General features: G+C 42.9%; 6 protein-coding genes and 2 pseudogenes across 27 annotated transcripts; 4 read left to right on the forward strand and 4 right to left on the reverse strand.

Moving 5' to 3' along the window:
- Nucleotides 1-13,642: 13,642 nt before the first annotated feature.
- On the reverse strand, nucleotides 13,643-19,978 carry LOC136311916 (5-hydroxytryptamine receptor 3C-like). Its single transcript, XM_066241241.1, has 9 exons — nucleotides 19,912-19,978; nucleotides 18,137-18,312; nucleotides 17,714-17,758; nucleotides 17,179-17,288; nucleotides 16,738-16,907; nucleotides 16,388-16,548; nucleotides 14,753-14,957; nucleotides 14,002-14,217; nucleotides 13,643-13,872 (listed from the first exon to the last, which is right to left on the reverse strand). The coding sequence occupies exons 1-9, from the start codon at nucleotides 19,976-19,978 to the stop codon at nucleotides 13,643-13,645; spliced, it is 1,380 nt and encodes a 459-aa protein (XP_066097338.1).
- Nucleotides 19,979-27,965: 7,987 nt separating this feature from the next.
- Nucleotides 27,966-28,917, reverse strand: LOC136312040 (spindlin-2-like; annotated as a pseudogene).
- Nucleotides 28,918-41,071: 12,154 nt separating this feature from the next.
- Nucleotides 41,072-140,616, forward strand: ABCC5 (ATP binding cassette subfamily C member 5). 7 transcript variants are annotated; one of them, XM_066241784.1, is made up of 30 exons: nucleotides 41,072-41,167; nucleotides 44,424-44,607; nucleotides 74,198-74,355; nucleotides 74,545-74,700; nucleotides 75,371-75,518; nucleotides 80,288-80,521; nucleotides 80,682-80,855; nucleotides 82,358-82,505; nucleotides 85,287-85,435; nucleotides 86,076-86,183; nucleotides 90,024-90,380; nucleotides 94,741-94,812; nucleotides 96,197-96,321; nucleotides 96,439-96,511; nucleotides 98,659-98,862; nucleotides 99,720-99,863; nucleotides 105,206-105,308; nucleotides 107,641-107,825; nucleotides 108,506-108,652; nucleotides 108,943-109,072; nucleotides 110,811-110,964; nucleotides 111,056-111,184; nucleotides 114,375-114,561; nucleotides 115,872-115,961; nucleotides 118,156-118,345; nucleotides 124,413-124,572; nucleotides 132,280-132,358; nucleotides 135,507-135,620; nucleotides 136,821-136,985; nucleotides 139,165-140,616. In XM_066241784.1, exons 2-30 carry the CDS (start codon nucleotides 44,479-44,481, stop codon nucleotides 139,264-139,266), a joined length of 4,314 nt encoding a protein of 1,437 aa, XP_066097881.1. In that variant the 5' UTR covers nucleotides 41,072-41,167; nucleotides 44,424-44,478; the 3' UTR covers nucleotides 139,267-140,616. The 7 variants fall into 7 exon arrangements, 6 of the variants coding, with proteins under 6 accessions (XP_066097881.1, XP_066097883.1, XP_066097884.1 ...); XM_066241785.1 differs by lacking the exon at nucleotides 41,072-41,167 and adding an exon at nucleotides 43,130-43,327; XM_066241786.1 differs by lacking the exons at nucleotides 90,024-90,380; nucleotides 94,741-94,812; nucleotides 96,197-96,321; ... (15 more) ...; nucleotides 136,821-136,985; nucleotides 139,165-140,616 and adding an exon at nucleotides 89,909-90,018.
- Nucleotides 140,617-174,724: 34,108 nt separating this feature from the next.
- LOC136311994 (medium-chain specific acyl-CoA dehydrogenase, mitochondrial-like) lies at nucleotides 174,725-175,769 on the forward strand (annotated as a pseudogene).
- Nucleotides 175,770-205,642: 29,873 nt separating this feature from the next.
- Nucleotides 205,643-251,341, forward strand: PARL (presenilin associated rhomboid like). Of its 6 annotated transcripts, none has more exons than XM_066241365.1 (10): nucleotides 205,643-205,812; nucleotides 214,718-214,913; nucleotides 215,408-215,548; nucleotides 218,502-218,550; nucleotides 225,770-225,865; nucleotides 227,023-227,172; nucleotides 229,880-229,950; nucleotides 245,489-245,605; nucleotides 245,744-245,841; nucleotides 251,000-251,341. In XM_066241365.1, the coding sequence occupies exons 1-10, from the start codon at nucleotides 205,688-205,690 to the stop codon at nucleotides 251,076-251,078; spliced, it is 1,122 nt and encodes a 373-aa protein (XP_066097462.1). In that variant the 5' UTR covers nucleotides 205,643-205,687; the 3' UTR covers nucleotides 251,079-251,341. The 6 variants fall into 6 exon arrangements, with proteins under 6 accessions (XP_066097462.1, XP_066097460.1, XP_066097461.1 ...); XM_066241363.1 differs by having other exon boundaries at nucleotides 251,026-251,341; XM_066241364.1 differs by having other exon boundaries at nucleotides 245,504-245,605; nucleotides 251,026-251,341.
- Nucleotides 251,342-254,477: 3,136 nt separating this feature from the next.
- On the forward strand, nucleotides 254,478-265,231 carry MAP6D1 (MAP6 domain containing 1). Of its 2 annotated transcripts, none has more exons than XM_066241370.1 (3): nucleotides 254,478-254,881; nucleotides 261,285-261,402; nucleotides 261,976-265,231. In XM_066241370.1, exons 1-3 carry the CDS (start codon nucleotides 254,502-254,504, stop codon nucleotides 262,054-262,056), a joined length of 579 nt encoding a protein of 192 aa, XP_066097467.1. In that variant the 5' UTR covers nucleotides 254,478-254,501; the 3' UTR covers nucleotides 262,057-265,231. The 2 variants fall into 2 exon arrangements, with proteins under 2 accessions (XP_066097467.1, XP_066097468.1); XM_066241371.1 differs by having other exon boundaries at nucleotides 262,027-265,231.
- A 1,152-nt stretch (nucleotides 265,232-266,383) lies between these two features.
- Nucleotides 266,384-393,495, reverse strand: YEATS2 (YEATS domain containing 2). Of its 6 annotated transcripts, XM_066240929.1 has the most exons (32): nucleotides 393,330-393,495; nucleotides 390,412-390,542; nucleotides 358,727-358,844; nucleotides 353,004-353,101; nucleotides 352,047-352,139; nucleotides 346,044-346,289; nucleotides 343,809-343,924; nucleotides 334,120-334,281; nucleotides 328,173-328,284; nucleotides 320,852-320,900; nucleotides 318,328-318,504; nucleotides 315,139-315,381; nucleotides 311,029-311,187; nucleotides 309,445-309,548; nucleotides 307,846-307,953; nucleotides 306,741-306,923; nucleotides 297,886-298,144; nucleotides 295,730-295,891; nucleotides 293,712-293,872; nucleotides 292,842-293,000; nucleotides 288,737-288,913; nucleotides 285,905-286,088; nucleotides 279,964-280,092; nucleotides 279,394-279,492; nucleotides 278,684-278,786; nucleotides 277,407-277,480; nucleotides 275,353-275,432; nucleotides 274,143-274,344; nucleotides 272,339-272,565; nucleotides 270,465-270,539; nucleotides 269,687-269,760; nucleotides 266,384-268,130 (listed from the first exon to the last, which is right to left on the reverse strand). In XM_066240929.1, the coding sequence occupies exons 3-32, from the start codon at nucleotides 358,824-358,826 to the stop codon at nucleotides 268,022-268,024; spliced, it is 4,224 nt and encodes a 1,407-aa protein (XP_066097026.1). In that variant the 5' UTR covers nucleotides 358,827-358,844; nucleotides 390,412-390,542; nucleotides 393,330-393,495; the 3' UTR covers nucleotides 266,384-268,021. The 6 variants fall into 6 exon arrangements, with proteins under 6 accessions (XP_066097026.1, XP_066097029.1, XP_066097025.1 ...); XM_066240932.1 differs by lacking the exon at nucleotides 390,412-390,542 and having other exon boundaries at nucleotides 315,139-315,378; XM_066240928.1 differs by lacking the exon at nucleotides 390,412-390,542.
- Nucleotides 393,496-417,939: 24,444 nt separating this feature from the next.
- On the reverse strand, nucleotides 417,940-465,195 carry KLHL24 (kelch like family member 24). 5 transcript variants are annotated; one of them, XM_066241929.1, is made up of 8 exons: nucleotides 465,064-465,195; nucleotides 457,548-457,606; nucleotides 451,285-452,265; nucleotides 436,120-436,304; nucleotides 435,362-435,480; nucleotides 430,822-431,010; nucleotides 427,881-428,069; nucleotides 417,940-421,336 (listed from the first exon to the last, which is right to left on the reverse strand). In XM_066241929.1, the coding sequence occupies exons 3-8, from the start codon at nucleotides 452,202-452,204 to the stop codon at nucleotides 421,136-421,138; spliced, it is 1,803 nt and encodes a 600-aa protein (XP_066098026.1). In that variant the 5' UTR covers nucleotides 452,205-452,265; nucleotides 457,548-457,606; nucleotides 465,064-465,195; the 3' UTR covers nucleotides 417,940-421,135. The 5 variants fall into 5 exon arrangements, with proteins under 5 accessions (XP_066098026.1, XP_066098025.1, XP_066098027.1 ...); XM_066241928.1 differs by having other exon boundaries at nucleotides 465,028-465,187; XM_066241930.1 differs by lacking the exon at nucleotides 465,064-465,195 and adding an exon at nucleotides 463,922-464,169.
- Between the last annotated feature and the right edge of the window lie 111,521 nt (nucleotides 465,196-576,716).

A 576,716-nucleotide genomic window follows, 5' to 3' on the forward strand; every position in this document is an offset into this window, starting at 1 on the left:
AAAGGTAAACAAGATCGATGAACCTTTAACCAGACTCATCCAAGAAAAAAAGAGAGAGTACTCAAATAAATAAAATTAGAAAAGAGAGTGGAGCCCTGGCCGGTTGGCTCAGCGGTAGAGCGTCGGCCTAGCGTGCGGAGGACCTGGGTTCGATTCCTGGCCAGGGCACACAGGAGAAGCTCCCATTTGCTTCTCCTCCCCTCCTCCGCACTTTCCTCTCTGTCTCTCTCTTCCCCTCCCGCAGCCAAGGCTCCATTGGAGCAGAGATGGCCCGGGCGCTGGGGATGGCTCTGTGGCCTCTGCCTCAGGCGCTAGAGTGGCTCTGGTAGCAACATGGCGACGCCCAGGATGGGCAGAGCATCAACCCCTGGTGGGCAGAGCATCGCCCCCTGGTGGGCAGAGTGTCGCCCCATGGTGGGCGTGCCGGGTGGATCCCGGTCGGGCGCATGCGGGAGTCTGTCTGACTGTCTCTCCCTGTTTCCAGCTTCAGAAAAATGCAAAAAAAAAAAAAAAGAAAAAAAAAAAAAGAAAAGAGAGTGGAGAAGTAACAACTGACACAGCTGACACAGCAGAAATACAAAATATTGTAAGAAAATACTATGAAGAACTGTATGCCAAAAAACTAGACAACCTAGATGAAATGGACAAATTCCTTGAAACATATAATCTTCCAAAAATTAATCTGGAAGAATCAGAAAACCTAAACAGACCAATTACAACAAATGAGATTGAAACAGTTATCAAAAAACTCCCAAAAAAGAAAAGTCCTGGGCCTGATGGCTTCACAAGTGAATTCTACCAAATATTCAAAGAAGAACTAACTCCTATATTTCTCAAGCTATTTTAAAAAATTCAAGAGGAAGGAAGACTTCCAAGCTCCTTTTATGAGGTGAGTATAATTCTGATTCCAAAACCAGGCAACGACACCGCAAAGAAAGAAAATTATAGGCCAACATTCCTGATGAATTTAGATGCTAAAATCCTTAACCAAATATCAGCAAACCGGATCCAGCAATACATGAAAAAAATCATACACCATGATTACGTGGGATTTATTCTTGGGAGGCAAGGCTGGTACAATATTTGCAAATCAATCAATGTGATTCATCAAAGGAAGGAGAAAACAAAAGGAAGGAGAAAAACCACATGATAATTTCAATAGATGCAGAAAAGGCATTTGATAAAATCCAGCACCCATTCATGATCAAAACTCTCAGCAAGGTTGAAATACAGGGAACATACCTCAACATGATAAAGGCCATCTATGACAAACCCACAGCTAACATCATACTCAATGGGCAAAAATTAAAAGCAATCTCCTTAAGATCAGGAACAAGGCAGGGCTGCCCCCTTTCACCACTCTTATTCAACATAATACTGGAAGTCCTAGCCACAGCAATCAGACAAGAAAAAGAAATAAAAGGCATCCAAATTGGAAAAAAAGAAGTAAAACTATCATTATTTGCAGATGATATGATATTTATATAGAAAACCCTAAAGTCTCAGTCAAAAAACTACTGGACCTGATAAGTGAATTCAGCAAGGTGGCAGGATATAAAATCAATACTCAGAAATCAGAGGCATTTTTATATACTAACAATGAACTGTCAGAAAGAGAAATTAAGGAAGCAATCCCCTTCACTATTGCAACCAAAAAAATAAAGTACCTAGGAATAAATTTAACCAGGGAGATTAAAAACTTGTACTCGGAAAATTATAAAACATTGATAAAAGAAATCAGAGAAGATACAAACAAATAGAAGCATATATCATGCTCATGGTTAGAAAGAATAAACATCATTAAAATGTCTATATTACCCAAAGCAATTTATAAATTCAATGCAATACCCATTAAAATACCAATGACTTACTTCACAGATATAGAACACATATTCTAAAAATTTATATGGAACCAAAAGAGAACACGAATAGCCTCAGCAATCTTGAAAAGGAAGAATAAAGTGGAAAGTATCACACTTCTGGATATCAAGTTATACTACAAGGCCATTTTACTCAAAACAGCCTGGCACTAGCATAAGAACAGGCATATAGATCAATGGAACAGAACTGAGAACCCAGAAATAAACCCACACTTTTATGGACAATTGATATTTGACAAAGGAGGTAAGAGCATACATTGGAGTAAAAAGAGCCTCTTCAACAAATGGTGTTGGGAAAATTGGAAAGCTACCTGCAAAAAAATGAAACTAGACCACCAACTTTCACCATTCACAAAAATAAACTCAAAATGGATAAAAGACTTAAATGTAAGCCGTAAAACCATAAGCATCTTAGAAGAAAACATAGGCAGTAAGCTCTCTGACATCTCTCGCAGCAATATATTTGCCGATTTATCTCCACAGGCAAGTGAAATAAAAGACAGGATAAACAAATGGGACTATATCAAACTAAAAAGCTTCTGCACAGCTAAAGACAATAAGAACAGAATGAAAAGACAAACTACACAATGGGAGAATATATTTGACAATACGGCCAATAAGGGGTTAATAACCAAAACTTATAAAGAATTTGTAAAACTCAATACCAGGAAGACAAACAATCCAATAAAAAAATAGGCGAAAGAAATGAATAGACACTTCTCCAAAGAGGACATACAGATGGCCAAGAGGCATATGAAAAAATGCTCAACATCGCTAATCATTAGAGAAATGCAAATTAAAACCACAATGTGATATCATTTCACACCAGTCAGAATGGCGCTCATCAACAAAACAACACAGAATAAGTGCTGGCAAGGATGTAGAGAAAAGGGAACCCTCCTGCACTACTGGTGGGAATGCAGACTGGTGCAGCCACTGTGGAAAACAGAATGGAGATTCCTCAAAAAATTAAAAATCAAACTGCCTTTTGAACCAACTATACCACTTTTATGAATATACCCCAAGAACACCATAACACTGTTTGTTTGTTTTTTAAGTCTTAAAAAAACATGTTTTAAAAAATGAAATGCACTCCCATGTTTATGGCAGCATTGTTCACAATAGCGAAGCTCTGGAAACAGCCCACGTGTCTGTCAGTGGACGAGTGGATTAAAAAGCTTTGGTACATATATACTATGGAATACTACTCAGCCATAAGAAATGATGACATCGGATCATTTACAACAACATGGGTGAACCTTGATAACATTATTCTGAGCGAAATAAGTAAATCAGAAAAAACTAAGAACTATATGATTCCATACATAGGTGGGACATAAAAATGGGACTCAGAGACATGGACAAGAGTGTGGGGGTTACGGGGTGGGGGGGAGGAGAGGGAAGGGGTTAGGGGAGGGGAGGAGCACAAAGAAAACCAGTTAGAAAGTGACGGAAGACAATTGGACTTTTGGTGATGGGAATGCAGCATAATCAAATGTCAAAATAAGCTAGAGATGTTTTCTCTGAACATATGTAACCTGATTTATCAATGTCACCCCATTAAAATTAATTTTAAAATAACGATACTGAAGCTTCTAGATGTCTTAGAGGCATAGACACTACATTTAGGAGCCTAAGTGAACTAGTGTCTGAGGCCCAGAGCCAAGGGTCCAGCATCAAGGCCAGCCAGCAGAGTCTGTGTAAGTGGGCTTGAGAGTGTGCTCCCCTCTTAGATGTGGGCAAGTGTCACTTTTATCAGTTTCTGAAGCCTGTGGAGGCACCAGATTGGTATTGTCCTTGCCTAGGGAACACATCTTGTTCTGGCTGAGGGCTACCTAGGATGTCCAAGCAGTCAGAATGAGAGAGTAGCTGAGGGGCCAGAGGCTGGGCATGGAACACTGAGCCTGTAGCAGGGATTAAAAGGGAGGTGGCGGTGGTTTGAGTCAGTGCTGAGGATGTGGGTGAGTTTCTGAGGCCTTCATATTGGAAGAGAAGTCTTATATCTGTTGGAGGGTACCATCAGCTTAAGGGTGGGTGTTTCTAGGAATCTTTGCTTTCCCCTGGTGTTTCCTAAGCTTTAGTTGCAGATTAGCAATAGTCATCCCCACCTAGAAAAACATAAAAAAGACATAAAAGATTGCCGGGCTGAAAATTTGTATTTCTAACACATTTTTGGGTGATGCTGAAGTTCCATGTCGTGAGACCACACTTAGAGAACCACAGGCTCACAGACTGAAATCCAGCTCCTTCGTATGATTAAAAGGTTCTCTGTGGGCCAGTTGGCTCGGTGGTAGAGCGTCGGCCTGGCGTGCGGAAGTCCCGGGTTTCATTCCTGGCCAGGGCACACAGGAGAAGCGCCCATCTGCTTCTCCACCCCTCCCCCTCTCCTTCCTCTCTGTCTCTCTCTTCTCCTCCTGCAGCCAAGGTTCCATTGGAGCAAAAGATGGCCCAGGTGTTGGGGATGGCTCCATGGCCTCTGCCCCAGGCGCTAGAGTGGCTCTGGTCGCCACACCCCAGATGGGCAGAGCATCGCCCCCTGGTGGGCGTGCTGGGTGGATCCCGGTCGGGCGCATGCGGGAGTCTGTCTGACTGCCTTCCCGTTTCCAGCTTCAGAAAAATACAAAAAAAGAAAGAAAGAAAGAAAGAAAGAAAGAAAGAAAGAAAGAAAGAAAGAAAGAAAAAAAGATAAAAGGTTCTCTGTGGCTTAACTCCCACCTAAGTGTCCATCATTTTTGCCTTGGATTTTATATTCTAAAAGAGTTGTTCTTAGCTTTAAAATGTATAAGACTGGCCCTGGCTGGTTGGCTCAGTGGTAAAGTGTTAGTGTGGTATATGGATGTCCTGGGTTCAATTCACAGTCAGGGCACATAGCAGAAGTGCCCATCTGCTTCTCCAGCCCTCACTCTCTCGCTTCTCTCTCTCTCTCTCTCTCTCTCTTCCCCTCCTGCAGTCATGGCTCAATTGGAGTGAGTTATCCCTGGGTGCTGAGGATTGCTCCATGGCCTCTGCCTCAGGTGCTAGGAAAAACTCAGTAGTTGAGCAACAGAGCAATGCCCCAGATGGGTAGAGTATCGCCCCCTAGTGGGCTTGCTGGGTGGGTTGCATGCCAGTCTGTCTCTCTGCCTCCCCTCCTCTCACTGAAAAAAAAAAATGTATAAGAATTACCCCATACATCTTACCCTCATCCCTCTTGTCCGAAATCAGAATTGTAGGCAGTAGTGCTCAAGAATTTACATTTTTTGGTGGGATCTTGACAACATTATACAGAGTGAAATAAGTAAATCAGAAAAAACCAGGAACTGCATTTTTCCATACGTAGGTGGGACATAAAAGTGAGACCAAGAGACATTGATAAGAGTGTGGTGGTTACGGGGGGAGGGGGGAGAGGGAGAGGGAAGGGGGAGGGGGAGGGGCACAAAGAGAACTAGATAGAGGGTGACAGGACAATCTGACTTTGGGTGATGGGTATGCAACATAATTGAACTTTAAGATAACCTGGACATATTATCTTTGAATATATGTATCTTGATTTACTGATGTCACCCCATTAAAAATAAATACAATAAAAAAAATACAAAAAAAAAAAAAAAGAATTTACATTTTTGACTATCCACAGCTGATTCTCATGCTCATGGGCCTTGGACTAACATGGAAAAACACTGCGTATTAAATAGCTCCCCAACACTCAATACATGATTTTACCATCTTTGATCATTGATTGTTTGTTTCACCAATACATTCTTGAAGATTCGGCTTAACTCATGTTTCCAGTCTTCTGTGAAGCACCTCCCATCACACCCACAACTCCCTCCCCACTGCTGAACTCTGTTGTGACCCTTCAGTTGGAAACATCCCTTTACACGTGCAGCTCCCCCCCCTTTTGCTCTGTAACTTCGCTGAGAACAGAAAGCTTATCTTGTTTTGTCCCCACCCCCTCCTTCCCTCGATTTGTGACATATAGCAGTGTGTAGTCAATAAATGTTAGATACCTGTCCTGTCAGTTCACTCCGCTCGGGGAAAAAGACGCAGGCACCTTGGGCAGATGTAAGAAAAGTGGCTGGGAACCTCATGGGAGTTCTGAGATCATATTAGAGAAGTGACCTGCTGTTCCCAGGGTGTGGCTGAGGTGTGGGCCTCTGTCTTGGGTGCAGTCAAGTGGAGGTGGGGACTGGCAGAAGCAGGTGGGATCCAGAAGGCTGGAGCCAGGGCACAGCCTTTTTTTTTCTGATTGCCCCCTCTAGGTTTCTAGCAAAGGGCGGATTCAGAATGGCCTAACCATTTATTAAGTGAGTTTGTGCCATGTGCTCTATACTATGTTAGGCACTTTACTTAGAGTATTCATATCCTCACAACTGTTTTGAGAGGTCAAAACTGTTACGCCCATTTTGCAGATTAGAAAACCGAGATGCAGAGATGTCAAAAAAATCTTTCTCAGTGTCCACCAGGTAGAAATCGGTAGAATTCAGATTCAAACCCAGGTCAATCTGATTCTGTCGTTCTTCCTTTGCTCTTTTCATTACACCAGAGCTGGGAGGTCTGGCGGACTGGATCAGTAGGACCCCAGGCTTCCACCAATGAAATCTCTGGACCTGCCTGAATCCAAAGTTAAATGGTGGGTATGGGAGCCGTACTTTTGCAAGCCACAGACTCCGACACCTTTCTCCTTAGCTTATTCAAAGGGAGATCCCACTGCATGGCCCTCTAGGTGCCCCATTTATCTGGGACCCTGGGGTATCAGGTTTGGGAAAACAGCTGTAATGTGGCAAGGGCAGAATTAGATGGTGGAAGGGGGAAGTGAGAGTCATTGTTTTGCACACCATCTGGATGGCAATCACAAACAGAGACCATTGGCCAGGGCTCAGGAGCCAGAAGTTCAGGAGGCTGCCAAAACATCCAACTACAGGAGGGGATAATAGCTAAAGTCAGACTGGCTATGGTGCCTGGAGCAGGAGAGATGAAGGATCCTGGGACTCCTGAAAAATATCTGGGAAAATAGTCCCATAGACCAACACTCTCCTGTGGCTCCTTGACAGGCCCAAGCTCTGATCCTAGGCTCTCCTGAAGTATGACAATAAGTATCCCCTGCAGAGGTGGATTCAATGGCGGGCACACAGGGCGCGTGCCCTGGGCCCCAACTTCTGAAGGGCCCTGCAAAACCCCAACTTTGCACCTTTTCTAATGACACTAAGTGTGGTTTCATATGTGCAATTTTAACACTAATAGTACATAATATTTTTTATTTATTTAAAAATATGGTTAACATATATTTTTATTTTCCCTCTCTCTCTCTTATTTTTTAAGAGCCCAATATTTTCTTCTGCGCCCAGGGCCTCAACTGACCTTAATCTGCCTCTGATGCCCTATTTATCATTTGAATTTTCTCCTGAAGTATTTTCTCCACTTTATCTTTCTCATCTGAAAAATGACAAGATTGAACTACAAAGTCTGTAATTCTTTATGTCTATGATCTCCCACCTAGAAGTTAATTTTGCTCTCTAGGTCTCGGTCTGCATGATCAATAGATGATCTCCAGTGTGTCACATTTGGCTTTCTAGTTTCTGTATACTTATCCACGATTTTTTTAAAAAACCTACATTTTAAAAAATAATGTACTATGTGTTACTAGCTCCATTTCACAAATAAAGACATTTAAACTTGTAAGGTTAAGCCATTTGTACAAGGTTAATCAACTAGCAAGTAAAGAAGTCAGATTAGAACCCAGGGTTGCTGGATTACATTCAAGCTACTTTTTTATTATTATTACTATTAAGTGAGAGGTGATAGGCAGAGAGACAGATTCCCACATGCGCCCCCACCAGGATCTCCCTGTCAAACCCCCTACTGGAGGATGCTCTGTCCATCTGGAGCCACTGCTCCGTTGTTCAGCAACTGAGCTATTTTTAGCGTCTGAGGTGAGGCTGTGGAGCCATGCTCAGCACCCCAGGCCAACTTTGCTCGAACCATTCAAGCCATAGCTGCTGGAGGAGAGGGAGAGAGAGACAGAGAGACAGAGAGACAGAGAAAAAGAGAGAGGAGGGGGAGGGATGGAGAAGCAGATGGTCACTTCTCCTGTGCCGTGTGCCCTGACTGGGAATCAAACCTGGGACTTTCACATGCTGGGTCAATGCTCTACCACTGAGCCAATCGTCCAATGCCATTTTTTTAAATTAAATTTTTTTTACTTAATTTGAGAAGGGGGAGAGAGAGGGAGACAGAGAGAGAGAAAGGAATGGGGGGAGGAGCAGGAAGCATCAACTCCTATATGTGCCTTGACTAGGCAACCAGGGGTTTTGAACCAGTGACCTCAGTGTTCCAGGTCAATGCTTTATCCAGTGTACCACCACAGGTCGGCCATGTTGCTGGATTCCAAAATCTCTGTACTATAATTTTTTCCTACTACATAAAAGAACCAGTGCCAGTGAAAAATCAAATAAGAAAGGTTATTAAACTTATCAAAAGTTGGAGAGGAGAAAAAAATAAGCTTGTAATGAAGTCTGTCACTTTATATCTTAAAGCAGGTCTGAAGGAAGAGGAGAGGAGGAAGCGATGGTAATGGCATAAGATGGTAATGGCATAATAACAAATTTTGATGTCAGGTTAATATGGAACCTGAAGATATGGAAAATACTGCTTATAATGGTTTAGAGAAAAATGTGTGCTAAAAAGTGACCAAAAATGTGTGCAAGAACCACAGGGTAGCGCTGCAGATGGATGGACAAGATGAGGAGCTTTTAAGCAGAAATAGGCCATCAAATGCGAGACAGTCCAGGCAGGACCAGCTGGCAGCACATTTTTCTAAAGAGGTCATAAATCACCTTGCAAAACCTTTCAGAGGTATGCCGCATAACAAGAGAAAAGTAATTAGAGCAATGTGTGCTTATCATCTGATTCCATTTTAGATAGTACAGAAAGGCAGTGACCGTACCTGTCAATTTTCTGGGAAAGCTCTGGTTTCAAAGGTTCCATGTGATTATCAGTTATGTGTTAAGATCACGTGTTCAATTTTGATTTTGGAGAAAAATGAAATCACTATAATTATATCATGTCTTCTCTTACTGTAGGGAGATATAGCATCTCAATTTATGTGTCAAAAAAGGATAAGTTGTATATTTTGTATTCAAATAAAACTTAAAGCTACTTGTTTGGGGAAAAAATGGAAGAAAATAAGCAGAGACATATGTACCATGAAGATGGATTGGAAAAAAACAAAGCGATGCAACTTGATCTTAAGTAATTTCAGATCTGCTCAAACACTGGGTAAATGAGCTACTCACCAATGTCAAGGGTGAATTTCCAGGTGGGAGGACTGTCTCAGGACAGGGCAGAGGAATGGAAGATCTAAAAGTATCAGCAGCAAAGAATTAAATCCACAGAGAACACAGAGGGAAGATGAATTGCCCTCATTAGACTTGAAGAAATACACACTTTAGAAAGGAATGGAGACCAGGCAGTGGCGCAGTGGATAGAGTGTCGTCCTGGGATGTGGAGGACTCAGGTTCGAGACCTCGAGGTCGCCAGCTTGAGCGCAGGCTCATCTGGTTTGAGCAAAAAGCTCACCAGCTTGGACCCAAGGTCACTGGCTTGAGCAAAGGTCACTCACTCTGCTGTAGTCCCCTGGTCAAGGCACATATGAGAAAGCAATCAATGAACAGCTAAAGTTCCACAACGAAAAACTGATGATTGATGCTTCTCATCTCTTTCCGTTCCTATCTGTCTCTCCCTCTCTCTGACTCTCTCTGTCTCTGTAAAAACAAAACAAAAAAACCCCTCTGTCTAGAAAGGAATGGAGAAAGTGCAGGCAGTGAACTTGGGAGTTGTGAGTTATGATGGGGGTGGGGAGGGAGGACATAAGGAGTGGGACAAGCCTGACCAGGCGGTGGAGCAGTAGATAGAGCGTCGGACTGCGATGCGGAAGGACCCAGGTTCGAGACCCCAAGGTCGCCAGCTTGAGCGCAGGCTCATCTGGTTTGAGCAAAAAGCTCACCGGCTTGGACCCAAGGTCGCTGGGCTCCAGCAAGGGGTTACTCGGTCTGCTGAAGGCCCACGGTCAAGGCACATGTGAGAAAGCAATCAGTGAACAACAAAGAAGTCGCAATGCGCAACGAGAAACTAATGATTGATGCTTCTCATCTCTCTCCGTTCCTGTCTGTCTGTCCCTGTCTATCTCTGCCTCTGTTAAAAAAAAAAAAAAAAAAAAAAAGGAGGAGTGGGACAAACTGAGAAGGATAGGAAATGGAGATAGAAAAAAAAAAAAAATTGTCTTTGACCCCAGATCAGGGCCTAGTTCTTTCTTTCTTTCCCCACCTTTAAAAAAAAATTTTTTTTTATTTATTCATTTTTTTTAGAGAGGAGAGGGAGAGACAGAGAGAGAGAGGAGAGACAGAGAGAGAAGGGGGGAGGAGCTGGAAGCATCAACTCCCATATATGCCTTGACCAAGCAAGCCCAGGGTTTCGAACTGGCGACCTCAGCATTTCCAGGTCGACGCTTTATCCACTGCGCCAGCACAGGTCAGGTTTCCCCACCTTTTTAAAAGATTTTATTTATTGGTTTTTAGAGAGAGGAGGGAGAGAAGGTGGGGGAGGAGCAAGAAGCATCAACTTGTAGATGCTTGTTGTATGTGCCTTGACCAGGCAAGCCCAGGGTTTCAAACTGGTGACCTCAGCATTCCAGGCCAATGCTTTATTCACTGTGTCACCACAGGTCAGGCTAGCTGTGTTTTAATTCCCCTAAAGTGCTAGCTGATAGATACTTGAAGTGGTATTGACCTCTCAACGTGGGACTCTCAAGAATGGTATGGTTTTCATCCTCAGCTTGGAGGGCAGAGAGGTTAAGAGCCCAGCAACTAGAGCCAGCCTAGGTTCAAACCACAGCTCTGGAGCCTTGGGAGACAACTCAGTGGCCATTATGTTGCTTCCCTGTGCTGCATTCTCTTGTTTATTTTATCTCATTAATCTAAATATATTAATTAGGGATAATACAAAACTACAGTGCTAAAACCTAAAGAGCTTTGAAAACCAAATGATTTTTCACAAATTATTTGGTGACAAAACCTGAGTCAAACTGACAAAACTATTCGTAGTTTCTCTTTTGCGACCATAGATTTCACTGCAGATGTACTAATGTTAGATTGTAAGGCACTGCATCATACCCCACTTGGGGTGTTTGGAATATATAGCATATGCACAATTGTTACCTTTTTAAGATCTAAAACTTTTCAAATTCCAAAGCACATTTAGCTCCAAGGGTTTGTGGATATGTAGTTTCTTTTGTTTTTTGTTTTGTTTTGTTTTGTTTTTTACAGAGACAGAGAGAGAGTCAGAGTGAGGGATAGACAGGGACAGACAGACAGGAATGGAGAGATGAGAAGCATCAATCATTAGCTTTTCGTTGCGCATTGCGACACCTTAGTTGTTCATTGATTGCTTTCTCATATGTGCCTTGACCATGGGCCTTCAGCGGACCGAGTAATCCCTTGCTTGAGCCAGCGACCTTGGGTCCAAGCTGGTGAATTTTTGCTCAAACCAGATGAGCCCACGCTCAAGCTGGCAACCTCGGGGTCTCGAACCTGGGTCTTCCGCATCCCAGTCTGACACTCTATCCTCTGCACCACGGCTTGGTCAGACTGGATGTGTAGTTTTTATTTCATAGGGCAACTGAGGATTACTGATAGAAAGTACTTGGGAAAGTGCCTGCCACATATTCATAACTTATTTTTATTAAGTGAGAGGTGGGGAGACAGGGAGGCAAAAAGATAGACTCCCACATACACCCTGAGGGGGATCTACCCGGCAAGCCCCCAACCGGGGGATGCTCTGCCCATCTGGGGCCACTGCTCCATTGGTCGGCAACCAAGCCATTTTAGCACCTGAGGTGAGACCATGGAGTCATCCTCAGGGCCAACTTTGCTCGAACCATTTGAGCCATAGCTGCAGGAGGGGAAGAGAGAGAGAAGGGGAAAGAGGAGGAGTGGAGAAGCAGATGGTTATATCTCCTGTGTGCCCTTACCGGGAATCGAACCCAGGACTTCCACACACCAAGCCAATGCTCTACTGCTGAGCCAACCAGCCAGGACCTATTGATAACTTAATAAATGTTAATTACTAGTATTACTACTATACTGTGTCACAGAAAGCTGTGAGTTGAGCAACTGCTAAAACAGTAAGAGGTGTACTTATTTATGTAAGTGAATATCAGGGCTCCTGATTTGAGCCTAGACTGTGTATGCACTGGATCTTGGACATGCCTGGAGGACTCGTGATGGTGGTGGAGGAAACTTGCCAGGGTTCTAGAAACGGAGGAACCAAAGAGCTTCCTGGATGGACAATCCAGAGGAAGGAAAAAAAGAAGAATTAAGGGACACAAGTTTAGGTGGAAGACCGGGACCCGAGTGAAAGCCGTTCGGAACATAGCAGTGCATTTCTGTCTCCGTACTCCAACTCTCACGGAATTCCGCCTGCAGGAGGGGACTGCAAGGCAAGAGCAAGTCCCGCTGGTCCTGGTGGGAACATCTGTGCCACAGGAAACAGCCTGTGGCTTGGGCTCTGGAAGGACAGAGGCTCCTGCGAGAGCACCAGGCTAGGACCGTGGGCAGCCTTGCCACATTTGGGCATCTACATGACTAGGAGGAACCAGAACCCAAGGCATTTGAGCAAGAACAGTGGAGAGGAGGAACCCGGAAGATACTGTTTACTGAACAATATTCTTTTTACTCCAAGCTGTTGTGACCTGAGAAATTTAGGCTTCAAATAGAGAGTAAACTAAATGAAAGAAAGGAAAATAAATGTGTTGTTTGAGTTGTAATTAAGTTGCTCTCAAATCTGCACTTTTCTGAACCTGGGGTGTCTAGCAAATCATGCCACAGACCTCATGTATAGTGACACAGTGGAGCCTTTGCTCCTCCCCACCCCCACCCCCCTCCGGCAGCTAGTGGGAGAGGTGGCCAATAGACAAAGACTTTCAAAATCATGAGGCAGGTGCTAGGAAGGGAAATTTTCCAGTTCATTTGTGTAACTTCCAAGAAAAGCTGATGCCATTTTCAAATGTGCCTTCCTTGGCCCCATGTTCTTTTTTAGCATGATTAAGGGCAGATCAACTCATTATAACACAGACAGTTAATGTTAATTTGGGATTATGTTAGCACTCTAAGTGCTTAATGATGAATGAGTCATATGTCAGGCTGTGACAAAAGGCTTCACTCTTTAAGCAAGAAACGCTTGGTTCTGGCACATTATAAATTTTTGAAGCTTAAATCCAAGATAATTGGATTTAGGAGGTTAATCCCTCTTCTATTATAATTCCTTGAAATAGGTTTGGTCCCTTCTCTCCTCTTTTCCTCTTCCACATGTTCTCAGATAGACCAAAAAAAAAAAAAAAAAAGAAAATTAGAAGTTTTTGGGGTAATGAGAAGTTTCTGCAAGAAGTTAATCCCAACTTTTTTATACTATAATATAATGCAGGAAAGAACAAGTATTTTCTACAGAGGGGTTTAATTAGGGATGATTCAGTCAAGGAAATATTCCTGAGGAGACAAGCAGGCAAGACTGTGGGAGGACTGAAGAGAGTTGGTGGCATGCGGGAGCAAGGACCTGACTCTGGGAGGGTGTAGGAAAGCACCCAGGTCTGGTCTGCCTGCGCAGGAGGACTGCATAAAAACAAGGCGGCTGCCAGGGCTGTGAGTCTGGGATCTGGATGGGCATGGGAGCCTGGCTGGTTTCCAGATGCAAGGGAAGCTCCAGGCTGCAGCTTGCAGGTGGGCATCTGCCTAGGTGTTCCAAAGGACAGTGACCGTGATGATGGTAGTGGCCAGGAAGAGCAGGTAGAGGCGAAACAGCAGGGTGTCCATCATGTGGCTGAACTGTACCCACAGGCTGACCAAGTGCTGCTTCTGAGCCTCGTCTTCCTGCTGGACCCTTGTTGACTCAGGAAACCCATTTAACTCTGATTCTGGGGGACCCGGCACCTTTCCCACCAATGCCATGGGCTCGTTCAGACCTGAGGAGAGGCAGAGACTGAGCCGTGGGCTGCAAATCTCACCTGGAGAGGGAGAGGAACAGAGAAGGAGGCAAGAGCGAGACGTGGAGGTGTTGGAGGAGGACATGTGGGCAGTGGTGACTTCCTTACCAGGTAGGTGGGCTGGGGTGAGGCCCAGGCCCTTGTTTCCCTTCTGGGGTGCAGTGGGACAGCATTTCATTGGGCTGGTGCAGTGCAGAAACAGGGAATGAAGCCACTGGGGCATGGGTGGGGGCCGGGTGGTGACCAGGTGCAGCAGGTAGGTGATGAAGATGGTCTCCAGCAGGCTGAGCACCATCAGGGACAGACACAGGGCAAAGTAGACACCTGAAGAGAAGGCAGGCCTGTGTGAGGGCCAGTGGCACCTCTCAGGCATTTTTGTTTCCTGTTTTCCCAAAGGACTCTTTTTTTTTTTTTTTTTACAGAGACAGAGAGGGAGTGAGAGAGAGGTATAGACAGGGACAGACAGACAGGAACGGAGAGATGAGAAGCATCAATCATTAGTTTTTCTTTGCGCATTGCTACACCTCAATTGTTCATTGATTGCCTTCTCATATGTGCCTTGACCGCGGGCCTTCAGCAGACCGAGTAACCCCTTGCTTGAGCCAGCGACCTTGGGCTCAAGCTGGTGAGCTTTTGCTCAAACCAGATGAGGACTTGCTCAAGCTGGAGACCTTGGGGTCTCAAACCTGGGTCTTCCGCATCCCAGTCCGACGCTCTATCCACTGCGCCACCGCCCGGTCAGGCCCCAAAGGACTCTTTTTAAAGATACTTTTTCAGTTTGAACTGGTTCCACTGGTCCCTCTCAGCATCCCATCCCCCACCCCCTTGCTTCTATTCTCCTGAAAAAGAGGGGCCATACTGATGAGGGGGGTGCCAGTGTCTGGAAGTATGTCATTCATCATGAGCAGGAAGACGTTGTAGCCCAGCAGAAGTGTCATCTTGAAAGGAGCACGGTTCTCGCTCTCTGTGGGCAGGTAGAAGCTGAGAGCATCGATGGCAACCAGAAAGCCACTGGGCACCATCAGGTTAATGACATAGAGGCTGGGCCTGCGCCTGATGGCCACCTGGTGGGGAGGAGAGAGGGGGCAAGTGAGGAGTAGGCTGGGAGGTTGCCAAGCAAGTTTAGAGCAAGCGTTGAGATTTGTACAACAGATTGTCTAGGAAGGAAAAATCACTTTCACTGTCCTCTCTCTCCAATAAAGCCATCTTAACCACAGTCTGCCTTCCCAGCATTTGATTCTACCATGCTGCTCACCACTGAAACATCTCATTCCTTCCTGGCCTAAAGTGTCAACTTTCTCTACTTACATTTTTATCCCTACCAATGTGCTCTTAGCAGGATTGAGGGACTGGATTTTGAGGTTATCATGTGCATTTTATCCTTGTATTTCTGCTTGCCCTTCTCATCAAAGTCTAAGATCTATAGTAGTGACGTTGCTGGGGGAAGTGAGACCAGTGGGAGGGGAAGCAAGGCAGTGGCAGGTATTTTGGGTTTACTAGAATTTGCAGTCATAAAATATCCAAGACAGAGTTTCATAACTTTTCCACCATTTCTCTCTTTAAAAAAATTTTTTTTTTCTTTTGCATTTTTCTGAAGCTGGAAACAGGGAAAGACAGTCAGACAGATTCCCGCATGCGCCCGACCGGGATCCACCCGGCACGCCCACCAGGGGCGACGCTCTGCCCACCAGGGGGGATGCTCTGCCCATCCTGCGTCGCCATGTTGCGACCATCCTGGGCGTCGCCATGTTGCGACCAGAGCCACTCTAACGCCTGGGGTAGAGGCCACAGAGCCATCCCCAGCACCCGGGCCATCTTTGCTCCAATGGAGCCTTGGCTGCGGGAGGGGAAGAGAGAGGCAGAGAGGAAGGCGCGGTGGAGGGGTGGAGAAGCAAATGGGCGCTTCTCCTGTGTGCCCTGGCCGGGAATCAACCAGGGCCCTCCGCACGCTAGGCTGACGCTCTACCGCTGAGCCAACCGGCCAGGGCTTTTTAAAATTTTATATCAAATTTATTGGGGTGACATGGGTTAATAAAATCACATGGGTTTCAGGTGTACACTTCCACAATACATTATCTGTGTATTGTATTGTGTGTTCACCATCCCAAGTCACATCTCCTTCTATCCCCATTTATCCTATTCTACTTCCCCCCACCCCACTTTCCCTCTGGTAATCTCCATACTTGTCTGTGTCTTCCACCATCTCCTTTTCAAAGTAAACATAAAAAGTCCTCTAAAAAGTCCTGATGGCCTGGGGGCTGGGGGCTCACTCTCACGTGAGTCACTGCCACAGGGGCTTTGTTTCTTCCTCGGGGATGACTTAGTCCATCAATAGTTACTGAGTGCTAAATACTAGAGATTTTATCAGTGAAAAAAATGATAAAAATCTCTGCCCTTGTGGAGCGTACTTTCTAGTGGGAGAGATTATGTTCTAGTGGGAACACAAGCTATGCATGTGGCTGTCTAAGATCACAATCAGGGGCCCTGAGCTCACATAGAAAATGATTTGGTCGTACTGACTGGTGTCCACAGTCATCTTCACCGTTCTCTGGTGGATACTCAGGAGTACCCACTCCCCCTTGCTCTGAATGAGGCTCTGTGATGTGTTTGAAATCTCCTGCACTTCCTTCAGCAGGCCCAGGACCATGTCCTCCACTGCAAAGAGAGCGAGACACCTCAGCCTCCCCAAGTGTCCCAACCCCCTTGCCCAGACTGTCGGATTTTTTGCCACTTAGCTTCCACACCCCTTCCAGATTTTCTCACTGTTCCCACCCTCCTGTCCTCTTCTCTCCCAAAATCCTTTCTCTCCCTCTCAACAGACTACTATTTATGAGCCTCACTCACCTGTGTAAGTGTAAGAGCTGAAGGTGAGCGTGCAGTTTTGTACATCAAAGGGGAAATAGAAGATGTCCAGGTTACAGATGCTGATCACCTTCATTGGCTTATCGTATCTCATATACCCTTCACTGTCGACATAGACCATGAGCCCTGTAGCTGTCTGATCCACATCCATGCTGTATGTGAGAAGGACGGGGAGGTGGGTGCTGTGGATTCCCCATCAGACTTGGCCTTCTTTCTCTTTTAGGTCCTCCCATTCCTGTGCTCCAGCCTCCTTCATCTGATTTGCCCCTCCCACCTATCTCCATGTTCTGGGGATTTATTAGGTTCCTTAGTTCAGATACTGCTCCTTTCCGAATTGAGTCTTTGTGTGGCCCCTGCTGGCTACATTATGCTCTTCTCTGGAAATATGGTTTCTGTCTTGCTCTTTTCATCCCTGGTACTCACAACTCCTGGATGAAGATATCTGGAAGCCACAGTTTCTCTGCTGCTATGCTGAGCTTCCTGATGTCTCCACACTCCTCTGGGTTCCATCTGATAAATGGATTGTACCAGATCTAGAGAAAACCACAACATGGGACAATTGTGATTGGAACTAGTCTCAGCCTTGCTCTACCTCCTGCACTCTACATTCCATTTTTCACTTTCTGGTGACAATGTCACTAACAGTCTTACTTCCACTTCTCCCTCAGTGCTCTTAAGGGAGACCTTGAGCTTGGCTTTGGATTCCTTGGGAAGGAGCCATTTAAATATTGGCTTCCGTGACCTTGGTTTATTCAACCTTCTCCCTGTGCCCCATCTCTGCCCTCCTATACTGACAGAATAGTCAGGAAGCTTTGTGTTTTCATTGTTGTTCTGGCTCTGTCTGAACTTGTCTAATTCATGGATCTTCTCAGCTTTACCGATTGTAGTCTGCAAAGTTGGACCCAGGAGTAGAAAAAGGAAGGCACTATATACTAAGGGGAAACTGAGCCTATCATACCATATTTAGCCACAGGAATGATGTCATCAGTTGAAGCTGTGCATCCTGGAAAAACAATTTTCATCCAGGATCATTAACTCTATGAAGTCAGGTTCAATGCCACCTTTACTCATTTCCAAGACTGTTCTGTGTGGCAATTATACTTTTTAATCATACACCACCGAAAAATGTAGGTCAAATAATCCAGGGCATATGGGACACATAAATGAAAAAAAAACCCCAAAATAAAATAGTATGAGGCCATTGGGATTATGTTTGTTGTGGAGTATTTGCAAAAAGGAACAGATTTTACCTGCAGTAATATCATTATAGCATTCCCCGTCATATTTTCCTGCTCCAGGAATGAGCTCTTAATATTACAAAATCCAGTCCAGAGACCCACTGCTTACCACTAGACCATTGCAGTGTTGGGTCAGGACTTACCACTTCCAGGATGGCAGATAGAGTGAAGGAGATGTTGACATGAGTGGGGCCACTGTTGTTGGTGACCGGAAGGAAGGCCTTTTTGTCAAACACTGCTTGGAAGGCAGCAGGATCCACCCCTTGCTGGTCGAAGCCTGAGCAATTGATGGCGACAGTGTCTCCTCTTCCCGGAGACCCTGTGAGAGGAGTGCCAGGGCTGGAGCCTAGGGGTGTTTCTGCACAGTGAGACGGTGGGGGCCTGGGAGGAGATGGGAGCTTCTCCTTCCTGAGCCAGGGAACATGGGCTGGGCTGGTAAGCAAATGGTGGAAGTTGATGAGGTGAGCTGAGTCAGGGCTCCATCCTTAACTCCTTTGTTTCTTTCTCCATGCAAAACATGTCCAAAGGTGTATGCAAACCTAACCCTGACCGCTGATTTTCTGTGTCCTGATATGTTCTTAACAATTTTGCCACAAACCTTTCCACCTTCACTCAATGTCCTTCCATTGTTCCTCTCTGTCCTTGAGCCTTCTCAGTGAGGTCAGTGACAAATTTTGCAATTATGGTCCTCCTCCTCACCAGATATTAATAAGGGACTAATGATCTTAAATCAGTGATAAAGGGAATAGTCAGGTAGGTAGTGTGAGATTAGGTGCATTCAGGGTGGTATGGCCTTACACACTGGTGGCATCAGGTAAGTAGTATGAGATATGTGTGACCTTAAGGAAGGGACCCAGTTTTTCAATTTAATGAGTATTTATTGTGTCTCTACTACGTTCTATGTGTCTCCACTATCTACTATTGTCCTTCTAAACTCAGTATTCATTACCCCTGAGACTGTCTTAAAGAGAGTTCCTTGATACCGATCTCATACTCAGCCCCTTCTAATTATATTTTGTGGAGTAGAGGCAAAGAATAATGTGGTAATATCTCTTTTTATCTATCTTTGATGTTATACTACCCCTCAATGCTCATTTTTAATAATGAACAGGAAAAATACTCTAGACAGGGAAAATTATACTGAAAAAGTTTTCCTCTTTAATGACAAGTTTCATTCATGTCCTGCCCCTTAGCATCTTCCCTGTTCCAGTTCACCTATTTCAAGAAGGATTTTCTTCTTCTTAACATCATCTGATATTCACCTGGTATTCAGAAGCCATGGGAAAGATTATATACTTGGAAAGAGAAAGACACGGGGAAAAAAGAGCCAATAGAAGCAGGAGAGAAGAGTGAGCTAACTGTTAGGATCCTAGGAAGAGGTCAAAGCTATCAGTGTTATAAGTTTCCATTTTTACCAAAATGAGCATCCAGTCATTGACTGCCTAGGAATCAATTGACTGCAGGAATCATTGGCTGCCTAAGAATCAACTGACTGCAGGAATCATTGACTGCCTAGGAATCAACTGACTGCAGGAATCATTGACTGCCTAGGAATCAACTGACTGCAGGAATCATTGACTGCCTAGGAATCAATTGACTGCAGGAATCATTGACTGCCTAAGAATCAACTGACTGCAGGAATCATTGACTGCCTAGGAATCAATTGACTGCAGGAATCATTGACTGCCTAGGAATCAAGAGCATCATCCTGAAGCACAGAGTTTGCCAGTTTGATCCCTGGTCAAGGCATATGTAGGAACAGATCAATGTTCGTGTCCCTCCTTCCATCTCTCTCTCTCTCCCCCTTCCTCTCTCTCTAAAAATCAATAAAATAAACATATAAAAAAGAATTAGCCTGGTTTCTCTGTTTCCCAAAAGTTATATGTCTGCTTCGCCCTTGCTCTCTGTCCCATGTTACCTTGAAGCAGCAGATGGAGAATGAAGCAGAGGAGTTGTCCCTCCCCATGGAGCCAACCTCTTTCCATCCTCCTCTCCTTGACTCTTCTCTGGGGACTTAGCGATGAGGTTGACCTTAAAAGACCAGAGGCCACACCTTGAGCCCCAACTTTGAATAATACAGGTGTCGGGTGGCATTAGCCACCCCTCTAACAAGCACCCCTAGTGCTAAGAGAATGTTATGGGAGACTACCCATCCTGTGACCTCACTGGATCGAAATCTAGTTTCCAAAAGTAATCTGGAAAATCAGTTTGGAGAGGAAGCAAAAATACTTGGTCACTGGAGCAGTGCTATTGGCGTCCTCATACTGCGGAGACACTCTGGCATGGAAGAGGCACATAATAACTACCACTGCTTTCAAGTGACACATGCACTTATTGGTAACCCTCTTGCCATTAAACACTGGGGGTCTCTTTTGTTATAATCAACTTTAGTCTCTAGAGTTGTAACATGACTCCAGTACTGACCGATCTTAATTTTGATTTTTTAGTGTGTCAGGAGCAATTGTGGACCCAGGATACAGTGAGTGTTTAGTGGGTAGAGGGGAGATGGCAGAGGTAATACTGTTTTTAGTAGAAGCTTACTTATGGGGTCATGAGCGATCAGCCTGCAAGTTTATGTTGTTTTTGGCCATGCTGATGTTTTAAGGAAATTAGTTGTCAACATTTTAAAACTGGGAGATTTCACATAAAAACTGTTTCTGGATTCATTTGAAAAATAAGGTCAAGCAATACTGGGCTCAAGTTTGTACTTGATGGCACTGTACCAAAGCTAAGAAACAGTTAAGCCCTTTGGGAGAGCAATCGCAGTCTCTTGTCACCAACTGTTATGTTATTTTATTCCTGACCAGCTCCCCTCACTGATGTTACCTGCTTGGTCTCTATAAGCTTTTGAGTTGGCTTTGACTATTAAGATTAATTTTCTTGTGTGATTTTTTTGGGGGGTGACAGAGACAGAGAGAGGGACAGATAAGGACAGACAGACAGGAAGGGGGAGAGATGAGAAGCATCAATTCATTGTGGCACCTTAGTTGTTCATTGTCTACCTTCTCATACGTGCCTTGACTGGATGGCTACAGCAGAGCAAGTGACCCCTTGCTCAAGCCAGCGACCATAGACTCAAGCTGGTGCACCTTGCTCAAACCGAATGAGCCTGCACTCAAACTGGCGACATTGGGGTTTCAAACCTGGGTCCTCCGCATCACAGTTTGATGCTCTAGCCACTGCGCCACCACCTGGTCAGGTGCAGTGATATTATGTGATTTTTAAAGAGCCTTGAGAAATAATTTCAAAATTACTGTTTCATGCCTGAGTGATCAGAAGTCTTGTCAGATTTAGAGTGTGCAAATATTTGGTTCATAAAGGAAACCAGACATGGTATGGTTAAATGGGTTAAAATAACCAATGATTTAACCTGTTTTACTCTGGAATTATTTCTATTAGAGAAGATTCCAGGGAGGATCATCAGTGCAATGTTTTTCAACCACAGGTCCACCAGAAGTTTCATGCCAATCTGTGAAGGAGTTAACCACCTGATGTTGTATGAAGATTATAGACCCAATGATCTTAGTCGAATTTATTTATGCTCAGGATGATTTCTGTCTTCACGATCCCTGAATTAGATTGCCTATTTTCACCGATCCCCAAGTGCAAAATGGTGAAAACCACTGGCTTAGAGAACAAAGGGAGAGCAGTTGCTGCAATGAAGAAGCTTTACAGACTCGGTCTGTATGATGGCAGTAGAAAGGGTCTAAGACTAAATTCTGTTTCTGCCGGAATCATGTCACTTTCTCTCAGCCTCAGTTTCTTCATCTCTAAAATTGGGAGGATAACACCTATCTTGAAGGGGTTTATGTGGTTAGAGATTATGTATGCATAGTGCTTTTCCCATCCTGAGCAATTAACAAATTAAAGCAGAAATAATGGCAGGAATTAGTAGTTCTTGTTATCCTGGCTCACCTGAGACTGCTCAGGTTGCTTCAGCCTGAAGGGAATCTTTTGGAACCAACTGTCCGGGTGGACTAAAGCCACCCCCGTTCCCATGAGCCCTTTCACTCAGCCCCCCTCAGCAGATACTGACAAGGTTGCTCCCTCAGCCATCAGCATGACTTCATCATTTGAAAATCCCTTCCCCTTTGGGAAGTTTTTTTCTTTTTTCTTTTTTTTTAAATGATTTTAGATCAGCATGTCTTAAAGCATTTTCTGCAGAGCACTAGTTCTACAGGATGTTAAATGCTGTTTCTGAAAAATTATTTTAGTATTTTCAAATGATTGTAGAATTTCTCAGCATAGTTAGCTAATATTTGTTCATGTGACTTGAATATTATAAATATCATTTCCCAAACTTGGTTGGCTTTGCAAATTTCTGCTTCTCAGAATATCTTGTAGGACTAGTACTCCATGGATTATTTGAGGGAAATACTGCTTTCAGTAAATAGAATAAATCCAGAAGAAGAAAATTTGAAGAAATTATCTTAAATTTACTACAGATAGAATATAGACTGCAAGTGGCATGTTTAAATAAATAAAAAAATTTAAAAAGGTAAGTATTTTAAAACCTGAAATATTATTTGAACTATAAGAACTTACACGCAAACAGAATGTAAAATATGAATTACAGGCTGTTTCTGAATCACTGAGCACTATAAACTTAGACTGACTCAAAGAAGAATATTTTTCTTTTCTTTTCCTTTAGATCAATGGCCTGCCTGCTGTGGCCACATACCATCCACCTAGCTCTAATTTTAAAATAAGAGTGTAAAAAAGATGCTTCGGTATTGTTACTTCTCAAACATACTCAGACAGTGACATTTTATTTTATATTTTTATTGGTTTTTAGATAGAAGAAAGAGAGAGAGAGAGAGAAAGAGAGGGGAGAAACAGGAGACATCAAATTGTAGTAGTTGCTTTCCATATAGTAGTGCCTTGACCCAGCAAGCTCAGGGTTTCACACTGGCAACCTCAGCATTCCAGGCAGATGCTTTGCCCACTGCACCACCACAGGTCAGGCAGGCAGTAACATTTTAGTAGCTGAAAAGTAATAGGAATCTTTCCCATTGGTGGTCTTCTAATCAATAAAGTATATCATTTGCATTTTAAGAATACATATAATTTGATCTTGGGACTCAATATATGAACTATTTCTAATGAAAAATTAATGTTACCTGCATAGATTTTTAATTTTTCTGAACTGGAATTCATGCCAAAAAGGTTATTACCGATATAGACCAAAGTTGCTTGTCTCTTCTTCTGATAAAAAGCCCATATTTATAGCCTAACCAGGCAGTGGTGCAGTTGATAGAGCATCGGACTGGGATGCAGAGGACCCAGGTTCGAGACCCCAAGGTCTCCAGCTTGAGTGCGGGCTCATCTGCTTTGAGCAAAAGCTCACCAGCTTGAGCCCAAGGTTGCTGGCTCGAGCAAGGGGTTACTCAGTCTGCTGAAGGCCCACGGTCAAGGCACATATGAGAAAGCAATCAATGAACAACTAAGGTGTTGCAATGCACAATGAAAAACTAATGATTGATGCTTCTCATCTCTCTCCGTTCCTGTCTGTCTGTCCCTATTTATCCCTCTCTCTGACTCTCTCTCTGTCTCTGTAAAAAAATAAAAATAAAAAAAATAAAAAAATTTAAAAAAAGCACCCATATTTATAAAGCAAAACACTTGAGAAGTCCCTACACCTGTTTTGGTGAGAAGGCTCCATCCTGGCTGGACTATTGGTCATAGCTTCTTTTAGTGGGACCCTACTGCCTCTCATGCTGTGGCCTTCTAGGTGTCCAATCCATACTTCTTAATAATGTGGGAGAGTGAGCCACACATACCTTGCCATTTGAGATGTTAGACATACTATATCATTTTTCATTATCATTCTGGGAGGATGAAAATCCTAAGGATGTCTATGGGGTGTGGTGCTTGTTGTTTTAGCTGAGTAGATTTAGATGGGTTGGGTTTGTTCTGGAGGGAATAGCTAAAGTAAAAACATGGAAGTGACACTGTTGTCAGGACCTCCGATCTGAGTAGGAGAGTGGCAGGAACTGACGCTGTGGTAATATTGTGGGGCCAGATCCTGGAAGACCTTAAAGACCAAACTAAAGTTTGGTATAATGCCCAGTGTCTCACAAACTTGCATAAGGTTCAGCTCTATTTGAAGGGAAATAAGTCTCCTCAATCCCTGATGCTTACTTAAATTATTTATATTATAATATTATTTAAATATGTACTTTCATGAAACCAAGCATAAAGTCCTTATCCTTACAGCTCTTATACCACTATAAAATTAAAATTAATGTACAGATTATGTACACATAAGACTATAGTATCAGCACAACATTCATTTAATATGGTGGATAATATTATTTTCCTAAAATTAGGTAATTGCTATTAATTATTTTCTTCTTTTTTTTTTTTGTTTGTATTTTTCTGAAGCTGGAAACGGGGAGAGACAGTCAGACAGACTCCCGCATGCGCCCGACCGGGATCCACCCGGCACGCCCACCAAGGGCGACGCTCTGCCCACCAGGGGGCGATGCTCTGCCCCTCCGGGGCGTCGCTCTGCCACGACCAGAGCCACTCTAGCGCCTGGGGCAGAGGCCAAGGAGTCATCCTCAGCGCCCGGGCCATCTTTGCTCCAATGGAGCCTTGGCTGCGGGAGGGGAAGAGAGAGACAAAAAGGAAGAAGGGGGGCGGTGGAGAAGCAAATGGGCACTTCTCCTATGTACCCTGGCCGGGAATCGAACCCGGGTCCCCCGCACGCCAGGCCGACGCTCTACCGCTGAGCCAACCGGCCAGGGCTATTTTCTTCTTTTTAACAGAGAACTAACTTTTGAACACCTATCTGTTATGTTTTGGACCCATTTGATAGTGCATAGCAATATAAGTACTTCCAAAAAATTTTTAAAGCAATCCTTTATTTCATTCTAACTACTACCCTTACTGCTAATGAGCTTGGAAAGGATAACTACAAAGATAGGGAGTGTGTGCTACTCTTCTTCATAAGATAAATGTGTGATGTGACTTACATTGTGACTCTACTATTATGTATCACATGAACACTCAGCTCACTGCAGTTCTCTATTGAAAATACTGCGAAACATTTGTGTGCATAACATGCTCTGATACCATTTGGCATTGTTTACATCTTAGATCCTCTTCTTTTCTATTTTGCTGAGCAATATAAACGTAGACTGACTCATTTACAGTGGAATAGCTTTCTTTTTCTTTACATCAATGGTCCACGTGCTGCAGGCAGCATATCATCCACCTAGTTCTAATTTTGGGATAAGAATTTAAAAATGTTCTTTGGTATTGTTACTTCTCAATATACTCACAGTCATATTTTATTTTATTAAAATTATTTTATTAAAGAGGTGCCATATCCTGTCACACTATAAAGTTTCCATGATGTCAAATAAAAGATTTGACTTATTAATTATTTTTTTAAAAGCCTGGTTTCATGAAAATGACTTTCATGGCAAAACTGATCTGCAAGAGAAGCTTTGTCTTCATAACCAGCAGAAGTCAGTGTGAGTAGCACAGCAGAAGTGGGGTGATTGTTACCATTTGACATTAATTAGTTCCTGACAAGCTAGGTAGAGGCGGGTGTCAGGAGGCTACTGTAGTGAAGCATTTATCATGTCTATGCATGTACCACTGTCCATCCAGTTGTGTGACTAGAAACCTCTGTGTATCCCTGGACATTTCTGTTTCTCATTCCACTGCATCTAATCCATCAACAAGGTCCATGACATTACCTCTTAAATTGCTGTCAAGTCCATCCACTTCTCTCCTTCTTTTCCACCACAATCCTAGACCAAGCCACCACCCTTTTTCCTGGACAGCAATCACTCCTAGAACAGAGCAATCGCTCTGTTCTTCCAGACTAGCTGGAGAATTCCTTTCTCCAGTCTGCCAGTTGCAGTACAGCTTTCAGAATGCAAATTTGATTTCTCAACCTTATCCCATTCATCTTTTAAAACCGTGCAATGGTTGCCTTTCACTCTTACTCTAAAGACCTTGCTGTAGTCTTGCAGCCTTGGAAAAATGTTCCTTTCCTCCTCCCTCCACCTGGCCTTTGTTGTTCTCTACTTGGAGTATCCTCTCCTCTGCCACCTCACCACCTTCACCTTGCTGACTCCCACTATCCTTGAGATGTAATATACACCTTTCTTTTCTAGTACTTACCACAGGTATACATTAAATTTGGATTAATGTTTAGCTGGGACTCTTAAGTTCTATGACAGCAGGAAACGCATCTGTTTTATCTCCACTATATCTCTATCATATGTTAAATGAATGAGTACATTCAGTATCACACAATATAAATATTATTTTAAAATATATACAAGTCTGCATTGCAATGGATTCTCTAGCCCCTTGCCTGTGTGTTAGACATATCCACCACACCCAACACTTCATGACACAAACACATTTCAAAGAGAGGATGCGTTGCGATCAATATCTTGTTGATAAGTTAAATATAAGTCTTTGCCTTGGTCATCCTAAGATAGACCACAATGGTGCCATAGTGCATTGAAGCCTGAATGACCACTCTTTTTTAAACCTATAATTAATATATTTGAAATATTTTTTTTTTTTTTTTTTTTTTCATTTTTCTGAAGCTGGAAACAGGGAGAGACAGTCAGACAGACTCCCGCATGCGCCCGACCGGGATCCACCCGGCACGCCCACCAGGGGCGGTGCTCTGCCCCCCAAGGGGCCGATGCTCTGCCCATCCTGGGCGTCGCCATATTGAGACCAGAGCCACTCTAGCGCCTGAGGCAGAGGCCACAGAGCCATGCCCAGCGCCCGGGCCATCTTTGCTCCAATGGAGCCTTGGCTGCGGGAGGGGAAGAGAGAGACAGAGAGGAAAGCGCGGCGGAGGGGTGGAGAAGCAAATGGGCGCTTCTCCTGTGTGCCCTGGCCGGGAATCGAACCCGGGTCCTCCGCACGCTAGGCCGACGCTCTACCGCTGAGCCAACCGGCCAGGGCTATTTGAAATATTTCAGGGAGATTTTGTAAGTTTTTATTTTGTTTTATATGAAGATATCTGCTATGCAGCTTTTGGGTCCTGCAGGGTTTGAGGCACAGGTGGAAGTGCGGCAGCTCGAGGAGTGCTGAGGAAAGTGCTCCGATCCTGCCGGGGGGCCAGAGAGCGGCAGGAAGTCCTACCAGGAGGAGAGCTGAGGAAAGTGCTGCGATCCTGCCGGGGGGCCAGAGAGCGGCAGGAAGTCCTACCAGGAGGAGAGCTGAGGAAAGTGCTGCGATCCTGCCGGGGGCCAGAGAGCGGCAGGAAGTCCTACCAGGAGAAGTGCTGAGGAAAGTGCTCCGATCCTGCCGGGGGGCCAGAGAGCGGCAGGAAGTCCTACCAGGAGGAGTGCTGAGGAAAGTGCTCCGATCCTGCCGGGGGCCAGAGAGCGGCAGGAAGTCCTACCAGGAGGAGAGCTGAGGAAAGTGCTGCGATCCTGCCGGGGGCCAGAGAGCGGCAGGAAGTCCTACCAGGAGGAGTGCTGAGGAAAGTGCTCCGATCCTGCCGGGGGCCAGAGAGCGGCAGGAAGTCCTACCAGGAGAAGTGCTGAGGAAAGTGCTCCGATCCTGCCGGGGGCCAGAGAGCGGCAGGAAGTCCTGCCAGTAGAAACTGTGTGCATGCACACCTGTAAGAGTCTGTTACATTGCACGTATCTCCATTGAGAGGAGAAATGTTTGTGCCTATGACATTAAAACTTTTTAAATGATGCTAGCTGAACTTTACTCACAGCCTGAATTTACAGCTGTTCCTTCCTTTCATGCTCCATTCACCAAACACACCCAATCTGTTCCACATGATAAAGTCCTTACACACAGCACGTTATGTCCACATATATTTGTATTTTTCAGAACAGAACAACAGTTATGCTGGCAAAGATGTTGAATTAATGGGGACACTTAAGCTCCCAATACACTGAAAAGCAACATTATTTTCCACGTCTACAAAGTATACATTTGTTTTCACAAATGTGGCAAATTGTACCCTTACAGTTAGGACTTTTTCACCAAGTCATAGACATAGATATGGAAATCACCTTCAAACTTGGTGAAGTACACAGAGGGTTTGGCTTCCACTTGAATGGCCACGCCCATCCATGTGGAGCCCTCTTCTTTGGTATATTCCACATGTTTACCTCTCTGTAGCTCCTCTGGCTCCCTATCTGCTGGAGGAGACACACTGGGCTCTGGCATGACATGGAGGAGGTCTTCTTCTGTGTAATCATCTAGAAGCTGGTACATGTACAGGAAAAGATCTTTCTCAATACTAATGTAAAACCAGGCTTTCATGGTTGGTGCTTGGGCTAAGACCACCCCTCTCCATCCATCCTTAGAACCATGCTTGCACTCAAACATGTTTCACAGCTTTACCAGTTCTGGTATTTGCAAGGTTTGCATCACTGATTTGAGACGATGCCATCCTGTCAGGAAAAAATTTTAAGTGATAAAACTTTTTCATCTCTGTGAAGTTCCAGGCCATAGACACAGTCAATTTTGTTATATTTTACAAGGTAAAGAGAGGGATTTATAGGCACCTGATCCAGAAATGTTCCTTTTCAGTGGGTGATAGATGGATGAGTTGATTGCCTTCCTTCCATCTGAGTGAAATTCTGGAGCCCATGTTTCTTCAGGGCTGGGATGAAGGTCTGCCCTTCCCTTTTTTCTTTTTTAAAAAGTGTTTATTTTGTTGATTTTAGAGCGAGGAAGGGAGAGAACAGGAGAAAGAAAGGAACATCTGTTCCTATATGTGCCCTGACCAGGGGTCAAAACCAGAAAATTCTGAGCTTCAGGAGGATGCTGTAACATCAGAGTCATCCAGCCAGGGCCTGCACCTCTGTTTCTTTTGGAAGGTTTTGTTCTTCATCGTATTTGTAGACCCTGTGGCTCATCCTGCTGGTGCCCTGGTTTGTTGCCCTTTGGCTTCCTGTGTGTTGGGAGTCTTCATGCCTGTGTGACCTGTTGGTGGTGCTTTCTTCTTTTTTGATATTAAAACTTTAAAATTATGAAATATTTAAAGGTTGCTAAAAATAGAGCAAATAATATTAGAAGCACCTGTGTACTTACTTCCAAGCTTTGTTAAATTTTAATATTTACAAATCATTAAAGCCCAGGGTTTTGAACCAGCGACCTCAGCATTCCAGGCTGACACTTTATCCACTGTGCCACCACAAGTCAAGCAGTTATCTGTTCTTTTAGTAGTGGGATTTAGATATTTTTCTTCTACTACAGACAATGCACAGCAAATATGCTGCTCACAAAAATTAAGGGATATTTCAAAATGAATATGAAGCATAAAAAATACACTTGATTTTTTTTTATTAAACAAGATCAGAAAAGCAAATGACAAGTCAAAGAAAGTTGTTCAATTATGCAAATGAGATGCAAAACCAACTTTTATTTCATTGATGAAAATGCACTACAAAAGGCTGAAAGTACTGGAGTATCTGTATGTTCCTTGATCCCCTAATTTTTGTGAGCAGTGTGTATGTCCTTGTGCAGATGTGTAGGAGACCCTTCTGGTCGCCTCTTCTCAGCTAATGGCATTAAATTCTAATGTCCTAAGATACTCATTGTTTGTAATGAATTAAATAAATTCATTTCCCCTGGGCATCTAGGTGATACTATTTGTGTGTTATCCTTGGGAGAATTAAGAAAATAGTCACTCAAATAATTTTGTGTAGGGCTTAATTCACTTGCAGAAGCTCCTGCTGAGAAAGACTAATCTAGAGAGCATATATGCAGAAGTGGAATTGCTGGATATAGGGATAGGCATAAAAAAACCATTAGCTTTGCCCTGGCTGGTGACACAGTGGACATAGCATCGTCCCAGAGTGCCAAGATTGCTGGTTTGATCCTGGGATCTCTGGCTCAATTCTAGGGTCACCAGCTCGATCCTGGTTGCTGGTTTGAGCTTCAGTCAGGGCAAGTATGAGAAGCAATCAATAAGTGCACAACTAAGTGGAATGATGAGTTGATGTTTTTCTTTCTTTCTCTCTCCCTTCCTCCACCCTTTCCTCTCTCTCTCAAAAAGCAAAACCAAACCAAACCATTAGCTTTTACTAAAATCTCTTCTTTTCTTCCACTGTAATGGAATTGTAAGTGGCTTCTGGTTGCCCCACTGAGCACTGCATTCCCAGAGAAGTTTTCTTCTCTGTTAGATGTGACTATATGACTAAATTGTCAACAGTAGAATATGATTAGAAATGATGCAGGCAGCTTCCTGGCTGGTGCCTGAAGAGCAGGTCACACCTCCTTTACACTCTTTTTTCCTTCCTCCCACCTGGGTGACTGTTGGTAGCAATAAGTAGAGAAACTTTGGAAGCCACATGTTGACCCTGGCAAAGCCACTGGCACCCTGGGTCTGCACTGCTGATCAGGTACACTCACCCAGAAACAAATTTCCTGACTTCAAGCCACTAGTTTTGGGAATACAATTTACTAAATTTGCCAATTGTTCCTTAATGTGGCTCTATCAGTTGATACTCTATCAGCAATGTGTGAAATATCCTCTCTCTTCAGATCTTTGACAACACTTGGTATTGTCAGATACTTACATTTTGCTCTCAGATGCACATAAAATGGTATCTTGTGGTTATTTTAATGTCCATTTCCCTGATTACTAGTGAGATTGGGTATCTTTTTAAACCTATTTGAGTGGCTGCTCTTGCTTCCTTTTCTGTGAATCATTTGTTCACCCATTGACCTATTTTCCTGTTTGGTTATTTGCCACTTCTTATTGGGTTGTAGAAATTATTAGTATATTTTATATTGAAAAACATCATTTATAACTTGTGCTTTATCTTCATGTATGGGATCTTGTACAAAAGGTTAAATTTTAATATAATAAAAGTTTATCAGTCTTTCTATTTTGTTTTTGTATCTTGTTTAAAAAGTTCTTGGGAGATGACGTCAGAGTAATGGCGCGGTAGGAAGCGATACCGATAAATCTCCCCCAAAACTCAACAAGATCTTCAACCAGAAACAGAAAAACCTATCCTTGGAGCCTCCAGATGTTTCACAATACACCCGAAGGTAGGGTTGAGCAAAAAATTGGCTAAATATATAATCAAACCCCGAAGGAAATAGGGAGTAAGAAATGCTCCACCTTCCTCACTAACCTAAACAGGGCGGCTTTCACTGGGAACTGAGAATATAGAAACTGAGGCAGGCAAAGGGGGTGAATAGATCCAGGCCACGGCACAAACGGCCAAACCAGGCTGTGGCACAGAGATCCAAGCCGAGGAAAAACTGTGCCTGTGGCAACCCAGTCAATACAAGCTAACACTCGCGCCAAACCCAGACAAAGAAAGACAAGTGGGGCAGCCATTTTCCTCGATCTCCGGGTCGGCGTGCGCAAATAGTGGGCAAGAGATTCCTCCGAGTGCCTCAGCAGTGGGTGCTCGTGTTATCCCACAGAGAGGCAGAGTCAGGGGCCTTTGTGTGGGCTGAAAGCAGAATCTCCGGACTGCCCCAGCTCCCTGAAAAAGCCGCGCATGGGGAGAGAGCGAGAGCCAATTCCAACGCTGGAACTTTTCGTGTGGGCGGGGGTTTCACTCAGAGGGTGAGGCAGCTGGCCTGATATCCTGGTCAGCGCGCACGGAGAGAGGGCAAGAGATTCCTCTGAGTGCCTTGGCAGTGTGTGCCCGTGTTATCCCACAGAGGGGCAGAGTCAGGGGCCTTTGTGTGAGCCCAAAGCGGAATCTCCAGACCGCCCCAGTGCCCTAAAAAAGCCACGCACGGGGAGGGAGCGAGAGCCAATTCCAATGCTGGAACTTTTCCATGCGGGTGGGGGTTTCACTCAGAGTGTGAGACTTCTGGCCTGATATCCTGATCTGTGCGCACAGATAGTGAGCAAGAGTTTCTTCTAAGCACCCGGGGAGTGGGCACCCGCCCATGTTACTGAACAGTGGGCGGAAGCCCCGCCTGATTATGCTAGCAGCTCTGACTGACTGAGCCTTACCCAGAGCCCTGTGCTGAGAGGGAATAGAGTGGGGAGTTGCTAGCTCTTTGAGCCTCTTACTATCCAGGCAGAGGCAGCAGCAACCCCATAGCTGGATTATCAGGCTACTAATTGAGGAAGGAAAGACTAGGAGAGAGGCTACAGGAACACAGACTCTCTCACTGTCGGAGCCTATAAATGCTAATGAGCCTTGACTACAACGAGACTGAAGCACAATACATGACATCGCCATAGAAACTTATCAACTGCAAACCTCTACCTGAGCGTGCCAAAGGGGCAGAACCTGGGGTACCGAGTCACCGACCAGGAAGAGGGAGAGAAAAGGAAAAGCAAGAAGATAACCTCTCAAAATCAAGAATAATCTGCAGACTTTATAACCTATCCCATTTTATTATATTTGTTCGTTTGTTTCTCTTATCTTCATTCTTGACTTTTTTTTTTCTTCCCCTCCGGTCTTACTCTCTCCTCTCCTTGAACTACACTACCCATAAGTGTTACATCTCCCATTATCTTTTCTTTCCTCTTCTTATCTCTCTATGAGGGTTACACTCCAAAACCCTTAACTCTCTCTCTCCTCTTTTTTCTTTTTTCTTCTTTTAGTGGTTCCCTCTTTTTTTTTCTCTCTCTCTCTCTCTCTTTTCTCCCTCTATATTAGTTTCTTCCTTTCTCCTTAACGTCTCCTCTCATTCAAACCTCAATAATGAACACATTATCTTATCTGGGACTCAAACTTACGTTTGTGGCATTTTGGGGTTTTTTTACTTGACCTTTTTCACTCACTACCAGTGTTCCCATCCCTGGCTCTCCATTTTATCTAGTTCTTGTTCCACTAAATACAATAGTAACTTTTTAATTTGTCCCTCCATTTTCCTGTTTCCTTCTTATTCCTCTCATCATAACTCTTAGTCAACCAACACCTAAAAGCAAATCATTTTATTCTTGACCCAAATTTTTTCCTTATTTTCTTTTTGTGGGTCCATACCCCCTTTTTTGTTTTTGTTTGTTTTTTGGTTTTTGCCCCTTTATTACTTCTCCCCAATTCAGGCCCTCCATTACAGGCATTGTTTGTTCTATTTAGTACAATATAATTCACAGTTCACCACAAGATTTTCTAAAGAAAGAGGGGAGAGGAGAGGAGAGGAAAAGAGGAGGGGGGGAATAATTTTCTTTTTTAAAATTTTTATTTTATTTTATTTTTCTTTATTTATTAATTTTTTAAAAAAACAATTCTTTTCGATTTTTTATTTTTATTTTTTTAAACTTTTTATTTTTTATTAAATCTCATTAATACTATCAACAAAACCACCCTCAGATGCCATTAAGGAAGAGAAAATCGAATATCATGGATACAAAAGAAAGAGAAGTAACACAGATAGATGAGGAAAGATCTATGGAGAAAAAATTTAATATATTGGAAACCTTGGAGTTAAATGACAGAGAATTTAAAATAGAAATCCTAAAAATACTCAGAGATATACAAGAAAACACAGAAAGGCAATTTAGGGAGCTCAGAAAACAACTCAATGAACACAAAGAATATATTTCCAAGGAAACTGAAACTATAAAAACAAATCAGGCCCTGGCTGGTTGGCTCAGCAGTAGAGCTTTGGCCCGGCGTGTGGGGGACCCGGGTTCGATTCCCGGCCAGGGCACATAGGAGAAGCGCCCATTTGCTTCTCCACCCCCCCTCCTTCCTCTCTGTCTCTCTCTTCCCCTCCCGCAGCCAAGGCTCCATTGGAGCTAAGATGGCCTGGGTGCTGGGGATGGCTCCTTGGCCTCTGCCCCAGGTGCTAGAGTGGCTCTGGTCGCAGCAGAGTGACGCCCCGGAGGGGCAGAGCATCGCCCTCTGGTGGGCAGAGCGTCACCCCTGGTGGGCGTGCCGGGTGGATCCCGGTCGGGCGCATGTGGGAGTCTGTCTGACTGTCTCTCCCCGTTTCCAGCTTCAGAAAAATACAAAAAAAACCACAAAAAAAAACACAAAAACAAATCAAACAGAGATGAAAAACTCAATTCACGAGCTGAAAAACGAGGTAACAAGCTTAGCTAATAGAACAGGACAGATAGAAGAGAGGATTAGTGAAATAGAAGACAAGCAACTTGAGGCACAACAGAGAGAAGAAGAAAGAGACTCAAAAATTTAAAAAAATGATATAGCCCTACAGGAATTATCTGACTCCATCAAAAAGAATAACATAAGAATAATAGGTATATCAGAGGGAGAAGAGAGAGAAAATGGAATGGAGAACATACTCATACAAATAATAGATGAGAACTTCCCAAGCCTGTGGAAAGAACTAAAGCCTCAAATTCAAGAAGCAAACAGAACTCCGAGTTTTCTTAACCCCAACAAACCTACTCCAAGGCACATCATAATGAAATTGGCACAAACCAACGGCAAAGAAAAAATTCTCAAGGCAGCCAGGGAAAAGAAGAATACAACATATAAAGGAAGGCCCATTAGATTATCATCAGATTTCTCAACAGAAACTCTATAAGCTAGAAGAGAGTGGACTGCAATATTTAAAGTCCTGAAAGAGAGGAACTTTCAGCCACGAATACTATACCCATCAAAGCTATCCTTCAAATATGAAGGAGAAATAAAAACATTCACAGATACAGAAAAGATGAGGGAATTTATCATCAGAAAACCTCCACTCCAGGAATTACTAAAGGGGGTTCTCCAATCAGATACAAAGAACAACAACAACAAAAAACAAAGCCACAAGTAGAAGCTCCAAGAACACAATAAAACCAAATTTAAAACTGTGACAACAACAAAAAGAAAGGGGGGGGGGAGAGGATGGAGATTAACAGTAGCAAAGGACGATGGAGTGCAAAAGTACTCACAAAATAGTGCACTACAATGAACAGGGTAGGAACCCTTTTCATTACTCAAAGGTAACCACCATTGAAAAAACCACCACAGAAGCACATGATTTAAAAAAGATAGCAACAGAGGAAAGATGTACGGAATACAACCAAATAAAAACAAAAGATAGAAAAATGAAAGAGAAGGATCAAACAAGACACAAAACTAACAGAAAGCAATCTATAAAATGGCAATAGGGAACTCACAAGTGTCAATAATTACACTAACTGTAAACGGATTAAACTCACCAATAAAAAGGCATAGAGTAGCAGAGCAGATTAAAAAAGAAAATCCAACTGTATGCTGCCTACAAGAAACTCATCTAAGTAACAAGGATAAAGACAAATTCAAAGTGAAAGGCTGAAAAACAATACTCCAAGCAAATAACATCCAAAAAAAAGCAGGTGTAGCAGTACTCATATCTGATAATGCTGACTACAAGACAGCAAAAGTACTCAGAGACAAAAATGGCCATTTCATAATGGCTAAGGGGACACTAAATCAAGAAGACATAACAATTCTTAATATATATGCACCAAACCAAGAAGCACCAAAATATATAAGACAGCTACTTATTGACCTTAAAACAAAAACTGACAAAAATACAATCATACTTGGAGACCTCAATACACCGCTGACGGCTCTAGATCGGTCATCCAAACAGAGAATCAACAAAGATATAGTGGCCTTAAACAAAACACTAGAGCACCTAGATATGATAGACATCTACAGGACATTTCATCCCAAAGTGACTGAGTATACATTTTTCTCCAGTGTACATGGATCATTCTCAAGAATTGACCATATGTTGGGCCACAAAAACAACATCAGGAAATTCAGAAAAATCGAAGTTGTACCAAGCATATTTTCTGATCATAAAGCCTTGAAACTAGAATTCAACTGCAAAAAAGAGGAAAAAAATCCCACAAAAATGTGGAAACTAAACAACATACTTTTAAAAAATGAATGGGTCAAAGAAGAAATAAGTGCAGAGATCAAAAGATATATACAGACAAATGAAAATGACAATACGACATATCAGAATCTATGGGATGCAGCAAAAGCAGTGATAAGAGGGAAGTTCATATCACTTCAGGCATATATGAACAAACAAGAGAGAGCCCAAGTAGCCTGACCAGGCGGTGGAGCAGTGGATAGAGCGTCGGACTGGGTGCAGAGTTCCCAGGTTCGAGACCCCGAGGTTGCCAGCTTGAGTGCGGGCTCATCTGGTTTGAGGAAAAGCCCACCAGCTTGAATCCAAGGTCGCTGGCTCCAGCAAGGGTTTACTCGGCCTGCTGAAGGCCTGCGGTCAAGGCACATATGAGAAAGCAATCAGTGAACAACTAAGGTGTTGCAACGCGCAATGAAAAACTAATGATTGATCCTTCTCATCTCTCACCGTTCCTGTCTGTCTGCCCCTGTCTATCCCTCTCTCTGACTCACTCTCTGTCTCTGTAAAAAAAAAAAAAAAAAGAGAGAGCCCAAGTGAACCACTTAACTTCACACCTTAAGGAACTAGAAAAAGAAGAACAAAGACAACCCAAAACCAGCCGAAGAAAGGAGATGATAAAAATCAGAGCAGAAATAAATAAAATAGAGAACAGAAAAACTATAGAAAAAATTAATAGAACAAGGAGCTGGTTCTTTGAAAAGATCAACAAAATTGACAAACCCTTGGCAAGACTTACCAAGGAAAAAAGAGAAAGAACTCATATAAACAAAATCCAAAATGAAAGAGGAGAAGTCACCATGGACACTGTAGATATACAAAGAATTATTGTAGAATACTATGAAAAACTTTATGCCACTAAATTCAACAACCTAGAAGAAATGGATAAATTCCTAGAACAATACAACCTTCCTAGACTGAGTCAAGAAGAAGCAGAAAGCCTAAACAGACCTATTAGTAGAGAAGAAATAGAAAAAACCATTAAAGACCTCCCCAGAAATAAAAGTCCACGTCCAGACAGCTATACCAGCAAATTTTATCAAACATTCAAAGAAGACTTGGTTCCTATTCTACTGAAAGTCTTCCAAAAAATTGAAGAAGAAGCAATACTTCCAAACACATTTTATGAGGCCAACATAACCCTCATACCAAAACCAGGCAAGGATGGCACAAAAAAAGAAAAATACAGACCAATATCTCTAATGAATACAGATGCTAAAATACTAGCAAATTGAATACAACAACATATTAAAAAAATAATACATCATGATCAAGTGGGATTCATCCCAGAATCTCAAGGATGGTTCAACATATGTAAAACGGTTAACGTAATACACCATATCAACAAAACAAAGAACAGAAACCACATGATCTTATCAATAGATGCAGAAAAGGCTTTCGATAAAATACAACACAATTTTATGTTTAAGACTCTCAACAAAATGGGTATAGAAGGAAAATATCTCAACATGATAAAGGCCATATATGATAAACCATCAGCTAACATCATATTAAATGGCACAAAACTGAAGGCTTTTCCCCTTAAATCAGGAACAAGACAGGGTTGTCCACTCTCTCCACTCTTTTTTAATGTGGTACTAGAGGTTCTAGCCAGAGCAATCAGACAAGACAAAGAAATAAAAGGCATCCATATCGGAAAAGAAGAAGTAAAGGTATCACTTTTTGCAGATGATATGATCCTATACATCGAAAACCCCAAAGAATCCACAAAAAGACTACTAGAAACAATAAGCCAATACAGTAAGGTCGCAGGATACAAAATCAACATACAAAAGTCCATAGCCTTTCTATATGCCAACAACGAAACATTTGAGAACGAACTCAAAAGAATAATCCCCTTCTTGATTGCAACAAAAAAAATAAAATACCTAGGAATAAACATAACAAAGAATGTAAAGGACTTATATAATGAAAACTATAAACCATTGTTAAGGGAAATCAAAAAAGATATAATGAGATGGAAGAATATTCCTTGTTCTTGGTTAGGAAGAATAAATATAATCAAGATGGCCATATTACCCAAAGCAATATACAAATTTAATGCAATTCCCATCAAAATTCCAATGACATTTTTTAAAGAAATGGAGCAAAAAATCATCAGATTTATATGGAACTATAAAAAACCCGGAATAGCCAAAGCAATCCTAAAGAAAAAGAATGAAGCTGGGGGCATTACAATACCTGACTTCAAACTATATATTATAGGGCCACGACAATCAAAACAACATGGTATTGGCAGAAAAACAGACAACCAGACCAATGGAACAGAATAGAAAACCCAGAAATAAAACCACATATATATAGTCAAATAATTTTTGATAAAGGGGCCAACAACACACAATGGAGAAAAGAAAGCCTCTTAAATAAATGGTGCTGGGAAAACTGGAAAGCCACATGCAAAAGAATGAAACTGGACTACAGTTTGTCCCCCTGTACTAAAATTAACTCAAAATGGATCAAAGATCTAAACATAAGACCTGAAATAATAAAGTACATAGAAGAAGACATAGGTACTAAACTTAGGGACCTGGGTTTTAAAGAGCATTTTATGAATTTGACTCCAAAGGCAAGAGAAGTGAAGGCAAAAATTAATGAATGGGACTACATCAGACTAAGAAGTTTTTGCTCAGCAAGAGAAACTGATAACAAAATAAACAGACAGCCAACTAAATGGGAAATGATATTTTCAAACAACAGCTCAGATAAGGGCCTAATATCCAAAATATACAAAGAACTCGTAAAACTCAACAACAAACAAACAAACAATCCAATAAAAAAATGGGAAGAGGACATGAACAGACACTTCTCCCAGGAAGAAATACAAATGGCCAACAGATATATGAAAAGATGCTCATCTTCTTTAGTTATTAGAGAAATGCAAATCAAAACTACAATGAGCTCTGGCCAGTTGGCTCAGTGGTAGAGCGTCGGCCTGGCGTGCAGGAGTCCCGGGTTTGATTTCCGGCCAGGGCACACAGGAGAAGCGCCCATCTGCTTCTCCACCCCTCCCCCTCTCCTTCCTCTCTGTCTCTCTCTTCCCCTCCCGCAGCCGAGGCTCCATTGGAGCAAAAGATGGCCCTGGCGCTGGGGATGGCTCCTTGGCCTCTGCCCCAGGCGCTAGAGTGGCTCTGGTCACGACAGAGCAATGCCCCGGATGGACAGAGCATTGCCCCCTGGTGGGCGTGCCGGGTGGATCCCGGTCGGGTGCATGCGGGAGTCTGATTGCCTCCTGGTTTCCAGCTTCAGAAAAATACAAAAAAAAAAAAAAAATTACAATGAGATACCACCTCACACCTGTTAGATTAGCTATTATTAACAAGACAGGTAATAGCAAATGTTGGAGAGGCTGTGGAGAAAAAGGAACCCTCATCCACTGTTGGTGGGAATGTAAAGTAGTACAATCATTATGGAAGAAAGTATGGTGGTTCCTCAAAAAACTGAAAATAGAACTACCTTATGACCCAGCAATCCCTCTACTGGGTATATACCCCCAAAACTCAGAAACATTGATACGTAAAGACACATGCAGCCCCATGTTCATTGCAGCATTGTTCACAGTGGCCAGGACATGGAAACAACCAAAAAGTCCATCAATAGATGACTGGATAAAGAAGATGTGGCACATATACACTATGGAATACTACTCAGCCATAAGAAATGATGACATCGGATCATTTACAGCAAAATGGTGGGATCTTGATAACATTATACGAAGTGAAATAAGTAAATCAGAAAAAAACAGGAACTGCATTATTCCATACATAGGTGGGACATAAAAGTGAGACTAAGAGACATTGATAAGAGTGTGGTGGTTACGGGGGGAGGGGGGGAGAGGGAGAGGGAAAGGGGGAGGGGGAGGGGCACAAAGAAAACTAGATAGAAAGTGACGGAGGACAATCTGACTTTGGGTGATGGGTATGCAACATAATTGAACAACAAGATAACCTGGACATGTTATCTTTGAATATATGGATCCTGATTTATTGATGTTGCCCCATTAAAAAATAAAAAAATTTAAAAAAAAACAAAACAAAAACAAACAAAAAAATAAAGTAAAAAAACAAAACGGGAACAAATAGAAGATTTAAAATAAAGAAGTAAACTTAAATCAAAAAAAAAAGAAGTTCTTCTCTAATCTCAAGTTCCCAAAGATAATTCGCCTTTTCTTCTAAATGTTGTTTTCTTTCACCATTAGGCTCTTGACCTCCCTGAAATAGATTTTTCTGTGTGATGTATATGAAGTAATCCCTGAGTTAAAAAAGATATATATATGAATAACCAATATTCAAATATTTTTGAAATCTTTTTCCTTTCTCTACTGATTTTTTTTCTGTTATAGATCAAGTTTATATATATATGCATGAGTCTGTTTCTAGGCTCTTTATTCTATTCTGCCGGTCTATCAAACTATATGTTGTGCAAGAACACTATTAATTACTTTAGCTTTATGACACATTAATGTCTTTACATTATCTAGTTGTATAAAGGTGAACAAGTCACTTTACCTTTATTTTTTTTTCTTAAAGAGATAATCATAATACGAACACATAGCACTGTAATGATGAAAGGAAACTAAAACTATATGTAAAGCACCATTCACAGAGTGGTAGGGAGGCACTCGAGTAGTTATGTTATGATCATGTTGAAGGTACAGATGAAACATAAAAAGAGATAAAGTGATAAGTCTCTTTGGGAACCTCAGTTTCATTTATAAAAAGAAAAAAGAAAGGAATAAATTGTCATACCATTTCTAAGGCTCTAAAAACTGTCATCACGGCATTTTGTTATCTAGAAACCAGGCAGCACACACTACGTGTTGGGCAGGGGGATAAAAGTAAGAAAGGTGATATCTGAGTGCAGGGTGGATTCCTGAAGAGGCAGTCGCAAAATGTTAAGTGCACAACAGATAAGGTTTGGGAGCGGCTGGTGACAAGGACATAGAAACTACCGTGACCTTCACGGCATTTCTGGTGCATAAGCGGCCGCACAGCGTCGGGATCTCCCTGCTTACAAACACTGGGCTGCTGGACCACACAAGGCTCCTGTCAATCCTCGCGGCCATCCACCGGGGGCCCAGGGCTTCAGAGATGACTGCAGACAGGGTCGCAGAAGACCTGGGAAGGACGGTGCAGAGCTAACAGCCGGGTGGAAAGGAGCTGCCTGCACCTCCCCCAGGGCTTCCCGGGTGCTTCTGGGAAATAGAGTCCTTCGCCGCGCGTCCAGCCTCGGGCTCCTGGAAGGGGGACTACAATTCCCTTCCGTCTTGGCGAGTCTTTGTGCAGCACGCCTGCGCAGTCTGGCGGCCGATGCCGCTATAAAAGCTTGTTTTGCTCCAGAGCTGATGCTCGGGAGCGTGGTTGAGTGGCCAGTGCGGCGGTGCTGGACTTGGGGCACAGGTAGGTAGCGGCTACGCCGCACCCTTGCCTTCTCCCTCGGTTGTCACTTGGACTACCCCCTTGTGTCTCCTCTGGGGGCGGCGGGCTGTGGTCAGAATACAAGGAGCTTTGGGGAAGCCAGAGATCTAATAAACTGGACCTGGCTTTCTTCTGGTTTCCCGCCTCCCCCTCCTTGCAACGCAACCTCTGAGGGTTTGTGGTGAGGTACTGGCGTGGGAAGGTAAGTCGGGTGGGATGAGCGGTCAAGGGTCCTGGCTACATTTCCGGCTTCGGCCACCAGGGGGTGCTGCTCCCGCGGCCCGTGGGTGTGGGTCGCTATCTGCTCGCCAGGCCCTAACTGGCCATGGGAACGCCCTAGGGTCCGGGGCATCCTGGGCGAGGCTGGCCTGAGAGAAGCCCCCATTCTCAAGGTTGTGGGAGGGCGCCTTGGGACACTCAGGCGCCTTGGGACACCAGACTCACCCGCACAGCGGAGAGTCTGAGCTGCCAGCGACCTGAGAAACTATCCTCTGGTTTTTGTGGGGTTTTTGCAAATGAGTAAATGGATGTTCGTGACTTAAGCACGGACAGCAAACCCTGGGCAGAGCCCAGAATGGAATCCAGATCTCTTGACTTTCATCAGTGCCCTTTCTGCTTCCACCACACAGAGGTGCACGATGCTTTGAATTTATTACACAAGGGTCATTTGATTTCTTCAGAGAGGTGCGGAAGCAGGAGGCACAGACAGGAATGGTCGGTAAAGTTTCAGGTTTGAAGGAGGAGATGGGTAGGTAATACTAGGGTCTCCAGCGTAAGTGCAAAGTGCAGGAGGTTGGAGACACAACAAGTGGATTGGAGGAGGGTGGTAAATAAGAACCTTCCCTTTAGCCTCAAGTCTGTCCTCTTGTGTAGCTTCAGGGCCTGAAACCAGATTCCTGAGGTGTTGGAAACCTAAATTATCAAGACAATTTGGAAACACCAATCTGGCTTAAAGTTCTTAATCCTCTACAACCCCCACCCGTCATGCAGGTTCATCTACTTCATTGTACATTTGTATCCCTGGAAGGAGAGTCTTGATGGGGAGAAAAAAAAAGGCAGCTGACCGAGGGGCCTCAACTCTTGTTAATTTTTAGTCTGGCGTGCCTTTGGGATTCTCCCACTTGGATTATTCTGCTATTGCCATCCCACAGCTCTGGCTCAACCACGAACAAAAACCCCTTTCCTTTACCCCCTCTCTTAATAGCTAAAACGAGTTAAAGCTAGCATTTTAAAAAGACTTTAAAATATCTTTAAGGAGAATAGGAGAAATGAGGTAAATACAAATAGTATTTAAAAAATAGTTTAGCCTCGTGAGTCCTCCTTAGTTGCTTTCTTCAGATGTGGGCCTTGTTTCTTTCCAAAACCTGTCAGGCTTCCTAGCTCTGGGTGGGCTTCCACGTTGAGTACCCTGTCTTAGATCCCTGATACACAGAAGATGGGATCCTCCCTGTGTTTAAGGTCAGGAGCTAGTAACTTTGTGCCCATTCAAGCCCTGCCTACTGTCATGGCTGTGCCTCTAATTTCTCTGGGAAATTAAAGAAGCAAGTGTTAGAGGCCATGGGAAACTGCTCCCCACATCCTTCATCCACCAAATAACTTGAAATAAAGTGATTGAAAGAAACTTTGGTTATCGTGAATTCTTAGACAACTGAGGTGGTCATGTGCCTCTTGGACTTAGCATTTGATATTGTAAATGAGTTCCTTTGGCCCCCTCCCTTTCAGACTCCCTCCTCTCCTGCTTTTTACGAAGTAGGACTAATCTTTTCAGTTTCCAGAAGTTAGCTAGGCTCAGGAAGGTTTGGAAGGAAAGGCTGGACTTCAGTGACCCCTGTAACAAGAAAGGTTACTCTTATCAGCAGCTGCATCCAGACACTGGGGACACAGGCAGGTGCCAGGTCTGTTTATAGTTTAAGCTTAATGAGGTCTCAGTGACGGGATTGCTGTGCTCTTAGTTGTAAGCTGGTGTTCTTTGTGGTGCACTTTGTCATTGGACAAGGTGACTTTTTTTTTAATGATAAGTAACTTAGCAGTATCAACCAAGGGGCCTCGAATCGGACCTCTGAAAGGCAAGAAATCAAGCTTTTTCTGTGCTGGAAACACATCTCTATGTTGGAGATTTAGTCCTTTCTATTTAGAGGATTAGTAAGTCGTCTTTTTATTTTTCTGATAACCTTAAAATGAATTGTAGCTGTCAAAATCTTTTCTACAGAGTAGTACTTTTAAATTATAGTGATTACTAGCTAGGAATTTATGGAATTCAAAAGGCAACATGGCTACACTTCTTTAATTTCTAGTGAGGCGGTTATGAGGGGTTTTCTCAGCTTGAATTGGGAAGGTTTGAATCATCTTAGAATGGGGGAATGTTTCAGAGGTGTGTGTGTGTGTGTGTGTGTGTGTGTGTGTTGTATTTTTTCAAAAGTAACCAAAGTTGATGTTGATACAGGATATTGATTGGAGTTAACCAGGCAAGCAGGGGTTGTAGGACAGGGCGGGAAGTTTGTTTTGGTTGTTGTTTTTTAATAACAGCTTTGTTAAGATGTAATTTATAAACCATGGAAATTCAGCCATTGAAAGTGTTTTGTTTTTTTTTTTAGTATAGTCACAGAATTGTGCAGCCACCACCACTATCTAATGTTAGAATACTTTTATATCCCAAGAGGAATTTGTTTTTAAAGTTAAGGTATAATATTGTTTTGTACGTTAGCTATGTAACTCCATGGTGCTTTAAAATAATATCAGCTAACTCATTACCTAAGTATAAAAATGCTGAGATGGGATAGATCAGTGGTAGAATAAGTGCTTTGTAAGTTTTCATTTAGTAAACTTTAGTAGGAGGAGAGATATCCATTTTAAAATTGTGGTGTTTGTAATTCTTAGAACAAACAAATTCTTTTTAGAAAGTCCTGTTTGTTTTTTTTAAAGACCTACCTAAATGTTCTATACATTGGGTTTGAACCTAATTGAAGAGGGTGGGTGTTTCTTTATTAGTGTGTTTATTTTTTTTCTAATCTTTTTTATTTTCTTAGCAGTGGGGGAAGATAATTCTTGATTCTATTACACTGAATTTTTTTTCTTTAAAAATATGAAATGGTACTTGAAAAAAATTTTAAGTATTTTTTTATAGATTGATGGGTAGAAAATCTTTGTGCTTTAGCCTTTTTTTCAATTTTAAAGCACTTTTGCATATTATTAAGCACGACTGAGGAAATAACTGTTCTTGATGAATTTTTACTTTCAGAAATTCTCAAGTGAAACCGGGAGCTGATGAGCCCTGGCACCTCCATTCAGAGAAGATGAAGGATATCGACATAGGAAAAGAATATATCATCCCCAGTCCTGGTTATAGAAATGTGAGAGGTAGAACCAGCACTTCCGGGCAGGACAAAGACCACGAAGACTCCAAATACAAGAGGACTCGGCCGGTCAGTACTTCCTTTCCCGAGTCCCCTTTCCTTGTCTGCTTGTTGTACTAAGCCACACCTTTGTTCATGTAATGCATAGTTGAAAAGTTTTTTTTCCTTACTGACTTTAAGTCACTATTAGGAATTCATGGTTACTTCAAGAGGAGAGGTTGGCTCTCAGCCTTCCACCTAGTTCTCCCTTTGCCTTCTCTCTGCCACTTATGCTCACCTTTCGTGCCTTCTGAAAAGGTTTTGCTTAAGAGAAGACAACTTACTAGAGGGGAAACAGGGAAGGAATGGAGCAGAGGGAATATGAACCATTGACTTCATTCATGTGCTTAACATTGTTTTTGGTTTTTTCCCCTCTGCTTCTGTTGTCTGTTTTTTCTTTTGGCGAGACTCATTCAGATTTCAGACAGTACTTGGAATAATTCTATATTGTTGTAAGATAATCAGTAAGCTTTTCAAGTAAATTCATATAATAATCTAGTTAATGAATATACATTTTAAACAGGAGGAAATACCTTTCTTCTAAGAAAAGAAATTATAGCCCTGGTTGGATAGCTAGGTTGGTTAGAGTGTCATCCTGAAACACAAAGGTTGTAGGTTTGATCCCTGGTCAGGGCACATATAGAAACAGCTCAATGTTTTTGTCTCTCTCTCTCTCTTCCTTCCTTTCTCTAAAATCAACAAAAAAATAAAAAAAAAAAAGAAAGAAAAGAAATGATACCTTTTCTTGACTTGCAAAAGTAACTAATGAGGGGAAGTGGGAGTGACTGGGTTTTGGAAGTCAGGTTTGTGTTTATGTATTTCTTATCTGAAAACCTGAGAAAGCTGTGGGCTTTGCAGCTGACCTTAGAGCCGCAGTTCTCAACCTGTGGGTTGTGACCCCCAGCGGGGGTCGCCTAAAGCCATCGGAAATTCATCGAACCGCTGCCTTAGAGTTTCACTAGCCTAATATTAGCTGTCCGTCTTTGGCTGTCTTATTAACACTGATGGGTGTTTTCTGTCCCCACTATATACAATACAGTACTTTCCTATGCAAGCTTAACTTTGGAAGAACAGATTGAGTGTAAAGTGTCAAATTTTTAAGGGTCCAGTTTTGTAACTTCTGTGTGTCCTTTTGTCTGGATCTTGTTAATTAAACATTTTTTGAATAGCTTCTGAGTGTTTGACAATGTTAGTATAGCATTTAAATATGGGGAAAGTCACAAAGGTAACATTGGAGCCAGGCTTTGAAGGATTGTTAGGTGGGTATGCTATCAAACGGTTCCATCTCTGTGCCTTAATGGTTTATGAATGAAATAGCATTGACGGTGGAACCTCACTCATGGGATCATTGGAGATTAAATGAGATAATACATATAACATGCGTTAGAATGGTGCCTGCCAGGTAGCCTGTACTCAATAGATGTTAGCTCTTAGAACTAGTTGTCTAGATTGCAGGATGTATAAGGGAAAGTCCATGTGAATTGCTAAGGAATCTTTTACTATGGGCATTGGAGGACTATTAGATATTAGTCAGAAGGGTTTCTTTTTCTTTTAACTTTTTATTTTGAGATAACTGTAGATCCACATGCAGTTGTAAAACAACAATATAGAGCCCTGGCCGGTTAGCTCAGTTGGTCAAGAGTGTCATCCTGAAATGATAAGGTTGTGGGTTCGATTCCTGGTCAGGGCACACATGGGAAGCAACCGAGTGCATGACTGAGTGGAGCAACAAATGAATGTTTCCCTTCCCCCTCCCCCTCTTTCGCTTCCTCTCTGTATCTCTCTAACAATCAGTCACTAAATAAAAAAATTGAGTCCTGGCTGGATAGCTTGGTTGGTTGGAGTGTCATCCTGAAGAACAGAGGTTGCAGGTTTGATCCCTAGACAGGGCACATACAGGAACAGCTCGATGTCTCTCAGTCTTTCTCTCCCTGCCTCTCTCTTAAAAAAAAAAGAAAGAAAGAAAACAATATAAAGAATCCATATTTCATATGCACTTTATCCAGCTTCCTCCAATGGTAATTTTTTGTATAACTATAGTACAATATCGGAACAGGATATTGATTGGCATTAATGTAGTCCATCCACCTGATTAAGACTCACCAGTTTATACCCTGACCAGGCGATGGCTCAGTGGATAGAATGTCAGCCTGGGATGCTGAGGACCCAGGTTCAAAACCCCGAGGTCGCCAGCTTGGGCGCAGGCTCACCAGCTTGGGTGAGGGGTCACTGTCTTGAGCGTGGGATCATAGACATGACCCCTGGTTGCTGGCTTGAGCTGAAAGGTCACTGGCTTAAAGCCCAAGGTTTCTGGCTTGAGTCCAAGGTTGCTGGCTTGAGCAAAGGGTCACTTTCTATGCTGGATCCCCTCCCTCCATCAAGGCACATATGAGAAAGCAATCAATGAACAACTAAGGTGCTGCAACAAAGAACTGATGCTTCTCATCTTTCTCCCTTCCTGTCTGTCTGTCCCTTTCTCTCTTGCTTAAAAAAAAAAAAAAGACTTCACTAGTTTTATGTGCACTCGTGTGTGTGTGTGTGTGTGTGTGTGTGTGTGTGTGTGTGTGTATTCTATGCAGTTTTCTCACATGTGTAGATTTGGATGAACCATCACCACAGTCAAGATACAAAATTCCTCTATCCCAAGGACTTCTCATGTTACCCTTTTATAACCACAGCCACCTCCTGTGGTTTCCCGCTCTTGCAACCATCATTCTATTTTCCATCTCTGTCATTGTATTATATATAAATGGAATCATATAGTATGCGATCTTTTGAGATTGGCTTTTTTTCACTCAGCATTATTCCCTTATCCATCTAGTTTGTTGTGGGTTTCAACATTTCTTTCCTTTTAATTGTGAATAGTATTCCATGTTATAGATAAACCATAGTTTGTTTAACCATTTACATGTTGAAGGACATGAGAATTATTTCTAGTTTGTGACTATTACAAATAAAGCTGCTTTGAGTATTTGTGTGTATGATTTTGTGTGACTAAGCTTCCTTTCTCTGGAATGTCCAGGAATGCAATTCCTGGGTCATATGATAAGTACATGTTTAGTTTCATAAGAAATATCAGTACTGTTTTCCACAGTAACTTTATAATTTTATATTCCCACCAATAATGTGTGATGCATCCAGTTTTCTTTGCATTTCCACCAATATTTGGTGTTATCATTATCTTTATATTTTTTATTGAGTTTTTTTTGGTTACATTGTTCAACAAAATTATATAGTTTCAAGTATACACTTCTACAAGACATCCTATACACATTGCTTTTTACACTCACCATCCAAAGTCTAGTCTTCCCTCACCATTTATTTCCTGTTTACCCTCTTCTACCTGCCCCCACCTCCCCATAATCTTTATTTTAGCCATTCTGGTAGGTATGTCTGATAGCTCATCACAGTCTTAATACATGTGACCCAATGGCTAATGAGGTTGAGCTGATATGGAATTTTTTTTTTTGACAGAGACAAAGAGAATCAGAGAGAGGGACAGATAGGGACAGACAGACAGGAAGGGAGAGAGATGAGACACATCAATTCTTGGTTGCAGCATCTTAGTTGTTCATTGATTGCTTTTTCATATATGCCTTGACTTGGGGGTTACAGCAGAGAGTGACTTCTTACTCAAGCCTTGCTCAGGCTGGTGAGCCTGTGCTCAAGCTGGATGAGCCCACGCTCAAGCTAGCAACCTCTGGGTTTCGAACCTGGGTCCTCCGCATCTCAGTCCGATGCTCCATCCACTGCGCCACTGCCTGGTCAGACTGATACAAGATTTTTAAGACTTGATTTTATCTTAGTAAGATTAGTTTTGAGGCAATTATGGGGAGGAAGTCCTGTATAAGAGAGAGAGAAAAAAATTCAGAGAACATTCTAGAGGCTCCTGAGCTTGCCCGTGGGAGAGAGGCCACAGGCCTGTATCCAAGCATAATAATGAAGTGGAGCGTCACCGGAAGGGGAGGGACATGTTGGGGTGCCTAGGATTGGTGATAACAATGAGTTTGCTTTTAAGCACATTGAATTTGAAGTGCATCCAGGTAAAATGATCAGTATCAGAGCACAGGCAAGAGGAGAACAGGAAAAAAATTTAGAGTCATCAGTACATCCATGTAGGTGAAGCCCTGGGAGGGAGCAGGCTTGCCCAGGATGGCTTGTCAAGCAGGAAGAGGTGGAGCCTGAGAAACTAGTATGTGATCTTGTGGAATTTGGAGGACAGTGCCACTCTAGCTGGTTAGAGTAGGACTGACATTAGGATATGCAGTGCAGCACTAAGCCTTTCCTTTGTAAGCGGAGAGCTGCCTCTTGTCCCCCAAGTTATAAAGTCAGGCATCTGACAGCAAGTTTCCTTCATGTGATGGAGCCCTATCCTGAAGAAAGGGGAAGGTTAATATCTTTTTTATAAAATTTCAGGAGTCTATATGAATTTTATCTTTTATTATATGTTCATGTTTTTTAAACTTTTAAATTTGAGTCCTGTTGTTTATTTTTATCCTTGTACCCTCTGAACTTTCTAATTAAAAATTTTATTTTGGCCTGACCAGGCAGTGGTGCAGTGGATAGAGCATCGGACTGGGATGCAGAGGACCCTGGTTCGAAACCCCAAGGTTACCTTCATGAGTGCGGGCTCATCCGGTTTGAGCAGTGGCTCACTGGCTTGAGCGTGGGGTTGATGGTTTGAGCCCAAAGGTCGCTTTGAGCCCAGGGTCGCTGGCTTGAGCAAGGGGTCACTGTCTGCTGTAGCCCCCTAGTCAAGGCACATATGAGAAAGCAATCAATGAACAACTAAGGAGCTGCAACAAAGTACTGTATTGATGCTTTTCATCTCTCTCTTCCTTCCTGTCTGTTCCTCTCTCTGTCTCGCTCTCTGTCTTTGTCACAAAAAATAATTATTTTATTTTGCATTAGTTCTTTTATTCTTGAGACTTGTTTGGAGGTTCTAGCAGGGGAGCGCAGCTACTCATACACCCTTGACCGAAGAACGGTCCTCTCCTCTATTGGGGAAGGTCGTCCTCTTCGACCGAGCGTGCAGCTTCGGGAGGGACGCACATGGAGCGGTGAGGGAGGAAGGGACACCGCCTAGCCAGCCAGATCAGCCGAATCAACCCTGGCGATCAATGGGGTGACAGATGTCGCAGCCAGATCGCCCTCACATCCAGTTATTTTATTCTTTTTGCTTAGCCTTGACCTAAGCAATAAAATCATAAGTTTATGCAGCCAATTTTTATACACATTCAAATGAATGCATAACTATCAAATGTTTTTTTTTTAAATTTTTTAAATTTTGACAGAGAGGAAGGGAGGGAGAGAGAGAAGGAGAGAGAGAGAAACACTGATTTGTTGTTCTACTTATTCATGCATTCATTGTTTGATTCTTCTATGTGCCCTGGTTGACCAGGGATCGAACCCACAACCTTGTCATATCAGGATGCTCTTAATCAACTGAGCTACCTGGCTAGGACTACTAGCAAATGTTTTCAAAAATTTACAGACCACTTAGAATGTGACCTACATATGCATCTACATGAGTGCATTTAACCTGTCAAAAACCAAAATTTCTTAATTTGCCTCATATTTAACAGTTTGAATTTGCCTCAAATGTTAACAGTTTGCTGATAGAACCAGCAAGATGACAAAATATATCTGGTTCAGAGATGGTATTAAAAATGGGTGATATAAGTAGTTGGGAAGCAGAATGGCTTTATAAGCATATATATATGTGTGTGTGTGTGTGTGTGTGTATATATATATATATATATATATTTTTTTTTTTTTTTACAGGGACAGAGAGAGAGTCAGAGAGAGGGATAGATAGGGACAGACAGACAGGAACGGAGAGAGATGAGAACCATCAATCATAAGTTTTTCATTGCGACACCTTAGTTGTTTGTTCACTGATTGCTTTCTCATATGTGCCTTGACTGCGGGCCTTCAGCAGACTGAGTAACCCCTTGCTCGAGCCAGCGACCTTGGGTCCAAGCTGGTGAGCTTTTTATTCAAGCAGATGAGCCTGCGCTCAAGCTGGCAACCTCGGAGTCTCGAACCTGGGTCCTTCCGCATACCAGTCCAACGCTGTATCCACTGCGCCACCGCCTGGTCAGGCAAACATATATTTTTTTAAAATGTAAACTGGTAATTAAGTAGAGATTACAATTTCATGTCATATAATCATAACCATCATTTCTATATTAGTTAGGAAATCTGGGACTGGATGTTCCAATTGCCAGGTACACGTACTATCCCTCGGAAATAAAAAACTACTCCGAGTAACAAAAGATAAAAATACATCTGTGGCTCTTAATTGGAAAACAAATTTTACTCACCACAATTGGCCTTTGATAGGTCCAGTTGACCTGAAACTCTGTCAAACAGAAGTCAGAAGCAGAGCGCCAAGGAACAAATTTTGATTTTAAATAGACCAGTGATTTTTCTTTTTCTTCAATCTGTAGGCCACGTGCAGAGTGCACAACTTGTCATTTCTTAGTCTTGTGGTCAAATCTTTCCTTTGAAATACTCTTTGGGAAAATTGCTGTAATCCTTCTCATCTTCAAATATTTGTATCACATCTGCTTAGAAATAAGGAAGATAAAAATAATGCATTTTCACACCTACCTTTGTTTAAGACTATTAAGTTAATGCTGTGGCCACACACAATTCCATGCTTAGCAGACAACCTTTAATCCTAAAGTGTACATAGGGGTGCCTTCTGTTGCTGTTCATTCTTTGAGCCTAAGTACTAACGTTGGTTGGCGTTAGGCTGGCGTTATTTCAACAAGCGTTAAGATTTATGTCTAGACCACTGCGTAACATTGCTCCTGTGTCTGGGACAGTTCTGCAGGCACAGCTCCTTGTCTTATACTTGCACTCGTATAGATGCATATGTAGGTCACATAAATCCATGAAGCCTGGGTTTCTTTATTTATTATTATTTCTTTATGTTTATTCATTTTTTTAAAAATCCAGTGAACATTTGAGCACTCCCTAAGATGCATGCACAGCGTTGAATGAAGTGGTCTGAGACAGATAATTGATGGGAGAGACTACCTGCCCTCCAATAGAAGCTTGAACTCTTAGGCATGTACATAGATTACTGTTATTTAGGTGCTATAGAAATTAAGAAGTAGAGAGTGCTTCAGTCTTTGAGATCAGGGAAGACTTCTGGAAAAGGTAACATTCGATTGGAGACTTTAGGAGTAGACAGAATTTGGAGAAAGGAAGAGTATGCCTGGCAGAAGAAGAAGGAGTTGTGAGTAGGGCCAGTGAGGACACTGTTGTTTTTAAGCATGAAGTGTGAAGTCATAGAAGAGATAGATTGGTGAGTATCAGATGATGTGTGTGTTCTTGAATAATAGGTCAAGGAGTTTGGATCTTAGTTGCCTTAAAGTAAAACTTAAACTAAAGCAAAACAAAGCTATTTAATGCTTTATAAACCTTTCTTACTGCTCCTACACCAGAGCATAGGGTGACTTATTTTTCATTAGCATGTCTAATCTAGAAAAGGAGGAAGAATGGAAAATAAGCGGAAGTCAACTAAAGTTCATGTGCTCTTATGACTGCTCTTTCTTTCTTTCTTTTTTTTTTTTGCTTTGCTCAAAAGTGTGCCATAGGTAAGATTTTCTCTATACCAAGTTAGAATATTCTGCCTCTAGGAAAGTTAACAAAGCAAATATTCACAAAGTCCAGTGACCTTCACTTAGTGTTTCCTTTTGTTTTGTATTGGGCTGACCCTTTAACCTTGGTTGGAATTTTCATAATTAGGTGAAATATTTTGAAGTTATACCTTAAAGATCAGGATATGGGTATTTCTTTAATTAAATCTTTTAATTACCAGGAAATATGATTCTCAGATATATTATTATGTAAGAATTATGATATCATGAAGGAAAATTGTAGAATATTATAGAAGAACCAGATCACCCTTTATCCTCTCTACCCAGAGACAACTATTTTTTTTTTTTTTAAAGATTTTTTATTTATTCATTATAGAGAGGGAAGAGAGAGAGAGAGAGAAGGGGGGAGGAGCAGGAAGCATCAACTCCCATATGTGCCTTGACCAGGCAAGCCCAGGGTTTCGAACCGGCAACCTCATTGTTTCCAGGTTGATGCTTTATCCACTGCGCCACCACAGGCCAGGCCAGAGACAACTATTGTCACTGTGAAGTAGTTTTGTTTAGTGTCTTATGCTTTTAGACAGTTTGACTCTGAAAGCTTTTCTTTAGGAACTGAGGGTATGCGAATTTGTCTGTGCCCTTGTGTTTTCAGAGTACCTGTGAGTCTGCTTGCTGTTAGGAAGGGGGAGGGCAGGGCGAAGGAGATTAATATTTGCAGTCTCTGCATTATTTTTCTCTTGATCCGTACTGAATGACTCAGCGTATTTTCTGGACAATCACTGACAGGATGAGTAAGAACACCTGCTTTTTTGTTTGCTTTTTTCCCCCCCTGTAAATATCCCTAAAGCTTTATAGAGCTCAGGACATGTCTGATATGGGTGTCTGGCCTGGTGCCAGATGTAGGTCTCCAATAGCAGTCCAGAGCTCTCTAGTGGAGATGACAACAGTGTTGCTATTGGTGCAGAGCCCAGGTGGCTTTGCTGCATGGTGACTGAGCCTACAGCCGTGGCTCTCCCGAGGTTGGCCTTGATCGGGAGCTCTTTTAGCCGTTTGCAGCAGGGCTGCCGCTGTTTTCCCAGGAAATGCTGCTTAATGGAAATAAATATAGCCTGGAGTCATGAGTAAAGGAAGCTTTCTGTTAAAAAGAGAAGTCTTGGAACTAACTTTCTGTTTTTTAAGCAGTTTTAAATACCTCAGTCTTTATTTTGTTAAGATAGATAATTTGGAAGTTACAAATAGTTAATGAAAACTTTTTCAATGAAGTCTTGGTTTTGCTTTTAGGTAGCCTGTGAATTCCTTCTTTAATGCCTCATCATTCATTCCCTCTCTCTTAATCAAAAATAAAAAGGTCAATACCAGAATAGGAAACCAGGCCTGCAGAAGGTTTTGCAGTGGGTTGAATCTGTTAATATCAAAATTACAGAGTAATGTGAATTTAATTTGCCACACTGAAGTTCACTGATTAGTGTAATTAAGCTTGTCTCTCCCTTTCCTCCCCACATTCTTTTTAGGGAGTTAGCTTATTTAGATAATTAGATGTTTTAAATGTTTAAATTCCTTAAAGTTATTTTTTGATAAAGCTGTTTAAAGAATCAACTGTTATATCAGATGAAAACTTCTATTTACCAAAGCAGCTATGGTGTTGAGCAGTTGCTTAGTTTTCTTAAGTGTTATATATTCTCACAGTCAAAAAACAGTCAAACTGCCCAAATCTTCACCTTTATGTTTGCTTCTCCCCATTGTTAGCAGTTTCAGCTTGCTCTGCAGTCCAGAGGTCATACAATGGACCTACTGCATCTTATACTAAGCATTTAATGTGGGCAAACACGTGGTACTAGGAACTGAAGGATGTTTTATTTATAAATTTCATTTTGGCTTTTTAAATTTTTTTGTATAATATTAAGGGGTTTTGACAGATGCAAAAGACATAACATTCTAATATCTAAATCAGTGGATCTCAGCCCAGGCTGCATATTAAAATCATTTGAAGAACCTTTAAAAAAATACTGATGCAGCCCTATCCCAGACCAATTAAACCAGTCTCTGGGGTAGGGCTCAGCCATCAGTGTTGTTTTAAAGCTCTGTGGTGATTCTGTTGTGTAGCCAGCACTGAGAATCTCTGCCCTGGATCTCATGGGATAAAGTTTCTCCGATCCCCTCAACCAATGGAGCTCCAAGTGTTTCCTATAAGATTCTTTTACCCACTTTGATTCATGTTCAGTGTAATCCTTTGAAACCTTATCACTCTAATAACCAGTTTCATCTCACACCCTAACGGAATAGGAATTTTGAATAAGTTCCTTGGAAGTTAGTTTATTTACCAAACAACAAATTCCTGCTGATTATAGAGTATTGCTAGATTATGAACTGTAGGAAAACACCTGTTTTTCCAATGTGCTGATGTGCAGTTAATCCACTGGTTTATTAATAGCCGGTCCTCTGCATGAGGTGACACAGCATATGACAGGTATGTGAACAGGTAGTTACAGATGCTGCGTTAATTCACGGCTGCTGAGCTGTAGGGCTGAGGTGACAAGTTCTCGTACTAATAGTAGGTTCTCTCTGTTCTATTCTGCTTCCTCCCCATCAAAGTTTTTTTTTTTTTAATATTAATATTTTTTTATTAAATTTAATGCAGTGACATTGATAAATCAGGGTACATATGTTGAGAGAAAATATCTCTAGATTATTTTGACATTTGATTGTGCTGTATACCCCTCCCGCAAAGTTAAATTGTCTTCTGTCACCTTCTATCTGGTTTTCTTTATGCCCCTCCCCTCCCCTAACCCCTCTCTCCTTCTTCACCCCCTCCCCCCTCCCCCAACCCCCCCCCCCCCGCCCCTGTTGCCATCACATTCTTGTTCATGTCTCTGAGTCTCATTTTTATGTCCCTTCTATGTATGGATTCATCTCAGTTTTTTTTCTGATTTACTTATTTCACTCCGTATAATGTTATCAAGGTCCATCCATGTTATTGTAAATGATCCGATGTCATCATTTCTTATGGCTGAGTAGTATTCCATAGTATATATGTACCAAAGTTTTTTAATCCACTCGTCCTCTGACGGACACTTGGGCTGTTTCCAGATCTTCGCTATTGTGAACAATGCTGCCACAAACATGCGGGTGCATTTCTCCTTTTCGAGCCGTTCTATGGTGTCCTTGGGGTATATTCCTAAAAGTGGGATAGCTGGGTCAAAAGGCGGTTTGATTTTCAGTTTTTTGAGGAATCTCCATACTGTTTTCCACAGTGGCTGCACCAGTCTGCATTCCCACCAGCAGTGCAGTAGGGTCCCCTTTTCTCCACATCCTCGCCAGCACTTATTCTGTGTTGTTTTGTTGATAAGCGCCATTCTGACTGGTGTAAGGTGATATCTCATTGTGGTTTTAATTTGCATTTCTCTAATGATTAGTGATGTTGAGCATTTTTTCATATGCCTATTGGCCATCTATATGTCCTCTTTGGAGAAGTGTCTATTCATCTCTTTTGCCCATTTTTGGATTGGGTTGTTTGTCTTCCTGGTGTTGAGTTTTACAAGTTCTTTATAAATTTTGGTTATTAACCCCTTATCAGACGTATTGTCAAATATGTTCTCCCATTGTGTAGTTTGTCTTTTTATTCTGTTCTTGTTGTCTTTAGCTGTGCAAAAGCTTTTTAGTTTGATATAGTCCCATTTGTTTATCCTGTCTTTTATTTCACTTCCCCGTGGAGATAAATCAGCAAATATATTGCTCCGAGAGATGTCGGAGAGCTTACTGCCTATGTTTTCTTCTAAGATGCTTATGGTTTCACGGCCTACATTCAAGTCTTTTATCCATTTTGAGTTTATTTTTGTGAGTGGTGTAAGCTGGTGATCTAGTTTCATTTTTTTGCAGGTAGCTGTCCAATTTTCCCAACACCATTTGTTAAAGAGGCTGTCTTTACTCCATTGTATTTCCTTACCTCCTTTGTCAAATATCAGTTGTCCATAGAACTGTGGGTTTGTTTCTGGGTTCTCTGTTCTATTCCATTGATCTATATGCCTGTTCTTATGCCAGTACCAGGCTGTTTTGAGTACAATGGCCTTGTAGTATAACTTGATATCAGGAAGTGTGATACCTCCCACTTTATTCTTCTTTTTTAAGATTGCTGAGGCTATTCGTGTCCTTTTTTGGTTCCATATAAATTTTTGGAATATGTGTTCTATATCTTTGAAGTATGTCATTGGTATTTTAATTGGTATTGCATTGAATTTATAAATTGCTTTGGGTAATATAGACATTTTAATGATGTTTATTCTTCCTAACCATGAGCACGGTATATGCTTCCACTTGTTAGTATCTTCCTTGATTTCTTTTATCAATGTTTTGTAATTTTCCGAGTACAAGTCTTTAGTCTCCTTGGTTAAGTTTACTCCTAGGTACTTTATTTTTTTGGTTGTAATTGTGAAGGGGATTGTTTCCTTAATTTCTCTTTCTGACTGTTCATTGTTGGTGTATAAAAATGCTTCTGATTTCTGAGTATTGATTTTATATCCTGCCACTTTGCTGAATTTATTTATCAGGTCCAGTAGTTTTTTGACTGAGACTTTAGGGTTTTCTATATACAATATCATATCATCTGCAAATAATGATAGTTTTACTTCTTCTTTTCCAACTTGAATGCCTTTTATTTCTTCTTCTTGTCTGATTGCTGTGGCTAGGACTTCCAGGACTATGTTAAATAAGAGTGGTGAAAGGGGGCACCCCTGCCTTGTTCCTGATCTTAAGGGTATTGCTTTTAATTTTTGCCCATTGAGTATGATGTTGGCTGTGGGTTTCTCATAGATGGCTTTTATCATGTCCCATCAAAGTTTTATTGTAGAATTTTGCTGTCCCTCTTGACTGAAGTGGCCACTATTCGGAATTTCTTAAGGGAGGAGCTTGAGATGGTTAGGATCATGTAAATAACCTATTGGAGTAAGGGTGTGTTGAGACTTTGAGAGAGGAAATGTCCTTGGTAGGTTTCTTTAACTTGGGGACAGGGAAGATGGGAAAGCTAGTCTTGGGAGGATATCATCTTTTTTCATTTAAAAGAAAATTTTAGCCTGACCAGATGATGGTACAGTGGATAGAGCACCAACCTGGGATGCTGAGGACCCAGGGTCAAAACCCTAAGGTCACCAGCCTGAGCGGAGGTCATCCAGCTTGAGTGTGGGGTTGCTGGCTTGAGCATGGGATCATAAACATGACCCCATGGTTGCTGGCTTGAGTCCAAAGGTGTCTGGCTTGAAGCCCAAGGTCGCTGGCTTGAGCCCAAGGTCAGTGGCTTGAGCAAGGGGTTACTGGTTTGGCTGGAGTCTCCAGATCAAGGCACATATGAGAAAGCAGTCAATGAACAACTAAGGTGTTGCAACTACGAGTTGATGCTTCTCATCTCTTTCCCTTCCTGTCTGGTTCTTTCTCTGTCTCTCTCTTGCTAAAAAAAGAAAAAAAATTATAAAGGAAAATTTTAATTTTCTTTTAATTTAGTTTTTAATATTTTGAGTCTCTTGAAACCTATACCTAAAATTGTACAGCAGTTCCCTTAAAAATGTGCCTCCCTAGATGTTTGTCATAAAGGCAGCTATAGGACAGGAACATGTACAGAAAACCTTTTACTTGGGCCAGAAAGGTTGAAAAGAATAGGCTGTCCATTCTGTGTTTGTGTTAAGATCTTGTGAATTAAGGAGAGGGGAGGGAGAATATACTGTAGGAACTGAGGCCTGTCCATTCTGATAGTGCCCCAGAGACTGCTTTGTGGGGCGTGCCAGATAGGAGGAGTATTGTAGCCTTTATCCCCTTGGAAGATGCTAGGCGCCTCTGTGCTGCCAGGCAACGCCTGCCATCTCTGCATTCACAGGAACTTGGATGAATCCTCAGTCCCGGGCTTAGGCAGGCTACCCTGCTGTTGTCCTGCTGTCACGAAGGGATTGTTCAGCCTGGAGAATGATTTCTGGACTCTGCTATCTTGTCCCAGGGGCCTCCATGCAGGGGGACAGCCCATGGTTGCCCTGTCAGCAGACATTCTGCTCTGGCAGTGTGAAAATGAGATGGGCCAAGCCAGATAAGCGGTGTCCCTGCAGTGTGGTGGGTGAACTGGTTATCACAGCTCCGGGTATCGTGTTTGTGTACTCAGAGTAGGGAAAGCCTCCTGTGCAAGCATCTGTGTTTGCTTCTGGATCGAATGTTCCGCATTTCACCAGAGGGGCATGTATGTGGCTGTGTTTTCCTGACCTTTGTTTGAACCATAGCAGAACCTGAATTTCATTGTCCTTTTTACCTCCCCAGTGTCCCCATCCTGTCCCATCTGCATCACCTTGGTAGGGAAAAAGATGCTCAGTGTCTTGTAGCCAGATAGTCTCCAGGAAGACAGAAAGCAGTAGTATTTCCTTATTTAATATTTTCTCAGCTCCTGAATCAAGCAGTGTTTGCCCCTTTGGAGAGAACCAACCATTGCAGACACCTCTCCCCGTGGCCGTGTCATATGGCTGTGAAGAGGTTTAATCTGTAGTAGGGCTCCTTAAGAGAAATAAAGAGAAATGGGGGTTCTCATCCTTTCTCAGGAGAGGCTTTAAAATAACTTCTAAAAAATATTTAAAACATCATTCATAAAAAACAGGCTTCACATCCACCTAGATAGTGTACATCAAGTACTGTCCTAGCTCTGTCGCTCTCTAGGGCTACCGTACTTAGCACAGCTAACACTGGGGGCCACAGATCCTTCTTCGTTTCGAGCGGCTGTCCTGTGTTTTCTGTGGTGTTCAGTAGCATAAAATAATTGGAGATTAGTTCATCTCCAATCTGGAATATATTGGTCCCCAAAATATATTTCCTGACTCAATCCGGGTCAGGGCACATACAAGAATTCCTGCCCTCTAGTGTTATTTATACTTTCCTATAGCTTGAATATATTGAGTTTTTTCTTTTGGTTCATTTCCATTTTTAATCCATTCAACCTTAGAATGCTGATAACTCACTTTACAAAATGTTACTGTGGTAGGACAAATTGATTTTTACCTTTAAACAGGCAGACTTTGTTTTCCTGGCATGTTTGGCCAGGTAAGCTTTCTTAGGACGCCTAGGGAGGACGAGGACTCAGGCATCCAACCCGAGAATTACGAGTGCGAGACATCTGTGCAGGTGCTGATAGGGTGGTATAAACTCGCTTTTATTTCATGTCTAAATACCAGTCTATAATGTACCTATTTTTTAGCATCTGCTCATCTTTGGTTTAAGAATAGTCAGGAAGTGTATTTTTGTGCAATTAAATAAAAATAGTTTGTTTGCATCCCAGTGTTCCAATCATATACTTGTAACTTTGACTTTGGAAACTACCATTTGCTTATAATGAGGTTAGTTAGGAGAGTCAGTCAGAGAGTCATAATTTATTTTAATCTGGTACTCACCCTGGGGAAGAGCGGAGAGCTATCCAAAAGGGTACATGTGAGGTCATTGGATATAGTCATGATTTATTTGCTTATATATATTTTTCTCTTAAAGACATATACCAGTGATTAGGAGCCTCATCTGTGGAGCCTGGATTCAAATCCCTGCCTCAGTTTTCTCAGCTGTAAGATGGGGGAAATAATAGTACTTGCCTCATAAGGTTGTTATGAGGATTAAGTGAGTTAGTATCTGTAAAACAGTCAAAACAATGCCTGGCACATAGTAAATGCCTTGTTAGTTTGCTATAAATTAATTTGTACAAATTTTCCTGTCACCTCTGAGTAAGCAGTTTGCCTTTGCAAGGAGATGATAATCATGTGATCTGACTATACACAAGGAAGACTGTGCTAGCTTCCTCTGTTTCTTGGTAGTGTCCCAGAGTAGGTGAGGTAAGAGCAACCTCAGGTATACAAAATAGAAATGAAAGTACTAAAGCTAATAGCAGTTCTCTTTAGCAATTATACTGGAATACCATCTATAATAAATTTAATTGAATGAACTAGACAGATGTCGAATTGCTAGGCATTACATTCTTTTTTTTTTTTTTTTAATAAATTTTTATTAATGTTAATGGGATGACATTAATATTTCAGGGTACATATATTCAAAGAAAACATGTCTAGGTTATCTTGTCATTAAATTATGTTGCATACCCCTCACCCAGAGTCAGATTGTCCTCCGTCACCCTCTGTCTAGTTTTCTCTGTGCCCCTCCCCCTCCCCCTAACTCTCTCCCTCCCTCCCTCCTGCGTCCTCCCTCCCCCCACCCCTGGTAACCACCACTCTCTTGTCCATGTCTCTTAGTCTCGTTTTTATATTCCACCAATGTATGGAATCATGTAGTTCTTGTTTTTTTCTGATTTACTTATTTCACTCCGTATGATGTTATCAAGATCCCACCATTTTGCTGTAAATGATCTGATGTCATCATTTCTTATGGCTGAGTAGTATTCCATAGTGTATATGTGCCACATCTTCTTTATCCAGTCTTCTATTGAAGGGCTTTTTGGTTGTTTCCATGTCTTGGCCACTGTGAACAGTGCTGCAATGAACATAGGGCTACATGTGTCTTTACGTATCAATGATTCTGAGGTTTTGGGGTATATACCCAGTAGAGGGATTGCTGGGTCATAAGGTAGTTCTATTTGCAGTTTTTTGAGGAACCACCATACTTTCCTCCATAATGGTTGTACTACTTTACATTCCCACCAACAGTGTATGAGGGTTCCTTTTTCTCCGCAGCCTCTCCAACACTTGCTATTACCCATCTTGTTGATAATAGCTAATCTAACAGGGGTGAGGTGGTATCTCATTGTAGTTTTGATTTGCATTTCTCTAATAACTAATGAAGCTGAGCATCTTTTCATATATCTGTTGGCCATTTGTATTTCTTCCTGGGAGAAGTGTCTGTTCATGTCCTCTTCCCATTTTTTATTGGATTGTTTGTTTGTTTGTTGTTGAGTTTTATGAGTTCTTTGTAAATTTTGGATATTAGGCCCTTATCTGAGCTATTGTTTGAAAATATCAGTTCCCATTTAGTTGGCTGTCTGTTTATTTTGGTATCGGTTTCTCTTGCTGAGCAAAAACTTTTTATTCTGATGTAGTCCCATTCATTTATCTTTGCCTTCACTTCTCTTGCCATTGGAGTCAAGTTCATAAAATGTTCTTTAAAACCCAGGTCCATGAGTTTAGTACCTATGTCTTCTTTTATGTACTTTATTGTTTCAGATCTTATATTTAGGTCTTTGATCCATTTTGAATTAATTTTAGTACACGGGGACAGGCTGTAGTCGAGTTTCATTCTTTTGCATGTGGCTTTCCAGTTTTCCCAACACCATTTGTTGAAGAGGCTTTCTTTTCTCCATTTTGCGTTGTTGGCCCCCTTATCAAAGATTATTTGACCATATATATGTGGTTTTATTTCTGGGCTTTCTATTCCATTGGTCTGAGTGTCTATTTTTCCGCCAGTACCATACAGTTTTGATTATTGTGGCCCTATAATATAGTTTAAAGTCAGGTATTGTAATGCCCCCAGCTTCATTCTTTTTCCTTAGGATTGCTTTAGCTATTCGGGGTTTTTTATAGTTCCATATAAATCTTATGATTTTTTGTTCCATTTCTTTAAAAAATGTCATAGGAATTTTGATGGGAATTGCATTAAATTTATATATTACTTTGGGTAATATGGCCATTTTAATTATATTTATTCTTCCTGTCCAAGAACAAGGAATATTTTTCCATCTCATTGTGTCTTTTTCTATTTCTCTTAGCAATGTCTTGTAGTTTTCGTTATATAGGTCCTTTACATTCTTTGTTATGTTTATTCCTAGGTATTTTATTTTTTTTGTTGCAATCGTGAAGGGGATTATTTTTTTGAGTTCGTTTTCTAATATTTCATTGTTGGCATATAGAAAGGCTATGGACTTTTGTATGTTGATTTTGTATCCTGCGACCTTACTGTATTGGTTTATTGTTTCTAGTAATTTTTTTGTGGAGTCCTTTGGGTTTTCGATGTATAGGATCATATCATCAGCAAAAAGTGATACCTTTACTTCTTCTTTTCCGATATGGATGCCTTTTATTTCTTTGTCTTGTCTGATTGCTCTGGCCAGAACTTCTAGCACCACGTTAAATAAGAGTGGAGAGAGAGGACAACCCTGTCTTGTTCCTGATTTAAGGTGGAAAGTCCTCAGTTTTACGCCATTTAATATGATGTTGGCTGATGGTTTATCATATATGGCCTTTATCATGTTGAGATATTTTCCTTCTATACCCATTTTGTTGAGAGTCTTAAACATAAAATTGTGTTGTATTTTATCGAAAGCCTTTTCTGCGTCTATTGATAAGATCATGTGGTTTTTGTTCTTTGTTTTGTTGATATGGTGTATTACGTTAACCGTTTTACGTATGTTGAACCATTCTTGAGATTCTGGGATGAATCCCACTTGATCATGATGTATTATTTTTTTAATATATTGTTGTATTCGATTTGCCAGTATTTTGTTTAGTATTTTAGCATCTGTATTCATTAGAGATATTGGTCTGTAGTTTTCTTTCTTTGTGCCATCCTTGCCTGGTTTTGGTATGAGGGTTATGTTGGCCTCATAAAATGTGTTTGGAAGTATTGCTTCTTCTTCAATTTTTTGGAAGACTTTGAGTAGAATAGGAACCAAGTCTTCTTTGAATGTTTGATAGAATTCACTAGTATAACCGTCTGGGCCTGGACTTTTATTTTTGGGGAGGTTTTTAATAGTTTTTTCTATTTCCTCCCTGCTGATTGGTCTGTTTAGGTTTTCTGCTTCTTCATGACTCAGTTTAGGAAGGTTGTATTGTTCTAGGAATTTATCCATTTCTTCTAGATTGTTGTATTTGGTGGCATATAGTTTTTCATAGTATTCTACAATAATTCTTTGTATATCTATGATGTCTGTGGTGATTTCTCCTCTTTCATTTTGGATTTTATTTATTTGAGTCCTGTGTCTTTTTTCCTTGGTGAGTCTTGCCAAGGGTTTGTCGATTTTGTTGATCTTTTCAAAGAACCAGCTCCTTGTTTTATTGATTTTTTCTATAGTCTTTCTGTTCTCTATTTCGTTTATTTCTGCTCTGATTTTTATTATCTCCTTTCTTCGACTGGTTTTGGGTTGTCTTTGTTCTTCTTTTTCTAGCTCCTTAAGGTGTGAAGTTAAGTGGTTTACTTCGGCTCTCTCTTGTTTGTTCATATAGGCCTGAAGTGATATGAAGTTTCCTCTTATTACTGCTTTTGCTGCATCCCAGAGATTCTGATATGTCGTATTTTCATTTTCATTTGTCTGTATATATCTTTTGATCTCTGCACTTATTTCTTCTTTGACCCATTCATTTTTTAGAAGTATGTTGTTTAGTTTCCATAATTTTGTGGGTTTTTCCTCCTCTTTTTTGCAGTTGAATTCTAGTTTCAAGGCTTTATGATCAGAAAATATGCTTGGTACAATTTCAATTTTTCTAAATTTGCTGATATTGTCTTTGTGGCCCAACATATGGTCAATTCTTGAGAATGTTCCATGTACACTAGAGAAAAATGTATACTCTGTTGCTTTGGGATGAAGTGTCCTGTAGATGTCTATCATATCCAGGTGTTGTAGTATTTCGTTTAAGGCCACTATATCTTTATTGATTCTCTGTTTGGATGACCGATCTGCATTACATTCTTTAGTTCTGCAATCCCACTGATGAAATTTATTTTAAGTAATCCAGAAAGACAAAAATAAACTATTAATAATAAGCAAAACAGTAGATAATCTAAACAGAAGTGGAATGGTTAAGGTCTCCTCAGTGTGTATTATGCAGCATTAAGTGATAATCATGCAGATAGTGAGGCAACATGAAGACATTTTAGTTGTGTTTAAATGAGGTGCCAAGCTCTGTGCTAGGGGCCAGGGATGAAACAAGAGTGAGACAGCCTGCCGCCAGGAGCTCCTACCAGAAGCATCCCACACTGCAGGGTACAGGCGCGGGGAAATTAATTCCCCATTGAAAGAGTCTGGGAAAGCTAAAGCAAACAGGAAATATTTGAGATATGCTGTAAGGTTTATCAGATGGATAGATTGGGGTAATATAGTTAATTCATATTAAATGTTTATTGCATACCCCATTTTTTGCTAAGCATCTTTCTTTTTTTAAGTTTATTTTTCAATTTTCATTTTTTAAAAAATTTTATTTATTTATTTATTTTTTACAGAGACAGTGAGTCAGAGAGAGGGATAGATAGGGACAGACAGACAGGAATGGAGAGAGATGAGAAGCATCAATCATTAGTTTTTCGTTGTGTGTTGCAACACCTTAGTTGTTCATTGATTGCTTTCTCATATGTGCCTTGACCGCTGGCCTTCCGCAGACCGAGTAACCCCTTGCTGGAGCCAGCAACCTTGGGTCCAAGCTGGTGGGCTTTTGCTCAAACCAGATGAGCCCATGCTCAAGCTGGCAACCTTGGGGTCTCGAACTTGGTCCTCCGCATCCCAGTCCAATGCTCTATCCACTGCGCCACCGCCTGGTCAGGAGGCCGTTTCATTTTTAATTTTTTGAAGAACCTATACTATACTGCTCACAAAAATCAGGGGATATTTTATAGCTTCATATTCATTTTGAAATATCCCCTAATTTTTGTGAGCAGTATATTTTCCACAGTGGCTGCACCAATCTGCATTCCCACCAATAGTGCATGAAACTTCTCTTTTCTCCACATCCTTGCCAACACTTGTTTGTGGATTTACTGAAGATAACCATTCTTATAGGTGTGAGTTGATAGCTCATTGTGGTTTTAATTTGCTTTTCTCTGATAATTAGTAATGTTGAGCATCTCCTCATATATCTGTTGTCCATCTGTATGTCCTCTTTGTAGAAGTGTCTATTCAGGTTCTCTGCCCATTTTTTAATTGGATTGTTTTTGGGTTATTTTTTATATTATTTTATGAGTTCTTTATAAATTTTGTATATTAACCCTATATCAGATGTATTGTTAGTGAATATGTTCTCCTATTCAGTGGGGAGTTCATAAGGTGGGGCTAGTGCATCTCCCATGTGGTGGCTTCACTGGGTCAGGCACTTGCAGAGGGAGGGATAGCCTCCACCTTGACCCACAGAACTCAGTCTCAGACATCCCTGAATTTGCCCTCGAGAGCCCTCCAAGAAGTCCACACCATTGACCCAGGCAGCTGACTCCTTGGCAGGGTATGAGCTCAGTAGGGCGGGGCCACAGGGAGTTGGGAGGGTGGGGCTAATGCAGTCCCCCAGGCTGGTGCTGTTTGGAGGGGAGTGCTCAGTGCAGGAACGATGGCATCTCTGGGCTGTGTGGGAGAGAAACTCAGCACAGGGACCTTGTCGGCTGCCCCTTCAGCTCTCTTTCTGGAGCCACACAAACCAGTTTGTCCTCGCACAACTCCAGTCCACTCCAATCTGCCCTCTCTCTGTTGGAGCCCAGAGTTAGTGACCATGAATTGTGCATTGGCCCTTTGCAAGGGCGCCTGGGTTTCTAGCAGATTCCTCTCTCCCTGGTGGACAGTCCGTGTCACAGCCAGATGTCACGTGGTCTCCTCTTTCTGTCTCTGGTGCTCTGGGCTGGGGAGCCCTGCATGGGATTGAGATCCCTCCTCACTGGGGACCTTTGCAGCTGAGCTAGCCCCTCTGGGTTCTCAGCTGCTGCATGTGGGAGTGGGGCCAACCCCTTTTGCCTCTCCAGTCTTCCTACCAGTCTCCATGTGGCTTCTTCTGTAAATCTGGTTATAAGACTTCTGTTTAGTCTTCAATTGGTTATCAAGGTTGATTGTTCTATAATTTAGTTTAGACCTGGGAGCAGATGAGTGTAACTTTCACTAATTTGACGCCATCTTAGATCTCTGGGCTAAGCACTTTTCATTATCCTGTTAATCCCTTTCAACACTGTGTGGTAGGTATATGTACCATTATAAAAATAAGTAAACCAAAGCATAAAGTGGCTAGGTAACATGCTGAAGATTGGTGGTAGAATTAGCATGCCAACCCACGTCTGTCTTCTGAAAGCCGTGTTCAAAATCACTATGCTGCACAATGGCCTCCAACTATGAAGGTATTAATACTTTAAGACTACAGTATAGAGAAAATAGTTCTTTTGGAGAAAGAGGATCTTCTCTTAATTTTCTTGATAATGTTATTTTAACAAATGAGTTCTTGCCAACAGCTAAACGCCTGCTGCTTATTGTGAAAGATCTATTTCTGAAATAGCTATGTGCAGTTACAGAGTAGAACTGTTTTCTTTCAAAACAGGATCCCCTCTTTTTTTTTTTTTTTTGTATTTTTCCGAAGCTGGAAACGGGGAGAGACAGTCAGACAGACTCCCGCATGCGCCCGACCGGGATCCACCCGGCACGCCCACCAGGGGGCGACGCTCTGCCCCTCTGGGGCGTCGCTCTGCCGCGACCAGAGCCACTCTAGTACCTGGGGCAGAGGCCAGGGAGCCATCCCCAGCGCCCGGGCCATCTTTGCTCCAATGGAGTCTTGGCTGTGGGAGGGGAAGAGAGAGACAGAGAGGAAGGAGGGGGGGTGGAGAAGCAAATGGGCGCTTCTCCTATGTGCCCTGGCCAGGAATCGAACCCGGGACCCCTTGCACGCCAGGCCGACGCTCTACCGAGCCAACCGGCCAGGCCAAGATCCCCTCTTATCTCCATTAGAGATTTCATTGTTCTCACCTAAGAAGTCAGCAAGATGTGACAACAAGATTGACATTTTGGGAAGTAGGTTAGGAACGAATAGCAAAAATGGGATATGACTTGGCAAGTGGCTTGCTTAGAGTGGTAACTTTTGATTTTCTTAGATCAACAATAGAGACTTCTTGCCTGACCAGGCGGTGGCGCAGTGGATAGAGTGTTGGACTGGGATGCGGAGGACCCAGGTTCAAAATGCTGAGGTCGCCAGCTTGAGTGCGGGCTCATCTGGTTTGACCAAGGCTCATCAGCTTGAGCCCAAGGTCGCTGGCTTGTTGAGCAAGGGGTCATTCGGTCTGCTGTAGCCCCCACCCCAAGGCGTATATGAGAAAGTAATCAATGGAACAATTAAGGTGCCGCAACAAAGAATTGATGCTTCTCATCTCCTTCCTGTCTGTCCCTATCTGTCCTTCTCTCTGTCTCTGTCACAAAAAAATGCCCCCAAATACAAACAAAAACAATAGAGACTTCTCTATACCCTTACTGTGGGAATTGCTACTCGGTGCTTTATTATATGAAAAGTTGAGGATTGGTGCTATTTCAACTACTTTTATGGGGATTTACTTTTGTCAGGATAAAATTATACTGAGTTGGCAGGTCCACCACACCATTCTGATATATAAGCCACACCTCTTCAAATAGCTAAAATAAAAAAGAATGACAATCACATATGATGATGAGCCCTCAGTCTCTATTATTACAAACATTTAATAATGCTGGTAGAGCACTCTTCTGACCTGTGGTGGCGCAGTGGATAAAGTGTCGACCTGGAAATGCTGAGGTTGCCGGTTCAAAACCCTGGGCTTGCCTGCTCAAGGCACATATGGGAGTTGATGCTTCCTGCTCCTGCCCCCTCCTTTCACTCTGTCTCTCTCTCTCCCTCTCTCTCTCTCCTCTCTAAAAATGAATAAATAAAGTAAAGTTAAAAAAAATAATAATGCTGGTAGAGCACTCTTAATGCTCCTAGGCCTAGGGGAATGAAACCTTGCCTGCCAATTCTCATTTGATGAGCTTTTGAATTTGGCATTCTCCAATACAGGAAGTAACTTTCTACCCAGAAGATGGTGGAACATGACATTGTTATATAGAGTCAAAGAAACAAAACTCAAGCAATAAGAGGATTCTGTTGTTGAGTCTGTTCACTTTTTTGTTTATAGATTTTTTTAATGGCTCTTAGTAGTCTTTATTTTACTTTTGTACTTTGTTTTTAGGAAGAAGGTACTAAGAATGCTTTCGTCTCCTCCTCATAATATGTTTGTGTTGTTATACGCACTTGCTTACTGCAAACCTCACATTGCTGGTGGGGAGCCCCACGTGTGGGAGCTGGTCCTTTGGTCGTCTTTGCTTCCCCAGCTGCCTTTTCATGCTCCAACTAGAACCTAAGACAGGCGGAAAAGTGGGTTTCTGCTCTGGGCACTAGAGTCTGTGCCCTCGGAGGGACACAGCTTCCTAGGCAGCCACTGAGGTTTCTTGCAAGAAACTGGATGCCTGTGAGCCTGGAGAACGCTGCTCCAGAGTTCATGTGCCTTTGTTGTGTGTGTGGGGACGGACTCAAGCCATGTGGTAGTTATCCAAGTCGGGGTGCTCAGTATCTCACACTCGGTGTCATGGTCTGGTGGGTTTGGTTTCCTTAGCAGTTGGGTCCCCAAGATCTTGCCTGCTTTTGCAAGTCAGGCTTGGGTGGGTGGGAGTGATTTTGGAAGGATGAGCTGGGCCATCAACTCATTGCTGATAGATAGGCCGAGTTTTCCAAACAGGAGATGCAGGCAGCACTGGGCACCAAGCAGTCCTTGGGAGGAGCAGGTGAGGGAGCAGAGGAGTGCAGGCCTGCCCTTCGGCCCCAGAGTGAAGGAAGGGTGGACACTGCACTAGATCTACCAGCAGGGCCTAGTGCAGGAAGGGAACAGAGGCCACCTGGGAGCCAGCAGGGAGGTAGCTGCAGAGACAGCTGGTGGTGAGGGCTCAGGTTCCTCAGGAAAGCAGGGGGCCAGTTGTTAAGCCCCAGGGAGGGGGGGGTCCTGTTTGTAGTGTCCAGGCTGACAGAGCCACTACAGGGCATTTGTTGCTAGGGACCCTGAGTCCTTCCAATTGGTGCTTCTGCCCCAGTGGTCATGGTTCCCATCTGTTTCCATCTCTAGCTGATTTTCTAATGCTGGCAGCTCTATGTTAAACACCCACACTCAGACCAGCAAGACAAGTAATGTGACACCTGTAGTGGATTTATATGTAGGTATTCTGTACCTGGGATGTCTCTAGGGAGGGAAATACCTGAGGGATGTCCCCTTACCTTGTGACATGAATGTTCATAGCAGCTGTGACCAGGGCAGGTGGCACTGGAGTTGGCAGGTCCACCACGCCATTCTGATAAATAAGCCACACCTGTCCAAATAGCTAAAATAAAAAAGGACGATCACATGTGATGAGGATGATGTGAAGAAACTGAGTCTCCCATACGCGGCTAGTGGTAATGTAAAATGGTACTGTGATCATTGTAATTTCCATGACAGCTAATGTTTGAAACTTAAGTACTGTCCAGCTGCCCTGCATATTTCTCATGCTGTTGAAAATTAAAACAAGAAGTGAGATTTCCATTCCCATACAAATTTGTAGTGGAGATCTATCTATCTATCTATCTATCTATCTATCTATCTATCTATCATCTATCATCTATCTATCATCTATCTATCTATCTATCTATCTATCTATCTATCTATCTATCTATCTATCTATCTGATATCTCTGGGCTTAAATTACAGTTCTAGCAGTGTTTTTCAGAACCTCCATGAAATATAAAGGAAATTTCCATATTTCAGGATTCATTTATTTTGGAAATAGATAGTAATGGTGATTGTACAGCATTGTGAATATAATTAATACCCATGGTTTTTACACTTAAAAATGGCAAATTTTACGTTATGTATATTTTGCTACAATTTTTAAAAATCCATTTAATTTAGCCATTCAGTAGCTTCTACCCAACTTTTAGTTGGAAGTGATTAGTCAGCATTGTGATATTATGATAAAGTCACATGTCAAGAGAAAGATCTGATAGAATTGTATAATACTTTCCAAGAGGTAAATATGCTCAACTAAAGTCATATGCTCATGGATTGCTTTTCAGTATTTGGCAGTACCTATCTGTGTGGAAAGACGTTTTGAAAAGTAAAATGATAAAATCTTGTCACAAATCAGCATTAACAGATAAAGATTTGCAATCGATTTTGATGAAAGGGACAATCATTTTATTTTTCTGTGACTTTTTAAATAAATTTTAGTTTTATTCCATTTAGAAACGGACTAATATCATCTCCATCCTTTAAAAGGTTAGTGCATGAGAAACTTGACACAAAGGGAGCCCATTCCCCATGGGAGAAATGTGTGCTGTGTTGCTTATGTGGTTCATATCACTTGCTAGCACGAGAGAGACGCAGGTAATTTGAAGGAGATGAGCAGTAATTTATCCAAGACTTTGAAAGTCATAAAAGAAACCATGGTCTGAAAAAAAAATGTTCTAGACATGATTCACAGATTTATTATAGTCATGTTGGAAATGTTGAAACAGACCAAACGTGTAGAGAAATTATTTCTGATTACATGTGGGAAAAAAAATTTTTTTTTTTCTTTTTTTTCATTTTTCTGAAGCTGGAAACAGGGAGAGACAGTCAGACAGACTCCCGCATGCGCCCGACCGGGATCCACCTGGCACGCCCACCATGGGGCGACGCTCTGCCCACCAGGGGGCGATGCTCTGCCCATCCTGGGTGTCGCCATGTTGCGACCAGAGCCACTCTAGCACCTGAGGCAGAGGCCACAGAGCCATCCCCAGCGCCTGGGCCATCTTTTTGCTCCAATGGAGCCTTGGCTGCGGGAGGGGAAGAGAGAGACAGAGAGGAAGGAGAGGGGGAGGGGTGGAGAAGCAAATGGGCGCTTCTCCTGTGTGCCCTGGCCGGGAATCAAACCCGGGTCCTCCGCACGCTAGGCCGACGCTGTACCGCTGAGCCAACCGGCCAGGGCGAAAATTTTTTTAATGATTTAAATTTACTGTGTTTACACAGATTCAAGTGTCCCACCGAATATATCTCCCCCCTTACCCCCGTGTTCCCCTTAACATCCCCTTTGACCCCTCCTCCCAATACCTTCCCCCTTCCCTCTAGGATTTGTATATATAATTTCACCAATCTCAAAAGGGACAACCATTTTAAACTCTAATTAGGTGAAATGTTATTCCCACTAAAAGAATGGTATTCTTCTATTGGTAAACAGGTATTGCAAAAAAAATTGCATTCAATTATTATTAATATATTTTGAATTTTGTCAGTAAACATTTTGTGGAAGTTTGTTTTCTTTTGTAATGTAAGTACCTACATAATATCTTCAATTTTACCTCTTAGCCCACAAAACCTAAAATATATACAATCTGGCCCATTGTAGAAAAGTTTGCCACACGCTAGCTTAGAGCACTGATTTTTCACTTTTTTTCTCCAACATATGCTCTGAAAGCATTCATAATTTCACTCTATGCTGCATTTTAGCAGCATCCCACAAATTTTGCTGTGTTATAATTTCTTACCATTTAGCTTAGACTATTTGTTAATTTCCATTTGATGTGTTCTTTAACTGGCATTCTTTGTAAGTGTGTTGCATAAATTCTGAATATTTAGAGATAGTTTTCCTTGTTATCTTTGTTACTGAATTATAATTAAGTTCCCAAGTGGTCAGAGACCATGTATTATATAATGTCAGTCTTTTGAAATTGGTTGCGGTTTGCTTTGCTTCCATACAAATAGTACGTTTTGGCAGGTATCCAATGTGCACTTGAAGTGGTATTACTTTCACTTTTTGTCTTCTTCTGAAGCTTTGGATCTCCAAATAAGGCTTGTCCTTGTATGATTCTGTGCCCACTCTGAACGTATTTTCAATTTCTACTTCTGTATAGTAGGTATGTTTGTATTTTTAGTGTAACTTTCTTTTTTATCAACCCAGTGGTTTTCTTTTCTTCCCCTTGTGGTTATAGGCAACCTAAAAGTTTTTAAAAAATAAACATCAACAAAGTTTTGTGTGTGCTTTAATCTCAGCATAGTTCATTATTAGGGACCATAGTCTCTTACCCGCTAAGTGCTCACCTATGCCTAAGGATTTTGTATGAATTCTCTTCTTGATGTTGACTTACTCATTTGTCATTGTATTGTTCTTCTCTTGAAGCTGGTCTGCCTTGCCTTTGACAAAAGGAAAAAAAATGTGCACAGAACTTTTTTGGCTGGTCTGTGTAGTTTCTGGGTACTAAGCAGCAGTGCCTAGCTGAACTAAAGCTATTGTGTTCGAGGAGTGATCCACCTAGGCACCCATGCCTGTGATCCCCATGCATGAATGCTGATCTTTCAGTTCAGCTAATATTTGGCATCTGTTCTGTGTGGAAAGTGGGGGAGGGGTGTAATAATAGAGACTCTGCTTTGTGTAAGGCAGAGTGCGTTAGGTGCTGCAACTCTTAACTCGTTCTCAATTTGGGAATGTATTCTTTCTTTCTACTTCACAGTAATTGCTGGAAATATTTGTGATAATGTGAGAAAAGGATGATGTACTTACAATCTTGAGGAAAAATACTTCTGCTTCTGGGACAGTAAGGCTTACACTTTGAGTTAGTTTTAGAGTAAATGAAAATAGGTGTGCCCTGATTCTTGGGCCACCCTCTTCTGCCACAGTCAGATATTGAATTACATGCATTTTGTTCATCTGATGAATTGATATTTCTAAGCTTTATAGCAAATATGTGTACCTCTGTATTTCAACTCATGAGACCCTCTGTTTCATGCTGCAGAAATCTGGGTATTAGAACTCTTTAGCTGTGCAGCCAAGGTGAGAGCCCTGTTCTGCTCTGCCTGTTGCTGATAAGAAGGAAAGACAGGAGGCATGTGTACACCCTGGCCCTTTCTACATGACAGGGCTATGTAATTGAGGGTGATCTTGAATTTTTTGTCATCGAAAACAGGCAAAAGAATTTGAAATTAGGGCCCCGGTTGGTAGGGTCAGTGGATCGAGCATCAACCCAGCATATGGATGTTCTGGGTTCGATTCCCAGTCAGGGCACACAAGAGAAGCAACCATCTGCTTATCTCCCTTTCCCTCTCCCCCTTCTCTCCCTCTTCACCTCCTGCAGCCAGTGGCTCAGTTGATTCAAGCGTTGGCCCTGGGTGTTGAGGGTGGCTAGGTTGGTCTGAACATGTCAGCCTCAGGTGCTAAAAATATTTTGTTTGATTCGAGCATTGGCCCCAGATGGGGGTTGCGGGGTCAGAGTGCATGCAGGAATCTGTCTCACTATTTCCCCTCCTCTCACTTAAAAAAAAAAAAGATTTTGAAGTTAGTAGTGAAGTAATTGACACTCAGTCTGTATTGGGAAATGAAAGATAAAACAGTTTGGTGACAAAATAATAAAGTTTAGAATGTACATCACAAAAAGTGAATTCTATTATAAACTATGGTCATAGTCATATCAGTATTGGCTTCTCAGTAGCACACATACCACACTAATGTGGATATTCATAATGGGAAATGAATGGGGATGATGGGGGGCAGATGAGAAGGTACATGGGAGCTCTGTGTACTTTCTGCTCAATGTTTCTGAACCTAAAAGTGCCCAGAGTAAAAATGAAGTCTAGCCTGACCAGTGGTGGCACAGTGCATAAAGCATCGACCTGGGATGCTGAGGTCCCAGGTTCGAAACCTTAAAGTCTCCTGCTTGAGCACAGGCTCATCCAGCTTGAGTGCGGGCTCACCAGCTTGAGCGCAGGGTCACTGGCTTGAAGCCCAAGGTTGCAGGCTAAAAAAAAAAAAAAGAAGTCTATTAGTTTAGAAGTTTAGGTATTTGGTTTAATGTTCTTTGGTGAGTTCATACTATACAAGTTTGAAATTTCTTCTTTTTCTTTTTTTTTTAGCGAGAGAGAGACAGAAAGGGAGAGAGATGAGAAGCATCAACTCGTTGGGGCACTTTAGATGTTCATTCATTGCTTTCTCATATATGCCTTGATGGTGGGGGGGGGGGGGCTCCAGCTGAGCCAGAGACCTTTGGGCTGAAGCCAGTAACCATGGGGTCATGTCTATGCTCTCTCTCTCAAGCTGATGAACCCATGCTCAAAGCCGAATGATCTTGTGCTCAAGCCGGTGACCTTGGGGTTTCGAACCTGGGTCCTCAGCATCCTAGGCCAATGATCTATCCATTGCACCACTGCCTGGTCAGGCTGAATTTCTCAGTTAAGATGAATCTGGCTTGCAGTTTGAACTGTTATGTCAGGTGAATATGCTCCTGTCTGTTTTCTGATGTTCTGATGCCTTCTCTCCCCACCTGCTCATACAGTTGGAATGCCAAGATGCCTTGGAAACTGCAGCCCGAGTGGAGGGCCTTTCCCTGGATGTGTGTACGCATTCTCAGCTCAGAATCCTGGATGAGGAGCATCCGAAGGGGAAGTACCATCACGGCTTAAGTGCTCTGAAGCCCATTCGGACCACTTCCAAGTATGAGGCTCTCCTGGTTAATGACTTCTCTTTGAAGTACCAAAAGCAGTTTTGAAAGTTTGGGCTAAGATTAGGCCATTCGGGGCCCCTGTATTTAGTCAGAAGCTCCGTTGACGAAGCAGTGTATTATAAATGCAGCTGGCCGCCGGTGCGTGGTGACATTTTGTGCTTTGGGTTTTCTCTCCTTAGACACCAGCACCCAGTGGACAATGCTGGGCTCTTCTCCTGTATGACTTTCTCTTGGCTTTCTCCCCTGGCCCGCCTGGCTCACAAGAAGGGGGAGCTCTCAATGGAGGATGTGTGGTCTTTGTCCAAGTACGAGTCTTCTGATGTGAACTGCAGAAGGTAGGCGTCTCTGGTCCACCCTGGTGTCCCACATACTGGGTGTGGAGGGCCTGAGCTAGGAGTATGGGTCCAGCAGTGTGAAGTCCTCAGCTGTGTGTTTTAGGATCTGAGCTAGCTGATGGTGGGAGGGTATCCTGGGATGACTTTCTCTTTGCTCTTCTGCTTTATCTCCTATTTCACCATTAATCCTGTTTTAACCACGGGCTTTCTCTCTCTCTCTCAGCCCCGCTCCTCTTCCTGAGTCTACAGGGAGATTATGTTGCGGCCTTGTGACAGAATACATTTTTTGTGGTAGCCAATTGTCATGATTAAAATTTAGTTTACATTTTGCCACAGGATCCTTCAGAAAGGGTTGGGGACCTTTGAGAAAAGAAGTTCTTATCCACAAACAAATTCTATACAGGGATAACCTTTCTGGGTGGGAGGAAAGACTTGTTCTCCTCATTTTCTGTATATCGAGAGGCTCCCTCTGCAGGGTAAATATGTAATCACCCAGGAAGGGTAATTTTCCCCCTGGAAGGTGAAGGCTGTGTACGTAATATTGATATTAAAGGGAAGACTTGTGTGAATGGTGTCCAAGCCTGGAGACAAAATGTGATGGCAGGAGGGAAGTTAGGGCATGTGTATCCCCCGGGGAGATGTGTAACGGAGGACATGTGCCCTTGTTAAGACTAGAGAGACTGTGGCAAGAAGAGCTGAATGAAGTTGGGCCAGAAGCTGCTTCCCTCCGAAGGGTTGTGTGGATCTTCTGCCGCACCAGGCTCATCCTCTCCATCGTGTGCCTGATGATCACGCAGCTGGCTAGCTTCAGTGGACCAGTAAGTTCTAACCATCCTTTCTGACAGTCTCCAGGGGCCCGGCCGCGGCCAGCTCTAACGCTCTTGTTCTGTTGCAGGGGTTGTGCTCACCTGGGGCTAGTTAGCGGCTTTACAGATGCCTCCAGGTCTATGGGAAGGGAAATACTGATTTTGGAGTGAGAGGTAGCTTGGCAGCAGCTGGAAGGATGTGGGGCCGCGTTGCCAGATAAGAAATGGAACTGGCTTGCTTTCGTGGGGTGGGGGTGAAACGGAATGGTTCCGGCTCTGCACAGGACTGTGCTCCTCTGCTGTGTGTTGACATGAAATGGCAGTCTTGGTTCGGGAAGGTGTGTCTCTGTCGTGAGTGGGCGAGAGCAGCATTGTGTGGGATGCCGTGAGCTAGTGCTGGTGCTGCACCGAATGCCTGGAGGCTGCCTTGTCACGTGTGAAGGTTCTGTGGCAGATGAGTCCCGAAGACCCTGGAGGACTGTTGAGGTTGAGAGTCTAACCTGGAGTGCATTTTCAGTTTGGTCTACAGTGTAAACTGTGGCAAGTGTCGGGGTGGCAGCCATGGTTTCTCTCTAGTGTGTACTGGAGCAGAGTAGGTAAGAGGGACGCTCACCTGTTTTCTGAAAAGCTGTTTCTTACACCTGCTGTGCTGCCTTACACTTGAGACTTTGATTAAATCTATTCTCTGCATATTTGCCTTGAGGCATCGGAGCAGTAGTGCTACTATACTGTGCGTTTTCCGTGTGTGGGTAAGCTGGAGGTTCATGGTTTTGGTAAGTATGTGCCTAAGATGCATGGTGATTAGGTAAAACTAATTACAATTGTTCTGCTGTTTCATTTTGTTTTTTTAAATTGTTTGATACCTTTTTTTTTTTTAAGTTTTTACCTCTTTTCTGAAGCAGAGTACACTACTTTTCTGGAATTTGGTTTCTATATTAATTGATTGACTAACACATTTGCTCGTGTAAGTTTTAAGTAAGAGGGATCCTGTAACTGAATGTTATGTTCTTGACTGAAATGGCAAACGTTTTTATAGGGCCGTCTTCCCCCAAGAAGAGCTTCTGTCATTGTTTCACTACAGGGCTGGTGGCTGCTCTGATTTTTTCACAGAATTCTTTCCACGGGGTAGCATGCTCTACAGGCTTTCTCGATTCCGTTTGGTCAGTGCAAAAACTTCATTGGCTCCCCTCACCCCCAAAATATTATTCTTTCGATTGTTGGGATTTTAATTTTTTTACCTGGGGAAAAAAATGACCTATGCACATTCACTGGGGGGGCCCATCAGCCACTCCCTTGAGCATCTGCATATTCCTTAATTTCTCGTTCAAGGCGCAGCTCCCTGAGATACTCATCTTTGGTTAATTCGATACTCATCTGCTAGATGCCAAGGAAAGTTGAGAGAGTCTTCCTTTGACAGGAAATCAGCAGAATGCTCTTCCTTCTCTACCCGTGGGGAAGAGCACCCAGGCCCGCATTAGTCCATGATTCGTCCTAGAACAGCTGAGAGAGCAATGGTCCTGTCCACAGTCTCTCTAACCGATAAAAAGATTTAAAGTTGTAAATAATGCAGACTTCTTTTTTTGGAGCTCCAATTCTAATACATTTCTTTTCGTTGGAAATTGAGGCATCAGGCTGATTTTGAGAGTAGTGCAAGATTTGCTCATCCCTCCCGTCTATGCACTTAAATCCTGTAGAGGGGCATCTCTTTTTGATTTTTGCACATTTGCTAATGTGGCACAACTTTCAAACTGGCTTAGTCTGTTCTTACAGAAATCTATGTAAGAACATACTCCCCAAATACGGCATATTTCTTATCTCCCATCAGGCCTCGCTGAACCTTGGTGGCCATGTGCAGAACAGATGAAACACAATCAACTTATTGTGTTTTGTTTTTAAACCGCTGGCCAGCCAGGGCTGGACAGTTATGATCAAGATTGATCCAAGGATTCAGTGGTGCCAGTGAACCAGCACTCCGTGCAGGGTGTCCAAGGGTCACTATAATGTTAATGGAATACCAGGACTTGTGAGGGTGTGATCCTGACATAAGATGAGGGACCAGATTGCTACATTTACAGAGATATGATTTGTGGCCTTCTTGGATTAAAACAGTTTTAAAAGACCAGGCCTGACCTATGATGTGTGTGTAAAGCATTAGCATTGCCCGGTAGATCTGCAAGAGAAGGCTCCCTCCTGCAGCGCTATCTCTTGGTGAATGCTAACTCAGCTCAAGGGCCTTTTGGGGAAAGGACAGTGAAAAGCCTCTAGAGAGGTAAGTTTTCCACCCTTCCAACCTCTCTCCAGCTGCAGCTTGCTTGGTGCTGTCAGAATCTGGATTTGGGGGGAGTCTCTCTGTAGTGGAACCAGTGACAGAAGCTGTTCTTTAGAATTTTCAGGAGTGGCTGTATTCTGCGGTCAGAATGAGAGAGTCAAGCTGGGCAGAATCTCTCGCCAAGAGTTCAGGTAAGGTAATGTTTATTCACTGGGAATGTTTTCCACAGCCAGGCAGCTATGCTGACAGTCTCAAGTTTTCTCCCAGTTTGTTTAAATTTACATGATAAATTTGTAACTTTAAAACTAAATTTTGGTTGGGTTTGCCATGAAAACCTTCTTTCCTTTATTCCATACAAAATGGTTTGAAATGTAATTGTTTTTTTTAAAACCCTATGTATTGGAAATTTTTTAATCTGCTGTTTCCTCTTTTTCCCCCCCTCCTTTGAAAGTTTTGCGTAGTGTAAGCATTCATTATGTCTTTTACCCTCCCCTGGCTCCTCCCCTGTGGGAGGTCCTAATGCTATTACCGGTGCTGAAAAATGGCACTCTAAAGGTGTGGGAAAGAAAGAACCCCAAACTACAACCTGCTGTCCTTTCACGCCTTCCTTTGGAGACGGTTCCATCAGTGCCGAGGTGTGTGAGAAAATGCCTTACTGCACCGCCATCTTACTGAGTTGCTTCACGTGAGGAAAATGGGGTTTTGACCCTGCCACTCAGTGACTCAGTTCCACATTTTGGATTGCATACTGGAAAAGAAGCCAATCTTCTTGCTAGTAAACCAACAAACCAGCTGTATACAGTGGTGACCCAAACAATGGATATAAACCTAAAAATCTGAGGGAAGGGAAAGGTGGAATACAATAGTTCTTGGAATCTGAAATCTATTTATTTGATCAGGTTATTTTTACTGAGACTTGACATAAATCTGATTGGTGGGGATCTCTTAGGATCTAGTGGACATCTGGAATTAATTTCCTTTCAGGAGAGATGGGAAATACCAATTAACCCAGAAAGAGTCTGGGTTCTGGAATTCAGCATTAGCTGCCTCAGGACAATAATGTCTGGCCTCCATTTTTTTGTCTATCATTCAGAGCCGGCTTCCAGCTGCAGTACCTTTTGCTAGAAGGTTCCGGGGTAGATGGGTAGATGGGTGTCTTAAGTTTTTTTTCTTCCTTCTGGGTGGGGATTGGTTTGGCTTTCCTTTGTTGTGGTTTGTTTTGTTTCATTTTTGGCGAGACCAATTTTAGCTGCAAGGACTTGAAAAGACTCTGAAGGATGCTACCCGTTTTTTCTTGAGGCCTGGATTTTTGTATTCTGTCCTGAGCGGAAGCCATTTCTCCCAGCCCTGTGAGCCAGTGTCAGTGATTTTAAGTAGAGTTACCACTTTGGGGAGTTTTTGGTTTTGTTTTGTTTTTTTAATTCTCTTTCCTTAGCAGCAAGGTCTTTATTCCTGGAGAATCTACTTCACTGCAGACTCACTGCAGCATCAGGAGCCCTAGCCGATTAAGTGCTGTCAGCTTGATGTACAACTCCGGACTCTGGAAACAGATACTGGTTCTGTTCTGTATCTCCACTGTGTGTAGCTAAAGCAGCGGTCGGAGGCCAGATGACCTGTTAGACGGCTAGCCTTGTATAACTCGACTCTGTATGTGCCATGTATGTTACTGCAATGCTTCTCCTGTTGTACAGTGTCTGTGAGATGCTCTTTGAAGATGGTACTTTTTTTTTTTCATTTTCAATAAAAGTACATTGCCTCCCATTTCCTGGTATTTAATCCTGTTGCTGAATGTGCCTTGTGTGAGTGTGTGCTCCGGCGTTGCAGGACCTCAGAGCTGGAGGTGGCCCTCGGTGGTTCTTGGGGGCTGGCTGCCTTCCTCACTGCAGGTGGTCTTAGACATATGCTACCTGAGGTAACATGTTTTTGTTTTTGGGAGGGAGTGGGGAGTGGGGTGGGCCCGTGGGAGGGTCTCTGGATCTGTGAAAGTCTGCTTTGTTTGCTTCCTTCTGTGCTATTAAACTGCTGATGTTTATTTTCAGGAATATTTTGCAAATGCACTTCTCACTCTCCCCAGTCCAACTGTAGGTACACACTGTTCCTTTTTATCAACTAAGCACGTTTGAAACGATCCCAAAAAGGTCTTAATTTCATTTAAAGAAATGTATCCATGTGTGGAGATGCTGGAATAAGGTCAAATACATACTTTTTAATGCTCCTGTGTTTAGAATGAATTTCAGCTCATGGACAGGTTTATGTTACATTAGAAAGAGTAACAGTTGTGATGGTGTCCTGGAGGACGGACGTTTCATATTAGAACTACCTCCTGCGAGATGAGCTGAGTCAATTGCTGCAGGCAGTTGGTCGGTACCATTTGGCCCTCCAGGGAGGTTTATCCCTGCCTGTACATTCCTCACTGACAGTGGAGCCGCCTCCTCTTTCTAACTTAACATAAACTGTGGCGGTGTGTGGGTGCTGTGGAGGTGCTGACAGCGGCCTGTGTTTCTCCCTGTAGGCCTTCATGGTGAAACAGCTCTTGGAGTACTCCCAGGGCACAGATTCTAACCTCAAGTACAGCTTGCTGTTAGTCCTGGGCCTCCTCCTGACAGAAATCGTGCGCTCTTGGTCACTTGCGCTGACTTGGGCATTGAATTACCGAACTGGCGTCCGCTTGCGGGGGGCCATCCTCACTATGGCGTTCAAGAAGATACTTAAGTTAAAGAGCATTAAGGAGAAGTCCGTGGGTGAGGTGAGTAAGGGGTTTTTGAGTTTTTGCTTCAGAGCAGAGAGAAATCTCTCAGCTTGAGCTCTTTCTCCTCTTCAAGCCCCTGCTTTGTCCTTTATCCTCCTCCTGAGACAAGTGGCCCGCGTCCTTGCAGGGTCCTGTCACTGCTCTCTGTGTCTCCTAGCTCGTCAACCTGTGCTCCAACGACGGGCAGAGGATGTTTGAGGCTGCCGCCGTTGGCAGCTTGTTGGCTGGAGGACCCATTGTTGCCATCTTGGGCATGATTTATAATGTAATTATTCTGGGACCAACAGGCTTCCTGGGATCAGCTGTTTTTATCCTCTTTTTTCCAGCAATGGTGAGTAAGCCTCTTTGCTGGACTTGGGTAGCTTCTCTTTAGATAAGTTACTTCCTTTGGGTTATATATAGTAGGCACCACCGAAGTATCACATCTCTTATTGATATCTCTTATGTGATATCACATCACTTATGTGATATCACATCTCTTATTGATCTCTTAATGGAAACTTCCTCAAAGCAAGTCCTAGGTTAGAAAAATCTAGAAGGAACTAGACGTATTCAGTCATTATAGGCAGAATTTGGACTTGAGAGGAAATAAAGTGTCACTTGAATAGAGGCAGTGGCTTCTAATGAGATTTTAAACAGAGAGAATTTGAGTGAAGAAGACAGGTGGGTGAACCCTGCCCCCAGAGGACACAGTTGTGTTTGAATCACTCCTTCTCAACTTGGTACTAACTACTAGGGCCTCCTGCTCCCCTTTGGTAGCACTCAGTATCTGTGATTACTATGAGAACAAATACTGTATTTCCCCATGTATACGATGATCCCATGTATAAGACACACCTTAATTTTGGGGCCTGAAATTTGAAAAAAAATGTATTACATAAAGTTATTGAACTCAAGTTTTATTCATCATAAAATTGATACAATTCCTCATCACTGTCAAAACTCCCATCCATTAGCTTGTCCTCATCTGTGTCTGATGCTGAATCACTGTCTTCATATATATATTGCCTCGTCCTCAGTTCCATTTATAGCATTTGAAACGCCACAACTACTGTATAAGATGCACCCAGTTTTTAGACCCCAAATTTTTCAGAAAAGTGTGCATCATACATGGGGAAATACAGTACTTGTCTTAGTATTTAAGAATTAAATAATATTTGGTTATAGTTTAATAGACTACTTTTATTAAAAATAGTACAGCTGCCTGACCTGTGGTGGCACAGTGGATAAAGTGTCAACCTGAAACACTGAGGTTGCCAGTTCAAAACCCTGCACTTGTCTGGTCAAGGCACATATGAGAGTTGATGCTTCCCGCTCCTCCTCTCTCTCTCTCTCTCTCTCTCTCTCTCTCTCTCTCTCTCTCTCACTTTCACTCTCACTCTCTCTCTCCTCTCTAAAATTGAATTAAAAAAATAGTACAGCTTAGACTCTCCCTCCTGGGAGCATGACTGTGCCTTTTACTCCCCCCCCCCCTTCTTCCCTCTCAGGCCCGCATCTCCTAAACTCTGAGGGTCCCCACAAGACTTGCAGCCAGGAGAGCCCTGGGCAGCGGCAGCCCTTGCTGGCTTGAACCTGTGTCCAAGGCCTTGAACCTGTGTCCAAGGCCCCCTTTTCTCTGGCTTCTCCAGGAGTCCAGGCATCCCCCCTAGAGTCTCTCCTGTTGTTCCTTTTATCCCAAACCCTTCCTTGTTTCACTGTCCCCAACTTTAATAAACTTGACCTCAAAATTAAAAAATAAAAGTACAGCTATATGACATTCATTTTATTTCCCAGGAAGACTAGACAGTTCTTAAGTTTGATAAGCTCTGATTTGGTATAACATCTTTCTTTCAGATGTTTGTATCACGGATCACTGCCTACTTCAGGAGAAAATGTGTAGCCACCACAGATGACCGTGTCCAGAAAATGAATGAAGTCCTCACCTACATTAAATTTATTAAAATGTATGCCTGGGTCAAAGCATTTTCTCAAAGTGTGCAAAGTGAGTTCCTAGACTTCATATATGCATGTGGTCGGAGGACTTAGGCTTCTCTGCTTCCTGAGCACATTAGCTACTAGGAATCCTATAGTCGTAGGATAATAATAACATGTTCTTATAATATCTTATGAACTTTACATTGACAGGGGTCTTAGTGATTTGTACCCATGACCTCATCTCACAGGTGAGGACATTGAGACCTGAGAAAACTTGTGATTCCCCCCCCCCCAAGATAATTCAACTAGTTATGAGTAATTCACTTAGTTTCAAATGTTCCTCTCTATATTCTCATCCCGCCCATAGTTTTCTGGTCTGGCCATGATGACATCACAAAAAGCAATATCAGGGAGCTGCTGAGAGCTCCACCTCTGCCCCCTGAGTTCTGTGGGTGTGTATGCCCCAGAAGTAGTTAGGTGTGAAGTCCTCGGGCAAGAGGTGCTGGGAGAGGCACTGGACAAGGGTTGAGTCAGCTGGACTCTAGACTTAGCTCTGTTACTCACTCATAGAGTTTTCTGGCCATTTGTTTTATTTTTTTCAAGCAATTAATTTATGTTGAGTCACAAGGTTCTCAGTGCCTGGCCCTGCCATGATCCCAAAATTCATTGCGGACATAAACATGTCATACGTTAATGCCACAAAAGCTTGGAGAAATAATTAGTATACACTGGGTATTAAAAAAAAACCTCAACAAAAGTTGGAATGATGGACCTTTAAAAAAGGTGACATTTAAGAGGGATATAAGTAAGGATACTTCAGAGTTTAAAAAAGATATAGTGACATATGAACTTAATTGAAATATAACAGATATTCTAATTGGCCAGTACCTCATAAGTGAGCTAACCTAAATGTAGTACAGCTAAAAAGTTAAGTACAATTTTAGATTGGATAGAACAGCAGTGTTCAGATCAAGGAGGCTGTTTCATTTTCATTACTTGGTTTGTCGATTAAATCTTCAAAAACATTGTGTCCTGTTCATAAACTTTATATGTGAGCAGTCATCCAGAGAAGGATCACTCAGAAGTGTCCATCAGTGGATTAGGCTTCTTCATTAAGTGGTGAGTTTGTTGCTGATGAAATGGAACAAATGGACATCTGCCAAACGTGTTGTTAGCAGGGTGACTGCCGATGGGCCCTTCTGGCACTCAGCTTCTTTAGTTTTATAATCTTCCTGAGATTCCACTGATCCGTCTGCCCCAGGTGTTGGTGTCTTTACCTGTGGGTGTTAGTTTGAAAGAGCATTCTTGCTCATTATAGATTTGGACAAGGTATATGATAAATGTTAAAGCAATGAGTTGGATCTTTTTTTAAATATGACTAATGAGCTAGCTGATGGCAGTTTTTGCTGTCTTGGGCAGCGGTAATACCTTTCAGATCAGTGCATAGCCTCTCAAGAATTTCTTTTAAATTTAAAAGTGCATGAAAATACCTCACCACTTTATTATCATACTTCCTATGTCATGGTCTCATTATTCTAGCATTGCTTTATGAATAAGGGGGTCAGTTTTACAAATACTTAGGAAAACCTTTCTGCCTACAAAAGTTGTAGTTCACGTATCTTCTGCTCACCCTCCTTCCTTTTTGTGTGGAAGTCTCTATCCCAGTGCTGACTTAAAGCAGGCATTCTAGTTCATCTTAGTTTTTTAAATTCTCTGTTACTGTTGCACAGTCTTTCCTGTAATACCTAGGCAAGAAATAACTGCCAGGCCAACAAACAAAACTGCCAATTGCTGATACAATTAATATGTTCGATTCTTCTAAACAGAAGAAAAGTGCAGGGAGCTTCAGACTAAGGCAGAAGATAATCATTGTACAGAGATATGTAGTGCTGTTAGCTGTTAGATTCATTCCTGTGATTTGATCCATTTCAAACCTTAGGCTTGTGTGCCAGCTTTCACGATAGAAATTGATAGTCCTCGAGACCTAGACTTTGCATCACAGGTGTCAGAGGGACTTTTTTTTTTTTTTTTTTTTAGTGAGAGAGACAGACGGACAGGAAGGAAGAAAGGGAGAAAGATGAGAAAAATCACCTTGTAGTTGTGTCACTTTTAGCTATTCATTGATTGCATCTCATACATACCTTGACGGGGGTGGGAGGAGCTCAAGCTGAGCCAGTGACCCCACACTCAAGCTGGTGAGCCTGTGCTCAAGCCAGATGAGCCCATGCTCAAGTTAGAGACCTCAGGGTTTCAAACCTGGGACCTCAACATCCCAGGTTGACACTCTATTCATTGTGCCACTGCCTAGTCAGGCTAGAGGGACGTTTTAAAACCTGTGTGTGGATGAATACCTATCGAGTCTTTTTTTTTTTTTTTTCTTCATTTTTCTGAAGCTGGAAACAGGGAGAGACAGTCAGACAGACTCCCGCATGCGCCCGACCGGGATCCACCCGGCACGCCCACCAGGGGCGATGCTCTGCCCACCAGGGGGCGATGCTCTGCCCATCCTGGGCGTCGCCATGTTGCGACCAGAGCCACTCTAGCACCTGGGGCAGAGGCCACAGAGCCATCCCCAGCACCCGGGCCATCTTTGCTCCAATGGAGCCTTGGCTGCGGGAGGGGAAGAGAGAGACAGAGAGGGAAAGCGCGGCGGAGGGGTGGAGAAGCAAATGGGCGCTTCTCCTGTGTGCCCTGGCCTGGAATCGAACCCGGGTCCTCCGCACGCTAGGCCGACGCTCTACCGCTGAGCCAACCGGCCAGGGCCTCGAGTCTTATTTGGTGCAGAGGAGCAATATTACAGGTTTCTTTTGGCTTGCGTTTTAGAAATTGGCTTCCATTTTGTTTTTAGAAATCCGAGAAGAGGAACGGCGGATATTGGAAAAAGCCGGGTACTTTCAGAGCATCACCGTAGGTGTGGCTCCCATCGTGATGGTGATCGCCAGTGTGGTGACATTCTCTGTTCACATGGTCCTTGGCTTTGATCTCACAGCAGCACAGGTTAGTGAGCCCTCAGGGCCTGGGATGAGCCCTCGGGGCCTGGGAAAATGTAGAAATAACCACATACAGAGGTGCTCTGGTCCTCTGTTTCTGGATTTGGAAGTTCCGCCAATCAGAAGGGAGAGAGATGAGAAGCATCAACTCGTAGTTGCGGCACTTGAGCTGTTCATTGATTGCATCTCATACGTGCCCTGACCAAGGGGCTCAAGCTGAGCCAGTGACCCCTTGCTCAAGCCAGAGACCTTGACATTTCGACCCTGGGACCTCAGCGTCCCAGGTTGATGGTCTATCCATTGCACCACCACCAGTCAGGCCAGATTACTTTTTAATATGTGTGAGTAAACCGAGGAGTGGAAGAGTGAAGATTCGGTCCTAATATATAAATAATGTACAGGTGGTTTTTAGTCAACTTAACATTTGGGTTTAATTCTGAAAATATAGATCATCCTGTGGTGCAGTTTTACTGAAAATTTTAATTGAAGGTCTCATAAAAACTCTACCTTAAAAAAAGGTGTCTGACTCCTACCAACATTTGACAGTCAACTGGTAGCCTTCTCTATAAACGTGAAATTGATGATGTCTTGTGATTTTCATAGCATAGCCTAGTTAGACTTCGTTTCTTCTCTTTTCCTCCCTTCAGGCTTTCACGGTGGTAACTGTCTTTAATTCCATGACTTTTGCTTTGAAAGTAACTCCGTTCTCAGTCAAATCCCTCTCAGAGGCATCGGTTGCAGTCGACAGGTTTAAGGTGAGTGACTCCCTCTCTTCCTCCACGTCAGGAGCCATCCCTGGCAAAACTGCTGCTGCGTTATTGCACTGGGCCACACGGGCTGGCTGCACTTGGCTTTTGTTCCCCTTTATCCTTCTGGCAATTTGGTAAGACAGGAGACATTGGAGGAGACAGACTTAAGGGGTCTGTCTACCAGCTACCTTTTCAAATAACTACATTTTTACATTTGTAAGTGGCTCCCAGATTTTAGTGTTTCTCTTCAGAGCTGGTCCCTACTGCCTGGATCTAACATAGATCTATGTTGTAACTTACTGGGCCTTTAAAGGATTCAAACTTAGAGAATCAGAACTGTCAGGTGACTGCCAGCTTTTTCTCACCTTCATCTACCGTCCGTCTACCTCTACCAAAATGCTATCCTCATTTTGACTGGTCAGTATGCTAAGCCCTTTTTGCTACTTGCCTTTGCCCGGCCTGTGGTTGCCACTCATGATACAGGGACTCCAGTGACATGGGATAGTCATAAAAATAGGTCATGTTGAGAAATGCAGTTAAGTATCAGGTTGTTTTCTTCGGTGGTTTGTTGATCATGCCTTGACTGTGTTCTCTGTGCCTCCAGAATAATACAGATACTTGGTAGGAGGGTGCAAAGAGATAGATATTTGGAAATGGTTAATACTTAAAAAAGAAAAAGAAAAGGAACACACCTGTGTGGGTGGGACTCCTTGCAAAGCCACTGTGAAGGTAGCTTCTGTGCTCCTGAAGCAGAACAAGCGATGCTGGTGGCCCAAAGGCTTGAGGCTCAGGTTTTTGAAAGGTTACTATCATCACCTTAGAGGTTCAGGAGAAAACAAATTGGGTTTACCTATTAAGAATGAAGAATAGCTTCCCAAGATTTATTTATATGCTACTCACTTCTGGTTAACTAGGTGAGCGTATTTGAGAATGCTCCCCTAGCCCCTGCCCTCCCACACCCAGCCTGGCTGCAGAAGGCTAAGAGCCAGAGCCATGGAAAAAGACATGGTCTAATTGTAACCAGAGCTTTATTTTGCTGAACTCACAATATCCAGTCATGGAAGAAAACAAATGATTTGACTGTACATTTGTCCTCCTCTCCTTGTTAGTGAATGGATTTGGTGCATTCTGGTTGAAGAAATAGGAATTTGTGGTATAGATTTGTTCTCTTGTTTCTCAAGAGCTCTCTTCTCTTTACTTACTAGCAAGGACTGTGTTAGCAGGTAGCTTTTTTAACCATAGCTCCTTCCTCTATCCAGGAAGCTTCAGAGTTAATAGTGGAAGCAAAATCAGCCTCAGCTCTATTATACGGCCCATGAGACCTTAGTCAATTTCTTATCTTATTCCTCTTGGCAGTCTCCTCCTCCCCATCCTCCTCCTCCTCTTCCTAGGAAGGTGATATCCTGTAGAAAGGCAGTGAGAAGCCACCTTATAACTTTCCTGACAAAATAGTCATCAGTATAGGGTTGCCAGCTTTAGCAAATAAAAACACAGGACACTCATTTAATAATTGCATGGGACAAACACTGAAAAATTATTCACTGTTTATCTGGAATCAAAATTTAGCTGGGCATCCTGTATGTTACCTGGCAGTCTTACAAGTTATCTCCTCTTCTGCTTAACAGATACCTCCTGATTGATTCTTCCAGGGAATGAGAGTTGTGTGATAGTCAGTGTCCTGTAGTAAAGTTGAGGTGTGTGGTTTCTGTACCTCTAAGATTCTGTTGTCCTGGCAGGTACAAACCCAGGTAGATGTAAATTCAAGTGTTGAGACTCAGCATGTCATGGCAGAGTGGCCTGAAGCTGGAACCCTCCCGAGAGCATTGTGGGGCTTCAGGGAGCCTGCAGGAGGAGATGTGGGGAAGAAATGGTGCAAACTGGAGGCATGGGCACATTTTAAAATAATCCACTGAGGTTTAAAAGGACTTCAGAAACGCTTTAGGGGAGAGAAATGATGGGAATTCTGTAGCATATGGTTTTACTATGTGAAAGTGGTCACAATATTTGGCATGTTATTCTTAGCTCAGTCTTTTAAGAAGGCTCTGAAGAAGGGAAACCAACAGCTGTTTTCAGAAACTAAACACTAGGTTGCCTAAGTGTCAAGATAGGAGATTTATTCTTTTGTTTTGCTTAGGAGATTTAGAACCATGACACTTCTGGGAAGATTGGGGATTAGGAGTAAATATGAGGGTGTGGTGATTTAAAAGAGGAAGAGAGCAAGCTTAGAAGTTCAGGATCCAGCCTGACCAGGCGGTAACACAGTGGATAGAGTGTTGGACTAGGATGCTGAGGACCCAGGTTCAAAACCCCAAGGTTGCCAGCTTGAGTGTGGGCTCATCTGGTTTGAGTAAGTCTCACCAGCTTGAGCTCAAGGGCTGTTACCCCCCCCCCCCCGCCCCCGTCAAGGCACCTATGAGAAAGCAATCAGTGAACAACTAAGGTACCACAACGAAGAACTGATGCTTCTCATCTCTCTCCCTTCCTGTCTATCCCTATCTCTGTCTCTCTCTCTCTCTCTCTCTCTCTGTTGCTGTCTCTCTCTCTCTCTCTCTCTCTCTCTCTCTCTCTCACACACACACACACACACACACACACACGAAGTTTAGGATCCAGCAGAAAGAACTTGCTTGTGGGAAAGGGATCATAATACATTTCATAGCACCTGCACACACTAAAATAGTTGGGGGATCTCAGTAACTAAGTAGAGAGTTCTGACTTTAAAAGTCATCTTTTCTCTAAAGAATTTCTAATGTTTTACATTTTTTATTTAAAAAAGATTTTTTAGGAGTGCATCAGCCTCAGATGCTAAAAATAGCTCGGTACTCAAGCACTGGCCCAAGATAGAGTTGCCAGGTGGATCCCAGTTGGGGCGCATACAGGAATCTGTCTATTTCCCCTGCTCTCACTCCCCCCAAAAAATTAATTATATTGGGACTCCAACTGCGAAACCATCCTGCAGATAAGACCACTGGTTTAAGACAGTTGTCAGAAGTGGTTTCAAAGTCATCCAAGTCGTGGGGTGAGATTTATTTTGGTCAGTGTTTCAGACCTGATTTCAGAAACACTTAGCTTTTCAAGCGTTCCAGTTCTCTTCCCCTTACAACTAAGTGGGACCCTGAGAAGGAGTGGGAGCAAAGCGTTTTGTTCTCTTCCCAAGGATGTTTCTGAGGGAGACACCCTTCACTTCCACGTGAGTCAGTTCCCTTGGTGGTTCAAGTTTCCACAAGTTGTAAGGCAGAATTTTGAGGACAGGAGAACTTTTTGGCAACAGGTGAACTCTACCGTCAGTACAGCTGACTCGGGCGCTCCTTTCTAGCCCAAGCAAGCTAGACCTGGTCACAGCCTCAGCTCCGCCACTCCCCCGACAGGCGCCGTGTTGGGGGTGAAGGAAGTACATAAGCTTTGAGGTTCTGCAGGAGTGGCCTTGAAGGGAAACAGTGACAAGGGTCTGTGTCAGAGAGCAGTGTGTCCTTTGGTTTTTCTGTGTGTATTTTCCCACTGCTTCTCAGCGATTCCTGGGTGAGGTCAAGGGCCTGCATACGCTTGTTAAATGTCCTTTGTTCACATGAGACTGGTAGAAAATGAAAAACTAGTTAGGCATGTAATTGGTAGTATCAAGTGTTGGGCCATATACAAGGGCCTTGTTCTTCCTGTGGGTGTCCCCACACCCCTGTGACCTCCCGCTGGGCCTGAGGCTGGGCTGCACTAATGAGCTACCTTTTGCCCTTCAGCTTCCTTCCACTGTATAGCCTGATGTGTTTTGCTGCGTGAGTGTTCGCCCTAGGCTTGTCTCCCTGGTCTTGATCCAGTGTCTCATCTTTGCACCTCTCTCACAACTCCTATCAGAGCTTGTTTCTGATGGAAGAGGTTCACATGATAAAGAACAAACCAGCCAGTCCTCACATCAAGATAGAGGTGAAAAATGCCACCTTGGCATGGGACTCCTCCCACCCCAGTATCCAGAACTCACCCAAGTTGACCCCCAAAGCGAAAAAAGACAAGCGGGCGGCCAGGGGCAAGAAGGAGAAGGGGAGGCAGCTGCAGCACACGGAGCACCAGGAGGTGCTGGCAGAGCAGAGGGGCCACCTCCTCCTGGACAGCGACGAGCGGCCCAGCCCTGAGGAAGAGGAGGGCAAGCACATCCACCTGGGCAACCTCCGCCTGCAGAGGACCCTGTACAACATCGACCTGGAAGTCGAAGAGGTAACTGCTCCACCTCCCCACGCCCTCTCTGTCTACCTGGTTTCTGTCCCAGCGAGAGCAGGCGGCTGCCATTGCCTTTAGCAAAGCACTTCTGTGCCTGGGGTGATTTTGAGTAATGAGCAATTCTGGCCAGCCCCACCTCTAAAAGAAATAGCTAGGCATTTAACAATAGAAATGAATAACAACTGGTCTCATGAGGTACTCATTGTTATAAGCGAGGAAACGAAGCATTCAAGTGGATTTTCCAAGATTTTGCCCCAAGTAGATTTCTGGTTATTATAGTTGTATGTGAGCTCTAAAAATTAATTGTGGTTATTATAATTCTGTGTAAGGATCTCACTACTAGTAGGCTATGCATGACACAGAACCTGGAACATGATAGGTATTCTCAGTGTTGCTATTATTGACAGTCCTGTTGTAATTGTTTATTTTTTAATGCAAATAAAGGAGCATTATGGTACATGGTATTATAGTCCAGGTGGCATAGGACTAGAGTCTCTTAGAGGCCCTCCTTTAGAGAGCGGCTGGAACAGAGACTCCTGGTTCAAGACTTTTAAGGTATAGAATATGGCTGGGAATCAGCACCATGTTGTGGGCTACATCGTCCAGAGGGGTCCATGTGTAGTAGTATATTAATTCATTTAATAGCCATTTGTTTGAGTACCCACTCTATGCCAGGCACTATTGTAGGGCTGGTATATAGCAGAGAAAAACCAGACAAAAACCCCTGCTGTTTTGGAGCTTGTGTTCTCATGGGCAAGGACAGAAAATAAGCAAGTGGGGGTATGTTCCAGGACCCCTGTGTGAATCCCCAACACTATGGAGAGTGCTGGCCCCTAGTGTTTTTCCCTGTACACACATACTTATGATCAAGTTTAATTCACAAATTAGACGCAGGAAGAGATTAATAATAACTAATTAAATAGAGCACTTATGAAACTATACTGTCATAAAAGTTATGTGAATGAGCCTGACCAGGTGGTGGCGCAGTGGATAGAACGTCGGACTGGGATGCAGAGGACCCAGGTTCGAGACTCCGAGGTCGCCAGCTTGAGCGCGGGCTCATCTGGTTTGAGCAAAGCTCACCAGCTTGGACCCAAGGTCGCTGGCTCAAGCAAGGGGTTACTCGGTCTGCTATAGCCCCCAGTCAAGGCACATATGAGAAAGCAATCAGTGAACAACTAAGATATCACAACAAAAAACTAATGATTGATGCTTCTCATCTCTCTGTTCCTGTCTGTCTGTCCCTGTCTATCCCTCTCTCTGACTCTCTCTCTGTCTCTGTAAAGAATAAAAAAAAAAAAAAAAGTTATGTGAATGAGGTGGGTCTCTCTTTCTCCAGTAATTTTTATATTTTTCAGTTCAAATCTATTCCTGAATCTCATAACCATTTCAAGGATGGAAGATTTGTTCTTACCACAGATATTAGTAACCTCAGTGTATGATTTTTTCCCCTTCTTAAGTCAGGAACTTGCACTTTTTCACTTACAGGAAGCACTTTTCAGCTGCTTTTTAACATATCTCAATTGCCAGCATCACTACTCTCTTGCCCTCTTTAGGTAAAATAGGGTTCCTTGACTTGACACAGGCACTTCAATATGTAAATAGTTGATCTGATAGCAGATGGCTATTAACTCAGTAATGGGCAGGGAGTATATAAAGAGTAGATACTCTCAGCGAAAGAATAATTCATGTCCAGGGCAGGATAGAGCAGGATTACATGAGATTTCATCACACTAGTCAGAGCGGCACACTATCTAAAACTTATGAATTGTTCATCTCCGGGATTTTTAGGTTAGTATTTTCAGACCATCGTTAATTGCGGGCAACTGAAAGTGTGGGCAGGTTGAGGGGACTGCTGTGTAATGTATGTCAGATGGTGGTATGGGCTATGAAGAAAAGGTGGTAGAGAGTGCTGTGGCAGGGAGCAGCTGTGGTTGCAATTTAAACAGGTCACCTGAGGGAAAGGCCTCATTTGAAACATAGTATTTGAGCCTAGACCTAAAGGAGGTGAGGGAATGAGTCATGTGGGTAACTGAGGGGAGGAGAACATTCCAAGCAGAAGGAACAGAAGGCCAGAGACCCCAAGGCCTATTACTGGAGCAGAGTGAGCACGGGAAAGAGGAAGTTAGGTGTCAGCATTCCCTGTAATGACATTGGCTTTACTCTGAGTGGGAAGAGAAGCCATTGAAGGTTTGGAGCAGGAGAATGAGGGGACCTGACTTAGGTGTGAGAGAAGCATCTGGCTTCTGGATTCAGAAGAGTGTGCAGGGAAACAAGAACAGTTAACCCAGGAGAAACATGAGTGCCTTGGACCAAGGATGGTGGTAAGACATGTTTCCCCACCTCACTGGGAGCAGGGAGTGCGAGGTTCTCGTGGTGTATATCAAGTCAGCATGTGACGAGAAGCGGGTCACCCAGATCCGGAGCTAGGCTGCAGGATGAAAACATCCCTGCCCTCGAGAACTACAGTCACTAGGGGAGGTGATCCTTGGTGAGACCACTGGAAACAGCGAATGGTTGTTTGGAGGGCATTCAGGTCACTTTCTTTTACTTCAATTAACTCTTAACAGGCTTTTTTTTTTTTTTTTAAACAGGCTTCTTATTGAATACAGTTATCTTGATTATTGAGGGAGCTCTACCACACTGCAAATTAGTTCTATTAGTCCTCAGTCAGCAGAAATGTACTCTCCTACTTTCTACTTCTTGGTCCTCATTCTGCCCTTTGGAGCTCCCATTCACTGAACCTTAGCTCTCTGAAGAAAGTGACCATAATTCTCCTGACCCCTCCCCCTTAAGGGAGCGTAAGGGAACTTGACTTACTTCATTGTTGATATCTCTTTTAGTCACCATTGAGTCATCAGAGCGGAGTTTTCCTTATGCAAACCTAACTGGGCTGAGCAAAGATTGAACCTGTGATTTGGACTCCTCCTTACTACTAGGCTTTCAGACTCTGGAACTATTTCAAAAACACTGTCCAGCATACTTTCATTAAGTACCAAACACTCCTAGGTTCTATAAGGATAACTCAAGTTGCCCAAAGCCCATTGAGAGAGCCAGCATTAGTTTAAGTAACAAGGCCAAGATCAAACAACTGGCAAATGCTAGCGGAGTTGAGATTCAGATCAAGACTTGTCTGCCTCCATGCTCTTTGAACACTGCCGCTCTTCACTTCTTCCTCTGCTGGGAGACTTTCTCCAATACAAGGTTGCTAAATAAATGGCCTGTTAAAATCATCTGTTCATGAGGACGTGTGACTCTGCCCATTTTTTGGCCTGAGTCTATTCAGTTAATCACAGGCTTGGTTTTCCTCTTTTTTGTGGGATTAAAGGTATAGATAGATATTCCTCAGATTCTTAGAAATGTTTTGTAGGGAAATGGAAGCAACAGTATCCATAGATTTTTTGGGTTTTTGTTTGTTTTTTTGTGACAGAGAGAGGGACAGATAGGGACAGACAGACAGAAAGGGAGAGAGATGAGCGTCAGTTATTCATTGCGGCACCTTAATTGTTCATTGATTGCTTTCTCATATGTGCCTTGACCGGGAGGCTACAGCAGAGTGAGTGACCCCTTGCTCAAGCCAGTGACCTTGGGTTCAAGCCAGCGACCTTGGGCTTCAAGCCAGAGACCTTTGGGTTCAAGCCAGTGACCATGGGGTCATGGCTATAATCCCACGCTCAAGCTGGTAACCTCAAATTTCAAACCTGGGTCCTCTACATCCTAGTCTAGCACTCTATTCACTGCGCCACTACCTGGTCAGGCTATTGAAATGATTTATATGTCCTGGAGAAAAAAATCATAATAAAATAGTTCTGGGCCCTGGCCAGTTAGCTCAGTTGGTTAAGAGTATTATCCTGAAATGACAAGGTTTGATCCCTGGCCAGGGCCCACATGGGAAGCAACCAATGAATGCACCACTGAGTAGAACAAATGAATACTTCCCTCCCCCCCTTCTCTCTCTGTCTCAAATAAATAAATAAATAAATAAATAAATAAATAAATAGTTCTATTCTCTCTTCCAAAAACAACAAAATAAACATGAAAAAACATGGATTGCCAACAGAGTAGGACAGGGGTTGGGTCTTTTAAAAAATGACGTGGGATACCTTACTGTGTATGGCATATTTGATTTTTCCCAAAGCTCACGCACCTGTTACCTTAGTGTAGCTCCACAGAAACCCTGGGAAGTACGTGTCCGACAAGGGAGAAAAGAGGTAGTGACTTGCTTGGTGATCAGGAAGGCAGTTTCCATATTGCTGGACAGTTCATGTGTTTTTCCTCAAAGAAATAGGAAGTCCTTGGAGATGAGTTGTCAGTAGTCCTTTGATGACCTTCCATCTCGCTCTGTGTTTTTTTCCAGGGTAAACTGGTTGGAATCTGTGGCAGTGTGGGAAGTGGAAAAACCTCTCTCATCTCAGCCATTTTAGGCCAGGTAATATTTTGTTACTGTGCTTGACATTTTCCGCTTCTTTCTCTGGACTCTTAGGAGGGGTCTCAGGAACAATGAGTGTGGTTCCTGGAGAGGGTCGGGAGAGACAGGAACAAGAGGAAGCCTCCCCACTGCCGCTCCTCCCCTCAGCAGCACTGTGTTGGAAGGGGCCTAGGACAGCCGCCAGTGCACCCTGTGTGTCTCACTGTCTGAGAGGACAAGCTTTATGTGCAAGTGTGACCCAGGCCTCAGGACAGCCGCCAGTGCACCCTGTGTGTCTCACTGTCTGAGAGGACAAGCTTGTATGTGCAAGTGTGACCCAGGCCTCAGGACAGCCGCCAGTGCACCCTGTGTGTCTCACTGTCTGAGAGGACAAGCTTGTATGTGCAAGTGTGACCCAGGCCTAGGACAGCCGCCAGTGCACCCTGTGTGTCTCACTGTCTGAGAGGACAAGCTTGTATGTGCAAGTGTGACCCAGGCCTAGGACAGCCGCCAGTGCACCCTGTGTGTCTCACTGTCTGAGAGGACAAGCTTTATGTGCAAGTGTGACCCAGGCCTAGGACAGCCGCCAGTGCACACTGTGTGTCTCACTGTCTGAGAGGACAAGCTTGTATGTGCAAGTGTGACCCAGGCCTAGGACAGCCGCCAGTGCACCCTGTGTGTCTCACTGTCTGAGAGGACAAGCTTTATGTGCAAGTGTGACCCAGGCTGGCAAATGAAACTTCTCTTCCAAATCATAGCATCCCTAGCCCCAGACACGTTGTCAACTGTCAGTCCCAAAAGGAACCCTGAAAGAAGATAAAATGGATAATTAAGTCATACCAATTCCTGTGACTGAAATCAAAGCAGATGCTCCTCGTGCAGTTCCTTCATGTTGGAGAGGGGGTTTCACTGTCATTATATGGATATTTATGATACTAGTTGTTATCTAACTGGAGTTTTTCCCCTTTGGTCTTCATTTTATAGAAGCAGCTGATCTAGAATAGCCTGGATTAATCTGTAGATGAGCTGGCCTGCCCTAAAACTGAGCCTGTAAATCCTTACAACCCCCTCCCAGGGGATTCTGAAAGGGCCTTACACTTGGGCTTCCCTTAATTAAAACAGTCTGCAATCAGGAAGGATGTAGAATACTGTATAGGTTGCTGAGTGAAGTGCTGGTTTATTCAGGTCATGGCTTGTGCTGGGCTCCCGTCACACATAAGCAAGGAGACTTGATTTCCTTTGCTGCTCTAGCTCTCTGTGGAACAAAGGTGAGGTTTGGCGTGGGGTCCAAAAAGCATCCAAAGAAATTGCCAAAACTTTCAACTTCATTGTGGAGTGGGGGCACTCTGTGGCTCAGGGCGATGGTTTTGCATTGTGATGCCATTGGTGGTGTCTGTTTCCCTAGATGACACTTCTAGAGGGCAGCATTGCAGCCAGTGGGACCTTCGCTTATGTGGCCCAGCAGGCCTGGATCCTCAATGCCACTCTGAGAGACAACATCCTTTTTGGGAAGGAATTTGATGAAGAAAGGCAAGGAGTGTTTGGTTTCCGTCATGCTTTCTGTCTTGGCCACGTAAGACGCCAGGCAGCCCAGTCAGCAGGCTCGCTCCAGCCGTCTCCCTGATGTGGTGTCTTTGTGTCCTTCAGATACAACTCTGTGCTGAACAGCTGCTGCCTGAGGCCTGACCTGGCCATTCTGCCCAACAGTGACCTGACTGAGGTACAAGCCTTCTCTGCTCCTAACTGAGGGGGCTTGTATTTAGCAGAGAGGATTCTGGAAGATGGGTGGCACCACTATGCCAGAGCCACCTGCTGGGGGTGCATCAAAGGCGCGGGAGAAAAACCTACACAGTGAGACTCACTCCCACTGAGACTTGATGTTAGGAAATACCTGTGCCTTAGGACAGGGATCTCAACACCACCTGTTTTAAGCATATAAATATTTCATGTCAGGTGGGCTTTAAACAAGATCCCGTGGTTGGTTCACAGTTAATGTTTGCTACTCTTTTTTTTTTTTTTTTTTTTTTAATTATTTTTTTTTTTCTGAAGCTGGAAATGGGGAGAGACAGTCAGACAGACTCCCGCATGCGCCCGACCGGGATCCACCCGGCACGCCCACCATGGGGCGACGCTCTGCCCACCAGGGGGTGATAATCTGCCCATCCTGGGCGTCGCCATGTTGCGACCAGAGCCACTCTAGCGCCTGAGGCAGAGGCCACAGAGCCATCCCCAGCGCCCGGGCCATCTTTTGCTCCAATGGAGCCTTGGCTGTGGGAGGGGAAGAGAGAGACAGAGAGGAAAGCGCGGCGGAGGGGTGGAGAAGCAAATGGGCGCTTCTCCTGTGTGCCCTGGCCAGGAATCGAACCTGGGTCCTCCACACGCTAGGCCGACGCTCTACCGCTGAGCCAACCGGCCAGGGCATTACTCTTTTGATTTTTTTTTTTTTTTTTTTTTATTCATTTTTAGAGAGGAAAGGGAGAGACAGAGGAGAGACAGAAGGGGGGGAGGAGCTGAAAGCATCAACTCCCATATGTGCCTTGACTAGGCAAGCCCAGGGTTTCAAACCGGTGACCTCAGCATTTCCAGGCCAACACTTTATCCACTGCGCCACCACAGGTCAGGCTCTTTTGATTTTTAAAACTCTTAAGTCAAGCATGTGAGCTTCTCCCCCTGAACCTCATTCTGCCAACGTCCTTACTCAGATGTGGTCTGTAGAGAGCCCTCCTCTGTTAGCAAGGAAGAGGCCGTAGCACAAATCCATCTTTCTTGGGTTCTCTGCCCTAGGGCAGTTTCCAGAGGTGTGTCTTTGGAAGTGGTTTTTTTGAGTCCCGAGCTCTCTCTTATGACCAGTCCTCGAGGTCTCTGGGGTTGGCACTTTTAATCAGCTGACTTCAGTTATATCCCTCAAACCAGATTCGGTGAATGGTTTAATTAGTTCACTGACTCCCACATGTCAGCCCCCAGATCAGCAACTTCACCAGACACTGGGAACTTGTTAGAAATGCAAATTGCTATGCCCCACTCCTGACTTACTGAGACAGAAACCCTAGAGGTGGGGCCCAACAAACTGTTTTTACAAGCCCTGCAAGAAACTGTTCAAGTTTGAAAACCTTTGAATTAATTGAATGTTTTTTTAAGGACAAGATTGTTTTAAAATTACAGGGCCAGTTACCATTTGACAACTGATTTATTCATCCATTTGGTAGCATTTGTCAGGTGCTTGTTGTGTGCCAGCTACATGTGCAGAGACTTCTGGGCCCTGGGAACATAAAGTAATAGGTCAATAATGTGCACCTTCAGAAAGCTTACAGCTGGGGGGATGAGACCCACACAGGAGACACAAAATAAGCTGATGAAAAGGAGTCCCTTTTCTTTGAGTGTTAGTGAAGAAGAGGGGTTGGGGTGTTACAGAAAGGAGGATGCCAGGACTGAGCAGATCTAGCACAGGAAGAGGCATGACAGTAGTCCTGTGCATTCTTAACATATGCACAATTTAAAACGGCTTAGATCCTGTCCTCTAGGGCTCTTGAAGAGTTTCAAGGAAGGGTGGGACATGGTCAGCTTTGTGTTTTGGGAAGCGCATTCTGCCCATAAAGAACGGACTGGAGTGGGGTTTCCAGGGAACGTGGGAAGGGCAAATGTGGGGCTGGTTAGTAACCAGGTGGTTGTGGGAGAGAAGGAGGCATCTGGGCTGGCTCCCCCAGTTCCAGTGTGGGCCCTAGAGGAGCACAGTGGCCGCTTCTCCAGAGGGGAATGCAGTAGAAGGTGCCGCTTTGGGTGGAGGAGGGAAGCGGTGACTGGGGTGATCGCTAAGCCCAGTGCTGGACTTGCGCTGGCGGCTTCATTATGCTTCCTGGGCTCCTGTAGATTGGCGAGCGAGGAGCCAACCTGAGTGGTGGGCAGCGCCAAAGGATCAGCCTGGCCCGGGCCTTGTATAGTGACCGGGACATCTACATCCTGGATGACCCCCTCAGTGCCTTAGATGCCCATGTGGGCAACCACATCTTCAACAGTGCAATCCAGAAGCACCTCAAGTCCAAGACGGTTCTGTTTGTTACCCACCAGTTACAGGTATGGTGCTTTCTTCCTTCCCCAGTGCCTACATGGCTTGAGAAATCAGAGGCAAGGGAGGGGGGCTTGGTCCTTCTAGGTGTCTTTGTGGTCTCCTAGAAGTGCCTGGAACCATCAGTATTTATTTCCTCAGGAAATAGTCACCTGGCCCATTATACCAAATAAGGCTTGTTGTACCAGTATAGCAGGTGGCTGTCTAAATCAGAGATCCCTGGAACAGGTTAGCTTCTGCATGTAAATCAGTAAGTAAAAGGGATAAGCTGAAAAGAGAGTCTGGGTATGAGATAGTTTGGAAAGCATTATGCTAAGTTAAGTGGGAACTGTTTCGGGAAAACAAGTCTTCCCCATCTGTCATGCCATGACAAGCAGCCGCTTTGGAGAGCAGCTCAAGGATGTCGCCATCAGCTTTGCATATGTTGTCAAGTTTGGGGTTAACCCTTCATTCTGCCACAGAAAGTCAGTAATTTGTGTACTTCTGAGTGTGGTGAAAGGTTGTGAAGTATAATGCAAGGCTCCTGTGGCTCCCCCAGTAGATTTATGTCAAAAACGGAAGGAACTGCGCTTGGAACCGTATAGATCTCAAGGCACAGTAAACCAAAGCAGACCACTGACACTAGCCAGATAGCTCTTCCATGTGGGGGGCTGTACTAGTCATTTCTGGCCTCTGTCTACCAGATGGCAGGAGCACTCCTCTCTCCCCTCTAATTGTAACAACCGAAGGTGTCTCCAGATATTGTCAGATGTCCCCTGCAAGGCTTAGTGGCTTCCAGGTAAGAACCACTAGATTAAAGTATGAATGATTGGATGCATTTGCACAAATATCAGCAACACTGTGTTATTCCTGCCTTTGCCTCTAGTACCTGGCTGATTGTGACAAAGTGATCTTCATGAAAGAGGGCTGTATTACAGAAAGGGGCAGCCATGAGGAACTGATGAATCTCAGTGGTGATTATGCTACCATTTTTAATAACCTGTTGCTGGGAGAGACACCTCCAGTTGAGGTAAGAGTCAAATGGCATTTGTATGCATTTCCCCTTTTTAGCAAGGGAGGCGTGAGCTCACTGAGTGATGGCCGGATATCAGCTGAATTTACTGCCTGTGTCTTACCAGCAAAGCCCTATTTTCTGATGACTGCACTGCTGTGCTTTAGTTCACAGACTAGTTCAGCTATAGGTGAGCAGGATTGTAGGGCTGGTGAGCCAAGGACTTCTGCCACTGAGAACTTATTAATAAGGCAGTGACAAAGAACATTGTAGCTTCTGTGTGTTGTCAAAGCAAGAAACTTCCAACCCTTACATAGAGAATTTTTATGAGTTTATTTTAGCCAAACTGATGACATTGCTGGGAAATAAGATCTTAAATGCTCTATAGAATGAGTTTGCAGCTTCTTTTCTACACTTGGGGTTAATTAGGCGAGGAGCGTATGGAGCATTACATGGAGGTGGGGGAATGCAAGGCCGAGATTAGATTACGTGACCTTAACCAGATGATGTGCTCTCTTGAAGGTGATTAAGTTTTAGGGGGTTCTGGGAAAAAGGATTGCTTCTGGTATTTCAAAGGTTTGTTACCCTAGATGCACAAGAACAGTGGACAGGGCTGACTTACTTTACTAAAGAAAGAAATTTTAGACCTGTGCCATTTTTGTAAACATGATAGTTTTGCACAGCCTCTCACAGGTGTCTATTAATTTCATGTTTTAAAAAGTAGATAATGTGCCAACTAGAAGCACAAAAGTTCCAACACAAAATTCTGTGAGTCATTAGAGCTTTTGCATATTAAGAGTAGTTCACGGCCCTGGCCGGTTGGCTCAGCGGTAGAGCGTCGGCCTGGAGTGCAGAAGTCCCGGGTTCAATACCCGGCCAAGGCACACAGGAGAGGTGCCCATCTGCTTCTCCACCCCTCCCCCTCTCCTTCCTCTCTGTCTTTCTCTTCCCCTCCCGCAGCGAGGCTCCATTGGAGCAAAGATGGCCCGGGCGCTGGGGATGGCTCTGTGGCCTCTGCCTCAGGCGCTAGAGTGGCTCTGGATGCAACAGAGGGGCAGAGCATCGCCCCCTGGTGGGCAAGCCGGGTGGATCCCGGTCGGGCGCATGTGGGAGTCTGTCTGACTGCCTCCCCGTTTCCAGCTTCGGAAAAATGAAAAAAAAAAAAAAGAGTAGTTCACAATCTTGAGCTCATAGAATACCAAACTTAAGTCTTTGCTCAGTCGGCCATAGACTTAAGGTTTTCCGTTTGTTACTCATGACATTCAGTGGCTTTGTGCAAATATGGTGTGTTGCTTAAGCATATCTTTTGTCCTATGTAGAACATTTCATTTTGACTTTTATAAAAATTGCAATTCATGTCATTTGTATAAACTTTTTAAATGTAGAAACTTTACTTCCACAGTCAATTTTGGGGATACTAGAATAAAAGGCTTTGATGTTCTGGAAAAAAAAGTTATAGGCCTGAAGCATGAGTCTCCACCGTGACCTGCCCAGTTAGGGATTGATGTTTAGATCACCCTGGGAGGTCACTTTAGGTTAGATTTCCTTCTTTTTTTTTTTTTACAGGATCCACAATGTGTTCGTTGTTCAGTCAAAGCTTAGTTTAAAAAATTCCATCAATCCTGATTGAAGCATATGAAATTCCTTTTTTTTTTTTTTTGTATTTTTCTGAAGCTGGAAACGGGGAGAGACAGTCAGACAGACTCCCGCATGCGCCCGACCGGGATCCACCTGGCACACCCACCAGGGGGCGATGCTCTGCCCCTCCGGGGCGTCCTCTGCCCGACCAGAGCCACTCTAGCGCCTGGGGCAGAGGCCAAGGAGCCATCCCCAGCGCCAGGGCCATCTTTGCTCCAATGGAGCCTTGGCTGCGGGAGGGGAAGAGAGAGACAGAGAGGAAGGAGGGGGAGGGGTGGAGAAGCAAATGGGCGCTTCTCCTATGTGCCCTGGCCGGGAATCGAACCCTGGTCCCCCGCACGCCAGGCCGACGCTCTACCACTGAGCCAACCGGCCAGGGCATGAAATTCCTTTTTTAATGAACAAGTGTATGAGGAGCCAGGGAAGAGAAATTTAACATTGCATACATTTAAAAATGATCCCTGGTGTCCTGGCTGCTGACTTGACACTCATTAACTAACAACTATTAGGTCCCAGTTACTAGATTAGGCACTTCATAAATGTCATCCTATGTAGCGATTTAAACAGAGTTCTGTAGCAAAATATGATTATCCCTCCCTTTTATGGCTGAGGAAGTGGGAGCTCAGAAAAGTTAAGCAGCTTGCTAATGTTAAGTAGCAAAATTCACTCCAGTACATTTGAAGATCTTTTGTTTTTGTTTTTTTAATTTATTTATTCATTTTAGAGAGGAGAGGGAGAGACAGAAAGGAGAGACAGAGAGAGAGAGAAGGGGGGGAGGAGCTGGAAGCATCAACCCCCATATGTGCCTTGACCAGGCAAGCCCAGGGTTTCGAACCAGCGACCTCAGCATTTCCAGGTCGATGCTTTATCCACTGCGCCACCACAGGTCAGGCCATTTGAAGATCTAATTGGGTTTATGAAGTCATTCATGAATCGGGCAGCAGCCCATCTAGCAACTAGAAAGGCACTCTGAGGAGTTGTACAAAATGGAAGGTTTCCATAGGTAGAAAGAGGGTAGGATGAGGCGATTTTAAAAGAGTGGAGTCTCTCAGGCAAAATCCTCTTCCTTTAGGTGAAGGCAGTGGGTCTTAGGCAGATTACCTCACCAGTATTGATCAGGAAGTTCCAGGCTGAATGGTTGAAAATTGCATTCCTGGGAGAGCCTGAACTGCAGTTAGGTACTGAGTCTTGCTGTGGGTTAGCAAAAGTAACTGCACTTTGGACCTGTTTCTTTTCAACACTAACAGGTGCACTTTGATTCCAAAGAGCTCTTTCTGCCGTGCTGTCCTGCCCAAAGATGGCAGCTGGGCTTCGAGTTAGGCAAACACAGAGCGTATTTACTTGCCAAAGAGCTTTTTCTTCCTTCATGCCAACCTGCTTTCGTATGAACACCTTATTCCGTGGTCACCTTGGGTCCTAGAGGTGCACTCAGGCTAGGCTGAAAATTACTTCTTAGCTACCAAGTCATTTTCATGTCTGAGAGGAATAAAAGCAGGAAGTTATTGGAATCTTTTCTGAGAATCTTTGAGTGTCATCTGTTTGATTTCAGGTACAATACAACTAAGGGTTTGTGACTAATTTGTTTTTGGCCTTTCGATTAACTCAAATATGCCAGGTGTCCTCAGTAACTTCCATAGAGACACCCTGAGGCAGATTTGGGTCTGTGATCTCGTCCTGTGAGTCTCAGGGTACTGTTCAGATTGTTTTCTCCTCACTGTGGGCATGGAGGGGAAAGTAAGAGGGAGAGAAGCTAATATCTGGAATGTCCGAGGAAAAATAGACTTTGAAAGTCAATGAGTTGTAGTGGAGGGGCATACTTTCAGTTTTTCATTTAACTATCCTGAGTTTCAGTTTCCTCATCTTAAAAATAGGGATGGCCCTGGCCGGTTGGCTCAGCGGTAGAGCGTCGGCCTAGCGTGCGGAGGACCCGGGTTCGATTCCCGGCCAGGGCACACAGGAGAAGCGCCCATTTGCTTCTCCACCCCTCCGCCGCGCTTTCCTCTCTGTCTCTCTCTTCCCCTCCCGCAGCCAAGGCTCCATTGGAGCAGAGATGGCCCGGGCGCTGGGCATGGCTCTGTGGCCTCTGCCTCAGGCGCTAGAGTGGCTCTGGTCGCAATATGGCGACGCCCAGGATGGGCAGAGCATCGCCCCCTGGGGGGCAGAGCACCGCCCCTGGTGGGCGGGCTGGGTGGATCCCGGTCGGGCGCATGCGGGAGTCTGTCTGACTGTCTCTCCCTGTTTCCAGCTTCAGAAAAATGAAAAAAAAAAAAAAAAAAAAATAGGGATGGTACCTACCTCTTATAGTTGCATCAGTTAAATGAAATGATATGTTATGTTCTTTCCCTAATAGGTGGTCAGCAAATGGTAATTTTCTCTTTAGTCAGTGCATTTATTCATGTACTGCCATACATAATAGAATTTAGGGTTATGTGTGGCTCTAAATTTTATATTATTTTGTGACTTTTTCACTATGAATTTTAGAAGTTTGGTTCGAGAGCAAACTGGAGTCATGAGGGTGTGGCATAGAATTTAATGTAGTAAAGCTATAGTTTAAAATTTTTCTATATAAAGATATAAGAGGAACTTAGTTGGAAAACATTAGTAGTTTCTAATCTCTCAGGTTCAATTTGATGAATGTTTACTAAGTTCCTCTGTGCCCTCTTGCGGGAAGTTCTGGGTATTAGGCCCTGTGTTGTTGGTTATAACCTTGAGTGAGACATCATCTCACTTCTTTTATTTATTTATTTATTTTCCTGAAATGAGAAGCGGGGAGGCAGAGAGAGACTCCCACATGTGCCCGAGCAGAATCCACCCAGCAAGCCCCCTATGGGGTGATGCTCTGCCCATCTGGGGCGTTGCTCCGTTGCAACCAAAGCCATTCTAGTGCCTGAAGCGGAGGCCATAGAGCCATCCTCAGTGCCCAGGCCAACTTTGCTCCAGTGGAGCCTTGGCTACAGGAAAGGAAGAGAGAAACAGAGAGAAAGGAGAGGGGGAAGGGTGGAGAAGCAGATGGGCACTTCGCCTGTGTGCTCTGACTGGGATTCGAACCCAGGACTTCCACACGCCGGGCTGATGCTCTACTGCTGAGCCAACTGGTCAGGGCTGACATCATCTCACTTTTTGAGGGACTCATCATCTCTTAGGGAAGACCAGTGCTCTGTGCTCTCACACCAGGTTACAGTTATAGCAACTATGCTGTAATAAAATACTACTCACAGTGTCTGGGTAGGGGGGACTTGATTCTAGACTTAATCTGAGTTGCCTCAGGGAGAGTGTAAGATTTGAATCTGTTTGAATGGAAATAACTGTGACTGCATTTGGACAAGGGGTAGGGCATTCCAAGCAAAGAAACAGTTTGGACAAAGGCACAGAAGTGGAGAGTCACAGTGGTATGAGGAATGGTCAGAAATCTAGTATGGCATGAGAGGAGGAGCCCCGGGAATGGAAAAGGAACTTGCAGTTGGGCTAGGGCCAGAATGTGTAGGTTTTACAAAAAATGTATTTCTTTTCAATTACAGCAGCAGCTTGATAAATGACTCTCTAGAACAGCGGTTCTGAACCTGTGGGTCGCGACCCTGGCGGGGGTCGAACGACCAAAACCACAGGGGTCGCCTAAAGCCATCGGGCGACCACAGGTTGAGAACCGCTGCTCTGGTAGATCTTGTGGACATTTGCCTGCATGGCCGTATCATGACTGGAGACACTTTTTATTTTAATATTAGATTAATTTAAAAAAGGAAACCAGTGGTTCACAGAAGAAGTCACAAGACAAAGGTCCTAAAACGGGATCAGTAAAGAAGGAGAAAGCAGTGAAGCCAGAGGAAGGTAATGACCTTTTTTTGAGATTTTAGATTTGTCATTAAAGTATATCAGAAATTATGCCATGCAGTAATTCATAATATTTGATAACATTGTTTGTTGTAGAGTATCTAGCCTTATATTCCTGGAATAACAAAATATTTATTATGTAATAACAGGAGACCATGAGGCACCTTCTGTTTGCCTAAACAGACCAAGGCAATAAGAATGCCTCTGATCCTCTCTCTTCCTGTGCGGTCAGGTACAGCTAATCATAGCTGAGTCATCCCGAGTGTGGAAAAGTTGAGTGGTGGGTAGAGGTGTTCCCTTCCTTTCTGTGATTCTCCTCTGCTCTCTGAAAGCCAGTGCCGACCCTGGTAGGGGGGGTCCAGCCCTAAGAATGCCTGTGCTCTCAGTAATGCCGTTAGAATGGTACACTCCTCAGAGATTGCCCTCGAACTGTGGCGAAGAGTTACATGTAGGGTTTGTCCTACCTGACTTTCCCTAGCCAGAGTCCTGTTCTTTCAACCCTTTATCGTATCAACTGAAACAAATCTTGAGAGTTAGAAAAGAACACAGTCCTCTTTTATAGCTCTCTTTCTGTTATGTCACCTCCTCACCTGAGGTTTTGAATTCAGGTTTGGCACTGTTTTCACTTCCTTGTTCTTAAAACTGCAGCAGATGCTTGGTGTTAGGAGTTGACCATCCTAATCCTAATTTACCACTCCCTGCCTCTTTTCTTTCTTTTAATAAGCCAGGTATCAATTTTGAATTCAAGTGTGATTTAATAGCTTACACACACACACACACACACACACACACACACACACGAGAAAAACACACACACAAAAAAAACAATCTTTCAGTTCCTGCCAGAGGCAGTATAGAAAACCAAAATATCCTCAGGGAACATTTGTTCTTATCTACAGAACCACTTCTGGCCTACTTGGCTTGTCCCAAAATAATTAAAGATGTGTGATAAAGAGGAAGAGGGTTCTGGTAGTGCTGTTTCTCTGTATTGGCACTCAGCATCAGTAACCTGATCACACCAGGAAGCCCCTCGGAGCTATCCTTGAATCTTCTCTCCTACAGCAATCACCACGTTCTACTGAATTTACCTCCTAAGCCTGCATCCCCATTGCCAGGGCTCTGCTTCTGGCCTTCATCATCTGTACCTGCAGCTGTCTGTCCTCCATGCAGACACCCGGGAGATAGAGTTGAAAACCCAAGACCAACCCACCTTCCTGCACAGAGTCCTTTAGTGGCCTCTTCCCATTTTCAAAGCAGTGTTTTCTAATCTTTTTCTTGATACGGCACACATAAAAAATGTCGTTATTTGTGTGGGACACTGGGATACATACAAGAGTTGACAGGACAGGCCATCCCAGGCCCGTCTAGCCAGTAGGGCTGGGCGTTAAATCTCCACACATCTCCACAGGGCACTCTTGTCTGAAGGGTAACTTCTGACCCCAGCCTGCCTGATGGACCTGGTCCTTTACCACTCCTTAGGCACATATACGGTTCCAGCTGTGCTGACTTGGTTATCGTTCTTAGGTCATGCTGTTTCCCTCCTCTGTGCCCATTGTCCCCCTCTGCCCCACTCCCCACCCTCACGCCTGCCAGCTCCGGCTTATGAGTTACATAAAGTCTTCCTGAAGCCTCCGTGCTAAGCACCCCACAGCTTCCCCCAGGAGGTTAGCAATACCTCCTGGGTGTTCCCGTGCTGCCCTGCATATAGCACTAACATTGCACTTAACATATTTTATTAGAATTATGTGTTTGCCAGTCTGTCTACTCTCAGGTGTCATTTCTTAGCCCTGCCAGTAAGTCTGCTTCGGGCTCTCGGCAGATGACCAGCCGCAAAGGAGTGTCTGACGTCACAGGCCGAGAAGCCCTGGGTGATTGAAAACCCCACCGCCCTTCTCACTCCCCCTCCCCTAACTTTTAAAAAAGCACGTCCTAGTCTGTGCCTGGCTAGTCTGTGCCTGGCGTGACTCTCCCTTGCTCGCTTGCGAGTCAGGCCGGCAGGGTTCCTTTCTTCCTTTTAATAAAGCCTGTTACTCTGGTCTTTTCGGACTCCGATGGATTCTAACACCTACTAGATTGTGGAAGGATACTCAGGCAGATCTCAAGGGCAGGGACCTGGTCTTACTCCTTTTTACTGCTCCAGGGCCTCATCCTGGGCCTGTTTGTAGAAGAGACTTTGTAAATGGATGAATGAATGCTGCTGAAGAGGAAATAATTCTGATCTAGAGCCCCGTGTGAAACTGTAGGATGTTTTTTATTTTGCTCTTCTACAGGTGACTTAATTTAGAAAAGTGGCCTTTTCTGAGTTTGTGTTTCTTTTTTTCTTCCCTAGGGCAGCTGGTGCAAGTGGAGGAGAAGGGGCAGGGCTCAGTGCCCTGGTCAGTGTACGGTGTCTACATCCAGGCTGCCGGGGGCCCCTTGGCCTTCCTGTTCATTACATCCCTTTTCATGTTGAATGTGGGCAGTACGGCCTTTAGCAACTGGTGGTTGAGTTACTGGATCAAGGAAGGAAGTGGGGTAAGGTTACATCTCTCCATATGGCCTGGCCATTCTTCTGCTTCTTTTTTTGAGAGAATGTGTTTATTAAAACTGGGACAGTGAAACAGAGGAAGGTCTTAGGGTAGAAGAAGCAACAGGAGAAGCCTCGGCAGTGCTCTGCTTTGGCTCTCTAGAATCGTCCTAGTGAAGAAGTGAGCCAAGGCAGGGCTGCTGTTAGCTCACTGAGAAGTCAGAGACAAGGGGACCTTGGCCACAGGTTTAGGGGGTTAGCCTGAGGCGAGCTGCTGCTGCCCACTAGTGCCCTGGTTGCAAGTCTTATGGGGTCCCTCAGAGTGTAGGAAAAAAGAGTAAAGGTGTGGGCATGCTCCCGAGAGAGCCTGCTTCTTGGCCATTCTTATGGAAAGTCATTTTCGATTAAAAGACACAGTGAACAAGGGTCACGTCACCCAGGATGAAAAAGATGAGCCCCTAACGTAACCTCACAGATATTTGCTCCCTGACCAACTCGAGACAGTAGCACTTATCAGTAGCACACCTGTGGGCTCTCTGCCTGCATCCATTAGAAAAAAGAGAAGAGGGCAGAGCCCCCCTTGTGTTTGCAGGTGAGGTCCCGGAGCCATTCTTCTGCACCCTCCCTTGAGCTGAGAATGGCCCTGAGCAGGGTTCTCGGTAGTCCTTAGGAGTCTTGCCTCCAACAGAACAGCACGGTGACTCATGGGAACGAGACCTCTGTGAGCAGCAGCATGAAGGACAATCCTCACATGCGGTACTACGCCAGCATCTATGCCCTCTCCATGGCTGTCATGCTGATCCTGAAGGCCGTCCGAGGAGTGGTGTTTGTCAAGGTACGCAGTGGTGGCTGCTGCTTCTCCTCACCCTAGTGACCGTGGTCAGGCTTCAGCATGGCCTCTCTTGAGTTTACACTGAGGAAGGTAACTCCTTCGGTGGCAGCCTTCACTGACGTGACCCGTATCCCATGAGCCTTAGCCTTTTCATATCATCTACCTCCTCCCTCTGTGGCCATTTGCCCTTCTCCAGTTTGGGGAGTGGGTGTCCTGTGAAGGCGTGGCCTGGGCAGTAGGAGCTGAGCTGCCCGAGTCCCTAGGTCCTGATCACTTTGAACTCCACTCCTTAGGGCACACTGCGAGCCTCCTCCCGGCTCCACGACGAGCTTTTCCGAAAGATCCTTCGAAGCCCTATGAAGTTTTTTGACACGACCCCCACGGGGAGGATTCTCAACAGGTTCTCCAGAGACATGGATGAAGGTAGGTTCCAGCACTTCCTCGCTGTGCCCTCCAGCCCTCGGGATGACATTCCTGGTAATGCAGGTCCATCCAGCCTTAGGTTCTCAGAGCACAGTGGCTGCTGGTGTTTGTACCAGGAACGTCGTAGTTCTGGTGTTTTCTCCAGGATGCAACTTATTTTTAGGCAAAGGATCCATCTGACTTTTCACCTTTCGTCTAAGTTTTAATTTGACCTTATTTAACCTGAAAACAAATTCAGAGGATTGAGTTAGTATAAAGGCGGAGAATTGAGTTAGAACGGGGCATCTGAGATTCCAGAGCACATATTTATTTGGAAGTAGTCCATTACTTTCTGAACACCTGCAGCCTCTAGCCGGTTTTCTGACTGCTGCATGGGCTGTGTCAGCACCAGAACTTAAATACTTCCCAGAGCCCAGATTATTAGTTACACCAACTGGCATTTATTGAGGGTCTACTGTGTGCTGAATGTTCTGCATGCCTTCTCCTAATCCTCACAGCAGCCCTGTGAGGTGAATATTGATTGTGTCACCCACTGAATATGTGAGAAAGCTGATGTCTAAAAAGGTTAAATAACTTGCCCAAAATTGCAGAGTTATCTATCAGATAACAAAGCTGGGAATTGAACCTAGATCTTTTTGACTCCAGGGCTGATGTTTTTACTGCACTGTGCTGCCGCTGTAGAAGGTGTTCATTTCAGATGTTGATAAGCGGTGTAAAGCCATGGCCACAGGTAGCAAGGTCTCAGCCATCACTGGTACCCAGATGATTCATGATGGGATCCCATTTCTGCTAAATATATAAACTGCGCGCGCACACACACAGAGAAAAAACTAAAAAAAAAATCAGTGGTATTAATATTTCTGGGATTTGCATGAAAATACTCCAATACCCCTCCCCTCCAAAAAAAAATGTAGGGAAGAGATAGCCAAAAAAGAGATGAAAATATTGATAACTTTTCAAGTATGTATACTCTTGATTGTGTGTATGTTTAAAACTTTCCATGATGGAAATTTTCTTACATGTCAGCAGAAATTCACTGGTTTTGGTCAGAATAAAGATTATGTGTAATCTTTTTTTATGTATTTATTTTCAAAATATTTTATGCCTGACCTGTTGTGGCTCAGTGGATAGAGTGTTGACCTGGGATGCTGAGGTCACAGGTTCAAAACCTCATGGTTGCCACTTGACCCTGGGATCATTGACATGACCGCGAGGTTGCTGGCTTGAGCCCAGAAATCACTGGCTTGAGACCGAAGATTACTGGCTTGCGCGAGGGGTCATTGGCTCGGATTGAGTCACCTCACACCCCAGCCCCGGTCAGGGCACATTGAGAAACAATCAGTGAACAACTAAAGTGATGCAACTATGAGTTGATGCTTCTCATCTCTCTGCCTTCCTGTCTGTCTGTCTCTGTCTCTCCCCCTTCATCTCAAAAAAAGTTGTACAACAAGCATATATTACTTTGTAAAGGGAGGAAACGTGTTAAGGGATCGGGCAGCATAGTGAGCCGAAAAGAAGGCATGGGGAGAAAGACTACTTAAATATTCTTGGAACAAGAAAAATTAGAGCCACCAGGTTTCTAGATTTTTCTTTGATCAGGCCGTTTGAAAAAACAACACACAAATTTCAGATAGGATTTTGGGAAATCTCTTCTTGTTTTCTTTGTAAATGTTTGGTTTTGTCTTTCCTGTTTGCGGACCCTCACAGCCTGACACTTGTTTCTTTTCGGTCTCCCCAGTTGACGTGCGCCTGCCCTTCCAGGCCGAGATGTTCATCCAAAACGTCATCCTCGTGTTCTTCTGCGTTGGCATGATCGCAGGGGTCTTCCCGTGGTTCCTGGTAGCAGTGGCGCCCCTCGTCATCCTTTTTGCAGTTCTGCACATTGTGTCCAGGTAAAGAGGATGGGTCGTGTCTTTTAGGGCAGAGGATAGAGCCAGAAGTGCTCTCTGTCTGCCCTCTGACTGGAACTTGTTCTCTCTCCAGGGTCCTGATTCGAGAACTGAAGCGTCTGGACAATATCACTCAATCACCTTTCCTCTCTCACATCACATCCAGCATCCAGGGCCTTGCCACCATCCATGCCTACAACAAAGGGCAGGAGTTTCTCCACAGGTTGGTGCTGAGGTGGCAGGGGGCTCGCAGGGGAGCCAGCATCCCTGAATTTAATCAGAACAGGGGATTTTAAAGCTCATTACTAAGAGGACTATTTTATTTTATTTATTTATTTATTTTTTCTGAAGCTGGAAACAGGGAGAGACAGTCAGACAGACTCCCACATGTGCCCGACCGGGATCCACCCGGCACGCCCTCCAGGGGCGAAGCTCTGCCCACCAGGGGGCAATGCTCTGCCCCTCCAGGGCGTCGCTCTGCCGCGACCAGAGCCACTCTAGCACCTGGGGCAGAGGCCAAGGAGCCATCCCCAGCGCCCGGGCCATCTCTGCTCCAGTGGAGCCTTGGCTGCAGGAGGGGAAGAGAGAGACAGAGAGGAAGGAGGAGAGGGGGGTGGAGAAGCAAATGGGCGCTTCTCCTGTGTGCCCTGGCCGGGAATCGAACCCGGGTCCCCCGCACGCCAGGCCGATGCTCTACTGCTGAGTCAACTGGCCAGGGCCACTAGTTATTTTACTGTCTTTGATTAAAATTCACTTGTTGGTGGAACTCCCTTCTGAGCAAATGAGATGACAAAAATACAGACTTGGTGTCTGTTGGCTTTTGGTCCTCAGTGATATTTGATGGAGTTTTGCTTATTTTTTTTGGAACAGCAAAAGATAGTCATGGATATTAGACTGACATTTTATTTAGTTGTTGAATATTGTTTATATAAGACATCTATGTACCTAGAGAGTCATTGTGGAAGTTGTATTAATAGGAGATGGGAACTAACTTAAAGTCCTTTAACAGAAGACTGGTTTAAAAGCTATGGTGTCCTCATAGGGTAGAATATTATGTGGCCCTTAGAAAACATGAGGCAACTATAAAGGTACTGATACAGGATGATTTCTAGATAGGTTAGCAAGGTGCAGATGTGTGTGTGCTGTTCGCTCTTTTCAGTGTGTGTTTGTCAGTACAGCAGTTAGAATATCTCTGAAAGAATACACAGAAACTAGTCGTTGCTCCCGGAGAGGGGAGCTGCGCTGAGTAGCTGGAGAATGGGCAGGAGAAAAACTGACTTTTCATGGTTAAACTTTTGTACTTTTTAAATAGTTTGTCCTGTGCATATATTGTCTATTCTAAAAATTAAGTAATTTATTTTTAAAAAGAAAATCTAGAGTAAAAAGATTAGGTGGCTCAGTGGATAGAGTGTCGGCCTGGCATATGGACGTCCCGGGTTCAGTCTGCTTCCTCCTCTTCTTCTCTCCCTCTCTCCTTCTTCCCTCCTACAGCCAGTGGCTCAGCTGGTCTGAGCATCAGCCTCAGGTGCTGAAGATAGCTTAGTTGATTCGAGCATCGGCCTTAGATAGGGGTTGCCAGATGGATCCTGGTCAGGGTGCATGCAGGATTCTATTTGTCTCCTCTTCTTTCACTTAAACATGATTAGATTAAACAACTCAGAAAAATATCTTAACTTTCATTGAAAAGATAAAAATATTCTGACTTGGTACGTGTGTGCGTGTGTGTATCCATACATATATATGTAGATGCATTGAAAAAAATGCTAGAAGGAAATACAGCCAAATATTAACTCAGGTTTTAACTGGTAACATTACAGGACTTTTGAATTTTCCCCTTTTTTATTGTATTTCCCCCTTTTTTATTGCATTTTCTAATTTTCTGTAAAGAGCACCTATCTTTCTTTTTAAGTGAGAGGAGGGGAGGTAGACTCCTGCATACACCCCAACTGGAATCCACCTGGCAACCCCTATCTGGGATCAATGCTTAAATCAGCCAAGCTATTTTTAGTGCCTGAGACTGACACTTGGACAAATCAAGTGCCCAGCCAACACTCGAATCAGTAGAGACACTGGCTGCAAGAAGGGAAAGGGAGGAGAAGAGAAACAGATGGTCGCTTCTCTTGTGTACACTGACCAGGAATCAAACCTCGGATATCTATATGCCAGGCCAGTGCTCTATCCACTGAGCAAACTAGCCAAGGCAAGAGCACATATCTTACTGTGAGGAAGAAACGTGCTTTTTTTAAATTTAATACACATTCGTCTGGAAAGACTTCCTGCTCTGTAGTCCTAAATTCTGTGTGGCGCCTGAGCCTTCAGATGGGTCTGATCTTTTCTCTAGGGCCCCTAGTAACAGCAGTGTCTCCCTTTCTTCATTGGCAAAGGGGTTTTTTTCTGTGGTGTAACGCCTGACTTTGTTCCATGGCCTTGGGAAGCAGGTATCATTCTGCTCAGTGATGGTGTAGGAGCAAAGTGTGTCCCCTTGAAGGTATTCAGTCTGAGAGTTTCCTTTTCCTGGCCTTGGGCTGTTTCTGCAGTGTGTCTTTGTAACCTTTCTTTCTTTGAGAAAAGGAACCCTGACATAGACATTTTTGTTTTAAAGATTTTTATTGATTTTAGAGACAGGAGAGCGAGAAAGAAGAAGGAGAGAGAGAGAGAAAGGCAGGGTGAGGAGTGGTAAGCATCAACTTCTTGTTGCTTCTTGTATGTGCTTTGACTGGGCAAGCTCGGGGTTTCAAACTGGCAACCTCAGCGTCCTAGGTTGATGCTTTATCTACTGCACCTCCACAGGTCTTTATTTGGTTTCCTTCCACCATGCTTTCTCTATGCTGTTAGAGTAGTTTCCTCTAACATTTTATTTTTTTTTAAGTGAGAGTAGGTGAGGCAGAGACAGATTCCTGCATGTGCCCTACCAGGATCCACCTGGCAGGCCCCTAAGGGGGGATGCCCTACCCATCTGGGGCATTGCTCGGTTGCTCCACAACCAAGCTATTCCTAGTACCTGAGGCCAACTCCCTCAAACCAATTGAGCCATGGCTGCATGGCTGCAGGAGGGGAGGAGAGAGAGAGAGAAAGAGTAATAGAAAGAGAAAGAGAGAAAGAAACAAGAGGGGGAGAGGTAGAGAAGCAGATGGTCTCTTCTCCTATGTGCCCTGACTGGAAATCAAACCCAGGACATCCACACACCAGGCTGACACTCTCCCAATGAGCCAACTGGCCAAGGCCCTCTAACATCCTTAATACGTTTCTTTAAAGGGTAAAACTAGAAAACCCCATGTCTTCCAATGTGTGGAGCCTAGGAAATACTTAAATATTAGCCCCCCCATTCATATTTCACCAGAGCTTTGACATCATTCATGACCAAGGTCAGGTGGTACTTTATTTGCCTATTAGTTATTCTGCCTTCTTCACAGGTACCAGGAGCTACTGGATAATAACCAAAGCCCTTTCTTCTTGTTCACGTGCGCAATGCGATGGCTGGCCGTGCGTCTTGACCTCATCAGCATTGCCCTGATCACCACCACTGGGCTGATGATCGTGCTCATGCACGGGCACATTCCTCCGCCATACGCAGGTCTTGCCATCTCTTACGCCGTCCAGGTGAGTCTCCTGGGATGGGGACACCACCTTCGCTCATTTGCATCCTTCCTATATTGGCCTGGGAGAGGCATGATGGGGCCTCTCCCCTAAGCCACCATTTCACCTTTGACTCCTAGAGCCCCTCACAGACTGCTTTGACAGTAACCGTGTGGACTTGGCTGGGGCCGGAGGATGGGAGAGATGTAGGACCAGTATGTAGGAATAAAGGGTTTCAAGGCTGTTGCATGTGTTTGAGAAACAGGTGCTATTTTCTTCATAAAGGTGTTTTTGAAAATAGTTTGATTGTAGGCCTCTCTTGTCATCTCTAGCCTCTTCATAGACTTCTAAGAAATACTGTACCCTGAGGATGTTTCTTTCATGTATATTTTATTTTCAGGCTCCTGCTTTTACAAATACTGTTACATATGTAGACCTTCTGGCCCCTAGGGATGATTTAAGGTCTTTAGCTCAAAGAACGATTGGGAACTTGAGCTCTGATTAGGTATTGGAGGTGTTAAGGAATTCTTAATGTGTTATGTCATCATGGTATTGTGTTTTTAAAGAGTCTTTGTATTTTAGAGAGATAAGCTGGAATATTTATGGATGAAATGATAGAATGTATGGGATTTGCTTCCAGATAATACAGAAAGGTAGGATAGTATAAATGAAACAATATTATCTGTGAGTTGACAATTTTCTAAGATGGATGATTGTTACGTAGGAATTATTATACTGTCCTCTCTCCTCTTGTATGTTTGACATTTTTCCATAGTGGAAAGATAAAGAAGTAGCCAACGGAAACCTGAGAAGAGATACACATCTTCACAGATTCCCAAAAGTGTCTGTGCACGTGGTGCACTTACCCGATTACTGGATGGGCAGTAACGGAAGTGCGCAGGTGTCCTGCGAGCACTTCCGCAGGGCCCGTTGCTCTGAGTGGCCTTTCCTGGAAGTACTCCCACTAGCTGCTTGCAGGTCGACATGTATCTCCATCTGTTGTGACTGCCACAGCAGGTGCAGGTACACGTATGACACTACAGATATGTGTTCCTGGGCATGTAAAGATGATGGAAAGCCTTTGGGTACAGGAAAGTTCGTGCCAGCAGTACCACGATGCCACCTGCATTCACGGTGAATTACAGATGATTAGGGCGTGATAGGCATTGTCTTAAATGTTTACAGAACAACTTAGTTCCTAAAACCAACTGTTGTATGTGCCCCGTTGGTTTTTATGATTGAGTTGTGGTCCCCTAGATGAAGGAATTTTCTAGTGTTGGTCTAGCATATATTGATAATGAACTCTCTCTTGGATTTTTGCTTTCCATGATCAGTTAACGGGGCTGTTCCAGTTTACTGTCAGACTGGCATCCGAGACAGAAGCTCGCTTCACCTCAGTGGAAAGGATCAACCACTACATCAAGGTCAGACTGCAGCAGGCCTTGTACTGCCATCTGACACTTCATAGAGTCATTTTACCCTTTTTCTGCCTCAGGCAGATACGCAAGGAGGAGGCGTGTCTTCTCCCACAGGAGAGGACCAGCAATCCCTCCAGTGTACCTGGAACAGAAAAGGGAATTAGCATAAGAGTTTCCAAATATATTTGTGAATTGTGTCATTGAGAACTTAACGTTCATCAGCTAATTTCCAAAATGCCGCAAACCTTGTGAGTTCAGTTCAGCTAACGAATGTAACATTTTCTCATACATCGTGTAAAACCATGTATTGATTTAAATCTCAGGCTGGCTCACTTGTTCTTAACCAGACATGGCCTTTAGGACCCCCTATGGTGCTTTAGGCAAAGACAAGCAAGGGCCTCTCTCTGGAGATGATCCTGAGGCAGGGAGCCTGGCTTCAGATGCTTTAAAACCTCCATAGCTAATTCTAAACTGCATTCATAGTTGAAAAAACAGTCAATTTAGTTGCTACTGAGATTACCTAGCTCTTCCCACCTTCCCTTAGTAACCCTGCCATCTTGCCATGGGGCAGCGTCTTGCTCATGTCCTTGTTGGAGCTCTGAAAGCAATTTTCTCTAGAGAGAAGCAGAGTGATGAGTAGTTAATGTTTTCAAATTGAACTTCGTTCTCAGGAGTTACCTATCTTGTGAACTGCCCACAGACTGCATCAGCGTTTATATCATTGTTTACGTGGGAGGAGTACATTCCAAGTTCTAAGTAGTTGACTTATGAGCCTAATTTTGAAAAACTACCCTTTTTCGTGGGAACTTGTATATTATGTAAACTGCGTTTTCTAGCAGAGACATGCTTCCCTGACTTGTTTTGACCATGAACCTCATTAGTCATAGGGTATTTCTCAAACTTAGAAAAGATTATTCTGAGAAAGGATGGCATAGAGCAATCTACTATGTCTGCTAATAGCTGTTCCTTATGTTTATATGTCAGCTTGCTTTGCCCATGTGCTGGTCTGTGGACGAGACATGCACGTGTATATGAGTGGGTAGAGTTTGCATTAATTTCATTGTTGGTCAGAGCCTCAGTGGAGAGGTCGGGAGGGGTAGTCGGCCATGGTACACAGTGACGCAAGCACAAACCAGTCATATTTCTGAGGACTGGCTCCCCTGCCTGTTCCCAACCTGATGCCTGTCCCGGCACAGAGCCCTTCCAGCCTGGAGTTTCACACTTCGTTCTCCACACCCCAGAGCACTGTAGCCTTTGGCCCTTACTTGCCTTTAATGCTTTAAGCCCCATAAAGTTCTTTTATTTTTTATTTTTTTGATAGACACCAAAACTTTTAAAACATTGTGAGATTTGACTGTTGAGAACAAAAATTACAAGCACTTATTATTAAACCCAGAATTTTGAAGCTTTAATGGATATCTAAGATGATCAAATCCAGTCCCCACAGTTTGTGGATGAGGAACTAAAACCTAGAGTGGAGACGTGATACACCCATTCACAGAGCTGTGAGTGCAGAATCGGGATTAGAGTCTGTCTCCTGGGTTCACCAAGATGTACCGAAATGCCAGGATCTGGTTAAGTGTTCAGTAAATGTTACCTTTCTTTGGGTTTAGGCCAGTGGTTTTCAAATGGTGGAATCCTGTTTTGAGTGGAATATTTTCAGAGAATTCCAGTAAAAACTACTGGGTTGAAGAGGAGTAGAAGGCCTCACCCCCCCCCCCCACCTTGGCCTCCAAGACCCTTATGGCAGGCGTCCCCAAACTACAGCCCGAGGGCCACATGCGGCCCCCTGAGGCCATTTATCTGGCCCCACCGCACTTCCGGAAGGGGTACCTCTTTCACTGGTGGTCAGTGAGAGGAGCACTGTATGTGGCAGCCCTCCAACGGTCTGAGGGACAGTGAACTGGCCACCAGTGTAAAAAGTTTGGGGACCCCTGTCCTTGTGGGAGAATCTCTTAAGACGGAAGGCAGTGTGCAAGTCGCTGCCTGCCCCAGCTGCTGCTCATTAGCGAGCCACCGTGGACTTAGCAGCCACTGGACTCTGTCTCTAGCTGAGCACTTACTGCCAAGGAACACTTTCAGCAAGGGGCCAGGGCTGTGGCTGCTTCTGTGTGGCGGCTGTGGTGGTTCTGGTTTCACTTTTCTATGGAAAACCCCAGAATCTGCGGTCAGTCTGAACCATCCACTTCTGTCTCCCTAGACGCTCTCTTTGGAAGCACCTGCCAGAATTAAAAACAAGGCTCCCTCCCCTGACTGGCCCCAGGAAGGAGAGGTAACCTTTGAGAATGCGGAGATGAGATACCAGGAAAATCTGCCTCTGGTCCTGAAGAAAGTGTCCTTCACCATCAAACCTAAGGAGAAGATCGGCATCGTGGGGCGGACGGGATCAGGTACGGACACTCCAAGGCTCCTCTGGAGAACCATTTGAACCTGTCGGAGTTAAGTTTGGGGCCTATGATTGACTGCTTGTTGACTATCACTCTAATCCCTTCAACCAGGTCCCCTGTAGATGAGTGATTCATGTCTCAGGTCTCACTAAACCACTTTTCTAGGAGTATTTTCAACCCAGCTTTTCTAACATTTAGTGCTTTTTCTAATCATGAAAGTGCACATTCTCACTGCAGGACACACGGAATGTGTTGCAAATTACAAAGGGGAAAAGCAGCCATCACTCCACTATGTGGAGACAATTACAGTTGAAATTTTAGTGGGTATCTCCCAGGCATTTTCTGTCAACAAATAAGTTTACAAAAATGAGGTCATTTTACACACACTGTTTTATGGCCTGCTTTTAAAACCTCCAAATATTCTTCATGTCAGTTAATATTCTCTGACATGATTTTTATGCAGCATAAGAAGTTCTATTTTCGCAGTGGATAAAGAGTCGACCTGGAAATGCTGAGGTCGCCGGTTCGAAACCCTGGGCTTGCCTGGTCAAGGCACATATGGGAGTTGATGCTTCCAGCTCCTCCCCCCTTCTCTCTCTCTGTCTCTCTCTCCTCTCTCTCCCTCTCTCTCTCCTCTCTAAAAATGAATAAATAAATAAAAAAAAATAAATAAAAAAAAAAAAAGAAGTTCTATTTTGTGAGTCACCATAATTTATACTTAACAAGCTCCAGTTGTAGGTGTTAGTGCGGCTGTTGGTGTTTCACTGTTCTGAGGAGCACTGCAGTGAACATCCTTCTTTCTATAGGAAATTCGAAGTCTTTCAGGTCTCTGTGACCTATTCCGGGGTCGCCTCATGTTCATCGGAGGCTAATGCAGCTTTGAATAAGGAAACTAGGTGCCTTTGGAGACAGAATTGGTTTCCTTGATTTGACATCAGTTGCAAAGAACTAGAGAATTGGCCTTTGTTTTAGGCATTTACTTCACCCTTATTCTTAGAAGTGTATTATATATTCCCATTAGGTTTCTAGGCTCAAGACTTCACCAATTTCTTTCTTTCCCTTTTTCCTTCCTTAATAACATTTCACAGACTCTTACCTCCTTTTGCCCTGTTTACCCTTGTATAAGAGGTCTCCCTGGGTCAGTTCTCATTGGCTTTCTGGACCTAATGCTTCCTTTTCATCAAAACTCTTCTAGCTTATTTTTTCTTGCCATAAAAAAGAAAAAAAAAAAAAAAAAGCTCACATCTTTTCTGGCCAATTTACTTGAAAGAACCTGCCAGGAAAAAAGGAAAGTCATTTCCTACTCCCTGTTTGAAGGAATTATTTCATGTCAAAACAAGGTGCTGCCTCTAGGTATTTTGCACTGGCAAGACGACGCTCAGCCAAGGAGGGGGCTGTCTCCCAGGCTCTGCTCCGTCCCTTGAGCTGCCGCTACTGCACTGGCTCCAGGGATACCTACTCTCCCGGAAGCTCTGACTGGGGTCCCTTCCCATCCCTTGGTTTTCCTTTCACACGAGTAAAACAGACCAAAATTTTCACCAAGATTTTATTAAACCAGAAGTAGTGACTGAAGAGAAATAAACAAGAAAAATAAAATAACTATGAATAGCCTGACTTATAAGGACTAACCCCTAATCCTAATAAGCTTCTTCCAGGGCTCAGAGAGCCTGGCCCTGCTATGGTTGTGAGGACTTTGTTGCATTTTTTACCAGCACTTTCTACCCCACCGAAGAAGAAGGAAGGGCATAGCCACGAAGTGTGGAATAATAAAAGCTTTATTCAGAGCACTTCCTGGACGATGTTCTCTGGTCCAGGGGCCAGGGGCCAGAGAAGTCGCACGGATGCTCCCGCGTGGGGGTAATTTATAGGGTCGTTGGGGGGGGGGCTCGAGTTTATACGATGTGGTGAAATTTCATTGGCTGACAGACAGTCACTCTTTTTCAAAGGGCTCCTGGGAAGTTTCTTTTGGCGTGCTTGGGTGTGGGCGGTTCCAGCCAAAGTTCCCGGGTCTGGTTCCTCATGTGACCTTCCCCCATTGCCAACCGACCTCACATTCCGACCTTTTATGTTAGATAGGGGCGCCGCTATTCGTCTGGCTCCTTCCTGCTGGTTAGGGGCATTGTACGGAAGGGAAGTCGGAAGGTGGTGGCTCTGAGGGGAGTTGCATATATGGGTGTAGGAATATCTGTTTGACCATGACTTGAGAAACTTCGCGGATACAGTCCTTTTAGTGAGCTGGAGATGGGTAGGGCCCAGTGTTTCCGACTGCCAGCAGTCCTGTATGGGGGCAAGCCACTTCTGTACCATTACCCAGGGCTCGGTGATGGTGATGGGGGTCTTCGAGTCTGGGCTGTGTCAGTCGTCCATGAGGCCTAGGGGTTCAAGTGGTGAGCCCTCCTGGCTGGCTTCGCCTCCCATTTGAGTGGCTTGTCCTCCACGTAGAGTTGCTGAGGATGATTCTGTTGCCAAAAAGGGGCAATTGCTCTGCCAGTGACTGCTTTCAGTGGGCAGGGCTTAGTGGGCAGCCTTGGGCAGGGGCACTGCTAGGCCCATTGACCGTCCTTGCTACATTTCAGCCCGGACTTGGGTCGGGCACCTCCTGTGCCTTGCCGCTGTTGCTCTGCCAGCCTCAGGGCTGCCACAAGAGCCTGGGTTTGGAGAGTTACCTTCTGCTGCATGCAGACCTGGCGAACAGCCTTGGCCTGTTTCTACTAAAAAAAAAACTTTAAATGCCATGTTCACCAGGTCTCAGATGGGGTTTGGGGGTTGAGAATAAGAGGAGGGGGGCTCCTGGGGAGCCTGGCACCCAGATCCAGCTGGAAACGCTGGAGCAAGAGGCAGGACAGGGCCAGAACTTCCTGGGGTTGGGCCGTGGCGTGAGGGCCAATGGCTGGTGGAGGGTCTGACAGAGGAGGAGCTTAAGAACACAGTGGAGAAGGGAGGGGCCCCTGGCCAGCAGGGGAGGAGAAAGAAGAACTGGTATTTGCAGGTGAATGAGAAACAGGATCTGGCGAAGGGAGGGGAGGAGCCTGATAGGACAGAGGGAGCCATGTAGGAGAGGAAGAGAGTTGGGGGTCGGCAAAGGAGGAAAGATCAGAAGTGGAGGGTTTAGGTGAGGTTTCTCTGGCCAAAAAGGGCTTGTGCTGTAGAACAGGCGGCACAGAGATTAGGACAGGAGCACAAATACTAGAAGCCGTGAATGTAAGGGATCTCCAACCATTTCCCAGTTCTTTGGCAATAGTTAAATTGGTGATGATGTTAAAATCAAAAGTCCCTTCAGGAGGCCACCTGGTTCAATTATCCAGTGGGTTCTGTGGCCTGGCCACAGTGGAGAAGAAGAACAGTTTCTTCTTTAGGGAGGGAGAGATTTCAGCTAAGTCACTCCAGTAGTGTTTTTGGATCAGGTGAGATTCCTGTGCCTCCCATGGCCACCCTCAGTTCTCAGAGTGATCAGAGATGAGAATTGGTGTCCCGCAACTCACACTCTGGCCACTGGACAGTTAGGTAGAGTGGATGTGTCCAGGACGTCTCCACGGGCACACACGAACTCGGAATGGATTAGAGATCCCTGATGCAGTTGCGATTACGGACAGGGAGTCTCGGTGGAAAGAAATGAGAGGAGGCTGGAGGCAGGGGACTTACCACACCATGTGCCGAAGTGGGTGGGTGGGAGGTCGGAGATCCTGGTTCTTCCTCAGAAGGGAAAGGAGAGGAGCGGTCCTTGTGGACTTCAAACTCCTCCTGGGTTTCAGCACCAAATGTAAGGTATTTTCCCCACCGAGGAAGAAGGAAGGGCATAGCCCACGAAGTGTGGAATAATAAAAGCTTTATTCAGAGCGCTTCCTGGACGATGTTCTCTGGTCCAGGGGACAGGGGCTCGAGTTTATACAATGTGGTGAAATTTCATTGGCTGACACAGTCGCTCTTTTTCAAAGGGCTCCTGGGAAGTTTCTTTTGGCGTGCATGGGTATGGGCGGTTCCAGCCAGAATTCCTGGTCTGGTTCCTCACGTGACCTTCCCCCATTGCCAACCGACCTCACACTTTCCATCAGAGATTCAGAGAACTGTAGTCTTCTAGACCAGGCGTTCCAAACTTAGGCATCTTTTGTTAAGGTGAAGCAACTTAACTTATTTGTTTATCTGAGCACCATTTCTTAGCTTTAGAATCAGGCGTCCCCAAACTACGGCCTGCGGACTGCATGCGGCCCCCGCCGCACTTCCGGAAGGGGCACCTCTTTCATTGGTGGTCAGTGAGAGGAGCACTGTATGTGGCGGCCCTCCAACGGTCTGAGGGACAGTGAACTGGCCCCCTGTGTAAAAAGTTTGGGACCCCTGGTTAGATCTTAAACCACTGCTTCAGCACTGAGGAGAGTCACCCTGCCCTTCCTTTCATCTAGGTCAGGGGCCACTAACCTGACCTCCCAATCCTGAATAAAGCCAGTCGCGATTAGGAGAAGGCCTTATTAAGAACTGTCCTGCTGCATGGCCTTGGGGTTCCCAACTCGTTTCTGGTAGGTAGATATAAGGAGTCCTGCCTCAGGAAGGTGGGCGTTTCTCCAGGTTCCCATTAGGTCATTTAACAGTGGCCTGCCCAGGGGACAAATATTGACAGTGGGGATGTGGCTACAGACCCTGGCAAGGCAGGATGTTTGTACCCTCAGTGACCACTGAGCAGATGAAGTCATGAGGCTTTCGTGAGAGATCTTTCAGAATGTGGAGACAGGAGAAGAGTAGGCAGCCAAGGAAATGTGGTCTAAAAGCTAAAATCCTGTAGTTTTTCATCTAAACTATGGGTCTGAGTTCCAGGAATGTAGATAGCACTGTCAAAACTTTTTTTGGGGGGAGTGGGAGCGGGACACTAATTAAGAGCTTTTTAAATGTTTATACATTTTGACATAGTAGTTTCCATTCTGATAATCTGACCCAAGGGAATCATTTTAGGAGCAAAGTTTGAGCACTGACATATGCCATAACCTTAATACAGGGAGTGTTAGACAAATTACATGTCCAGCATTAGAGACTGGATAAGTAAGAGTACATCTACATGATGGGCTCTACTGCCGCCACCAAAACCTTATCTTGAAAAGTTAATCATATAATTGAATGCTTGTTACGTAATGTTAAGTAGAAAAAAGTGATTATGATGTTATTGATAGTACGTATAATGTCAACTCTGAGAAAAAGGCTAAAAGGAAATGTGTCAAAATAACAGTAGTGATTATGAGAGACTGAATTACTTACATAACTTAAAATGAGGACCAGTTAAGAAAAGCTGTTCTGTGTCCTGGCCGGACAGCTCTGTTGATTAGAGCGTCGTCCAGAAGCACAGAGGCTGCTGGTTTGAACTCAGGTCAGGGAGCATACAGGAACAGATCGATGTCCCCCCCCTCAAAAATCAATAAAATAAGCATAAAAAAATGTGATAAGCATAAGAAAAGCTGTTCTGCTTATCACTGTGATACCGAACGGATTGTTTATCCCCCAAACCTGCTTTTCTGCCACAGTTCCCTGTCCTGGCAAAGTCACGTGTAGCCATTCATGTAGTGAGTCCAAAGCCTCCTTCCGTTGTGTGTTTGCCCCAGAACTTCTTCCATTCCCCAGCTGTTGCTGTGGCGATTCAAGGCCTGTCTTGTTTCTCTCTCGGCAATGTTAAGGGGACAGAAGAGAGAGAAGACATCTTGTCCTCTGGTTAGCCCCTGGCTCCTTGCCGTAAGACCTGTTCTTGTCATTCTGCCTAAGAAACATTAAACACTGTTTACCTGTTCCTAAGATGAAAAGAAGGCGTTTTCCCATTTTGCTCTCATGAGAATGTAACGGCCTTTCCCATTCCTTCTCAGGCTGAAGCTGTGTGATGTACATGTCTATGCTCTGTAGCTCAGGAAAATTCCTCTTTTGTTTGTTTTGTTTTGTGCTTTTATTTTTCTGTTTCTGGCTATCATACATTATCTGAGTTAATCTGTTGAAATAATGATTGTATAGAAATAGAAAATTAAATGATCTTGCCCTGATAATAAACAGGTTTTGTAAGTTGCTGACGAGCTACATTTTTGCCTGTCTTCTGACTCATCAGGGAAGTCCACGCTGGGGATGGCCCTCTTCCGCCTGGTGGAGTTATCTGGAGGCTGCATCAAGATCGATGGAGTGAGGATCAGTGACATCGGCCTTGCAGACCTCCGGAGCAAACTCTCCATCATTCCTCAGGAGCCAGTGCTGTTCAGTGGCACCGTCAGGTGAGGACCTGAACGTCTGTCTGCATTGTGCCTCATTTCCAGGCCAGGTGGGTGGGCATGGTGGAGCCTCCATCTAGGACTGAGCCCTAGTGACCTCCAGCCTAGAGCTTTTCCCATGTGACTGCATGCTTCCCATGGCAGAGGTATGGGACAGCTCCCTTGGACAGCACTCCTCGTGGATGAGACGAGACTCAGACCCTGCAACGTGGGTGATGTGGACATCAGAGAGATGTGGGCTCAGATCTCCACTCAGTGACTTTGGACAAGCTACTTGACCATTCCTAAACTTGTTTCCTCATAATAATATCCTCATCCATAAAATGGGGACATTATTAACACCTGTTATGAAGATGAGTACATTTGCACAGATTATACAAGCATAGAGCCTAGCAAATGATGAGCATTCAGTAAATGGTGGCAGCCATTCTCAGCCTCATCACCATCATCCTCCATCCTCCATGCTGTTCTCTCTCCTGGGACCCTCAAAGTTGCAATTCTTTTTTTTTTAAGTAAGTTTATTTATTTTTTCTTTACAGGGACAGGGAGAGAGAATCAGAGAGGGATAGATAGGGACAGACAGGAACGAAGAGAGATGAGAAGCATCAATCATCAGTTTTCGTTTCAACATCTTAGTTGTTCATTGATTGCTTTCTCATATGTGCCTTGACTGCGGACCTTCAGCAGACCGAGCAACCCCCTGCTTGAGCCAGCAACCTTGAGTCTAAGCTGGTGAGCATTTTTTATTTTGCTCAAGCCAGATGAGCCTGCGCTCAAGCTGGCAACCTCGGAGTCTCAAGCCTGGGTCCTAGGCATCCCAGTTCAACGCTCTATCCACTGCGCCACCGCTTGGTCAGGCTCAAAGTTGCAATTTAATGATGGTTTTCAGGGATCATTACTACTCATGTTCTTCATTTTCCCACCTTTACTACTCTGGAATGATGCCTCTCTCTCTGAAATTTTCCTACATGCCAGAGATAAAATTCTTAGCCTATTAAAATAGTAACTAAGAAGGAAATATATTGAATCCCATTTTCTTTTCTTATACTATCCTACCTTTAGTTTGAAGCTTTTGCCTCCTAAAAACAATGTTTTTCCATAATTCTTGTTTATTCTTACTCAAGTTGCTTCTCTTTCGAAATATAAAGTTTTAACTCTATAGTTGACCTAGATAGGAATTCTTCTCAAACCACTCTGAAAATAATATTACCATTTCCTCTTTAATTTATAGCAGTTTCAAAAAAAAACCACGTACTAATTATGTTTCAAATAACCACAGACAGTGTTTGCACTTGTCTTAAAAACCAATTTTGCCTGACCAGGTGGTGGCACAGTGGATAGAAAGTTGGCCTGGATGCTAAGGACCCAGGTTTGAAATCCCGGGGTCTCCAGCTTGAGTGTGGCATCATAGACATGACCCCATGGTCACTGGCTTGGGCCCAAAGATCACTGCCTTAAAGTCCGTGGTCACTGGCTTGAGTCCAAGGTCACTGACTTGAGCAAGAGGTCATTTGCTCTGCTGGAGCACCCCCTCCCTCATCAAGGCACATGTGAGAAAGCAATTAGTGAGTAACTAAGGTGTGCAAGGAAGAATTGATGCTTCTCATCTCTCTCCCTTCCTGTCTGTCTGTCCCTCTCTTTTTCTCTCTCTCTTACTCTAAAACCAAACCAAACCAGTTTTGGCCCTGGCTGATTTGTTCAGTGGATGGAGCATCAGCCCAGCATGTGGAAGTCCCAGGTTCAGTCCCGGTCAAGGTACACAGGAGAAGCTACGATTTACTTCTCTTCCCCTTCCTCTCCCCCTTCTCTCTCTTCCCTTCTCATAGCCAGTGGCTCAGTTGGTTCAAGTGTAGGCCCCAGGCACTGAGGATAGCTTAGTTGGTCTGAGCATTGGCCCTGGGCACTGAGGATAGCTCATTAGAGCATCAACCCCAGGCAGGGTTTGCTGGGTGGTCCCTGGTTGGGGCATATGCAGGAGTCTGTCCTCTATCTCCCCTCCTGTCACTTAAAAACAAAAACAAAAAACAGTTCTTCTGCCCCACCCATTTTCTTTGGAAATGGCATTTAAACTCACTCATTCAGGGAGATTTGGTAGATAAACTGAATTCTCACCTACTTTCATGTAGGGTCAGCATTCTTGGTTGTGTTTATTTTGGCTTGTCACTAAAGCACTAATGAATTTGGACAGCATAGACTGGATTTGTTGATGATAAATAAGTCATTCCCTTTGGGTATTGAGATATAAAGGTCAAATAAGCAATGTGAGAAGAGAACTAGAATTTATTAAACATTCAGATCTAAAATTAAGAAATTGATGGCCCTGGCTGATTGGCTTAGCAGTAGAGCGTTGGCTGGCGTGTGGATGTCCCGGGTTCAATTCCTGGACAGGGCACACAGGAGAAGCATCCATCTGCTTCTCCACCCTTCCCTCTCCTTTCTCTCTATCTCTTTCTTCTGTCTTCGCAGCCAAGGCTCCATTGGAGCAAAGTTGGCCTGGGCACTGAGGATGGCTGCATGGCCTCTGTCTCAGGTGCTAGAATGGCTCTAGTTCCAACGGAGCAACTCCCTAGTGGGCATGCGGGGTGGATCCTAGTTGGCATATGCAGGAGTCTATCTCTCTGCCTCCAGGCTTCTCACTTCAGAATAATACAAAAAAAAAAAAATTAAGAAATTGATCCCTGGCTGGGTAGCTCAGTTGGTTAGAGCATTGTCCTGATACACCAAGGTTGCAGGTTCGATCCCCCATCAGAGGACATACAAGAGTCAATCAATGAATGCATAAGTAAGTAGAACAACAAATAGATGTTTCTCTCTCTTTCTATTCTTTTCTCTCTCCTTCCTCTCTTTCTCAAATCAATTAATATATATATATATATTTTTAAAGGGATTTTAAAGAAATTGAGAGGTATTGCCAAGTCTGCTCTTCCTTCCCCTAGCTCTTTCTACTTTTAGATGCCACAGGAACACCTTTGAGAATGAAACTGGCCTTAAAATTTTTGGCTTAGGACAAAACCATATTTTTCTTAATTTTTTAATTATCATTTGGTCAAGAGTTATAATAAGACATGCTCCATTTTAGACTTCCCTTGACTTCCTCAGTGTTCATTGCACAATTTTACAGCACTTCCTGTGCGTCTGTGAGTCGGGCTCCTGGAGGTCGTGGCAATGCACGGCCCACCGACCTGTGCGCTGCTGTCTGCAGGACACCACGAAGCACAGCGTTGGTGGGAGTTGGGCCACTCGTTATCAGCCACAGAGACGTGTTGCCTCTTGATGAGCAAGCTGGGTTGTTGGTGTGCTCATGCCCTGAGTTTTTAGTTACTGAGCTCAGAATGCTTTTTGGGCATCAGCTGTGCAGTCTTAGGAAATCACAAGTTTCATTTCCGCCATCTGTAATTTTGGCCTTTGAAGTCAGCAGTAGACACTGAGGACAAATAAAATCCCAGACATTCTCTCCTCCTTCATTCTCTCAGGTTTCTTATAGATCCCAAAGATGAGTCAGCTTTTGGAGTTCTTTTGTTTTTCTTAGGAAATTACCATACTTTTCGCTCCATAAGACGCACCTAACCATAAGACACACCTAGGGTTTTAAGGAGGAAGATAAAAAAAATTTTTTTCTGAACCAAATGGTGTGTTAAAATATTTAATAAAATACCGCATTTTTCGCTCCATAAGACGCACGGGCATTTTCCCCTCCATTTTTTTGGGGGAAAGTGCGTCTTATGGAGTGAAAAATATGGTAGAAAACCTATATGAGTTTCCCAAAGCAAAGGGAGGACAGATCAGCTGTTTCCTCAGCTTCCTCTTAGAAACTCCAAATTTGGAGACTGTATCAAACACCATTAACCAGCATCCTGGGTGAGTACATCTTCTCCTTGAGATACCAGCATACAGTTAAGACATTTTTTTTTAAATACTCTTAGAAAACAAGGTAAAACCAAATCAAACAGACAAAACTCAGAAAAAGTCACAAGATAGAAGTGTCTGAATTGTTCTACATAAAAATACCATCGGAGTCGTAGACTAGTCCATTTGGGGGCATGCCCTGCCTAGATGAGCCAGAATCTCAAGCCACTTCAATAGCTGCATGCAGCCTTCCCTTATCCAGGTGTCTCTGTTGGAGCTCTAGGGCCTTTCTGTGGCCAGTCCCTTTTCTCTGCCTTTTGCCCTAAAGATTGGCTCACAAGAAGAGGGGTCCCTTCTTATCCTGCCCTAAACACTTGTGCTGACCTCCCTCTTTCGTGGTCCTGAAAAGACTTTCCTTTTCTTTCTCCAGAGGTCCCTGTGTTTCCTGGTCTCAGGAAGTCTGTCTCTTGCCTCTGCCCTAACCAGCCCCTGCTGGAGTGCTTTCCGTCCTGACTGTCTGCAGCCTCGCTTGCTGGTGGTGAATCTGCCCCTCCTTGAGACTCATTGACCACAGCTGTCACTCTAGTCTGTCTCTGAGTCTCAGCCTCCTCTCATCACCTGCATCTCTGCCTGGCATCCCTTCATTAGCAAAAAGCAGTGTTCTCATTTCTTCCTATTCAGATGCTCTCTCCCTTGTTGATCTGCCCATTCATTTCTTTTACTTTTGAGGACTAGCTCTCAGCTCACAATCACAACGGTGACTGAAGCCACAAGTGACTTACTCTGTTTTGGTTCATGCTGGGCCCAAATACCTTCAGACAAACGTCTGTCACTCTAGGTGGGTTGGAGGGTACTCCAGATTTGCAACAGGTTCTTAGAATCTCAAGATCTCTTGTCATCTCGAGTTACTCTGTTGCTTTAGGTGGTTCCCTTTTCCTTTTCTCTCTCTCTGTCTCTCTCTCTCTGTGTCTCTCTCTCTGTCTCTCTCTCTTTTTTTTTTCGGTCAGTCCTAGTCCCTGTGGAACTGGTAAGGATTTGTTTTTAAAACAGACAATTTCATAATTTTAAGTTATCAACAAATAGATCTTCTTCGTTAGTTACGAGGGCTCTTCCTAGATGACATGTCTATATACATAGATCAGTCTTCTCCATCCAGACCTTTCACTGATAGGACTTTATCAGAATTATTTCAGATGCTGGTATTCAAGATCCTGGGATTATTATGTCACTTGGTAAATGCATTGACTATGAGTCAGAAAACCATCAAACATTGGAACCAGCCTGACTGGGCGGTGGCGCAGTGGATGGAGCGTCGGACTGGGATGTGAAGGACCCAGGTTCAAGACCCTGAGCTCGCCAGCTTGAGCGCAGGCTCATCTGGTTTGAGCAAAGCTCACCAGCTTGGACCCAAGGTCGCTGGCTCAAGCAAGGGGTTACTCAGTCTGCTGAAGGCCCGTGGTCAAGGCACATAGGAGAAAGCAATCAATGAACAACTAAGGTGTTGCAACGAAAAAGTGATGATTGATGCTTCTCATCTCTCTCCATTCCTGTCTGTCCCTGTCTATCCCTCTGACTCTCTCTCTGTCTCTGTAAAAAAAAAAAAAAAAAAAAAAAAAAAAAAAAAAATATATATATATATATATATATATATATATATATATATATATATATATATATAAAAATTGTTTTTAGAAAAACAAAAACAAAAACATTGGAACCAAAGAATCTAATGTGTCCACATGGACGTTATCCGTTTAACAGCTGCCAATTACTGAGTTTCCACCATGTTCCAGGCATTGTCTATGTACTGTCTAATGTTTACAGCACCCTACCAAGTCATATCACTCTTTCCCCATTTTATAGAAGAAGACACTGAGGAGTAATCTGTCCAAAGTCACACGGATGGTAGGAGGCAGAGCAGGGATTTGAACCCAATCTGTTCAGCTCTTCTGTGTGTGCACACTCTCCCTCCATGCACTGCTCTTTGTCTCTGTTATTATTGAAAATACTTGGTAGTTATGACCTATTAATACCTCTTACTAGGAGTAAAATAACAATAGGAAGAAGTTATTTTATTTACACAAAAATCACTAGATGGTGTACATGGGATACAATGATGAATAAGGTCCAGACGGGGATCCTGTGGGTCAGGGAGACAAAAGAACAGAGGGGTGAGTGCCAACATGAGGGTGAGCATAGGGACACCTCATCCAGGAGACACTTCCCAGAGGCAGCATCTGAGCTGAGACCTGAAGCACAAGAGGTAAAACAGCAGTAATAGCTCTCACATACACAGCGCTAACCCTGCAGCAGCTACGCCCACAAGTGCTTTATACACGAGGTGGAGTCCTCACAACAGTCTTTTGAGGAGGTGCTCTTATCCCTGTCTTACACGTGAGGAACTGGAACAAGGAGTAGGCAACTTGGCCAAACTCACACAGTTGTACTTGATAGAAGTTGTATAGGAATCTGGCAGTCTGGCTCCAGAGCCCTTGCTTTCACCAGTGTGTCTCAAGTACGAGGCTGGGGAGAGGTGCACGTGTGCTAAGCGCAAGAGGCACAAGAGAACAGGGTCGGGTGGAGTGTCCCAGAGATGGCCCAGAGACACAGGCGAGAAGTGTGTCAGCCTGATCCTCTTCTGCTTGGCTAGAGCCTCTCTGATGACAACCTGCTTGTGTTTGCATGTCTATAATTAGTGATCCCAGATGTGGGGACAGACATGGCACAGAGTTAAGATTTTCCCAAAGAATTTTCCCATATCCCAAGTGTGATGATTCCTATGCAAAGCAAATTATATATAATCCCTTTCAGATTACTAGATTTATATCTCATGTTTAGATTGAGACAAGACACTCCAAATTAGCCTGATCAGGTGGTGGCGCAGTGGATAGAGTGTTGGACTGGGATGCGGAGGACCCAGGTTCAAAACCCCGAGGTCACCAGCTTGAGTGTGGGCTCACCAGCTTGGACCCAAGGTTGCTGGCTCGAGCAAGGGGTTACCCGGTCTGCTGTAGCCCCACGGTCAAGGCACATATGAGAAAGCAATCAATGAACAACTAAGGTGCCACAACGAAGAATTGATGCTTCTCATCTCTCTCCCTTCCTGTCTGTCTATCCCTGTCTGTCCCTCTCTCTGTCTCTGTCACACACACACAAAAAAGACACTCCAAATTAGTGCAACATCCTAATCTCCACCAAATACCTCTTCCACCTCAACCCTACCCTCATCCTCCATAACAAAGGGCTTTTTGTCCTGTCTAACATTTCCAAAAATGCCTCGTCCTATTCTTTTGGTATCCTTGATTTCCAAGCCGGTTTTCTGAACCTGAGGGAAGAGACTCCTTCCTCCTGAACTGCCCTTTGCTCTGCTTCCCTCTGCCTCTCTCTGGGGCTCCTTTCCCGCTGGTGAGCCATCATCGGGCCCCTGCTTCCGCCCGGCTGCTTCAGGAAGGGAGAGGGCATTCTCCTAAGTTTGTACGTATAAAGAGATGTGTATTAACAATGTGTATATATGCATAGAAAAAATCCAGAATATGTGCCAAAATAAAAATGTTTGTTTATAGATGATTAAAATGTATTGCTGGTGTTTTGTGATTTGCATATCTATATTTCTTAACTTTTCTATGTAACTGTGTTATAAGAGTTCAAGTTTTACAGAGAAGAAAGTCTGTTCTCAGGAAGCATCCTGCCAGAGGCAGGCGTCTCAGCTTTCCCCTCTGGCTGGTTAGGCAGTGAGCCATCTGTGATCGGAGGGAGTTTAAGGCCTCCTTTCCCTAGGTGTTTAAACTTTTACCACAGACAGCCTTTGCAGTAGGGTCACTTACAGGTTGGATCACTGAGAAATTCCTCTTATGTTCTCCCTAGATCAAACTTGGATCCCTTCAACCAGTACACTGAAGACCAGATTTGGGATGCCCTGGAAAGGACACACATGAAAGAATGTGTAAGTAAAGGACCGAGGGCGAGCTTGGCTGGGATTTCAAGGGTGGAGACGCAGACATGCTGTAGTCACTCCCCAGCCTGCTCTGGTCGGCCGAGACCAACCCGATCTGTCCCTCCCCCTCCAGAGTGTCTGTGGAGGAGCACTTTAGAGCAGGGCTTCCCAGGCATTTCAGAACGGGCATAAAAGTTGATATTTCCTGGCCCTGGCCGGTTGGCTCAGTGGTAGAGCGTTGGCCTGGCGTGCAGGAGTCCCGGGTTTGATTCCTGGCCAGGGCACACAGGAGAAGCGCCCATCTGCTTCTCCACCCCTCCCCCCCTCCTTCCTCTCTGTCTCTCTCTTCCCCTCCCGCAGCCAAGGCTCCATTGGAGCAAAGATGGCCCTGGCGCTGAGGATGGTTCTGTGGCCTCTGCCTCAGGCACTAGAATGGCTCTGATTGCAACAGAGCGACATCCCAGATGGGCAGAGCATCGCCCCCTGGTGGGCATGCCGGGTGGATCCCAGTTGGGCATATGCGGGAGTCTGTCTGACTGCCTCCCTGTTTCCAACTTCAGAAAAAAAATACAAAAAAAAAAATTGATATTTCCTGACCCCTGCCTCTTTCCCCACCCCCACTCCCCATGATCATATTGCCTTTTGTACTGTCCATTGATTGAAGAGACATAAATGACTGTCCACTCAGAATTCAGTAATACTTTTAAATTAATTTCTATTTTATTGATCATTACAGTATAACATGCTTTTGTAGTATCTATATATGTGAGAAGGATATGTCATTTATTGAGTCTGCAGAAAGCATGCAGTATGCAAATGGGTTTACAGATCTCTTAAGGTAGCTGAGCAGGCCCCCTCCAAAGCCCGCAGTCTGGAGACAGGCCCCCTCCCCTGGAGGAAGGCCTCCCGGGCCCCTGCTTACGGCAGACTCAGGATCCCCTGCCCTAACCCAGACTCAGGATCCCCTGCCCTAACTCAGACTCAGGATCCCCTGCCCTAACCCAGACTCAGGATCCCCTGCCCTAACCCAGACTCAGCATCCCCTGCCCTAACCCAGACTCAGGATCCCCTGCCCTAACCCAGACTCAGGATCCCCTGCCCTCACTCAGACTCAGCATCCCCTGCCCTAACCCAGACTCAGGATCCCCTGCCCTAACTCAGACTCAGGATCCCCTGCCCTAACCCAGACTCAGGATCCCCTGCACTCACTCAGACTCAGGATCCCCTGCCCTAACCCAGACTCAGGATCCCCTGCCCTAACCCAGACTCAGCATCCCCTGCCCTAACCCAGACTCAGGATCCCCTGCCCTAACCCAGACTCAGGATCCCCTGCCCTAACCCAGACTCAGGATCCCCTGCCCTCACTCAGACTCAGGATCCCCTGCCCTCACTCAGACTCAGGATCCCCTGCCCTAACCCAGACTCAGGATCCCCTGCCCTAACCCAGACTCAGGATCCCCTGCCCTCACTCAGACTCAGGATCCCCTGCCCTCACTCAGACTCAGGATCCCCTGCCCTAACCCAGACTCAGGATCCCCTGCCCTAACCCAGACTCAGGATCCCCTGCCCTAACCCAGACTCAGGATCCCCTGCCCTAACTCAGACTCAGGATCCCCTGCCCTAACCCAGACTCAGGATCCCCTGCCCTCACTCAGATTCAGGATCCCCTGCCCTAACCCAGACTCAGGATCCCCTGCCCTAACCCAGACTCAGGATCCCCTGCCCTCACTCAGACTCAGGATCCCCTGCCCTCACTCAGACTCAGGATCCCCTGCCCTCACTCAGACTCAGCATCCCCTGCCCTCACTCAGACTCAGCATCCCCTGCCCTCACTCAGACTCAGGATCCCCTGCCCTCACTCAGACTCAGCATCCCCTGCCCTCACTCAGACTCAGCATCCCCTGCCCTCACTCAGACTCAGCATCCCCTGCCCTCACTCAGACTCAGGATCCCCTGCCCTAACTCAGACTCAGGATCCCCTGCCCTCACTCAGACTCAGGATCCCCTGCCCTCACTCAGACTCAGGATCCCCTGCCCTCACCCAGACTCAGGATCCCCTGCCCTCACCCAGACTCAGGATCCCCTGCCCTAACTCAGACTCAGGATCCCCTGCCCTAACTCAGATTCAGGATCCCCTGCCCTAACCCAGACTCAGGATCCCCTGCCCTAACCCAGACTCAGGATCCCCTGCCCTAACCCAGACTCAGGATCCCCTGCCCTAACTCAGATTCAGGATCCCCTGCCCTAACCCAGACTCAGGATCCCCTGCCCTAACCCAGACTCAGGATCCCCTGCCCTCACTCAGACTCAGCATCCCCTGCCCTCACTCAGACTCAGGATCCCCTGCCCTCACTCAGACTCAGGATCCCCTGCCCTCACTCAGACTCAGCATCCCCTGCCCTCACTCAGACTCAGGATCCCCTGCCCTCACTCAGACTCAGGATCCCCTGCCCTCACTCAGACTCAGCATCCCCTGCCCTCACTCAGACTCAGGATCCCCTGCCCTCACTCAGACTCAGCATCCCCTGCCCTCACTCAGACTCAGGATCCCCTGCCCTAACCCAGACTCAGCATCCCCTGCCCTAACTCAGACTCAGGATCCCCTGCCCTCACTCAGACTCAGGATCCCCTGCCCTCACTCAGACTCAGGATCCCCTGCCCTAACCCAGACTCAGCATCCCCTGCCCTAACTCAACTAGATCAGCTCTGCTTTTTATCTCTTTCAGATTGAGCTTCCTCAAATAATTTCATCTGAAGAATAGGTTTCATAGCTTATGGAAAGAAAAGTTTAACATCCATGGGCCTACAACTTTAGACTTCAAAAAGACAGCAATTTTATTACCCCATCTCCTATTGCATGACCATATTTTCAGGGCCATCTGCCAGGATTTGGGGGCATGAAAATACTGGAATTTCTTGGACATGTTGAGAGAATGAGACTAACAGAATAGTATATTAGAAATAGGGACTGCCCTAGAAAATGTGGGTCCTGTACATGTGATCATCTTTCTTAGTGAGCCAGCTTCTCAGCTAGTAATTTCTTCTGTTTCAGAGTAATGTCCCTTGGCCACTGGAGTTTTGATGGAATTTAGGGTTTGTTTTATTTTTCCAAACTTTATGTTTTTACTCATCTAATGTCTACTTCCTTTCTCCCTAGATTGCTCAGCTACCTTTGAAACTTGAATCTGAAGTGCTGGAGAATGGGGAGAACTTCTCAGTGGGGGAGCGGCAGCTCTTGTGCATAGCGAGAGCCTTGCTCCGGCACTGCAGGGTAGGCCGTCTGGCGGGTGCTGGGGAGGGGCAGTGACAGAGAAGGACAGGGTGGTGGCAGAGCAGCCTCCTTGCGGCACGAGGTCCAAAGCCGTCCTGGCTCTGAGCCCAGATGTGTTTCTGAATTAACCTTGATATAGGTGATTTTTTTGGTTTGTTTGTTTGTAATTTATTTTTATTTTTAACTTCTTTGAGCCTTCAGTTTCCAAGGGTGACTCTTGTTTTTAGCCAGTGATTAGTTTTAGCACTGGAAACCATAGACTTAGAATCTGATATCAAAACTGCAGTAATCTGAAGGTCATCAGACCCAGTCCCCTCATTTTAGAAACTGGAAGAGGGAGGTCCGGAAAGATTACTGTGTGTGTTCAGTCAGAGCAAGTAGGGAGAGTATTTTACGAGTATCTTTTGCTTATGGAAATGAAGCAAACATACAGTTTTTGGTTTTTTGTTTGGTTTTGTTTTTGTGACAGATACAGAGAGGGACAGATAGGGACAGACAGGAAGGGAGAGAATGAGAAGCACCAATTTTTTTTTAATCTATTTTATTTTTTTTAACTTTATTTTATTTTATTTATTCATTTTAGAGAGGAGAGAGAAAGGGAGAGAGAGAGACAGAGAGGGGGAGAGAGAGACAGAGAGAGAAGGTGGGGAGGAGCTGGAAGCATCAACTCCCATATGTGCCTTGACCAGGCAAGCCCAGAGTTTCGAACCGGCGACCTCAGCATTTCTAGATCGATGCTTTATCCACTGCGCCACCACAGGTCAGGCTGAAGCACCAATTTTTTGTTGCAGTACCTTAGTTGTTCATTGATTGCTTTCTCATATATGCCTTGACCGGAGGGCTACAGCAGACCAAGTGACCCCTTGCTCAAGCCAGCGACCTTGGGCTCAAGCTGGTGAGCCTTGCTCAAACCAGATGAGCCTGTGCTCAAGCCGGCAACCTCAGGGTTTCGAACCTGAGTCCTCCACGTCCCAATCTGACGCTCTATCCACTGCTCCACGGCCTGGTCAGGTGCAAACATATATTTTAATGTTACATCAATTCTAAGCAAAACAGTGTTTTTACATATGTGTGTACCTACTTAGGAAAAACAATATATAATATAAAATTTAAATGCTAAAATACATTTTAGTAAAACGTAAATTAACCAGAATGCTTAAGGAATTGGTTGGATCCTCTTTCTCCTCTCTTCCCCGGCAGATTCTGATTCTAGATGAAGCCACAGCTGCCATGGACACGGAGACAGACTTACTGATCCAAGAGACTGTTCGAGAAGCGTTTGCTGACTGCACTATGCTGACAATTGCCCATCGCCTGCATACGGTCCTAGGCTCTGATAGGATTATGGTGCTGGCCCAGGGACAGGTACTGAATCCCTAAGGGACCTGGGCTTGGCATGTGGCCTTGTTTGGGAGGAGTGGGCAGATAGGCATCTGAGTGTGGTTCTGAGTATTCAGGAAAGCAGCCGTAGCAGCTCTCGTCCGGTTGCTGGCGGGGGTGGGGGTGGGAGAGCAGCCCCCTCTCAACAAGGAACTGGATTGGAGGCACTCTTGGGTTCTCGTTTTGCTTTACTTCCTGTCCTCTTGTTACTTGAAAACAGCAGCAATCTGACGTATGTCAGAGAGCATGCTTAGTTAGTGCATTAGTTCACATACACAAGAACCGCCCAGCCCTAGCTGAGAAACTCAGTTGTTTGGGACATTGTCCCAGTACATCAAGGTTGCAAGTTTGGTCCCTTGTTAGGGCACGTACAAGAACCAACCAACGAGCCTGACCGGGCGGTGGCACAGTGGATAGAGCATCGGACTGGGTTATGGAGGACCCAGGTTCGCGATCCCGAGGTCACCAGCTTGAGCACAGGCTCATCTGGTTTGAGCAAGGCTCACCAACTTGAACCCAAGGTTGCTGGCTCGAGCGAGGAGTCAGTTGGTCTGCTGTAGCCTCCTCCCCCCAAGGCACATATGAGAAAGCAATCAACGAACAACTAAGGAGCCGCAACAATGAATTGATGCTTCTCATCTCTCTCCCTTCTTGTCTGTCCCTCTCTCTTTCTCTGTCACAAAATAAATAAATAAATAAAAATTAAAAAACAATAAATACAATCTTTTAAAAAAAAACAGTGAGTGTATAAATAAGTGGAACAACAAATCAATGTTTCTTTCTCTTCCTCTCTCTCCCTGAAATCAGTAAATTAAAAAAAAAAAGAATTGCCCAGTGTCTATAAGACCAGCCACCATGTGTTGTTTGCTTTTTGCAGTTGCGTAGTGGTGCCAGACTTTGTGTCCTGCTGCTCCAAGCTTTCCCACAATCTGGCCCAGCCTTGCTTTCTTGCTTTCCCAATCTTTCCTCACAGGTGCTGTTAGCTATAGGCAATCTTGCATCCCCTAAGCCTTTTTACCTCTGTGTACTCATACACTTCCATCTATCTGAAATGCCCTTTTCTCTTTTTTAAAAGAATTTTTTTTAATTAAAAAAATTTTTAATTTTTATTTAAGTGAGAGGAGGGGAGATAGGCCTACTCCCACATGCACCCCGACCGGGATCCACCCCACAACTTCTATCTGGGGCTGATGCTCTGTCCATCTGGGGCCCATACTTGCAACTAAACTATTTTTAGCATCTGAGTCAGAGGCTCCATGGAGCAATTCTGAGTGCCCAGGGCCAACACACTGGAATCAATCAAGCCATGGCTGTGGGAGGGGAAGAGAGAGAAGGAGGGGGAGGGACGGAAAAAAGGGGGAAGGGTGGAGAAGCAGATGGTTGCTTCTCCCATATGCCCTGACCAGAATCGAACCTGGGACTTCCACACACCAGGTCAATGCTCTATTACTGAGCAAATCGGCCAGGGCCAAATACCCTTTTCTCTTGTTCCCTTTCTTATATCTACCAGTTTACAACCTGCCCATCCCTCATCCAGTGTACCTGTTCCGTCGTGATACAGTCTCTGCTCTAGCACCCAACGTTGTATTTATGCACCAGTCCTAAGGAAGGACACTTGGTCCTCGGGCCATTCTAGAAGGCACGACAGCCTTTCCCAGAAGCACCCCAGGCGACTCCGCTTACATCTCCTTGGCCAAGGTTGTGTCCCATGCCTTTGCCCTGCAGCAAGAGAGGCTAGGAAAGTGTGTGGCACTGTCAGCCACCATCATGGGAGGCACGTTCTGCCAGCGTGTCATTCCCTTTCCTGCTGCAGTGTGATTGCATGACTGCATACAAATCTGTCATGAGAATGGATAATTGACTGAATCTCTCCCTTTTTCACTTCTCTTTTATTCTTCCTCTGCCAAGTAGGTGTCCTGAGCTGTTCCTTTTCATACCTAAGGCTGAAAGAATTAGATGAAAGAGATCTAGAGGTCTTTCTCCCCAACCTTTTCCTTTTACCCTGGTTGGTTTAAATGAAGAGGGACATTTGGGCATGGCAGGGATAGTTTAATTGTCACCTCGGGGCTTTTGTCCCCCACCCCCACCCCTGCCGAGCAGTGGATCCTCCAGATCACCTCAAGTGCTCCCGAGTCACATTCTGATGCATCTCCTTGCTTTGCAGGTGGTGGAGTTCGACACCCCTTCGGTCCTTCTGTCTAATGACAGCTCCCGGTTCTATGCCATGTTTGCTGCTACAGAGAACAAGATCGCTGTCAAGGGCTAACTCCTCCTGCTGCCGCTGCCGGAGTCTCTCTCCTTCGGAGCATTGCCATTCCCTGCCTGGGGCGGGCGCTCTTCCTGTCCTGCCGAGACCTTGCCTTTCCCGATTTTATCTTTCGTGCAGCAGTTCAGGATTGGCTTGTGTGTTTTAGGGAGATTCATATTTTGATTATTGTATTTATTCCATATTCATGTAAACAAAATTTAGTTTTTGTTCTTAATTGCACTCTAAAAGGTTCAGGGAACCGTTATTATAAATGTATCAGAGGCCTATAATGAAGCTTTATACGTGTAGCTGTATCTCTACATGATTCTGTATATAGCCTATATTTACAGTGGAAACGTAAGCAGTTTATTTTATATTAAAATAAGCACTGTGCTAATAACAGTGCAAATTCCTTTCTATCGTTTTTGTACAGTTTGCTGTACTGGAGATCTGGTTTTGCTATTAGACAATAGGAAGGGTAGTATATTGTTCTTTGCTAGCTGGTAATGTTTCACGGTGCCAGGTTTTCTGGGTGTCACAAAAGGAAGATGTGTGGCAATAATGGGGCCTCCCGTGCCCCCTCTGCCTCCTCCCCACACCTTCTCTAGGACAGGGTGGCGTGGAGGGGGACTGCTGGAGGCCGTGCCGAGTGCCGTGAATTCTCAGGGCTCCTGTTTTCTGTCCTGGTGTCACTTCCCCGTTTCTGTCAGGAGAGTCGCGGGCAAAACCGCACACCCCCTCTCACTCACTCCATCAGGAACGAGAATCACAGAAACGTTTCTCGGTGAGAGGGAATTTCTCTCCTGCCTTCCTCTTTTTGCTGTTGTTTTTGAACAAGAATCAAGTCTATTCACGAGTGTCCCACTGCTCAGGTTCCTAATGCTGGCCACTGCACAGAGCTCTCCAGCTCCCAGACCTGTTGGTTCCGAACCCTGGAGCCAACTGCTGCTTTTTCGGTGGTACTTTCTCGTTTGCCTGGCCCTGCGCCTCCACAGTCGTGACAGGGTTCAGGATTTTGTGGGTCTGTTTTCTTTTCTCACTGCACTTGTCGCACAGTCTCTTTTCTCTCCAAAGCCTGCGACTTTAAGCAGCTCTTGCTAATCAGTGTCTCACACTGGTGTAGAAGTTTTTTGTACTGTAAAGAGACCTACCTCAGGTTGCTGATTGCTGTGTGGTTCGGTGTGTTTCTGCAAACCCCCTTTGTGCTGTGGGGCTGGTAGCTCAGGTGGGCGTGGTTGCTGCTGTCATCAATTGAATGGTCAGCGTTGCATGTCGTGGCCAACTAGACATTCTGTCGCCTTAGCATGTTTGCTGAACACCTTGTGGAAGCAAAAATCTGAAAAAGTGAATAAAATTATTTTGGATTTTGTAAAACTTTTGGTGTATAAAATAGTTTTCTGGGAAGGGGAGAAGATGTCTTTGAATGACTTTGGAATACCACCGCCTGGCTCTGGGTATCCAGTGATGGAGTCACATCTGAGAAGGGCCAGTAGCAGACAGCTGCTTGGTTGCCAGGGGCAAGGGACCCAATATACCTGACATCTGTGGTGGGTCCTTGTCCTTGAAGCCTGTGTTCCTGGGCATGATCACCAAATAAAGCTGCTGTGCTGCCAGTAAGAGGCTTGGGCGTGGAAAGGGTGAATGCTTGTAGTGAGGTGGGTGGTTGTGGTGAAAGGTATTTCAAATGAACGGTTTGTTGAGGGATCTCAGCAATTCAAACAACATAATTGCCCTGTTGGCCAATTCATTTAGTTTAACTCATTGAGAATTAAGTACCCATTCGAAAGGGTAACCATTCTAGAGTTTCTCAAAATTGTGTATTGAATCCAGCCAAGAAAGCTTTTAAACGCCTGATTCAGCCCACCATCAGCAGAAATCCTACCCTAAACCCAGGCTTTTAGGTAAGCTACTGTCTTGGAAACACTGGCTTGGCTCTAAAGTTAAAAATTTCCTTCCACATTTTAAGTGCAAGGGAACCACGTGTGCCCTGTGGCTACTGTTTGGACAGCGCAGATACGGAACATTCCCATCACAGCAGCGAGTTCTGTCGCACAGCACTGATAGGACAACCACTGTGACTGATGTCCCGATTTCCCTTCCCGGAAGGGAAACACAGTCAGCAGGAATAGCCTGGAGGCCATTGTCCTGTTCAAGCTCTCTGTTGCATTGCGACACTAACTTTCCCTCCTGTCATTTCTGTTCTCTCATCTCTCGGGTCTCCTCTAACCTCTCTTAATCTGCTTTGCCCCTTCAAAGGCGGTGTTTTCCTGCCTCTGCCTACTCCCATGTCTCTGTTTATGGGTTCTTTCACTGCCACTGTGGGCGTGGCCTCTCCTCGGCACCCGTCTCCAGTTGCCTGCTGAGTGCTTCCTCTGGGCTTCCACGTGCCTCAGACAGCCTCTCAGAATCAATGCTCCTTGTTTCAGTTAGTTGTACCACTGTCCTCCTCAGTCTTTCAGGCTAGAAGCCTTGAATCATTTTAACTCTCCTGCCCTTTCCCACTAAATTCAATCATTTCCAGGTCTCACTCATCAGCCTGACCACCCCCTTCTCCCTCTGTTCATATTGTAATTATAGCCTCATAACTAGTCCTCCTGCCTTGGTATCCCTCTCTGAACCATTGTATTTACGACTGACTATATGCAAACCCAAAATGCAGGTTGGTGAAATACTTTAGAGCCCAAGTGCCCATCAGTAGATGAGTAGATAAAAAAGCTGTGGTACCTTTACACAGTGGAATATTACTTGACTGTAAAAAAGAAGGAAATCTTACCTTTTGCAACAGCGTGGATGGACCTGGAGATTATGCTAAGTGAAAGACAAGTACGGTATGATCTCCCTTATATGTGGAATCTAATAAAGATAAACCGAAGGACAAAATAGAAACAGACATTGGTATGTGAAACATACTGACAGCTGTCAGAGGAGAGGGGGTTTGGAGGACTGGATGATAGAAGGTAAAGGGATTAAGCAAAAAATTATACACATATAGCACACAGAGACAGTAGTGTGGTGATAGCCAGAGGAAAAGGGGGTTGGAGGGTAGGTGGAGGTGGAGACGAAAAGATACTCTGGGCAGTGGGTGCATAATGCACTATGCAGATGTTTTGTCGAGTTGTACACAACACACGTGTGGTTTTGTGAACCAATATCACCCCAATAAATTCAATTAGATACATACATACATACGCAAGCAAGCAAAGGTACACTAGACGAATGGCTTAAAAAACATCCCCAGGGGATAGACAGCTGCTCACGGAAGCCCCTGTTCCTTAGCCCGGCAGTCGGCAGTCAGGTGTCCACTACTTGGCTCCAACCCTCCTTTTCTACTCGGCATATCTAAAAGCAGGCCAGTATTTTCACACTTTTAAATCTCTTCAATTTCCTCAGCTTCGAATCCTTTAGTCATCTTGTCAAACAAAGCCGTGTTTTTCTTTTTAAACTCAGTTCAAATCTATCTCCTCCACAAAGCTTTCTCTTTAAATTTCTCTGGGGTTCCTACAGATCTTGGCTTACACATCTGTATAAGATTTATTGGCTTTTACTTTGCATACTGTTGGTTATTTTCTTATATTTCCACCCATAAATTTAAACTTTTTAAAAAATTGATTTTAGAGGAATGGAGGGAAGAGAGGGAGACTGGAAAATTGATCTGTTCTTGTATGTGCCCTGACAGGGGTGCACCGGCAACCTCTGCACTTTGGGTTGATGCTATACCCAACCGAGCTATCCAGCCAGGGCAAGTGTAAACTTCTTTCTTTTTTTTTTTTTTTTTTTTTTTTTTTTACAGAGGCAGAGATAGACAGGGACAGACAGACAGGAACAGAGAGAGATGAGAAGCATCAATCATCAGTTTCTCGTTGTGCGTTGCGACTTCTTAGTTGTTCATTGATTGCTTTCTCACATGTGCCTTGACTGTGGGCCTTCAGCAGACCGAGTAACCCCTTGCTGGAGCCAGCGACCTTGGGTCCAAGCTGGCGAGCTCTTTGCTCAAGCCAGATGAGCCCGCGCGGGACCTCGGAGTCTCGAACCTGGGTACTTCCGCATCCCAGTCCTACGCTCTATCCACTGCACCACCGCCTGGTCAGGCAAGTGTAAACTTCTTGAAGGCAATAAATTGGGGTTTTTTAACTTAATTATTGATATTTTTAAAAAGGAAGGGAGAGAGAGCAAGACAGAAACATTAGTCTGTTCCTGGATGTGCCCTGAGCAGGGATGGAACCTGCGAGCTTTGTGTATCAGGACAATGCTCTCCCCAACCCAGCTATCCAGCCAGGGCGGTCATCTCACTTTTGTATACCTTATAATATCTGGCTTAAGTATTATGTTTTACATATAGTAGGAGCTTTGTAAATATCACACTAGCCTGACTCTTGTATAGTGCCTGCACATGAATGCTCAAAGAATATCTGTTCATAGAAATCAGTGTTGCAGACTTTCATTTTGGCCTTGGCAAAAAGGAATTTGATCACGTCAAAGAGACAAAAAAGTGGCGTCGAGGAAAGGAAACCTCTGTGAAATGACTTCAGGAAACCAGAAAACAGAATGCCCAGTATTTGGGAATGGCTTAGTGATGTAACAGCTCATTCCCTACCCTCCTTCTGATTGATACCGTCTAGAAATAGGGCCTCCCATTGAGAGTAAACGAGCCGAGGGGGCATACAAAGGCTCCGCTGACTGAACCCTTCTCTTGCACTGACAGTTGCCTGCACTGTTGTACACCATATTTCTCTTAATAACTTTTCCTTGATTATAAAAATAATGCATGTGGAAAGGTGCAGTGAAGAAACCAAAAACTGCCTGCACCCTGCTGTGGCAGAATATTTCCCAAATATGGCTGCAGTAGCATGTCCCCTCACACATGCTTTCCTACAGGGTGACCTCGACACCTTCCCATCAAGAAGGGAACAAGCTGGCCTCGGCCAGGTAGCTCAGTAGGTCAGAATGTCATTTTTTTGTGTGTGTGAGAATGAAAGAGAGAGAGGAAGGGAGAAAGACAAGAAGCATCAATTCATACTTGCAGCACCTTAGTTGTTCATTGATTGCTTCTCATATGTGTCTTGACCAGGGGGCTCCAGCCAAGCCAGTGACCCCTGGTTCAAGTCAAAGACCTTGGGCTCAAGCCAGCGACCTTGAGCTTCAAGCCAGTGACCTTTGGGCTCAAATCAGTGACCATGGGATCATGTCACTGATCCCACACTCAAGCCGGTGAGCTTGTGCTCAAGCTGGTGAGCCCACACTCAAGCTGGATGAGCCCACACTCAAGTAAGTGACCCGAGGTTTTGAACCTGGGACCTGAGCATCCCAGATCAATGAGAGTGTCATCTTTCTTATTTTTTTATTTTATTTTATTTATTTATTCATTTTAGAGAGGAGAGGGGGGAGGAGCAGGAAGCATCAACTTCCATATGTGCCTTGACCAGGCAAGTGCAAGGTTTTGAACCCGCAACCTCAGCATTCCAGGTTGACGCTTTTTCCACCACAGATCAGGTTGAGAGTGTCATCTTGATATACAAAGTTTTTTCAGTCCCTGGTTAGAGCACATACAAGAATCAACCAGTAAAAATAATCAAAGATAAGTGGAGCAACAAATTAATGTTTCTCTCTCTTTCCTTTCCTCTCTCTCTAAAATCAAAATTAAAGAAAAAAAAAGATGTGGAGTCTGTTTCTCCACCCCGTTGAATCTGAGTGAGCTCTGTGGCTGCATTGACCAATACAGTATGGTGACTCTCTGCCAGTTCTGCACAAAGCCCTTCTGTGGCCTAGCAGGTCACACATATGTCTCTCAGAAGCCAGCCACAGGTAAGCAGTGCAAATATACTGAGACCATCATACTGTGAGATGTACAAGCCACACGGAGAGTTCCTGGAGGATGAGATATGGAGATAAGATGAGGCCAACGGTGTCATCAGACACGCGAGCCAAGAACCATTTTGGCGGTGGAACCTGCAGCCTCAGCCATCCCAGCTAAAGCCCCATAGATCAGAGATGAACCACCAGCTGGGCCCTTCTCAAATTCCTGAGCAAAAGAAAATGTTTTGCTTTGTTTGTTTGTTTGTTTGTTTTTGTATTTTTCCGAAGCTGGAAACGGGGAGAGACAGTCAGACAGACTCCCGCATGCGCCCGACCGGGATCCACCCGGCAAAAAGAAAATGTTTTTTAAAGCTACTATGTTTGGGGGTAGTTATACAACACTACTGAGGCACCTATCACCCCCAAATAGCCAAAGTTATATTGCTGTATCCTCTCTAGCTTTTTCTAAAATTATAAAATTAATTATAAAATTTATACATGCTTTTTTTTGTGTTAGAATCCCAATAGCACTCAAATGAGAAAATGTAGAGAGTAGAAGTGCAGCTTAATCACACCCACAAAAGCGGTAACAACTGTGAACAATTTGATCTATATTTTTCCGACTTCCAAACATAACAGCATTATTCATTTAAAATATTCTTTAAAAACAAAATTGGTTTACCATATATACAATTTGTATGATCTCAACATATTATTAACATTTTCTCATGTCAATATTCGTCAAAAACGTGATTTTTAACATGTTTCAAAGTTGTAACATTTTCTTGTAGAGATTCACTTATTTGTTTCTTTGAACAAATATTTATTAAGCATCTAGTATATAATATGCACTGTCCTAGGAACTGATAGTACCATAGTGACCATCAAATCTCATGGAATTTACATTGTATTGAGACAACAGGCAGGAAGTAAGTGGTAAATCACATAGAACTCAAACCTAGACAGCCTAACTTCAGACTTCTAGTGGTTCTCTCTCATCTCATGACCTCAGCGTCAGTCGCTTTAGGAGTAAATGCATGTGCTAGACCAAATGGTCAAGAAGGTGTCTTCCAGATGCAATTCTATGACTAACGTGGATTGATAAATCTGCCCTGAGAACCCTGTATCTTGATAACCTCATTAAAAGCAGTTCCAGAGGCCCTGGCTGGTTGGCTCAGTGGTAGAGCGTCGGCCTGGCGTGCGGGGGATCCAGGTTCGATTCCCGGCCAGGGCACACAGGAGAAGTGCCCATTTGCTTCTCCACCCCCACCCCCTCCTTCCTCTCTGTCTCTCTCTTCCCCTCCCGCAGCGAGGCTCCATTGGAGCAAGGATGGCCCGGGCGCTGGGGATGGCTCCTTGGCCTCTGCCCCAGGCACTAGAGTGGCTCTGGTCTCGACAGAGCGACGCCCCAGAGGGGCAGAGCATCCCCTCCTGGTGGGTAGAGCATCGCCCCTGGTGGGCATGCCGGGTGGATCCCGGTCGGGCGCATGCGGGAGTCTGTCTGACTGTCTTTCCCCGTTTCCAGCTTCAGAAAAAAAAAAAAAAATGCCAAGAAAAACAATAATTTAAAAAAAAAAAAAGCAGTTTCAGAACTATGCCCATTCCTTCTAGTTCCCATTAGGGAGATGATATGTATTTGGGTGTTAGTGGTGGTGGTGGTGGGGGATACTTCTTTTCCTGGAATCTTCTCCCTCAGGCCTGGGCTCAGCATTCTTCCTGGACTCAGGCAAGCTCCTCCCTGCCTTCTTGGGTGTCCTCAGGAAGACTAAGCCAGGTGCTGCCCCAGTGAGAACTGTCAGAGTACCTGGTCTCCCTCAGCCACGGCACAGCCGTCTTCCGGAAGGGGAGCCCCATCACCCACCCAGAACGGGCTCAATGCCAACCAGATAGGACCGTGGACCCACAGTGATCGGGGCAAAGATTCTCACCTTGTTCAGAACAGTTGTTCTAGAGAGTGAGGAACACTGGTCTGACCTACCTTTTGTGTCCTTGATGAAGAACCTGGTGGGCTGCTGTCCTGGGGCCCGTCGTCCTGGGGCCAGTCGTCCTGGGGCCCGTCGTCCTGGGGCCAGTCGTCCTGGGGCCCGTTGTCCTGGGGCCCGTCGTCCTGGGGCAGTCTGACCACTGGTGAGAGAAAATGTGTCAACAGGTCATCCCCTGGATCTTTCCCTCCCTCACTCTCTCACCCCCATGGGCCTGGGAGAGGTCTCCCCTCCAAGCCTTCTAGGAACCTTGGCCACCCACTTCTCCTTTAGGTCTCATTGATCCGAGAAAGCGTCTCTCCCAGCTTCCTGATACCTGGAATTCAGTCCCCTTCGGTTTTTATCCTATTCTCCCAAAACATTTATTGAGCATCTGTTAAGTGCCAGGCACTATGCTGGACACTGAAGACCGAAAAACAGACACATGGAGCTTATAGCTGATCAAGAAGAGAGACTTAAATAATTTGCTCTCTGTGTCTGTCTCTTATCTGCTGCCTCTGCCTCTCTCCTTCTCTGTGACTCTGTCTCTGTTCCATGCGACCAGCCAGGACCTCTCATCACTGGGGAGGCGCTGGTCCGGGTCCGCCCTGGGTCGTACACAGACACCCTTTCCTCCTGTCTGTGGTGGTCTTACCATGGGTTATCCATTCTCATCTTGATTGTGGTAAAATCTAAAGGTTTAATTATAAGGATGTAGGCCCAGGGGCTGCTTCCGAAAAGGTCTCTGGGCCTTGGACCTCTCCCAGACCAACCATTGGAGTCCTTAGGCACCAGACTGCCCAGACTAACTCACCAAACTGTTTCACAGAGACATGGCCAAGACTTGAAGAAATCAGTGGAAAGGTTTTGCCTCCGTGCACATTTCCTTTGGGAGCCCAGGAGTTGGTCCAGATTGGCCACATACCTTCTGAGATCACCACTGGCATTCATGTTTAGATAAGCTGAACAATGGCTAAGAGAAGTGAAACCTTAGGGAGGTACATGCCATCCTCCCTTTTTTAGAAATGACAGTCCTCTGCCTATCACCACCCCCCTAGTCCTGCCATGCTGTCCTCAGAAAGATCACTGCTCCTTTGGTTTCAATACTTTGTCCTTGGCTAGTACTGGAGTCACCCTCAGAAACAGGCAGATGAGGCAAGCTACTGGTACATCTTCCAGAAGGTCAACGTTGACAACATTGTCTACCAGGCGTCCCCAAACTACGGCCCGCAAGCTGCAATTTGGCCCCCTAAGGCCATTTATCCAGCTCCCGCCGCACTTCCAGAAGGGGCAACTCTCTCATTGGTGGTCAGTGAGAGGAGCACTGTATGTGGGAGACCTCCAATGGTCTGAGGGACAGTGAACTGGCCCCCTGTGTAAAAAGTTTGGGGACCCCAATCCCTTTCAAATGTGCTATCATAAGAATTATCCACTTATCAATGAGGATTCTGGAGCACGTTGTTTCTCCCTTCCTATTTTGACTGACAGGAAGCTCGAACTCTGTAAATATTTATCTCAATTTATTTCCCTTATTCTTCCTAAGATGTTGGGTCTTTCCTTTTGACTGTCTTGAAGATGTTTAGCATTTTAAATAAAAGCTGCCATAAATCTTGTTCAGATAAGAGGAATAGGTTGAATATACTCAACCTATAACATAACTTAGACATAGTCCTGGTTTGATGAATAATCCTGCTGCCCCAAAGTTCTTCAAAGTCAGCGCACTGGGACACCGTGCGCCTGTGCGTGCAGTGGGGCGGGTGCCGTCTGCCGCACTTCAGACACCGTGCCTGCTACTGAGCCCAGGTGCATGCTTTTTGGGGCCCAGCAATGGCATCCCTAATAATTAAAAGCAAGGAGTGTCTTCCGCTGCCCCACTCCCCTTCCTCAAAGCTGAAGTTGAAAGAAAGCAGCTCCCTGTGGGAACTTGACTAGAATACACAGCAGAATTCTAGAGGTGAGTTCATTACAAAAAGTCAGATGTAACATCATCATTTCCCCACCTACAAAGCCCGAAGATGTACAGAGTCAGCAGTTGCAGAGTGTTCATGGGGAACAATCGAACTGGGGTACTTTGGAGAGTGAAAGAAGGCATGATGAGCAATACAAGGTGCAAAGCAGGGCCATGTCCTCTAACACTGGCCTCGCCATTGCTGCCTAGACGTGGTCTCTGAGTCTGAGACCCCCAACCCTCCCCAGAAACAGCCAGTCCTTTAGGGACTTCACCTTCCAGAAGCAGTCAAATCACCTGTATTTGTTTCCATTTACTCCCATGAGGCACTAGAGCACAATATGCAAATTAAACACAAACATAAGAAATAAAAATCTGTCTCTTTAATCAGATGTATAAAGATAAATTTGGGGACCTCTTCTGTCTTACCTCTCCTCATGTCTTCCATCACTAACAGTCTTTTCTTATTTTTTGAATTTTTGTAAGAATTTATTTAAGCTCAAACTGATAGCAGTTGCTGGGAAACAAGATCTCAAATGTTTCCTCTTATTTTTATCTCCTCGCCCCTTCATCCTGGAGGGAGATGTGAGGCGGGCCCATAGGTAACCCCAGAGCTGGCTGAGTGGCGTGTGGGGCGGGACACCACACAGGCACAGAGCGAGGATGAGGCACTGGGTTTGGGTAGATCTGAGGGTGGGAGAAGGCAGCCCTTTGACCTGCTCTCCATCCGTTACTGGAGCGTTGAGAAACTACAATGAGGGGCAGTCTGTTATGGGAAAGGCCTCCTACCTGGGGCACGGCCCCCTTGGCTGAGGCTGTGATATGCACTTTTTTTTCTTTTCCAAGTGAGAGGAGGGGAAATAGAGAGACAGACTCCTGTATGGCCCCACCCCACTGGGATCTACCTGGCAATCCTGGTCTGGGGCCGATGCTCTACCCATCCGGGGACACACTCCAACCATAGAGCCTGAGGGGGAAGCTCCACAGAGCTATCCTCAGTGCTGGGCCAATGCACTTGAACCAATCAAGCCATGACTGCAGGAGGGGAAGGGGGGTGGCGAGAAGCAGATGGTCATTTCTCCTGTGTGCCCTGACAGGGAATTGAACCCAGGATATCTACACACCAGGCCAACACTCTACCACTGAGCCACCAGCCAAAGCTGAGATATGCACTTTTCACCCACTGTTTTCCCAAGAGCCAGAGAAGCCCCCACTCTCCCAGCCCCTTACCTCTACCCCTGCAGGAATTCTGCAGGCAGAGGGAGGAGGAGAGGAAAGGACATCTCAGCCCTAAAGAAGAAGTTTCCGGCCTGACCAGGCAGTGGCACAGTGGATAGAGCAGTGTTTCCCAACCTTTTTTGTGCCATGCCCCACCTTAACCTTTCTAAAATTTTTATGTCCCCCCCATGTAACATACATAATTTTTAACATTAAAAAATTGATTTGTTCACTTAATAAACATAAATGATAGGTTCTAGGAAGAAATCACTATGAAATTGTTAACAAAACACAGTAAGTAAAATTTCAAAACATATAACGAAAAACAGAAATTTAAATTCCAAATAATTTTAATACAGATTTTTCTATATTAATTTATTATTTTAATTTAGTGTGATCCTTGCGCTTGATGCTTGCTGCACAGAGATTTTATATTAGGTTCCAATTTGGTTAGCTTTAGTCTCAAGTCTCCACGTTGTGTTATATCCAGCCGATTTCTTTTTTTTACCAGTAAATCATTTACAGTACTAAATCCACATTCAGCTAAAAATGAAGATGGAAACGGTAGCAATAGTTTTCTTGCACATTTGGTTGAATTTGCGTATTTGATTTCTGTTTCCTCACAAAGCCATGCCATCGCTCCTTTGATATTAAATAAAGCTTTAACTGACTTATCATTTTGCAATTCTGCGAGTTATTCTTGATACTGCATATTTGATATATCAGACAAATCCACTAACATTGGCTGCATCATCCATGTTGGGAAATCAATTTGTTTTAAATCAGAAAATCCTTCTTTTAAATCAGCCGATAGAATATTCAAATGATTGACAATAACAAGTAAAGCGGTATCAGTTACTTCACATTTTTGGAGCCAATGAAACTGTTTAAAGTTTTTGTTGTTAATATGTTTCTGACATAACTCAATATTGGTAATGAAACCAAATATCTTTGCTTTTGCATCAACAAGAGTTTTATTTGTTCCTTGAAGTTGCTTATTTAATATATTTAGTTTTTCAAAGATATCGGCTAAATAACTCACAAATGCTTTACCATCTATTGTTAACAGATACTTCATTTCAGGTTTGTCACTTAAAAAATCACTAAGCGTATCAAACAGTTCCATAAATCTTTTCAAACAGTTTCCTTTAGATAGACATCTTACTTCAGTATGAAGTAAAAGTCTCACATGGTCTTCATTTTGTTCTTCACAAAATAGCTTGAAAAGACGCTCACATTTGGTACTAGCTTTAATAGCATTAACACACTTTATTACTGTATGTAATACTTCATTCAGAACGGCGAGATGTTTTTAGCTACCAAGTTTTCCCTATGAATAACACAATGCACAAGAATCATTTCTGGATTCGCATCTTCCATCAATTTTAAGCAGCCATTTTTCTTGCCCATCATATTGGGAGCACCATCTGCAGCACAAGATGTTATATTTTTCATTGGTATATCATTGACATCTAAGTAGTTTTTTAGCTTATTATATATATCTTTGGAGGTAGTGGTGCTTTCTAATCTTTTACAGAACAACATTTCTTCAGCAAAATGTCTTTTATCAATATATCTTACATAAGTTATCAATACTGCCTCACTGTCTCTCAAAGTTGATTCTTCCATTTGCAAGGAGAATTTTCTTGTTTTCAGCTTTTCAATAAGTTGTTTTTCAATATCCTCACTCATTTCGTCTATTCTTCTGCTAACAGAATTGTTACTGAGTGGCATAGCTTTTACATCTTTGTCATCTTTTTCAAGAACTGTTTTAAGAAATGCTGATATTGATGGTTTTATTAAATTCTCTCCTATAGTGTGAATTTCTCCAGTTTTAGCGATGAATAAAGAAATTTGATAACTAGCCTCAAGAACATGATTATTAGTTGAAGTATGGGCAGTAAATAGAGACTTTAATGTTGTTCTTTTTTCAAAATTTTTCTTTAAAGTTTTAAAGTAACTCAAATCTGAATTAATATGAGCACTATGTTTCGCCTTCAAATGCACCTCAAGATGACCTCGTTTCATTGATTCATTGGTCAAGCATTGCTGGCATAAAAGACAAAAAGGAATCCACTCATTGTGAACAGCGGGTATGAACCCAAATTTTAAATATTCCTCTGAATATTGACGAGTTTTTTTCTTGCTTGCACCACTCATTTTACTATGGGCTATAATAAAAATAAGATCAGCCGAACCAGGCAGTGGCGCAGTGGATGGAGCGTCGGACTGGGATGCAGAGGACCCAGGTTCGAGACCCCGAGGTCGCCGGCTTGAGTGTGGGCTCATCTGGTTTGAGCAAAAAGCTCACCGGCTTGGACCCAAGATTGCTGGCTCGAGCAAGGGGTTACTCAGTCTGCTGAAGGCCCACAGTCAAGGCACATATGAGAAAGCAATCAATGAACAACTAAGATGTTGCAACGTAAAACTGATGATTGATGCTTCTCGTCTCTCTCCATTCCTGTCTATCTCTCTCTCTGTTCCTGTAAAAAAATATAAATAAATAAATAAATAAAGTTTAAAAAAATAAAAAAAATAAAAATAAGATCAATTAAAAACTAATATTAAAATATTAATTTAAAATATATTCAATGTGACATAGAGTAAACGTATACTAAAAATTCATATTTATTTAAATATATATAACACATTTACTACACTACCACTGCAAATCAAAAGGTATCTATATTTTTCCACTTGACAAAATTTTCTGGAAAGTTATGCTTCTAAAATTAAAATTGTCGTGCATGCACTATTATAGCCCCAATAATATTTATAAAATATTAGTGCTTTCTAACCCTGATGCAAGAAGTACTTAATAAAGAGTTTAATATTGATAAAAATAAAATCAAATACTTACCAATTATATCTGTACAATATATATTTCAATATATGTATATTTATTAAATCAACGAGCTTTTACAACAGTTTTGACTGACACTTCAAATTAACACCAACTGAATGATGTGAAACACTACAGAAGTTGCGATGGGCCAATTAGGTGAGAATAACTGCGTTGTTTAGCGAGTTTTTAAAATGTCTGGGGTTCCCCGCGGCAGACAGCACGCTCCGCGGTGAACCCAGGACGAAGTTTACTTGACGACGCCAATCACCCAGTTGATATTTTGGTCTCGTCAAATGAAATTATACTTAATAATTATTTACCGCAATTATTTAAGAATTGCATTTTTTGTTAAATTTAGCACCGATATCTAGCATTGCATTTAAATGGGGCGAAAGAGTTAAAGTTGTGTCGAGTCCATTTTCAAACTGCCCCCCTTAACTATCGAATTGCCCCCCTGTGGGGCGTGGGTCCCACGTTGGGAAACACTGGGATAGAGCATCAGACTGGGACATGGAGGACCCAGGTTCGAAGCTCCAGGGTCGCTGGCATGAGCGTGGGCTCATCTGGTTTGAGCAAGGCTCACCAGCTTGGACCCAAGGTTACTGGTTTGAGCAAGGGGTCACTCGGTCTGCTGAAGGCCCGCGGTCAAATCATATATGAGAAAGCAATCAATGAACAACTAAGGAGCCACAACAAGAATTGATGCTTCTCATCTCTCTCCCTGCCTATCTGTCCCTATCTGTCCATCTCTCTGTCTCTCTGTCTCTCTGTCACACACACACACTCACACACACACACGCGCACACACACACGCGCGCACACACGAGGAGAAGAAGAAGAAGAAGAAGGAGGAGGAGGAGGAGGAGGAGGAGGAGGAGGAGGAGGAGGAGGAGAGGAAGGGGAAGAAGAAGTTGTTTTCTGGGCGCAGACTCAGACAGGATACAGACGGCAGTCCCGGAGCCAGCATGGACCCTGGGAAGGAAGCCTCTGAAGCTGCATCAGAACCTCTGGAGTCACGTCTGGCTGTGGGGTTTTCACATCTGTTTTCTCTTAGCCTTCTGCAAACTTCCTTTTGGGTATGCTGGCTTGTCCCAGCTGGGATGCAACTGTGGAAGGAGAAGGCTGACTTGGATACAGTAGGCCTGGGTTAAAACTATAGCCCTACCACTTTCCTGAGCAAGTGAGTTCAGCCTCTGAGCCTTTCCTCGTCTGTAAAGCGAAAACAGTAGCATCCTTCGCAGCATTGTGGAGAGGCCTGGCTTAGAGATTTGGTGTGAAAATATTTCATTCAGGGAACATGCTCAGCCAAGACATTTGAGTTGATTTGAGTTGTTCCTAGAGGAACAGGAGAGAGAGGTCAGAGCAGACAGGGAGCTCACAGCCTGGGTTATGATGAAGGCTGGGATCAAAGGGAGACCATCTCTGAAGGTGCAGCTTGAGGATGGGCTGCCACAGGGTAGACATACTCTGCATGGGACTTCCCTTTAACTGGAAACCTTGCGGCCCCTTCCACCATCACACTGGAGAGCCTGCACCTCCCAGTCAGACCCTGAGGGTCTGGGGCAAGAAAGAGAAGGAGCTGCTGCCCTGAGGCCTCAGCCCAGACCCGTGTCCTGTCCCTGCCACCCCTGAGCTCTGACTGCAGTGTGACCCTGCACACAGGGCGTGTCTCTGCTCAGGATCCACATCCCACCCTCACTGGCCTGAACACTGTGACTCTTAGGAAAGGAAGAGAGGAGAGGAAATTTGTCAAAGTTCAACACACTTGGGAATGTTGAGAAAACAAGTCTCCCACTAGAATACTACATGTCTATGTCTTAAAGAAAAGGCCTTGGGTGCTATATATCTGAGAAGCATTCCTGCCTGGATACCCAGATGACAGCTGGAACCGAATGGAATACGGTCAGTGGGTCACAAGGCTGATGACAGACCTGTCTTTCTATCCCATTATCATCTCTAAAACCAGAGACACCACCGCAGTCACTGCCCAACAAACTTTACCTGTCTAAGCCTTTACTAAAATCCTCATGACCACCAGGACCACCCATTCCATACTCCCCCCCAACTACCATCTCACGTGTCAAAACCATCTGACTTAATAGAAGCCAGAACATCATACTAGCTTACATGCAAGATAGTTCCACTGAGAATGGGCCCTGGACTCAAGTAGCTCACACTGCAGTGGGAAGAGGAGGGGAAGGTATGAAAGAGAAAGTCTGGGTATGTGTGAAAGGGGTGCCATGAGGAGCACCCATAAAGGGGTCCCTGGTCTATGTGTATACAGAAATATTGAGCACCAGGGACTGCGCTTTGGGGAAGGCCACCAGGTCTTTCTGTCAGTGAGTGCACACCACTCAATGGCATCTTGGGAATCCAAGCAATTGGGTAACACTGTTGAAGAAATCCACAGAAGGGTAGACCTGGTGCTTGCCCTTTTCATATTGTGGAAGATATGGGACAGTCACCAAACATAGTTAACAGAGCCAAGGATTCAGCCCAGAGGAAGGCAAGGGTCCCTGTGGGAGAGGGCTGGGTGTTTGGAGGCGATGGTTAGAGGCTGGTGGGATCGGTTAGCTTCCAGAGAAGTGTAGCTCTTAAGCAAGGTTGTGAGGAAGATGCCACATGTCTTGTTGGAGAGGGAAGGGAGCACTTTTGTGGAAATCTAAGAAGTGGTACTTTATCCATAGCACTTCCATACGCCTCAGTCATCTCCCCAGCAGCTCTGTGAGGTGAGCATTGCTGTCACCACAGCCAGTTGAGACAGACCTTGAAGACAGATAGCATTTCTAGAGGTGGAGACGCAGCAGGAAGGCTCTCCAGGCAGAGGGCACTCCGTGAGCAAAGGCTTAGACATGGGAAAGCAGTAGCCATGTTGACAGAGAGGTGGACATTCGGTTTTCCACATTAGACTCATTAAACCATGTCCCTTGAGTCTTTAAGGTTTGAATATAAAGGGGACCCCATCATGGCTAGCTCTATGCCTGTCATTTTCATAACTCCTGTCCATGAACCTTTGTAAACAATCTCTTTATTAAACTATCTTCAAATTACCCAACTGGGTGTACCATGTATCTCCTGTTATAACAACTGTATGAAGCAGTTGGCTAAAATTATCTCCATTATACAAATGAGAAAACTGAGGCCAGGGAGGCTGGATAACTGGCCCAGGTTCACATGCCTGGTGTGAGGTTGAACTAGGCCTTAGACCCAGAAGTCTGGCTTCAGGACAGTTGAAACAAAAGCAAAGCTACAGAACTTGACTACTGACAAACACATGGGCCTGGGCAGGTAAAGAGACCAAACTAACCAGAGATTGGAGCTGGGACATGGGTGGGTTGTGGCGGGGTGACTGAGAGCCCGGTGAGCCTGTGGAGAGGGCACTTAGTGCCTGGGCAGAGGAGAGCGGGGACCCAGTTTTTTGTCGTGCTGAGATGCAATAGCATATCCCAAGGGGAGAAAATGCCACCTTCAGTGGTGTCCCTGTCTCTCCCTGAGCTGACCCGTGCGACCAGCCGAGACCCAGTCAGAGGCTGAAAGGAGCCTGACTGGGTTGGGCAACGTGGGCCAGAGGCGAGGCTGTTCTGGGAGTGGAGGTGTCCCAACCTGTCCCAGGCTGGAGCCCTGCAGCCCTGCCGAGGGCCTGGGTGTGACTGCTGTGACCAAATGGATTTTCTCCACTGGGAAGAGACTCCCGGGACCTGGCAGCCTCCGCACCGCTGACAGTGCTGGCACAGAAGTGGAGCCCAGGCAGGGGAGGAGGGTGGCCTGAGAGGGCTGAGGGAAGGAAGACTGGAGTGCCCCTGAAGCAACGGGGTAAGGGGAGGTGCAGGCCCAAGGTGGCGTCCCTGCTCAGCAGGCTGGCTTTAACTGGCTCTCTGCTTCCTGTTCTGGAAACTTGGCACTTTCTACTGGAAAAGGAGCCACCTTCTTCCTGGTCCCGTCCCTTTCCCTGTCTCTGGAAACCAGTGGCATTTCAGCTTTCAGCTGCTGCCGAGACCAGGTCGGCAATGGGTGTGCGGGAAAGGAAGGCACTGCAGGGCTTAAGAAAAACACACAAGACACAACATAGAGAAAGGATGGGTACAGGGGACTCCCAGCCTCCACAATTGAGAGCCCAGGTCTCTGCAGCCTTGTCGTATTTATTTGTTTCTTTAATCAGCAAGAGAGCTAACAGAGCACAGGCTCAAAAACAGAGAAGAATGATTAACTAACACCTTGCAGGTATGCAGGAAATGGCTAGAAGGTTCAGAGCTTCCATTAAACAATCTTATCAGTGCTTGCTGGGCAGCGTTCTGCCCCGCAGGGCTTGGCGTTCCAAAGTCCACACCAAAGACCTGTTTCAGGGCGGCATTCCACTTTCTGGCCATGTTCCTACAAGCTGCATTTGGAGACACTGCTCCAAGCAGGAACTCTGTCCTCCAGTTGGAGGCCCTGAAGGGGTGGGCAGACGAAACTTCCGTCTCTCTGGGTCCAGAGACCTCAAAGGAAGGCACTGGGGGAGACACACATGGGGTTGAACCCTGGTCCTGTTACTCACTAGCTCTGTGGCCTTGAGCTTTAGTTTCCTCACCTGTCAAATGCAGGGTTGTTTAAGGACTGCAAAACTTTAATGTGACGATTTTACCCAGAGCTTACCTAAGAGAGTTCGGAGGCACGAGACATCCAGTGGAGAAAATTCTTTCAAAGGACGCTGCTCTAGCAGAGCACTGTTTGTGGTGGGAGGAATTTTCCAAAAAGACGCTTTGGATGAAATTGGGGAGTGGGACCCCCAAGGCCACACTCCTGTAAACACTGCTGCCTGAAAGGCACCACCTTCCAGGGCTGCTGTTGGAGGGCTCCGTTGTGTCCCCAAGCTGATCGGCTGCTGAGAGCTCTGGAGGGCAGAGACAGCTCTCTTCCCCAAGACAAGGCTCAGTTCTCAATTGAAGTTGACTAAGTCTTTTTATTTATTTATTTATTTACAGGGACAGAGAGAGAGTCAGATATAGGGATAGATAGGGACAGACAGACAGGAATGGAGAGAGATGAGAAACATCAATCATCAGTTTTTCGTTCTGACACCTTAGTTGTTCATTGATTGCTTTCTCATATGTGCCTTGACCGCGGGCCTTCAGCAGACCGAGTAACTCCTTGCTGGAGCCAGTGACCTTGGGTCCAAGCTGGTGAGCTTTCTGCTCAAGCCAGATGAGCCCGCGCTCAAGCTGGCGACCTCGAGGTCTCGAACCTGGGTCCTCTGCATCCCAGTCCGACGCTCTATCCACTGCACCACCGCCTGGTCAGGCTGACTAAATCTTTTAAAAAGTTGATTGAAGATGATTGTGATCCCTAGGCTCCTTGGGCACTGTGCAGGGAGTCAGCAGGCCTGACTCGAGAGCCTTTCACTGTCTTTCTTTCTTTTCTTTTTAATTTTTATTTTATTTATTTTAGAGAGAGAAGAAGGGAGAGAGGAAGAGAGACAGGAACATCAATCTGTTCCTGTTTGTGCCCGGACTGGGGATTGAATCTGCAACCTCTGTGTTTCAGGGCGATCCGGACAAGACTTTCACTGTCTTTCATGGCATCCATTTTTTAATTCCTAAAACAAAGATAACAACACCTATCTTGCACACTTACACTGTAGGTGAACTCAAGTAACATTACGTAAAGACCACAAAGGACGCTGGGCCCTGAAAAAACTGTTGTTATAATTTGATATCATCTATAAAATGAATGGAACATACCAAGTCCCCGGGGCCACTGGGGTCCAGAGCAGACGCTGTGTGTGTAACGTGGGGCCTTGACCGTTCTAAGGGCACAAGGCGTCTGGGCCCCCAGCTGGCACCAGTGCTGGCATGAGGACCCGGGCTTTGGCTTATCTGGGAAACGGTGTGGTGGGTGCTCTGAGCAGATGCACCTGAGGTGAGTATTGGGTATGAGAAGGCAGGAGGATCATGCCAAGAGGAAGGTCCTGGAATGGGGCCAGCCGATCTCTCTCTCTAGCCTAGGGACCCTGTCTCTCCGCAGCTGGCCCAGACCCATGGCAGTGTGGTCACTGTATAGGTGGGCCTAACGGCTGTGGTTGTGCTGAGCGGTTTCTGGGTGGTGAAGGAGATCCTGGTCTCCAGCTCGGAGGAGTTCTCTAGTGAGCCCTTCACCCCCCTCTTCTGGGACCTGTTCGGAGAAAGAGGTAAAGCTGCTTACCTGCTGGGGAGAGAGGGGGGTGGGGCCTGGCTGGTGACTGCAGCAGGGAGTACAGCTGGGGCTGGCCCTGAACTGTGCACAAAGAGGAAATCCCAGGAGTACTCGTCTCCTTAAACACCTTTGTGTAGGGGAGGGGATGGCAAGGAAAGGAACCAGCTCTAGAGGTCAAAGAGACATGAGTTCAAATCTCAGCTCTGCCCCTCGCCAGCTCTGTGACCACGGGCAAGTAAGCCTCACTCTCCACCCCTCCGTGTGCTCATTTGTTAGATGGAAATGATGACTGCCCTCACCTCCCAGGCACATGGGGGAGCGTGAGTGAGCCGAATGCCTGACAGCGCCCAGGACGGCACCTAGCTGAGCACCCACCCCATCATCCCCTTCCTCCCGCCAGGATCCATCCTCCCTTCCCTTCTGTATCTCCTCCTCCATTTCTTGTGGGGACTCTTTAAGGCCAAGTCCGGTAGACATCTTGGGAGGAGGGCATAGTTGAGCTTACCTTGAGGGCACCAGGCTCATGCCCCCTCACTGCCCCTCGTGGGCTAATCAGAGCCCCAGCCCGAGCTGATTGGGAAGACCGTCCTGGGCTCTTTCCTCCTGGCTGGGGTGAGAGCTAGGTGGTCTGGGCTTGGGAGGCTGAGAGAGGCTGAGACTACCCCCCAACCCCCACACTGGGCCCAGGGGTCATCTGCAGCAATGGGCACACACAGTGGCGGCAGAGACACTCCCGCCTGGCAACCCTATGGGGGCTGGGCCTAGGCGCTGCAGAGACACTCCCGCCTGGCAATCCTATGGGGGCTGGGCCTAGGCGCTGCAGAGACACTCCCGCCTGGCAACCCTATGAGGGCTGGGCCTAGGCGCTGCAGAGACACTCCCGCCTGGCAACCCTATGGGGGCTGGGCCTAGGCGCTGGCGCTGCAGCTGCAGCTGCAAGAAGAGGCAGCAGAGCTCGATGAGGACTCCCACCGGGAGTGGGACGAGGGTACCACAGGAGCAGGGCGAGGGTCCCACGGGAGCGGGGCGAGGGTCCCACGGGAGTGGGGCGAGGGTTCCACCGGGGAGGGTCGAGGGTCCCACGGGAGCTGGATGAGGACTCCCAGTGGGAGCTGGGCGAGGGTCCAACCGGAGCGGGGTGAGGGTTCCGTTGGGAGCAAGGTAAGAAACAGGCTGGGGGCAGGCTAGCGCAGGCCCATCCTAATCCCCCACACCACACACATCCCTGCAAAGGCTGAGCTTCAGTGTGCCTTTGTGGGTGCGCGCGCGCGCGCGCGTGTGTGTGTGTGTGTGTGTGTGAACAGAAAGGGTTGAACCTTTTGTGGGTCCAGGAGGGAATCTGAGCTACATCACTGAAGTTTCTACAAGGCATGTAGACAAAGGTACAGGAATGTCGGGTCCACTGGGAAGCCAGAAGCCCTTCCTTTGACAGTTGGGTAAATATCCTCCCCGACATGTCAGATCTTCTACACCATCAGCCTTTGCCCACGCTGCTCCTCCTCTGGAACATCCAATTCCACACCCTCCCCCCAGTGAGAAACCACTGCTCCTTTCTAATAGCCACCTGCCCACGTCCCAGGAACAGCTAGTTCCTCCACCCTTTATTTTGAGCTCTGACATACCTGCCTCACCTTTTATTGTCATTTAAATAGTGTCTGTTCCCCCCACCCATCTCTCTCTAAACTCATGGAAGGCATTCAGTAGGCATTTGTTGAGCGAGTGAATGAAGAGTGAGAAGAATGAATGGGTCAACGAGTGACTGTATGCAAGCCTGATGTGCGCTCAGGCAGTGCTCTTTCTGCCTCTTCACCTGAGCCTGCCCCTGCTCTCAGGGAGAGCCTTTGACCCTCAGGTACCCATTGTCAGATCCACGTCCAGAGACATTAGGGCCCAGGTGTTCGGCTCCTGGATCCCTTCTTCCAGGAGCTGACTTGAGCCATCGACTTAGGCCTGGCCTTTGTCAGTGCCATTTGGTGCTGGGTAGGTTAGTCCTTGGGGAGGCTGGTGTGTGGGCCATTGGACAGCTGGGGGGCCCAGGGCCTAACAGGAAGAGTAAGAGGTAGGCAGGAGGAAGGCCACAGGCCTGGTTATGGGTTCCTTAGGTGGCTTCTGCTCAGCACATTGACAAGTCACAGCATCAAACCTCCTTTATGTGGTTCAGCATGGATGTGTCGACAGGGAGTAAGAGGCAGGTTATAGCCCCACATGCACTGCGATCTGAGCCCGTCACATTCTAGCTGAGCCCTGGGCACAATCTCTGCTACCACAGCTCTCATTTCTGTCTAGATTATCTGGGGAGTGAGAAGGGCCCCCAGATTGCAAGCAGCCCTGAGAGGCCTGCGTCAGAGGCCCCAGCCCGCTTTGGAGCCCCCAACCCAGTTCTCAGCTGCCCTGACTCAGGGGCCAGCAACCCCTGGGTGGGCTTCTCTCCCCACAGCTATCGACCTGCTCCCTTGGGCCTTTACTGCCTCCCAAGACCCCTGCAGAAGATATTTAGGTACCAGAAGGTTGTGTGGGGCTACATCTGTTAGGAGATCAGCAGGCACAAGTTCAGAGTCCCAAGGTCCACTAAGACTTTGGACTGTAACCTGCCTCCGGTACTCTCTTTAGTCTGGGGCCCACGTGGGTCCTGCTCTCACTGCGATGGTACAGGAAGCGTTCGTGGCTTTGCATCAGACAGGAGGGACTTCTAGTCCCACCCTGCTACTTACTGTGAGACCCTGGGAAACTCATTCAACCTTTCAAAACTAGTATAAAATGGGGTGACATTATTTCATTCATTCATCAATGATTCAACACCTACTAAGTGCCAGGCCCTGAGTTAATGTCCACCTCAAGATCACAATCATAGAAGAAAAAGTTGGCTAGAGTTCTCTTGGGGACAAACTGGCCATGACTTAAGTTTAAATCTTAGCTCCACCAGTTTTGTAACTTTGGACAAAAGTAACTGTCTTGGCAGAGCCTGTTGGGCAGATAAAATATATTATGCTCACTTTGTTAAAGATGGCACTGCCCACGTGGAAGCCCATCACCCAGGTGATAATATTAATTGCCCTTCTTGCTTGGGATGGGCGTGATTATGTTAATATATGTTGGGGAAGGGCTTTCATGCCAAAAGGTTTTAAAAGGGAAGAGAGATCACATTGTTCTGGGGGAAGAGTGATTACTTTCTAGGAAGAGCCCATGCTGAGAGGAGAGCAGAGAAAGGCCACGTGGAGGAGAGGAGAAGCAGCCAAGATGGCAGAGTGCTGAAGGAGAAGCCAGTTTGTGCAGAGTTTGTGCAGAGAGAAGGAGATGGGGAACAGAGGTGAATAAGGCTGGTGAGCTAGAAACCTTTGATTCTAGGAAACTCGAATAAGTCAGTGGCTTTGGGAGCCCTGAATAGACAGGGAAGTGTTTTCCCATTGTGTGTATTTCTTGCCCACCAGGTGCAAGCTAAGATTAAAGCAGATGGAGCCACCAGTGTTTTGGCTTCGTTGTTTCATTACCGTCTGTCCGAATTTAATGTGAACCTGCACTGGCCAGGCAGCTGTGATGGTGGCTGTGGCTACTGGCTTTACATTTGGCATAGTCTGTGGCAGGATTTGATGCAGATGAGTATGGAGCTACCACCACCTTTGAGCGGTGGAGTAGAGGACTGGCTGCTGTTATGCTTCCCCATGGCTGTCCTTTTGGGGGCCGTAGGCTGGCTGACTTTTACAGCTATGTGTGAGGAAACCAAGAGCTCTGTGGAAGAGGCTGCCCGGGACCTGCAAACCGAGCAGTGGAAGGAGCTGGAGCAAACGTGGGAGAAAGAGACGCCGACCCTGGAGCTGGAAGAAGTGCTGGAGAAGGAGGCCGACCAGGTTTGCGAGATTGGCCTGGAAATGGAGCAGCCGCTGGAGAAGGAATCACAGGTTCGTGAGTTGCCGATTGCCCTGGACATTGTGGAGAGCCAGCAGCAGCAGGAGGCCGAGGCTGAAGTGGGGGCTGAGGCTAGGCCCGGGGCTGCAAGGCCGGCAGCAGGAGTTGATGTTTCCAGTTCCTCTCTGGAGGATGAGGAGAATCGGTCTGGAGTTGCGATCCGCAGTTGAGAGCCCAGCAGCAAGGAGTACCTGCTATGCCCCTAATATGTCTGTGATTTCGAGACATAGGGGTGAATGCCATCATGCTTTCTGGAGCAGAGATGGAAATGCTGATTGCCACATACTCCTCCTTGGGACAGTGTAAGACCTGCCAGGACTGCAGGAATGAGGGGGGTGGGTGAGGCCCCATGTGCGTGGACTGATTTCCTGGACTATGACCGGAGTGGGCATTGGCTCATTTGTTGGATAGACTTACGGATTTTGGACAATGTGAAATACCCTGATGGGGGTGGGGGGTGGCTTTGCTGGAAGCATTCCCCTGCTCTGGGAAGTTTTTCCCATGGCTAGAAAGAAGGCCGAGGACATTTTGTGTTTTTGGCAGTGCTGAGAGACTGGTGAAATGTACCTTTGTAATTGTTGAAATTGTATGATTTGTCATGTTGTTGTAATTTGTGTAATGTACCTAATTTCCTTGCACAGGGATGCCAGTGATATAGATTGTGGGTAGTAAAGTGAGCACAGGAGTAGATTATTGGGCAATAAAATATATTATGCTCACTTTGTTAAAGATGGTGCTGCCAGGCCCTGGCCGGTTGGCTCAGTGGTAGAGCATCGGCCTGGCGTGCGGGGGACCCGGGTTCAATTCCCGGCCAGGGCACATAGGAGAAGTGCCCATTTGCTTCTCCACCCCTCCCTCCTTCCCCTCTGTCTCTCTCTTCCCCTCCTGCAGCCAAGGCTCCATTGGAGCAAAGATGGCCCGGGCGCTGGGGATGGCTCCTTGGCCTCTGCCCCAGGTGCTAGAGTGGCTCTGGTCACGGCAGAGCGACACCCCAGAGGGGCAGAGCATCGCCCCCTGGTGGGCAGAGCGTCGCCCCTGGTGGGCGTGCCGGGTGGATCCCGGTTGGGTGCATGCGGGAGTCTGTCTGACTGTCTCTCCCCGTTTCCAGCTTCAGAAAAATACAAAAAAAAAAAAAAAAAGATGGTGCTGCCCATGTGGAAGCCCATTGCCCAGGTGATAATATTAATTGCCATTCTTGCTTGGGATGGGCGTGATTATGTTAATATATGTTGGGGAAGGGCTTTCATGCCAAAAGGTTTTAAAAGGGAAGAGAGATCACATTGTTCTGGGGGAAGAGTGATTATATTCTAGGAGGAGCCCATGCTGAGAGGGGAGCAGAGAAAGGCCACGTGGAGGAGAGGAGAAGCAGCCAAGATGGCAGAGTGCTGAAGGAGAAGCCAGTTTGTGCAGAGTTTGTGCAGAGAGAAGGAGATGGGAAACAGAGGTGAATGATGCTAGTGAGCTAAAAACCTTTGATTCTAAGAAACTCAGATAAGTCACTGGCTTTGGGAGCCCTGAATGGAAAGGGAAGTGTTTTCCCATTGTGTGTATTTCTTGCCCACTGGGTGCAAGCTAAGATTAAAGGTGATGGAGCCACCAGTGTTTTGGCTCCGTTGTTTCATTACCGTCTGTTTGAATCAAATGCGAACCTGCACTGGCCAGGCAGCTGTGATGGTGGCTATGGCTACTGGCTTTACAGAGCCTCAGTTGTCCTATCTGTAAAATGGAGACAACAGTTTCTACCCCATAAGACTCTATAAATAGAGCACCTGGCAGACAGTGGATGCTCAAATCTGAGTCTTTACACTTCTCTTAAGTCCCCCTTGGAGGAGCAAACCCTGAAAAGTCTTGTTCACAAGCTCTACCTCAGAGAGGGCCTGCTACTATGGGACCAGGGGTGGCTGAGTGGGGTGGGCATGAGTCTAGGCAGCCCTCCCCAGGTGGAGACAGGACAGTGGGGCATGGTGGGGAGGTTGGGCTGCAGCGCCCTCCTGGGCTCACACCAAGCATTTCACAAAGAGGGTGCAGCAGGAGCTGGACTCAGTACTGGGCACTGTCCCTCCTGGGCTCACACCAAGCATCTCACAAAGAGGGTGCAGCAGGAGCTGGGCTCAGTACTGGGCACTGTCCCGGCTGTCTGCTACGAGGACCACGGGTGACTGCCCTGCACCCATGCAGTCCTCCACAAGGTACAGCGCTTCAGCAGAGCCATGGCGGTGGGTGCCATGTGCCAGTGTGTGACCTTCACCCATGTGCTCAGCCACCTTGTGCCCAAAGTAAGTGGCTCCAAGTGTGATCCCATGCCTGATCCAGTGCCTGCAGAAAACACCTTTCCCTGGCCTTCCTGCCCTACACAGTCACCTGTCCAGCTTCTGCCTGTCTGCGGACTCCCAATCAATCCTTGCCATCCACCCATTCATCTATCTCCTCTATGGCATTTGGGACAGAAAGTTATTATAAAAGAATATATTCCTTAAGGGATAATTTTAAAAGTTCTTATTGTGCAGAGGTAACCCCTGCAGATATTTTAACATACTTCTTTCCAATCTTTTTTGTCTACATAATTTTACATAACTGTGAATATGCTGAATATATAATTCTAAATCTTCTTTTCACTTAACAGATATTCAGATCCTTCTACATGAGTGGTTCTCAAACATCAGCACCACCTGCAGGGCTTGGTGAAATGGACATTGCTGGACACCATGCCCAGAGTATCTGGGGTGGGGCCTAAGAATTTGCCCAACAGGTTCCCAGGTGGTGCTGATGTTTGGAGTCCAGGCACCCAAATGTGCTCTACATCACTCTTTTTTACTTTTTATTTATTTATTTTTTTAACAAAGATGAGAGAGACGGAGAGAGAGAGGGCCAGATAGGGACAGACAGACAAGAAGGGAGAGAGATGAGAAGCATCAACTCATAGCTGTGTCACGTTAGTTGGTCATTGATTACTTTCTCATATGTGCCTTGACCAGGAGGCTCCAGCTGAGCCAGTGACCCCTTGCCCAAGTCAGCGACTTTGGGTTCAAGCCAGCAACCTTTGGACTCAAGCCAGCAACCATGGGGTCATGTCTAGGATCCCACACTCAAGCCAGCGACCCTGCGCTTAAGCTGGTGACCCCACACTCAAGTTGCTGAGCCCATGCTCAAGCTGGCAACCTCTGGGTTTTGAACCTGGGTCCTCTGTGTCCCAGGCTGATTCTCTATCCACTGTGCCACTGCCTGGTCAGGCTCTACATCACTCTTACTTTTTTTTCTTTTCCTTTCTGCATGACTCTTAATGGTTGCAAAATGTTCCACCAAATGGATGTTGCAATTCTTAAGCATTATTGATGAGCATTAAGCTATATGCAATGTATGTGCCTTAGGTTTGGTCTGTATTTTTAATTATTTTCTTAAAAGTAATTCTAGTAGAAATACCTATCTTGTTTCTTTCATTTTATAACAAAATTAGGAGACCAAGTATCAGATAAGGAGAGAAAGAGGTAGATGGTTAAATCAAAATATTTAGGTCAAGAATAGCTATTGTATAGGTACATAAAACTTGAGTCTGAGGCTCCTTGGAGTAAAAGCAAAAAAAGAAATTCTCAATTGCATATGACTTATTACATAATAAAAGGAAACATGACTATATCAGGAAATCTTTGGCTTACCACCTTCCAAGAAGTTATTAAGAAAAGCATCTTTCACAATATCCTTTTGAGGGGTCAGTAGATAATATATTGGGTTGTGTCTTTTCTTTTTCTTTTTAAAATTTTTTTAATTTATTTTTTTACAGAGACAGTGAGTCAGAGAGAGGGATAGGAATGGAGAGAGATGAGAAGCATCATTAGTTTTTCATTGCGCATTGCAACACTTTAGTTGTTCATTGATTGCTTTCTCACATGTGCCTTGACTGCGGTCCTTCAGCAGAACGAGTAACCCCTTGCTGGAGCCAGTGACCTTGGGTTCAAGCTGGTGGGCTTTTTTTTTTTTTTTTTTTTTTTTTTTTTTTTTTTTTAGAGAGAGAGGAGGGAGAGAGAGAGAGAGAAGGGGGAGGAGCAGGAAGCATCAACTCCCATATGTGCCTTGACCAAAGCTGGTGGGCTTTTGCTCAAACCAGATGAGCCCGCACTCAAGCTGGCGATCTCGGGGTCTCGAACTTGGGTCCTCTGCATCCCAGTCCGATGCTCCATCTACTGTGCCACCGCCTGGTCAGGCTCTTTTTCTTTTTAGATGAGAGGAGGGGAGATAGTGGGGCAGATTCCCACATGTGCCCCAACTAGGATCCACTCAGTAACTCTGTCTGGGGCCAATGCTCAAATACTGAGCTATTTTTAGTGCCCAAGGCTGACTCTTGGATCCACTGAGCTATCCTCAGGGCCTGGGGCCATGCTCAATCAATTGAGCCACTGGCTTCCAGGAGTGAATGGGGAAGAAGTAGGGGAAAGGGAAGGGAAGAGAAGCAGATGGTTGCTTCTCCTATGTACCCTAACCAAGAATCCAACCTGGGACGTGCATATGCTGGGCCGACCCTAGACACTGAGCCACCAGGGCTTGGGTTGTATCTTAAGTAGAAAAATTTAAAAGATGCAAAAATATTCTTCAAATTGGTAGCTTCTTATTCAAGCCCTAAGAGATAAAAGTTTTCTTATTTTTTTAAAAATATTTTATTTTCTGATTTTTAGAGAAAGGTAGAGGGAGAGGAGCAGGAAGCAATTCACAGTTGCTTTTGCACATGAGTTAACCCCAGAGCCTCGAACCAGCAACCTCAGCATTCCAGGTCAATACATTATCCATTGTGCCACCACAGGTCAGGCAAGAGATAAAGGTTTAATATGAAGTTGAATAGATTCTACAGGGGGTTAAAAAGTTGGTTGAGATTTGTAGTGCTCTGGTGACCCAGCTTAAGACAGGTTTCTGACATGAGCTGGAGGAAAACATATTAGTTCCTGCTCTTCGCCAAGGCTTACTGTGTGCTAAAGGCTTTGTATCCCCCACATCTCTCAGTTCCCATAATGACTGACTGAGCCATCCATAACCGAGATAAAGGATGTTGATTGAATTAGTTATCTGTCTCACTGTGTAACAAATTACCCAAAAACATAGCAACTTAAAACAACAGCATTTATTATATCATTTACTATATATACTTTTAATATAATAGGGAAATTAAAGGTAATTTTTAAAAATTGATTTTAGAGAGAGGAGAGAGAGAGAGCACGTAAGAAGGGGGGTGAGGAGCAGGAAGCATCAACTTGTAGTAGTTGCTTTTTATATTACTTTGACTCGGCAAGCCCAGGGTCTTAAACCAGCGACCTCAGCATTCCAGGTTGATGCTCTATCCATCGCACCGGCACAGGTCAGGCACAACGGCATTTATTATCTCCTTGTCTCAGAGCATCATGGATCTGGGTGCAGACTAGCCTCTGATTTAAGGTCTCTCATAAGGTTGGGACTGCAGTCGGACCTGAAGGCGCCACTGGGAGAGCTTCCACTTGAAGGTCACTCGCATGACTATCTTGGGGATGCGCTGTTGGCTGAAGGCCACCCTCAGTACCTTGACACCTGAGCCTCTACATACACTAGCTTAAAACAGCAGCTAACCTCCATTAGAGAGAGCACTCAAGCTACAGTCTTTTGGTAACCTAATCTCAGACATGAGAGCCCATCACTTTTACTATATTCTGTGTGTTAGAAGTGAGGCACTAGATCCAGGCCACCCTTGTGGGGAGAGGGTTTCAAAGGGAGTGAATGCAGGAGTTGAGAATTATTGAGATGGGTATCTTAAAGGTAATGTAGCCCTGATGTGTAGGTGGCCAAGTTGACATTTTAATGAAAATGAAACAGTCACTCCTGTTGGTGCACTGGTGCAGGGTGATACCCTGCGGCTGGAGGTAGTGGCCAAAGCCCCAGGACTCTCCTCAGAAAGGAGCTCTGGCTCAGCACTGGCGCCCCAGCCTGTCTGGAAGCCTTAGTGGTACAGTGTGGGACACTACGAAAATACAAGGGGAAAGGGGGAGGTGTCTTCATCATGGCTGTCTTTGCTTAACTCTTAGAACTGTGGTTCAGGGCAGACATGACTCTAAGTACTCTGCCAGCACACAATGATTAATTTACTATTAATTTAATCAGACTTGAAACTCTTGCCTCCACACTTTTCTCCTTTGCAACCCCTTTTTTTAGATGTTATTGTGGTTGTTATTCTTTTTTACAGACAGAAAAACCTCAGCTTAGAGAGCTCAAGTAACTGCCCCAAACACACAGTAAGTGACTTAACTGAATTTCAAATTCATGTCCCTCTGATTCCAAAACTTTTGCCCTTTCCACCACACTCTGCCATTTGTATTGCTCCAAAAATACCTCCTGCATAAGTAAATGAATCAAGGTGTAAGGTGGAGATACTTCGTGTTGTCCATTGGTCTGTCGGATTGGCTGATATGGAACTGCCCTTGGCAGTAACTGGCCAGCAGATTCATAGGTTTTGACAAATATCTCCCAGAATGTGAGGACAGGACCATGTCATCAGCTCATCTTGCCCTGAGGATGCGCTGGGCCCTGGTTGTCTAAATGCTATGCCAAATTAGGTCGAGTTTAAAAGGAGGATTCGACTCTGTTTAATGCCATTTGGGATTAGAAATTTCCTTATTAAGAGTCCATTTCTGCCAGTTTGACTCTAGGAGTTGCTCTGTGATAAGAGCTCCAGGAGCCTGGAATCAATATTGAGCTTTTCCAACTTGAGCGAGAGATGTCTCCCGAAAGTACCATCGAAGCTTGACAGTAGATCGCTAAATGTTACAGGTATCCCTAAACTGTTCTGAGCCATTCCATGGAATGATAATGACAACGCAATGGTTCTTAATTCAGTGGTGGCATTTCAAGCCTGTCTCTCTCCTCAGACATTCTATTCAATTATGAACTTCAAACTGCCCTTTACTGGGGAGAGCTGGCAGAGAGTCCCCAGGGGGTACCCAGCAGCAGACAGCTCTGTAATTTGGGGGAGAAAATAGGTTGCCTTTTCTGTGTACTGGATTGTTGATGCTCTGATTTGCTACAGAGGTCACTTGATCCCAGGTAAGAAGTTCCCAGGACTATAATTAGGAACTGAAGCACTCACAAGGCAGCAGCAAAAACATGTGTCCCCCAAACCCTCTGTATAAAACTATGGAGGGACCAGGTTTGAGCGCCTGTTGGTCTGTATGACTAGGACCAGACACCTCGCTTAAGCTGCAGTACTGCACTAAAAAATAGAAAAATGCCTTCTTAAAGTATTTACACTGTGTGAATTTCTGCATTCTTTATCAGCTTCTGTTTTGGATGCAGGCTTTAAACTCTGCTGAGGGTTTTTTGGTTGTTTTTGGTTTTATTTATTTATTTTTGGTTTTGTTTTTAATTTCAACATATCTTTGTCAAAACCAAGAATCCTGAGGCCAGTCCTCTGATCCCCATAAGGGTGATTTAACTCTCTGGTGTTCATTAAATGAGCTGAGTGTCCCAGATCCCGGGTCCATAACTAACCCCATCCTGGCTCAACTCCACATGGGCCCTGGGCTGACCAGAAGCCAAAGTTGAGCCCAGGGCCCACATAGTGAAAAGCAGAAATCACTGACAGAAGGAGCCTTTGGCTCCCATATGATCAATCCAATTCACCTTTGAAATAAAGTGAGGGCTAGGCTTAGGGTTCACCTCTCCTCTCCCCAATCCTAGAGTGAAGCTTTCTGTCTCCTCTCCACATTTCTCAGTCTTCCTTTCTCTTCATCTGTCTCCATTTTATTCCTTCTCTCTTTCTCTTTCTCTCTCTCTCCTACTCTCTCTCATTCTCTTGCTCGCTTGCTCATTCTCTCTGACACACACACACACACACACACACACACACACACACACTGCAGAACTCGGCCTCCTCCAGCCATGCCTACACTTCTGGCCTTTGCTATAGGATGCAGTAGCCATCTCTGTCCTGGGTTGGGAGCTTTTTAGGATGGAGGTGAGTGGCCCTTAGCAGGAGAGTGTAGGCTCAGCTACTTCACCAATGTGAGCCTGGAGGACCTGCCTTCTGAATCTCCATGAGGCCCCTGGCCCCTGGGCAACTCTGCCCAACACATGGGATGTTCTCTGAGCTTACTTCAGTCTAGTGTCAGGGTTGGGTGCTGGGCCAGCTGCAGCTCCCTGAGCCACACCGGCTGCTCTTTGCAGGGCACCGTCATCTTGCCTGACCTGGACGCTGTGCTTTATGACCCTTAGTGTTGGAAGACCCCTGACAGTTCAACCCCAGTTGCTTCCTGGACAAGGATGGAAACTTCGTGGTCAACAGGCCCTTTCTGCCATTCTCTGCAGGTAGTGGCACAACCCTGGGTCATGGGTGGTGAATAGGCAGTGTGGTGGGACAAGGACAGCTGCCACCCTGTGACTTTTTCCTCTGCTTCCAGGCCATTGGGTGTGCCCAGGGGACCAGCTGGCTCAGATGGAGCTTTTCCTGATGTTTGCCACCCTCCTCAGGACCTTTAGGTTCCAACTGCCAGAGGGGAAGCCGGGGCTCAGACTGGAGCACATCTTTTGGGGTACTCTGCAGCCCCATCCCCAGAAGATCTGTGCCGTATCCCATCCGCACTGCCCTACCCCAGGTCCTAACGAGAAGGGTCTTTAGCTAGTTGGGAGTCTGGAGACCTACCCTCCTCAGTCTTTCCTTGGTATCCCTTGGCTCCTGCCAAGTTGGAGAAGATGAAGAACAGGAGCCCACCTAGCTTGGCTGCTTTTGGTTTACCCTAACACAAGCTTTTCAGAGTGGTATTAGAGAGTAGACCTTTTAAGGATTCTACAAAGGTAGCTCAGTTTCCATAGTTCTGTAATTAAAGTAGGTTAGTTATGCTTTGACAGGGAAGGATTTTACAAGGTTAATTAAGGTTCACTGCACAAGATTAATTTGGGGAGTCAAGCCCCACAAGGTAGCAGCTAAGTAGGTTCAGTGGGAAAGGCATTTAAGCAAAACTGAATCTAAAACAATATGTCCAAATACAATTGATGCTTTCGTATGGTAAGCCAAAAACTGGGCATCTTATTTTCTGCCCTCTCCTGCCCTCTCCCGACTGAAGGGAAGAAGTGCAGGTCCTCGCAGACCTAGGACCAGAAAATACCTCCCCTACTCTATCAAGCAAAGACAGCAGCCAGTGCAATTGTTTCCATCCAGCAAGTTCTCTACCTTTATTTCCCACCAAGGGTTCCCAAGTTTCAAAATTCTGTGTCTCCAGACAAATAGTGTTTATTTAAAAAGAATAACTTGTATTAAGGAAAAACAAATTAAAATAAAAATAAGATGCCAATAGCCCTGGCTGGGTAGCTCAGTTGGTTAGAGCATTGTCCCCATACATCAAGGTTGCAAGTTTGATCCTTGGTCAACACACATACAAGAACCAACTAATGAATGCATAAATAAGTTGAACAACAAATTGATGTTTCTTTCTAGAAAATCAATAAAGTAAATGAGCAATGAGCCTGACTAGTGGTGGCACAATGGATAGAGCATCGACCTCTAATGCTGAGGGCCCAGGTTCAAAACCCCAAGGTCACTGGTTTGAGTGCAGCTTTGTCAGCTCAACTGCAGGATCATTAACATGATCCCAAAGTTGCTGGCTTGAGTCAAAGGTCATTGTTTTGAGCCGAAGGTCTCTGGCTTCAGCAAAGGGTCACCAGCTCAACTTGAACTCCCTGGTCAAGGCATGTCTGAGAAGAAATCAATGAACAACTAAAATGATGCAACTATGAGCTGTTGCTTCTCATCTCTCTCCTCCCTCACTCTCTCCCTTCCTGTCTCTTTTAAAGAAAGAAAGAAAGAAAGAAAGAAAGAAAGAAAGAAAGAAAGAAAGAAAGAAAGAAGAAAGAAATTTAAGAAAATAAAATGCTAATACGCATCTATTAAAATTGCTAAAAATCTAGCAATCCCAAGTCCTGAAACTCTCATACACTGCTGGTGGGAATGTACAATGGTACAACCACAGGTCTTCTTTGGTGACTCCTCCCCCTTTCCAACTCCACCCACATTTATCTCTTAGGGGACAAGCTAGCCCTATCTCAAGTCTCTTGTGCCCACAGAGCCTGATAAAGTCTTGGCTGTACCGTGTGGGTGAAGGACTGATTAGCTGAACCACAAGTCAACATGACAGGTCGTTTAGGGGAAACTGTGGGGTCCTGAGAAGTCTTTTTCATTTTGACTGGAGATCACAATATACAAAAGCTGCCCTACAACATGAATGAGGATTGGGATTTAGTTTTGAGTTCACTAAACAGCAGAAAGAATTATAAGTTATTGCTAGTAAATTTTCCAGGAAGGAAATAACCCCAAGTGCTGCAGAATATAAAACTGATAAGTATCCTGTCCCCTAATTAAAAGAGCCTGGGAATTCCCTGGCCCCATAGCTCTGCTGGTTAGAGCATTGTTCTAATATGCCAAGGGTGTGGGTTTGATCCCCGGTCAGGACACATACAAAAATCAACCAATGAATACATAATAAATAAGTGTAGCAAATCAGTGCCTCTCTAGATCTCCCTTTCCCCCCTCTTTAAAATTAGTAAATTCAATTAAGTAAATAAAAAATAAGTAAAAGAACCTGGGAACATGGTTTAATAAATATATACATTCTAGCCTGACCAGGCGGTAACCCAGTGGATAGAGCGTCGGACTGGGATATAGAGGACCCAGGTTCCAGACCCCAAGGTCACCAGCTTGAGTGCGGGCTCATCTGGTTTGAGCAAAAGCTCACCAGCTTGGACCCAAGGTCGCTGGCTCGAGCAAGGGGTTACTCGGCTTGCTGAAGGCCCGCAGTCAAGGCACATATGAGAAAGCAATCAATGAACAACTAAGGTGTTGCAATGAAAAACTGATGATTGATGCTTCCCTTCTCTCTCAGTTCCTGTCTGTCTGTCCCTATCTATCCCTCTCTCTGACTCTCTCTGTCCCTGTGTGTGTGTGTGTGGGAATATATATATATATATATATATATATATATATGTACACACACACATATATACATTCTAGAAAGTTGTAGAGCCTTTAACTTGGAACTTTTTTTTTTTTTTTCCAGAGAGAGAGAGAGTCAGAGAGAGAGATAGATAGGGACAGACAGACAGGAACAGAGAGAGATGAGAAGCATCAATCATCAGTTTTTCATTGCGACACCTTAGTTGTTCATTGATTGCTTTCTCATATGTGCCTTGACCGTGGGCCTTCAGCCGACCGAATGACCCCTTGCTAGAGCCAGCGACCTTGGGTCCAAGATGGTGAGCCTTGCTCAAACCAGATGAGCCCGCACTCAAGCTGGCAACCTCGGGGTCTCGAACCTGGGTCCTCTGCATCCCAGTCCGATGCTCTATCCCCTGCGCCAACGCCTGGTCAGGCTAAACTTGGAACTTTTGATGCCTGTTTAATTACTGAAGAATTGGCTTATGTAAAAGGGTTCAGACTACTACTGAAGCAAATTCTTTGGGGCAAATGCCTCTTATTATTGCTGGAAATGATCAACAACAAAAGAACTATTTGGGGAGGATGACTGAAGAACCAGTGATATGTGCTTACTATGTAACAGAACATGGAGCAGGTTCTGATGCAGCCAGCAGAAGGCCAAAGCAGAAAGGAAAAGAGATGAGTATATTATTAATGGTCAGAAAATGTAGATAACCAGTGGAGGAAAGGCTGCTTGGTACTTTTTCTCCATTGATTTGAGGGGGTGGGGGAGGGGAGGGAGGGAGAGAGAGAGAGAGAGAGAGAGAGAGAGAGAGAAGCATCAATTTGCTGCTCCACTCACTTGTTCCATTTAGTTATGCATTCAATTATTGCTTCTCCCAAGTGCTGTGACCAGGGATGAACCACCATCTTGGTGCAATGGGAGGACACTCTATCCACTGAGCAATACGGTCAGGGTGGTATGTTTTTACTGGCTCGTTCTTATCTGGCTCCTAAGCTTCCTTCTGGCAAAGCCTTTACTGGACTTATTGTGGAAGCAGACACCCCAGAAATACAGATTGGAAGAAAGGAATTAAAGATGGGCCAGTGATGTTCAGATATAAAAGGACTTGTCTTTGAAGATGTGAAAGAGCCTAAAAAAATGTTTTAACTGGTAAGAGAGCCAGTTTCAAAATTGCTTTTAATAAAATCAGACCTCTAGTAGCTGCTGGTGTAGTGGGACTAGTACAAAGAGTTTTGAATGAAGCTACTAAGAATGCCCTAGAGAGGAAAACTTTTGAAAAGCTGCTTGTAGAGCACCAAGGAATATCATTTTTGCCAACTGAAATAGCAATGAAAGTTGAACTAACTAGATTAAGTGGCGCAGTGGATAAAGCGTTGACCTGGAACACTGAGGTTGCCAGTTTGAAATCCTAGACTTGCCTGGTCAAGGCATGTACGGGATTTGATGCTTCCTGCTCCTACCCCCTTCTTTCTTTTACTCTCTCCCTCTTCTCTCTCTTTGAAAAATGAATAAATAAAATCTAAAAAATAATACCTATTATGTCTATTGCAAAGGCATTTGCTGGAGATATTGCAAATATGTTAGCTACTGATGCTGTGCAGATGTTTGGAGGCAATGGGTTTAACACAGAATGTCCTACAGAAAAACTAACGAGAGATGCCAAGATCTATCAGATTTATGAAGGTGCAGCACCATTTCAAAGGCTTATTATAGCCCATGAAGACATTAGCAGGTATAGAAATTAACAAGATTGCTGTAGAAACATGATTAATTGTTGAGTAAATAGAATACAATCTACTATTTAAGTGACAGAAAAGGGAAAGGGCTTTAAGATTTTTCCTGATGAAAATCTTAAGTACTCTTAACTAAATATATGCAACCAATTCTAATAGCAGTTTTTACTTTTATTTAACTTTATGACTTGCCTTTCCTCAAATAGATTTGGTTTCCTTAAAATTATGTGTTGTCCTCATTACCACTATACTTGAATTATATTAACCTTAAAAAATACATTTGTTTTGTTATTTTGACCTCTCAAAATTAAAGTAACAGAAATTTCTTGGAATTTCAATATTTTTCAAACGACAGAAGAGTGGGTTTATAAAAGTATTCAGGGTGTTCTAAATTTACATTGGGATAATATTGTAGGATTTGGATGCCATCAAATAACTCCGTGAGTGGCCCTGGCGGGTTGGCTCAGTGGTGGAGCGTCGGCCTGGCGTGCGGGGGACCCGGGTTCTATTCCCGGCTGGGGCACATAGGAGACTTCTCCACCCCACCCCCTTCCTCTCTGTCTCTCTCTTCCCCTCCCACAGCCGAGGCTCCATTGGAGCGGGGATGGCCCGGGCGCTGGGGATGGCTCCTTGGCCTCTGCCCCAGGCGCTGGAGTGGCTCTGGTCGTGGCAGAGCGATGCTGCAGAGGGGCGGAGCATCGCCCCCTGGTGGGCAGAGCGTCCGCCCCTGGTGGGCGTGCCGGGTGGATCCCGGTCTGGTGCATGCGGGAGTCTGTCTGACTGTCTCTCCCCGTTTCCAACATAAAGAAGAAAAAAATAAAAAAAGAAAAAAAAATAACTTGCCAGTGACTTTGTAGACTTAATGGCAATATTGCATTAGACGAGTTCATTTTGCTACCATTTGGAAAACATTTGTTTTCAGTTTTGTACAGTAATAGTAAAAAATTTGATGTTCAGCGTGACCTACAGTGGCACAGTGAATAAAGCATCGACCTGGAGTGCTGAGGTCACTGGTTGGAAATCTCTGGGCTTGCCAGGTCAAGGCACAAACAAGGCACATGTGAGGAGCAACTATTGCTACAAGTTGATGTTTCCTGCCCCTCGTCCCCCTTTCTCTCTCTTTTTCTTCTCTCTAAAATCAATAACTAAAAATCTTTTTAAAAAATTTAATGCTCAGGCCCTGGCCAGTTGGCTCATCGGTAGAGCACCAGCCTGGTGTGAGGAAGTCCTGGGTTCGATTCCTGGTCAGGGCACACAGAAGTGCCCATCTGCTTCTCCACCCTTCCCCCTCTCCTTCCTCTCTATCTCTCTCTTCCCCTCCTGCAGCCAAGGCTTTATTGGAGCAAAGTTGGCCCAGGTGCTGAGGATGGCTCCATGGCCTCAGGCACTAGAATGGCTCTGGCTGCAAAGGAGCAACGCCCCAGATGGGCAGAGCATCACCCCCTGATGGGCATGCCAGGTAGATCCTGGTTGGGTACATGCAAGAGTCTGACTGCCTGCCCACTTCCAACTTTGGAAAAATACAAAAAAAAAAATTATGCTAATATTCTCCCATTATACAATAACCAGAAGTTACTTGTAAATCTTGTCTAGTTCTGAGCTCATGTTTCACTTACCTTATTTAAAATAAATCAATATAATTTGCCTTCAGTTAAAAAAAATGGCACAACCTTTGGTGGGATTCAGCCGGTTCACACCGGTTCAACAGAACTGATACCTAACTTTTTGTTGAGTTTGGCAAACCGGTTGTTAAAGTGGCACTTGTGATCATGGTTCTCTCTTAAGGTGTGTGCCTGGGCAGCTGTCCAATGTGGAAATCACAAATTTACATTCATTACTCTTTTTAAATGCTCATCTGTGCAACAGCATATTTTAAGCACCCATAGTAATGTTTATTCCATCCACAGGTGAAAAAATTGCAAGTGAGGACGCCAATTAAGAAGCAATTTGGGGATCAATTTCAAAATGGTGAAGGAGTAGGTGGGTGTTCCAACTGCCACCTCCCAGGAGCAAATTGGATTACCTCTTAATTTAAGAACAATCATCTTGAAAAACCAACTTTGGACTAAACAAAGAAGAGTCTATAACCAAGGATAGAAGAAGCCACACTGAGACTGGTAGGAAGGGCGGGGACACAGAAAGGGCTTCCCTGCTCCCAGGAGCGAGCAGCAGCTGAGGGTCCAGAGAAACTCTCACTGCTGGGAGGGTCGCTCTGAGAGGTGTGGGTGCTCAGCCCCAGGCCTGGAGCCCCAGCCTAAAGCCCCAGAGCCTAGAGGAGGTGCCCACACAGTATATGAAGGTGAAAAGAGCTGAGTTTCTGTCTGCAAAAAAGAGACTGAGCTCTAAGAGATGCAGGCTCCATCTTAAAGGGCCCGTGCAGAATCTCATACACAGCCACGTACCCAGGGCTCTGGTGGAGGGAGAGCTGAGAGGACTAGAGTTGCAGGAGAAGAGTGTTAAGTCAGAGACCCAGAGAAAGACACTGTGGGGGATGGCCAATGGAACCCCTGTGCTGAGTCATTCTCCAATACTGCAGTTGCCATCTTTCTTGGGTGGAGCAGTCCTCTCTGAGAAGCTTCAGCCTGGGGAAAAGCAACTGCTCCACCCTCAGGAGTCTCTCCTACCCCAGTCATGGCCACAGGTCATTCTGAGAGGCCAGCAAGCAGGGGGCACATCAGTGACTCAGTTTTCTGATGTTGAGGATGAAGTTTTCCCCCACACACTCCCGACTCTAAGGCTGGTGCTTTCACCTCACTGGAGACTCAGTAGAAAGTGTTGGGAGTGTGGGAAGACCACGCCTCTAGGTTTCAGAGGCCACACCCACCAGATTCCTGGAGCTATACCCTACTGAGGTCTGTGAAAAAGTCTGGACAGACTGACACCTGGGGCCAAAGGACAGAGCCACACCCACTACCCTTCCTACTTCCTGAATTGCTGCAGGCACTAGACTCTACCAGGGTTTTTTCAGTGGCCGAGCCCAACAAGCAGCCAGCAGACAGAGGCTTCAGGAGGCAGGACTCAGGGAACCTTGGCCTTTTAAGCAGACCTTCCCCCAAGCCCAGAATGGGTAAAAACCAACCTAGGTGTGCAGCTGATATTTCCATGTGCACCTGGGCCCAGCAGAGGCAGCCACAAATTCTGGATTGCTTATAACTCCAAGAAGGTTGCTGAGGGCTGGTCACGGGCAGTGTCTCTCACTGGTTTGTGCTGGATTCCCTCCAGGGAGGCCCAAAGATAGCACATCCAGGGGCCAGCTGTGGAAAGCATCGGTTCAGTACCTAACAATCCTTGCTAGAGTGGTATCCTAAGGAAAGGCTCCTCACATCCAGGAAAGGCACTAGGCCCAGCTGAGATGAGTTCCACTTTCTGTGATCAGCACCAGCATAGCAGCTCATGTGTTTTGGATAGGGTGGAACTTCATAGTCAGCTAGCCTGGGTGCTGGATATCCTGCCCTGCTGGGCTACATTCTACAGGGGGAAGAGAGAGAGGCTTGGAGCATGGACATTTAATGTGTGGGACTGTGTGAGTCTATTGTTGGATCTGGTTGGGGGGGGGGCTGGGCTTAGCCACCTTTGGTGGGGGCACCATCAGCCCCAGGGTAAGACTCTCTTAGTCTTCCTCTCTAAGACCAGGGTCTCACCAGCTGAAAGAACTTCTGCAGAGGGGACTGTTGGCCACACTTGGTCTGAACCTACTGCTCACCTTGTTGAGGAGAAATAAAATTTGAGTATCCAGCAGTGGCTGAGGGATCAAGCTCTAAAGTAGGGGCCAAATTCCCCATACTGTGCTTCTGACCAAGAGACCCTGAAGTAGGGGGTCCCACTAGCATTGTATTCACAACCTCAGCTGCCCTAGCCCACCAAGCATGCAACCTGTAAAGGGGTTGGTTGGGTGAGAACAGTCTGAGCCCACACTACAGTCTTTCCACAGAAGACTCTGTGGGAAGACAGGCAGCTACAAGAGGAGGAGGAGCAGCTGAAAAGTGGAGACAAATCTTACAGAGTTTGTGACTTTTACAGAGCTGCTATCATCTCTAAGCAGGAGGAAGCTGATCCTTATACACAGTTTGACCACTCCCACACTACCCAGGCACAGAAAATGCAGACACAAACAGCAAAAAGTACAGTAGCTACAGACAGGTAGCCCATAGCAGGTTACAAACAATAGCTGATGCCAACCCAATATGATCTAGAACCAACACTACTGGTAGTGGGTGGCAGATAGCACCAACCCTAGACTCAACTATCTACACAAGCAGCATGCCCAAAGGAGGAGTCTATCAGGTACCAGACACAGTGGAGAATAAATACGCCCAACAGGACAGACATTGCACAGCGTGTAATACACATGATCAAGGTTGACCATTATAGCCAGCCAGCCTGAAGGTATAACCATACCCACAAAAGGAACAACTGCATTTAATACTGACATACAACAAGAGGGAAAATAGTACCCTCAAGAAACATTCTTAGAACAAAGAGAACAGGTGGCCTGGAGGTCAGTACCATCGAACCCATCTTCCTCATAAAGACACCACAAAAATTTCAAAGTCAGACAGTGCTACCTAATACACAGACAAAATGGGCAGACAGAGAAATGTGACCCAAATGAATCAACAAGAGAAATACACAGAACAATAACTGAATGAGATGGAAGTAACCAAACTACCAGATGCACAGTTTAAAATAATGATTTTTAGAATGCTCAAGGTTCTCAGAACAACAATGGATGGACATAATGAGCACCTAAATAAAGAAATAGCAAGCATCAAAACGGACATTGAAATAATAAAAAAGAACCAGTCAGAAATGACAAAAACAATATCAGAAATGAAGACTGCACTAGAAGGAATCAACAGCAGGCTGGATGAAGCAGAGGATTGAATCAGTGATTTAGAGGACAAGATAAATGAAAGCATGGAAGTAGAGCAGGGGGGAGGAGCAGGAAGCATCAACTCCCATATGTGCCTTGACCAGGGAAACCAGGGTTTTAAACCGGCAACCTCAGAATTCCAGGTCGACGCTTTATCCCCTGCGCCACCATAGGTCAGGCTCCTTTCTACTCTTGAAGCAGGGTCCTCATGGGGTCTTATGAGACCCTTAGGGGAGTTGAAACTTTTAAGGGTGTCTGTCAAGAGGTGGTATTTTGCCTGATCTCTTTGGGTTCTGTCTGCCTTCTCCTGTTCATCATGGTCATTATAGACCTTAAAAGCCATGCTCAGGGGATCTTGTGGAGGGGTTTGAGGGCCCTCCACTGTCTATTTAAGCGCTTTACAGAAACAGGTTTTACAAAGAGAGGGACGAGAGCAGAGTAAAATAAGCCTTATACAATGGCTCTTGTGGAGTAAGTCTCTTCTCCTGGCTCATGGTGTCTCACCAAACATTCAGGAACCCACCGAGGAGCCTCGGCAGACCTAGGAAAAACACACACATATCCTCAGCCCCATAGGAAAACAAGGTTCTCCTTGCCAGATTCCTGTAAGCAGGTCTTTCCATCACACTTTAGGGAAGGCTTTTCTTGTTGGATTCCAGAGTGTCTAAGCCACTGAATGGCCCTGTACATCAGCATTCAAAAAGTTTAAAGTAAAGAGAGCGTGATAAAGAAGATTGGCAGGAGTTTGAGGGTATAACTCCCCCTTTTTTATTTTTTCTAATTGACTTTTAAGTGTTTGATGGCCACACTCTATAATGTCTTGGTCTTGAGGATTGTAAGGAATACCTGTCCTCAGGTCAATTCCAGTAGTTTGACAAAATGTAGTAAATGCTTTTCGTACATACGCAGGAGCATTGTTAGTTTTAATCATCTTAGGAAGTCCTAAATTAGAAAATGCATATAAACAGCAAGCTATAACATGCTTTAGCAGCCTTACCTGTTCTGGTAGAGTCTACCATAAATCCAGAATAAGTATCCACTGTAATGTGGACAAAGGACTATTTGCCAAATGAAGGTATATGAGTAACATCCATTTGCCAAAGTTGTCCTGGGAGGAGTCCTCGAGGATTAACTCTAAACGAGGGGAAATTTGTTCAGCAGAACCTCTATGAATATTAAAAAATGGTTTTAGTTCCCTTGTAGTTAATTTTAAGGAAGGCCTAAGCCAATTAATGTCTCCTAAAAATTTCTGGAAATCATTTCAAGTTTGCAAATAATCTGTCCTGATTTCTAATTTTTGTGTATGAATTTGTTGTCCCTCAATAATTTGTCCCAAATAAGAGAAAGGCAGGACTGCTGTACCTTTTTAGGAGCTATATAAAGTCCTGATTCTTTCAAAGAATATTCTAATTGTTGCAAAATCATCAGCACAGTGTCTTTATCTGGGTGAGCAATAAGAATATTATCAGCCTGACCTGTGGTGGCACAGTGGATAAAAGCGTCGACCTGGAATGCTGAGGTTGCCAGTTCAAAGCCCTGGGCTTGCACGATCAAGGCACATATGAGAAGCAACTACTACGAGTTGATGTTTCTCTCTCCTTCCCACTACCCTCCCCCTCTTCTCTCCTCTCTCTAAAATCAATAAGTAAATTTTAAAAAAAATTTAAAAAAGAATATTATCTATATAATGGATTATGTATGCCTTAGGGTGCTGCCTTCATACTGGAAAAATAGCTTGAGCAACATATTTCTGGCACAAGGTAGGACTGTTAGCCATACCTTGAGGCAAAACTCTCCACTGGCATCACTCTATCGGCGCCTGAAAATTAAGTGAAGGGACACTGTATGCAAAAACGCTTGCTATCATGAGGGCTTAAAGGAAAAGTACAAAAGCAATCCTTCAATATCAATAATAATAAGGTGAAAATTCCTTGGAATGGCAGTAGGAGAGGGGAGACCTGTCTGGAGAGGACCCATAATTTCCATAATTTCATTTATTGCTCTCAAATCCTGTAATAGCCTCCAGTTTCCTGATTTTTTTAAATGACAAATATAGGCGTATTCCATAGGCTATTAGAAGGGTCAGTGTGCCCAAGCTGTAACTGCTCTTGTACCAATTGAGCAGCTGCCTTAAGTTTCTCCTGAGAGAGGGGTCATTGGTCTACCCATACAGGATTATCTGATTTCCAAGTAATTCGGTCTGCACAATGCATTATTGAGGTAGCAGGAGCTACCAAGGCCCATATGCTAAATTTTGATACCCTAATCCAAGCCTCCTGGTATTGGGTGTTATTTCTATGGGGGTGAGAATTCCCTGCTGTTCTTTTCCTAATCCCTTAGTGGGCAGAAGTCCCTGATCAAGTATTTGAGCACTGAATAAATTATTAGGACTAACAAGTAATGCTCCCATATTTTAAAAAAATATCTCTACCCTATAATATTAACAGGCAATTTAGGGAGCATATAAGGCTGAAAAAGTCACCTGACCAGGCGGTGGCGCAGTGAATAGAGCATCAAACTGGGATGTGGAAGACCCAGGTTCGAGACCCCAAGGTTGCCAGCTTGAGTGCGGGCTCATCTGGCTTGAGCAAAGCTCACCAGCTTGGACCCAAGGTCACTGGCTCGAGCAAAGGGTCACTTGGTCTGGTGAAGGCCCATGGTCAAGGCACATATGAGAAAGCAATCAATGAACAACTAAGGTGTCACAACAAAAAACTGATGATTGATGCTTCTCATCTCTCTCCGTTCCTGTCTGTCTATCCCTATCTATCCCTCTCTCTGACTCTCTCTCTGTCCCTGTTTAAAAAAAAAAGGCTGAAAAAGTCTAGTATAACCTTTATCTTTCTATTGCAAAAAACTAGAGCTTTGTTGGGGGGACTTACTTTGTTCTATGCCTCACAGCTCAGTGACTGCTTCATAAGTGGGCCAGGAAGAATGTTAATGTTGCTCAGCAATAACAGATACATTAGCTCTTGTATCTAAGAGTCTTGTGAACTTATACCCTTGTATTGTTAGCTCTATTTCATGGTGTTCCTGACCTATCTTTTGATTTCAATAGGCAAAATCAGAGGAGCCAAATTCCTGATTTCCTCAGGGCCCCTTTTGCAGCATGGCCTGACAAACAGAATTAGCATCTTTATACTATTCTTCTAACTGCCTGAAGCAGCTTGGAACAAATTACTGAAATGACTTATTAGGGCCCTGCTTAATTTTGCTCAATTCCTTTGTTTTACCTACCTGAGTACAGCTTTACACACAAACAAGGCAATTTACAGAACAAAAACACAAGTATAACACAAAACTTTGATTAATCCTAATACTTGAAGTGCTATTTGGCTCCTAACTCTGAACACATCTCACAATGTACTAACCAAATTAGCAAATCTTAAGGATCTACATTCTATTCTATTTAAATTTAAAGTGAGCACTCGTTACAAGCTCCAATTTTAAAGCAAAAAGATGTAAGAATAAAACTATTTTATTTTTATTTTATTATTATTTTTTTACATTAGAGCCAGCATTTCCAATTTTTTGCATGCAAAAACTTAATTCAAGCCTTAAAAAATCACATTTTAGACAACATAAAATAAAGACTAAACAGAAACAGCAATCAGACAAGCTAGACAAACCAGAGAGAAACCCAGGATTTTAGAGCACCATCAGACTAGAAAGATGCCTGCCTCATCTCAGTCAGGGTATTTTCTGACAGAGGCACAGGAGGATGGAACTAACAAAATCTCCCCAAGAAAATGTCCTCTCCACAGCTGCTTGGGAAATTTTGTAGTCAGATCCACCAGGGGTCCCCTGCCTAAATTTCCAGGCAAAGAATATGAAACAAACAAAATAGCAGTTCAGAGGATTATTGCTAAAACATTAAAGAAAATCAGACAATAACAGGAAAAGTTGTAACTGTCCTAATACATGAGTCTCCTATCCATTCTTAAATTCTATAATTGCTGTCATTTCAGTTCAGGTTGACAATGCTGAGACCTCTCCTCCACCCCAGTTCCAGCTGAGGGACAGACTAAGCAGCCAGAGAGAACTAGGACCAAGCACCCTGCTGTTGCCAATGGGATAACTGGGTGATGTTTGACCTGCTGGAATCAGAATTTGCTGAGGAAACACTGACATTGCCCCTACTGTTTGATGGGGCCAGAGAGGACCCCATTGTCCATTTCCCTGAACCACCTGCCCTTTGGCAGTATACTTAGATTTGCATTCATTTGCCCAATGTTTCCCTCTCCTGCAGCGTGGGCAGAGGTCAGGAGCTTTAGGAGCTGGCTGCCCCTCAGGGGGAGGCTGAGACTGATATCCAAGGGGAGTAGTGCAATTTCTAGCAAAATATCCTAGAGCCTCTCATTGGAAACAAGGTCCACAGGTAGAAGTACTTCACTGACCTTCCTTCTTTCGTTTGTTCTGCCATTTATCAAAATATTGTCCTGGAGTCCTCCCCTGAAATGCTGTGACAATAACCAGACCTTGCATGTATGAAGGTCCAATATCAATGCATATTCTGATGTAATCCCCTATATCTCGAGCCTGATCAAAGCTTGTTGGTGCAGGAATCTCCAAAGGTCTGAGACAAGGACCCTGGGAGCAACCTGATAAGCGTAAGAAAGAGCAGAGGGTGGCAGAGACACAAAGGTTAAGGCAGCCATAGCCACAACACCCTCAGAGTCATCCTCAGACTTCAAGGTCTTCTCAAAGTCACATCCCTTGTTTCTAGCTTGCTCTGATCAAACAACAGCTTCTCTTCAAATAAAAACATCTGTACAGCCTGACCAGGCGGTGGCGCAGTGGATAGAGCATTGGACTGGGATGCAGAGGACCCAGGTTCGAGACCTCGAGGTCACCAGCTTGAGTGCAGGCTCATCTGGTTTGAGCAAAAATTCACCAGCTGGGACCCAAGGTCGCTGGCTTGAGGAAGGGGTTACTCGGTCTGCTGAAGGCCCGTGGTCAAGGCACATATGAGAAAGCAATCAATGAAAAAATGTTCAAGGTCACTAACCATCAGAGAAATGCAAATTAAAACCACAATGAGAAACCACCTCACACCTGTCAGAATGGTGCTCATTAATAAATCAACACACAGTAAGAGCTGGCGAAGATGTGGAGAAAAGGGAACCCTCCTGCACTGCTGGTGGGAATGCAGACTTGTGCAGACACTGTGGAAAATAGTATGGAATTTCCTCAAAAAATTAAAAATGGAAATGCCTTTTGACCCAGCTATCCCATTTTTAGGAATATATTCTAAGACTACCAAATCACTGATTGAAAAGAAGAAATGCATCCCCATGTTTATTGCAGCATTGTTTACAGTAGCCAAGATCTGGAAACAGCCCAAATGTCCATTAGTGGACGAGTGGATTAAAAAGCTGTGATACATATACACAATGGAATACTACGCAGCTGTGAAAAAGAAGGAAATCTTACCTTTTGTGACAACATGGATGGACCTGGACATCATTATGCTTATTGAAATAAGCCAGGCAGAGAAAGACAAATATCATATGATCTCACTTATATGTGGAATCTAGTGAACATGGTGAACTGAGGGATGGAATAGAGGCAGAGGTGGGGTCACTGGGAGCAGAGGGACAGCTGTCAGAGGGAATGGGGATGAGGGGATGGGATCAGAAAAGGTGGAGGGATTAGTGAAATTATATATACATAACACAGATTCAGATAGCAGGACAGCAAATCCCAGAGGTAAGTGGGGGAGTTCAGGGGAGGGGGGATAAGGGGTGTAATGGGGGACAAGGGGGTGGGGATGAAGAAGTTATATTGAGTGGGACACTTGAATCTATGTTAATGCAATAAATTAAAATTAATTTAAAAAAGCAATATGGAAATATTTTAAGTTTTATTTTTTTGTCAGGTGTTATTTAATATTTTTTATTAATATTTTAAAACTACTTTTATAACAATCTAGTTTTGTATAACTCTTTTATTGTTCTTATTTAAGTATTAAATGCATGAAATAATAAACTACCTTTCGGTATATTGTTTTTTTATATCAATACTTAAAATGGTCGTTAGGGAAGAGAACGGGTTGTTAAATTATTTGAATCTCACCACTGGGTACAACCACATTTGAAAACAGTTTGGCATTTTCCTGTACAATTAAACTTTACACCATACAATCCAGCCATCTCATTCCTAGGTATTTAACCAAAAGAAATGAAAATATATATTCATACCAAAAGAATTATATGATTTTATTACTATGATAGTCTTGAAAAGGCAAAACTATGAGACATAAAATAGATGAATGGTTGCCAGGGTCTGAAAGTGGAGTTATGGGGTGACTATAAATGGACACAAGGAAACTTTTTGGAGTGATGAGAATTTTCTGTATCTTGTCAGTGCTTACACAGCTATATGTGTTTGTCAAAAGTCATTAAACTGTACACTTTAATATGTAAATATTAAATTCTATGTAAATTATATCTCAAGATATCTGACTTCTAAGAAAGGAATCTATCTTTCTCCTTTGAGTTATTTAAAAGGTATGAATATGAATAAACCAATGTTTCTAATCTGTAGGATATCAGTCATCACAGCTACTGTGAGCTGGGAGAATTCCAGCCAGAAATAGGAAACCTGATGTATTAATTAGCCTCTGGCCTATCTGCAAGCAAATGTCCAAGTTACTAAACTTTTTGAGATTTATTTTTATTTATTTTTTTTTATTTATTTATTTTTTTACAGAGACAGAAAGAGAGTCAGAGAGAGGGATAGACAGACAGGAACGGAGAGATGAGAAGCATCAATCATTAGTTTTTCACTGCGCATTGCAACACCTTAGTTGTTCACTGATTGCTTTCTCATATGTGCCTAGACCATGGGCCTTCAGCAGACCGAGTAGCCCCTTGCTGGAGCCAGAGACCTTGGGTCCAAGCTGGTGAGCTTTTGCTCAAACCAGATAAGCCTGTGCTCAAGCTGGTGACCTCGGGGTCTTGAACCTGCGTCCTCTGCATCCCAGTCAGACGCTCTATCCACTGCGCCACCACCTGGTCAGGTACTTTTTGAGATCCTGAAGCTTTCTCACAGATACCTTATCTTCTGTGTGGAACCACACCCAGGGCCTGGGGAGACCAGACTGGAACCCACTGAACAAGTGGGGTCCCAGAAAGCTGCAGAAAACCTGGGGTTCTCTTGCCTGGAGAGCCTCAGCCAATGCTGACAGCTGGTTGTGATCCAGGCAGGCTCTAAGGTGGAGAAAACAAAGCAGGCCCTTATTCAACTGCTTCTTGCCTTCCTTTCCTAATCCTCTGCCAGTTCTCTCCCTGTTAGAGACATGTGGTATGTTAAAAAATGTTTTTGGCCGGACCAGGCAATGGCACAGTGATAGAGTGTAGGACTGGATCACAGAGGACCCAAGTTCGAAACCCCAAGGTCACCAGCTTGAGCACGGGCTCATCAGCCTGAGCGCCGGGTCACTGACTTGAGAGTGGGGTCATGTCTATGATGGTCTTTAGGGTCACTATCATGGTCGCTGGCTTGAGCCCAAGGTCACTCACTTGAGCAAGGGGTCACTTGCTCTGCTATAGCCCCCCAGTCACAGCACATATGAGAAAGCAATCAATGAACAACTAAGGTGCGGCAATGAAGAATTGATGATTCTCATCTCTCTCCCTTCCTGTCTATTTGTCCCTATCTGTCCCTCTCTCTGTCTCTCTTACACAGACACACAATGTATTTGATCTTTGTCCCTGTTCCTGGCACAAAGCTCCTCAGAATCTTGGAATTTCCCCAGTGATAGGAGTGTCTTTTGTTAGTCATAAGGAGCCCCTTTTGATCTTATACTAATGAGGTGATTTTGGATGAAACCCCAGGTAGCATCAGAATTGGGCTGGTGACCCTAAAAGACCAGGGTTGGAACTTTCAGCTCCAGACAGCTGAAGGGTAGGGCACTGATGGGCAATCTTTTGAGCTTAGTGTGTCAAAATTTGCCAAAAAACCGAGCATAACTTGGGTGGTGTGTCACTTTGAGAAAAAACCCATAATTTTGTGATATTTATAGTTTAAATAACAAAAATGTATAATTGTAATATATAATTGTATTTTTTTAATAATTTTTATTTATTTATTTATTTATTCATTTTAGAGAGGGGAGAGAGAGAAAGAAAGAGAGAGAGAGAGAAGAGGGAGGAGCAGGAAGCATCAACTCCCATATGTGCCTTGACCAGGCAAGCCAGGGTTTTGAACCAGCAACCTCAGTGTTTCCAGGTTGACGCTTTATCCACTGCACCACCACAGGTCAGGTTATAATTCTATTTAATAAACCAAAAGCTAATTATTTAACTTACCTGCTTAGTGACTTTTTTGTTCATCTGTCAGTCAGTTTTTGTTGGTCTTGATATTATTTAACTTGCGTGGGGTGCCGTGAACTAAGAGAATTGAGGGGGAGGGGGAATTCTTTAACTATCCTGCCTATTAGTGACTTTTTTGTTGCTGAATTTCATTGGCTAAATCTTCAGTTGAACGTTGGTATTTTGTACACTTCAAGCCCAAGCAAGCGCTACTAACTTCATCTGTCAATCTGTTTCTTTTGTTGGTTTTGATATTATTTAACACTGAGAATAAGGTCTCACAAAAGTACATAAAGGGAAAAATTGTGAGTAAAGCCATTGCTATATTTTTCAGGGTGCTAAGAGTGTCTGGTAATCGGTTCCAGGCACTCCAAATTTCCTGTTCGTAGTGGCACTCCTCTTGATTCTCCAAGCAGCACCTTTCCAGATTCTCAAGCTTTGACCTCAAGTCGACAAACACCTGAGCCCAGACGCTGTCTTGAAATTCTGCAGGTTGCATCTTATGTAAATTAAAATGGCTGCCGCTATTTCTAATGGCGGGAAACAGCACCCATAGCACAGGCCCTTACCTCTCCCAGCCTCCCCCTCACTTATCTCAGTAATGATGGTCAATTAGAAATCCACGACACCCCAGAACAGTAGATTGGATGATGGTTGCTGTGGTTATGTGGTTGCTGATAATGGCGATCACAGGGCCCCCAGAGATGCGTCCCCCATGGCATTCCGCTGCTCCCTGCCCTGCCCGCCGGAAGTGAGGTCAAAGATCCCTTAACGACCTAACCGGAAGTCCCAGAACTAGACGCTCTGTGCCAGAATTCTGTTGTTCTGGCCTACAGACCTCCGGCACAGAGTGTCTACACTACAGCAAATGTTTTATCCTCGGCTACTGCACCTGGCCATGCAGGATCCAAGGATGAAATGTCCTTCTCGGCATGCGGCCTCATACTTCTCTGGTATGCGGCGGCGTGTCATAAAAAATGGCTACGCATGTCAGTGCTGACACACGTGTCATAGGTTTGCCATCACGGGGGTAGGGAGAGACTGCAGATTAAGTTCTGTAAAAACAAATGATTTGATGAGTTTCAGGTTTGTGAAAACAGTACATCTATAAACTGGGAGGGTGGTTCACTGCAGTTCTGTGGGGACAGAAGCTCCTGTGCTGGGGACCTCCTGGATCTTGCTCTATGTACTGCTTTATATGGCTATTCATCTGTATACTTTATTATATCTTTCATAATATATTGGTAAACATAAGTAAATATGTCTCTGAGATCTGTGAGCTGCTCTAGCAAATTAATTCAATTTAAAAAGGAGATCATGAGAACCTGTAATCCAGGGATCGGGAAACTTAGGCTGAGAGAGCCATGAACACCACATATTTTAAAATGTAATTCCATGAGAGCCATACAACGACCCGTGTACATTAGGCATTATCCAATAAAAATTTGGTGTTGTCCCGGAGGACAGCTGTGATTGGCTCCAGGCACCCGCAACCACGAACATGAGCGGTAGGAAATGAATGGATTGTAATACATGAGAATGTTTTACATACATATATATATCTATATTTTTTTTTTTTGACAGGGACAGAGAGAGTCAGAGAGAGGGACAGATAGACAGGAACGGAGAGAGATGAGAAGCATTAATCATTAATTTTTTGTTACAACACCTTAATTGTTCATTGATTGCTTTCTCATATGTGCCTTGACCATGGGGCCTTCAGCAGACCGAGTAAACCCTTGCTTGAGCCAGCGACCTTGGGTCCAAGCTGGTGAGCTTTTTCTTTTTTTGCTCAAGCCAGATGAGCCCGTGCTCAAGTTGGCGACCTTGGGGTCTCGAACCTGGGTCCTCCGCATCCCAGTCCAACACTCTATCCACTGCACCCCACCTGGTCAGGCGAGAATGTTTTATATTTTTAACATTATTATTTTTATTATTAAAGATTTGTCTGCGAGCCAGATGCAGCCATCTAAAGAGCCACATCTGGCTCACAAGCCATAGGTTCCCAACCCCTGTTCTAATCTATAGCCTGTTGGTTAGGAGCATGTGACAACCTGAACTTGTGATGGTATCTAAAGTGGGGAGTGGGAGTAGTTTTGTGGGACTTTATCCCTTAATTTGTAGAATCTGACACTATCTTCATATAGTGTCAGAGTTGAGTTCACTTCTTTTTTATTTTATTTTTTACAGAGACAGAGAGAGAGAGAGTCAGAGAGAGGGATAGATAGGGACAGAGAGGCAGGAATGGAGAGAGATGAGAAGCATCAATCATCAGTTTTTCATTGCAACACCTTAGTTGTTCATTGATTTGCTTTCTCATATGTGCCTTGACCGTGGGCTACAACAGACTGAGTAATCCCTTGCTCAAGCCAGCGACTTTGGGTCCAAGCTGGTGAGCCTTGCTCAAACCAGATGAGCCCGCGCTCAAGCTGGCAACCAAGGGGTCTTGAACCTGGGTCCTCCGCATCCCAGTCCGACGCTCTATCTACTGTGCCACCGCCTGGTCATGCTGAGTTCATTTTTTACTTATTTATTTGAGAAAGAGGAAATGAGAAGGGGAGAGAAACATTGATTTGATTTGTTTGTCCATTTATTTATGCATTCATTGGTTGATTAATTTTTTTTTTTTTTTGTATTTTTCTGAAGCTGGAAACGGGGAGAGACAGTCAGACAGACTCCTGCATGCGCCTGACCGGGATCCACCAGGGCCGATGCTCTGCCCCTCTGGGGCATCGCTCTGTTGCGACCAGAGCCACTCTAGCTCCTGGGGCATAGGCCAAGGAGCCATCCCCAGTGCCCAGGCCATCTTTGCTCCAATGGAGCCTCGCTGCAGGAGGGGAAGAGAGAGACAGAGGAAGGAGAGGGGGAGGGGTGGAGAAGTAGATGGGCACTTCTCCTGTGTGCCCTGGCTGGGAATCGAACCAGGGACTTCTGCACACCAGGCCGACGCTCTACCACTGAGCCAACTGGCCAGGGCCTGATTAATTTTTTGAAGATTTTATTTATTGATTTACAGAGAGAGGAAACAGGAAGGAGATGTATCAACTCATAGTTGCTTCACTTTAGTTATTCATCCATTGCTTGTTGTATGTGCTTTGACTGGTGTCGCAGAGACATTGACTACTAGGAGGTCACATGGAGTGCATGGATCCCTTATACAGGTTTCATGAGACGGCCCTGACCCTCAGTCCTTAAGGGTATTTATTGGTACACACCAATAGAAGCAGGGAGGAGAATAAGAAAGTAAGGAAGGGCAACTTCTTTAGAGCAGATAAAAGGTCAAGGGAGTAACTCAAATGTCTCCACCTATCAATTAATCAGAATTGCTAATTACATTCCTATTGTGCTGCATTTTAGTGTCATACTGCCTTCAATACTTTTGTCAGTAAAGCCACTGTGGTCTTTGCCTCAATGCATTGAACCCTGTTCCTATTCTATGTTCCTATTCAGGGCCTCTACAGATTAAGCAAGCCTGGGGTTTTGAACTGGCAACCTTAGTATATCAGGTTGATGCTTTATCTACTGCGCCACCATAGGCCAGGCTCATTGGTTGATTCTTGTATGTGCCCTGGAGATCAAACCCACAACCTTGGTGTATCAGGACAACACTTTAACCAACTGAGAGCTACCGGGTCAGGGTTTGAGTTAATTCCTTGATGGTATTGAAAAACATCCATTGAAGCCTCTGTCTGGGACTGGCAGCACCCTTTAACACTCACCACTACCACCATCCAGCCTCCCGTCTTTGATCCTGCCTGGCCCCAGCCATGTTACTCCATTCAAAGGCCAACTCCTTTAGAGAGCTTTCCATCATTTGGACTTCGACATTGGTTAAAATCCCAGTTTTGCTATCAATAACCTCCCTCTGTGTGCTGTGGTATTCTCATATGTCAAATGGGGTGATAATAGGAGTTGTCCCTTGGGATTGTTGTAAGTGACAATGCTCAGCAGTCTGGGACATGATAAGCACTCAATACTTGTTGTATGTGCTTTGACTGGTGTCGCAGAGATGTCTCATATGTCCCTTATACAAGGCACATATAAGAAAGCAAATCAACAATACTTGTTGGTGGACATCTCTTTTTCCCAAATTCCTATAGAAGCACTTTGCATCTTCGTTTATGAACCTAAAGTAAAAATGATGATGATAAGAGACTTTCTCCTTGTGGATTGGCTTCCACTTCAGTTTCTAATTATAATCTCCTGGGAACTCTGAGGTCGCCGGTTCAAAACCCTGGGCTTGCCTGGTCAAGGCACATATGAGAGTTGATACTTTCTGCTCCTCTCCCTTCTCTCTCTCTCTCTCTCTCTCTCTCTCTGTGTGTGTGTGTGTCTCTCTCTCTAAAAAAAAAAAAAGAAAAACTGAATAATTATAATCTCATAATGATATGATGATAGTTAATCATGTGCAACTGGGTACCTAACACATACAAAGTCATCAAAGTGACAAGACAGAAATTATTATTATTATTATTATTATTATTATTATTGGACAGAGACAGAGATAGAGTCAGAGAGAGCGATAGATAGGAACAGACAGACAGGAAGGGAGAGAGATGAGAAGCATCAATTTTTTGCTTCGGCACTTTAGTTGTTCATTGATCGCTTTCTCATATATGCTTTGATTGAAGGGCTACAGCAGACTGAGTAACCCCTTGCTCAAGCCAGCAACCTTGAGCCCAAGCTGGTGAGCTTTGCTCAAACCAGATGAACCCGTGCTCAAGCTGGCGACCTCAAGGTCTCGAACTTGGGTCCTCCACGTCCCAGTCCAATGCTCTATCCACTGTGCCACCGCCTGGTCAGGCAAGACAAATTATTATCTGAATTTCTAGACATGAGAGCGAAAAGGGTTCAGAAGAAACCTTCCCAACAAGTGCTGCTTTGACCTGTGCATTATTTTGAGCTGAAGGCAATCAAGACCCTGAAGGCTCACAGGAAACTTCCACTTTTCCCTAAAGAATCCAAATTGGAGTCTTGTCCATATTAAGAGATATTAACAAAGACAACTTTTTAGGACCTAGCTAGAGGGCAGGGAACATATCTCATCACTGAACATCTGCTCTTCTCACCATCCTGTGGATGACTTTCCTCCCCTCTGAAGCTCCGAGGTGCCTGACCTTGCCCTTATCTCAGAATGTCCCCTATACCTGGTTTTAACTTTCTGTCTCTGAACCTCTCCTATATGTGGGGGTCTCTGATCCTCATCTATGTGGGGTTCCCATACAACGTGTAATTAAATTTGGTTAGTTTCTTTTGTTCCTTTGTCTTATGTCAGTCTGATTATAAAACCACCCAGAAGAATCTAGAAGAGTAGAGTACAACCTTTTCCTTCCCCACAAGAGTCAAAGTGTCAGAATAGCAATAAAACTCAGTTTTAGCATTTGCAAAGTGGGGATAAGAATGCTAACTCATTTGGTTGACATTAAGATTAAATTAAACATGGTAACACATGTAAAATACCAAGTACTGTACCTGGCACATACTAAGTGCACAATAAATGGCAAAGGATAATAATAAATACTCATGCCTGCATCATAGTCATCACACTCCATAGATCCTTCCCACTCATCCTGATCCCTGACTGTCCCCTGAGGACTCTGCTGCTCCTGCAGCCTTTGAAGTAAGCTGCTTGTTCTTTCTTTGTCAGTTCAGGTTCTGGCCAGGAATAGCACCCTCACTCAAGCTGAACAATGAGAAGGGCTTAATGACAGAATGCAGAAGCCAGTCCATGTGGATCAAGGAGGAATGAAGTAGGTGGAATAAGTGCTTCTCTCCTCCCATGCTCCACTTTCTTGTTGGCTGAGTCCATCTGAAAGCCAGAGGGCAAGGGAGCCCATTGGTGTGGTTCATAAACGTCAATCTCCAGGGGCTGGAACAGCATTCAAGGACAACCTGGAGAGGCAAGCAGAGAACATTCAGCACATCCCAACATCAGACCCCTTGCGTTCAGAAGGTAGACCACATCCTCATCATACCCTAATGTGGATCACGTGTCCACAGATCTCCTTGATCATGTATTTCTCCTCTGGTGACATTCTACCGTATCTCTAGCACTTCTTTGGCATTATTAATCATCTGCTCACTGCCTTTCACTGACATCTCAGGATTCCACTCCAAGTCCTGCTGTCATTCTAGCGACCCCAAGTTAATATAACAACCCAGCCAACAACCAGGATTCTCAGTTTCTGAGCTTCCTCATCTTTAGTAACTTTCAGCTTCATTTCTTCTCAGCCATCAGCCTTATGGCCACACCCAAGTTCTTGTTAGCACCTACAGAAGTTCTCCCTCTGGAATGAAAAATTCACAGTGTGGACCAAAAAAAAAAAGTGTTCTACAGCCCTGGACAGATAATCAGTTGGTTGGGGCATCATCCGAAAGCACAGAGGTTGCTGGTTTGATCCCTGGTCAGAGCACACGCAGGAGTGGATTGATGTTCCTGTCTCTCTCTCTCTCTCTTTCTCTCTGAAATCAATAAAAGAAAGATTTTCTTTAAAGGAGCTTCTATAGGAAGTAAACTCATAGGATGATCTGATCATAAGTCCCTAACTGGGGAGGTCATGGTGAGTAGTAGTCACTAAGCAAACCCTGACTGTTGTTCTCATGCATCTAGGTTAATACACCTTTAAAATGTCACAGTGACCTTGTTTTTCAGAATTCTTAGAGGCATGACCATCTTCAAAGAGCACATACCATATTTCCCCATGAAGAAGACACACCCTTTTTCACAAAATTTGGGGTCTAAAAACTGGGTGCATCTTATACGGTGGTTGTAGTTTTTTTACTTGCATTTCCTGCCTTTTCATGCTTGTTTTGGCATTCATTGTTGAAGACAGTGATTCGTCATCAGACACAGATGAGGGCAAACTAATGGATGGGAGTTTTGACAGTGATGAGGGGTTGTATGAATTTTATGATGAATAAAACTTGAGTTCAATAACTTTATGTAATACTTTTTTTTTTTTCAAATTTCAGGCCCCAAAATTAAGGTGCATCTTATACATGGGGAATCTTTATTATATGCGGCTTAAGTGTCTGTTTGTCGCCGATAGCTTATTGGTTGCTTGTGTAACTGTACTAGCCAATGGGGTGAAGTTGCCACGGCTGAACGCAAATTGAGCGGGCCAGGGGGAAGGTGAACATTTGTTTGCATTGGCAATCATCTGTTTTTCATAAAAACTACGTCTTAACGTAATTTCTTTTAAGAATGCCTCCTGGAAAATACAGCACTGAAGAGGAGAGAAAAGGAGCTAAAGCTGCACATAAACGGCTTTCTTGACAAAAAGAAACCACTGAGCAGAGAAAGACAAGGCTTGCTTCAGTTGCAGAGCAAATGCGTCTTTCTCAGCAAAATGAGACAGATGAGCATAGAGAAACAAGGCTTGCCTCAGATGCAAGACAAAAAAGCCTGTCTTGACAAAATGAGTCCCTTGAACAAAGGCAGGAGAGAAATGCAAAAAAACAATAGAGTGATGGAAAGATCTACACAAGAAATGTTGTATACAAAGAGATCTTTGACATGTGAATTAACATTTTACTATTTAAATCACCTTTATTTATTGAGCTAGTGGTGGCTCTTAAGAAATGTACCACCAGTGGTTTCCTTCATTGCACTCTACTTTAAGCAATTAAGCAAGTAGAAGGGGGAAACCCCGTGGGGCACTAAGCAAAGGGGCGTCCTCGCCGCCTGCCCTGGGTAATTCAGTTTGAATTAGCAGACACCTTTGCACAAACCATTTTAATTACAATATATAATATCTAGAACAGCGGTCATTTCGTATGACCACCGGGCTTTCTAGTATAATATATTTGTTAACTATCCTGTAATCCAATTCCCACCTTGATGTAATCTTCCTTAACTACAAATCCATAAAAGGAACTGTAAAACTGTCATTCTCCAGAGCATTTCTTAGAGACAGAGAGAGAGAGAGAGAGAGAGAGAGAGAGAGAGAGAGCTGCACCAGAACTTGACCATGGCAGCACCTTGACCACAGACTTCTACTCTCCAGAACTGTGAGAAATAAATTTCTGTTGGTTAAGACATGTGGTCTATGATATTTTCTTTTTTCTTTTTTTTTAAATACTTTATTTATTGATTTTACAGAGACAGGAGAGAAAGGGGAGCATGGATTGGGAAGTATCAACTCCCAATAGGTGCTTCATGTTAGTTGTTCATTGCTCGCTTGTTGTATGTGCCTTGGCCAGGGCAGCCCAGGGTTTCGAACCGGCAACCTTGACATTCCAGGCCAAAGGTTTATCCACTGTGCCACCACAGGCCAGGCTATGATATTTTCTTATAGAAGCCCAAGAAGACTAAGACACAGGCTATAAGCAAACCTTCCCTTTTGCTCTGGAGGAAAACATATTTATCTTCTGTCAATGTAAGAAACATTCAGGCCCTGACTGGGTAGCTCAGTTGGTAAGAGCATTGTCTCCATATGCCAAAGTTGTGGGTTCAGTCCCAGTTAAGAATTGAATTGATTCACTTACAAGAATCAACCAATTAGCCCTGGCCAGTTTGCTCAGTGGTAGAGCATCAGCCAAGCATGTGGATGTCCCGGGTTCAATTCCTAGCCAAGGCACACAGGAGAAGCACCCATCTCCTTCTCTACCCTTACCCCTCTCCTTTTTTTCTATTTCTCTCTTTCCCTCCCACAGCTAAGGTTCGTTGGAGCAAAGCTGGCTTGGGCGCTGAAGATGGCTCCACAGCCTCCGATCAGGTGCTAGAATGGCTCCTGTTGCAATGGAGCAATGTCCCAAATGGGCCGAGCATCACCCCCTAGTGGGCATGCCAGATAGATCCTGGTTGGGCACATGAGGGAGTCTATCTCTCTGCCTCTCCACTTCTCACTTCAGAAAAAATAAATAAATAAACAAATAAGAATCAACCAATTAATGCATAAGTAAGTGAAACAACAAATCCATGTTTCTCTGTCTCTCTCTCTCTCCCTCTCACTCTAAAATCAAATAAAAAAGAAAAAACAGCCTTGGCCAAATAGCTCTGTTGGTTAGCAGAGATTGACAGTTCAATCTCTGATCAGGGCAGATACAGAAACAGATTGATATTTCTCTCTTTTCCTCTTTCTCATTTTTATTTTATTTTTTTATTTTAGAGAGGAGAAAGAAAGAGAGAGGAGGGGAGAGACAGAAAGAGAAAAGGGGGGAGAAGCAGAAAGCATCAACTCCTATATGCGAGTTGACTGGGCAAGCCCCTGGTTTCCAGCTGGCGACCTCAGCATTTCAGGTCGACACTTTATTGTGCCGCCACAGGCCAGGCTCCCTTCCTCTTTCTCTTAAAAAATTCAATAAATAAAAAACAAACAGCCTGACCAGGTGGTGGCTCAGCAGATAGAGCGTCGAACTGGGATGCAGAGGACCCAGGTTCGAGACCCCAAGGTCGCCAGCTTGAGCTCGGGCTCATCTGGTTTGAGCAAAAGCTCACCAGCTTGGACCCAAGGTTGCTGGCTCCAGCGGGGGGTTACTCGGTCTGCTGAAGGCCCGCGGTCAAGGCACATATGAGAAAGCAATCAATGAACAACTAAAGTGTTGCAATGCGCAATGAAAAACTAATGATTGATGCTTCTCATCTCTCCATTCCTGTCTATCTGTCCCTGTCTATCCTTCTCTCTGACTCTCTCTGTCTCTGTAAAGAAAACAAAAAAACAAAAAAGTTCAGATTGTCAATGTAAGAAATTTCCAAACCTGTAAGAATTTTTTTTGGAGAGAGACAGACAGACAGAGACAGACAGACAGGAAAGGAGAGAGATAAGAAGCATCAATTCACAGTTGCGGCACCTTAGTTATTCATTGCTTATTTTCTCATACTGTATATGCCTTGACCAGGGGGCTCTCACCGAGCCAGTGACCCCTTGCTCAAGCCAGTAACCTTAGACTCAAGCCAGTGACCTTTGGGCTCAAACCAGCAACCATGAGGCCGTGTCTATGACCCCACGCTCAAGCTGATAAGCCTGTGCTCAAGCCAGCAACTTCGGGATTTTGAACCTGGGTTCTCAGGGTCCCAGACTGACGCTCTACCCACTGCACCACTACCTAGTCAAGCTTTAAAGAGTGTATTTGAGCCAAACTGTTGACAATTGCCAGGAAGCAAAGTCTCAATGGATTGAGCAAGTGGTCTGGAAAATGGCAGTTTCACCACTTATTGTATACATCAAAATCAAAGAGAAAGACATGAAATTGGTTGATGATAGATTAGGAAGGCAGGTGAAAGCGAAGTGGGGAAATCTCTGAGACTGGATAAAAGCAAAAATGTATATGCTGGCCCTGGCCGGTTGGCTCAGCGGTAGAGCGTTGGCCTGGCGTGCGGGGGACCCGGGTTCGATTCCTGGCCAGGGCACATAGGAGAAGCGCCCATTTGCTTCTCCACTCCCCCCTCCTTCCTCTCTCTCTCTTCCCCTCCCGCAGCCGAGGCTCCATTGGAGCAAGGATGGCCCGGGAGCTGGGGATGGCTCCTTGGCCTCTACCCCAGGCGCTAGAGTGGCTCTGGTCAAGGCAGAGCAACGCCCCAGAGGGGCAGACCATCACCCCCGGTGGGCAGAGCTTCACCCCTGGTGGGCCTGCCGGGTGGATCCCGGTCGGGCGCATGCGGGAGTCTGTCTGACTGTCTCTCCCCGTTTCCAGCTTCGGAAAAATACAAAAAAAAAAAATGTATATGCTGAAACTTCTTTTATGTAGGCAGGAACAAGATCGTTAACAGTTAGCAATTAACATGGTAACAATAATAACAGAAGGGGTTTATTGGTTTCTGCTCTGGTGGGAGCAGGAAAAGAATATTACCCTTACATTTTAAAGACATGTTATCAGTTATTGTAGATGGAAAAAGACAACAGTCAGGCTTGACTAAGGTAAGCTTTGACCTTTGTTTAGAGAAAAATACCACCCTAGGACATTACTAATCACCACAAACTGCTTTCAGTTAGAAAGTTTTTAATTTTTGACCATCCTGTGTGGTTACTTTAGGTCTCTGAGTTTGCAAAGCCATTGTGCAGGGTTCATCTGAGCTTGTCAGGTTTAGTTTGTGGCCCCATCATTATTTTTTTTTTGACAGAGACAGAGAGAGTCAGAGAGAGGGACAGATAGGGACAAACAGGAAGGGAGAGAGATGAGAAGCATCAATTCTTCGTTGTGGCACCTTAATTGTTCATTGATTGCTTTCTCATATGTGCCTTGACCAGGGGGCTTCAACAGAGTGAGTGACCCTTTGCTCAAGCCAGCAACCTTGGGCTCAAGCTAGAGACCTAGGGCTTCAAGCCAGTGACCATTGGGTCATGTCTATGATCCCATGCTCAAGCCAGCAACCCCATGCTCAAGCTAGTGAGCCTGTGCTCAAGCTGGCGACCTCGGAGTTTTGAACCTGTGTCCTTCCCATTCCATTTCAACGCTGTCCACTGTGCCACCACCTGGTCAGGCCGTGGCCCTGTCTTGTTTTTTATCATCCACAAAACCAAATTGATGATAACTGCCAGGAACCGAATCTCAACAGATTGAGAAAATGCTCTAGAAAGTGGCAGTTTTACCACTTTAAAAAAGTTATTTTTTGCCCTGGCTGGTTGGCTCAGCGGTAGAGCGTCGGCCTAGCATGCGGAGGACCCGGGTTCGATTCCTGGCCAGGGCACACAGGAGAAGCGCCCATTTGCTTCTCCACCCCTCCGCCGCGCTTTCCTCTCTGTCTCTCTCTTCCCCTCCCGCAGCCAAGGCTCCATTGGAGCAAAGATGGCCCGGGCGCTGGGGATGGCTCCTTGGCCTCTGCCTCAGGCGCTAGAGTGGCTCTGGTCGCAACATGGCGACGCCCAGGATGGGCAGAGCATCGCCCCCTGGTGGGCAGAGCGTCGCCCCTGGTGGGCGTGCCGGGTGGATCCCGGTCGGGCGCATGCGGGAGTCTGTCTGACTGTTTCTCCCTGTTTCCAGCTTTAGAAAAATGAAAAAAAAAAAAAAAGTTATTTTTTATTGATTTTTGAGAGAGAGAACGGGGGACAGAAAGAGAGACACAGAAATATTGATCTGTTTCTATATGTGCCCTGATGGGGGATTGAACTGGCAGCCTCTGTGCATAAAGGTGATGTTCTAACCAACCCAGGTATCTGGCCAGGGCTACCACTTATTTTATACATCAGAATCAAAGGGAAAATGTAACGGGTGTAAGGTTGGTGGATAATGGGGAAAGGTCAGGCCCAGGAACTTTGGCTAGAACCGCCTACAACCAAGTGCACCAGAAGAAACTTCCCAAGAGCCCTTTGGAAAAGAGCGACACCTCCGTCAGCCAGTGAGATTTCACCACGTCATATTAGCTCGACCACCCTAGAGACCCTTTAAATATCTCCCACGTGGGTCACTCCAGGCAACTTCCCTAGCTCCTGTCCCTGGGACTGGGGAACCTTGTCGGATGGGATGCGCTCTGTACTCAATAAAGCCTTTTATTATTCCACACTTTGTGGTTCCGGCCCCTTCCTTCCTTCTCAGCAGGGAAAAATACTTTACATTTTGGTGCCAAAACCCCGGGAGGATTTGAAATCTGCAAGGACCACTCCTCTTCCCTTCCCCTCCAAGAAAGAACCAGGATCTCTGACCTTCCACCCACTTTGGTGCATGGTGCGGTAAGTTCCCTGCCTCCAGCCTTCCCCTCAGTTCTTTCCGCCGAGACTCCCTGTCCGAAACCATAGCTATGTCAGGGACCTCTTTCTGTCCGAGTGCGTGTGTGCCCGTGGAGACGTCCTGAGCATATCCACTTTCCCTATCCATCCGTGGCCAGAGCTTGAGTTTTGGGATGCCAGTTCTCAACTCTGACCATTCCGAGGCCTGAGGGCGGCCATGGGGGCACAGGAATCTAAACCTAATCCAAAAACACTCCTGGAGTTGCCTTATCCAAAATCTCTCCCTCCCTAAAGAAGAAGAAACTGTTGTTCTTCTCCGCTGTGGCCAGGCTACAGAACCCACTGAATTAGCCTCCTGAAGTGACTTTCAGATTTAACACCCTCACCAATTTAACTATCGCCAAAAAAGCTGGGAGCTGGTTGGAGATCCCTTACATACAGGGCTTCTAGTTATTCGCGTGCCCATCCTTAATCTCTGTGCCGCCTGTTCCACCACACAGGCCCTTTTCCTGGCCATAGAAACCTCACCTAAAACCTCCACTCCTGATATTTCCTTCTCTGCAGAAACTCCCAACTCTCTCTCTTTCCTGCCTGACCCCCGGGGTACCCCTCTCTCGGGACTCCTCTCTGGTCCCTCTGCGGGCCTCTTTTGCTTGGGTCTCTTCCCTCCGAGAGCCCCTTCCCCTCCCTTTGCAAAATCCTGTTTCTTATTCACCACTACCAGTCTCTCTTTCTCCTCCCCTGCTGGCCAGGGGCCCCTCCCTTCTCCACTGTGTTCTTAAGTTCCTCCTCCGTCAGGCCATTCTCAGCCTGGCATTGGCCCTTACACCAGTTTGCAGGACATCCAACCCTAATTTTCTTGCAGGAAATTCTGGCCCTGTCCTGCCTCTAACTCTAGCGTTTCCTGCCGGATCTGGGTGCTGGGCTCCCTAGGAGCCCTCCTCTTCTTATTCTCAACCCCCAAATCCCTATTTGGGACCTGTGAACACGGCATTTAAAGTTTTTAATGGTCCCAACTAGTAGAAACAGGCCAAGGCTGTTCGCCAGGCCCGCATGCAGCAGAAGGTAACGCTCCAAACCCAGGCTCTTGTGGCAGCCCCGAGGCCAGCACAGCAACAGAGGCAAGGCACAGGAAGTGCCCGACCCAAGTCCAAGCCACAAAGAGAAATCCCACCAGGAGCTTGCTTTAAGTGTGGACCACTGGTCCCAGCAGGGCCCCTACCCGCAGCTGCCCACTGAGCACTGCCCTGACTGCAAGCAGCCCAGTCACTGGTGGAGCAATTGCCCCTTTGGGAAACAGGCTATTCCTTAGCGCCTCTATGTGGAGGACAAGCCGCCCGAATGGAGAGGACAAACCAGCCAGGTGGGTGCATCACTCAAACTCCTAGGACACAGCCTGGACTCGGAGAACCCAGGGTATGCTGCAACTAGTGGGTAAGTTCATCTCATTTCTTGTGGACACGGGGGATACCTTCTCTTTTTGCCATCACACTCTGGACCTCTAGTTCCCTCATGGGTCTTGGTTATGGGAATGAATGGGACCCCTTCCTTTCCCCTTTTTATGCCACTCCTGACATGCAGTTCTGCCTCAAGCTTGCTTCCATACAGGACCACTGGCAGTTGGAACCACTGTACTCCATCCATCTCCAGCTCACCAAAAGGCTGGACCCTGCAGATCCCCCTATTACTCCTCTTTTTTTTTAAAAAAAAATTCTTACAGGACCGCATCTGCAAAGTTTCTCAACTCATGGCCAAACAGATGTTCCTCCTGACACCCCTCAAAGCCACCACCTTCCAATCTCCCTCTCCCCACGACACCCCTAATCAGTAAGAAGTAGCCAGATGAATAAACAGCACCCCTATTCTATTTAACACAAAAGGTCAGAATGTAAGGTCAGTGGATAATGGGGAAAGATAAGGGCCAGGAACTTTGGCTAGAACCACCCACAACCAAGTGCGCCAGAAGAAACTTCCCAAGAGCCCTTTGGAAAAGAGTGACACCTCCATTAGCCAGTGAGATTTCACCACGTCACATTAGCTCGACCACCCTAGAGACCCTTTAAATATCTCCCGTGGGTCACTCCAGGCGACTTCCCTAGCTTCTGTCCCCGGGGCTAGGGAACTTCGTTGGACAGGATGTGCTCTGTACTCAATGAAGCCTTTTATTATTTCACACTTTGTGGTTCTGGCCCCTTCCTTCTTCCTGGGTGGGGAAAAGTACCTTACAAGAGGATTACATGAATTCCGCTTGTGATAGATTAGGGAGGTGGGAGAAAGCAAAGTGGGGAAATCTCTGGCATTGGATAAAAGTAAAACGTATGGACACATACTTATGTTACCTAGGTGAGTATAGGATAGTTAACAATGAACATTTACAGCACATAAATATGGTGTGCTGGAGAACAATGCGGGATTCTGTAGTCTTGTGTTCTGGGAGACTGAGCCCTGAGAGGTCTGGAGAAGGGATTATTCTGGCATACCAAAGGCATATTATCAGGTATTTTATCTTAGATTCAAAAAGACTATAGACAGGCTCAGGTAAGGGTGAAGATCGACCTTTGTTAGGGAAAATTACCATGCTGGGACATGACTACCCACCATGAACTGCTTTTACCTAGAAAGTTTTCTTTTCAGACCATCCTACGTGGTTACTGTAGGTCTCTGAGTTAGAAAGTCTGCCATGCAGGCCTCCCCTGAGCTTGTCAGGTTTAGTATGTGGCCCCTTTTTCATCTACGCTTCTGAGGTTGTTTGCTTGCTTACCACTTAAATTAAAATGGCAGATACCTCAAGTTCAGTGTTCTTAAGTTGAGCTGTAAATCCATTTTGCCCATGTCATTGCTATGGTGGGACTTAGAGAATAAGGGGAACCCATGATAATATGATGCTCATGCTGCCCGTTGAGCTGTGGGTAATAATCTTTTGTCTCTGACTCAAGAATCTCCGGTTTTATAAGGGGACAGAGAACAGGCATATTCCCAATATACTGTATTAATCTTATGGTATAACATTATATTGTAGAATTCTCTGAGTGCTTTTTTTTCTGGCATAGGGTGCTTGTGCTCAGGGCGGATTGAGTATTGCAGATTGTGGATTGTCTGCCTGCCATTGTGAGGAGCATTTTGCTGTTTATTTGCCCGAGAAGCGGTTTTCCCTTGCCTATTTGCTCATCCCTGTTGTGAAACTTCATTAAACTGTAATGGCCCAACACTTTCCACCTCCACAGTTTTTCTACTGTCTGCCCGAATCCAATGTGGACCTGCCTGGTCTCTGCCACCAGTGTTACAATTCCCATGAGACTTACAACCAGAGGAAAAATGGGCAGTGGCAGCTCCTCCCAGGCTAACTCCTTGACCCTGTCTCCAAAGCCCCCTTTTCCGCTCATTTCTTTTCCATAAAGGTTTGAGAGAGCCAAGGCAGCCCCACCTAGGCTTTCCTGTTGCTTCTTCTATTCTAGGCTGTTTCTTGTTTCACTGACCCCAGCTTTAATAAACTTCCTCTCAAAATCACGCAGACTCACGTTGTGACATTTTTCCTACAGGAAGTCAAGAACCCTAGACCAACCACAATGGGCAGGTCCCCTTTCCAGTAAGGCAGGGACCTAAAGGTGAAGGAAAACTTTTTCCTCCTGCAGGCCTCCTAGAAGAGGTAATACTTGGGGTTCCTCTGAAGGACCAGTGAGTTAGGTGGGTTGAGAGAGGCAGGAAAAGGGGTCTCATGCAGTGAGAATGGTACGTGAATTGGAGAAGTAGGAACTCAGGAGAAGTAGGAGCCTTTTAGAAACTGCCAATGATTCAGTATGGCTCCACTCACTCGTGTTTGAGCCGCCGGGGCACTGCAAAACAGTAATATAGTATCAATCTCAAGAGTTTGGGGAGAATTAATACAATAATTTAGGTAAACTGCCTGATTCGTGGCATTAATCACTGCTAGTTCTCCGTCTTCTTCTCTCCCACGCCCCTCCCAGGTGCCGCTTAGAGGTCGGGAGAACCTGAGCCCGCTACGGTCCGGGCTCGGCTCAGCCGCGCGGGGGCGCTCTAGACTGTTCCCCAGCGCTCTATGGTTTTTTCTTCGCCCCGGAAGTGGTTCGGCGGCAGGGGTTGGTAAGGTCGGGCCATGGTGGGGCAGAGGTTGGGAAGATGGCGTTGCGAGGCTGGGCGCAGAGAGGTTGGGGCTGCGCCCAGGTGTGGGCAGCGCCGGGAGTGGGCCGCAGCTGCGAGGACCTCCCTGCGGCCCTAGCCCCGCCGCGGCTGCTTGGACGCAGGTAATGACCGCCGCTCGGGGCTTGTCGCTTCTCCGCCGCTTAGCTCTGGCCGTGCATCCTCAGGGGCGGAGGCCATTCTAGCGTCTCTTGCTGTTCCGGGCTCATCTCTCTTCAGCGGTGGCTTCTTCTCTCCCTCCCCTTTTCTTCTCTCTCCTCCGTCCAGCCCTAGCTCGTCCCGCGCCACCCTGCGCCCGTTCCACCTGTGAGCTCGCATGGCCTTTCCATCGGGAGGGACGTGACGGGAAGGGGAGCTAATCTCTGCGGGCTAATTGGGTCCCAGCCTGGTAATCCCGCGAGGAGGTATTGGACCCATTACTTTTTCTTTTTTGTTGAAATTTTGACCTTTTTATTCGTAAAGCATTTTTTTTGGCCCTTTTAAATATAGGGTAGGTGACATACAATACTCTTGGTTTCAGGTGTACAGAGTGATTCTTCGATATGATCACATGTCTAGACCTTGGCGGGGTAGTTCATTGGTTAGAGCATCACCCCAATATACCAAGGTTGTGGGTTTAATCCCCCTCAGGGCAGATACCAGAATCAACCAATGAATGCATAAATAAGTGGAACAACAAAATAACAAATCGGTATCTCTCTCTACTTCCTCTTTCTCTCTAAAATCAAATAAAAATTTAAAATGTCTTATAACTGTACAAAGTTATTAAGATATTATTATTTATTATTTTTTTCTTTTTTGCATTTTTCCGAAGCTGGAAACGGGGAGGCAGTCAGACAGACTCCCGCATGCGCCGGACCGGGATCCACCCGGCATGCCCACCAGGGGGCGATGCTCTGCCCATCTGGGGCGTCGCTCTATTGCATCCAGAGTCATTCTAGCACCTGAGGCAGAGGCCACAGAGCCATCCTCAGTGCCCAGGCCATCTTTTGCTCCAATGGAGCCTTGGCTGTGGGAGAGGAAGAGAGAGACAGCGAGGAAGGAGAGGGGGAGGGGTGGAGAAGCAGATGGGCACTTCTCCTGTGTGCCCTGGCCGGGAATTTAACCTGGGACTCCTGCACGCCAGGCTGACACTCTTACCACTGAGCCAACCGGCCAGGGCCCCAACTCTCCTTTTCTTCTTATCCCACCTTTGACTTAAGCACAACAGACTTAACTCGGCTTCATTGACTCTCCTGATCATACTCCCAGAGTGGAGGGTGGACACAGGACTGAGGCCAGAAGGAGACTCATCCACAGACCAGGGCCTTCAAAGTTATCTAGTGCCCTCCATCCACTTACACACAGAAAAACAGAAGTTCAGAGAAAGGAAGGGGTGCAAGGAACTTCACAGGATAAAAGACTACCCTGTCTTGACTGACGGTGGTGCAGTGGATAGAGCACTGATCTGGGATGCTGAGGTCCCAGGTTCAAAACCTCAAGGTTGCCAGCATAAGTGTGGGGCCACCTAAGCATAGGATCATCGACATGATCCCGTAGTCGCTGGCTTAAGCAAGGGATCACTGGCTTAGCTGGAGCCCTGTGGTCTAGGCATTTATGAGCAACAATCAGTGAATAACTAAAGTGCCACAACTACTAGTTGATGCTTCTCATCTCTCTCCCTCCTGACTCTCTCTCTCAGAAAAAGATCCTGTCCTCTATGTACCTCACAGTTAGCCTGAAGCCAACCTCACTTTTTGACAAGAGTATTAACCTATGGAGAAAACTTTGAGGATTCATGTGGCAGGCCTTCATTCTGTGTGTCTCCATCCTTTTCGAACCCGGGACTCCTGCACTCCAGGCCGACGCTCTACCACTGAGCCAACTGAATGCTCTATCCACTGTGCCACTGCCTGATCAGGCTCTTTATTTCTTTCTTTTTTAAAATTGGTTTTAGAGAGCAAGTTATCAACTTCTTGTTCATTTATTTATGCTGTCGTTGGTTGATTCTTGTATGTGCCCTGACTGGGGCTAGAACCTGCAATCTCGGCATATGGGACAACACTCTGACCAACTACGCTTTCCGGGGGGGGGGGGGGGGGGGGGGGGCTTGTTCCTGCTCTTTAATCCATAGTTTCAACCTTCCCAATTTCTGACTTGGTTAGATTGATGCCTTGGAATCCACCTGATAAATGGTAGCAAAGAACATGAAGTGTTTATCAATACTGGGGACTAGCTAGTGGTAAAATAATTGAGGCCCCAATATAGTGGAGTCATTGCCTAATCTTTAGGATTAGCTGGAATGTTTGTAGAATATATTATTTACTAGGCCCCACGCCAATCCTATCAATTCAAAAGAGTGGGAAAACCTGTACTTCAAATAAGTACTTCAAGTGAATCAGAGTAGGTGTTTATGAAAAATGTGCATATGTTGTACTTTCATGGTGCACTGTAACATGGAACAGGAGGCCCTAATCTTTTAACTCCTGAGGAGGTGGTGATAAATGTCAGTGGACCCGATTTCATTGTTTACTCCAAATCCCAGTTGAAATTGTAGGTTTGAAGGGGGAGAAAAATGAATATGGCTATTAGGAAGCAACAGGTGTATTTAATATTAAAGTTAGGGATTATAAAGGAAAAGCAAAAGGAGGCCCTGGCCGGTTGGCTCAGCGGTAGAGCGTCGGCCTGGCATGTGGGGGTCCCGGGTTCGATTCCCGGCCAGGGCACACAGGAGAAGCGCCCATTTGCTTCTCCACCCCCCCCCCCCCCCCTTCCTCTCTGTCTCTCTCTTCCCCTCTCGCAGCCAAGGCTCCATTGGAGCAAAGATGGCTCGGGTGCTAGGGATGGCTCCTTGGCCTCTGCCCCAGGTGCTGGAGTGGCTCTGGTCGCGGCAGAGCGACGCCCTGGAGGGGCAGAGCATCACCCCCTGGTGGGCAGAGCATCGCCCCCTGGTGGGCGTGCCGGGTGGATCCCGGTGGGGCGCATGTGGGAGTCTGTCTGACTGTCTCTCCCCATTTCCAGCTTCAGAAATATACAAAAAAACCAAAAAAAAAAAAAACAAAACAAAAAGAAAAGAAAAGCAAAAGGAAAAAGTGATTAATGAGCCTTCAGTAAAAATTGGAGACCATTTGAAATAAGCAAATGAAGAAGTCTGATGTTGAAGATTACCATCTAATATTTTAGAGTTTGTCATTTCTATTCAAAGCTTGAAAATTACATTTGTTTAGTTGCATAGAAAAATGCATTACAAGAGAATATAGATAAAGCAGAAACAGATTATATGCCTACTTGCCTCTGGAAATAAGCATTTAAATAGGCAGTATGAGTTACCACATATAATTTATTAGGTCTGCTTTTACTTCTTGTACTTCTGAAATTACTATACAGAAGAATGAAGTCAGGGATATGGTTAAAAAGTCGAATTCTGGACCCATTTACTTAGTTTGTTTACCTAAATGCACAGAAACAATAGGCTTGCTTAACCCTTTGAGTAGTGAGGGTTTGTTTTTTTTTTTGTGGTCACTGACCCCCTGGAGTGAGATTCTTTTTTCCAAAAAATGAAATTAGTTCCAGTTATAGTTTTATTAACTTAAAATCATGTTTGTTTGTTTGTTTTTTGTTTTTTTTTTTTTAAAGATTTTATTTATTCATTATAGAGAGAGGGGAGAGAGAGAGAGAGAAGGGGGGAGGAGCAGAAAGCATCAACTCCCACATATGCCCTGACCAGGCAAGCCCAGAGCCCTGAACCGGCAACCTCAGCGTTTCCAGGTTGACGCCCCATCCACTGCGCCACCACAGGTCAGGCAAATCATGTTTGTTTGATAACCAATTTATGGAAACAAGAAGAACATACATTTGCCTTTTTTTAATGTTGCCTTACACATTTTTGAAATAAAATTTTTTGTTATGATCATACTCAGAATGGTCAGGAGGTATGAGGATGTACACAAACGTTTGCACTATTCAAAGGTTAGACAAAGATAAGCCTTTTAGTAAAGAAGTTCTGTGCTTTGGGAACAACTACCCACCATGACCTGCCCAGTTAAGAATTTATGATCAGATCACCCTGTGAGATTACTGTTTATAGGACCCCCTTTTTTTCATCTGCCAAGTTTATGAACATGTGCATTGTGCATACACATGGGAATACCCAGTGATGAGTAACTCAAAGGAGTGGTTAGATCTTGGGTTTATATAGCATTTTAACAAAAGAACAACAAAATTTTAGGAGAATCACAATACTGTACAAAGGAAAAGGACTTTGAGTTTCTAGGGCAGCAAATTGTGGGAAGGTAATATGAGAGAATAAGGACTAGTTAGTAAAATTTGCTGTGTAGTTTCCTCTGGTGCCTTCTCTGGGCTCCTAAGGATTTAGAATTGTCTCATGATTAACTTTTGTCTTTCCTGGCAGAGAGGAGGGAGTGGGTACACCATCACAAATTTATATCCTTTTCGGCAAATAGGGACAGGGCAGGGCAGAGAGCTTTTCTTTCTTATAAATTTTTATTGATTGATTTTAGTGAGAGAAATAGAGCGAGAGAGAGGAACATCTATCTGTTCCCTGTGTGCCTTGACCAGGGAGGAATGCACAAGCTTGATTTGGGGCGATGCTCTAACCAATTAAGACATCTGTCCAGGGCCAGGGAGCTTTTCTTATAGCTGCTTCTTCTCATTGCCTTCAGTTAAAAATAGTCCTACTGTGGCCCTGGCTGGTTGGCTCAGTGGTAGAGCATCGGCCTGGTGTGCAGGAGTCCCGGGTTCAATTCCCGGCCAGGGCACACAGGAGAAGCGCCCATCTGCTTCTCCACCCCTCCCCCTCTCCTTCCTCTCTGTCTCTCTCTTCCTCTCCTGCAGCCATGGCTCCATTGGAGCAAAGTTGGCCCGGGCACTGAGGATGGCTCTATGGCCTCTGCCTCAGGCGCTAGAATGGCTCTGGTTGCAATAGAGCAAAGCCCCAGGTGGGCGGAGCATCACCCCCTGGTGGGCATGCCGGGTGGATCCTGGTTGGGCGCATGCAGGAGTCTGTCTGACTGCCTCCCCGTTTCCAACTTCAGAAAAATACAAAAGAAAAAAAAAAAATAATCCTAATGCCAAAGTGGCATATTTTGGAGTGGCGTTTTTTAAAAAAAGGTTTATCTTTTTTTTTTTTTTTTTTTTTTGACAGAGAGAGAGAGGGATAGATAGGGACAGACAGACAGGAATGGAGAGAGATAAGCATCAATTTTTTTTTGTTGTGGCACTTTTTAGTTGTCATTGATTGCTTTCTCATATGTGCCTTGACCATGGGGCTACAGCAGACCGAGTAACCCCTTGCTCAAGCCAGCGACCTTGAGTCCAAGCCAGTGAGCTTTTGCTCAAACCAGATGAGCCTGCGCTCGAGGTCTCGAACCTGGGTCCTCCGCATCCCAATCTGATGCTCTATCCACTGTGCCACCACCTGGTCAGGCAAAAAAAAGTTTATCTTATTGATTTTAGAGAGAGGAAGGGAGAAAGCGAGAGACAGGAACATCGACCTGTTCCTGTATGTACCCTGACTGGAGATTGAACTGGCAATCTCTGTGCTTTGGGACGGTGCTCTAATCAACTGAGCTGTCCAGACAGGGCTTGGAGCGCATAGTCCGTTACTCTTCAGGAACCAACACTGAACATTAGTGTTTTCGACTAAGCTTTCAGAATCACCACTGTCTCTGTCACTACTGACACAGTAAGTTAAATAGCCTGGCTACAATAATGTACACCTTTTCTTATCCAGAATTTTTCACTATTCCTTGAAGCTGGGTTGGCCTTGTGACTTCCTTTGACCAGTAGCATGTGGCAGAAATATTGTGTAGGTCTAGAGTCTGGGCCTCAGGAGGCCTTGCAGTGTTAGCCTTTTGCTTCTTGGACCACTCCCGCTGCCATGGTAGAAGCCCCTGCTGGACTATTGATTACTAAGAGACCATTTGGAGAAAGATGGCCAGCTGACAACCAGTACTAAGGCTCCACATATGGGAGTGAGGGCATTTTAGACTGTATAGCTCCAGCTGAGTAGTCAAATAACTGGCTGCATGAGTGACCTCAGGTGAGACCAGTAAAATCGGCCAGCTGAGGTCAGCTAACTGACACTCATGAGAAATAATAAATTATGGTTTTAGAACAATTAAGTTTTAGAGTGGTTTGTTATGCAATAATAATGAGACTACTGCCTGACCTGGCAGTGGTGCAGTGGATAGAGCATTGGACTGGGATGTGGAGGACCCAGGTTCAAAACCCTGAGGTCACCAGCTTGAGTGCAGGCTTATCTGGTTTGAGCAAGGCTCACCAGCTTGAGCCCAAGGTCGCTGGCTTGAGCAAGAGGTTACTCGGTCTGCTGTAGTCCCCCGGTCAAGGCACATATGAGAAAGCAATCAATGAACAACTAAGGTACTGCAACAAAAAATTGATGCTTCTCATCTCTCTCCCTTCCTGTCTGTCCCTATCTATCTCTCTCTGTCTCTGTCACAAAAAATAATGATGATGATGAGACTGCTGGGAAAGCTATTCCCAAATGTATCTGATTAGCAGACCCTGATCACATTTGGAACCCTAACCAAACGGATACCCGGGAAATCGTTTTTAGCGTTCCAGCCCCTGCAGCATACGAATGTACCCAAGGTAATATGAATAGATGTTAGATGAACCAAGACAGTAGTTAATTCTTTTCCAAAAGTTCTGTATATCCAACTATTGTAATACCCAATATATATGCTCAGGATATGTATTCTGCGTCTGAACTTGACCGTGGGACCACCTTGCATAATATTGTTTACGTGTTAAAGTTTTACAAAAGGAACAAGAATGTTTCACAAGTTTATGTGGGTTGAATTTGAATGGAGAGTGTATCAAAGGAACTATAGGAGGAGCCTTTAAGCTTATCTGTCATTTAAGGGACAGGAGAGAGGGGAAGCCATCTGGAAAGGGAACTTGAAGAACAGGTACAGTCTTAGAGGAGCAGGGGCTGGCAGTTGTGATTATTAGTGTCAGATGTTTTGAGGAGGTCAAGCTATAGGGACTCAAACAACAGAACACTTTATAGATCGTTTGGTGGATGTCCCCAAAACTGGTAGTGAAATAAATAGGGGGGAAGGAGGTGGGGGACATGCATCTGTTTATAATGGTCAGTATTTTTTTTAATTTTATTTGTTGACTTGAGAAAAGGGGAGAGAGAGAGAGAGAGAGAGAGAGAAACATAGGTCTGTTTCTATATGTACCCTAACCGGGGATCAAACCAGCAACTTTTGTATTTTGGAGTGATGCTCTAACCAATCGAGCTATCTGGCTAGGCTCTATAATGGTCAGTATTTATAAATAATTGTTTGAATTTGGAGTGGCTGCAAGGATAATACATTGAGATGTCTGTTCTGGAAATTGATCAGACTTCAAACAAAATAGCAAAGCCATTCTGTGATAATTCAAACTGACTCTTGGAGTTCTCCAGCTTTTTAAAATTTCTTTTTCTATCCATTTTCCTTTTTTTTTTTTTTTTTTTTTTTGCGAAAGAGAGACAGACAAACAGGAAGGGAGAGAGAGAGATGAGAAGCATCAGCTCATTATTGGGGCACTTTAGTTCATTCATTTCTTTCTCATATGTGCCTTGATGGGTGGGGGCACTCCAGCTGAGCCAGTGACCCCTTGCTCAAGCCAGCGACCTTTGGGCTCAAGCCAGCAACCATGGGGTCATGTCTGTGATCCCACACGCAAGCCAGCGACCTTTGGGCTCAAGCCAGCAACCATGGGGTCATGTCTGTGATCCCACACGCAAGCCAGCGACCTTGCACTCAAGTTGATGAGCCCGCGCTCAAACCAGCAACCTCGAGGATTTGAACCTGGGTTCTCTGCATCCCAGGCCAACGCTCTATCCATTGTGCCATTGCCTGGTCAGGTTTGCTTTCTCTTTTTTAAAGTTTCTTTTAAATTATACTTGACATGAGCCCTGGCTGGTGGTGCAGTGGATAGAGTGTCATCCTGGAACACTGAGGTCGCTGGATTGATCCTGGGTGTCGCTGGCTCTATCCCAGAGTTGCCAGTTTGAGACCTGGTCAGGGCATATGTGAGGAGAATCAGTGGATGTACAATAACAGTGAAACTTCTCTTATCAATGAGAGTGATGCTTCTCTCTCCTCTCAAAAAAAATTCTAGTTGATATTAAATATATTAGTTTCAGGTATAGAACATATTGATTAAACATTTATATATACCTTCCAAAGTGATCACCACCGTAAGTCAACCATCTGTCACCATGCATAGTTATTACAGTATTATTGACTATGTTCCCTATGCTGAGCATTACTTCCCTGTGACTAGTTTTATGATTGGCAATTTGTATTTCTTAATCTTCTAGACGTTTTTTGCTCATTTCCCTGCTCTCCCAGAGTTCTTCAGCTTTTATAGGACTGCAAACTCTGTGTGGAAGATGGATATAGATTATTTTGTTGATTGATATACAGCAGGAGTCGGGAACCTATGGCTCGCGAGCCAGATGTGGCTCTTTTGATGGCTGCATCTGATTCGCAGACAGATCTTTAATAAAAATAATAACGTTAAAAATATAAAGCATTCTCATGTATTACAATCCATTCATTTCCTACCACTCATATTCATGGTTGTGGGTGGCTGGAGCCAATCACAGCTGTCCTCCGGGACAACACCAAATTTTTATTGGATAATGCGAAACGTACACAGGTCGTTGTATGGCTCTCACGGAATTACATTTTAAAATATGTGGTGTTCATGGTTCTCTCAGCCAAAAAGGTTCCTGACCCCTGATATACAGGAACAGCCCAAACAAGTTCTCTCTAAAGTTACTGCAATTTGTGTCTCCCCTTTCCAGAAGAGCACAGTTCAGTGATATGACTTTAAATCCTACCTGGAAGTAGGAGTTCTGGCTCCTCTGGGGTTATTGAGTGCAAATAAACTGAGGTGGTGATGATGCAGGCCAAGTGGGGGAGCTCATAGAGGTTCTGATGTTTGCGAGATGCGGTTCTGTTTCTGATCTCCTGTTTTCCCCTGTAGGTTTAACTTTTTTATTCAGCAAAAATGTGGATTCAGAAAAGCACCCAGGAAGGTTGAACCTCGAAAATCAGACACAGGAACAAGTGGTGAAGCATACAAGAGAAGTGCTTTGATCCCTCCTGTAGAAGAAACAGTTTTTTACCCTTCTCCTTACCCCATAAGGACCCTTGTAAAGCCTTTTATTTTCACTGTTGGGGTAAGAGCTCACATCACTAAGGGTTACGCATGTTGCTGCAGGTGCAGTGTGGAAGTCCTGTTGTTCTGATGGGCTCCCTTAAGGAAAATGGGGTGGGGTTCAAAGGGACCTGGGTATCTTGGGGTCATGGATGATTACAGGAGAACAGGAATTTAATAAATGCCGTCAGACTCTGGTTTACATATATAATCCCTAGAGAAGAAACTTAAGGGACTTTCATTTGATATAACATTTCAAATAATATTAAGTTAATATTTTGAGGTTTTTTTGAAAATATCTAGCTGCAAATAGGCCCCAGAGTATTGTGAAGTTAAAAAAAAAAGGGAAACAAAACCCCCCCAAAAAAGGGAAACAAATGTTATTTTCACCGAACAGGTTTGACTGTGCCAGATGTTGCATCTGTTAGTAAAAAGCAATGAAAATGAGTATTGTTCTTAGAATTATGTATAGACTTATTTCTCTTTTAAATTTATTTTATAATATATTTTATATAGTTTACAGGCTGTGCATTTGGATCAGCTGCCATTTGGCAATATGAATCACTGAAATCCAGGGTCCAGAGTTATTTTGATGGTATAAAGGCTGATTGGTTGGATAGCATAAGACCACAGAAGGAAGGAGACTTCAGAAAGGAGGTAAAGATAAACACAGATCAAGAACTAACAGATCACAATTCTGGAAATCTGGTTATTTATGAAGTATTTTTAGTTAATAGTAACATTAAATCAGTAGATGTGAAATTAGTGTACTTGATATTCTTCTTTAGAGTCAAGTATTTATTAATATTTTGTTTATCTGGCAGTGTTGTACTTGACAGTATTCCAAGCAGTTTGTCCCTTTACTCATGTGTATCAAGAATCACCAGGGGCCCTGGCTGGGTAGTTCAGTTGGTTAGAGCGCTGTCCCACTACGCCAGTGTCGTGGGTTCAATCCCAGGTCAAGATATATAAGAATCAACCAATGAATGCATAAATAAGTGGAACAACAAATCAGTGTTCTCTCTCAAATCAGTTAAAGAATCACCAGAGATAGTTAATGTTTTGGGTCCCTCCCAGAGCTAAGGGCTAGTTTTACTTGCAGCACCTTGCTAGCTTATTTTGAGTGTATATTCCATATTAGAATTAGAGTTTTTCAAAACATTTATGTCTTAAGGGCAGAGATATTATGTGGATTTTAAAAAGCTCAGCGACATGTTTGTATCCGTTTGGTAAATGGCCACTATTGTGTGTTTCTAGTTGAGCTCGGGACAAGGATGCAAGAACAGGGTGCAGATAGGGACTTTAGAGCTTTCATTACTTCATATGCAAGTTGATGGCCCTCTTTCCTCTTAATTGACTTTTAAAAAATATTGCTTTTTATATTTATTTCACTTGACCGTACTTCCTGAGCACCGAGGCCAGAAGCTATTCTGTGGCCCCAGGTCCATGTGGTTTCTCCCCACCTTCCTGTCTTCAGTGACACACTGCCCGGCCAGTGGGAGAGAGGGTCGGCGTCCTCTTCAGTTTTCTCCTTCTGAGGAACTATTCCTGACCAGCAGGGATCTGAGAGGGAGCCTCTGGGCTTCTTTTCTAATGAGTTTTCCTCTAAGTAGGGAGACTCACTTTGCTTCCCCATAGAAGCAGCACCATCCGTGTCAGAGAGGCTGTACATCAGCGGGACAGTGGGTATTCGCAGGTAAAAACTGCAATAAGCAGCAGTGATTTTTATTTAGTACAGTATGTTTGAGAAACAGTAAACTGACCCAGTACATAATCCCAGATCCCTTAGAAAGTTACAGGCTTCCAGCACGTCTGCACTATAAAGTTTTTTGTTTGTTTGTTTTTACATGGTAAAGTTTTGATACCCAAATGGTGCTTTGTAGAGTGGTGAAAAGAAGCAATGAAAGAAGCAATATGCATAGTCTTTATCCTTAGATAGATTTATTATGGTTAAATGATAGGCTATAAAATATAAAACCCATTGGAGAACTTTGAAACAATACATAAAGGTAACAGGGAAGTGAAGTCCGGGAAAGTCCTGCCACACAACTAAATAGGTAGTGAGTAAGGTCTAAAAAAGCAGGCACAATTTTATTATAATTACAAAAATGTAATCATTATTATATATGGGCCAATGTCATACATATTGATCTGTAACGTTTTATTTTTATTTTTATTTATTTATTTTTTGCATTTTTCTGAAGCTGGAAACGGGGAGGCAGTCAGACTCCCGCATGCACCCGACCGGGATCCACCCGGCACGCCCACCAGGGGCGACGCTCTGCCCATCCGCGGCATCGCTCTGTCGCGACCAGAGCCACTCTAGCACCTGGGGCAGAGGCCAAGGAGCCATCCCCAGTGCCCGGGCCATCTTTTGCTCCAATGAAGCCTCGGCTGCGGGAGGGGAAGAGAGAGACAGAGAGGAAGGAGAGGGGGAGGGGTGGAGAAGCAGATGGGCGCTTCTCCTGTGCGCCCTGGCTGGGAATCAAACCTGGGACTCCTGCAAACCAGGCCGACACTCTACCACTGAGCCAACCGGCCAGGGCACGTTTTATTTTTAACCTTGAATTTCTGTATTCATAATCAAAGCCTGGCTCAGTTTCATAGTTAGAATTTTTTTTTTTTAAAGTTTAATCATGGAAAACTTCAAACAGATAAAAATTAAAGCGAATAGCATAATAAATGCCTATTATTTAGCTTCAGTGATGATTGATACATGACCAGCTTTTTCATCCAGTCCCCTCTCCCTTTTCTCCCCACCGCAGATTACTAGAAAGCAAATCCTAGGTATATTTCATCTTTGAACATTCCAGTCTGTGTTCCTGAAAGATTAGAATTCTCTGTCTCTCTTTTTCTAAACCTCCTTTGAAACCTAAATAAGGCAATTTTAGTAGAAAATATTCTCAGAATTTTAAAACTAATTTGGACCTTGGGGACTAATCACTTGATACTTATCTATATCTGATAGTGTGGTGAGTGCTTTGTTGATATTTCTCACAATAGTACTGCTAGGTATCTGTTACTATCTCCATTTTATGATCAGGAAACTGAGGTTTATTTTTTATTTTTTAACAGAGACAGAGTCAGAGAGAGAGATAGATAGGGACAGACAGACAGGAATGGAGAGAGATGAGAAGCATCAATCATTAGTTTTTCATTGTGACACCTTAGTTGTTCATTGATTGCTTTCTCATATGTGCCTTGACTGTGGGCCTTCAGCAGACTGAGTGACTCCTTGCTCAAGCCAGCGACCTTGGGTCCAAGCTGGTGAGCTTTGCTCAAACCAGATGAGCCGGCGCTCAAGCTGGCGACCTCGGAGTCTCGAACCTGGGTCCTCCGCATCCCAGTCCAATGCTCTATCCACTGCGCCACCGCCTGGTCAGGAAACTGAGGTTTAGAAGTACTCGGCGATCTCAGAGCTCATCAGTGGTTCTGTGCAGAAAATGTGGACTATTATAAAGCACCTGTGCTTGACACTATACACGAATTTATTATATCTCTTGTTCACCAGTGATTTTCATAAGCACAAAGCATATTCTTTCTGGCTTTTCATATTCCTACCCTGAAACTATTTGCTATATGGTGATCTGTAATTTTCCTTCTGTTTTAGATTAACAAGTGGTGGAATAACCTAAGTGATGGCCAGCGGACTGTGACAGGTTTGTGTTAGCTTACACGTTTTAGCCATTCAAGGAAAGAGAAATCAAACCAAAAGGTACAGTATGTCACAGTCAATGGCTTTTGTACCTCACTCACCAGTGGTTTAGAAGACATAGGGAGTCTCTGTACTTTTAGGCTAATGTAACTGTACAAAGTACTGTGGCATAAAGCTCTGGGTCAGTTATTTTCTCATTTTGATCTCTCTTTGTTGTAAAATCCTAGCTTGTGAAATAGGTTATGAATAATTATTCTGCTATTAAAGAAATTAAAGGGGACATTGATTAAGTACCTTCTTTGGGCAGAATGCTTTATATACTTTCCCTGTCTCACAGGGTCTCTTACAGGTTAGTTATTTCCCTTTTTACAGATAAGGAAACTGGTTTTCAGAGAAGGAACTTTTCGAAGGTCACACTGCTAGTAAGTAGTAGAACCGAGTTTCAAAACCTGGGTCTGTCTGATTCTAAAGCTGATTTTCTCTTTACTATACCATACTGTTTATAAAATCCTCTTTAAATGTAAGCATGCCATGCATACTTTGTATATTTTTATAAAAAACAAATCTGCCTCTTTAGGGTAATACTTGTTACTTGAGATTTGTTATGTGGACTTTGTTATTGGAGAAATGTGGGGAATGGATTTGAAAGTTCTTGAACAATTGTGCAGATAGGAAAAATATATCTTTGAGAAAAAGCAGTATTTTGTTATTTCCTTAGGAAGATACTTTACAATGGTACTCTTAATTTTCTGTACTTATCTAAATAGAGAAAAAGTGCTTAACTTTCTTCATTCAGGCTGTTTTCTGTCTGGAAGATTCAGTTTTTCTTTCTTTGTTGGAACCTGATCTGGTCCTCAAGCTTATGGTTCAGACATTGCTTCCTGTAGGAAGTACAGCTTTTTTCTGAACTCATTGCACCTTTTAGTCATTTATAACAGAACCAGCCTTACGTAATTTACAAGTAGCATCCTTGAGGACAATAAGGTCTTTCATTTGGTTATAGCACCTAGCACATAACTTGCACACAGTAAGGGCATTCAATTAAAATCTCTTTGCATGAATGAATGTTGAGTGAGATCTTGAATCAAAGGGTTGAGATTTTTCAAAGGCATATTGCCATACTATAGAACTGATTAGTCAAGTGAGGTCTTAATAAATGTAACTTCAAGATAAATCTATAGTAGCACATCTGTTTCCACTAGAATTAACAGGGGTTAAGGGTTTTTTTGCGTGTGCTTGTTTTCTGAAAATTATCAAAATGAACTGCCTTAGGATAGCAAAGTTTGGATTTTTTTCGATATTATCAGAATATCTCAGAATTTGTTGATATCTAGTGTTCTTTGAAAATGGTAAAGATTTTATGCCATTCAACATTTGAGGAAACCTGGGATCAGAATTTAAACCTTTCTAATGCCAGTGAATAGTTTATGCAATGGTTGGGCTATAATTAAAAATCAGAATTGTTTCTCCTAATTACCTTTCTGGTAAACCACACTGTCTTTCCTCCATCCCAGGCATCAGAGTGTTGATTCACAGCCCATATTGAAGTAAATTGTCCCAAGGCAGAAGGCTGGAACTCAGGGAAGAAAGGTGTCCCTTTTTGACTACTTAGGGTAGTCTTTTTCATTGTAAAATGAAAAAATGTGCATGATAGCATATTAGATAGTGTTAAAGAATATGTAAAGTGAAAAATAAATTTCTCACTGTACACTTGCAGCTCTGCAGTTTCTCTCTGCGTAATAACCATTGCCTTTTTAGTTGCTTATGTCTTCTTCCAAAGCATCTATTTATATATAGGCATTTATATCTATTTATTTATGGTTTAAACACAAATGGTAGCATGCAGAACATATTCCTCTGCACCTTGATTTGTTTTTTACTTACTATTTTAAAGGGCATTTCATATATACTGCTCACAAAAATTAGAAGATATTTTGTCGGTTCATATGAAGTAATAAAATATCCCCTAATTTTGGGGTGCAATGGTGTGTGTGTGTGTGTATTATTATTTTTTTTAGTGAGAGAGAAAGACAGGAAGGGAGAGAGATGAGAAGCATCAACTCATAGTTGCATCTCCTTAATTGTTCATTGATTACTTTCTCATATGTGCTTTGACCAGGGGTTTACAGGTTAGCCAGTTACCCCTTGTTTAAGCCAGCAACCTTGGGCTCAAGCCAGTGACCTTGGGGTCAAGTCAGTGACCATGGGGTCATGTCTATGATTTGTGCTCAAGCTGGTGACCCTGTGCTCAAGCTGAATGAGCCGGTGTTCAAGCTGGTGATATTGGAGTTTCAAACATGGGTTTTCAGCATTCCAGGTGACACTATCCACTGCACCACTGCCTGGTCAGGCAAGGGCATTTCATATGAATACAAGTAGGTCTGTTACATTATATTTATATTATATTGTAGTATAGTATAGGCAGAAGAATATGCCCATGACAGATGTAGGACTGATTTTCACAAACTGAGCATATCCATGTAATAGCACCCAGATCAAGAAGTGGAAATTACAAGCAGCCCAGGCCCATTCTTTTAATGGCATTGTAGTAGTTCATGTGAATGAATTCTATGTAAAAAGTCTTTTATTAATAGATACTTAGGTTGTTAATCTTGATTCTATGAATAATACTTCAGTGCATATCTTTATATATACATCTTTGCATCCAATGCAAGTATATATATTTTTTTGTTTATTTGTTTTTTGTTTTTGTATTTTTTCGATGTTAGAAGTGGGGAGGCAGACATGTGCCCAACCAGGATCCACTTGGCATGCCCACCAGGGGGCGATGCTCTGTCTATCTGGGGTGTTGCTCTGTTGTGGCCAGAGACATTCTAGCTCCTGAGGCGGAGGCCATGGAGCCATCCTCAGTGCCCAGGCCAACCCTGCTCCAAAGGGTCTCGGCTACAGGAGGGGAAGAGAGATAGAGAGGAAGAGGAGAGGGGGAAGGGTGGAGAAGCAGATGGGCGCTTCTGTGTGCCCTGGCTGGGAATTGAACTCAAGACTTCCACACACCGGGCCGAAGATCTACTGCTAAGCCAACAGGCCAGGGCTCTATGCAAGTGTGTGTGTGTGTGTGTGTGTGTGTGTGTATACATATATATATATATATATATATTTTTTTTTTTTTTTTTTTTTTTGTATTTTTCCGAAGTTGGAAACGGGGAGGCAGTCAGACAGACTCCTGCATGCACCCGACCGGGATCCACCCAGCATGCCCACCAGGGGGCGATGCTCTGCCCATCTGGGGCGTCGCTCTGCTGCAACCAGAGCCACTCTAGCGCCTGGGGCAGAGGCCACAGAGCCATCCTCAGCGCCAGGGCAAACTTTGCTCCAATGGAGCCTTGGCTGCGGGAGGGGAAGAGAGACAGAGAGGAAGGAGAGGGGGAGGGGTGGAGAAGCAGATGGGCACTTCTCCTGTGTGCCCTAGCTGGGAATTGAACCCAGGACTGCTGCACGCCAGGCCAACGCTCTACCAGGGCTTATGCAAGTATATTTTTAAGATAAATTACTGGAAATAGAATAGCTTTAGCTTCCAGAACTGTAAGAGAACACATTTCTGTTTTTTTCTTTCTTTTCTTTTTTTTTTTACTTTGAGTAAAGCCATATGATCCCAGGCTTTTCTTTGTGGGTAGTGTTTTGATTATTAATTCAGTCTCTTATAGGCCTATTCAGATTTTCGATTTCTTCTTGAATCAGTTTCAGTAATTTTTGTCTTTTTAGGATTTTGTCAATTTCATCTGTTATTCTGATTTATTTGTTTATAATTATTCATAGTTGATTCGAAACCCCAGACCTGCCCAATCAAGGCACATATGAGAAGTAACTGCTATGAGTTGTTTCTTCCTGCTATTCCCCCCCTACCCCTATCTTCCTCTCTAGTGGATCAAGTGTCAACTGGAACACTTGAGTACCGAGGTTAGAAACCCTCTGGTCGCCAGCTTAAGCTTGGCATCATACACATGATCCCATGGTTGCTGGCCTGAGCCCAAAGGTCACTGGCTTGAGCAAAGGGTCACTGGCTCAGCTAGAGGAACCCCTTCACCCCTGTTCCAGGCACAAATGAGGAGCAATCAATGAACAACTAAAGTGGTACAACTATAAGTTGCTGCTTCTCATCTCTCTCCCTTCTTGTCTGCCACTGCCTCTCTCTTTTTCACTAAAAAATAAAATTATTCATATTCTCTTATAATCCTTTTTATTTCTGTAAGGTCAGTAGTAGCATTCTGCTTCCATTCCTGATTTTAGTAATTTGAATTTGTTTTCTTTGTCAGTCTAGCCAAAGGTTTGTTGATTTTGTTAGTCATTTCAGAGAACCAACTTTTGGTTTCATTTATTTTTCTATATTAGTTTTTCTATTCTCTACTTCATTTATGCAAACTTGTTTTTATTTTTTCCTTCCTTCTGCTTGCTTTTGATTTAATTTGCTCTTCTTATTATTCCAGTATGTTAAAGTGGAAGGTTAGGTTATTGCTTTGAGATCTATATTCTTTTTTAACATAGACATTCACAGCACTGCCTTTTCTGTATTTTATATTTTAGTATTGTCTTAGCTTGGGATCCCATAACAAATACCATGGAATGGGTGGCTAAACAACACAAATTTATTGTACCTCTTAGAGTCAGTTTTCTTATCTGTAATTGGCATTCAAAATAGGATATGCAAGGAAGAAAATACCTGCTACATCTCTCATTTTTTCATTCGTTAGTGTGTTTTATAATGAATAATAGTGGCTCATATACATAATTTTAGGTGTATTTGTTTGGTAGCTTACTGCTGGGATGCCTAGTCATAGACCACTGGTCTGAGAAGTGAAGGGTTTGGACTACAGTGTGTTCCTGTACCATATTGTCATAATTTACCAGAAAGGATTCTTGTACTTGGGTAGAAAACTTGGCAGTGTTAACTCTGGCTATTGTTGACCTTAATAGATTTGCTTATTTTTCTTGTTTTCAAGTCATTTCCCTGGCTGTAGTCTCTTCACTCAGAGAGGCTCTCTACTTCTCTGCAGTGTTGTGGTGCTTGTGATTTCCAGATCTGTGTGCTGTGGGTCGTTGGTTTAGGAGTAGCCTGAAGTAACCTGTGGGACTGGCAGCACAGGCAGAAACGTTGTTGCCATTTTTCACCCTGGCAGGCAGATTCAGAGACCCTGGCTTGCTCTCTTTGAATTGAATCACAATTAGAGCAAACTGACGATTATCTTTCTGATCATAATAACCTAGGCAAAATATTCTCAGATCTTCTTTACCTAACTTCTTTATCTCAGTCACTATGTACAGCAACCTAGACCTGAGAGAGTTCTCTGGGTAGTAAAGATGTTTAACTCTCCCCAAAGAAACTAAAGCACCCCAGGCAACACACTAACCGTTTCTCACTTCCTTTGGGTATGCCCCTGAGGTCTCTTCCTCTATCCGAGAAGGCCCTGCCCTTCCTTTTTTCACCTGCCCTGCTGAGTTCCAGTCTCCTTATTAGGAGGCATACACAGTGCTCATACATGCCTTGCTTATTACTCCTTTTCCGCATCCTTTCATAGATACTGTCCCTCTCACCGTCTTTGAAAGAGTTTTAGTTGCTTATGAGAGATGGCATAATAGCTGTCACAGTCCCCACTAGTAAGAATCTGATGAAATTGATGGAATCAATTCAATTAAATACAATAAAACACTATTTAATTTACTTTGGAGAAAGGAAAAATGCTTCCAGTTAATTGATGACACCACCAATTGTAAGATCTCAGATAATAAATGGAAAAAATGTCTTAGAGTCTATAAAAGTGGCAACTTCCTCTCCTTCCTAATTCTCAAGTAGGACAGCAAAGCTTGGAAAGACTAGGAATGCCAGGAGATAGCTGAGAGCCTAACAGAGGGAGCAAATATAGAAGCTAGAGGTAACTTCAGGATATAGCAGCTGGCAAGAACTAGAATCAATCCTCTCACTGGAATGCTGGAAATCAGTCCTTATTATCATTGCGGATGGTGAAAGGGCTAGTTGCTGCCTAAGAAACTGAAGGGATGAATAAGTGTTTACACTCCTCTCATTCAAGTAGAGAAGGGCTACCATGTGCAAGGAGTTCTGGTACATAAAATTAATGTATTTTTATTTATTTTTTATTGATTGCTTTTAGAGAGACGGGTGGGGGAAGAGAAGCACTCATTTGCTGTTCCACTTAGTTGTGAATTCATTTGTTGCTCCCTGTAAGTGCCCTCACCAGGGATCAAACCCACAATGTTGGTATTTCAGGACAACACTCTGAGCTAACTGGCCAGGACCCATAAAATTAATGTATTTTAAAAAGTTTATAGTTTTCAAGAATAATAAGTTTGTGACTAAATAGTTAATTCTATCATTAAGTAAACCTACTCAGTTGAGTTCCAATAACATCAGTTCTTGCAGAAAAATGAAGGTCACCCAGCTCCCACGTGTAATCATGTTTTCAAAAGCACTTGCAAAATTCTTCCAGATTATTCCTGAATATTTAGCTGATGGGTATTTTTCTCAAACGTGGTTCTTCTTCATCTGCTCAGACCATCCAGAGATGTGTCATAAGCTGTCCATAGTTAAAGAAGCACACCATTTGCTGTAGAAAAAAAGTGACATCATATAGTGTCTCTCCTCTTGGCCTGAGGACCTGCATCTGTACGTTACTTCTGTCTTTGGCGTGGCCATTTTCAAACAATAATTATAGATCTGATGATTGATTTAAAAGAGTAGACTGTTGTGAAGAAGTAAACTGGATCTAAATGAAGACAGCGCCTAGAGCATTTGTAGTTTTTCAAGAATTTTCTGACTTCACCAACTCATGCCAGTTTTGATATTTCAAAACAATTATTTTGCTTCCTTTTCTTAGCTCACTTTTTCTCCCCAAGTATATAATACAGTGGTACCTTGAGATACAAACAGACCAACATACAAATTTTTTAAGATACAGGCTGCGACTTGGTCCATATTTATGTTCGAGATCCAAGCGAAATTCCGAAATACGAGTCGTGATTCGGGAAGCTGAAGCTAGTTGGCGCATTGGCGCACGGGTCCAGTATCAGCAGTTTGATATACGAGTTGACTGACTTCCGAGCTCGGTTACAGAACGCATTAAATTCGTATCTCAAGGTACCATGTACTCTTATATAATTGTGGTCAAAAATCTTATTCATGTGGACTTTCAATCAGACTTTCTTTGCTCTTAAGTTTTAACCTTCCTAATTTATCAATATTTATTTTGTAGGTATCATTGCTGCAAATATTTTTGTATTCTGTTTATGGAGAGTACCTTCTCTTCAGCGGACAATGATCAGATATTTCACATCCAATCCAGCCTCCAGTAAGTCTAACTTTTATGATTTTATTTTGAGATAGAGGTAATATAAATGAAATATGCTTTATGTTAACTCAAATGCTCTAAAAAGAATGTGAGTTCTCACCCTGGCTGGGTGGTTCAGTGGATAGAGCATCATCCTGGCATGCCAAGGTCATGTGTTCAATCCCTGGTCAGGAGGGCATATATGAGAAGCAGTCAATGAGTGTGCAACTAAGTGGAACAATGAGTTGATGCTTCTCTCTCTCTCTCTCTCTCTCTCTCTCTCTCATCAATAGAAAAGAAATTTTTTGAATACTTAAAAATAAAAGAATGAGTCCTTACTAAGAATTATAAGTAAAATCAGAAGATAGACTATAAGCTCTTTGAGAACAGGGACCACAACTCCCTTACTGCTTGCTATGTTTCCCTGCACATAATAGATATCTAAATATTATTTAATAACTCACAATTCGTGATCATGCCCTGTCCAGGTAGTTCAGTTGGAACACCCTCCCAGTGTGTCAAGGTTGCGGGTTCAATCTTTGGTCAGGGCATATACAGGAGGCAACTGCTGAACGCACAACTAAGTGGAGTGACAGCTTGACTTTTCTTTCTCTCTCAAATCAATAAAAGATTCGTGATCATTACAGGTTTACTCTTTGAAAAAACTGTTATACACAGCTTCATATCTATCATTGAAATTATTTACTAATTCTTCTAACCAACTTTTGCTATAAGAACAGGTTGCTTTTACTGAACTGAGAATTTTAATTAGTTGCTTAATAAGTAGAAAAGAGATTTAAGATAGATTTATAACACTTTGAAGAATGCTTTTTTTAAACCAACTTATTTAACTTTTTTTAAAGTTTTTATTTATTCATTTTAGAGAGGAGGGGAGACAGAAAGCAGGAGAGAGCGAGAAGGGGGGAGGAGCAGGAAGCATCAACTCCCATATGTGCCTTGACCAGGCAAGCCCAGGGTTTCGAACCAGCGACCTCAATGTTCCAGGTTGACACTTTATCCACTGTGCCACCACAGGTCAGGCCCAACTTACTTAACTTTTTAACTGGCTCTGTTTTTGTTCCGTGTGTTTGATTTTACAGTAATGATGAAAAAACAATCTAAAATGAGCCATTTTTACTGGCTGTGTTCCACGATCACCTGTTTCCTTTCTCTTGCAGAGGTCCTTTGTTCTCCCATGTTGCTGTCGACTTTCAGTCATTTCTCCTTGTTCCACATGGCAGCAAATATGTATGTTCTGTGGAGCTTCTCCTCCAGCATAGTGAACATTCTGGGTCAGGAACAGTTCATGGCAGTGTACTTATCTGCAGGTAAGGAGCTTTATTCTTGGGACTTTGAGAGCATAGGCACTCTCAGCTCTCTGTAGGAGGGACAGAGGAAATGATTAGAGCCGTGTTCTACATACAGTGAGTGCTCAGTACCTACTCGTTTCTCAGATTGTGCGAAGGGAAGATTACCACAGACGGTGGGGCTGTTGTCTTCCCTGCTTTGGATTTTGTGGGTGTCCTCTTACGTGAATTATTTAACTGCTGTTTAGTTTTAAATGAGGTAGACAGGAGTTAAGGTTTAGTGTTGAACTTAAATATGTCATTTATGTCACTAGGCATTGGTTTCTTTAGCCTCAGGCTCACTATTTTACAGATAAGTAGTTCCCAGACTTCCCAGCTCTCTCAGTCATCTGACTCTTTCTTAAGTAACCTTAAGCTTATTTCCCACTGTTTGTTCAGTTTCCAGAAAGCTTTAGATCATTGCTATCCAGTAGAATGTCAAGAATGAGTTTATTCTTGCAGCATATAGGTTAGCATGGACTCGCGTTAGCTGTGGTCCTGGGGAGAGCGTCCTTTCCTTCGTTTACCAGGAAGTGGCAGTGCAGGATTCTGAGTTCCTAGATGCTGCTAAATTGGCAATTGGTCAGTTAAATTTTATTGCCTGACCTATGGTGGCGCAGTGGATAAAGCGTCGACCTGGAAATGCTGAGGTCGCCGGTTCGAAACCCTGGGCTTGCCTGGTCAAGGCACATATGGGAGTTGATGCTTCCAGCTCCTCCCCTCTACTCTCTCTGTCTCTCCCTCTCCTCTCTAAAATGAATAAATAAATAAATAATTAAAACAGTGTATTTGGCAATTATTCTGTAGTGTAAAGAGCACTGAGCTTGTAATAAAAGACCTAGGGTCAGATACTTTTTCTGCTATCAGCTCTGTGATGTTGTAGAAAAGAATATATACCTCTGAGGATAATAATTTATACTCTAATGACAAGGGGTTGTAGAAAGGATTAAATGAAAGCATCTACCATGAGGCCCAGAGTAGGGACTTCATTGGTGTTAAATTCTCATGTTTGGCCCTGGCCAGTGGTTCAGTGGATAGAGCGTTGCCCTGGCATATGAACATCCCAGGTTCAATTCTTGTCAGGGCACAGAGGAGAAGTGACCACCTGCTTTTCTCCCTTCACCCCGACAGCCAGTGGCTCAATTAGTTTGAGCATGACCCCAGGCACTGAGGATAGCTCTGTTGGTCTGAGTGTCGGCCTCAGGCACTAAAAATAGCTCAGTTGATTTAAGCATTGGCCCAAGGTGGGGTTGCTGGGTGGATCCCAGTCAGGTCGCATGCGGGAATCTGCCTCATTATTTCCCCTCCTCTTACCTTGGAAAAAAAAAAAAAAAAAGCCTGACCAGGCAGTGGCACAGTGGATAGAGCATTGGACTGGGATGCCGAGGACCCAGGTTCGAGACCCCCAAGGTCGCCAGCTTGAGTGCAGGCTCATCTGGCTTGAGCAAAAAAAAAAAAAACAAAAAACCAGCTCACCAGCTTGGACCCAAGGTCGCTGGCTCGAGCAAGGGGTTACTCGGTCTGCTGAAGGCCTGCGGTCAAGGCACATATGAGAAAGCATTCAATGAACAACTAAGATGTCTTAATGGAAAACTGATGATTGATGCTTCTCATCTCTCTCCATTCCTGTCTGTTCCTATCTATCCCTCTGTCTGACTCTCTGTCCTTGTAAAAAAAAATTTTTTTAATTAATTAATTAATTAATTTAAAAAAATTTAAAAAATACTCATGTTCATCTAATCCAGGGTTAGTCAACCTTTTTATACCTACCGCCCATGTTTGTATCTCTGTTAGTAGTAAAATTTTCTAACTGCCCACCAGTTTCACAGTAATGGTGATTTATAAAGTAGGGAAGTAACTTTACTTTATAAAATTTATAAAGCAGAGTTACAGCAAGTTAAAGCATATAATAATACTTAACCAAGTACTTTATGTTGGATTTTCGCTAAGTTTGGCAGAATAAATCTTTATAAAACAACTTACTATAGTGAAATCTATCTTTTTATTTATACTTTGGTTGCTCCACTCCTGCCCACCATGAAAGCTGGAACGCCCACTAGTGGGCGGTAGGGACCAGGTTGACTACCAATGATCTAGTCCCTCAAAACTGGAAGCTGAGCAATTTCTCTTGACTGTAAGATAAGTGTGTAATTCTTTGGCCATGCACTAGTTGTGTTGTAGGTGCAAATAGTCTGCTTTAGGTGCCATTAATTCCTGCTCTGTAGGAAGTTGTTTGTATAAATAAACCACATCAGCTCAGATGGTATTGGATCTAGAGGGACCTATAAAGGATCGTCTAATTTAAACCTGCAGCAGAACCATTGGGCGAGCTAGGTGAAATGTAGACTCCCTGGCCCTGCTCCAGGGGTTATGAGTTAGTATTTGGGTTGCAACCCAAATGATTCCCAGACACTTGGTGAGTTAGGAAACTAGTTCGTTCTTCCAGTTATATCTGAGGAAACTGATAACTGAGAGGTAAACTAAGTGATCCTGCATCACTCAGCAAGTCGTGCAGCAGTCAGGCTATTCTTTCCTTTAAGATATCTGAATGATAGACAGAATAAGTATCGATGCCTGCACCTTATAGTCACCCAGGTAGAAACCCGACACTTACTCTGTAGGGTGGAGATCAGAAGTGGAAACCATGTAATACCTCACTAAAATTACTGAAATGTGACTTATTTCTCAGGTGTTATTTCCAATTTTGTCAGTTATGTGTGTAAAGTTGCCACAGGAAGATACGGACCATCACTTGGAGCAGTAAGTATTTATAATTTAAGGAAATTTTAATTTAGCTTTTTAACTTTATTTTAAAATAATTTTAGAATTATAAAAAAGTGGCAAAATTTTATATTTAAAGTAAGTCTAAAAAGGTTCAATTTTGGAAAAGAGTCTTAGGTAAAATAATCATCCCATAATTTGTATGTTCCTCAAAATGATATATACTTAATTTTTCTAATGAGGTCTGTAATCTTGTTCTATGACCTACATGCTTTCTTTTTTTTTAGGTTGATTTTTAGAGAGAGGGAGAGAGAAAGGGGGAGGAAGCAAGAAGCATCAACTTGTAGTAGTTGCTTCCTGTATAGGAGGTCCTTGGGTTACAACAGTCTTGACATACAGTGTTTTGAGTTTACGACACTCACTTCCATAAAAACTTAAAAAATTGAGACATGAGTGTTTCAGCTTAGCTGTTAGCGTTGTACTTACGGACTCCATGGGAGAACTAGTTTGGTTGCACGCAGCAGAAGAATACACAGTACAGTGGACAGTACAGTATATTTATGTTCTTCTCCTTTTTCTGTGGCTTAGTTGTGTTTTATGTTCTAGATTATGATTTTACAACTGTGTTAGGATAGGTAAGTGACTTAGGCTAGGGGGTGTTTGAACTTACACCAAAATCTGGGTTACGTCACTATCGCAGGAACAGAATTGTGTCGTGACCCGAGGACCCCCTGTATGTGCCTTGACAAGGCAAGCCCAGGGTTTTGTACTGGTGGCCTCAGCAATCTAGGTCAGTGCTTTATCTACTGCGCCACCACAGGTCAGCCTACATGCTTTCTTAAGTTTTTCCTTAATGGAATTTTTGTTTTCCATAGAGAATTTGGTGCTGGTATAATTGATGTATTTCAAATTCTATCCTGTACCTCATTTACCAACTAAGCAGCTATGTGTGAAGGCAGTAAAGACCATTGAGATGAATCAGAAGTAGACTGACTTCTAGCTCAGTTTAGTTGGGGAGAAAACATACACATCTAATATACACTGAAAGGGCTGAGGATATCCTAGCTAACCTTGGAGGTTTGAGGGTGAAGAGACTTTCCCATTAGCTGAGAGGATCTGGGAAGGCATCTTGATACGTCCTCAGACAACTGTTACTTCCTCTTCACCTATAAAAAATGGAGTTCAGACGCTGGCTGGGTAGCTCAGTTGATTAAATTGTCATCCTCATACGCCAGTGTTGAGGGTTCAGTCCCCATTAGGGCACATATAAGAGTTAACCAGTGGGCATATAAATAGGTGGAACAACAAATCAAATTTCTCTCTCCCTTACTCTCTAAATTCTCTCTTCTATCTCATCTCTCTCTAAAATAAATAAAATTATTTTTGAAAAAAAGGAAAGTAAGAAATAAGCCCAAGATGGCTAGAGTGGCAGCCTGGTATTGGGATTAGACTGGATTTGAATCCTGCTCTGCGACGTCTCTGTGATTTCTAGGACATATTAGTTAACCTCTCTGAACCTCAGCTTATCCATATAAATGGGGTAGCACACATTCTGATCTGTAATTCAGGGTGTTGGCATGCTTAGCATGGTAAGGAACATGTAGTAAGAGATGTGAAGTGGGACTAGTCATCGTCAGAGTCCTACAAGGGCGCACATGAGATCTTGCTCCCTGGCATATGTCATCATTGGACTCAAACTAATAAAAAAAAATAAATCCCAGCCTCATAGAGCCATGGTGATATAATTAGTATTCCCAAATATTTCCATTCATTCTTGGCTAAAATTAAACTAAATCATCAGGTATATATTTTTCATAAGAAATCTGGAGGGGAAGCACTACTGATAAAATTGTGTTAGAAAATATGAAGTATTAATCTTACTGCCTTTGTAAAAAAACTTAATTAATTTATTTTTATTATTTTGTTTAGAGAGTCAGAGAGAGGGATAGACAGGGACAGACAGACAGGAACGGAGAGATGAGAAGCATCAATTATTAGTTTTTTGTTGCATGTTGCGACACCTTAGTTGTTCATTGATTGCTTTCTCATATGTGCCTTGACCATGGGCCATCAGCAGACCGAGTAACCCCTTGCTGGAGCCAGTGACCTTGGGTCCAAGCTGGTGAGCTTTTGCTCAAACCAGATGAGCCCACGCTCAAGCTGGCGACCTTGGGGTCTCGAACCTGGGTCCTCTGCATCCCAGTCCAATGCTCTATCCACTGCGCCACCGCCTGGTCAGGCAAAAAAAATTTTTTTTTTAAATAAACAATTTATTAACTTTAGAGAGAGAGGAAAGAGGAGAGAGACAGGAACATTGATCTATACCTACATGTGCCCTGATTGGGGATTGAACCAGCAACCTCTGCACTTCAGGACAATGCTCTAACCAACTGAGCTATCAGGCCAGGGCTTACTACCCTTCTTAAAAGACAACAGAGACTATTGGCTGGCTGGGTAGCTCATTTAGTTAAAGCATTATTCCCATATGCCAAGGTTGTAGGTTCATTCCCCGGTCAGGGCACATGTAAGAAACAAACAACAAATGCATAAATAAGTAGAAAAACAAATTAATGTTTTTCTCTCTCCCTCTTTCTCTAAAATTTTTTTTTTCCTTTTTTTTTTCTCCCATTTTTCCAAAGCTGGAAACGGGGAGGCAGTCAGACAGACTCCCACATGCGCCCAACCGGGATCCACCCGGCATGCCCACCAGGGGGCGATGCTCTGCCCCTCTGGGGCTTTGCTCTGTTGCGTCCAGAGCCATTCTAGCGCCTGAGGCAGAGGCCACAGAGCCATCCCCAGCGCCCGGGCCATCTTTGCTCCAATGGAGCCTCGCTGCAGGAGGGGAAGAGAGAGACAGAGAGGAAGGAGAGGAGGAGGGATGGAGAAGCAAATGGGCGTCTCTCCTGTGTGTCCTGGCCGGGAATCGAACCCGGGACTCCCGCACGCCAGGCCGACGCTCTACTGCTGAGCCAACTGGCCAGGGCCTAATTTTTTTTTTTTAAAGATGGGGACAAATAATGTTTCAATTATCATATTGGCACTAGAGAGCAAGAATTTGTTAAGAGTACTAGATTTTGGTAAGGGCTTTGTTTAGTTAGAGCTATGCATATTCTGAATCTCATTTAAAAACTGAATTTCTTACTAGTTGATGGCAGGAAGCTCTTCCCTAATACTCTGCTTTTCAAAAAGTTTACTTTCTGCCAGACATAACTCTTTATCGTGAGATGGCGAAGATCAATCAAATGTTTGTTGTAGGAAATAGTACTTGTTAAAATGTTAAAGAAATTTTTTTCACTTGAACTTGTAGATAGGTTTATCATAGGCTGAATTTGTTTACCAGTATTATGATAATCTGTTTCTTGTAATGTCATTGATTTAACTATCACTGATCTAACCTGTATATAAAGTGAATTTTCTTGCTCAGTCAGGAGAATATTTTTAGTCTCTTCTTTACAAGGTTTCCAGTAAAATAAAATGGTCACCAGAACAGATTCATTTGGAATTCCATTTTGATTTGTTTGTAGTCTTTTGGAATGTATCTCCTTGTATAACATTTTTGTTGGCTGCTCTAGATATTGCGATATATACATCACTTATCAGAGTCTACGGGTAGTCTCATTCTACCAGTTTAAAGTGAACCTTAACCTCTCTTTTCATCACCATACCCTCTCCAAATTATAATTGTCTTAAATATTTCCTGTACATACATTTATAGTATTAGTCACTGTTAAAATACTTGCTTTGCCTGACCTGTAGTGGTGCAGTAGATAAGTGACAACCTAGAATGCTGAGGTCACAGGTTCAAAGTCCCAGGCACATACAAGAAGCAACTACAAGTTGATGCTTCTTGCTTCTCCTCCTGCCCTAAAAATAATAAATAAAAATATTTTTAAAAAATTTTGCTAGCCCTGGCCAGTTTGCTCAGTAGCAGAGCATCAGCCTGGCATGTGAATGTCCCAGATTTGATTCCTAGTCAGGGCACATAGGAGAAGTGCCCATCTATGTCTCCACCCCTCCCCCCTCTTGCTTCTCTCTCTGTCTCCCCCCCCCCCCTTTTCCTCCTGCAGCCATGGCTCAATTGGAGCGAGTTGGCCCCAAACCCTGAGGATGGCTCCATGGCCTTCGCTTCAGGTGCTAAGAGGGCTTGGTTGCTGAGCAACAGAATCACACTTCAGATGGGCAGAGCATCGCCCCCTGTGGGCTTGCCAAGTGGATTGGTTGGGGCGCATGCAGAGTCTGTTTCTGCCTCCCCTCCTCTTACTGAATTAAAAAAATTTTTTTTAAAACATATTTTGAAACTTTGTATTTATTTAATTAGTTACAGAGACAGAGAGAGGGACAGACAGACAGGAAGGGAGAGAGATGAGAAGTATCAATTCTTCGTTGGGGCACCTTAGTTGTCCATTGATTGCTCTCTTATACATGCCCTGACGGGGGGGAGGGGTGCACAGCAGACCAAGTGACCCCTTGTTCAAGTCAGTGACCTTGGACTCAAGCTGGTGAGACTTGCTCAAACCAGATGAACCCATGCTCAAGCTGGCGACCTTGGGGTCTCGAACCTGGGTCTCCATGTCCCAGTCCAACATTCTATCCACTGTGCCACCACATGGTCAGGCTTTTTTTTTTTTTTTTTTGCTTTAACCGTTAAACATAATTTAGAGAATTCCAAGGAAGAAGGAAAATCTACTGTATTTGCATATAATTTTTACTTTTTTCATTGTCCTTACTTTCTGATATTCCAAGATTCCTCCTTTTATCATTTCCCTTTTTGTTTAGAGGGCTTTCTTTAGCCATTTCTTTTAGGGAGGTCTGCTGATGACAGATTCTCTAAGCTTTGCTTTGTCTAAAATGCCTTGATTCCTTCTTCCTTTCTCAAAGATATTTTTACTGGATATAAAATTCTAGGCTGACAGTTCTTTCAGCACTTGAAAGTGTTGGGCCATTCCTTTTTGTCCTCCATAGTCTGAAGAGAAGTCCCTTGTTATTTAAATAGCTTTTTCTTTTCTTTTTTTGGTATTTTCCTGAAGTGAGAAGTGGGAAGGCAGAGAGACAGACTCCCACATGTGCTCGACCACAATCCACCCAGCAAGCCCCCTATGGGGTGATGCTCTGCCCATCTGGGGCATTGCTCCATTGCAACTGGAGCCATTCTAGCACCTGAGGCGGAGGCCATGGAGCCATCCTCAGTGCCCGGGCCAACTTTGCTCCAATGGAGCCCTGCCTACGGGAGGAAAAGAGAGAGACAGAGAGGAAGGAGAGGGGAAGGGATGGAGAAGCAAATGGGCGCTTCTCCTGTGTGCCCTGGCTGGGAATCAAACCCAGGACTTCCACATGTCAGGGCGATGCTCTACCACTGAGCCAACCGGCCAGGGTCTAAATAGCTTTTCTTTTCTTTTTTTTTTTTTGACAGAGAGAGAGATAGTCAGAGGGATAGATAGGGACAGACAGGAACGGGGAGAGATGAGAAGCATCAATCATTAGTTTTCGTTGCGACACCATAGTTGTTCATTGATTGCTTTCTCATATGTGCCTTGACCACGGGCCTTCAGCAGACCGAGTAACCCCTTGCTCGAGCCAGCGACCTTGGGTCCAAGCTGGTGAGCTTTGCTCAAACCAGATGAGCCTGCACTCAAGCTGGCGACCTTGGGGTCTCGAACCTGGGTTCTCCGCATCCCAGTCCGACGCTCTATCTACTGTGCCATTGCCTGGTCAGGCTAAATAGCTTTTTGATGTAGGTAAGGTTTCATTTCTCTTACTGCTTTAATGATTTTTTTCCTTTGTAATATCCAGAAGTCTTGTCATGGGTATTGTTTTGTTTACCTTGTTTGAATTTTGCTTAGCTTCTTGGAACTATAGGTTTATTCTTTTGGGGAAATTTTCAGCCTTTCTTTCTTTCTTTTTTTTAATACAGAGACAGACTCAGAGAGAGGGATAGACAGGGATAGACAGACAGGAACAGAGAGATGAGAAGCATCAATCATTAGTTTTTCGTTGCGCGTTGCAACACCTTAGTTGTTCATTGATTGCTTTCTCATATGTGCCTTGACCACGGGCCTTCAGCAGACCGAGTAACCCCTTGCTTGAGCCAGCGACCTTGGGTCCAAGCTGGTGAGCTTTTTTTGCTCAAACCAGATGAGCCTGAGCTCAAGCTGGCGACCTCGGGGTTACGAACATCCCAGTCCAATGCTCTGTCCGCTGCGCCACCGCCTGGTCAGGCAGCCTTTATTTCTTGAACTCCTTTTTCAGCCTCACCCTCATACTTCTCTCCTAGGACTGTGCTGCCACAGTATTAGACCATTTGTTATCATCTCATGGGTCCCTGGAACTCTGTTAATTCTTTTAAGTTGACTTCCTCTCTTGTCCAGATTGGTTAATTGCTGTTCTGTCTCCAGTTCACTGATTATTTTCTCTGTTCTTTTCATTCTGCTTGAGCCCATCCATTGTGGGTTTTTTTAGGTTATTGTATTTTTCAGTTCTAAAGTTTATATCTTCTATTTCTTTGCTGAGCCTATTTCTGTGCCTTTTTTTTTTTGTTTCAAGCATGTTTGTGATGGCTCATTAAAGTATTTTATGATGGCTGCTTTAAAATGCTTTTCAGGACCCTGGCCAGTAGTTCAGTTGGTTAGAGCATTTTCCAGTACACCAAAGGTTGTGGGTTCAATACCCAGTCAGAACATATACAGGAACAGATCAATGTTCCTGTTTCTGTCTCTCTCTTTCCCCTCCTCTCAAATTAATAAATAAATTTTTTTTTTTCCTGAAGCTGGAAAGAGGGAGAGACAGTCAGACAGACTCCCGCATGCGTCCGACCAGGATCCACCTGGCACGCCCACCGGCTAGGGCCAATAAAAATTTTTTTTAAATGTCAACCAATGAGTACATATATAAGTAGAACAACAAATCGATGTGTCTTTTTTTTTTTTTTTTTCAGTGAGAGAGATAGACAGGAAAAGAGAGAGATTAAGAGTATCAACTCAGGCCCTGGCCAGTTGGCTCAGCGGTAGAGCGTCGGCCTGGCGTGCGGGGGACCCGGGTTCGATTCCCGGCCAGGGCACACAGGAGAAGCTCCCATTTGCTTCTCCACTCCCCCCCCCCTTCCTCTCTGTCTCTCTCTTCCCCTCCCGCAGCCGAGGCTCCATTGGAGCAAAGATGGCCCGGGCACTGGGGATGGCTCCTTGGCCTCTGCCTCAGGTGCTAGAGTGGCTCTGGTCCCGGCAGAGCAACGCCCCCTGGTGGGCAGAGCTTCGCCCCTGGTGGGCGTGCCGGGTGGATCCCGGTTGGGCGCATGTGGGAGTCTGTCTGACTGTCTCTCCCCGTTTCCAGCTTCAGAAAAATACAAAAAAAAAAAAAAAAAAAGAGTATCAACTCATAGCTGCGGCACCTTAGTTGTTCATTGATTGCTTCTCATATGTGCCTTGACTGGGGGACTCTGGATGAGCCAGTGACCCCTTGCTCGTCAACCACCTTGGGCTCAAGCCAGTGACCATGGGGTCATGTGTATGATCCCATGATCAAGCCAGCGACCCTTCGCTCAAGCTGGATGAGCCCGTGCTCAAGCTAGCAACATCGGGATTTTGAACCTAGGTTCTCAGTGTCCCAGACTGACACTCTAGCCACTATGCCACTGCCTGGTCAGGCTGCTGTGAAACTTTGAATCTTGTTTGTTTGTTGTTTTTACATTTTTTAATTTATTGATTTGAGAGAAACATTGACTTATTTTACTTATTTATGCGTTTATTGATTGATTCTTGTATGTGCCCTGACCAGAGATCAGACCTGTGACGCTGGCGTATCGGGATAATGTCCTAATCAACTGAGCTGCCCAGCCAGGGCCTGAGTCTTGTTTAAATCCACTCTTTAGCAGGCTGCCTCTGACACTGCTCTAACAGGGAAGGGAGTGCACTGACCATTACTGCCAGGTGAGGATGGAGGTCCAGGTTCCTCACTCCACTCCTTTGACACCTAGGACCAAAGGGTTCTTGTTCCTGCAGTACAGGGCTGGGAGTTCTGGAAGTGCAGCCTCCCTAGTAGATCTCTGCGAGAACTATTCTGGCGAGGAGGAAAGGTGCCATGACATTGCTGCCCATTTGACCTCCACTGGCACCTCCCTGCCCAGGGTGTGGGGACGCTTCAGCACGGTCTACAGAGGTGGACGTCTGGGTTTTCCACTCGGCCTTGTAGATGGGGATTGGGCTACTGTCTTCCTATGGTTTTTGGTTGGAAAAGAGTGATTGTTGTCTAAAAGGTTTTTGTCTTACTAGGCTACCCTCTTTTGGTCCTTTGGCTAGAGAGAGTGCTTTTTGTGGGGGTAAGACCTTATTGTGTGAGTTTATTGGAGTTTCTGGGTTGTGAGCTTCTCCTGAGCCCAGTTTGAGCTCGGAGGCCAGAAGAAAACCCAGGAAGTCAGCACTCAGGTCCTGAGGTTCCTGGTCTACTCTCCCCTCTCAGCTTTTCAGAGTTGTTTTATATATAATGCCCAGGGTTTGTAGCTGTACTTTACTTGTAGAAACAGAAAGCCCTTTAAAGGAAACTCATTTAAAATGAATAATGCAAAAAAATCACATAAATCATTAACATTATATGAAAATATAGAAAATTATTTATGAACATTGTTTACTTATGAAATAAGTAAAAAATTATATGTGTATATTGATTACAAGTACATAACCAGTATACATAGACAAATTATTGGTGGAGAATAAACAATCTTCACCTCTAACCAAGATGGCAGACCTTGGCCCTGGCCTGTTGGCTCAGTAGATAAGAGTGTTAGCCCGGCGTGCAGACGTCATGGGTTCAATCCCTGTTCAGGGCACACATGAGAAGCCACCATCTACTTCTCTTTCTCTCCCCTTCCCTCTCCTTCTCTCTCTCTCCCCCTCTTGCCGCCAGTGGCTTAGTTGGTTTGAGCATTGGCCCAGGCACTGAGGATAGCTCTGTTCTGAGCATTGGCCTTAGGAGCTGAGGATAGCTTGGATGATTCGAGCATCAGCCCCAGATAGGGGTTGCTGAGTGGATCCTGGTCTGGGCACATGTAGGAGAATGTCTATCTTCCTTCCTCTCACTTAAAAATAAAAAAGAAAGCAGACTTCCAGGATCTACATGGATTTGACATCATTACTCCCTGAAATTTTATCTAAAATATATGAATGTGAAATTTTTCTGAGGAGAAACGGTCCATTTTCGTTATATCCTTTAAAAGCCTCTGACTAAAAAAAAGGTGAAAATAAAGAATATCTGCACAAGAGTGAACTCAAGCATTTGTCAAAAAAGCAAGTTGCGATTTATTCAAACACATAAATGTTTAAATTCGTGTAGGTAAAGATCACTTTGAGAAAATTTCAGAAGGATAGTGGAACTACTTCCTATCTTTAAACTAATGTATAATGAGTTCAATGTGTTATAGTGAGAAGAAACTGGCTTTATGTGGAAATGTGCAGTTAATGAGAATTTTCTTTATTAAAATGTCTGTAATGAGCACTTTAGATGTAGAATATAATCATCTATGGAGAAACAATTTAGAGAACAGAATTTTAGTGCTCTTTTACATCAACTAATCAAATTGTATTTGCTTCATTTTGGGGAAATTGTAATTTTATTGTTTTTTTTTTTTTTGAAAAATAAGGCTTCAATGTGATTTCTTCTGGATTGGGTAGAGCTGACTTTTTTAGGTTTTGTTAAAAATAAACCTAGGATACTAAAGTTGCCCATATGCTGTGCAGCCTGGAAGGTGATGGGCTGCTGTTCAATTGGATTTTCAAATTCTTAGTGACACTGACATCTATTCCCATGCATATGTGCTGCAGATAGGTTTTGGGAGGCAGATGTTGAGGCTCCAGTCAGAACAAATCTTTCAGAATGACCATAAATATGGCCAGTCTAACATGTTGTATGCTGGAGGAACCATGACCCAGTAGCTTCTGTGGGGAAATCAGCCAGCCATCTTCTAATGTGGTTCTGATGTCCTTGAAAGTTGTTGTGACCTATTTAGAGGTGGACGAGGGGAACAGGGAAAGGTAGAATAAATTATGGAGGTGTGTGTATACGTTTCCACACAACCAGTGATTGCCCTGTTAAGGGAAGTCAGGATTTCAGAAGAACCCTGTGTGTTTTGATTACAGACTTGCATAGAAGCTTAGTTTAGTCAGTATACAGTAGCAGGCAGTTGATCTTAAATATAGAATATAGAATTCTGATTCCTAACCCCCACTGCAGAATTGGCAGATACCACCAATACCCAACCTGTCCCCTGTAATGTGTAGGAAGTTGTTTCCATATTCTTTGCAGTTTTCAGTATAAGCACTGGGTTATCAAATTCAAGAAATTTAATGTTGTTATAATACTTTCATTTACTCTATAGAACATGATTCCATTTTTGTCATTTGTCTCAATAATGTTCTTGGTAGCTACTTCCCCCTCTTAGATCATGTATTGTGTTCAGTTGTTGTATGTCTTTGATCTCTTAAAACTGGGACATTTCCTCTCTTTCTTTTTTCCCCCCTTGTGACAGACAGAGTCAGAGAGAAGGACAGGTGGGGACAGACAGATAGAGAGAGATGAAGAAGCATTAGTTCTTCATTGCAGTTCTTTAGTTGTTCATTGATTGTTTTCTCATATGTGCCTTGACTGGGGAGCTACAGCAGAGTGAGTGACCCCTTGCTCAAACCAGTGACCTTGGGCTCAAGCCATCGACCTTGGGCTTCAAGCCAGCAACCATGGCCTTTGGACTCAAGTCAGAACCATGGGGTCACGTCTATGATCCTATGCTCAAGCCAGTGACCTGTGTTCAAACTGGATGAGCCCGCGCTCAAGCCAGCGACCTCAGGGTTTTGAACCTAGGTCCTCTGCATCCCAGTCTGATGCTTCATCCATTGCGGTCAGTCAGGACTTCCTTCCTTCCTTTATTCTTCCCCTCCCCTCTCCTCCCCTCCCCTTCTTTCCTTTCCTTCCTCCTTTCCTCCCTCCCGCCTGAAGAGATAGAAAGGGTAAGAAGCATCAGCTTTGGTGCTTTGATTTTTGTTGTGCATTGGTTGCTTCTTGTATGTGCATTGATCGAGGCTAAGCTGGTGTTCCCTTGTTCAAGCCAGCGACCTTGGGCTTTTTATTCCAGTGACCTTTGGGCTCAGCTGGCAAGCTTTGGGATCGTGTGGATGATTCCCCTGCTTAAGCCAGTGATCCCATTCTGACTAGCCTGCACACAGAGCTGGTGACCTCAGGAATTTGAACTGGCAACCCCAGCATTCTGGGTTGACGCTTGATCCACTGCACCACCACCAGTCAGGCCACATACTTATTTTTTCAATTGCGGTACAGTTGACATACAGTATATTAGTTTCAGGTGTACAACAGTGGTTTGATATTTATATTATGACATGATTTCCACAGTAAGTCTAGTTTAAAAATCTGTCACCATACATAGTTATAGATTTTTTCCTGTCATGAGAACTTTTAAGATCCTTCTTAACAACTTTCAAATACACAATACAGTATTGTTACCTGGTTACCATGCTATACATTATATCTCATGACTTATGTATTTTATAATGGGAAATTTGTACCTTTTAACCCTTCCTTCATGCATTTTGTTCACCCTCTCCACCCCTAACTCTGGCAACCACCAATTTGTTCTCTGTATATATGAGCTCGATTTATTTTATTTTTTTAGATTCCACACATAAGTGAGATCATACAGTGTTAGTCTTTATCCATCTGACTTATTTTGCTTAGCATAAAGCCCCCAAGGTTCATCTGTATTGTCCAAAATGGCAAGGTTTCCTTTTTGGGTTGGGGGAGTTTCCTTTTTTTATGGCTGAGCAATACTCCAGGGATGTATATCATTTTCTTATCAGTTCATCCATTGATGGACACTTAGGTTTTTTTTCCATATCTTAGCTGTTATAAATAATGCTGCGGTGAATGTGGGATTCATATATATTTTTTTAGTTATTTTTTATTTATTCTTTAAAGATTTTATTGAGGGGGTATCAAGAAGTATCAACTTATAGTTGCTTCACTTTAGTAGTTCATTGTTGTTTGTTGTGTCTGCCTCCAAGGTTTCAAACCAGGGACCTCAACATTTCGGGTAGATGCTTTATCCACAGTACCGCCACAGGCCAGACAGTGTTTTGTTCTTGTTTTTGTTTTGTTTTGTTTTGTTTTTTTAAGTGAAAGGAAAGGGAGATAGGCTTCTGCATGCGCCCCAACCAGGATCACCCAGCAACCCCCATCTAGAGCTGATGCTTGAATCAACTGAGCTATCCTCAGCGCCCGGGCCGACCCTTGAATCAGTCAAGCTACTGGCTGCGAGACGGGGAGAGGGAGAGAGGGAGGGAAAGAAAAGCATATGGTTGCCTCTCATGTGTGCCCTGACTGGGGATTGAACCCATGACTGAGCAAACCGGCCAGGGCCCAGGCAGTGTTTTTGTTTTATTTGGATAAATATCCAGAAATAGAATTGCTGGATCATAATCTATTTTTAATTTTTTTGATGAACTTCCATCCTGTTTTCCATAGTGGCTACACCAATTTACATTTCCATCAACAGTGCACAAGAGTTTCCTTTTCTCCACATCCTTGCCAAAAACTTATTTCTTGTCTTTTGATAATAGACGTTCTAACAGGTGTGAGGAGATAGCTCAATGTGATTCTGATTTGCGTTTCCCTGATTATTAGTGATGTGAACACCTTTTCATGTACGTACCTGTTTACTCTCTGAACATCTTTGGAAAAATGTCTAATCAGATTCTTTGCCCATTTTTTAATCAGTGTTTTTTGGACGTTGAGTTGTATGAGTTCTTGATATATTTTGTATGTTAACCCTTATTAGATTATGTGATTTGCAAATACTTTTCCCATTGGTAGGCTGCCATTTTGTTGATGGTTTTCTTTGTTATGCCGAGCTTTTTAGTTTGATGTAGTCCCATTTGTTTATTTTTGTTTTTGTTGCCTTCTGGTTAACCTGTTTTGTTTTTTCATGGCATTAACAGTTTTGAACAATGCTGGCTACTTATTTTAAAGAAAGTCCGTCAGTTGGGTTTATCTGTTTCTTTATGATTAGGTTCTGATTGTGTATGTCTGGTTGGAATAGGACATGAGTGATGCGCCCTCAGGTATCACAGCTGGAGGCGCATGATGTCCATGCGCCCTTGATTGTCCTCTGATGTCTGCTTACCGTGTTTTCTAGCTTCTCTACTGTAAAATTATTTTTCCTTCTTTTATGTAAAGTTAACAAGTAATTTGTGAAAAGTTATTGGGGATTATGTAAAGATCTTGATATCTTGTTTATCAGAACACACCCCTTGCCCTACTACGCAGAAATAAGCATACATTGATTATTCTGGCTTGAATCAATTTTTGCTGTGATGGTGGTTGTAAGGGTGAAGGTAGATATACATCTTATTGGCTTTCCCTAATGTTAACATCTTCCATAACCATTGCTCGCTTATCAAAACTAGGAAATTAACATTGGTACAGTCCCATTACCTGCAGACTATATTGGGAGTTTTCCACTTATTCCATGGTGGGGTTTTGTTGTTTTGTTTTGTTTTGTTTTTACAGAGACAGAGAGAGAGTCAGAGAGAGGGATAGACAGGGACAGACAGGAAGAGAGAGATGAGAAGCATCAATCATTAGTTTTTCGTTGCACATTGCAACACTTTAGTTGTTCACTGATTGCTTCCTCATACGTGCCTTGACCGTGGGGCTACAGCAGACCGAGTAACCCCTTGCTCGAGCCAGCGACCTTGGGCCCTAGCTGGTGAGCTTTTGCTCAAGCCAGATGAGCCCACGCTCAAGCTGGCGACTTCGAGGTCTTGAACCTGGGTCCTCCACATCCCAATCTGACGGTCTATCCACTGCGCCACCGCCTGGTTAGGCGGTGTTTTTTTTTTTTTTTTTTTTTTTTTGCCAGGATTCTACTTTCATTTCATTGTCATGCCTTTTTAGTATTGTCTTAGTCTGTGATGGTTTCTCAGTCTTTCCTTGTCTTTCATGACATTGATACTTTTGAGGAGTAGAAGATACTTTGTGCAGTGTCTCTCATGGGAGTTTTATTCTATTTAATAAGTAACCAAGTTTGTCTACTAAGAACGTTGGTAGTGATTGCCTCCCCTTGCTCTTGCTTCACACCGGGCCACACAGCTTTTTTGCATTCATCCATCTTTGTACCTTCTGACTTTCAGGCTTAGTTCAAGCTGTTTTTCTGCCCAGAACACTCTTACCACCTCCTCTTGTTTTACCTGGCCAACATCTGGTCACCCTTCCCTACAAAGTTTGATGTCACTTACTAACTCTGAGCTTACATCAGGCTCTCTCCCTTCCATCACATGCTGTACCTCCCCATTACTCAGAATGTCTTTCCTGCCGCTGCGTAAGCTCCATCAAAGTAGGGACTGGAAGTTTTGTTCCTCTATAGCCCCAACATCTGGCACCATGCCTGGTATGTAGTAGGATTCAAATATTTGAATGAATCTTTATCATGAGATTTAAGGCAAACTAAGATTTATGATCCAATTTCTCAAATATTTTACCATTTAGAGGAATTTGGAACATGTCTAATGTCAAGAAAGTTTATTTAAACTGGCATAACTTACCCATTTTTTTCATAGTCATTATAAATTTAAATTATGAAAATTTCGTAACAACCTGGAAAAACATGTATGATAAAAGAAAAACTATACAGCAATTATAATTTCAACTATAACAAGATGACTGATTTATTGATGTTAAGGTGAGATTAGAGGTTTATTGTCTAATGCGAGGCTTTTGGGGGAAATGTGTATCAATCAGGCGGATGAATGGGTGTCCCTGGGAGGAGCCGCGAGGGCAGGCCCTGCCGAGCTGTAGGATAAACATGGCACACTTTCCTGGGAGGAGTTGTGAGGGGCGGGCCCTGCAGAGCTGTAGGATAAACATGGCACACTTTCCTGGGAGGAGCCGTGAGGGCAGGCCCTGCAGAGCTGTAGGATAAACATGGCACACTTTCCTGGGAGGAGCTGTGAGGGGCGGGCCCTGCAGAGCTGTAGGATTAACATGGCACACTTTCCTGGGAGGAGCCACGAGGGGCGGGCCCTGCAGAGCTGTAGGACAAACATGGCACACTTGCCTGGAACAGAACAGTTGCTCAGAGGTTTTAAGGGAAATGTTAAATTTTACTATGAAGTAGGATGCAAATTTTACATGGTTGTTTAAAAGATAAAACATTATAATTAAATTCCACATGTGGGTTTCTTTGGGAAATTCATGCTCTCTGGTTGGGGGGAGTTTTGGTGAAGTCTGAGAAGTTCCTTTTTAGTTATTAAATGAAATGATGCCTCTGACATATTTAACACTGTCCCGCACTTCACTGAGCGTGCACGTGCTGGCTGTCACACACCTTGTTGCCTGTAGTCAGTCCTTCCCGGTGGTGACTCTGTGATGGACTGGAGTCCCTGTGCCCAATATTTTGTACATTCGTAACTGAAAGCTTTTAAGCTTTGTGCTCACCTAATTTGTGTTATTGACTTTCTGGAAAAGTATTGCTACTTTCGATGTTGTGGTTGGTGAGTGTTGCACATTGAGAGCTTCACCTTTTCACCAGAGTGTTACTTTGCAGTCGGGCGCGATCATGACGGTGCTTGCCGCTGTCTGCACCAAGATCCCGGAGGGGAGGCTTGCCATCATCTTCCTTCCAATGTTCACCTTCACGGCCGGGAATGTAAGTATTTTTATGAAGTCAAGTGTGGGGACAGTGGTGGTATTTTTATATTGACTGAATTCCTGCCCTTAAATGAGAAATGCCAGTGCTGGAGGAACCGAAGTTATACTGGTTATGTTCTCTCTTGCTGGCTTGCAGGCCCTAAAAGCCATTATTGCCATGGACACAGCAGGAATGGTCCTGGGATGGAGATTCTTTGACCATGCAGCACACCTTGGGGGAGCACTCTTTGGAATGTAAGTTTGAGTCTAACTGATTGCTACACTGCTGTTTCAGATCCTTTTCCTCTCCCGCCTGGAAGGCAGGCAGAGTAAGGCAGGGGCAGGTGGGGTTGGGAGGGCGAGGATCCTCCACACAGTTTGCCTCTCAGCCTTGCCCAGTTTCACCATGTGAGGGGGGCATGAGAATATCAGACCCAGCCCTGCTTCAGTCATTTGTAGAGAGAGACTGGCTGTGCCTTCTCCCTGCCTTTAACCTCAGGTCACCCCCAGCTCCTGACCTGGCACGACTCCCAGCCCCCAGTCTGGGCTGTCATACCCCTTCCCCGCCCGCAGGCCTCCTGTCCCGTCCACAGATGCCACCCTGACCTCCATATCACAGGCTGGGCAAACACACGGAGTGCGCGGAGCTGTGCTCTGCCTGTAGGGAGTGTTTTGCGTCACGCTGCGTGACAGGCCAAGGAGCAGAACCACTGTTACCACTTAGCATCTGTTACGTGGCAGGCACTGCTAGTTACCTTACGTTATACTATTGTTACCTCCATTGATGGGTGGGCTCGGAAGTGCTCTTCCCCAGGTCAAACACCTCTTAAGTAGCAGCAGGCCTGGCTGGTGGGCTCAGTGGCAGAGCGTTGCCCAGCATGTGAACATCCTGGGTTTGATTCCCAGTCAGGGCACACAGGAGAAGTGACCATCTGCTTCCCTTCCCCCTCCTTCTCCCTACTCTCCCTTGCTCCCCTCCCCCTCTCCTGCCACCATGGCTTGATTGGCTCAAGTGCATTGCCCCCACCCCATCCCAGGCACTAAAGAGCTCAGTTGTGAATATGGCCCTAATGGGCAGAGCGTCGGCCCCAGATGGAGGTTGCTGGGTAGATCCCAGTTGGGGCACATATGGGAGTCTGTCTATCTATCTCCCCTCCTCTCACTTGGAAAAACAAGTAAAAAAAGAAAAATAGAGCAGAATTTCAACCCAGATCCAAAGCGCTTCCTCCCCATCATACCATATTGAGTACAATTGCATTGTGGTCCCAAGGTCTTCCACTTGTGCTTTAGACAGTGAGATTTGGTAGTGCTATGTATAGCGTCTCTGCCCCAGAACTTCCTCAGGATTCCTGGAGCCCAGGTGACCACGAGAGTCCCGTTAGCAGTTACCATTTCTTTGATGTGCTGGGTCCCCTGATGGCCTGTCTTTTCTTGTATAAATGTTGCTTTTTGCCCTTGTTTTAACTTTGCTTCATGACAATGGGAAAACTTAATTTTTTTTATTTTTAAAAAAAAGTGGAACAGTTTTGCCCAGTAGGTGGTAGAATTAAATGCCATTATGCCATTTTTAGTTATGATTACAGACTAGCATATGTGAGTTCTAGCTTTAACAGCAGCACATTATAAATAGTAGGAACTGACCTGATATTACTGTATGAGAAACATAAAGACTTATGAAAAAGGGTTGTTTTATGAACTCTAAATTTATCTGGATCCTGCCATGTATACTTAAAGGAGCTTATCCCCAGCAGGTTTTTATTCTTCTGAACTATATAATTAAATGACTTTTCTGCATTCTGAAAATAATTGGATCAAATGCATTTTAAAGTCCAGGATCTGAAAGGCAGAGGAATCCTTTTTCTTTGCTGTTTCTAATTTTAGCATCTTTCATTTACTCTGTTCAGTCATGTCCAGAATGCATCTTTTTCTTTTTTTTTTCTTTGTTTTTTTGCAAGAGAGACAGAGGCAGAAAGGTAGAGAGATGAGAAGCATCAACTTATAGTTGCAGCACTTTAGTTGTTCATTGATTGCTTCTCATGTCCCTTGATGGGGGGGGGGGGGGCTCCAGCCCAGCCAGTGACCTCTTGCTCAAGCCAGCAACTTTGGCCTCAAGCCAGCGACCTTGAGGTTTTGAACCTGGGATCTCAGTGTCCCAGGTGGACGCTCTATCTACTGCACTACCACCTGGTCAGACTCTTCATTTTTTTTTCATTTTTTAAAATATTTTTTTATTGACTTTTTTTAGAGAGAGGAGAGAGAGATAGAGAAAGGGGGGGTAGGAGTGAGAAGCATCTGTATGTGGTAGTTGCTTCTTGGGCAAGCCCAGGGTTTCAAACCAGCACCCTCAGCATTCCAGGTTGATGTTTTATCCACTGCGCTGCCGCAGGTCAGGGTGTTGATTGTTTCTCATACATATCTTGACCAGGGGGCTCAAGCTGAGCCAGTGACCGTGGGCTCGAGCCAGCGACCATGGATCATGTCGATGATCCCACACTCCAGCTGGCTACCCTGTGCTGAAGCTGGCAACCTCAGGGTTTCGAACCTGGGACTTCAGCCCCTCGGGTGCATGCTCTGCCACCACTGGTCAGGCAATTTGCATCTCTTTTAAAATCATTCTTTCTTTCTGTAAGTTTACTGATTTTCTTAATTTTATAAAATTTTAATGATGACTATATTTTTTAGACTAGGATTTTAACTCTTCTTAGTGAATATTAAGATTTAGGTGTAATTCAAACACTTTATAATAAAAAATACATATTCAGAACATTGAAAAATGTTAAATCCTTAAACTGCTATTCTAGCACTAATCTAAGGTAAATAAAGCATTTTTCAGACAGGCGTTTGGGAGATGCAGAGGTCAACAAAATCTGGTCTCTGGCTTGGGACAAGAAATCTGGGACACTATGGCAAAAATAAAGGTTTTAATAATAAAAGTTTTCTCCCTGGCCAGTTAGGTGATTGGTTAAAAGTGTCCTCTACATGCTGAGGTTGTAGGTTCAATCTCCACTCAAGGCACATACCAGAATCAACCAATGAGCCTGGCCTGTGGTGGTGCAGTAGATAGGTTGTCGACCTGGAATGCTGAGGTCAGTAGTTCAACCCTGGGCTTGCCTGGTCAAGGCACATACGAGAAGCAAGAAATGAACAACTAAAGTGCAGCAACTATGAATTCATACTTCTTGCTCCTCCCTTCTCCTCTATGTAAAATTAATTACTAAATTCTTTAAAAAAAAAAAAGTTAAACAAAAAAACGAATGATGGCGTGGCAAATGGAATAAATTGATGTTTCTCTTTCTCCGTCTCTTCCTCCTTCTCTCTCTCAAAATCAATTTTTTAAAAACTTAAGGACCTGGCTGGTTTGCTTAGCAGTAGAGAATCGGCCCAGCATGTGGAAGTCCTGGGTTCGATTCCCAGTTGGCATATAGGAGAAGCGACCATCTGCTTCTCCACCCTTCCCCCCCTCACCTTCCCATAGCCATGGCTTGAAGGTTTGAGCAAGTTGACCCTAGGCACTGAAGATGGCCTCAGGTGTTAAAATAGCTTGGTTGTTGAGCAGCAGAGCAGTGGCCCCAGATGGGCAGAGGATCATCCTGTAGGGAGCTTGCCGAGTGGATCCCTGTTGGGGGGCACATGAAGGAGTCTTGTCTGTCTGTCTGCCTCCCTGCCTCTCACTTAATTAAGTAAATTTTAAAAAATAATAAAAAACTTTCATTAACAGCCATTTCAAATCAATCCCACATCCTTCAGGAAGCCCTCCTAGCCTCCCCAAGCCCAGGAGGGGAGGCCAATGCCCCTGAGTTATTCTTGCAGCCTGTGTTGCCCTTGAGTAGAGCACCTGGTCTTGTAGTACTTGGACCCAGTGTCTTCTCAAAAGCAGGACCTCTCATCTGTCACTCATTCTGTTCCTTAGCCGATAGTACATACCCCCCTAGGCGCTGCATTATGCACAGTGGTTAGAGCGCAGGTGTCAGAGTCAGCTTTGGGTTCTAGTCTCAGTTCTGCTGATTCCTAGTTGTGCAGCCTGAGCAAGTTTGGTTAGTAACCCTCTTGGTGCTTCAGTTTCCTCAGCTATTGCTTCAGGCTGCTTCTCGGAGTTTCTAGCAGGAGAATAGGGATTGGAGCTATGCTTTAAAAGGAGGCAGAATCTGCATCAGCAGATACCCCTTTGTGTAGCCAGGTGGAAAGTGCCAAGGAGCATTTAAACTAGCCATCATCAGCCTGACCTGTGGTGGCGTAGTGGATAGAGCATCGACCTGGAACGCTGAGGTCACCAGTTCGAAACCCTGGGCTTGCCTGGTCAAGGCACTTATGGGAGTTGATGCTTCTTGCTCCTCCCCCTTCTCTCTCTCTCTCTCTCTCTCTCTCTCTCTTTCTTTCTTTTCCCTCTCTAAAATGAGTAAATAAAATAAAAAAAGCAAAAAACTAGCCATCATTAGTAAATTCTACTTGTGAATTTTTTTACCAGGCTCAGAATTGGTCTAATCTGCTGGTGAGTCCTTTAAGCTATTAGTACCTTGGGCAGATTACCTTCTCTCAGGCTTGGTTTCCTCATCTGTAACAGGAAGAGTGATGCTTAATTTGCAGGGCCGTGGGGAATCAAAGTAGTGTGTGTGAAGTGCAGGGGTCACTAGCTCAGCTGGGGCCCCGGGGCAAGGCACGTAGGAGAAGCAGTCAGTGAACAACCTAAGTGCTGCAGCTACGAGTTGGAGCTTCTCATCTCTCTCCCTTCTGTGTGTGTGTGTGTGTGTGTGTGTGTGTGTGTGTGTGTATCTCTCCAAAAATAAAGATGCAAATTAACAGGCATGTAACAGAATTCTTTTGGGCTCAGAGTCAAATTCTGTGGTAAACTTAGAAGAGAAAAAGTATCAGTCGCACATGGTTCTACCCTACTTTGACCTTTTACCTACTCCATATATTAAAGGTGAATCATAAATTTATATCAAATAATCAGCAATTTTAATAGGCTAGATCAGTGGTAGTCAACCTGGTCCCTACCGCCCACTAGTGGGCGTTCCAGCTTTCATGGTGGGCGGTAGCAGAGCAACCAAAGTATAAATAAAAAGATTGATTTAACTATCGTAAGTGGTTTTATAAAGATTTATTCTGCCAAACTTAGCGAAAATCTGACATAAAATACTTGGTAAGTAATTATTATTATATGCTTTAACTTGCTGTAACTGCTTTATAAATTTTATAAAGTAAAGTGACTTCCCTACTTTATAAATCACCATTACTGTAGAACCAGTAGGCGGTTAGAAAATTTTATTAATAGAGATACAAAAGTGGGCGGTAGGTATAAAAAGGTTGACTACCCCAGGCTAGATAGTAAATGACAGTGGCATAATTTTTTTTAAATGTCACTTGTTATCATCATGGTACTTACCATTTGTATGTCATACTAGCTGAATGTCAGGCTTGCTTTGTTTTTCTTTTCCCCAGATGGTATATTACTTATGGTCATGAACTCATTTGGAAGAACAGGGAGCCTCTAGTGAAAATCTGGCATGAAATGAGGACTAATGGCCCCAAAAAAGGAGGTGGCTCTAAGTAACACTGGGGTTGGATGATACTGGTGCATCTGGCCCATGCCACCTGAACACATCGGCCCTGGAGTGACCACAGCTTTGCTCCTGCCTGGAAGACCCCCAGCAGCTAGCTTTCCCGGGATTTTAAACTATGTCCTCAGTACATGTCTTATTAGAAAGTGAACTATGATAACGTTGTGAAATAAAGGTTTATATCTCTAGTTTGTAAACAGAGGGTGTGTGTCTTTTTTGAACAGCACTATTGCTGCCCAGAAATCCTGTTACATTTGATGTAGCTTGAGCCATGAACCTGGCAGGGTACACAGGGAGACCTGATGGAGACTTGCAGGGAAATCTAGGATGTCCCCGGTTTTTGCACATTGGCCTTTTCGCATTTCTGCTAAGCATTTACTCTTCCCTGCCTGCCCTTTTCCTGGGTTGATTAACAGGTAAAAGTTGACTATTTTCTCTCTGACATGGTCTGAAACAACAGCTGCAGTATTTTCTAAATTTTCCCAAGAAAGGTAAATATTTCCTGGCAGTGAGTGACAACACAAAAAGCGATTTTTAGGCTTTTGCATTCTAGGTTAAAATTGTAGCTTAACTGAGACTTGAAGTATCTTGGATAAATTCAGACGAGTCTGAGCCTAACTGCAGCTTACATTTGAAAATGTATGTTCTTTGAATTGAAGCATTTTACCGAAATGGCAGGCTTTGGTCATCGTAATAGCTTCACTTTTGTGGGACTGGCATGCTCTCATGATTGAGAATTATTTCTAGGAAATGCAATATGAGAATGTAAGGTTTTCTTGAGCAGATTTACAGGAGAGTTTATAGTGCTTTAGTGCCTCAAAAGGTTACACCATATCTTGTATCGCACTGGAGAGGAGCGAAGGCCCCAGTGTCCAGGTGCCGGGCACGGAGCACTGGGCGTTATGAAGGCGTGGGAGTCACACCCGCTTCACTGTGTTGACAGCTGAATGGTAGCATGTCCCCAGAACATACGAATTGTCCAGGATTTGGCATTTCTTCAAATCCTTTCACTAGACTCTTCTCTAGTGGGAAGTGCCAGTTATTCTGACCAGGCAGAGGATTCTGTTCTAAACCTGTGTCCCTTCCAGGGAGAGGACTTTTTTAACCCAGCTCTCATTTTGCCAGTAGGTAGCCAGGGCAGTCATTTGTGGGACCTGCCTGTCATACTGCTGTGCTTCGACATTTTTAAATACCTGATGCTAACAACTTTGCGACACACAGATGAGGCAAGAAATGCTTTTCAGAGATGGGATAGGGGCTGTCACATGGATATTTCATATGGAGTTCAAAATGTCCTGCCAGGGGCAGACCAGGACAACAGTTTAGCAGACATGTTTGTTTTCCCTGCTTTGTGGTTAGATTGAGGAGCACTTAGAAGATCAAGTCCCTAAAGCACTTCTTTGCCTGTTACCTCCTTCCTTGGAGCAGCCAAGGTCCCACTTTTCCCTGAGGCCTTGGAGGTCAGTGCCCAGCTCTGAAAGCACAAGCTTTACTTACTGTCCACAGCTGTGGTAACTAGTGGGTTCTAACATGGATCTCCCTGGTCTGGCCCCTCCTGCCTCTGGCTGGAGCCTATTCATTCCCACCCACTGGACGCTGTATTCCCACCGGGGATTGCCTCCCGCCCTCCAGTGTGAGTCCAGTCTCCCAGACCCCTTTCACTGCTCCTGGCTTTATCATGTCAAAGGCACGAGACATTGTTCCAAGCATACAGTAAGTCCCCTTTGTTTGATGAAGAAGTAAACACATTAAGAGCTGCGCTTTTTTTTTCCCCTATAGGAGTGATTTAGTCACCAAATCTATACTGCTTACAAAAATTTGGGGATATTTCAAAATCATACAAAACGATTAAAAAAAAGCATTTGACTTTGTTTTATTAAACAAGAACATCAGAAAAGCAAATGACAAGTCAAAGAAAGTTGTTTGATTATGCAAATGAGATGCAAAACCAACTTCATTGGTGAAAATGCACTATAGAAAAGACAAAATACTGGAGTATCTGCACGTTACCTGATCCCCTAATTTTTGTGTGCAGTTTTAGGTGGCTAACATCAGGGCCCTGGTAGTGAGGTCACACAAAGGCAACTTGCTCCATCTGGAGAGCATCTGAATATCCCAGTGTCTTCACAGTGCACTCCTCTCCAGGAGCCTCTGGCCAGGGCAGGCACTGTGTCCTTTGCTGTGACTTCACGGCTAAGACAGTGGTTGGGAAGAGGGTCCTGTTTGTGCAAATACAGCCCGCGCTGTATTTGCAGCCCTTTCTGAGGTTCAACACCTTGGATACCATCCAAGTATATGCTTTAAATGGAACTGTGGATGATACCATCCAAGTATATGCTTTAAATGGAACTGTGGATGAGTGCTGTTTCATTAGTGGTTTTAGTGTAATTGGTCTGCAGTGAGCACCCAGGCTATGTGTCAAACATTCAGGAAACATTTGATTGTAGCCAGGAAGCTGTTTCTGGTACTGGACTTGCATGCTAGACTGACTTGGAGGGCTACCAAATTTAGCTTTAAAATAAAACAAGAATGTAGGCCCAAGAGGGAAGGGAACATTTGTACTATAGTGGCCAAAGATTTGTGACAGTTTTATAAACAAAAGCCTTTGACTATGCTTTAAAATTAGGGATTTTAGAGCCCCCAGAAAGGTCAGTGAGGGCTAATACCAGTTCTCAATGAAAACTGGAGTGATTGTCACAAATTTAGCACTTCAGGCAAATAGTTGGGTGACTCACAGGCAGATTCAAACATGTGTTCTCTGGAAAGAATCGCCCCCAGTTTTCTCTGGGACCCCCACCCCCATCGCTGCACCTCTGAGCGCCTGCCCCCGCGGTGCAGCTTGTAAGTGCGGCAGCCACCCGCGGTCCCTGAGACAAACGCCCCCGCGGAGCCGTGCTGTCACTAGTGCTAGCTCAGGGCGATCCACAAGGAACTGTCAGCATCCGACCCTCGCCCTTTGCGGAGCCAGCCCTAATTTATAAGATAATATTTAGGAAATTTTGTATTAAATCATGCAACATTCTAAAAGTTGGACAATTGTCAATGCCTCCAGGCGGTTTCGTCTCCTCCGGCCCCCCCCCCCCCCCCCCCCCCCCCCCCCCGTCCCCATCCCCATCCCCGCTTCTGCGCCCTTCCAGTCGCGCGCTCCTGCCCGGCTCGCGCCTCGCTCCAGCTGTGCACACGCGGGTCCCAGTCCCACCTCCCCGGGCTGTCACTGAGTCTTCCCACCTCTCATATAGCCACCCCCAGCCAAGGGGCAGTGCTGCGGCGGTGCGGGGAGGACCGCGGGGGCGGGGCCGCTGGGCGGGGGCGGGGCGGTCCGAGCGCGGGGAGCGGAGCGGCGGGCGCGGGGTCGCTATGGCGTGGCCCTGCATCAGCCGCCTCTGCTGCCTGGCGCGGCGCTGGAACCAGCTGGACCGCTCCGATGTGGCGGTGCCGTTGACCCTGCACAACTACTCGGACCTCGAGAGCGAGGAGCCGGGCCCTGGCGGTGCCACCTCGCGCGCGGGCGCGTGCCCCGCAGGAGTCCGGGACCCCGGTCGGGACGTGCTGCTCACTCAGTACCAGCGGGACTTTGGCGCGTGGCCCGCGCCTGTGGGGCCCAGAGATGCGACGCAGGGCCGCCGGCTGGGGGCAGGAGGCCGCAGGGGCAAGTCTTCCGCACCCATAGGCCGGGGGATCTACGTGCTCCCCATCGGCGATGCGGACACGGCTGCAGCGGCGACCACGTCGTACAGGTATGGGGCCGCGGCGTGGGAGCGCGCCGTGTCCAGACCCCGTGGGCGGAGGCAATTGGGGCCGGGAGCTGTGAGGACCAGGGTGGGTAGGGGAGTGGGGGCGCCGGGATCCCCCATTTCACACGACTTCAAGAGCGGCAGGCAGCCTGGGAGGTCATCCCCTTTGGTCCCTGGGCGCGGCAGGCGTTTCCTTCGCTGCTCCCTGACCAGCCTCAAGAGTGAATGAGCAAGCGCCTCCGCTGACGGGGAGCTCACTACCTCACTCCCAGCCCGCACCCATTTGGGCTGCACTGCCAGAAAGTCCTGCCTTCGATTAAGTTAAAATCTATTTCCCTTTAACTACTACCAGGTGGGTCCAGCCGTAAGAGAGGTGCGCGCAGGCAGATGGACTGAGCTCCCTCTGGCCAGTGCCCTCTGTGGAGTGGTTGGTGGTGAGGCCCAAGCAGGGGCCGAGTGGGTGATCCCCCTTGGGATCCCACTGAGGGCGGCTGACTTGGCTTTCATTGAGGACAGGTCTGTGGGTCCTCCCCACGCACACCCACTCCCAGCTCGGCCCCTGGACACCAAAGGGCTTTCTCCCTCCTTTCTTTCATTACAAAAGTCATACATACTTACTGTAGAAAAATGGGAAATTACAGAAATAACCCCACCACAACCTGGTAGTTATTTCTAATCCCTAACATTCATTTGAATGCATGTTCATTTATAATTACATATTACAGGGTTAGCTTCTTACTGGACGTGTTGTGGAGGTCTGTCTGTCCATGTTACTAGATATCCTTCTACAACATGGCTTTTTAATAGATGTGCAATATTGTTTCCTATGGATATGCATTTATCTATCTACCTACCCAAATACCATTAATCTACTTTCATGCCATTGAATATTTAGTGTTTCTAATCCGTTCCTTTGATCCAATTACTTCACTTCCAGGAATTTTCCCTATGTAGGAGGGAGCTAAGAAATACAAGGGCTTTTGCAACATTGCACAGAAGATGGAAACAACACCCCCCCAAGCGCCCCCCAGTCCTGCTGAAGGAGGGGGCTCGTTAATTATAGCTCCACCATAGGATGGGCTACTGGGAAGCCCAGAATGTACTGGTAACAGAAGCTCTTCAGTAGGTCCATGTTAGACCGGCAAGATGCAAAACAGCATGCCTGCTACTATTTGCATTTTCTTTTCTTTTTCTTTTCTTTTTTGAGAGAAGGGGTAGGAAGAGAGAGAGACAAGAACATCAACTGCTTCTGTATGTGCCCTGACGGGAATTGAACCGGCAACCTCCATGCTCTGGGATACTCCAACCAACCCAACTATCTGGCCAGGGTTTAATTTATCTGATTTAAAAAAAAAAAGAGGAAAGGAGAGGGAAGGGAGAAGGGAAGCATTTGTTGTACCACTCGGTTGTGTATTTTATTTATTTATTTATTTGTTTGTTTTTGCATTTTTCCAAAGTTAGAAGCCGGGAGGCAGTCAGACAGACTCCCGCATGCGTCCCACCGGGATCCACTGGGCATGCCCACCAGGGGGCGATGCTCTGCCCATCTGGGGCGTCGCTCTGTTACAACCAGAGCCATTCTAGCGCCTGAGGCAGAGGTCATGGAGTCACCCCCAGCGCCCAGGCAAACTTTGCTCCAATGGAGCCTTGGCTGCGGGAGGGGAAGAGAGAGACAAAGGAGAGGGGGAGGGGTGGAGAAGCAGATGGGTGCTTCTCCTGTGTGCCCTGGCCGGGAATCGAACCCGGGACTTCTGCACGCCAGGCCAACGCTCTACCACTGAGCCAACCGGCCAGGGCCTTCAGTTGTGCATTTTTTGTTTGCTTCCCATGTGTGTCCTGACTGGGGATTGAACCTGCAACCTTGTTTCAGGAGGACAATCTTAACCAACTGAGCTAACCATCAGGGCTATTTGCATTTTCAAAAGAGGTATTGATATACACACATCTGCTCGAATAAGCATAGGATATCTGGATGGATGGGAAACTTTGTGAGGAGGATGGATGCTGCCAGAGAAGGATGGAGACGAGTGACTTTTCACTTTACTCTGTCTCTTGAACTATCGGTTTTTTGTTTTGTTTTGTTGTTTTTTTAAACAGCCAGACCAGTGCTGGCACGCTGGATAGAGTGTCGACCTGGGATGCTGAAGTCCCAGGTTTGAAACCCCAGGGTCGCTGAGCATGAGCTCATCTAGCTTGAGCACAGGCTTGCTGGCTTGAGCATGGCAACATGATCCCAGGGTCGCTGGCTGGAGTGTAAAGATTGCTGGCTTGAGCCCAAGGTTGCTGGCTTGAGCACGGGGTCACTCAACTCGAGCTCCCACCCACCCAAGGCAGGTATGAGAAGCAATCGATGAACATCTAAAGTGACGCAACTACAAGTTGATTTTTCTCACCTCTCCCTTCCTGTCTCAAAAACAACAACAAACAGGTACAGGTGTCAGGGCACATACAAGAGTCAGCCAGTGAGTGGAGAGGTAGGTGCGTAGTGGGTTGATGTTTCTCTCTCCATTCCTCTCACCATAAAAGTCAATAAAAAAAGATCCAGAATGTCTAAAAAAATAAAGTCTTTTTAAGAGAAAAAGATAACTTCTGTGATAAGCATCCTTATCTAAATCTTTGCTCCTACCATAATTTAGTATAAATTCCCACCTGTGGAATTAAAGGGGTAAACAGGTGAACTTTCCACTTCAGTTTTATTTTTGAATCAACTGTATTAAGGGTTTTTTTGTTTGTTTGTTTGTTTGTTTTTTACAGAGACAGAGTCAGAGAGAGGGATAGATAGGGACAGACAGATAGGAATGAAGAGAGATGAGACGCATCAATCATCAGTTTTTCGTTGCGACACCTTAGTTGTTCATTGATTGCTTTCTTATATGTGCCTTGACCGTGGGGCTACAGAAGACCGAGTAACCCCTTGCTCAAGCCAGCTCAAGCCTTGGGTCCAAGCTGGTGAGCTCTTGCTCAAACCAGATGAGCCCACGTTCAAGCTGGCGACCTCAGTCTCGAACCTGGGTCCTCCACATCCCTGTTCGACGCTCTATCCTCTGCGCCGCTGTCTGATCAGGCAGGTATAATTTTTATATAGTAAAATTCATCCATTTATTATCAAGACATGTAAAACAGCCCTGGCCAGGTGGCTTAGTTGGTTAGAGCATCTTCCTGATATGCTAACATTGTGGGTTCAATTCCCTGGTCAGGGCACATAGAAGAGTCAACCAATGAAAGTATGAGTAAAGTGGAGCAGTGGGTCAATGTTTTATTTTTTTCTCTCCCTATATCTCTAAAATCAGTAAATAAAACAAAACAAAACGACACGTAGAACATTCCGTCTCCCCAGAAGCTTCTTCACGGGCCTGCAGTTTTTCAGAACTTGATGCTGAGGGAGGGTGGTTGTTGCAGGGCAGTTGTGGCCACATGATCTCAGCTTGAGAATGTCGGGGGCGGGGCCAAAGGTGGTGGGTTCTGACTGCTGCGCATGGGCCCCGAGCCAGCTGGAGGGCCTGACCGGTGAGGTCTGGGAGGCCAGAGGTCCGGGCTGTGCAATGTCCCCACAGGGCTGATGCTCCAGGTGCCACGAGCAGGACAAGGGGAGATGCTTGCAGGGAGCAGCTTCAGCTCAAGGAAGGAAGTCCTTTCTAATAATCAGAACTGACTGCGGATGGAGCAGCTGCCTTGCGTGTTATGAACTGCTAGCTGACATGTTCACACAGAGGCTGGGCTTTTAGAAACAGTCCCTCACCTGTGCTGAGCAGATGGCAGCTGAACGTCCTGCTGGGTCCTCCCTGCTCCAGTGATACCATGGGCACTAGTTATCACTCTGCTTAGCATCTACTGGGCACCAGCTCAGGACTTCCCACCAGGATCTCCCGGGCCTCACAGCAATCCTCTAGAATCGGTTCAGTTCTCGCTGTCCCCATTCTGCCAGGGAGGAACCTGACCGGTTGGTACAAGGTTCCACAGAGTAGCTGGGGGGTCCCAAGTGTGTCTCGCCTCAGAGACCAAATCTGTGCCCAGTGGCTCCTAAATGCTGCCTCCTCTGAGTCACTTGGTTTCTTAAACAGCGTCCTGCAGTGGTGGCCTCACTTCCTCGTGGATAAACCTGGTAGGTCACTGGCCTCTCTGCCCCTCTCATCTGTGAAGCAGAAATAACACGAACTTGGCTGCCTGTCCCCCCCCCCCCCCAGACACAGGATCACTGCTGAACCTGGCTCCCAGCACCAGGCCAGCGGCCTCTGGGACCCGCCACCTCCTAGCTCGAGAGCCAGGCACGAGCAAGCCTTCCTTCCTGCAAGATGCGCCTAAGTGAACTGTTCCTCAAAGATGTCAGAGTAGTCATAGCCATTTCACCCAGCAGGTCCGGCCCGGCCCCCATTGGGAACTGCCCTGCCTCACATGCTTGGCCAGGTGGGCACAGTGGGTTGGCCCACAGGCAGCCCGGTGCCCTCCTGAGGAGCTCCTCTCGGAGCCTCCTCTCCAGAACTCTGCGCCTGCTGGTCCGCACCTTGGCCCAGGTTCTAGCCCTCCCAGCTTCTAGAAGAGCTCCTTGCGCAGTCATCTCCCTCTTTCTTCCCTTCCTGGCGAGTCAGCGGAGGGGCCAACTGCTAGAAGTACCACAGGACTTGACTCCTACTTTTCCAAGGGCCCAACATGAAGGCTCACAGCTTTGTGCATGTGATGTAGTAGCCTCACTTTTCAGCAGAGGAAATGAAGACTCAGAAATTAAGGGATTTGTCTGAAGCCACGCTGGACTGAGAACCAGGCCTCCGGATCCTGGGTCCTGGGCTCTCTGAGTTGCCCTGGGCGGCCCCCTGCCTCTCAGTCGGAGGGATTAAGCCCTCAGGGCCCAGCTGAGGCCCCCGTGAGGTGGACAATGGTAGAACCTGTGTGGTTAGGGGAGGCACAGTGGCTTTGGCTAGTCCTCCATCTTACTATCTTTTTGGTCAGTTTTGAGTGTGCCTTCCTCTCCTGCAGTCACTAGGTCCTGCTGATTGCTGTTGGGTCCTCTCTGTGTCCCTGCTCCGGCCCCCTTACCTGGGCCCTGGCCCCAGCCCTGTCCCAGGAGCAGCCGGCCACAGGCACCCCTCCAGCCCAGCTCTGGTTGCTTCTTGCTCTGGGGTCCCCACAGCCACCCTGGGGCAGCAGCTTGGGATGCCAAGCCCAAGGCCCAACTCAGTTTGGGAACAGGTCACACTCAGGGGAGGACACGCTTCCCCAGGAGAGTCCGAGCAGCAGATGGCTCAGGCAGCCGGTCCTCGGAGCCGTGCAGCTTCAGAGCACAAAGGTTCTGAGGGCCCGGCCAGCTCTCCTCCTGGCACCCGAGTGCTGACCACAGACACAGCTGCTCCCTGCACATGCAGCCCGCCGGGCGGGCCCAGCTGCGCCGCGCTAAGGAGAAAAGGCGGCTTTGTTGAGCTCGGGGCCTGAATGCTGGCCAGGGCTGTGGGTGGGAAGAGACAGGAGTGGACCCAGTCCCCATGTGCGTGTGCTCTGGCCAGCTAGACACTTTTCCATAGAACATGGCTTCGGCCAGGGGCTCCTGTGGACAGTTTTGTTATTGTTCAGAGGATTTGAGGAATTGTCTTCATCAAAAGACTGCTCTTCCGGAGACACGGAGCAAGCGGTGCGAGCCCTGTCACTTCCTTGCAGGGAGCGGGCTCTGCCGGTTGCGCCACCTCCCTGCACCTGCTCAGGGCAGAGCCTCGCAGGAAAGCCAGAGCACCGTGCAGGCTGTGTGATGGTCACTTTGATTTATTCTCTTTTGCAGGAGTTAATAAGATAAATTACTAAAAACTAAACATAACATTGAACCTGTTTTCCTGGGTACGAAGGATTTGGCTGTGCTGGGTGCTCTCCTGGGCACCTCCTCTGGACATAGGGCCAGCGGTGACCCAAGCCGGAGTGAGCAGCCTTCACTGGTGCTAGGCTCCTGAAGCCCCTTGAACGTGGCCTGGAGATGATACAGAGAAGCACTGGGTGGGAGCGCTGGGAGTAGCTTTGTGCCATAGGACCAACACACAGCAGCTTTGGGCCGTGTAAGGTCCACATGCTGACTGAGCTCTTTTCTAACTCGCTGTGCAGCCCGAGCCAGTTGCTCCTCTGTAACACGGGAGGGAAGTTTGCGCTGCTACTTCCTTCAGGCATCAGGCACAGCTGGGCTGGCTGTGGCAGGTGGGCTAGACGCGCCTCTCCCCTGGCCGCACTTGGGGAGTTCGCTTCCTCTGCTGGTTCGTGTTTGTGAGGAGAAAGGAGCTCCTGGAGCCGAAGCCAGGTCTCAGCAGTGGGAACGGCCAGGAATGCTCCGAGAAGGCCAGGAATGCTCTGAGAAGTGCGGGGCAAGGGCAGTGTTCCCTGCAGGGGCAGGGCAGGGGTGGCTGACCTTGAGCAAGGTTGTGACCTTCTGTCCCAGACAGGAATTCCAGGCCTGGACTGGAGTGAAGCCATCAAGATCCACAAAGGCAAAACCCACCCCAGTTATCACGACCCACAGCTCCAGATGGGACGGCAGCCCTGGGGCCGGCTTCCAGGTCAGCCCGAAGTGGGTGCTGCAGGGCAGAGGGCGGGCACCTGGCTCACGGGGGCATGGGAACAGGCCTCTTTTATTTTTTCCAGAAGAGGGACTAGGAGTCAGATTTAAAGGTGTCAAATGGCATTATGGCTGGGGCACCCAACTGCCTCTCAATAAACAAAACCAAGTTCCTTCTTTGTCGTGGGGCATGTCCCCTAGTGCTGGCTTCTCTGGTGAGCAGGGTGCCTCTTTCCCTCCTAAGTCTCCATCTTAGCCTTGGCCACTGGCAGCAGTGACAGGCATTTGTGTAAGAGAAGACAGAAGGGAGGTGGGAGCTATTCAGCTTCAGGAAGCTGATCCCACAAAAAGGAGGCTTCGGGGAGCAGAATGGAAGGTCCATGTGCCATGTGTGTCCTACTAATGCAGTGACCTGCCCACCGCTGACACGTTCCCCACGGACCCTTAGGTTAGCAGTCTTCACTCTTGGAGGACAAAGCGAAGGTTGGGAGGAGGGAATTATTTTCCTGGAGCTGGGGGAGGGGCAAAGTGAAGGAAGATGCCCACTGATAATGTGGCCCATTCCTCTTGTCAGGTCCCTGAGGTGAGGAAGAAGTTCACTCCTAACCCCTCAGCCATCTTTCAGGCTTCAGCTCCCCGGATCCTCAACGTGTGACTGCCCACGGAGCGGAGTGCAGACTGGGTGAGATCTCGGAGCCGCCAGCCCCCGCTGTCCGAGGGGAGGGTCCTGCTTCCTCACCCTGGGGCACCAGGCCTGGCACAGAGCAGAGGCACAGATGGACACGGCACCGCCAGCTCAGCCCTGGACCTCAGCCACCCTCTGCTTCCTCAGGAAGAGTGTGGAGGCTTCTGATCTTTTATAAAATTGCCTCTTTGAGCCACCCTTCAGCTTTAAATCTGAAGAACTTGAGGATCAATTCTGCTATGAACTGAATTGGTCCAGAGTCTGAGGCATATGGACACAACAGACCCCTGAAAGGAGCAGTCATGGTCACCTTGTTTTCCCAGGCCGCATGATAATTTTATAACCTGTCGTAACCCAAGGTGATGTCCTTGGGTTTTCCTACAAATGGCTTCAAATGTTTAAGTTGTAGAAGATACCTTAGGTTATCACCTGCATGTGATTCGAAACAACCAGGAAGTTTCCAAAAAAACCCATTATCAGTCACAGGGTGTCAATTTCAAAGACATATCTTCTTTATGGCCCGGATGACCCTTATGTTTTAACAAAGCATTTCTTGGGATGAGTGCTTGAAGAATTGAATGAATAAATGCCAATTACCTTGTGGAATGTTTTTGAGCCCACATTTTATTACTAATTCCAAGTTTTTTTCTTTAACATACTGATAACTAGAAGGGAACTATACCATCTACACCAGGGGTCCCCAAACTTTTTACACAGGGGGCCAGTTCACTATCCCTCAGACCGTTGGAGGGCCGGACTATAAAAAAACTATGAACAAATCCCTATGCACACTGCACATATCTTATTTTAAAGTAGAAAAACAAAATGGGAACAAATACAATATTTAAAATAAAGAACAAGTAAATTTAAATCAACAAACTGACCAGTATTTCAATGGGAACTATGCTCCTCGGATAAATGGCCTCAGGGGGCCACATGCGGCTCACGTGCTGGGCCGTAGTGTGGGGACCTCTGATCTACACTAAGAATTGGGAGCTTTTCTTTTTTAAAGAAGACTGCAGCATCAGCCTCACTCCCTCAAAGACCTCAGATCATCATCCTCACCAGTGGTTTTCAACCTTTTTACACTGGGAACTGGTGAAAACAGATTTATTTCAGGGACCATTAAGGCAGAAATCACCTTGATCATAAGTGAATTTGACGAAGATCGCTGGCTCTATAACCTTCATGCATCAGGGCGGCTAACTCCTTCTCAGAGAGCGGGTGAAAACCCTCTCTACAGCAACCCTCACTCCCAAGCCCGCCCTGCTCCAGCGACGGCGCGCGCTGCCTGTGGAGGAAGTTCATTTCGTCTTTGGAAAGCTCTTTCTCTGTAAATTCCATCCAGTGTGGCCACGGCCGGGGGGGGGGGGTCTGGTCCCCTCTGCACAGCAACCCTTCAGACACAGGCAGGAGGACGCCCGTCATGAAGATCAGAGGCACGGTCGGCCAGTCGTGGTAAGGAAACTCAAGGGGCTCCCTTGGGAGCTTCATCCCTCTCCAGCCCATGAGTGGCTCTAGTCAGGAGCTCTTGCTGAGGCCACAAGAGGTGGCACTTGGGTCTGAGACCCACCCGAGTGGAGGCAGGGCTGTTTCCAGCTCAGGCTCCGAGGGCGACAGACACTCGGAGGGGCCAGCTCTGGCAGGCTCGGCCCTTCCCCTCACCCCAGCAAAAAAAAAAAGGGTTGGAGAATCATTTTAAAGGGAAAACCAAAAGCATATGCCGACACAGAGGGTTCTGTTGTTTCACACTTCACTGGTTTGCATGTTAGATGTTTCTAAAAGAGAGACTGCCGGCAGAGCACTGTGGGAAGTGACGAGCTCAGATTTTACTAAAACGCGCCATTTCAATTTGTTGTTTATTTCTTTAATTATAAACGAGCACCTTCTGCGACTTCCTTCAGCCTCCCCACGATAATAAGGACTTTAATGTCTGCCGAGTGCTGCTGGTTTCCCTGTAGGTTTGTCAAGCCTGAGAGCCCTCGCTTTGGGCTGCGGTCCACACCAGTGTTATATGCAGTCTTTCACAAAAACTACCAAACTCGCCTGTCACAGTTACCCCCCATTGTCAGGACTCTAGGGTAAAACGGCTGTCTTTGAAGGTAGTCTTGGGCGCAGATCAGCTAGTGACTTCTCCACTCACTAGCTGTGAGCAGTAAGCCTTCGTCTTCTTGTCTGCAAAACGAGGCTAATCCCCCTGCCTTGCTCGAGTCCGTGCGCATGTGCAGTGCTGAGCACAGTGAGCACCGGCAGGGCAGAGCGCAGCTGCTGTGATGACGCTTCCCCGCCCAGCACCCTGTCCCCGCCCCAGGGGGCGGCTGTTCTGAGGCACAGCTCTGACAGCCCCTCTCACTAGACCCTGTCTGTCACACCGTCCAGGGGACAGTGCCCCCCAACCCCCAGAGCCTTCTTTTGCCACTGGGTCTGCTGTACCTGGTGGGGATAAGGTGGGCCTGCCCCTTCCTGGCATACTTGCATGTCCAAGAACCTTTCTGGATTTCACTAGAACAGAAGGCTTTTCAAACACCCCAACCTGATAACCACCCTTACTAGACAGACTTCATTATTAGGAGATCTGGATTCTGAAGAAGTCTTCCCCTTACTCACTCTAGGTCCTAGTTAAGGCACATTGTGTTACTAGGGTGGCTTTAAGAAGCAACTGCGACAACAGTCTCTACTATGAGGTCCCAACCTGTGTCCCACACATGTACTGTACGCTGACAAAGATGGAAGGAAATGCACTATGGCGGTTACCCTAAGATGGGAATTTATGGGCCCCGGCCGGTTGGCTCAGCAGTAGAGTATCGACCCGGCGTGTGGAAGTCCCAGGTTCGATTCCCAGTCAGGGCACACAGGAGAAGCGCCCATCTGCTTCTCCACCCTTCCGCTCTTCCTCTCTCTCTCTTCCCTTCCCACAGCTATGGCTCAAAAAGTTTGAGCACATTGGCACTGGGCACTGAGGATGGCTCCATGGCCTCACCTCAGGTGCTTGGTTACCAAGCAACAAAGCAATGGTCCCAGATGGGCGGAGCATCACCCCCTAGTGGGCTTGCTGACTGGATCCTGGTCAGGGTGCATGTGGGAGTCTATCTCTGTTGCCCCTCCTCTCACTTAATAAAAATAAATAAATAAAAGGGGATTTACAGGTAATTTTAAATTTTTTACACTTTATTATGTTTACTAAAGTTTCTATAAGAATTTTTGTATTAACTCTGTAAAGAGAAGATTTTAAAAATAAAAAAAAAACCTGTTCAATCTGTTAGCTAATTTCAGCCAAAAGATGGAGTTCAATATTATTATTCCTTAACGGAAGTGCACAGTGCTGCAGCCTCCTGCGGCTGCGCGGCCACCAGGGGGAGCCTGCGAAGTCCTCTGTGTCCCTCCGAGCAAGGGCCCACCTCTGTGCCCTGGAGTGCTTCAAACTCAGAAAACCCATCACAAATACTAACACTTCCATACCTGTAATAACTCCAGGATTTTAGGCCAAATTCCAAAACGCCACTTTTGAGGAAGCCTTGGCCCTGCGGCCCACCCTGGGCATATGGGGGAACTTCCCTTTCAGCAGGGTCAACACTGCCAGCCCATTCTCAGTTCCTTCAGCCAGGAGTCCCCAGCCACCGTACTGCCTGTACAGGGATCGTACTGTCTGCTCCGTGGCTCCTGTCAAAACCGTGGCTGAGACTACCCTCAGGACGGAAGTCTCGGGACTTCCCTATTTTCCTTCCTCCAGATCATTCAATCCCTAAAGGTCGACACTGGGTGAAGTCTGGTCCCAGCTAAGCTACATTCTGGGCTGAGCATCACAACGCCTTTTCCCTGCAGACTACGGCTTCAAGAGCCTTTAGTTCTTGAAAAGGGTGGATATAAAAAGTGATCATGCTGAAATGTTTCTGCAGTTCTGGTAGTTTTCAGCCTTTACGATAGCAATGGTCACAGCAGTGACTTCTTGAAGACCTCAGTACAGACCTTAGTACAGTTGTGTGCTGTCGGACAAACCAGCGAGTGCGTCACACAGGAACTGTCCCTGCGCCCTGGCTCCGAGGCGGCAGTTTCCTTCCCCCCAAGCCGTCAGAAATCATACGTCCAGGGTCAGCATGGATCTTCCAAAACGTTTTCAGACTTTTACATAACTGTTACCCTTTATCTTGAATAGCCTCAAACTCTTTCATGGAAATAAGAGAAAGGATTTGACATAAATATCTGTATCTCTGCCCCATCCTGGCTCTTTCTGACCTAATGTAAGAGGAATAGTACCAAAGTGTAGTGATGCAAACTCAGAAAAACCCATCACAAATACTAAAAGATTTATTGTAGGTATTTTTGTTACACAATTATGTTATACATTATGATACAAATACATCTGAAACAACACATATGGGGGCTGTTAAGTCATTTAATATTTCTTTTGCAAAAACGTAATTTCTTTGTGCTTTCATCCCTGCAGTACATCTGTTCTCATTTGGATGAAATCTTCCCTCCCGTAGAGCTCAGTGACAGTCCGCTGCTAAATGAATCTAGACACTTGCCCACTAGCCTTTCTTAAAGTCAGTCGTGACAGATTAGTGGAGCGTTTACTACTAATTCTTTCATCACTGAGCCAGGGCGCACCCTTGCCTTACAGAGGTTTCCTTCTGCGTCAGCAATCCTCAGATGCTGAATAAAAGAGGGTAGATACCTCGTGTCACCTCCCTGCTTTTCCCGACAAACAACTCATGAAAACATGAATGTTTCTTGGATAAATTATTTGACTGACTCATGGGTTTCAAGTTATCTTCAAACAGCTTCCTACATGAGAATGAATTCATTCCCTTACTTCCACACAGACTGGTGGAAGCCTGGGAGAGAGTACCTTTAATGGGACTGGACATCATCCGGGTAGGTAGCTAACCTTCCTCCACTTCTCCCTCCCATCTCCTTATAGACACAATCTTTTCTCACTGCTTCTGAGCAGGTGGCCCTGTCTTTTGGCTTCGGCAGTCATTTACCTTTAAGGCACTCACAAGTGTTTCTCTGAAACACTTTCCTTCTTGGGAAACACTTCACAGAAGAGCGGGAGGTGAAATCTGCGGACAGGACAGGCCATCCCAGCAGCGCCTGTTGCAGGAGCTGCTCCCCACTGTCACTCCGCATGGATCCTGCAGAAGCTCCGACGGCCATGCAAACAGTATGGCCTAGCTCTCTGCCTGGCACACACACCAGACTGGCACACATCTGCCAAGGGCCCAGGATCTGTAGGTATTGTCTATTCCGAACATATTAAGAGCTTCTTGGTTCTAGTCAAACATTTTAGATCAATGCTGGGATCTGTCTATCCCTTATCTCTGAGACTTGTAGTAATACTCCTATGCTCCATAAAAAAAAAAGATTCTGCTCAGCCTGCAACCTTCCAGGCCTTGACGTTTTCTGCGTGGCATTGCCGTGTCCTGTAGCCAATGCGCGTGGGCTGCGTGCAGGCCCCTCCACCACTGAGTGCTGAAGCCTAGTCCTCCTCCAGATGTTACCAGGGTAACTGTTGAGGCCGCTGTAACCCCAGCTACAGAACAGGTGACATCTGCAGCCTGCCAGACTCACTGCCTGCCTCCTGGAGGGGGACTCGGGCCCCAGGAACCCCCTTGAGGCCACTCAGGAGGGAAGGAGCTGATCCTCACGGCATGGCCCAGCTCCGGGACCCTCCCGTGGAGCCGCACTGAGTGAACACATGCAGGCGGACAGAGCACGCGTCCACAGCTCTCTAGAATCGGGGACTTCTGTCCGAAGGGATCTGATCTGGGAGCGAACACTGGTGTTACACTGAATTGGGTAGAGGCAATGGTTTGGTAGCCACGATACTCTGAGGCACAGAAAACAGCCTCCCCTGCAAACAGAAGAGGCATCACAGCTCAAAGCCTCGGATCCAGCTCCAGCTCCTGCTCGGCCAGAGGCGCCTTCATCCTCCTCACTGGTCGTCGTTCAGCACCCCCATGTGTTTGTTTGTGAGGAAGTCCAGGAAAGGAGTGTTGCAAATGGCCTGGTGAATATTACTCACTGTAATTTCTTTGGGAATCCTGGTCCAAAAACAAAGGCTGTTAGGTGCACTTCTCTCAAGCATCTAATAGTTTAATCAATTTATCTAAAGGACCATCTCCTGCAAGGCCCTGACAGAAGGGGATTATGGTGAGTGACAAGTCACAGTTTGGGGACCCTTGGGGAGTAGCCAGGTGCATTCTCTCTCCTATTAATTCCTTTTAACTTTGGTAAAGATTTGGCCTACCCTCTTCAGTCAGCCCTACTTAGGGCTCAAATCTGACTCCTCTGTCTCAAGTACGAGATGGATTTCAAGAAGCTGCTTGAATGATGAGGAGAAAGATGCTCAAGGTTGAAGAAGAATGAAGTCAGGTGCAGAGCAGAACACTGGTGTTTCTGTAACTCGGTCTTAGCAGACTGAAAGCGGAGTCCAAGACCTCAGTAGTGGGGCCACATGTCCCCTCTTGGGAAGATGGGGGATGGAGTCAGGGCAGGCCAAATGGGACATCAAATGTCCTCATCAAAAGCACCCAAGTCCCTTCATACTGCCCCAGCAGGACCCGGGGGCAAGGGGCCCGCAGGCGCTCGCCCCGATCCTGGAACTCCTTTGTTTCCCTCCCTTTTCTTTTTAACATTTCAAAAAATTTATTGATTTTAGGGAGGAGGGGGAAAGAGAGAGACAGAAAGAGAAGAATCATCTGTTGTTACACTTAGTTGTGCATTCACTGGTTGATTCTTGTATGTGCTCTAACCAGGGATCGAACCTGCAACCTTGGTGTACCCGAATGATACTCTAACCAACTGAGCTACCTGGCCAGGGCCTCCCCTCCTTTTCTTAAAGACCTCTTTGTTTTTTGCCTGATGCTTTATATTCCTGTGAGGTCGACCTGACAGTCCTCTGACTTAGGCCTCTGTGCCAGCAGGCATGCCGTTAACAATGTTTTAACTTTTTGGCAGCCTTTAAGCACAATGGGATAAAAGGCTTCCTTTGGAAGGAAAGCCAGGATGTGGAACAAGGCCTGTCTACCATTCTTTCAGGGCCCAGGAAGAGAGCACAACTCAGCGAGCCAGTCAGTGACAGTCGGAGAGACAGCAGACAGTGGTGAACCTGCAGCGCGCAGCCAGTGAGATCGGAGCCTGACTCTGGTTCTCTCCTGGTTCGCACCAGCTGGGAAAGCCAGCTGAGCCCCCACAGTGCGGGCTTCCCAATGCTACACGAGGACAGTGAGTTCTGCAGTGAAAAGCAGATCAGGCAGTATATAGGATGGCTGGCCCCAACGTCTGACACACAATGAAGACTGCTATTCCCTTCCACTGCGCAGAGCTGTATCTGTCCAACCCTGTAACATAGCAGTCCTACTGCGCGGCGTCTATGAAGTAGTGAGTGAAGACACAGACCTCCCCTGGGCAGAGTTGGGCTCTCACAACCAAGAGGTTCTCTCAAAATAACCAAGTAGACTTGAGTCTGTCTGGCTCTGACAATGTTTCAAGCTTGGACACCTCCATCACCCAGTGTACTGACTTCTATATAAACATTCTGGTGAGCAACTCAGCCATCAGGAAATACCGGCAAGCCTGACTAAAGCGATAACAGTACCTGTTGTGGGACGCTGTCTGGTATCCAACCGCCAGAGCCTGTCTCAGGATGTCACTCACCAGCTGCTCCGTGGCCTACAACAGAGCACGTGGTTACACTCAAACACGGCCATCTGCTTGCAGACAAGAAGGGACAGGTCTGATCTATCCCATACCCTACACCTTGGGAACAACCATATCTCAGGATCAAATCTTTAAGGAAAAATTAAGTGTTCAAATAATAGACCACGAATGATAGCCACACGGATAGAAGCTGAGACTCTGAGTAACTGAACAGGAGTTATTCTCATTAATCAGAAGCTGTTTTAAGGAAAACAAGGCAGGGTTATCTGCGAGGCACCGGCCGCGGGAGCGGACACACCAGGGAAGGAAGCACTGAGCTTGGGGCAGGCTGGGCAGGAAAGCTGGTCTGTCGTCACCTGGCCCAGGGTGGGACAGTGTGGCTATTTCTCTGTTGCTATAGTGACAGGTGCAGAAACCCCAAGGCTCTGCCTTTGTCACATGAGAGCACCAACCCTCCCCTCGGACTACTTAAAAAGCCCCTGAAACAACACTAAAAATACCGTTAGAATGACGTCAGCAAAGAAACTCTTACTGGGGGCGCTTTAACACTTAGAAGAATCATCCTTTAGTTCATTTAAAAATCAGAAGGGAAAAAAAAATACCTGTAAGCCTAAATAAGATGTGAAATCTTAAAACGTGTCATGTGTTCTGTTTCTGTCCTTGTCCCTGACTCCAGCCTGTCCTGCCTCTGCCCCTTGCCGCCTGCAGGCACCCACCTTCAGAATCATGTCCTCCACCACGGACGCGTACACGTTCTTGTGAAGCGCCACGGGCTGCAGGGTGATCCCAATCTGGAAAAGCAGAGCAGCGTCAGCTCCTGTTTCTACTCTCACATACCTCTCTCCAAACAAGCAGAACTTCTCTGATAGCCAAAGAGATGTCCAATTGGAGTAAGATATCCCAGTTCTCCGTGTTTCCGACTGATGTTTAAAAATGCTGTTATAGCCTGACCAGGAGGTGGCACAGTGGATAGAGCATTGGACTGGGATGCCCAGGACCCAGGTTCGAGACCCCGAGGTCGCCAACTTGAGCACGGGCTCATCTGGTTTGAGCAAAGCTCACCAGCTTGGACCCAAGGTCGCTGGTTCCAGCAAGGGGTTACTCGGTCTGCTGAAGGCCTGCGGTCAAGGCACATATGAGAAAGCAATCAATGAACAACTAAGGTGTCACAATGTGCAATGAAAAACTAGTGATTGATGCTTCTCATCTCTCCGTTCCTGTCTGTCCCTGTCTATCCCTCTCTCTGACTCTGTCTCTGTAAAAAAAATTAAAAATAAAAATAAATAAGTAAAAACGCGGTTATAATCCTGCATCTACCCCAAGATCCTCTGCGTGGAAGAACAGGGCAGGACTCGCCCAGGGTTCTGACTGGGGGACGACGCAGCGGAAGGCCTGGCCTCAGACTAAGGCCTGTCGCAGAAGAAGATGAAGACATACTTGGAAACTGCGTCTTGCCCATTTTCCATTCCTTCCTGCAACTGAAAGCAGATACTTACTGCCTCTCAGGTGACTGTGCAGGTGGCAGATGCTGAAGAGCTCTGGGTCCCACCACCGGCGTAGTGACTGCTGCTCCCCCGCACCGTGAGGAACGGCGACCCCACAACGGCCACCGGGAGGCAGAGCAATGTGAGGGGGCCTACCCTCCAAAGTGTAACCTGGAACTACTATGACATTTCTCATAAGAGAAAGGTGTTTGTACTGAGGCCAACGAACAAAAGGGGATGGCAGATAAAAAACTACCTAGCTGGCCAGTTGGCTCAGCGGTAGAGCGTCGGCCTGGCGTGCGGGGGACCAGGGTTCGATTCCAGGCCAGGGCACACAGGAGAAGCGCCCATTTGCTTCTCCACCCACCCCCTCCTTCCTCTCTGTCTCTCTCTTCCCCTCCCGCAGCCAAGGCTCCACTGGAGCAAAGATGGCCCGGGCGCTGGGGATGGCTCCTTGGCCTCTGCCCCAGGCGCTAGAGTGGCTCTGGTCGCGGCAGAGCGACACCCCGGAGGGGCAGAGCGTCGCCCCTGGTGGGCGTGCCGGGTGGATCCCGGTCGGGCGCATGCGGGAGTCTGTCTTACTGTCTCTCCTCGTTTCCAGCTTCAGAAAAATACAAAAACAAAAAACAAAAAACAAAAAAACAAAATAAAAAAAACTACCTAGCTGCCTTGCTACAATTCCATGTTCAATAAGCAACCTTCCCATATGTAATTAAGTCCTTGCCCCAGGGCCCTGGTGTGGGAAGCAGCCATCAGGAAGAGGCAACTCATCAACTCCTTCAGCAGAAAGCTCTCTGCGGCTGGAGAGCCCAGCGTCAGGCCCCAGCTGTGACCCCCCAGGCCACAGCCCCTACCTTCTGTGTGACGTCCCCCCAGGCCACAGCCCCTACCTTCTGTGTGACGTCCCCCCAGGCCACAGCCCCTACCTTCTGTGTGACGTCCCCCCAGGCCACAGCCCCTACCTTCTGTGTGACGTCCCCCCAGGCCACAGCCCCTACCTTCTGTGTGATGTCCCCCCAGGCCACTGCCCCTACCTTCTGTGTGACGTCCCCCCAGGCCACAGCCCCTACCTTCTGTGTGACGTCCCCCCAGGCCACAGCCCCTACCTTCTGTGTGACGTCACCAACGAACTCAGAGCCCGGGGTGGGTGGCAGGTAGAACTTCATTTCCTCCGGTTTCTCCTCCTGCTCTTTTTTGACGTTTATCTGCAAGGGTCCCGAGAGGCTGAGGACGTCCACCTCCTCCTCGCTCTCCGGCTCTCTCTTCTGAAACTGCTGGAGGTCCTCCAGCTTCCGGCACAGGCTGTCCGCAGAGGACAGGGAGGACGGGCACTCTGAAAGAGCAGGAATCGGTCTCAGGACAGTTATGGTGGCCAAAGACAAGACCTTTCCATCTTTGTAAGAGCAACAATCTGAGACCCAGAGAAAAGGGGGGTTCAAGGGAACTGACCTTTCTGGTTCTAAAGTTCTACGGGTCTATAATTACGAGAAACAGTAATTCATGAAGCAGAGAAGCCGGGACAGGCATCCGTTACAATGTATGTGATGGAACTGCCATCTGAGATGAAACAGGGCAGACCACAATTCTGACTTACGCCACCTCAAATTAGGCTGTCTCCCCAACCCTCAAATAATAATGACTGACCTGATTTTTTTTTCATATTTTAGATCTAGAAAGTTTAGAAATGCAGAGTGAAAAAAGTGAAACTCACTCTTATTCTTATTGCCCATGGATAAGTACTGTTACCACTTTAGAGTACACCTTGTATCGGGTCTTTACTAAGTTGATTTATATAAAATCCAACAGAGTAATAGAACTTCGAAACCAGCAGGGGCTGTAGGCATCCTGAAGTGCATCCCCCTCCCGTTATGGGTGAGCACACGAGGTCCGGACCTGCTGCCGGACGGGCTTCCAGGCACCGGCAGGATGGCGGCAGCACACCCGGCTCCCGGCTGCTTGTCTGACTGACCGGGCACTCACCATCCGTCGTATGAACAGAGAGCCCCGTGGACATAAAGCACAACGCTTTACATTTACTACCAGCGAAGCACAAAAGTCATCGGCACGGTCTCTGCTCTCCAAGGAGCTTAGATATATTAACACGACATGCCCTCCAGACTCTGAGATTAAGTGCTGCTGGAGACCAGAGAGAGCAGAGGTCCCTGCAGCAGGGTCTCAGGAAAGCTTCATGGAGAAGTGGGACTGGTGCTAAGTCTTCAAGGACCCTCACACCCTGTGCTCCAGGTCCCCTCAGACTGGGAGGTGGAGCTTCTGTTTCTCTACAGAAATAAAGTTTGGTGGAGAAAATAACCCTTCTTATTCTTTGAGGTGAAACTCATAATATTCTCCCCATGTACCTTTATTACGCCACTCAGATGCTTGTGTCTTTATCATAGGTCAATCCATTTATCTGCAACATTACACCCGTGCCTCCAACACTGGGGAGTGTACTTCCTATATCGGTTCAGAGACGCAGTCGTGGGTAAGACAGTGTCCCCACGTTCAGGGAGGATGGACTGGTTTGTCTATGGGGGGTTTACAAGGTCAGTTCTATCTGGAGGAGAGGAGGTGGATTAGTAGCCTTCCGAGGAGAAGTGGGGCTGAGGGGACTCCTGAACAAACAGTGCCTGCTACTGCATGAGCGGGGCCGGTCACTGCTGACTGGGGTGTGGCCCTTGGGAGACTTGGGCACAACAGTTCTGCAGGGACCCTATTAGTGGGGGCGGGGATGGAGGGGACACATGGTCAGAGGTGAGCAGAGGCTCCTGTTCTCTGTGATAACTCGTAGCGTCCTCAGTAACCTGCTGGGACTAAAGTGGACCCAGACCCATCAAGGCTGAAGGGACGCGAGTGTGAGCCACAGAAACACCCCCAGATGCCGCCGACGCTCAGTGCGCTCGCCGGGCTCACCTGGCTCGCTGTCGATCTGGGTCAGCACGTCCTCGATCGAGTCCCCGTCGCTCCGCAGGCTCTCGGGGTCGGGCGGGGTGTAGCCGTGGCAGCGACACCAGTGAGCAATGTGCTTGGTTTTAAGGGGAGTCAGGTGGTGAAATCTTGGATTCTTCTCCACTATTTCTTGTAAGACTTTTCGCATTGTCATTGCTCTTTGCCACTTAGAAAGAAAAAATTTTTTGAACCATAATCAAATTCTTCAACTTAGCAGCATGCTCAAGAAGATCCTAACCATAAATCACTCTCACTTGTTAGAATAATTCTCTTCCTAAGGAAAACAAATCTGATTGTGCTGCACTTCAATTTTAAAGAAAAAGAACTTTTACCTAATGATTATAAAACAGAACGAATCTCCTAAATTTGGCCTACAGGGTTTTCACCTGGCCTCGCCCTATGATCTCCCACTTCTTCCCGAACCCCTCACACTGGCTCCCCGTGCTCCCGAGTACGCCTCTGTACACGCCACGCCCTCGTCACTCCACCGTCCGCACGGCAGCTTCCACACTGTCGGTACTCAGTAAATGTTTGATTTCATATACTAGGATCCACTAAAAAACTTGTAGAAATGTTTACCAAAGCAAGAAAAGTAGACTTTTCAAAGGCTAGCTACAAGTCCTTTGATGAATGACTTTTTTTTTTTTTTTGTATTTTTCTGAAGTTGGAAACAGGGAGGCAGTCAGACAGACTCCCGCATGCGCCTGACCGGGATCCACCCGACATGCCCACCAGGGGACGATGCTCTGCCCATCCGGGGAGTCGCTCTGTCGCGACCAGAGCCACTCTAGCGCCTGGGGCAGAGGCCATAGAGCCATCCCCAGCGCCCGGGCCATCTTTGCTCCAATGGAGCCTCGGCTGTGGGAGGGGAAGAGAGAGACAGAGAGGAAGGAGAGAGGGAGGGGTGGAGAAGCTTCTCCTATGTGCCCTGGCCGGGAATCAAACCCGGGACTCCTGCACGCCAGGCCGATGCTCTACCGCTGAGCCAACCGGCCAGGGCCAAGAATGACATTTTTAACTGAGGAAAAATCCTATCCTCAAACACTAAACAGAATACGCTTCACGTTTATCACTGTCCTGAACGACGAGGTTCGTGGGGCAGCCCAGACGCACACATTTCGGTCCTTCTCCCCTGGGCTCTGAGTGGCAGCCCGCACCTCAAACTGGCAATTACCTCAGCAGCTCTCCTCTTCCCAATGTTCCAGCCGTAATACTGATCCACGGACTTCGCAGAGAAGCAGCTGGCATCCTCACCTAGAAGGCACACATCCGCAAACTCTGAATGAAGTGAGGATTTCATTCAAATCTTATTTGCTGGAGACATGTCCAAAAAGTTTCTTTAGCCTTCTTTATTGAAGTATGTTCCTTACTGGGCAAGTTCAGATGCTGCCCCTTGAAAGAGAAGGCATCTCATCTGTGGGTATCGGAACAGCCTTCCTGGGGAGATGAGCTGCTTTGGCAGAGAAAGGTAACCTACTGGCACGAAGCTACTGAGGTAAGAGGAAATGGCATTCCTCTGGAAGCCAGGCGCTCTGGCCGGGCCATTATCTAAGTGGCCTTGGGAAGCTCAACATCACCTCCCTGGGCTTCAGTTTTCTGATCTGTAAGATTAGACTGTTGGGAAAGATGGTTTCCGAACTGCCTTCCAGCTCAATATTGTGTTTGTACCTAATTTTTTTTTTTTAAGTGAGGTGGGAAGAGAAGGAGAGAGAGACAGGAGGGAGAGAGATAAGAAACATCAACTCATAGTTGCGGCACCTTAGTTGTTCACTGAATGCTTCTCATATGTGCCTTGACTGGGGGGCTCAAGCCGAGCCAGTCCTTGCTCAAGCCAGCATCTATGGGGTCATGTCTGTGACCCCATACTCAAGCTGGTGACCTCAGGGTTTTGAACCTGGGACCTTGGTGTCCCAGGTCAACTCTTATCCACTATTACCACCACCAGTCAGGCCTTACACTTTTTTTTTTTTTTTTACAGAGACAGAGAAAGAGTCAGAAAGAGGGAATGATAGGGACAGACAGGAACACAGAGAGATGAGATGCATCAATCATCAGTTTTTCGTTGAGACATCTTAGTTGTTAATTGATTGCTTTCTCATATGTGCCTTGACCAGGGGCTACAGCATAGCGAGTAAACCCTTGCTCGAGCCAGCACCTTGGGTCCAAGCTGGTGAGCGTTGCTCAAACCAGATAAGCCCGCGCCCAAGCTGTCTCGAACCTGGGTCCTCGGCATCCCAGTCTGACACTCTATCCTCTGCACCACCACCTGGTCAGTGAGGCCTTACATTTTATTAAAAAACGATTTTTGAATGGATTTTCCTGCTGGGCTAAGAAAATGTCACTGAAAGTTTACTTTGAATTACCTCAAAATGACACTTTGAACTTCAACCAAAGAAAAAAGATAATTTCTTTGATATTACAGTTGGAATAGAATAAGCAGGTGGCCTGTATTTGGCCTAGCATTTTCATATTCACATGAATGCAATACGGAACGTGATAGCGTGCTTCCTCCCTTCCTTCTAAATGTTCGCGGTGACCGTGCCCAAGAGCACACACCTAAGGGCTGCTGACGGTGTCGGGACAGCTGTGCTGGGAGCAGTCAGTCAGCCCAGCTAATGAAGGCACAGCAGAGCAGCCCTCACTGCTGGAGGCTGCAGCCATCATGCATCTCCGCCAAGTGAGTGACAGTGAGGGGTACAGGGAAGATGAATGGCTTCAGAATCAAACAGAACTGGGTTTGAATCCTGCCTCACCACCCATAGCTAGTGATCTTGAGCAAGTATTTAACTTTACTTATCCTTGATTTTCTCATTTGTAAAACAGAGATGACACTGCCTGTCCTACAAGAGACTGATTAAGACAGTAAATGTAACGAGCCTGCAGGGTCTGGCACAACTTAGGCAAATGTTAATTTCTTTATTAATAAACATTAAAAACCAATGCAGTTTTAATTACATATATACACAGCAGATTGATTTACATACAGGAAATATAACAAATTATTCCTGCAGATCAAACACAGAAGACAGAAAAAGACTAACGTGTTGACCATGATGATACTGTGAATTCTAAAACCCTGCAAATGAGCTCTAGCTGTACCTAAAACCTCCTTAGATAACTACCACCTCAGTACTAATGTACAATACAAGTGATTTAAGTTGACTCAATATCCCAAGTAATCCACAGCTTAAGAAAAACGCATCCATACATTTAGTACAATTGTCTTACTTTTTGCAGTGATTAACGGGATCTTCTTCACTATTGCTGTTAAGAGTTGCGGCATAGTCTCTAAATGGTCTATCCTGAGAGAGATAAAAGAAAATTATGGTTGTAAGTATATGTAACAGTTTCTTGGCCTTGGCCAGTGGCTCAGTGGATAGAGCTTCAGCCCAGCGTATGGACATCCCGGGTTTGATCCCTGGTCAGGGCACAAAGGAGAAGCAACCACACCTGCTTTCCCACCCCCTTCTCCCGTTTCTCTCCCTCTTACTCTTCCATAGCCAGAGAATCGACTGGTTCAAGCATGGCTCAGGCACTAAGGATGAATCCATTGGAGTGTATTAGCCTGAGGTGCTAAAAATAGCTTGGTACTCAAGCATCAGCCCCAGATGGGGTTGCCAGATGGATCTTGGTCAGGGTGCATGCAGAAGTCTGCCTCACTATCTCCCCTCCTCTTATCCCCTTTGTCAAAAAAAGAAAATGAAAAAAACAGTTTCTAGCTACATCTGTTTATGAATCTATGTATGTATCCCCCCTTTCTGAGGGAATTAAAACTTAAAACTAATTACACTGGTAGGTCTTTCCTTCCATAGATAGCCTTCTTTATAAAAGAAGATCATTCTATGCTTATAAAGAAGACATCAGACTAAATAAATAAATGAGACCCCAGGAATGGCAAATTATATAAGTATCAGAAATTTTACTTTACTTATGCTTGTAAATAGCTAACCTTTTGCATTGTGATTGCCACCAGAACAGAAAACACCTATCCCAGCGTTATTACAGTTCATGTTGTCACCTATCATGGGAAGGTGGTTAGTTTTCTGTTGTCCCCAGCAATCTGAGATCCATCAAATATGTTGTTAGAGGTAGGTTCCCAATTTGGAAATTGGAAAATCTTATGAAGAATTTTTAGAAGCACAATGAGTGCATATGGCTCATGAAAAGGCAGCAGTCTAGGCAGACATGTGGGTACTTGGACACAAAATGTGTACACATCATGAGCAAAGTAAGTCCACGCTGGCAAGCCTGCTGGGCAGGAGTCTGTAATTCCCCAAGACTCCCGAGGTGACAATGAACTGCTGCCTCCAGGTCCCACCAATGTGTACAGCGAAGGCCTGGGCATCGCGGGGTGACACTGCTTCACTGCACACAGGCAGCTTCCCCCCACCTAGGGGCTTAACACTCTATCACACACCTCCACACACTCGACTGGCATCATGGTTTTTTAAGCTTCAGAGAAGCATGCAAAGCACAACTCCCTTAGAAAAGACTGAAATAATTACTTAATAACATAGTTTCCCAGCTCAGAACTTTCTTCTGTTTTCACTGCTGTCTGACCCTCCTGAGAGAGGCAGCTTGGCCCAGGAGTTTCTGGTTCAGTCTTCACTACAAAGGAAGAGCAACAAAGAGCGAGCTGTTAGGGTTCAATGGTGGAAGGACACGTGCAGGCAGAAACAGATGTGCTTCCATGGAGACCCAGGGAGGAGACTGCCACACCAGCCGCTGCCGGGATGCAGCCCAGGGACTGAGATGGTGCCGGTCATCACAGGGTCAGCAGACAAGGGAAGAACTGTTCGCTTGGGTCTCATGGGTCTTTGTCTCTGCTGTCCCCTTAATCTGGCATGCCCTCGATATCTCCACAGCTAAGGATGCTTCCCTGTTTTAGAGTCCAGGTTATAATCCATGTCCCACACAAAGTCCTATCCTCCCCGCCCTACCAACTCTGATCCGACACCCTAGACTGAAATGTTCCACACCCAGAGCACCATCCTGCATCTATCCACCATTGCTTACTGTCTACTTCAACTCTCTTCAACATTCTTGGAGGGCAGAAATAAGACCATATCTCTGTTTCCCTCAATGTCAAGTCCACTAAATAAACAGTATGCATTTTTAAGGTGGCTGACTCACAGATGCTGAAAATTCACGGGACTCATTACAGTACTGTCTTGCATAAAACCTGCGGGAAAATATAGTGTGGGAAACAACGTACCTTTTGTAACAGCTGCGGGGGCAGAGCTGGGGACAGCTGGAGCTGGGGCGGCTACAGGCAGAATGGTGGGTGATTTGTTGGCAGAAAATGACTGAACCACTAACAGGCCAAAAAAAATAAATAAATAAAAGGAAGGGAAGGATATAAGAAATATTAACATTATTTGAATGAGGGTGATTTAACTCTCAGGTGGTAGCCCAATTTTAGGCTAATAGCACAAAAAACAATCACAGTTCAGCAGAAATGGTAAGGTTCTTCATAATAGTGATTTTGACAAGGTGGGTTGTTTACTAGGGTAAACTAAGTCATTATCCATCAACTGTGGAAATGTGGGCTTGTTATTAAACTAGAAAAATAAAAATCCAATTAACATGAACTCTCATAAACGCTTAAAATGTTCCCCCTCTACTCAACTTTGGAAATGGGCAGCCGTGAGAAGCCAGTGGGGAGTCTGTGTTTTCCTGTCAGTCCAGGACGAGGAGCCGGGGCGCACTGTGAGAGCCAGCGGCCGGTGCACAGGCGGGAGCTGGCCCCATCGGACAGACCTGGAGGCCGCCCCGCAGGACTCACCTTTATTCACGGGCATCAGGATGGTCTGCACTCCTCCGGAGGTGTTGACGCTGAGTGGTTTGAGCTGGCTGGGGATGGTCAGGACGGCCTGCTGGGGACTGGACTGGCTGGAGTGAATCTTTAACAACCCTGGAACAAGTTGTAAGACAGGGCCAAGCCAAAGATCAGGTGCTTCCTTAACATTCCTGCCCTCTTCGGCATTTATATTTTCTCTCAGAGGAAGTTCTTAAGACCCTTTCAATAAACAAAGAGCTGGGAGCGTTAGGCAATGGACATGGCTGACTACACAGTGAAACAATGGTGTGATCACGATGACTTTTTTGTTACCTCGCAATCACAAACAGAAATTTTTGGAAAAGCAGAACGAATAGAAAAGAGAAAAAGTCAACCCAAAGTTCTACTTCAGAGACAACCAGTACTGAACGTTGAGAGTTCTTTCCCATGACTGTTTTCTACAACTTGTTTGTGTTGCTGTACAGCTGTAATATGCACAAACCTGGATATACACTTTCCTACTTAAAAACCTTCCCTGACTCCTGACCGCCTCGATTAACTTTCCAAAATTAGTTTAAAAGCTGTCAGAGTCCATTTTCCTTTGGTCCTGACTACCTGCATCTCCTTTACACCCTCCCTGTGCACCTAACACTCCAGTCTGTCCGCTCGCGACACCTTGTCATTTCCATTTCCGTGCAACCTCTATTTCTCAAACATCAGATACTCTCAACTAATTCTGGAGAGGGGCATCCTCTTCCACTTCCCTGGAAAGGTCATTTCCACATTCCCGTTCCAGGACTACTGCAGGTGCTCAGAGCCCAGGAAGCAATGACAAAGGGCTCTGTGTGAGAGAGCACTTAAGAAACAACACAAACACCTGTTAGAACAAAACTACTTAAAAACGGCGTGAACCAATCATCTTGTTAAATTTCTAAATAAAAAAACCAAAAATGGCATGAGTGGCTAAAGATACTTTAAGGTACTGGGAAGCAGCTGCGTTAGGAAAAGAATAATCCTAAATACTTTCTAGGACAAAGCCTTAAATAAACAAGAAAATTTTTCTTTGCAATCAATGAACGTTAAATCAGTGCTGTAAGAACCCCTGAAATAGCTGTACTTACTGAGAGACGCTCCTGGAGAGCAAAACAAGGACCTGATGGCTTCTTTTTTTTTTCATCTTACAAAGAACATTTATTTGGTAAACCATTTTACAGAATTCATATTTTAAAAATTCTTATTTTTATTAAAATATTCTATGCTTATCAGTAGAAAAGTAAAGAGGCTAAAAAGCTTATAACTAAAACCATCCTTTGCACCACCTCCCTAGTCTGGTCTAGTTCCTCAGCGGCATCCACTGTTAACCCTCTTGGTCCTTTAATATTTATCTCAGTATTTTTTAAATGAACGTGTGTATTGTAGGCTTTTTTTGGCAGAGACAGAGAGAGGGACAGATAGGGACAGACAGACAGGAAGGGAGAGAGATGAGAAACATCAATTGTTCATTGCAGTTCCTTAGTTGTTCATTGATTGCTTTCTTATATGTGCCTTGACCAGGGGGCTACAGCAGACCGAGTGACCCCTTGCCCAAGCCAGTAACCTTGGGTTCAAGCTGGTGAGCTTTGCTCAAACCAGAAGAGCCCGTGCTCAAGCTGGTGACCTCATGGTATCGAAACTGGGTCCTCCACATCCCAGTCCGACACTCTATCCACTGCGCCACTGCCTGGTCAGGCAGGACAGATAAGCATTTTAAGGAACTTATATACCCTTTCTCTGCTAATACTCCAGCATTGTACTCTATTGATCCAAAGCATAACACAATACGATTCCATTTTATTTTCTAGGCTTGCTGTAAATCACTCATTAATAAAATTCTCCACACAGTCAAATCTCCTAAATTATTTACAGTTCCCATTTTTTTTTTTTTGGTTTGCTTTATTTTTATTTTATTTATTGATTTGAGAGAGAGAGAGAGAGAGAAGGAGGGAGGAGCAGGAAGCATCAACTCCCATATGTGCCTTGACCAGGCAAGCCCAGGGTTTCGAACTGGCGACCTCAGCGTTCCAGGTCGATGCTCTATCCACTGAGCCACCACAGGCCAGGCTACAGTTCCCATTCTTATAAGAGATATCCTTCCTGCAGAGTCTGATCTGCACCAGATTGCTCTGTAACTTTCTAGGCCTGCGGCAAAGCTCTCAATGCCGGGATATCCTCCACTGTGAACTGCGAGTCCCCTTTCTCTTCCCTCTATGTTGGATTCTGTTTTCTTCTTCTGTCTTTGTCCACAACTCTTCATGCTAATAAAACGTATATATATTACATATATATATTTTGTGTGTGTGTGTGAAAGAGACAGAGAGAGGGACAGACAGACAGGAAGGGAGAGAGATGAGAAGCATTTATTCTTGGTTGCGGCACCTTGTTTATTGCTTTCTCATATGTGCCTTGACTCGGGGGCTACAGCAGACCGAGTGACCTCTTGCTTGAGCCAGTGACCTTGGGCTCAAGTGGTGAGCCTTGCTCAAACCAGATGAGCCCGCGCTCAAGCCGGCGACCTCAGGGTTTCGAACCTGGGTCCTTCCCGTCCCAGTCACTTGATCCACTGCGCCACTGCCTAGTCAGGCAAAAACATCTCTTTTAGTAATGTCTTGAGACAGAGTGCATAGGAAATATATTTGCAACCTTGCCTGTCAGAAAATACGTCTACCCTCATACTCTATACTGACCTGGCTGATTAGAGAATTCTAAACCAAAAGCCATTTTCCTTTAGAATGTTGAAAGGCTGAACTGTAGCTTCCATTATTGATACTGAAAAGCCCACTGATAATGTAATTCCCAAACTTTTATCTCTCTGCCATCTTTTAAGATCTTGGCTCTGTCCCTGGTGCTGTGATTTCATGAACAAATTGCCTTCTGGTGAACCATCTTTCATTTGCTGTGCTGGACTGGGCACTGTGACTTGAACCTGGAAGTTTGTACCCTTCAATTCTGGGATAAATCGTTTCATTTCTTGGATCATTTCCTTCTCTCTGGTTGGTTTCCTTTCTGGAACTCCTTTCAGTCTGGTGTTGCTGGGACTCCAGGACACATCCTCGAATTTTCTTTCTTAGTGTCTAGTTCTTGGCCCGTTCCCTGCTTCTACTTTGTGCCTCATAGTTTAGTCTAAAGGGTCTAAAAACTACCCGTGATCCTGTTAAAAGGTAAGGCAGGTCGCGTTACTTTAGCTTAAAACCCTGCAGTGGCTTCCCTGGAGTCAGAGTCCAAGTTCCTCGCTGGGCAAAGAGGCCCGAGGTGACTGGCCCACCACGCCGGCCTGGCCTCTTGGTGTGCCTTCCCACTCACTCTGCGCCAGGCCCAGTAGCGACTGACCACGTTCACCCCGGCTCGTAATGCACACAAAAATCTAATTACAGTATTACTGGCCGGTAGGAAATACTTGGATTCTTTTATAAAAATATTCAGAAAGTTTTACCGCAGCATCTCAGGAAACTTGAACTTAAGCAGGCAGACTCCATTTACTTACTGCATGTTAAAACTTTCATCAGAAAAGGGGAGGGCATTTGTTTCTTATAATAATTCCTTCTATTTCCTCTCCAGTCCTGGCAGCGTGCCTCCCCAAACGTTCACTTAGCAGAGAACAGCACTCGCTATACTAGACAGAACTTGACTAACCTTAGCTGGGAGGTGGAAGTCATGGTAAAAGAGACTGGTCTTACTCCACCCCACAGTGAACACCACAGGGGCTTGAACAAGAGTCATGTATGGAAGGTAGTGATGATGATAACAATATCCTCAGTCTTTCATCCAAAAGTGCTAAGGGTGTGTGTGTGTGTGGCACACATATCTCAGTGGTACTCAGTTTTCTCTGTTTACCAGTGCCACGTGGCACACTGTTCTCAATCTACAATAGGACATTAATTTGCGACATTATAGAAATTCAGTGTTCAGAAACTTTTGTAACACTTTGACATTGCCATGGTACTTTCATTGTGTTTTATAAAACTGTCAGTACTGGATTGTAGACAACACTGATTTCTCAGGTTTGAGAAGCAATGCTGTACATTAATTATATCAGCCCCTGGCATCTAGGACAGCACAATGTAATCAAACACATGAACATTTCTTAGGCAAAATATGAATACTCATATTGTAGTATAAATAGCATATCAATGGAGATCAGATTTCACCCTAAAATTAGCTATAGGGAAAAAAAACCCTTTGGTTTTCACAGCAGTTTGGAGTTTAGCATAGCAGATAAGGGACTGTGGAATAAGAATGACACTGGAAAGTGATAATAATAGCAATTATTTATACACTGGCTACTACATGTCAGACATGCATTAATACATTAACTCACTTAATCCTCTCAACTTTATGAGGTAGGCATTATCATCCGGAAACTAAAGCAAGTGATGTCAATCAAGGTGATGTGGCTCCAGGGTTTGTGCTCTAGTCAGTGGTTTTCAACCTTTTCACACTCAGGGACTAGTGAAAATTGGGCTATTTCAGGGACCACTAATGCAGAAATCACGCTGAGCATAATTATGCAAATCTGACTGAGATCCACTGGGTCTAGAATCTTCTAACAACATCAGGCTGGTTAACTATTTTGCAGACCTGAACAAACTTTCTGGCAGGCTGGTCCGTGGACCAGCAACTGAAAAACATGGCTCTAGATATTATCCAACAAAGTAAAAGGCACACTGTTCTGGGGCCCTTTAGTGTCATAAACATATCATTCACCTTGTCAGACTTCAAGCCTGTCACCCTAATACTGCCCAATATAATAACTAATGTTAAAAATCATGACTTGGAGCCTGACCTGTGGTGGCGCAGTGGATAAAGCGTCGACCTGGAAATGCTGAGGTCGCCGGTTCAAAACCCTGGGCTTGCCTGGTCAAGGCACATATGGGAGTTGATGCTTCCAGTTCCTCCCCCTCTTCTCTCTCTCTCTGTCTCTCCTCTCTCTCTCTCTCTATCCTCCCTCTCCTCTGTAAAATGAATAAATAAATAAAAATTTAAAAAAAAATTAAAAAAAAAATCATGACTTGGAGTCACTGAGGCTAATTTGTATTTTATATGCTTTGTGAAAGCAGAGACATACAGTATTTATGAGTTCCACTTAAAACTGATTAAAAAAAAAGAAATTGGTACTTTAATGAGTAAACCCTCAGCTCGCCACAAAATTACATTATGAAAGCAGCTAAAATACCCAACAGAGTTCCAGATGGCTAAGGTTTTGTTATGTCATTTAAAATTATTCAAAAATGGCCCTGGCCGGTTGGCTCAGCGGTAGAGCATCGGCCTGGCGTGCGGGGGACCCGGGTTCGATTCCCAGCCAGGGCACACAGGAGAAGCGCCCATTTGCTTCTCCACCCACCCCCTTCCTCTCTGTCTCTCTCTTCCCCTCCTGCAGCCAAGGCTCCATTGGAGCAAAGATGGCTCGGGCACTGGGGATGGCTCCTTGGCCTCTGCCCCAGACGCTAGAGTGGCTCTGGTCGCGGCAGAGCGACGCACCGGAGGGGCAGAGCATCACCCCCTGGTGGGCAGAGCTTCGTCCCTGGTGAGCGTGCCCCTGGTGGGCGTGCCGGGTGGATCCTGGTCGGGCGCATGTGGGAGTCTGACTGTCTCTCCCCGTTTCCAGCTTCAGAAAAATACAAAAAATAAAAATAAAAAAAATAAATAAAAATAAAATAAAAATAAAATTATTCAAAAAGAACGAAATGAAATCCAAAAGAAAAAATTAAAATTATTATTTAAGCTATAAAACCACCTCTGACTTAAAACTTACACATAGATTTTTAAACAAAAATTTATCTAAAAAGCAGCTACCTGGAAAATGTTCCTGAATTATTTAATAACTTATTCGAACAATATTGTTTAAGATCTTCTAAAAATATTCTAGCCCAAAGAAGGGAGACAGAAATAACGTCTTTCTGGTACAACTGACCTGATACCGTAGCTTTTCCGGAAATGGAGCCTGGTGTGGACACCAGGGACGTGGCACTGATGACAGAGGGGGCCGCAGCCTTGCAGCTTCCCACGGTGGCCTGGCTCACACACACCTGCTGCTGCCCAGAGGTTTTCATTATAGAACCTATAGTAGATGATGAACTGGGAGCTGTTCCGTCTGACTGCTCACCCAGGGTCAGAAATAGCAGAAAGCAAAAAAGAAAGCCATGTAGCTTACATAGAACAGTGACTGTCATGTAGCATACTCAGTAGATCGTACTTATTAGCTATTATCACCTTTCTATTAAATGTCGTGCCACTTAAAAAGACTGCCTCTCTAGTTCGGTGGGTCTAAAACTTTTAGATTTCATGGGCCTAACATTTTTTAAATGAGGAGGTATCAAAGGGTTAACACATTAAAAAAAATTCACTTTATAAACGGATACTTAAACACCAAAAAATGTAGCAGCATATAATCTCAGAATGTAAACTGAAATACAATGAACCTCATTAAAAACTCACTATGATGTTTTAAAGTTTGTTATATTCATTCAACAAATATCTACTACATGCCCAGAGATAAAACTTCTCAAGAAAGAGAAGGTTGCCAGACCGTGATGAATGCTATAGTAGGCACATGGCACCATTACAAATGACGGAAAGTGACTACTTCTACCTGGGGATGGGAAAGGGAGTCCTGGGAAAAGCTCCAGGTAAAAATATGCTGTAGCATCTATCAGTATTTCACTCCTTTTCACAGCTGAATAATGTTCAGTTTCATAGATATGCCACATTGTTATTCAAATCAATAAGGAAAAGACGATAAACAACCCAACTAAATAATGGGCAAAGGATCTAAATAGATATTTCTCCAAAGATATACAAATCTCAAAAAAAACCCAAAAAACACCACTTTAAAAGATACTCAATATCATTAGTATAGGAAAATACAAATTAAAACCACAATGAGTTACCAGTTCATGGCTATAATTGTATTATATCTATCTATCTATCTATCTATCTATCTATCATCTATCTATATATCTATACTGCTCACAAAAGTTAGGGGATATTTTATCTCTTCATATTCATTTTGAAATATCCCCTAAGTTTTGTGAACAGCATAGTTATTTTATGAGTTTATTTGAGCCATACTGACAATTGCCAGGAAGCAAAATCACGATCAATTGAGAAAATGCTCCCTTGAATGGCTATTATTTGTGTGTGTGTGTGTGTGTGTGTGTGTGTGTGTGTGTGTGTGAGTGTGTGACAGAGAGACAGACAGACAGACAGACAGGAAGGGAGAGAGATGAGAAGCATTAACTCATAGTTGTAGACCCTTAGTTGTTCACTCATTGTTTTCTCATACGTGCCTTGACTGAGGAGCTCCAGGAGAGCCAGTGACCCCTTTGCTCAAGCCAGCAACCTTGAGCTCAAGCCAGTGACCACGTGGTCATGTCTGCAATCTCACGCTCAAGCTGGCAACCCTGTGCTCAAGCTGGATGAGCCCATGTACCAGCCAGTGATCTCGGGGTTTCGAACCTGGGTCCTCAGCATCCCAGGCCGATGCTCTATTCACTGCGCCATCACCTAGTTAGGCCTAGAATGGCTATAATTTTTAAAAATGGACAAGAATGAGTGTTGGCAACAATGTGGAAAAGGTGGAATCTACATTGCTAGTAGAAATCTAAAATGGTGCAGCCTCTTGGAAAAGTTCAGCAGTTCTTCAAAATGTTAAACATAGTTACTAGATAATCTAGCAATTCCTTTCCTAGTTATACAGACAAGAGAAATGAAAATATGAGTATAACCATGAACAAAATGTTCGTGGCAGCATTAGTCACTGTAGTCAAAAGGTGGAAACAACCTGAATGTCCATGACTGCTACTGGGCACAGAGATTTTTTGGGTTTTCAGAATGAGAACAAGATATTCTAGGGGATGAAGGTATTGAGAAAAAAAAGAGAGCAAGAGAGAGACAGAGAGAGAACCTCATGGACACAGACAATAGTGTGGTGTGCCAGGGAAAGGGGGGAGGGGCCTGGAGGTGAAGGAGGGGACAGAGGGGATCAAGGGCGAGGGACAGAGACTTGACTTGGGGTGGTGAACACACAATACCATGTACAGAGATGTGTTGCAGACTTGGGCACCTGAAACCTGTATGACTTTGTTAACCAGTATCACCCCAATAAAGTCAATAAAAAGGAAGTATGTTCTAGAATTAGATGGTAATGGTTGTACAACCTTGAGAATATAATATAAACCACTAAATTGTACACTTTAAAATGGTGAATTTTAGGCCCTGGCTCGTTGGCTCAGAGGTAGAATATTGGCCTGGCATGTAGATGTCCCAGGTTTGATTCCTGGTCTGGGCACACAGGAGAAACAATCATCTGCTTCTCCACCCCCCTCATTCTCTCTCCCCCTTTTGCAGCCATGGCTCAACTAGATCAAGCGAGCTGGCCTCAGGTGCTGAGGATGGCTCCATGGCCTCATCTCAGGCACTAAAAAATGGCTTTGGTTGCAAAAGAGAGCACAGCCCCAGATGGGCAGAGCATCACCCCCTAGTGGGATTGCTGGGTGGATCCCTGTCGGGGGCACGTGGGAGTCTGTCTCTCTGCCTCCCCTCCTGTCACTAAAAATAAAATAAAATTTAAAAATCAATTAATTTAAAAATGAATAAATAGAATGGTGAATTTTAGGGTATATAATTTACATTTCCACCTTTAAAGTGAGCAATATGGCCCACTGATGTGCCTACTAAGTATCTTCCTTATGTTTTTACTACTTTTATTTTCATTATGATTTTCTACTCTCACACTAATTCTCACCTGTTGTGCAGGACCATTTGCTGAGAGGGTCACAGCTGGTGAAGTGGCAGTGGTGATGACCCCTCCTGCTACTCTCAGCATTGTGGTCCCAGGCTTGGAGAGCTGTGAGGTGGCTGGCACCGATTTCAACGTAACATCAGATATCTTCATTAGCGATGCCTGTCCCCCAGGGGCTGCCTGCAGACGCAAAATGGGTTGATGTAATAACATTGCCCTGGTCAATAGGAGATATAATTTCTTCCTTACTTACATATGTCCCTAGAATTAGAGCATATCCAAGAAACTCCTGCTAATCAAAACTACATGAAGTGTTTGTGCAACTTTCCAACAAACTCTTCAAGTTTATGACCTTTTACCTACAAATGTTCCTTTATCCCTAATGTAGAACAAGTAAACGAATACAACTGTAAGCCACTATTTGGCAGCAGTGTCTTCAAAAATACCAGGACAGCCTGACCAGGCGGTGGCGCAGTGAATAGAGAGTTGGACTGGGACGTGGAGGACCCAGGTTCAAGACCCCGAGGTTGCCAGCTTGAGCGCGAGCTCATCTGGTTTGAGCAAGGCTCACTAGCTTGAGCCCAAGGTCGCTGGCTTAAGCAAGGGGTCACTCAGTCTGCTGTAGCCCCATGGTCAAGGCACATAGGAGAAATCAATCAATGAACAATTAAGGAACTGCAACAAAGAATTGATGTTTCTCATCTCTCTCCGTTCCTGTGTCTGTCCCTTTCTGTCCCTCTCTGACTCTGTCTCTCCTACAAGAAAAAAAAAATACTAGAACATTTGTTAAAATAATGAGTCCAAAGAGCCTATAAATATAATATTTAAACATGAAAATCAAACCAAGAGGGCCAGATTTAAATGGGTAAATTAATGGTGTTCCAGCCTAATACATTTAGCACTGGAGAATCATTCAACAAATTATAGTTTTCAGTTTAAAACTGGGTGACTAAGCACCACAGGCCATACTATCTCTGCTGTGACGCCTCAACTCCACTGTGAAAGCATTAAATGGGCATGGCTATATGGCAATAAAATGTTATTTATATAAATAGGAAGCTTTGGGCTTATAGTTTGCTGGCCCCTGATCTAAATATTAGCTTTGTGCCCAAAAGTAATGCACTCCACAAGTCAAGCCGTTTCTCAGTCTGTGAAGGCATACTCTGTGTCATAAATGGCAGCACTTTTACGTACCTTATGTCATTTAAACTTTTCATAAACTTTACAGGGTAGCCTTTACTCTCATTTTAAAGATGAAGAGATTAAGTTCAAGTCACTTTACCAGGATCAATTAGCTAGTAACCGTAGGAACCATGATTAGAATCCAGGACGCACAGCCATGGCATCACTTGCATTGGAGTCTTAAGTAGATTAAAACCACAATGAAATATTACTTCATAGTCACAAAAATAATTAAAGTGAAAAAGAACGATGACCCTTCGTGTTGGTGAGGATGTGGAACAACTGGAATGCTCCCATATTACTTACGGAACAGTCAAAGGGTGTAACTACTTTGCAAAACCATTTGTCAGTTTCTTGTAAAATTTTTTATTCTTACCCTATGATGTAGCTAGACTACTATACAAAATGATCTATACAAGAGTGTTCATAACAGTGTCATTCATAGGTCAACACTGGAAATAATATAGATATCCATCAACAGGAAAAGAGTCACGCAACAAACTACTACTCAAGAATGAAAAGTAAACACTGATACACATACGGATAAATCTCAAGACAGTATGCTGACCAATAGAAGCTAGATATATACTATATAATCTTACTGATATAAAATTCAAGAACAGACAAGCTAATCTATGGTGATGGAAAGGAGAAGTTCTCTATTTTGATTGGGATAGTAGCTGCATGAGTATAGACACTGGTTAAACTTCACTGAGCGCAGGTGTGATGTGCATATGATATGTGCATCACTCAATGTAAACCACATCTCAACAAAAGGCAATGGTAACTGTCTCAGCAGTGCCAGAACAGAGAGAAAGGCACTGTACCAGCTGCAGTTTTAAAGAACTGCCTAAAAATTTGGGGGGCCTCCTCTCTGTTTGAAATAGTTAAGAGCATCTGACCAAAGAGAAGTAAGTATTCAAGGAAACCAAATGCTAGTAATTTGAAAAGATTAATAAAATTGATAAAACTCTAATTAGACTGATCAAGAAAAAATGATACATAATTATCAAAATCAAGAATAAAAAAGGGGGGCATCACTAAAGATTCTACAGATATTAAAAGGATGATAAGGAAAAAGTATGAACATCTTTATGCCAATAAATTTGATTACTTAGATAAAATAGACAAATTCCTTTAAAGATATGAACTACCAAACTTCCCTCAAGAAAAAATAAACTAATAGTCCTATATCTATTAAATACATTGAAATTATATTTAAAACCTCCCCAGCCTGACCAGGCAGTGGCGCAGTGGATAGAGCGTTGGACTGGGATGTGGAAGACCCAGGTTCAAGACCTGAGGTCGCCAGCTTGAGCGCAGGCTCATCTGATTTGAGCAAAGCTCACCAGCTTGGATCCAAGGTCGCTGGCTCGAGCAAGGGGTTACTCGGTCTGCTGAAGGCCCGCGGTCAAGGCACATATGAGAAAGCAATCAATGAACAAATAAGGTGTTGCAACAAAAAACTGATGATTGATGCTTCTCATCTCTCTCCGTTCCTGTCTGTCCCTGTCTATCCCTCTCTCTGACTCTCTCTGTCTCTGAAAAAAAAAACAAACAAAAAACAAAAACCTCCCCAATTAGGAAAACTCCAGGCCATTATGGCTTCACTACTGTAGTCTAAACAATTAAGGAAGAAATAATATAAATTCTACATAAACTCTTCCCAAAAAAGTGAAGAGGGAAGTTTCCAACTCATTACCTGATACCAAAACTACAAAGAAAAAAAAAAACTACTGGCCATTATCTCTTGCAAAAATTTTAATTAAAAATTTTACAAAGTAAACTCAATATATTAAAAAAAGGAAATATAGAACAACCAAATGGGGTTTATCCCAGGAATGAAGGACTGGTTTAACATTTGGAAAATTAACATAATTCACCATATTAACCAAAAAAAAAAAAAAGATATGACCATCCAGAAGAAAGAACATCTGATAAAAATGCAATATCTGTCCCATGCTTTGAGAACTGCTGACTTCTCCAATCACAGAAAATGCAGTTTATCGATAAATGGTATCATACTCTCTACATCCTTGTTTGTTTCATTGGATAAGTTTTTGAGATCTAGCTATAGATTTAGATAATTATGATACTCCTCACCCAGTTAAGATTCCTTGTCATTATTCTTTGGCTTATACTAAAAAAATGCTGTGGACCCATGCACCAAACTCCCTATGACACTATTTTCAATCTCCTGTATGAAGTCCCTCCAAAGAAATTTTAGAATGATGTGTCAGGAAAATTTTTGTTTCTTCTAGGAAATAATATATGGTTACTTTTTTCCCTCTCACAAATAATGTGAACTTTGTAACTGATCATACTTCTCATTTTGCTTTGGCAAGTTTTATTAACTATATGAAACAATACTGTTTGCGTATCTAAAAACTCTGGCTTTTTCTCTTATCCTACTTACATTTTCCCAAATTTCAAGATTTTATTCTTATTTTTCTAAACTATTCATTTTCTTTTTCTTTCTTTTCTGTTTTTTAGCAAGACAGAGTTGAGAGGGAGAAAGAGAAAGACAGGAAGGGAAAGAAGCATCAACTCATAGTGGTAGCATCCTAGTTGTTCATAGATTGCTTTCTCTTATGTGCCTTGACCAGGGACTCTAGCTGAGCCAGTGACCTCTTGCTCAAACCACCAACCTTGGGCTCAAGTCAATGACCATGGGGTCAGATCTATGATCATATGCTCAATCTGGCGACCCTGAGCTTAAGCTAGATGAGCCCACGCTCAAGCCAGCATTCTCTGAGTTTCGAACCTGGGTCCTCGGTGTCCCAGACCAGTGCTCTATCCACTGCACCACTGCCTGCTCAGGCTATTCATTTTCTTTTGTAACCCTAATTTTTTTTGTGGAAGGAGTAAGTTGTAAATATGTAAATAAAATGCCACAATCACCATTTACTTGCGTGTGTGTATTTACCTGGGTAAACAAAGTAGTTTTTTGTCCAGAGATGACTTTTAATGTTTGTTGTCCTTGTGCAGAAGACGTGCTCACTCCAAGTGTTCCCTGGACCACTGACCCAGTAGTGAGCTGTTTGCCCGATGTCTGGGGTGATGGCTGACCAACTAAAAATGTACCCTAAATTAGAAAAAAATAAAGACCTAATCAGTAATTTAGTAAAATCAAGGTTTCAAGGTACAGTGGCCCCCCTTATCTGCAACTCAAAGTAACTGGAAAGAACGGTGCTCAGTGTCGCTGCCAACAACCCCCTCTTCTCACTCTGCACGGTGGTTACGGCGCAGGTGTGGGCACTAGAGTTCTGCAGTCCTCAAAGCTGGATTTAATCCTTCAGACTGATCACTATGCATCCTTCTCAAAACTCTATTACTTTCCTTAGAAGAGAACCAAGACTTAAGTGACAAGGGGGAAAGAAGGCAGACACCTGTCCCCAATCCTGAATCCCCCCGAACTCCAAATACACAACCTGACAGCTTATTTCCTTAGTTATTCCCTAAGAGGAAATTTTTATTTGCACATGAACACTGCCCATTAACTACCTCCTGGGTTTGGGGGGCATGAGCATAGTGAAAACCTTTGTTCTATCTGAAAGGTCTGTGTTTAATCCAGAGCAGCGCAGGCTTAGCAGAGAGCCTGGGGTACATGACTGAGTCTTTCTGGATCTCCACTTCCAAACAAAACAAAAAAAGCCCCAAATAACATAGATTTATAACATGGCTAAAATGTCAGTATTTGACTCCTGATCTCAGAGCTATAATGGTAAATCCACTATAATTAAAGGCAGTTATTAAATAACTAAATGATTTAAAAGACCAGTCACAATGACCAGACCTGAGGTGTCTGCTTGAGGATGTAAGATGTGTAAGTCAGGTGCTGGGATATCCCTCCAGGCCCAGCGGGGCTTTGGGCTCCTCCTGTCCCTCCTCCTCCACCACTACCGCCTCCTCCTCCGGTAGCCCCACCACTAGCGGCAGTGGAGCCAGACTGTAGGTCTGTGGATACAATGAATGACAACAACATCACGAAAAGTATATGGTGACAGAAGATGGTCTGACTTGGGGTAGTGGGCACACAATATAATCATACAGATCATGTACAACAGAAATGTACACTTGACACCTAGATCCCATTAACCAATGTCACCCAGTAAGTTTAATTTAAAAAAGTATCAAGCCCTGGCTGGTTGGCTCAGTGGTAGAGCACTGGCCCAGTGTGGGGAAGTCCTAGGTTCAATTCCTGGTCAGGGCACACAGGAGAAGCAACCATCTGCTTCTCCACCCCTCTCCTTCTCACTTCTCTCTCTCTCCCTTCCCTCTCTCTCATCTCCTCCCCTCCTGCAGCCTTGGCTCAATTGGAGTGAGTTGGCCCTGGACAATGAGGATGGCTCCATGGCCTCTGCCTCAGGCACTAAAAAAAAAAAAATTGGCTCCGGTTGCAACAGAGCAATACCCCAGATGGGCAGAGCACCAGCCCCTAGGGGGCTTGCTGGGTGGATCCTGGTTGGGGCACATGTAGGAGTCTGTCTCTGCCTCTCCTCCTCTCACTAAAAATAGAAAAAAATAAAATTAAAAAAGTATCGAGAAGCTTAACAGTAAACCAGGTGAGTCCACAGAGACATTTCCTTTACAGCACCATTCCTTCCCTCCCCTGTTTTCTTCCTCCTTTCTCTAACAAGCATAAGAAGTTCCTTGACTTGAAGACTGACATCTATTGACTTCCAAATGAATGACAGTTGACTAGTTCAGCACTGAGTGCAATGAAGAACTTACCTTTGACAACTGTTTCGAGTTAGTTGTGGAAGATCAAGAGAAAGTCTAATACTGTACTGACATTTTTTAACCAAGTCTTGAATTTAATCAACACTTCACTGTGCTCAGAGACATGCTTCCAAACTTTTTGGCATCTGATTCAATTTCAGGGAAACTAGAATGTAGTGCAAATTTTACAGTACTCTCTCTCTTTTGTCTCCCCTTCCCCCCACCCCCGAATTAAGACTTTCCTCATATTTATGATGACGCGGGTCCCATTCATTTTGCTCTTCAGATTCCACATTGGACCCTTTTCACTTCCCTTTTGGTGACACGGTACATTAACTCAAATCTAAGTAGTTCTCTCTGACAAATTCTGAATTTATACTGTCTTTTCTTACATATCTAACTTTATGATATACCACTGATAAGGTATGAGGAAAAAAATACCAGGGTAAGAGTGGAAATCACTTATAAGAGTCAATAAACAAAATGTTGATTAGCTTACATACTGCATTTTGGCAAGAGTAGCTAGTAAGTATGTCTAGATAAACCACTTAATTTCCTTGGGGCTTTAAGACATACATTTAGGCTGAGCCTGTATTTTTCTTCCCATCTCTAAACCCAGCAAACTTAAAAAGCGTATCTAAATAATAGCACAGACCGTTGATTTCTGCTTATTCCTACTGCCTTCAAAACAGAAACAGGTCCAGCTACTGGCAGTAGACAGACGGCTCCCAGGTGCCACCAGTTTTCAGTCACTGCTGAGGGAAGATCTCTTCCTCATTTACAGTTCACACAGACAGCTTTCTTCCAACACAGCCTCAACAGCCACACCTCTCCGGTGTAATTCGTCCCAGATCACAAACTCTAAGTAGCGAAACTCAAAATAACAGTGCCACCTCCTAAGATTATGATTATTTAAAGCCAATTCTAGTTAATGCATGCATATGTTTTAAGCGCATATAGGCAAATACTACCATTATGTCACCAAGCAGAGCTATGGAAGTGATTCCTCCAACAGGTAGTAACTGCTCCTCAGGTGGATGAGATGAACAGACCCAGAGACCCAAGAACCAAATGACTTAACAGTCTACTCACTAGCACTGTTGGTGGCCCGCAAGATGGCTCCTTGCGGAATGAGCAGCAGCTTTCCTTTTCCCGAAGGGTTCTTGCTGTTCGTCGTAAGGTAGAGTTTGGTGCCAGGTGGCAAATTTGCCAAGTTGGCCAAGTTCGTGGCTGGTAGCTGCAATGTTGCCATTACTAAAATGGCAATAAAAAGAAGAAAAGGAAAGAGAAAAAACAGTAAGATAAATGGGACCCAGAGTAATGTTGGTTCTAAAATTAAAACACAGATTAACAAAATCCTTATTAAAAAACACAAATGTTAAACAAGTTTATTTCCCAGATGCACACTGCTCAAGACAGATAATCTTAAGTATCTTGCTGGCTCAAAAATAATTTACACACTAGAGCCTGCTATAAACTATAAAGTCATTTATATTTATATTTCAATAGGGCAACTAAATGTTCTGTTTTGCCCAAAACAGTGTGAGTTTACATCTATGTCCCACTGTGATTATTAATTATGGCTTGTTTTACTCTCAGAAGTACTGTGATTTAGACAATCAATTAAATAAGCACCCTATCTATGGATAAATACACATTCTCTCCCCATTTGTTTAAAGCCCCTTAAGTCAATTTCTGGTCATGGATAAATCTACTGATTTGAAACAAGACTTCTGGCCTCCCTCACTATATAACTACAAAATGCTACGGTCAACAATGGCACATGGCTATGAAACTGTAGTTCACCTTCTTAACGTCTCACCCATGTCAAAGAGCTCTCACTTACCCTTGAGAATATACTTCTTGATGCACATGGCTATCTACTTTAAACATGAGTCTTAAAGGAAACTTACATATCAAATTCTCTTTAGTTTCTCTGAGTTCAAATCTCTATGAAATAAAGCCTAGAGACCAATATTGAGTCACCACAGGGAAAGGACTCTTACAGACTCCTCCAGCCTGCTGGAGTGGTCCTCTTCATCACCACCAAACCTTTGGGAACCAGGAATCCTGGAAGCTGCCCCAAAATATCAGAGACTGAGTAAAACTGAGCACCATCCTCTTCATTACCAAACTAACTCCATCTTCCACCACTGTGTGTCTGCCACTGGCCCAAACCTCTGTGGTTGGCCCCCTCACCCGAAGTCCCTCCTCTACACTGTTCACGGTCCTTGATCTGAACCAGTCTCTGCTCGTCCTCTAGGACCCCAGGACTTCCTGCTGTGACCACTACACCCTCTAGAACTTCCTTGAACACGATCTCTTTCTGCAATCATTAAGCCTGTCAGTCCTCTGAAGCTAGTATTTCCCAGCAGTCCCCTTACCTAGGGGTGGTTTTGTTTGTTCACTTATTTGTTATCTTACCCTCAATCTCCATTTTGCTTTCCATTTTGGCTTTCAGACCATTATCCACCCTCTCCAGAAAACAACCAATAAACCAAACCTAGCTTCCACAGGTTCATGCATGGCTATACCACATTATCCCTTTCTCTTTCACTCTATTTACTGAAGTCCCATCATTCCCCCTCATCTGCTAAAGACTGCTTCCTGCCTCCAAGCCTTTCTCTCTACGCCAGACTGTCATTCTCTGTGACAGCATTATAGATGACATTTTATTCTCTGGCTTATCAGCTGCCTGATCTTCTAAACTCCACAAATCATTTCTTCCAATGCATCTCAAGCACTCATTTCAATGCCACAAACAAACTGCCATCACTAGCAATCCATCACCACTGAAATCTTTATTTTAGACATTAATTATCCTTCCAACAATTCTTTAGCCTCATCAAGACTTTTAAAAATTAATAAATATTTCATGTCTTAGGCATATATCATATTTTTATCATGCCTTCACAGAAACAATACATCAAAGCCTAAAACACATTCAAGTGTTTAAACTTTGTTTGGCAGAGAATGCGTTAGTCAAGTATCTCAAAATACTGCGCTGACCATACCAAATTTTAAGTCTGAAATACAGCCCAAAGTAGAGATGAGGGCAAATAAGAATTATTCTTCAAACCTGAAAGCAGTATCATAAGAAATACCTTCTACTTTTGTTATTGCTAGTGCACACACACACTCACACATCCTTACTAGGTTCTCCTAGACACAACCAAATACCAAATAAAATCACTACCAAGAACATTTGGGAGTGCTGCTGCTGAAAGGGCCCCATCAGCATGAGTTACCTGAGCCCTGGGGTCCGCTCTTCTGCGGGCCGGCAGCGGTGGCCTGGGCCTTGGCTAAGGCTTGCACTGGCTGAGCGACAATGGTTCCACCACCTCCACTCACAATTGCTTTGGCAACTCCTTGGGTCACAACTTGCTTTGGGCCAACTGCTTTGGTGACAGAAGAGCTGGCCTTGGCTACAAGGATTTGACCACCACTGATTGCCACAGCCTGTTTTACTGTTGAAGGTAAAGTAGACCCAACTGGCACCCCGACAACCTGTTCAAAACAGAAGAAAGTCAGTAATGCTTCTTTTCATAGTTCTATCAAGAGTTCTTAGAACAGAACAGGCGCTGTGCTCTACTAAGAACAAGCGAGCCCTAGACATAGCACGTGGGGTCTAATCCAACATAGGAATGTGACCTACGATCGATGTAAACATAGCAATCTTTCTTATAATTTGGGTAGTACAGTTTTTCTCTTAACCCCAGCTATAATCTATTACTTATTTTAATTATAAAAAGTGATATGTGTTTTTATAGAAAATACAGAAATGTAAAGGAGAATAGTACTCGTTCAGAAAAAATCTCAATATTTTAGTGAGTTTACTTCCAATTTATTTCCATATTCATTTTTAAACAGATGAGGATCACACGTGCAGTTCTGTCATTTTTAATGCTATCTCATATCACAAGCATTTCCCAGTTGTTATTTTTCAAAAACATTTTTAGATGACCAAATAATATATTAAAATACATATACTATAATGTATGTGGATATTTAGGTAATTTTAAACTTCACATCATGAAAAACTGTGCAATAAACATTCTCATATAGGAACTATAAATGCCACTATAAAATTTTAAATATCACCTCTTCTGTAACCCCTTCTATATTATCTCCATCTGAAATGATTTCTTCATCTCTAGAACTCCTAACAAGTCATGTCACCTCTTCCAACTGACTTCTAAGAAAAATTATCTTTTTCTATATACTTCTAATCTTTCCTTTCCTAAATGTAGGCACTTGGTTAAAAATGAAAAAGTGTAAACAAAAAGAATATTTAATGAAATTAAGAAAAAAAAAAGAGCCCAGTGTGAAAATTATAAAAGTTAGAAAGATCTGGTTCTGAAGCGAACTCTTTCAACGTACGGGAATATACTATGAAGCTCTTCTAAAACAAAAGTAGGAAGCTCAATCACAAGAAACAATTTAATTAATGGCAAACAGGGCAGCACTTCCCACTCCTCAGTTTTTTATTTAATAAAAGAACTCTCACCAGAAACTAGATGAAAAGATTTTTTATAAGAATGGCAAAAGGCAAGAAAGGAAGGCAAAAGATCTGCCTTCAAAAGGCAAAAAATAAATAAAGTAGGAAGTACTTTTTACTCACCAGATTGGACAGGAAAAATGTAAAAGTCTGATTACACCAAAAACTGCCTGAGCAGTGGTCGGCAAACTGCGGCTCTCTGGCCCCTTGAGTGCGGCTCTTCCACAAAATACCACGTGTGGGCGCTACCTTGATAAAGAATGTACCTACCTATATAGTTTAAGTTTAAAAAATTTGGCTCTCAAAAGAAATTTCAATCGTTGTACTGTTGATATTTGGCTCTGCTGACTGAGTTTGCGGACCACTGGCCTAGAGGACATGAGGAAATGAACTTTTGTTCACTGCTTATACAAAAGTAAATTTGTACAGCCAGCCCAGGGAGGTACTGGCAGATCTACTAAAATTGAAAAGTCATTAAAAAAAACAATAAAATAAAATTTTAAAAATTTAAATAAATAAAAATAAAATTGAAAACTCACATAACCCATGTTGTAGTAATTACAGTTCTCCCCTGAACATGGGGGTTGGGGTGCTGACCCCCAAAGTTAAAAAATCCAAGTGTAACTTCTGACTCCCCCAAAACTTAACTACATCAGCTGTTCCTTAGTATGTACAAGGATTGGTTCCAGGAGCCCCTGCAGACACCAAAATCCACGGATGCTCAAGTCTCCTACATAAAATGGCACAGCGTAATGCACACAGTCAGCCCCTTATCTATGGACTCCCAACCACAGACTGAAACAGTACAGGTATTTACTGGAAAAAATGTGCACATAAGTGGACCTGTACAGTTCAAATCCATGTTATTCAAGGGTCAACTGTATCTTTTGTGTAAATCTTCAAACACACAAACATTACGTGTTATTTATGGCTACATGTTTAAAAAAGTGAGTATAGACTGAAAAGCTACACATCCAAATTCATGCTAGTGTTACTTTTGGAAAAAACAAAGTGGATTTCAACTTTATCAGTCATGTTTTTATTTGGAGAAAAAATGATTTAAATTAAATATGAACACACTAATTCAGGGTGGAAGATATGTGAGTACTGAATATATTATTCCCTGAATTTTATTGAAATTTTAGAATTTCTAAATTAAAAACAATAGGATTACTTAAGAGGTAGAATAAAATGATAAACCATATACAACTGAATGGGAATTTCAAGTTAAATAATTATTAAATCATACACGGTTCCCCTTCAAAGAATGTGAATATAGAAAAATACACTTGCCATGGCTTAGATAATGACTGATGTAAAGAAAACAGTCCCCTAATCAACTGTTATAAACCACAGTATACCACAGAAGAAAGAGTACAGGTTTTTCTAAGCAGTCAGACGTGATTTCCCAGTTTTGTTCCATCAGTTAGTAGCTGGATAAGTTATTTAACCTCTGAGCTTTATCTTTAGACACCTCATCTATAATATTTATATCATAAGATGACAAGGCACAAATGAGCGCAAGCCTGTAAACTGCGAAGCCAACATGATGCACTCAGGAAGTGGTAGCTGCTTCTCAGCACGACTGCTCATTACTACTAACTGAAGAACGGTAATCTAGGAGACAACACGGACACTTACTGGATAGAGAGAGCCAAAAGATAAACATTTGTCACTGTCTTGAGCATCTGTCCAGGGCAGAGGACGTTTTCTTATTTTAAACTGATTTGAGAGAAAGAAAAGAGAGCAACAGGGAAAGAGAGCGAGAGGAGACAGATGAGAAGCATCAACTCATAATTGCTTCACTTAATTGTTCATTGGTTGCTCCTCATACATGCCTTGATGGGGGGAGGGGAGGGTCCAGCCGAGCCAGTGACTTCTTGCTCAAGCCAGCAACCTTGGACCTTAGCCAGTGACCTCGGGGTTTTGAACTGGGGACCTCAGTGTCCTAGGTTGACGCTTTATCCTCTGTGCCACCACTGGTCAGGCCAGGGCAGAGGACCTTGATCTTAAAACCTGGATAGTTAGTCAAATAGAGATTAAAGTATATAACATCTAGTCTCTGCTTTAAAGTACTCCAGAAAGAGAAATAAGATTAGCAAAATGCTGATAATTATTAAAACTGTATAATGGGCACATGGGATTCATTATATTAGTTTCTCTATTTTTATTTAAGTTTAAGAAAGGGCCTGACCAGGTGGTGGCGCAATGGATTAAGCGTCGGACTGGGAGGTGGAGAACCCAGGTTCGAGACCCTGAAGTTGCCAGCTTGAGCCCAAGGTCGCTGGCTCGAGCAAGGAGTCACTCGGTCTGCTGTAGCCCCCTCCCCAGTCAAGGCACATATGAGAAATCAATCAATGAACAACTAAGGAGCCGCAACGAAGAACTGATGTTTCTCATCTCTCTCCCTTCCTGTCTGTCTGTTCCTATCTGTCCCTCTCTCTGACTCTCTCCGTCTCTGCCACAAAAAAAAAAAAGTTTAAGAAAGGAAGGAAGGGACCCTACCCAGTTGGCTCAGTGGTAGAACATCAGCTCAGCATGTGGATGTCTTGGGTTCGATTCCTAGTCAGGACACACAGGAAAAGAGACCATCTGCTTTCCACCCCTTCCTCCCCTCTCCTTCTCCCTCAGCCACGGCTTGATTGGTTCAAGCACATCAGTCCCAGGTGCTGAGGGTGGCTCCTCGAACCCTCAGCCTCAGGCACTAAAAATAGCTCAGTGTGAGAATGGTTTTAGATGGGCAGAGCATTGGCCCCAGAGGGGGGTTTGCCAGGTAGATCCTGGTCAGGGTGCATGCAGGAGTCTGTCTCTATCTCCCCTCTTCTCACTTGGTAAAAGAAGAAAAACAGGAAAAAAGGAAGGAAGGAAGAAAAGAATGAAGAAATAAAAGAAAGAACCAATTTATTAAATAAGCAAGTTGCGCTAGAAAAGAGAAGAGAAATTCTCCCAGTTATCCTGGTTTGGCTAAACAATCCTTTAGGATTATCCAAATCTCTTTATTCTGACTTGTGTGAGCCTTGTTCTGCAGGCTGCAGGCAACATAGAGTGCTGCTGTGGCTGCCGAGCTGGGAAGGTAACTCTCCCTAGAGATGTGGTAATATAAAAACTCTTGTTACTAATCAAGAAGTTTTCTGTGCATTTATAAAAAAAAGGTTTCTTAGTAATATAAAAGTGTCGTGAGCCAGTGCGACTCAAAATTTTGCAGGTCTCCAGTGGGAACGGCGAAGGATCAGAAAGAAAAAGGATGGGACTGGGAGGACTCACTGCCAAGGCTAATGGTCTGTAAGAGCGCCTGCACTCCCAAAAGCTTTATTTTTATAGTGTAAAGCAAAGTTATTTTGCAAAACAAAGAAAGCTCAGATACAAAGTCACATTTCTGAGGCAAACCAAGAATTCTCCCAAGTGCAGAAAACCCCCCACCATGCATAACATCTTAACTTCACAAAACAAAGGGTAAAAAGAAAACTGCTTTCAGTCTCTTTGAGGGACATGGGGGATGGGACATGGAGGTGTGGGGAAGGGCACGTAACCAATTTAGTCAAACAATCAGAGGCTGTGGGGAAGAGCTTACTTAGCCGTTTGGCTTAAGCCTTAAACTACGAGGACTTTTGTCAGCTTGCAGTCTCCCACAGAAAAACATTTTTGGTGCACAGCAGAAACTGCTAGCTGAACTCCAATATTCATTCTTTGTTTCTTTCTCATAGTAATAGAGCCTCCGGCCCTGGCCGGTTGGCTCAGTGGTAGAGCATCGGCCTGGCGTGCAGAAGTCCTGGGTTCGATTCCTGACCAGGGCACACAGGAGAAGCGCCCATCTGCTTTTCCACCCCTCCCTCTCTCCTTCCTCTCTGTCTCTCTCTTCCCCTCCCGCAGCGAGGCTCCACTGGAGCAAAGATGGTCCAGGCACTGGGGATGGCTCTGTGGCCTCTGCCCCAGGCGCTAGAGTGGCTCTGGACGCAACAGAGCAACGCCCCAGAGGGGCAGAATATCGCCCCCTGGTGGGCATGCCGGGTGGATCCCTGTCGGGTGCATGCGGGAGTCTGTCTGACTGCCTCCCTGTTTCCAGCTTCGGAAAAATGAAAAAAAAAAAAAAATAGAGCCTCCAATTTTCAGCTAGGGACACGGCCACACAGAATATCGACTACAGCCTGACCAGGCGGTGGTGCAGTGGATAGAGCATCGAACCGGGATGCGGAGGACCCAGGTTTGAGACCCTGAGCTCACCAGCTTGAGTGCAGGCCCATCTGATTTGAGCAAAGCTCACCAGCTTGAGCCCAAGGTCGCTGGCTCGAGCAAGGGGTCACTCGGTCCAGGCACATATGAGAAATCAATCAATGAACAACTAAGGAACCGCAACGAAGAATTGATGTTTCTCATCTCTCTCCCTTCCTGTCTGTCTGTCCCTATCTGTCCCTCTCTCTCTCTGTCTCTACCACAAAAAAATAAAATAAAATAAAAAAGAATATTGACTATATTTCCTAGCCCCGCACAAGTTGGTATGGTCATCTAATTTCAACTTTAGGGTTATACCGCCCCCTCTTCCCTTCTCTCTTCCTGCTGGCCAGAAAGAAGTGTGATCGTGGTAGGAGAGATGAAGTCGCTATCATAGCCCACAAGCTGAAAAAACAAATTTCGATAGTGACAGAGCAACTAAATAGGGGTCTAGATTCTTGTGATTGTGGGATTAACACACCAGAACTCCCTACTGGGCTAGTATGTATGAAACAGACTGCTTTAAGTCTCTGATTTTTGGATTTCTTGGTTATAGCAGTTAAACTTGTTTCCTAAGAACAAGTCTTCACATTTCTTAAATATATCAAATGTAATAACCAACTGCATAAGCTAAATTACAGTCTATTTTTGTGTTCCTAAAGAAAACAAAGTTCCTAAAGGAAAATAATACACACATATTGAACCTATTTTAATTTCTTTCCCCAAATTCCATGCATCTGACTTGCTTTCCCCTCCTCATGCCAAACTCTATCTTCACACTCAATTGCTTCAAAATTTCTAGGATATGATAGTCCCTCCAAGAGCCAAATAAAATGTGGTATCCTAAGTTGGCCACAGGAGGGCAGTTTTTATTAGCAAAGCTTATCCACTAGGAGCACAGCCCTCACAAGACGAACAGCTCCTCCTTCGTTCTAAAAAAACCCTGAGAATGAGGCAGTCTGGCATTCTCCTGGGGGGACTCTGCACACAACTGCATACGGACACCACAGGGAAGGCTCTTACTCAGGACACATAACCCCAAACCAGTTTTGCTTTTTTTTTTTAAACAATACAAGATTTTGGCCTAGAACCTTCTCTGTATTCCTTTGTTATGTATTGTTATAAATACACCATCTTGATTCACTGTTTCTATTTCTGTCCTTCCTGTGCCCTTTATAGACCTTTGCAAGTCAGACTTTTCTTGAGTGACCTGAAGGTAAAGATTCTGTGTATGTGATTTTCCCTCCAGACACTGAAGAATACGGCCAATTACAATTTAGTACACAATGATAATACCATGACCATGGTACCCATACATGCATACAGAGGGCTCATCTTCAGTCACAGATGTTAGCTATTCTCATTTATTGAGCACCTGCTGTGTGCTGGATCCTTTATATAAATGGACTAAAATTCTCCTACACCTTTGAAAGACAGAGGCAATTCTTCCAGAGATAAACCTGTCCAAGTTACACCAGTAATCATTCTGAGGTCTGAGATGTGTAACAAGCTCTAGTCTGAAATTCATGCTCTTTTTACAATATACTCTGCAGGCTTTCCATACGAACCAACTAATTCCTGTCCCTTTTCATGTCAAAAGCATACCCTTCTCTACTTTCATGAAAGAGACAAACTGTGTTTCTATTAGGCCAACGTGTATGGAAGGTAAAGAGAGTATCATTTGGTTACGGCTTCTGGTTCTTAGCAGTTTCTAGGAATGCACTTCAACAATAACCAGGGACTGTCCGTACTTGCAGATAGCTCCTTATCTGGAGTCCAAAGCATGAACTCAATCTCCTGGATAAACAGTGATGTCTTTTCTCACGCTCTAATGTTTCTCTGTAGTTCTTTCACATTCTTCTGTGGCTTTTCTTTTTAGGTGCCTTTAACTTTTATTCAGGGCATTCTAGCACAAACCCATCCACTTCCTCTTAATCTTCACTGCTATTAGGTAGGTGGCAGTGGGACAAGAAAGTCTCACTTGTTTAGTCCCAGTTGTTTAGCATTACTAGATGAATGGATTTGCAAAATGCAAAGCGGCACAAAGTGGAAATTAACTTATCTTGAGCTTCTGGGCATAAACAGCAGTGCTATATTCAAAAACTTAAATCAGTAATACCACATCTCCAGGTGAAGTAAAATATAGACTTTGAATAACATATAGGAAGTGTCTGAGTAGGAAGTCCATGTGGCAATAACTCAATCACTAAATGACACTGATAATATACTTGTTTCTGACCGAAACAACAGCGGGAGCATTAGGAAGCAGTTGAGGCCCAGGTCTTACTGATTCTAGCTACAGAAGCCACAAAATCAAGTTTGATACTGTAGCTCAGTGGTTCCTAAATTTGCCTAACCATGAGTCCATAGGAGAGCTTTTTTAATCCAGATTCCTAGGGTCCCCGAGAAGATTGTGATTCCATAAGCATGGGATAGGGGCCTATGTTATCCAGATGACTGTTATAACTAGATAAGTTTGGGAGAGTAGTTAATGAACTCCCACAGATTTTAGAACCACCTATATAACACCGTAAATTTTTATCTTGATCTATCTGAGGCGTTCTTGACCAGTGTTTTTCAACCGCCAGTCCGCTGAACACTAGACTAACCAAAATATTTAAAATCTTTTTCTGTTTTAAAGTATTCCTCTCAAAACAATTCACTCTTCCTAGATAAGCTGGCTCTCAATTTGAAAAGCAAACACTTCATATAATGTTCTTAATAGCTTTAGAATATATCTGCCCAAAAAATGAGGTACTTTAAGTCTGGATGTTTTAAAGTCCTGTTTAGGTTACACAGAATACCTTACAGATTTTGATTAGCTCTGGAAAGAGTCCTGGAGTCAGCACACTTGGGTTCAAACCCTCTGTCACTTATTAGCTATAGGAAAACACGAACCTATGTGCAATGTCACAGTTCTCCTAATGTATAAATTCCCCACACTTCCAAATTATAAAGAAATGAGTCTCCTAAAAGCCAAGGATTAACCAGATCCCACAGCTGGTACATCAGCGGTATAAACTATAGCACTCTCCTATCAGAAATAGAGAAGACAGTAGACCTTATTCCTGTCAGTTACCCACTTTAGGCTGAATCATGTGGAAGGTTGTGTCCATGAAGTCAATACCCTTCACTGCAAGCGAGGTCACACAGTGTCCCTTTGCCTCTTCGACTGCTTCTGGACCTTCCATGATACACAGGCCCTGCTCTCATCAATGATTACTGTAAGAGCAGATGGGTTTAACATCGGCTGGCTTGCTTTTCCAATGGGGCGTTCCTATACAGGTGTTTCTGGGATCAGCAACCTTGTCACCTTATCTTTTCAGCACCTATCGATTATTTAGGCAAATAATGATCATATACTTGTTGACCTCCCCATCCCTGCCCAACACAAACCTTGGAGGGCTGCATCTTTGGTGACTGGGCAGTCCCTTCTCCAGCAGTTACGACCTGCTTTTGAGGGGACACGGCTATCATGTGACCCCCTTTCACAGTCACATACTGCGGGAGTGGTGACTGGCTGGCCGCTCCTGTGGTGGGCACGTGAGAGGCTTCACCAGGTTCCTGTTTGATGATCACCTTGCAACAAACATGATAATGATACTGAATAAACATCCCAAGAAAAAAGCTACTAATATCTGAATCTATTCTGTTTGTAGAAATAAATGAACGACGCGTGGTCTGTAAAGAATGACTCCACCAGAAGGGCAACACCACTTCTTAAAGATAGCCCGTGGCCCTGGCCGGTTGGCTCAGAGGTAGAGCGTCGGCCTGGCGTGCGGGGGACCTGGGTTCAATTCTCGGCCAGGGCACATGGGAGAGGCGCCCATTTGCCTCTCCCCCCTCCTCCTTCCTCTTTGTCTCTCTCTTCCCCTCCCGCAGCGGAGGCTCCATTGGAGCAAAGATGGCCCGGGCGCTGGGGATGGCTCCTTGGCCTCTGCCTCAGGCGCTAGAGTGGCTCTGGTCGTGGCAGAGCGACGCCCCGGAGGGGCAGAGCATCGCCCCCTGGTGGGCAGAGCGTCGCCCCTGGTGGGCGTGCCGGGTGGATCCCGGTCGGGCGCATGCGGGAGTCTGTCTGACTGTCTCTCCCCGTTTCCAGCTTCAGAAAAATACAAAAAAAAAAAAAAAGAAAAAAAGATAGCCCGTAACAGCTATTAAAGGGACCAGAAGTAGGACCTGGACTTGATCCTGTTTATCTGCAAACTCAACCTAGTCACTGATTTTAATACTGGCAAAATGGCCCCAGAGGGAGAGGCGCCACTGTGCTCAGAAGCTGCCAGCTGGCGGGACTCCGGGGCTGCCCTGTGGACAGCGCTGAACAAAGGCAAGCAGGCCTCCAAAGTAGAGTCTGGTCTGCGAATTGAGACCGACTTCAAAGTTATATGTTGTATATATCACACGCTACATAGGTAGTATCAATCAACTCCAACATGCCACAAACAAAACCTATGTAACGAGACCATAATCAATTTCCAGGATAATCTCCTAAAAAAATACTCACTTTTGTGAAAGCTCCAAGTCCTCCAGTTATAGGTTTGGGGCTCTGAACCTTAGGGTGACTCCCAATTGGGCAAAGAGGTGGCATGGATGCAAACAAAGAATCCTCTTGCTGTGAACGTACAAATATATGTTGTACAGTTAGGATCAAATGCATGATTTCAGATACTCTGTACTCACTTAACATTTAATACAAATCTGTGACAGTCTCTAGCAGCATAAAAACCCAAACCAAAACAAAAAGCCCAAAACTCTTTAGGGTCTTCCAAGCCTCAACATTTGCACTTTAATATTATTTCAGAAATCCAATACAAAGAAAGGCATTAACTTGGCAGGCACCTACTCGTCTGCACCCCCCTGTGTACTGGAAGACTCCTATCATACTTCCTGTAATACCTGGTGGACTCACTGGTCTCCATGTCCAGTCTCCTGCCAAGTGGTAAGCAAGCTACTACAAGACAGACACCATGCTTTGTTTCTCTTCTATCCCTAGAACTTAGGCACCAAATAAATGAAACAGGCAGTTACACTGTTCCAGCATATTCACTCTTCTGATAGTACTCACAGCTTGATTTACCTGTACTCAGAATAAATACCCAGGACACAGGGGGAAATTTTTCAGTAAGCATTTAAAAACAAAACAACAAAAAGAACTCGAACAATTAGCAAATGCAAATACAGCAAAAGCCAACATTCAAAATAATGTCATTTGTCTCATTCTCAAATACAAAATGCAAATCTCAGAGGCAATTTGTTATAAATAAATGTTATGGGCAAGAAAAAAAGTACACCACCTGTGTAATAAAAAGATCAACAACAAATATTAAAACACAGACTGGCAAAGAATTAAGACTTTAAAGGGAATTATTACAGTTCCCTCATCTTGGACCAGGAACCTATTCAGTATCATCACCATTAAGTGCTTAAGAATAAGAAATGCTATGTTAGCACTAGTCATGTAAGAGATGATCTCTGACTTCTCAGGTGTTCTCACACAGGAGTTTATACCTCAAACGCTCTAACCTTAAGGCAGCCAGGACAATGACAAATAAATTCAATAACCAAATAGCAGGAATTGTCTTTGCTAAACAATGAGCAGATAGCTAACACTTTCATCTGAACAAGTCAGATAATTAAATTTAGAATTTCAAATTTCAAAGGATTTACTACCCTGAAAAATGAAGAAAAAAAATTGTGGAAAGGATTATTTTTAAGTAACCAAATGGAAAAGGAAATAAGGAAATACAGTTACTCCTGTTGGTGCAAAAAAGAATAGGAAAAAAGAAATGAAGTATCAAAAGCATATTTTTATAAGGAAAATTTTATAACAAAGCTGTTATGCCCTCCCACCCCAAAATAGGCCACCTTATCACAGTAAGATTGCAAGCAGATACTGGGCAGCCAACTGACAGGGTGCGGAGGAACATTTTCTGCACTAAGAAAAGATCAAGGTAAGGTGGAGAGTCTGGAGTAAGATGATCTTTAAGACGCTTACTAGACTGAAGTTGTACTTTATGAAATTTGCAGTATCAACCGACAACTTACTGTTCAACTCAAACACAGTCTTTGAAACTAGCAAAGTGCAATAATGCAATAGTGTTACCTTGACAGTAGATGTTACAAAACTACTTCCATGAATTTTAGGAATAGGGGAGCCTGTCCCTTGGGAGGCCTGAGAGGCACTAGAGAGCTTGTTTGTAGGACTTCCTGTAAGCAAGAGAGATTAAAAAGTACAGTATAAACAAAATAAAATTTGCAAAATGGAATTTTAAAGCATTTTCTACCACCCTCCCCTTTTCCCATTATTTATCATTTTTATGGACTGAAAACTTACAAGCCTGAAATTGCTATAGAAAAAACACTTGAGGATTTATCCTACCACATTGACCACTTCACTAACCTGAAAAGGGACAAGCAGCTAGTAAGGAGGTGTAAAAGTGTAAGTAAAGCAAGTAGACATATAAACTCTGCTAGTTACATAAAAGGACACTTTAACATAACGGTATTGGTTATTTAACAATGTGCCAAAACCTATGTGTTCAAGTGAATGCTAGCTCCTTCAAAGTAGTTTTACTAGAAGGTTACATCTATTTGAAAATACTGCCAACATCAAACATTTTATATTCCATCTGTATAACTGCCTTTAGAGTCTGATAAAATAAGTTACATTAGCTACAGTTAAAACAAGTCAAGACCAAAAATGGTATCTGATTACCTACCCATTTACCAAAATTGCAAAGACATTTGCCTGATTGCTGAAACTAAACATCCTCAAAGGACACGTATTAGGCATCCCTAAGTATATTTAAAAGATTATCAGGTAATTTCTGAAAGCAGCATTTTTTTTTAATTAGTTCCACAATTACAATCACTGTTAAAGGAACCAACTTTTTCAAAATCCTACTTGGAAAGGCCCAACACACATTCATGGGGTTAAAAAAGTATTTGTAAAAAAAGTTATTCATTACCTTATAGTCATCTCTCTTATTTCTTTTCTCTTTTCACTATTTCTCTTATTCAAAAGTGAAAACTATGGGGGAGTTTACACTTAGTAACGTGTGTTCAAAGAGTTTAATTGAAGGGAATAAATAAAACAATTTAGTGAAAAAACTTAAAAAAAAAAAGCCCCAAAAGCAGTCTTCAGTTACATGAGATTATGATGACAACTACGGTGAATCCCAAGCCTTCTTATTCTGCCTAGCAGCGGCTTCTTTTTATAATGGTCAGGCACGCTATTCCTTCCACACGCAACGTTTATCTTGTTCACAGAAAAGTAAAGATGACTTTTATTTGACTGGGGTGAAATACACATGGCTCACAGTTATTCTTGTACTAAAGCTTAATCTGATAAAGTTAACAGCCACATTGCTCACAGCCCCCCTCCCCCCAAAAGAGTTTTCCAAATGAAATAAAATCAACTTTGTCTTTTTATTTTTTGGAAAAATTTGTAATGACTCACTTTTAATCTTTAGAAACTAAAAAGAAAACTTAAGTAAATTTCTAAAACTAGAGCTTTCTAAAATCTTCCCTCAGAGTCACAGCACTGGAGTTACTCTGCTATGTCCCTCCTCCTGTTTATGGATGGAGAATTCCCTCTCCCTGTATATGGCTACGAAGTCACGCTAGGATCTCATCCTTGAGAAAGACCAGATGTTCTGGATCGCATCAACACTGATCAGACACACACCTGTGGTGGGGGTGGCGGCTCCAAGAACCTGCCCTGGCTTGTCCATGAGAACATAAGGGTTACTAAGAACAGAGCCGGCAGGGCCTTGCTTCGCATGGACTGGAGTGGAAGTTGGGGTTCGAGGCAATGGTGATGGACTTGGCGTTGATATAGGGGAACCTTTATTAATTAAAAAGAGAAAAAAATAAACTAAACAAAATAGATATATTCAACCCATTTAAGAAGGTGCTGGAAGATAGTGACAGAGGGCAGAGCTGCCAGGCAAAGGTGAGAGACAGGGAGACGCGAAGGAGGCTGCTTGTCGCAGGAGCTGAGCGGCAGCGGCAGGCAGCTGAGGCCAGAGACCAGCGCGTTCCACTCCCTACAGCCTTATCTGCAGACCAGCACGGACAGCAGCACCACTGGGGAACTTGTTAGAAACAGACTCTGAGGTCCTACTAAGACCCACTGAATATAAATCTGTATTTTCACAAGTTCCCCTGCAGGCAGGTTAAGTTCAAAAAGCAATGTTTTACGTAACAGTGTGAAATACTGAATCCCTAGTTATGACATCTCTTAACAACTTAGGCAGGTTGTTAGAATACAGGTTATATACTCAAAGATGTTAAAATTAGTGAGGATGTTAGTAAGTGAACAGCCAGACTTAGGAACCAGGAGTCTTCATTAGCAATTAATTTCCAATAGGAAAATAAGAAATTCATCCACCCAAGACAAAAGTCTCTGTCCATACTGTGTCACAGCCACAATCCAGAGATTCTTCTTCCCAAAGAATATGCTCAAAGGTCACCAAATGTACCACTAACATATTCTCTAATGCAGGGGTCCCCAAACTTTTTACACAGGAGGCCAGTTCACTGTCCCTCAGACCGTTGGAGGGCCGGACTATAAAAAAAACTGAACAAATTCCTATGCACACTGCACATATCTTATTTTAAAGTAAAAAAACAAAATGGGAACAAATAAAATATTTAAAATAAAGAACAAGTAAATTTAAATCAACAAACTGACCAGTATTTCAATGGGAACTACGCTCCTCTCACTGACCACCAATGAAAGAGGTGCCCCTTCCGGAAGTGCGGCGGGGGCCGGATAAATGGCCTCAGGGGGCCGTAGTTTGGGGACCCCTGCTAATGTCTCCTATTGATCAAATTTGCCATCATGAGTTTCTCTAAACTTCAAATGAATTTATACACTGCCCTTTCCACCTCTGAAGCAGCAAGTTTCTAAGTGCTTCTAACCGGTAGGCACTCACTCTTTACTTCTCATCGTTTTTGAAGACTTGGATCATATTTCTGCTTAGTTTTCATTACACCACAGACACCCTTTTATCCCCCTTCCTTTAAGTATTATATAGACACCTCTGAGTACCTAATCAGTTTTACTGACTCACTTTTCTAAGGTGGTATGGCAAAACCATAAAGCATATTCTTTTTGTTTGTTTGGGTTTTTTTTTTTTTTTTGTATTTTTCTGAAGCTGGAAACGGGGAGACAGTCAGACAGACTCCCGCATGCGCCCGACCGGGATCCACCTGGCACGCCCACCAGGGGGCAACGCTCTGCCCATCCGGGGTGTCGCTCTGTTGCGACCAGAGCCACTCCAGCGCCTGAGGCAGAGGCCATAGAGCCATCCCCAGCGACCGGGCCATCTTTGCTCCAATGGAGCCTCAGCTGCGGGAGGGGAAGAGAGAGACAGCGAGGAAAGAGAGGGGGAGGGGTGGAGAAGCAGATGGGTGCTTCTCCTGTGTGCCCTGGCCGGGAATTGAACCCGGGACTTTTGCATGCCAGGCTGACGCTCTACCACTGAGCCAACCGGCCAGGGCCTGTTTGTTTGTTTTTTCTGAAGTTGGAAACGGGGAGACAGTCAGACAGACTCCTGCATGAGCCCGACCAGGATCCACCTGGCATGACCACCAGGGCGTGATGCTCTGCCCATCTGGGGCTTCTCTCTGTTGCATCCAGAGCCATTCTAGTGCCTGAGGCAGAGATCATAGAGCCATCCTCAGCGCCCGGGCCAACTTTGCTCCAATGGAGCCCCGGCTGTGGGAGGGGAAGAGAGAGACAGAGAGGAAGGAGAGGGGAGGGGTGGAGAAGCAGATGGACGCTTCTCCTGTGTGCCCTGGCTGGGAATTGAACCCGGGACTCCTGCACGTCAGGCCGATGCTCTACCACTGAACCAACCGGCCAGGGCCATAAAGCATATTCTTACTAAAAGTTTACCTAATGCAAATGTGAAACTCAGGAGGCAATGGACAGTTGACCTTGCTGAAAGTGAACTATCTACTGATAATAGGAATGAATAACTTTTCTCTCATGGTTAGAGAGCATAAAAGATATTTCAACTCCAAACCTAAAGGTCCCAATTTTTTTTCTATTACTAGTTGCTCTGGTTTCCATATATAACTCACTTTAAATTTAACCAAAAGCCTAACAAACATTTTACCTGTGCTGATTCTAGGAAATGAAAATTTGACCTCTTTGAATTTCGTTTGCCTCACACAAAAATTGTTTCCATATAGATGGCTTTTTGTTTTTGCTTTTGATACCTTTGCTTTAGGTCTTTTTTTTCATTTTTTTAACATTGACAGAGAGAGTCAGAGAGAGGGATAGACAGGGACAGACAGACAGGAATGGAGAGATGAGAAGCATCAATTATTAGTTTTTCATTGCATATTGCGACATCTTAGTTGTTCATTGACTGCTTTCTCATATGTGCCTTGACTGCGGGTCTTCAGTAGACTGAGTAACCCTTTGCTCAAGCCAGCGACCCTGGGCTGAAGCTTGTGAGCTTTTGCTCAAACCAGACGAGCCCGCGCTCAAGCTGGCGACCTCGGGGTCTCGAACCTGGGTCCTCTACATCCAGTCCAACGCTCTATCCACTGCACCACCACCTGGTCAGGCCACTTTTTTTTTGACAGAGAGAGAGAGAGTCAGAGAGGAACAGATTAAGACAGAGACAGGAAGGGAAGGAGAGAGATGAGAAGCATGTATTCTTCCTAGCAGCACCTTAGTTGTTCATTGATTGCTTTCTCATATGTGCCTTGACCAGGGGGCTACAGCAGAGCAAGTGACCCCTTGCTCAAGCCAGCAACCTTGAGCTTCAAGCCAGTGACCTTTGGGCTCAAGTCAGCGACCATGGGGTCATGCCTATGACCCCATCATGCTCAAGCCAGCGACCCCACGCTCAAGCTGGTGAGCCTGTGCTCAAACCAGATGAGCCCATGCTCAAGACAGTGACCCTGGGTTTTGAACCTGGGTCCTCTGCATCCCAGTCTAATGCTCTATCCACTGTGCCATCAACTGGGTGGGCAACTTTTTTCTTTTTTTAAATCAAAAGAATGAGAAAGAGAGAGAGACACAGATAGGAAGGAAGAGAGATAGGAAGTATCAGTTCATAGTTGTGGCACCTTAATTGTTCATTGATTGCTTTCTTTTTTTTTAATTATTTATTTTATTGAGGGGGGGAGAAAGAGAGAGAGAGAGAGAGAGAGAGAGAGAGAGAGAGAATGAGGTGAGGAGCAGGAAGCATCAACTCCTTTATGTGCCTTGACCAGGCAAACCTAGGGTTTCAAACCAGCAACCTCAGCATTCCAGGTTGACAATCCATCCATGTGCCACCACAGGTCAGGCTATTGATTGCTTTCTCATTGGTGCCTTGACCGGGAGGGCTCCAGACCATTCAGTGATCCTCTTGGGCTTAAGCCAGTGACTTGGGCTTCAAGTCAGCAACCGTTGGGCTCAAGCCAGCAATCATGGGGTCATGTCTACGTTCCCACGCTCATGCTAGCAACCCCGCGCTCAAGCTGGATGTACCTGTGCTCAAGCCGGTGACCTCGGGGTTTTGAACCTGGGTCCTCAGCATCCCAGGCCAATGTTCTATCCACTGTGCCACTGCCTGGTCAGTCTTGACAACTTTTTAAAAAATATTGATTGATTGATTTTTAGAGAAAGAGAGAGAGACAGACAGAAATACTAATCTGTTTCTGCATGTACCCTGACAGGGATCCAGCATGCAACCTTTGTGTATTGGGATGACACTCCAAGCAACCAAGCTACCTTGCCAGGTTCCAACAGCTTTTATGCCTATCAATTTCACACACATCATCTGTATACCTGAAACAATCTTGCAGCTCATGGTGATAGGCTGAAAGGATTTCCCAGGGGACTCAGGATTGGGAGCCTGATTCTGTGGCACAATCTTGCAGCTTGATGCTATTGGCTGAAAAGCTGAATTGCCATGAGAACAAAACATAACTTTCTGGGATGCTGTCATTTTGGTGGGCGTTCGTTCCAATGAAGATGGCAAAGAATAAAATGTCGTGGGTCTCTCAGTCTCAGCGTTGGCTGGGAATCCTGCTTGAAATGAAACAGGCAAATAAAAAGTCATCGATCACTTTGAAATAATAAAATCTTACCACTGTGGAGGAAAAATAAAACAATAAAATCCCTTGTCATTTCAACAACCCTTTAATCCATTTACTAGCAGTAAAATAAACACAACCCACAGTACTGGATAGTGCTTTAAAAAACAAATTTCAACTGAGTAAACTTTAAAGATTTTATTGACTTTATTCAATGATTCATGAATCAAGCAGGATTTAATCTAGCAGAAAAGAAAGGAACTCCCAACAGATGAAAAAAATGAAGGACTTTCAGAGGCAGTAAGGAGCAGGAACAGCAAGTTATAGGACAAAAAGCAAGTTGGTTGTGGTAAGGTCACTTTCCTTTAGGGGAGGGGAGGGGCCTACTAGGCAGATTGCCTGAGGACTCTTGATCGACTGGTTTAAGATTGCATTTCTGGGGAGAGGCCAAAACTGTAATCACATTAAGTTTCAGTGTGGAAACATAAGGCTTGGCATAAGGGACCCCATTTGGAGCCGGCTGTCATGTTTTTTAGCAAATCTATGCATAGAATCGTATTTTGTTAAAATGCTTCTTCTTAAAAGTTAGAAAACATATTATATACTATAGATCAGTGGTTCGCAACCTTTTTTGGGCCACAGACCAGTTTAATGTCAGAAAATATTTTCACAGACTGGCCTTTAGGGTGGGACGGATAAATGTATCACGTGACCGAGATAAGCATCAAGAGTGAGTCTTAGACGGATGTAACAGGAAATCTGGTCATTTTTTAAAAACAAAACATCGGCCTGACCAGGCGGTGGCGCAGTGGATAGAGCATCAGATTGGGATGCGGAAGACCCAGGTTCGAGACTCCAGAGGTCTCCAGCTTGAGCACGGGTTCATCTGGCTTGAGCAAAAAAGCTCACCAGCTTGGACCCAAGGTCGCTGGCTCAAGCAAGGGGTTACTCGGTCTGCTGAAGGCCCACGGTCAAGGCAAATATGAGAAAGCAATCAATGAACAACTAAGGTGTCGCAACAAAAAACTAATGATTGATGCTTCTCATATCTCTCCGTTCCTGTCTGTCTGTCCCTATCTATCCCTCTCTCTGACTCTCTCTCTCTGTCACTATAAAAAAATAAATAAAATAAAATAAAAAAAAAACAAAAAAAAACATCGTTCAGACTTAAATATAAATAAAATGGAAATAATGTAAGTTATTTATTCTTTCTCTGCAGACCAGTACCAAATGGCCTGGCCCAGGGGTTGGGGACCACTGCTCTAGATAATATAAAAAGTAAATAAGCTCACTATGGTCTCCCATTTTTTTATATAGGAATTGAAAAACTGTTCAAATTAGAGAAGAGAAAAAACACAAAAGAAAGTATTCACTTAATCTGTGTCATGTCTTATTAAATGCCCATAAAGAGCATTTTATAAAAGTTAAAATATTAATACCATATTATAATGTAGGCTAAGAGATTAAACTAATACCATTTAGAACCTATTTTATTTCTTATTGTAAGTTACATAAGTGAACACTTAAATACCTAAAACATTTATTTATGAATCATCTTCTATTTTAAATAAGAATGGTTATTTAAGTTTCTTGTTCACACAATTGGGAACGAGACCAGTAATTTCTTAGATAAAACCACCATAATCATAAAAGAAGAAAAATGTAATGCTTTCTAACTCCAGGAAAAAGCATAATTTTCTTCCACCTCAAAACCTGGCAAAATTCAATATATTTCTGTATTTACTACATATAATCATAGCATAGCTTAAAATACATGGTATCTTTAATTAATGTCTACTAAATGAAAAGAATTGTAACTCACTGAATTAGTTATAATTCACTATATATAATATTTAGTAAAAGGCTATAATGCAACAATAGGTTGAAAAGAGACATTAAGATCTATGCTCTATGACAGTGATAACGCTGGACACAATCACATCACAGTGCTGTTATCAGATGGTTGTTTACAGTTTCCCCATGTTGAGACCAATGAGAAGCAGTTTTTCCATTAGTGACAAAGACTGACACAACTTAAAAATGCAACTGTTTTTGTCTGCTTGATTTTAACTGTGATGATGGAAGTCCCCTAAGCTGGACCGAGAAGCCTTGCTTATCTCTGAGTTACCTGTTGGAAAAAGAAACCTCAAGAGGCAAAAGATATTTAACAGAAAAAATGGTTTTTAAAAGTTTGTATTACAAAATCCCACATTTATATGCAAAGTCAGAAATAATGTTTTTGTTAAGGAATCACCCCCTCACAGGAAACAGTATCTGGCTCACTCGTTCAGGTGAAAGGAGGAGGTAGGGTCGCCCTCCGGCCGGCTACTGCACCTCACTGTGGAAGAGGCTGTTTCTCCCGGCTCAGCTAAAACTGAGAGGTGCTCAAGTCACCTTCCCTAAGGCACATACAAGCTTGTGACGTCGTGTTCCAATTCAGTACTATTAATTGGAAGTTTTGCTCTATTCTGTAACATGGGAAGAACAGGGCCTATTCCTTAATAAGCAATTTGTCACACTTAAGTGAGATCTGTGGTATAGTCCAGTTTGTAACACTGATTTATTCAGGTATGTCCTAGAAAGAAAGAGTACAGCTTTTTGTTGAATCTACAAAATAAGCAATATAGCCATAAAAAATAAAGGTAATTTCTATTTTTTTTTTAAATTGATGCTTTATAATGAGTTTTGAGTTCTATAAAATGCTAGTAGAACTTAAAAAAATATTTTCTGAGAAGAGTATGCATTTGGGTTGTTGGATAACAGGGCTATGTATATGTAGTAGAGGCAGCATGCCTGCTTATGGAAAATTTCCATATACTCTGTCTCTGAAGGGAGCAGCAGTTCAATGTCAATATTATACAAATATGAGAGAAAGGAATGCCCCAGAATGACTCCTCCATATAAGGAAAAATACATTTCCATACAAGAAAAAATATATTACCTTTCTCCACAGAGGTATCAGGTACTGGCTCATGTGACTGCTTTATTGGTGAGGAAGCTTTCACTGGGGCTGGAATGGTCAAAGGCAAAGATGGTGGGGCATCAGAGATGTCTGACTCGGAGGACTGAGGATAAATGGAGTCTTCCCCAAGAGAATGCCGGTGGAGCTCAACATCCACTACCTACAAAACCGGGCAATAACTGGGCTCATGAGTTCATCATCAATGTCCCAGAAAGCCCCAAACCTTCTAAGAACATGGTCCTCTAAGAGAGCTGACAAATCATTTCCACCATACTTCAAAGACAATTTCAATCTGAGAACCTAAAGGATTATCCAAAAATATATTCTGGCTTAATAGATAATTTAGTAAAACCAATCATAAAACTGGGGTCTTTTCATTTGTTGCTTAAATGCTTTACAACACTCTTCCCCCAAATCGTACCATGTCTGTCTCTTTCTCACCAGTAGGTCTCAATCAAACGTCATCTTCTCAGAAAGGTCTTTCCTAACCAACCTAGATAAAGCAACTCTCCTGTCCCCCACCTACTCTCTTCTTTATAGCATTTATTTGTAAATGAATCCTTATTTGCTTTTATGCTTACAGTATACCTTCTTTCCATTCTCAACAGACCAAGAATATAACTCTTGAGAATAGTAGCTATCTTGTACAGAACTGTCTCCTCACTACCCAGACCAGTGCCTCACTATGGTAATTAAAAGTGTGATCCTGGCATTAGGGAAAGATATACAGATTGTTGGACTAGAATATAGAATACACTCTCCCATATATGGTCAAATTATCTTGACAAGGATGCCAAGATCATTCATTGTGAAAAGGAGTCTTTCAACAAAACGTTGCTGAGAAAACTGGAAATCCACATCCATTAGAATAAAAGTGGCTCTTCACCTCACACCATATACAAAAATTAACTCAAAATGGGCCTAACATAAAAATTAACTCAAAGGCCTAACATAAGACCTAAAAACAATAAAACTCTTAAAAGAAAATATAGGGGCACAGCTTCACGACATTGTACTTGGTAATGATTTTGCAAATATGACACAAAAAACAGGCACAAAAGAAAAACTAAACTATGTCAAAACTAAAAATTTTTGTGACTCAAAGAACAGAATTAAGAGAGTAAAAAAGTAACCCATATAATAGAAAATATTTGTGAATCACATATCTGATTAGAGACTCAAACTCAACAACAAAAATAACAAGCTGATGCAAAAATGAGTAAAAGATCTGAAGACATTTCTCCAAAGAAGACATACAAATGGCCAATAAACATATGCAAAGATGCTCAACATCATTAACCATTAGGAAAATGCAAACGAAACCCCAATGAAACACCACCGCACACCCATCAGGATGGCTACAATCAAAAAGACAAACAAGTGCGGGAGAATTAGAACCCTTAGCACTGCCCTGTTGGTGGGAATGTAAAACGGTGCTGCTAAGGAAAACAGAGTGGCAGTTCCTCAAAAAATTAAAAACAGAATTACAGTATTATCCAGCAATCTCATTTCTGGATATTTATCCAAAAGAATTAAAAGCAGGGACTTGAACAAATATACTCAAATATAATTCTTTGCAGCATTATTCACAATAGCCAAACAATGTAAGCAACTGAGTGCTCACTGACAGATAAATGGATAAACAAAATGTGTATAAATGGAACATTATTCAGACTTTTTTGGAAAGAAAGTCTGATACATGCTACAACATGGTTGAACCTTGAGAATGTGCTAAGTGAAATATACCAGTTACGAAAAAACAAACACTGTATGACTCCACTTATACTATATCTAGAGTAGTCCAACTCATACAGATAGAGAGTAGAAGGGTAGCTGCCAGGAGCTGGGGGCAGAGGAGAATGGAGATTTATTGTAAATGGTTAGTTTTAGTTTTCTGAGAGGACGATAGCAATGACTACACAAAATGTGAATATATTTAATAATATTTTAGCCATACACTTAAAAACAGTACATTTTACATGTATTTTATTGCATCTAAAAAAAATAAACAAAAAGGGGATATGAATGGTTTTTAAAATTTAGCACTCATTTTTTTCTAACTAAAAACAAAAATCAGGCCCTGGCCAGTTGGCTCAGTGGTAGAGCATTGGCCTGGCGTGCAGGAGTCCTGGGTTCGATTGCCAGCCAGGGTACACAGGAGAAGCCCATCTGCTTCTCCACCCCTCCCCCTCTCCTTCCTCTCTGTCTCTCTCTTCCCCTCCCGCAGCCAAGGCTCCACTGGAGCAAAGTTGGCCCGGGCGCTGAGGATGGCTCCTTGGCCTCTGCCTCAGGTGCTAGAATGGCTCTGGTTGCAACAGAGTGACACCCCAGATGGGCAGAGCATCGCCCCCTGGTGGGCATGCCGGGTTGATCCCGATTGGGCGCATGTGGGAGTCTGTCTGACTGCCTCCGTTTCCAACTTCAGAAAAATACAAAAAATAAAATAAAAACAAAAATCAATTTTCAGTCTGTTTGTTCCCAAATAAAATTGTAGGAAAAAAACCTACCGTCTCTGCTCCAAGAGTCTGCAAGCCAGTATAAGTTCTATCCAGCTATCAAAAGACAAAAAAGAAAGAGTTCAGTTTCATCATGCTTACTTATAAATCTTAGGGTACAGTATTAGCAAAAACCTCTTCTACCACAAGTCTTATATTATAGGACCTAATTTTTCATAATATAAAGTATCAATTCATCACTTCAAGAAAAACTCTCTTAATATTCAGAAAAATTGAGTAAAATTAATACAAACAACCTCAGATATATAGGTAGTCATTATACTTTTAATAAAACTATATACTTTTTAAAAAAAGATTTCTATTTTTTAATTATTTTTTTTAAGAACTTTAGTTATTCATCTTAGAGAAGAGAGAGGAAGAGAGAGAGAGAGAGAGAGAGAGAGAAGGGGGGAGGAGCAGGAAGCATCAACTCCCATATGGGCCTTGACCGGGCCCTCCCAGGGTTTCAAATCAGCAACCTCAGCATTCCAGGTCGATGCTTTATCCACTGAACCACAGGTCAGGTCAAAACTATAAACTTCAATAATCCATTCTAAGGACAATCTAAGAGTGGTAGAAGTTTTACACAAAAAGATGTTTACTACAGCATTATTAATAACCACAAAAAATAAAAGCAATATAAACATCCAGCAATAGAGACATGCTTAAGAAGTAAACCATCAACTATCAATTTATGAAGTGCCATATTCCCCCATGTACAAGACATACCCATGTATAAGACACACCTCAATTTTGGGGTCTGAAATTTGAAAAAATATATATATTACATAAAGTTATTGAACTCGTTTTATTCATCATAAAATTCATATAACTCCTCATCACTGTCAAAACTCCCATTCATTAGCTTGTCCTCACCTGTGTCTGATGTTGAATCACTGTCTTCATATATCACATTGTCCTCAGTTCCATCTATGGCATTTGAAATGCCACACTTTTTATATGACTTGACAACGATCTCAATCTTGATATTATCCCAGGATGATCCTTTCACCCAGGTACAAACTTCTCCAATAGTTGGTTCCTTGACTCTTCCTGCTGGTGTCAAATTGTCCTCAGAAGACTTCATCCACTGGTCCCATTCGTCTCTCACAGCAGCTTGGAAGGGTTTGTTAATGCTGACATGAAGTGGTTGGAGCTGGGGTGTGAAGCCTCCAGGTATGAAGGCAAGTTTTATTTTTTGCTCTGCAGCAATCTCCTTTGTGTTTTTTGTTATATGTGCCCTGAACTGATCAAGCACCAATGGGGCAGGTTTGTGTAAGAGCCCACCTGGTCCCCTTCTCCAAACTTTCTCAGACCAGATCTTCATCCCATCCTGATCCATCCAACCCTTGTCATGAACATGGACAATCACTCCTCGAGGAATGTCTGCTTTAGGCATTGTTTTGTGTTTGAAAATCAGTATAGGAGGCAGCTTGGTCCAACTGGCACAACAAGCTAGAACAGCTGTATAATGGCTCTTTTCATGTCCACTTGTCTTCACAGTTACAGTTTTCACCCCCTTCTTAGCAACAGTTCTGTTAGTTGAGACATCAAATTGAAGGGGGACTTCATCCACATTTGCAATCTGTCCCAACTCAAACTGATGTGTCTTCTGACATTGAATGACAAAATGATGAAATTCAAGGACCTTCTGCTCACAGCTTTCAGGCATCTTTTGGGCAAGTCTGGTGCGTGTACGCATGCTTAGTCCATTCCCTTTCATGAACCTGAAGCACCAATTGTGTCCTCCTTTGAAATCAGTAACTTCTCTTTCATCAGCAATTCTTCTTGCCTCATGCTGAACCATCTTTGTGGACACAGGAATTCCAATTGCCCTTTGCTCTTCAATCCATAACTTCAATTCCCTCTCTAAATCAGGCCATTGTGCTGACTTGCCTCTCATGGCCTTCTTCTGCCGTGGTGTTTTCAGTAGGGTTTCTCCTTCCCGTAGCCAGTCTTGATTGATTTCTCAGTCGGAGGAGAGCCAAACTTATGGTCAGCAGCACAATTTCCATTCGCTTTTGCAACCTGGATCACTTTTAACTTGAATTCAGCACTGTACGAAAAATTTTTCTGAACCATTTCAAGGCAGAATGTGGCAAAATGTAATCTGCTGTAATATATCGCTAATGAATGTGAAACAATGAGAGCAAAGACAACAAGCCCAAAAAATCAGGAAATGTAAGTAAAAAAATCAAGAAGGGTAAAAAAGCAGAAAATGCAAGTAAAAAGAGCTACAACCACTATATAAGACACACCCAGTTTTTAGACCCCAAATTTTTTGAAAAAGGGCACGTCTTATACATGGGGAAATGCAGTATCATGCAGCCATTTAATGATGTTTACAAAGACTATGTAAAATATTTTCAGCTACATCATTTTCATATTCTCCAGTGCATAGAAATAATGTAGCTTCTATCCTGCATTGGCCTGTTTCATTCTTGGGACAACAATTTCCAGGAGACATTCATAAAACAGAACTGTTATTAAATGACAAGAGGAACTGGAAAACACAGGCTACACAAAATGCTACAAGAGGCCTGGTCAGTTAGCTCAGCTGGTTAAGAGTATCGTCCCAAAATAACAAGGTTATATTTGATCCCCTGTCTGGGCACAGACCGGAAGCAACCAATGAATGCATGAATGAGTGGAACAACAGATGAATGCTTCCCTCCTCCCTTACCCCACTCTTTCTGTCTCAAAATATATATAAATTAAGCCCTGGCCAGAGAGCTTAGTTGTTTGGAGTGTCAAGCTGGAGCACAGAGGTTGCCGGTTCGACTCCCCAGTCAGGGCCCCCACAGGAGCAGCTCAATGTTTCTGTCTGGTTCGCTCTCCCTGCCTCTCTCTCAAAAAAAAAAAAAAGAAAGAAAGACAGAAAGAAATGCTACAAGAGCAGGTTTTGCCTGGAAAAGAAATGACTGAGAGTCATAAATGCTATCATTAAACATTTTTAGGGTTCTTATAAAACAAAAAAAGTCCTGTTCTGTGCTATTCCAGAAATCAAACTAGCACAAATAAGATCAAGGTTTTTTAAAAAGGCAGTTTTAGGTAAATTTATAAAAAAAGTTTCAAACAGCTCTTTACTAAGTGAATAAATAGGCTCTTTCAGGAGTTGCTGGGCTCCACAGTGATGGTGAGAAGAGCTTCAATGACTACCTGCCGGGGATGCAGGATACAGATATTTCATACATTCAGGGAACTTTAAATTTTATCTAACACTTAGACTATTTAGTATTTAATATAACTATTATAGTGTCAAATAAGATTGTTATGTACTACAAAATTCAGAATATACCGGATTAACTAGCCAAGAAAAGTTACTGGAACTTGAAGAATGAATAAATTCCAAACAGGCGATCCAGGAGGGAGAGAGCATGAGAGAAATCACAGGGAGGCCACGGCACTTCCACGATGGACAGACCGACGTGGCTGGAGCAGGTGCTCGTACAGGGACTCCTGTGTGGTAATTCAGGGGCAGTGTGTTGAGTCAAACTGTGAAGGGCTCTGACTAGTAGGCAGGGGTGTCTGAACTTGAATGACAGGAATTCAATCAAGGTTTCTCAGAGAGAAATAGCATAACTGTTCTCCTAGTTTAGGAAGACTAATGGTGGTGTGCAGAATGAACAGAGGGGAAAAGGATAGATTAGAATTAAAGAAGCTAATTAGGCCTGGCCGGTGGTGGCGCAGTGGTTCGAGTGTCCACCACTGGTCCATTGCACAACATGTGCAATGCTGAGGTCCCGTGTTTGAAACCCTGAGGTTGCTAGCTTGAGCATGGGCTCATTCAGCTTGAGTGCAGGCTTGCCAGCTTGAGCAATGTGTCATTGGCTCAGCCTGAGCTCCCCCTGCACCCCCCCGGGTCAAGACATGTATGAGAAGCAATCAATGAACAACTAAAATGAAGCACCTACGAGTTGATACGTTTCATCTCTCTCTATCCACCTTCCTTGCTAATAAAATAAAATAAAATAAAATAAGCCAATCAGGAGACAGTAAAAAGGTAGAATAGAAGATTATGAAGAAAGAATGGTATGCAACTGAATGAATATTTAGAACAAAGAAGGGAAAACCAAAGATGGCTCTGAGGGTTAACAAGGAAATAACAGGGAAAATGATACTCCAGTACAAATAAAAATCATTCATATGGGCACAATACAGATGTTTTAAGATCTCAAGGCCAATTGATACATAATAAATAGTAAAATTAAGTTTTCCAAAAACCTGACAAGAAATGCTTTAAATTCATCATTTTAAAATACTATCTGTGTCTCAATCTTCTACCAGGAACTCTAAGTGATTTGAACATTACAATATGTACAAAAACTATGCAAACAACTTCCTTTATCCTAGGAATAAGGGCTGGGTCCAGTGCAATATGAGAAGGTACATGCGTGCTTAACATAAGATCAAAGGAAAGCAAAACTAATTTAGACATTCCTCTAAGTAAGTGGGAGCATATTCTGCCCCACTGAACAAAGTAGAAGTGACTGTATGTTCTTTATTTGGTTTGAGTTATTCTCTCAGCTCATAAAAAAATCTAGTCTGACAGTAATTTCTAGAAGATAATTTGCACATGAAGCGGTGCTATTTTACAATGGTTGCAGAACAAATAATGGAGGGCAGATTTCAGCATGCCTTGAAGTTGAAAAGGTGCATTTGTAGAACAAAGGGAACAAAGAATTCTGCAGATGAACCCAGACTTGTTTAGTTCAATTTTAGGAGTCATTAATGGGAACTATGTAGTAAGCCATTTTAAGGGTGCTTTGGGATAAGTTCGATATTAGGAAATGTATACATGACTACTGCAGAGATGGCCAAGAGGAACATTAAAAAAATGCTATGTTGCCTGACCAGGCGGTGGCGCAATGGATAGCGCGTCGGACTGGGATGCAGAGGACCCAGGTTCAAGACCCCGAGGTTGCCAGCTTGAGCGCTGACTCATCTGGTTTGAGCGAAGCTCACCAGCTTGGACCCAAGGTCATTGGCTCGAGCAAGGGGTTACTCAGTCTGCTGAAGGCCCACGGTCAAGGCACATATGAGAAAGCAATCAATGAACAACTAAGGTGTCGCAAGGAAAAACTAATGATTGATGCTTCTCATCTCTCTCCATTCCTGTCTGTCTGTCCCTATCTATCCCTCTCTCTGACTCTCTCTCTGTCCCTGTAAAAAATTAAAAATAAAAATGCTATGTCTTCCAACTATGAAAGTCAAATGTTTATTATGTAAAACTGGAAAAAAACTTAAAACAGCAGGGGAAATAGCCCACAATATCATTACTTCAGTTATGTATGCCAACATGTTGGTATACTTTCTTTGTATTTTTTTTCAAATCATGGTTTAACCTCATACTATACAGTTTTATACTCTGTGCTTTCTACTTACTATATATAATGGTAATTTTTCCCCAGGCGTAGAAACACTTTGTAAAATATAATTTATAATAGCTTCATAACAAACCATGTAAATATATCGGCAAAGGATTCTGACAACACCAATAAAAAATATTACAACCTTGTACAGTACTTTATACAGTGTGTCTGTAAAGTCATGGTGCACTTTTGACCAGTCACAGAAAAGCAACAAAAGATGATAGAAATGTGAAATCTGCACCAAATAAAAGGAAAACCCTCCCAGTTTCTGCAGGATGATGTGGCAGCATGTACGCATGCGCAGATGATGACGTTAACACCGTGTATACACGGTGTACAGCAGCCCACGGCCATGCCAGTCGAGATGTGGACAGTACAGAGGAAAGTTCAGTGTGTTCTGTGGCTCGCTAAATTCAAATCCGTGACCAAAGTGCAACGTGAACATCGGCGCGTTTATAATGAAGTGCCACCACATAGGAATAACATTACTCGGTGGGATAAGCAGTTGAAGGAAACCGGCAGTTTGGTGGAGAAACCCCATTCTGGTAGGCCATCAGCCAGTGACGAGTCTGTAGAGGCTATATGGGATAGCTACCTAAGGAGCCCTAAAAAATCTGTGTGTGAGCCCACATCGAACTGCACTGAATAGGTATGAAACTGGGAGAGTTTTCCTTTTATTTGGTGCAGATTTCACATTTCTATGGTCTTTTGTTGCTTTCCTGTGACCGGTCAAAAGTGCACCATGACTTTACGGACACACTGTATTTTCTAAAATATGTTCATTTCAGTCTTTACTCTTAGAGAACAAATATATTGTTTATCTTTATGAGATAACAGACACTGCTTTTTATAGTAACTCCTTACTTAGGGTCATTGATAGGTTCTGTGACTTTAAGCGAAACATAGTATAACGAAATTGACTATAAGCTAATATAAACAGAAGTTCCTATGACATCTCATCATTATAATGACTTTGAACAAAATATGATTTGAGGACTTCCTGTATTTGCCTCATTTTACAGAAAAATAAGTAAATATTTTTTAAAAAGATTAGCCGGCCATGGCTGGGTGTCTCAGTGGATAAAGCATTATCCCCACACGCCAGAGGCCACAGGTTCAACCTCCAGTTGGTCAGGGCACATGTGAGAGACAATCGATAAATATACAATTAAATGGAGCAACTCAAAGAGACGAGTTGATGCTCTATCTGCCTCTCTCTCTCCCTCCCTCCCCCTTTCTCTTTCAAATCAATAGAAAAATTAACAACAAAAAACATTAGCCCCAGGTAACAATAACAGTGAGCTCGGGATAGAGGTTCAAGTGTTCAGATGATCTGACTAGCTCATCTTTTTAAAGAACATTCATTCAACTGTAAAGCAATCCTTCCCCCAACCCTCAGAGGATAAAGGAGTGTTATAGCAGAGAGCATAACACACTCAAAAAGATGTTCCAGCCCTGGCCGGTTGGCTCAGTGGTAGAGCATCGGCCTGGCGTGCAGAAGTCCCGGGTTTGATTCCCAGCCAGGGCACACAGGAGAAGCGCCCATCTGCTTCTCCACCCCTCTCCCTCTCCTTCCTCTCTGTCTCTCTCTTCCCCTCCCGCAGCGAGGCTCCATTGGAGCAAAGATGGCCCAGGAGCTGGGAATGGCTCCTTGGCTTCTGCCCCAGGGGCGCTAGAGTGGCTCTGGTCACAACAGAGCCCCCGGAGGGGCAGAGCATCGCCCCTGGTGGGCAGAGCGTCCCCCTGGTGGGCGTGCCGGGTGGATCCCAGTCGGGCGCATGCGGAAGTCTGTCTGACTGTCTATCCCGTTTCCAGCTTCAGGGAAAAAAAAAAAAAGATGTTCCTTGCTTCTACTATCCTTCACCTGGCCGCTTCTTTCAGAAGCCCTAACCTATTATTTGAAGTAACAGGTGAATGATATACTTCATTTCCCAGGAGCAATATTTCATTCCAATACCTTCAGATTATGAATGATATCTATCCGCTTGTTCTGGCTGTCCTTAAAGTGAACTTGAACTCTGACAGGAAACTCACCCCAGCCTCTTCTGGTCAGGTGGAAAGGGGGCTCTCTAGAGGAAAGCAGATATCAACACATTCATGCATGTGTAATCATTCTAGAGAAAAAGTTTTCTCATAACGAATAAGTTAGAAATTCACATCCTCTATCATTTACGTTTCCTCATTTGAAGTTAAATCAATATGCTACATTATGTTAAAATGATCAATTATAAAAGTTCAACCCAAAATCTACATTAAATTTTCAATTACTATTTACTTAGAGCTAAGACACTTATACCATATAATCCAATGTCATTATTTTCACAAAGAACTAAAGTGATTTGATGGCTGTCACAATATTAGAGTCAAAATCCTTATTTCTACTTGACAGACACAGGCTATGAAGTATAGCTTCCCTACCCCAGACACTCCTGTTTACTGCTCCACTCTGGCAAAAATGAGATAAATCAGGAATATTCAATTTGCAAGTGACAATTTATTTGGACATATCTGCTGAGAGGACTTAACGTGATCCCATGTTTTCAGTATGGTCTTCCCCTCATAGTGACTATGATTTTAGAGGATAGAGAGGGATATGTGTGAATGCTCTCTGGACCAAAGAGTTTTCAGTCAAAACATAATTGGCAAAGGAAAGAAAAAAGAAAAATTGATGAAAAAATGACTTGCAAAGTGTTAATAATTGGTGCTGGGTACATGAGAGTTCAATATACTCAGCTTTTGTATATGTTTGGAATTTTCTGTAACATAAAATTTAAAAATTTAATTGTGAGCCCTTCGTGTACTCAAAAATAATATGGTGTAAGTTAGTGGGGGAAAGAGAGAATGCTTTAAAATGAAAATGTCCATTGTGAATCACTGGCTTGGAGTTATTGTAATGAGAGAGGATGCCAAATGCAATGAGAAAGCATTTTGGTGGAGTGTGCTTTTGGAAAACTATGGCAGGACATGAACTCAGAAAGGCAGCGTCCAAGAACAGGGCCTGAGAGGAGTCTTCCAGCAGATACCTGAATGACGCACAGAGCCAGAGGCTAGGAGAGCCCAAGACAGGAAAACTCCCTGAGCGTGAAAGTACCCTGGTAAGGACAAAGAGCAACAGCTGCACTATAAACCAGAGGGAAAACAGAGCAAAGCAAACTAGAATGCCTTGGGTAAAAGAAACCAAACTGAACACCAGCTGAGCTGATAAGAGAAGCAGCCATGATGTTGGTAAAGATTCAGACAGAAATGAAAAGATAGGCCTGCTGTTCAGATCCCTGCATGGTTGTCAAAATTAATTAATTCATTAACTAACTAATGAATTAATAATAACAACCACCAAAAACGACAGGCCTTGGGTCCAATAAGAAGGTGGACTTATAATAGGAGTTCGAAAACAGATCCAAAGCCAGAACAGTGGGGCCTAGAGGCATGGTGGACTCAGAAAGAGACTAAGTAAATGAAATGCTATTGATAAGCCTGGTCACTTAAAGTCCAGTAAAGCTAAATGGACAGCATAATTCATTTTGTAATATTCAGCAATTATACTGGATATACACTGAACTTCACTAACTACAGACATAGTAAATAAGCTGTGTTCCCCAATTTATGTACATAAGTTCAACTCTAGTGAATAGATAGACAAAAGCAGAAAGGTGGCTAGTTCACTGATGTCAAATTGCATACATTTCGCAAAATGAAGTTCATTTACTATATACAGAAAATACTCCAGATGAGTAAAATGAAAGAGAAATTTAAAAGGCGCTACACAATATGATCTTTTCCTTGCATTTCCTCAGACTGTTAAAATACATCCTGTTAAGTGTGATTAAGCATACCTTTACCTGCAGATTAGTAAAGATTTCTTAGTAAATACCATTTCATATATTATTACATGATACTTTTTTACAACTTACAGAAAATCAGTGTTTTAAAAATTCCAATTCTTGGGGGGGAAATGAGAAATAATTAAAAAATAATAACAAGAAGAAACATAACAAGCATTGGTTTGCATCATTAAGTATTAAGGGTTTAATATGATGAGTTTTTGTTGTTTTTTTTTAGTGAGAGACACAGAGAGATAGAGATAGAGAGACAGACAGACAGACAGGGACAGATGAATAGGAAGGGAGAGAGCGATGAGAAGCATCAATTCTTCGTTGTGGCACCTTAGCTGTTCAATGATTGCTTTCTCATATGTGCCTTGACTGGGGGCTCCAACAGAGCAAGTGACCCCTTGCTCAAGCCAGCGACCTTGGGCTTCAAGTCAGCAACCTTTGGGCTCAAGCCTGCGACAATGGAGTCATGTCCCACACTCAAGCCAGTGATTCCATGCTCAAGCCGGTGAGCCCACACTCAAGTTGGATGAGCCCGTGTTCAGGTTGGCAACCTCAGGGTTTCGAACCTGGATCCTCAGCATCCCAGGCCGATGTGCTATTCACTGTGCCACCACCTGTCAGGCTAATGTAATGAGTTTTTAATCCTTTTTGTAAATCAGATATTTAACTTCAATAATAATATGATTAAAATATTTTAACCAATTCACATGATTTATATTAAATGAAGTATTTTACTAAGACAGTGTGCTTATTTTTTTTTTTTTTTACCACATAAAGGAATTTCTTGCTGATCTGGACAATGAGACATGTTCTTTTTATTATTTACATTTTTATAGACACAGCACTTTTTAAACTCATCTATTTCTTACCAAATTCATTAAAATATCTGTATTAGAACACTGGGCTAATTTGGAGTCAGGCTACCTAAACTCAGAAAATATTATTACTCTATCAGATTTTTTTTTTAAATTTTAGTGAGAGTAAGGGAGGCAGAGGCTGACTCCCCACATGCGTCCTGAGCAGGATCCACCCAGCAAGCCCGCTAGGGGGCGATGCTCTGCCCATACGGGGCCCTTGCTCCATTGCAACCAGAGCCATTTTTTATTGCCTGAGGTGGAAGTCATGGAGCCATACTCAGCATCCAGGGCCAACTTGCTCTAATTGAGCCATGGCTACAGGAGGAGAAGGGTGGAGAAGCATATGGTCACTTCTCCTGTGTGCCCTGACCAGGAATCGATCCTGGGACTTTCACATGCCAGGCCAATGCTCTACCACTGAGCCAACTGGTCTATCAACTCTCTTAAACTAAAACACATTGTTAATATCCCAATAAATCAAGTAAATATTCATTTACTATAATTTAATCTCTAGGAAAAAGTAGGGCAAAAAAGTATTCACTAAGGAAGTAAACTCTGTGTTATGTACTGAAGGACAAAGGGCAGACCCTTAGAAAGACAGGCATACTGTGTGTGCATGTATACACAGACATATGTGCGTGCATGCATGTGTATATACAGACAGACAATAGGAAGATGGTATTCCTGGCAGAGAAAACAAGTGTAAGACAGGCAAGCTGAGTTGTATTGGGTATTTCTGAAAGGTTTTATGAATCACATATATATTTAAACCAAATCACAAACAAAGTCTTTCCAACACTAACACTTGAGAGGCTAAGAATAAAATTGCTCCTTTATCAATTAAACTCTAAATCAGGATATCAATACTTTTCTGAGGGCCTATCCAGTGAAATACGTCAAGAAAATAAAAAAAAAGTCTTATAAACAGTAAAAGGAAAAAAGTCTTATTTGCAATGGAAAACTACAACATTGACTGATTCTCCTGGGTAGACAGGCGATAGACCATCAACTCCTATTCTTTAACCTCACTGGGACTTTCATTTCTTGCCCATACCAGTTTTCACTACCCATTACTGCTCTTGTATAATTTCTTTCTCCTCTTATTCAGCTTAGATTCTAAGATATAATCATAAGCATACTCTTATAATTAAAGAGAAAATCAATGAACTGAGAGACCAGGGTTTTGAATGAATTGTCTATACGCACGCACGTCAAAACCCTTAAGAATGATGAGGGGCCTTGGCCGGGTAGCTCAGCTGGTCAGAGTGTAACCCGATACACCAGGGTTGTGGGATCAATCCCAGTCAGAGCACAAACAAAAACCAACTAATGAACGCATGAGTAAGTGGAACAAGTGAAAAACAAGTCAATTGTTTCTTTCTCTCTCAAAAAGACCAAAAAATTTAAAACATATTTAAAAAAAAAAAGAATAGCAAGAGTACTGACAGAAAATCTGTATGCTCAGTGCTAAAACTGAGAGTGGGGAGTGAATGGAAAATCAGTAGATGCCTGCAACAGAGAGGAGCAGCAGGTCGTAGGGTGCTTCAAAAAAGCTGAGGTTTTGGCCCTGGCCGGTTGGCTCAGCGGTAGAGCGTCGGCCTAGCGTGCGGAGGACCCGGGTTCGATTCCCGGCCAGGGCACATAGGAGAAGCGCCCATTTGCTTCTCCACCCCTCCGCCGCGCCTTCCTCTCTGTCCCTCTCTTCCCCTCCCGCAGCCAAGGCTCCATTGGAGCAAAAGATGGCCCGGGCGCTGGGGATGGCTCTGTGGCCTCTGCCCCAGGCGCTAGAGTGGCTCTGGTCGCAACATGGCGATGCCCAGGATGGGCAGAGCATCGCCTCCTGGTGGGCAGAGCGTCGCCCCATGGTGGGCGTGCCGGGTGGATCCCGGTTGGGCGCATGCGGGAGTCTGTCTGACTGTCTCTCCCTGTTTCCAGCTTCAGAAAAATGCAAAAAAAAAAAAAAAAAAAAGCTGAGGTTTTTTTAAAAAAATTTTTAGGCAGTCGAGAAAAGGTAATATGGAAACCACAAATATGAGCAAGAAAGACATGTACCCCACCCCAAATCCAATGGTACATGGAATGTGAGAAAAAACAGCTGCTACTTGAAAGTGGTTCTCAGGAGAAGTGGTGTTCTCAGGAGATAGCCATGTTTTATTTAATACTCAAGAGTAGGCCCTGGCCGGTTGGCTCAGCGGTAGAGCGTCGGCCCAGCGTGTGAAAGTCCCGGGTTTGATTCCTGGCCAGGGGGCCAGGACACATAGTAAAAGCACCCATCTGCTTCTCCACCCTTTCCCCTCTCCTTCCTCTCTGTCTCTCTCTTCCCCTCCCACAGCCAAAACTCCATTGGAGCAAAGTTAGCCTGGGCGCTGAGGATGGCTCCATGGCCTCCGACTCTGGTGCCAGAATGGCTCTGATTGCAGCGAAGGAACGCCCCAAAGGGGCTGAGAATTACCCCCTGGTTGGCATGCGGGGTGGATCCCGGCAGGGCTCATGCACGAGTCTGTCTGACACCCCCCCACCCCCACTTCTCACTTCGGAAAAATACAAAAAAAAAAGAGTCAGGAGTAGATGGCATGTTCTGAAGAGAGCTGAGGATGTAAGATATTTCCCAGATAACCAACCATTCATACAACTACTGCATATGTGATATGTAACTTCATATAAAGACATAAAGACTACAATTAATACAACAAATTCCAGAATAGTATATTTATATATATAAAACCATTCTATCTTTGTGAGGTTAATAATAATAGTAACAACAACAAAGAGTAACTATACTAGGTTAATGTATATATAGAAAATACACCATTGGGGGCTACTTCTGAAAGGGTAAGATCATGAGGAATTTTCAACATTAAATATTTCTATAATACTAAAATCCTATGTTGAATTATGTTATATTCTTATATTCATAAAAATATAACCTTTTATTATTTATCTTTCTCCATATAAACTAGTTTAGCTATTTCCAGAGCAGAACAGAATTAGCTAATATAATTCATACGGTTCACAGCCTGACAGAGCACACAGTGCCTATTAAGTGAGAGTAATTGGAAAGGGAACCACAGCTACAAGACATTGTGACTAAAGCAAAAGCTGAGCAAATTATTAATAACACAAGAGTTTCAAGGGAGTGTCTTCAAGTTAAATCACTTTTCTTCCACTTCAGTAAATCTGTCCTTCTTAGGTTAAATAACTCAAGCATGCTTACCTAACTTCCACAAGGTCATTTGGTTTATAGCTAGGATGAAGGAAGAACCAAACTTTCTTGACAAAATGATTAATGCTGGGTTCTCTACGAGATCCTCGGACATACACCATCCACTTATGGGTTGACTGGTCATTTTCTTCTCTCTTATCAGGTGGTATATACCTGGAGGAGAAGGAAAAAAAAACTGAATTCTTTTTTTCCTTCAAAAACCTACCAAAACAATTAATACCTACTTAAAACAAGATTAAAATATATTACAAAAATAAAACTGAAAAATTCACAAATATGTGGAGGATATTAAACAGCATGCTACTGTTCAATCACTCCTAGGTCAAGAAGAAATCTAAAGAGAAATAAAAAAGTATCTTGAGACAACTGAAAATGAAAACACAGCACACCAAAATTTAAGAGATGCAGCAAAAGCAGTGCTAAGAAGGAAGTTTATACCAATAAAAGCTTACTTTAAGAGAAAGATTTCAAATAAACAATCTAACTTTACACATCAAGGAACTAGAAAAAGTAAAACAAACTAAGCCCTGTTAGTAAAAGGAAGAAAATAACAAAGATCATAGGAGACTAAAAGAATAAAAGATAAAAGAAACTAGGAGCTGTTTTTTGAAAAGATAAACTATATAGAAAAACCTTTCACTCCACTTACCAAGAAAAAGAGAGGACTTTAATAAATAAAAAAATAAGTGAAAGAGCAGATGTTGCAACTGATACCACACAAACACAGTGAATCATAAGAGACTAAGAACAATTATATGCCAAAATATCAGACAACCTAGAAAAAATGAATAAATTCCTAGAAACATATACCCTAGCAAGACTGACTCAAGAAGTAATAGAAAATTGAAACAGAATAATTACTAATAAGGAGAGTAAATCAGTAATCAAAAACCACCCAATAAAGATAATTCTAGGACCAGATGGCTTAAAGCAGCAGTTCTCAACCTGTGGATCGCGATACATATTTTCCAATGGCTTTAGGCGACCCCTGTGTTTTGGTCGTTGGACCTCCACCAGGGTCGCAACCCACAGGTTGAGAACCGCTGGCTTAAAGGTAAATTCTACCAAACACTTAAGGAAGAATTGATACCAATGCTTCTCACATGCTTCCAAAAAGATGAGGAGGGAGCACCTAGAAACTCATCTTACAAAGCCAGCGTCAGCCTGATACCAAAGCCAAACAAGGATACGACAAGAAAAGAAAATTACAGGCCAACATCCCTGACAAACATAGATATAAAAATCCTCAACAAAATATTAGCAAACAAAATTCAACACTACATTAAAAGTACATACGCTATGATCAAATGGGATTCATTCCAAGCATGCAAGGATGGTTTAACAGCCATGAATCCATCAGTGTGATATACTACATTAATGAAATGAAAGATGAAAATCATGATTATCTTAATAGATGCTGAAAAGGCATATTACAAAATTCAATATCCATTCATGATAAAAAAACTCTCAGAAAAATAGGTGTAGAGAAAACACACCTCAACATAATAGTGGCCATATACAACAAGCCCACAGCTTTCCTCTAACATCAAGAACAAGACAGGATGCCCACTCTCATCACTTTTATTCAACACAGTACTGGAAGTACTAGAAGAGCAATCTGACAAGAAAAAAAGGCATCCAAATCAGAGACCAAGAAGTATAACTGTCTCCATTTGCATATAATGTGATATTATATATAGAAAACCCTAAACTGTTAGAATAAACAAATTCAGTAAAGTTATAGGATTTAAAATCAACATAAAAAATCAGTTGTGTTTCTATACAACAGTAATGTATCAGAATGAGAAACTCAATTACATTTATAATAGCATCAAAAACATTAAAATACTTAGCAACAAATTTTAACCAAGGAGGTGAAAGACCTGTACACTGAAAACTGTAACACATTGATGAAAAAATACTGAAGACACAAATAAATTTAAAGATATTCTATGTTCATGGATTGGAAAAATGAATATTGTTAAAATGTCCACACTACCCAAAGAGATCTACAGATTCAATGAAATCTCTATCAAAATTCCAAGGGTATTTTTCACAAAAATAGGAAAAAAATTCCTAAAATTTGTATGGAAAAAAGAACAAAGCTGGAGGCATCCCTCTGAATGATTTCAAACTATATTACAAAACTATACTAATCAAAACAGGATAGTGCTGACATAAAAACAGATACACAGCCTGACCAGGCAGTGGCGCAGTGGATGGAGCGTCAGACTGGGATGCGGAGGACCCAGGTTCGAGACCCCAAGGTTGCCAGCTTGAGCACAGGCTCATCTGGTTTGGGCAAGGCTCACCAGCTTGGAGCCAAGGTCGCTGGCTCAAGCAAGGGGGTTACTTGGTCTGCTGAAGGCCCGCGGTCGAGGCTCATATGAGAGAGCAATCAATGAACAACTAAGGTGTAACAACGAAAAACTGATGATTGATGCTTCTCATCTCTCTCCATTCCTGTCTCTCTGTCCCTATCTATCCCTCTCTCTGACTCTCTGTCTCTGTAAAACAAAACAAAACAAAACAACAGATACACAAGCGAAAGAGAATAAAGTCCAGAAAAATAACCATGCATACATGGTCACCTGATTTATGACAAAGGAGCTAAGATATACACGGGGGGAAAGAAAGTCTCAAAACATGGTGTCAAGAAAACTGGACAGCCATATGCAAAAGAATGAAATCCAATCTACACCACATACAAAAATCAACCCATGATTGATTCATGACTTAAATTTAAGACCTAAAATAAACAAAAAAACTTCTAAAAGAAAATATAGGGAGTAAGTTCCTTGACAATGGTCTGGGAAATTACTTTTCTAATTTGACAACAAAAGCAAAACTAAACAGGTCAGGCTTCACTGAAGTAAAAAGCTTCTATACAGGAAAGGAAATCAGCAACAAAATGAAAAAGCAACTTACAAAATGGGAAAAATGTTTTCAAATAATATCTAATAAGGGGTTAATATTCAAAATAAGGACTCACACAGTTCAATAGCAAAAAAAAAAAATCCTACTTAAATATGGGGGAACTGAACAGACATACAAACGGTCAGCAGTACATGAAAAGGTGGTCAACATCACCAATCAGGAAAATGCTTATCAAAACCATAGTTCAGCCTGACCTGTGGTGGCACAGTGGATAAAGCGTCAACCTGGAAACTCTGAGGTTGCTGGTTCGAAACCCTGGGCTTGCCTGGTCAAGGCACATATGGGAGTTGATGCTTCCTGCTCCCCCCCTTTTCTCTCTCTCTCTCCCCCCTCTCTATAATGAATAAATAAAATCTAAAAAAAAATTTTTTTTAAAAAACAACAAAAAACCACGGTGCGTCATTACCTCACACCTGGTAGAATGACTATCATTAGAAATACAAGAAATCACCTGCCACTAACACAAAAATAAAGGTTGCCAGGGCAGAGGGCGGGGAAAATACAGAGTGACTGATAAGAGGGTACTAACTTTCAGCTGTAACTTAGGATCTAATGCATAACATGGTGAATATAGTTGATAACATTATATTATATAACTGACACTTGCTAACAGAACTTAAATGTTCTCACACACAAAGAAAGGATCACTATGTGAGATGATGATAGGTGTGTGAATTAACTTGATCAGAGGAACCCTTTCAAAATGTATACATATAGCAAATGATCACAATGTACACTTTAAATATCTTACATTTTTGTCAATTATACCCCAAAGCTGAAAAAATTTTAATCAAAAAAATTAAAACTGTAGCAAAATTCAACAGCTATATCTAACCAAAGTGAGTATTTGCAGTTAATCTTTTTGTTTTAAATAATATATATTACATATGTAAATATATATAATGTATATTTATAATATAATTTTTTTTCTAAAAAATATATGTATGTATTTTCTTTTTGGTCTAAGGGCATTCCCCAAAGTTTGTTTCATTTTCTGATTATCACTATGGAGTTATATAAAAAAAGAAAACAACCTTGCTTTTCCTGCCAAGTGGGTACATGGTGTAGAAACAAACTGGCAAACTTTATTGGTGGATTAGGAATCTTCTAGACTTTCTGATTTCATGCAGGTTTTGGGTGCTGGAACTTTGGACTCTTCTGGCTCTCATTCTTTGCCAACCAAGAATTTTGCAACTGGTTTGGTCTTTTAAAAATCAAAACAAGCCATTCCCTTAAGTTCTGCTCATGGTAAAACCAGTATCTTTAGTGCTCCATTTTGCAGTTCTATTTTTATTTCATGAGGCCCCTTTATCTGTTGGAAAAATATGGTCATGGCTTTCTTTTTTTTTTTTTTTTTTTACAGAGAGAGAGTCAGAGAGAGGGATAGACAGGGACAGATGGACAGGAACGGAGAGATGAGAAGCATCAATCAGTTTTTGTTGTATGTTACAACACTTTAATTGTTCATTGATTGCTTTCTCATACATGCCTTAACCATGGGCCTTCAGCAGACTGAGTAACCCCTTGCTCGAGCCAGCAAGCTTGGGCTCAAGCTGGTGAGCTTTTTGCTCAAACCAAATGAGCCCTCGCTCAAGCTGGCGACCTCGGAGTTTCGAACCTGGGTTTTCCGCATCCCAGTCTGATGCTCTATCCACTGCACCACCACCCGGTCAGGCGGTCATGGCTCTCTATACAATCATCTATGCCTATGGTTATCCTTAGTACTGCAGTGGGCCAAACTGCCTAACCTTGGTCTTCTTCAGCAGTATTCTCATCCAGTCTTTACTATTCCATATACAGTATAAAGACCAGCCTGTGAGTTTCATGAACTCGCTGGGATTTTAATCAGAATTATCAATATGAAGAGAAGTGATATCTTTATATCTATCCATGAAAATGGTAAACTACACTCTTTAGTTCTTTCATGTCTTTTAATAAAGTTTTTATAATACTTCATGTAAGGCTAGCATGTCTTTATTTATTTTTATTTATTTATTTATTCCCCCACCCCCGAAGTTAGAAGCGGGGAGGCAGTCAGAGAGACTCCCACATGCACCTGACCGGGATCCACCCGGCATGCCCACCAGGAGGCGATGCTCAGACCCTCGGCGTTCCTCTGTTTCAGCCAGAGCCATTCTAGCGCCTGAGGTGGAGGCCATGGAGCCATCCTCAGTGCTTGGGCCAACCCTGCTCCAAAGGAGCCTTGGCTACAGGAGGGGAAGAGAGAGATAGAGAGGAAGGAGAGGGGGAGGGGTGGAGAAGCAGATGGGCGCTTCTCCTGTGTACCCTGACCGGGAATTGAACTCAGGACTTCCACATGCCAGGCCGACGCTCTACCGCTGAGACAACCGGCCAGGGCCTTTAATTTATTATATATCTACTGCTATAGTAAATATATATATATATTTTTTTTAATCATGTTTTCTAATTTTGTGGCTGTTACACAGAAACAACTGACTTCTGCATATTGATATTATAATCAACCTTACTAAGTTCTCTCATTAACTCTAAAACTATCAAAAATTGTTTTAGATTTTTCTATGTAGACATTAATATCTGTTAACAACATTTTGTTTCTTCTTTTTTTTTTATTTATTCATTTTAGAAAGGAGAGAGGGAGAGAGAGAGAGAGGGAGAGAGAGAGAGAGGAGAGAGAAACAGAGAGAGAGAAGGGGGGAGGAGCAGGAAGCATCAACTCCCACATGTGCCTTGACCAGGCAAGCCCAGGGTTTCGAACTGGCAACCTCAGCATTTCCAGGTCGACGCTTTATCCACTGCGCCACCACAGGTCAGGCTTGTTTCTTATTTTCTAATCCATATACTTTTTAAGTTTTTAAGTCTGACTACATTAATTAGTATCTCCAAGACCAATGTTGAAGTAATGAAACCAAACATCTCTTGTCTTGTTTCTAATTCTGAAGGGAAGACTTCTAAGTTTACCAATGAGTATATCTGCTGTAATTTTTCTGAAGATATTCTTTATCTGAATTAGCTAATTCCAAGTCTGACATGAAGAGTTATCACAAATAAATGTTGAGTTATGTCAAATGTTGTCAAATGAGAGGGAAAGGGAGAAAGAGAAGGAAAGGAAGAGAGGGAGGGAGGGACAAGGAGGGAGGGGAGGAAGAGGAGGGGGGGATTCAACTCATTGCTCCACTTAGTTGTGCACTGATTGCTTTTCATATGTGCCTTGACTGGGGATCAAACCAGTGACCTTGGGCTCAAGCAGGCAACCTCAGGATTGTGTCCACAACTCGAGAGTTAAGCTAGTGACCCCATGCTCAAACTGACAACCCTGATCTCAAGGCAGTAACCCTGGGCTCGAATCAGAGACTGAGTTTCACACTGCCGACCTCAGCCTTCTGGGTCAACACTCAATTCACTGCACCATCACTGGTCAGGCAGGAAACAACATTTTACATTAGTGGAATACACTGGGGAACAATTTTTTTTTTTTTAATTTTCTGTTGCATGAGGTTTTAGAACTGTTTTTATATATTTCTGCATCGCTGATTCCAAATCTGAAATCCGTTTTTGGTGCATGCTCTAGTTTTTATGCAATTTTAATTTCTTTTTGTTATAGTTAATGGCATGCATTGGTTTTTAAATTGGAGTTAAAGGGCAATGACTCTTGGATTGAACATAACCACAAGGCAATTAATGTTTTACAAACATCACTTTTACATAATTGTAGTTGTTTTTAAATGTAAAAAATTATCATCTGATAAAAACACCTTCTTATTTTAAGATTGAATCATAGCTTCTTCGAGTAGGCATAAATGTAAGAATAATACTGACACTTTCTGTTATATATGTGGCTGTTACTTCAACGTCAAAGGTGCAATATTTCAGCATTTGTGACACGTGCATATATTGCCTATTTTCACGTTCCCCTTAGCGATCAAGACAAGAATTGGGCTCCTCATATTGTGTGTCATGATTGTGAGGAAATGCTTCGTGACTGGACAAAAGGAAAACGCAAAGGAACGCCTTTCGGTATTTCCATGGTTTGGCGTGAACCTAAGGACCACAGCAGTGACTATTATTTCTGTCTGATCCATACAAAGGGCATCAGCAAGAAAAAACGGCGTATGATCGCATATCCTAATATTCCTTCAGCAATACGACCTATCCCACAGCCTGAGACACTCCCGATTCCAGTTTTCAATGGTTTTATTTCTTATATAAGGACGAAGAAAGTGAACATGGTGATCAAGTGTATTTTGATAAGATGCATGAGGAAATGGTTGTAGAATCTGAAGGGTCTTCTTCTGATGCCAAGCAGTCATTAACCCCTCATCAGTTTAGCCAACCCAAATTGAATGACTTGGTAAGAGATTTGGGCCTATCAAAGAAAGCAGCTGAGTTATTAGCCTCCAGGCTTCAAGAAAAGAATGTACTTCACTGGTCAGCTAAAGTATCCCATTTCAGGAAGTGTGATCAAATTTTTGTGGACTTTATTCCGAAGACACTTTGTTTACTGTCATATCAGTAGTCTTCTCAGCCAACTAGGTGTTACCACTTACAGTCCAACAGAATGGCGGCTATTTCTTGACAGCTCTAAACGGAGTCTGAAATGTTTTCTCTTACACAACGGTAATGTTTATGCAGCGGTTCCAACTGGTTATTCAACTCATCTGCGAGAAGATTATAATGACATAAAAATTGTCCTCGACTTTCTGAAGTATGAGGAGCATAACTGGATCATTTATGTGGATCTTAAAATGGTAAATTTCCTGCTAGGACAACAGAGAGGTTTCACAAAGTATCCTTGCTTTCTATGTTTACGGGACAGCCAAGCTCAGGAGAAACACTGGACACAGAAGGAGTGGCTGAAACGTGAAGCTCTGGAAGTAGGAATGCAAACTATTGTGAATGAACCTGTAGTTAATCGAGACAGAATCATTTTCCCCCCACTTCACATCAAACTTGGCTTAATGAAGCAGTTTGTTCAGGCTCTGAATAGAGAAAGTGAATGCTTTCAACATATTATTTCTGCTTTTCCTGCCTTGTCTTTTGAGAAGATAAAAGCAGGTGTATTCGATGGACCTCAAATTTGAACCCTCATACGTGACGAAGAATTTGCCAGAAAGATGAATAAGAAGGAGAAAGCAGCATGGCAGTCTTTTGTGGCAGTTACAAAGAACTTCCTTGGCAACAAAAAAGCAGAAAACTATGAACTTCTGGTTCAAAGGATGCTGTTGGCTTTCCGTGACATTGGATGTAACATGAGCATTAAGATTCACTTCCTGGCCTGACCAGGCGGTGGCGCAATAGATAGAGCATCGGACTGGGACACGGAGGATCCAGGTTCGAAACCTAGAAGTCACCAGCTTGAGCGTAGGCTCATCTGGTTTGAGCAAAGCTCACCAGCTTGTACCCAAGGCTGCTGGCTTCAGCAAGAGGTCATTCGCTCTATTGTAGCCCTCCTGGTCAAGGCACATATGAGAAAGCAATCAATGAACAACTAAGGTGCCGCAACGAAGAATTAATGCTTCTCATCTCTCTCCCTTTCTGTCTGTCTGTCCCTATCTGTTCCCCTCTCTGACTCTGTCTCTGTCAAAAGAAAAAAAAGATTCACTTCCTGAACAGTCACCTTGATAAGTTTCCCGAAAATCTTGGATCTGTTAGTGATGAGCAGACTACTGCTGGAGCATCAAACGAGATTGTTGTCAACAAGGTACACAAACGCAAGAGCTACAAACACAAATTTTTGCCTGAATAGAATTTAAATAAGTTTTGTGCAAATTTTATGAATAAAATAGTGTTTTAATATGTTCTATTTCAAAATTGTAGACAAATTATGATGTAATCATATCTTTTAGTGTATTAGTGTATTTACTGCATTATATAAATTATTATATTTTCACAAAGATGATGCCCAAGAAGACATTCTACTTCATTATGTTAAACTAAATGTTGAAAATTTTACAATAAGATGAAAACCTAAAATCTTGAATTGCGGAAAAACTGTAGCTTACAGAGAAAAACTAATGTCAGATTTGAGATCAGCACACTCGAATTAGGTTAAGAACAAGTGTTTTTGTGGATGAAACAAAAATTTTGTTCTCCAGTGATATTTATATCTTTAACCATTCCTAGATTCTTGCCAAAAATGTTAAACAGTCCCACATGTAGCATAAGATCATACTGTTAAAGAGACAGCTCTTTAACTTGGAGGACTTCTGTCCTCAAGACCTGCTCTGCAACCATTTGCTACATATTAAAAACATTTCAGTTTGATGAACTAAACACTTTTCAAAAGAATCAAAGGTTCCTCCAAACTTATCCACACTTACATGCTTGCTGAAACACACTATTTGTATAAAAGCTCATGTCTTAGAAATTTTCACCAAGCACAATTTTACTCTGTCAAAGATCAGCTGACACACTAAGGCAGAATCTCAATTTTCTAGACCTAGTTTACTTTTAAAACAACTGAGAAGCCTGACCTGTGGTGGCGCAGTGGATAAAGTGTCAACCTGGAATTGCTGAGGTTTCCGGTTCAAAACCCCAGCCTTGCCTGCTCAAGCATGTATGGGAGTTGATGTTTTCTGCTCCTCTCCCCCTCCCCCCCCCTTTTTCTCTCCTCTCTAAAATGAATAAAATCTTTAAAAACAAAACAAAACAACTAACTTTGTGAAATAGAATCCCTGAGCCCTCTATCTACTGTAATACTGTGATAAGAGTTACATTAACATAAATGGATAACTGAAAACAAGACAATTCAACTTGCTACTTACTTGGACACATTGCCCACTACTATTGTTTTCTTTATGAAAAGTCGTGAAGTCTCATCTCCTGTAAGATCAGCATTCCGTTGCTCTGTTTTATGGGAGCCAGTAATACTAGAAGCATCCTGAAAGAAATCATAATTTTCATTTTCAATTTGGACAATTTCCAGAAACTGCAAAATCATTCAAGGTATGAATGGAATTAACAGATTTCTTTTAATTACAGAATTCTCTGGCTTTGTGGCACCTCAGAGCACAAAAGAACAATTTTATTATAATTTTTGCACTGGTTGAGACAAAAGGTATATACACTATAATTCCACATGTCTGTGTGTATGTTCTTAATAGGTATCCACATCTGCTTTGTATATGCAAACAGAATGTGGAGAATACATAAGAAACTATTGCAATGGTAAACCTCTGGGAAATTGGAATGGGGAAAATGCTCAATGGAATTTACTTTCTTTTCAACTTTCTATACTATCAAAATATTTTCAATGAGAATATAAATACAATGGGAAATTTAAAGTTTGATTATGGAGAAAGATGCCAGGTTTATTTAAATCCCAGTTCTTCCATTTACTCAATGTGTAATTTTGGGTAATTATTTAACTTCTGTCTCAATTTCCTTACCTATAAAGATGATCAAAGTTTCTACCTCACACAATTGTTTTGTACAGTTTTTAGAAAAGTATGTGCAACACAGTAAGTACTAAATATCTGTTACATAAACATGGGCATGTATATTACATAAAAGATGATAAATTTGCAAATCCTATGACCAACACAACCTAATGTTTTTTAAATTATAAAAAGAAAAACATACAGCTTGACCAGGCAGTGGCACAGCGGATAGAGCGCCGGACTGGGATGCGGAGGACGCAGGTTCGAGACCCCGAGGTCACCAGCTTGAGCACAGGCTCATCTGGTTTGAGCAAGGCTCATCAGCTTGAGCCCAAGGTCGCTGGCTTGAGCAAGGGGTTACTCGGTCTGCTGAAGGCCCACGGTCAAGGCTCATATGAGAAAGCAATCAATGAACAACTAAAGTGTCACAACGAAAAACTAATGATTGATGCTTCTCATCTCTCTCTGTTCCTATCTGTCTATCCCTATCTATCCCTCTCTCTGACTCTCTCTGTCTCTGTTTAAAAAAAAGAAAAACATACATAATATTTTCCCAGAAATAATAATGAAAAAGACAAGTAAATCCAAACATTAACAGTTCTGATTTTTGAGTGGAGGCGTTATAATTTTTCTATTCATTCTTCCTTTTCTGTAGTTTAAAATTGTTAGCAATGAACACATGAATTTGTAATCAGAAAAGAATTTTAATTTCATTTTTATTAAAAATAAATCAAATCTGCCTAACCAGGTGGCGGTGCAATGGATAGAGCATCAGCCTGAGATTCTGAGGTCCCAGGTTCAAAACCCCAAGGTTGCTGGCTTGAGTGTAGGCTCACCAGCTTAAGCACGGGATCATAGACATGAGCCCATGGTCGCTGGCTTGAGTCCAAGGTTGTTGGCTTGAGCAAAGGGTCACTGGCTCAGCTGAAGTCCCCCATTCAAGGCACATATGAGAAGCAATCAATGAACAACTGAAGTGCTGCAACTATGAGCTGATGCTTCTCATTTCTCTCCCTTCTTGTCTGTCCCTGTCTCTCTCTCTTGCTAAAAATAAATGAATAAATAAATAAATAAAATCCTTAATGTTTGAGAATATCCTTTATTACAGAATACCTGGCTGAGAAAAACAATTGGTCTCATATCTACAGCCACATATTATACCAAGAAGTTCAGAGAGCAATAAATGGTTTTAATTCTATTTATTATTCATCAAATTTCCTCTAGTTATCAAAGCATCTCAGAATATAAAGTTTCACAGAGGAAAATATTGAAGAATTACTGCTCTTGAGAACAAGCATGCCAAGTGGAAAGACCTCGGGCAAGGGCACAGCCCTGCCAACTCCTCCAGGTTTCTTCCACATCTATGTGAATAGCACTGGAGCTATGCCATGCACAGGAACCCTGAACTTTAAAATCAGAAAGACATAAGTTTAGCTCTCAGTTCTGATACTTAAGATTAAAATAACTTGATCTCATTGAGACTCATTTTCCCCATCTCTAACAGGGATATAATTGACTTATTTCCCAGGGTTCCTATGAAGGTTAACGGAAATAACATGTGCATATTCTGAGAAATCCTAGTTCCCTTCTCCATTGTCTCTCCCATCCATCCAACCATACCCTTCCAGTATTTCGACTTGGTCTCTGTTCCATGTTATTTGAGAATCTTTCCTCTATATCCATATTGCTGTTATTGTCTTTGTCAGATAAGAAGTCATTGTGTTGAGATAAAGAATCACTTTCAGAATGATTGGCTGATGGTGTTTCTGATCTCTGATTAGCAGGAGATGATGATCTTGATGGTGATTCCAAAAATTTCTTGATAGCAGGATGATTAAAAACCATTGTATCACATGTCTTTGATCCCTAAAAAAAATGACAGCAATAAAAAAAACTTAAATCAAATTCAACAAAAATAGGTAAAATTTTTATCTTTCCAAAACCCTTATTTATTTCAGAATAATGCTTAAAATTTTTCAAAATCTCTCCACACCCATAAAATGAAGTCTAAACTCCTGAACAAACAAAATGAGAGTGCTAAATAACTATGCAAAGGTCCTAACACCAAAAGCTAAGTATACAAGTCCTCTGAAGGTAAATGAAAAATAAAGGTAAATATATAGTAACATATAGAAAGCAAAATTTGTCTTAAAAAAGAAGTTTCAGGCCCTGGCCGGTTGGCTCAGCGGTAGAGCGTCGGCCTAGCGTGCGGGGGACCTGGGTTCGATTCCCGGCCAGGGCACATAGGAGAGGCGCCCATTTGCTTCTCCACCCCCCCCTCCTTCCTCTTTGTCTCTCTCTTCCCCTCCCGCGGCCGGGGCTCCATTGGAGCAAGGATGACCCGGGTGCTGGGGATAGCTCCTTGGCCTCTGCCCCAGGCGCTAGAGTGGCTCTGGTCTCGGCAGGACGATGCCCCGGAGGGGTGGAGCGTCGCCCCCTGGTGGGCAGAGCGTTGCCCCCTGGTGGGCGTGCTGGGTGGATCCCGGTCGGGCGCATGCGGGAGTCTGTCTGTCTCTCCCCATTTAAAAAAATAATAAAATAATAAAAAAAAAGAAAAGAAAAGAAAGAAAAAAAAAAGTTTCAGGCCCTGGCTGGTTGGTTCAGTGGTAGAGCATCACCCTGACGTGTGGATGCCCCAGGTTTGATTCCTGGTCAGGGCACACAGGAGAAGCAACCACTTGCTTCTGCACCCCCCAATCTCCTCCCACAGCCATGGCTTCATTGGTTCAAGTGAGTTGGCCTTGGGTGCTGAGGATGGCTCCAAGGCCTCTGCCTCAGGCGCTAAAAACTGGCTCTGTTGCTGAGCAATGGAGCAAAGGCCCCAGATGTGCAGAGTATCGCCCCCTAGTGGGCTTAGCAGGTGGATCCCAGTCAGTGCACATGCAGGAGCCTGTCTCTCTGCCTTCCTTCCTCTCATTAAAAATAAAAAACATTTTTAAAAAAGTTTCCATTGCTTTACATAAACACAACAGCTCTGAAAAAAACATTCCTGTAATTAATATATATATTTTTTAATTTTTATTAAGTGAGAAGTAGAGGAGGCAGAGTGACAGGCTCCCACATGAGCCCTGACCGGGATCCACTTGGCAAGCTCCCTACCAGGATATACTCTGCCCATTTGGGGCCACTGCTCCGTTGCTCAGCAACTGAGCTATTTTAGCACCTGAGGCAAGTCCATGGAGCCATCCTCAGCACCCAGGGCCAACCTGTTCAACCATTAAAGCCGTGCTGCAGGAGGGAAATAGAAAGAGAGAAAGAGAGAGAGAGAGAGAAGGGGGAGGGGGAAGAGGGAGAAGCAGATGGTCATTTATCCTGTGTGCCCCGACCGGGAATCAAACCTGGGACTTCCACACACTGGGCCGACGCTCTACTGCTGATCCAACCAGCCAGGGCCTATAATTAATATAAAGATAAAAAATATATGCATTTGTTAAATGGTTCTCACATAAGAGGAAAATGTGGAACTGTATATAATGCTTTTAAATGATTAATATTGACATAAAGTTTGCCCTCAATTCAGAATTGAATCCTAGAGTATTTTTCTCTATTTTGTTACCTGCAAAGGAAATACAGTGTGTTCTGTTATATAAGGTGTAACACTGTAAAGCTACCTTCCTAGGGAACCCAGCTTTTCAAAACTGTGCTATTGCCTGACCTGCAGTGGCACAGTGGATAGAGCACTAACCTGAAATGCTGAGGTCTCCAGTTCAAAACCCTGAGCTTGCCAGGTCAAGGCACATATGACAAAACAACCAATGAACAACTAGAGGGAAGCAGCTACTTCTCAAATCCCCTCCCTCTTGTCTCTGTAAAATCAATAAATAAAATCTTTAACCAAAAAAGAAAAAAAAAAACCAAAAATGTGCTATTTAAATAACTTTTAGAAAGAAAAAAAGAGCCAGAGACTAGTGTTTCAGAGTCAAACAAATAAAGTTGTTGAATTTCAATAATTAAAGTATCTTTTAGAGCTATAAATGTATTTTGTTACAACAAACTTAAAAATAATTAAATTGCAGATCATAATAAACAAAAGTATACCTAATATCCTTGAATATATCCTAATCAGAATATAACAAGATAAAAATCAGTGTATTTCTAGACCATAAAATAGCACAATTCGAAACTGCTAATAGTAAAAAAAGAAAGAAAAAGGAATAAACATTAAATGAATGACCAACTATTCGGAGTAGCTACAGTCCTACATCACACAACCACTAGAAAACGATGACCATCTTGTTGAATCCATTTTTAAGCCACATAACAGATGACATCAAAATCTGCCCTGAGTTAAATAGTGTCTCTCAAAAATTCATGTCAACTCTAAACCTGTGAATGTGACTTTATTTGGAAATGGAATCTTTGCAGATGTACTCAAGTTAAGATGACCAAATACAATGCCTAGTGTGCTTTCAAGAGGAAAACCTGAACAGAGAATGCGAGGATACGCAGAGGGAAAACATCCCTGAGCAGACAGAGGCAGAAATCAGAGTGATGCAGCTATAAAACAAGGGACACCACGCACTGCCAGCAACCACCACAAGCTAGGAGACAGCTAGGAGGGCTCTTAGGGAGAATCCTTCCTGGTCTTCTATGACAATAAATTCCTGTTGTTTAAAGTCAACGAAACTTGTAGTAATTCATTATGGTAGCTCCAGAAAAGTAGTTCAGATTCATGTTTTATGGAAACTCCTATAACAGGAGAAATACCTACCTACCATCTAAAATTAAACTCAGCCTGACCTGTGGTGGTTCAGTGGATAAAACGTTGACCTAGAACGCTGAGGTCACTGGTTCGAAACCCTGGGATTGCCTGGTCAAGGCACATATGGGAGTTGATACTGTCTGCTCTTCCCCCCTTCGCTCTCTCTCTCTATTTCTCTCTCTGTTTCTTTCCCTCCCTCCCTTCTCTAAAAATAAATAAAAATTTAAAAAATAGTAATAAAATAAAATTAAATAATACTCCAGATTTCTCTAAGACAACCAATACCAGGTACCCTACAGCTCCACAAGATGACACGAAAGCCTAAACATGAAAGGCACCTTTTATCTGTGAAAACCACAGGGAATGATGCAAAGCAGCATGCCATCCTACCAATCCCCATGCTCACAAGCCAGCACTGTCCAAAAGAAGAGCTACCGAATTCTAACTGGAAAAAAAATAGGAAAACAAAGTTATGCTGAAATTATCAAAATGTTAAACCATCCTTTCCATTTCCATTCAATCTTATTTCCACCCTCTATAACTGCAGCAATCTAGCTAAATGAACAGTAACCAAATGATTACAGTACTTATAACAGCAGGACAACATGACTATTATGTCTCCTGATGCGAAACAACAGAAGGTATCTAGCTTCGCCTATAAAGTATTACTGCTGGAAAGATTTAACCTTGCTCAGTGGTAGAGCATCAGCCTGGCGTGCAGGAGTCCTGGATTCGCTTCCCGGCCAGGGCACACAGGAGAAGCGCCCATCTGCTTCTCCACCCTTTCCCCTCTCCTTCTTCTCTCTCTCTTCCCTTACAGCAGCCAAGGCTCCATTGAAGCAAAGTTGGCCCGGGTGCTGAGGATGGCTCTGTGGTCTCTGCCTCAGGCACTAGAATGGCTCTGATTGCAGTGGAGTAACGCCCCAGATGGGCAGAGCATTGCCCCCTTAGTGGGCTGGCTGGGTGGATCCTGGTCAGGCGCATGCGGGAGTCTGTCCGCCTCCCCTTTGTTTCTCACTTCAGAAAAATAAAAAAATTAAAAAAAAAGATTTTACCTTAATCTTTTTTTTTTTGTTATTCAGTGGAAGGAAGGGAGACAGAGACAGACTTCCACATGCGCCCGAATCGAGATCCACCCAGCAAGCCCACTAAGGAGCGATGCTCTGCCCATCTGGGGCATTGCTCCGTTGCTCAGCAACCGAGCTCTTCTTAGCACGAGGCAGAGGTCATGAAGCCATACTCAATGCCCAGGGCCAACTCGCTCCAATCAAGCCACGACTGCAGGAGAAGAAGGGGAATAGAGAGTGAAAGAGAGAGAGAAGCGAGAGGGGGCAGGATGGAGAAGCAGACATGCCCTTCTCCTGTGTGCCCCGATCGGGAATCAAACCCAGGACATCACACGCCGGGCTGATGCTCTACCACTTAGCCAACCGGCCAGGGCCACCTTAATCTAACTTTAGACTTGACTTCCAGTTTACAGAAGAATAGAAAGAATGAAGGAATAATCCGAGGGAAAAAAATAAATTCAAAGTGTGGGATATTCTACAAGATAAATGGTTTGGTCTCTTCAAATAAGTCAATACTGGGGTGGGGTGATGGGGGCAGCATCTCGAGCTACAGAAGGAACACATGACCTAATTAATCAGTGCTTCTCTTGATTTAAGTCAGCAAACAAAGAAGAACCCAGGAAACAGTACCTCTGAAATGGAGAAACCTACTGGCCACACCTGCACCAACGATGAAAAGTTACCACCACTAATACTGGGGCAAACTGACCTCATGGATTTTCTGATATGCATTGAGAAGACTACCTCACTATGTGGTATTTCTGCCAAAAAGTTGTATCTAATCACAGTGACATCAGACAACCCTAAACTGAAGGACATTCTACAAAGTAACTGGCCTGTATAATTCAAATATTAAAGTCAAAGAAAGTTTTAGGAGATTTAAAGCGACTACAGAGATAGGACAACTATATAAATGCACTGTGTGATCCTGGACAGGATCCTGGAGATGGAGACATAGTTATAAAATACAATACTGGGATAACTGGTGAAACTTGGATATGGACCACAAATTAGTGTGTGTGCGCGTGTGTATTTGTGTGTGTGTGGGGGGGGGCAGAGAACAAGTCCAGATAAAATGAAACTAGAGAAACAAAATAGCGAAATGTAGCCATTAACCTTGATTAGATACTTGTTCCAAAAAAAGAGCTTTTGGGGACAACTGGAAAACTTGAATATGGACTGACTAACAGATAACATTAATGAATCATCCTTCTCTTAGGTATTATGACTACAGAGAAGAATGGCCTTTAGGAGATACATTAGAGGTGAAGTGTCATGATGCCTGGAATTTATTTTCAAATGTTTTAGAAAAAAACAAAGTAGATAAAGCAAATATGGCAACAAAATGTTAAAATTGCTGAATCTAGGTGATACATTAACAAGTGCTTATTGTAACTTTTTTTTGTGTATTTGAAATTTTTCACAAAAAGTAAGGGGGAATATCAGGGCTTCTTGAAGAGGGCAGATCTACTGAAACAAAAAATGGCTATTTATTAGCAGTAAAAGGTCAGAAGAAAGTGAGTCAATCCAAAGCCAACCATAATCAAATAAAGAGAAATAAGGCAAGTTATTTTCCTATCTGCAAAGCCTAACAACACTGATAAATATTTGTAGGAGAAGGATTAAGGGAAAAAAAGTTACTTAGGCTTGTTAACAATGTAGAGAGGTATGATTAAAGAGAGGCTTATGGTTGAACACAGTAAGTTGTGCACATTCCCAGAAAAGGAGGCTAACTTGCTGAATTCTAAAGGTCAATATAAGAAATGTTTCCAAAGCCAGAATTCACATCAACACTAACTCCCCTGTCCACAACAAAGGTGGGTGGCTGGAAAGGACTGCATGAGGAAAACTTACCTCGGAGACTTTGAGAAGACCCGCAGAAGCATAGTAGTTTGCAACAATGCAGGCACGCAGTTTATCCATCATCCTCCTTGCCTCAATTAGTCGCTAAAAACAAATATAACTCATTACTTTTAAAAATGGCAATGACAGGATATAAAAATAATTCATAAAATAAGAAATGCAAATGACCAAAAAAAGCTCAACCTCTCTAATAATCAAAGACAAATCAAAATGACCATTTTCCACCTATCTGAACTGGCAAAGGATCTGAAAGCGTGACAAAAGCCAGTGTTTCTTCAAGAGTATATACATGTTAATAGTATGTATGCCCATGCATAATCACTGAAATGTGCACAAAGACGGGAGCACAAGGCCCTGGCTGGTTAGCTTAGCTGTTTAATGCATCATGGTGCTGTGCCTAGGTTGCAGGTTCCACACCCCTCCACCCACCCCCGGTCTGGGCACATATACAAGAGTCAACCAACAACTGCATCAAGAGTAGAACAACAAATCAATGCTTTTTTCTAAGATCAATTTTAAAAATAGTTAAAAAAAAAATAAAGGCCCTGGTAGGGTTGCTCAGTGGATAAAGCTTTGTCCTAATGCACTGAGGTCACAGGTTCAATCCCTACTCGGGGCACATACAAGAAGCAATCAATAAGTGTACAATTAAATGGAACAACAAGTTGATAATTCTCTCTCTCAAATCAATGGGAAAATTTTTTTTTAATTAATATAAAGTTTGAGCATGAAAGCAAAGGGGAATTATTTTTGGGGGTAAAATTTTAGATAATTTTTTTACCTTTTCCTGCAAAAAAATTTTTTTTTCTAAACATGAAAAAGCTCTTTTTAAAAATAACAACAAACGACAAAAATAAATCATGATTCTATCTCAATAGGTTTTTTTCAAGTCGTTATATATATATTTTTTTCAATAGCTTTGTTTTTTTTAACTTATCATTATTATACCTGGTCAATGACTTCAATTTCATGTTCCTTATTCTTCATTTCAAGTGCAAATTGTTCCTTGATAATAGTCTCAATCTTCTGCACAGCAGCATCTCGAGCTGCAGAAGGAACACATGACCTAATTAATCAGTGCTTCTCTTGATTTAAGTCAACAAACAAAGAAGAGCCCAGGAAACAGTACCTCTGAAATGGAGAAACCTACTGGCCACACCTGCACCAACGATGAAAAGTTACCACCACTAATACTGGGGCAAACTGACCTCATGGATTTTCTGATATGCATTGAGAAGACTACCTCACTATGTGGTATTTCTGCCAAAAAGTTGTGCCCTGGCCGGTTGGCTCAGCGGTAGAGCGTCGGCCTAGCGTGCGGAGGACCCGGGTTCGATTCCCGGCCAGGGCACACAGGAGAAGCGCCCATTTGCTTCTCCACCCCTCCGCCGCGCTTTCCCTCTCTGTCTCTCTCTTCCCCTCCCGCAGCCGAGGCTCCATTGGAGCAAAGATGGCCCGGGCGCTGGGGATGGCTCTGTGGCCTCTGCCCCAGGCACTAGAGTGGCTCTGGTCGCAACATGGCGACGCCCAGGATAGGCAGAGCATCGCCCCCTGGTGGGCAGAGCATCGCCCCTGGTGGGCGTGCCGGGAGGATCCCGGTCGGGCGCATGCGGGAGTCTGTCTGACTGTCTCTCCCTGTTTCCAGCTTCAGAAAAATGAAAAAAAAAAAAAAAAAGTTGTATCTAATCACAGTGACATCAGACAACCCTAAACTGAAGGACATTCTACAAAGTAACTGGCCTGTATAATTCAAATATTAAAGTCAAAGAAAGTTTTAGGAGATTTAAAGCGACTACAGAGATAGGACAACTATATAAATGCACTGTGTGATCCTGGACAGGATCCTGGAGATGGAGACATAGTTATAAAATACAATACTGGGGTAACTGGTGAAACTTGGATATGGACCACAAATTAGATCTTGTAATAGATAAAAGATAAAATTTCCTGCTTTTGATAATTGTACTGTGCTTAATAGAGAATGTCCTTAGGAAATACACAGAAGTGTTTACATGTGTCCAATTTATTTTCCAATGATTTAGAAAGAATGATCTGCATATATATCTGTATGCATGTACACACATGCATGTGTGCATTTGTATGTGTGCACACTCAAACTTGGAGGTGAGAGAGAATGATAAACCAAATGAGGTGAAATGTAAACAATTGATAATTAATTTTAATAAAACACATAGGGGCACTTCTTGCAACTTTCCTCTTTGAAATTATATCAAAATAAAATTACAAAAAACAAAATTTAAAAAGAAACCCATGAAGATTCTGAAAGAAACATTTGGTGACTTAGGAGAAAGTAAAAAGTTAACTAGAGCAGTAATATGAGAGCCGTTCATAAGAATGCAGGAAGTTTCCTTCTGTAGAGTAGAATCTACCAAGCAGTTGAGCTGTTTCTGATCACAACCACACAAAGGAATGAGTAAAGAAAGAATTCAAAAGAAAAAAATTCCTCTTACAGTGACAGAATTCAGATGATGACTACTCAAAGTTATATGCAACACAATCTGCCCCTGGCTGTCTGGCTCAGTGGATGAGAGTGCCAGCCAGCATATGGATGTCCCAGGTTCAGTTCCCAGTTAGGGCACACATGAAAGTGACCATTTGCTTCTCTCCTCCTCCCTCTTCCCCTTTCTCCCTCTTCCCCTCTCGCAACCAGTGACTTGATTGGTTCAAGCTTGGGCTGCAGGTGCTGAGGATAACCCCACTGGTCCAAGCACATCAGACTCAGGCACCAAAAATAGCTCCGCTGATGCCAGCATCATCCCCAGATGGGGGTTGCTTAGTGGATCCCAGTCTAGGCACATGTGGGAATCAGTGTCATTATCTCCTCCTCTCATTTAAAAAAAAAAATTACGATATAAAATGTAGCTTAATACAAGGGGGAAAAAAAAGAACCAAATTACTACTTGAACAACCTAAGATTTTACAAACTGATACTATATTTGTAAGTTGAAAAAAATCACCATTCATGCCTTGGAGTATTATGTAAATCTGCAGAGAAAATTGTCACTCTTTGATTACTCAGGTCACTTTCTTCCCATAAAATATGCCATTGGACTCGCAATTTAAAACAAGTAATGGTATAAAACGTTCTTGTAGATATCTCTGCATAGAGGCAAATGACCAATTTTTCTCATACTTGAGGTAAAAAATATTTTCTAGTATTGTTGTATTTATCCTTCTTTACATAAACCAGGGGTAGTCAACCTTTTTATACCTACCACCCACTTTTGTATCTCTGTTAGTAGTAAAATTTTCTAACCTCCCACCAGTTCCACAGTACTGGTGATTTGTAAAGTAGGAAAGTAACTTTACTTTATAAAATTTATAAAGCTGAGTGACAGCAAGTTAAAGCACATAATAATTACTTACCAAGTACTTTATGTTGGATTTTTGCTAAGTTTGGCAGAATTAATCTTTGTAAAACAACCTACATTAGTTAAATCTTTTTATTTATACTTTGGTTGCTCCGCTACTGCCCACCATGAAAGCTGGAACGCCCACTAGTGGGCAGTAGGGACCAGGCTGACCAGCACTGACATGAACCTTGTATACTGAAACCAGCAGGTACACTTAGGAGAGACTAAACGTTTCCTTAGAGACGATAATCATTGCTGGATTTTTTTTAATCTTAAGCTTCTCAAAAAGAAACTCTTCTAAATTATCTTTCATGAAATGAGTAAAAACAAAACAGACAACAAACAAAACAAAACAATATAAGCAGCCCTGGCCGGTTGGCTCAGTGGTAGAGTGTTGGCCTGGTGTGCAGGAGTCCCGGGTTTGATTTCCGGCCAGGGCACACAGGAGAAGCGCCCATCTGCTTCTCTACCCCTCCCCCTCTCCTTTCTCCCTGTCTTTCTCTTCCCCTCCCACAGCCAAGACTCCATTGGAGCAAAGTTGGCCCGGGCACTGAGGATGGCTCTATGGCCTCTGCCTCAGGCGCTAGAATGGCTCTAGTTGCAACAGATCAATGCCCCAGATGGGCAGAGCATCGCCCCCTGGTGGGCGTGCCAGGTGGATCCCGGTCGGGCACATGCGGGAGTCTATCTGACTGCCTCCCCATTTCCAACTTCAGAAAAATACAAAAAAAATTATATATACCGATATATAAGCAAAGGAAAGCATCCTACCAAATATACTTAGCGAGAAAAATTTTGAAAAATAAAAATATGATTGGGAATTGGGTAGAATATGGACACCAATAGAAAGGATAGCAAATTGTGACTCAATAACAAAAAAACTGTGCCTGCTGAGTATCTGGGAAATTAAATTAGAATTAAACTAAAATTATGATGTTTATTAATACATTCAGTTTTTCCTATTCTTGTTTTTGTTTTTGTTTTTTTCTTTTTTTCTTTATTCATTTTTAAAGAGGAGAGAGAGAGGGAGAGAGAGAGAGAGAAGGCGGGAGGAGCTGGAAGCATCAACTCCCATATGTGCCTTCACCAGGCAAGCTCAGGGTTTTGAACCGGCGACCTCAGCATTTCCAGGTCGATGCATTATCCACTGCGCCACCACAGGTCAGGCTTGTTTTTGTTTTTAAAAAGTCATGCCATGTGATACATTTGAGTTTTATAATTCTTTCATGTTTATTTGGCTTGTTTCTGAAAGGATACATTTCCTTGTAAATAAAATTACAACTGAATGGGGGGAAAGTTGCACTGAAATGTTTTCACTATTTGGAATTACCACTTGATAATATTCAGTCCACAGAGACTTCGGGGCAGGGGTCAGTATGATTTGATTGCACTTAGAAAAACAGGACTTTTCTTTAAGTTAAACTCTAGGAGTCCTCATCTTTGCATAGCAGCGGCACCTTTTTTTTTTTTTTTTGTAACAGAGAGAGAGACAAAGAGAGGGACAGATAGGGACAGACAGGAAGGGATAAAGATGAGAAGCATCAATTCTTTGTTGCAGCAACTTAGTTATTCATTGACTGCTTTCTCGTATGTGCCTTGATCGGGGGGAGGGGGCTATAGCACAGCAAGTGACCCCTTGCTCAAGCCAGCAACCTTGGGCTCAAGCCAGCGACCTTTGGGCTCAAGCCAGCAACCCTGAGCTCAAGCTGGTGAGCCCGCACTCAAGCTGGTGACCTCAGGGTTTCAAACTTGGGTCCTCTGCATCCTCACTGACACTCTATCCACTGCATCACTGCAGGCACAACACCTTTTCTATGACTGATGCCTTCCTTACTCAGCTATAAGTATTAATTTCTATAGATTTATTATTTAAATGAAAAATAAATTTCAGTAATAATTTGTTTTAAAAACTCAAATTTAGCACCATTTTTTTTAGATAGCTTGAAACATTCTGGGAAATTACAGACACATAATAGATAATCTGCTCTTCAGCTAATTATATGACCTTGAGCAAGTAATTTAATGCTCCTGAGTCACTACTAGCCCTATGTGCAGGGGTAAACTAGATCAATGTTTCCCAAATTCCCATCCTTCACACATCACCTTCAAGATACCTATCACACCAGAGAACCATGTGAAACATCTAATTAAAACAATTAAATAAGCCTGACCAAGCGGTGGTACAGTAGACAGAGCATCAGACTGGGATGCAGAGGACCCAGGTTCAAAACCCCAAGGTCGTGGCTTGAGCACAGGCTCATCTGGTTTGAGCAAGGCTCGCCAGCTTGAGCTCAAGGTCGCTGGCTTGAGCAAGGGGTCACTCGATCTGCTGTAGCCCCCAGTCAAGGCACATATGAGAAAGCAATCAATGAACAACTAAGGATTAATGCTTCTCATCCCGCTCCCTTCCTGTCTTTCTGTCCCTGTCTGTCCATCTCTGTCTCTCTGTCACAAAAAAACCCCAAAACTATTAAGTAATATTTTAAAATAATTTAAACTTTATCCTTAAAAACAGAAGTTATGAAACTACAAGTCTCATGAAACCATCATCCTAAGACATTAAAATAATATATAACTATTAATATAAAAAACCTGAGGTCCTGGCCGGTTGGCTCAGCGGTAGAGCGTCGACCTGGCGTGCGGGGGACCCGGGTTCGATTCCCGGCCAGGGCACATAGGAGAAGCGCCCATTTGCTTCTCCACCCCCACCCCCTCCTTCCTCTCTGTCTCTCTCTTCCCCTCCCGCAGCCAAGGCTCCATTGGAGCAAGGATGGCCTGGGCACTGGGGATGGCTCCTTGGCCTCTGCCCCAGGCGCTAGAGTGGCTCTGGTCGCGGCACAGTGACGCCCCGGAGGGGCAGAGCATCGCCCCCTGGTGGGCAGAGTGTCGCCCCTGGTGGGCGTGCCGGGTGGATCCCGGTCAGGCGCATGCGGGAATCTGTCTGTCTCTCCCCGTTTCCAGCTTCAGGAAAAAAAAAAAAATTATTGAAATATAAAAAACCTGAATCCAAGTACCACCTATAGTCATCTCACAAGATATCACACTGTAGACCACATATCATAAGACTATTACACGTAACATACAACAATAGCTAAAACTTACAGCCTGTCTCATTACTGATGTTTCACTACCTGTTTCTTTCTTCTTATGCCACATAGCTTACTGAGTTAATCCCTCTCACAAAGCTCTGAATTATACACAACAGTGAAAATGCATTTCATTTTAGCTCCTGTAACTCTCACAGGCAGTCATACGTGCTAACAAATAAGCAATTTCCTAAGGCAGGTGAATTCCTACCTGAGTTCTCAATTGCTTTATGCCGCTTATTTGGAAGGGCCACGGATACATCCTCATAATCAGGGTCAGTTTCTTTGATTGTTCGCTTGATTCCAGACATGATGACATCTGTTCTTCACTGTGAAGCAATAATAAACAATTAACAACACAGCTTGATACTACACTTACATATATGTGTACACACATACAAAGAAAACACTGAAAAAGAATACTAACACATAGTGTGAAAAAAAATACCTCTCTTTAAAAAAATAATATTGGCTCACAGAAATTTACTGATAATTTACTCTTGGCAAAAACTGGTAGGATACTACTACTATAAACTTCAAGATAATTTTGTCATAAACTAGAGGTGATTGCAAATGGGGTTGTGGGGCAGGGTAGCCACATCCAAGAATGTTTTGTGAAGCTGCTGTGCTTTCTTCTTCCAATATTTATTTCTCTAGAATTTTCAACCTCACTGTATGTGCTAATTCCTACCTGACTGTATTATACTAAACCATGTTCTTTTTTTGCCTTCAGCTGTGGTAATGGGAAATTAACAAGGCTGATACGTATCAAAAGAAGGAAAAAAGAAAATACTGACACTTAAAAATCTGTGTAAATATGTACACATCCCTTCCAAAGCCAAAAGCACAATTATATCATTGCAAAAGTTCTACTAGACACTGTTCCTCTTCCAAAAGCGGTTTCATTAAGCACTTATTAATATTTCATGAATCAGTGTAGGGTATGCTGTCTAGACCAGCACTGTCCAAAAGAAATATAATGTGAACACAAATTTAATATTTTCAAGTGGCCACATTTAAAAGAGGAAAAAATAATGGGTAAAATTAATTCTAATAATAGTTTATTTAATCAATAAAGCCAAATATTATTGTTCCAACAATGTAATCAATATAAACAAATAAGCAAAAAAAAAATTTACATTCATATCTTTGTATTAAGTCTTTATAATCCAGTGTGCATTTTAAATTTAGAGCACATCTCAGTCTGGACTAGCCACATTTCAAAGGCTCAATAACCATCCGTGGCTAGTGGTTCCCTTATTGGGCAGCGAGTATGAACTGGCCCAGGATGGTTACATGAGTTGCCCCATACATACAGCATTCAGCTATGACACAGAAAAGACAAGAGGAGTTTTCTGATTTCCAAACCTCTGCTTTATCACTAACAGAGACTATGTACCTAACCAAAGGCAAAAATGTAATGCTTATTTATTAGGGAATTACAAAGTTTTAGAATAAAATTAATAAAAATGAAATGTTAACTCAAAAATATTTATTTTTTATTCCCTCAAAGTTAAAACAGAACCAACCATTTAAGAGCCTCTCAGCTCAGTCCAGTTCTCTCTCCCGCCCAGAGACTCACTGACCCAGCTGGAAGAAGGATGCCTGTAATGACATACCCATATGTAATCCTGGATTTACGAGAACATTCTTTCTATAACTGTTATCTTGTGTAATACCCTAAGCTTTAAAATGCTCTAAAAACCTTCAGCATTAATAAACATACTTAATCAAGCCATTTAATGTTTATTCATCATCATTACCTACCTGCTCTAATTCAGAATATAAGTGAGTATTTTTGTAGAGACCCTGAATTCAATTATTATTTCTTGTTTTTAAAGCTTATAAAAAGTGAGAGTCAAGTCCTACCTTCAGCATTTGGTTGGCAACTAGTCTTAGTTAGCCCCCCAAAAATTTTGGGGAACTTACATGAATACATTTTTTATTTGGGTTTTTTTTTGTTGGATTTTTTGGTGAGAGGATGGGAGACAGTGAGACAGACTCCTTCCTGCATGCACCCTGACCGGGATCCACCGGGCAACCCCCATCTGGGGCTGATGCTCAAATCAATGGAGCTATCCTCATTATCTGAGGTCATGCTTGAACCAATCAAGCCACTGGCTGCAGGAAGGAAAGAGGGGTAGAGGGGGCACGGGGGAGAAGCAAATGGTAGCTTCTCTTGTTTGCCCTGACTGGGAATTGAACCTGGGATGTCCATACAGCAGGCCAACACTCTATCCACTGAGCCACTGGCCAGGTTTGGTTGTTTTGTTAAACAAAAATCAATAAACCTCATTTCTTTTTCCTTAATGTAGATAAGAAAAAACAACAATACCCTTACTCTCAGATAAACCTAAAATCAGAGGCAGACATCTGGGCAGATCTCCAAATCTGTCTCTGCGCCTTAATTCCTCAGTAACCACCTGTCTCTGCAGTTGGCCAAGAGTTGTATGGGATTTCATACATGAAATCTGAGTAAGTTCAGCATCATCTTCACTCATCCATTCCATGGACCTCATAACCCACATAATCTCTTCCCACCACCCCCTCAAGTAATCTCAAGAATGACAGTGGCTCTTCCCCAGAAAGACTGGGAATCCCTGAAGAAAACAGTATTTTATTTCACCCTTACTTAAAGTGATAAAGTGAAAACTCTCTTTTAACTTTTGCTTTAAAACTAGGAGAACAGGCCCTGGCCAGTTGGCTCAGTGGTAGAGCATCGGCCTGGCATGCAGAAGTCCCGGGTTCAATTCCCGGCCAGGGCACACAGGAGAGGTGCCCATCTGCTTCTCCACCCCCCCCTCCTTCCTCTCTGTCTCTCTCTTCCCCTCCCGCAGTCAAGGCTCCATTGGAACAAAAGTTGGCCCGGGCACTGAGGATGGCTCCTTGGCCTCTGCCTCAGGCGCTAGAATGGCTCTGGTTTCAACAGAGCAACGCCCCAGATGGGCAGAGCATCACCCCCTGGTGGGCGTGCCAGGTGGATCCTGGTCGGGCGCATGCGGGAGTCTGTCTGCCTCCCCGTTTCCAACTTCAGAAAAATACAAAACAAACAAACAAAAACAACTAGGAGAACAGAAGATAAAAAAAGGGAAGAACTTGGTGGTGGAGGGGGTTGGGCAGGTAAACCACCAATGAGTTACCGTTTCTGCCAAGGTAATTCCCATTTTATGCAGCCTCTATAGGCAAGCTTCTGCTGTCATCTTTGGGCACAAACTTGAGCTTCTGATAAATATGTTTGGGAAGATTGAGGCTTGTACTTATAACGCTTAAATAATTCAGGTTTGCTTCAGTCCAGGAAGAATACTAAAGTATACACACGTGCGACATTCAAGCGTATGCTAGCTAAGGCTGGGCACATCTGCCTAAGCACGCTATCATCATGATGTAGTAAATAAGCGAACTGAATGTGTAACAAATGACCCATGGTAATATTAAGTTTTGGATTCTTTTTGTCTGGCTTCAAGATTTATGAAAAGGAAATGTGAGCAGTTATCGGATACTGCCAGATTCAAACCTGAAACAGGTTTGAACCAGATAAAATTAAAAAGAATACTGAGATGGTATTGTGAACCATTAAAAAAATCTGTTGCTGTTAGTATTTGTCTGTGAGAAAGGATTTTCTACTCCCCAGGAAACCAACCCAAATACAGAAATATATGTAATGCTGATTCCTGTAATAACATTTTTATCACACTGAAACAGCTTCATCATATATAGTAAATGTTCACTTAACCTCAAAAAATATTCATTTTTCAATTAAAAAACTTAAGCAAAAAAAATTATAAATTTCCTGTCATGTACAACATAAGAAAGAAAACTAGCCTGCATTTACACCCATTCAAGTAACATAAAATGAGTCTTGAGTTTTTGAAAAAGGTTAAAGACCAAAAGCAAAAAACCTTTTAATATTCTACACTTTGAAATAAACCTTAAAAGAAAAACAATCTCTAAAACATTACATATAAAAATACAGCTCTGGCAAGGTAGTTTAAGTTAAGCAGAGTGCCATCCTGATACACCAAGGCTGCAGGTCAGGGCACATACAAGAGTCAAGCAATGAATGCATAAGTAAGTGGAACAACAAATCGATGTTTCTCTCTCTCCCTCCTTCTCTCTCTCTAAAATCAATAGATGAAAAAAATTTAAAGACACAAAACTTATGTAATATATAGTCACTAGAAATCCTTAGTAAAAGGTTTTAGTTCCCATGTCAGAGAAAACCTAGAGCCCTGGCTGGGCGGCTCCACTGATGAGAGCACAGTGCCAACAGGGCCAGCTTGCAGGCTCCATCCCCAGGCAGGACACACGCAAGGGTCAACCAATGAATGCATAAATAAGTGAAGCAATAAACCACTGTTTCTCTCTCTCTCCTTCCCTCTCTCTCAAATCAATATATAAAAATAAAAAATAAAACCTAGAACCCTCTCTTGCAGACACATCTTACAAGATGTGGCCAGTTCTGGAAGGAAGGAGTAAAACTGGGTTAAGTGCCTGAAAAATCTGCTATGTATACTATGTGAGGTGTCTTCTCAATATAAAATCCTATGATCCTCATAACATCTGAATCTCATTAGAACCTGAATTCTGTGCTCTCATTCAAGACACCTTTTCCCATCAGATGGAAAGGGGGAATGAGGAGGAGCAGCACAATCACTTTCAATTCAGACAAATGTTCCTAAAATGCTCATAATGATTTTTTTGGCACTGTTCCTAGTCTTCATTTCAAACAAAATTATTTTCACTTTTTTTGTGAAGACAACCAGTGTTCCTTTATCAAATATCTGAGAGAATCTATAATCCATTCTCCTCTATTAGCCAGAGACATTTCAAAAATATCTACAAAAGCCAAAACACAATGGGTAAACAAACGGTGGTATACCTAATGAACTCCTCATCCGAGCAACAACAGGACTGAATCTCAAAATCATTAAGGTAAGTAAAAGAAGACAGATACAAGAGTAGAGAAAATGATTCCACTCATACAAAGTTCTAAAACAGACAAATTTATCTATGGTGAATGAAAAGAGAATAGCAGTGGGGTGCTGGTGGTGAAGACTGACAGGGAAGACGAATAAGGATGCTTCTGGGGATGTCTTCATCAGGGTGTGGGTTACATGGGTAATATGCAATCGTGAAAACTCACCCAACCATACATACACTTAAAATCTGTGTATTTCACTGTACCTCAATTCAGAAAAAAACTATAAAAATACTTACTGATCATACCAATTCCCTGCTTGAGATCTTCAATGGCTTCCCATAACACTTAAAATAAAACCACTCTCCTAACATGACCTACAAGATCTTACATGAACCCTGGCCAGCAGCTCAGCTGGTTAGAACGTCATCTCGATATGCCAAGGTTTCGGGTTCAGTCCCTGGCTCAGGGCACAGATCAATGTTTCTGTCCTTCTCTCTTCCCCTTCTTTTTGCTCTAAAATCAATCAATAAATTAAATTTAAAAAGATCTTACATAAATTGGGTCCTGCCTCCCTCTCCATTCTTAATGACAAACATCCAGACACACTGATTTTCTTTCTGTTCTTCAAATACATCTCAATCTTTCTTTAGGGTTTTTGGATTTAAGGCCTGTTCTCTCTGGAATGCTCTTCCCTAGGTTAGCTTTACCAGATCCCAAATCAAATGCTTACCTCCTCATTAGAGAAAGCCTTCCCTGATCACACCATCCAATACAGCTTTCCCATTTCCCTCCTACAAACTTTCTGTAAGCACTCAATAAACTGTGCTGAATAAATTAATGGACAACTAAAAGACATGCCAAAATACCACCCACAGGGAATATGACTACTAGCTTACACTAGCTTTCATCATGCTTTCCACAATGCTATCTTTATAAATCTACTTGTTCATACTGTACACCTTCAAAAGCACTATGGCTAAATGTATGCAAAGTTATACACAGACACATGCAAACACAAAAGACAGCAGGCATGACAAGATTAATAACAATAATTTAAGGCAAAAAAACAATATAATTGAGACTGCTACCATTAAAAGACACAATCACAAAGATAGGTCATAAACTATACCCCAAGCAACACAGTGTCAAAATATACAAACCAGCCCTGGCCGGTTGGCTCAGTGGTAGAATGTCGGCCTGGCGTGCAGGAGTCCTGGGTTCGATTCCCTGCCAAGGCACACAGGAGAAGCGCCCATCTGCTTCTCCACCCCTCCCCCTCTCCTTCCTCTCTGTCTCTCTCTTCCCCTCCCGCAGCTGAGGCTCCAGTGGAGCAAAGTTGGCCCAGGCACTGAGGATGGCTCTGTGGCCTCTGCCTCAGGCGCTAGAATGGCTCTGGTCGCAATAGAGTGACGCCCCACATGGGCAGGGCATCGCCCCCTGGTGGGCGTGCCAGGTGGATCCCGGTTGGGCGCATGCGGGAGTCTGTCTGACTGCCTCCCCATTTCTGGCCTCGGAAAAATACCAAAAAAAAAAATAAAAAAAAAAAAAATATATATATATATACACACACACACACACACACACACACACACACAAACCAAAAAGACAAGGAAAATTTAAGAAAATCAATCACAATATAATTTGAACACATTTCTCTCAGAAATTTAAAAGAGCAAGACAACAGATAAAAATTGAAATGATACAAATATAATTAACAAGCCAGCTTTAACAGATGCATGTAACTCTGAATCCAGCATAGAATAATCCATTTGAAATATTTATAAACCTTCATTTAAATTAATGCATATAGTAAGATATAAAGAAAGTGTCAATAGTTACAAAATGTAAAAATGTTACAGCCATAGTCTCTAATCCTAAAAAAATTAAACACAAAAACTCACTATGATAGGGCTAATATGATATTCTAAATTAATTCCTGCCTCAGAAAGGAAATTAAAATAACAGACTTGAAAAATTAATAATGAGGACATAATACATCTAAATCGATGGAGATGTGGTCAAAGGCATCCTGAGAGAAAATGACAGACTAGTCTTTTATTTGTGAATAAGATACAAATCTTACCTAGCACGGTATTAAAAAGAATAGCACATCATAACTAGAAGGTGTTACTGCCAGCAGTAATCAATTATTGGCGAAGCAAGGTAATTTGCACAGCACATGTTGGACCTTTAGAAATACAGTAATGCAACTGACTCTCAGTAATCCAAATATATAGGATCCATTTCCTGAATTAGACAATAATTTGTACAGTTGTATGTAAAAATTTGTTCTTATATTGATGATTAATTACTGTATTATTTTCCATATGAATTGTAAACCTACTTCTGCCAACCCCTGCATTTTGTTTTTGACCCCTGTATTTTGTGAATTAAAAATAGCAGCAGATGCCTGACCTGTGGTGGCGCAGTGGATCAAGCATCAACCTGGAACACTGAGGTCGCCGGTTCAAAACCCTGGGCTTGCCTGGTCAAGGCACATATGGGAGTTAATGCTTCCTGCTTCTCCCCCCTTCTCTCTCTTTTTCTCTCTCTCTCTCTCTCTCCCCATCTCCTCTAAATTGAATAAATAAAAAAATTTTTTTAAATAGCAGCAGGTTTTACCTCAACACTATCTAGGCTTCCCAAGGGCTGCTCAATGTGTACTCTAAGAATTTATATCCATTTCAATATTATACTGAGGAAAATCATTATGCGTAAAGAAGTCCAATCAAAATAAAAATATATTTCAATGTCAAATTTAATTTTTTCCTCTATTTGAAGATTACTCATAAAACTATCATTTCCCACTGATACAGATAACATGTATACAGTTAATCTCCCCAAAATGATGCTTATTTTTCACACTACAAGCTATGTGAACTGACCTATCATAGGAAATATTTAAATTAAGGGAAATCTAAAGATTCTGCACTGATTTTCATTAAAGTTGGTACTGACAAAACCTCTATCCTAATTATCCTAAGTCGTGTCTTTTTTTTTTTTTTTTTTTAAGCGAAAAAGAGAGGGAGAGAGACAGGGACAGACAGGAATGGAAAGAGATGGGAAGCATCAATTCTTCGTTGCAGCACTTTAGTTGTTCATTGATTGCGTCTCATATGTGCCTTGACCGTGGGGCTCCAGCCAAGCCAGTGACCCCTTGCTCAAGCCAGCAACCTTAAGCTTCAAGCCAGAGACTTTTGGGCTCAAGACAACAACCATGGGGTCATGTCTATGAGCCCGCACTCAAGCTGGTGAGCCCAGGCTCAAGCTAGATGGGCCTGCACTCAAGCCAGTGACCTCTGAGTTTCGAGCCTGGGTCCTTAGCATCCCAGGCTGATGCTCTATCCACTGAGCCACCGCCGGGTCAAGCCTGAGCCATGTCTTATACACAAAATTGTTTGAATATGCTTTCACTTGTTGGTCAACATAATCAATGTTTCTTCAACTCATCTGGATTAAAAAAAAATAGTGCTTTAAAGTAAAAAAAAAAATCACAATTTTACACAGGACCAGAATAATGAGAAGCTGACAGAGAGGTTGGTCATCAGCATCAGACTGAAGTAGGCCATTCCCAACATGACATGTAAAGAGCTGAGCAAAATGAAAAAGCTAGACAGCTGGGCTCAAAAAGTTTTGTTTCATTATTTAAGTATTATCTACTACCAGGTCAAAACACCTACTTCCCTGTTATAAATAAAACTGCTTAAGATCAAATACAAGTTGCTCTATAAGGTCAGCCTCAGGATCCAGTCAGGCCAGTACTCGGTCTCTAATCTCACAGAGTAACAGTATGAAAAAGAGTTTAGAATAAAAAAGCTATTCTATTATAGATTCTCTATGCCCTTGCTCCTACTCGCCAGTGTAGCAGCTAGAGAGCTGGCCGTGGTGAGTATCACCCTTCCTTTACCCCATCACTTCACCATATTTAGTCTAGACAGAGTGAACCAGGGATGTTTAAGGGTTTTGTCATACATATTTCGAGTAAATTCTAAGGTTTAAAAAAGGGAGGCCATCTAATCTTCCAGTGACTTCCTTCAAGCCCCGTTCAGACAAAGATCACTGGAATCATCTAAAATGATAGTTCTGACCAGTGGTGGGATTCAAATAATTTAACAACTGGGTTGATTCTCTGCTCTAATGACTGTTTCAAGTATATAAAAAAAAAGATAAACCGAAAGGCAATTTATTTATTTTTTTGTATTTTTCTGAAGTTGGAAACAGGGAGGCAGTCAGAAAGACTCCCGCATGCGCCCAACTGGGATCCACCCGGCATGCCCACCAGGGGGCGATGCTCTGCTCATCTGGGGCGATGCTCTGTTGCAACCAGAGCCATCCTAGCACCTGAGGCAGAGGCCACAGAGCCATCCTCAGCACCTGGGCCAACTTTGCTCCAATGGAGCCCTGGCTGCGGGAGGGGAAGAGAGAGACAGAGAGGAAGGAGAGGGGGAGGGGTGGAGAAGCAGATGGGCGCTTCTCCTGTGTGCCCTGGCGGGGAATCGAACCCAGGAATCCTGCACGCCAGGCCGACGCTCTACCACTGAGCCAACCAGCCAGGGCCCCGAAAGGCAATTTATTATTTCATACACTTAATAGTTAAATAAGAACAATATAAGAGGCATGCAAAACTAATTATAAGAGTTTTAAAATATTAACAAAAAATATTAAATAATACCTGACAAAAAATAATTAAACTATTATTTAAGATATTTCCATATTGCTTCCTTTTTTTTTTTTTTTTTTTTTGGTATTTCTCTGAAGCTGGAAACGGGGAGAGACAGTCAGACAGACTCCCGCATGCGCCCGACCGGGATCCACCCGGCATGCCCACCAGGGGGCAACGCTCTGCCCACCAGGGGGCGATGCTCTGCCCCTCTGGGGCATCGCTCTGTCGCAACCAGAGCCACTCTAGCGCCTGGGGCAGAGGCCAAGGAGCCATCCCCAGCGCCTGGGCCGTCTTTGCTACAATGGAGCCTCAGCTGCGGGAGGGGCAGAGAGAGACAGGGAGGAAGGAGAGGGGGAGGGGTGGAAAAGCAAATGGGCGCTTCTCCTATGTGCCCTGGCTGGGAATCGAACCCGGGTCCCCCACATGCCAGGCCGACGCTCTACCGCTGAGCCAACCGGCCAGGGCCCCATATTGCTTCTTAATTGGCATCCTCACTTGCAATTTTTTTTACCCATAGATGGAATGAACATGACTACAGGCACTTAGAATATGCCATTGCGCAGATGAACATTAAAAAAGAGCGAGAAATGTAAATTTGTGATTTCCACATTGGGTGGCTGCCCAGGTGCCCACCAAAGAGAGAACCCTGATTACAAGTGCGATTTTAACAACCAGTTCGCTGAACTCAACAAAAAATTAGGTAGGTTCTGCCAAACCAGTGCGAACTGGCTGAATCCCACCACTAGTTCTGACTCCTATGACAATCCTGTTATTCATTTGTGAAGCCATATGTTTTCTTTCCAAGAAAAGCAAAAATGAAACAAAACTTGTTTACATATCCACTTTGGAAAGGAAAGAAAGAACCAGACCAGATCAAGACGGTGTCAAACTCTTGGACAAAGTCACTGAAAATATATAAATTGAGACAAATTTTGCACACTTAACTAAATAGGGATTTTTCACTAGAGTTTCAAACTGACAATAAATCTCATGAGGTTAATTCCTATACCTTTCTATCTGGAGCTAAGGGTATAAAAAGGAAACAAACACCTTAAAGTCTAAGACATTTTTAAATTTCTTAGGAAATTGTTTTTTCTTTAACACTACTACCTAATCAAGACAATGTGCCCATCAACAACAAAAGCCTACCCATAGATGAAAATTTTCTGGAATTTACATATAATGATGGTTATATAATTTTGTGAATACAGTATTAAAAAGACTGAATCTTATGTCTTACAAGAGTGAATTTTAGCCTGACCAGGCAGTGGCGCAGTGGATAGAGCATGGGACTGGAATGTGGAAGGACCCAGGTTCGAGACCTCAAGGTCGCCAGCTTGAGCGCGGACTCATCTGGTTTGAGCAAAAAGCTCACCAGCTTGGACCCAAGGTCACTGGCTAGAGCAAGGGGTTACTCGGTCTGCGGTAGCCCCAGGGTCAAGGAACATATGAGAAAGCAATCAATGAACAGCTAAGGTGTCGCAACAAAAAACTGATGATTGATACTTCTCATCTCTCTGTTCCTGTCTGTCCCTATCTATCCCTCTCTATAAATAAATAAACTTAAAAAAAGAGTGAATTTTACAGTATATGAATTAGATCTCAACAATGTTGTAAAAAATAACAATGAAAAACCCAATACACATGAATCTTAAACATAAATGTACAGTGATACCTTGAGATACGAGCAGACTGACATATGAATTTTATAAGATACGAGCTGTGACTCGGTCTATATTTTTGTTCGAGATCCAAGCGAAATTCCAAAATAGGAGTTGTGATTCCGGAAGTTGCCGCTAGTTGGCACGTTGGCGCACAGGTGCAGTATCAGCAGCACAACACCAGCATCTTGTTCCTTCCCATGTGTTACCTGCAGAATCAGGTTGAATCTCATGCGCTGCACTCATTCTTGCATCATTTTGCATTTTTTACTAACTTTTTTTGTGTGCTATCGTGGGGCCTAAGAAAGTGAGTGTAAAGGACAGTGGTGAGAAGAGGAGAATGATGTCGATAGAAGTAAAGCAAGAAATAATAGAAAAACATAAGCATGGTGTACGAGTGATTGAACTGGCAAGGCTGTATGACCACAATACATGTACAATTTGTACCATCCTTAAACAAAAGGATCAAAAGCACATCAAAAGCACATCAAAAGCACAAATCCAGTGAAAGGAACTACAATTCTGTCCCAATTAGGACAAATATCTATGAAGAAATGGAGAAGTTTCTGCTGTTATGGGTGAAAGAGAAAGAGCTGTGCTGCCGATACTGGACCTGTGCACCAACGTGCCAACTATCTCCTGATACAATGACAGAGAATGTAATATGCGAAAAGGCACGTATTATTTACAGCAACTTGAAGAAGAAAGAACCATCAACCTCAAAAGAGGCAGCAGAAGATATGTTTAAGGCAAGTCACAGCTGGTTTGAAAATTTCAAGAAGAGATCTAGCATCCACTCGGTGGTGAGGCATGGTGAAGCTGCGAGTGCTGACCTTAAGGCAGCTGAGGAGTACATCACGTTTTGCTGCACTTATCGCAAAGGAAGGCTACATCCCCTAACAAGTGTTCAACTATGATGAAACAGGATTGTTTTGGAAAACAATGCCCCAGAGGACTTTCATCACCGCAGAAGAGAAGAAGCTGCCAGGCCATAAACCCATGAAGGGCCCTCTGACCCTTGCATTATGTGCAAATACTAGCGATGACTGTAAAGTAAAGCCACTGCTAGTGTATCATTCCGAAAATCCTCGAGCCTTTAAGACTCACAAGATTCTTAAAGAAAAACTGCAGGTTATGTGGCGCGCCAATGCTAGGGCATGGGTTACGCAGCAGTTTTTTATTGAATGGATAAATCTCGTCTTTGGTCCTGCAGTGAAGAAATATCTTCAAGAAAATAAACTCTCGATGAAAGCATTACTAATCCTTGATAATGCTCCAGCCCACCCACCTGGTCTTGAAGATGACATTCTCGATGAGTTCAAATTCATGAAAGTCCTCTACCTCCCACCCAACATGACTTCAATCTTGCAACCTATGGATCAGCAGGTCATTTCCAACTTTAAAAAGCTTTACACAAAGCACTTGTTCCGCCGCTGCTTTGAGGTGACTGAGAATACAATTCTAACCCTTCGAGAGTTTTGGAAAGATCACTACAACATCGTGATATGTTTACACATTATTGACTTGGCATGGCAAGAGATTATAAGATGAACCTTGAACTCAGCATGCAAAAAAGCCATAGCCTGATGTTGCTGCAGACAGGGACTTTGAAGGATTCGAACCAGAGACTGAGACCGAGATAGAAGCGTTGGAGAAGATTGTGTCCCTCGGAAAGAAAATGGGTCTGGAGGTAGATGAGGGTGACCTAAACGAGCTCGTCGAGGAACATGAGGAGGAACTCTCAACTGAGGAGTTGAAGGAGCTACAGATGATGCAACATACGGAGCTTCTGCAAGAGATTAGTAGTGAGGGGGAGATAGAGTCGGAGGAAGTGATTTCTACAAGTGAAATTAAAGACATGCTGGCGATGTGGGAGAAGCTTCAAGTTTCATTGAAAAGAAACACCCAGAAAACGTTTCAACTGGTTATGCTTCAGCACTTTCTAATAACACTTGTTTGTCACATTTCCGTAACATTTTAAAAGGCAGGCAAAAGCCTCTTTGGATAGATTTTTATTCAAAAGTCCTGCAAGTGAAAATGCAGAAAGTGCAGCCAAAACGGCAAAAACAGGTGATGATTAAATGAAAAATATGTAATGTTAAGTTTAAAGTTAAAAAAGTGCATTTTTTTTACAATTAAGTTTTTAAGGTTTCATTTTAAGTAAAGAAAATGCAGTTTTAGTTTTGTTTAAAGTAAAGGAAATGCAGTTTTAGTTTACATTTAGTGTTAAGAAAGTGCAGTTTTAGTTTATGTTCTACAGTGCCTGCATCCCTTCCTCCCACCATTCACCTCGGTTAGCCACACTCGTCTCTCTCTAAGGTAAGAATACAGTACTAAATAACACTTTTTTCTTTTATTTCATATATTTTGTTATGCATTGGTAAAGTATACATGTGTTTCTTAATTAAAAACATGTCTTTTTCATAAGGTAGGGTGGTTTGGGGATGTTTCACAGGGCTGGAGCAGATTAAATCTATTTCAGTTATTTTAAATGGGAGAAATTTGTTTGATATACGAGTTGACTGATTTATGTGCTCGGTTACAGAACAAATTAAACTCATATCTCAAGGTACCACTGTATTTACAAATTATACCTTCCCACGTGTGTGTGTGTGTGTGTGTGCAGTGTGTGCACCGGAAGGGCCGTCAGCCAGGGAATCGACATTCTTTCAGAAGACTATTTGGGGGAAGGGAGTACAGATTTTTAATACTTTTAAATTTAATTTTTCTTGGAATATTTCAGATATTCAAGACAGTATAAAATGATCAGTGAGGGGAGTAGAAGTAAATTCAAAAGTATTAGTAATTTCCTATCTTGTAGGTGGGGTGGCATTTATTGTTTTCCTACTATTCTTTTTTTGGTTTTTGTGTTTTTATGAAGCTGGAAACGGGGAGGTAGTCAGACAGACTCCTGCATACGCCTGACCGGGATCCACCCGGCACGCCCACCAGGGGGTGATGCTCTGCCCATCCGGGGCATCGCTCTGCTGCAGCCAGACCATTCTAGCACCTGAGGGAGAGGCCACAGAGCCATCCTCAGCGCCTGGGCCAACTTTGCTCCAATGGAGCCTTGGCTGCAGGAGGGGAAGAGAGAGACAGAGAGGAAGGAGAGGGGGAGGGGTGGAGAAGCAGATGGGTGCTTCTCTGGTGTGCCCTGGCCGGGAATCAAACCCGGGACTCCCGCATGCCAGGCCGATGCTATACCACTGAGCCAATGGGCCAGGGCCTCCTATTATTCTTTAAAACATATTTCCTGATTTAGGTGCTCTTTAGCAGTGGTCCCCAACCTTTTTAGGGCCACGGACCAGTTTAATGTCAGAAAATATTTTCATGAACCAGCCTTTAGGGTGAGACGGATAAATGCACAAAATAAAATTATGCGACCGGCGTAAAAACTGCGATATTTTTTAATATAATTGTCGAACTTACGAGACAAGCATCAAGAGTGAATCTTAGCCTGACCAGGCGGTGGCGCAGTGGATGGAGCATTGGACTGGGATGCCGAGGACCCAGGTTCGAGACCCCGAGGTTGCCAGCTTGAACGTGGGCTCACCTGGTTTGAGCAAAAGCTCACCAACTTGGACCCAAGGTTGCTGGCTCAAGCAAGGGGTTACTCGGTCTGCTGAAGGCCCACGGTCAAGGCACATATGAGAAAGCAATCAATGAACAACTAGGGTGTCACAATGCGCAACGAAAAACTAATGATTGATGCTTCTCATCTCTCCATTCCTGTCTGTCTGTCCCTGTCTATCCCTCTCTCTGATTCTCTCTGTCTCTGTTAAAAATAAATAAATAAATAAATAAATAAAAAAAAAGAGTGAATCTTAGACGATGTAACAGAGGGAATCTGGTCATTTTTAAAAAATAAAACATAGGCCCTGGCCGGTTGGCTCAGTGGTAGAGCGTTGGCCTGGCGTGCAGAGGTCCTGGGTTCGATTCCTGGCCAGGGCACACAGTAGAAGTACCCATCTGCTTCTCCACTCCTCCCCCTCTCCTTCCACTCTCTCTCTTTCCCTCCCGCAGCAGAGGCTCCATTGGAGCAAAGATGGCCCGGGCACTGGGAATGGCTCCTTGGCCTCTGCCCCAGGCACTAGAATGGCTCTGGTCGCAACAGAGCGACGCCCCAGAGGGGCAGAGCATCGCCCCCTGGTGGGCAGAGCGTAGCCCCCGGTGGACGTGCCGGGTGCATCCCGGTCGGGCACATGCGGGAGTCTGTCTGTCTCTCCCCGTTTCCAGCTTCAGAAAAATACAATAAATAAATAAATAAATAAATAAACATCATTCAGACTTAAATATAAATAAAACGAAAATAATGTAAGTTATTTATTCTTTCTCTGTGGACCAGTACCAAATGGCCCACAGACTGGTACTGGTCCATGGCCCAGGGGTTGGGGACCACTGCTCTTTAGTATATATGATGTACACCACTATTTTTAAAAACAAAACTTTAAAAATTAAAAAACAATTATGTATGTTGGTATAATGTGACATATGCATTTCTAAAAATATCATACTGTGTAAAATTGTATCATGAAAATCACCAGGTTTATGAGGGAAAAGAAGTTTAGAAGTACAACACTCAAAAATTTTACCAATGACATAAAAAAGGGGATCTAATTATAATGGTAGTAGTTTTATGCATTAGAAATGGTTAAATACATAAATGCCCCAATAAACATGGCACTTGACCTTGACAAAAGATCTCAAGTGCTGTGGTGGTAGGCGCTGCAAGTCTGCCGCTTGTGCGTCACCATCCAGTGGCAGAAAGAGGGTAACCTGAAGGCGACAAAAGCTCTGACACCAGGCTCGATGCAGGGTGCAGGTGGCGTTTTACTACTGAGTTGTGCACTTGAGACCTGTATGGTTTTGAAACCAATGTCATCCCAATAAATTCAATTAATAAAGAAATAAAGCTGTAACACCAGATGTGGATGGGTATGGCTCATAACATATCAGTAAATGGAGATCACTGGAAGGTGTTGGAGGTGTTTGCCTGTGTGTAGTCTGTGAGTTCTTTCCGAGGCTCAGTTCGGCAGGGCAGTTTTCTGCATCTACCTCGCAGTTCTTGCATACAAAATCACGCATAAGAAATGTGAACTTCCTACAGTGTTATTTACAAAAGTCAAGATATGGAAGCAACCCAAGTGCCCATCAATAGACTAGTGCAGTGGTTTTCAAAAGAGTGCGCCAGGGTGCACTGGTGCGCCCTAGAAGATTTCCAGGTGCTCCCTATCGTATTCCAGACAAATATGTGCCTGTTGGGGACCAAAAAACCAACAGGGTTTTTGGAGTTTAGATTTTTGGGGGACAGAGGTGTGGGGAATTGGCTGTAAGCTGACAGTCTGCCCAAGCCCCCACCTCACTTGCGTGATTAAGTTGCAAAAGGCTATTAAGCTGTGGTGCTGGATTGTTTACACTACCCCCCATGTTCCCTGGAAAGACTGGAGGCAAGTTTCTTCTATCCTTTGTTTGGTGTAAAGCAGGGGTCGGGAAACTTTTTGGCTGAGAGAGCCATGAACGAACGCCACATATTTTAAAATGTAATTCCATGAGCGTCATACAACAACCCGTGTACGTTACACATTATCCAATAAAAATTTGATGTTGTCCCGGAGGATAGCTGTGATTGGCTCCAGCCACCCGCAACCATGAACGTGAGCAGTAGGAAGTGAATGAATTGTAATACATGAGAATGTTTTACATTTTTAAGGTTATTTTTTTTATATTAAAGATTTGTCTGTGAGCCAGATGCAGCCATCAAAAGAGCCACATCTGGCTCACAAGCCACAGGTTCCCGACCCCTGGTGTAAAGTATGGTGGGGGTTTTCTGCACTCAACACAATTAAGAGTAAAAAGAGAGGAATTCTTCAATGTATTGACAAGGAAATGAGTTTGCCTTTCAAATATATGCCCAAACATTGAAGAAATTACTAGGACACATCAGGCTCATGTTTCTCATAAACACAAGAATGAAAACACTTAACACATTCATGCCGGGACCTGCCAAATTTACTAAATCTTACTAAGAATGTATCTATATATAAAAAGATGCCTTTATTGTCATTCTTTTATTTTTTAACCCCTTTTTATAAATTCTTAAAAGCATAACTCAAAAAATGTAACATAAAAGTGTTTTTAATGTCAAAATAAATTTAATTTAAATGACGTCAGAGTAATGGCAGGGTAGGAAGCGATACCAATAAATCTCCCCCAAAACTCAACAAGATCTTCAACCAGAAACAGAAAAACCTATCCTTGGAGCCTCCAGATGTTTCGCAATACACCCAAAGGTATGATCGAGCGAAAAATTGGCTAAATATATAACCAAACCCCGAAGGAATTAGGGAGTAAGAAATGCTCCACCTTCCTCACTAACCTAAACAGGGCAGCTTTCTCTGGGATCCGTGAATATAGAAATTGAGGCCGGCAAAGGGGGTGAATAGATCCAGGCCACGGCACAAACGGCTGAACCAGGCTGTGGCACGGAGATCCAAGCCGAGGAAAAACTGATGCTGTGGCAACCCGGGCAATACAAGCTAACACTCGCGCCAAACCCAAACAAAGAAAGACAGGTGGGGCAGCCATTTTACCTGATCTCCTGGTCAGCGCGCAGATAGTGGGCGAGAGATTTCTTCCTAAGCCCCGGGAGTGGGTGCCCATGTTACCCCACAGAGAGGCAGAGTCAGAGGCCTTTCTGTGGGCCGAAAGCGGAATCTCTGGGCAGCCCCAGCGCCCTGGGAAAGCCGTGCACGGGAAGGAGCGAGAACTAATTCCAACAGTGGAACTTTTCCGTGCTGGTAGGGGATTCACTCAGAGGGAAAAGCGGCCGGCCTCATATCCAGGTCTGCGCGTGCAGATAAGTGAGCGAGAGATTCCTCCAAGTGCCTCGGCAGTGCGCGCCCGTGTTATCACACAGAGGGGCAGAGTCAGGGGCCTTTGTGTGGGCCAAAGCGGAATCTCGGGCCGCCCCAGCGCCTTGCAAAAGCCGTGCATGGGGACGGAGCGAGAGCCAATTCCAACGCTGCAACTTTTCCATGCGGTTGGGGGTTTCACTCAGAGCGTGAGACTGCTGGCCGGATATCCTGGTCTGCGCACGCATATAGTGAGTGAGTTTCCTCCAAGCGCCCCGGAAGTGGGCGCCCGCCTGTGTTACCGGACAGAGTGGCAGAGCCAGAGGTCTTTGAGTGGGTGGAAACCCCGCCTGATTATGCTAGCAGCACTGACTGACTGAGCCTTTCCCAGAGCCCTGTGCTGACTGGAAATAGAGTGGGAAGTTGCCAGCTCTTTGAGCCTCTTACTATCCAGGAAGAGGCAGCAGCAACACCATAGCTGGATTATCAGGCTACTAATTGAGGAAGGAAAGACTAGGAGAAAGGCTCCAGGAACACGGACTCTCTCACTGTCAGAGCCTATAAATGCTAATGAGCCTTGACTGCCAACGAGACTAAAGCACAATACATGACATCGCCATAGAGACTTATCAACTGCAAACATCTACCTGAGCATGCCAAAGGGGCAGAACCCGGGGTACAGAGTCACCGACCAGGAAGAGGGAGAGAAAAGAAAAAGCAAGAAGATAACCTCTCAAAATCAAGAATAATCTGCAGACTTTATAACCTATCCCATTTTATTATATTTGTTCGTTTGTTTCTCTTATCTTCATTCTTGATTTTTTTTCCTCCTCCAATTTGGCTGATTAACTCTCTGCCGGTCTTACTCTCTCCTCTCCTTGAACTACACTACCCATAAGTGTTACATCTCCCATTATCTTTTCTCTCCTCTTCCTTTCTCTCTATGAGGGTTGCACTCCAAAACCCTTAACTCTCTCTCTCTCTCTCTCTCCTCTTTTTTCTTTTTTCTTCTTTTAGTGATTCCCTCTTTCTTTCTCTCTCTCTCTTTCTTTTCTCCCTCTATATTAGTTTCTTCCTTTCTCCTTTACATCTCCTCTCATTCAAACCTCAATTACAAACAAATTATCTTATCTGGGACTCAAACTTATGTTTGTGGCATTTTGGGGGGTTTTTACTTCACCTTTTTAACTCACTAGCAGTGCTCCCATCCCTGGCTCTCCATTTTATCTAGTTCTTGTTCCACTAAATACAATAGTAATTTTTTAATTTGTCCCCCCATTTTTCTGTTTTCCTCTTATTCCTCTCATCATAACTCTTAGTCAACCAACACCTAAAAGCAAATCATTTTATTCTTGACCCAAATTTTTTCCTTATTTGCTTTTTGTGGTCCATACACCCTTCTTTATTCTTTTCCTTTTTTTTTTTTTTTTTGCCCCTTTATTACTTTTCCCCAATTCAGGCCCTCCATTACAGTCATTGTTTGTTATAATTCACAGTTCACCACAAGATTTTCTCAAGAAAGAGGGGAGAAGAGAGGAGAGGAAAAAAGGAGGGGGGGGAATAATTTCCTTTTTTTAAAATTTTTATTTTATTTTATTTTTCTTTATTTCATTATTAATTTTTTTTAAAAACCAACTCTTTTCAATTTTTAATTTTTTTAACTTTTTATTCTTTATTAAATCTCATTAATACTATCAACAAAACCACTCTCAGATGCCATTAAGGAAGAGAAAATCGAATATCATGGATACAAAAGAAAGAGAGGTAACACAGCTAGATGAGGAAAAATCTATGAAGAAAAAATTTAATATTTGGAAACCTTGGAGCTAAATGACAGAGAATTCAAGATAGAAATCCTAAAAATCCTCCGAGATATACAAGAAAACACAGAAAGGCAATTTAGGGAGCTCAGAAAACAACTCAATGAACACAAAGAATATATGTCCAAGGAAATTGAAACTATAAAAACAAATCAAACAGAGATGAAAAACTCAATACACGAGCTGAAAAATGAAGTAACAAGCTTAGCTAATAGAACAGGTCAGATAGAAGAGAGGATTAGTGAAATAGAAGACAAGCAACTTGAGGCACAACAGAGAGAAGAAGAAAGAGACTCAAAAATTTAAAAAAATGAGATAGCCCTACAAGAATTATCTGACTCCATCAAAAAGAATACCATAAGAATAATAGGTATATCAGAGGGAGAAGAGAGAGAAAATGGAATGGAGAACATACTCAAACAAATAATAGATGAGAACTTCCCAAGCCTGTGGAAAGAACTAAAGCCTCAAGTTCAAGAAGCAAACAGAACTCCGAGTTTTCTTAACCCCAACAAACCTACTCCAAGGCATATCATAATGAAATTGACACAAACCAACAGCAAAGAAAAAATTCTCAAGGCAGCCAGGGAAAAGAAAAATACAACATATAAAGGAAGGCCCATTAGATTATCATCAGATTTCTCAGCAGAAACTCTACAAGCTAGAAGAGAGTGGACCCCAATATTTAAAGTCCTGAAAGAGAGGAACTTTCAGCCATGAATACTATACCCATCAAAGCTATCCTTCAAATATGAAGGAGAAATAAAAACATTCACAGATACAGAAAAGATGAGGGAATTTATCATCAGAAAACCCCCACTCCAGGAATTACTAAAGGGGGTTCTCCAATCAGATACAAAGAACAAAAAAAAAACAGAGCCACAAATAAAAGCTCCAAGAACACAATAAAACCAAATTTAAACTGTGACAACAACAAAGAGAAAGCGGGGGAGAAGATGGAGATTAACAGTAGCAAAGGACGATGGAGTGCAAAAGTGCTCACAAAATAGTTCGCTACAATGAACAGGGTAGGGACCCTTTTCATTACTCAAAGGTAACCACCATTGTAAAAACCACCACAGAAGCACATGAGATACAAAGGATAGCAACAGAGGAAAGATGTATGGAATACAACCAAATAAAAACAAAAGATAGAAAAACGAAAGAGAAGGATCAAACAAGACACAAAACTAACAGAAAGCAATCTATAAAATGGCAATAGGGAACTCACAAGTGTCAATAATTACACTAAATGTAAACGGATTAAACTCACCAATAAAAAGGCACAGAGTAGCAGAATGGATTAAAAAAGAAAATCCAACTGTATGCTGCCTACAGGAAACTCATCTAAGTAACAAGGATAAAAACAAATTCAAAGTGAAAGGCTGGAAAACAATATTCCAAGCAAATAACATCCAAAAAAAATCAGGTGTAGCAATACTCATATCGGATAATGCTGACTACAAGACAGGAAAAGTACTCAGAGACAAAAATGGCCATTTCATAATGGCTAAGGGGACACTGAATCAAGAAGACATAACAATTCTTAATATATATGCACCAAACCAAGGAGCACCAAAATATATAAGACAGCTACTTATTGATCTTAAAACAAAAACTGACAAAAATACAATCATACTTGGAGACCTCAATACACCGTTGACGGCTCTAGATCGGTCATCCAAACAGAGACTCAATAAAGACATAGTGGCCTTAAACAAAACACTAGAGCACCTGGATATGATAGACATATACAGGACATTTCATCCCAAAGTGACTGAGTATACATTTTTCTCCAGTGTACATGGATCATTCTCAAGAAATGACCATATGTTGGGCCACAAAAACAACATCAGCAAATTCAGAAAAATCGAAGTTGTACCAAGCATATTTTCTGATCATAAAGCCTTGAAACTAGAATTCAACTGCAAAAAAGAGGAAAAAAAATCCCACAAAAATGTGGAAACTAAACAACATACTTTTAAAAAATGAATGGATCAAAGAAAGAATAAGTGCAGAGATCAAAAGATATATACAGACTAATGAAAATGACAATATGACATATCAGAATCTATGGGATGCAGCAAAAGCAGTGATAAGAGGGAAGTTCATATCACTTCAGGCATATATGAACAAACGAGAGCCCAAGTGAACCACTTAACTTCACACCTTAAGGAACTAGAAAAAGAAGAACAAAGAAAACCCAAAACCAGCCGAAGAAAGGAGATAATAAAAATCAGAGCAGAAATAAATGAAACAGAGAACAGAAAAACTATAGAAAAAATTAATAGAACAAGGAGCTGGTTCTTTGAAAAGATCAACAAAATTGACAAACCCTTGGCAAGACTTACCACGGAAAAAAGAGAAAGAACTCATATAAACAAAATCCAAAATGAAAGAGGAGAAATCACCATGGACACCGTAGATATACAAAGAATTATTGTAGAATACTATGAAAAACTTTATGCCACTAAATTCAACAACCTAGAAGAAATGGATAAATTCCTAGAACAATACAACCTTCCTAGACTGAGTCAAGAAGAAGCAGAAAGCCTAAACAGACCTATTAGTAGAGAAGAAATAGAAAAAACCATTAAAAACCTCCCCAAAAATAAAAGTCCAGGTCCTGACGGCTATACCAGCGAATTTCATCAAACATTCAAAGAAGACTTGGTTCCTGTTCTACTGAAAGTCTTCCAAAAAATTGAAGAAGAAGCAATACTTCCAAACACATTTTATGAGGCCAACATAACCCTCATACTAAAACCAGGCAAGGATGGCACAAAAAAAGAAAACTACAGACCAATATCTCTAATGAATACAGATGCTAAAATACTAAACAAAATACTAGCAAATCGAATACAACAACATATTAAAAAAATAATACATCATGATCAAGTGGGATTCATCCCAGAATCTCAAGGATGGTTCAACATACGTAAAACGGTTAACATAATACACCATATCAACAAAACAAAGAACAAAAACCACATGATCTTATCAATAGACGCAGAAAAGGCTTTTGATAAAATACAACACAATTTTATGTTTAAGACTCTCAACAAAATGGGTATAGAAGGAAAATATCTCAACATGATAAAGGCCATATATGATAAACCATCAGCTAACATCATATTAAATGGCACTAAACTGAAGGCTTTCCCCCTTAAATCAGGAACAAGACAGGGTTGTCCACTCTCTCCACTCTTATTTAATGTGGTACTAGAGGTTCTAGCCAGAGCAATCAGACAAGACAAAGAAATAAAAGGCATCCATATTGGAAAAGAAGAATTAAAGGTATCACATTTTGCAGATGATATGATCCTATACATCGAAAACCCCAAAGAATCCACAAAAAGACTACTAGAAACAATAAGCCAATACAGTAAGGTCGCAGGATACAAAATTAACATACAGAAGTCAATAGCCTTTCTATATGCCAACAATGAAACAATTGAGAACGAACTCAAAAGAATAATCCCCTTCACGATTGCAACAAAAAAAAATAAAATACTTAGGAATAAACATAACAAAGAATGTAAAGGACTTATATAATGAAAACTATAAACCACTGTTAAGGGAAATCGAAAAAGATATAATGAGATGGGAGAATATACATTGTTCTTGGCTAGGAAGAATAAATATAATCAAGATGGCTATATTACCCAAAGCAATATACAAATTTAATGCAATTCCCATCAAACTTCCAATGACATTTTTTAAAGAAATAGAGCAAAAAATCATCAGATTTATATGGAACTATAAAAAACCCCGAATAGCCAAAGCAATCCTAAAGAAAAAGAATGAAGCTGGGGGCATTACAATACCTGACTTCAAACTCTATTATAGGGCCACGACAATCAAAACAGCATGGTATTGGCAGAAAAATAGACACTCAGACCAATGCAACAGAATAGAAAGTCCAGAAATAAAACCACATATATATAGTCAAATAATTTTTGATAAAGGGGCCAACAACACACAAAGGAGAAAAGAAAGCCTCTTCAATAAATGGTGCTGGGAAAACTGGAAAGCCACATGCAAAAGAATGAAACTGGACTACAGTCTCTCCCCCTGTACAAAAATTAACTCAAAATGGATCAAAGATCTAAACATAAGACCTGAAACAATTAAGTACATAGAAGAAGACATAGGTACTCAACTCATGGACCTGGGTTTTAAAGAGCATTTTATGAATTTGACTCCACAGGCAAGAGAAGTGAAGGCAAAAATTAATGAATGGGACTACATCAGACTAAGAAGTTTTTGCTCAGCAAGAGAAATTGTTAACAAAATAAACAGAAAGCCAACTAAATGGGAAATGATATTTTCAAACAACAGCTCAGATAAGGGCCTAATATCCAAAATATACAAAGAACTTATAAAACTCAACAACAAACAAACAATCCAATAAAAAAAATGGGAAGAGGACATGAACAGACACTTCTCCCAGGAAGAGATACAAATGGCCAACAGGTATATGAAGAGATGCTCATCTTCTTTAGCTATTAGAGAAATGCAAATCAAAACGGCAATGAGATACCACCTCACACCTGTTCGATTAGCTATTATTAGCAAGACAGGTAATAGCAAATGTTGGAGAGGCTGTGGAGAAAAAGGAACCCTCATCCACTGTTGGTGGGAATGTAAAGTAGTACAACCGTTATGGAAGAAAGTATGGTGGTTCTTCAAAAAACTGAAAATAGAACTACCTTATGACCCAGCAATCCCTCTACTGGGTATATATCCCCAAAACTCAGAAACATTGATACGTAAAGACACATGCAGCCCCATGTTTATTGCAGCATTGTTCACAGTGGCCAGGACATGGAAACAACCAAAAAGCCCATCAATAGATGACTGGATAAAGAAGATGTGGCACATATACACTATGGAATACTACTCAGCCATAAGAAATGATGACATCGGAACATTTACAGCAAAATGGTGGGATCTTGATAACATGATACGAAGCGAAATAAGTAAATCAGAAAAAACAGGAACTGTATTATTCCATACGTAGGTGGGACATAAAAGTGAAACTAAGAGACAATGATAAGAGTGTGGTGGTTAGGGGGGGGAGGGGGGAATGGGAGAGGGAAAGGGGGAGGGGCACAAAGAAAACTAGATAGAAGGTGACAGAGGACAATCTGACTTTGGGTGATGGGTATGCAACATAATTCAACGACAAGATAACCTGGACTTGTTATCTTTGAATATATGTATCCTGATTTATTGATGTCACCCCATTAAAAAAATAAAATTATTATAAAAAAAATAAATAAATAAATTTAATTTTGTCATATTTATTCCATTTAATTACCATGAAAGCATGCTTGGACTTCGTATTTTTTCTTTAATATTTGACTTAATTATTATAACATATTTCTCAGAAATTTGTATATAGTGCGCCTACAATTATTTGTAGGATTTTAAATGTGCCCCAACTTCAAAAAGTTTGAGAACCACTGGACTAGTGGATAAAAAAGACTGATATACACAATCACACACACACACACACACACACACACTGGAATATTACTTGACCATAAAAAAGAATAAAATCTTAACATTTCTGACAGTATACATGGACCTAAAGGGTGTTATGCTAAGTGACATGGCACCCAGAGAAAGACAAATAGCATATGATTTCACTTACATGTGAAATCTAAAGAACAGAACAAATAAAACGGAAACAGATTCATTAAAAAAAATGTGAACTTCACATTATACTCAATTCCCTATTACATTAAGCTGCATTGAACAATTTTTTATTTTCTTATAGCAAAACAGACTGTACTACTGTAAGACTGTAATACAACCATTTAAAAATGTGCTGATATCCCTGGCCAGATAACTCAGTAGGTTGTGCACAGTCCCAATACACAAAGGTTGTAGGTTCGGACCCCACTTGGGACATGTACAGTAACAGACTGGTTTCTTTCTTTCTCTCTCTCCTTTCCTCTCTCTCTCAAGTCAGTAACTAAATATTTTTAAATGTGCTAATATAAAAATACCTATGAAATAAATTGTAAAATAAGCCCTGGCCAGACAGCTCAGTTGGTTAGTGTCACCCCAGTGTGCCAAGGTTGTGGGTTTGATCCCCAGTCAGGGCATACATAAGAATCAACCAATGAATGAACAGATTAAGTGGAACAAATCAGTTTCTCTCTCTAAAAATCAATTAAAAGTGTAAAAAAATTGTAAAGTGAAGAGAGCAAGGTACAGAACAGTATATATACTTTGATTCCTTTTGTTGCAAACTGGGGAAGAAAAGAGACAAAGGAGATGCTGGCAGTTTAAATTTTTCTATAAGACCAAAAACAATTAACAATAATTGCCCCTGGGAAGTGATTTTGCTTTAACATTTTATTCCTGACTATAATGTTTAAATTTTCTTTTTTCTTTTTAATTAAATTTTTTTTTTTTTTTTTGGTATTTTTCCGAAGCTGGAAACGGGAAGGCAGTCAGACAGACTCCCACATGCGCCGACCGGGATCCACCTGACATGCCCACCAGGGGGCGATGCTCTGCCCATCTGGGGCGTCGCTCTGCTGCAACCAGAGCCATTCTAGCGCCTGAGGCAGAGGCCACAGAGCCATCCTCAGCGCCCTGGCCAACTTTGCTCCAATGGAGCCTTGGAGGGGAAGAGAGAGACAGAGAGGAAGGAGAGGGGGAGGGGTGGAGAAGCAGATGGGCGCTTCTTCTGTGTGCCCTGGCCAGGAATTGAACCCGGGACTCCTGCATGCCAGGCCAACGCTCTACCACTGAGCCAACCGGCCAGGGCCTGAATTTTCTAATCATGCCAAAAAGAACAACATGATAGATTGTAGGTGTCTTTATGCTATTTTGTTTTCTTCTTACTTCTCTATATGTTAAAAAGAACGGAGTATAGAACAACTGGAATTCTCATGCACTGCAGGTGGGAGTGTGAAACAGGACAACCATTTGGGAAAACAGTCTGGCGGTTTCTTAAGCAGTTAAACATACCTTACCATATGACTAAGTCAGTCTACTCCGAAGTATTTACCCAAGAGAAAATAAAAGCATATATCCATAAAAACTTGTACACAAATGTTCACAGCCACTTTATTTGTGATAGTCAGAAATTGGAAACAACCTAAAATGTTCGTTAACAGGTGAATGGATAAACAAATTGTGATATACCCATACAACAGACTATTACTCATTAATGAAAAGAAACTGATATATGCAACATGAATTAATCTCAAAATGGTGATGAGTAAAAGCCAGCTTAGAAAAAAAGTATATATTACAATGATTCCATTTATATAAAATGCAAACTAGTCTACAGTGACAGGAAGCTGATCAGTGGCTGCCACGGGAAGGAGAAAAGACAGGGGAGGGGAGAGAAGGATTACCAAGGGGCATAAGAAAAATTGGGGGGAAAAATATATTTCGGGGATGATATATATATTTACTATCTTCATTGTAGTGATGGTTTCACAGGTGTGTATGCTAAAACTTATCAAACTGTAAGCTTTAATATATGTAGTTTGTGATATGCCTATTATCCTTAATAAAGATGTTTAAACACACTATTAAATATAACAGAGTCTGCCAAAAATGTATACAGAATACACAGCGGTAACCCTCATACACTGTTGGTGGAAATGTAAAATGCTGCAGCCATGGTGGATAACATTTTGGCAGCTCTTCAAAAACTTAAACACAGAATTACTGTATAAAACCAGCAATTCCACTCCCAGGTATATATCTAAGAGAAATGAAAAAATATATATATCCATGCAAAAATTAGCATATGAATATTCATAATAGCATTATTCATAATAGTGAAAAAGTAGAAACAATCCAAATGTCTACCAACTGATGACTGTATAAATAATATGTGGTAAATTCATACCATGGAATATTATTAAGCAGTAAAAAAGAATGAACTACTGATACACAGGTGAACTCTGAATAAATCATGCTAAGTTAAAGAAGCCAGATACAAAAGGTCACATGTTAATTCTATCTATATGAAATGTCCACAGGCCCTGGCCGGTTGGCTCAGTGGTAGAGCGTTGGCCTGACGTGCAGGAGTCCTGGGTTCAATTCCCGGCCAGGGCACACAGGAGAGGCGCCCGTCTGCTTCTCCACCCCTCCCCCTCTCTTTTCTCTCTGTCTCTCTCTTCCTCTCCCGCAGCCAAGGCTCCACTGGAGCAAAGTTGTCCTGGGCACTGGGGATGGCTCCATGGCCTCTGCCTCAGGTGCTGGAATGGCTCTGGTTGCAACAGAGCTATGCCCTGGATGGGCGGAGCATCGCCCCCTGGTGGGTGTGCCGGGTGGATCCCAGTCAGGCGCATGCGGGAGACTGTCTGACTACCTCCCCGTTTCCAGCTTCAGAAAAATACAAAAAACAAAAAAAAAAAAGAAAGAAAGAAATGTCCACAAACAAAATCTATAGACAAAAAAAGTGGTCCCCAGGGGATAAGGAGAGAGGAGAACTGGGATTGACTGCTAAAAGATACAAGGTTTCCTTCTAGGGTGATGGAAAAGTTACATAATTAGATAGTAATGGTTGTATAACCTTGTGACTATACTTTGTACACTTTAAAACAGTGAATTTTACATTATGTGAATTATATCTCAATAGAAGTATACAACCTCAAATAAACTTTTTAAAAACAAAATAGATAAAAATCACCAAAATATCTAAAACCCTCGGTCACTTTTCAGATAAGCAGAATAAACAATTCTTGCTTAGGAGAACTAGTTCTACCTCTCCTTGTCTGCAGTCACCAAAGTTCACATGACTGAACATCTAACAATTACCTTCTAACGGATTAATATTTCACTTCTGCCTTCTCTCCATTACTAAAATGCTATTCCATCCTTTAAGAATCAAATTAAATTCCAACTCATCCATGAAGAGCACTCCAGCTGTCAAAAACTTTTTTTTCCCTTATACCCACAGAACAGATGATATAGAAACAATATGCTTCACAAGTCTTGTTTTCTAGGAGGTAAAAGTGAATGGACCCCCCCACTCTTCATTTGGCAGCAGTGTAGAAAAAAGAATGAAAGGGCAATGGCTGGGAAGCTCTGTTTGTTAGAGAATCATCCCCATATGCCAAGGTTGTGAGTTTGATCCCCAGTCAGGGCACATACAAGAATCAACCAATGGCCCTGGCCAGTTGGCTCAGCAGAAGATCATCGGCCCAGCGTGTGGAAGTCCCAGGTTCAATTCCCGGCCAGGGCGCACAGGAGAAGTGCCCATCTGCTTCTCCACCCTTCCCACTCTCCTTTCTCTCTGTCTATCTCTTCCCCTCCTTCAGCCAAGGCTCCACTGGAGCAAAAAGATAGCCCGGGCACTGAGGATGGCTCCATGGCCTCCACCTCAGGCACTAGAATGGCTCCAGTTGAAGCAGAGCAATGCCCCAGATGGGCAGAGCATCGCCTCCTGGTGGGCATGCCGGGTGGATCCCGGCTGGGCGCATGCAGGAGTCTGTCTGCCGCTCCCCACTTTTCACTTCGGAAAAATACAAAATAAAAAATAATTAACCAATGAATGCATAAATAAGTGGAACAATAAATCAATGTTTCTTTCTCTCACTCTCCCCTTCCTCCTTCTCTAAAATCAACTTTAAAAATTAAAAAATTATAATAACTAAGGTGCCGACCTGTGGTGGTGCAGTGGATAAAGCGTTGACCTGGAAATGCTGAGGTCACCAGTTTGAAACTCAGGGCTTGCTGGATAAAGGCATGTAAAAGAAGCAACTACTGTGAGTTGATGCTACCTGCCCCCCCCCACTCACCCTTCTCTGGAAGGGAGGGAGGGAGGGAGGGAGGGAGGGAGGGAGGGAGGAATACTGAGGGATTAATTTAACTAAGGAATTGAAGACTTATACAATTAAAACTATGAAATAGTTCTGAAAGAAATTAAAGGAAAAAGAAATTAGAGCCTGGCCCGGCAGTGGCACAGAGGATGGAGCATTGGACTGGGACCCAGAGGATCCAGACTGGAAATCCTGAGGTCACTGGCTTCAACGTGGGATCACAGACATGACCCCACGGTCTCTGGCTTGAGCCCAAAGGTCAGTGACTTGAGCAAGGGGTCACTCGCTCCACTTTGGCCCACAGCCCCATCCCCATTAAAGCACAAATGAGAAAGCAATCAATGAACAACTTAAGGAGTCACAACGAAGAATTGATACTTCTCATCTCTCTCCCTTTCTGCCTGTCTGTCCCTATCTGCCCTTCTCTTTGTTTCTGTTGCACAAAAAAAAAAAAAAAAAAAAAAGAGACATAAACACAACAGTTCAAATGCTATAGAAATGTTTGCCTGAAACCTATATACTTTTACTGATCAGTCACCCCATTAAATTCAATTTCTAAATAAAAAAAGATATAAATAAATGGAAATACATCTCATGTTCATAGATTAGAAGATTTTTGTTAAAATGTCAATACTACCCAAAGTCATCTACATATTCAATGCAATCCCTATCAAAATTTCAATAACATTTTTGCATAAATAGAAATGCCTATCCTAAATTCACATGGAATTTCAAGGGGCTCTAAATAACAAAAACAATCACGAAAAAGAATAAAAATGGAATACTTACACTTCCTGATTTTAAAACTTCCTACAAAGCTACAGTAATCAAGAGTTTGGTATCGGAATAAAGACAAATCTAGAGGCCAATGGAACAGAGCAGAGAGACCAGAAATAAGCCTTTGAATATATGATCAAATAATTTTTGACAAGGTTGCCAAGGCCATTCAATGGGGGAAAGAATGGTCTTTTCAACAAATGATGCTGGAAAAATTGGATATCCACAGGCAAAAGAATGAAATCAGACCTTTATCTAACACCATATACAAAAATTAATTTAAAATGGATCTAGGACCTGCCTGGCCTGTGGTGGTGCAGTGGATAAAGCACAGACCTGGAACACTGAGGTCGCCGGTTTAAAACCCTGGGCTTTCCCAGTCAAGGCACACATGGGAGTTGATGCTTCCTGCTCCTCCCCCTTCTCTCTCTCTCTCTCTCTCTCTTTCTCTCTCTCTACCTCTATCTCTCTGTCTCCTCTAAAATGAATAAATTTTTAAAAAAACAGCATTATAAAAAATGTATCTAGGATGCTCTGGTTTCTCTTCAGATCATATAAATCTTTCACCTTTTAAAAAATGGATCTAAAAAAAAATAAAATAAAAAATGGATCTAGGACCTTAATGTAAGACAAAACAACAAAATGCATAGAAGAAAATATAAGACAAAAGTGTCATGACATTGGATTTGGCAATGCTTTCTTGAATATGGCCATTAAGGCACAGGTAACAAAAGAAAAATAGACAAATTAGACTTCATGAAAACTTAAAAATTTTGTGCATCGAAAGGTACTATCAACAGAGTAAAAAGATAATACTGAAAATGAGAGAAAATATTTGCAAATCATGTACCTAAAAATGGATTAATTTCCAGAATATAGAGAGAACTCTTAAAGTGCAACAAGAAACAACCCAATTTAAAAACAGGCAAAGGACTTGAATAGATTTTTCCAAAGAACATATTCAAATGGCCAATAAACACATGAAAAGTTGTTTAACATCACTAACATTAGTAAAGTGCAAATCAAAACTATAATGGCCCTGGCCCGTTGGCTCAGTGCTAGAGCACTGGCCCAGTGTGTGATGTCCCGGGGTCGATTCCTGGTCAGAACACACATGAGAAGCAACCATTTGCTTCTCTACCCCTCACCCTCACCTCTTCTCTTCCCCTCCTGCAGCCATGGCCCAACTGGTTCAAGTGCATTGGCCCCTGGCACTGAGGAGGGCTCAGTGGAGCTTCTGCCACAGATGCTAAAAATAGCCTGGTTGTGAGCATGGCCCCAGACAGGGGTTGCCAGGTTGATCCCCGTTGGTGGGTCAGGGTGTATGCAGGAGTCTGTCTATCTCCCCTCCTTTCACTTGGAAAAGAAGAAAAAACAAACAAACTGCAACAATATATCACCTGATACCCATTAGGATGGTTACTATTAAACAGAAAACAAATGTTGGTGAAGATGTGGAGAAATTAACTCTTGTGCTTGCTGGTCAGAATGAAAAATGGTCCAGCTGCTATAGAAAATAGTGTGGCAATTCCTAAAAAAAAAAAAAAAAAGGAATTACTGTGTTATCCAGCAATTCCACTTCTGGGTATATATGCAAAAGAACTGAAAGCAGGGCTTTGAACAGATATCTACAGATAGTATGGTATATGCGCACCACATTCTTAGAAGGATTATTCACAACAACCAATGAATGCTGAATAAAATATAGACATACAGTGGAATACTGTTCAGCCTTAAAAAGGAAATTATGACACATGCTACAATCTGGGTGAACCCAGAGGTTGCTATACTAAGTGAAACAAGCCAGTCACAAAGAGACAAATATTGTATTATATGATTCTACTATGTCAGCTACTATCTAAAGAACTCAACAAATTAGAAAATTGTTTGTTTTTTATAAATAAAGAAGCGCAGAGGATAGAAACAATTTCACAAATGGTCAACAAATGTGAAAAAAAATCTTTTTTAAAAAAGGTTTTACTTATTCACTTTAGAGAGAAGAGAGAGAAAGAAGGTGGAGGGAGCAGGATGTATCAACCACCATATATGTGCCTTGGCCAGGCAAGCCCAGGGTTTCAAACCTACGGCTTCAGTGTTCCAGATCAATGCTTTATCCACTGCACCACACAGGTCAGGCAAAAAAATCTTCAACTATATTAGTAATCAAGGAATGGAAAAATAAACAAGCCATCAATTTTTCACCTATAAATTTAGTTTTGGGGTAGAGGGAAAAAAGGTATCTTGAAGAAGCGGAACTGTTTTCTAATTCACACTCACTGTCTTTACTTCCTCACATCCCATTCAGTTATTCCACTCTGCTTTTTCACCTTCCACTTCTAGAACTCGGGATAGTACTACCAATGTCCAAAACCAATAAGCTCCACAATGCCAAATCCAACTGAGCATCTTACCAAACATCTTAGAAATGCCGATAAAAGGACCAATTCTCCATCTTCCAGAAATGTATCTCTTTTGGATTCAGTAATATCAATCTCCTGCTTTTTCTCTTACCTCATTGGCTGTTTCTGTTCTGTGCTCAATCTTCTTCCTCCACCTGGTGGAGTCCACCAGACCTCAAACTATGGAAGTGCCTGAGCCTCAATTTTCACTATCTATTCTCTTTCTCCCTAAGTAATCCCATAGAGTCCCAAAACTTTGGTATCACCTGTTTAACAGACCCCTCCCAAATTTTTATCTCCAGCTCTAGGCTCTCTCTGTTGTGAGTTCCAAGCCTGTACATCCAACTGCCTCCTCAACATACAGACTTCATACCTAACATGTATCTCAAATTTAAAATTCTTCTCAGTAAAAAGCACCATCTATTTGTAGTTGTTCAAAACAAATATTGATAAGCAATGACTTCTCTCTTTCCCTAATCAATACATTCCCAAGTCTTATTCATTCTTCCTCCAAAATATTTTTTAAATCTTTCTACCTTTCTCTACCTCCATTGTCATGGACCTAGTTCAAGACATTGCAAACAGCATTGTAACTGGTCTTCCCGTAGCAGTCATATTATGATCCTTACCTACTTAAAACCTTCAAAGAATTCCCATAATAACTAAATTCCTAATCAGGGCATCATCTGCTCCTATCTTTGAAAGAATATACAAAGCCAAAAAGGTACAATCAATGTTAATATCTGTAGGCAGGGAAAGTATGCCTACTTTTCCTCATTCTGCTTGTCTGAATTTTTAAATTTTCCTATGAGGAATACCTGCTACTTGCTTATTAAGAAAGAGGAAATGAGCCTGACCTATGGTGGCGCACTGGATAAAGCATCGACCTGGAACACTGAGGTTGCCAGTTCAAAACCCTGCCCTTCTCTGGTCAAGGCACATGGGAGTTGATGCTTCCTGCTCTTCCACCTTTCTTTCTCTCTCTCTCTCTCTCTTTCTTCTCCTCTCCAAAATGAATAAAAACAAATAAATTTTTTTAAAGTTAAAAAAAAGAGGAAATGATATTGCTAAATATTACTTATTACATCGCATTTTACATGCTAATCAGAAAAGGAAACAGAAAATTGTAGGTAATCTCTAATTGTTATAAACTTAGATGAAAATACTAGCAAACATATATCAAACTCTAAGGATTACTGGTGATATTTCCCTCCTTTACTTTATATTTTGTAACAATTACAGTTGTAACAGTATAAAAAATGTTATGATATAAAGCTCATTGTCTTCTGCAATCTGGCCACAATCCACCAAACCAGCCTTTCTTCCAACTACTCACTTTCCCAAGCTTTCCACTCCAACGCTGCACTCTCACATCTCTTTTGCTTTAACTCGAATACCAACCCTGGAATATCCTTTCTAAACTCTACTCATCCTTCACGCAGGAAGCGGACGGTAGGAATGGCGACAGGTTGGAGGGAGATTCCAAGATTCTTTTTGGTAAACCCACAACTTGCTAGTGCTGGGGCCAATCCTCATCTCCAACCCCATTACAGACCACCAACTAACCGCTAACAACCTGAAAGCTCCGGCCACTGGGGCTCACGGGACCCCCACCCCCACCCCTCAGCGAGCGCTGCGCCCCTTAGAAAAGGACGCCCCCCGACCACGCATATACACAAATTCCGGGTTCCCGCTTTGGAGACTCCTCCGAGGTACACACTCGCCCTGGATCCAGCCTCCTCCCTCCGATCCTCTCCTCCCTGCACTCACCCGCCGCCTCCCCCTTCTCCGCACCTGGGGCAGCAGCCAGCTGAGTAAGGCAGGGGCGCGCACGTGCCCGCGCCACCCCCGCCCAGACAAGGCCCCGGAGAGCAGAGCGCGCTCCCGGCCGGTCCCATCCCGCTCCCGCCAACACTCACCCTCACCCTGGTCCCGTCTGAAACGCAGGCCGCGTGGGACGCCGCCCGACAGCACCGGGGAGGTGAGGGAGCGAGCAAAACCCCGCGAAGCTCCCGCTGGCCACGAAGCCCCAGCGACCCCAGAGCCCGCGGAAGCACAAGGCTCACTGCACCCCGCCCGGCCCCTTCTGCCCCGCACGTCACCAGCAGGGGCGGGGCGGGGCGCGCGCGGCGGCGGCGGGGTCGCGCGCGGCCAGGAGGCGGAGCTCAGTGGAATGTGGGCGGGGCCGAGCGGGGCTGGCCCTGGCCCAGACCCTAGTCCAGACCCGAGTGGCCCCTTTTCCTGGGGAGTATGGGCATCGCTTATGGTAGTCACCATCATTTATTGTTTCCCTTCCTAGAAGGAAACGGAGTGTTCCAGCCCCAAGTTTGACAGAATATTCATTCTGCAAATATTTATGAAGCTTACACAATACAGCATTAACAACAGTGGTTATGATTCTTTGCCTATCATCTTGTACCAGCTTTGTGCTATGTGCTAGGAGTACAGATAACTATGCAGTTACTCCCAGCCTGCCTCACAGATGCAGAAACAGAAGCTCGGAAAAGGCGAGTCACACAACTAGTGAGTGACAATCCATCAAGTCCAGTTTTCTTCCTAAATATCTCTTGAGCCCACCCTGCCCTTTCCCTTGCCCTATACCACCCTGCCCCAGACTCCTTTATCTCTCTGCTCAAGACTGCTCTCACCTTCCAACTGGTCTCTAAGGATCTGTTTCTGTCCCCTTTTGATCTGTTCTCCTCACATATAAAGATTTACTACAGGAGACATGTGGTAGGTTTACAGAGGATTTACTTTGTAATTGTTTTAAGCATTACATATTTTGCCCTGGCTGAATAGCTCCGTTGGTTACAGCGTTCTCCCCAACACACAAAGGTTGTGAGTTCAAGTCCCCATCAAGGCGCATACAAGAACAGACTGATGTTCCTATCTCTCCCTTCCTCTTTCTAAAATCAATAAGTAAACTACAAAGAAATAAACTTTACATATTTTATCAACTTTTTGGATGTATTTAATATTTAATAAAAATGTTTTAAAAGATTTACATTTTATCTCCAATAGCAAGCCAATGCATTGCACTTAGTATGAACTCAAACGTATTTGTTGAATAAATGAATAAAAGGGCCAGGAACTGACTCCAAAGTCCTGCATGGTAAGAGAATCCAGGGATTTATGTCTGTTAGATATAACCCCGATTAACAATACTTGTTCAGCAAATTTTTATTGCATTTCTATTCTGTGTTTTGGCACTGTGTGCCAAGCCCTATATTAGGTACTAAAAATCAGAAATGAACCAAACAGTGACTTTGGCCAGTTGGCTCAGTGGTAGAGCATCGGCCCGGTGTGTGGAAGTCCCGGCTTCAGTTCCTGGCCAGGACACACAGGAGAAGCACCCATCTGCTTCTCCACCCTTCCCCTTCTCTATCTCTCTCTTCCCCTCCCACAGCCAAGGCTCCATTGGAGCAAAGTTGGCTCGGGCACTGAGGATGGCTCCATGGCCTTTGCCTCAGGCGCTAGAATGGCTCTAGTTGCAACAGAGCAACAGCCCAGATGGGCAAAGCATTGCCCTGTAGTGGGCTTGCCGGGTGGATCCCGGTCGGGTGCATGCAGGAGTCTGTCTCTGTGCCTCCCCACTTCTCACTTCAGAAAAATTAAAAATAAAAAAAAAGGAAATGAACCAAACAGTTCCTGTCCTTGTGAAATTTACCCTCAGTCTTATGTGAAATGCCAGGAAAGGCTTCCCGGAGCTTTAAACTATGACTGATAGAGGAATTGGAGAGATAAAAATGAATTTCATGGAGCCCTAGTCAGATAGCTCTGTTGGCCAGAACGTCATCCCAATATGCAAAGGTTACTGTTTCAATCCCCTGTCAGAAACAAATCAATGCTTCTATCTCTTTCTCTCTCTAAGATCAATAAATTAAAAAAAATTTTTTCACTGAGATAGAAGTAGGTTAAGAGGTTGGTATGAGTGTGTCAGTGTTCCCCTACTTTTGGGGTCTAACCTGAGACAGAGGCCCAGAGGCATCCCATTAAGCAGGGGGTAGGGGATGGGGTTGGAAGTCCCCTTTCCCCGGCCCGGTGCAGAAGGCTGCTGGATTCTGGCAGAAGTCTTAAAGTGAGAAGGGCTTAGGAGCAGAAAGGAGCATTGGGCATTGGGGAGGGGGAGGAGTCCGAGAAAATTGTGCTGGGTGTCCACAACTTGCACATGGCATACTGGAAACCTAGCCTTCTCTATATGCTCCCTGCCAGGTGGGCAGAAAGTAGCATGCGTGAGAGCCATGGACAGACCAATGAGCACTGTGCCAGGGCCCAGCTGATCCTAAACCAAAGGCAAGGGCAGACTGATTGGTGAGGAATGGCTGGAGAATGTGGCTAAGACCCCAATGGTGGACAAAGCTGAAGACTCCAGCAGGGGTAGAAATGCTCCCAAGCCAGCTGTGGAGTGAAGCAGGAATAGAGGAGTGAGGGTAGGAAGATAAGATGCCAGACTCCTAAGGTGCTGAAACAATAGATCGTGAGCTGGCCAGTCAGCGAGCTCAGCAGCTGATGTCAGCAGGGCCATGGTGACCAGGAGTGACTAGGGAGCAGAAGCCAGTGAGGACCCAGGTTATAGCCCCCAGCTCTGCCACTTCCTTGAAGTTTCCCTTTGATCCCACAGGCCATCTTATGGGGGGTTAGTTCTGACAGGGCTGCAACTTCAAATTGACTGAATATGTACTCCAAATGAGACTGCTTAAGATCAGATAAACTTTGGCCATGTAGTTTAGTTGGTTAAAGCATCATCCCAATACACCAAGGTTATGCGTTTGATTCCCAGTCAAGGCTTATACAAGAATCAAGCAATGAATGCATAAGGAAGTGGAACAACAAATTGATGTTTCTCTCTCTCCTTTCCTTTCTCTCTCTAAAACCAGTTAAAAATTTTAAAAAAGCCCTGATAACTTTATTTATTTATTTATTTATCTTTTTTTTTTCTTCTTTTTTCATTTTTCTGAAGCTAGAAACAGGGAGAGACAGTCAGACAGACTCCCACATGCACCCGACCGGGATCCACCCGGCACGCCCACCAGGGGTGACGCTCTGCCCACCAGGAGGGCGATGCTCTGCCCAACCTGGGCGTCGCCATGTTGCGACCAGAGCCACTCTAGCGCCTGAGGCAGAGGCCAAGGAGCCATCCCCAGCGCCTGGGCCATCTTTGCTCCAATGGAGCCTTGGCTGCAGGAGGGGAAGAGAGAGACAGAGAGGAAGGAGGGGGTGGGGGTGGAGAAGCAAATGGGCGCTTCTCCTATGCGCCCTGGCGGGAATCGAACCCCGGTCCTCCACACGCTAGGCCGACTCTCTACCGCTGTATTTATCTTTATTTTAGTGAGAGGAGGGGAGGCAGAAAGACAGATTCCCACATGCGTTCCAACCAGCATCCACCAGGCAAGCCCACTAGGGGATAATGCTCTGCCCATCTGGGGCCGTTGCTCCATTGTAACCAGAGCCCATTTTTAGCACCTGAGGCAGAGGCCATGGAGCCATCCTCAGTGTCCCAGGCTAACTTGCTTGAGTCAATCGAGCCATGGCAGTGGGAGGGAAAGAGAGAGAGAAAGAGACAGGGGAAGAGAAAGAAAAAGAGAAAGAGAAAGAGAAAGAGAAAGAAGAGTGAAGAGGCAGATGGTCATCTCTCTTGTGTGCCCTGACCGGGGAATCGAACCTGAGACTTCCACACGTGGTACCGACATTCTACCACTGAACCAACCGGCCAGGGCAAGCCCAGATAACTCTAATCAGCAAGTTTAAAGTTAGCTTAGTCCAGCCTGACCTGTGGTGGTGCAGTGGATAACGTGTCGACCTGGAAATGCTGAGGTCGCCGGTTCGAAACCCTGGGCTTTCCTGGTCAAGGCACATATGGGAGTTGATGCTTCCAGCTCCTCCCCCCTTCTCTCTCTCTGTCTCTCTCTCTCCCTCTCTCTCTCCTCTCTAAAAATGAATAAAGAAAAAAAATTAAAAAAATAAAGTTAGCTTAGTCCCTGATAGGAATTAGAACCTATGAGAAAGTTTGCATTATTTAAAGAAAAATAACATAGCTACAGATTTTTACACATATGCATGCAATGTGTCCCTTTTAATAACAGAGATAAGCTCTGGAAGGAAGTGAGAAGGGTGCTGAGAAAGCATAGCATAAGGGGGACCAAATTTAATGGGGAAGTAGAAAAGTCCTCCCTGAAAAAATATTAAATGAAACCTGAAGCAGTTGGAGCTGTTGGGTTAAGGTAAAGCCTAAGAGAAGGTTAGAGAAGTCCAGGGTAACTTAAGCAAGAGCAGAGTGGCTAGGGATGGGGCTGAGAGTTAGGAGCAAGATCACACAGGAGGTAGTGTAAAGATTTTGATCTTCATTGCAAGAACAACAGGAAGTCATCAGGGGTTTTAAGTAGGGAGTGAATGTATTCAATTTCCTCTCAAAAAAAAAAAAAAAAATCACTGGCCCTGGCCAATTCACTCAGTGGTAGAGCATCAACCTGGTGTGTGGATGTCCCAGGTTCGATTCCCAGTCAGGGCACACAGGAGAAGCACCATCTGCTTCTCCACCCTCTCCCTCCCTCTCCCCTTTTTACTTTTTCTTTCTCCCCTCCCTTCCCACAGCAGTGGCTCCATTGATTGATTAGAGCACATAGCCCAGGTGCTGAAGAGGGCTCTGTGGAGCCTCCACCTCAGGTGCTAAAAATAGCTTGGTTATGAGCATGGCCCCAGATGGGCAGAGCATCAGCTCCAGATGGAGGTATCCTGGTGGATCCCAGTCGGGACACATGCGAGAGTCTGTCTCTCTATTTCTCCTCCTCTCACTTGAAAAATAAAACAAAAACAAAAACAAAAATCATCACTTATCCTGGCAAATGGCTGAGGAACGACTGGAAGGGTATATGCACAAAGAAGCAGCCAGACACCTGGAAAGCAATTTGAGTTGCCCAGGTGAAAAATGAGGGTGGCTTACACGGGAAGGTGGGGATGGAGGGACGTGGATGGATTTAACAATTGGGGAGAAAATATGAAGAAACTTGGTAATGAATTGGGAGGAGACTGGGAAGGGAAAGGAAGGAGGCTGGCCCCTACTAAGTCAAATGAGAAAAAAATCACCCCATCCTTTAGGGCGGACAAATTCCTGTGTGGGGCACACAGCGAGTAAGTGGCTTGAGGTTGGATTTCAGACCCCTCCTTGGCCAGGCCTCCTCAAGCATCACTCACCAGTACAATCACAAGAGGTGGAAGGGGGTGGGGTGGAGAGGAGTGGAGTATGGTGGGGGGTTGCTGTTATAAGTACAATATTGATGAAAGGAAAGCAACTAGTATTGAAGTTAATTAAGAAGTTTCCAGGAGTGTTGACAATGACCCAGGAAAAGGAGCCAGTAGTTTAGAGGGGCCTCACACTGGCAGACAGCCTGCAGCTGAGAAACAGGAAGCCTGAGAAGGGGGTGACCCCAAAGCTCGGCCTCAGTGGACAGGGAAAGCAGCTCAGACAGAAAACTGTTGCTAAACCGACCAGAGATTCCTAGGCCCCAGGTGTCCCGGCCTCCTCGCTGGGAAAGCCAACCCCCTTCCTGGGATTAAGAGGAGCTGGACTCCTAGGGCCCTTAAGGTAATGGGATTCCCTTACCAGCATGCAGATACTAATTAGACTTGTAAAATGTTTTATTTACAGCCCCAAGCACACTGTTAAAGCAGTTAGTGCCTGGCGATTACATTCAGGAAGTTAAAAATAAATGATTGTCCCTAATAAGGTCCAGACAAAAAGCCAAACATTTGGTAGGCTTATTTGGATTTTGGTAAAAACCAGATTCCACTCTGGCAGTGTGGCAAGGAGTTAGGCAGGTATTAGCAGAGCAAGGCGATGGGCCAGGCCCAGAAGGTCAGCGGGGAGAGTGCCTAGTCAAGGGCAAAACTGGGCAAACAAGGACCTCACCCCCAGGCTAACCTTTCCTCGCCCAGGGCATGGGTTTATTTGAGCCAAACTGAGGACATGCTGGGGAGCAAGACCTCGAATGCTTCGCAGAATAAGTTCTACAGTTTCTTTTATCCATTGGAAACTTTAAAAGGGGTATAAAGAAGGTGGGAGAAACAAAGTGGGGGTGGGATTACAGGATAATGAACAAGATTATGTGCTCTCTCGAGGGTTGGTACCTAAATGCACAATGGCTGTTTCAAACCTTTCACTAAAGAAATTCTATGCCTGGGGCATGACTACCCACCATGACCTACCCAGTTAGGAATTTATGAAAAATCATCCCATGAGGTTACTTCCCATAGAACCCCTGTTTTTTTCCCTATCCAGTTTCATAAAAAAAACAAAGCTGCTAGATGTGGAGAAATGGACCTCTCATACACTGCTGATTAACTGCTGATGGGAATGTAAGGGATGTAACACTTTGTGACCCAGCAGTTAGCTCCTAGGCAAATATCTGAAGAAAATGAAAGCATATGTCCACACAAAATTTGTACAGAAATGTGCATAGTAAAAACGTGTATTAATACAGTTATTAAAATAAAAGGCCTAAAAAAATAAAATAAAATAAAAGGCCTCTTGTCATAAACTAAAAATGTCTGAACATTACTTGTAAAGGAAGGTAAAATAAATATAAAATTTCCACTGTAATATGAATAGTTTCCGGTGGAACTTAGACAATGTAAAAAGGGGAATGTACAAAGTTAGTTTTACTTAAACTCGTGGGCCTGACCTGTGGGGGCGCAGTGGATAAAACATTGACCTAACACACTTAAGGTCACTGGTTTGAAACCCCCAGCTTGCCTGGCCAAGGCACATATGGGAGTTGATGCTTCCTGTTCCTCCCTCCCTTCTCTCTCCCCTCTCTAAAATAAATAAATGAAATCGTCAAAAAAAAAAACCCAAAACTTCTAAGTCAAATTTTTTGTTTCATTTTTCTTTTTTATTGATTTTAGAGACGGAGAGAGAGAAAGGGAAACATCAACCATGTTGTTCCACTTATTTATACACTCATTGGCTGATTTTTTTAAAGTCTTTTTAAAATAATTTTTAAATTGATTTCTTTAGAGAGAGGAGAGAGAGAGAGAAAAAGAAAGAGAGAGAGAAAGGGGGTGAGGAATGAGAAGGATTAACAACTTGTAGTAGTTGCCTCCCATAAGTGCTTTGACTGCCAAGTCCAGGGTTTAGAACAGGTGACCTCAGCATTCCAGGTTGACACTTTATCCACTGTGCCACCACAGGCCAGGCCATTGATTGATTCTTGTATGCGCCCTGACTGGGGATCGAACCCACAACCTTGGTGTATCAGGAAGATGCACTAACCAACTGGACAACCCGGCCAGGGCCCTGGGTCAAATTTTTAAAAACCAAAGATTTTTTCCAGTTAGTTAGTGCATCTTCCTGATACACCAAGTTGTGGGTTCGATCCCCAGTCAGGGCACATACAAGAATCAACTGATGGATGCATGAATAAGTAGAAAAACAAATCAATGTCTCTCTCTCTTTCTCTTTCTCTTTCTCTCTAAAATTAGTTAAAGTACTTTAAAAAAACTAAAGACTTTCGATTTTAATTTGGTTACATTTTGTTATATATGTAATCAGCTTTTAGGTGTCCAGTTAATACAATACTGAGATATTTTCATTAAATTGTTTTTAAATTGGACTTCCACACTACAGTTCTCTGTTATGAAAGATAAATAATAACCCTAGTACTCAGCTTATTTATTTATTGATAGAATTTTTTATATTCTTTAATTTCTTTGATGGTATTTGCTTGCATTATCCTCTGCTAGCTTTTATCATGATCTTTTCCTGGCTTCCTAGTTAATGGCCCATATATTCTAGAACTGCCCCCAAATGTCCTTAGTCAAGAGGTTCAATCCTGACTGTAAATAGCCTTCATTCCCAAATAAAATAAGAGACCTCTGGTGGCCTAAACTGAGCCAAAACAAATAATGCTGCATATATCAGCTTTAAAAATCAATTACTGCCCAGAGTGCTAGCCTGTAGACTCTGATGTTAGGAATTGTATTCTGCCTTCACAATGGGGCAGCCAAAGGCAGATTGTTGTCCTGTAATCAATTCTCAGATTCCTCCAATGTAAGTGAACAGGTGCTTTTAACTGGGATGAACATTCTTCTATAAATTGACTTTGCCAGTAAGACATATCATGTGTGTACTATTTTAGTCTAAACATCTTCAAACTGATCCTTTGACCATTATGTTTCTCCTATGCTTGTAAAATGCCTTATTCATATGTTAGAGTAAACTCATCCAGATTTGGGGTTCCCCAGCTGAGTAGCAATAATGTCAGAACAGTCTTAAATGTGCCTGGAGAACTGTTCACTGTTCACATTATAAAAGAAACCAAAGAAGGGGAAGCTATCAGGGAATTTTCCCTGTTGCTTTATTTTCTATTCATTATAGATAAGACCAAAAAAAATAAATAAAAAAAATAGATAAGACCAAGTGGAGAATTTGAGTAGACAGAGTTTCTGTGTAGCAAGATGTTGGGTCTTCATGACCCTGAGTGCAAGTAGTCTGTTTAAAGTAAAAACAAAACAAAATACAAATAATAATATGGGGTATAATAGCTGGGAAAACTTTTTTTGATCCCTTAATTGTAATTGTTTGTACAGTGTTGACATTTATACTTTGTATAAAATATTTATTTATGTAACAACATAGGGATAAGTAGCTGTGCCCTTCTCTCCTATTTTCATCACCCCCATCTCTCTTTTTCTTTTTTTCATTGATTTGAGAGAGAAAGGGAGAAAGATAGAGAGAAGCATCAACTTGTTCTATTTAGTTTTTCCATTTAGTTGTGCACTCATTGATTGCTTGTTGTACATGCCCTAAGCAGGGATTAAACACACAACCAAAGTGCACCAGGATGCTTTATACACTGAGCCACCCAGCCAGGGCTCATCTGTCTTCTTCTTCTTTTTATTTAAATGGTTATTTTATTGATTTTTTTAGAGTGAGAGGAAGAAAGAGAGAGAGAGAGAGAAACAGAAACATCAATCTGTTCCTGTATGTGCCCTGACCAGGATTGAACCGGCAACCTCTGTGCTTTGGGATGACGCTCTAACCAATCCAGCTATCCAGCCAGTCCTCTCTTCTTCTTCTTATAACTCTCCTTTTTTACTTGACATACACAGAAGTGTAGCAGACTTCATATCCATTTCCAACCCTCCCATCCCTAACCTCTTCTATAGAAGCTGGAAAGTTAAACACTCATTTTCCTGTCCTTCCTTGCAGCCAGGAGTGACCATGTGGCTCAATTCTAGCCAAGAAGATAAAACCATGAGTTCAGTGAATAAAAAGAGAGCCTCCCAAAGAAAGTGGAGGATTGTAACTAGTCCTGCCTTTGCCCCTCTGTGCCCTTGAATTTGGTTGTGATGCCTGAGGGTACAGCATCCATCCTTCAACCATTAGATTACAAACCAACATGTTAAAAATGGTGGGGCAGAGAGAAAGCAGGAGCCTGGGACTTTAATGACAGTATTGAGTTTTGTCCCAGGCTTGGACTGCCAACTTGCTGTGTAAGAAAACTATTATTTATTTATTTATTTATTTATTTATTCATTCATTTATTCATTTATTTATCTCCAGGCTTTCTGTTATTGCAGACAAGCACCTTCCTGTATGACACGCGAGTTCTTCAATGTGTTTCTTTCCTTAGTCTCCTCAACTTCTGTGATTGTTCTTTCTCGGTTTCTATCCCAGCCTCCTTCTTCTCAGCTAATGCCTAAATTCTGAAGTTTCTAGGTCCTCTGTTCTTGGTCTGTTCTTATTTCTTGAATAATTTTTTTCCTGTACACAGCTTCAACTGCCCCTTACGTACCTGTGAGTTCCAAATCTATACCATTGAATTTGGGCCTCTTTCCTGAACCTGGACTGTTATTTTCAAGTGCCTTTAAGACATTTTCCCTTGCATGGCCCTGAAGCAGCTTCAGCCTATCCACAATTAAACTCATTTTTCCCATTCAAAACTTATTTTTCCTCCTTTCTTACCTATTTTGGTCAGCAGCTTCACCACCCATTCTGGTATCTGAGATAGTCTTTGGAATCTTCCACTGCGAATCTACTCTCACAGATCACATCCAGTTAGTCTCCAGATGTTACTGAGTCCATTTTCTAAATTCTTTTCAGGTCAGGCGCCCACCCTCTCTTACCTGGTTTCCTGGCCTCTCCTCCTAATTGGCTGTGCTGCCTGCCTACTCTCTCCTTCTAATGCGTCTCAACGGCAACAGTCAACTTTCTACAACACAAGTCTGGTCACCTTGTTCTACTATTTAAAACACCTCACATTGCTCCATGCCCAGTGCCTCTTCGAAGACCTGTGGTTCTCAGACTTTACAGTTCATCAGCATTACCTGAAGGTCTTGTTCAAACACAGATTGCTCGGCCCTGGCCGGTTGGCTCAGTGGTAGAGCATTGGCCTGGCTGCAGGAGTCCCGGGTTCGATTCCCTGCCAGGGCACACAGGAGAAGCGCCCATCTGCTTCTCCACCCCTCCCCCTCTCCTTCCTCTCTGTCTCTCTCTTCCCCTCCCGCAGCCAAGGCTCCACTGGAGCAAAGTTGGCCCGGGTGCTGAGGATGGCTCCGTGGCCTCTGCCTCAGGCGCTAGAATGGCTCTGGTTGCAGCAGAGCAACGCCCCAGATGGGCAGAGCATCGCCCCCTGGTGGGCATGCCGGGTGGATCCCGGTCGGGCGCATGCGGGAGTCTGTCTGACTGCCTCCCCATTTCCAACCTCAGAAAAATAAAAAAAAAAAACCACACACACAAAAAACCCCCACAGATTGCTGGATCCCTCCTCCAGAGTTTCTGAGTCAGTAGGTTTGGGTGGGTCCTAAAATATGCATTTCTAACAAGTTTGGGGATGATACTGATCAGGGACCACATTTTAAGAACCACTGGCTTAGGCTATAATTAAAACTCATTAACATCAAATTTAAGATAATTTACTATTCACCTTCCTAGTTTCTGGCTGCTGTTCACTACATTTCTTTGATATTTCCAAAGTCAGCTTCCACTTTTATGTGAAGTCAAGGTCTTAATTCATTCTCTTCCCCCTCCCTAGAATGCAGGTCTCCCTTCTTCTTCCTTGCAAACTCCCTTCCAATTCTTCAAGGAAGCACCTGCCTTCCTTTCTCCTGAAGAATTAATTTACTGCTTTCTCTTCTACACTCCTTTGGCACTTCATAGTTTTGCTATTTAAACTGTGGTCCTCAACCAACAGTAGAGACATCACCTGGGAGCTTGTTAGAAATGCAGAATCAGGCCCTGGCCGGTTGGCTCAGCGATAGAGCGTTGGCCTGGCGTGCGGGGGGACCCGGGTTCGATTCCCGGCCAGGGCACACAGGAGAAGCGCCCATTTGCTTCTCCACCCCCTCCCCCCTTCCTCTCTGTCTCTCTCTTCCCCTCCCGCAGCCAAGGCTCCGTTGGAGCAAAGATGGCCCGGGCGCTGGGGATGGCTCCTTGGCCTCTGCCCCAGGCGCTAGAGTGGCTCTGGTTGAGGCAGAGAGACGCCCCGGGAGGGAGAGAGCATCGCCCCCTGGTGGGCAGAGCGTCGCCCCTGGTGGGCGTGCCGGGTGGATCCCGGTCGGGCGCATGCGGGAGTCTGTCTGACTGTCTCTCCCCGTTTCCAGCTTCAGAAAAATACAAAAAAAAAAAAAAAAAAAAAAAAAAGAAAAGAAATGCAGAATCGTGGCCCAACCTCAGAGCTCCTGAACCAGAATCTGCAACTAACTAAACAGGACTCGCAGATGGTTCTAGTGCTTACTGAAGTGTGAGAAGCACTGCTGGGCCATGGCCGGGTGGCTCAGTTGGTAGAGCATCATCCGGACACACTGGGGTCGAGTTTTTGATCTCTGATCGGGGCACAAGACTCAATGCCTAAATGAGTGGAGCAATAGGTCAGTGTTTCTCTCAATCTCTCTCCCTCTCTCTCTTTCCCTCATCCTCTCTCTCTAAAAAAAAATCAAAATAAAAAGAAGCATTGCTGTGCAGGGCCTTGTCCAAGGCACTTTGATGACAGTATTTTCTTTGATTTCTCCAACAGTCTCATGGATCATCATTATGGCCTACAATTTATGAGAGGAAGTGGAGGCAAGTAATAGCAGAGCTGGGATTCAAACCTAAGGCCATCTGGCTTCATAATCTGTGCTTGCTCTACTATATGACTGTCTCCCTATTACAGATCTTCACACACAGTATTGCAGTCATCTATCCCTAGGTCTGTCTCCCTGTCCATGTAAGGAAATCCTGAGCAGGGCAAAGTCCTATTGTCTCTATAGGCTTCAAGGATGAAAATTACACACTGGAAACAGGAAAGAACCTGTGTTCTTTTTCACTGACAACTCTGGTTCTGATAGTAACTTTGGGTAGGATGGGTTTCTTGAAGAAAAGGCTTTATACATAGCTTTTAAAATATCACAGCTTTATTGACATATAATTCATATATAATCTAATTAACCCACTTACATACATTTTGATAAAAATGGGATTATTGCAGATGTGGGGTAGGGGTACCAACAGGGGTCAGGGAGAGCAGTGGCAGAGTAAGACAGGAATAAAGCTTGGGCAGCAATCTATGAGGACTTCCACTTAGCATAACAGGAGAGGGAGTAGCTGTGCGCCAAACCAGGAATCTTAGAGGGCTTGGGAGGCTTTATAATTTCCCTGTTCCTTTTTTGTTTCAACACACTCCTTCTGTTTCTTAGAGTTGTTCTTAGGCAAATAAATACTCATTGCCTACTCTGTGCCAAGCATTTTGCCAGATCCGGGAGATAGAGTTAGGATAAAAAGGATATAGACTTTTAACCAATGTTTGGGGTTTTTTTATAAATAAATTTTTATTTTAATGGGGTGACATCAATAAATCAGGGTACATATATTCAAAGAAAACATGTCCAGGTTATCTTGTCATTCAATACCCATCACCCAAAGAGAGATTGTCCTCCGTCACCTTCTATCTAGTTTTCTTTGTGCCTCTCCCCCTCCCCCTCTCTCTCCTTCCCTCCCCCTGCCCCCCGTAACCACCACACTCTTGTCCATGTCTCTTAGTCTCGTTTTTATGTCCCACCAATGTATAGAATCCTGCAGTTCTTGTTTTTTTCTGATTTACTTATTTCACTCCGTATAATGTTATCAAGATCCCACCATTTTGTTGTAAGTGATCCGATGTCATCATTCCTTATGGTTGAATAGTATACCATGGTGTATATGTGCCACATATTCTTTATCTAGTCTTCTATTTTTTTTTACAGTGATTAAAGCCTTTAAGCAAACTCTTGGCCAGTACAGCAAGAATCCATAAAAGAGTAGTGTCCTTAACATGTTCACCAAGTCCAAGTTGGCCCCAACACCATGCCAAATCCCTGAAAAATGCAACCCAACCCCAGTTCAGTCTGTTAGGAGCTGTCACAAGGAGCAGGAGTCCAGGAAAAGTCCACGTCCAGGAAAAGTTTGCATGGCACTGGAATTGTTGTCACAATTCTATACTTTGCAGCTCACGTCCAAGTCCCAATGACCGCTGCTTCTAGCTGGTAATGATTCAGGTAGACTGGAAAAGCCATCTGCAGCATGTGTGGATATGGAGCTTCTGTTCTCCTCTGCCTGGAGAGATGAGACCAGGTTGCTTTTCCCTGGAGCTCTGCGACTGTGGCTTGGTAAAGAGAACATTGGGATACACTAAGCAGTCTCAGTGTGGCTTCTTCAGTGTTCCTTGGTTGAAGAGTCCTTTTAGTTTAGTCCAAAGTTGGTTTTTCCAGATGATAGTTCTTAAAATTAGTTTGTAATCCACTTTGGTTCTGGGAGGTAGATGTTGGTACGTCCGCCTACTCCAGCGCCATCTTGTCTTCTCCCTAACCAATGTTAAAAGAAGTAAGCCAACCTGACCGGTGGTGGCACAGTTGATAGAGCATTGACCTGGGACGCTGAGATTTCAGGTTTGAAACCCCAAGCTTGCTAGCTTGAGCACAAGCTCATCTGGCTTGAGTGCAGGCTTGCCAGATTGAGCATGGGGTCGCGGGCATGAGCATGGGACCATCATTATTGCTGGCTTGAACTCCCATTTCCACTTCCCATCTAAGCATGCATGAGAAGTAATCAATAAACAACTAAAGTGCTGCAACTATGTGCTGATGCTTCTCATCTCTGTCCCTTCTTCTCTCTCTCTCTGTCCTTCAAATAAGTAAGTAAGTAAGTAAATAAATAAATAAAAGTGAGGCAAAGAAAAGACTTTTAAAAATGTGGGTGGAATTAGAAGAGAACTAAAAGCTGCAGGAAGTATTTTAAAAATGGGGGAGGTGCCCTGGTGGGGGAGTGCAGTTGGTTAGAGCATTGTTCAGATACCCAAGGTTGGGGGCTTGATTTTGGTCAGGGCACAGGCAGGAATCAACCAATGAATGCATGAATGAGTGGAACAACAAATCAATGTTTCCCTCTCTCCCTCTCTGCCTTCTTCTTTCTGTAAAATCAATAAATTAAAAAATTGGCCCTGGCCATTTGGCTCATGGTAGAGCATCAGCCTGGCGTATAGATGTCCAGGGCTTGATTTTCAGCCAGGGCACAGGAGAAGTGCCCATCTGCTTCTCCACCCATCCCCATCTCGCTTCTTTCTCTCTATTGATCTCTCTCTTCTCCTCCCCTCTTGTAGCCATGGTTTGATTAGAGCAAGTTGGCTCCAGGTGCTGAGGATGGCTCCATGGCCTCTGCCTCAGGTGCTAAAAAAATGGCTTCAGTTGCAACAGAGCAAGGGCCCCAGATGGGCAGAGCATTGCCCCCTAATGGTCTTGCTAGGTGGATCCGGGTTGGGTGCATGTGGAAGTCTGTCTCTGCCTTCCCTGCTCTCACTAAATAAAAAAATTAATTAAATTAAAAAAAAACAAAGATGGGAGAGGCTACAGGGAAACATTCATAGAGAGAGGTTGAAAATCAGAGAAGGAGGTATAAGGAAGTCCCTACATGCCAGGTGAGGATGATTCAGAGTTTAGATCGGGGTAGTCAACCTTTTTATACCTACCACCCACTTTTGTATCTCTGTCAGTAGTAAAATTTTCTAACTGCGCACCGCTTCCACAGTAATGGTGATTTATAGAGTAGGGAAGTAACTTTACTTTATAAAATTTATAAAGCAGAGTTACAGCAAGTTAAAGCATATAATAATTACTTACCAAGTACTTTATGTCAGATTTTCGCTAAGTTTGGCAGAATAAATCTTTATAGAACAACTTACTATAGTTAAATCTTTTTATTTATACTTTGGTTGCTCCGCTACCGCCCACCATGAAAGCTGGAACACCCACTAGTGGGCGGTAGGGACCAGGGTGACTACCACTGGTTTAGATGGAGAAGGGACACTTAAATCAGGGGGAAGGGAGAGGTTAGGAAATAAATATTGAGAGAAATTCTACATCATGTCCTTTAAGTCTCTGAAGGAGAAGGCAAGATCAACTGCTGAGAACAAAAGAGAAGACAGTGGAGTACTCCAGGGGCAAGGTGAGTGAGTTGTTGTGGAAGAAAGGGAAAAGGAGAGATATACATTGAAGGCTTGGCAGGAATATCTTGCCTTGTTGTGGTTGTAGATCACAAAATTTTTGAGGTATCAGTTTGCAGCTAATTGATTTTTTCTACCAGTCTCAATAGCTTGGGAGAAGGATCATAGAAAGCCAACAATTGTATTGATACACATGTCAACAGTAGAAGAGTAAGTAGAATGGGAGGTCAAAGGGGTGAGGAAATTTTGCATGCTGGTTACGGGTTGGAATGCTATTATAATCATGGAATGTAGGTAAACTAGGGGCCTGTGAAGGGATATTGGGTAATCTAGGGGCCTGCATGAAGAGATGTTAGAAGATTGGAGCTCTGAATAAGGTCACAAGGAAAATCATGGAGCCCTGGCCAGTTAGCTCAGTTGGTTAGAGCATCGTCCCAAAATACCAAGGTTGTGGGTTCAACCTTATGTCAGGGTACACACAGAAAACAACCAATGAATGTACAACTAAGTGAAACAAGTGAATGCCTCTCTTTTTCTCTCCCTTTTTCTTTCTCTATCTCTCTAAAATTAATTTCAATAAAAGGGAGGATTGTTTTTTAAAAAGTCATGGAATGAGAGATAGAAGGAAAGGACTGTGGCAAAAGACAACAAGGCATTAGAGTCTAAGGTGTCATAAGAAGAGTAATCTAATCCTGAGTGATGAACTGATCTAAGGCTTTGCACTTGTGTGTTACTGGAATGAATTGGGGTGGAAGTCTGTTGGCTAGAAGTCAAAATAGTACAAGCCTAGACCAAAGGGATGGGTCCTATATGCTAAAATGACCCAGGATAATGGCAGAAATTATAACCATACAACCAGCTCTAACTGGTCCTCTCCTGTTTAATGAGATACTGAGTTGTATTCAAAGACAGTAGACCAACAGTGCAAGTCATGCAGCCAGGGCATGAACGGATGAGAGAACTTTGACCTCCAGCTGCACCAGAAACCAAAGTTCCTCACTACCCCCTGCCCCCCTGGAACTAAAAGACATACATAACCGGAACTTGAACATGGGGACACTTTCACAAGCCAAGGGTCCATTGTCCAGGAAAATCTGGTGTTAATGTCCCTTTACCATAAATGGCCAAGTTCCAAGGTCTTTGAATTAAAACTTGCTCCACTAGCACTTCTGCATTCCTGTGTCCCCTAACCCCCTTAAAAACCCTTTGCCTCGTTCAGTGGTCAAGATAGACTTGAGGCACCACTAAATCTTTCTCCCATCTTCTCAGTTGGTGACTTCTCCATCAATAAACCTTTCCTTATTCCAAACCCTGACGTTTTGAGTTTTGGCCTTTTGAAGTGCTGGGCATGCAGACTTTGGTCTGGTAACAAAATCAAAAAGCAAGACTATTAGATCTTAAATTTGCTAATAAACAACATTGTGAATGGTAGGAATAAGGAAGCCACAAGTTCAGAAGTGAAAAATGCAACAAACTGAGACATTAGTGGAATGTGATTTTCAAGTCTTAGCAAGCAGCCCTTTCCTGATTGTTAAATATTTCCTCTCTTGACAGAAAGCTTCTGGAGGAGGGCCTGTCTCATCTGATGTGTTAATCCCACAGACCTTGCCCAGTGCTTGGTAACAATCAGAAAGAGGAGACCATAAAAATCTCTTTAGTCTAAAAGGGGGGATTCTTTATTCCCATTTACACAGTTCTTGGCACCTGGAATGCCTTGAACTTACTCTATCACACTAGAATTTGTCTGTTCACGTGTCTGCTTCTGCCATCAGTCACATTCATTATTGCACTTCCAGCAGGAAACATTCTGCCTGGACCACATTAAGAATTGTAATGTTTGCCCTGGCCTGGTGGCTCAATTGGTTAGAACATTCTCCCAATAAGCCAAGGTTTTGGGTTTAATCACTAGTCAGGATCCATACAGGAATCAACCCATGGGTGCATGAATGGAACAACAAATCGATGTTTCTCTCTCTCTTTTCCTAATCAATCAATCAAATAAAATAAGAATTCCAATGTTTGCCAAATAAATGAATGAAATCTTTAAGCTGTTAATGACTATAATCCTAATTAAGCACCAGTGCCAAGTGCTTTTACATTCTAATTGAATCACCACAACAAGCCTAAGTGGTGAGAGGGGAAACTGAAGCTCAAAAAGGTTAAATATCGCCCTGGCCGGTTGGTTCAGTGGTAGAGCATCGGCCTGGCGTGTAGAGGTCCCGGGTTCGATTCCTGGCCAGGGCACACAGGAGAAGCGCCATCTGCTTCTCCACCCCTCCCCCTCTCCTTCCTTTCTGTCTCTCTCTTCCCCTCCCGCAGCAAGGCTCCATTGGAGCAAAGATGGCCTGGGCGCTGGGGATGGCTCCTTGGCCTCTGCCCCAGGTGCTGGAGTGGCTCTGGTCGCAACAGAGCGACGCCCCGGAGGGGCAGAGCATCGCCCCATGGTGGGCAGAGCGTCGCCCCCTGGTGGCAGAGCGTCGCCCCCTGGTGGACGTGCCAGGTGGATCCCGGTCGGGTGCATGCGGGAGTCTGACTGTCTCTCCCCGTTTCCAGCTTCAGAAAAATACAAAAAAAAAAAGAAAAAAAAAAGGTTAAGTATCTTTTTTTCGAGAGAGAAAGAGGGAGGGAGGGACAGGCAGGGAAAAACAGGAAGGGAGAGAGATGAAAAGCATCAACTTGTTGTTGCGGCACTTCAGTTGTTTATTGATTGCTTTCTCATAGGTGCCTTGACCGGGAGCTTCAGCCAAGCCAGTGACCTCATACTTAAGCTAGCGACCTTGGGCTTTAAGGCAGAGCCTGTAGGCTCAAGCCAGTGACCACAGGGTCATGTGTATGATCCCATGCTCAAGTCTGTGACCCCGTGCTCAAGCTGGTGAGCTCATGCTCAAGTCAGATGAGCCTGCACTCAAGCAGATGACCTTGGGATTTCAAACCTAGGTCCTCAGCATCCCAGATTGATGATGCTCCATCAACTGCACCATTGCCTGGTCAGGCAGAAAGGTTAAATATCTTACCCCCAAAACACACAGGTATTAAATGCTGAAGTTGGCAGTTGAACACAGTTCTGACCTCAAAACCTATTTTCCCATTATGTTGCCACCAAGCCTAGTCTACGTGTAACAACTAAAACTTTTCAGAAAGCTAGGTTTAATGGAAGGCTCCACAGTGCTAACTTTATCATTAGGGCAATGATTCCCAGTGAAAGTTTTTTTTCTTGAGTTCCCATATGTGCGAGCCCTGTGTCCTCTGAGCAGCAGATGCCAAGATAAGATCAAACATTCAAGGATTTTAATAAAAATGTTCCAGGAGGCCCTGGCCAGTTGGCTCAGTGGTAGAGCGTCGGCCTGGCATGCGGGAGTCCCGGGTTCGATTCCCGGCCAGGGCACACAGGAGAAGAGCCCATCTGCTTCTCCACCCCTCCCCCTCTTCTTCCTCTCTGTCTCGCTCTTCCCCTCCTTCAGCCAAGGCTCCATTGGAGCAAAGTTTGCCCGGGTGCTGAGGATGGCTGTGTGGCCTCTGCCTCAGGTGCTAGAATGGCTCTAATTGTGGCAGAGCGACGCCCCAGATGGGCAGAGCATCGCCCCCTGGTGGGCATGCCGGGTGGATCCCGGTCGGGCGCATGCGGGAGTCTGTCTGACTGCCTCCCCGTTTCCAACCTCAGAAAAATACAAAAAAAAAAAAAAGTTCCAGGAAAGGCTCTGGGAGGGAAAATATGGAAGGAGAGAGACAGAGAAGGCTGGGAGGCCCATTAGATCCCAAAAATAGATTAAGGAGAAAAGGAAAGAAGGTTGGATAGAAGCATCCCACATTGCCATGTTGCCTAATGAAGGCTCTATAAAACAGAAGGGGAGTCCAGGAGTCAAAACCACCATCAGAAGAAACCCATTTCCAGGAAGTGGTGTGCCTTAGGATCTCTGCCTGTTCAATGCTGAAGTTGGCAGTTGAACACAGTTCTGACCTCAAAACCTGGTCACAGGTCACTGGCTGGAAGCAGCTGGTGGGAGATGTGGTCTCAGCTCAAACGCAAGATGGATTCCAAAGCCAGCAGCTGGGGCATTAATTGGCCAGTTATGCTCCATGTACTTGAAGATCAGTCAGGCTCATTTCCAGGGCTGCCACAACATGCTAGAGAGCTTCTTGGAGAAGGATTGCATTCTGTTGTTTCCTATTTACCCACTTGGGGACACTAAACTCCTATAGTCTTACCGTCTTTGGCACATCACCCACCAAATCTCAGTAGAATGCAGTATGTATGTTATATGAGTAAATACAATTAAAAAATTTTATTGATTGATTGATTTTAGAGAGAGAGTAATGGAGAGAGAGAGAGAAACATCAATCTGTTCAGTGGTGGGATTTCTCTCTCCTTTCCTCTCTCTCTGAAATCAGTTCACTGGTGGGAATCAAATAATTTAACAATAGGTCCTCTGCTCTAATGACTGTTTTAAGTATAAAAAACAATATACCGAAAGATAGTTTATTATTCCATGCATTTAATACTTAAATAAAAACAATAAAAGAGGTATACAAAACTAGATTATGTTATAAGAAAGTTTTAAAATATTAATGAAAAAATATTAAATAATACCTTAGAGAGAACCCTGATTACAAGTGCCATTTTAACAACTGGTTCGCCAAACTAAAAAAATTAGTTATCGGTTCTGCTGAACTGGTGAGAACCAGCTGAATCCCACCACTGGCGATAAGATAATCCTTAAAGTCTGTATTTCTATCCGTCCATTGTGTCCTAGCTTCCTATTGGCCTCACTGTTCGGGGGGAACACCAGCACGCTCAGAATATCTCGGGGAACTTTGGGTGTAACACAAAGCTGAAACAAATGACAGCTTGTCACCCCCTGGTTGTTTGGCACTTTTTCTCTGTATGTTATATGTTTGTTTACTGAAGTAACAAACACAATGGGGTTAAAATGTAGTATTTCATCAAAGGTATAATGAGTTTTACGAAATGAATAAATAAATATTAAAAGCATAGTTCCGTCAAATGTTTTTCACCTGTGGACGGAATGAACACTACGATGGGTGCTTAGAATGCACAGATGAATGTTAAAAATGAGTAAGGAGTATAAATTTGTGATTTCCACACTGGGCGGCTGCCCATGTGCCCCCCCCCCCCAGAGAGAACCCTGATTACAAGTGTCATTTTAACAACCAGTTTGCCAAGCTCAACAAAAAATTAGGTATCAGTTCTACCGAACTGGTGCGAACTGGCTGACTCCCCCCCCTGAATCTGTTCCTGTGTGTGCCCTGACCACAGAGCAGACTGGCAGCCTCTGTACATGGGGAGTTAATACGATTTTTAAAAATTCTCTCAAAAAAAGAAAAGACCCTGGTTGATTGGCTCAGTGGTAGAGCATTGGCCTAGTGTGTGGAAGTATGGAGTTCGATTCCCGGTCAGGGCACAGGCACAGAGAAGTGACCATCCTCCCCTCCCCTCCTCTCTCTCTCTCTCTCTCTCTCTCTCTCTCCCCCTCTCTGTCTTCCCCTCCTGCAGCCATGGCTCAAATGAGCAAGTTGGCCTTGGGCGCTGAGGATGGCTCCATTGCCTTGACATAGGCACTAAAATAGCTCAGTTGCTGAGCAACGGAGCAGCAGCCCCAGACAGGGGTTGCTGGGTGGATCCAGTTTGGGCACATGTGGGATTCTGCTTCCCTGCCTCTCACTTAATTAAAAAAAAAAAATCTCTCCCCTCCTTCCATTTGGACAAGATGCTTCTGTTTACCACATTTTCTCTGACTAAAAAGATATGAGGGGTCAAAGCCTTGATCCTTTGGACCAATTCCTCTTGCTTATAGTACATTTATACTATTTATTACGTTTATCAAACTTGGACTCAAAAGTCCTGTTTTAAGGTCTATTTTGAACAGGTTGTATAACTACAAAAAACTGAATTGGTGTTTTTATTCATTAAAACATTAAGCACCTCTGTGTCAATCATGTTATCACAATATGAAAATGAACAAGTGATATGTGAGTTTTAACTAATAAAGGTGATTGACAAGAAGTCAATGCCATTAACAGTTTGTTACTCATAGATCCCCTAGAAACAGAAGGCATGGCGTGCCAAGCAAGGCCACAGGGAAGTAGCAGTGTCAGTCAAGAGCCAGGAAGGTATGAGGGGGAGCACAGGCCAGCCCTTTACTGGGTTTCCGAGGGAAAGTCACAGCAGGGCAGGGTAACGGCTTAGTGTTGGCTAGTTTGAATAATTCTGGTGGGCTTTGGGGCCTAAGAGCTATTTTTAGTTGTGTGGGACCTACCCCAGGATGATTTAGGGCAGGAGAAACTGGCTTGGTGTGTGAATTAGAGGTGGTTGTGGGTGTGGACAAGGGATTAGTTGGTTTATATATGAAAGGTGGGCTCACTGACAAGTTGTTTACTGTCTCTAGAAATTAACTAGTTGTGGGAGGGGCAGTTCTTCTCCAGCCAGCAACTTCCCCCAAAGATGTCAAATATTATAAAAACACGAAAATTTATAAGGGCCCAACATATGGAAAAAGATTTGACTTGCGGTGGTGACCACACAGTGCAGTGTACAGATGATGTGTTGTAGAATTGTGCATCTGAAACCTGTATTACTTTTAACCAGTGTCACGCCAAAATTTAATAAAAGGAAAAAAAAGACCCCAACATAATTAGGAGGAAACTGACCCTTTTGATTATCTGCCTCCATTAAGTTAATAAACAGCAGAGAAGTATAAAGCAGGGCTAGCCCATTTCCCCGTTATTCCATACACGAGTACAGGGTTTTTATTTTTCCCTCCCTTCCTTTCTTTTCTTTTCCTTTCCTCCCTCCCTCCCTTCTTTTTTTGAGAGTCATCAACTTGTTCCACTTAGTTGTGTTATTGATTGCTTCTCATATGTGCTGTTCTGGGGCTTGAACCAGTGACCTTGAAGTCAAGCTGGCGACCCTGGAACTCTGGGATGGTGCTCTATCCACTGCACCACTGGCCAGGCCTACAGGTGTGTGTGTGTGTGTGTGTGTTTTAAAGATTTTATTTATAGATTTTACAGAGGAGAGGGAGTGGAGCAAGAAGTATCAACTCATAAGTCGCCTCACTTTAGTTCACAGATTGCTTGTTGTATGTTTCTTGACTGGGCAAGCCCAGGGCTTCAAACTGGTGACCTCATTTCTGGGTGATGCTTTGTGCCACTACAGGCCAGGCAACACAGGTGGTTTTTTAAAGAGAAAATTTAAAGTATAAGAGGCTCCTGTCTTTCCCCACTCTCCACGGTTTTCAAAATATAAGCTATCCTTCTAGTTACTTTATGATTTAATATGTGCCTTTTCCACACAACCACTTGTATATATTTCAAATAAAACAGAACTACATATTTTTGGTAGACAAAATTTAATACAACCATATAGTCAAGTAATAATGGTTAGACATCTTATTAGATATCTTTTTTAAAATACTATGCATAAAGTATGTACTATATAAACAAAACATATAAGTATCAACGTGCTACAACTGAATAGAGAACAAGGAAATACAAAGCCTTTTTTTTTTCTTTCCACTGTGAAAACTCTGGAACCTCTAATTGAAGGCAGATGACATTTGGCCACCACAGGTCTGTACAAATTCTAAAGCATATTATACTTTTGTTCAACTTCTAAAGCATATTATACTTTTGTTCAACCCTGTAATTGTGTTGTCTCAGATAGCTCCAGAAGCTCTCAAGAAAAATTTATATAAACCATGGGAGAGGTGATGGGAAAGGGAAGAGTAAGAACTTTTCCAAGAAAGTTAATTGGAAAGTCTGTAGAGGAAAAAAAAAGTACGTAATGAAACAAAAATAAGATTTCCTTTTTTGACATTAGATGTAGATATTGTAAATGTTTACAAGAGCTGTTAGTCAGTGTAAGACAGATGTTTTTCTCAATATCTTTAAAGCACCTTGGTAGCAAAACCAAAAAAAACCCCAACACCCCCCAAATAATAATAAAACTTCAAACACCCAACAACCTTTCTTATCATTCTCATTCGCCCAATCAACCACACACTTGGGCGGTTAAATTAATTAAAAAATTTAAACAGGACTGCCTGACCAGTGGTGGTGCAGTGGACAGAGCATTGACCTGGGCTTGAACAGGGGGTCACTGGCTCAGCTTGAACCCCTCGGTCAAGGCACACACATACGAGAAGCAATCAATGCACAACTAAAGTGAAGCAACTATGAGTTGATGCTTCTCACTATCTTCTCTCTGTCTCTCTTCCTTAATCTGTCTCTAAAAAAAATTTAACCAGGACTGACATGATAAAAAATTTAGGAGGTTTATTTACTTATAGGAAACAAATATGAAGCTTTTCTAAGAAAGTTTTATTTAGATTGAAAATGTTGGAATAGCACTAGCGAACCTAAGGCACAGATTCAGATGACGTTACCTTTAAAATATTAAAAATTCTTCTTTGGAACAACAGATAAAATAAATTATGACTATTGCTGTTTAAAAAAATTGTTTATGATGATCATCACTAAGTGAACTTATTACCTAGGCAATAACACAAATGTAAAACATTTAAAAATGTTTGGAGTATGCTGAGAATGTCTCCGGAATAATCAGTTCACACTCCTGGCTCAAGTGGTTTCTGGTGCCTAGCATCAGAGATGACAATACGTAGAGTTACCTAGCAAAAACCTAGTGTTTTAAAGGTCAACCAAATTGGCCCATCCTGGCTATATGGTATGGTGAATATAAGTATTTAACTAAAAAGAATAATGGGATGAGGTGATGTAAACCTGGCTTTTTAAATAATGCACAACAAATTCTAATAAGGCCAAAATTATGCTGAGGTTAACTGATGTCTTGAGTTTACTGAAATAAAGGCAGTCCACAGGAAGCCTTTTGTAAGCACTATCTCATCACCTGGCACCACGGAAATAGCAATCTTTCCTCTTTGACAATAGTCAGGAGTAGATGTCTTCTTCCACATACAAATCTCAAGACACAACAGGCACACAAACAATTCAACCCCTCTCCTTTTATGGGTAGGTTCTCACAGCAATGAAAACAAATCTATTGCCATCTCCAGACAACAGGAAAAAAACAAAGCACACCTGGTTTGCATGTTGACAAAAGTAGTATAATTGAACCTTTGTCTTTCCTGAGTTTCAGAAAAGGTATTTGACAGCAGAGATACATAAACAATTCATATTCACCAGGAGAAAATGTATTAGTCCACAAAACATTTTCATCTTTCTAAATATAAAAGAATGAATGTTCAACCACCACCGTGTGAAGTCCCTTTATCAAATTAAATTTACTCTAGAATCATTAAGGTTAATTATGGCACTTCAACCCCCACCCCCCAATAAGCAAAAATGATAACTTAATACCCTCCCTGAGTATTTACAGCATTTTTCTTAACACTTGGTTTAAATGGAGTAAATACCTACATTTCAGTCATCCAGAAAAAAAAAAGTTACTTAAAACCCAATAGGCAAACATTTCCTACCTGTGCAGTAAAGTCAGTGGGAAGATTCGAGTAGAAAAGGAAGGTCTTCTGTGGTAAAAACCAGACCACTTTATCGTTCACTCACACATAGAAACACATGGAAAAGATTTAAGTTCATGAAAAAACAAATTACTTCTCTGTTAATCCACAAAACATACCCTTCCATTCCCTTTCCCACTGAGTGGGTTTAGCAAACACATCTCCACCTCCAATTTTTATGTTTTATGATCTTGCAAAACTATATGTGTTATACAGATTCTGACTGTATATAAGTCATCATGCTAATATTCATCATGTACTCTCATATGTAAAAAAGTATTCTAGAAATGACCAAATAAAAAACCTTCTGAAACTGAACTTAATAAGGTCAATTAATATGTTAACTTATGTGCTTTTTTTCTGATCATTACAACTGATACATTTCTTGGTGTTTGCATATACGTGTGCACATAACCATAGTAAGTATCTACATATATACACATGTGAATGCATACATACAAACCCAAAGGCTTATATGAGCATTACCTATCAAAAGAAAATCTGTCAACTATGTGATGACAGTATGAATATATTCTGACACCAGTTTGGTTGATATATCCCTTTTGATATAGCAATTCTATCCTAATTTTTTTTATCTTATCAATGCTAACACCATTATTTACCAAAAACCAGTAAAGGAAGATAAATAATTAAAGAAAATTAAAATATTTTGGTAACTTTAAAAATAGTTAATTTCTTACTAGTCAAGCTAATTTCTTGGTGGCCTACTTTATTTATGCAGTTTTAAATTATGTAGAGAAAAAAATTAAACTACTGGCATAAGGTCTATGTTTAAACAAATCCTTTTCTATTGAATTTCATTTCAAATTATTATACGAACACATGGACATTAAAAATAATAACAAGATACAACAGTTAATATACTTTTACAATAGACAAAAGTACTAGAATACAAGTTACCTTGAGAAGATACTTTTTATGTGAAATGTCTGTATTTATGAATGGGCAAGATCTTACAAATAAACAGGAAATAACAAATATCACTTGTATAATCCTTAGCATTGACACTCTTCTCATGTATTATCTCATTTACTGCAAGGAATTTCTGAACTAAACAGATTCCATTACCTACATAAAAGGTACAATGCAAAAGTAGATGTTTACTCAAAAACTAAAACAAGTATCCTAATTGTACATATAATTGTCTTTGCACTAAAAATGACATGAAATAATTTTAATTGCTCTGATAATTACCATAAGAAGGTATATATCATTAAAAATTATAATTTGAAAAGTAAAAGTTCCCTAAAAATTTCTAAGTTTTTTAGAGTTTTCCTTAGAATTCAGATTCCGGCTAAGCATTCAAGTTGATGCTGAATAGTTTATTTGAAATCTGTTATCATTCTAGGATAAAAAATATAGTTTATTAACATTAAGGTTTTGATTACTACAGTGGTGACACTATAATCACATGTGACAAGGAGTATATTAATTATAATGAGAGGACACAGTGCCTGGGAAGCTGAAATACAGCAGGCTACCTAGAACATCCCCACAATGTAAATAAATGGTCAGTCCACCCAGTAAGAACAGCCACTTATGCTGTAGTTCCTGCTATTCCGTTTGTCTTAGAACTTTTAAATTCACCTCTGAAAACTAGTAAGCTTTATAAACTGGAGTTGAAAAACCTAGACAAAGGCAATTTGTGGTATAGAAGCTTGAGAATATTGATCGAATTTTACACTATGGTATCAAATGAAAGATTTCTTGAAGACTATCACTGTTAGTTTATTTAGACAGTTAATTTTAAAAGAAAAACAGACCCACTGAGCTAGGTGGTCCCTGGTTTTTCCCTTAAAGGCTCCCAGGATTTTTAGCTGTTCACATGAAGTAGTTTAACCAGGAAAGAAGTCTTCATCCACAGCACCATATTAATGAGGTCAAACCCTACTGGGCTAGGGAGAAAATCTGTCCCTGTTTTTCACAAGAAAATATTGCAAAAATGTATTTCAACTCCTTTGCCAGGGTCACGAAAAGGAGGTTCCTTGGAGGATTTAGATAATCCCTAAATATTCATGTGAGCCACAGTGAGCCACTTTTCCTTCAATGGATCTTAAATCATTTTTTTTTAGGAATTAACCTGTTATTTCAACGGCATCTGCCTTTCTATCTCCTACCCAAACTCTTCCCAAAAATGTTTAATATAAGATGGCAATTTTAAGAATGAATAATTCAGTGTTTTACTCAAATTATCATATTCTCATTAATTATAGAAAGAAAACCTTTCAATAAAATCATTCAGTTTGGATAATATATTTTTAGTAACAAAAAATTTAAAAATTTTTCCTTCTTAGAATGTATTCTAAGAATTATGTAATTCAACCTAAATGAAGCCTTAAGACATGCAATTTTCTACATATATGTGACAAAATAAGGAATATACAGTCTTGCAGATAAACACACATAAATGAAGAGACCATTCACAAATTCCTGAAAGGTATACAGACAGACATTATTTCCTATTCCACATGGGTTTCTTACAAATACATACAAAGGTACATTTTCAAAGCCCAAGCAACACCACTATTACTTTCAACAACAACCAAAACCTTTTTCTTTTCCAATGACAAGAAGGCTTTATTACAGTTTGAAAGATTGATACTTTGGGTAGAAAGGCACCACTGTTATTATTTTTACTTTTTGTGCATATGGCACAAAGGAGATATGCCAGGTTCCCACGTAGGAGCTTTTAAGATCTCTCATCTTGGATTGGTGTGGCTTCTTGGGTGAAGTGTCCTGGCTTTAGAGTTTATAGCATTTCTCATTGTATCTGTGAATAGTCACACAGCCATGGTAGGACACGGGCCGGGGCATTGCAGCTACCCCTGTGATGATGCTTGTTGCAGGGTCGTAACAGAGAATAGTGTCTGTGGCTTCTCCGTTTTCTCGCCTTCCTCCCAGGATATATATTTTACCATTACACACAGACATACCACAGTTTTCCTGTTTCACCAAATAAAAAACAAACAAAAATTAACTGTTGAAGGTAAGAGATTTGGCAGCAAGCCGAAAAGTAAAAGACGACATGCTTTACCATAGCCAATAAAAGAACACATGAAATAAGTTCCCTTATGCCGAAGTCCTGCTCTGTGTGTGAGTGCTCATTTTGCATGGGTGAAGTAAGTGTTAAGACAGAATATATGTCAGTAATTGGGGCCAAGTTGTGTGGGAGGAGGTGAAGCGAGGATAGGGGACTGAGAGAAATGTTTTAACTTAATGATAATGAAAGAAAATATCTGTGAAGAGCTTGGCCTGCTTGTTACAGGAAGGTCCTTTATTATTGAGAGTGGCTATATTATGACCAAAGATTAGGAACATTATTCATTATATAGAATTACCCACAAGTTAAATTAATAACAAAGAATTATAATTAAATTAACAAAGCACTGTTATTAGGGGCCTTGGCTGAGACACAGAAATTCCCAATAACATTTTACAGTTACTTTTCCACATAATAGAATTCTTAGCTAAACTGTCCTCATCTCTGTCAATAATAATTATATAAAACAAATATTCTTTGAAGAGTGCTTCTTCAAAGAAAGAAATTATACTAAAATTCTCACTATTGCATAAACTGGTTATGCTGCAGATCAAAGATTCTTCTATTTACACTTACTTTAATTGAGAAAGTTATTGCATATTAGCTATCCTGTTTCCACTTAAACAACGAGATGGATTCTACCAATGAGAGCAATAAACATTTTTTACTTGACCAAATCTGTCACAAATATATAAATTCTACTCTTACAGAAAAAAATAAAACCTTGGTATACTTATATGATAGAGGGTAGTATCCTTGGGTCTAAAATTAATGAGTACTTAAAAATGCCTATATCAGAGTTCATATATACCCAGCATGACTTCCTTGATTATCAGTAGTGAATGACAAACTTTTATCTAGAATACCTAAACCATGAATTGTAGCAACTATATATCAAACTATAACATTTTTCACCTAAAGTACAAAAAGCTCTTTCCACAAATTCTAAAAGTTCTCAATAAAACAAACAATAACAACATCCTTAGTTTTCAGGTACAAAATACCCCACACAATTAAATCTTACAGTCACTTTGATGATGATTCTTAAACTATATAGTCATAGGATCTTATTATTAACATCATTTCAGATAATAATGCTCAGAATTAAATGAAGCAAGCAACCCTGAAACAGTTATCCTTTTATATTGGAGAATTACTTATTACAGATATAGAATTTATTTTACTATATAAGTATTACAAGAGTAATGGCAGCTAGTAAGAAAAATAACATCAGAACATGAAGTTATTTTTCAAGATTAAAATGAAACACAATCGTAGTATTATAAAAAACCCCATAACTCTCTTCTTATTATTTTGTACAGTGCTTATGCTTAAAAACATTAAAGAGCCCTGGCCGGTTGGCTCAGTGTCGGCCTGGCGTGCAGGAGTCCTGGGTTCGATTCCCGGCCAGGGCACACAGGAGAAGCGCCCATCTGCTTCTCCACCCTTCCCCCTCTCCTTCCTCTCTGTGTCTCTCTTCCCCTCCGGCAACCACGGCCCCACTGGAGCAAAGTTGGCCCGAGTGCTGGGGATGGCTCTGTGGCCTCTGCCTCAGGTGCTAGAATGGCTCTGGTTGCAACAGAGCAACGCCCCAGATGGGCAGAGCATCGCCCCCTGGTGGGCATGCCGGGTGGATCCCGGTCGGGCGCATGTGGGAGTCTGTCTCTCTGTCTCCCCATTTCCAACTTCAGAAAAATACAAAAACAAAAACAAAACAACATTAAAGAAAAAGAATCAGATTTCATTTATTATCCTGTGACACTTTAAATACTCGGTCTACTGAAGAAAGATAAAAAGAATCATCATTGACTTAAAAAATTTTTTAAAGAATGTTTTTGATGAAAGTTAAAATGCAAAAATGTTTAACAGACTCATACACAGAGAGCAGACTGACAGCTATGAGGGGCAGAGGGGCTGAGCGAGGGAGGTTGAGGGACCAAACAAAAGAGGACAGAAAAGAACTGACGGACCCCGAACACAGGTGGTGATGCCAGGGGGCAGTAAGGCGGAGGGTAATGTAGGGATAAACGGTGGTGGAAGAAGACTTGACTTGGTAAGGGGTGAACACACAGTACGGTGTGGAGAGCTGTGCTGCAGAAGTGGGCACCTGAAACCTGTGTAGTTATGTTAACCAGTGTCACCCAATAAATCCATTTTTAAAAATGCAAACATGTTTAAAAACAAGTTATGGCTTTTAGGAATTATGCAAAGTCAAGAAGCACGGGAATGGTGAGAGACAGAGAAAAAGGCTTGGGCTACTTAGACTGTAAAAAAATAAAAGTAAAAAAAAAGTTCATTTTTATCATTCAGGATTGTAAGCATTCAAGAAAACATAGCCTTGGTCTCAAATAAATGTCTACCATGAAATTAGTTGATTTATCCTTTTTCATTGATGAGAATTAAAAGGGTAACAAAACACTTAAAGATGTCCAAAATTTGCCTATCAATAATGAATGCATTGATATATTTAAAAGTACTAGTAATACGAACAGATCAGGAAGAAAAGATAATTCCAGAAATCTCAGTATTTTTTGCTTCAAGAGATTTGATACAGAATACCAAACCTGAACTCAAATGATTTGTCTTTGTTTTAACAGACTTAATATATTTCTGATCTAAATGTTTTTTCCCTGAAATTTCTGAAGGAAAATAACTGTTTAGTTAGAGAAAATACGTCATATGTACCCTGTTGTTTTTCTCAATCCTTTAGTTAAGAACATGATCACTGTATGCCCTGCATTATGCCATATGCTGGCAATTCTCTTCCTAAGGTTTATTTGCATTTTATACAGTATAGCCAAGCCCTAAATGAAGAGTAATTCTTAGTGAAAATGTAGTACATTTAAAAACACTCACTGTAATAAACCAATAAAAATAGCTTTGATTTAAAAATTTAGAGTAAGTGTGAACACTTGTTTCATGGGTGAATATGACCATAATTTGAGTTTTTATGAGGTAGGGCACATCTTACCTCAACAGAGTTGAATTGTCCTTTCCAGAAGCTACTGAGCTAGAAATATGGCATTCATTTTACTTAAGCGTGATAGAAAAGGGATAGAAGAATATATTCCCTCTGTACCATGAAGCTAAAGATCCTATTTTGCCCCCTCATCAGTTGAGGCAATGTTACTCCAAATACATTACTAATTGGAGACGCTACCTCAATGTCAACAACTTTAGAAAAATTGTGTCATACACAAATCCTATTGATTGTCCTTGCAGTCTATATCTCATGTATCTTGCAGTAAGATTGTCTTACAATTAGGGCCCTCTGTTGCTTCAATCTCTCATTTGTTTACTTATTCAATAAATATTTACTGAGCACCAATAGATACTAGATACACAAAAGATGAGTTAGGAAAAATAGTATCCTCAAGACTGAATTTCAGTATAGAAATAAACATTTATACCTATAAGGGAATGAATATATGAGTGTCATACGAAAGGTAAATGCAATGACAGAGCAGGAAAGAGAGAGAGAGAGAGAGAGAGACCGACTCTGAGCAGGGTAACAGTTTGTTCTAACACAGTGCCCGAAAGATCAGTGTAATTATAAGCAGGGAAGGCAGAAAAGGCATGAGGGGCTAAGAGGACAGTATGAACCACGGCAAGGACACATAAGATCTATATATATCAATAGTGAATGCAAGTACCGGATACTAATACAACTGGGACACAGCTGCAGAAGGTGAAGCTGAGAAGGCAAACAGAGGTGAGCCAACAGAAGACCTAGAAGGAAGTAGGAAAATCCTGGATTTTATTCTGTAGGTTTCCAATTAGAGGAGAGACTACAATTATTGTAAAATAACTGTGGTAAAATGGGTTAGAGAAGCAAGACATCAGGGAAAGGAACACTAGATCATTATTGTTTTAGTTTAGGTAAAACCTGATAAAAATTTGAACAAAAGCAAGGACAATAGGAATGAAAAGAAAAATAGAAGAAATTCTGAGGACAAAGAACTGACAGGCTGATTCAGTATAAAAATAAAAGTTAGGAAAACCTAAGAAATTAAGTTTCTAGCTATGAAATAATAAGAAATGTATATATTTGTCTCTGCCTCTGATTTCTGACACAGAACTTCTAAATTCCTTGGAATTTCCTGGGTGGGAAAGATAAAGCCATGATTAGAAGCTTGGAACTTTCAGCTGCACCCCCACCCCCTGGAGAGGGGAGCCGGGCTGGAAACTGCATTAGTCACTGGCCGTGCCTACAGGGTCCCCGGAGTGTGGGGTCTGGCGAGCTTCCAGACTGCTGAACACATCTGTGTGGGGAGGGTGGTGGCCTCAGCAGCCCAAGGACAGAAGCTCCTGCGCTGGAGACCCTTCCAGACCTCACTCTACACACCTCTTCGCCTGGCTGTTCCTCTGTATCCTTTTTAACATCTCATATACATAATAAACCGGGAGGCATAAAAGTTACCTTGAGTTCTGTGAGCTGTTCAAACACATTATCAAACCTGAGGAGGGGTTGTGGCAACCTTGATTTAAAGCTGGTAGGTCTGAAATACCCGGGACAACCTGGAACTTGTGATTGGCAGTTGAAGCAGGGACAATCTGGTGGAACTGAGCCCTTAACTTGTGGAATCCAACACTAACTCCAGGTAGATAGTGTCAGAACTGAACTGAATTGTAAGACACCCAGACTGTGAAGAAGTAAGTGATGTGGGGAAAATTCACATATCTGGTGTAAGAAGTTTTCTGAGCATAAGGGAGAAACTAGCTTATTTGGCAACAGAAAAGGCAGGCGTGGGAAAGAACACCCATGAAAAAGAAGTGGTTGGAAAGTTGAGTCTGCAGCACAGGAGAGGCTTTGACAGAGAAACAGACTCTATGTCACCAATGGAGGATGGCAGAGGAGACCGCTCAGGATTAGAGTATGAACTGTGAAGAGGGCAGGGGAAAGAGGCTTGAAGAAAACTCTTATTTAAGGTTGGATAGAAAAAAATAAGAGAACATGAATGAGACTGGGAGACTATTAGTAATGACCTGTGGTTGAGCCCGATTTCCAACATCAGAACCATCATGTTATTTTATTGGTATAAGAAAGTAGAGTAGAGACATGAATCAAAAGGCTGAGGGAAGGCCTTTTTTGGAAGTAGGGGTGGAGAGGTAGTAGGAAGATTCAGGCAGGAGTGTGTGAATGAAAACCTGAGCATAGCCATTTTCTATAAACAAACAACAAACTAGCTTCTAACCAGAGAAAGAAAAAACCAGTTTGGGAACATTTCTTATCTTTTTTTTTGTTTTTTTTGAAACAGATTTATTTATTTATTTTAATTCTTGCAATAGACAGAGAGATCAGAGAGAGGGACAGATAGGGACAGACAGAGAGGGAGACAGATGAGAAGAATCAGTTCTTTGTTGTGGCACCTCAGTTGTTCAGTTGATTGCTTTCTCATATGTGTCTTGACTGGGGGGCTACAGCAGACCGAGTGACCCCTTGCTCGAGCCAGTAACCTTGGGCTCAAGCTGGCGAGCCTTGTTCAAACCAGATGAGTCTGTGCTCAAGCTGGCGACCTCGGGGTCTCGAACCTGGGTCCTCTGTATCCCAGTCTGACGCTCTATCCCTTGCGCCACTGCCTGGTCAGGCAACATTTCTTATCTTATGAAATACGTAAGAGAGAGTGATAGGGACTAGAGCAGGATTCTGAAAAAAGGTAAAGGGATTAAGAAATCAACAACTCAAGTGCAATAACTACTTCACCATGGATGGTAAGAAGTTCTTTGAATATAACAATTCCTTGGAAGGAATTCAAAACAGGTATAATATATGTGGAGTTTTTGGGTTTTTCTTCTTCTTCTTTTCCAAGTGAGAGGAGGGGAGATAGAGAGACAAACTCCTAGGGTCGGGCCTGGTTAGTACTTGGATGGGAGAGACAAACTCCTGCATGCACCTTGACTGGGATCCACCCGGCAACCCCCATCTGGGGCTGATGTTCTGCTCACTGGGGCCATGCTCACAACTGAGCTCTTTTTAGTGACTGAGGTAGAGGCTCTGCAGAGCCATCCTTAGTGCCCAGGGTCGATGTGCTCGAACCAATTGAGCCATGGCTGTGGGAAAGAAAGAGAGGGAGGAAGGAGGGGGAGAGAGAGAGAGAGGGAAAGAGAGGAGAGAGAGAGTGAGAGGGAAAAAGAGAAGGAGAGGAGAGGGAGAGATTGAGATTGAGAGAGAGAGAGAGAGAGAAAGAGGGAGAGAGAGAGAAAGAAGAGGGAGGAGTGGAAAAGTAGATGGTCGCTTCTTCTGTGTGCCCTGACTGGGAATCAAACCCAGGACATCCATACACTGAGCCAACCGGCCAGAGCCTATGTGGAGTTTAAAAAAAGTATGAAATAGTTCAAGCACACATGAAATATTTTAATATTGAAATTACAGTATATTTATAATGGTCACGTACTTGGTCCCTCCTACTAGATTCATTTTACTTTTGAATTGTTTTATGTTCTTACCTGCCGGCTGAATGTATTCTGTACATGCATCCAGTAATCCTCAACTGGGTCATAACAGTATATGGCCTTGGTCAGTCCACCAGCAACATATATCAGGTTGTTTAAGGATACAGCTGTTATACACCTCTTGGCAATTGGGATAGCTGCACGAAGTAGCCAAGAATTGGTTTCTGGATCATAAGATTGAACCTAGCAATATATAGAAATATTTAATTAAAATTTCTAAACAAACATGTAAATTTGCTTAATAATAAAAAATCTACCAATATATAGCAATGTGATTAAAAGTCAAAACCCATTCACAGAATGAAGGGAGGTTAGATTGATAGTGAACTGTCTGAATTATGAACTTCTCCAAAGAAATGTAAGTTTGTTATCAAGCAGAATCTTTATTATATGTGGCTTAAGTGTCTGTTTGTTGCCGATAGCTTTTTGGTTGCTTGCGTAACTGTACTAGCCAATGGGGTGAAGTTGCCACGGCATTCAAATAGTCCTGCCTTCTGGCATGCCACCTCACAAATTAAGGTTAAAGATTGCAGCAATTATTATGCTGTTAAGAAATATTAACACCAGCCCTGGCCGGTTGGCTCAGCGGTAGAGCGTCGGCCTAGCGTGCGGAGGACCCGGGTTCGATTCCCGGCCAGGGCACACAGGAGAAGCGCCCATTTGCTTCTCCACCCCTCCGCCGCACTTTCCCTCTCTGTCTCTCTCTTCCCCTCCCTCAGCCAAGGCTCCATTGGAGCAAAGATGGCCCGGGCGCTGGGGATGGCTCTGTGGCCTCTGCCTCAGGCGCTAGAGTGGCTCTGGTCGCAACATGGCGATGCCCAGGATGGGCAGAGCATCGCCCCCTGGTGGGCAGAGCATCGCCCCTGGTGGGCGTGCCGGGTGGATCCCGGTCGGGCGCATGCGGGAGTCTGTCTGACTGTCTCTCCGTTTCCAGCTTCAGAAAAATTAAAAAAAAAAAAAAAAAAAAAAGAAATATTAACACCAGAAGGGGTCTTTGCAATGGTACAAGACTAGAGGTTCTCCAATTGAAAAATAATGTCGGCCTGACCTGTGGTGGCACAGTGGGATAAAGCGTCGACCTGGAAATGTTGAGGTCGCCGGTTCGAAACCCTGGGCTTGCCTGGTCAAGGCACATATGGGAGTTGATGCTTCCAGCTCCTCCCCCCTTCTCTCTCTCTGTCTCTCCTCTCTCTCTCTCTCTCTCTCTGTCTCTCCCTCTCCTCTCTAAAAATGGGTAAATAAATAAAAAAAAATAATAATGTCATAATAGCTAAGTCTTTGGCTCCTCTAAAGGTGAAATACGTGTCATTCCAAGAATTGATTTGGCTCCATCTCAAACAGGGTTGCCGTTTCAATTGAGACGTAGACAATTTCCTGTAAAACTTGCCTTTGCTATGACCATCAATAAGTCTCAGGGCCAAACGCTTAAGCGTGTTGGCATTTTTTTTACCTGAGCCTGCATTTGGACACGGTCAACTTTATGTTGCTGTTTCAAGAGTTCGTGAAAGAATGGACGTAAAATTAAAAATAATTGATGGTCTTCTGCAAGGCGAGCTTAAAAATGATGGAAAGATCTACACAAGAAATGTTGTGTACAAAGAGATCTTTGACATGTGAATTAACATTTTATTATTTAAATCACCTTTATTTATTGAGCTAGCGGTGGCTCTTAATAAGAAATGTACCGCCAGTGGTTTCCTTCATTGCATTCTACTTTAAGCAATTAAGCAAGTAGAAGGGGGAAACCCCGTGGGGCACTAAACAAAGGGGCGTCTTTGCCGCCTGCCCTGGGTAATTCAGTTTGAATTAGCAGACACCTTTGCACAAATCATTTTAATTACAATTTATAATATCTAGAACAGCGGTCATTTCGTATGACCGCTGGGCTTTCTAGTAAAGTAATAAACACAGATTGCTTCCAGGATGAATAGCTAACATGTTTAGATTTAAAAAAAAATTCTGTTATACAGCATAACTATGCTTCAATCTGAATATAATTTCTTTTCACTTTTAGGGAGTCTTTTCTTCAAAAGAACACAAGTAAACCTCAATTCAGTATACTTTCATTTCCACAAATTCTGAATTAATGCATTTTAAGTATGTAACTTGTGACCACGTTGTATCAAGTTAATTTAGAAAAATAAATTGACAAAATTCAGTTAACTACTGCTAAACCAATTAGGCAACAGAAGCTGGTTCCCAGGATAACATGATGTGTCTGAGACGTCAGGGTGCAGAGGTTCCTTTGTCCGAGGAGATCAAGGACAGGCAGCAACTCTGACCCATCCTCTATTCATAGTACAGAGGCTTCTTTTCCTGTGTTTGTTCTAAAAAATACTTTAACATATGCAGAAAATGACCCAGTCCGAAGCAGTAGAATTAGTTATTGTGTCTTATCCTCTGCTAATTCACTTCCCAACTGTGTTTTGTGTGAATAATTTTTCAATTCTGTACAGTACAGCAGAAAAAGGTTTAAAACAACTTATTTAGTACAAGATCTCAACATTGAGATTAGTCTCATAACAAAAAGATCAAAATATGCTTTTTACAGCAAATTGTTAGATATATCAGGATCACTTAACTAACTGGAAATTCAATGTTTTCCCCCAGAAGTATGAAATACCTCAGCGCCCCGGCCAACTGTGCTCCAATGGAGCCTTGGCTGCCGGAGGGGAAGAGAGAGACAGAGAGGAAGGAGAGGGGGAGGGGTGGAGAAGCAGATGGGCGCTTCTCCTGTGTGCCCTGGCCAGGAATCGAACCCGGGACTCCTGCATGCCAGGCTGACACTCTACCACTGAGCCAACCGGCCAGGGCCTGAAATACCAATTTTTAAAAGACCTCTCACTCTAATGGGTCTCATTACCTCCTTGAGAAATCTCTGTATTTCTCTTCTTGAATATAGCACTGGCAGTTTCTGTGAAAGAACATGGCTTACCTTGTCAGAACAAGTATTATCATCAGGTCCTCCACCAATCACAAACAATTTGCCTACACAGCTGGTCACAGCAGGAGAACTCACGGCTTCCTTAAGGGGAGCAACCTCAGTCCATCGATTTGAAAAGGAATCGTAACATTCCACGCTGCTAAGTCTGTTCTGCCCATCATAGCCTCCAACAACATATACCTATATATAAAATACAAGGAAAAAAGCGTAATTATCAAAACCTAAATTTATAACTAGTTGGCTAGAGAATAAGTGATCTTTCCCCTTTAAAGAGCACTTGATAATTGTAATTGCAATATATTTAGCCCAGCTTCTGAAACTTTAAAAAAGTTATTGCCCTCTTACCACAAGGAGTCTTTACAGACTTTTTTTTCATAATAGCCCCCACCAATGAAAATTTAATATCACAGATAATTGTGCATCTGTTTATGTACTACTTGTATATCTGTGCCAGATATATGAAACAATCTTTTTAACTCCCTTAAGACCAAATCTTCACCTCCTTAGGGACACTGCTCAAGCCGAGAATTACATGATTTAGCTTAAATGTCACACCCATGAGTGATGAAAGTATTAGATTATGATTAGGTAATAAAGCTATGAAACTAAAATATTAGGTAAGGATTACCAGATTGAGATCTTTGGAGGCAGTGCCTATCTTATTCCTCTTTTAAGTCTCTGCAAGTGTCTAGAAAAGTACCTGACATATAAATGAACTCCATACTATATATATATATCTCAAGAGGCTTTCAAATACATTTTTTCACAAATATGAGGAAGATAGGGCAAATTAATATTTTTTATGTGACTTATAAGCAGAATAGTCCATTAAACATCATGAGACACATACAAAGCACTTTTAACTAAAGGAGCTCTCCAGCAGTTCAACATCCATGGTTCTTTTAAAGGATAGTCATCATCAACTGTTCCTCCACATCTAGTTAACTATATATACAAATATTGATCCACTTACAACCTATGCAACTTACGACCATTCGACTTTAGGACCACATCGCTAGCCACGACTGCTCTGTGTCTGGCAGTGCAAGCGTTGCCCAGCTGGGCGTACGACAGTGTGGACCAGCTTCCAGCAGCACTACCATCTCCGCGTGCACCATTTCAACTGTTATTCCAGACTCGGTACAGCAATTTGTGTTTTATATCTTGGATATTTTTCATCACACCCCTCCCAAGATGTCTACCAAGAGGAAATTGTCTTTGCAAATATTAAACCAGTTGTACTGGTAATGCAGTGTTTTACTTAAACCTGACGAATGTAAAAATAAGAAACAAAATGGTGTAGAGACGATACAAATGGCATAAAATGAACAAAGAAAATTATGATATATAACAATAATGAAAGAAAATTATGATAAAATATGACTTAAAGATTTTTATAACATCATTTCACAGTACTGTACATATAGCCTACTCAACTTACAACCAAACCGTGTTATGACCGGTCTGTGGGAACCAATCGTGGTCGTAAGTCGAGCACTAGCTGTATGTAATAAGACCTATTGAGTCTTCTTTTACAGTATTTCTACATTTGTCCCTTCCTTTTGTTTCCCATTGTCACTTTTCTTCCTGAGGGCCCACATCATTTCATACCTCTCAATAAATCTTCTGCTCTAAACCACAGATTAATTTTACTAAAACACCTCACCAACAACTTTTAATAATAGTTCAACAATGAATTTCTAAGGGTCAAGGCCAAATGTTATATATTATCATTCAAAGTCTGTCCACAATTTATCTTTCTCTGGTCCTTCAAATTTCCACAGCAGTCAATGTCATTTTTATCCTGCTTGTCTTACATGGTGTTAAAATAATCTGTTGGTAACTTTGTTCTCCTAACACCATGCAGCTCATAGAGGGTAAGTAACTTACTCAAGGTTATGCAGTTAGAAGGGGTATGGAAACTGTAGTACACTGTAGCAATTAAAACAGGCTTTTACATCAGGAGAAGCAGCCAGCCAATGTAAGACCTCAGGCAATTTATCCTCTCTGAGATGCAGTCCTAATTTCCCCTACATACATATATTAAAAATACATGCTGTGAGCATCAAGGTAAAAGGCCTCTGGCTTAAGAAAATCTGAGCTTTCGCCTGCTTTATCACTTCCCTTATAACCTTGGACAAGTGACTGATCTCTTTGGATTCAGTTTCTTTATGAATTGAAAGAATTACATTATGAATTCTGTAAGATTCCTTCTTGTGCTAAGATTCTATATTCCAAATCATCCTAGGGTTCTTTTTTTTTTTTTTTTTACATAGGCAGAGATAGACAGGGACAGACAGGAACGGAAAGAGAGATGAGAAGCATCAATCATTAGTTTCTCGTTGTGCGTTGTGACTTCTTAGTTGTTCATTGATTGCTTTCTCATATATGCCTTGACCGCGGGCCTTCAGCATACCGAGTAACCCCTTGCTAGAGCCAGAGACCTTGGGTCCAAGCTGGTGAGCTTTTTTGCTCAAGACAGATGAGCCCACGCTCAAGCTGGCGACCTTGGGGTCTCGAACCTGGGTCCTTCTGCATCCCAGTCCGACGCTCTATCCACTGCGCCACCACCTGGTCAGGCCATCCTAGGGTTCTTTTACAGAGAGCATTTATAAATTTAAATAATCATAAGTATGAATTCAGCCTATATTATAAATTTTAGTATAATGTTTTTCATGGATTGAGTACTTGCTGTGTAAGACAGAAAGGATTCCTTTTAGTATTTCTTGATTTAGTGGTTCCAAGTTTTGGGTACCTTCAAGTCAAGTACACTAATATTTGTCAAAGAAATCTGTGCTCAACAATCCATATTTGAGACATAATTTTCATTACTTTTGTTTGTCCAGGCTAAATAATCATAATATTTTTAGTCAGACCTATTCTCTTTCCAATCCCTTATTTTAGCAGTCCTTTTCCCTAATACTTTGTCATTCTTGAGGCATAGCTACCAAAACTATATATAATGGAGTAAGTGCTGCCAACCAGTGGTTTTAGAAAATATTCCTCTCGGCCCTGGCCAGTTGGCTCAATGGTAGAGCGTCAGCCTGAAGTGCGGATGTCCTGAGTTTGATTCCCGGTCAGGGCACACAGGAGAAGCGCCCATCTGCTTCTCTACCCTTCTCCCTCTACTCTTTCCCTCCCACAGCCATTGGCTCAATTGGAGCGCATCCACCCGGGCACTGAGGATAGCTCTGGGCACTGAGGATTAGCTCAGGAGGCTCTACCTCAGGGGTTAAAAATAGCTCGGTTGAGAGCATGGCCCCAGATGGGCAGAGCATCGGCCCCAGACAGGGTTGCTGGGTGGATCCCGGTTGGGGTGCATGCAGGAGTCTGTCTTTCTATCCCTCTCCTCTCACTTGGAAAAAGGAGAAAGGAAAAAGAAAAAAGAAAATACTCTCCCCATATTTTATTTCCCTTACATCTCTCTGTCAAGGTCCTCGTTATTTCACTGACAGCACAGCACACTAAATCAATATCCTTAGGAATCAAAAAGAAATCCTTAGTAATTAACAGTAGATTTCCAACTGTGCTTTGAGAAGCTCTGGCGTTCTACTGTAGAGACATTTCAAGACTTCTGTGGGGATGGGAGTGGAGAAGAAGACTGGTGAGAGGCTGAGTGGGAAGGGTCCCTGGTAGCACCTCTGTTCTAAATTAGAACAGTTCTGTTTTCTCATTGGTAGCTCTGAAACATCTCCGCAGGAGGACCTAAGAAGTAGCAATTGTTTTGGAAAGGGGTCCCCCGAGGGACCAGTCAGAAGTACACGTACGAGCAAGTGTGCTGCCGTTCCGCAGACTGCTCGTTAATCCGAGGTGGCTTTGGGGAGCTGACAGAGATGAAGGCAGGGAAAAGCTCAAGAGCCTAAGCTAGCTCCTAGTATAACTGCTGTCTTTTTATGTTTTATGGAAAGGATTTTCGTATTAGATTTAATTTTAAAAAGGAGAGTGTAGTTGCTTTTTAAAAGTTTGGAAACCACTGGTCTACAAGTGATTCTCAAGTTCCTATAAACAGCTAATGGTTCAGATCCAAATTACATATTTTTTATAATACTTATTAACTGCAGTCAATAACAAGTTTTTCTTTAAAATATGTTGGTTAGTTTATCTTAACACATTTTAGTTTTGTTCCCGCTTGTACAAATAAAGAAGATAAAATAGCATCACCCTCCATAAATATATCTCTGCCTGACTGCCAAAGTCAGTAAAAGGAAAGACTGCGTGTATCAGACATTGGCTTGTTTTTGTACTTGATGTAATGCCTTTATTTTCCAGCGTTTCTTAGGCATTTAGATTCCAATGGTGCATGAAAAGAGAATGTGCTGTACTGCCACAAATTCCAAATTGGGAGAACAAAATATCCATTCAGAAGTACAGTGTCAAATTGTTTATATCTTCAGTTTATCTATTGAGGTTTGAAATGGAAGGAAATACAATTTGAATTCAAAATACCCAGAGGGTGAGTAAAATGAAGAATTCATGTGGTATTGACTTTGGAAATGTATCAGCAATAGTAATAAACAGTGGTTTCTCTTACTTTACCAAGGAGGACAGCCATTTTGTGACGCCATCTGCCTTTATTTAGAGAAGCAACTCTGATCCAAATATTTAACTGTGAATTATAAATCCATACATCACGGCCATTGATTCTTCCACCTTTAAATGCAAAACAATGTACATATAATAATGTATATATATATCTCCAAAGGATCTATGCCCAAGGCATAGATAATACAAATATGGGCTTTATTCACCCATTCCAAGAATTTTAAAAATTCAGTTCAATAAATGAAACAAGGACCCTCTTAAAGCTTAATGGAAATAGTTCTACAGAATAGAGGTAAACTTTGCAAACTGTTATCTTGACAAGTAACTACAGGCCTCAAATAATAAAATGCAGACTATGAATTTTACAAATGTATATAGATTGTTAATTTAGAAGATTTCATCAGAAGCACCCAAAGAATTATTTTTAAAGAAAAAAAATTTAAAAATTACCCATTTTTAAAAAGGCATATCTTGTACAAAATAAAGTATATGTTGTTATATTGTTCAGTATGTAGTAATATAGCAACCAGCAAAGCTGGTACAATTACTTAACCAATTAACAGACTTCAGACCATAGATACTGTAGTTATAGCAAAAAGGCATTCTTGGTTTTATTTATTGTATGAACTGATCTCTCTGAAGTAGGCATATCCAATTTCACTGTTTTCTTTTGAGACACTGTTATCATTTAAAACAGCCAAGATATGTTCAAATTAAAAGTAGCTACTATAATAATTCTTTATTTACCTGAAACAAGAATGTCATTCCGTAGAGCACAGACTGCATACTCTGATTTGGTAAATTCTGGAAGCTTAGCCAAAGACTTCCATTCTCCTGTCACAGGATCATAGCACTCAGTGTACGGAAGATTAAATCCTCCAACTCGTTCACAGCCCCCAACAACAACAATCACCTCAGAATAGCCAGTTGACCTAAAGTCATTATTATAAGAATGAATAAATGACACATTAATATATACTGAAGATTGTTTAAGACCCTAGAAACATGCTATTATCATAAAGTAAACAGTATTATAAACAGTTAAGTTTATTCTCTTAGCATGCACCAAATAATACGGGCTGCCAAATATTACTTTGAGAACATTACAAGGAATTTAGTGATATCATTTTTTTTCCACAGAAAATTCCTACGGACATTTTTTTCTTTTGAGTTTTGCCTTAGAAATTGTAAAACAGTCCAAAGATCCTACCTAACTCAATTGGAACCCTGGTAATATTAAGGATGACTTTCAAATGCGGTTTTGCAGCCTTTCAGACATGCATAACCACAAGATAAGATAATGCACTTTTTCTAAGTGTAGGAAAATGGTGATTTTTTTTTAAGTGAGAGAGAGTCAGAAACAGTGACAAGAAGGGAGAGAAATGAGAAGCATCAACTCATAGTTGCAGCACTTTAGTTGTTCATTGACTGCTTCTCATATGTACCTTGACCAGGGAGCTCTATATGAGCTAGTGACCCCTTGCTCAAACAGTGACCTTGGGCTTCAAGCCAGCAACCTTAGGGCGCAAGCCAGTGACCATGGGGTCATGTCTATAATCCCACACTCAAGCCAGTGACTCTGTGCTCAAGCTGGTGAGCCTGCACTGAAGCTGGCGACCTTGGGGTTTTGAACCTGGGAACTCAGTGTCTCAGGTAGACACTCTATCCATTTTGCCACCACCTAGTTGGGCTATTTTTGTTTTGTTTTATTTTGTTTTAAATTAGATTGCTAATTCTAAAGAAAAATACTTCATAGTATAATCTAATATAATACCCTTTAGAAGAGTACAGTTACATGATATATATAATGCCATCATTTTGGTCAACAACAGACTCCAGATAGAAGGTGGTCTTATAAGATTATAATGGAGCTGAAAAATTCCTATCACTTAGTGACATCATAGCCATCATAAAGTTGTAGTGCAATGTGTTACTCATGTGTTTGTGGTAATGCTGGTATAAACAAACTTACTGCACTACCAGCAGTCTAAAAGCACATAGAATTATATACAATGCATAATACTTAATAATGATAATAAATTACTGTTTATGTATTTACTATACTATACTTTTAATTTTAGAGTGTACTCTGTCTACTTATAAAAAAACCTTGCTATAAAAGTGTGGCGTGTTACACCCACAGCAGCCTCATACGTTTTTTGTAGTGTGTGTGTGTGTGTGTCTCTCTCTCTTTTTTTTATTTTACTGAGCGGAAGGGAGGCAGAGATAGACTCCCATGCACCCTGATTGGGATCCACCCGACAAGGCCCCTAGGGGGCGATACTCTGCCCATATGGGGCAACCGGAGCCATTTTTTAGGGAGTGAGGTGAGGCCATGGAGCCATCCTTAGCACCTGAGGCTAACTCACTGAAGCCAATCAAGCCATGGCTGTGGGAGAATAGAGAGAAAGAGATGGGGGGAGAAAAGGGAGAGGTGGAGAAGCAGATGGTTGCTTCTCCTGTGTGCTGACTGGGAATCGAACACAGGACTTCTACAAGTGAGGCCGATGTTCTACCACTGAGCCAACAGGCCAGGGCTTGTGTGCCTCTTGATTTCATTTTCTCCTGTCTGATATCATCTCAAGCTGTTTTGTGCAGTAACAGGCTGCAGAGGCTTGCAGCCGTGAAGCAACAGGCTTTGCCATACAGCCTAGGTGTGCAGTGGGCTCCATCACCTAGGTTTCTGTAAGTGTACTCTATGATATCTGCACAACTCTATGTATGAAATCACATAGAGGCATTTCTCAGAACGTATCTCTGTTGTTAAGCAACACATGGCTGTATATGTACAGAAAATATTTTTTAAAATAATTTTTTAAAACTTAAATTTAGGTAATTCAACTCAAAATGTTGGGCAGTCACTAAAAATGTTAACAAAGTTTCAAACAAATAATGTTAAAAGAAAAAAGCAAGATAAAAAGCTGTACACAAGGTACAATTAATAGTAGATTAAAAAGGGCTTTTTACAGGGGGAGATTTTAAGGGAGGTCCCAGAGGAGGATCTCAATAGAATATTCATCAGTTCAAGGTTGTGGTCTCTACTGGTTGGTTAGCCCCAGGCAGGGGGTCCTTAATTTGCTGATTTTCTGGACCTGAAGCTGAAACACAGCTGAGGCCTGGCCTAATCATCCTTGCTTTGGGGTCCTCACCAGAAAGTTTTAAGGAATTAAGATCGACTTTGAACCAATAAAAGCCCCTTAGGAAAACAGCCTGGTTGCTATCTTACTTTCATGGTTCACAGCGGTCTTTCCTGGTAAGGAGTGGAGGTTGCTTTCCTGGGAGATTGCAAAGAAACATCCTCTAGACCAGTGGTCCTCAACCTTTTTTGGGCCACGGACCGGTTTAACGTCAGAAAATATTTTCACGGACCAGCCTTTAGGGTGGGACGGATAAATGTATCACGTGACCGAGACAAGCGTCAAGAGTGAGTCTTGGATGTAACAGAGGGAATCTGGTCATTTTTTAAAAATAAAACATCGTTCAGACTTAAATATAAATAAAACGAAAATAATGTAAGTTATTTATTCTTTTTCTGTGGACCGGTACCAAATGGCCCACGGACCGGTACCGGTCCGCGGCCTGGGGGTTGGGGACCACTGCTCTAGACAGTTTGAGGGATCTTAAGTCTGAGAAATTCACTCAAGGCTCTAGGTGTTGCAGGCAAAGGCTGAAGGGAACTATGTGGTGTGGCTTCTTAGCCTTGAGAGTCTGATTAAAGTTCAATCTGGAGATTCCTTATGAAATCAGCAAAGCAGATTTAAGACAGCCTATATAATCAATTGCTATTCTTGTGTTTATGCAAATAACTAGGCTCAACTGACTGAAACCAGACTTATGAAGTAAATTAGTCTTAATTTGGCTAGCTTTGATTAAAATGAGGGTGATTTTTAAAAAATTGTGTTTCAAAAAAACTATAATATATAGTTGTGAATATTAGATTCTAGTTGTCTTTTTTCTTTTTTCTTATTTATTTTTACTTTTCATTGAATTTATTGGGGTGACATTAGTTAATAAAATTATACAGCTTTCAGGTGCACAATTCCCCCAAACATCTGTGTATTAATAGCACTGTGTTCACCACCCCAAGTTGAGTCTCCCTTCATCAGCATCTGTCCTCTACCTCCTCCACCTCTCTGCACCTCCTGCAACCCCCACACTGTTGTCTGTGTCATTTAATGGTAAACAAATCAGGAAGAGTTCAAATGCAGGGGAACAGTCATGGTATATTGTAGTAGATTTCAAATCATAGAAATATGTTTACCATATATATTGAGTGATAAAAGCAGACTATGAGATGGATTACAACTCTGTAAAATAAGTAATACTAATAACAAATTCAGAGAATAAAAGGGAAAAATAAAGTAAAATGTTACAGTGTTTCCTTTTGCAAATAGGAATATGGGTTATATCTTTGCTGATCTCATGATCTAAATTTTCTCCAATTAAAATAAATTACTCTTCTCCTCTTTGTCCCAAGTAAAGAAAAAACAAAGGAAAAAAAATCACTTCACTATTAACAGCCACTACTGGGTCTTCTGCTCCACCTAGCATGTGACTAGACTTGCAGTCGTCACACTTTACTACATGATCCTGCTTCCATGGCCGTAAGTTAATGGGCCAGAGAATGTTGTCAGGCTTAACCAGAGATTCTCTCTCCACAAGAGAGAGAGAGGTTCAGTCTCTCGGAGTGACTGAACTTGTAATGTAGAAACCTAAAACTCATGGGTGGCTATGTTTAGTCAGATTAGTGAGAGAATAATGTGGACACGCAGAGAAAAGCAGGGACAAGAGGAGACAAAGCTCACAGATTGGTCTCTGATTGCTTTTCAGCAGGCTGTTTCAGGCTTCTTCTGAGGTCCTGTTGAATTCTGCCCGTAGTTTCTAAAAGATAATGACTCCTGTACCCATTTATACATTTCCCTTTTATGCTTCAACTGGTCAGCTAGCTTCAATTACTCACAATCAGAAATTTGATACATTATAGCTCAATGGACTGCAGAAAAACAAGTTTTCAAATTCAGGAAAAGATGCTCAGTTGTCAATAATTAAAAAGAAATGCAAATTAAAATGGTCAGATATGGTTTTCACTTTCCAGAGTAGCAAAGATTTACAAAAACTAATATTATAGCCTGACCAGGTGGTGGCGCAGTGGATAGAGCGTCGGACTGGGATGCAGAGGACCCAGGTTCGAGACCCTGTGGTCGCCAGCTTGAGCGCGGGCTTATCTTGTTAGAGCAAAAGCCCACCAGCTTGCACCCAAGGTCGCTGGCTCCGGCGAGGGGTTACGTGGTCTGCTGAAGGCCCGCGGTCAAGGCACATATGAGAGAGCAATTAATGAACAACTAAGGTGTCGCAATGTGCAATGAAAAACTAATGATTGATGCTTCTCATCTCTCTCCGTTCCTGTCTGTCTGTCCCTATCTATCCCTCTCTCTGACTCGCTCTCTGTCTCTGTAAAAAAATAAACAAATAAATAAAATTAAAAAACAACAAAAAAACCCCTAATATTATGATATGTTGGCAAAGGAGTGGAGAAACAGACTTTCATATTTTTGGTTGAAGTACAGCTTGGAAGACAATTTTACAGTATCTACCAAAATTAAAAAAAGCACATTATCTGATGACTCAGCAATTCCATTTCTAGTTAATTCAAGTTATTAATTCCAGTGTATGCAGACATATGCACAAGAATATTTACTGAGCATTCTCTGCAATGGCAAAATCTAGAAACCTAAAAGTCCATCACATTAGGAGGTGAATAAGCTCTGGCTGGTTGGCTCAGCGGTAGATTGTTGGCCTGGCGTATGGAAGCACCAGAGTTTGATTCCTGGTCAGGGCACACAGGAGAAGTGACCATCTGCTTCTCTACCCCTCCCCTCCCCTCTCTATCTCTCTATCTCTTCCCCTCCCATAGCCATGGCTCGAATGACTCGAGCAAAGTTGGCCTCGGGCACTGAGGATGGCTCCATGGCCTCACTTCAGGTACTAAAATAGCTCGGTTGCCGAGCAACAGAGCAGTGGCCCAGATGGGCAGAGCATTGCCTGGTTGGGGGCTTGCTAGGTGGATCCTAGTCAGGGTGCATGCAGGAGTCTGTCTCTGCCTCCCTGCCACTTACTTAATTAAAAAAAAAAAAGAATATGGCCCTGGCCGGTTGGCTCAGTGGTAGAGCATCAGCCTGGCGTGCAGGGGTCCTGGGTTCGATTCCCGGCCAGGGCACACAGGAGAAGCACCCATCTGCTTCTCCACCCCTCCCCCTCTCCTTCCTCTCTGTCTCTCTCTTCCCCTCCCGCAGCTGAGGCTCCACTGGAGCAAAGTTGGCCTGGGCGCTGAGGATGGCTCCGCGGCCTCTGCCTCAGGTGCTAGAATGGCTCTGGTCACAACAGAGCATCACCCCCTGGTGGGCATGCCGGGTGGATCCCAGTCGGGTGCATGCAGGAGTCTGTCTGACTGCCTCCCTGTTTCCAACTTCAGAAAAAACACCAAAAAAAAAAAAAAAAAAGAAAAGAAAAGAATAAAATACAGCTTTCAAAAAATTAATTTGAAAATATATATAACAAAAAGTAAAAATAAATTAAACACAAGAATCTTTTATGTGCTGATGTAGAACAATTGCTGAGATATTTCTAAGTGATAAAAAACAAGGTCCAAAACTGTAGTCCTGTATAAACTAAAGTGGAAAGGTATGTGTGTGTATATATATATGCACAATATGCACACACACTTCTATATATGCAAAATTTTTTTGAGAGATATGAGAGGGAGGAGAGAAATGAGAAGCATCAACTCATAGTTGCTTCACTTTAGTTTTTCAATGATTGCTTCTCATATGTGCCTTGACTGGGGGGTTCAAGCTGAGCCAGTGACCCCTTGTTCAAGCCAGCAACTTTACCTCAAGCCAGCAACCTTGTGGTTCAGGCCAGCAACCTTGGGATCATGTTGATAATCCCACACTCAAGCCAGCGACCCTGCACTCAAGCTGATGAACCTGTGCTCAAGTTGGAGATCTCCAGGTTTTGAACTGGGGACCTCAGCATTCTGTGTCTATGCTCTATCCACTGTGCCACCACTGGTGAGGTGTATATATGCAAAGAATATTTCTAAAAAGAGTTCAAAAATCTGGTAAATGAGGTATACTTTGGGGACAATTTATATATCAAAGGGCAGGTAGAAGGAGATTTACAATATATACTTTTATGTAAAAATGTTTGAGCTCAAAATAACAATGAATTAACAAGAATTAGAAACACGTATCCTATAATATAGTAGAATAATGTTCTTAAGAGGGACTAACACAAAAATTCAGAACAAAAACTTTTAGCCTTGGTCTCTGCCACTAAGTAACTTTGTGACAAGAACAAGTTGGTTTACTTAATTGTACCTAAGTTTTATCACCTATAAAATAAGGAATGAAGGTATTTATTAATTTTAAAACACTTTCTTTTTTTAAACAGAGAGAGTCAAAGAGAGGGATAGATAGGGACAGACAGACAGGAAAGGAGAGAGAAGCATCAATCATTACTTTTTCGTTGTGACACCTTAGTTGTTCATTGATTGCTCTCTCATATGTGCCTTGACCGTGGGGCTACAGCAGACCGAGTAATCCTTTGCTCAAGCCAGGGACCTTGGGTCCAAGCTGGGGAGCTTTGCTCAAACCAGATGAGCCTGCAGTCAAGCTGGCGACCTCGGGGTCTCGAACCTGGGTCCTCCGCATCCCAGTCCGACGCTTTATCCACTGCGCCACCACCTGGTCAGGTAACACTTTCATTTTTTAAATTCAGTATTATTTTGTATTAGTTTCAGGTGTACAGTATAGCAGTTAGACCAGGGGTCGGGAAACTTTTTGGCTGAGAGAACCATGAACACCACATATTTTAAAATGTAATGCCGTGGGAGCCATGCAACGGCCCGTGTACATTACGCATTATCCAATAAAAATTTAGTGTTGTCCCGGAGGACAGCTATAATTGGCTCCAACCACCCGCAACCATGAACATGAGCAGTAGGAAATGAATGGATTGTAATACATGAGAATGTTTATATATATATATATATATATATATATATATATATATATATATATATTTTTTTTTTTTTTTTTTTTTTTTTTTTTTTTCATTTTTCTGAAGCTGGAAACGGAGAGACAGTCAGACAGACTCCCGCATGCGCCCGACCGGGATCCACCCGGCACGCCCACCAGGGGCGACGCTCTGCCCACCAGGGGGCGATGCTCTGCCCACCCTGGGCGTCGCCATGTTGCGACCAGAGCCACTCTAGCGCCTGAGGCAGAGGCCACAGAGCCATCCCCAGCGCCCGGGCCATCTTTGCTCCAATGGAGCCTCGGCTGCAGGAGGGGAGGAGAGAGACAGAGAGGAAAGCGCAGCGGAGGGGTGGAGAAGCAAATGGGCGCTTCTCCTGTGTGCCCTGGCCGGAATCGAACCCGGGTCCTCCGCACGCTAGGCCGACGCTCTACCTCTGAGCCAACCGGCCAGGGCTATATTTTTAATATTATTTTTTTTATTAATGATTTGTCTGTGAGCCAGATGCAGTCATCAAAAGAGCCACATCTAGCTCGTGAGCCATAGGTTCCCGACCCCTGGGTTAGACAATCATCTACTCTACAAAGTGTTCCCCCGATATTTCCAGCACCCACCTGGCCCCATACACAGTTGTTACAATATTACTCACTCTATTCCCTGTGCTGTACTTTACATCCCATGGCTATTTTGTAGCTACTAATTTGTACTCGATCTCTTCACCGTTTTTTATCCAGTCCCCCCAGCTCCTCTTCCTTCTGGTTAACTATGGATGTGTTCTCTGTATCTAGGAGTCCATTTCCATTAAAACATTATTTCTTAAAAAAAAAAAAATCAAGAAAAAACTAAGAAAAACCCCATAAACCTTTACCTTAGTTTTTTCAACTGGTTTCTAACAAGAACTTGAGCCTTGTTTTCATTACAGCAGTTCAATTCCTATATTCATTATATGGTAACTGATTATTAGACAAGAGGTAGGAACTTATTAACTCATAGCTATCTATTGCTCAATGGCCTATGGCAAAGAGCATCGCTTTTCTCCCCCTTAGATATGAACAATATATGCTTACAATGAACCATATGATAGCAAGCATTTCTGCCTCTCAAATCATATTTCTTATTTGGTAAAAATATAGCATGGATTTAAAATGTATTTTGAGGCCCTGGCCGGTTGGCTCAGTGGTAGAGCGTCGGCCTGGCATGTGGGGGACTCGGGTTCGATTCCAGGCCAGGGCACATAGGAGAAGCGCACATTTGCTTCTCCACCCCCACCCCCTCCTTCCTCTCTGTCTCTCTCTTCCCCTCCCGCAGCCAAGGCTCCATTGGAGCAAAGATGGCCCGGGCGCTGGGGATGGCTCCCTGGCTTCTGCCCCAGGCGCTAGAGTGGCTCTGGTCGCAGCAGGGCGACGTCCCAGAGGGGCAGAGCATCGCCCCCTGGTGGGCAGAGCATCGCCCCTGGTGGGCGTGCCGGGTGGATCCCGGTCGGGAGCATGCGGGAGTCTGTCTGTCTCTCCCCGTTTCCAGCTTCAGGAAAAAAAAAAAAGTATTTTGATTATTTTCTTCATGAAATCAGCAATAATTTTTATTGTCTTTTTGTGTCAAATGCTAGGTTATGTATTCTTTCATATGGTATCTCTAATCCTCAAAACAGTATTATAAGGCAGGTAGTTTTATGCTCATTTTACAGATAAGAAAACTGATACATAGTGAAGTTAAAGTGCCTTGCCCAACGTCATGGCCTTAATTAGTTGTATAGAGTCAGAGTCTAATGCAGGCCTGTCTGTTTCTGAAGCCAGTACCCTAAACTCATCATGATGCTTAGACTTGGTGATTATTAAAAATAATAGCCTGACTAGGCGGTGGCACAGTGGATAGAGCGTCAGACTGGGATGCCGAGGACCCAGGTTCGAGACCCCAGGGTCGCCAGCTTGAGCGCAGGCTCATCTGGTTTGAGCAAAAGCTCACCAGCTTGGACCCAAGGTCACTGGCTCAAGCAAGGGGTTACTCAGTCTGCTGAAGGCCTGCGATCAGGGCACATATGAGAGAGCAATCAATGAACAACTAAGGTGTTGCAATGCGCAACGAAAAACTAATGATTGATGCTTCTCATCTCTCCTTTCCTGTCTGTCTGTCCCTATCTATCCCTCTCTCTGACTCTCTCTCCGTCTCTGTAAAAAACCAAACAAACAAACAAACAAAAAAAATTGGATGTATTAGTATGAGATTTAAAGTTGTATAATATATATTAAGAAAAAGACAATTACTATTCCTAAACTTTGTTCTTTCTGTGGTTGGTCTCCACTGATTTCTTTCCATGCACCCAACCGTTTACAACTGGCAGTGCAGATTATCAAAACATTCAGGCTCTTCGGTGCATTTTTGGAAGAAACATGTAAGTGTGTGTGTGTGTGTATATATATATATATATATGTAAATAACATCCAGTATGTGTTGAGCTCTGGAGGACTTAGCACAGGATAAACATTAAAGAAATATTGGAGGATGTGGAGTATAACCTCACTGCTCAGTAGTGGAAACTGTCATCATGCTAATCTGGAGTTAATCTCTGCATCACTAGTGGTAAGACAACCAGATGTCCTATATCTCCTAATATGACACATTACCTAGGATGAACTCTAATCACAAATATTTAACTGGTTTCCATTAAGCTGAAGCTTGCAGAGCCAAACTTCCAGTTTCCAGAAATACTGTATAACTAAATGCAGCCAAGTGACACCATTGGGAAATAATCAGACTAACACAGACGGTGGAATATTTTTCTGGACAACTTTCCCATCAATAAGTCAGAACCACAAAACAGAAAGACTTTATGGAAATAACCAGATGCAATAAATGGTCCTGGATTGGATCCAGGTTCATTAAAGAATAGTTTGGGTAAGTATTAATATGACTGGGATATAGATAATATTAGAGAATTATTAACTTTAAGTATGATGTTATTTTGCCTTTTTTAAAAAGATGCATCCTCACATAAAATAATACATATACATATATATGTGTATATGTATATGTGTGTGTATATATATATACATATAATTTTTAAAAAAGAAACAGTGAATGAACGAATGAAAGAAAAAGTCGAGGCTGTAGATATAGGTTTGATAGTCACTAGCAATGTATGGTAATTAAAACCATGAGAACAGATGAGATCACCTGGTGTATAAGGCAAGACAAAGAGATGTGAGCCGAAGGAACTAGCAACATTCCCAAGACTAGACAGAGAACCATCAAATTGGAAAAGAACAGCTGGAGAAATAAGAGGACCATGAGGAAAATGGTACTCCGTAAGCTAGAGGAGTTTCAAGAGTGATTAAAGGAATTAATATGTCAAATCCTAAAGAGAGATCCAGCTGGATAGAGACTGAAAAGAGGTGTCTAACAAATAACAAATAGAAGGTCAGTGATGACCTGATTGAGAGGAGTTTCAGTAGAGTAACTGGAGCAGAAGTCAGAGGAGTGAACTGCAGTTGAAGAAGTGGAGACATCACTCCTTTTTCAAAGAAGTTTGGAGTTTCTCAGAAAGATGAGAACCTGTACAAATAATACACATTGTTCAGATAATGAAATTCCTAGTGATTGGTACTAACATGCAGTAACAAATAAGTGAAAGACAGAATATAAGGACAGAAGTTGACTGCAGAGTTGTAAAAATAAAAGATTCCTCTTTACATTTCTTACATAATGCCTACATAAAATAAGTATCTGCTATTACATTTATAGTAGTCTGTAAATTCAGTATAATTATAGTTTTTTTTCTACTTGCCTCCTAAAGAAGGGTGATACGGTAATCTTACATATGGATGTATTTCACTGTATAAAACAGATTGGTTCTCCTAAAAATTGAAGTAAATTTTTATAAGTAAAATAGTTAAGTGAATCAAGGAGTATTTATTTTCTAACCTAATTACCCTTAGACTGTAATCTGATTTCATTCAGGTCATATCTTTATAAATAATATTAATATAAATGACTTATTTTGATTTTATAATATATATCCCTTAGTCCCTATTTTAATACCATCAGATAGGCAGGATAGGTATTATAAGCCCTATTTGACCCCAAAAACATTCTTTTGCTACAAGGGGACTCTCTTTGGAAAAATGCATGATTTTCCTCGGAGGGATACTGTGTATCTAGAAAAGTTCTGGCCTGACCTGTGGGGGCACAGTGGATAAAGCGTTGACCTGGAAATGCTGAGGTCGCCGGTTCAAAACCCTGGGCTTGCCCGGTCAAGGCACATATGGGAGTTGATGCTTTCTGCTCCTCCCCCACTTCTCACTCTCTCTCCCTCTCCCCCCCTCCCCTCTAAAATGAATAAATAAATAAATAAATAGAAAAGTTCTGGAATAGCCCCAAAGCTGTTTAGTTTTATTAATACATTTAAGAACTGTAGTCTCTCTTGACAGTCCTCAAAAAAAGAAAAGGAACTTAGAAATAGTCAGTACATTTATAGAATAAAATTATATATATTTTTTGTGCTTCGTTAAATGACTAAAAGTAAAATATTTTATATTCCTTTTCTATAAAACAATTACTTTTAAAAACTCAGCCCTGGCTGGTTGTCTCAGTGGATAGAGCATCAGCCTGGTGTGTGGACATCCTAGGTTTGATCCCTGGTCAGGGCACACAGGAGAAGTGACCATCTGCTTCTCTTCCACTCCCTTTCCCCTTCTCTCCCTCTTTCCTTCCCTTTCTCCCTTCTCTCCCTCTTTCCTTCCCTTTCTCCCTTTTCTCCCTCTTCCCTTCCCACAGCCAGTGGCTCAACTGGTTTGAGTGTTGGCCCAGGCACTGAGGATGGCTCAGTTGGTTCAAGTGTCAGCCTTAGGTGCTGAGGTAGCTCAGCTGATTCGAACACCAGCCACACATAGGGGCTGCTGGGTGGACCCCAGTAGGGCACATGCGGGAGTCTATCTCCCTTCCTCTCACTTAAAAACAAACAAACAAATTTAGGTAGCTCATTTTTTCTGGTTTTATTGAAATATAATTAACATAAGCTGACATTGAAGAAAAAATGTACTGTAACTCTAATACAAGAAATATTAATTTTTTTGTAATAATAGTTACTTTTGTATTCAGTTTATAAAAGTTTGGACTGTCAAGTACTGGGAGTTTTCTTATTTTTAAATTTTTTGTGTGTGGGAGTTTTCTTAAAATGGGTCAGCCTACAATATACTATTTAAATAATAATAGCTAATAATTTTTTTAAAATTTTATTTATTTTTTACAGAGACAGAGAGTGAGTCAGAGAGAGGGATAGACAGGGACAAACAGACAGGAACGGAGAGAGATGAGAAGCACCAATCACTAGTTTTTTGTTGCGACACCTTAGTTGTTCATTGATTGCTCTCTCATACGTGCCCTGACTGTGGGCCTTCAGCAGACCGAGTAACCCCCTGCTGGAGCCAGCGACCCTGGGTTCAAGCTGGTGGGCTCTTGCACAAACCAGATGAGCCCACGCTCAAGCTGGCGACCTCGGGGTCTTGAACCTGGGTCCTTTGCATCCTAGTCCAACGAACAGCTAATAATTTTTAAGCACATATTTTGTTTTAGATTTTGAGAGTAAGTTTATTACAGCTGGGGGCGGTGAACCAAGGAAGGGCCTAGGACAGAAGGAGAAACAGGTGAGAGCCCAGGTGGGCTGCTTTCGTTTAAGCACTGTCTATGCTGAGGAGCTTAAGGATTACTGCATGTAATAGTTTTGGTGACAAAACCTGTAAAGTACTGTTTATCATCATTCTCATTTTACATAGGGGGAAACAGACTAAATCTTGCTGTATCTAAACTTGTGGGTTTTAGACATGCTATCTCGCAATATGCTGAATTTTAATCATATTCCAAAACGATAATAATCAAAATAAAAGTTAAAAATGTGGTTTGATAAACAATATTGAAACAGATTCAGAGAGAACAGACTCACGGTTGCCAGAGGGGAAGGGGGTAGGGGTTAAAAAGTATAAATTAGTAGTGACAAAATAGTCACGAGGATGTACAGTATAGCCCAGGGAATACAGTCAGTAATATTGTGATAACTAACTACATATGGTGCCAGGTGGGCAATGGAAACATCGGGGGGTGGGGACGACACTTTGTAAAGTATATGACTGTCTAATCACTATGTTACATACCTGAATCTAATACAAAATAATATTGAATATAAACTATAATTGAAAAATAAAATATAAAAAATAAAATAAAAAAATTTGTGGTTTGAGAGCTATACTATAGTAAATTCATAGGAAAGGTGGAGATGGTATGGGGAAATATAAACAAACACTAGTTTCACAGCAATGTGAATGTATTAACACTACTGACCGGTATAATTAAATATGGTTAAGATGGTAAATTTTGTGTTTTTTTATTTCAATGAAAGAAAAACTCCAAACTTAGCTTTGTTAGAAAAGTTACTGAAATGATTCTTTACTGTCATATTTCTCACAATATTTTATTTCAATGAAAGAAAAACTCCAAACTTAGCTTTGTTAGAAAAGTTATTGAAATGATTCTTTACTGTCATATTTCTCACAATAGCCATTTCTTGTTTATTCACAGTCAAATATATCTATTCCTAGGTATTAATGTGGGATTGGTTCCAGGACCCCTGTGGGCAAAACCCATGGATGCTCAAGTCCCTTATACAAAATGGTGTAGTATTTGCACACTGGCTACAACATGGTATGCCTACACATCACTACATTCATGTGGATACAGTGTTGTGCTTGGTGTGTGGCAAATTCAAATTTTGCTTTTTGGAATTTTCTGGGGATCCCCTCCCAAATATTGATCTGAGGTTGGGTTTCTCACTTGCAGATATGGGAGGGATGAACTGTATAATATTATTCCTTCTATTGTTAAGGCATGGAGATTATTGTTCTATAGTTTATGAGTTAAAAATCTGTATGTATTTTATAGAAGTAATGTATAAATAACAGTACAATACTTAATTGAATTCCTACTGCTTAACATAAATTTTCCAAATTCTGTATAATGATGTAATTTTTATAATCAGAAAAAATTTTTTAATTGAGATTCACATTAAATATAGTAACTGTGGCCTGACCAGGCAGTGGCACAGTGGATAGACCGACGGACTGGGACGTGGAGGACCCAGGTTCGAGACCTCGAGGTGGCCAGCTTGAGTGCGGGCTCATCTGGTTTGAGCAAAAAGCTCACCAGCTTGGACCCAAGATTGCTGGCTCAAGCAAGGGGTTACTTGGTCTGCTGAAGGCCCGCGGTCAAGGCACATATGAGAAAGCAATCAATGAACAACTAAGGTGTTGCAATGAAAAACTCATGATTGATGCTTCTCATCTCTCTCCGTTCCTGTCTGTCTGTCCCTATCTATCCTTCCCTCTGATTCTCTCTCTGTCCCTGTAAAAAAGAAAAAAATAAAGAAATATAGTAACTGTGGCAATAAGAAAGATCTGAAGCTTAGGTTTTACATCTGAGAATCCACTCAATGTACATGAGCTTACTTACTTCACCTCTATATTTCATGTTGTTTGCTAGAGACTACCAAAGTCTTTAGTTCCTTTATATCCAAACTCTCTGGAAAGAAAAGTGGAATGCTTTGGGACCCTATAAAACTTATGAGAAATTAGCAGAAATATGTTGATATGTGCACATTTGCAAAGAGCCTTTGCAACACTCTCTGATAGCTCAGAACAGTAACACAGAATGTTACTGTTGAATCTAGTCCTCAAGGAGAGAGACATTCTACTGATTTACATAATCCAAAACAAATCTAAATTATACAAATCTATATGTAAACAATACATATAAAATACTACATGGCAATTACTTGAAAATCAAAGACTTTTGTTAATTATATTATAGTTAATTTGTAAACAGTCTTCTCACCTTCTTGGCCTAGTCCTTGGGGACATCATTTCATTCCCAAGTATGTGGTACCGTCTTGCTTCATGCAACAACTGATAACACTCAGGAGAATTCTGGATCAATTGGTCCACCTCAACTGTTTGAACAAAGTAGTTGGGATGCAACAGAGGGAGTCTCACATGTGTCAAGAGCTCATGTAATAACGGTCTTCTCAGATCAACAGCACGATAGACCCAACGCATGACAGCTTCAAAAACCATCTCCTCTTTACTAATAACAAGTTCATCACTACAGATATAATCAATAAGTTCATCTTTGTCAAGCTCAAGAAATTCTTCATGCTGGGACACATCCTCAAAAGTCTGTAACGCAAAATTCTTGCATTTGGTGAAGAGCGTTTTGAGTGAGTGTGTATCAGCAAAGCGCTGGATTCCTAAGCAATTACAAGGATCAAGTTGCTCCTCCAAGAACTTGGCACATGCATCACGGAGAACACTGATCTGAAAGAGGCTTGATGTTTCAAAGAGATACTGTACGTTCTCTGTAGTGATCTTTACCTTTCCAGTATAAACATACTGCAAGAAACATTCCATAGCTTCAGCTAAAATACCGTTGATTTCAACCAACATTTCTCGGCTTTCTCTGTGGTCATTACAAAACATGGCTCTGAAGTAGCTACTACAGGCTGAGAGGACAGCTCGATGGCAGGGAAATTCTTTTCCTTCCACACAAATGATAACATCTGTGAATAAGCGGCTATCTCGGAATTCGTTAAATATCTGGAGTATGTTTTCAGCATGGGATGATCCTGAAGAGAAGTCAAAAAACTCATGGCCTGTCAGAGATTTAGGGTCCATTTCAAAAATTTTACGCTTAGTTGCTGGGGAATCACGCACCCCTAGATCCTCTCTGTTTAGTCTTCGTCCCAATATTAAGACCATTGTTACATCAGTTGACTATATAATCGCTGAGAAATGACTGTTAGAGATCTTCTTTATGTGGCTAAAAGTAAAAAAAAAAAAAAAAAAGTGAAGACATTTCAGTAAGTAAAAAAAAAAGTATTCAAATAATGTAATTTCATTTTGATGTAACACTACAATAGAACTGCAGAATATATTTCATGTAGAGCAGTGGTCCCCAACCCCCGGGCCGCGGACCGGTACTGGTCCATGGGCCATTTGGTACCGGTCCGCAGAGAAAGAATAAATAACTTCCATTATTTCCGTTTTATTTATATTTAAGTCTGAACAATGTTTTATTTTTAAAAAATGACCAGATTCCCTCTGTTACATCCGTCTAAGACTCAATCTTGACGCTTGTCTTGGTCACGATACATTTATCCGTCCCACCCTAAAGGTTGGTCCGTGGCCCAAAAAAGGTTGGGGACCACTGATTTAGGGTATAGAGCACTATTTCGTTTTAAGAACAACTGATAAATAAAAATTGCATTTGCACAATTAGAACTTTAGAGGTAATCTGCAATAGTACTCCTTAAGCCCTCCCAAGCTGCACGGATACCATGTACTTTGTAATGTAATAACCTTCTGTCTCCACTTTTACACAACCAGGTTTCATCCACTGACTATAGAGTTAAGTCAGAATACTGTAAGACACAGAATCTGACTACAGTTAGAATCCTAACATAAGTGTATATTATCTTAATATAGTGTTGCTAGAGAGTTCAGTTATATCTATCAATGGCCTTTAAAAATATACATATTGTTTAACAGCAAGTCCCTTTCTAGCAACCATAAGGAAATAATCAGAATATGTGGAAAGATTTATCTCTAGAGATTTTCAATGCTATTTTAATAAAAAATGCTTAAAACAATCTAAATGCCCCATTAATAGGGGGATATTTAAACCAAAGTACATCTTCAGGATGGAATACAATCTATGCAGACATTAAAAATTATAGGCTATTTAATGACACGGGAAAGTATTAAAAAGATAGTAAAAAGCAGATCATAAAACATATGCTAAACCTGTGGTGGAGCAGTGGATAAAGCATCGACCTGGAATGATGGTGCCAGTTTGAAACCCTGAGTTTGCCCAGTCAAGGCACACACGAGAAGCAACTACTACGAATTGATGCTTCCTGCTCCTTCTGCCCTTTCTCTCTCTACTCTCTCCTATCTAAAAAAAAAAAAAAAAAAGGTAAGAAAATATAAAAATTAATGTAGCAGTCCATCCAGAGATAGAAAAAAGGATAGAGCGTCGGCCTGGTGTGCGGGGGACCCGGGTTCGATTCCCGGCCAGGGCACATAGGAGAAGCGCCCATTTGCTTCTCCACCCCCGCCCCCTCTCCTTCCTCTCTGTCTCTCTCTTCTCCTCCCGTAGCCAAGGCTCCATTGGAGCAAAGATGGCCCGGGTGCTGGGGATGGCTCCTTGGCCTCTGCCCCAGGCGCTAGAGACGCTCCCTCCGGAGGGGCAGAGCATCGCCCCCTGGTGGGCAGAGCGTCGCCCCTGGTGGGCGTGCCGGGTGGATCCTGGTCGGGCGCATGCGGGAGTCTGACTGTCTCTCCCCGTTTCCAGCTTCAGAAAAATATAAATAAATAAATAAATAAATAAAATAAAATAAAAAAGGAGGTACATATGCCGAAATGTTAAGTGGTTTATTTATTTTGTTTTTCTCTATTTTCTCCTAAATTTCCACTATAAATAAAAGTAATTTATTTTTATTTTTTAAATTTTTTTCTGAAGTTGGAAATGGGGAGGCAGTCAAACAGACTTCCACATGTGCCCAACTGGGATCCACCCAGCATGCCCACCAGGGGGCGATGCTCTGCCCATCTGGGGCGTTGCTCTGTCACAACCAGAGCCATTCTAGCGCCTGAGGCAGAGGCCATGGAGCCATCCTCAGCGCCCGGGCCAACTTGGCTCCAATGGAGCCTTGGCTGTGGGAGGGGAACAGAGAGACAGAGAGGAAGGAGAGGGGAAGGGTGGAGAAGCAGATGGGCGCTTCTCCTGTGTGCCCCAGCTGGGAATCGAATCCAGGACTCCTGCATGCCAGGCCGATACTCTACCACTGAGCCAACCAGCCAGGGCAGTAATTTGTTTTTAAACCTCCCTCAGAAGTGACAATGAATAGGTAACTAATGGGTTGAGGCACTGAGTTATAACTATCAATTCTCTTAAATTTTATTTTATTTTAATTTATTTAACTTATTGAGTTTACATAGATTCTAGTATCGCCTGGAATGTAACCCCTCCCATTCCCCTCAACATCTCCCTTCCCCCCTTCCTCTTAAATTTTAATTTTTAAGGTGGTTCTTCTTCTATTCGCTTTTCACATCTTAAATTGATAGTATGATCCAAAACATATTTGTAATTGGCTTAAGAGCACTCAGAGTAACTCCTATCTATTCCTATGCCCTCAGAATCTCATACACAATCACTTCTAAAGGTCCCAGCTTCTTCTTGAAAAATTTCAACAGTCAGATATCCATGCCTACCTCTAGTAGCATAAAGAAAGCTTAACATTATAGAACACAGCATACAGTTCCTCAAAAAATTAAAAATAAAACTATCACATGATCCAGCAATTGCATTGCTAGGTATTTACCTGAAGAAATCCGAAATATCAATTTGAAAAGACATATAAACCCTATGTTCATTGCAGCAGTATTTATAACAGAATCTCCCTTTTGGATAAAAGAGACAAGTTTTCCTATGTAAATGAAAAGACATTCTGTGCCTATCTTCAATACTCTTACTGTTTCTGGTATTTGTTAATCTGGTATCTTACTGTCCCTGATAAATTTGGGGGTAGCGTAATATAAGGCTGACTAAAGCTTGCAGGCTATCCTGAGGAACACCACCACGCCTTTCCCCTTCTGCCTCTTCTTTCCTCTGAGGCCCGCATCTCCTAAACTCTAAGGGGCCCCACAAAACTTGCAACCAGGAGAGCACTGGGCAGCAAGCAGCTGCTTGTCCCAGGCTAAGCACCTGATCCTGTCTCCAAGGCCCCCTTTTCTCTGACTTTCCAGTGAGCCAATAGCAGCCCCGCCCTGGCTCACTGCTGTCACTGACTTTTATTTCGGAGTCAAAGCAGCTCCACTAAGCTCATTTCTTTCTTTTAACATTTCTAGAGAGCCTGCCTAGGCTCTCTCCTATTGCTTCTTTTGTCCTAACCCCTTCCTTGTTTCACTGTCCCCAACTTTAATAAATGTACTCTCAAAATAAAAAAATAACTTTATACGAGTTTAGGCTGTCTTTTTATAAAATTTTCTGCCTCTTATTCTCATAGTTGGTTCCTTAATTATTGACCATAAGAATTCCTCCATTTCCTTTACCCAACATAAAACTGGGAGTCCTGGATTAGAACAAATATCAAATCACCTGCTATTATAAAGTATTTAACAGCAACAAGATACTGTTTACTGCTTTGTTTGTAAGAGAGACTATTTCTTTCTTTCTTTCTTTCTTTCTTTCTTTCTTTCTTTCTTTCTTTCTTTCTTTCTTTCTTTCTTTCTTTTTTTTTTTTTGTATTTTTCTGAAGTTGGAAATGGGAAGGCAGTCAGACAGACTCCCGCATGCCCCCAACCGGGATCCACCCGGCATACCCACCAGGGGGCGATGCTCTGCCCATCTGGGGTGTTGCTCTGTTGCAACCAGAGCCTTTCTAGTGCCTGAGGCAGAGGCCATGGAGCCATCCTCAGCGCCCGGGCCAACTTTGCTCCAATGGAGCCTTGGCTGTGGGAGGGGAAGAGAGAGACAGAGAGGAAGGAGAGGGCGAGGGGAGGAGAAGCAGATGGGCGCCTCTCTTGTGTGCCCTGGCCAGGAATCAAACCCAGGACTCCTGCACACCAGGCCGATGCTCTACCACTGAGCCAACCGGCCAGGGCCAAGAGAGACTATTTCTTCTTCTTCTTTTTTTTTTACTTTTATTAATTTTTAGAGAGGAGAGAGAATGAGAGAGAGAGAGAGAGAGAGAGAAGGGGGAGGGAGGAGCAGGAAGCATCAACTCCCATATGTGCCTTGACCAGGCAAGCCCAGGGTTTTGAACCGGCGACCTCAGCATTCCAGGTCGACGCTTTATCCACTGCGCCACCACAGGTCAGGCCAAGAGAGATTATTTCTTAAGTCTGCTTCCTGCCTAGCAGCTTTGGCTTGGTTTTCTGGACATCCTCACTTTCTCTGGACTTTCTGAGAAATCACCCATTAACCAATCTCTGCAATGCATGAAATATAAACTTCCTATTGATGACGGTGGGTGTAAGATTTGCACAGGAGGGTGTTAGAAATATGAGATGCTTTCAAAGTTTATCTTTTGGGCCTACAGATGTAACTTACTAGCCTTTTTCCCCCCATTTTACACAAATCAAGTCTTTTAACTAGTAATGGAAAAAGTAAACAACTAAGTAGGCATCTCTGGACAAAATAAGAGGAATATGTTTGTTCCAAGAAAATATTATATAATTACTGAGAGTTATATCTAGATAAGTTAGTAGATGGAAGGGTGTTCAGACTGTCACGTAATGACTGATTGCCAAAGTCACATGATGTGTCTAGAAAACCTAGTAACTAGAGTCAGAAAGAAGGACAGATAGGGACAGAGAGTCAGGAAGGGAGAGAGATGAGAAGCATCAATTCTTCATTGTGGCACCTTAGTTGTTCAGTGATTGCTCTCTCATATGTGCCTTGACTGGGGGGCTACAGCAGACTAAGTAACCCCTTGCTCGAGCCAGTGACCTTGGGCTCAAGCCGGCGACCCTGAGCTCAAGCTGGTGAGCCTGTGCTCAAGCAGGTGACCTCGGGGTTTCAAACCTGGGTCCTCTGCGTCCCAGTCCAACACTCTACTCACTGCACCACCACCTGGTCAGGGGTAACTCTTTCTTTTTCTCTACCACTTCTTCAGGAGCTTCATTCCAGGAGCTCCACTGCACCTGAACGGAAGATTTCTCTTAACAGAAGATCCTTTTATTAAGGGTACTCTAGGGTTTACTTTTAACTGCCAACCTCCTAAATGTTGTAGATCTAGTTTCTGATTGTTAAGTAGATTGAAAACGACATGTTTTTGGTTTATGTCCCAGAAAAATGAGTGGAGGTAAGTTATTTTAATGTCTCTAAGACTGGAGAAAAATGTCCAAGAGAGACTGAGGAAGGAGCAAGTAAATACTTTATTTGGAAACAAAAATGAGTGTCACACTGCCTTCCTTTATGATCCTGAGGATACAATTGTTCCCTGTAACTGTGACTGACTTGTGACCCTTGGTTAAAGAAAGTAAAATGGTTTAAATTTTTAAACAACGTTTAGTTTATAAATATTATAAATGTAATACCTTTTTAGCATTTGCTTGATCAAAGCCTCAAAATATTTGCGTTGTTTTAATTTCCACACCTAAAATAAATGGAGAACACCAACATATAAATCAGATACAAATCACTTCATATATAGTTGGTATTATATAAAATATTTTTAGTAGATTTGTTTCCATCTGGAAGTTTACTTTTGCATAGAAAATCATTACTGAATAATTCTGTAAAGCAAAGTAATAATAATTTATGCTATTTTACATACAAATTAGTTTCATTACTTATCAACTTATTGACAGTTTTATCCTGCAGAAAAGTTTCCTGAGATAAAGATGAGTAAATACATCAACAACAAGCTAATAGTGGCACTGAGATGAGAAAAATATATATCCTGTGATAATTCTGCATTGGATATTTGAAGAATGTTTGGTAATTGATACTACATCTAAGTTTGAGTCAATAAATAATTCTGAGTTAGTTTATCAAGACTGCCAAAAGCAGTTTAGTCACTATGTATTATATAACCATAGAATCAATTTCAGGAAAAAAAATTTTAGGGGGGGGTATTTTTCTGAAGTTGGAAACAGGGAGGCAGTCAGACTCCCACATGTGCCCGACCAGGATCCACCCGGCATGCCCACCAGGGGGCGTTGCTCTGTTGCAACCAGAGCCATTCTAGCACCTGAGGCAGAGGCCACAGAGCCATCCTTAGTGCCTGGGCCAACTTTGCTCCAATGGAGCCTTGGCTGCGGGAGGGGAAGAGAGAGACAGAGAGAAAGGAGAGGGGGAGAGGTGGAGAAGCAGATGGGCGCTTCTCCTGTGTGCCCTGGCCAGGAATCGAACCCGGGACTCCTGCACGCCAGGGCGACGCTCTACCCCTGAGCCAACCAGTCAGGACCTCATTTTTAATCCATAGTTGTTGATTATCTATATGAATCTCCCAACTTATCAAACTATTATTTTTAATATTTTCATATATAAATGCGTAATTCTTCTGCTTTGCTGAACCTTATATAGATGTAGTACCTATAAAACCAACTAATTCAGCATAACTCTTTTTCCTTTTTTTGGTGGAAGGGTAGGAGAGGACTGCTTGAGAGAAAATACTTGCACTTTAAACTTGTGCACAGAATAACAATAGTATTTAAACACAAAGGGTTCCGGTTTCTGGCCCAGGTACTATAAAGAGAACTCAAAAATTCTGAAGACCAAGTTACTGATTTTTTCCTACAATGTACACAAACACACATCTTTATATCCTGATTATGTAATGACTGTGAGGTGAATGTTATCTTGCATGTTTTCCTTACTTGTAGAATTCAGTCTAATTTGTGTGTACTTTTGGTAAAGAATATTTCAACTTGGTCAAATATGGGGATTTTTAATCCTCGTTAAGAGTTTAGGATAGCTATGAAGTAGCTAAGTGCTTCTTCCCAATTGACAGTATGATTCTGAGCCAAAACAGGGATTCAGGTCAATTCAAGAAACATTTATAGAAAGCCTACTCTCTGCCTGGCACTGAGGTTGCAAATACTGGATTGAGATCCAATTTTAGACTGTGGGATTGGCTAAGGTAGGACTCAAACAAGAACTCCAAGATTGATATCAAAATAGATTCAAATTCTCTGTGTTTGTCTAGCACAGGGGTTGGGAACCTTTTTGGCTGAGAGAGCCATGAACGCCACATATTTTAAAATGTAATTCCATGAGAGCCATACAACGACCCGTGTACATTACGCATTATCCAATAAAAATTTGGTGCTGTTCCGGAGGACAGCTGTGATTGGCTCTAGCCACCCACAACCATGAACAGGAGTGGTAGGAAATGAATGGATTGTAATACATGAGAATGTTTTTTATTTTTATATATATATATATATATATGTATATATATATATATATATTTTTTTGGTATTTTTCTGAAGCTAGAAACGGGGAGAGACAGTCAGACAGACTCCCGCATGCGCCCGACCGGGATCCACCCGGCACGCCCACCGATGCTCTGCCCCTCTGGGGTGTCCCACTGTCGCGACCAGAGCCACTCTAGCGCCTGGGGCAGAGGCCAAGGAGCCATCCCAGCGCCTGGGCCATCTTTGCTCCAATGGAGCCCCGGCTGCAGGAGGGGAAGAGAGAGACAGAGAGAAAGGAGAGGGGGGGGTTTAAGAAGCAGATGGGCGCTTCCCCTGTGTGCCCTGGCTGGGAACCGAACCCGGGACCTCTGCACACCAGGCCGACGCTCTACCACTGAGCCAACCGGCCAGGGCCTGTTTTATATTTTTAACGCTATTATTTTTTTTTATTAAAGATCTGTCTGCGAGCCAGATGCAGCCATCAAAAGAGCCACATCTGGCTCGCGAGACATAGGTTCCCGACCCCTGGTCTAGCAGAAAACACAGATGCAGACTGGAATATATTCCTTCATGAATATCTGCTCTAGAATTATACCTTAAGGCAGCAACTTTCAACCAGTGTGCCACAAGAATTTTTAAAACATGCAATACCTAACTATTTGGTCAGGGGTACTGATCTCTTTTCCTTAGGGGAAAAAAACCCCTGACAACAGCCAATCTAACAATAGCTATCTGGTGTGAATGAATCAAATTATAACTATTTTTTTGGGTCACATCAGCAAAAATATATTTTTTGGTGTGCTGCAGAATTTTAGTAATTAGTTTATGTGTGCCATGCAATGAAAAAGGTTGAAAGTCGCTTGCCTTAAAGAATAGAAGGTAAGGCAATTCACTTGGGCATTTCCTAGTATTTTTTAACTAATACTTACCAACCTACTCGGCTGTAAGGGCAAGGGATAGAAGGAAGTCAGTATGCAAAGTCCAAAGAATATATATACCATCTGAACTAATAAAGAGTGTAGCTGTACTGCAACCAAACTTATTTTTCCTTTAGAATGCAGGAATTCTATACAAAAAAAGTTATAATCAGCCTTAAAGATAACATAAGTTAATTAGGGCCTTTTAAAGACTAATAAATACCAGAAAGCAAAGGAAACTGACAACATTTTGACTAACATGGTCCCTACAACGTGCAGTTGAATTGCCACATGTTACGATCCTTTATTTTCTCAAAATCTTGAGTGAAGAACAGTGTAACAGAAACAATACAAAGACTAACCAAGAAGAGTTTTATCTTTAAAGATACACAGTAACTCAAAAGAAGAAAAAAGACAACTGCAATATAATAAATCCATTTTAAAATACCTAGAAAATTATATTTAACATAGTACTATGTAAAACCAAGAAATTTTTTTAAGTTTCAGATATTTTTACTCTAGTTTTTCAAAAGCTAATTTATTTATTTGAACCACCTTATTTGTTTATTTTGGGACAGAGAGAGGGACAGATAGGGACAGATAGGAAGGGAGAGAGATGAGAAGCATTAATTCTTTGTTGTGGCACCCTAGTTGTTCATTGATTACTTTCTCATATGTGTCTTGATGGGAGTGGTGAGGTTGCCTACAGCAGAGCAAGTGACCCCTTGTCAAGCCAGCGACCTTGGGTCATGTCTATGACCCCATGCTCAAGCCAGTGACCCCAGGCTCAAGCTGGTAAACCCGCACTCAAGCCACATGAGCCCAGCTCAAGCCACCACCCTGGGAATTTTGAACCTGGGTCCTCTGTGTCCCAGTAGGATGCTCTATCCACTACACCAGCGCCTAGTCAGGCTGAACCATCATATTTAATGATCCCTTTTTAAAATTGTAAATTTATACTCTTAAATTTTCAATTTAAGGCTTTACTATTGGAGCAGTGGCTCCTGAACCAAATTTTACAATGCAATATTTAATATCCAGTCTGCGAGCCTATTTTCTACATTTCTAATTTCTTGTTTTTAATTGATTGATTTTAAAGAGACAAAGAAAGGAAAGGAGGGGAAGGCGAAGCATTCACTTGTTCCTCTTAGATGTGTATTTGGTCGCTTCCGGTATGTACCCTGACTGGGGATTGAACCAGCAACCTTGGTGTTTCAGCACAAGGCTCCAACTGACTGAGCTAACCAGCCCGGACCCATTTCTATAATAATTTCTTAATGGAACCAACAAGAACCAACTAAAGACATTAAAAGCCAACAAAAACCTTAAGTGTCTTTGTCTAGAATTATAGCAACTAGTGATTATCCTTTATTTACTAGAACCTCAAATGGTTAATACATTATAACTTTGATTAATGAAAGAGGTAACTGATGATGAAACATATAGGAGTGCTTAAATAATATCAGACTAAACCATATGGTTTTATAACTAAAATATATATATTACACTATCATTTCCCAAACCACAGAACCAAAAAATTGAATTTCTCCACTGAGTGTTTCTCTCTTGCCTTAAAACTTTTGGCTACGAATAGTCCCAAAAGGAAGAAAAGTAAATCTGTTAATCATCAGACATCATAGCTGGTATTAAGCTGTCCTACTGAGCCTACTCATGCTTCTTACTAGACTTGACTAAATTTAACTTCCTGTAAACATGTTTCTTTTAGGTTTTTAACGTATTGCTTTATTTTAAAATTGAAAGACCTATAGATATATATTATAGTTATGCTTTCTGTTAGTGAAATTGTTTTTGGTTCTCTTACTAGAAGTAATTAAATCTACAAGGACACTATTGGTGCTTCGCCACTTGAACAAGTTTGAGATCCAGTATTTTAGATGACTTCTCTATGTATACAAGTGTTTGTGAGTCAAGTGATTTTTATCTACCTTAATAGTGACACAAATTACTTACAAAAATAACTTTCAGAACCACTGAATAAAGTCTAGTTTAAATACGAATTTAGTAGAATTTAATATGTGCCAAATTCTGAAAAACTGTACCCCTTATGTGAATTTAGGCAGAGTGACAAAGTCTTTAATTAAAAAAAGTTAGTTTAGCTACTGTCTTTAATAGAATAGGGTCTTGGAAAGTATTACAAAAATAGCTGCAATTGCTTATTTAATAAATGGTATTTATTTTATACAGGATTGACCTTTGGGTTTTAATGAAAGAACAGAAAACAAGAAAGTTAAAACAAAGTTTTTTGAAAACATTAAGGTTTTAGCAACTTGGACAAAAGCCAGAAAAGTTTAAATTAAAGCTGATAGCCCCTATTCATTCTCATTTTATCTATTTATTTTTATTAAATTTATTGGGGTGACACTGGTTATTAGGATCATATAGCTTTCAAGTGTACACTTCTGTGATACATGATTTGTATATTGCATTGTGTTCCCAAAACTGAACGTCAAATCACCTTTACTTACCATATCTTTGGCTCCCTTTACCCTGCACCACTCCCTACCCCCTCCCTCTGGTAACCAATATACTTTTTTGTCTGTGACTATGAGTTTACTTTATATCCCACATTAGAGTGAAATCATGACTTTTAAAATCTAACTCAGAATATTATTTCTTCTTCCTGTTTAGAGTCTAAGTCACGGGCTTTGTCTGGATAAGTAGCCTTTTGAATGGTGGTTGTACACATATATAATATTTTAAAGGTTTGCATATTGTACTTATTTAAAAAGCCATGAATGCACTCATGATGAGGCAGTTTGGGATCACAGAAACTGCTCAGTCTGGTGTAGTCATCATCTCCACTTTGTTTGATCGCATAACCAATGAGAACTGTTTATATTTAATTCCTGCTTCACCCAGGTGGCTCAATCAACATTCTACAGAAATACATTTTTTGGATAAATTCCTACAGATTTACAGGAAAAGAAAACCTGATAAAACCTAAGCACTCTATTTCCACGATCTCCTCATGAGATCAGGAAAGCTGCATCTTCAACACAATATGGCTAAAAGGATTGTTTTTGTAGGTTTTATTACAGTCACCTTAAAACAAGACATTCGCCATTCGTCCTTGCCTATTTTGAATTACCACGGAGATGAATACAGAGAAGAGTAAGCTATAATTCCCCAAACAAAGAAAACAACTCATCTAAAATGAGGCATAAAAGAATCTTTTAACTTTTAGGAGGATAGCCTCAAAGGATATCTTGTTTTTCAGAATTCGGTATTTTGGTCAACATCAGGCAGATTTTAAATCTATTTTACGTACCTAATAAAAATCAACCTCAGCTGGTGGCCCTAGATAGCCTGTAGCTACAAATATTAAGACATAATTTTCTTTAAAAAGCTGTTCAAGAGTGCAAGTGATTAAGATCCACCTAACGAGCTGTGCACCGTCACCGCCTCAAGGGTGAAAGGAACCCTAAAATCTGGCGTTACTGTCCTTACTTAGCTATTTAAACTTTGTTCACAAAGTCGCAAGAGGACTTCATTCCTTCCATTCTGGCAGTTAAGACAACATCACTTAAACCGGGCTAATTTTCCGGGCCGAGACTGCGGTCCCCTGCAGGCACAGAACTGGCCCAAGGTTCTGGCAGAAGCCGCAAAGCTCACCGGGCCCCGCGTGGTTCCTTCCGCGCGGAAGCGCGCGCCGCCGGCTCCGCTCGGGCCGCAGCTGCCGGAGAGCCCAGGGCGCGCGCCCTCGCGCGTCCTCCAGATCACCTTCAGCGGGGCGGGACGAACTGCCCGGCACGACCACTTAGCGACGAGGCAGCCGCCAATAAACACTCAGAACTGGCCTCGCGGGTGCCGCCCCGCAAGCCGCCGCAGGCGCCCAATACGGACCGCATTAACAGTCTTCGCACGGAATGTCCAGAACTTGGGGGGGCGGGGACAATAGGAACTAAATTAAGAAACCGAGTCCTGGAGTGGTAGGAAGGTGGGGAGGTTAGGCGGGGACTCGGCCGGCGGGACGCCCGCAACCCCGCCCGCCACGACTCCCCAGGGGCTGTCGCTCCCCGGCCCGGCCTCCCCGCCAGGGCCGGCAGCGATCCTTGGTAAACAAAGACTCGCGGGAAGGGGGTGGGGGCGGGGGTAAAACTGTCAGGTGACAGTGCCGAACACATTTCGCAACCGCTTAGACGGGGCTTCTCTAGCTCGTAGTCTGGGGACCCACCTTGGCCCCGCCACTCCTCCCCGACAGACAGCGGTCGCCCCCACCAAACGAGAAGGCTCGTGAGGCCTTCACACTCTAGTGTTCCTTCGGTTAAAAAAGCAGAGCAGCGCCCCGTTCGAAGCCCATCGACAACACGAGGCACCCGTCTCTGCAGCCCCGTTCGCCAGCTGCTCCCGCCCCCGAGGCGACGGGAGACCCGCACCTGCTACCCCCAGCCGCGGCCATGCCCCCGCCAACCCGCCCCCCGCTGGGCGCGTCCGCAGCGCCGCGGTTCCGGGGCGGCAGTGCCAGGAGGCGGGGGTGCCCTCCCTTCAGGGCTGTCGTTACCGAGCTGGGGCTGGAGGCTCCCAGGGAAGCCCTGCGGACCCCTCGCTTTGGGCAGGGGCCCTGCAGCCCTAACGGCACTTTGCTCAGAGCCCCCACCCCCACCCCTCCCCGGTCTGGCTCCGAGAGGCCGCCGCTGCTGGCTTCCCTCCTGCAGGCAGACACCCCGTGGTCGTGACCTCGGTCGCCCCTCCGCCCCCGGCTCTGGCCGGTTCCTCGCCTTTCGGCCGGTCCCGGAGCTGTCATCCGCGGGTACCTCTCGGCGAATGCTGAACAGGGCCAGCAGCGGCTACTCCCGCGGTCCTTTAGCGGCTGGCGGCGCAGCGTTCCTTCCAGCCCCAGAGTCTCCTGGAGCCACAAGTCTGCCGCAGCTCACAACAAAGGAAACATGTGACCGTTTGGGCCAAAACACTGAGCATCACCGACCCTTGGCCAATCCGAGTGGGCTCCCCAGCCTCGTGGCATCCTGGGAGATGTAGTTCTTACTTGGGGGGGAGACCGAGGAGACAACTTGGGTTACCCTCTATAGAGAGATAATCGGGTGGGAGCGTGACGACACCGCTTCCAGGGGCTGCTGATTCGGACATACTTTAAACCAGAGACAGGTTCAAGAAATGCACCCGTTTTAGAAGGCTAGAGAGAAACCTGAATGGGATGTTCACTGTCACATACAAGGCAAAAGCATATTTCCATGAATTCGCAGAACATTCGAGTTTGGGACCAGGCTTTAGAGACCTTTTAAATTTGAACCATTGATTGTCAATTGTGAAATCTGAGCCCCTGAGAAAGGGGCTAGAACCTTGGTCGCTAGACGTCTGGTGCAGGGAAACCCTCTATGTATATCTGTTACTGTTGCCTGTATTAAATCCTAGGTTACCATTTTTTAAAGACATACAAGCAAATCAAAGTTGTTGCAAATCCACGTTTTCCAAGGCAGATAAATTCACAGAAGGACATTATATAGTCTTTTTTATTTCTGCAGTTTTTTTTTTCTCAAGGATGGGAATAACATCCCATTCTTGAGAAAATGAGTTTCAAACATTTAACTAGCTTTTGGTTTTTGATATCAGAATTAAAACTTCTCTCTCTTCTATTCTTTATGAATAGAGTATTCATGCCTTTTTAAATAAGGGATTGTGTTGCAGTGACCAGAGGGGTGTGTGTGTGTGTGTGTGTGTGTGTGTGTATATATATATATATAATATCAAAGACCGGTGTCCAGGCCTCTGAAACATGCTCCTTACACTTCTTTTTCATCTCGTTTTAAAAATGAAAATGCCTGCGATTTATTGAGTTCCTACTGAGCTCCAGACTCAGTGCTAGGCAATTTATATATATTCGTTAATCCACGTAATATCTCAGTGAGATATTATCCCATTTTACAGGTGAAGAAGCTAAACCAAAGAGAGGATAAAGTCAACCCCATGTTACTCAGTTATTAAATAGTGAAGCAGGGGTTCACACATACATTAAAAAAACTGTATTTATAGTAATGTAGGTATCAGTTATCTTATAGTTTATTAAAAGGTTAAATATTACAAGGTCAGTAGTGCAACAACAGTCCCATCTCCCACCCTCCCCCTTCCTGATTCTCCAAAAGCAGCCACTTTCAACTATTTGAATTATTCTGGCACTTAATCTCTATTTACATATAGCATAGGGCTATTTTCTTTTTATAAAATAAAAAGATTATTGGCCCTGGCTGGTTGGCTCAGTGGTAGAGCATTGGCCCAGCGTGTGGAAGTCCCAGGTTTGATTCCTGGCCAGGGCACACAGGAGAAGCGCCATCTGCTTCTCCACCCTTCCCCCTCTCCTTTCTCTCTATCTATCTCTTTCCCTCCCTCAGCCAAGGCTCCACTGGAGCAAAGTTGACCCGGGCGCTGAGGATGGCTCCATGGCCTCTGCCTCAGGTGCTAGAATGGCTCCGATTGCAGCCAAGCAACTTCCCTGGTGGGCATGCCAGGTGAATCCTGGCCTGGCACATGTCTGCCTCCCCTCCACTTCTCGCTTGGGGTTGGGGGGAGAATTATTGACTGATTTCAGACAAAGAGGAAGAGAGAGACAGACAGACAGGAACATCCATCTGTTCCTATATGTGCCTTGACTGGAGATGGAACCAGCAACCTCTGTGCTTCGGGAAGATGCTCCAACCAAGTGAGCTATCCAGCCAGGGCAGGCTATTTTCTATTAAGGCAGTTACCATTCCTGTCTTCCATCTTTCCAATCTTATCATTTCTAGTTAAATAATTATTTAATGTGTTTGTTATTCAATGCTGAGTCAAACAGCATATAATTTCCTCTCTTGTATGGCTTTTTGTTTTTTCAGGAATAAGGAGGCAAGTGAGCACTGGTGGGTTCTCACAGCCTTGATAAAGTCTCTATTCACTGGCAGGGCATACAGTTCCTGCCTGATGCACCTTAGAATCTGTTTCTGCAGCCTAAAAACCAGTCTCAATAAATGACCCACAGATGCTCAAGGACTCACTCTCTGTGTCTTCAGGCCATTCCCATTTATACCCTGCCCCCTGTGTCTCTTCTTCCCTCCACTCCATTCACTAGACTAGTCCTTGTTCTTCCTTCCAGGAGTCAGCTGTAGGTCCTCCCTCCTGGGTGACCCTCTTTTACTTCCCACTTTTCTCTGGACTAGGTATTTCCCTCTGTCTTTCCACAGCAATCTGTCCTTTTCGCCTTCTGAGCAGTCATCACACTAATTGTCCATGTTTATTTACATGCTTTTCCCAACTAAGTATCCTTGAGGTCAGGGATCATGTCTTACTCATTTTATATAATAAATAGCACACCCAGCCCTGACTGGATAGCTTGGTTGGTTAGAACAGTGTTTTTCAACCAGTGTGCCGTGAGACATGGTCAGGTGTGCTGTGGGGAAATTAAACATGGGTCCCCAAACTATGGCCCCATGTGCCAGATACGGCCCGTGGGAGGCTATTTATCCGGCTCGCCACCAGCCGCCTCCATCCGAACATAAACATTCCCCTCACAATTCTTCCAGCTATCAGCGACAGGAAGAGTGGAGGCACAGGGAACGCTCACTGACCAATCACCTTCTAGGATTCATCCCGACCACTAGCGATGAACCAATAGTAGGCCACCTCTTATCCACACCCAGGAAGCTCCCCGCTCTGGATGCCGTGCACTTGTCATTGTGTGGCTGCAGGGAGTAGTTGAAGCTGCTACTCCTCCCCATGGTCCCGATTTCTAATCCTGGTCAGGACTGGAGGTAAATGTTGCCACCACTAGATGAAGCCTCAGCCTCAGCTGGTTATGTCTATCCTGATGGTGTATACAGATATTTGACCTTTTTCTTTTTAAAAGAGGCCCCTGCAGCCTGACCAGGCGGTGGCGCAGTGGATAGAGCGTCGGACTGGGATGCAAAGGACCCAGGTTCGAGACCCTGTCGTCACCAGCTTGAGTGCAGGCTCATCTGGTTTGAGCAAAATCCCACGAGCTTGAACCCAAGGTCGCTGGCTCCAGCAAGGGGTTACTTGGTCTGCTGAAGGCCTGCGGTCAAGGCACATATGAGAAAGCAAACAATGAACAACTAAGGTGTTGCAAGGCGCAATGAAAAACTAATGATTGATGCTTCTCATCTCTCTTCGTTCCTGTCTGTCTGTTCCTGTCTATCCCTCTCTCTGACTCACTCTCTGTCTCTGTAAAAAAAAAAGAAATAAAAGAGGTTCCCACAGAGTGTGATATACAATGCATCACAATGTTATCTAACTTTAAAGCTAAAGTTTGCTGACCTTCCTTTGGACAGTTTTTGGTTATCTGTTGCCAAGGAGTTCCCCATTCTGGCCAACAAAGCTATTTTGACATTGCTCCTGTTTTCAACCACATATCTATGTGAGCTGAGCTTCTCAAGCTTGACTGCGATAAAATCTAAAAACAGAGAGAGACTGAGAACTGTTGAGGAAGAGCTTCGTGTGTGTCTACCATTCCTGCCAGGATATTCCTTTTGTGTTCATCGAAACAGGCCCAGGTTTCACACTAAGTGAGTATAAATACATTTAGAAACTATATTATTAACTATATGTATAATATGTACTGTGTTAGAGTGTCATTTTGGTAGGGGATGTGCCCCAGGATTTTGTAAATGTAAAAAATGTGCTGCGGCTCAAAAAAGGTTGACAATCACTGGGTTAGAGCACTGTCCCAAAGCACGGAGATTGCAGGTTCCATCTCCAGTCAGGACAAATACAGAAACAGATCGATGTTCCTGTCTCCCCCTCTCTCTCTAAAATCAATAAAATAAACGTTAAAAAAAATAAAGTGCACCTAGTAGGTGTTCTTTGTGTATCTGTAAACTGATGGAATGGTTTCTACTTCTTGAGGTTAAGAGGACCTGAGAAAAGAAAAAAATGCCACCAGACTTCCTGGGACTCCACTGGGACTCAGCCCTGTGATAATGTCCTCAGACAGTCTTGGGGCAGATTGGTACAGGATCATCAATCACACATCTGAGAGAGGAAGGGAAGGAGGGGACAATGGAACAGGCAGACCTGGACTCAGCCAGAGGCCTCCTGGTGGATGTGAGAGTCCTCAGGCGGCCAGAGCACGAGTGGTTACAGGAATGCTGAGGGGCCGTGGAAGTTCCATGCGTCCCACGAGTCAGCGTCACAGTGAGGTAGCAGCCTCTTTCTCAGCACAGCTGTCAAGTCCAGGGGGATCTTCTGAAACAGTGAGATGAAGCTGTAATGGGATTTATTTTGGTGGCTTTTACAATTCACACTGGCCTGGTCATTTGAAGGAAGCCAGTACTTGGAGTGGGGGAACCTCTGCTTTCAGGAATATAAGAATATCTTTACATATTCCATCTTCTTGCAGGTTGCACATGACAGTCCTTGCTGTGCTCTCCAGAGCACACGTGACAGTCACTAAGGTTTAAGGTTGCTAAACGTCCATTGTTCCTCTGGCCATTCTTTTTATTTTCTCTCCAGCCTGCTCTTCTTACCCATGCAGAAAGTTACTCCTCTATAAACAAACCAAACACTGTGACACCTCCCTACTTCTCTTGGCCTCTAGCACTTGAAGTTCCCCTGTTTTCAATTGTAGTAGAAAGGTTGGTCCTCTTTTAAGGCTCATCTCTGCTACCACCTCTCCTGTGAGACCTTCTCTGATTCTCTCCTCTCTCCCACCTACCATGAAGTCATGCTCACCAGTGTTCTTTAGACTCTTGGCATTGTGTTTATACCCAGCCCCTGAATGCAGCTGGGCCCTTTGACCAGCTCTGGGCTCAGGTCTTTGAGTTCCTCCCTCACAACAAATCCCAGCTGCAAAACACCGACGAATGGAGATTTTACTGAAAGTTTTGCAAAGAGAGAATTACATAGCATCCCATACCACAAAACTGCAACAACTCCCTTTAGACATTTGTTCCCTCACCTCGGCTACTCCTCTTTTCTCGCTAGGCACCCAATTTTCTGGGCCTCTCTCCAGCCACAAGCTTGGGTTTCTTCTCTTTCTATGATCTCGGCCATATTCTTCCTAGACAATCCCCCAGCCCAACCCCATCTCTTTTTCAGTAATTTCCATATTTATACTCACCACCTTCCAAACAAGAGGGTTCCAATCTTCAGAAAACAGAGAATTTCAAAAATAGCAAATTATCCCTTCCCCAACCTCTATTCCTCTACAGACATATTTAATGTCTCAGTGAGTCTGTTACACAACAACCCTCAGTCTGAGTGAAGGGGAGAGGAAACACAGTTCTTTACTTCTCATGGCACCTGAGTCTCCCAGGCTGAGACCCACCCCGCCCTTCCTCCAGTGAGCGAGGTAGAGTGACTCAGCTCTGAAGCCCTTGTGGATGCAGAGAAGTCTGCCTCTCCCTGGCTTTGTAGTTAGTTACCAGGAAAGGTCTGAACTGCCCCTCTGGGTTGTAACTCCCACCCCACCCGCTCAATCACTGTCTGCACTAGGCCAGTTAAAACTTAGGGTTAACCCTAGCAGCATTAGGATTCAACAGGAAAGATGTAGCTGGGAAAATTTTCATTTTGAGAGCTGGGAAAAGAGGGAAGTCTTCTACCACCTGGAGCAGGGGTCCCCAAACTACTGGCCCATGGGCCGCATGCGGCCCCCTGAGGCCATTTATCCGGCCCCTGCCACACTTCCTGAAGGGGCACCTCTTTCATTGGTGGTCAGTGAGAGGAGCACATTGACCATCTCATTAGCCAAAAGCAGGCCCATAGTTCCCATTGAAATACTGGTCAGTTTGTTGATTTAAATTTACTTGTTCTTTATTTTAAATATTGTATTTGTTCCCATTTTGTTTTTTTACTTTAAAATTAGATATGTGCACTGTGCATAGGGATTTGTTCATAGTTTTTTTTATAGTCCGGCCCTCCAATGGTCTGAGGGACAGTGAACTGGCCCCCTGTGTAAAAAGTTTGGGGACCCCTGACCTGGAGAGTGAGCTCCCTCTCGCCATCCCTGAGCTTTCCCCTCAGATGTACACTCTGCCACAAGGTGTTTTTCTTCACAACTGAAACAAAAATGAGCTTTCTCTCTGGGAGGGTAGGTGTGATGGCAATCCTTGCTTTGTTCTCGAAACGATCCTTCACAGACTGAAGTTCATGAGATGCCAGGACTTGGTGCCTCAGTGACCACCGACCCCTGTTTATGCCTATATCTGCCCCAGTGGATACAGAGAAGGGGGGGTGACCATCACCGTGAACCCAGGCTCTGACAGCAGGGAGCTGAGGGGCCCCTGCATCCTCCCTGGACTGTGACACCAGTCCCTGCACTTCCCTTTATTCTTCTGTCCCCAAGGACATCTGATTTTACCTTCTTTTCTTCTTAATGACTTCCCCAGGAGTGAGAATTCAAGAGGTGCATCTGGTCGCAGAGGAAACCTGATATTTTGTCATAAATTACTCCTGCCCTGAGTGCTCTAGGTAGGGTAGGCCTGATTCTCCAAGGAACACCTCATAATACCTTTTCACACGACTTGTGCAGAACCGCTCAGGTATGAACACATATGGAAAATGTCTTCTGCTCATGGCATCTGGTCACAAGCTTAGACCAGTTTTAAAAATAACCATATTCCCACTCCTAGCACTGCTCGGCGGTCTGCCCCTCAGATAGCTGAGTGCATATAAAACTCCTGCTGCTAGTAATGGCGTACTTTGACTTCATCTTTCGTTTCTTGCCACCCCCTGACATTTAAGAAGTGTGTACTAATTCCAACTTGATCTTCTTATGCTGTACCTGGCACTACTCCCCCTCCAAATGCCTGCAGTATCCGAGAGTGTGTCTTTACCGTCGTGGCTCCCTTTCTCTTGATCAAGAGCCCTCCTGGGAATCCTTTAGCACGTATAAAAGGGCTGGACCTGTCCAAGAATATCTGCTGCAGACATCTCTTGTTTTTTAAAAACCTCATTCAGTTTCTTAAGAAACTGTCTGTTGAGGCTGGCACACCAACCTCCAGACCAAGAAGTCTCACTTTAGTAAGCTCACTTGATTCTGGTGTTACTGGTTCAAAGTCCATCGGCCTGATGCTTTGAAAGGCCAAAACTCAAAATGTCAGAGTTTGGAGGAAGAAAAGGCTTATTGATCTAGAAGGTGCCAATCAAGAAGATGGGAGACTTATTATTGTGTCTCAAATTCATCTTAAGAAAGTACAGAGTTCAGGCCTCTTTTATCTCAATGTAAAGGGTTGAGAAGTGGGAGGGGCACCTGGAGACATCTGGGCACCCACACAGGTCTGAGGAAGATTTTTCTCAGTCTGTTGACCCTTGTGGATGTAAGTCTGGTCATGAGGGTCTTACAAATCCTTGTTAAACAATATACACTTCCCTCGTCTCCTTCAGATATTTTCTGGCAAGGAGCTGTTTTAAAACTCAAGCCACAAGCAAAATTCCTCTAATGATTAGTGTGTGTATATGCAAGGGGCTATTTACCTGAAGGCCATGGGAACAAACCAGGCTCGAACAAGATGGAGTGAGAGAGCATTTTACTATCATCAAGTGTTCTGTCTGAAGCACTGATTTTCAACAGCGCAACTTTCCAGAAGTTCTAATGCAGATTTCAGAGCAGCGCTCACACACTGAGAGTCCAGGGACTGCCTTAATTTGTGCTACGTCATCTTTCACCGCCTCACCTCATCAGCTTAGCACTTCAACAGTCATGTCCTTGGACTCCCTATAAAGACTTTAAATCTAAGTGTTTCCTAAGGGGCTTTGGAATGGAAAAGTATCCTTGAGTGAATTACTTAATATTTCTCAGTTTTCTCATCTGTCAAAATGAGGATTAAAAACACTTACCTCAAAGAACTATGAAAATTAAATAAGAAAAAATAGATCTATAGTGCCAGGGATATAGTAAGTGCTCACTACAAAGCAAAATAATTACTATTATTATTGTACCCTTGAAGATTGGCTGCCATCATGAATGACACAGTAACTAATGGGACCAGAAAGGTCAGGGCCAAAAGGGTACTTCAATGAAAATAAATGGTCATTGACATTGGCCTTGACCCTGAGAAGCAACAGTACCTAAGACAAAAATTCAGTAAAAACTAGCCAAAGTGGATAAGACCACACCATATGTCATTTTTGTATTTGAATTCAGAACCCATTTTTGTGGTGGCAAGAACACCGGCTTTGGCATGATTTGTAAATCTTTGGGTTACACAAAGAAAAACGAACCCAAGCACAGACTTGCAAGATCTGGCCTGTATGAGAAGAAGCCCTCAAGAAAATGGAGAAAGGAATGGAAGAACAGAATGGAAAAGTCAGGGAGACTACAGAGGCCAATGTTGGTGCTGCAAAAGGTGAACTGGAGATTGGATACAGAAGGAGTAAAGATTCTTCAGTGACTTTCTCTGGTGATTGTGCAGGTTTTACATGAGAGGGTTAATAAACTAAAAAAATTAAAAGGATGGCCTTGGTGGGTTGACTCAGTGAATAAAGCATCAGCCTGGTGTACAGACGTCCTGGGTTCGATCCCTGGTCAGGGCATATATGAGAAACAACCATCTGCTTCTCTTCTCCCTCTCTCCCTTCTCTCTTTCTTTTCCCCCTCTTCTCCTCCTGCAGCCAGTGGTTCACTTGTTTCAAGAATAAGCCCCAAATGGGGGTTCCTGGGGGGATCCTAGTCAGGGTATATGTGATAGTCTGTCTGTCTCCCCTCCCCTCACTTAAAAAAAAAAAAAGAAGAAAACAGAAGTTGAAAGGGTAAGGAAAGAAAGAGTAAAAAAGGCATATGACCTCTATTATCTAGATTTGAAAAATGAGTCTGAAGGAATGAAGTGATTTAGAAACTTAGAAAACAAAGCCAGCCTTTCTGAATACTCACTAGGGTCCTGACCAGGGGTGGGATCCAAATAATTTAAGAAGGGTTCTCTGCCCTAATGACCATTTTAAGTTAAAAAAAAAAAAACATGGCCTGACCTGTGGTGGCGCAGTGGATAAAGCGTCGACCTGGAAATGCCGAGGTCGCCGGTTTGAAACCCTGGGCTTGCCTGGTCAAGGCACATATGGGAGTTGATGCCTCCAGCTCCTCCCCGCTCTCTCCGCTCTCTCTGTCTTTCTCTCTTCCTTTCTCTCTCCTCTCTAAAATGAATAAATAAAAAAAAAAAAAAAAAAAAAAAAACATACCAAAAGGTAGTTTATTATTGCATGCATTTAATACTTAAGTAAGAACAATAAAAGTACAAAAAACTGGATTATAAGAAAGCATTTAAAAATATTAATGAAATATTATTAAATAATACCTGACAAAAACAATAAAACTGTTATTTAAAATATTTCCATATTGCTTCTTGATTATTGTCCTCACTTGCAATTATTTTTACCTATGAACGGAATGAACATTATTACTATGGGTGCTTAGAATACGCTGTTGTGCAGATGGACATTAAAAAAGAGTAAGGAATGTAAATTTGTGATTTCCACATTGGGTGGCTGCCCAGGTGCCCACCTTAGAGAGGATCCTGATTACAAGTGCCATTTTAACAACCGGTTCCCTGAACTCAACAAAAAATTAGATATCAGTTCTGCTGAATAGTGCGAATCCGCTGAATCCTACCCACTGGTCCTGACCTCTAATTCTTTTGTCTTTTCTGGTGGGCACTTGTAATATATAAAAAAAAAAGTGAGAATCAGATAAAATATTTACACACAATGGCCACATAAATGAGCTTAAGCCATGGTTTCCTGACCATGGGACTAATAATACGTGGGGGTTGAGGTAGACCTGTTTTTTTCAGTTAACTTTTGATACTTAAAGAAACAAAACAAAACTCTGCACAGCTATGTTTTAAAAAACAGTTGCCTGATTAATGTGATTTTAAAAAGCACCCCTGCTCACTATTGTACAACTTTCTTTGCTTCCAGCGCCAGATCTCTTTGTGACTGGCCTATAAAACAGCGAGGCCCCAGGTCATGAGCACACAGGGCCAGATACTCTTGATCCTGCTTGGGACAGGATTGCAAACACATGCCTGACATTCTTTGGAAAGCCTGCCTGCTTCTATTAGTAGTACGTGAAGGTTTTGCTCCGGCAGCAAATACCTAAATTTAGATGCTTTTCAGGATGAACTTTGAATGATCTTTGTCCCAAAGGCTGGTAGGAAATTGGAGGGCACCTTCCTTTTTATTTCTTAATTCAAAAGCCAGAGTTGATGTTTTGTAATGCTTTTTGAAGATTGCCATATTAATGGAAAATAAAACAAACGAACACAGGGAGTATGTAAGATGTTTCCTTGAAGTTCTCATAAAAATTTCACTGTGCATTCTTTTGCTTTTCATTTGAGTGTGCAAAGCATTACCATATTATAGTAATACATCATAGTAATACTTTGCACATGCAAGTGAAGTAAGAACAAATATGGATCCTGACCAGGTAGCTCAGTTGTTTGGAGTGTCGTCCTGATACTCCAAGGTTGTGGATTCGATCCCCAGTCAGGGCACACATGCAGGAGTTGACCAATGAATGCACAAATAAGTGGAACAGCAAATCAATGTTTCTCTCTCTCTCTCTTGCTGTTCCTCTCTTTCTCTCTCTAAAAATCAATCAATCAAAAAAAAAATTCCGCCTGACCTGTGGTGGCGCAGTGGATAAAGCGTCAACCTGGAAATGCTGAGGTTGCCGGTTCAAAACCCTGGGCTTGCCTGGTCAAGGCACATATGGGAGTTGATGCTTCCAGCTCCTCCCCACCTTCTCTCTCTGTCTCTCTCTCCTCTCTGTCTCCCTCTCTGTCTCTCTCTCTCCCTTTCTCTCTCCTCTCTAAAATGAATAAATAAAATTTAAAAAAAAAATCCAAGGTAACAACCCTTGTCCTGGTAACTCTACAGAGGTGTTTACAATTAACATGATTGAGAAATTCAGTTCTTGCCTGACCAGGCGGTGGCGCAGTGTATAGTGTTTCAGACTGGGACACAGAGGACCCAGGCTCAAAACCTCAAGGTTGCCAGGTTGAGCGTGGGCTCATCTGGCTTCAGTACGGGCTCACCAGCTTGAGTGAGGGGTCGCTGGCTTGAGTGTGGGATCATAGACATGACCCCATGGTCGCTGGCTTGAGCTCAAGGTCAGTGGTTTGAGCAAGGGGTCACTGGTTCTGCTGTAGTGTTCCCCTCTGCCCCCACCCCGTCAAGGTACCTATGAGAAAGTAATCAATGAACAACTAAAGTGCCGCTATGAAGAATTGATGCTTCTCATCTCTCTCCCTTCCTGTCTGTCCCTGTTTCTCTCTCTGTCTCTGTCACACACACAAAAAACTCAGTTCTTATAAAATGTCAAACTGCTTTAAATGCTATTTTTAAAATGTTATTTTATTTCAAAAAGTTTTAATTAAATTTATTAAGGTGATATTGATTAATAAAAGTATATAGGCTTTAGGTATATAATTCTATAATACATAATCTGTAGTGTTGTGTATTACGCACTCCAAGTCAGGTCTTCTTTCATCACCGTTTATCCCCCTCCCTCCACCCCCCTTTCCCTTTTGTAATCTTCATACTGTTGGCTGTGTCTGTGAGCTTCTTTCTTTGCCTATAAATGTTATTTTAATTGAAGAACAATTTCCCTAATGAGAGAACTTTAAGGAATACCAAATTTACTATAATGAAGATACAGCTCTTGGAAAGACCAGCCCCACCAATGGCATCTTTTTAATTTTTTTAACAGGAAAAAAATTCAAGTTTTTTTAATTAATTAATTTTTATTTATTTATTTATTTATTTATTTATTTTTACAGAGACAGAGTGAGTCAGAGAGAGGGATAGACAGGGACAGACAGACAGAAATGGAGAGAGATAAGAAGCATCAATCATTAGTTTTTCATTGCGTGTTGCAACACCTTAGTTGTTCATTGATTGCTTTCTCATATGTGCCTTGACCGCGGGCCTTCAGCTGACTGAGTAACCCCTTGCTGGAGCCAGCGGCCTTGGGATCAAGCTGGTGGAATTTTGCTCAAACCAGATGAGCCCGCGCTCAAGCTGGCGACCTCAGGGTCTCGAACCTGGGTCCTCTGCATCTCAGTCTGACGCTCTATCCACTGTGCCGCCTGGTCAGGCTAAAAAATTAAAGTTTTAATACATGTTCACGGGGAATTCACATAAGCATGAAAAATCCATGAAAATTACAAAGACTGGGAGGCAACTTTGGGTATATATAAGACATTTTGGGCAAAGGAGAAAAAGGGGGCAGGGTATAAGATTTCAAAAGTGAGATAGGGAGATTTACAGGTAGTTGAGGATGACAGGGAACCTATATGGCCATGGCCAGCAAATTTTTGCTGGGTGACACAAAACCAATGGGACATAGTGGGCATCTGGGCTAACAGGTGCTTGCCTGAAGCCATCTTGTTTACCATCTTTAATTCTAATTAAGCTAAGAAGAACATCTTAAAATCCTCTTCCTGAAGCAGGTTTCTCTGTCTGAATCTCTTGGGCAGGAAAGGAGGGAGGGTCAAAGACTCTCTCTGAGTTTTGTTTCTTAATGAACATATTAAAATCAATATCCCAAAAAGACAGCTTCAGGATGGCAAAGCTGTGGTCCCTTCAGTCCCACCCTTGAAACTTTAAGTAATAAAGTTTTACATTTTAAAAGCTAAGTTGGTAGATTGCTCCATATTTCATTGATCCAATCATTTGGTCCTGAGACTAAGTCAAATTAGTTAAATGGTGAGCCTTATTTCAGGAGGCAGTGATGCAGATGGGCTCTCAAAGTGAGGCCTTTGTTGTGTAAGCAAGCAATCAGGTATTAACAAGAGGTATGTCTATGAAAACAAAAAGAAAAAATGAAAGTTAATGATCAGAGCAAATTATAAACCAGTTGCTGCTGAGTCTGTAAGGCTGTCAGTCAAGAAGATTTTTAAATGTAAGGCTCAAAGCTTCCTTTGCTGGAATGAAGACAGACAGTGAGAATCTGATAGATTCTCCTGGACTGCTGTCATCGGGTGCTCAGGTAAATTCTGCATGGCTTACATAACATCAGTCACTGAGATTGTTTACATGTGAGCTGTTGTGATAATATTTTCAAGTTTATGTACTGTCCTTTAGCTGCAACTTGCAACTGCAAGACTCAGAAAAATACCAGTTCTACATCTCGATAATTCTAAGTCAAAGCATAGGAGAAAAATGATACATTAGTTCAGAGGGTTGTTGCCAAATATTTAAGAAAACTAGAAAGATTCAGGATCAAGTTTAGTTTATATGTGAAAAATAAAACTTTAAGGTCAATTAATGAGGCCAGGTGAGAGTTGGTGGCAGTCGCAGCTGTGATGGAGGGTCTGGGGAGCAGAGGCCCCCACATAGACACAGCATGTGTAAAATGGCAAAGGTTAAAGACAAAGAGAGAAGCTTAAAAGTAGCAAGAGAAAAGCAGTTAGTTACCTATAAGGGAGTTTTTGAAAGACTGTCAGCTGATTTCTCAACAGAAATATCTCAGGCCAGAAGGGATTGGCAGGAAATATTCAAAGTGATAAAAAGCAAGGACCTACAATTAAGACTACTTGAACCAGCAAGGCTGTTATTTAAAATTCAAAGAGTGATAAAGAGCTTCCTAGACAAGAAAAAGCTAAAGAAGCTTGGTACCAACACACAAATTAAAAGTAAAGGAATGGAAAAAGATATTTTATGCAAATGAAAATGAGGAAAAAGGTGGAGTGGTAATACTTGTATCTGACAAAACAGACTTTAAAACAAAGGCTATAGTAAGAGACAAAGAACGCTACATAATGATAAAGGGAACAATGCAACAAGAGGATATAACCCCTGTAAACATGTATTTAACATTGGCGCATCTATGCAAATCTTGATGGACATACAGGGAAATGTCAACAACAATGCAGTCATAGTAGGGGACCTTAACACCCCACTGACATCAATAGATAGAACTTCCAGACAGAAAATCAACAAGGAAATGGTGGCCTTAAGTGACACACCAGGTCAGCTGGATTTAATTGATATCTTCAGGGCATTTAATTTCAAAGCAGCAGAATATACATTCCTTTCAAGTGGGCATGAAACATATTCTAACATGTTAGGACACAAACTAAGTCTCAAAAAATTTAAGAAGATTGAAATCATATCAAACATCTCTTTGATTATAATGGTATGAAACTAGAAGTCAATCTCAAGAAAAGAAATGCACAAAGACATGGAGGCTAAATAATATGTTACTAAACACCAAATAGGTTAACAATGAGATCAAGGAAGAAATAAAAAGATACCTTGAAACAGGTGAAAATGAGGACACAGTAGCCCAATTCTATCAGACACAGTGAAAGCAATGCTAAGAGGGAAATTTATAGCAATATAAGCCTACCTCAGGAAACAAGAAAAATCTCAAGTAAACAACCTAACTCTATAATGAAAGGAACTTGGCCCTGGCCAGTTGGCTCAGTGGTAGAGTGTGCAGGAGTCCCAGGTTTGATTCCTGGCCAGGGCACACAGGAGAAGTGTCCATCTGCTTCTCCACCCCTTCCCCTCTCCTTCCTCTCTGTCTCTCTCTTCCCCTCCTGCAGCCAAGGCTCCATTGGAGCAAAGTTGACCCGGGCACTGAGGATGGCTTTGTGGCCTCTGCCTCAGGTGCTAGAATGGCTCTGGTTGCAACAGAGCAATGCCCCATATGGGCAGAGCATCGCCCCCTGGTGGGCGTGCTGGGTGGATCCCGGTCGGGCACATGTGGGAGTCTGTCTGACTGCCTCCCCATTTCCAACTTCAGAAAAATACAAAAAATAAAAAATAAATAAAAAAAAGAAAGAAACTTGAAAAAGAACTACAAACAAAACCCAAAGTGAGTAGAAGGAAGGAAATAATAAAGATCAGAGTGGAAAGAAATAGAATAGAATATAAAAAAAATACTAAAGATCAATGAAATCAAGAGTTGGTTCTTTGAAAAGATAAACCAGATTGACAAATCTTTAACCAGATTTATCAAGAAAAAAAGAGAGAGGACCCAAATAAAGTCAGAAATGAAAAGGAGGAAGTAAAAACTGATATCAAAGAAATACAAAAGATAGTAAAAAAATATTATAAGTAACTACATTCCAACAAATTGGACATTCTGGATGAAATGGATAAATTCCTAGAAACATACAGTCTTTCAAAACTAAAACAGGAAAAATCAGAGAATTGGAGTAGACAGATTATTACTAGTGAAATTGAAGCAGTAATAACAAACAAACAAACTTCAAACAAAAGTCCTGGACCGAATGGCTTCGCAGATGAATTCTACCAAACATTCAAAGAAAACTAACACTTATCCTTATCAAACTTTTCCAAAAAATACAAGAGGAGGAAAGACTCTCAAGATCATTTTACAAGGCTAGTATTATCTTAATTCCAAAACCAGATAAAAACACTACAAAGAAAATTATAGGTCAATATCCCTCATGAACATAAATGTTAAAATGCTCAACAAAATATTAGCAAACTGGATCAGCAATACATTAAAAAGATCATACACCATTATCAAGTGGGATTTATTTCAGGGATGCAAGGTTGGCTCCATATCCACAAATCAATTAACATGATAAAGCACATAAACAAAATGAAGGATAAAAACCACATAATCATATCAATAGATGCAGAAAAGCATTAGATAAAATCCAGACCTCATTTATGATAAAAACTCTTAGCAAAATGGGAATATAGTAGAGGGAACATACTGCAACATAATAAAGGCCATATATGACAAACCCACAGTCAACATCATACTCAATAGGCACAAACTATAAGCATTTCCCTTAAGATTGAGAACAAGACAGAGATGTTTGCTTTCACCACTCCTATTCAACACAGTACTGGAAGTCTTAGCCACAGCAATCTGATAAGAAGAAGAAATAAAAGGCATCCAAATTGAAAAGAAAAAAGCAAAGCTGTCATTATTTTCAGATGACATAATACTGTATATATAGAACCCTATAGATTTCAGCAAAAGCTACTAGAACTGATAAATGAATTTAGTAAAGTATCAGGAAACAAAATAAATATCCAGAAATCAGTTGCCTTTTTTTTTTTTTTTTAAACATAGACAGAGAGTGAGTCAGAGAGAGGGATAGACAGGAACGGAGAGAGATGAGAAACATCAATCATTAGTTTTTCATTGCGCGTTGAAACACCTTAGTTGTTCATTGATTGCTTTCTCATGTGCCTTGACCGCGGGCCTTCAGCAGACCAAGTAACCCCTTGCTAGAGCCAGCGACCTTGGGTTCAAGCTGGTGGGCTTTTGCTCAAACTAGATGAGCCCGCGCTCAAGCTGGTGACCTCCGGGTCTCGAACCTGGGTCTTCCGCATCTCAGTCCGACACTCTATTCACTGTGCCACCGCCTGGTCAGGCTCAGTTGCTTTTTTATACACCAATAAAAATAATCAGAAAGGGAAACTAAGAAAACAATCCCATTTATAATTGCTTCAAAAAGAATAAGATACCTAGGAATAAATTTAACCAAGGATGAAAAAGACTTGTACTTGGACAATTATAAGACACTGAAGAAAAAAACAGGAAGATACAAATAAGTGAAAACATATACTGTGCTCATGGATAGGAAGAATTAACAACATTAAAATGCCCATACCACCCAAAGCAACCTATAGATTCAATGCAATTCCTTTCCAGATACCAATGTTGTATTTTACAGAACTGGAACAAATATCCTAAAAATTTACATGAAACCACAAAACCCCCCAAACAGCAACAGAGATCTTAAGAAAGAAGAACAGAGTTGGAGGAATCACACTACCTGATAGTAAACTATACTATAAGGCAATAGTAATCAAACAGTATGTTATTGGCATAAAAACAGGCATAAAGATCAATGGAACAGAATAGAGAGCTCAGAAATCAATCCATGCCAATGGATAGTCAATTCATATTTGACAAAGGAGGCAAGAACATACAGTGGGGTAGTGACAGTCTATTCAATAAGTGTTGTTAGGAAAATTGGACAGATACATACATACAAAAAAAAAAAAAAGAAACTGGACCGCCTTTATACAAGATACACAAGAATAAACTCAAAATGGATTAAAGACTTAAATGTTAGACTTGAAACCATAAAAATTCTGTAAGAAAACAGAGGCAGAGAGAGAGAGAGACAGACAGACAGACAGACACAGACAGACAGGAAGGGAGAGAGATGAGAAGCATCAACTCATAGTTGAGTCATTTTAGTTTTCATTGATTGCTTTCTCATATGTGCCTTGACAGGGGTGGGCTCCAGCCAAGTCAGTGACCCCTTGCTCAAGGCAGTGATCTTGGGCCATATCTATGATCCCACGCATAAGCCAATGAGCCCACACTCAAACTGGCAACTGTGGGGTTTTGAACCTGGGTTTTTAGTGTCCCAGGTTGATGCTCTATCTACTATGCCACCACCTGGTCAGGCCTTAGATATTTCTAGTAGCAATATTTTTTTGATAAATCACCTTGGGCAAGGGAAACAAAAGAAAAAATAAACAAATGGGACTACATCAAACTAAAAAGTTTTTGCACAGCAAAGGAAACCATCAACAAAATGAGAAGACAACCCACTGAATGGGAGAACATATTTGCCAATACATTTGATAAGTGTCGCGGCCCAGCCACGACGAGTCTATTACAGGGTCTTCGAATGGAAAAAGGTATGGAATTAAATAAATGATAGACAGAGACTTAAAGATATATACATACAGATGGGTTTGAAAGGACAGCACAGAGAACAGTCTCTACTGTTCCTGAGCTGTAACATGGCTGCTCCCAAAAGCGCATCAGCCTTTATTCAGGGGGAAAAACGTGGTTCATTAGCAAATCAATTGTTTCCAAGACAACTCAAAGACCACCTCCACCATACCATTCAAATCTAACTTTATACCAATAAGAAACTAGCTTCCAGCCTCTTCTGGAGAACATGGGTGGAACAAGCAAGAATCAGGTATAGCTCTTTGTTAACTAGGCAGTTGAGGTGGGGGGTTAGGCCCAGCACCTCTGTCCCCAAGGTATCTAGATTGTAAAAACACCCTGTTTATATTTTGGTCCCCAACAGATAAGGGCTTAATGTCCAAAATTTACAAGGAATTTATAAAACTCAAAACTCAAAAAAAAAAAAAATCCCCAAACAATCCCATTAATAAACAGGCAAATAAAGAAGAAAAGAAAAAAAAAACAAAAACAAAGGAAAAAAAAAACATAAAAAAAGCAAAAAACAATAAACAAACAAACAAAAGAAACAGGCAAAGGACCTGAATAGACACTTCTCCAAAGAAGACACAGGTGGCCAATAGACATATGAAAAGATGCTCAATGTCACTAATCAGAGAAATACAAATTAAATGAGTTATCACCTCATACCTGTCAGAATGGCTATCATCAATAAATTAACAAACAAGTGCTGGCGAGGATGTGAAGAAAAAGGAACCTTGGTGCACTGTTGGTGGGAATGCAGATGGTGCAGCCACTGTGAAAAGCAGTATGGAGTTACTTCAAAAAATTAAAAAATAAAATGGCCTTATGACCCAGTAATTCCAACTCTGGGAATATATCTAAAGAAACCTGAAACACTTATTTGAAAAAAATATATGCAACCTATGTTCACTGCAGCATTATTTACAATAGCCAAGATTTGGAAATAGCACAAGTGCCTATCAGTTGATGAGTGGATAAAAAAACTGTGGTACATTTACACAATGGAATTCTACTCAGCTATAAAAAAGAAAAAAAATTACCTTTTGAACAGCATGGATATACCTGGAGAATCTTACGCTAAGTGAAATAAGCCAGGCAGAGAAGGACAAATACCATATGATGTCACATATGTAGAATCTAGTGAACAAAATAAACTAACAAAATAGAAATAGATTGATAGATACAAAGAACAAGCTGACAGCTGTCAGAAGGGAGTGGGGCTAGGGGACTGTGTGAAAAAGCTGAAAGGATTAAGCAAAGAATAAAAACTTATAAACACAGACACTAGTGTGGGGATTGCAGGAGGGACAGGGAGGCGGGAGAGAAAGTGGAGAAGGGTTGAGGGAGGATAGTGTTGGAATCCATGGGAGTCAGAAAAGACCAGAATAACAGGCTTTATTGAAAGGAAGACAGGAACCCTGCCGGCCACTTCTCTGAGGAGAAGGACACCAGAACAAGCTGGGAGGATGAATTTTATAGGGTAAAGGGAGAGTCTCGAGAAAGTGGGTGTTGAATCACAAGTCCTGGTATGTCCGGAATGCTCCTCCTTGGGGCAGCTTGCCAGCTTCTTGGAATTCCTCTGTCTCAGGTCCAGTGAGTAAGGGTGAGAGGTCTGACAGATAAGCAGAACATCAAAAGGGCAGTTGGAATTCCTGGTAAATTCATGTATCTATTGAATATCAAATAGATGGCGATGGAGGGAGATAGACTTGAAATGGGGAACACACAATAGAGGTGATATGTTGTGGAATTGTGCACTTGAAATCTGTACAATTTTATTAACCAATATTACCCCCAAAATTTCAATGAAAAGTGTTGGGCAGATAAAATGTATTATGCTCACTTTGTTAAAGATAACACGAGGAGGCCGTTGCCCAGGTGATATTAATGTGTGTTGAGAATTGTTGTAGCCTGAGGCTTGGTTTTGGGATTAAGCCTGTCCCACCCTTTTTGATGTGGGGTGGTACAATCCTGTCATGCCTCAGAGAAGTGATTCTGTATTAGAGACTTCCCTATTATGTATATTGGATTAAGGGTTTAGATTTCTACACTATAAAATGGGAACGGAGTGGGAGTTTGTCTCGCTTGGTTCCTGAGACTAGTATTAGAAGAGAGAGAGCAGAGGAGAGCAGAGAAAGGCCACGTGGAGGAGGCCAGGAGAAGCAGCCAAGATGGTGGAGTGCTGAGTGAGATGCCAGTTTGTGCAGAGTTTGTATCTGGGATAAGGAAGGAGATGGGGAACTGAGGAGAATAAGGCTGGTTGAGCTAGAAACCTTTGATTCTAGGAAACTCGGATAAATCAGTAGTTTTGTGAGCACTGAATGTGACTGGGTTTTGGAGCCCAGTGTGTATTTTTACTTGCCCGCCGGGTGCAAGCTAGATTAAAGACTATGGCCCACCAGTTTTTGGCTCCATGGTTTCTTTACCGACTGTCCGAATCCAATGCGAACCTGCATGGCCGGGCTGCTGTGATGTTAGCCCTGGCCGTGGCTTCTGGCTTTACAAAAAGTAAAAAATAAAAATAAAGTCAACTAACAACTAGAATCTAATATCCACAATTGTGTATTATAGTTCTCTTGAAACACAATTTTTCTCTCTAAAATCACCCTTATTTTCATTAAAGACAGCCAAATTAGCCTGACCAGGCGGTGGCACAGTGAATAGAGTGTTGAATTGGGACATGGAGGACCCAGGTTCAAAAACCCAACTTGAGCTGGGGCTCATCTGGCTTGAGCGTGGGTTCACCAGTTGAGCGCAGGGTCACTGGCTTTAGAGTGGGATCACAGACATGACCCCATGGTCACTGGCTTGAGCCCAAAGGTCACTGGCTCAGAGCCCAAGATCGCTGGCTTGAGCCCAAGGTTTCTGGCTTGAGCAAGGGGTCCCTTGCTCTGCTGTAGTCCCCCCACCCCGTCAAAGCACATATGAGAAAACAATCAATAAACTTAGTTGGAGCCGCACAAAGAATTGATGTTTCTCATCTCTCTCCCTTTCTATCTGTTTGTCCTGCTCTCTGTCTCTGTCACACACACACACACACACACACACACACACACAAAATGACAGCAAAATTAAGATGAATTAATTTATTTCATTAGTCTGGTTTCAATGCATTGAACCTGATTATTTGCATAAACACAATAAGAATAGCAATTGATTATATAGGCTCTCTTAAATCTGCTTTGCTGAAATTTCATAAGGAATCTCCAGATTGAACTTTTTTTTTTTTTTTTAACTTTTTTTTAAGTGAGAGGAACAGGGATAGAGAGACAGACTCCTGTATGTGTCCTGACTGGGATCCACCCAGCAACCCCTATCTGGTGCTAATGTTCCAATCAACTGAGCTATCTTCAGCGCCTGAGGCTGATACTCAAACCCAGCCATTGACTGCAGAAGGGGAAGAGAAAGAGAAGAGAGAGAGGGTGGGGAGAGAAGTAGATGGTGGCTTCCCCTGGGTGCCCTGACCAGAGATTGAACCCAGGATGTCTGCAGGCTGGGCTGACACTCTACCCACTGAACCATCCAGCCAGGACCCAGATTGAACTTTAATGAGCTTCTTAAGGCTACAAAGTCAAGCCTGACCAGGCAGTGGCGCAGTGGATAGAGCGTCGGACTGGGATGCGGAAGGACCCAGGTTCGAGACCCCGAGGTCGCCAGCTTGAGCGCGGGCTCAACTGGTTTGAGCAAAAGCTCACCAGCTTGGACCCAAGGTTGCTGGCTCGAGCAAGGGGTTACTTGGTCTGCTGAAGGCCCGCAGTCAAGGCACATATGAGAAAGCAATCAATGAACAACTAAGGTGTCACAACGAAAAACTGATGATTGATGCTTCTCATCTCTCTCTGTTCCTGTCTGTCTGTCCCTCTCTCTGACTCTCTCTCTGTCTCTGAAATAAAAAAAAAAAAAAAAGAACCAACCAATGAATGCATGAATGGGTGGAACAACAAATCGATGTTTCTCCTGCTCTCTCTCTCTCTCTCTCTCTCTCTCTCCCACTCCTTTCTCTAAAATCAATAAAAAAAAAAAAAAAGCTACAAAGTCAAGCTGCATAGTTTCCATCAGCCTTTGCAAGCAACACCTAAAGATTTTGGTGGATTCTTCAGGTTTAAAATTCTCTAGTGTTGGGTAAACAAATGTTTTTAGGTTTGCTTGCTTGTATTGGGGCAGCACCTTGTGTGTGTAGTCTGTGGCAGGCTGCGGGTGCTTGCCCTCAGGGTGGCGGATAGCAAATTGCAGATTGCCTTCCTCCTTGGGAGAGGTGATTATTTGCTGTAGAAGGGTCCCCCTCCCTCTCAGCCTGTTTTGCTGGAGATTGCAGAGAGAAAGAGGTGCTAAGACTGATGGGGACCTGTGAGTCCAGGAGAGTCCAGAGAATGAGTCAGGGGTTTGGGAGCCCTGAGTGAGAGGCAAGCAGTCTTCCCTGCCTGTTTGCTTGTCTGCCTTTACAAGACTTTAATAAATGGAATGGTTCACTGTTTTCTGGCTCCACTGTTCCTTAACTGTCCGCCCGAATCCAATGAGAACCTGCATGTGCATGGCCGTGGTCACGGCCACTGGCATTACATCTGGCATAGTCGGCAGGATTCAGATCAGATCAGTATGGTGCCGCCATCACCCTGGAGGAGTGGGTAGAGGACTGGTCATTGCTCTCCAGTGTATGGTTCCCCATGGCTCTCCATTTGGGGACTGTGGGCTGGCTGTTTTTTACAGCCCTGTGAGAGGAAACCGAGAGTTCTCTGAGAGAGGCTGCCTGAGGTCAAAACCTTCATGAAGAGCTGCAGGTCTGAGAACTGCAGGTCCGGCTAAAGGCTGAGACCAGCAATGGCTTGAACTGGAGCGAGTGCTAGAAAAGGAGGCTGACTGGGTTTGAGAGCTGCTGAGCACTGAGGGAGCCTGGAACTGGAGTGATCTACAGGTCTGTGAGTTGCAGTTTGCCCTGGAAGTTGAACGTTGGCAGTGGCAGTTGTTGGAAAAACAATTGTGGGTTCAGCTTCAGGCCAAGAGCCAGCAGCTGCAGGAGCTGAAGATGGAGCTGTGCTGGTGGAGTGGTTCTGAGTTGGAGGGAACAGGCAGTTCCAGCTCCTCTTTTAAGGATGAGGAGTCTTGGGCTGAAGCTGCCGTCCACAGCCTCAGAGCCTGGCCAGTGGCCTTCCAAAAGGTAAAAACCCAGCAGCAAAGAGTACCTTCTGAGCCCCTGATAGGCTTGCTGCAATTGTGGGGCATAGGATGGACGGCATCATGCTCTCTGTAGCAGAGATGGAGAGGTTGGCCACTGTTGCCACATGCTCCTCCTTGGGGCATCGCCTTCAGAGCTGCAGTGATGGCAGGGATGAGGGGGGAGGCCTGAGGCCCTTTGTGAACCTAATTACCTGTAATGGACCTTTACCTTGGTGATTTGCACAGACAGCTGGGCTGTCTATCATGGACTGACTCTTGGACTGCAGCCAAAGGGGGGCACCAGCTCCCATGTTGGACGGACATGCCACCTTTGGACCTTATGAGAGACCCTGATGGAGGGGGTGCCGCTCCGGTGGAGGCCCTCCTTCACTGGCAGCTCCTATGCAGTTGCATATACACACCAAGAACACTTTAAGGTTTCCATGGACACAGCTCCGAGGCCCTCCCACCTACTGTGGAGTAGAGGGTTAGAGATGGGCCTCCAGTTTGCACCTTGGGCAGAGTGCTCAGGGAGACATTGTGAAGGGCACCTTTGTAATTGTTGCAGTTGTATAACTTGTGCTGTTACTATAGTTTGTTTGTTTATATACAGTGTGTCCGTAAAGTCATGGTGCACTTTTGACCGGTCACAGGAAAGCAACAAAAGAGGATAGAAATGTGAAATCTGCATGAAATAAAAGAAAAACTCTCCCAGTTTGCATAGGATGATGTGGCAGCATGTGCGCATGCGCAGATGATGACATAACACCGTGTATACAGCGGAGCAGCCCAGGGCCATGCCAGTCAAGATGTGGACGGTACAGAGGAAAGTTCAGTGTGTTCTGTGGCTCGCTAAATTCAAATCCATGACCAAAGTGCAACGTGAACATCGGAGCGTTTATAATGAAGCGCCACCATATAGGAATAACATTACTTGGTGGGATAAGCAGTTGAAGGAAACCGGCAGTTTGGTGTAGAAACCCTGATCTGGTAGGCCATCAGTCAGTGACGAGTCTGTAGAGGCTATACGGGATAGCTACCTAAAGGAGCCCTAAAAATCTATGCATGAGCCCACATCGAACTGCACTGAATAGGTATGAAACTGGGAGAGTTTTCCTGTTATTTGGTGCAGATTTCACATTTCTATGGTCTTTTGTTGCTTTCCTGTGACCGGTCAAAAGTGCACCATGACTTTACGGACACACTGTAACGTATCTCATTCCTAGCACAGGGATACCTGTGGTATAGATTGTGAAGGGAGCAAAAGGGGTGGAATGTTGGGTAAACAAATGTTTTTTAAGCTTGCTGCTTGTATTGGGGCAGCACCATGTGTGTATAGTCTATGAAAGACTTTGGGTGCTTGTCCTCAGGGCGGCAGATAGCAAATTGCAGATTGCCTTCCTGTTTGGGAGCAGCAATTGTTTGCTATTGTTTGCTGGAGAAGGGGTCCCCCCCCAAGCCTGTTTTGCTGGAGAGTGCAAGAGAAGGTGGGGAGGGGCTAAGGCTGGTGGGGCCTGTGAGTCCAGGAGAGTGGAGAATGCTCAGGGCTTTGGGAGCCCTGAGTGAGAGGCAGGCAGTCTTCCCTGCCTGTTTGCTCATCTGCCTTCACGAGACTTTAATAAATGGAATGGCCACCATTTTCTGGCTGCACTGTTCCTTTACTGTCTGCCCGAACCCAGTGAGAACCTGCCTGGCCACAGCGACGAACACTGGCCCTACACCTTGAGTGTCTTGAGGTTCCTTTGCCATCTCCCAGGAAAGCAACCTCGTTCCTTACCAGGAAGACCACTGTGAACCGTGTAAGCAAGGTGCCAGGCTGTTCTTCTAAGGGGCTTTTATTGACTTTCAAAATTAATCTTAATTCCTTAAGCTTTCTGGTGACAACCCCAAAGCAAGGATGATAGGCCAGGCCTCAGCTGTGTTTCAGCTCCAGGCCCAGAAAATCAGCAAAGCCAGACAAGCTGCAATGATTAAGGACCCCCTGCCCTGAGGCCAACTAATCAGCGGAGACCACAACCTTGAGAGGACACACCTGGGGAGCTGATGAATATTCCATTGAGACCCTCCCCTGGGACCCCCAAGCTCTCCAGCCTTCAAAGCCCTGAGGATGGGGAACCAGCTTGCTCTCCTTCCTCAGAGCAAACCCACGTTTTCTTCCTCCCCTCCTTCTCTTCCTTCTTCCAGGAGCATTTCTCTTTTTTCTCTTCAGCTCCCATCTTCTACCTCTGTGACTTGTCTGCCAAAGCCCATTTTTTCTACCTCTGTGACTTTCTGAATACGTTTCCTTTAAAAAAAAACTAAGCTTTCCGGTGACATCCAAGTCTTTGAATGTCTCTTTCAAACATGACATTCCAGTCAAAGTGGTCAAGGTATTTTTATTTATTTATTTAAAATTTTTTATTGACAATTAAAAATTGTATAAGGAAATCTTACCATTTGTGATGGCATGGATGGACCTGGAGACTATTATGCTAAGTGAAATAAGCCAGGCAGAGAAAGACAAATATCATATGGTCTCACTTATATGTGGAATCTAATGAACAAGGTGAACTGAGGAATGGAATAGAGACAGAGGCAGGGTTACAGGGAGCAGAGGGACAGCTGTCAGAGGGAAGGGGGATGAGGGGATGGGGTCAGAGAAGGTGAAGGGATTAGTGAAATTACATATACATAACACAGAGATACAGATAATAGGACAGCAAATCCCAGAGGGGAGGAGGGTAAAGGGGGTGTAATGGGGGACAAGGGATAGGGGTTGAGGATGTTATACTGAGTGGGACACTTGAATCCATGTTAACACAATAAATTAAAATTAATAAAAATTTTAAAAAATTGTATAAATTTAAAGTGTACAATTTGATATGCATATACATTGTTAAATGATGATAACAATCCAGCTAATTAACATATCTATCACCTCAGATAGTTATTATTTTCTTCTTTTTTGATGTGGTGAGATCACTTAAGATCTACCCTGTTAGCATATCCCAAGTATACAATAAAGTATTGTTAAGTATAATTACTGTAAGGCCAGTATCCATGGCCACAATCACAGCCACCTGGCCCATGCAGGTTCGCATTAGACTCGAACAGACAGTAATGAAACAATGGAGCCAAGAACTGGTGAGCTATCACCTTTAATCCTAGCTTGCACCCGGTGAGCAAGTAAAAACACACACTGGGCTCCAAAACCCACTCACTCAGTGCTCACAAAGCTACTGACTTATCCGAGTTTCCTAGAATCAAAGATTTCTAGCTCACCAGCCTTATTCATCTCTGTTCCCCATCTCCTTCTCTCTGCACAAACTCTGCACAAACTGGCTTCTCCTTCAACACTCCACCATCTTGGCTGCTTCTCCTGGCCTCCTCCACATGGCCTCTCTCTGCTCTTTTCTCTGCTCTCTCCTCTAATGCTAATCTCAGGAACCAAGAGAGAGCAAGCTCCCAGTCTGCCCCACTTTATAGTATAGAAATCAAAACCTTTAATCCAATATACAAACAAGGAAGTCTCTAATACAAAGTCACTTATCTGAGGCATGATGGGATTCCTCATGAGAGTGCACTACCCTACATCAAAAAGGGTGGGAAAAGCTTAGTCCTAAAACCAAACCCCAAGATACAAGAATCCTGCCTGCCCACAGCCCACCCCCAACACACATTAATATCACCTGGGCAATGGGCTTCCACGTGGGCAGTGCCATCTTTAACAAAATGAACATAATATATTTTATCTGCCCAACAGTTACATTGTTGTACATTAGTTTTCTAGAACTTACTCATCTTGCAAAACTATGTACCCTTTGACCAACATCTTCCCATTTTTCCCACTACTCTGGCAACCACCACCATTCTGTTATCTGCTTCTATAGCTTCAACTTTTTATAGATTCACTTATAAGTGAGATCATGCAGTATTTGTCTTTCTGTGTCTGGCTTATTTCACTCGGTGTAATGTCCTCTAGATTCATCCACAGTGCTGCAAATGGTAGGATTTCCTTCTCTTTTAAGGCTGAATAATATCCCATTGCTTATATGCACCCATCCGCATATCTTTATGGAGAATTAAGAAAATATATTTGGAATCTGAAGAACTGGTTCACATCCTGGCTCTGCTACCACTGAAAGGGTGATGGTAGATGATTTATTTAACTGCTTGGATGGTTGGCTTCTTAGTTTGAAAATAGAGTGTAATAATACCTTCTGATAATGAAAATTAAATGACGGCATATAAAAGAGCATATAGGCCTCAATAAATGGTTGCTAAGTGTTATTTAGTCAGAACATAATGGTGAGTATTATTCTGTCAAGATATAATAAATACTATTATGACAGGAGGTAACACTAGCTGATGTATTCTAGCAAAGAACCATTCTTCTTGCTTAACAAGGAGCACTATGGGGTAATGGAAAAAATACACAGAAAAGAGGGGTCCTGGGAGCCCTGCCATAAGTTACTCAGTCATCCTGGACAAAGCGCCTAACTCCCTGGGTCCAAGTTTCCTCATCTCAAAAAAGCACGGTACCTTGCACCCACGTGGGCATTGGAGAACTACTTCCAAAGGCCTTTCAGGTTTTGGAAGCATAGGAAATCTGTGTAATTTTTGATGGAAAGGACTTCAGTGGAAAAGTTCTTTTTGTTTAAGAAGCACCCTAATCAGGACATACCATTATATGGGGACACATATAATTCTTCAGGAAGAAATTGGGTGAAGAGGCTACAAATGCCCAGAAGTCAGATTCTAGCTCTGGGAGTGAAAAGCTTGCTTGATTGGTTTATGAGGTTTGGGAAGACCCAGCTGCTTACTTGGGTTCAGACTGAACTCCATTCTCCCACTGTACCTTTAAAACAACTTGCCCACTCCTGAAACAACACCCTCCACACAGCCTTTCCAAATTGGATCCCTGATGAGCGCCTTTTCCCCACGCAGCCCCAGTGCCAATCCTAATGAGAGCCCGAGCCACCCCACCTCCCTCCAAGAAACTCCACTCAAGTGCTTAACCTCCCTTTGCCTTGTTTACAGCCCTTCTTGTGGGACTCCCCAAATTCAGCTCCCAGCTCTTACTATTTTTAGCTCCCAACTCAGAAACTTTTTGGAGTAAACAACCACATGCCCTAGGGGATTTATGACACTCCTGACTTGCACTCTCCCTTTTACTTTCTCATTAATAATCACTTGCTCCATACTGTTTTCCATAGTGGCTACACCAGTCTGCATTCCCACCAGCAGTGCAGGAGGGCTCCCCTTTCTCCACATCCTCGCCAGCACCTATCCGGTGTTGTTTTGTTGATGAGCACCATTCTGATTGGTATGAAGTGGTATCTCATTGTGGTTTTAATTTGCATTTCTCTAATGATTAGTGATTCCTCAAAAAATTAGAAATGGAACTGCCCTTTGACCCAGCCATCCCACTTATAGGAATATATCCCAAGGACACCATATCACCAACTGGAAAAAAGAAATGCAACCCCATATTTATGGCAGCATTGTTCACAATAGCAAAGATCTGGAAACAGCCCAAGTGTCCATCAGTGGACGAGTGGATTAAAAAGCTGTGGTACATATATACAATGGAATACTATGGGGCCATGAAAAAGAAGGAAATATTACCTTTTGCAACAATATGGAGGGACCTGGAAACTATTATATTGAGTGAAATAAGCCAGGCAGAGAAAGAAAAATATCATATGACCTCATTCATTTGAGGAATCCAAGGAACAATGTGAAATGAGGAATGGAATAGAGACAGAGGAAGGATCAAAGGGACCAGAGGAAAAGAGGACAGAGGGAAAGGGGATGAGAGGATGGGATAAACCTGAAGGGAAGGGGGGAGGGCGTTGTAGGGAGTGGGGCAAGGGAGATGTTGAGGGGAATAGAATGGAGGGGGGTACATTCGGGGTGACCCTAGAATCTATGTAAACACAATTAATTAAATAAAAAAATTAAAAAAGATAATCACTTGCTTTAAAAGGAAGAAATGAATAGTTCTTAAGGTTTCCTTACCCCAAATTTAAAAGAGTTACATGCTGACTGTCAAAAAGTTTAGAAAGGATAAAGCAGATATTGGGTATCATCTATGGTCTTCCAAGCAAAGATAGCTACTGTTAGCACTATACTTCTAATCTTATTGCTTATATCTATATTTATAGTATATTTATAGCTATATATGTTATTTATATGTTTGTATATTTGAGTTAATGCTAAACATAATAAGCTCTTGATACATCAGCATTTACTATGTGACTTTCCGTTTTCTTCTCTCCGATCTGTCTTGATCGTCCATCTTGGCTGTCCCAAAGAGACTGACCTGCAGGTTGGAACTAACTTCCATTACATGTTTTTGCTAAATGTTTAGATGAGTTAGGGTTTTAGATGCTAAAAAGATGTTTGTCCCCACACTGAAGATAATTTAGGCTTATCAACTCTGCAGATGTAAATCCCAGGACAAATTTATTTCTGACGTTTTTAAATTTCTTAACATACAATTACTTTTAGTGTTCCCTTACATTTTTACTTTTACTTTTATTTTATATTCTTTGCTTTCATTTTTTTATTAAAGAGAAGTTTGCAATAAGGTTAAAATAAATTATTTATTAAAATATTATTCAAATGTCATTATGCTATCCATAGGACTGCGTATTTAAATATTTCATATAAACTGTAGTTTCCCCTTATCTGTGGTTTTGCTTTCTGTGGCTTCAGTTATGGTCAACCATGCCCTGAAAATATTAAATGAAAAAATCTTGGAATAAAAATTCAATAAACAATCCTTAAATTTTAAATTGCTCACCATCTTGAGTGCTTCTCCACCCCTCTCCCTCTCCTTCCTCTCTGTCTCTCTCTTCCCCTCCCGCAGCCAAGGCTCCATTGGAGCAAAATTGGCCCGGGCACTGAGGATGGCTCTGTGGCCTCTGCCTCAGGCGCTAGAATGATAGCCTGTAGCATAATAGCCTCTTGCACTGTCCTGCTTCATCTGTCTGGGGTCTGGGTTAGCCCTTCATCCAGTGTATGCTACTGTGTACACTTGCCACCTGTTAGTCACTTACCTGTCAAGGTGTCATACTGCTTGTGTTTAAGTGGCCCTTATTTTACTTAGTAATGGTCCCAAAGCACAAAAATAGTGATGCTGGCAATCCAGGTAAACCAAAGAGAAACCATAAAGTGCTTCCTTTAGGTGAAAAGGGGAAAGTTCTAGATTTAATAAGGTATTTTATCATCTCCACCATCACAAGTAGATGGGAGAGGACAGTACAATAAAATATTTTGAGAGAGAGAGACACACACACACACCATATATATATATGACTTTTCTTCCTGTATATTGCTATAAGTATTCTACTTTATTACCAGTTATTACTGGTTAATATTTACTGTGCCTAATTTATAAATCAAACTTTATCATAGGTATTGGGCAAAACATGGTATATATAGGGTTCAGTACTATCTGTGTTTCAGGCATCCAGTGATAAGGGGAGGGATTACTACTACCCAGGCAGGGGATCAAGGCTGCCTGAAGTTTCAGGATGGAGGCTTGGTTACAAGCCATTCCCATTTCTTTCTTTTCTTTTTTTTTTTTTTTTGTATTTTCTGAAGTTGTAAATGTAGCATCCACCGGGTATGAGAACAAACGTCGGAGACTTTCAGGAGTTTAGATGTTACTTTATTGGCCAGTTTAACCTGTGCAGGGGCAAATTCTCGAGGTGTCCAGAGACACTGTGCTCACAAGGAGCTGCAGATGGGAATCGCCCCTAGCGCTCACAGCTAAATCTTTTTATAAGCTAAGCAAGCAAGCATAATACAGAAGCAAATGTGGTGGTAACCTATTTGCTAAGGGGCTGCACATAGCATAGCAACAGGGGCTGAGATCTAGCTCATTGGCGAATTCCAAACATAAATTTCTGATAAGGGTCTTTTAACCAATAAAATGCAAACGTTTGTCTTTTCTTTTTTTTTTCTCAGCCTCACAGGGTCCCTATCTGTCTCTGCTTCTTAAACGACCTTGGGCATGTTATTCCTAACAGAACAGGAGAAGTACCTGCCTGTAACCCTTAAGTTCCCTGTTCCATTAGTGCCCTGCCTATTTTCTGATCTTCTCTTGGTCCTTACGGGAAACAGGGAGGCAGTCAGACAGACTCCTGCATGCGCCTGACTCGAGCATGCCCACCAGGGGGCGATGCTCTGCCCTTCTGGGGCATTGCTCTGTTGCGACCAGAGCCATTCTAGCGCCTGAGGCAGAGGCCATGGAGCCACCCTCAGTGCCCAGGCCAACTTTGCTCCAATGGAGCCTTGGCTGCGGGAGGGGAAGAGAGAGACAGAGAGGAAGGAGAGGGGGAGGGGTGGAAAAGCAGATGGGCGCTTCTCCTGTGTGCCCTGGCCGAGAATCAAACCTGGGACTCCTGCATGCCAGGCTGATGCTCTACCACTAAGCCAACCGGCCAGGGCCTAAGCCATTCCCATTTCATTAGCAGGTTCAGGGTGGAATAGGTCTCAAGACTAGTTTATAGAAGACTGAATTATTGGTCCGGGTACCTCAAATTGCCCAGGAATAAAATTTCCTTGAAGTGTAAGGTTAGGTTAATTAGCAGCCAGCCTAGAGCTGGGGTCGGGAACCTATGGCTCGCGAGCCCAATCTGGCTTGCAGACAAATCTTTAATAAAAGAAATAATAACGTGCCTGACCTCTGCTTGTTTACTGATCTGAGACCTCTTTATGGCCACAGCTCGCCTGGATTCTGCCCGAGCCCCTTGGTGACCAGCCCTCAGCTTCCACCATGCCCCTGACTGCCTGCTCCCTGCCCTTGCTGGCCACCCACTCAGCCAGCACCCTCGCACTAGCTCTCGGCCCTGTCCTTAGCACACATAGAGCCACAACACTTTGTTAGTGAAGGTAGCCATCCAGAGGAGGAGTCACATTTTATTTCTGGTGGAGGTTGAGTGGCCCCTGGTAATAGTTAACAGCACAGAAACTAGCTCAGACAATTTGAGTGCTCTCTATTCTTGTTTCTATCTCTTTGTCCTTGCCACTGCCTCTCCTTTTCCACCATGCTTTGCTGTTACCATTAAATTTTATCTCAGAATCTCTGATTCTGAACAGAGTCAGACCCATCAATAGGACTTGAAGTGCCTCAGCTCCCGAGTGGTTCTCTAATGAGGCATGGGCACTTAAGAAGCGAGCAGAGGGAACTGTTCCCAGCAGCTCTGCACAGCTCAATGCCTTGAGGACTCTAAACTTGACCTCTCTCTATCACTGTGGTGGTGCAGTGGATAAAGCGTCGACCTGGAACACTGAGGTCGCTGGTTCAAAACCCTGGGCTTGCCAGGTAAAGGCACATATGGGAATTGATGCTTCCTGCTCCTCCCCCCTTGTGTCTCCCTTCTCTCTCTCTCTCTCTCTCTCTCTTTCCTCTCTCAAATGAATAAATAAGATCCTTTAAAAAAATAATAACGTTAAAAATATAAAACATTCTCATGTATTACAATCCATTCATTTCCTACTGCTCATGTTCATGGTTGCGGGTGGCTGGAGCCAATCACAGCTGTCCTCCAGGACAACACCAAATTTTTATTGGATAATGCGTAACATACACGGGTTGTATGGCTCTCACGGAATTACATTTTAAAATATGTGGCGTTCATGGCTCTCTCAGCCAAAAAGGTTCCCGACCCCTGGCCTAGAGAGAGGTCAAGTTTAGAGTCCTCAAGGCATTGAGCTGTGCAGAGCTGCTGGGAACAGTTCCCTCTGCTCGCTTCTTAAGTGCCCATGCCTCATTAGAGAACCACTCGGGAGCTGAGGCACTTCAAGTCCTATTGATGGGTCTGGCTCTGTTCAGAATCAGAGATTCTGAGATAAAATTTAATGGTAACAGCAAAGCATGGTGGAAGAGGAGAGGCAGTGGCAAGGACAAAGAGATAGAAACAAGAATAGAGAGCACTCAAATTGTCTGAGCTAGTTTCTGTGCTGTTAACTATTACCATGGGCCACTCAACCTCCTGCTGATGTCACCACCAGAAATAAAATGTGACTCCTCCTCTGGATGGCTACCTTCACTAACAAAGTGTTGTGGCTCTATGTGTGCTAAGGACAGGGCTGAGAGCTAGTGCGAGGGTGCTGGCTGAGTGGGTGGCCAGCAAGGGCAGGGAGCAGGCAGTCAGGGGCATGGTGGAAGCTGAGGGCTGGTCACCAAGGGGCTCGGGCAGAATCCAGGCGAGCTGTGGCCATTAAGAGGTCTCAGATCAGTAAACAAGCAGAGGAAGCTGGGTTCTCTGATTTACCAGGAGCTTTTGAACCAGAGGAGGGAACAGGCAGAAATGGAAGGCGGGGGCTGAGACAGCGCCAGGGAAAGTTCCAAATTTCCCTGTAAGGTCACAGCTCCGCGACCCTGGATCAGGCTTTTACTGTGAAATTAATTTTAATTAATCAGGGATGGCTCAGGTTTTAAAACTTTATCTTAAATTAAATTTTATAGACCAGAAAATCATCTTTCTAGGCCTGCAGGGGACTAGCCCTCTCAGGGAAGCTCAGTGTCCACCTGTGTCCTCACTCCCCAGAGGTCCATGACAGATGGCAGTCTGTCTTTGCCCAGATGGAATTTATTTGAGCCTCAGGGATGGTTTTTGGATTTTTCCTTCAGAACCCTGCCTCCCACCTCTTGGGATAAGAACAAAGGTAAATTAATAAAAAACATAAAATACAGTATAAGAAAGTGGAATAAGCCACCACAAGTCCACTCGCCAGAGGCAATCTTCCTGCATCTTCATCTGTGGAGTGGGTGTAGTTATTATAACAGGACAGCGGTATCAGACAACAGAGAAGCTATTTTAACATTTTGGTACATTCTCTTTACTCTTTTCTTTTTTTTTTTTTTGTATTTTTCCGAAGTGAGAAAAGGGGAGGCAGTCAGACACACTCCCGCATGCGCTCAACCAGGATCCACCCAGCATGCCCACCAGGGGGCAATGCTCTGCCCATCTGGGGTGTTGCTCTGTTGTGGCTGGAGCCATTCTAGCACCTGAGACGGAGGCCATGGAGCCATCCTCAGTGCCCAGGCCAACTTTGCTCCAATGGAGCCTTGATGCAGGAAGGGAAGAGAGAGATAGAGAGGAAAGAAAGGAGGAAGGTTGGAGAAGCAGACGGGCACTTCTCCTGTGTGCCCTGACTGGGAATCAAACCCGGGACTTCCACACACCAGGCTGACGCTCTACCGCTGAACCAACCGGCCAGAGCCTCTTCATTCTTATTAAGAATTTTAAACATAATTGGAATCACATGGTATATATAAATTATATATTTATTATATATAATATATATACTATATCACATATATTATTTATATATGTATATATATAATTTTTATCCTATCTTTTTTCCTTAATAATATATCATGATACTTTTCATGGTTATAGAAATTCTATGTGTATGTATGTGTGTATTCCTTTAAAACTTCACTTACAAAGCAGATGGTGGGCTAGATTTAATCTGTGAGCTGGCAGACAGCCGACCCCAGCAGCAGAACAAAGGGCAGCCACTGATAAAATCAGGACTGACAACAATGAAAACAATATACTCTCTTTAGGGATTCAGAGGTGAATTGGTCACATCTCTACCTACAGGAAACTCACTGGCTAGGATGTGCAGGGTGTCAGAAGGTAAGTGGTCAGGAGGTGAGATTTAAGTAAAATTTCTTTCTGTTTCAATCTGTTTAAACCCCATTTAATTTGTGGTTTCCTAGATCCATATTTAATCCCTAACACAGCAGGGTAAATTCCTGGGAGAGGAAAGCTAGAACTTGAACTCTTAACACATTTCTCAGGAAACCCCCAGCAGAGATGGTTGACTTTTGTCCGCTGTGCCCCTGCTTCTCACCATCATTTTGAAAAGATGTCTAGTCTAGGCCCTGCCTCTGGAGACAGTTGGGTGCAGGCTGGAGCTAAGGTCTTGACAAAAATATTTTTAAAAATTTCACTTTTGATGATTGTTATGTATTCTATCATATGATTGAACCATAATTTATCATTTTTCAAAATATTGGATATTTAAATTGCTTCTAGAGGTTTGCTGTTAAAACACTATAGAAAACATCTTGGTACATGAATCTTTCCCTTAAATTTAGGCTGTTTTGCGAGTATTAGTTGGGGAAGAAACTATTTTAACATTTTGGTATATTCCCTTCTCATTTTTTTTTTTGTATTTTTCTGAAGTTGGAAATGGGGAGGCAGTCACCTGGCATGCCCAACAGGAGGCAATGCTCTGCCCATCTGGGGCATCACTCTGTTGCAAGCAGAGCCATTCTAGCACCTGAGGCAGAGGCCATGGAGCCATCCTCAGCTCCCAGGCCAACTTTGTTCCAATGGGGCCTTGGCTGCGGGAGGGGAAGAGAGAGACAGAGAGGAAGGAGAGGGGCAGGGGTGGAGAAGCAGATGGGCACTTCTCCTGTGTGCCCTGGCCGGGAATCGAACCCGGGACTCCTGCACACCAGGCTGACGCTCTACCACTGAGCCAACTGGCCAGGGCCCCTTCTCATCTTTTTATTAAGCATTTTAAACATGATTGGAATCCCAATACATATATAATTTTTATCTGACTTTTTTTCTTTATAATATATTGTGACTATTCTCATGATTATATTTTGTGTATAGAGGTGGTTCAATTAATATCTGAAAGCAGAAGGCTCTTGTTACATACTAATCAAATTGCTTTCCAGATAATTATAGCATTTATTTCTGATAAGCCTTCCGTCTGAAACATAGACTTTGATTAGGCTTTAATAAGGGTTTTGTTTTGTTTTTAGATTGCTCTCCTTGCTTCTGCCTGTTGGTCATCTCTCTGTGGAGTGGAGAGTCTGAGAGAAGGGAAGATGGGGAGAAATTGGGATTTTTTCCTGTCCTTTTCCTGTCCACTTAAGAGGCCAGCCCATGTTTTGCTCTTGTCCTGATTTCTTAAACTTGAAATTTATTTTCCTGGAAGCAATGGGCTGGCTTAGGAAAATCTTTAGGTGTGGGACTGAGAGAAAACTGTGTTCAATTCTAGTTCTGGCACTTACTAGCTGAGTGAGGTTGGGCAAAATTCCTTATGTTGCAGTAATATATGGTTATAGTAATTAAATATATAGAAATATAGAAAAATATAAATATAAAGGTAATTAAGATATAATATTAAAATCAATTAAGAAAATTAAATAAAGTTATGCTATCTGGATAGGAATTAATATAGTGGGTGCAGATGTGATAAACAGACTCTGACTTTCGAGCAGGGCCCCATTAGTGTGTGTGTGAAGTTATACATAGATTAGAAATGGCTTGATGTCATAACTCCGTAAATTAACATAAATAAGAAGCTTCCCTAGGAACATCTTAAAAGTGGCTTGATGTAACATTTCAGTAGATTAACATAAAAAGGGTTCCCTGCAAGGAACTTCCAAAAAGGTGATTTGAGGTGATAATCCTGCAGATTGACACCTGTTAGAAGACTCGGCCAGAAAAGGTACTAAAACTGAAGGGCCCCCTGCTGCAGTAGTCGCCCAGACTCCAACGTTGATGACTGTCTCCACGCCGCTCTGACCAAGGACAGCCGAGAGGAGCACACCGACAGGGCCCCTTAAGCTGTACCCAGGCACGCCAAGAGGATTTGTGAGTAATAAACTGCCTGTGTGATTCTTGCAACTAACTTGTGTGTCTGTCATGTCTTTTCTCCGGTGGCAGTTGGTGTCGGCACTGATAAGTAGCATCCTCATAGCCGCCTCAAGAGTAATCTCGAAGAGACTGCCAGCACTGCTGTTAAGCAGGAATGTCCCACTGCACGGGGAAGTCAAATCTGGGATCCCTGATCGACGTAGAGCTTGGGCTCTACTGGGACACCTTAACATCTCTGAACCTCAGTTTTCATATCTGTGAAATGGGCATGATAGAAATGTAGTGAAAATTAGAGGAAAAAAACTACATGAAATATAGGGCTTAGTACTAAACAGATGTAGTCCTTCTCTGTTCTATTTTTCTGTTATACAGGGACTAAGCTAGGCATGGTGTTGCCATCTCAGGTGAGCATTGAAATCATCATTCTCATAATTGATGAGTGTGACTTCGGGGTGAAGGAAGCCATATTCTCTCCAAACCTTTGTACATCTTGTTCGTCAGTCTAGAGTAGAGATTCTCAGACTTTACTACACATTAGAATTGACTGGAGGATTGTGGAAACAAATATTGCTGAACCTCACATTTAGAATTTCTGATTTTGTAGGTTGGGGAAGAAGCTATGAACTTGCATTTCTAGCAAGTTCTCAGTTGATATTGCTGCTGCATGTCTGGAAACACATTTTGAAAACTGCTGGCCAGCCCTGGCAGGTTGGCTCAGTGGTAGAGTGTCAGCCCAGCATGTGGATGTCCCAGATTTGATTCCCAGTCAGGGCACACAGGAGAAGCACCCATCTGCTTCTCCACCCCTTTCCCTTCTCCCTCTCTCCCTTTCTCCTCTCTCTCACTCTCTCTTGCAACCATGGCTCGGTTGGTTAGAGCAAGGTGGTCCAGGGCACTGAGGATGGCTCCATGGCCTTGCCTTAGGTGCTAAAATAGCTTGGTTGCTAAGCAATGAAGCAATAGCCCCAAGTGGGTAGAGTATCTCCTGGTAGGGGGCTTGCCAAGTGGATCCTCATGGGGCGTATGTGGGAGTCTGTCTCTCTGCTTCCTTGCCTCTCACTTAATAGAAAAAGTGAGAGGCCAGGAACATTGTACTATTATTCCTGTTCTTCTGGCTAACCCCTACTCATCTTCCAGGTCTCAACCTTGATTTTATTACCTCTAGAAAGTCTTTCTCAAACCTGGAGACTAAATTAGGTATCCATCATCTGTACCTTCAAAGCTCCCTGGACTTGCTTGTTTATAGGACTTACCACATTATTCTGTAATTGTTTTATTACTTGTCTGTACCACCCACTAGACTGTAATTACTTTGGAAAAGTTACTGTGTCTGTCTTATTTATGGCTGTATATACTACATCATCTAGCTCAGTGCCTGGTACATAATAGGTGCTCAATAAATGCTAACTGAATGAACAAATGAACCTAGGTAGCTGGAATCAGAGGGTAGGGACTCATGAAGGTGGGGCAGGTAAAGGGAGAAAGTTCTTGTGACCAGTGTCTAGGCAAGTCTAGGAATTTAGTGCCAGGGAGATAGCAAAACATAGGAACTATAGGTACAGGGAAACTGAGCAGGGACTAAAGATTCAATTTCTGGTTAGTGTGCTTGATCAGAATTAACAACAGAATTCAAAGCAGGAGCACTCCCATTCTTGTTTGGTGGTTCAACATACGGAATATCTTGGTAACTATTTCATGTACAGTTGAAAAGGAGGTAGCTTCTGTTGTTGAGTGGTGTGTTCCAAAATATCAATTAGGCTAAGTTGATCAGTAATGTTGTTCAAATCTTTGATGTCTTTACTGACTTTTTTTGTCTACTTGTTCTGTAAATTATTGAGTGAGAAATATTTATATCTCTAAATATAATTATAGATTTATGTTTCTCCTTTCAGTTCAATCAGTTTTGCTTCATGTATTTTGAAGCTACATTATTTAGTGCAGACACATCAAAGATTGTTATGTATTTTTGCTGAATTAATTGCTTTATCATTATGAAATGGTCCTTTTTACCACTTTCTAAGGTTCTAAAGTCACTCTGTCTGATATTAATATAACTATTCTAGGGGTCTTAAAACATGATTATTGATATATGCTCACATACTACACAGTCACCTCTTATGTACAAGTCAGTGGTTGTTGTTGTTTTTTTTGGTATTTTTCTGAAACTGGAAACGGGGAGAGACAGTCAGACAGACTCCCGCATGCGCCCGACCGGGATCCACCCGGCACGCCCACCAGGGGCTACGCTCTGCCCACCAGGGGGCGATGCTCTGCCCCTCCGGGGCGTCGCTCTGCTGCGACCAGAGCCACTCTAGCGCCTGGGGCAGAGGCCAAGGAGCCATCCCCAGCGCCCGGGCCATCTTTGCTCCAATGGAGCCTTAGCTGCGGGAGGGGAAGAGAGAGACAGAGAGGAAGGAGGGGGGGGGGTGGAGAAACAAATGGGCGCTTCTCCTGTGTGCCCTGGCCGGGAATCGAACCAGGGTCCCCCGTACGCCAGGCTGACGCTCTACCGCTGAGCCAACCGGCCAGGGCCAAGTTAGTGGTTTTTAGTATATTTAGATTGTACAATCATCAATACAATCTGATTTTAAAACATTTCATTGTCCAGCTTTCTTTTGGTTAGTGTTTTATGGTATAGTGTCTTTGTTCTTTTACAATTTTTTAAAAATAGCTTTGTTGAGATACATCCTTGAACTTATAATCATTTGATATCTTAATATTATTGAGTTTCTTCTATGCAGATACAATTGAGGCTTGCTTTTGTTAATTGAGTACGATAACCTCTTTCATTTAAGTGGAATGTTAGATCATTTACTTTTTTTTTTTTTAGTGAAAGAAAGAGACGGGGACAGACAGGCTGAAAGGGAGAGAGATGAGAAGCATCAATTCTTCATTGTGGCACCTTAGTTGTTCATTGACTGCTTTCTCATATGTGCCTTGACGGGGGGGGGGGGCTCCAGCAGAGTGAGTGACCCCTTGCTCGAGCCAGCGACCTTGGGCTTCAAGCCAGCAACCTTTGGGCTCAAGCCTGCAACCATGGGTCATGTCTAGGATCCCATGCTCAGTCCGGCGACCCTGTACTCAAGCTGGTGAGTCCGCACTCAAGTCAGATGAGCCCCTGCTCAAGCCAGAGACTTTGGGGTTCGAACGTGGGTTCTCAGCATCCCAGGCCGATGCTCTATCCACTGCACTACTGCCTGGTTAGGCTAGATCATTTATACTTAATGTAATTTTTTATGTAGTTGTGTTTTAATCTCCTAACATGCCATTAGTTTCCCATCTGTCTCATCTACTTTGCTTCTATTTTCCTGCTTTCTTTTCTGAATAATTGATTATTTTATTTCCACAATTGGCTTACTATACTATACCTCTTTTCTTTGCCTTATTTTTAAGTGTTTTATCTAAGATTTACAACATCTACCTCTAATTAATAAAGCTATATAATATCATACTGTTTCATATATAAGAAACATAACAGTGTACTATTTCCTTTTAGTTATTTGTTATTTGTGCTATTGTCATGCATTTTACTTTAAATAGCTTATCAACTGTACAAAACCTTATTATTATTTTTTTTTTCATTTTTCTGAAGCTGGAAACAGGGAGAGACAGTCAGACAGACTCCTGCATGCGCCCGACCGGGATCCACCCGGCACGCCCACCAGGGGCTATGCTCTGCCCACCAGGGGGCGATGCTCTGCCCATCCTGGGCATCGCCATGTTGCGACCAGAGCCACTCTAGTGCCTGGGGCAGAGGCCACAGAGCCATCCCCAGCGCCCTGGCCATCTTTGCTCCAATGGAGCCTCGGCTGTGGGAGGGGAAGAGAGAGACAGAGAGGAAAGCGCAGCGGAGGGGTGGAGAAGCAAATGGGCGCTTCTCCTGTGTGCCCTGGCCGGGAATCGAACCCAGGTCCTCCGCACGCTAGGCCGATGCTCTACCGCTGAGCCAACCGGCCAGGGCCCTTATTTTTTATTTAATAGTTAATTATATCCTATAAAAATTAAAACATGGCAGAAAAAATACTCATATTTACCATTTTTCACACTCTATTCTTGATGTCAAGCTAAGTTTCCATTTGGTGAAATTTTCCTTTTTAAATATTTTCTTTTAATTTTCCTTAAAATATACATATTTCCCATTGATTTGAGAGAGAGAGAGAGAGAGAGAGAAAGGAAGATGAGGGGAAGGGAGAGGGAGAGAGAAAAGCATCAACTTGTTCCACTTAGTGTTCCATTTAGTTGTACACTCATTGGTAGATTCTCATATGTGCCTTGACTAGGGATCCAACCCACAACTTCAGTACACTGGGATGATGCTCTGTCAACTGAGCCACCCAGTCAAGATTTATAATTTTTCTTTTGCTTAAAGCACTTTTAAAAAACATGTATTATATGACAGGTATACCAGTGGGAAATCCTCTCAACTTTTTGGGGGGGTCTAAAAGAGTCTTATTTAACCTCATTTTTGAAGGATATTTTCACTGGGTACAGAATTCCAGGTTGATTTTTTCTTTTTCTTTCTTCTCAACCCCTTCTTCTTCCTCCTCCTCCTCCTCCTCCTCCTCCTCCTCCTTTTCTTTCCCTTCCTCCTCTTCCTCCTTCTTCTCATTCTCCTTCTTATTCTCAACTTTCAGCATATTATAGATTGCTCACATAGCTTCTAATGAAAAGTCAGTGTTATTGTATTTTATCTCTGAATGAAATACATTTTCTTTGCCTGTTTTTAATATTTTCTTATCACTCCTTGGCCCCCCCCAGCAATTTGATTATAATATGCCTTTTTGTCTCTGTGTGTGTGTGTATGTGTGTTTATTTGTATGGGGTTTTGAAATTCTTGAATTGTGGGTTCAGAGTTTTCATTAAATTTAGAAAATTTCAGCAATTTTTCATTAATATTTTTTTCTGTCCCCCTTCACACTTCTTCATCTTGTATTCTTATTATGTATATGTTAGACCACTGATATTACCTTATATGTCACTGATACTGTTTTTTTTTAGCCTTTTTCTCTCTGTGTGCTTTAGTTTAAATAGCATCCATTATGTCTTGAAGGTCACTGATCTTTTCTTCTGCACTGACTAATTTTAATCCTTAATCTTTTCTTCTGCACTGCCTAATCTTAATCCCTTTTAGTATTTTAAACATTTCAGACATTATATTTCATCTCTAAAATTGCCAGTTGGTTCTTGTTTATATCTTCCATTTCTCTCTGAATTATGTTCATTAAAAAAATACTTTAATAAAGCCATAATAGTTGTTTGAGCATTTATTTTTGGTAATTCCATCACCTTTGTCATTTCTGGGTTTGTTTTTTAAAAAATATTTAAAATTGATTTTAGAGAGAGAGGAAGGGAGAGTGACATCAATTTGTTTTCCACTTGTCCATGAAATCATTGGTGGATTCCTGCACATGCCCTGACTGGGGATTGAACTCACAACCCTGGCATATCAGGATGGCACTCTATCCAACTGAGCCACCCGGCCAGGGTTAGGTTTATTTTTAACTGACTGATTTTCTCCTGATTATGGTTTATTCCCCCCCCCCCCCCCGGTTCTTTATATATCTTGTAATATTAGACGAGATCGGGTGTGTTCAGGGTGGTATGGCCGTAGACTATCTTGTAATTTTAAATTGGACATTTTGACATTTGTTGAATGTTGAATTTTTGCTTTTTCCTTTAAAGAATGTTGAACTCTGTTCTGAAAGGCAATTGAATTATTAGATCAGTTTTATCCCTTTGACACTTATTTTTAAGCTTTGTTTTTATAGGTCTAGAGTAGCCTTTACTCTAGGACGAGTGAGATGTGACCCTTCTCCTAGTGATATGTTACTCTTTTGGGGTCTTTACTGAATGTCCTAAGTGCTTAGTGATGTGTCTGCACTCTGGCTTATCAGAACTGAAATGTGTCATAGATCTAGGTGAGACCTGGGAACTTTTCAGCTTGCAGCTCCAGATAATAATTTACAAGGATTGTGTGAAGATTAAATTAAATAATTTGCATGAAGAATATTGTAGGGGGTTGTGCTCAGGAGGAAATCTGTGAGGGGATTCTGAGGTGCTGGCAATATATATATTTTTTTGCGCTGAGTAGTGCTTACATGTATGTTCACTTTATAATTATTTCTTAAACTGAGTATATTCTGTGTATATGGTATATATCACAATAAAAATTAAAAGAATATTTACAACATAGTGCTGACATATTGTAGTTGCTAAATAATTGGTAGCCTAATTAAATGAGATAAGATATGTAAAATGTTGGGTACAGAATCCAACACACAGGGGTTCAGGATAATTTTCTTGTAAGCAAACTTTTTGTGCAAGTATAAACTATATAAAGACAAGTACACAAAGCATAAGCACACAGCTCAATGAATTTTCCCAAATAAAAAACACTCAAAGAACCAGAAACCATGTCAAGAAACAGAACTGAATTGCTGTTGTTAATGTAAGAAGATAAGCCAGGGGATTTTCCTGACGTCTCAGAATTTTAGCTAAATTCTCAAAGCTGGTGATAAGTACGGTAAGTACCTCTCCTTCTTCTAAAGGATGTTGTTAGACATCTTCAGGGCTTCCTAAAAGATGACAGAGCTGCTCTTGTGACTTTCAGCCTCTGTCAACTACCTATAGCCTCATAGAAGACTAGGATTTCCAAGGGAGCTCATTTCACAGTCTGCCGAGAATGGAGTGATGTGGCCAAGTGATGAACTGACAAGGAATCACAGACCATCTTTATGGAGCCAGAGTTGAGAACTCAGAGAGTTTTTTGGCAGCCTGACATCTAGACCCTGGAGTTTGAGGTAGAGGGTGTGAGTAGGACTATGAGTGTTTTTTTTTTCCTTTTCTGCATTTTTCTGAAGCTGGAAACGGGGAGGCAGTCAGACAGACTCCCGCATGCGCCAGACCGGGATCCACCCGGCATGCCCACCAGGGGCGACGCTCTGCCCATCCGGGGTGTCGCTCTGTTGCAACCAGAGCCACTCTAGCACCTGAGGCAGAGGCCACAGAGCCATCCTCAGCGCCCGAGCCATCTCTGCTCAATGGAGCCTTGGCTGCGGGAGGGGAAGAGAGAGAGACAGAGAGGAAGGAGAGGGGGAGGGGTGGAGAAGCAGATGGGCGCCTCTCCTGTGTGCCCTGGCCGGGAATCGAACCCTGGACTTCCACACACCAGGCCAGTGCTCTACCACTGAGCCAACCAGCCAGGGCCATGAGTAGTTTTAATAAACATAGACACTGGTGTCTACTTCCCATCTGGAGATTTCTGAAAGTAGGAGACAAGCTAGAGAAGACTGTAATGGTGTGATAAGGAGAGAGGGAAATACTTTGGTGGGGCATGAACGTGAGTGTTCCCTGGCCACACTGCCTTGATGGGGCCCTGTCCCAGAGAGCTATCTGCTGGGACTCCAATAGTGTGAGGAAGTGGTCTGCCTCAGTAATGGAGGGGGTGTATAAATTACATACACCCCCAGAGCTCAGTAGCTGACGGAGTGGATCATAATACATTAGCCAGAGAGGATATCATGTAAATTGGGGAACCATATACTACAAAGGTGCCACTGGGCCTCTGAGGAATCCACAAATGCTTTCTCTCTAAAGACCTAGCATTTTAACATTGGACACCTAAGTTAGTCAAGAGAGACCCCATACTGTGCCAGCCAAAGCAAAAGATCTTTCCTTCTGTAACCAAGTCTTGGAAGAGCCAGAAGATGAGGTGGATGGAATGGAGAAAGAGTGAACTTGCAGACCACATATGCCTTCTTACCCAGTGTCGATCCCAGCTACAGGTCAAGCCTGCAGCATGGAGAGAAGTATTGAAAGGAATATGAGCTTTTTGTTTACTATGGAGTGGACTTTTTAAAAGTTCTCTAAGTGAGACTGCATATAATCACCAAAAGCTGAAAAACTTGAAGATCTTCCTGAAATATTGTTCTGGAGCTAAAAAAGAGATCTGGCAAGGCAGTTAAAGGGCAGTGTTAGGAGACAAATAAAGCCATTTCCTGTTTGAACTTGTACCTCTTGTGTTCAGTCCAGTGTGTGTGTGTGTGTGTGTGTGTGTGTGCGCGCGCGTGCACGCACACATCCATTGCTTCATCTAGCTATAACAGAGAATGGAGAATTTCTCCTCCACTCTAAGGTGCGCTTATCTAGGGATTAGAATTCACTAAGTCCTGTGTCTCTCCTGTTTTGGACAGTCCTAGGTAAATGCAGGTAGATTCTTTTTCTCCTCTTTCATTTTCAGTCACTAAAATGTTGTGTATCTGAAGCTTTTCCAAATGATTGTCAGACATGACACCATTTTTAAAACCTATAGTTCCTCTCCCACCAGTTACATTTTAAATTCATGCCTTCCATATAATAAAGACATCCCAGGCTCCTTCTTAGGAACTGATGAAGCAATTAAATTCATCAGCAACACTTTGTTTTTTTTTCATCAGCAACACTTTTACTGGTTAAGTAGTGATTCTCGAAGTGTGTGCCAGGGCGCACTGGTGTGCCCTAGAAGATTTCCAGGTGCACCCTATCATATTCCAGAGAAATATATGCCTGTTGGGGACCAAAAAACCAACAGGGTTTAGATTTTGGGGGGACAGAGGTGTTGGGAATTGGCTGTAAGCTGACAGTCTGCCCAACCCCCACCTCACTTGCCTGATTAGGTTGCAATAGGCTGTTAAACTGTGGTGCTGGATTATTTACACTACCCTCCATGTTCCCCGGAAAGACTGGAAGCAAGTTTCTTCTATCCTTTGTTTGGTGTAAAGTTAACATGCTATGTATGGTGGGGGTTTTCTGCACTCAACACAATTGAGAATTAAAAGAGAGGAATTCTTCAATGTATTGACAAGGAAATGAGAGTTTGCCTTTCAAATATATGCCCAAGCATTGAATAAATTACTAGGACACATCAGGCTCATGTTTCTCATAAACACAAGAATGAAAAAACACATCCGCACCAGGACCTGCCAAATTTACTAAATCTTACTAAGAATGTATCTATATATATATATATAAAGATAACTTTTCTGTTGTTTTTTTATCTTTAACCCCTCTTTTTTACAAATTCTAAAAAACATAACAAAAAATGTAAAATAAAATTGTTTTTTAATGTCAGAATAAATTTAATTTTGTCGTATTTATTTTGTTTAATTACCATAAAAGCACGCTTGGACTTTATATTTTTTCTATAATATTTGACTTAATTATTTTAACATATTTCTCAGAAATTTGTATATAGTGAGCCTACAATTATTTGTAGGATGTTAAATGTGCCCCGACTTCAAAAAGTTTGAGAACCACTGGGTTAGTGACTGCATAATGGCAAATTGGTATTTCTGTATTTATCTCAGAATTTGTAAAAATAAAAACCATTGAAGCTACATATTAATTATATTTCCCTCTGGCCTCTCCTGGCATGGCTCCTGCATTAGGCTTCAGCCTCTCTGTCTGGGGAAGGGGGCTTGGTCAGAGAAGTCCCCTGGAATTGCCCAATCCACCCGCCTCAGTATCTTTCTGCCCTGTTCAACTCTCCAGAGTAAGCTTTCAGGAACACTGGTGGCATCAGTTCTGTATTCCATTTCCCAACTCTGGAAAGATATTTCCAGTCCCATTCACAGCAGATAGATATACCTCTTCTGAGTGTAGGCGCGGAGGATGGGTAGAAGAGATAGGAGGAGGCAGGAGACTGGTAGGGACTGACTGAAGAGGAAGGGTTTGTGCCAAGGAAGCAGAAAATAGGTGTAAAGAAAGCGTTTGGTGAGAGAGCCAAGAGTACACAAAGCTAGTGATTGAAAATGGTATTACATCAACAAAACACTGGTAGTTGGGTATTAAAAAAGGGTGCATTGGAAGTTTGTACTATGATCAATATTACAAATCTTCCTGTGAAGATTATTATATATGGGCAGTAATAAAGAATTTTATTTTGATTATAGCATCCTTTGGTCTCAAAGTTTTGCCTTCTGACTCTTTCTACAAACTTTGAGGTTTGCCTTACTTAGAGCATTCCACACCATGATAAAGTGGGAAGAGTTTTTGAAATGTTTTGGAGTCAGCCACCTCGGTTTTCTGTCTGCTGTTATTGACTGCAAACTTGAGCCCATTACATAACCTTTCTGAGTCTTAATATCTCCATTTGTAAATATCTACCTAGGATAGTAACTATTAAGCAATGAAATGCAAATGCAAAATAGAATATTTAAGATACCCAGCACAGTACCTGACACACAGCAAGTGCTCAATAGATGGCTAAAATGAAATATTGTTGTATTGTATATAGTATTTCATCATATTGAAACATCTTAGTTTGATTATTTTCTGTCGCTGTAGTTTTTGGTGTTTCTGAGGTTTCTAGGTTTGTCTGAACTACTTAAAAACAGTACCTCCATGAAAGCTTTTGCTCAGAATGCAAATTTCCTTGGTGTATATTTCTAGAAGTAAAATAATTAGGTCAAAAGCATGAACAGCTTTGTAGCCTGTCAGCTTGTGCTGAGAAAAAGCAGACCAATTTGCAATACAAATGCAATATTTGGGGGTATTAATTTCCAAATCCTGGTCAATAATTATACTTTAAAATTATTTAAAGTTGTAGTGGTGCTGAGACCTGCTCTTTTATATAAAATTCAAATCTTCATCCCTGGCCGGTTGGCTCAGTGGTAGAGCGTCGGCCTGGCGTGCAGAAGTCCTGGGTTTGATTCCTGGCCAGGGCACACAGGAGAAGCGCCCATCTGCTTCTCCACCCCTCCCCCTCTCCTTCCTCTCTGTCTCTCTCTTCCCCTCTCGCAGCCGAGGCTACGAGGCTCCGTTGGAGCAAAGATGGCCCGGGCACTGGGGATGGCTCCTTGGCCTCTGCCCCAGGTGCTAGAGTGGCTCTGGTCACGGCAGAGCGACGCCCCAGAGGGGCAGAGCATTGCCCCTGGTGGGCGTGCCGGGTGGGTCCCGGTGGGGCGCATGCGGGAGTCTGTCTGACTGTCTCTCCCCGTTTCCAGCTTCAGAAAAATACAAAAAAAAAAAAAAAGAAGTTCAAATCTTCATACTTTTTATGAGCTTTTCCAGTCACATTTGCCTTGTATACATTTTCCCAGTCTACATTATTTGTGGTAGGGTTCTAATCCATTTCATTGTACTAAAGTTTTGTGTGTATATCTATAAGTAAAATATATCTGTCTTAATATAGAAAATGTTTTATTTTCCTGTAATGGTTATAAATTTGCCATACACTACAATAAAAATTAAAAAATATTTAGTTACTTCACACACCTGTAGCTTAAAATAGTGAACAGTGTGTTTTAGAGACTTAACACATTTGTCTATATTTCTTACTTTTTAAATTTTTATTTAGAAAATGAACTTTAACAAGGTGACATTGATCAGTAAGAGTACATAGGTTTCAGGTAAACATTTCTATAGCATTTGAACTGTTGATTGGGTTATATACCCATCACCCAAAGTCAAATCATTTTCCATCACCTTATATTTGTCCTTCTTTACACTCTTCCCTCCCACTCCGTCTCCCGCTATCTTCCCCTACACATCCTCCGCCCAACCACTTCACTTTTATCTATGTCCATAAGTCTCAGTTTTATATCCCACTATGTGTGAAATCTTACAGTTCTTAGCTTTTTTTGATTTACTTATTTCACTCAGTATAATGTTCTCAAGGTCCATCCATGTTGTTGTAAAAGATCCTATGTCATCATTTCTTATGGCTGAGTAGTATTCCATAGTATATATGTACCGCTTTTTCTTTATTCAATCCTCTATCAAGGGACATTTTGGTTGTTTCATGTCTTGGCCACTGTGAATAATGCTGCAATGAACATGGGGTGCATATGTCTTTACTTAGCAATGTTTTCAAGTTTTTGGGGTAGACACCCAGTAGAGGGATTGCTGGGTCATATGGTAATTCTATTCTTAATTTTTTGAGGAACTACTATAATTTCTTCCAAAATGGATGTACTAATTTGCATTCCCACCAGCAGTGAATGAGGGTTCCTTTTTCTCCACAGCCTCTCCAACACTTGTTATTACCTGTCTTGTTGATAATAGCTAATCTAATAGGTGTGAGGGGGTATCTCATTGTAGTTTTGATTTGCATTTCTTGAATAGCTAGTGAAGATGAGTATCTTTTCATATATCTGTTGGCCATTTGTATGTCCTCTTGGGAGAAGTGTCTGTTCAGGTCCTCTTTCTATTTTTTAATTGGATTGTTTGATAGTTTGTTGCTGATCTTTGTGAGTTCTTTATATATTTTGGAAATCAACCCCTTATTGGAGCTGTTGTTTGCAAATATCATCTCCCATTCAGTTGTCTGCCTATTTGTCTTGTTGTCAGTTTCTTTTGCTGTGCAGAAGCTTTTTAGTTTGACTTACTCCCATTCATTTATTTTTGCCTTTACTTCCCTTGCCTTAGGGGTCAAATTCATAAATTGTTCTCTATGGCCAAGGTCCCTGAGCTTAGTACCTATTTTTTCTTCTATGTAATTTATTGTTTCAGATTTTATATTTAGGTCTAGATTCATTTTGAATAAATTTTTGTGCAGGGGGACAAACTGTAGTCGTTTCATTCTTTTGCATGTAGCTTTCCAGTTTTCCCAGCACTATTTATTGAAAAGACTTTCTTTTCTTCATTGTGTGTTTTTGGCTCCTTTGTCAATGATGATTTGTCCATATATATGTGGTTTTACTTCTAGGCTCTTAATTCTATTTCATTGGTATGTATGTATGTTTTTCTGCCAGTACCATGATGCTTTGATTATCATGGCTCTATAGTATAATTGGAAGTCAGGTAGTGTGATAACTCTGGCTTTATTCTTTTTCCTCAGGATTTCTTTGGCTATTCAGGATTTTTTTGTGGTTCCATACAAACCTGGTAATTTTTGTTCTATTTCTTTAAAAAATGACATTGGAATTTTGATGGAGATTGCATTAAATTTGTATATTGCTTTGGGTAATATGGCCATTTTAACTGTGTTGACTCTTCCAATCCATGAACATAGAATATTTTTTTCATTTCATTGTGTCTTTCAATTTCTTTCAATAATGTTTTGTAGTTTTCAGTATATAGGTCCTTCCCATCCTTTGTTTATTCCTAGGTTTTGTTTTTTTTTCATTGCAACTGTAAAAGAAATTATTTTTGGGCTTTTTTTTAGTTCATTTTCCAATGTTTCATCATTGGCATATAGGAAATCAGTGAAATTTTATATATTGATTTTGTATCCTGCAATTTTACTGTATTGGTTTATTATTTCTGATAGTTTTTCAGTGGAGTCTTTGTAGTTTTCTATATACAGGATCATATCATCTGCAAAAAGTGATACCTTTACTTCTTTCCTGACATGGATGCCTTTTATTTCTTTTTCTTGCCTGATCGCTCTGCCTAAAACTTCCAGAACTATGTTGAATAAGAGTGGAGAGAGTGGGAAGCCTTATCTTGTTCCTGATTTTAGAGGAAAAGCTTTTATTTTTTCACCATTTAGTATTATATTAGCTGGTGGTTTGTCCTACTGTATATGGTCTTTATTATGTTGAGGTACTTTCTTTCTATTCTGATTTTACTGAGTGTTTTAAACATAAAGGGATGTTGTATTTTATCGAATGCCTTTTCTGCATCTATTGATAGAATCATATGATTTTTGCTCTTTGTTTTGTTGATGTAGTGTATTACATTAATCAATTTCTGTATGTTGAACCATCCTTGTGCTCCTGGAATGATTCCTACTTGATCATGATGTATTTTTTTTTTAACGTGTTGTTGTATTCGATTTGCTGGTATTTTGTTTAGGATTTTTGCATCTGTATTCATTAGAGATATTGGTCTGTAGTTTTCTTTTTTTGTGTTGTCCTTACTAGGTTTTGGTATAAGGGTTATGTTGGACTCAAAAAATGTGTTGGGGAGTATTGCTTCTTCTTCTATTTTTGGAAGACTTTGAGAAGGATACGTACCAAATCTTTTTTGAAAGTTTGGTAGAATTCACCAGTGTAGCCATCTGGTCTTGGACTTTTGTTTTTGGGGAGGTTTTGATAGTTATTTCTATTTCCTCCCTGCTTATAGGTCTATTTAGATTTTCCACTTCTTTGTGACTCAGTCTAGGAAGATTGTATGATTCTAGGAATTTATCTATTTTCTTTAGGTTGTTGAATTTGGTGGCATATAATCTTTCATAATATTCTACTATGATTCTTTGTATATCTATGATGTCTGTGGTAATTTCTCCTCTTTCATTTTGGATTTTGTTTATATGAGCCCTTCCTTTTTTTTCTTAGTGAGTCTAGCCAGTGGTTTGTCACTTTTATTAATCTTTTCAAAGAACCAGCTCTTTGTTGTATTAATTTTTTCTATAGTTTTTTTGTTCTCTATTTAATTTAGTTCTGCTCTAATTTTTACTATTTCCTTTCTTCTGCTAACTTTGGGTTGCCTTTGTTCTTTTCCTAGTTCCTTAAGGTGTGATGTTAGGTTTTTTACTTGAGATCTCTCTTGTTCTTTGATATAAACCTGTAATGATATAAACTTCCTACTTATTATTGCTTTTGCTGCATCCCAGAAATTTTGATATGTTGTGTTGTCATTTTCATTTGTCCATATATATATCTTTTGATTTCTGTTTTTATTTCTTCTTTGACCTAGTCATTTTTTAGAAGTATGTTGTTTAATTTTCACATTTTGTGGGTTTTTAAATTTCCTTTTTACAGTTAAATTCTAATTTCAAAGTCTTGTGATTAGAAAACATGCTTGGTATAATTTTAATCTTCCTGAATTTGTTGGTGTTAGTTTTGTAGTCCAACATATGGTCTACCCTTGAGAATGTTCCATGCACACTGGAGAAAAATCTATAATCTTGATGTTTTGGCATAAAATGTCCTAAAAATGGCTATTATGTCCATTTGGTCCAGAGTGCCGTTTAAGGCCAATATTTCTTTCTTGATTTTCTTTGGATGATCTATCTAAAGCCATCAATGGTGTGTTGAAATCTCCAAGTGTGATCATGTTTTTTTTTTTTTTTGTTTATTTGTTTGTTTTTGTGACAGAGACAGAGAGAGGGCCAGATAGGGACAGATCAAAAAGAAGGGAGAGAGATGAGAAGCATCAATTCTTCGTTTTGGCTCCTTAGTAGTTCATTGATTGCTTTCTCATATGTGCCTTGACCAGAGGCTCCAGCAGAGCAAGTGACCCCTTGCTTAAGCCAGCAACCTTGGGCTCAAGCCAGTGACCCTGGGCTTCAAGCCAATGACCTTTAAGGTCAAGCCAGTGACAATGAGGTCATATCTATGATCCCATGCTCAAGCCAGCGACTCAGCACTCAAGCTGGTGAGCCCATACTTAAGCTGGATGAGCCAGTGCTCAGGACAGTGACCTTGGGGTTTTGAACCTGGATCCTCTGCATCCCAGTCTGACACTCTATCCACTGCACAACCACCTGGTCTGGCTAATCATGTTTTTTCTGCTTCTATTTTTAGATCAGTTAGTAGATGTCTTACATATTTTGATGCACCCTGGTTGAGTGCATATGTATTAAGAAGTGTTATGTCTTCTTGATACAATGTCCCCTTTATCATTATGAAATGTCCATCTTTGTCTCTGGTTACTTTTGCTGTCTTGAAGTCAGCAGTGTCAGATATGAGTATGGCTACACTGGCTTTTCTTTGGATATTATTTGCTTGGAGAATAATTTTCTACCCTTTCACTTTGAATCTATTTTTTTTTTTTTTTTTTTACGGAGACAGAGAGAGTCAGAGAGAGGGATAGACAGGGACAGACAGACAGGAATGGAGAGATGAGAAGCATCAATCATTAGTTTTTTGTTGCGCATTGCGACACCTTAGTTGTTCATTGATTGCTTTCTCATATGTACCTTGACCGCGGGCCTTCAGCAGACCAAGTAACCCCTTGCTGGAGCCAGCGACCTTGGGTCCAAGCTGGTGAGCTTTTGCTCAAACCAGATGAGCCCGCGCTCAAGTTGGTGACCTTGGGGTCTCGAACCTGGGTCCTTCCGCATCCCAGTCCGACGCTCCATCTGCTGTGCCACCACCTGGTCAGGCACTTTGAATCTATTTTTGTCCTTGCAGCTTAGATGTGTTTCTTGAAGGCAGTATGTATTTGGGTTTTGCCTTTTGATCCAATCTGCTGTTCTGTGCCTTTTTACTGGTTAGTTCTGTCCATTTACATTTAGGGTAATTATTGCCACTTGAGGATTTCCTATAGCCATTTTATGTTTTGTTTTCTGATAGCTCTGTGTCTTATTTGGTTCTTTACTTTTCTGTTTCTGTCAGTTGTTTTTGTTTGGTAGTATTCCATACTTCCCTCCTCTGTTTCTTCTTTTTTTAAACTGTGTGTTTCAGAAGTGCTTTTTTTGTGGGTGGTTACCTTTAAGTTATTAAGAGAAAAATGTTCACATGTACAAGAGTCTATTGTCTTATGAGTGCTTCTGCACTCCATCCTTCTTTGCTACTGCAGATCTTTATCCTTTACCCTTTTATGTTATTTTTATCACAGATTATCCCTGTTTTTAGTGTGACCTTGTTGGAGCTTTTACATGTGGTTTTGATTTGTTTTTTCTTTGTATCTGGTCAAGTAATCCTTTTGAGTATTTCTTGCGGTGGGTTTTTCTGGTGATAAATTCCTTCAGCTTCTGTATGTCTGTAAAAGTTTTTATTTCTCCTTCACATTTGAAGGAAAACTTTGAAGGGCATAATATCTTGGCTGGTAATTCCTCCCTTTCGGTACTTTGAATGTTTAGGTTCACTCTCTTCTGGCTTGTTGTTTTTCTGCCAAGAAGTCTGATGATAACCGAATGGGCTTTCTTTATATGTTATGTTCCTCTTTTCCATACCTGCCTTGAGGATTCTTTCTTTGTTGTTGATTTTTGACAATTTTATTACAATGTGCTTTGGAGTAGGTTTGTTTGGGTTGTGGTAACTCATGTTCTGTTTACTTCTTGGATTTGAGGCTCTAACTCTTTCCATAGGTTTGGGAAATTTTCATCAAGTATTTGTTTGAATAGGCTCTCCACTTCCTTCTCCCTCTCTTCTTCTGATATACTCATTATTATAATATTGCTCTTTCTCATGGAGTTAGAAAACTCTTGTAGAGCTTTCTAAGTTTTTAAAATTTGTGAGTCTCTTCTCTCTGTAACATCTCTAGCAGCCTGTCTTTGATGTCACTGATTCTTTCCTGTATCTGGCTTGTTCTCTTAGCTAAACTTGCTACCTCAGTCTTCAGTTCAAGTATTGAGTTTCTCATCTCTGTTTTTAGAGTTTTAACCTCCTTGGTAAGGTGTTAGTTTTGTTCATTACTTTGTTTTCTGAGCTCATTTAGTTGCCTATTGGTGTCTTTTTGCATCCTGTTCAGTATTTTCAGAACTTCAATTTTGAATTCTCTATCATTTAACTCCAAGGTTTCCATGTGCTCGAGATTTTTTTCTGGAGATTTTTCATTTTCTTTCTGAACTACATCTCTGTCTTGTGTAGCCATGGTATTCAATTTCTTCTTCCTTGATGGCATTTGATAGTGGTATTGTTAAGAACCCTCTAGTCCATTCTGTGCATGGATCTTTCAGGTGTTTTTGAGAGCCCAACTGGGTTCCTTTGCTGCATTAGTTGTTCAATTAGTTGAAATTTTAATGGGAGAGATCAGGAGTATCTCTCACACCACCATTATTCTGATGTCATTTCAAGACTCTAGGTTTCTTAAGTAATGTTTTGTATGTGGAACTTGTTTTATATAATAGGTGCTTACGGTTTGGTACTTTGAGTCTATTTGATTCAATTTCACTTGTCATTCTCCTCCCCTGATTTTAACCCCACATCAAACAAGTTTCATAATTATGATTGTATTAATTTTCATGCATATTATTGCTAGTTTTTTTATTGAAATGTACTACGGAGTTTTAGTTTTTTGAAATACCTTATGGTATTTTGGTTGTTATCAGTTGCCATCTGTATCTAAATTTTGGGTGAATGGGCTCTGATTGGGTAGCTCTGTTGGCTAGAGCATCCTCCTCATATGACAAGGTTGTGGGTTCAATTCCAAAGAATGCATAAATAAGTGAAACAACAAATCGATATTTCTCCTTCTCTCTGCCACCTTCTCTTTCTAAAATCAATCAATAAATAAAATTTAAAATTTGGGTGAATGTTCATTCTATTTGTATTTATCTGTATGTTCTAACTTTTTTCTGTAGTAAACATGAAGAAAAATTATAATTTAAAAATAGGAGACACAAGATATAAAAGATCATTAGTGGTAATAAAATGAAATGTAAGAGCCCTGGCCGATTAGCTCAGAGGTAGAGTGTTGGCCCAGCTTGTGGATGTCCTGAATTCTATTCCCAGTCAGAGTACACAAGAGAAGCGACCATCTGCTTCTCCACCCTTCCCCCCTCCCTTTTCTCCATCTCTCTCTTCCCCTCCTGCAGCCAAAGCTCCATTGGAGCAAGTTGGCCCAGGCACTGAGGATGGCTCCATGGCCTTGCCTCAAGTGCTAAAAATTGGCTCTGATTGAAGCAGAGTAAGGGTCCCAGATGGGCAGAGCATCACCCCCTAGTGGGTTTGCTGGGTAGATTCTGGTTGGCGCATGCAGGAGTCTGTCTTTCTGCCTCCCGCTTCTCACTTAAGAAAAAAAAATGAAATGAAGGAGATCAGCATGATTGTAACTTCATGACTAAGTGTTTTAAAAAAATTTTATTGTATTTATTGAAGTGACATTGGTTAATAAAATTACATAGGTTTCAGGTATATATTTTTTATGTATTTTTAAGAGATTTTACTTATTCATTTGAGAGGAAGAAGGGAGAGAGAGAGAGAGAGAGAGAGAGAAGGGAGGAGGAGCAGGAAGCATAAACTCCCATATGTGCCTTGACCAAACAAGCCCAGGGCTTCAAACCAGTAACCTCAGCATTTCCAGGTTGACGCTTTATCCACCGCACCACCACAGGTCAGGCCTCTGGTATATAATTTTACAATACATCATTTATATGTTGTATTCACCATCCCAATTCATGACTGAGTGTTGATAAAAAAATAGGCACAGAAGTGTGGGCCATCATCTCACTGGCTTATATACATGGGTTTCCCAAGCTTTTCTGTTTGCTGAGGACTGGAAAATTTTACTCTGAACTACAATGCATGACAAGCAATAATTTTGACAGTACAGTTTGTTTGGATTTACTAAATACATAATAGTGTCATCTTAATATTTTTTCTTTTTTTTGGTCCTGATTGATAACAATTTCCATGTTTATTAGTGATCTTTCTTTTTAAAAAAGGGGGTGATTCCTGTCTAATTTTTGTTTTTAATTGAAATGAGATTATTTTACTTCTAGATATGATCAAATGATACGAACTAAATTTACCTTATAGCCTTAAACAGCTAGAACCTTGGGAAAAATACACAACAGTTTTGGAATATTTATTTATTTATTTTAAGTCAGAGGAGGGGATGTAGAGAGACAGACTTCCACGTGTGCCCTGACTGAGGTCCACCTAGCAAACCCCATCTAGTGCTGATGCTTGAATCAACTGAGCTATTTTTAGCACATGAGGCTGACACTGTCAGACCAACAAGCGCTTGCTAATGCTGGAACCAATCCATTCACTGGCTGCTGGAGGGGAAAAGGGAGAGAAGGGGAAGAAAGAGAGGGAGAGAAACACTCTTGTGTGCCTTGATTGGAAATCAAATCTGGGATATATATATGCCGGGCTAATGCTCTATCCATTGAGCAAACCAGCCAGGACCAGTATTTGGAATTTTAACAGCAGGTAAAATTACCTGTGATCCTTGAGAAAAGAAAAACAAATGAGTAAGTTTTACACTTGACTCAGTGTACTGCATGGATGGTCTCAGTGCCAGGGAGAAGGAACTGTCTGAGCTAAAAACATAAACTGGAGTTCAGAGAGGTTAATGCTGCCAGCACTTGTGGGGCAGAGTACAGTAGAGGAGAAAGTTGCATAAACGAGAGCTCTGGGTGTTTACAGAGAGACATTCTTATGTCTTTGGCTCAGTGATCTGCACATGTGTGAGAGGAAACTACTGAGGCCATGGAAAGAATCACCAAAAAGTAGTAAAATAAACAGTTTCTGGAGTTTACATAAGAAGAGTTTATGCTGTAGGAAACAGAGTAGAAAGATCTCATAATTTTCACGGCATCAGGTAGAGATCTCAGGGGGCATTTATTTCCTTAGTGGTGAGGCTGTATTAGCCATAGGCTAAATTAATGACTGCTCTACTTCAAAGGAAGCTTTGAAAGGAACAAAGTGATCCTTAGTAACTTAACTGTGCACCAGCACAAAATCTAACACTAATTGAGAAAATTCAACAAAATCCAGCACCCAAGTTTAAAATTGACAATGTCAGGCATCCAATAAAAAAGATGACCAGATATGCAAAGAAGTGGGAAAATATGATTCATAAACAAGAGAAAAGTCAATCAATAGAAACAGACTCAATGATGATTGGGATGATGGAATGAGAAAACAAAGATGTTAAAACAGTTTTTATAAATACACCTGATATGTTCAAGAAGGTACAGGAAAAAAGATAGAAATGAAAAATTTAAATTGAATTTAAATAGAACTCATAGAGATAAAAAAATGTGAAATGAAAAATATAGTAAATGAGATTAACAGCAGATATGGTACTGCAGAAGAAAAAACCCAGTGAACCTGAAGTCATAGCAATTCAAATTTAAAATCAAAATGAGGCCCTGAAAATATATAAATAAGAAATGATAATAAGAGTGTGGGACAATATAGGCAGTGTAGCAAGCATGTAACCGAGGCCCAGAAAGAGAAGTGAGGAAGGGTTAAAAGGTGAAACAGGAAAAAATATTTGAAGAAACAATGGCTAAAGTATTTCCAGATTTGATGGAAACTGTAAACCCATGCACAATCAATGCTAAGCAGAACAAATATCAAAAAAACAACACTACAGCACATTATAATAAAATTGCTGAAAATCAGTGATTAAAGGGAGAAAACTTAAAAGCAGCCTTAAAAACAGAGGGGAAAGGACACATTCTATAAAGAGGAATAAAGATAAGAGTAAGAGTAAACTTCTTAACAGAAACTATGCAAACTAATATCTATGTACTTATAAATTTCCTGTTTACTATTCCATATAATAGAATATAGGTAACAGTTCTTTCTAATTTAAAATAAGGTTTTCTTTCTCATTTGTGAGTTTACTTTTTTATAAAATTCAGCCAATGACTGAATTTTGCTAAATATTTTATAAAATTAAAATTTGATGATTTCTACAGTTTTTATTTCTATAATTTTAAATTCTATCTTTTTATTTGCTTTAAACATTATGTTTTAAGTTACTGGTAATTTATTTTATTTTTTATTTAAATTTTAAAAAATAGTTATGACTTAGGCCTGGCCTGTAGTAGTACAGTGGATAGAGCACCGACCTGGAACACTGAGGTTGCCAGTTCAAAACCCTGGGCTTGCCTGGTTAAGGCACATATGACAAGCAACCAATGAACAGCTAGAGTGAAGCAACTACTTCTTGTTCCCCTTGACCTTCTCTATGTGTAAAATCAATAAATAAAATCTTAAAAAAATAGTAATGACTCAGTTTAATAAACTCATGTTTTTTATTTCTTTTTCTAAACTCAATATAAGCATTCATGGCCTTATTTTTGTTTCCTGTATTTCATTCATTTATTCTTGTAATTATTTCAGCAAATATTTATTGAGCCACCACATTAGTTCAGGTATTATGACAAGAACTTGTTTCAATAGTATATTCATGTATACCTATGCATAAACTGAGCCATGATACAAACTATGTTTCTTACTGTTTTATGACCAGAAACATTTTCCAGCTTTATTGAGATATAATTGACATATAACATTGTGTAAGATGTACAAAGTAATGACTTGATACACATATGTATTGTGAAATGATTATCACAAGGTTAGTTAACACATCTATCACCTCAAATAGTGTGTGTGTGTGTATGTGTGTGTGTGTGTGTGTGTATGTGTGTTTGTGGTCAGAACATTTAAGATCTACTCTCAGCAAATTTCAAATATACAATACAGAATTAATAAACTGTGGCCACTGTGTCATGCATTACATTCCCAGAACTTACTTTACAACTGGAAGTTTGTACCCAGTGAACAATATTTCTCTATTACCCTTACTCCTTAACCACTCTTCTACTCTCTGTTACTGTGAGTTTGGCTCTTTTGGAGTCCACATATAAGTGAGATCATATAGTATTTGTTTTAGTTTGACTTATTTCACTTAGTACAATGCCCTCAAGTTCCATTGATATTGTTGCAATTGGCAGATTTCCCTCTTTTTATGGCTAAATAACATGTCATTGTATATATATACATATATTAAATATATGTATATATTATATAATACATTTTCTTTATCCAATTATTCATCAGTGGACACTTGGGATGATTCTACATCTTGGCTATTATAAATAATACTACAATAAACATGGGGGTACATATAACTCTTCAAGATAGTGATTTCATTCCCTTTGGGTATATATCCCCAAAAGTGGGATTCCTGGATTATATGGTAACACTATTTTTAATTTTTTGAGGATCTGCCATACAATTTTCCATAGTGACTATAGTATATCAATTTACATTCCCACCAAGGGTGTACAAGGGTTTTCTTTTCATCACATCTTTGTAACCTTGTTATCTCTTGTCTTTTTGACAATAGACATTCTAACAGGTATGAGGTGATATCTTATTGTGGTTTTTACTTGCATTTCCCTGATGATTACTAATGATGAGCATGTTTTTATGTACATGTTGGCCATTTGTATTTCTTTTTTGGAATAATGTTATGTAAGTTCCCTATATCTTTTGGATATTAACCCTTATCAGATATATGACTTACTAATATTTTCTCCCATTTTGTTAACTTTTCATTTTTAAAAATTAATTCTTTTACTGTGCAGAATCATTTTAGTTTGAAGTAGATCCACTTGTTTAGTTTGCTTTTGTTGCTTGTTTTTGGTGTCATTTCAAAAAAAAGTTTTCCAAGAACGATATTGAGAAGATTTTGCCTATGTTATTTTCTAGATGTTTTATGATATTAGGTTTTATATTTAAGTCTTAAATAAACTTCAAGTTATTTTTTGTGAGTGGTATAAGAAAGGGGTCCAGTTTTACTCTTTGGCATGTGAATATGCAGTTTTCCAACACCACGTATTGAAGACACTATCCTTTCACTAATGAGTATTCCTTTTAAAATCTTAGATGACTGTATACACATGGGTTTTTATTTATAGGCTCTTGATTCTGTTCCATTGTTCTCTGTTTTCATGCCAACACAATATGTTTTTTTAAACAATAAATATTTACTCCTCACAGTTCTGGAGGCTGGGAAGCCCAAAATCAAGATGACCATAGATTATGTGTCTGGTAAGAGCCATTTTCAGGTAGCCACTCTTGCTGTATTCCAGGGGTCCCCAAACTTTTTACACAGGGGCCCAGTTCACTGTCCCTCAGACCGTTGGAGGGCTGGACTATAAAAAAAACTATGAACAAATCCCTATGCACACTGCACATATCTTATTTTAAAGTAAAAAACAAAATGGAAACAAATACAATATTTAAAATAAAGAACAAGTAAATTTAAATCAACAAATTGACCAGTATTTCAATGGGAACTATGCTCCTCTCACTGACCACCAATGAAAGAGGTGCCCCTTCCGGAAGTGCGGTGGGGGCCGGATAAATGGCCTTAGGGGGCCGCATGCAGCCCGTGGGCCGTAGTTTGGGGACCCCTGCTGTATTCTCATGTGCTTAGAGAGAGGGTGATGGGGAGGAGAGAAAGGGAAGGAAGAAAGAGAGATAGAGAGAGAGACCACAATACTGTTTTGATTACTATAGCTTTGTACTATAGTTTGAAACCAGGAAGTGTAATGCTTTCAGCTTTGTTCTTCTTCCTCAGACTTACTTTGGCTATTCAGGGTCATAGTGACTTTTAGGGTTGTTCTATTTCTGTAAAAATGCCACTGAAACTTGATAGAGACGATGTATTGAATCCATCTATTGCTTTGGGTAGTGTGGACAGTTTACCAATATTAATTCTTTTAATCCATGAGCACAGAATATATTTTCATTTATTTCTTTATTTTTTTTCAATTTCTTTTATTTTTTTATTTTTTTAGCAAAAGAAAGAGAGAGACAGACAGAGACAGCCTTGACTGGAGGGCTTCAGCCGAGCAAGTGACTCCTTGCTCAAGCCAGCGACCATAGGGTCATGTCTATGATCCCACATTCAAGCCATAGGGTTTCGAACCTGGGTCCTCAATATCCCAGGCTGACACTCTATTCATTGTGCCATGGCCTGGTCACATGCCAAGCTTCTTTAATTTCTTTCTTCAATGTCTTATTAGTTTTCAGTGTGCAGATCTTTCACCTCCTTGGTTAAATTTATTCTTAGGTATTTTATTCTTTTTGATACAATTATAAAAGGGGAGTGTTAATTTCTCTTTCTGATAGTTTGTTATTAGAGTATACTATAGAAACTCAAGTGATTTTTATATATTGACTGTATCCTGCAACTTAACTGAATTTGTTTATTAGTTCTAAGAGGTTTTGAGTGGAGTCTTTAGGGTTTTCTATTTATAATATCATGTCAACTACAAATAAAGACAGTTTTACTTCTTTTATAATTTGGATGCCTTTTATTTATTTTTTAAATTTCTTTTTTTTTTTTGGTCTAATTGTTCTAGCTAGGACTTTCGGTACTATGTTGAATACAAGTGGTGAGAGTGAGCATCCTTGTCTTGTTCCTGATCTTAGGGGAAAAGATTTTAGCTTTTCATTATTGAGTGTGATGCTAATGGGATTTTCATATATGACCTTTGTTATGTTGATATATGTTCCCTCTATATTCACCTGAGAATCTTAAAAAAAATCATGAATGAGGCCCTGGCCAGTTGGCTCAGAGGTAGAGCATTGGCCTGTCATGTGGATGTTCCAGGTTCGATTCCCAGCCAGGGCTCACAGGAAAAGCAACCATATGCTTCTCCACTCCTCCCCCCCACTCCCCGTCTACAGCCATGGCTTGATTGGTTCTAGAGCATCGGTCCAGAGCCCTGAGGATGGCTCTGTGGAGCCTCCACCTCAGGCACTAACATTAGCTCCATTGCAAGCATGGCCCCAGATGGGCAGAGCATCAGCCCCAGATGAGGGTTGCCAGGTGAATCCCAGTTTAGGCACATGGGGGAGTCTGTCTGCCTATCTCCCTTCCTCTCACTTGGAAAAGAAAAATTTTAAAAAAAGTAAAAGAATTAAAAAATATATCATGCAAATGCTAATCAAAAGAAAACTAATGCAGCTATACCAATATCAGATAAGAACACTTTCAGGCAAGAAACATTATTGAAAATAAAAAGAAACATTTAATAGTTTAAAAGAGGTGAATCCTCAGGAGAATACAACAATTTTACACCTATTACACCCAATTAGATAGCTTCAAAGTATATGAAACAAAAATTTGACAAAACTAAAGGAGAAATAGGGGAATCCACAGTCATGGTGGGACACTAACATGGCTCCTTCAATAGCTGATAGAACAAGTAGACAAAATATTAGTAAATATAAAGAAGAGCTGAACAACATAATTAACAAAACAATCTAATTGACACGTGTAAATCATTATACACACCAACAACAGAATGCACATTCACTTCAAGTGCATAAGGAACATTTATCAAAATTGACCATATGCTGAGTCTTAAAGCATCAAAATTTCAAAGGCTTGAAATCATAAAGTGTTCTCTGACCATAATAAATCCAGTTAGAAATCAAAAACTGTTCACAAGACTTGACTTGGGTGTAGGGATTAACACACAGTATGGTATAGGGAGATGTGTTGTAGAATTGGGTACCTGAAACCTGTATAATTATGTTAACCAGTGTTCCCTCCTCTCACTTGGAAAAGAAGAAAAAAAATCACAAATGGATCAACATCTATTTTGTCAGTGCTTTATCAACATCTATTAAGATGATCATCTGATTTTTAACTTTCATTTTATTAATATGGTATGTCACATCAATTGATTTGTGGATGTTGAATCATCCTTGCACCTCAGAGATAAATCTTATTTGATCATAATGTGATCCTTTTAATGTACCGTTGAATTAAGTTTAGCAGTTTTTTACTGAGATTTTTGCATCTATATTCATTAGGGATATTGGCCTATAGTTTTCCTGTACAGTCCTCGTCTGTCTTTGGTATCATGTTAATGCTGGCCTGGTAAAATAAGTTAGTATGTGTCCCCTCCTCTTCAATTTTTTGGGGAAAGTTTGAGAAAGACTGACATTCATTCTTCTTTAAATGTTTATTAGAATTCACCAGTGAAACTGTTTGGTTCTGAATTTTTTTGCGGGGGAGGTTTTTTTTATAATTGATTCAATATTCTTATTATTGGTCTGTTCAGATTTTTTGTTTCTTCAGTATTCAGTCTTGGTAGGTTATATGTTTTGAGCATTTATTCATTTTTTCTAGGTTATCTGATTTATTGGTCTGTAATTACTCATAGTAGTCTCTCTGAACCTTTGTGTTGGTGGTACTAGTTATGTCTCCTGCCATGAACCAGGGCAGCTAGTAATTCCAGGTCCTGAGGGAGAATGGCGCGGAATTAAGAAAACAGACTCACCAAGAAAAGAGGATGGGATCAGAAGGCCTCTGCAATGCTGATGGCAAGATCAGAGAGAGAGAGCCCTCGGTCTTGCTTTATTATATAGTGTAGACAATTAAAGCCTTTAAGCCAATATACAAATAAGGAAGTCTCTGATACAAAGCCCCTTATCTGAGGCATAAATGGGATTCCTCATAAGAGTACACCACCCCACATCATGCAACAGTTAAGGGTGTGGGGAAAAGCTTAGTTTTGAGAAGGGTGTTGAGAAGATCTTAGTAATAAAAGGATGTTGAAAAGATCTTAGTATTAAAAGGGTGGGAAAGAGCTTAGTCTTAAACTAAGCCCTAGCCTAGGCTGAAAGCATTTTGTCAGCTTACAGCCTGTCTCCCACAATCCCCTCTTTTATTTCTGATTTTATTTATTAAAATCTTCTCTTTTTTTCCTTAGTTAGATTAGCTAAATTGACAATTTTATTTATCTTTTCAAAAAATGAATTCTTACTTTTATTGATGTTTTCTATTATTCTGGTCTCTATTTAATTCACATCTGCTCTGATCTTTGTTATTCCCTTCCTTTTGCTAACTTTGGGCATAGTTTTTTCTTTTTCTCTTTTTTTAGGTTCTTGTGATATAAAATTTAGGTTTTCTGAATCTTTTTATTTCTTTTTCTTTTTAAAAGAAATTTGCTCATTTAAACTATTATTTTTAATTAATTGAATTGTGGAGACACAGAGAAGAAGGTGGAGGGGGAAGCATTCGTTTTTTGTTTCACTTAGTTGTGTATTCCTTGGTTGCTTCTGGTATGTGCCCTGACTGAGGATTGAACCTGCAACCTTGGTGTTACAGGTGACACTCTAACTAACTGGGCTGACTGACCAGGGCAATTTTCTTTTACTTAATGTTAGCATTTAACACTATAAACTTTCCACTAAGAACTACTGTTGCTGTGTCCCTTAAGTTTTTTTATATATACATAAATTTTTATTAATGTTAATGGGGTGACATCAATAAATCAGGGTACATATATTCAAAGAAAACATGTCCAGGTTATCTTGTCATTCAATTATGTTGCATACCCATCACCCAAAGTCAGATTGTCACCTTCTATCTAGTTTTCTTTGTGCCCCTCCCCTCCCCTTTCCCTCTCCCTCCTTCCCTCCCCCCCCCATAACCACCACACTCCTGTCCATGTCTCTTAGTCTTGTTTTTATGTCCCACCAATGTATGGAATCCTGCAGTTCTTGGTTTTTTCTGATTTACTTATTTCACTCTGTATAATGTTATCAAGATCCCACCATTTTGTTGTAGATGATCTGATGTCATCATTTCTTATGGCTGAGTGGTATACCATAGTGTATATGTGCCACATCTTCTTTATCTAGTCATATATATATATATATAATTATTTTTTACTGTGATTAAAGCCTTTAAGAAAACTCTTGGCCAATACAACAAGAATCCATAAAAGAGCAATGTCCTTAACATGTTCATCAAGACCAAGTTGGCACCAACACCATTCCAAATCCCTGAAAAATGCAACCCAACCCCAGTTCAGTCCATTAGGAGCTGTCACAAGGAGCAGGAGTCTAGAAAAAGTTCACATCCAGGAAAAGTCTGCATGGCACTGGAATTTTTGTCACAATTCTATACTTTGCAGCTCATGTCCAAGTCCCAATGACCGCTGCTTCTAGCTGGTAATGATTCAGGTAGACTGGAAAAGCCATCTGCAGCATGTGTGGAGATGGAGCCTCTGTTCTCGTGTCCCTTAAGTTTTGTTTTATTTATTTATTTATTCATTCATTCATTTCATAGGAAAGAGTCAGAGAGATGGAGAGAGAGAGAGAGAGAGAGAGAGAGAGAGAGAGAGAGAGAAAAGGAGGGAGGAGCAGGAAGCATCAACTCCCTTATGTACCGTCAAGGCAAGCCCAGGATTTCGAACTGGTGACCTCAGTGTTCCAGGCCAATGCTTTATCCACTGTGCCACCACGGGTCAGGCCGTAAGTTATTTTTTGATATCTTTAAAAAAATTTTTTTGAACCATTGGTTTTTCAGGATTGTACTGCATCATTTTCTCTTGTGCTTGATTTAATTTTGTGTTGTTTTATACAGTAGCATGCTGACTAAGCTTGTAACCTAGAAGCAATAGGTTATACCAGGGGTTCCCAAACTTTTTACACAGGGGGCCAGTTCACTGTCCCTCAGACCGTTGAAGGGCCAGACTATAAAAAAAACTGTAAACAAATCCCTATGTGATGTTCACACAATGACAAAATCACCTAAACACACATTTCTCAGAATGTACAGTGGTACCTTGACATACGAGTTGATCAACATACGATTTTTTTTTTTAACATGCAAACTGCAACTCGGTCTGTATTTTTTTTTCGAGATCTGAGTTGTGATTTGGGAAGCTGCCGTTAGTTGGTGCATTGGCTCACGGGTCCAGTATCAGCAGCACAATACCAGCATCTCATTCTTTCTCACATGTTACCCACAGAATCAAGTCAAGTAGAATCATGTGCACTGTACTCATTCTTGCATTATTTTTACATTTTTTACTAACTTCTTTTGTGTGCTATCATGGGGTTGAAGAAAGTGAGTATAAAGGACAGTGGTGAGAAAAAGAAGAGAATGATGTCAATAGAAGTAAAGCAAGAAATAATAGAAAAACATAAGCATGGTGTACGAGTGATTGAACTGGCAAGGCTGTACGACCACAATACATTTACAATTTGTACCATCCTTAAACAAAATGATGCCACCAAAAGCGCAAATCCAGTGAAAGGAACTACAATTATGTCCCAATTAAGGACAAATATCCATGAAGAAATGGAGAAACTTCTGCTGGTGTGGCTGAAAGAGAAAGAGCTGGCAGGAGTTACAGTGACAGAGACTGTAATATGCGAAAAGGCACATACAGCGACTTGAAGAAGAAAGAACCATCAACCTCAAAAAAAGCAGCAGAGATATGTTTAAGGCAAGTCATGGCTGGTTTGAAAATTTCAAGAAGAGATCTGGCATCCACTCCGTGGTGAGGCATGGTGAAGCTGCGAGTGCTGACGTTAAGGCAGCTGAGAAGTACATCACTGCGCTTATCACAAAGGAAGGCTACATCCCCTAACAAGTGTTTATCTGTGATGAAACAGGATTGTTTTGGAAAATAGTGCCCTGGAAGACTTTCATCACCGTAGAGGAGAAGAAGCTGCCAGGCCATAAAGCCATGAAGGACCGCATGACCCTTGTACTGTGTGCAAATACTAGCAGTGACTGTAAAGTAAAGTCACTGCTATTGTATCATTCCAAAAATGCTCGAGCCTTTAACACTCACAAGATTCTTAAAGAAAAACTGCAGGTTATGTGGCGGGCCAATGCTAGAGCATGGGTTATGCGGCAGTTTTTTATTGAATGGGTAAATGTCGTTTTTGGTCCTGCAGTGAAGAGATATCTTCAAGAAAATAAACCGGCCCTGGCCGGTTGGCTCAGCGGTAGAGCGTCGGCCTGGCATGCGGGGGACCCGGGTTCGATTCCCGGCCAGGGCACATAGGAGAGGCGCCCATTTGCTTCTCCACCCCCCTCCCCTCCTTCCTCTCTGTCTCTCTCTTCCCCTCCTGCAGCCAAGGCTCCATTGGAGCAAAGATGGCCCGGGCGCTGGGGATGGCTTCTTGGCCTCTGCCCCAGGCGCTAGAGTGGCTCTGGTCGCGGGAAAGCGACGCCCCAGAGGGGCAGAGCATCGCCCCCTGGTGGACAGAGCGTCGCCCCTGGTGGGCGTGCAGGGTGGATCCCGGTCGGGCGCATGCGGGAGTCTGTCTGACTGGCTCTCCCCGTTTCCAGCTTCAGAAAAATACAAAAAAAGAAAATAAACCTCTGACGAAAGCATTACTAATCCTTGATAATGCTCCAGCCCACCCACCTGGTCTTGAAGATGACATTCTCGATGAGTTCAAATTCATGAAAGTCCTCTACCTCCCACCCAACACGACTTCAATCTTGCAACCTATGGATCAGCAGGTCATTTCCAACTTTAAAAAGCTTTACACAAAGCATTGTTTTGCCAATACTTTGAGGTGACTGAGAATACAATTCTAACCCTTCGAGAGTTTTGGAAAGATCACTACAACATCGTGATATGTTTACGCATAATTGACTTGGCATGGCAAGAGGTTACAAGAAGAACCTTGAACTTGGCATGAAAAAAGCCATAGCCTGATGTTGTTGCAGACAGGGACTTCGAAGGATTCGAACCAGAGACCGAGACCGAGGTAGAAGCATTAGAAGAGATTGTGTCCCTAGGAAAGTCAATGGGTCTGGAGGTAGATGAGGGTGATGTAAACGAGCTCGTCGAGGAACATGAGGAGGAACTCTCAACTGAGGAGCTGAAGGAGCTACAGATGATGCAACATACGGAGCTTCTGCAATAGATTAGTAGTGAGGAGGAGGTAGAGTCGGAGGAAGTGATTTCTACAAGTGAAATTAAAGACATACTGGCAATGTGGAAGAAGCTTTTAAGTTTCATTGAAAAGAAACACCCAGAAAACATTTCAACTGGTCGTGCTTCAGCACTTTTTAATGACACTTGTTTGTCACATTTCCGTAACATTTTAAAAGGCAGGTAAAAGCAAACCTCTTTGGATAGATTTTTATTCAAAAGTCCTGCAAGTGAAAGTGCCAAAAGTGCAGCCAAAAAGGCATAAACAGGTGATGATTAAATGAAAAATACATAATGTTAAGCTTAGGTTAAGTTTAAAGTTAAGAAAGTGCTTTTTTTTTTTTTACAATTAAGTATTTGTGGTTTCATTTTAAGTAAAGAAAGTGCAGTTTTAGTTTTGTTTAAAGAAAATGCAGTTTTATTTTACATTTGGTGTTAAGAAAGTGCAGTTTTAGTTTATGTGTCTATAGTGCCTGCATCCCTTCCTCCCTCCCTCCTCCTCCGCCATTTACCTCCATTAGCCACACTCGTCTGTCTCCAAGGTAAGAATACAGTACTAAATAACACTTTTTTCTTTTATTTTATATATTTTGTTATGCATTGGTAATGTACACAGGTGTGTTTCTTAATTAAAAACATGTCTTTTTTAATAATTTAGGATGGTTTGGGGATGTTTCACAGGGCTGGAACAGATTAAATCTATTTCAGTTATTTTAAATGGGAGAAATTTGATATACAAGTTGACTGTCTTACGAGCTTGGTTACAGAATGAATTAAACTCGTATCTCAAGGTACCATGTATTCCTTTATTAAGTGGTGCATAAATGTAGTTGAATCTTGGTTTTATGTTTTAAAAATCCATTCAGGCATTTTATGCTTTTTTTATGGAAGAATTTAATTCATTTACATTTAATGCAACTATTGATCTGTAAGGACTTACTAATGCTACCTTACTGGTTTTGGCTGATTTATTATCTTGTTCCTTTCTTCTTTTATTGCTGACTCTCTTTGTGAGTTTATAATTTTTATAGTGGTATCCTTTTTATTTCTTTATCTTTTCTGTATCTACTATAGGTTTTTGCTTTGTGGTTGCCATGAGTCTTACATAAAACATCCTATAAGCTTACATAAAACATCCTATAAGTCCATTTTAAGCTGATAACAACTTAACTTTGATCACATATGAAAAATCTACTCTTTTATTTACCTCCTGCTACATTTTAGGTTTTTAATGTCACAATTTACATCTTTTTATATTATGTATTCATTAACAAATTATTGTAGTTATAGTTATTTTTAACACTTTTGTCCTTTAACACTTATATTAAAGTGATTGACACATCACATTTTAGTATTAGAGTATTCTAAATTTGACTGTATACTTACTTTAACCAGTGGGTTGTATATTTTTATGTTTTCACATTACTAATAATGTCTTTTCATTTCAACTTGAAAAAATCCTTTTAGCATTTTTTGTTAAGAAAGTTTTAGTGATGGTACCCTCACTCAACTTTTGCTTCTCTGAGAAAGTCTTTTTCTCGCCTTTATTTCTGAAAGACAACTTTGATGGCTAAAATAATATTGGTTCTCAGTTTATTTTCTTTAAGGACTTTGAACATATCATCCCTCTCTCCCTGCCTTCAAGGTTTCTGCTGAGAAATCCACTGATAGCCTTATGGAAATTCCCTTATATCTGACGAATTTTTTTCTCATGTTGCTTTTAAAATTCTCTCTTTGTTGTTGGATTTAGAATGCTTATTTTAATATGTCTTAGACATTTTTGAGTTTAAATACTTAGGGGACCTATGCTCTTTATAAACTTGGATGTCTAAAATTCCCCCCAGGTTTTATAAGCTATGGGTCATTAACTATTTAAATGAGCTTTCTTTCCCTTACCCCTTTTTTCTTCTGGGACCCCATAATGCATGGAATATTTCTTTTAATGGTTTCCCAAGGTTCACGTAGGCTTTATTTACACTTTTTTATTATTTTTTACTTTGTTGTCTGCAAAAGTACCTGTTTTCTACTTCACAAATTCTTTCTACTTGATCCAGTCTGCTGTGTATGCTCTCTCTTATGTTTTTCATTTTATTTATTTTATTTTATTTTATTTTATTTTTTGTGACAGAGACAGAAAGACAGAGAGAGGGACAGACAGGAAGGGAGAGAGATGAGAAGCATTAATTCTTCATTGTGGCTCCTTAGGTGTTAATTGATTGCTTTTCTCATATGTGCCTTGACTACGGGGCTACAGCAGAGCCAGTGGCCTCCTGCTCAAGCCAGTGACCTTGTGCTAAAGCCAGCAACGTTGGGCTTCAAGCCAGTGACCTTTGGGCTCAAGTCAGCGACCATGGGGTCATGTCTATGATCCCACGCTCAAGCCAGCAACCCCGTGCTCAAGCTGGTGAGCCTGGGTTCAAGCCAGTTAAGCCTGTGCTGAAGCCACTAACCTTGGGGTTTTGAACCTGGGTTTTCTGAGTCCCAGTCCAACGCTCTATCCACTGCACCACTGACTGGTCAGTTTCATTTTATTAATTGTACTCTTTACCACTGGAATTGCCTTTTGGTCTCTTTTATAATTTCTATCTTTCTGTTAAACTTCTCATTTTGTTCATGTATTGTTCTCCTGATTATGTTGACTTGTCTTTCTATGTTTCTTATAGTTTCTTGATCTTTAAAACAACTATTTTGAATTCTTTATTGTGAAAAATCACAGTTCTCCATTTCTTTGGGGTCAGTTACTGGAAAATAATTGTTTCTTTAGTAGTGTTGTGTTTCCTTGATTTTTCATGTTTCTTGAAGTCTTGCATTGCTGTCTTTGTACTTGAAGCAATCACCTCCTTCAGTCTTTACTGATTGGCTTTGGGAGAGAACTACCTCTGTCAGCCCTATTAAGGATATTGAAGCTTTCTTCAATATTTTCTATGGATAAGCCTGCTCTACGTTTCTTCTTCTGTGTGTTTGTGTGTATGTGTGGGATTAAGATTGCATGCAGTGCAAGGTTGAATACTGATAGCCTCCAGTTTGCTTTCCCTAAGGTGGTGTTAAATGCTCAAGGTTTTTTTGTTTGTTTGTTTGTGTTTTACAAATCCTGCAGAGTTGGGCCACCTTTCTCATTGTGCATGCTAGTTGTCTGCAAAGGCTTCCTCTCTCTACTCTCTAAGGCATAATGCACAGGGAGCCAACCACAGGCTGGAAGTGTATTCGGGTGAGGTATGTGGAGCATTGAGAGTGCCTGTGGGAAGTCGAAAGATCTACAGGTAAGGAGCAGGTCGTGGGTAGACTTCCTAATAGAGTCAACGACACAGGATCTCTGGCCCTTTGAATTCTTCTAAGAGCCCTGTCTGCTGTTCTAGCAGCTACACCCTCCCTCCTTCCCCTGGTCAGGCAACACCCCTCAGTATTCTGGATGGGAGAGAAAGGTGTGGGTCTCTTTGGCAGCATCTTGCATAGCTGGGGAAGCTGTGTGCTCACTCATACTCTTACTTTCTCTCATGGAAGAAATCATAGGCTGAGTAGGTGTCTCTTGGCATTGATCACTGAGTTGTGCTTCCTTGGGAATAGGTGACACAGGTGAAGTGAAACTGTTTCCTCTTATCTTCTTCAATGCATCTAACATCGTATCTTGTTTTTTTTGTTGTTGTTCTGTTTTGTTTTCTCTAACAGTGTGCTGGAACTTCTCCACTGGCCGTCTAGACTTCTACAAAGGCACTCATGTCTGTGGATGGTTGTCAGAATCAGTTTCTTTGGAGGGAGGGTGGTAGAAAACTCTCATGCCATTTTGGAAAGATCACTCTGTATTATGGTCAGAAACATTTTTAAAGCATTGTTCAGTCTACATAGGTGCTTAACCCATCAAACAAAGTACAGTCTATATAGGCGCTTAACACATCAAATATCAAACTCTAGAATTCAGCAAGCATAGATTGTGGAAATTTTAAATTGTTAGTGTTGCCAGTTGTTGTCCATACTTTAATAGGCCCCAAGAGCCTCATTGTCATTTTAGAGAAGATTTAATTCAAAGTTCCAGAAACTCACTTAAATTTGCATAAGCTAAAAAGAGGCACAAGAGGATGTTTCACAGAACCAAAGATCTAGAGGGAGCCTCGTGAGGCACCAGGTTGGGTGCCAGAAAGCTACTGGAAACCAAGCTGTCTATTCCTCCTTACCTCTCTTTGTGAGGCTCCATGGTTTTTTATTTCTCTTCTCTCTGAGGTGTGCTTTATTTTCTTCTTTCTTTCTTTCCTTTTTTTTTTTTTTTTTTTTCTTTTCATTTTTCTGAAGCTGGAAACAGGGAGAGACAGTCAGACAGACTCCCGCATGCGCCCTACCGGGATCCACCCGGCACGCCCACCAGGGGCGGTGCTCTGCCCCCCAGGGGGCGATGCTCTGCCCATCCTGGGCGTCGCCATATTGTGACCAGAGCCACTCTAGCGCCTGAGGCAGAGGCCACAGAGCCATGCCCAGCGCCCGGGCCATCTTTGCTCCAATGGAGCCTTGGCTGCGGGAGGGAGAGAGACAGAGAGGAAAGCGCGGCGGAGGGGTGGAGAAACAAATGGGCGCTTCTCCTATGTGCCCTGGCTGGGAATCGAACCCGGGTCCTCTGCACGCTAGGCCAACGCTCTACCGCTGAGCCAACCGGCCAGGGCTTTTCTTTACTTTTATGTCTGCTCACCCTACTACCTGACTAGAATGGCTAATCCACTGCCAAATTTTCACGAGAGGCAATCTGATTGTCTCAGCTTGGCCAGTAGTTTATTTTTGGACCAATTAAATGTGCCCAAGAGAGTAAAATTAACGAGACCATGTCTATGGAAATTACCCCCACAGAAAAGGGCAGTTCTCAGAGGAGAATCCCGAAAGGAGTCATCAACAACCATATACTGTGGATGTTCATTGCAAGGACTCATCATAAAAAGAAAGTTCATCATACAATTAATTAATAACTGCCTTATTCTAAAAAAGGATATGAGGGAACTAAATCTGAAAGTATGCACAAGTGCAGACTTTAACATAAGCACAGAAAAATAAATTTAGTATTAAAATGCTTTACTCCAAAATCATTAACAATGTCAAGTGTGACTTAGTTTAAATTATTGTTTCAAGTGAAAATCTCATTCCTAGTGTATATAGGTAAGTGTGGAGATTTATTTATTTATTTTTTATTTTTTATTTTTTTTTTCTTTTCATTTTTCTGAAGCTGGAAACAGGGAGAGACAGTCAGACAGACTCCCGCATGCGCCCGACCGGGATCCACCCGGCACGCCCACCAGGGGCGATGCTCTGCCCACCAGGGGGCGATGCTCTGCCCATCCTGGGCGTCACCATATTGCGACCAGAGCCACTCTAGCACCTGAGGCAGAGGCCACAGAGCCATGCCCAGCGCCCGGGCCATCTTTGCTCCAATGGAGCCTTGGCTGCGGGAGGGGAAGAGAGAGACAGAGAGGAAAGCGCAGCGGAGGGGTGGAGAAGCAAATGGGCGCTTCTCCTGTGTGCCCTGGCCGGGAATCGAACCCGGGTCCTCCGTACGCTAGGCCGACGCTCTACCGCTGAGCCAACCGGCCAGGGCCAGTGTGGAGATTTTTTTATTTTTAAAACATTTTTACTGAATTTATTGGGGTGACATTGGTTAATAAAATTATACAGGTTTCAGGTGTACAATTCTATAATAAATACATCATTAGTATATTGCCTTGTGTGTTCACCACTCCAAGTGTGGAGATTTTAAATAGTGAGTATTTGGCTGGTTTATTTCTCCTTATTTAAACAGTCTGTATTTTAGCCAAAATTGCATTAGTAAGAAAATGTGGTAAAACAAGAACTAGTTAATCAATTTGAATTTAATCAACACAGTGAGCTGGTTTTAGATATTTAAAATATTTTGGTCAATTGCAGTATTTTGATTAACGAATTGTTGAAATTTCATAAGGAAATGAAACCCAGTAGTCTGCTTTTACCAGGTGTTTCTATATGACTGTAGATAATTGTATCTCATATCATGGGTGTTAAATATTTGAGGCTACATATCTTGTTTTACTGCCAAATGAATAAGGGAAGTGAAATGCAGAACGAATCATTACTCTGGGCAGGAAGCAATAGAAAGGCAAATCAACATTATTCTTAACTAGATCCTTTGCACTGTTTTAATATTTTTACTGGAAATGCTTTATAGCAATGCCCCTTTGGATCACCATTGAGCTATTGAGTGATAAAGCTCAAGCCCCATCTGGGACGGAGTGTTTCTGTTCCCCTGGGGAAAGACCCTGTAGTCTAAGTGAATGGGCATGTGACTTCAGGCGGCTAGGAAAGGGAGAAAGCTGCTGACTGGGGGCCAGGCAGAGGTGGGATTCAGCCGGTTCGTGCCGGTTCAGCAGAACCAATACCTAATTTTTTGCTGAGTTTGGTGAATCTGTTGTTAAAATGGCACTTGTAACCAAAGTTCTCTCTAAGGCAGGTGCCTGGGCAGCCGCCCAATGTGGAAATCACAAATTTACATTCCTTACTCTTTTTTAAAGTTCGTCTGCACAACAGTATATTTTAAGTGCCTGTAGGAATGTTCATTCTGTCCATAGGTGAAAAAAATTTTATGGAACTATGCTTGCAGTATTTATTTATTCATTTTATAAAACTCATTATACCTTTGATGAAATACTATTTTTAATTCCCTTGCATTTGTTACTTTAGTAAACAAATATAACATTTTGTATACCTCTTTTATTGTTCTTATTTAAGTATTAAATGCATGAAATAATAAACTACCTTTTGGTATATTGTTTTTTAATATAAATGGTCATTAGGGTTGTTAAATTATTTGAATCCTACCACTAGGGCCAGGCTTTCCACCTTGAAAGAGAGGAGCTACATACTCCAACAGACAGGGCTTCATCTCCTTCTGTGTGATTATAATTAGGAAGTAGAATGTTAGGGAAGGAAAGTTTCAAGTAACACCAAGCTTCATTAATTTGAGCCACCTACAGCCCTAAGTGAAGTGGGGCTTAAGAGTAGGTTCAGCAAGCCTGAGCAGGTGGTGGCGTAGTGGGTAGAGCATCAGCCTGGGGTGCTGAGGACCCAGGTTCGAAGCCCAAGGTCGTCGGCCTGAGTACAGGCTTGCCAGCTTGAGTGTGAGGGTACCAGCTTGAGCATGGGATCATAGACATGACCCCAAGATCACTGGCTTGAGCTCAAGGTCACTAGCTTCAGCAAGGGTCCACTGGCTCAGCTGGAGCTCTTGGGTCAAGGGCACATATAAGAAAGAAATCAATGCACAACTAAAAGTGCCACAACAACAGCTTTTTATCTTTCTCCCTTCCTGTCTGTCTGTCCCTGTCTGTTTCTCTCTCTCTCTGTTGCTTTACATAAAAAGAAAAGAAAAGTATAGGCTCAACTTAAGTCAGTAAACCGGTAACTGCAAGCTAATCTCCTGGGTAGCTTGGGTAGCTTGTGTTTCTTTGTGAGGGGAAGTCAACATTGGTAAGGTTGGGGTCTCCCTGGACAGAACTTCAGAAGAATAAAAAGCTGGCCTCTGCCAGCCTATTTGGAGCAGACCTTGTCCTACAAAGATCAGCCTTGCAGGGACCAGTCATTGCTTCCTTTCCAAAGAAGGAGCTCAGAGATGGCTGAAAGAGTGCTGCCAACGGCAACTAGGGAAGGAACGTGCAAGTAGCTGTAGTCAGACAATGAGAGCAATGGTGTGAGAACTGGTGGCTCTACCTCGTGAGACCATCAGCAAGATCAGTGGGGGAGACCCCAGGAGAGGCAGTAGATTTATGTGAAGTGGCAAGCAGATGCTTGAACACACAGCACTTGCCCTCTTCCCTTTCCACAGAGTCATTTCCATCTACAGTGGTACTTTGAGATTCGAGTTTAATTCATTCTGTAACTGAGCTCGTAAGTCAGTCAACTCATATATCAAACAAATTTCTCCCATTTAAAATAACTGAAATAGGTTTAATCTGTTCCAGCCCTGTGAAACATTCCCAAATCATACTAAATTATAAAAAAGACATGTTTTTAATTAAGAAACACACATGTATATTTTACCAATGCATAACATAATATATGAATTAAAAGAAAAAAGTGTTATTTAGTACTGTATTCTTACCTTGGAGACAGACGAGTGTAGCTAATGGAGGTGAATGGCGGAGGAGGAGGGAGGGAGGAAGGGATGCAGGTACTATAGACCCGTAAACTAAAACTGCACTTTCTTAACACCAAATGTAAACTAAAACTGCATTTTCTTTACTTTAAACAAAATTAAAACTGCACTTTCTTTATTTAAAATGAAACCACAAGATGACATCAGAGTAATGGCGCGGTAGAAAGCGATACCAATAAATCTCCCCCAAAACTCAACAAGATCTTCAACCAGAAACAGAAAAACCTATCCTTGGAGCCTCCAGATGTTTTGCAATACACCCAAAGGTATGGTCGAGCGAAAAACTGGCTAAATATATAATCAAACCCCGAAGGAAATAGGGAGTAAGAAATGCTCCGCCTTTCTCACTAACCTAAATAGGGCTGCTTTCACTGTGAACTGAGAGTATAGAAACTAAGGCGGGCAAAGGGGGTGAATAGATCCAGGCCGCGGCACAAACGGACGAACCAGGCTGTGGCACGGAGATCCAAGCCAAGGAAAAACTGTGCCTGTGGCAACCCAGTCAATACAAGGTAACACTTGCGCCAAACCCAGACAAAGAAAGACAAGTGGGGCAGCCATTTTTCCCAATCTCCTAGTCGGCACGTGCAGATAGTGGGTGAGAGATTCCTTTGAAAGCCCCGAGAGTGGGTGCCTGTGTTACTCCACAGAGAGGCAGAGTCAGAGGCCTTTGTGTGGGCTGAAAGCAGAATCTCCGGGCTGCCCCAGCGCCCTGAAAAAGCCGCGCACGGGGAGGGAGCAAGAGCCAATTCCAACTCTGGAACTTTTCCATGCGGGCGGGAATTTCACTCAGAGGGTGAGGCGGCCGGCCTGATATCCTGGTCAGTGAGCACAGAGAGTGGGCAAAAGATTCCTCCCAGCACCTCAGGAGTGGGTGCCTGTGTTACCATACAGCGTGGCAGAGCCAGAGGTCTTTGAGTGGGCGGAAACCCCACCTGATTATGTTAGCAGCTCTGACTGATTGAGCCTTACCCAGAGCCCTGTGCTGAGTGGGAATAGAGTAGGGAGTTGCCAGCTCTTTGAGCCTCTTACTATCCAGGCAGAGGCAGCAGCAACCCCATAGCTGGATTATCAGGCTAATAATTGAGGAAGGAAAATGCTAATGAGCCTCGACTGCCAACGAGACTGAAGCACAATACATGACATCGCCATAGAGACTTATCAACTGCAAACCTCTACCTGAGTGTGCCAAAGGGGCAGAACCCAGGGCACAGAGTCACAGACCAGGAAGAGGGAGAGAAAAGAAAAAGCAAGAAGATAACTTCTCAAAATCAAGAATAATCTGCAGACTTTATAACCTATCCCATTTTATTATATTTGTTCGTTTGTTTCTCTTATCTTCATTCTTGATTTTTTTTTTCCTCCTCCAATTTGGTCGTTTAACTCTCTGCCGGTCTTACTCTCTCCTCTCCTTGAACTACACTACCCATAAGTGTTACATCTCCCATTATCTTTTCTTTCCTCTTCCTTTCTCTCTATGAGGGTTGCACTCCAAAACCCTTAACTTTCTCTCTCTCTCTCTCCTCTTTTTTCTAGTGGTACCCTCTTTTTTTTCTCTCTCTCTCTTTCTTTTCTCCCTCTATATTAGTTTCTTCCTTTCTCCTTTACGTCTCCTCTCATTCAAACCTCAATAGTGAACAAATGATCTTATCTGGGACTCAAACTTATGTTTGTGGCATTTCGGGTTTTTTTACTTCACCTTTTTAACTCACTAGCAGTGCTCCCATTCCTGGCTCTCCATTTTATCTAGTTGTTGTTCCACTAAATACAATAGTAATTTTTTAATTTGTCCCCCCATTTTCCTGTTTCCCTCTTATTCCTCTCATCATAACTCTTAGTCAACCAACACCTAAAAGCAAATCATTTTATTCTTGACCCAAATTTTTTCCTTATTTGCTTTTTGTGGGTCCACACCCCCTTTTTTTTTCTTTGCCCCTTTATTTATTTATTTATTTTTTTAAAGAAGGAAATCTTTTTATTTATTTTTTTTTTCAGAGGCAGAGATAGACAGGGACAGACAGACAGGAACGGAGAGAGATGAGAAGCATCAATCATCAGTTTCTCATTGTGCGTTGCGACTTCTTAGTTGTTCATTGATTGCTTTCTCACATGTGCCTTGACCGTGGGCCTTCAGCAGACCGAGTAACCCCCTGCTGGAGCCAGCAACTGGAGCCAGCAACCTTGGGTCCAAGCTGGTGAGCTGTTTGCTCAAACCAGATGAGTCTGCGCTCAAGCTGGCAACCTTGGGGTCTCGAACCTGGGTCCTTCTGCATCCCAGTCCGACGCTCTATCCACTGCGCCACCACCTGGTCAGGCTTTGCCCCTTTATTACTTCTCCCCAATTCAGGCCCTCCATTACAGGCATTGTTTGTTCTATTTAGTACAATATAATTCACAGGTCACCACAAGATTTTCTCAAGAAAGAGGGGAGAGGAGAGGAGAGGAAATAGGAAGGGGGGGGAATAATTTCCTTTTTTTAAAATTTAAATTTTATTTTATTTTTCTTTATTTAATTATTAATTTTTTAAAAAAACAACTCTTTTAGATTTTTTATTTTTTTTAAACTTTTTATTCTTTATTAAATCTCATTAATACTATCAACAAAACCACCCTCAGATGCCATTAAGGAAGAGAAAATCGAATATCATGGATACAAAAGAAAGAGAGGTAACACAGATAGATGAGGAAAAATCTATGGAGAAAAAATTTAATATATTGGAAACCTTGGAGTAAAACGACAGAGAATTTAAAATAGAAATCCTAAAAATACTCAGAGATATACAAGAAAACACAGAAAGACAATTTAGGAGCTCAGAAAACAACTCAATGAACACAAAGAATATATTTCCAAGGAAATTGAAACTATAAAAACAAATCAAACAGAGATGAAAAACTCAATTCATGAGCTGAAAAACGAGGTAACAAGCTTAGCTAATAGAACAGGCCAGATAGAAGGTAGGATTAGTAAAATAGAAGACAAGGAACTTGAGGCACAACAGAGAGAAGAAGAAAGAGACTCAAAAATTTAAAAAAATGGCCTGACCAGGCGGTGGCGCAGTGGATAGAGCGTCGGACTGGGATGCAGAGGACCCAGGTTCGAGACCCCAAGGTCGCCAGCTTCAGTGCGAGCTCATCTGGTTTGAGCAAAAGCCTACCAGCTTGAACCAAAGGTCACTGAGTCCAACAAGGGGTTACTCAGTCTGCTGAAGGCCCGTGGTCAAGGCACATATGAGAAAGCAATCAATGAACAACTAAGGTGTTGCAACGCGCAATGGAAAACTAATGATTGATGCTTCTCATCTCTCTCCGTTCCTGTCTGTCTGTCCCTGTCTATCCCTCTCTCTGACTCACTCTCTCTCTGTAAAATAAATAAATAAATATATAAATAAGAATTAAAAAAAAAAATTTAAAAAAATGAGATAGCCCTACAGGAATTATCTGACTCCATCAAAAAGAATAACATAAGAATAATAGGTATATCAGAGAGAGAAGAGAGAGAAAATGGAATGGAGAACATACTCAAACAAATAATAGATGAGAACTTCCCAAGCCTGTGGAAAGAACTAAAGCCTCAAGTTGAAGAAGCAAACAGAACTCTGAGTTTTCTTAACCCCAACAAACCTACTCCAAAGCACATCATAATGAAATTGGGACAAACCAACGGCAAAGAAAAAATTCTCAAAGCAGCCAGGGAAAAGAAGAATACAACATATAAAGGAAGGCCATTAGATTATCATCAGATTTCTCAACAGAAACTCTACAAGCTAGAAGAGAGTGGACCGCAATATTTAAAGTCCTGAAAGAGAGGAACTTTCAGCCATGAATACTATACCCATCAAAGCTATTCTTCAAATATGAAGGAGAAATAAAAACATTCACAGATTCAAAAAAGATGAGGGAATTTATCATCAGAAAATCCCCACTCCAGGAATTACTAAAGGGGGTTCTCCAATCACATACAAAGAAAAAAAAAAAAAAACCAAAGCCACAAGTAAAAGCTCCAAGAAGAACACAATAAAACCAAATTTAAACTGTGACAACAACAAAAAGAAAGGGAGAGAGAGGATGGAGATTAACAGTAGCAAAGGACGATGGAGTGCAAAAGTACTCACAAAATACTGCGCTACAATAAACAGGGTAGGAATCCTTTTCACTACTAAAGGTAATCACCATTGAAAAAACCACCACAGAAGCACATGATTTAAAAAAGATAGCAACAAAGGAAAGATGTATGGAATACAACCAAATAAAAACAAAAGATAGAAAAACAAAAGAGAAGGATCAAACAAGACACAAAACTAACAGAAAGCAATCTATAAAATGGCAATAGGGAACTCACAAGTGTCAATAATTACACTAAATGTAAACGAATTAAACTCACCAATAAAAAGGCACAGAGTAGCAGAATGGATTAAAAAAGAAAATCCAACTGTATGCTGCCTACAAGAAACTCATCTAAGTAACAAGGATAAAAACAAATTCAAAGTGAAAGGCTGGAAAACAATACTCCAAGCAAATAACATCCAAAAAAAGCAGGCGTAGCAATACTCATATTTGATAATGCTGATTATAAGACAGCAAAAGTACTCAGAGACAAAAATGGCCATTTCATAATGGCTAAGGGGACACTGAATCAAGGAGACATAACAATTCTTAATATATATGCACCAAACCAAGGAGCACCAAAATATATAAGACAGCTACTTTTTGACCTTAAAATAAAAACTGACAAAAATACAATCATACCTGGAGACCTCAATACACCGCTGATGGCTTTAGATCGGTCATCCAAACAGAGAATCAACAAAGATATAGTGGCCTTAAACAAAACACTAGAGCACCTGGATATGATAGACATCTACAGGACATTTCATCCCAAAGTGACTGAGTATACATTTTTCTCCAGTGTACATGGATCATTCTCAAGAATTGACCATATGTTGGGCCACAAAAACAACATCAGCAAATTCAGAAAAATTGAAGTTGTACCAAGCATATTTTCTGATCATAAAGCCTTGAAACTAGAATTCAACTGCAAAAAAGAGGAAAAAAATCCCACAAAAATGTGGAAACTAAACAACATATTTTTAAAAAATGAATGGGTCAAAGAAGAAATAAGTGCAGAGGTCAAAAGATATATACAGACAAATGAAAATGACAATACGACGTATCAGAATCTTTGGGATGCAGCAAAAGCAATGATAAGAGGGAAGTTCATATCACTTCAGGCATATATGAACAAACAAGAGAGAGCCCAAGTGAACCACTTAACTTCACACCTTAAGGAACTAGAAAAAGAAGAACAAAGACAACCCAAAACCAGCCGAAGAAAGGAGATAATAAAAATCAGAGCAGAAATAAATGAAATAGAGAACAGAAAAACTATAGAAACAATTAATAGAACAAGGAGCTGGTTCTTTGAAAAGATCAACAAAATTGACAAACCCTTGGCAAGACTTACCAAGGAAAAAAGAGAAAGAACTCATATAAACAAATCCAAAATGAAAGAGGAGAAATCACCATGGACACCGTAGATATACAAAGAATTATTGTAGAATACTATGAAAAACTTTATGCCACTAAATTCAACAATCTAGAAGAAATGGATAAATTCCTAGAACAATACAACCTTCCTAGACTGAGTCAAGAAGAGCGGAAAGCCTAAACAGACCTATTAGTAGAGAAGAAATAGAAAAAACCATTAAAAACCTTTCCCAAAATAAAAGTCCAGGCCCAGATGGCTATACCAGCGAATTTTATTAAACATTCAAAGACTTGGTTCCTATTCTACTGAAAGTCTTCCAAAAAATTGAAGAAGAAGCAACACTTCCAAACACATTTTATGAGGCCAACATAACCCTCATACCAAAACCAGGCAAGGATGGCACAAAAAAAGAAAACTACAGACCAATATCTCTAATGAATACAGATGCTAAAATACTAAACAAAATACTGGCAAATCAAATACAACAACATATTAAAAAAATAATACATCATGATCAAGTGGGATTCATCCCAGAATCTCAAGGATGGTTCAACATAAGTAAAACGGTTAACGTAATACACCATATCAATAAAACAAAGAACAAAAACCTCATGATCTTATCAATAGACACAGAAAAGGCTTTCGATAAAATACAACACAATTTTATGTTTAAGACTCTCAACAAGATGGGTATAGAAGGAAAATATCTCAACATGATAAAGGCTGTATATGATAAACCATCAGCTAACATCATATTAAATGGCACTAAACTGAAGGCTTTCCCCCTTAAATCAGGAACAAGACAGGGTTGTCCACTCTCTCCACTCTTATTTAATGTGGTACTAGAGGTTCTAGCCAGAGCAATCAGACAAGACAAAGAAATAAAAGGCATCCATATCGGAAAAGAAGAAGTAAAGGTATCACTTTTTGCAGATGATATGATCCTATACATCGAAAACCCCAAAGAATCCACAAAGACTACTAGAAACAATAAGCCAATACAGTAAGGTCGCAGGATACAAAATTAACATACAGAAGTCAATAGCCTTTCTATATGCCAACAATGAAACATTTGAGACCGAGCTCAAAAGAATAATCCCCTTCATGATTGCAACAGAAAAAAACAAAATACTTAGGAATAAACATAACAAAGAATGTAAAGGACTTATATAATGAAAACTATAAACCATTGTTAAGGGAAATCGAAAAAGATATAATGAGATGGAAGAATATTCCTTGTTCTTGGTTAGGAAGAATAAATATAATTAAGATGGCCATATTACCCAAAGCAATATACTAATTTAATGCAATTCCCATCAAAATTCCAATGACATTTTTTAAAGAAATGGAGCAAAAAATCATCAGATTTATATGAAACTATAAAAAACCCCGAATAGCCAAAGCAATCCTAAAGAATGAAGCTGGGGGCATTACAATACCTGACTTCAAACTATATTATAGGGCCATGACAATCAAAACAGCATGGTATTGGCAGAAAAAAATAGACATTCAACCAATGGAACAGAATAGAAAGTCCAGAAATAAAACCACATATATATAGTCAAATAATTTTTGATAAAGGGGCCAACAACACACAATGGAGAAAAGAAAGCCTCTTCAATAAATGGTGCTGGGAAAACTGAAAAGCCACATGCAAAAGAATGAAACTGGACTACAGTTTGTCCCCCTGTACTAAAATTAACTCAAAATGGATCAAAGATCTAAACATAAGACCTGAAACAATAAAGTACATAGAAGAAGACATAGGTACCAAACTCATGGACCTGGGTTTTAAAGAGCATTTTATGAAGTTGACTCCAAAGGCAAGAGAAGTGAAGGCAAAAATTAATGAATGGGACTACATCAGACTAAGAAGTTTTTGCTCAGCAAGAGAAACTGATAACAAAATAAACAGACAGCCAACTAAATGGGAAATGATATTTTCAAACAACAGCTCAGATAAGGGCCTAATATCCAAAATATACAAAGAACTCATAAAACTCAACAACAAACAAACAAACAATCCAATAAAAAAATGGGAAGAGGACATGAACAGACACTTCTCCCAGGAAGAAATACAAATGGCCAACAGGTATATGAAGAGATGCTCATCTTCTTTAGTTATTAGAGAAATGCAAATCAAAACTGCAATGAGATACCACTTCACACCTGTTAGATTAGCTATTATTAACAAGACAGGTAATAGCAAATGTTGGAGAGGCTGTGGAGAAAAAGGAACCCTCATCCACTGTTGGTGGGAATGTAAAGTAGTACAACCATTATGGAAGAAAGTATGGTGGTTCCTCAAAAAACTGAAAATAGAACTACTTTATGACCCAGCAATCCCTCTACTGGGTATATACCCCAAAAACTCAGAAACCTTGATACGTAAAGACACATGCAGCCCCATGTTCATTGCAGCATTGTTCACAGTGGCCAGGACATGGAAACAACCAAAAAGCCCATCAATAGATGACTGGATAAAGAAGATGTGGCACACATACACTATGGAATACTACTCAGCCATAAGAAATGATGACATCAGATCATTTACAGCAAAATGATGGGATCTTGATAACATTATACGAAGTGAAATAAGTAAATCAGAAAAAACCAGGAACTGCATTATTCCATACGTAGGTGGGACATAAAAGTGAGACTAAGAGACATTGATAAGAGTGTGGTTACGGGCGGGGGAGGGAGGAGAGGGAGAGGGAGGGGCACAAAGAAAACTAGATAGAAGGTGACAGAGGACAATCTGACTTTGGGTGATGGGTATGCAACATAATTGAATGACAAGATAACCTGGATATGTTATCTTTGAATATATGTAACCTGATTTATTGATGTCGCCCCATTAAAAAAATAAAATTATTAAAAATAAATAAATAAATAAAACGAAACCACAAATTCTTAATTGTAAAAAAAATGCACTTTCTTAACTTTAAACTTAACCTAAGCTTAACATTACGTATTTTTCATTTAATCATCACCTGTTTATTCCTTTTTGGCTGCACTTTCGGCACTTTCACTTGCAGGACTTTTGAATAAAAATCTATTCAAAGAGGTTTGCTTTTGCCTGCCTTTTAAAATGTTATGAAAATATGATAAACAAGTGTTATTAGAAAGTGCTGAAGCACGACCAGTTGAAACGTTTTCTGGGTGTTTCTTTTCAATGAAACTTGAAAGCTTCTTCCACATTGCCAGCATGTCTTTAATTTCACTTGTAGAAATCACTTCCTCCGACTCTATCTCCTCCTCACTACTAATCTATTGCAGAAGCTCCGTATGTTGCATCATCTGTAGCTCCTTCAGCTCCTCAATTGAGAGTTCCGCCTCATGTTACTCAATGAGCTTCTTTACGTCACCCTCATCTACCTCCAGACCCATTGACTTTCCTAGGGACACAATCTCCTCCAACGCTTCTACCTCAATCTCTGTCTCTGGTTCGAATCCTCCAAAGTCCCTGTCTGCAACAACATCAGGCCATAACTTTTTCCATACCGAGTTCAAGATTCTTCTTGTAACCTCTTGCCATGCCAAGTCAATTATGCGTAAACATATCACGATGTTGTAGTGATCTTTCCAAAACTCTCGAAGGGTTAGAATTGTATTCTCAGTCACCTCAAAGCAGCGGTGGAACAAGTACTTTGTGTAAAGCTTTTTAAAGTTGGAAATGACCTGCTGATCCATAGGTTGCAAGATTGAAGTCATGTTGGGTGGGAGGTAGAGGACTTTCATGAATTTGAACTCATTGAGAATGTCATTTTCAAGACCAGGTGGGTGGGCTGGAGCATTATCAAGGATTTGTAATGCTTTCATCGGAGGTTTATTTTCTTGAAGATATTTCTTCACTGCAGGACCAAAGATGACATTTACCCATTCAATAAAAAACTGCTGCGTAACCCATGCCCTAGCATTGGCGCACCACATAACCTGCAGTTTTTCTTTAAGTATCTTGTTAGCGTTAAAGGCTCGAGCATTTTCGGAATGATACACTAGCAGTGGCTTTACTTTATAGTCACTGCTGGCATTTGCACACAGTACAAGGGTCAGACGGTCCTTCATGGCTTTATGGCCTGGCAGCTTCTTCTCCTCTGCTGTGATGAAAGTCCTCCGGGGAATTGTTTTCCAAAACATTCCTGTTTCGTCGCAGTTGAACACTTGTTGAGGGATGTAGCCTTCCTTTACGATAAGCGCAGTGATGTACTCCTCAGCTGCCTTAACGTCAGCACTCGCAGCTTCACCATACCTCACCACTGAGTGGATGCCAGATCTCTTCTTGAAATTTTCAAACCAGCCATGACTTGCCTTAAACATATCTTCTGCTGCCTCTTTTGAGGTTGATGGTTCTTTCTTCTTCAAGTTGCTGTAAATAATATGTGCCTTTTCAACATATTACAGTCTCCATCACTGTATTTCCTGTATCTCACAGAAGCTTCTACATTTCTTCATGGATATTTGTCCTTAATTGGAACAGAATTGTAGTTCCTTTCACTGGATTTGTGCTTTTGATGGCATCCTTTTGTTTAAGGATGGTACAAATTGTACATGTATTGTGGTCGTACAGCCTTGCCAGTTCAATCACTCATACACCATGCTTATGTTTTTCTATTATTTCTTGCTTTACTTCTATTGACATCATTCTCTTCTTTTTCTCACCACTGTCCTTTATACTCACTTTCTTTAACCCCATGATAGCACACAAAAGAAGTTAGTAAAAAATGCAAAAATAATGCAAAAAGAGTACAGTTCACGAGATTTGACTTGATTCTGTGGGTAACACGTGAGAAAAACGAGATGCTGGTGTTGTGCTGCCGATACTGGACCCGTGAGCCAACGTGCCAACTAGTGGCAGTTTACTGAATCACGACTCAGATCTCGAACAAAAATACGGACCAAGTTGCAGCTTGTATCTTAAAAATTGTATGTTGGTCTGCTTGTATCTCAAGGTACCGCTGTACTTACAAACTGGCTATAGTGGCTCCCATCGTTACAATAGTCTTCACTAGATCCTTCATACCCCTCAGCTGCCAGATCATTTCTCTGCCTCTCTTCCCAGAAAAAACATCTCAGAAGTGTGACCTACACTCCACCCTCAAATTCTTTATCTCCCTTAAGCTTTCTCTTTACATTTAGAATGCTTTTGGCATTAAATAACAGAAAATTCTGAATTAACTGTATAAAATAAAATAGAGATTTATGAGATTAAATAATAATGAGCCCCACAGGTAGAGTGGGCTCCTGGCTCTGCTTTGTGACAGTTCTCTTGGTCCTGCCCTCCTCTTTGGTGTTAACTTTGTCCTCAGGCTAGTACCAAGATCCTTTCCATAGAACTAGGTGTCACACACACAAATGATGTAGCCAATGAAAGAAGAGCTGTCGTCTTCTTGTGTCTCTTTTTTTTTTTTTTTTTTTTTTTTAAAGAGGCAGAGATAGACAGGGACAGACAGACAGGAACGGAGAGAGATGAGAAGCATCAATCATCAGTTTCTCGTTGTGCGCGTTGCGACTTCTTAGTTGTTCATTGATTGCTTTCTCACATGTGCCTTGACCGTGGGCCTTCAGCAGACCGAGTAACCCCCTGCTGGAGCCAGCGACCTTGGGTCCAAGCTGGTGAGCTCTTTGCTCAAGCCAGATGAGCCCGCGCTCAAGCTGGCGACCTCGGGGTCTCGAACCTGGGTCCTTCCGCATCCCAGTCCGATGCTCTATCCACTGCGCCACCACCTGGTCAGGCTTCTTGTGTCTCTTTTTAAGAAAAAAGACACCTCTGTGGAAATCCTTCAGTAGACTTTCCCTCACATCTTGTTGTCCAGAATTGTATCACATGCCCCTTCTTAAATGAATCTTGCCAGAGGACAATAGATGATAGGAGTTTGCTTGGACCAATCAAGGTTTACACTGGAGCTGGCCATAAGGTTTCTACTTGCAAAGAAGAGAACAGATTCTTGAGAAGTATCTGGTGAAAAAAAATTTTTTTGAGAGAGAGACAGAAAGGGAGGGCGAGGGAGGCTAGAAGCATCAATTTGTAGTTGCTTCACTTTAGTTTTTTTTTTTAAATTGATTGCTTCTCATATCTAGTATGTCAATGAAACTTTTGTCCTCAACACTACACTGAGCCCTAGGTGGGTAGCTTAGAGCACTGTCCTTATATGAGAGGTTGTGGGTTCTATCCCTGGTCAGGGCACATATAGAAACAGATGAATGTTTCTGTCTCTCTCTCCTTTCCCTTCTCCCCTCTCTAAAATCTATAAATTAAAAAAGAAAAAAATATTTTTTTTGAAAACCACTACACTGAAATGAAACTGCACAAGGCGCCAAATCCAGTGAGGATTTCTTTGCCTTCATCTCATTGCACTTCTAGCCACACCTGACTACTTGAGCTCCCTTTAGCTTCTCTTGCGGCACATTCTCCTGGTGTTCCTTTCCCTCTGGTTGCTCTTTCCTGGTTTTCTGGGTGCACAGATTTGTAAAACAAGACTCATCACATTCTGTCTTTAGCTTTGTCTTCCCAGCACAATAAGAGCAAGTATTTCTCACATTTAAAGTGAAGAATGAGCTGATTAGCCAGGACTTGCAAACAAAGCAGCTAAGAGAGGGTTGTATGTCTCTTAGCTGATGAAACACTCTGGCCCATGAAGAACTTTGAAGAGACCAAAGTGCACAGGAGACTGGAGAGAAAATGACCTAAGAGGATCTGCAATCCTCCAGCGTCAGGAAACAGTGGGTACTTGCTCTGCCCTGTCAGTTCAGTGGGAGGGGCTCTTCCGGGAGCATCTTGGAGAGTGGGGCATGGAGGACTGGAGTCCACTGTGGCCGACTGGTTCCTCTGATGGCAGCATAAAGAGGCAATGCTATTTTGGGATGGCTGCTTTCCCAGCGTTTGGGGAAATGATGCTTGAATATGTCCTTCCCATGCACCTGAAGTAGTAGTACACACAGAGAGCAGGCATGGGGTTTTCTTAGATCTTGCCCAACAGGCCTGCTTGGAGACAGACAAACAAACCACAGACAAACCCTGGAGACATCCATCAGATTCTGAGGTGGTTCGGAAAGCGTTTTAAGTGACCAGCCCTAGGAGATGCATTTACTTAAAGCAAAGGATCTGCCGTTGCAAGATTTCCTGAGGTGGCAGAGTCTCTGAAAAACCATAAAATAGTTCCATGAGAGACTTAAGTTCTAAATACCAGCCAAGCCACGTAGCTCATTTAGTTCATAACCAGACTAGTCAAGTAAGATCGTTCCTGTCCCGTATCATTCCTCCCTCTCCACTCTGCTTCAAGCCTGGGGGAACCAGAAGCAGCCAAATAAGGGGGGCAGGGGGCTGCATGCTTCAGGAAAGAGAAATAAAGAGTCAACTATACCCTAGAGGCAGCCAGGTTGGAGGTTGCCCAAGCTGAGGGAGAGAGAAGCTTCAATTCTTCATGAATTTGGAAGTCTAGTTTTAACCTTGGACCATTTATAAATGGGACTCTGTGTGCATGTGTGTGATGACTAAATGACTTTTTATTACTTAAGGATGTCTAGAAAAGTCACAAAATTTCCCTTATTTTATTTGAGGAGTAGAGAACAAACAGTTGCATCTAGGGGATGGTTTGAATAGGTAGTAAAGAAAGGGAATAAAATAGTTTTCTGATTTGGCCAAGTGTATCCCTCTTGCTCAATGTATCTTTAAGATTGGCTTTTCCCTCTTTTGTCCAACATCTAAATGAGGTTGTACCCCAACACCTATCCTGAATAGTCTCCCATTTTTTCCTACAATTCCTTGATATGTTATCCCTTTTCATTCTATAGCTTTGACCCACCCTATGCTGGTGACTTTCAAATGTGTATTTTTAGCTCAAATATTTTCTATGAGCCCAAGAATCATGAATCCAATTGGTACTAGCAACTTCACTTATTGAGCCTAATAGGCACCTTAATGTGCCTCAAATACCCCTGTCTCATCTCCACTATCTTTTTTTCTCCAATTCATTCTTATGATAATAAAAAGCATCACCTTGCAACCAGTTGCTTAAACCCAAACTTTAGGAGTCTTTCTGGGTTTTCCCCTTATCATCATCTCCTACATCCGGTCCATAATCAAGCCCTGTCAGTTCTACATGAAGCCTCTATCTCTAGTCCTACTTCTTTGCATCTCTGTTGTCACCCCCACTTCAAGGCGCCATCAGGTCTTCCTGCATGACTGCCAAGCCCTACTCTCTGGTCTCCTTTCTTCCACCCTTTTCCTGTTTAGTCTGTTTTCTATATCGCCAGAGTGAATTTTAAATCTTTAAATCTAATAATGTCACTGCTCTGCTGAAATCCTCTTATTTCCCTATTTCATATACAATAAATTAAAATAAACCTCAAACTCTTAATCATGGCTTACAAAAGCCTGCATGACCTAGTTTCGTCTTCCTCTTAAAGTTCATATTGATTGGCCATTCTCTTTTTTCTCACTGTGTTGCAGCCTTTCTTTCTTGAATGGCCCAGTCTCTTGCTTGCCTCAGGGACTTTGCACTTATGGTTTCCTCTGCTTGGAATGCTCTTTCACTAATTTTGATAAGGCTAGATTCTTCTCAGCCTCGGGTCTCTGCTCAAATATCATCTCCTGGGGAAGGAGCACCCTTTCTAAAGTAGCTCCTTTGGAGTTTTTTGTTATTCTCTAAACACCTGTTTCTTTTACCCATAGCATTTATTACAAATTGAAATGATCTTACTATTTGTTTACTTATTTTATTTTTTATTTATTTTACCAAGATGTAAATTGCGGTCTGACCTGTGGTGGCGCAGTGGGTAAAGCGTCGACCTGGAACGCTGAGGTCGCCGGTTTGAAACCCTGGGCTTGCCTGGTCAAGGCACATATGGGAGTTGATGCTTCCTGCTCCTCCCTCCTTTCTCTCTCTCTCTCTCTCTCTCTCTTGCTCTCTCTCTCCTTTCTCTCTAAAAATGAATAAACAAAATCTAAACAAAACAAAAACACCACACATTAAAATCTTAAAAAAAAAGATGTAAATTGCATGAAGAAAGAGACCTTTTTGTCTTGGTCACACCAGTATTTTTGGCACCTAGAATAGTATCTGGTAGATAATAGACGCTAAATAAATCCTCAGTGAATGAATGAATAAAAAGTGCAACATCCAACAACAGGTAAGTAACCTCTGGAGGAACCCTGAGTATTTGAGTTAGAAGAGCCCAGAGTGAAACCACAGAGCTCTAAAGAGTGAAATCAGAAGGGAAAAATGTTGCTTCAAAGTGGGGTTTCCTTTAACTGAGTGGACGGATGCCCCACTGCGCTGTGTTACTTGGGGAGAAAACCGGGGAAGGTAGAGCATCAACTCCCATATGTGAGCAATAATTAGTTGTGTCTTCTTTGCAGTTATAAGATGACAGTGAAGGAAGCTTACTTAAGGCTTGGGCAGCCCCTCCCCAAGAAAATCCTGCTAGAATGGCAGAAAGGGCAACACCGTAAGCATTAGAACCTGTAATGGCTACACTGAGCCCCAAACCCTTCAGTGCACAGGACCCAGGGGAAGACCTCCCTTCTCAGGGACAGAGTGCTTGCCTATACTGGACCTCCTAAGCCTGCAAATGGCTAGCGTGCACCCAACTAACAGAGGATCCAAGGTGACTTGAATGAGGTGCTGTGAGTCACAGAGTGATGAGAATTTCTGGGATACTCTCCTATCATTATAACTTCCACTTCCTCCTCCATAAACAAACTTAAGTTGTAAATAACAATAGATGACAATGGCTATTTGATCAGCCATGTGGAAAACACATGGGCTTTGGGGTCAGAGATATCTGGGTTCTAATTCTATCTCTGTCACTTACTGGCTTAATGATCTCGGGCAAGTCGCTTAAGCTCTTTGAATCCTAGTTTCTCCGTCTAAGAAATAATTACTTTGTGAAGTTGTTTGGGTTTAAGGGTTGAATATGTGGATAGAGCGAATAAATGATGTCATTATCATTATGGTGGGAGAGTTTCAGCTTATACCTCAGCATGCTAAACACTTCATAGGCATAATAAAACTCAAAATCTGTCTTACTTTTCTCTTCCCATCTTTATAAATCTTGGAGGATCTGAGCCTTTTAGAGAAGCCATATGCTTGAAAACAAGAAGTTGCTCTCACATGAATTTGGTCAAGGTGTTGGGACATTTAACAAATCATTAGTGTATTTTAAGACTTAGAAGCACCTGTGATCCCTGCTGGAAATGAAAGGAATCCTAATTCCGTGGACAGGAGGTTATCAGGAAATAGGAGGGTTATAAGGTGGCAGGCTGAAACATGACTTAAGAGGTTAAGTAGAGAAGAATTGGAAATCTTGCTTCCTGGCAGTGCCTTCAGTTTGGCTCAGATAAACTCATAAAAATTATTTTTTTAAAAAAAGAGGTTAAGTCTAAACAGGGGAATGGCAGTCTAGGCCAGTTCAACTTCTTAGTCAACAAATGAAAAACTATAGGGCTATGAAACGATGTTAATGACCTCTTCATGTCATTGGGTTTCTTAAGCCTGTTTTGTTTTCTAGCCCTTTACCAATGACATCTTACATATCCCATCAGGCATGGGGGGTAATTGTTTGCCACGAGAGATGAGCCATATTTTCCATCACATGGATAGAGAAGCTAGAAGAGCCTGTCTGAGAGAAAGAATAAATCAGATGTTAAAAAAAAGAGAGTGTCTGCTAGTTTATTTCCTGGTCATAGGTTCAAAGCGATCTCCTCATATCTGTAACAATATCTATTTTTATGTTTGTGTCACTTTGAGTTGGCTTTTGTTACTCATAACAGCAAGAGTTCAGTTTTTTTTTCACTTAAAGAAACTGTTTTATTTATCCCAAGCAGGTACAACTTTTATAAACATTGTTATTAGAAGTGTTTATAAACACTTCTCTAAATGTACTATGGAACAACTATCACATCCACTCCCCGAAAAAACACTTCTCAAAATAGCATGCATGGAACATGCAAGAGTCCTATCTACTACAGCATATGTCACAATGCTTGGTACATAGCATCTCTCTGGCAAATGATTGCTATTATCAGCAATCGTTTGTTACGACTCCTGCCATTGGTACCAGTCTAGGAAGATCATAACCCTAGCCTCATCAGGGCTTTCCTAAAACTCAATGTCAGTGTGGTCTTCAGAGATAGTTCAGGGAGGGTAATAAACGATGGCTTTAAACATTGCTATCTTTGTAATACACCTGTTATTCTCTATGTAATTTACCTGTTCTCTCTCTCATTCATTCATTCGTTCTTCATTCATTCATTCATTCATTCATCTATTTATCTGTCGGGAACCGATCCACTAATGCTGGCTAACAAGGTCACAGCAGGAGAAGATCCACAACTGCTGGTTGACAAAGTCACAGCAGAAGAAGACCAATGACTGCTGGTTGATAAAGTCACCACAGTGAAGACTAATAGCTGTGGGTTGACAAAGCCACCGCAGAGGAAAGGCACAACGATACTTCCCCCTTTGACCTTTTGAATTAATCTGGCCTTATATCCCCCCTTTCCTGGGTGTGTGCTATTATTTATGGCACAGGGATAAATAGTACTGTGCTTTCCCTGTAGATTCGTAGTAATTTCTTTGGAAATGAGACAGAAGGTGTAAGTTCCACAGAAAAGCCTGTAAGCCCCTTGAACTGGGATCATACATAAACATAAGAGGCTGGCCATGATATCCCTCATAAAGGGTTAAGTTTGTAGGAGAATTTCTTCTTATTAATCATGTTAGAAAGAAATAAGTTAGAACTTAACTAGTGTATGAATATAGTAAATGAATAAAGTTTAACTAGACATTAGAATCTTAGGTAAGGTGTAGTGGAGTGGCCTGTTGCGTGGCCTTGGATGGGAGCACAGCTGGCAAGTAAAGAATGTTTTGTTAAAAGACTTGTTTTGTGACTGAAGGCAGTTGCTGGGCTTTTCTCAGTAAAACATTCTCATGAGATTTTTGTATTTTCCAAGAATAAGGAGAGGAATGTGGTAGGATTCATAGCAGCAATAGCAATTAATGCCTTCTGATATTATGTTGCTACTAGCTATCTTGCAGGTGCACTCTATGTATCTTTAAGTAAAAGTTACTCTTAATGTTATGTCAGTTTCTTAAATAGCAAGCCTTTTGTAGTCTTGTGAAAAAAGAATTAGGACACTACATGAACTCAAGGCTATTTGCCTGAGCAAGCGGTGGTCCTTTGCTAGTCCTTGATGATTTCGTCTGCTATCTCTCTCTGCGCCCTTGACTCACAACAACAGTAAAATAGAGTTATTAATTAATACTAATCTTTTAGAAGTTTGTACCGATATTGTTATTACTATTCAAGTTATTGTATAACTGTACTTTGAATGACTTACCACCTGATTTGTAGCTTATAGATATGAATTAACTGTTATCTGGAAATATGTAACCATAGTGAAACTAAAACAATGATGTATTCAAAATACCATGTGATTGTAACTTAGTGTGTGTGCATAAAGTAAAGTTAGACCAGCCATTGGCAGAGATGCCTGGCAGTAAATGCTAACCAGAGAATAAAGAGAAAGAAAAAAATTCGGCTCTCTCACTCGATTCGTGCTGACGCCGTCTCTTCCTGTGGGACCCTTGGATCCCCCCCCCCCCGGGGCTGGACCCCGGCATTTATCTATTTATCCATTCAATATGCCACAAAGTAGGAAAAATAATTTCTTTTTTTTAAATAGTCATTTTATTTATTTATTTATTTATTTTTGAGACAGAGACAGAGAGAGAGAGGGATAGATAGGGACAGACAGACAGGAACGGAGAGAAATGAGAAGCATCAATCATCAGTTTTTTGTTGCGACACCTTAGTTGTTCATTGATTGCGTTCTCATATGTGCCTTGACCGTGGGCCTTCAGCAGATGGAGTAACCCCTTGTTCAAGCCAGCGACCTTGGGTCCAAGCTGGTGAGCTTTTGCTCAAACCAGTTGAGCCCACACTTAAGCTGGCAACCTCGGGGTCTCGAACCTGGGTCCTTCCGCATCCCAGTCCGACGCTCTATCCACTGCGCAACCGCCTGATCAGGTGAAAAAGAATTTCTTAGTTAAATCATCTGATAACAAGAAGCAGAGATTCTTCCCCTTGGTAGCGACAGAATGACCTGCTGGTGGGGTTCTATAAAGAAATACTTGTTAGCACTCTACAGTTAGACTGTTTTGCCCTTGGACAGTGCTTAGATGGGCCATCCCTCTATTGGCAGTAAATGGGTATTTTACAGGCTTGAGCTTGTCCATGGACTGCCTGACCCTGCCTGACCCCATGTCATGTCCCGGCTCCCTCGGCATTTTGCCTAACTAACATTTATTACCCTGTGACAGCTGTTGCCTCCTCCCCTGGTGCTGCCTCAAACTGGGCCTGCCCCTCCCTGGATTCATTAGAACAAGCATGCAAAGGGCTGGAAGAGAATTTCTGCTTGTCTTTACAGACAGGTGTTTTCCCCGATCACATGACCTCTTTGAGTCTCAGAGAGTCTCTTTTCTGTCATCTGCACTATTCGCTGTGGCCATTTCTGCCCTTTGAGCTCACCATTGCCAGAGATAGTTGGAGCAGCAGCACATAGCACCTGGGGAATGTGTCTTTGGAGGTCGATCATTTTCATCAGGCTGGGAACCAAAACCACTCATTTTGCCTCTTCTGAGAGGCACGGCCATGAAAGCACAGACAGCATAGAGAAGCTAAGCAGCTGTGGTAACATGCCTGAAAATGCCCCAGCAAATCAGAGCAGGGAGTGGCCCTGGGCCAGGGCTGTGGCATCACTCAGTGCTCAGCCTACACAAGCTGGAGGCCCCTTCTCTGTTCTGCCAGCAGCTTGGGGGCGTGGCATTGCCGAGACAAAGGAACCAGGGAGGAGCCAGGAGTCCTGGGCCTGGGACTGTGGATTCTTGGTGGCCTGATGCCACTCTCAGGACTGGAGATAGTTCTGCTTTTAGGAGTGGTGCCAGGGCAGCGGGGTCACAGGCAGGGCAGATGGGCGAGGTCTGTTTGCTTGAGGCAGCCTGAGCCCATGTGGCCAGGGTGGGGAATCAAAATCACCCCCCCAAACAGCAGCACAATCAGAACTGGATAAAGCCCAGGGAGTGGGTCAGGGAGCCCTGTTCAAATGAAGTCTGTGAACAGCAAGTTGTGAAGGAGCCTCCCTTCCCGGAGGGGCTTATGCAATTCTGGGGGTGGTGTGAGGGGTTACACTACCTGCACAGGGTGCACAGATGGAAGGCAAAGCCTGGAACCACGCGGAAGGGGAATCCTGCGGATCCTAGGGCTGTGGAAGTGTGGCATTGATCAGACTCCTCATATAATTGGTTGCCCTGACTATAAAACTGTATCTTATCTATGTATAACTTCACACACACACTCACTGGGTCCTACTTGGAAGGCAGAGTCTGTTTATCACATCTGTACCCACTATATTAATTCCTATCCAGATGGCATAACTTTATTTAATTTCCTTAATTGCTTTTAATATTATATCTTCCATATTTTTTCTATATTTCTATATATTTAATTACTATAACCTTATATTACTGCAACAGCAATCAATGAACAACTAAGGTGCAACAAAAAAAGAATTGATGCTTCTCATCTCTCTCCCTTCCTGTCTGTCTACCCCTATCTGTTCCTCTCTCTGACTCTCTCTCTGTCTGTCAAAAAAAAAAAATACAGGTGCCAATCCTGGCTAGGTTAGATGGTCATTCTGATATGCCAAGGTTGTGGTTTCAATCCTTGCACACACAAGAATCAACCAATGAATGCATAAATAAGTGGAACAACAAGTTGCTCTTTCTCTCTCTCTCTCAAATCAATAAAAAATAAAAATAAAAAGGAAAATACAAGCCTTACCTCCAGACAGAAAGATACAATCTGTATGGATGGGCCAAGGCATCAGTCTTTTTTCAAAAATGCTTCAGATGATTCTAGTGTACTGTCAGGGCTGAGTATTACTGTGGTGAGCTCTAGGAGTCTAAGAAAGAATGTCTATATACAGACATACACATATAGCATATACTACTTGTGAGTGTATGCGTGTACACACGGTAAGAGAGTATTCTTTCTAATTTTTTTCCAGAAAATGAAGAAAACTAGAATCTTCTCCTTTTCTCTTTGTGATGTGTGAATGGAGATGGCAGAGAAGGATCGAAGGAAACAGCAAAATGACTGTCAGCCAAAAAGCCAGAGTGCACAAGGCCAGCCCGTTGCCTTGAGTAACCCCTGAACGTCCAGACAGGCATGAGCCACTGTGAGGCAGCGCTCTGGAAACAGGCTCCTCAATGCAGAGCGTGCCAGCCAAGGGGTGCCTGTCAGATCTGGGGCCATGGCCTGACCAAACTTTTAAACGAAAACTCTTTTTGTCTTTAAACCTAAGTAGGTGTACAAACAAGGAGGGCTAAACCACCTGCTAGTTCATAATTTGAGAACTTTATTCTAAGCTTGGAAAAGTTGAGTGCACTTACCATAAACCAGACACCTGCAATAAAAAAGGGTAAAAAGGTTTCCACTGTTTATTCAAGCTGAAGAAGGAGGCTCAAACGCCTGACTTCTATTGCACCACTCATTAGAAAAGCAAAAGTAAGAGAAAATGGTTCTTTGAAACCACAGCTGTCTTTGAGGATGTTGAATGTTGTTTAAAAACAAAACAAAACAACAACAACTATAAAGTCAAGGCCTCTGCTGAAAGAGCAAACCACCCATTTATTTATTCAGCTGAGCCCCTTGAAGGGTTTGCTTCAAGTTGGGTCTGGGATGACTCGGGAAGGAGAGGCTGAATGGTTCATCTCAAAATGTGAGGAGAATTTGGACCTAAGGGTGGTGGTGACTGGAAAGAGAAGAGGGGAGAGGGAGGGCCAGGCATGAGCCAGGCTGGGGTGGCCCCAGCTGGGTGTGGGCAGTGGGATGTGCCCAGTGCTGCTTGTCTGAGGGGCCTGTTGAGAGCAGGTTGTCTGCATGAGTGTCAGCTGCTGTGAGGCAGCCCTGGGATGTCTCCCCTGGCAGCCTGGCTTCCATGGCTGCTTCACAGGGTCACGTGTGGAAGGGCTATTCCCGTGTGAATCAGACCACAGCCCGGGTAAGGGACAGCCCAGGGCAGCAGAGTGGAGAGCCGGCTTCCAGGAGGCTGGGGACCAGAACTGAAGGCACTGTGAACACAGTCCCTCCTGCCTTTCCCATTTGCAGAAATCCTGGGTGCCCTGGACTTTCCACATGACCCGGAGCTGGGATTTGAACCTGTCTTATCTAGATCTTAAAGGAGCAGGGCTACCCTGCTGACATTGGGGCTACATTTCAAGTCAGGTTTATTGAATGATGTGATGAATGAAATGATTAAGATTATGCATTTTTCCTCATGCCTGTGCTTTGAACTATTACCCGATTCAGATATTTGGAAATAGCTGAACCCAGAGTGCAGAGGGAGTGGCTTGTTCTGATGTAACGAGTGGCTAGGATGAGGAGGTTTGTTGACTTGCTACTTGAGAAAAATGACTTATTGGGAACTTAAGCTCTGAGAGACTGCACTTCTTAGTGATATGACTGTGACAGTTTATGGGAACATTGGCCTCGATATCTGTCCAGGGAGGTGCACACAGCTGAAGGCTGTGCTTGTTTTCCACCTCTGACTTGCTCAGAGCTCAGTGAAGTCCCAAGTTTTTGAAGAGTTATTTGGCAGAAATAAATTGAGACTTTGGAAAAAGTTTAAAGAGCTTGACTCATGCTTTAAAGTTTCTGTGGCTGCTGCTGGGATTTTAGGGAAGGATTTCCATGTAGTTTAGTAATTTCCCAGGAAAACTGGTTTCTTTAGTTTGAACACTGACTTAAAATATAAGTAATGAAAATGCAGTAATGCATTTTGCAGCCAGCGCGTGGCCCAAGTTGGTGGCAGGGCTCAGCGTGGGACTCTGCGGAGTGGCCTTTGGGACAGAAACGTGGGCCTTTCAGCTCTGCTCACGCGGAAGCTCGCCCCTGAGTGGGGCTGCATCCTCTGGGGGAAACGGCGCCGTTTTAAAATCTGCCTGCCCAGAGTGGGTGCCTCTCTCTAATCACACAAGGATGGCTTGTAAGCAGACATTTGAAAGGCCTCAGCAGATGATGCCACATGATGCCACATGAAGGGGACACCCCTTTGCCTCCCTTTGGCTACGCTGAAATGGCAACAGGGTGGGACATCCCTGCGCAGGTACCACACTGAGGGTGGCCAAGGGAAACTTGGGTGTGCCTCTGAATAGGTCCCGGTGGACTGATTAGTTCTCAGTTGCCTTGAGATAATTAAAATACTTTAGCGGACTTGTGATTTAACTCTGGGTGGCAAACCTCCAGGTTCCTGGATTAGCAAAGTCATGCCTTATCAGTGTATTGTACTTTTAAGAGCTTAAAGATAAAAATGTATTATGCCCACGTGACAGCCTCCAGGTCTTTGGGGTTTTGGAGGTGAGCAGGTGCTAGGGGACACCAGACTGTAAGCTCCACGAGCACACGGGCCTGGTTCTATCTTGTTCAATGTTGCGTACCCAGTTTGGGTGCAATGTCGGCCATAGAATGTAACTCGATAAATATATTTGAATTGAAGGATGCATGAATGGTGCTCTGTGGAGGTAGGTCAGAGCAGAGGAGAAAAGACAAACTTCACAGTGCTGACCAAAGAGAAACCACATTTATTTGGGGGCACATCTAAAACAATCTTTCTTTAAGAGGGCTTTTCAAGGGGCTGGGTTTGGTATTAGTAATAGAGCTAAGAGTCAATAAAATTTTATGCTTATCTGTATTTAAGTATCAAAGTATCTTTATTGATGATAGAGTTGCCTGAGAAACATGTGTTTAGGGCATTCACTATTTTATTTATCAGATTTTTATTATCTACTCTGCTTGACACTAGAGAGATGCAAATGTCAGAAACACAGTTTTTGTGCTCACATTGCACACTGGTGTAGTGGAAGAATGGGCACTGGAACAGATATTTCCAATAAAGGGTATCAAGTGCCATGGCAGAGATGCTCAGGGTTCTATGTGAGCAAATGGGAGGCACATCTAACCCAGCCTGAGTGGGATGAGCAAAGGCTTCCTGGAGGAAGTGGCCTTTTTGAGTTCCTTTCAATGTAGTACATGGTTTGTTTGGATTCAGTGGTTGGTGGCTTTCCTATGTTAAGTCTTCACAGATGTGAGTCCACTACAGGTTCCATCCTGGGTGTGACCACCACTCCTTCTAATGGAAAGTAGCTCCCATCTGGGAGAAGCCTACACCTGAAAAAATGTCACCGCTTCCTCCCCTGCAGCTGCTACCTGACCCATTGCAAAGGAAACCAGAATTACTCTTCAATATCTTTCTCCTAACACAGTTCAAAATTTGTTGGAAAGACCCTTATATGCAGGGTTTTCTGTATTGAAAACAACCATTTATTTAAGTGTTTTAGCTATAACGTTTTCCAATTCTAAACCAGCCACATTCTCAGATTAAGAAATCTGATTGGATGTTGTGAAGCTTAGAATTTTCCCTTCAAGGATAAAAAAAAAAATCACATAATTTGTGTTCCATTCCTTAGTGTTTAATTTTGTGAAGAATAAATAAGTCAGGAAGATATTACAAAAAGTAGGGCCCTCTGTCCTGGTTGGTGGTAGCAAAATAAAGAGTAAAAAATTGATTTGGGTTTAGGAAGTACTGACCAATTGAATAACAATCATCTCATTTAAAATAGAGTCCAAAGTACACAAATAATTAACTGTTGAGTGTGCCCACATCCTGTTCTTGCTTATGATGAACTTTTTAGGGGAGCATGTTTAAATTTATCGGTTATTAAAACGAGAAGCTAATAATACTCTAGACACAGGTGGTACTAAGGCACTTACTGGTTGGTCCATAGGAGCTGAGTTGCTTGGAGAGGTGGGACTGTGGTCACCTGTTGAAGTGGGGAAGTAAAATGTGATGGTTGGCAGAGAATCCAATTACCTACAGGTCATCTCCCTCTGAAGGACCTTTGTATACTAGAAACTTAACGCTAAGCCTAAACCTGAACCCACTGTCTTCCTCCTTAAACCTGCTTTGCCTCCTGTGCCCCATACTAGTAAAGGATATCACCATGTACCCAATTACCCAAAGTAGAAACTTGGGTGTTTTCCTTTATTTCTCTTTTCTCCTTCTTCTTGCCCCTCTCTTCTTACTTCCAAACAATGACCAAATCCTGTTGGCTCTACCTTTTAAATATTACATGAATCCATTCACTTTTCTTCATCCCTATGACTACTTCCCTATCTCAGATGTTCATCATCTCTCACTTGGCCTGTTGGCAGGTAACAGCTTTGATTTCTGATTTCTCTACCTCCCTTCTTCCCTCATTCCAAGCCATCCTCCACGCAGCATCCAGAGCTGATCTTAAGATGCATACCTGATTGTCTCCCACTTGTTCATAACCCTTCAGTGGTCCTACACTCCTTCCATTTAATGTCCAGGGTCCTATAGCTCAAATAACCCTCAGGAACAAGCCGTAGGTGTGTGTGGGGGGATGTCTCTCCAGCTTCGTATGTTGCCCACCCCAAATTCCATGCCATGGTCAACTTCCTTCAGTCCTTGGAGTACCTTTGCCCCTAGACTTTTTCTCATGTCCTTTCCTATGATGGAAATGCTTACCAGTCTTCTACTTGTCTTTCAGATTTTAACTTAATGTGACTTCCTCCATGAAAGCTGTCCCTAACTTTCTCAAGTCAACAGCATGTTTCCGTGTGGTGGGCTCCCATACAAGATGTTTCCCATCATAGCCTTTATTCTGGGTTGTCCTTGCTTTCTAAGACCTCAAGAAGACAGTGAGACACTGAAGATGGGGCTCTCTTCGTCTCAGGAGTTACCATGTGGCTGGTGCTCAGTAATTGTTTGTCGTTTCTGGGGAGTCCAAAGAGATGGTTGCCCTCCGAAAGATCTGATAGCAAATACACTATGATAAAAAAGATTTAAAGGAATTCTGTTTCCTACCCACCTCCACTCTTTGCAGTTCTATCCTCTGTATGCCGCAGTTTTGACAAGCGCGTGTGATGGGACAGTCTGCTCTGATAGGAGAAGCCCCAGACTTGGTCAACATTTGTTGAGCTCTTCTTACTACATGCCAGGTTGTGTCCTAAGCACCGATATTAACTCATTTAATCCTTATAACAGCTCTCGTGGGTAGGTACTTTTATTGTCATTTAAGAGATGAGGAAACTGAGGCAGAGAGAATCAGACCCCAGTTTAAATCTATACTCCATCACATGTAAGCTGTACAATCTTGGGCAAACAACCTCTTCTGAACTTTTATCTCCTGAGCTATAAAATGGAGACAACACTTGCTGACAACTTGCCTTATAAATGTTCAGTTTTCTTATACACCACGCATGTTACACATCAGCCTTCCACAGGTTTGGGAGGCCGTGTGTCCACGTCACGTCTCAGCGAATGCGTGCCCATCAGCACAGAAGGGGATGCTCCAGCCGGCCGATAGCCAGGCCAGTTCCAGTAGCTCAGCTGGCATGCTTGTTTGATTAAATATTTTATTGCAACTTTCCCTTATTATTTACAAAACTGTGTGGAAAATGAAAATAAAACTTCTGATGCTTATGATTAATAAGAATAACTAACCATTATTCAGAACTGTGCCAGTTAGTAAACTACTGTCTCTCAGCTTCAGACCCACTCTTACACATTCTGCTTTGTAAGGCCGGGCCGGGCCACTACCACCCCGTTTTTCTTTGCTGGCTGCTTCCCGTTAGGCTCTGCCAATGAGGGGCACTAGAGGGGGCTCTCAGGGCCAGACCAGGAAGAGGGGACTTACTTTTCCTCTTTGTTTCTGGTTAACTTCTGGTTGGCTTCCTGTTCCTGTCATCAGCATCCATCAGTGTTGCTTCTTCACTCCAGCAGTCAGTTCATTCCAGAAGCAGTTTGTTATGGGCTAAATTGTGTCCCCCTAAAAGTCATATACTGTCGTCCAAACCACTGCTCCTTCAGAAGGAGACCTTATTTGGAGATAGGGTCTTTACAGAGGTAATCAAGTTAATGCGAGGTCATTAGGGTAGGCCCTAATCCATTATGACTCATGTCCTTGTAGGAAAAGGATGTTTGGACACCTAGATATGCATGGAGGGAAAACAAGGTGAGCAGACACAAGGAGAAGGCAACCATCTACGAGCCAAGCACAGAGGCCGGGAGCAGGCTTCTCTCACAGCCTTCAGAAGGAACCGGTCCAGCTGACACCTTGATTTTGGACTTCTAGCCTCTGTGAGACAATACATTTCTATTGGTTAAGTCACCCAGTCTGTGGTACTTCGTTAGGGCAGCCCTAGTAAATAATCCAGTTTGAGGTTTTACCAACTTGCAAAGCCATCCTCATTGCATCCTTGCAGAGACCCCGGCTCAGCTGGTGGGCACCCCTTTTCAGAAGTCTGGGTCCTAATTTACTGGGACTCTCCGGTAAGCTTCTAAAAGTCAATAATTCCAACCTTTCCCTCATGTTGTCTCAGCCCTATGTGCTGCTTCCTGCTGTTGCTACCTTTGTGATAGCTCTAGTGTTCTTTTTGCCTTTTTAGTTAGTTAACAATTTATTTTTATCACATTGTTAAACATTCTCTATATTACATTCTCTGTGTTAAAATAACTGGAGCCTTGGGGACAGATGTGCTGCTCCTGGCCTGGCAGAGCTGTGCAATGAGGCAGCTGCCCACATGGCTCTGGAAGGTAGGCCATTGAGCTAAAAAGGACTATTTGCAAGTCTTAATATCTTAATATCTTGCTAGCTTTGAGACCTGTTTGGGACCTTCACCCCTTCCTTCGTTCCTATATTTCCCTCATGGAATGGGAATGTCTCTCCTTTGCCTGTCTCACCACTGTGTTTTGGAAGCACAGAACTTGTCTGGTTTCATAGTTCACAGCTGGAGAGGGATTTTTGCCTCAAGATGTGCCATAGCTCTAGTCCCACCTACATCTGACTTAGATACTCGGATGGCAATTTGGACTTTAGAGTTGACGCTGGAATGAATGAAGACCTTGGGGCTGTTGGGATGGAATAAATGTATTTTATATGCAATAAGGACATGGATTTGGGGGGACAGAAGCAGATGCTATGAACTGAATTGTTCTCACAATTGTTGAAGTCTTTACTCCCCAATGTGGCAGAGAGAGCCTTTCCTGCATAGCCTGGCGTTAGGTAAACAAATGTTTTCTTTAGTTTGCTCCCTATTATTGGGGCAGCACCATGTGTGTGTAGCCTATGGAAGGCTGTGTGCTTGCCCTCAGGGCAGCAGATTGCAAATTGTGGATCATGCTGTGGGAAGTGGGGATTGCTATTGTTTGCTGGAGAAGGTTGGTTTTTTGTTTTGTTTTGTTTTTTTTACCACAGCCTGTTTTGCTGGAGAGTACAGAGAGCAGAGAGAGAGTCCAGAGGGTGAGACCGGAGAATGAGTTGTGGTTATGGAATCGGAGACCAGTCGGGACTTGGGAGCCCTGATTTCCTCCTGGCCTGTTTGGCTGGGGAGTGCTGAGACTGGTGGGGTCCTGAGATGGGAGAGAGAGAAGTGGTCTTCCCTGCCTGTTTGCTCGTCCACGGTTAGGAGACTTTAATAAATGGAATGGCCCGCCATCCTCTGGCTCCACAGTTCTTTTACCGTCTGCCTGAATCCAGTGTGAACCTGCATGGCCACGACAGCGGTGGCCACTGGCTCTCCACCTGGTCCAGGTGGTAGTAGGTACCTTTCCTCTAACAGGCAAGACTCCAAAATTTAGCACAATTGTGACAAAGATGGCAACTTTTAAGCAAACTGAGAGGTGGATTTTGTTTTCTCACTTCAATGTATGGTGGGCTTAAGCCCATTAGCTGAGTGTTCAATTATTATGGAAAAGAACTAAACTGAAGAAAAGAATAAAATGTGGTTAATCTGTGAAGACTGGGTGGCAAGGCTTCTTACAGGGTATCTTGTTTTCTCACAGCAGTCTGCATGCCCCACATTCTGTTTAGAGTCTTTCTGTTCACAGGGGCCTCATTAGGAAGGAGGTCAGCAGCTCCTTGAGGGCAGAGCTGGGGGATATTTCATCACCTCGTGTCCCCTGGTGTCCAGAACTGTGGCTGGCCCATGTCGGGCATTTAATAAATACTGATCAAACTTGAACTTAAATTTTGGAAAAGGGCTTTTTCAGCTCTGCATCGTCAGAGTAATCTTTGACCTGTCGTTGGTGGCCCAGGACAGAGCCCGTGGAGAAAGGCGGCAACCTGGGGAAAGGAACTCGCTCTGTCCAATTTAGTCACAGAGATAACTTTCCATTGAGGTGGGTTATTTTGAGAGGGCTAGACTGATTTACATGACAGTCAGTCAGTGACCAAAACAGTTCTCATCTCTAGAGGGAATTTATGTTTCTGCTTTTTTTTCAGTAAAATTTGAAACTTTCGTTATTTAATAATAGTCTTTTTTTTTTTTTAACACTACTGTATGTCAGGTATGGTGCTAAGGGTTTTTCATAATGACCTCTCATTTAATAACCACAGCAATGCCATGAGAGGGATAATCCATCTTATAAATGAGGAAACTGAATCGGCAAAGTTAGGCAAATGACCCACAAATGCACCAGTTGGGATTAAAATCGGCTCTGACTCCTGAGTTTGGCCCTTTTCAATGGTTTTGTGCTTTCCTGCTCAAGCTAGGGACCCCAGGCCCTGGGGATAGGGTGTGGATCTCCTCTCTCCCCGCACTAGGGTCCTTTCTCTAGGTGCAAGCCCTGAGAATCTCAGTTGTCCCTCTGAGAAAGTGATGCTTAGTTTTTCATTTCTCAGCTTGTGTTGGTTAACACACCTTCCCCCTTCTCACACACCTCACAGGAGGCAATCCGCAAGGCAGCGATGAGTTTCAGAACTCAGTAGGAGTTTTACGTGCCGCCACTCTGCCACTCTCAATATCTCTTACCGTATTTGGACCTGGAGGGTTAAAATGATGATTAACTATGTTATGGTTAGACTACTGGCTGCATAGGGTACGTTTTAATAATATTTTCTTTTTTCCCCTGGTGTCCAGAACTGTGGCTGGCCCATGTTTGGCATTTAATAAATACTGATCAAACTTGAACTTAAACCGCAATGCTGAGCAGCAGTGTGGTTAACCCAAACTGTATATTGTCTGAAAGTCCTTCTTCAATGACTTTGATATGTGCTCAAATGTTTCTACATATTTTTAAAGATCATAAAAAATCAAAGCTATTGGATTATATTTACTGTGTCAGGTTTTAGTATGTTAATCTAGAACAATTTAGGTTGATTTAGGAATCTCTGGATAATTTGGGTGATACCCCCATAAACAGAAAGGCTTCTTTTGAAATGATGATGTGAAAAAAGTAGATTGTTTTAACCCAATTTATTGTTTTTCATGCCCCATCTAAAGTTATATTAAAATTTTGTAGCTTGCAAATTCAAACAGACTTGATCACATTTTTTCACTCTGGATGAGGTGTCCTAAGGGTAAAAAGGCCACCTGGTTGTTTCAGAATGAGATTGATTGGAAGTCCCCGCTGCCTACCTCCCTTGCCCCATGCTCTGCCTCGGTTTTATCCTCAGCCAATCAAGCTCATACATTAATTCTCTTGGCTCACCCAGAAATGACCTCCTGTTGGATTTATTTACTCAGTTGGAGGTTGTCCTAAGATTAAGACCCTGGGAGCAGTGGCTTCGGTGTCACAGTGCTGTCCCGTGCCCTGCACTAACGGTGTCAGTGCTGTGAGCTGCCACACTGTCCACTTGAGGAAGAGGACAGAGACATCCTGACCCGAAGCTAGAGAATTTTGCTCCCCATAAATCCCCCACACATTTAAAATTTAAAACATGGAAGAATAGTGTAAAGAGCTCTCATATATTCTTTTCTTTATCTCTTTCTTTCTATAAAACATTTTTCTTTGCTGAACCATTGAAAGTAAGTGGCTGGTATAATGACATTTCACCTCTAAGAAAGCATGTGTCCCTGAGTATAAGGATATCCCCTCATACAACCACAATGCCATCATCACATGGAAAAAAAAAATCTAATCTTTATATAATATGATCAAGTATAGTTCATATTCAAATTTTCCTTAGTCCTTAAAATGTCCTTTATAGCCACTTTTTGAGCAATGTAATCAAACCTTTAAATTCATTTTATGCTAGATTAATCCACACATAAACTGAAAATGTCATAGATTATTTTAACTATCCCAGGACTCAACTTTGATTAGTTTTCTATTTCAAACCCAAGTTCATATTTAATACCATTTCTTCTAAGTGTATTTTATAACATGTGACATTTGATGTTAATATATTTGGAACCCTGGAATACCCTGTGCTCAATATTCCCGATGTGTCAAAACTGAATAGAAAACTCTTTTTCGTTTTAAGCTGTTTTTGCTGTTTGTTTTTTTTAACCAAGCTAACCATTTTTGAGTGTAGAGTCCAGTAATTTAAAGTATATGCACAGACTGACTGAGTGGTGGCACAGTAGATAAAGAGTGTCAGCTTGGGATGCTGAGAACCCAGGTTCGAAACCCCGAGGTCGCTGGCTTGAGCAAGGGGTCGCTCACTCTGCTGCTGGAGCCCCCCCCCCCAGGCACATATGAGAAAGCAGTCGATGAACAGCTAAGGTGCTGCAATGAAGGATTGATGTTTCTCATTTCTCTCCCTGCCTGTCTGTCTGTTCCTATCTGTCCTTCTCTCTCTCTTGCTAAAATAAATAAAATAAAATAAAATAAAGTATATGCACATTGTTGTGCAACCAATTTCCAGAACTTCTCTCATCTTGTAAAAGTAAAACTCTGTATCCATTAAACTGTAGCTTCCCATTACCCCTCTTCCCACACCCTGGCAGCCACCATTTTACTTTCTGTCTCTATGAATTTGACTGCTCTAGGTGCCTCCAAGTAGAATCACCCAGCATTTATCTTTCAATGACTGGCTTATTTTACTTAGCTTGTCTTCCTCATTCATATTGTATTTAAATTTACTCATGTTGTAGCATACAAGAGGATTTCCTTCCTTTTTAAGGTGGAATAATGTTCTATTCTCTGTGTAAACCTCATTTTGTTTATTCATTCATCTGTCAATGGACTCTTAGGTTGCTTCCACTTTTTGACGATTGTGAATAATGTTACTATGAATATGAGTATGGGTATTGTTTTTCCCTTTTAAATCTAGGACCCAAACAAGAATTACACACCCAATATTGAGCAAATAAATTCAGTTTCTGCTAAAAATCAGCTAGTGGTGACTTGTTACTATTTACCAGAAACTCAGACTCTATCCAAATGTATCTGGGACAGCATAGTTTTCTTGTATGTGAGAGAGTTTGATTTATAAACCAGACATTAAATGCATTAACTCATAGTGGGTCTTGGTGAATATGACTGCTGCCTCCCACTTCTGATGTTTTCTTGCATTAGCCTTACTCTCCTGAGTTTTCTCCATCCTTATTTCCCATTGTGCCTCAGGGTGATTGGTGAGTTAGGAAATTGGAACTGTGTGCATGGCCCAGTGCTCTCTGCTTTGCCGCGCTGGTTGTGAGGTGGAGGTGGGGGCCAGCCCTGGTTCACTGTTGCCATGACTGGTTGGATAATCTATTGACTACATAATTTGATTCTCCAATTTAGCTAACACGCAAGTATTTGGTCCTCGTGCTACCCGATTCTTTGTTTTATTTATCAATTGGTTCATCTCTAGGATGAAGAGGAAAGCTGCTGTTTACTGGGCTCCTTAAAACGCCTCAGTTATCAGGGAGACACCTGGATCCCAAATGTGGCCATTTATCTGCACTGTGGGTTTCACTCCTATTGCATTTGTCTGGCCAGGACACCAAGTTACAATTTAGAAAATAGCTAGATCTGTGTATACTCATGGGAAAGGAATGTGGTATTGCCAAAGAGACATTAGCATTAAGCTAATTGGGCTTTCTCCTACTCTAGGGACATTCTTGTTGAGGTCACTAATTCCAGCTATGAGAAGTTGAGTGCTCTCCCTTGCTACTAGCACAGGGGACATTTTACTCTTTAAAGACTCTATTTAATAAAATATATTGTTTATTACTAAAAATTTTACAAAAGCTTATCATCCAGAAATAGACACTTTTAATTTTGATATACCAATTAATATCTCCAAAACAAATTTCTTTGAGCTTCAGACTGTATCAAACATCTCACCTGATAGCACATGTATTTTGAGTGTTTCAGACCAGTAATAAATCCATACTCTTCTTCCTCTGTTTCCTTTCTGGTGTTCCCTGTATCAGAGTGTTGATACTGCTATTCATCCAGCTATTCACTCTGGAAACCTAGGCTATTCCTTCTCCTTCCTGAAGAAATGGAATGAAAATCCATTCCGTGTGCAATATATCACCAAAGCCTATTGATTTTAACTTTCATGTATGCTTCAAACTCTTCTGCTGTTTTTGTCCCCAGCTCTACTTCCCAACCCATGCAGCTGTCACCTGCCATCTGGACGGACTACTGTGATAGGTTCCACACCTGCCCCCTTCTCTTCTAGCTCATCCATGCTGGCCCTTGGTGATTTGTTCTCCATCTGGAAACAGATATTTTCAAAGTGAAAATTTGATGATATCGTCCAAACCCCACCCTCACTTGCTCCCCGAGTGTCTCAGTGGTAAAGATAAGACTCCTTAACCTGCCTCAATGCGGCCCTGCATGATTTGGCCCTGCCTACCTCTCCGGCCCCATCCTACACCATTCTCTGCCCAACTTTCGTTACTCCAACCACGTCGCCTTCTTTCAGTTCCTTGAACTTGCTGTGGTCCCTCCCACGGCTGGGCCCCTGCTATAGCCTCTGCCTGGATAACTCTTCATGTAGGTTCTGTGTACTCATCCCCCACAACTCTGTCACCATAGAGGCATCTGCAGACCTTCCTAACCAGGGAAAATGACCCCTGGGAAAGGTTCTCCACCAAGTACGTCTTCTCCCTAGCACTTAGGATGATAGCAGTGTTAGCATTAGCCATTATGATTCAAACCCTTTCTGGAGAAAAGAAAGTGTGTGCATTTCAATCTAAGTCTGGCTTCTGGTTTCAGACCCCAAACTCCTTACAGGCGATAGCCTTGGTTACTATCTGATCATGTTGGTCCCCTCACTAGACAAGAGCTCCTTGGTGGCAGGAACTGTGCCGCTTTCTGCTCTCCCTTTACCCTGAGCACCTTGAACACATTCATTCAACATTTGATGAGTGAATGAGGGCCTTTTTCTAGTCTCTTATATATACTTATATTTGCAAAAATGAGAGCATTCCGTACCTACCATTTCATAGCTTCCTCCCCTCTTAGCAATATGTGAACATTTGGGGTCTGTTCTTATTAACAAAACCCACTCTTTAGAATTTTTGCTGTTTCCAATTTGCTCTTTGACTCTGCATTCGGAAAGGTCATTTTCAATTTGGACGTGGATAAGAGACTGAGTTAGCACTGCCTGCAGTTACGGTATCTGACCCTTTTTCAGGGCCCCTCTCTGGACCTGCTAACCTCTCTGGTCTGTGGAGAGAAGGTAGCACAGAGGTTAGTGTGAGGGTTGTCAGACAGGTGCGCTTTACAATACTGCTCTGTTTCTGTTCCAGTGAGGTCCCTGCAGATATAAGAAACAAAGTCCCAATCAAGCTACTTGAAGAAAAGTGGGATCTAGGCATTAATCTCTGTGAACTCCAAGAGCAGAGCCCCGACCAGAGCCTGGGAGCAGGTCCAGACCCTCAGGGCTTCAGCAGCAGGAGGCCCTGTGTATGGCCAGGGGCCACCACCGTGGCCATGCAGATGTAGGTTCTCATTGAATTCGGCAGGGGGAAAAGGAACTGTGGAGCCAGAAAATGGTGGGCCATTCTGTTTACTAAAGTCTCGTAATGGTGAATGAGCAAACAGGCCGGGAAGACTGCTTCCCTCTCACTCAGGGCTCCCAAAGCCCTGACGCATTCTCTGGCTTTACCGGAGTCATAGGTCCCCACAGCCTCAGCAGGGCTCCCAAGCCTCTCAGCACTACCCTTCTCTCTCTGCACTTTCTCTCTCTCTCTGCACTCTCCAGTAAAACTGGCAGGGTGGGGGGGGGGGAATCTCTTCTCCATCAAACAGTAGCCCCTCCCAAGCAGTCAGGCAATTCACAATTTACAAGCTGCTGGCCTGAGGGCAAGCACCCACAGCCTTCCATAGACTATGGCATTGCCCCAATACAAGCAAGCAAACCTAAACACACTTGAAACACATTGGTTTGCCCAATACCCAGTTCTCCACCAGACTCAGGACTAACCGTCCACATATTGTCTTCAGTCTCTTTTTACATCCCACGTCCCTCTGCTTACTTAGAGTTTTTGCTTATCAGAAGTTTGGCTTTGCCTGGTTCTGACTCTATTTTATGGTGTCTCTTGATGAATCCTTTTGTGTCCTATTTCTGCTCTCAAATGGCAAACTTTGCATTTCTTATTTAAAATAAGAAATAGAGAGAGAAAGACTCTAATTGTCCTATGTGATCTTTTTGAGCCAGTCATATTTGTCCTTGAACTAATCTCTTTATATACACTTGCTGGTCTTTGCATGGGAGCACGCACTCCAGTCCCGTTAACAAGGGAGAATGGCGGAGTCATGTGGTACCAAAAATGACTTCCTGGGGGACAGGGGATGTGGGCTGGGAACTTTCCATTAGAATAGGGCATGGGCGAATCATATACTATAACTCAGTGGTCCCCAACCCCCAGGCTGCAGACCGGTACCGGTCCGTGGGCCATTTGGTACCGGTCCGCAGAGTAAGAATAAATAACTTACATTATTTCCATTTTATTTATATTTAAGTCTGAAAGATGTTTTATTTTTATTTTTTTTTCCATTTTTTTTTTTTTCATTTTTCTGAAGCTGGAAACAGGGAGAGACAGTCAGACAGACTCCCGCATGCGCCCGACCGGGATTCACCCGGCACGCCCACCAGGGGCGAAGCTCTGCCCACCAGGGGGCGATGCTCTGCCCATCCTGGGCGTCGCCATGTTGCGACCAGAGCCACTCTAGCGCCTGAGGCAGAGGCCACAGAGCCATCCCCAGCGCCCGGGCCATCTTTGCTCCAATGGAGCCTTGGCTGCGGGAGGGGAAGAGAGAGACAGAGAGGAAAGCGCAGCGGAGGGGTGGAGAAGCAAATGGGCGCTTCTCCCGTGTGCCCTGGCCGGGAATCGAACCCGGGTCCTCCGCACACTAGGCCGATGCTCTACCGCTGAGCCAACCGGCCAGGGCAAGATGTTTTATTTTTTAAAAAATGACCAGATTCCCTCTGTTACATCTGTCTAAGACTCACTCTTGATGCTTGTCTCGGTCACGTGATACATTTATCTGTCCCACCCT

This window comes from Saccopteryx bilineata, chromosome 8, assembly GCF_036850765.1.
Source record: "Saccopteryx bilineata isolate mSacBil1 chromosome 8, mSacBil1_pri_phased_curated, whole genome shotgun sequence".
Lineage (NCBI taxonomy): Eukaryota > Metazoa > Chordata > Mammalia > Chiroptera > Emballonuridae > Saccopteryx > Saccopteryx bilineata.

Coding starts and splice junctions, on each gene's coding strand:
- LOC136311916 (XM_066241241.1), bottom strand. CDS start 19,978: ATGGAAAGAGGTTGGCTCCATGGGGAGGGACAACTCCTCTGCTTCATT. Junction 17,759..18,136: donor TATCTGCCATCCTGGAAGTG/GTAAGTCCTGAC, acceptor TTGTTTTTCCAG/GATGCACAGCTTCAACTGAT. Junction 14,958..16,387: donor ACGACCAAATCATTTTCTAT/GTGAGCTCAGGG, acceptor CCTCCCCACCAG/GTGGCCATCAGGCGCAGGCC.
- ABCC5 (XM_066241784.1), top strand. CDS start 44,479: ATGAAGGATATCGACATAGGAAAAGAATATATCATCCCCAGTCCTGGT. Junction 107,826..108,505: donor GGATCAAGGAAGGAAGTGGG/GTAAGGTTACAT, acceptor TGCCTCCAACAG/AACAGCACGGTGACTCATGG. Junction 132,359..135,506: donor GGACACACATGAAAGAATGT/GTAAGTAAAGGA, acceptor CTTTCTCCCTAG/ATTGCTCAGCTACCTTTGAA.
- PARL (XM_066241363.1), top strand. CDS start 205,688: ATGGCGTTGCGAGGCTGGGCGCAGAGAGGTTGGGGCTGCGCCCAGGTG. Junction 218,551..225,769: donor TGGCCAGCGGACTGTGACAG/GTTTGTGTTAGC, acceptor TTTATTTTGTAG/GTATCATTGCTGCAAATATT. Junction 227,173..229,879: donor GGCAGTGTACTTATCTGCAG/GTAAGGAGCTTT, acceptor CTTATTTCTCAG/GTGTTATTTCCAATTTTGTC.
- MAP6D1 (XM_066241370.1), top strand. CDS start 254,502: ATGGCGTGGCCCTGCATCAGCCGCCTCTGCTGCCTGGCGCGGCGCTGG. Junction 254,882..261,284: donor GCGGCGACCACGTCGTACAG/GTATGGGGCCGC, acceptor CTTCTGTCCCAG/ACAGGAATTCCAGGCCTGGA. Junction 261,403..261,975: donor GCCCTGGGGCCGGCTTCCAG/GTCAGCCCGAAG, acceptor TCCTCTTGTCAG/GTCCCTGAGGTGAGGAAGAA.
- YEATS2 (XM_066240928.1), bottom strand. CDS start 358,826: ATGTCTGGAATCAAGCGAACAATCAAAGAAACTGACCCTGATTATGAG. Junction 328,285..334,119: donor AATGACCTTGTGGAAGTTAG/GTAAGCATGCTT, acceptor GCTTTCCTCTAG/AGAGCCCCCTTTCCACCTGA. Junction 293,001..293,711: donor TCCTCAAGCAGACACCTCAG/GTCTGGTCATTG, acceptor TTTCTAATTTAG/GGTACATTTTTAGTTGGTCA.
- KLHL24 (XM_066241929.1), bottom strand. CDS start 452,204: ATGGTCTTAATATTGGGACGAAGACTAAACAGAGAGGATCTAGGGGTG. Junction 436,305..451,284: donor CCAAGGACTAGGCCAAGAAG/GTGAGAAGACTG, acceptor TAATGACTTTAG/GTCAACTGGCTATTCTGAGG. Junction 435,481..436,119: donor GAATGACATTCTTGTTTCAG/GTAAATAAAGAA, acceptor TTGCATTTAAAG/GTGGAAGAATCAATGGCCGT.